The sequence below is a fragment of the Balaenoptera ricei genome, chromosome 5, assembly GCF_028023285.1.
Source record: "Balaenoptera ricei isolate mBalRic1 chromosome 5, mBalRic1.hap2, whole genome shotgun sequence".
In the NCBI taxonomy this organism is placed as follows: Eukaryota; Metazoa; Chordata; class Mammalia; order Artiodactyla; family Balaenopteridae; genus Balaenoptera; species Balaenoptera ricei.
The window spans coordinates 112,148,079-112,627,698 of NC_082643.1; the positions used below are offsets into that span (position 1 = coordinate 112,148,079).

Here is a 479,620-nt window from a genome sequence, read left to right on the forward strand (position 1 = left end):
ACTGATGAGAGGCTGGGCCAGAGAAATAGCTATGGACTGAGTAAGAAGGAGCTTGTAAACCAAAATGAGGAATTTGAAATTTATCCTGAGAGAAATGAAGAGCTTCAGTGTAAAAAGTTTTAAGAAGGGAAAGATCATTCTGGCTATAGCGAAGGGCAAAACCAACTTTGTGAGAGCTGCTACTATAGTGATCCAGTCAAGAGATACAAGTTACCTGGCCTTAGATTGTCGCCATGGAAACGCTATGAGGATGGTAAGTCTAATGTATATTGAGCCAGTAGAATTAGCTGGTCATAGACAGTGATTGAGGATGATGAGGTAGAGGGTTGAGTATCATGGGTAAGTTTTGTTTTTGCCAGCTGCGTGAGTGGTGATACCATTCTCTGAGATATAGGGCACGGGAGGGAGAACACGGTCGGGGGACAGAGGGCAAGTTTAGTTCTGCACACGCTGAGTTGGAGGTGCCTGCTGTACATCCAAAATTATGTAGTTGCAACAAAAACTGAAGCTTGGAGATCTGGAAATATTGGTGGCAACTTAATTCATAGGACTTTAGGCGGTCACTGAGGAGACCATCTAATTTGGTGGAGCGGTAGGGGCAGAGCTTAACAGTGGACTGAGGAATGCATGGGAGGTGAAGAAGTGGGTGTGGTCAGTATATAATTAGTTTCCTGGAAGCTCGTCTTTGAAGGCAAGGCAGGAAAGAGAGAAGGCAGTAGCTGAAGGGGTACCCAGCACTGAGGAAAAGCTTTCATGAAAACGAAAGGTATGCAAATATTTAAAAATCCCTTTAGGGCATAGTCGGAAGAAAAGAAGTTGACATAACAGAACAAGATCCCCAGAAGCCTGGGGTGAAAGTAGGGCATTTGGGCAGAGGTTAGACTTAAGGGGGAAGAGCGACATCATTTTCTATTGTACTAGAAAGGAAGGAAGAAATCAAGGATGTAGATGCGGGTACATTTTCAGTCTTGGTTGGAGGGATTTGAGGGAATCTGTTCTGTGGATTTCTTTTCTTCTCTGAATGCAAGATCAGCTACTGAGAGTGAGAGAGGTGAAGATAAAAGGAGAGTGGGAAAAGTTTGACATCTTAGCTAAGGAAACACAGAAAGACTGTTAGTTGTTGGGAGTCAATAAATGCACAGGTGAATCTGAAGACTCTGAATTTATGGCGGGACCAATCTGTACCATTATGTGAGTTTCTCCTGTGGTGCTGGGTGGAGTAGACCAGGTAAAGATGCAGAGAAGGTGGACAGATGGATTATTATAGTATTTGGCTTTTTCCAAATGGACAAATGGAAGAACAATGGGATAACAGACTTATTGGCATTGGTGTAGATGAGAATTTGAACCGTGTAACCTAAGTTGGAGAGGAGAGGAAGTGGAGTTGTGTGGGACCTGATAGGAAAGATGCTAAGAGAGCAAAGGGAATGGAAATCATTATAAGGTTCAAGAACAAGTATAGTGGGAGTTACTGGGTGTGAAGTTCTGGCAAAATAGGGAGAGGGCTCAGAATGAGATGTTTCAATATATTATTCCAGAGTTGGAGCAGTTCCAGGGGTTGACAAAATCAGTGTGTGAGGGGAGTAGGTGCCAGAATTGGACGGTGTAAAAAGTCATTAGAAACAAGGTCTGAGAAGGTAACGTACTAAGGTGTTGTTTGCATTGCCCATGTTGATGTTTAAGTCACCTGTGATGGCAGCACTTAGGGTGAAGAAAATTAGCATAAGCCAGAGGCCAAAGTCTTCAGTGAATGAGGGAGAATGACTGGGAGGCCAGGAGATGATTGCCGAGGAAGGGAAAAGTGTGGTAATAACCAAATAATATGAGCCTCAAAGAAGTAGGGCTTTGTAGAATACGGGTGGAGAATTAATTGTCTGGAACCAGCAATGGAGGGGCAATGTGCATGCTCAACTTTCTCCCCATCCTTAAGGTATGTGAGGGCTGTTGGAGAATTAGCAGTTTCCACTTGAGAGAGTTGCCCAAGGGTGAGCTCAGAGTTTTAATTAACAGTGATGATGAAAGAAAATTCCCCAGAGAGATTCACAATAAAAGGAAGGTTGCCATCAGTATATGAATGCCACAAACATTCCATTAAGATAGACTAGACCAGCAGTGTTTCTCAAAGAGTGGACCCTGGACCAAATGCATTATCACCAATGAGGAGGCTGTGAGAAACATAAATTCTCAAGTCCTACCTCAGACCTACTGAATCAGAAACTCAGGGGGTGGGGCCCAGCAATGTGCTTTTTTCAGAAACTCCAGTTGATTCTGATGAATGATGGAGTTTGAGAATTCCTGGACTTGATCTAGCTTCCTAATATATAAAGGGGCAATGAAAAGCTAGGAAACACACATTGAGAGAAAGAAGATTTTCAGTAGGTAAATATTTGATGTTTAAATGGATGACAGCACCACGTGCGGTGCACAAAGGTGCAGATAGTCCCAAACAAAATCATGGTTTTCAGTTGTCTTTGGCCTGAACCTCCCATCACGATGTGTTTTCTGCTGTTTGCTCCTATTCTCCATAGGGGTAGCTCAAATTCTCTCTACTTTCTATAAACTTTTAATCCTCTCTGGCCACCTCTTAGATGACATTGCCCCCTATTTCATATAAAACATATTCTTAATTTAGATTTGAAAGAGGTCGTAACACATTTTCCTTTAAGAATTACCTAGAATGCTAGGAACTAGCTGTGTGGGTTGCTTTATCCATTATGTAGATTAACAAAATTGGTAGTCCAAGTGGGTTTTGTTGTTGTTGTAACTTCTGTCACTCATTTATTCATTTAAAAATATTTACTGGGAACCTGTGAATTGAGTTCATCCTTGGTTCATCATCTAGCAGAGGAGGTAGATAAACATACAATTATCAACAACTGGATAAGTGGTATAGCAGTGACACGTAAAAGCAATTACTGGAGCATAGAAGACAGAGAATCTAAGCTTGGCAGGAAATGGTGTTTCGGAAATTGACGCATGGGTTAGGTCTTGAAAGAGCAAGAATGCTTTTTTTTTTGGACAGGAAAGTAGGATTTATGGGTGGGCGTGAGTAAGGAGAGGACAGCGCCAAGGCTCTCGTGAGTGCAGGGCCCGCCATTGGTCCAGGGGCCACGATTAGGGATGTATTTGATCCCACAGCCATCCGGGATGAACCGCTTTTCTGCCACCATGTTTTCAAATTCACCCGCATTAAACTTAGTAAATCCCCACTTCTTGGAGATGCCGATCTTCTGGCGGCCAGGGAACTTGAACTTGGCCCTGCCGAGGGCCTCAATCACATGCTCCTTTATTCAAAGCTTGGTATGGATGAACATTATGACTTGGCCAGTGTGGACCCTGGCCACTGTGCCCTGGGGCTTTCCAAAGGCACCGCGCATACCTGTCTGGAGCCTAGACTGGGGACAGCATGACAGTCATGAAGGTCCACTGGAAAGGGCTCTCCCCAAGGTCCCTTAGGGCAACCCGCACAGGCAACAGGCTGCATGCACTACCGAGGAGGCTGCTGTTCATAACCGTTGCACACCAGGCCCCCATGGGGAAAAGAGCACCTTCGGCTTAACTGGCTGCAAAAAAAGAGAGCAAGAATTCTTTAGGTGAATGGTGGGGATGGGGATGGAGACTGTTTCAGGCCTAGGAAGCAGCCAAAGGGACCCTCAAATAGTTTAACATGGGAAAACCTTTGGGTAAGTGTTGCTGACCAGCAAGCAGTGATGCTATAAAGCTAGACAGAGTGGGATCACAAAGGCCTTTGTACTTTATACCAAAATAAGTATCTGCATGATAATGGGGGACTGCGGAGGATTGTAAGCAGGGGAATGGCATGGTTAATTTCCCTGCAGAACTGCTTTCAGTGAAGTTGGTTTTGGCACACGCACTTGGCTTATAATGAGGAACATTATGAAAACCTGCTGTAATGTTCATTGTAGGAGTGCCCTAAACGACAGTGCCCACTCTAAGAAATCTCACGTAAGACACTTCTTATCCATCAGCTTTGATTCTTTTGAGGAAGTAGTATGTTTTCACTTTACGGATGATGTAAACGTGTAAACTTATTTCTTTTTTTGTTATGGACACCGAGAAGCTGAGAGCCATACAATTTTAAGTCTTACATCTTTTCATTACAGCTTTCTTTGTGGCCTTGAAATTTGTTTAAGTATGGTTTTCTTGGTTATTTTTAAGTGTATTTAATTTCTTTATAAGTGTTTGTTTAATGTGCCTCAAATGCTATATGAAATGAAATGGGATGATAAATTCATAAATAAATAAGACACGGCCATGTTTGCTTTCTCTGAATCATCAGAGTCATATCGAGTATGAGGTGGAGGGGAGGTGGTTATTAGAGGCAGGTAGGCCAGCTCAAAGGCTCTTCTAAAAGTCCGAGAGAGAGCTGGGGGGATCCTAGGCCGAGGCAATGGTAATGGATGAGGAGAAGGGAGGTGGATCTCAGAGATATTTAGGAGGTAGAATTGAAAGGATTTGGTAATTAGATGCTGTACGTATGAAGGAATGGGTGGGTGATGAGAGGCAGGTGGTGTCCAGAATGATTCTGACTTTTCTATCATGTTTGCTTGACTGCAAGGTGGGGGATGGTATGTTCACTGTCATATGGAAGTTTGTAAGAGAACCGGGTGTAAAAATGATGAGCTACCTGTGGACATACAGATAGATGTGCCTGTAACAGCTGGTCTGGAAGGTAGGAGAAAATCTGCAATACAGATAGCAACTTGGTCTTTGTGGGAGTGAATGAGTTTTCCTGGAGAAAAAGTGTGATGGAGAAGAACAAAAGCAAAAGAAGCATGTAGGTCAGCGTCCTGAGGATTATCATTTAATGATCAGGTAGAGGAGAAAGAGCTGGCAAAGGAAAATGAGAAAGAAAAGTAGAAGATACACTGTTGGTGGGGATGTAAATTGGTGCAACCACTATGGAAAACAATATGGAGGTTCTCAAAAAACTAAAAATAGAGTTGCCATATGATCCAGCCATCCCACTCCTGGGCATATATCCAGACAAAACTATAATTCGAAAAGATACATGCATCCCTATATTCATAGCAGCACTATTCACAATAGCCAAGACATGGAAACAACCTAAAAGTCTATCCACAGATGAATGGATAAAGAAGATGTGGTACCTATACACAATAGAATACCACTCAGCCATAAAAAAGAATGAAATGATGCCATTTGCAGCAACATGGATGGACCTAGAGATGATCATACTAAGTGAGGTAAGTCAGAAAAAGACAAATACCATATGATATCACTTATATGTAGAATCTAAAATGTGACACAAATGAACATATCTATGAAACAGAAACAGACTCACAGACATAGAGAACAGACTTGTGGCTGCCAAGGGGGAGGTGGGTGGGGAGGGGAAGGACTGGGAGTTTGGGATGAGCAGATGCAAACTATTATATATAGGATGGATAGACAACAAGGTCTTACTGTATAGCACAGGATATTCAATATCCTGTGATAAACCATAATGGAAAAGACTATGAAAAAGAATATATATGTGTATAACTGAATCACTTTGCTGTACAGCAGAAGTTAACACAACGTTGTAAATCAACTATACTTCAATAAAAGTAAAAAAAAAAAAAAGAAAAGTAGGAGAAAACAAGAGTGAAGGGACATGGGAGCTAAAGGAGAGTGTTTAAGAGGGTCGCCTGCATCTAATGTTATTGGTAAAGGCAAAAACGATGAGGGCTGAAAAGTGTGCTCTTTTAGTTAGGACTTAAAAATAATTGACGACCTCAGTGGGGCATTTTGTCATTCATTATTCAATACATTGTCATGATTACTATGTACTACATTCTAATCACATGATGATGACTGATTTGATGTGGTGCAGATAAGAGTCAACTGAGCATAAGGAATTTTAATTCATCAAGACAGGAAATTCTGGAAGAAAAGTGAATTTGGAGGAGAAGTTCAGTATAGTTCTTACTATCTAATAAACAGAAAGTACTAGTCTTTTTTAGAAAATCACTATAGCTAGGCACTAAGTTGAATGGCAGTGTTGCAATATTGCGGAAAAGTAGAATAAAATTCTTTACGGACTGTGTTTAAATCAGAGAAAATAGACCAAGGTGTTCATGAACATCAATAAAGCTTTATAACAATACAATTCATTACCATTGTTTGGATTAATATTGTAATAATTACACAATTTTTACATTATGAAAATAAGTCATAAATAGTGTAAAAATAATTCTGAAGATCAACTTCTCACAAACTAGGAACCCTGAAAACAAGTTAAAAAAGCAAATAAAAACAAATTAGAAACTGAACACAAGGCAATTATCTCCAGGCTGCAAATCAAAAACCACATGCGTCTTTTGATTCAGTAATCTCAGCTGGAGAAATTACAATGAAATGAAATAAGAAATCAAACAGGGAGAATTCAATCTTTCAATTATTTACACTACTGAGAAAAACAGGTTTGTGCCATATTTACAGTGGTAAGACACAACACATTCTTAGAATAATCAATTACATGAGACTGGCCCACAAAACATTAAGAAAAATATGCAGTGTAATGCTTGCCAAAATATTTGTTTTGCATTTTTCTCTTACTTTGTATTTATGTGATTTTTTTGGCAATATAAAAATAGCTGCACATAGAGATGAACTTTAAAATGTAAAAAATACAAATAAAAATATAATATTTTCTAAAGGAAAATCAGATACATACATCTTTTAAAAATGTTATTAAATTGCATGAAACATTTACAACAGTATAAAGAATATTCACATAAATGTCAATAATATGTAAGACATTCTTTTGTGAATCCAATTTATTAATATTTCTGAGATATGTGAGAATATCCACTGTATTTTGAGAAATGTTGGTACTTTGTTATCAATAAATCAAACGTCAGGTTGAAAAAGTCTTATTCCCAGAAGGACAGTTCTGTCAATAAGCAGCATAGGGAAACTTATGCGTTTAAATACATTTAAAAAATCAGAAATGCCACTAAAATGTTTCAGTATTGAATTAGCAAAAACAAAGTCCACGAAAAATTTAAGCTGGAAGGGTATCTCTGCTATGGTATATAGTAAATCCAGCTGATATGAAGCTATTTCAACAAAAATGGGAAAAAGTAGGGACTGAAGGTCTTTATATTCTAAAATAACTTATCAGAATCATAATTGGTCAAGTATGTTAATTCCACTAGGAATGAATTGTTTTAACAGCCAGAATCACATGTGACTGTTCTTAATCATTATTTTTGAGAATATAAGATTACGTTGTTATGGACTTGACTTTCTAGAGATAGCAAGGTTTTTGTTTTTTTGTTTTGGTAGAAATTAGAAAAGTTCATTTTTGGTAATGTTAATTATTAATATAACTTGATTATCAAGAAATAGAGAAAAACAAGATTTCAAATATCAATATCTGCATGTTCCTAAGATCATTTATTAGAAGATATGAAAACATCACCCACCTTAACAAGCATAGCTTATTTCTGGGCAAGATTATACATAGTGGCCAAAAAAGAAAAAAAAAAAAAAGATGAAAAGTGGTGTTAAATTTTTATGCTATAATAGTAACATTAAAAATAAAACTTTGGAAAATTAAGCACGTTGTCTAAATGATAAAAATATAATACCAGTTAATTTTTCCACAGATACTGACATGCTGATTTGACCACTTCTAAACTAGTAGAGAGGTGTATATATGTATATATATTGTAGACAAAGGACATATAGAATGAACTACTGGATGCATAAGAGTTCTTACTATTCCATCAGAACATCATGCATAGGATTCAAGAACAGACTTTTTTTTTGGTAGATATTCAAGATATTCTCATGTTTCCTATGAAATCAAATAAGAAAGAAAAACCTTTCAAGACTGCTTTTCATAATGAAAATGAAAACTAGAAGAAAAATTTCGGCATATTTATGGGTCAGGTACTCTCTGAATGTGTGCAGACTTGTCTAATGTTGGTTTTGTCACACTTAATCAAACTCTATAAGCTAAAAGATGAGAGTAAAAGTTGATAAAGGCATATGGTATATGAAATGAACATGAAATAAGAGGATCCACAATCCAAGTACACACATATCATCTATAGGTACACTGTTTTGTTTTCTTTTACATTAAGAAAGACTGGTCATTGAACCATAATTATAGTAAATCCATAAACTTGAAAAATAAAATCACGCACTAACAGTTTAGGAATGCTATTAAACAGAGAAATGAAATTATCCATAGTAGAGTTGCATTGTCCATAAAGAAAAAGAAAAGAAATACATTAGCACCAACATAAACGGAAAACAATTTTAAAGCTAAAACACATACCAGTTTGGCATCCTTAAAAGATGCTTATCAGAAATAGAACCTGATCTTATTTCCAATGTCTTTCATGTATTTTTTCTTAATCTTCTATCCAATAATAGAAATTAAAAGAAAGCAAACTTAAAGAAAAATATGTAGCTGCCAACACATATATCGGCAGACACATTCATTAGTTCATTAGGCAATTATTTGAGGATTCTCTATATTGATAAAAAAATGGATGATTTAAAATATTTTAGTAACAAAAGTTGAAGATTATGCATGTTGGTTAAGACCTAGCAGTTCCACGGAACAAAGAGGAGGACCATGGTCCTTTTGTTTTCCCCAAGGAAATGTATTGAAAGTTTACAGCTTCCTTTAATCATGGAATAAAAGGCAATATTGTCAAATCAGTTATAGAGTAAAACCTCAATATACACATAGGACAGAACAGTATTCTTAAAGGGCTGTGTTTAAAAAATACATATATTTTTTGTACGTGAAGTGTTTCTCTTTTGATGTTAAGGTATTCTCTTTTGAAGCTGTGCAACTTTTAAACAGTGATCCATCTCAATTCCTCTTTCTACTAGAGGAGTAGAAAGAAAGAGAGATAGGAAGAAATATAGCCACCAGATTTTTCTCAAGACACTACTGTTTGTTTTCCTGAAGAGACTGTGGTTTTACTCGTTTTAGTTCATTCTTCCAAAGCATTTAAGACAAATTGTTTCAGACACTGAATAAAATACCTTATCCTAACCAGATCATACAAGAGATGGGTAGAAAATGCCCTCTGTTGTTTTAAAAATGCTAAACTGGTTTCGGAGTGTGGAATGTTACTAGAGATGTTATCAATTTGATTGATAGATTAGCTCAAACATCTTTCCATTCTTGAAAACGTAATGGAAACAAAAAGAAGGCATTTTGTATAACTGAGCATTATATATTATGAAAGAGATCATAAGGATCTTAGGATCCTTGTCTTATAATCATATCTTAACTGTTGTCACCATAAGCCAATGATGAGATAACTTCCCCTCTGCTGGTGAAAACCTATACATGAAACCAGAAATTTTCCCACAAAATGGCATGAAATGAGAAATTATATTGTCCAATGGGCTGAAAGAGTGACTACTCCTCATTGATGAAGTTTCTCCTAATGTAACCCTTCCACTTAGAACAAGTCATTTCAAAACATGCTATCAACTCTTTACTGTGCAAAGAGATGCTCAGTCTAATACAGTTAGGTAACTTTTGAGCAAGTAGTTGAAAAATACTCTTTATGGCAACTATATTTCACAGCTTTCTGAGATCTCAGATTTGGTCTGTGCATAAGACAAACATTTAGAAATGTAAAAAAGATCAAGAAATCTAAATATAGACACAACTTAGAACTAAATAGAACTACAAGAAATAGAAATGAGTTAATACGATCAAATGTGACCAAATCTTGACTTTATCTTAACTGATAATCACTATATATGTTATATTCATCATACAAAAAAAAGTCAAAAAGTACTGAAAAATTGTTTAACTTTGATGCTTTACAATGACTGAACTGAAAATGGAGCTTCTTTTATATTCTCTTCAATTATTCAGAACAGGAGAGAAGTTAGCAAATGGTCATCTTGACTGTTGGTACCAACTTATTAGGATTTGAAGACTTTCCTTTAAAAAATTGTTCAAAATAAATGTGACAAAAGCTGGAAAAAAATCTTTCTTGAGTATTCCTGGGACTAAAAGAGAAAAGAAAAAGTATTAAAAAGAATGGAAAATATCTTTCTGTTTCTAGAAGTTTGTAGAAAATGTTTAACATGGGTTGGATCTTGGAAGGAAGGGAAGCTCTCATCAGCTTCAGTAGAGATTGTAGGATGAGCTCTCCTACATCCTCAGGAAAGGTTATTTCAGCCAACCTCTTCTTGGGACGTGTTGTATCTTCAGCAACCTGAGCTTTGGTGAGATGTACACACCCTTTGTCCTCAGGAACAGGGGCTGCCATTCCAAGAATCTCCTACCCAAAAGAAGTGCAGTATGCGTCTGTCATTTTCCAAAAGCACCCATGTTAACACTTGCTGGAATTCAGTTTATTAAAAAAAAAAAAGTCCTCTATTCTGGGTGCCTGCCTTTGTAAACCTCTTTCCTACTTGGTCACATGAGAGACAGTGCAGGAGGCTGAACCAATCCTTTCTCTTCATCTTCACTGCCAAGGGCAGCCCAAGGAAAACTAGTGTCAGCAACCATCTCAGCCCCTGGACATTTCAACCAAAGAGGCCACGTGAGCCCACAATAGTGGAAGCTGAAGATCTGCAGTTGGGACCGCAACTCCTTTCAAAATACAAGACCATTTGTGTGTGTGTGCTCTCCGCCACCTTATCACTTTTTGGCAATGAGCCATGGTGTAACCCCCTTGAGATGACAAAAGAAATAAAAGTTCAGATGTGATCAAAGGACTCATAATGCAGCATGCTAGCATCTGAGTTTGCACGGCAAGCAGGCTTGGCACACGATCATGCTTTTTTAGTCAGTTTCAATGGGTGGTGTGGGCATGAGTAGCAAAGGTGAGTAGGGATGTGACGATAAACTCTAAAATCAGTCAGTAGAGTACGTTTTCATAGCTTCGAGTTCATATTTGGTCACGATTTCATGTAAACTATCTCATGGCACTTTTTGTCCATGCAATTAACAAGACCAAAGTAAGAAAATAGCAAGAACAATCAATCTCTATCACTATGTCCATGTAAATACATATCTTCACGTAAGATAAAGAGATACTGATCTATATTTTTTGCAGGCTTCTCACTGGTTTCACATATTGCCCAATTTCAGATGTAAGGGAAGAAAAAATGGATATGTGTACTACTGCAAACAGGAAGAAGCAGCTATATGTAAACATATCTCAGACTTGCAAAATCTGCAATCCAATTTTCAACTATAAATATAAAAAGTGGACCATTATATACACAACTTCATGCTTGGAAGGTTAGATTCATCACTGCAGAAAAACAAACAACAAAAAAGACAAATGTATAGAATTAGTAGTTTAGGATAAAAATTCCAAATTAACATTTATTTTAAGAAAACTGGTAGAACCCTGACTAGAGGGGTTTTTTTTTTTTTTTAAATCAATGAGCCAATTGATATGTCCTATACATTACTTTTCTAAAATTCATCAAAATTTTTATCCTAGGTTCAACCCACATTTTGTTTTGCCACTGAGAAGTCTGTGGGAAGTGTTTGTCTCAGTAACTATTCTGGGAAAGCAGAAAATTAGGATTTTATCACAGATGTGCCATAATTAAAAACATGTCCTATATATGGCTTATATAATCTTCTCCAAGCATTAAAACACAACTGTGGAAAAGGTTGAGGATTCTGACCTCAGTGGCATTGTTCACTTCACCAGTGCCCAACTCTAACACTCTACTCCCTTTGGGTTCTGGTTTCCCCTTTCCTTTTTCTGGCCCTGCCCTGCTGTGAAGGGCGTGTAGGGCAGACCTCTCTGCTGTCAGGTCTTCAAGCTGTGTTATAGGTTCTATTGTGATATAAGGATCTGGAAATGTCTGGTTCCTTGTTTTGAGCAGCCATAATTACTAAGGTTTTCCTAGAACTGAAGTTAAGTCTGAGAGAACAGAGGAACAATGGTCTTTGAGGTATAACTTATAGAGCAGATGTTGGTGACAATCTTCACTTTTACTCAAAGAAAAATCCGTGAGAAAAGTAGAATGTCCAGAGAAGGAGAATAATAAAGATCTCTTCATCTCCCCACCACAATGGTGACTCATCTTCAGAGTCATCTTTCAGTTCAATAATTAAAAATATTTGCTTTTCTCTCTCCAGTAAAAATAGATGCTATATTAAGTGTGCTTAAGAGGCTGGCTACTTTCTGATCTTTAGAAATGAAGTTCACTCAATGTTACACACATCATGCCAAGGCCAGAGAATGTGTCTACAGGAAATATTCCTTTCTCCAAACTCCCACTTATCTCAAATTTCAAACAGATGCATTTTTTTGAGAAACCAATGTTTTGTAAATAATCTCCAGAATTTTAAAGATTCTTTTTTCCCCCAGACTTTAAAACTTAATTTAAAAAATCTGTCACCTTAACTTTAGGAAGATTCTGTTGCAAACCTGTCAGCCCTATCTGGAAAAATGAAATTTCATGAAACATTAAAAAATATGAAGGCTATAGGTATTTTTCCTATTAAATAGCTTTTAATCTCTGGATAAGGACAGATGATAACTTTAATAGCTTGTAAGTATTTTCCTAACCATAAATTCTGCCATTTACTCACCGTACGAATTACAGTGTGAATTAGTATGTCATTATTCTTCAAAATTTAGAAAACTGAACTATATCTAGAAAGAAAAGTAATTTAAACAAAGATCAAATAGTTTTACATGGAAAAACTATTATTGAGAGTAGTATGACTAACAGGACTTGTTCACAGTGATTTCTACTGTGGCTACAATCTGAATTTTCAGTCAAACATTTACCACTGTGCTCTAGAGACTACTAAACATAATGTTTAAAAAAGTAGTCCACTAAAACAGGACTGAGTAATCTACTGGCTTTCTTTTAAAAATATCATTCAAAAATTAATTTGATTTGACCAACAGTGTATTTGAGATAGCTAAGTTGACCACATAAGAGATTATATTCAATAGAACATTTCATTTTTCTAATTGTTTCTTTCTTCTTTTTTGGGAAGATGGGGTGTTGGGGAAGGATAATCACTATTGTTTGCATTTGATTGTGTTGGGGAGTGTGGTGAGCGATACTGAAGCTTTACCATTGAGTTATGATTTTTTTTTACCATTTAAAAAATTTTATTGAAGTATAGTTGATTTACAACATTGTGCGTTAGTCTTTATATAAAAAGAGGCTGGATTTAAGACAGCCTTAATCTTATGTAGAGCATAGTGTATATTCTGAGGAAAAATAAGTACTTAAGAGGTAAATTTCTGATTTTCTGAGCTACTCATATTAGCTCATATTACTAGGTTTGGCCATTTTATGAACCAAAAAGATGATGAATCCTTTGCTTGCTGCCCTTATTTTTTTGCCTTCACAAAAAAGGAAGTGATTTAGAAGCAGCCAAAAATGATGTGAACCCAAGTGCTGAGTAGTATCAGAGGGTGGATAAAGCAAGCCCTTCACATCTCTCTCCATGTAAAGTGTGCCAATGACTGGATTAAAAAATCATTATAGTATTAGATTACAGGGCAAAGGTTAAAGAGCAAATGGTAATTCCAGCTCAAGAAGGTATTAAAAATTCTGAGAACAGGGGTTATGATGGTAAAAGGATAGTTTTCTCAGGTGAAGAAGAATATAATGATAGCCTCATCGTCCCAAGAACCACTTGACCTCAGCTGTGATGGAGCTAATGATCTGACAGGCTGAAAGTGGAGTATGGGAAGCTACTAAATAAATGGGAGAGAAGGATTTTCTTTCCCTCAACAAGTGGGGTGAAAGTAGTTAAGCAAGAGAGTGAGTTTCACAGGATCTCCTCACAAATGGAGTTGATGAGATGAGAGGAAAATAAGTCTCTCCTCATCTTTTTGCAATCCTACATAGTTTTGCTGTAGGCTTGCCAATGAAGCAAAGCCTATCAAAAATGACCAAAGAAGCCACAGGTGTTAGAGAAAAAAATTTCAAAATGATGAAAGAGCATGTATACTTCCCTCTGGCTCATTTTCACATCAGTAGAATTCCTTTAACCTTAGGTAGCATATGCACAGTCCTTTATAATTAGGTGCGCACCGTTACTGTGTAAAGGTCGGGTATTCTCTGAAAGGCACAGCGCATACAGATCTCTTCCCTCCTTAAAGTTCTGCCATTGCTTTCCATTGTCTACTTCTAGTTCTGTTACATACTAGCTCTGTGTCCTTGGAAGTTACTTAACTTCTCTGAATTTTACTTTCCTCACTGGCATCATTCACGATAATAATACACTATAGGGTTATCAAGAGGATTAATATGAAATCCTATATGAAAGGGCTTATCACACAGCCTTTGTACAAGAAGGTCCTCTATGAAGAATAATTTCCCTTCTCTGCTGAATACATACACAGTGACTATGGGTGGCCACATGTAGAGGCTAGAGCAAAATGATATCGTCAAGGACACCAACGTAAATATAACCAGATTCTCCTAAATAAATCAAGACATCATCGAAGAAAAGAAAATTATGCTTACATTTTCTGCTTTCTCAGCTTTGTGACTAATATTGACAGGGTTCTACCATGTATTTGCATATTTGCCTAAGTAACTGAGTATAAACAGAAAAAGAATCACAATTAAGAATAATTTTAAACAGTAGGAGGAAAAGGAGTTTGAGACAAGCAAACCATTGTCAAGATGCACTGCCCCTTTCCATTCTGAAGAAAAGATTAAATAGGGAAGGTTCCAAATTACAGTGTTTGCCAGGAATTATTTTTACTCATCAGTTTAGGAAGAAATCAGCAGCAAACACCATCAAAAGATATTCTAGAGATGGGATCTTTTGCTTTTTAATACCCAAACACCTTTCAGCAATGTCAAATTCAAAAAATCTGTTCTAAATGGAAAAGGCTAGGCCAGGTAAAGAGAAAGGGACAGTGCTTCTTTTAGAAATAATTCCGTAAAGCCTACCTTTTGCCAACAGCCAGGCATGGGTAATCCATCTGGCCCCTATTTTAAAAAGAAGAATAAGAATTCCTCAGGTTCCACGAAAGTGATCATACTTCATAATTAATATGCACAGAGGCTTAAAAATGAATATCTACCTGTTAGATGGCTTTAGTCATAGGCATCTTTTACTAATAATCAACTCCCAAGATATTACCCAACATTAGTTAAAAGGACGAAAATTCGAATGTTTTCCAAAGTGAGTACACATTTTTCAAATAAATAAAATATAGAAAGATTTATACTTAACTTTGAATAATAATTTGTAAAACCTAGTGGTCTACTTAGTTATATCTCTAGATAATAAATCTGTACTATTTCTCTTAATTTCATTAGAACGCATTTTATAATTATCTTTATTCAATTAATGGAAATAACTTCTCTTCCTGGTCACTATGTTCTATGGTTGAATGCATGATAATGATGAGTAATCAGTGGTGAACCATTTCTATCTGAAGTTTATAGCTCTCCATATGGAGTATCTTTCAACTTTTCTGTATTTAAAGCAGATAGAGTAAAACATTAAATTGATTGAATTAAAAGGCAGGCAGCCAGTCTATATCTTTATAGTAAAATGTTATCCATAGTCTTTCTCAATTTTTAAATTAAAATTCTTCAGAAGCCAATTAACAAATTCTGAATAAACAAGGGATTCTTAAATGTTGCAAAATTTATTTTCACTTAAAGGGTAAGCACTCTTCAGATACAAATGATATAAATAAGGCAGGAAGAGTTGATATATTATGAAGCATGCTTGTGTTTTCCTCCAACAAAATGATTGTAAAATACTATTTATTGTCAATACCAAGCAAACAAAATCAAAGACTGGGCATATCATTTTGACATTTTCTAATTGCAATTATTGACTGAATAAAATTTTCTTCTACAATACAATCTCTTAAAAGACTTGAGAAACAAATTTATCTTTAAAGAATCATGCTTAGTATTTAAGAATAATATAAGAACATGCAGACCAAGTATAACCATCAACACAGTCATAAAAAGTTTTCCTTTACACCTCAGAAAATTTGCATACACTTTCTTTTTAAATGTAAAAAAAAAAAACCAACACCTTGAAATAACTTTATAAGATATTTGGGAAAAAAATCGGTAATGCCAGATTGGTACAAGGAGAAGGATCACCCGGTAGAATTTTAGATTTTAGTATAAGGATTTTGACATGCCAATGGAGGTAGGGGAGATCTGTCTACTTTAGGAAAGTGAGTTTCAAAAGGAGGGACCATTAAATTGAAAAGGTTATGTGACAAAGAAGAGGGTTTGGGCTGCAGACTATTATCTTTAGAAGCTCGGAGAAGTTTGGTTTTCTCCCCTACGGTCTCTTAACGGCATTCCTTTGAATTGGTTAAGTCTTGACCACAGAAGCTTAACTATGTAGGTTTGGTCTTATTTACAGCCTGACAGAAATTTAGTGAAAGAGGCAAAAATGCCTTTATTTCTTTTAAGGAAAAAAAAAAAAAAAAAAAAAAAAGCTAACTTTAGGGGTAAAACCCAAAGTTATAGCCTAGTTGTACCTTTACATAGGAGATCTTTATGCACTTTTAATGTCATCTTGAAATGGTTATTAGATAAATTGACATTCCCCCGAACACAGACGTGGCAGCCGTGTCCGTTGTGAGAACAATGTCAGGAGGTTCATTTGCAGTCACTGATTGAAATGCGTGCATGTTCTTTTCACTCTGCAGAGTCACTGAAGGAGCGATTCATGCACATGCATGTAGCGTGTTTATCGTGTAAAGCTCGCTCCGGAAGTGCCACTTTACACTGAGAGAGATGAATATGTAATAAACAAAGGCACTGCATGCAGGGCGGTAGGAAAGAGAAATACTGTACCAATTGGCAAGGGGCATCCAGCCCATCCAGGCCAGGCTGGCCTGGCTCCCCTTTTTCCCCCTTAACGCCACGGAATCCCTGTTTGTAAAGATTAACTCATAACGTTACTAAACAGAAGAAATCACGTAAGCACAATTTCTGCTAATGAAATAACCACAATAACAAAAGGCTGGGAGAGGAGCAACTCTGAAGGGCAAGGTAACATCCAGTGACGCTGGACAAAATAAAACAGAGCTTGATGTGGTCCTGCAACTAGGGCTTGTCTGGGAACGGGGACCTGCTCTCCGGAGCAGGACGGAGGCGCACTGGTTCCTCCTCCGAGCCTGCATTCACGCCCCGGGTGCACATCAGTACTCAAGTGCTGAGAAACCAGGCACAGCTGGTGGCCAGAGACAAGGGGTGGGACACACTGACCACCTGATATCGATGTTTCTGGGACCTTAAAGTCTACGTTAAAAGGCACCAGTCAGAACCCCCGCTGGTGCGGTCCCTCCAGTTTGCTCCTCTCCCAGCTTCGCCTCCGCATGTGACATCTGGAGACGGTTGCATGAGTCAGACATACCAACGGGCAGGGTGCATCTAATCCAGGAGCACCCTGTTCTCCTTTCTCCCCTTTAGGCCCCTTTTTGCCTTTCTTTCCCTTTTCCCCCTGTGGATACAAGGGTTTCAATAAGACAGGTTTTATTTGGGGTTGGGGGGGGGAGAGTAACGGTGATTCAAAAGATGGTTTAGCCAATAAAAGTCTGGAAGGGCATTTACCACTGTTTTCTGGTTTAGGTAAGGCATGATATTGTGAAAAATAACAGACTTCTAGAGTGGCAGTGGATTCCGGGCAGTGATGTACAGGAGTTTATTAAAAAGATTCAACAAGATGAAAGAAGAACTTGAAGGCTGACGCATCAGAAAGGAGGATCAGTGCTGACTTAGACCCCAGTGCCGTGGTCCTTGTGAATGAGGTGTTCCCGCCACCGCTTTGGTGAAGATGACAGATACCAACCGTATTGAATCCAGTCAGTGGCAGTGAAGTTCAGAGACTTCACCCAATTTTCAGTACCTGCCAACTTGATTTTTTTCTAATCCTATAACAGATGAAAGCTACACTGAGCCAGAGGAAAAGGGAAAAATACTGGCAGCTTCTATCTTTTTGAAATGAATCCAACTTTCTGACATTATTTTTTGTAGTTGGTTCTCATTTAAACATATTCAGTGTGTTTAAAATATACTCTTTCTTTTAACATTCTTTTTAAGGAAACTAAAAGCAAATACTTTCCTTAGTAAGTCAGATAAACAAATTTTAAAAGTGCTAAGATTTCTCAGCAATGCCACTTGGAGAAACAGACTTGTTTATAAACTCAAAGATGTTCTTTAATTCACTGTTATTGGTCTCATGCCAGGTGTTCACAATGGTAAATGGGTTTCCAGCTTGCTCACAAGGTAACAAAAGCCAAAAAAACAAAAAAAAATTCTGTTCAAGAGAGGAAAAGCAGTATGGATTCAGTTGAGCTAATGCTAAAAATGAGGTAGGCAGGATAATTACGGAGTGGGAATGTAGCCATGGAAATTAGTATTTAGGAATCAAGGTAAAGGTTGTGGAAATCTGCATGGATCATAGGGATGGAGGAATTAAGGAAAGGAGGCAAAAGGAGGAGAAGTAAGGAATGCACCTCAGCTGTTTCACATTAACATAAATATCTCTGCATATTTATAGACAAGAAGCTGGTGCAATACAGAATACAAAATACTATGCAATACATATTTAAATTAGTGTATTCATTCTGCAATCAGGATGGCAGATACAATAAGTCTGAATAATTTCAGAGGCGAAACAACATGAATATTCAAAGACATATACATAACAGATATAGATGAGATATGCACTCAAATTAATGCATTCTTTCTGTGTGAGTGAAAGCTCCACATTTATCTCCTGTGTGCCAAAAACATTGCATCAGAAGGCTCAGAATCAAAGCCATTTGGGTTTCTCTAATATCGGGGCAAGAGAGAACTTCTGTGTGGTTTAGTTGATCATGATCAAAAACAAAGACCCGAGATGCCAGGGTGAAATGAAATGAGAGCAGGTGTGATAAGAAGTAAGATGGGAGGAGCTTTCGGGAGTAAATTGCTTACTCGTGCAAGATAAATCAACATTCTTTCTCAGCAAGTAACATCATTGCCGTGACGTAAAATTGATTTAAACTTATTTGGGAGGGAGTGGACTCTTCTTCACATAGGCCTGACTGACACCAGATGTGTCGGGTATTATTAATTTTGGACTCAATTCATTTTTTGATTGGTTAATCAACTCAGATTAATCACTCAACGGAAAGTGTTGTCATATGAATGTTGACTTTAACAGGCTCTGGGAATCGTTTTTCAGTAATATTTTAGTAAACCTCAAGCTTTATGGAAAACAGACACTAGTTTACAGAGGATAATGTGTCAGTGTTATTATTAATCAGCATAGTTTTGTAACTATCTGTCTTTGTGGGTATGAACACATAAGGGCTCTTGCTAATTTTTGTCTCCCATGTCAAAGAATGATATACAAAAAGTATTCACATTTGTATCTAATTTCCCTAAATATAAAACTTCTAATTATGGAATCTGAAATATGGAAATATTTTTGTATGGGTGATTAACATTATTCTGAAGATTAAATTTGTAGCTTTAGGTTTTCATAAGTTATAATACCAGTAATTTCTTCTTTGTTTAAAAGATCATTAGAATGAATATCTTCATAATGGTGACATACTTTTGAGTGAATAAGGTTTTTGACTCATACAACCCATTCGGTAAATATAAAATAAATGCCTATAACCTTGAAAGCACGCAGAGACACCTTGGGCTAAAAGACTGCATGTACAATTTATCTCAAAACGCATATATTTTACAGTTAGAATTTACAATTCAGAATAAAAGAACTTTTTTTATGCCTCAGTTTCCTTGTCTATGAAATGGGGACAATAAAAGCACCAAACTTAGGGTGTTGTTATGAGGATTAAAAGACTTCTTTTATGTAAGGCTCTTGGAAAAACATAATAAGTGTTCAATAAATGTGACGATATTGACAATGATGATGGTGGTGCTTTCATATAACAACTCACATGAGCTTTCCTAGCAATGGGAAGCTAAGTAATGCCCAAGGAATACACAGCAGGCTTAATATCCTTTTTTTTTTTTGGCAACTCTCATTTGGCCTTGCTTTTCAACAGCTATGAACTTCACTGTTAAAGAGAATTTATAGGGTTTTGAAGATAGTGTGGTTAAGTAGAGTAGGACATAAATTAATCTGAGAAATAGAATTGGTTTAAATCTGAATTATGAAGGTACCATTTCAGCCACTTTAAGATTTTCATTATTCTATTGAGGTGCTGAGGTTTTAAAAACTTTTTTCCCTTTTTCAGCTGTGTCCAGTATAAAAAAACTATTCTTTGAAGAAGAAAAAGTGGTTTAAAAAAAATCCATAATCCACATTTTGCTTCCAGACATAAAACCATTTTGCTTGATATTGGGTCCTTATCCCCTGGAGCTGACGGTCTTGAGATAGGACCTAAATATCAATCTCATAACATACACCAATATCTTCACTTAAAAATACCTACAGCGTCCGAAGGCAACAAGTCCTGGTCCCCGCGTAATGGACTCATTGGGTTTATTGGGCATACGGCTTGCCTTCCACTTTCCAATCAAAAAAAAATCAAGATACAGGACATATCTCCTGTCTCTACTGGGAATGTTGTGAAGATAAATGAGATGTTGGCTTTACAGGGTTAGCTGAGCTCTGCCAGAAGACTGTTGCAGATTTGTGCTACTTAATTTTACTTAATGTCATAAATGCCTCCCCCCACCCCCATTTTCAAGAACCCCTGAAAACTTCATCTTTCAATTAATTGGTGTCAGGTAGTCCAAAGATTGTAGCCCAGATATCTGGGGATTATAATTCTTTTCTTCTGTGCTAACAGTGCCCTTATTTCTTGCAGTGTAGCCTTCTTTATTCCTCTGTGAAGATCTGTTTCCTCAGATCAGACATCAGAGTGTTTTTGGAGCACAGGATGGAGAAAGATTAGACGTATGAAAGAATCACACAGGTTGAACAGCAAAGCAGACAGAAGCAGAAAAATCAAACAGGCGCATGCTAGGCTGGAGAGGTCACCTTTTCCCCCTTTTCTCCTAGATCACCCTTCTCGCCTCGTGGACCAGGGAAACCCTATAGGATAAAAAGCAAACCAAAAAGATCTATTGGTATAACTGTGGCAACACCATATTGAAAAAAACCTTAAGAATTCATGTTTCTGAACGCAAATATAAAGAAACATGGCATGCCCTCAAATCTCAAAACTTAGATGGGTAAAGTGGCACTTAGAAATAACAGTTTCCTAACATCTCAAGTATCTGTAAACAAAAGGTTTCTTGCTTTTTCTCCAAAGAAATGTATAGTGGAGAGAATATCAGGATCCTAGTTTGAATCCTGGCAAGTTCTCTGATTTGTGTGACTGCGGGCAAACTTTCTTCACCATTTTAGTCCTTTGACCATAAAACGAGGTTAATATCTATCAATACTACACATCTGCTGGTGTGACATTAAATGTGATGATATATATAAAGTACCAGAATGATGTCTGCACACAACTGGTGCCCAATAAAGAGTAACTACTATTACTTTTTGCTACTGCTATTATTCACATAATACAGGATGAGCAGTAATCATTTGAGGAGGGATTGACTTTTGACATTCTCTATTTTTATAGAATTATGTTACTATAAGATATATAGGGACTTTATGCTAAAAAGAAAAATACTGCATAATAGCTTTGAGAATAAACATACCATTCCCTAAGGGTAGCATGTGAAACATACTTCGATTTTATGCATATTTTAAAATAAGTAATTTAACCACTCATGTTGAGTGTCTCTAATTTGGGAAAGTATTTTGAAGTGCCTCTATCAACTGTCAGTTATTAATTTCATACTAGATAAGTATGCTTTTTGCTTTTATGTCTATCTCATGCCAACCCTAGTGGTGTATTTCATATTGCTGTCTACACGCACAGCAATATATGCTGTACGCATAACTATGTGCACAGAAAAAAATTAGAAGTATTCTTGCTGTTATTGATGATGGAGACCATCAGCATCTATTATAATGGGAAGATGTTTATTGTAGGTATTACTTACATCAAGACCAGGCTCTCCATCTTTCCCCTGCCAAAGAATCATAGTAGTTACATTAGTGTTCCTAAGTTTCACGAATAGGTTATTATTCTATTTAAGGCTGCCCGGACATGCAACACTAGTATAAAAACAACTAATTCAGAAATGTGGAAAAGATTCTCTATTGATTAGTAACACAAATTTCTTTCACTAAATCAAGTGAAGTGACTGCTAATGTTGCAGGTAAGGGTCATGAAAATGTTTCATTATATATCAGGTTAAATAGTCTGATATTTTGCTGAAGTTTAATGCTTGGTATTCAAGTTATCAATCTAAGAGTAAGTCAAACGCAAAAATACTGTTTAGTTGATTTAAAAACACACCAGCACTAACAGAATAAGCAAATCTATGCTACTTTAGTTTGACAACTTAGTAGTTAGCTCATAAGTGTGTAAAGAATGTGAAAACTGTTTATTGTTAAATACAATTTTAATTTGGCTAGACGTACACCTTGTCTATAAATATTGCGGGTGTGAAGATCACAGCTTAAAAACTGTTTGTAAATTAAAAATCCCCTATTATAGAAGGAATAAATACTGCTGTGCAAGGATGATCAATTCAGCCCTGTGGAGCAGATTTTCAGGGCACTGACCAGGGTCACACAACAAATCCACCTAAAAGTTGCTGAGAAGTTGCTTTGATTCCACCAATTGGATTTCGAAATCTATTTCAAAATCAGCGTCTCTTTTAGCACTCAAGTAATCATGGTTTGAGCTTATTATTTCAATTCATAAAAACTAGAAAGTACAAGGTACGTGGAAAATACATAGGGGTTAAAAACCTTGAGACAACAGTATATGCTTCTACTGTAGTCCTACCCTACCCCATCAAATCATTTACAATTATCCCAAAGATAATATTCGGAAGCAAACCCGAGGCCCTCAATTTGAAGTGGGTGTAATTGAGAATTTTCAGAAGATAGCACACTATCAACCTTCTCTGTTCTGAAGATCACTTGTTATCACGGTAATTTAGAAAGGTCAGAAACATCAAAGTCATCGTAAACATCAATTTGAGAAATACCTTTTATTAGCAAGAGCAGTTTTTGTAAGTAATATATGAGAACAGATGAAGTCTGAAGAGAGTTTTTTAAATTAAGCTTCCACACCCACTTCTGGTACAATGACCTCCCAAGGAAGGGCCAATTATGGGTCTGGTCAGATGGCCCAGGGAGGGATTATCTGACAGTCAAAAGCCCCCTTTCAGGTTAGCACTGCCCATCTCATGGACAACCTCTGATCCTCTCAATCTGGTGAAGCGTGTGGGTGTCTGTACGTGAGTGTAAGAATACGACACAAATATGACCTCTCTCTGAAGTACCCAGTTACACTGGCATTGAAGAGAATTAGTGGATTGTTCTTTGCTCCTCTGATGGGATTAGTCTCCCCACGAGGGGAGGGTTAACCACGCCAGGGACAGGTCATCTATACATGCTGAAGGGAAACACCATCACGAGACAAGAGAACTCACGGGAAGACCATACGGCCCTCGGGGTCCCGGCTCTCCCATAGCTCCTTTTTCACCCTATAATGAAAGGTGAAAGTGCAAATCATAAACAAGCACCTATATTCACACACTTTCCCTGATGGCCTGTGGCTAAAGCCTCTATTTGAAGTATCATTCTATCAAAATTCCAAAGAGTCAGGCTCTTTCAGGGCCGCTGCCAGTGATACAGCAAAAGAAATCCATGTTAGCATATTTTACAGAATCACCTTTGAAAGAAGGACTGTCTGCCCAGCGGTGCAAAAGGACTTGCATATCTAGGGTGCGGTGCTTGGGTTTCTTTGGCCTTGCTGTGAAATGTGTATTTGTTACTAATTATTTTAAGTTACTACTTTTTCAAAAATGTAATAAGAAAATTCTTTATCCCCCTACCAAATGCCTCTTCAGCAAGCCCTTCCTCCTTGACTGCACCTGCCCTTACCTGAGCTGTATTTTACTTCACGGTGCTCATACACCAGGAGACATACCCACGTTATAACCTGTCTATTCTCTGCTGAGCCCCTCACTAGAATCTGCACACTAGGGTGCCAGGGCCCTGGCTTTTTTCCCTACTGCATGCCCACAGCTTATAATAGTGTCCGGCACATCAGTAAATATTTGCAGAATTCATGAATCAAGTCAAATCAATACCATCATGTATGTTTTGCTTCCTTTCTGAAAAAGAGGGTTTAAAAACTTTTATGCTTTCTACTCAGTGCCTGATAAGGTAGGAATTTACTACCTCATCACTCTCTCTCCATGTACCTATTTAAGTAGCAGAGCTTGTCTCAGCTTAAACGATAATCTTTTTTTAAAATTTATTTTATTATACAGCATGTTCTTACTAGTTATCTATTTTAAACATATTAGTGTATATATGTTAATCCCAATCTCCCAGTTCATCCCACCACCACCACCACCACCCCCCCGCCACTGTCCCCCCTTGGTGTCCATACGTTTATTCTCTACATCTGTGTCTCTATTTCTGCCCTGCAAACCGGTTCATCTGTACCATTTTTCTAATTTCCACATATATGCGCTAATATACGATATTTGTTTTTCTCTTTCTGACTTACTTCACTCTGTATGACAGCCTCTAGATCCATCCACGTCTCTACAAATGACCCAATTTCGTTCCTTTTTATGGCTGAGTAATATTCCATGGTATTTATGTACCACATCTTTATCCATTCATCTGTCGATGGGCATTTAGGTTGCTTCCATGACCTGGCTATTGTAAATAGTGCTGCAATGAACATTGGGGTGCATGTGTTTTTTGAACTATGGTTTTCTCTGGGTATATGCCCAGTAGTGGGATTGCTGGATCATATGGTAATTCTATTTTTAGTTTTTTAAGTAACCTCCATACTGTTCTCCATAGTGCCTGGCTGTATCAATTTACATTCCCACCAACAGTGCAAGAGGGTTCTCTTTTCTCCACACCCTCTCCAGCATTTGTTGTTTGTAGATTTTCTGATGATGCCCATTCTAACTGGTGTGAGGTGACACCTCATTGTAGTTTTGATTTGCATTTCTCTAATAATTAGTGATGTTGAGCAGCTTTTCCTGTGCTTCTTGGCCATCTGTAAGTCTTCTTTGGAGAAATGTCTATTTAGGTCTTCTGCCCATTTTCAGATTGGGTTGTTTGTTTTTTAATATTGAGCTGCATGAGCTGTTTATATATTTTGGAGATTAATCCTTTGTTGGTTGATTCGTTAAACGATAATCTTGAATGCTTATAAAAAATAAGTGTAATTGGAGGTGGCCCAGGAATATGAAATGGTGATAATAAAAAAAGAGATGTCTGCATTTCAAGTAGTGTTTTCTTCTGCTGCCACCTCCAAAATGAAACTGTCAATATTTATTATGGAAACTTCAGGAGAATGACGATGTTTATGTGAGGGGCCAAAAGAAAATGTTACCTTCTTTTATCACACCCCTGAAGAAGTTTAATGGTAGCAAATCTCTTCCAGGGGTAAAAGGTCAAGTTCAGCTGATAACTGTGCATGCAGATCCAAGTATTACTCTGTGTTTCTCTACACTCCAAATTCCCATGTGAGCAAATTTCAAGTCACTGTCAACATTCTTCTTTAATTTAAACTTAGGGGTTGTTGGTGCTAATTAGCACTGTCACTTAGAGGCACATAGAGTATAGGGAGATTTTGGGGAATAAATATGATAAAAGCTTATTGCACTTTTACTCATTATTACTTTATGTTTATTACTGAAAGAGCAGGAATTGCATGCAGTAAAGTGGCCAGGCTTTGACATGAAACAGATTTAAATTTGAATTCCAGTTCTGGCACTGACTGGATGTGTGGCCTTGGGTAACTTTCTTAACCTTTCTGTGCCTGTGTTTCATTGGCTGTAAAATAAGAAGAGTAATACATATTCTGCAAGAATTTTCCTGAAGATTAAGTGTGATTACAAAATATGAAATTATATGTTGCCAAATAATATGTCCATAAAAAGAAGCTCTCATTATTATCGTACAGTTAGAGGTCTTGTTTTTAATGAAAAGGGCTTGGCAACCCAAAGAGCACTAATTCAAAATAAAGTTCTTTCAGTTTGATCTGGCAGTGTTATTTATGATTTTTTAAGTGGTGGTGGTGTTGGTAATGGTGTGTGTGTGTGCGTGCGTGTGTAAATGGGAGGTGGGGATTTAGAAGGAAGGTTCATGTAACCTGGAGTTGGTCTAATTCGTAAAAACTCAATGGATTAGAGTAGCTCTGGTTTGAAATATCTCCACAGATTATTTTGATATACCTACTCCCTTCTTCCTCCTCTGATTGAGTACTTCAGCTTTATTTTGTTTTTAAAATGAATATACCGTGGCTGATTTGAATTCAGCTGTCACTAAAGCTGTGGAGCTCCTCTTGCAGAATTGCCCACCCCAAATACTTACTTTAAGCTAACAATGACAATTCCATCTCACTCCCAGTGACTGCTTCAGAAGTGGACATATAACCCAATCCTGGTCAATGAAGTGTCAGGGGAAGTGGCTGGGAAGCTTTGGGGACGGTTTCCTCACAGCTAAGGAGGATACAGGAGAAGACAGTCCCTATGTTTGCTCTCTGCCGATGCCTCGCCAGAGGGGAGGTCTGGAACCACTGCAACCAGCTTGCCTGTGGTCAGAAGACAAAGCCAGCTCTTGGAAAGTGCATAGAAGCAAAGCCTAGAGTTCCTCCTTTGACTATTTTGCCACACAAAACTATAAATTTCTTTATTGTTTAAGCCATTTTGAGTTGGGGTTCTGTCACTTGGAGCCAAAAGCAGCTTAATGGTTTCAGCTTGAAAACTTTTAGGAATGAAATATTAACACAGGGCCTTGAACGTGCAACATCTTTTCCTGGATTAATTCATTCCAAAAGAACTTTGAACCTCTCAAATTTAACACACTCTACGGAGTTCCTTAGTGGTTACAAGGCCAAGATGAAGAAATCAGCTGAAGGTAGGACGAGCAGGTGCTCTGAAGAGCTGACTACTAATGCTGCCGGTCATGTATTTGACAATTCTTGAATTAACACTGTCTGTCAAATGCCTCGTTTCTTTTAGGCTGGTCTCATGTCATTCAGGATCTTTAATTTGCATGTCTACACTGAGGAATTATTCTAGAATGAGCCCCTTTCTTGATTCCTGCCTCTTTAAAATTTGAAACTTTTTCAAGAGAGTCCAGATGGCACCTCCATCAATTAACTTTGAGAATCACACTCTAGTTTAGCACTTAGGCAGAGGGGCACTTGGAGAGAGTACTGATATCTGATCCAGTTAAGATAGTTAACATGCTGAGTAAATACAAGTGTAACACTTTACACTGCACACCATTTGACTTAAACTCTGCCTTCACAAATTCTTAGCCATTTCATTTGCTCTCCTGGTGAATTCTACCCCAGCGCTGAGACCTGATACTCTTGTGACACCGCGGAGCTCTCGGAAGTAACAGCTGATTTACCAAACAGTAAACCCTCTTGAGTCCCAGGGCCTTCTGCCACTAGACTACTTGAGATTTGCTGCTCCATTTTTAGTCCATGTACTGGATTTCTTGACACAATGCTTGAATGCACCAGCAGCATGAGGCTCTGAGCTTTTAAATCTTTTTAATTAAGATGATCTTCGTAAGTCTTTGGTTTGACCTTAGAAATAAATTCAGATGGTTTATTTCCTTTAGGACTCACCTCTTCCTAGAAGCATTCTTGGGTAAAGCCAGCCTTCCTCATCGCTGAATGCACAGCATGTACTATTTGTATTCACTTAGGCCTCATTATCTAGTTATTCCTTGCAGACATTTTTTTCCTCTGCAATTAGATTGTAAACTCTTCTAGATCACGGAAAATAGCTGCTTCCTTCACAGTACTGAGTAAATATATACAGTGTATTAATAAAAGGTTATAGGATGATGAATCAATTATTATTATGCAATTCATTAGAACTATTAGCAAAACAGACTTCATAAATGGGAGGGGAGCGTTTTCATTTCACACTAGGAGTACATTGTGTTTTGTACATCTTAATGTGATAAATACTTACTGAATAAGTGAATTCACTTTATAGGACATGGAATTATGGGATGGGGATGTATGCCAAAGAAATCACTATGTGGCCCTCTATTTTAAAGCAAATTATCCCAGACTGATGAAACTCTATCTAGTTTTAAAAGACCACAAAGTTGCACAATGAATCATTCCAACATTTTGAAGTCTTCACCATTAGGATACTTTCTTTACATCCTATCCTGGATGGTGGGGAAATTGAGGACACAATTCTACTCAGATACAAAAAAACCTTCTAAGTTTTTCAAGGTGAGGAAAAGAAAAAGTGGAAGAAAAATAGAGAAAGAGGGAGAGAAGTTCCAGACAGATGACCAGCTGCTGATGCTGTAGTACATTTTTTTGTGTCAGATGTTTATCTTCCACTCTGAGTGTCTTTTTTCCTCCCAAAGATATGGAAACATGGCTTAGCAATAGAGAGGTTAGTGGAAGGTTTTTGTTTTATAATGCACTAAAATTATTTCCTTATGGTTAAAGAAAGGCTATTCTTTTGCTAAAAAAAAGAGCATGTGTAACTGTGCAGAGAATACTTAGGTTTTGTAATTTCCCTTTAGAAAAGTTATAACTTATTCTGAATGAATACAGTAGCTTTATATAAAAGATTATCAACCAGAATATGTAGTCCTGGAATTTTTAGACCTATTGACATTAACTTTCTGGATTAAGGCCAAATGAAGACATCTTCCTTAGGGGTTAAGAAGGAATGGTCTGAGCTATTTACTTTAGCTATGAAAATGTATGCATTGTTTTTTTGTTGTTGTTAAGGCAGGCATATTCTAATACTCTGTCCTTCTCTCAGCATGAGGACTCTGAATAGAACTTAAGATGGCATCTATTTCCATTCACTATTAGATGGCCCTTTATTTCTTCTGGGAAATGAACAGCTCAGATCAACTAAAATGGAAAAGCCACACTCTGTGCTTTCCTTAGGTCACAGCTTAATAACCTCAGGAGCAACTTACTCTTTCTCCTTTGGGACCTGCAGGGCCATGGGGTCCCATAGGGCCATCTGTACCCTAAAAAAAGATAAAAATAATATAATATGAGACATATCCCAAGGGCTGTAAGAAAAGCAGTTATAATTTATCCTGGACTTTTCCTGGGTGAATGATGCCTTAGAATGTCAGTAAGACAACACATCTCCTTTCAAACTGCTTTATGCTTGATTCTTTCAGGCCAGTAGTTTTCAAGAAACTCATGCAAAAGGGATGACTTATATAACTGCATATTTCAATGAAAGGCTCACACAAAATACTGTATATCATATTTAATTATGTATTTCCTCCCTGACTAAATGGAACATCTTCACTTTGCCCCCAAAATCTTAAGAAAAAATTAATTGTTTTTGCTTCACATCACCTCTTCTTCACATCCATTCTCTGCCCCTACAGTTACCCCTACTCCTCTTGGCCACAAATGCTCTGAAGTCTTGTTTTCAGCTGTTTAAGAGGCTCGAATAGTTATACAAGTAAAAAAAAAAAACTTAAATAAATGAGAACAGTGTTTAACTGTTCAAACTTTCTTCAGTTCTGTTGGAAGCAGCAGGGGGCTTAGAAAGAAGGAATTATTCCTATAGGTTCTGTTGCAGTGGCTCAAGTCACTGGGCTTATAAGGCACAAACCAGGCAGCTGGATGATTTAATGGCATAATTGCCCTCTGGCCTCCTGGTTCAGGGTTAGGATTTCTGTGGCAGATGAGATAATACTTGGATGAATATAGGAACACTGAGGTCCAGTGAAAATAATGACTGCCTGAAACAGGTTTTTAGAATTGAAGAGCTTGGAATTCTTTTTGATTCTTAAAAATGTAGCAAGGACTTCAGGTATATTTGCTCATCTTCAGGAAGACTATGCCTAGATTTGCAATGAATTTATTATGATATTTGTAAACATAGAAACTATTCTAGCACAACTTTTTTAGTATTCCTATTTCTGTTTTACTATTCTTGTTTATTCTATGAGTCTTGTGATATGAAATAATTCAGGGTTTTAAACTCATTCTAATGTTGGTGAGTTATCAACATCAGTTTGATCTTTTTCTTACTGCCTGAACTCAAAGTTCATCTTCAGAAGACTTCTAAATATTGAGGACCTGTAGCTGAAATTTAAGAGATGGAGCTGTTAAGAACCATAGAAAAGAGACAAAATGACAGAAGACAGACAAGTCATTTCAATGAACTGAGATTTGAAAGTTAGTTCCAAAGAAGAAGTTACACTTCTAATATGGACATAAACATAAAAGGAAAAGCAAGTTAAAATAAATTCCCATGATTTTGATTCCTTCAGAGGGCCCCTCCCATGGAATTGCAGGAAGTGTTCATTGGTTACGGAAAAATCTGTCTGGGATTCTACGACAATGAAGCCAATTAGATTGGTCATTCTTCCCACGTCACAAGTTATCCAGACTTGAACCCAGGCTTCAGAAAGATGTTCTGCAGTTTAGGCTGTACGACAAACAAGGCTGCAACCCAGGCTTTGTCTACCTTTCCCTTTTCTGCCACTATCTTTGTCCACTTTGTCCTGCTCCAGTCCTATGTACCCCTCATCATTTGATGGGAGTCTGTCCTGAAGCATAAGACTCCTAGCCACAAAACATGTTGGAGCAAGTTGAGGCGCTGACTCACCCGGGATCCTGGCTTTCCGTCTAAGCCAGATGCTCCCTGTGTGATTTGGTTGGTAGCAGGGTTGGTGGGTGTAACACGAATGACAAGAACAGAGATTAGTATGAGGTACTGATGAACAAATGTAACACTTCAACAACATAATACGCAGTCACAGGGTTCTGGGATGAATATCACATTGCTACAAATTGTTAGTTAAAAAAAAAAACCATGTGACAATAAACACCCCACAGATGATGGCATTTTTATGACATTTCCATTTGATAAATTCTTACTTAGAAATCAAGTGAATGAGGTTTATAAAGTGGGCTTTAAAATAGTTACCAGTAACAGTCTGGGTTGCTAATTTCCATATGAAATTAATTTTCTAAAGACTGTGCCATTCACAATATATTTCTTTTGGTTCTGAAAAAAAAATAACGGCCAATCTTCTAGGAAAGGGCTCATTATAATAATCAATCAAGTTAGAATTTCAGAGGAGAAGAAAACAGCTCTAGTTTTACTTGTTAAAATAGCATTTATGAATAACAAATGCAGAATTTTAACATGTCAGGGTGACTGGGTTTTACACAGACGATACTCATTGTTTTCTGGATTGTTCTTACTGTGTTCACATTAGTCACCACTAGAGGGACTTCTAGGAACAGGAAAAAGCCAGAAAAATTTCATGAGTCCAGAAAGAAATAACTGTCCCAAACAACATTGTTCCTCAGCTCACTTCAAATAATCAAGCATCAAAGTCTGAATGGGAAATACTTTAAAAATTGAATGTTGTTCTCAGGCAATGCATGCTTTTCTTTCCCTTCAACTCTAGGCTATGCATAACGTATGACTAAAAGATGACATTTTCAATGCTTGTTTCAATTATAAGCACAATTACTTTTTTGGTATGGCTTTTGTATCTCAAAACTCAAATGTTTATTTATAGTCCTTTAAAAATGTTGATTTGATCAAGGAGTATTTAAGAAAGACAATGCACTAGTTCTATACATCTCTTGGCAAGGTTGCAGAACTATTTCCCCATTTTATGCTTCAGATGTAGTTAATAATACAAAATGGAAGAAAAAAAAATTATTCCAGCTGCAAACTCTACAAATGATGCTATATCATACATTTTGGGGAGTAATTTTCGTTTTTTATTTTACAATTCCTTCTGTACAATCCTATTGTGAGTCAGATTATAACTGCAAAATTCAATTTACTTAGCAATGATTAAAATTAAAAAAAAATATGTGTGCTACCATTTGCTTAATGCTAGCATATGTAAACCTTTTGGCTAAATGTTACATAAAAATGACCACTAGTCCTAGATTTGAAATTAGGGCAAACTTTAAAGAAATCAGATTGAGGGTTTAAATAAAATAGAAATCCAAACTTTCTTTTGCTTTTTGATACTTTCTTCAGAGTCACCATTATTATAAAATTTAAAAATAAATAGGGGGATGATAAAATTTTGGCACTGATAATATAATATTATATTTACCTGGAATGTGAATTAATGACTCACATATGTTATACAGGTTTTAGGTTTTATACCTGTGGCATGATCTAATTGGTGTGATTTAACCTATACTCTAATATGAGGCTTACATCATTCAATAAATGAATACATATTAAGCATCTACTACTTGCCTGATCTATGTAAGGCATCGGCTATCAAGAGGAATACTTTAGTACTTAGAATACAGTACTTGTGGGAAAAATAGTCACCAATTTTTTTATGGAGACGTGTATAAACTATTTTCTATTACCAATTTTATGTCATATTTTAATAATGTAATCTATAATGTTCTTTACTGACTTTTATCTGCATTCACTGAATAGACAGCATATGAAAAGCTTGAAACTAAAACTCATATTTAGGAATTCCCTGGCGGTCCAGTGGTTAGGACTCTGCTCTTCCACTGCAGGGGACACAGGTTCGATCCCTGGTCAGGGAGCTAAGATCCCGCATGCTGCACGGTGCAGCCAAAAAACCCCCAAAAAACACCCTCATATTTAATAATCATTTAAAAATATCTTTTTAGTTGTTGTGGAAAGAAGACTAGCATAAAGTGCATGAAAGGTGGAAATCTCCTTTTCATTAAAAATAAAAATCTCTAAATAACTGCAAAATACTTCTTCCATACTCTCCATTATTGCCACAAGAACCTCGTAAGAGGGCATTTCCAGCACAAACAACATACAACATTTAGACCACAATATGATTGATTAATGTAAGGAGCCACGGCACTGACCTCATGCCTTCAGCAATGGCCAATTGCATACCTGCCACCAACAGGGGGCTATGGTGTTTGGTATTGAAGAAGAAAAAATAAAAATTGAGGGAGGATTTGACACTACACTAAATAATAAAAACATTTGGGAGAAATTATGAAATAATCCACATAATAATTTTTTAAAGGGGAGGGTGATGGGAGAAGAATTGTCAGCCTTAAAAGAGGACGGTTGGAAAAAAAAAAAAAAAAGAGGACGGTTGGCATGTATGTAATTGAACGACAGAACATTTATGGCATTGTTTGTTACGGGGTCTTCCTCTGACACAAGAGCAGACGTCAGAGAAAACAAAACTGGGCCGAGCTCTGCGCGAACACAGTATGTTTTCCAGTTACAGAAATCTCAGCCATAAGATGGTCACTGAGTAAACCGGAGTTCTTACTTAGGGTAGAAAGAAAAGTCTGAGATTTGCACTGAAATGGAAAGTTTTCTTTACTTACTGGAAGACCAAGGGGTCCTCTGTCACCCTTTTGACCTGGTTCACCCTTCAATCCTTTAACACCATTTAACCCTGGTTCACCCTAAATGCAAAAGCAAATGCCGATTTTGGTTGCTATCATGGGTGTTTCAACTTCGAGAGAAGAGAGCCAGTCTCTGAAATGGTTGCAGATCCCAGTTTTAGGTAACAGCAGAGTCAGGCTAGATTTGTCTTGCAACAGTTCAAAAATAATTTAAAAAATTTTAAGAATGAACAAACTGAAATTGACAATTAAATAATATTCTAGGAAGCAGAACTCCTGAGAAAGTGTGCTCCTTACAATCAAAATGTATATGTCTGAGCTTCGAATTTTTCAGTTTTACCTCAAGGAAATTGGTGTTATGCTACATTGTTCTGACCAAGTAAATCAAAGACAATCGGAGTGGAAGATACTGAAGGAGGCTGAGCAGGAAAGACTCACTCTGCTGGAATGGAAAACTGGAATATGCAGGACAGTGTTATATATATGAATATTTTAAGCCTTTAAGCATATTGCCCAGGGGAATGAGCTAAAAATGTAGCAACTGACTTTTAAAGTAATGTCATTTGGTGAATCCTCATTCACTGACATTGCAAGTCAGGTCCCTACATGGATTAATCAATAGAATAGACAACAAAGAGCCAATCCTAGAAGAGAATGTGAAGATCACAGAACTTATATGTGGCTTTACTAACTGTCTGTCTGTCCAATCTTAGAATAAAGTAGGTTAGAATTTAACTTAAGGTGACAATACAAAAGCCATGATAAGTGATAAATTCTCTTGACTCTGTTTTTTAAAAGCCTAAGAATGTAATACACTATTTTCTATCAGCAGCAGCTTTAGAAATAGAATTCTGACCTGTTCCCTTTTCAGCTTTTAAGTACAGATATTAATTTCATCAAGAAAATCTTGAAAGACTTGTGGAAGGAAGATGATTTCAGTTTTAAATGCCCTATAGAGTCTTAAGTGGTGGAGGTGGGAGAGGGGAGACGTTATGCTTACATGGCAGGAGGGATTATTAATCTGGGCAGTATTTCCCAGGTTTTTGCTTGATGGTGCAAATCAGTGCAGTACTTGTTAAAGAGTCCAGGGCACGACCTGGACCATAGCAGCACAGGAATGGTATTTTTAATGTCTCCTAGGTGATTCTTCTCATCAGGAAATTCTAGGAAACAGTGAGCTAGAGTCATCCATGGAACCATGCTATATATTTGAACTTTCAAAGGGGTCACAAAATAATAAACACATTGGCATGACCTAATGGAGTTTGGCAGTTCTGAGGAGAGGAAGTTTGCAATGCTGCCACTGTAGAAAAGCCAAATGTTCTATGGCTGGTAAAGTGTGATCCTGGGAATGTCCCAGAGCTAGAGTCAATGTGAGATTAAAGCCAAGGCTCAGTAGTCAACTGCAGTTAACTGGTCTAAACTTGAGATTCAGGGCTTTGCATGTGTGTGGACTTTCATTCAGCAAGTGATCTTAAGATGATGAATAGGAAGGGCAGCCTTGGTAGGCTATGAAGTTCTTTGGTGAGGAACCATGCATTGATAGGAATGGGTGTTAACTGAGAAGGTAGGTTTAAACAATCAAATTCTGGGGCAAAAATTTCAAATTTCAACTCTGAACCTAAATTCTAGTCCCAGATCTGTCATTTAATTGGCAGTGTAATTTAGAGCAAATAACCTAAATCTCCTGAGCCTATAGTTTATTATCTATAAAATCAAGGAACTAGCACAGGTAATCTATGAGATGTTTTCAACTTTATAATTCTCTGAAATCTATGATTTAAACAACAATTGAAGTTAAGTGTAGGCAAAGTGAATCATTGCCTTGTAGATATCAAAAGGATCTTGGGCATCTATTAATGTAATGGTGATGGGGTAACTGAATCACTCATAGAATTAAAAACTCAATCTTGGTGGTTTTGGCCTGAGTCATTACAATTAATCTGGTCTTCAGTGGTACCTTAAAATCCAAACAGAAGTCAACAGAAGGAAATATTATTTAGTCCAGTGTGAGGAAAGAGGCCCAAGAAGGCTAGATAAGTACCTAGACCACAGAGCTGATAGATAAGCTCTCTTTTGACCCCAACAAAAATGTTCTTACCCTAAACTATAATCCATGCCACTGAGACACTGTCAATCACTGGCCTTATCAGAAGGTAAGGTATTCTAAGAAGAATAAAGAGGCACGAACTCTTTCCTTTCTTGGGTGAGTCACCTGCTTCATCTCGAAAAGGAAACTCAGGTTTCTGGAGTCAGACCAATCCCTCTGCCACCCCTAAAGCTGGGTGGTCAGCGGGAGTGCTCAGAGGAGAGGGTGGGCTGCCTCTAGGCTTTCTGATTCTTAGTGCCAACACTGCATTTATGTGTCCCCTCACCCCCTCTCCATTTCAATGCATCAACTCACTACTGCGGAGCTTTCAAGAGTCATTGAACCTTTTCTCAAGCAGTCTTGAGGACTAGCTGAATTTTTCTGTTCAGAACAAAGCATCAAAACACAAGATTACAATAACAACTGACGTTTATTGGGTGTTTATTAACAGCTGCACCGCATATTCTGCGAAGTGTTCTATAATCATACCTCATTAAATCATCACAACACTCTGAGGTAAGTTACTTAGTTGAGTAAATGAAGGATTAGAGAGGGTAAATAATCTCCCCAAGGTGACACAGCCTGTCAGTGGCAAAGCTGAGGTTAGAACATACGTCCTCATCACATATGCTCACTGAAAGAAGAAGCATGTCTTTCAGGGCTCATTTTAATCCTCCAAGGTGTCTTCTTGGTCTACACAAAGGCAAAGAATGCACCTTCATCCATCTTCACAATACAAACTGCAATAATTCTGACAAGGAAGGGGTATTCTCCATTGTTCTCTTGTTAATTCAGAGTATAGAATACGTGTATGTGATGTAACCTTCTCCTCAGTATAGCATACTTGATATATCTCACCTCATTCTAGACTAGTGGCCTCTGGGGGAGTACAAAATTAAGATGCTGGATAATTAAAGCATTTAGATGCAGTACCGCTATATGACAAGCAAGAAGTATCAACTAACAACATCTGAATATACAACTAAAGATACCATACTAAGAAAGAGCATCTGGACTAGTCTGAGAATCTCATCAGATTCACTTTTTTTTTTTTTTCCTTTTAGAATGTTGATTTTGAGTATATTATGATTAGTAACTTAAGAAACTTACATAGTGACAAGGAAAAAGGCAAAATGAGGACTAATTCATCTCTAGGTGATTTCACTTAAATTTGTTGTAAGTCACTCGTTGTTGTGAAATTTAAACATCTGGATACTTAAAGGCTTAAAGATTATCAACATTACTTGACAAATAAATAAGACAGGAGAAACATGCTTCTGTCATGCTTCCCCACGATTAACAATGAAACAACCATCAAATAATCAAAGGATTTGTTGGATTACCTTTGGTCCAGGAAGTCCATGGGGTCCCTGAAAATGGAAAACACAGCTTTTAATTAAGAATTGATTCACTTTTCCCCAGCAGAGGTGACTATTAACTATTATATAAAGTAACAAAAGAGATGTATAACAAGAATCTTCTTGTTTGAGCTATAGCTAGAGGAAGGCCAGTGGATGTTAATACCTCGTGAAAGTTCCTTCTAGCTCTTGGATTGCTCTGTAATAGGAAATTCATTAATAGCAATTCTTTCTGCTAAATACCTGTGAGAGGGAGGGGGGAATCTGCCAGGGTTATATGGAAGAAAAAAAAAAAACAGAAAAAAGTGTTTGTGAACCCACACTACTTCTATTTTTCAAATCCCTATTTAAAAAAATCTAGGTGGAATATGTGAGATACCTTATGAGTTTAAAATTTGCTTTAAAAGTTTTGAACTTTAAGTACCAGTGAAGAGGAGACCTTTTCAATTACTAACTGCCCTAGACCCGAGGTTTTAAGAAATCTAAAGGAGCAAGAAAATGAGGAGATGACAGTCAAGTTTGGAACCCTGTTGCATCATTTCTTTAAGGCTAAGAAAAGGATTCTAGTACAGGAGTGCTAAACATTATTATTTAGAACGTATTCATTTTTACAAAGATGAATTATTCAAGGCTCTTGTAACAATTATTTACCAGTGGAAGGAAGTCACAACACATTCATGGATCAGGGCTTTTCCCCTGTATTTTGTGGAAAATCTAAGTATAGAGACTAATTAGTCAACCTAAACTAACTAAAGATTACTGTGGATTGCTTTAAACTTTCAAGTCATTTAAATGAACTATTTGGAGACAGAAGTATTTAAATACTCATCAGCAAAATCATACAACAGAAGGAAAAAGTTGTTGTTTTTTTTTTTAAGCAAGCAATACATAGATATTTGTTACATATGTCTACATTGGAATAATATTTTCCCTTTGGATACGTTATGGATAAACATTTTCAGGAAATGGCCATTTTATCAAGTATTCTTATTTCATTTTAGAAATGGTTTTAAATTCCTTTAAACTAATTAATTTTATGATATGAATGGATATAGCATTTTCAAATTTAATTTTCTAACTTAAAGTGGCGAGAGTATTAAAAAAAGCCAAAACTATGCCATTTGCTTGATTCTTAAAGCACTGTTTAGTTTTAAGAAAATCAGGTTAATTATAATTGTTTTGTGGTATGAAATAGAAACGGCACTTAGTAAGACATAGATGATTGGGTCTGGGGCTATGCTCTGTGGTTTAGATCATTCCAATGATGTTCTTTGTTGGAGCACAACAGGAGGAGAGATTGACCGACAGTTTATTTAATCTCTGTGATTGAAGACATATGGTTTATCAGGACACTGACGAGACAAATGTGACCTTAGAGACTGCCTGACTTGTTCCCAACCTATCCCAGTCAAAAGCATTTGAAGCATTCTGCCTTCTAGTTCTAGCCTTAACAGAACTGTCATTAGGTAGACATTTGGAGAATTATGCTGGTTTAATGGCTACCTTCCTCACTGAACATAAGTTCTATGAGGACACAGTCATTGTCTCCACTGGTCACTGAGGGATACTTGCAGTAAACACTGTATTTACAGAAGTATGTAAAAGTGAAAAGAAAAAGATCCAACAATATGTACCATCTGTGGAAGTGAGACAATTTTTATCATATTATTTTATAAATGTTCTTATTGAACATTTCATTAAAGGGTCTCAATCCTCAAAGTTGGTTAGAAACATTCATTAATGGCTACAATTATTAATCTTGTTACGCTATTAATGGCCTAGAACAGTGGTTGGTTAAAATGATTTTCCAATGTTCATACCCTAAGAGTGGAGTAAAGCTTGCCAAATCTGTTTATTCAACTTTCCTATCACAAAACTACCCTATCTCTTTCCAACAGATGTGCTTGGGAGAGTGAAAGACAACACTGTAAAATCAGAAAAGCACCTCCTATTTTTTGTCCATTCCACAGAGAGTAGTACAACATACAAGCTGGCTGTTTTGAGGGGTGCGCTCACGTTTCCTCTGGTAGCATGCTCTTAAACAAATGATTATATTTTGGAGAGAAGGGAAACTTACCATGGGGCCTGGTGGGCCATGGGGACCTGGTGGGCCTGGTGGGCCTATGATCTGCATGTCCGAAAAATAAACATGAATTTGGTTACTTCATTTAGATAAGGCAGTTAGGCTTGAATCTCATGCTGGGCTTCTGCTAAGGCCATTAATGGTTGCAGAGGAAGAAGGATACTGGAACAAGTGATGCATTTGATTCTCTACATTTGGAAATTCCTTTGTGAGAATAAAAAAACTTAAAAAAAATACAGTTGTTCTACAAAAGCCAGAATAAATCAAAAGTACATTAAAAGAAAAGGAAGCAACTGATTACCAAGAAATGCTATAATGCTACAACTACTATTAAACTCTCAAATATTTCACTAAGCAACAACAAGGCTCTGGAGAAAAAAAGAACATAGGTTCTACATTCACAGAGCTCTACCCAAAAGCGTCGTGGGAAAACCATTGATTTTCTCCTCGGGATTAGATAGCCCTCTGAAAAATCGCTTCTAACTCAGACCTCTGAGACACTTTTGTCTCTCGCTGTACAAGGCTGACAGATATTTCTTCTACAGTTTGACAGACCAAGAGGTTCATGGCCTTTCTACTGTTGATAAACCATCTGGCACAGGTTGAAGTCGGTGAATAATTGGCCCATTTCAGAGTTTTTCAGGAACCATGGAAGTTCAGCCCCCATGGACTTACGGAAGGACCCTGAGGACCTGGCAATCCCGAGTCTCCTTTTTCTCCTTTCATTCCATTGGCACCCTACAAAGAACCATTAACAGTTGAGCTGGTCAAGTAAGGAACAGCTGAATTTTCTCCCCAAATCCATCATCCTCTTGAAATTTTTATAATATCATGCACATGATAATGTAAGAGAAGGATTTATCCCCTTGCATTTTAGCCTCAAGCTAAACAGCAAGCTTCCTCAAATCCCTAGGATTGTGCGTGATATGTGAAATAAATTATAAAGTAAATGAAACTAAGTTCTGCTTGATTGGTTAAACTTACACATTGCTAAATATATCCAATTATAACTGTTATATTTTTAATGGTGGTGCTGACTTAAAATAGCAGTCCTTTAACTTCGTTTTCACTGACACTTATTTACACATTTCCTTGTTTTAAAAAATGATCTAGGGCAGTGAGGTTTTCTACATTTTGTTCCCCACATTTTTCTACATTTCCCTCTCCAGATTCTCAGTAAAAATTATGGGGGAAACCATAAAAACACCATCCCATAATATTGTAACACAAGGAGAACACTTCCAGAGTAATTTGTTTTTTAATTATTTTGTATTTTTTAGTTTTTTAAAATTACTGTTTATTTAAAAATGATCAGTTACATCCTACATTAATGACCAACTCTATTTATTTTACTATCTTCTAGTGAAAATAATTCAGGAAAGCATAAAGGTTTATTTTATAATTCATTTGGTTAGATGCTTTAAAATTTCTTCTAGAGCCTTAGTTGTAGTAATTAACCAAAAACACTTCAAATATTTAAAAATAAAAATATTAAATGAACCATTAGATGAGACTGCAGCTAATAGTACAACTATTTTCTGATTATTTACTTTATCTTAATATGAAAACATCTTTAAAAATATAAACATACCGGTAATCCAGGAAGTCCAATTCCTCCTTTTTCACCTGGCATACCTGGGTCCCCCATGTCTCCCTTTGAACCTTTGAGTCCCTACAAATGATATGGTTTGCACTTAAGAATCATACTGACCATGGATGGTTACATAATAGGGAAAACAGAATTCCAGATTACTTTTGCCAGTAGATGGGCCTCAGGCTGAAATGATTCTGATTTTCATTTTTAGGTAGAGTTATCTCTTACAGCAACCTTCTACATTGAATCAATACTATTTCCTCTTGTAATGGAAGAGATTAAATTCTATTACTTAGGCCATTTAAGTATGAAAAGCAGGAATGTAAGTGTTGACATCATTTCTCCTGATTCCACATTTTTACCTGGCAGCTAATTCTATATCACCAGTCCTGAAAACAAATTAATGGGTTTAATGCACAATATACATTTTGAAGCAGGACCTAGTGTTATAGTAACAAAGGTCCAAATAAATTTTTCACATCTCCACTCATTATATCCCTCTATTCCCATTAAATGCAGGCAGAGGTTCCAATCACCAACAGTTTTCAATGGTCCCATCTACAGACAGGTAGATCATTCACTATACACTAACGCTCAATTAATGCTTAGAAATACTTCCACTTTTCCAGTGTTCTTATTTTGTTCTCGTGACATCTCTATGAGGTGATCCAGGATGTGATTTTTATTCTCTTTTTACAGTGAGGAAATAGATATATGTGTATTTTGAATGCAAAAAAATAGGAATTTTGTGATACTAATACTGAAATTAATGTATATCGTTAAGCATTTTCATCCAAGGAGGTTCACTGCAGTATGACCAGATGGCCCATTCTTCAGCAGAGATGATCATAGTTATTTTAGTTATGGTCATAGGGATCCCTGGTTGCACTAACCTGTTCACATTTTCTATACTAAAAACTACTTAAGGACAGGAACTTGTCTTTTCTTGTTACGTATATCTATTTCATAGCACTTACTTCAGAGTCACCCACTAGGTGGGTGGGTAGGTACCTAAATAGATAGATGGATCTTATAGTTAATCAGATCCTGGTTGGTTTTAGGAATCTAATAATAGAGAGCAGGAGGATAGCTAACCCACTGGACCTAGTAGTAGAAGAAGACCTTGTGAAGCCCATAGAAAAAAAATTCAGCTATTGTATATGTAGGGATGACATACCACGTAGTATGTCATTATGTATGTCAAATTATTTATAATGACTAACTGGGGGAGGTAATACGATCAGATTTTTAAATGCTAGTGTGATCTCTGATGGCTATAGCAGATCATCTAAAGTCTCTTTTATAACTACCACGTGTTAATTTAGTGTGATGTTATATGATTTCAATATACAACTCTGATATTAAAATAACCCTTCTCTTAATTTTCTTATCTAATACTATCTCCTGAGAAGGATATTTCACAAACTGTATCAAGAATGTCTTTGATTTCTAATGATCTTCTTGATTTTAGCCATTTCTTAGGTAAATAATAGAAGCCCAGAAAACATCAAATATCTTGAAACTAATCCTTGTGATTAGATTCTGAATTTTGAATACTGTCCACATTCTCCTAGTCAGATTCATTTCTACCAGGGGTTGGGAAACCATGGCTTACAGGCCAAATCCAGCCCAGGAATTGTTTTTGTACAGGCTGAATGTTTAAAACAAAATTTAAGTGGCATTAAAAAAATCTGATAGAGAATGTCTATGGCCTGCAAAGCCTAAAACAGTTACTATCTGTTTCTTTATAGAAAATGTTTGTCAACCTCTGTTTTAGGGGAAACCCTCGGAGATACTGCCATATTCTACAAAGCTGCCAAGTGTCCTGCTTGTTTCTGTCTTTTCTAATGATCTAGAAAATTAGGTACAATCTTTATTTGGGAAAAGAAAACCATGTCAAAATAACACATGTAAGCAATGTCTAATTTTGCGGAAACTACCGTCACAGCTTTAAATCTTGAATTATTTGTATCCACTGACAAGAATTAGGCAATTCTTACTAAATTGGTAATTATCTTACAAGTCTAATAAAAATTCACAGAGATGTCATGGTAGATTGATAGGGATTATTAAGGCAAATCTAAAGCATCATATAACTTGTATGTTTGTACAAAGAAAACTAATGCCTAATTTAAAACCAATTGCTTTTTAGAGTTAATGTAGTCTCTAGAACAGAAGGTAAGAAAAAAAAAAAAGAGAATATCATAAGTCAACACTCATGCCTTTTGGTCTTCAAACCTATAACAGAAGGTCATCAATAATGATGCTTTAAATGACAGTATGTCTTTGAAAATTACCTGCTCTCCATCAACTCCTGGGACTCCTGGAGATCCTGGCTCTCCCTATTAAGATAAAAATTTGATGGCTAGCTTCTTATTTATTATTGGTAGCATACTACACCAAGTAAAAATGAGGCAAAAAATGATGCTAGTTGGTAACAGTACAATTTAACTTTCAGCAAATGCATCATAATTCAAGTACGTTATTACATCATACCACATGACTATACAAAGTGAAATAATGTTTTTTTTTCTTTTGGCCACACTGTGCGGCATGCAGGATCTTAGTTCCCCCACCAGGGATCGAACCCGAGCCCCCCTGCAGTGGAAGCCCAGAGTCTTAACCACTGGACCGCCGGGGAATTCCAAAATAACATTTTTTTGAATATTATGTATAATAATACTTACATATCGCTAAGATTCAGTGTTTTTATTTTTTCCCTCATGTGAGATTCAGGCTATAACAATTGGGTGAAAGAAAACTGAAATCATCTGATGGCTGACCATATCCTATAGGAACAACCTATATGCCTCAGCTAGTTAATTTTTTCCTCCTTAAAATTCTGTATGATTTCTCTTATTTTCCAATTTGAGAAAAAAGCAAAAACATGGTAGTTAACTCGAGAAAGAGTAAAATGAAAGGCCCCATATGTTTATAATATTTAACCTGGCATTGTTTGGGCAGTGAATACAAATTCATAATGATTGTGAATGTGCTATTTCCAGATAAGCCTCACTGAAGGATATAATAAATCAGATAATATCTTAATCCACAGAAAATTACTTTTGGATCAATTCAATTTCCTATACTATGCTAGGAACGAACTAAGTTTACTATTCATATTATGATTTATTAGAACCCTTGACAAACCCAAAATAGATGGATTTATTTTTTCTTAACTGAAGATGTTCCATTAAAGACAAATTAAAACAATGTGCTAGAGATTTATTCAAACAACAAATGTCCAGTTACCTTTCACTTGGAAAGGTACTGAACAAACAAATTCTTTGAAAGGCAAGGTATTATTTTATATCATTGGATCATTTATGTAGACCCCATTATAAATATCTCTGATGCCCACACCTCGGAAACTTTGTAAAAACAATTCTTTGGAGTGTGTGAGTAGCCTGCCTCGCAGACAGATTTCCAAGGGAACTGACCTGAGGCTGTATTTTTCTAGAAAGTCTTGTTTGGTGATGTTATAAACCACAATATTGAAATGGTTAGCGCTCCTTTCCCTGGTTAGAACTTTAAGAGCTATTGGTCATAGTGTGAAATCTGAGCCTTCCAAATGTTAAAGGAAGGCATGACAAACACATGAAAAAAAAAAAAAAAAAGAAAAAAACCTTTTTAAAAAAATTCCAGATTTCCTGCTCTTTGTGGTAGTGGCAACATTTATATTGCCACCAACAAGTCTGTTAAGGTTGGATGCAACTGGCTAAGCCCTAGTTTCACGCAGTCTGAATACCCGTCAGCACTCTGGGTCCGGTAATTGTTGCTATGCTTTTCCCTTCAAAATGTGACCCACAAATGTTTAAAAGAAAAGTATAATTCATGAGTTATTCATTTATCCTGCACCCACCAAAAGTAGTTTGTAAAGAGTTATTTGATGTATAAGAAGTCAAATAGTCCTTGTTTGATAAAGGAAGGAGGAATGCTAATTTGAATAGGTTCCCACTCAGTCTGAGGCTGTGTGTCCTGAGTGAGAATGGGTTTTATATTTGCCTCGTGTTGAATTTGCTGACTCCTGGTCATAGGCACATCTCCCTCCAGTTATCCCAACCTTCTCAAGGGGAGATAATGGAAAGCATAAAGGACTGTATCAACTAAGCCAAGATCTCAATTACGAGACCACTGTGGCGTGTACGACGTGGGCCAGAGGGCTGGCATAGTGGGAAGGGTGGCACGGTAAGAGGTAAGGGAGTATGACTAACAACCCTCCCCCACCCTACTTGTCTAGACATTCACTTGGTCAATTTCTTTTCCTTTCTTTTCCTTCCCTGTGTTTCTTTTCCTTTCAGTTTCAGCTCGAAGTCATCCTTGACCCCAAGGCAGAGAGGAGCCTTCCTGTACGCATCTTAACCAATGCACTTACTCTCTTTATTAATAATTGTGCCTTTATTTGCCTTTCTCCATCCCTGGGCTAAAAGCTCCTTGTTAAAACCCCTTGCTGGGCTTCCCTGGTGGTGCAGTGGTTAAGAATCCGCCTGCCAATGCAGGGGACACGGGTTCGAGCCCTGGTCCGGGAAGATCCCACATGCCGCGGAGCAGCTAAGCCCGTGTGCCACAACTACTGAGCCTGTGCTCTAGATACCACGAGCCACAACTACTGAAGCCCATGCGCCTAGAGCCTGTGCTCTGCAACAAGAGAAGCCACCGCAACGAGAAGCCCGGGCACCGCAACGAAGAGTAGCCCCTGCACGCCACAACTAAAGAAAGCCTGTGTGCAGTAACAATAGACCCAACGTAGCCAAAAATAAATAAATAAAATAAAACCCCTTGCTATATCCTAGTATCTTTACTAGATATCAGTATTTACCATGGAATAGAGGCCCCAAGTTAATTGTTGGTTAACATACTTAATAAATGAATAGCAATTGGATTATAAAACACAGGGGATGTAGGTTTTAATGATATAGCTTTCTTGGCTAGGTAGCTAGGTAGCTTTCTTTGGGTCAAGTACTTTTTGGGCTTCTGTAGGCCTTTGGGCTATAAAGAAGAGTCAAGTCCCAGAAGTTTTTGAGGTTTGTGTGGAATAAGGTACATATTTAGCATTGAGGACAATTTTGCTTCTGGAGACTTAGTCAAGTGGGGGCATAAAGCAAGGAACTTAGATCTTGGTTGACTCTACACAAAGGAAAAAGGAATCTACAGATTTCCCTCTAGGTTTTCTAGTCCAGCTCACCAAGATACTAAAGAATAGGGATCCAGGCCAACTTGCTTACTAGGAATAAAGACTGCATATGATTGGAGCATTTTTTGTGTTATATCTCTTAGAGAGCAGAATGTGGTGGAGAAATAGAAAATTAAAAATCCCCAAACTTACAGTAATGTTATACATGAAATCTGTTTGAAATTAGCGTCTATGTTCTAAATATATCTCACATAGCCAAGGACCTCAGTAATATTTTACTGCATATTCCTTTTAATAATAGAAAAATAATTATTTCTATGTGCTAGCTTTCAGTTTTTAAGTATCTTGAAAGAGAAAAGTACAAAAGCTGATATGTGTGTGTGTGTGTGCATGTGTGTGTATGAGGTAGATTTAGCAAATAAAATGCCTTAAGAGGCATAAACAAAAGATGGATTTTGACACCACTTGAATCTCTTACAAAAAACCCAATGATGAAAGTCGTATTTCAACACGTGTAGCTCAGTTCTGAAAAGCCAGAATCGCTGGCCATGTGTTAATTGATCGAACGTGGTTTAATAAGCTTAAGTTTGGAGGGAAAAAGCTAACGTTACCAATAAATTTTAGATATAATCAAGTAATTTGGTTTCTACTGTTCATAGTTGGTATGTTTTATTAGATGAAATTTAAATGGCAGAATGTTTGAATATATATAGCAGGATGTGTTATAAAAGTGACTGAAAGTGATTCCTAAAATTGTCATTTGTGAATGTGTCATGCTGAAGCTTTTCTTGTTCTTTTTATTATGAAAGGATTGAAAGAAAGGATCTTTTTTGGTGTCAGAGTAAATTTTCCTTCAATCCTCTTCTATTTAAATATTTGCCTTTTTCCATACACCACATTTAGTGTTTCTTTACACTTACAATTTCTGTAAAACTTGTTTTTCCTTTGTTTAATATTCTGTTTTTCTGAATGTCCTCCTTCTAAATTTAATGCCATTTCTATTTCTCTCCCTTCTTTCCTAATTTTTCTTTTTTCTGATCCCTCTTCCTTCAGCCCAGACCCCAATTTCTATTCTCAGCTCTCTTAAGCAATATTGTTGATCTCAGCTCCTCCAGTATTTTGTAAGATTGATTTTCAGAGATACATATATTTAATATGGGATTCTCTGCACCATATGTAGTAAACGGAAACAAGTAAAATAAAGAATAACCTTTGGCCCTTGTAGTCCTTGAGGTCCAGGTGGTCCAGGGGGACCCTAAATCCAGAAAAGACAAAGTTTTAAAGTTTTAAAAGATAGTATCTGTAATAAAATGTATGCTTTAAATACTAAGTACACTCCACACCTCCTTAATTTCTATCATAATCAAATATCCTCCAGTACTGATTTGCAAAGAGGAAACATTTCACTGGTTAAGGAATTATAAAAACTACCTACTTATATGCAGAAAAAAATCAACACATTTAGGTTAAAATAATGCTCTAGAGTTGATTTGTAAGACAATGTAAAATTGCTGCCATGTCCCACATACATTTTTCGGGGTTGAATTAGCTTCCTAATATTTCCTGTGTTTCTAGAAACACTTCTCTCCTCCCCCCCACAAAGGCTTTGATTTCCCAAACACTAAAGAACAAAGCCATATTATTAAGATAAAGCCAAAGACTTTTAAGAAAAATAACAATAAAATTTTTTTTTGACATTTTTTACTAAGCAGACAAAGTGATTCAACTAGGGCAAATGTTGTAAAAGGTTATTAATATAAGAAAACATAACATTAAATATCAGATAAAAACAATGGCTACATTAGTACTATTATGACCGGCATGCATCAACACTGAATACAAAGTCACAAACCACAGAAATCATGCAATAGGAGTTACCGTGACTGTTAAGGTGGTAATCCTCTGTTGGGAAAATGTATTGATAAAGACAGAGTTACCTAATTTGTGTGCCAAAGTACAGTAATACATTTCTGAAATAAGATTTTGAATATATTTTGGCAAGACTGATGTCTTATAAGGAATTGACAAGATCCTGAAAACATATCATCTTTAAACGAATACCATAGATTGTAAAAATTCTTTTAAAATTTCTTTTTAGAATTCTATTTAAAAATCTATGGATAAAGAAAAAAGAAATGTCAAAATTTTAATTCACTGATTTAAATTATGAAGTAAAATAGTGTACACTGGTGGCTTGTCAGCGTAATTGGGAGCTGAGAAACCTTCCTATTCATAAAAGCTCTATTTCTAGAGTACTTTGATTAGAGAAAACGGAAATATCTAATTGTATAAGTAATATTTTTTCTTTTAGTTTGTATCTCATTTGGTGCATTATAATTAGCTTGTGTGTGTTTGTGTGTGTCTGTGTGTGTGTGTGCCATGACTAAGACAGGAATTGACGCGGGATTCGCCTTGTTTCTTAATGTAAAGGGCTTGAATACTGTACCAAAATATATTCTCTCAAAGTATGAATCTCTAAAACAACCAATCCCCAATCCACAAACCATTTCTGTATTAAGATTTTCTCGTCTAAGTGCTGTACAAAAAGTTCTGTAAGGCCTGTACCACTTTATGTGATTTTAGGGGTGAGAACATTTTCCATTAGGAGCTCTGGTCCTAGACAAACACTGTCCAATTACATGTAAACTTGTGACTATCGGTTTAACTCCATCTTTTTGTCTTCCACTGCTCCCTTCCAACTTCTAATGCAAGGTGTTGGTTCTGTTTTTTATTGTCGTTGTTGTAAAAAATAATCTTAACATCATCCACGCATCTCACTTCAAACACTTGAGTTTTTAGTGATATGGTGCATCATTCCTTAGAAAACAATATATTTATGCACGTGTACAGATGGTTCAAGTTTGTATTCCATGATAACATCAGTCACGGTCATTACAGCTTCAGAGAAAACAGGGTAGGAAAAAATAACCAGTGGTTCTAAGATAGAAGGCAAAATGGCCACAAACTGGGGCAAGGTTATAAAAAAGTCAAGGCCCAGATTTTTATACCATCATATCTATGTAACATAAGGCACCACTTATTTTATTCTTAAGGGATTCACCTAAAGCAAGAGTTGAATTTACGGTTATGAGAAAGCTACTTCTTTGCTCCTATATGGGTAGATGAGTCATTTTAAAAAGGCTATTAGAAAATTATAGAGTAGAAATAATTTCTTTATCATTACTTTCCAATTATAAATTACATTTTTAACTAGACAGCAAAAACATAAAACCTTAGAGAGGGAAGGAGTTTAAAATTTAACGTCTCAGAGGTTTTCCAACCTGAGCCATGTATGATTGATTTTCCACCTAAGCACAAAACTAGCTTGTCTTTTTTAAAGTTCAAGGATAACAACATGTTTTAAAATGAGTTGCCTAAAAAAAAAGAACATTATTATTGGAAACTGAACTATAACAGAAGGGGTTTAAATAAGCTTGTTAAATAACTATATTTGTGAGACCTAAAAATTATACAGGGTAGGTTCCACCCAGTTAACAGAAGAACAAATGATAGAAAACTAAGCTAACTACTCAAAAACATAGTTTTAACTGCCATCTTGAAGAACCAGTGTGCAGACACTCAGAGATGTCCTAAAGATGTTGGTTCACTTTGGATTTCTTGAATCTGGTTCCTCTAAGTTAAAACTACATAAACTCAGCAGGGTTCTCTGTTGAACTTCAGTCATGATTTGAAAACTAGAATTTTTGGTAGTGATGGAGAAAGACATGTCATTCTCTACTGAGGCACGATGTGAAATGGGAGGCATGAGTTAAAGAAGCTGTAAATTGGTTGAAGGCTAGCAGGATGCTTTGTGATTTATTCTCTGAGATGCTTATGTGAATCTCTTTAGAATTAAAACTTATTTTCTTTCACGTCTCATAATGATGCAAGCTTAAAATCACCCCTGATTTACACTAGAGAAGAGGTTTAGTTTATATGGTGTTGAGAAATTTTAAAAGCTTGAGGTAGGAAACGAAAGGTTTTACTGCTAATTGTGGAAACATAACCACCTTAAATAAAAATCAAAATAAACGGCTATGACAAATGCTCATGTAAATACGGGCATACCTCAGATATTGCGGGTTAGAGTTTCAGACCACCGAAATAAAGTGAATGTCGTGATAAAGCAAGTCATACAAATTTTGGTTTCCCAGTGCATATAAAAGTTTTGTTTAAACTGTAATGTATTCTATTAAGTGTGCAATAGCATTATGTCTAAAAAAAGTGTACATACCCTAATCAAAAAATACTTTTATTGCTCAAGGATATATTGTACAACACAGGGAATATAGCCAATATTTTATAATAACTATAAATGAAGTATAACCTTTAAAAACTGTAAATCACTATATGTATTGCTCACCTGTAACTTACATAATATTGTACATCAACTATACTTCAATAAAAAAAACTTTATTGCTAAAAAAAATGCTAACCATCATCTGAGCCTTCAGAGAATCATAGTCTTTTTGCAATAGTAACATCAAAGATCGCTGATCACAGGGAATTCCCTGGTGGTCCAGTGGTTAGGACTCAGCCCTTTCACTGCCATGGGCCCAGGTTTGATACCCGGTTGGGGAATTAAGATCCTGCAAGCCATGTGGCGCAGCCAGGGGAAAAAAAAAGATCACAGATCACCATAACAAATATAATCAAAATTAACAAATTTGAAATGTTGTGAGAATTACCAAAATGTGGCAGAGAGACATGAAGTGAGCAAATGCGGCTGGAAAAGTGGAACCAATAGACTTGCTTGGCACAGGATTGCCATAAACTTTCCATTTGTAAAAAAATGCAGTATCTTCGAAATGCAATAAAAGGAGGTATGCCTGTAACAACTGTCAGTAGAGGCAAGAGTAAAATTTTATATCTCTAAGTGATATTTTTATAATTGTGATATACACTTATTTATCTAAGTATCCAGATTTTGGGGCAGGTGTTTTTTAGAGGAGGCAATAGTGAAATGGAATTTGCAAAACTGAATATCCATCACTGGTTAGAGAACTAGAAGAACAAATGTCTATTCCTTCCTCTCAATCTAATGGCTATTTAGTTTAATTTATTTATTAGGGACTCTTAATTCACTAGAGTACTATATTGGAAAAACAAATAGTTTTGAAGTGAAAAAAAAAACCTATAAGCTATTTACAAGCACAACACGTAGTTGCCTAAACAACCCCCTAAGAATAATAAATCTTTAGGTTGAGGTATAAACATGAACTAGTTGGCTGTGATGGATGTTGACTGGTTTACAGTCATATAGAACTCGAGGTGAAAAAAGGAACTGAGCACATCTATTCTTTCATATCAAGATGTAGGTGTTAGATTTTTAAAAAAAGTACAGTGCGTTTTGGCACATCAACAGAGAGTATTCAGGAGCTCCTAAAAAAATAACCCTAAGCATAATATTAGACTTTATGGACTCTTAGAAAAAAATCCATTCCAAATCATTCTCATTTTACAGATCAGATCAATGAAATATAGATACATTATGTGATTTCCCCGAAGTGACTCAGCTAGTTAGTAACAGAGGGGAAATCAAAGCAGATTTCAGTTTTAGACTGAGGGTAGCTTGCTTCATGCCAGGCTCTGTTCATGTAAAGGCTTTAAAACTCTTCCACAGTCTTTCCAGAAAATGGCCATGGCCAATAACATAGGAGCATATCTTGAAAGATAAGAGAGTGGATACCTCTTAAAGGCAGTAGTAAGAATTATGGTGCCATTGGAAGCAGTTTAAGGGAAATTTACAATATTGCTAATAAAGTTGAAAAATGTGACCCTATATTTTAGAAGTAAGAACACTGACAACATAGTAAGTAAAAAAACTTCCTGTTCTTTCTCTTTCTTTATACACGCAGTTATCAACTTGCGGGAAAAAGGGAACAATTTAGAAAACTGATTCTAGAATTTGACAATAGCCCAGAGGCTACTGCTTGAGTCTAGGCCACTTGCACTGAGGAACCCTAATGCAAGCTGTTGACTGAACACACTGCCCAAGTAATGTTTCTCTAAGCAGTAAGCATGTGTCTCTATGTGCTTTATCAGAAGAAAAAGAATAAAAAGAACAGAAAAATACAAAGCTGAAGATAGATTCTGTAAAAACTATTTAATAAATGCTTTACTATTTAAAAATGATAGTTGTGACAAAGGACCCATAGAAATGTAGATCTACCATAATTAGATAATGTTAGTGAAATCATATGGGTGGAAAAAAAAATCAAACAAGTACAAAATGGAAAATATTTAAAACTACTAATTTGGCTTTCAAGCAAAAACATGGATTGTGCATATGAATGAAGTATACTTACTAATTCAACCAATAAGTTTATTTAATATTTACATGCCTAGACCTGGGTCAGACACATTGGGGGAGACAAAATAAGTATAAGATGAGTTTCTTGTCAACAAGTAATTTACAATCTGGTAAGAGGCAAAACTAAAGTAAATTATGGAATTTGAGAATAATTAAATGTTAAACTACTGGGTCCTGACTGCTAATATTTAAAAGGATTCAGAGGAGAAATTCATCTGGGTGGCAGCAGTGAATTGTTGGATAGGATTTAGATGGATGAATGAAAGAAAAAGGATAAACCAGGAAAAAAGATGGTTATTTTTATAGATATGATAAATATGTTGTGGAGAAATAAAAAATTCTGTACAGGAAAGGCAGGGTTATAGGGACTTAAAAGTCAGATGGAGAAGTTTGGGCTTGATAGAGTAGGCAAGAGGGTCACTTAAGTTTCCAAACAGATTAGAGTCATCAAAATAGTGATAGTTTAGGAAAATTACCCTTGGAGTGATATATAGGAATGGATTAGAAGAGCAAGGAGGCACTAGGGGTAGAGGAATTGGTTAAGGGCTCGTTGCAGTGTTAGATCTGATATAAACAACACGTAGACCTAACTGGGAATGGAGAGAGTGGGGCAGCCTCAAGAGATACTTTGAAAAAGGAAACAGTAGCTTCTGGTGAGATATAAAGGACGAAGGACAAAGAATAGTTTTAAAATGACACTAAAGTTTCCATCTCAAGAAATTAGAAAACTTATGGTTTCATTGACAGAAACTGGTTAGTTAGGAAAGGGAATCATGTGGTAGGTGTGAAAGGTAACCAGTATAATTGTATGTATTGGTGGAAGTTGACAAGGCAGTGTTGCATCCGTAGTGGAAATATTCCTGGACAGCTAGAGGTATATGCAGATCAGACCTGGAGGTGAAAGATTTGGAAGGCATAATGTGAAAGAACACAAAGGGAGTGATTGTACCAAGAAAAGATCAGAGACTTGAGAATACCCAAAATTAGGGGGTGGACAGAGAAATTGGAAATACTAAAATGGAGTGGATCCATCGAAGAAGAAAACTGGAAGAAATGAGAGTAGAAGGTTGGAGAAACCAGAAAGAAAGAGTTTCAAAAGGAAGGTGGTTTAGTATAATGTCACATAAGAGTCAAGAGTGATGAGTACAATGGTTTTGACCTAGAGGTTATTGTTGACCTTTACAAGAGAAATTTCAACAAAATAATGGTACAAGCTACAACACAGGAGTCTAAGTATGAAGAGGATAAATAGGAAGCAAAGGTGATGGAGACAAGCCGCATAGTCTATGGCTTTTTATTAACGGAAGAAAAAGAATTGAACAGGAGCAGTAGCAAGAAATACCTATAAAAGACTTATTATGTGCTAGGCACTGTTCTAAGTGTATAAAATGTACTTAGTCATCTACTCACAACAACCCTAGCTCATGCACCACTTAGTAAGCAAGAGATTTGAACCCAGGCAGCTCAAACTCCAGAGCCACAGGGTTCTTAATGGCTTTGCTAGGTTCACGTATCAAGCAAGGAGACAAAGCTTGGCAAAACCAGTACAAGATTTAAGATAAGACTGACTAAAGCACACCTGAATGTAGAAGGGAAAGAGAAGGAAAGATTGAAAAATGCTAGGCAATAAAGAGGATAAACTGGGGCAGGGAGAAGAAGATGGGTTCAGGAGATCAGGGAGAAGGTGTGCTTTGAGCAGTGGAGCCCTCTGAGATCTGAGAGGGAGTGGAAGCTGATATTTACACACATTACAAGGGTCTCATCAGTGTCAGTGTCTGTGTCAGGGCAGGGAGCAGTCACTTGCCTGCAAGGCTTCGTGGAGGTTGCCGTTGTAGTCTATGATCTCGGTGGCTCCTTGATCTCCCTTTTGACCAGGTGGACCCTATGAAAAAATCAGCCAAGAGAACGTCATGGGGGTTGGGCTAGGATGAAGAAGGGACTGTGGCGAAAACAGAAATAGCAGCAAACAGCTCTCTCTGACCATCAATTCCCGACTAAGGCCCAAATGTACTTTAGAATAAATAATCATGTTCAAAGTTTGTCCTTATTTCAAAGGAAGCAAACTACTTCTAACTTCCTGTCTGTGGTAGGTTAAATATTAAATTGGATAAAAAAGAAATACAATTCAATCTCAAAAGCTGCTTCCTAAAAATTATAATGTGTAGGCTAATCTGATTTGACTTGCAAAATTTTGTTGGCTTTATCTACATTTATTAAAGCAACTCCTGATCTCTTTCTCCTCATCTACACCTCATAGATTGCTTCTTCATTTTTTAAGAAGATGGAACACTGTACTGTAGGAAATGCTTGGCTTTCCTAACAGGAATAGAATTCCATTAAAATGGAAGCAAATAGGGAACAAATACATATATATATTTTTGAACAGTACCTATAAGGAGGGAACAAATATTTTTAAGATGTCTATCCTACTCAGTAGCTCTGCCACTGAATTTCCATTAGCCATGTCCTAATTCCCTGCCTGTGCTTTAAAAAGGTTCTGAAAATATGCACTATTGCTTTATTTTTAATTGAGTTAATTGAAAAGTGGAAAGTTCTATTAGGTGGATGGCTATGGGCTTGCTATTGCTCATTTGGCAGAGGGGAAGTAGACAGAAAGAGTTCTTTAGACCTTCTCCTTATGGGCTTATCTTACTTGTTCCAGTCTACATACTCAGTGCTCCTGGTGACTGCAATGAAAAATAAGAAGAAAGGGGGGAGTAGCAGGAATAGTCACAGAAGTCTACCTCCGGTGCTGTTGTTGGGTATTATTAGTCCAAGTGCCTTGTGAAAAGCCACATAGACACACACTTCAAATCTAGGCTCACTGGAGGCCAAAAGAGTAGAGGAGACACACTCACCCTCGGTCCCAGGGCTCCAGAGTCCCCTTTGTCGCCACGGTCGCCCTTTCCCCAGTGAAAAGAGAAGAAAACTGAGTTAGTAGTGAGGCCAACAGTCCAGAAATATCTCAGATCTAAGGATGTATTTAATACCATACAGCAACACTTTTAATATGAACTTCTGAAGTGGAAAATAACAACTAGAAATACAATAACCACTGACATGGCAAATGCTTCTTTAAGATGCCCCCTGAAGTGAATTAAACTTCCCCCTTCAGATGACAGAGTATCTTGAAACAACAATACATATGGTAACTTGCTTCCTCGGGATCTTGAAAAGCAAAGCAAGTGGTTTCTATGACACCCAAAGTAAGATTTTACCTCTCAGATTGAGCCATGTTCTTGCCTGTATATGAAGAGATTGGGGGCAAGGGGGAAAAGAGCCAACCAATTAATTGGGTTGTCTGTTCTCTGAGAAGAAGTGTAGATAATAAGGACAAGGAAGGAAGAGAGATCAATGGATAGCTCATTCTAGGGAGATTAGGAGGGAAAGGTCACCAGATGGGCCTCCCTCTGATGACGAGGATCTAAGGAAAAGTTTTCTAGAGGTACAGGTCTCTTAGTCCTCAGAAAGTGCTGAAGCGGACAGCAGCTAGCTGGGCCAGGTTGGCGGGGCTGAAGGTCAAGATCTGGGCAAACACAGCTTTCTCTTTTTTTCAACGCAATATGAAAAGCCTCTAAACGTCCATTTATGGCGTGATGACTACTTCCCATCCCCACCAAGAGACACCAGGAATCATCTAAACCTCAAACTGCAAATGCATCACTGAGAACACTTGAAATTTTCAGAAGTCTAAACAGAAATTTTGGAGAAGAGATTTGAACGTGTGTAGATTTGAAGGTTCTTTAAAATAGCCTAAAATTTACAGGGCCCTTTTCCTAAATAGAATTCAAAGCATTTTTATATGTCTTTCTACATATTCTTATAAACTGGATAAGGACCAATGAAGATGAGCAGGAAAAGGGATTATAATTTTTCTATCCACATTATGCTAATAACATTGACCATAGTAATAAAATTTCACTATGAATGGGGAATTATTAATTCCTGCTGTTTTCCCCATTTTCCACATTATTAGCATGATTAATAACATGATTAATAACATGATTCTGCTAGTAGTATATAGATTATTGCAGGTACTATATAAAGAGCATGATAAAGGAGAGAATTTCAATTGGTGGTGAAATTTTAATGGAATGAAGGGAGTCAACTGACTTAAAAGCAAAGTATAATCTGAACATTTATCACAAAGATAGCCAGGAAATAAAAAATAAGATTATACTATATATAATTTAAGTAAAGTACTTAATTTTTTCCAAATAAGCTGTACATATGAAACAGGAAATACCATTTCTCATAAAGAAAGGTCTGAAGCACAGGAACACAAAAACAAACAAGATGAAACAAACCAACTGTTCTGAGATATCATCATAGGGATGAAATTACTGCAATCCCAGTGTGTGAAAGAGTTTAATCTAAAACATGATTCTCTGTGGAAGAGGCACATGTTACATGATGGCCTCATGTTACATTAAAATGGTTACCCGGTTACTGACCTTTGACCCCTTTGGGCCTCTAGTTCCTGATTCACCTTGTTTCCCCTATTATAGAAGAATATGAAGATGAAAAAGAGAAAATGACAGAGGGAGATAAGAACAGAAAAAAAAGAAATTAGCAGTGACTCAGAATAATAAAGAAAAATGGAAACACTTTATTTTAACTGCCTCAATATATGACTCTATATAACGTAGGCTGTTACAACACTGAACATAAGTATTATCACCGTATCATTAGTTCACTCCCTGGTCTCTCCACCAACCTTCATGCCATTATAATTCTGAAGACTGCCCACCCATCAGTAGATGGGAAGAGTTCTGTGACTAATTCTCATTAGTCTCAACAGTGTTTGCATAAATTTCCTTTTCATCAAAGAGTAAATCATTTCCTGTGTCTCTAGGTTGGGTTATTAAAATAAAGTGTTACCATACTAGTTTGCAGGAAGTTTAGAGGAATAGATTGAACAGTCAAATAAATCCTTAGCTCTCATATTTTCAAGGTGTTACACACCATCAAATTACCATAGAAACTAACACAGCACAGATCCACATTTTCCTCAGTAGGCTTTAATATACATCGAGTGGTAAGGTGTTAGTGTGACAGTACCTCCCGATTTATATTTGGATGTGTTATTAATTTGTAGACTGAACAGAACAGAGTAAACTGGAAAAGTTGAATTGTAAAACCCTTTCTAGAAAATAACGAATTGGTGTGAACTTCAATGAATCATTTGTGATTTTGGCTGTTTTAATACCCCCTTGAATAATTTTATTTTAGTTGCATGTTCTAGAGTAAGTGGCACACATTTCCAAACCAGAGAATGTTGTTTTCCAGTGTGAGAATAACTGACCTTTGGTCCAGGGGCTCCAGGCTCCCCTCGATCCCCTCTTCCAGGATGCCCTGCCTCCCCACGGTCGCCCTGTCACAAATCGCAAAACAGGTAAATGGCGCCCCCTATCACCCCCAGCTAGTCCCTGTAGGTTAATGAGTGAGTTGAATAAAATCAAAGAAAGCAGAAAGTTACTATTTATTTACCACATACTCAGCATTGTATTAACCTCAACATGGATTATCTCACTTAATAATCAAAATAATTATTCAATGTTTGCATTTTCATTCCCGTTTTATAGACAAGGAAATGGTTTGGTAAATGCCTGTCAGATACCTATGTTGGTAAATGGAAAGACTCTTTCTTTTTTTTTTTTTGGCCACGCCCTATGTGGGATCATAGTTCCCCGACCAGGGATCGAACCGGTGCTCCCTGCATTGGAAGCTCGGAGTCTTAACGACTGGACTGCTACGGAAGTCCCAGAAAGACCTTTAAAGGGAATTGATAAGGGCCATCATTAATACCTCACAACAGGCATGGACATAGTTTTCAGTCTGCAGCAACTTTTTAAGATCTTCCGAAGCATGGCAAAATGGCTAAGTGCCAAGTTTTGTAATTTGATATTCTGGGCTTTACTCCTGGCTCTGGAATACTTACCAGTTCTGTGTTTTGGGGAAAGTTAGTTAAGTTCTGAAAGCCTCAGTTTCCTCTGTAAAATGGAGAAAATTAGAGTACTGGTTTCATAACCTAGAAATGGAAAGTGCTTGGCATGGTACAAGATCCATAGGTGTTACAGCTTTTACTATATTTATAGCTCTGGGAAGGATGAGCATGGTCACTGCCCACAGGGAGCTAGTGCTCTAGTTAGATAAGATCCACATGAACAAAATAGTTAAGAGTTAAGGAGTAATGTAAGGCCATATGTGAGAGAAGAAGAAACTCCACAGGGTTTTCAATGGTCCAGATTGACTTCCTTTTGGTGAGACTTGGGTCATGTCCTGAAGGATGGGGTAGGGTGTATATTATAATTATCACTGTTTATAACTGTGCTATTGATGAGCGCAGGAACTGCACGCAACACTTGACATGCATTATCCTATCTAATCCTCAGGACAAATGAGAAAGGTGTTAGTATCCATAGTCTACAGATGAGGAAACTGAAGCTCAGAGAGGTTAAATAACTTGCCCAAAACCTGTAACGTGGGAGAGCTGTAATTTAGAACTGACTGTAGTCAATCTTCAATTTTTGCATAACTGTTTTTGTATGTAAATCTTTTGCACGTCTCTGGTCATATTCTTAGGATAAATTCCTACTAGGCAAATGGCTGTGTCAAAAAGTATAAACATTTTAAAAGCTAGCTAATCGCCCTTCAGGAAGACGGTGCTGTTTTACACTCCCTGAACACAGACTTGAGAGTGTTCAGCTTTCTGCACGATGGGTAGAATTTCAATAATCAAACAAGTTTTGATTTCTGGTGATGGTATGTTTATGGATGAGGGAGGCACCCTTCTCACTGAAGGACTGATTCGTCTTGGAAAGGAAAAGAAAAATAGGATTTGGATCTGTTATGGGTGATGTAGGGCTTTAAATTCTAAGATCTTTGTCTGTATCATGCCCACTGTGGGAAGCCTTTGTGGTTTTGCAGGGGAGGTGGGACAGATTAGGGCCAGGATAAAGAAGACTCAGTAGGTTTCTCAGCATGAACCAAAAGGGAGTGGGACAATGGAGAGGTTGGGAGAAAGACAAGGGACTTGATTGGATGCAGGAGATGGAAAAGGTGCTCCAGAAGAGATTTTCCAGGGATTAGAGACTGAAGCATTTTGCTGGTATATGGAATTTTTATTTAAATATGTATACACCATGTTTGGTGTTGCTCTTAATATTTTACAGAAGAATTCTAAAATGGTTACTATAATCTTATTTTAGAGAAAAACAAAAATTGTAGAAAATCATTTCTCTGTAGTATTTACCAGAGTAGTGGAGTCTATATATGTTTACCTAGAATCACTTATTATCATCATGCCCCTAATCAGTTGCTTATTACTCTCCCTCTGGAATTACATTATATATTTGTTTACTTTTTTCTTTTCTTCCATCCCTTTCTTACACATATTACAGTGTAAGCTTCAGTAGAGTAGAGACTGTTTTTATTGCATTTATTCCCCATTCTCAAATACTAGAAAAATGTCTGGTAAAAAATGTGTTGAATTAATGAATAAACAATATTATACAAAGTATTCTAAATTATTCATAATAAAGTCCTATTTCTTTAGACTGATACAGGTTTCTCTCAGGCGCTATACAGAGGCTGAGAATACAGCAGTACATGAAACAGATTTTTAGATGCAATTATATGTCTTTCTTCATTATGATCTCTCTTCACTGTGTTGGGGATAAAATATGAGGACTTAGTTTATTTTTAAAATCTGAATTTACTGGTACAAATCCAGACTGCCTACGCAACCGGTAAAAGACTAGTGTTCAGCTGAAAGAGATTTTTAAATAATCATGACTTTTCCATTATGATACCAATTTCATGTTAGATAGGTAATTCAGCTGAAAATTAACTTCAAAATATTGTTAAATAAATTTCTTATTCACATCCCTTCTTGTGGAAATACAAAACAGTTACAGTACAGCCTTTACTTTTATTGGGAGTTCAGAGTAGTATCTGTTATAAAAGTATCTGTTCTGTAAAATCAGGCTGGGTTCTTCATGAACAGTAATTAATGTTGATTTTATGGCTCTATATCTGGATTTTTTTGACTGTGGAATAGTTTAAAATAAGTGAAAAAAAGAAAATATATTTAGGGATGAACTCTACACTCCACAGTCTGTGTTTCTCCTATTTTCCCTTGTTCAGCAAACAAAATGCCACAAACATTTAGAGATCATGTTCATGCCTGGTCCTCTCCAGCACTGACCAGGTTTCCCGTTTCTTTGTGCTTATCCACAAAGCAGTCCTCTTTCTCTACCTGGTTGTGAGGCTGCAAGCCTGAATAAATACAAGAGTTCTGACATGAACACAGAATGCTCATTATTCTTTTGTTCTAGCTCTTTTTATTCCAGAAAGTGCATTTCTTGTATAAATCTGTTCAGGCTAAAACAGGCTTTCCTCATATTTTGTTAATAAGCTTGACAGCTCATTATGTGAAAAAGGAATTGCTGAGAAAACAGCAATTTTGCATAAATTCGACAGAGTTTTAGTCTCCCTTAGGCCACACATAGTTTCCATTTACTAGGATTAGAGTTATTTTCTCTTGACCAGCGGAAATGAGGACTCCTCTGTCAGAACAAACCATGAACATATTTCTTGAGCTCTTGGAAATCATCCTGGCTTATTTCTGGTGAATGCAATACACATTGAGGCAAAACTGCTATGGTTTAAAAATAAAAGAAAGTAGTTTGATCTAATTTTGCTCCTTCTTTGATTCATGAGTCTGTCATGAATAAAGTTCCATCCTCAGAGCTGTACCTTTTTATGTCTTACTGGGTAGATAAAAAGGGAACTATGGCTCTGACTGTATCCACAGCAACATAGTTTTTTATATGGCAGCATATAGATTTTGCTTTTAGGGCCCTCTCTCAGGTTGCCAAGTGGAAGATCACGAGATGGTTTTCATTACAGAATCTTTCTGCAGACGTTATTCAGGATGGATCCTTTTGGGATGAGACACTTAGGAATCTATATGACATCAGTACTTGCCTTTGAAATCTAGGGAGTGATGGGGGAATAGTAATAATGTTTGATTTATGCGTATGTCTTAAAATGCGTAACGAGGAGCAGGAGTTAATGAGTTCTACCTCTCCTCCTCAGAATTCCCTCACTTTTCCATATGGCCAGGAGACTAATAGCATCGTATCAATTTAGGTACAATTTGGGGGACAACTGGAACAATGAATGTATTCCACCATCCTGTTGTTTTGCCTAAGGCTTTCTGGAATTAACTTCCTATTATTATTATTCTATTTAACATGGTATTCCCATTAGAAGTGTTAGGAATAGGTGCTACGCTGCTTTAGTTCTCCATTAGGCAAAAATATCCGGTCACCTAAGTAACATAATGGACTAAAAATATATGACAAAAATTTTCAGAAAGAAAGGAAGGGAAAAACACTACGTTTACCTTTATTCCTGGTAACCCTGGTAAGCCTGGTTCTCCTTGAGGACCAATGAAACCTGGTTCTCCCTTTAAAAAAATGGGCATATGAGATTATTACATATTTGACAGTAAATATGTAAAGTTAAACTGATTTCCTTCTACTGGGATTTTACTCCTTTCATTGTATATAGCTTTCTTGCTGAGATCCAGCTACTAACTATAAAATTAATCAGAACTGGTTCTGATCAGTGACAGTACTTTGAGCAAGGCTTTCGAGGAGCTTGAGAAAGTAAAAGTGACAAAGAAACCAGACAAATGTCTTTACAATTTCCTTTCTCATCTGTTGTCCAATGCTTCTTATCATTTACCAAATCAAGATCCATTATGTTAGGGTGGATGTGGTAGGTAGCCTCTAAGATGGGCCTCAATGATCCCATCTCCTGGTATTCAATGCCTTTGCGTAACCCCTCTGCTTGAGTGTGTACTGGATTTACTGACTCATAGCTAATGAACAGAATATGGCAGAAGTAATGGGATATCACTTCTGAGACTAAGTTATAAAAAGACGGTGGCTTCCATCCTGGGGACTCTTCCTTGTTCTCTCTCACTTGAATCAACTTGCTTTCTGGAAAACCACCTGCCATGAGCAGCCCTATGGAGAGGTCCCCATGGTGAGGACCAACGTCTGCCAACAGCCACATGTGTGAACTTGGGAGCAGATGCTCCACCTCAGTAGAGTCTTCAGATGAGATCACAGCCCTGGCTGACAGCTTGACTGCATCCTCATGGGAGACACTGAGACAGAGGTACCCAGCTGAGCCATGCTCAAATTCTCGTTCCTCCAAAACTGTGAGAGGACTATTGTTTTAAGCCACTCCCATTTGGGGGGCTTGTATGGTAGGCAGCAATTGATAACTGATACAGTGGGTTTGGCTAGGGAAGAGATTCAGTAATGTTCAGATGGAAAGCAAAAAATCTCTTCTTGCCCAGCCTCAAAATCTCTTCTCTACCACCTGGAGGAAACCCAGTTGTGGTATAATAAAAAATATATATTTGGTCTTGTTCCTGGTTCCTAAAGCCTTTGGAATTTCCTGAGTAATAAGAGTAACAGGAGCATGTTTCGTTACTCTTAACGAGCCCCTTTCAAACATATCTGAGTTTATGCTAATGGGGTGACTATGGTGGGCCCCTAGATAGCTTCAGGGTCGGGGCTGTGATAAGAAGGTTGGAACTTTCAACCTTTCCCCTCCTCTCACCATCTCCAGAGAGGGAGATGGAGATTGAGTTTAAGCACCAATGACCAATGCTTTAATCAATCACGCCTACATAATGGAACTTTCATAAAACTTCCAAAGCAATGGGGACTAGAGAGCTTCTGAGCTGATGAACACATCCATGTGCTGGCAGGGTGGTGCCCCCCAACTCCACAGGGACAGAGGCTCCTGCCCTCAGGACACTTTTGACTTCACCCTTTGTACCTCTCCATTTGACTGCTCATTTTAATCTTTCATAACAAACTGTAATGGTAAGTATGGTATTCTCCTGAGTTCTGTGAGTCACTGTAGCAAATTATCAAACTTGAGTGGGAGTGGGAGAGGGTGGCTGTGAGTACCCTGGAATTTGTAGCCAAGCCAGACGTAAGTTCAGGTAAGGGGGAGGGGGTGAGGTGGGTGGTACTTGTAATTGGGGTCTGAAGTGAGGGCAGTCTTGTGGGACTGAACCCTTAAACCTACGGAATCTGATGCTAATCCTGAGTAGTTAGTGTCACAATAGGATTGAATTGTAGGACATGCAGTTGGTGTCACAGAATCAGAGTTGGAGAACTGGTGTTGGAAAAGACACCAGGTATTTGGCATCAGAAAACACCTGAGACCAGTGTTCACATATAAACTCTAAAGTTTTATTTTCTTCTTAACAACGTGAGCTCAAATGTAAAAGTCTAACTTCCTGAAATCTATAACAATGTTTTAAAGCAAAGAAAAACAAAACAAAAACATAATGGCTCTGTTCCCATGTTTTCTGGGATTTGTTTGTTTATTTGTTTCCCCCCATTGGATTATTTCTGGAGCAGTAGCTAATGTTGTTTGATATATTTGATTTTTTTCTAAGGTAGCTATATTTCAACATTTGTTTTTCAGAGCTGAGCAGGAAGATACAGAGGATGTTTGATAAGAAGTGTTAGAGTGTCATCAAATATTTCTGCAATAGTGATTTTTTAAAATATGCTGTATAAAACCTTGGTGTTGGGCAGGGAACAAAAGGATATCAGCACTGCAAAATGTGCTGAACAGCGATAAATAACTGAAATGGATTATCTCTAGCTCTTATGCTCATGGTACTGCTTTAAGAAAAAAAAAAAAGCATAGGGGAATGAATGCTTTAGGTTTATTGTTTGCGAAATTTCTATAACTCTGTTCTACCTGTCTCCATACCTTTACATATAACGGCGAGGAAAATCTGAACAAATAATTTTGGATCAATCTCTTAATCGTCTAAAATGAAAATCAACTATATTCAGAAAAATCAATGATGACCATTCTATTTCTTGTAAAAAAAGTTTAACTTGTTGTTTTAAACAAAATACATAAGAAATATACTTACTTACAAGTAAGACATTTCTCCCAATAAAATGATTTACACAAATATATAAATATTCCCTCTCCACCCTCAAGAAAAAAGCTGTATTAAAGTTCATGTGTATCATTAGTAACAACTTACTGTCATGAAAATATAATGCAAGTTAATAGGTGGAAAGTTTACAGGTAGACAAGACTCTTGCAAATCTTCAAGTAGAAATAAAATGATTTCACTGTTAGCAAAGCAAATAGAAGTACCGTTAAAGCATACTAATAAAAGAGAAGAAAAAAGAGTAAATGTTGCAAAAATGTATTTCTTATTTAGGTCAGTGTTTAGTTTATAAAAAGTTGAAGCATGCAGTTTCAAAAGTCACCAAAAAATAAATAAGGCTTTGTGATCTCAGTGACCAAAGCGTTTTTTCTTCCTTTTTAAGAACATAATATATTTAAGTTCTCCTGAGTTAAATGGATAGCAATTTCCTTTACACAGAATGTTCAGGGTGAAAATTTTTATTTCAAGATATAAAATTAGCAATGCATTGGACACTCAACAATTTTAGCATTATTAATACTGGCTTATTTTAAAGGCTTTGAGTATGATTAGTGGTACTTTATCATGCCACTCTAAGAAAGCATCTACCATCTCGATACATTCGTTTCTTATTTCAATTTATTCAAGGGGAACAACAGCATACTTAACTTTAGGATCACAGCTTCATGTTTATTTAATGCCAGAGCTCTCAATTACTTTAGAGACATTGTCTCCATCCTGTCTATATCTTGGCAGGATTGGGAGGAAATAATCATTGGTCTCTTTTCCGTCTCAGGCTTGAAAGACAATTATTGAAATAAGGCATAAATATGTCTACTCATGGTCTTGAGCTGGTTGGACTGATTTTTACCTTCCTAGACTTATACCAGAGGTTCTCAGAGTGCCTTTTCACTTACCCTTATTAGTGTACAGAGTAGGAAAGATTGATTCATTGATATGGTTTCAGATTTCATGTTGCACCTAACCTTTAAGTTGAAACTACTACTTGTAGAGTTTGGGGTTGTATCAAAAAAAGAGTAACACAATTTCATGGAAAGGCTATTAAAATAATCTTCCCTTGTCCAATTACATATCTGTATGAGGCTGGTTCTTCTTCATATGCTTCAACCAAGACAACAAATTGCAACAGACTGAATGCAGAAGCAGATATGAGAATCCAGCTGCCTTCTATTAAGCCAGACATCGAAGAGATTCGGAAAAAAAGAAAAAGAAGACAACAATGTCATTCTTCCTGCTAATTTTTTGTTTGTTTTGTAAAATTCAGTTGTGTTTCATAAAAATGTTATTTAGTTAACATATAATGGGTTGTTTAAATTTCTATTTTAATATCTAATACAGACATATCAATAGGTATAACCTACATAAATAAAAAATCCTTCAATCCTGATTTTTAAGTGTGTAAAAGGGTTTTGAGGTTAAATCTTTGAGAACTGTTGGTACAAAGGTACAGAATTGAGTTAAAGCCTGGCTTTGCAAGCTGTGATCCTGAGGTGCCAAATAATTAAAGATTCTGGTGTCATTAAGGGATGACTTAGTCAAGACTTATTGGATAATTCAAGCAAAGTGCTTAGCACCACCTCTAGAACAAAGTAAGTAAACTATAAATGTTATTGTTGTTCTTATCTTACAGGCTCAAAAATGCTAGCTATCATTATTATTATTAGTGGTAGTGGTATTATAACACCTCTGCAGCTAATTACAGAGATATACATGTATATCAAAAAAAGAGTAACACAATTTCATGGTGTATATACCATGTATACACATATATATGTATACACATATACATGGTGACTTCTTGATTCTTTGCGACCTGTCTGGGGTTATACTCAATACCTCTTCAACTCCTTTCAAGAAGTAACCCTAAATTTTCTCATGTGAATATATCATCATTTTATGAGACAATATCCATCTGCCAGAGCATTTAGGATTGCAAAACGAAAAGCGTGTAAGGTAGAGAAATGACAGGTTTACTAAGAGTGAGTTTCTTCCTGTAAGAAAGGGAAAGGAGAAAATGGTCATACCTATTAAATTTCCCTAAATAAATGAAATCCTTAAAAAAAAAATCTTGCTTCTTTGGCAAGGATTGATGTAGAGTTTAAAGGTCCTAGAATTTCCTAAAATGTCTAGGAGAAAAGTTATGACAGCCTACGGTTCTACAAACACTTTAATGTGATCAAAAGAATAAGCAAGTGGTTAATCCACTTTAGTCACAGTTCTAGTTAACCAGGATAGAGGAAAGAGACTGAGTCAAAGGAAGGTAGGGGAAAGCAGCTGAAATATGATTCAAACACAAAACACTTTTGCAAGATCATTTTATGAAGTAAATCAAACCACGCAAAAATGAGGTTACCTAATTTTTCAGGACAATACACAGGAGAAGTAACTATTTTTATTGGACTGTATGATGCTTCTCAGAGCCGTTTTTACATATCTAGTCTCATATAATCAATGGGAAATAGGAGATTGCTAAATTGGAAGTTATTCACACGTATTTTCTGAATAGACAAGGTGGGGGAGAGATGCAATAGAGGAAATTGGAACTATAATGGAACTAAGCTCTTATAATACTTTTAATTAAGGAACAATTAAATGTAGAGTTTTTTTCTTTTTCTTATTTACAAGGCAATTACCCGAATTAGAAAACCCAATTATAATTTGAGTGAGCCATTGTTGGAATAACATGGGAACATAAGGCAGGGATCCTTTGAAAAGGGCAGATGCTGGCTGTCATAATTAGGGAAACATGGATTTATACAGGTAAACAGCAAGTAAAATAGCTCTACCAATAAAGTGAAAACACTAAAATATGACCTTTTCTGAAACAATATTAATCTTTTCAGTATGATGTGTTAGTGCTTTTTTAAAAAATGACAATCAAAAAATGGCTAAGAAAAATGAAGGAAAGGCAGAGGCATTAAACATTGGTTTGTCGTGAATACCAAGGCACCAATCAATAGCATAAGAATAAGTTAAGAGCACTAATTACTTCACAGCCACTTTAATCTGTTTTTCTCATATATGTATATATATATATCTCATTTCATATATATATGTATTCTAAATTTTCCTTCACCTCTCTACCTATTCACTCACTATCTCAAGTGAGATAGTATTTTAGGTTTTTACTTTTCTTATCATTGAGAATAAGATTACAAAGTTAACTGGGATTCCATTCATACTGGAGCTGTTGATCCTGTGTGGAAGGAAAGCAAAAGAGTGAAAGCAACCAACTAGCAGGGAGAAAGATGGAGCAAGCCAAGAGAAGAGGAAGAATGGAGAGGGACAAGCATCTTAAAATGTCCTGTTCCTCTACCATGACCAGAGCAATTAAACCCAGCATAATCAGCTATTTTTGTTGTTTTGTCTTCACCGGTCCTGGCAATGTCCAACTAGATGTACCCTTATGACAAACGGGAAAATATAAACAATGCAATATCTAACTCTTAAAATAAACACAGAGCTGTGATTTAACCAAAGCCTGGAAAAAAAAAATACAACACTGTTTATCAGAACCCTTAAAACAATCCAACGTTTTAATCACTAAAACACAAGTAATGGCTGGCACCAAATTCTGCTACCCAAAACACATGCCTACCAGTGATCAGACGGTTGTCAGAGAAACAGAAATCTCAGCTCTGTTCATGCTACTGCAATATGGCATGGATGCAGCTTCAAATTTCAAAATGAAAATAAAAATTTGGTTTAACTTTCTGGTCTTATCTTAAATATTACATCTGATTTCTTCCTGAGTTGTTTCATGAGTTTTGTCCTTTGTTTCTTCTCAACATTAATTAATGAGCTCACCACCAATGAGTTAAAAAACTAGGTCTCAGTACCAAGACAGTAACGTATCTTCCTGTGTTGAGCTGGTAGAAAAGATGAATAATGAAGTATCTGTGGTTCTGGCAACTAAACTGGGATTCACGTTGGGAAGAATAAATGCTATTAATTCAGGATAAAGCACAGTTAGGTAGGTCTAGTAATAAACTGCTGGGAGTAGCAGCAAACAGACCTATCTGAAAATCTGACACAGGTGGCTAATTTGAATGAAAGCTTTAAACATCCAGGGCACATAAAGATGCAGAAACAAATCTACAAAGAATAGCTATAGCTGAAATCAAACGTGTACTTATACATGACCAATTTAGGAAGGCCTAATGGTCTCACACTGATCTTTCCAACTATAGTTAACCCTTTCAGCAGCCACAACTTTGATCTTGTAGTATAAAGCTCAATGAAAATAAGTCATAGTAACTAATATGGGCTATATTTGAAAAATTATCCTGTTTTTTGTACCAAACAAAAAGTTCCCTTGTTGATTAGAGTGTCAGTATTAGAGTTTATCCCTCTCTCTTTCTCTGTTTTCTTTCATAAATTGGCAATATGTACACAGAGAAATGAAGTAAACTACAAGAAGATTTAGCTATGGGAATTTGGGATCTATTCACTCTGAAGGATAAAAGGAAGATGCTGCAAAGGTAAGAATTTTGACTGAAGCCACTTTTGCTCAACTCATTTGCTATTACTTGTAAAAAATTTAAACAGCCTGTTGAGATAGTTTAAATTCTGTGTATTCTGGCCAAAAACCCTGAAAAACAAAACAAAAACCCTCCAAATAACTCAAACAATTACCATCTTCACCAACCAAGAAGGCAACAAAACCTGGCCTTCTATATTATAAAAACACAAGGTAAAACTAGAAAGTTCTTTAAAAAAATGATCTTTCTGAAATCTAACAATGGCCGTTAAGTCATTAAGTCTTGGAATTCCATAATAAAATCTGGACTGATTTTTCTTCAAACTCACATTTAATACACGGCAAGAAAGTATTTTAGATGATGTTACTTTATCTTTTAAATGGCTATTGGGACAGTTCACTTAATACTCTGTTGTCAAATCTACATAAAGGATGTCTTTCATATAGGTGAGAAGAGTCATCAAATATGTAGATGGAATTACTAGTCAAGGTAAGAATGAAGAGACAGCTTCATTCATACAGAAATGGCTCACGAGGTGTTTCCCTATAAACTTCCAGAACCTACCATCTGTTAAATGGAATAGTGAACAGAAAGTCCTAACTGATTATCTCTTGTCCACAGAAAAATCTCTGGTTTTTCATTTAATACCATTTGTTTTATTTTTATAAGTCATTATCAATTAAAGGAGTAGAAGATATTATTTTTTTAACCTGTCTAAAAAACCTCTAATATACTAGTTTAAACCAAGTCATGCTTTCCATGATATTTATTACCCCGAGCAGATCCAATTTTCATTGCCCAAAAAATAGTACAACAGGGCTTGAAAAATATGTGCTGACTTGCCTGGGTGCTAAAAGCTTCACCAATAATTTTGATTAATGTGTCTTGACACTGAATGCATTAACCATACAATATTCTTCTTGCTTAAGGGCTAATTAGAATTCAAGTCAGCATGATACCTACTTTTGAGGATTACAGCAAGAACATTTGTTGTAATAAGAACCTTCAGGCAGCCAGTTTTGGTAATGATTGATTTGTAAAATTATTGAGGGGGAAAAAAAGAATGAGAAAGTAGAGTCTGCCCCCCAAACACTTATTTCCCTGAAGGATCACATTTGAGCATAAATTAAAACATCTTTGTGGCTATGACGAAAATGAACTACAATAGTAAGTTTATTTAAAATCCAGAAAACATAAGTTTCTGATTTTTTTTTTTTAACAGGATTACATCACGAAAGCACAATTGGTGTATTTAGTCGAGGTTTCGTTATGGCTGCTAAAAAATCTCTGATTTCTGGTTGTAGGAGTTTCCTAATTGGACTCTTAAACTATTCAACTGCTCAGACGCACTTTGTGCAAGCAGGAAATAATTATAAGTAACAATAACACAATGCTATCCTTTTAACCAGTATTCTTTTTCTTTTTTCTTTTACAAATTCATTTCACGTCCTATGTTACTTCCAAAATCTTTCTTCTGTTATTTTAAAAATGTGATTTGATGTTTCTAAGGAAGGAACCTCATCTTCAGTGTATTTAGAAGATAAGTTTCTATAGATTACTGAACACTACACTTAATCCTCAGAATGACAAAATAATGTTTCTGCCACCTGTAAAAGTTAGTGCTTATATGATCTAGTGTCAAGGATGATTTTATATAACGAAGTGTAAAGAGTTAGTTACTGTCTCCTGATCTTCAAGTTCTTGATCTGAATGTCAAATTTTCATTAATGTGGAAGCCAGAACAAAAATATCAAGCTTTTAGGGAAAATACCGTAAAAATTTCTTTGCCACCTAAATGATTTGTTTTTCTGATTTGATGTCATTTTTACTGTATTATGTCTCCCTATTGTATTCGTTTTAATATATCAGGTACATTTTTCCCAATTTACTTTCTAAATATGATGAGATACACTGGTAGTCAACGCTGAAAGGAGAAAAACAAGAATTGAAAATTCATATTTGTAAAAAATGTCTTGGGCTGGGCAACACTATGAATGGGGCCTAAAGATTTCCATTATTACATGTCAAGTTTTCCTTTTGCTTTTCCTGTGAACAGTGTTGGGAAGGAGAACTAAGACAGTATCATGTCTTATGCCCAGAACACTGTGTTTCCTCATCCTTTATCCCTGGAATACATTGGGTTATAGGAAAAGGGGAATAGTGTGATGTCATGTTTCAAGAGAAAATAGGTTATCTTACTGCTCTTAAAGGTAACATTCAACCATCACTGCAAAGGAGTTTTCAGAATTTAAATCTATGAACCTGCAGGGTGTAAATGGCTTTATGATCTCTAGGTTGAAATGACTCATAGGAGGAAAGACTCTATAGAACAGGTGCACAAACAATGTTTCCAATATTCTGAGCTGCTCCAAGAGAAAGAAATAACAATAGCTAAAATTTATATAGCATTTACTATATGTTTGGCAATATTTTAGGAGCTGCACGTATATTAATTCATTTAATCCTCACAACAACCCTCTGAGTTATGTATAATAATAATTCCCATTTTATAAGGAAACCCAGCACAGAGAGATTATGTAACTACCCAGCATCATGATATAGCTTCATAAACTGGTAAGGGGTAGAACCCGGATCTACACACTGGTGGTCTGGTTCTAAAGACAAGGTTCTTGATCACTGCTCTTCATGACTTAATTACTAGGGTAATGTAACCATGAAAGGGGTAAGCAATTTTTCAAAATGTATGGAAAGAAAAAAATGTTTAAAACTAGGAACTTTGAATCTTACCCTTTTATGTGATATTGGAAAAGCTAGTCACAATAAAGTTTTACCCATGAAAAATATATTTAAAGGCTTGTTTATCAAAATAATTTTCTGAGCTCAATTCTTATTCCAGAAGCCTATTTAAAGGCTTGTTTATGAAAATAATTTTCTGAGCTCAATTCTTATTCCAGAAGACCAACGTTTGCATGGCACATTGTGCAATGTACAACGTACAATAATTTAATCTTCCCAGCTGAACATCTTAACACTATATGAACCATGAATGCATGAAATAGGAATTCCAAATGTCTTCCACATGGTAAGAGCACTTTCCAATACTTGTTCAGGAAGCTTAAGAGTAGTTTGAAATTAAGTGATGCCTGTTCTTAGTGACTTTTATGTATGCCGAAGGTATTAGTACTTTTCTCTAAGTGGGACCCTGAGGTGATAGATAGATGAGTCCGCTGTCTGTATTTAGGCACTTTGCTCATTTCCTGAGAGCAGTGTGGAAGGCATGTGGATGCTCATTAAGTTTCCAACCGTTCCCCGAGAGTAACAGGTGGCAAATCAAAGCTTCCCTGGTATGTCATGGCTGGTTTCCTCAACATCTTGGAAATAACGGATGGCATTTGCACGCTCTCTGTAGTACCAGCAGATAAGGAGATGAATAGCAAGGAAGTATTTCCAAAGCATAAACAAACACACAGGTCTAGGAAAGTTATGACTAATGCTCTTGCTACCACACATTCTAAATCCATAGATGGTGGTTTCATCTTTTAAATATTATTACTCATTCAAACTATGAAATCAAGGTTAACTGTCCTGTGGTTAACTACCTAACAGAAGCAAAGTATATTAAAGGAATAAAGAATATCCCAAGTTAATGAAGCTATATCATAAATTTATAAACTTTTAACTGTACATTTAAAAATATCCAATAACTACTAATGACTATGATGTGCTTTTAAATTGCCTCCTTTACAAAATTACTCAATTACACTGAGCACCTACTACATTATAGGGCAAGCATATCACTTACATTCTGGACTAGAGAGAGAAGACAGAGCTTATTAATCCAAAAATAGAATCTGTGATTTAAACTGAATACTGGATAGTTACCCAACAGCACTTGATAATTACATAGAAAAGTATCTCTAGTTAATGATAGAAAGATTTTTGTCAGTTGATAGCTTCTTCTCACCATAGTCACTAGTCAGGTTAGAAAAACAAAGGAAAATATCAGCTATAAGATCTTGACAAAATTTGTCTGGCAACATCCCATGACCCTAGAAATAAAAACATTTACTGGAGGTGGCAAATCACCAACATCTTTCCCAATTTGAAAAAGTTCAAAACCTTCAAACTGGTCCACCGATGACTAGGGAAATGAGCTGGGATATTTTTCACAGTGGAGGACATAAATCAAAGGTAATGAGAACAAACAGTAGTAACTGTAATTGTTTTGTTTGTTTGTTTTGGAGGGAAAAACCCCAATACCTTCCCCCTTATATACTCTCTCTCAACAAGAAAGCTCACCCTCAGGAGAAGGGACAACTGGATTTCTACACAGCACTGAGATTCCTGCCTCAGGACCTGGTGCTGGCAGCACAGCCCAGCTAACCTACAAGCAAGCGCTGCAGGAAACCCTGCCCCAGTCCTTCCAAAATGCCCCTCCTTTTAAATGCCTCCCCCCTTACTTATAATGTTACCGGGTTCTTTAAAGTAGTGCTGAATTTAATGTTCTTACATTTGTTTTAAAAAGCTGTGATTTTCCAAATATCAGTAAAAAGCTTTTTTTAAATGTGTGGGATTACTAAGGAACTGCCATAAATTAACTCTGCAGTATGAAATCACATATAATTTATTAAGTTATTTTTGCTAAATATCAAATGATAAGGAAATGACTTTGACTCTTTAGTAAACTGTTCTCATGGAGTGTACTTTTCAGTGAAGAAGCCAAAGACTAAAAATATATTAAAAGGACATATCTGGACATCTGTGAGACTAATCTGGAAACATCAAACAAAAAGCAGAACCAAAATTTCTGAGTGCCAACATGGAATTCATAGCTTTCATGGCTGTTAATTATAACAAATATACTCATAAAATATTATATATGATACCATATGATGTCTGGGAACTCAGTAATTTAATATATTTATTCTAAAATCATATTATTCATGTAACACATTTCAAACACAATCTTCATAAAGCAGCATATACAACCCTCTTACTGAAACTAGGAATATTAATTTTAGAATCATCTAATGTACTCTAGAGATTAATTCAAAATTCTATAAGATGAGAACAATGTAAAGAAAAATCTACTTGCATTATGCTATTTTATCAAACAGTTCTAGAATTAAAAGAAAAAACTTAAAAATAAGAAGCTGATTTTAAGGGAGCACTACAGCTAAGACACTAGAACTTTTAAGCCTTTTCAGTTGCCATGTAAAAAATTTTAAACAACTAAAAAAAATGTTTCTTAATATTTTTAGACAATTAAAAAACATGTAAAACAATGTTTTCAAGCTAAGCTTTAAGCAGTTATTTCAAAAGACATACAAATTTTATGGGAATAGTATGTAGGTCAATAAAGCTTAGTAATATGATTTGTACTTTGCAGTGAGAATTATTAACAGGAAGTAGAAGCACAAAACACTTTGGAAGGACTTCTCTGGTGGTGCAGTGGTTGGAAATCCACCTGCCAATGCAGGGGACACGGGTTCGAGCCCTGGTCTGGGAAGATCCCACATGCCGCAGAGCAACTGCGCCCGTGCACCACAACTGCTGAGCCTGAGCTCTAGAGCCCGCAAGCCACAACTACTGAGCCCATGTGCCACAACTACTGAAGCCTGCGTGCCTAGAGCCTGTGCTCCACAACAAGAGAAGCCACTGCAGTGAGAAGCCTGAGCACCGCAACGAAGAGTAGCCTCCGCTCTCCACAACTAGAGAAAGCCCGCACACAGCAACTAAGATGCAACACAGTCACAAGTAAATAAATAAATAAATAAATAAATAAAACTTTGGAAAGATTATTCTAATGGGTGAATCACAACAACAGCTGCCTGGATATTAGATTTAAGGGGATGTTAAGACTTTAATTCTGGTCAAAATCTGATAGGCTCTTAAGAGTAAAATTTAAATGTGAAGGGAGACATTGTAGACTTTAAAGAATTCCTATGACTTCAAATGAAATGACTTTTACATTTATTTAAGGGGCATAGTAGGTTATATAGTGGAATATACAGTCCAGATAGCCATGGCAAACTTTAGAAATACCCGTGCTTCATTTTTTTTTTTTATGAAGTATAGTTGATTTACAATGTTGTGTTAGTTTCAGGTGTACAGCAAAGTGATTCAGTTTCATATATATATATTTATGTATATATTATACATATACATGTATATATATATTCTTTTCCAGATTCTTTTCCATTATAGCTTATTACAGGATATTGAGTATAGTCCCCTGTGCTATACAGTAGGACCTTGTTGATTATCTATTTTATATGTAGTAGTGTGTATCTGTTAGTCCCAAACTCCTAATCTATCCTTTCCCCCGCTTTCCCCTTTGGTAACCTTAAGTTTGTTTTCTATGCCTGTAAGTCTATTTCTGTTACCTGTGCTTCATTTTTAATTAAAAAATTTAATTGGTTGAAATGGCTGGTGAGTATTTAAGGAACAGCACTATATTTTTAGCTTTCATTTTTTCATTTTTGTGACTCTCACAATTACATTTCTGTGAAGCCAAGACTGTCAGTGCAGTATTTACCTTTATCCCCGGAAGTCCAGGAAGCCCAGGAAGCCCTGGTTCACCCTACATAGGAAAATCACACAGCATTATAGAACAGTATTCACTCAGGCACAGTATCTGAGAAAAACATGGCAAATGCTCCCAGCTGAATTCTTGCTGTATGTATATATATGTCTAATATATATACTGTCTAGTTTCAAGATATTTGGTGAGATTATACAGTTCAGTCAACTCTTGATTCAGGGATTGGTTGACCATTTTGCAGATTTTCCAGGATTTTCCCTGTTGCTGTCAGTTCACTGCTCATTGTCATCACTACCAGAAGGTGAGAAAGAGAAATAAAAGGAGAAGGAATTCCTGTGTTTTATTACTCCCTGGTCAATGATTTGTTGAGGAGGCTGAATCTATTTGCTGAAATGAGGATTACGTGCATTTGAATAATGCATCCTATTCTAGGGCTCTCTTACCTCAGATAATCAAGAGTTGGCTGTATGAACAGATGGTCATATCAAAACAATATACATTAAAAGTCTCATTCACTTAAAAGTACAACAAGATTTCTTTTCCATTCCTGAATGATGAGAAGATAAATGCATAGTTAAGATTATACTTAACTCCAGCCCGTATATCAGACAATTGTTGAGTCTGGGTAACCCTGCTTAGCAATTGAGGGCTAATGGTACCATGCAGCTGTTTCTGAATACAGGTTTGAGATTAAGTGGTACATTTTGGGTGAGCACACCGGAGTCAAGCTAAATCTTCTCATTTCACATAATTGTTTACATTATTTTAAGCACAAAGTATAGTGACAAGAAGTTATATTGCTTAGAAAATCTCCTGAATTCCACTAAAGAAGCATAAAGGAATTGCTAGAGAAAATGAAAGTCCATCCTGTGTTGGACTGAGGTGACTAAATATTGTGGAAAATAACATTTGAAGGTAAAAGTGTCACATCATTTCATGATGGCGAGTCAGTGTTATGACAACTATACCAAAAGAGATAGAAGGATCAAACTAAAGATAAAAGTGGTAGAAGGCACTTCTTTAATCTAAATGCTTGAACAGTCCTTATTCCAAGGAAAATCTACTAAGAACAACCAGACATTTCATCTTTAATATTATTACTTTCAAATTATGGAGGGCTATAATTTGCTTTGGTATTATCACAAAATGACTTCAGATACTGTTTATATTAAGCTGTATGGTTAGACATAGAAAGGACAATGACTTTCCTGATGGTTTAGGTCAAAGGTGCTTCAGGAATGCAAAAGAAAAGCTATTCTTTCTGAAACTACCTGAGTGAAAGTTTGCATTGTGAACAAAAAGACTAAGATGAGATTAAGCCAGAGAAGAAAGAATGATTATTAAGAATTTGATATTTCATTCAAAGAAACTTGTCCAAGTAGATTAAACTTTACAAAGATACAACGTTATACATTTGTTTTCTTTTTTTCCCCCCATTTCCCTTTAATCAATAACTTTAGGAAGCTCTAGTAAAAAGAGCTTATCCATATTTCAGTGAAGATTCTCTTTTACTAAGAAAAAAGTATAAGGCCCTTGAAAACACAGTAAGTTGCAGTAGAATATACAACCAATAAAAGTAAACATATTGGTGACATATTGATAGTTTTGTATTGTTTCAGAAAAGCCCCCAAAACTCAAGACATCCTATTTAAGACATGGATGGAAACATATAGGTTGTAACACTGTTTCCTCAAAGGAGTTTTTACTAGACCCTTCCCTCAAGGGGAAGGGTCAGATTAAAAGGATTTGATGACTACTTTAAAGTAAGATATTTATATACACATGCATACATAGACACATCCATGTTTCTCACAATGAGAAAGATGTATAAAACATTATGGATTATTTTATAATGTAGATTGGATACTTACAGAGAGTTTGAGCATTTAGCTCTTCCCTACATCATATGCATATATATGTAGGTATATAGGTTATAAATGTACTTTTTAATGAACAAATCTTTCAGGAATTCATATTTCATACTCTTGGATTTTGACTTTTCCAAATTTATGTTTACTTAAAAGTTGACAAAATGAAGGATTATAAAACATTTAATGTTACCCTTTGTGAAACATCTCAACATTTTTAGGAAGATATTTCTTCCTATATAAATTCTCTGTCTTTATACCATGAATGTCTATCTTTTAATTAAGAGACAGTTTTCAGTTAATTTCTCCATTCTTGCCTATTTCTTGACTCAGAGCTTCTCTGAGTTGAGTTCTTGGTCATGCACAGCCCAAGTTCGGATCTAGGTCATAATTAAGAATCGGTTTGTTATTCCATTCAAAGACTTCTTGCCCAAGTAGATTACACTTTACACTGATACGCTATGCTTCTGGTTTTCTTTTTTCTTTCCCTTTCACTCTTTATTCTCCATTATCGGAGACCCTTGTCTACTGTTAAAGTCAGTTCTCTGCTTTCACCCCATGTCCCTGTGACAGTGCCCTGTATTTCTAGATACAGTTCAACTGTGCCAGTTCCTTACAATGGGCAAACATGTATTTTTACCCCATTAAAACTAAAAAATATATTTTAAAAAGATGTGGAGAAGTTAGGAAGGCAGCTATGCTCACCACTATACCACCAATGCCATTGAATGTGAAGTTAGGAAGGAAAAAATTATGTGATGAAACACACACTCACTTTACCAACATATATACCCTAACTCACATATCAATCACACACTCTCCTGTTGAGTCTATGAAAGAAAAAAACTATAATTAAATCATCCCCTATTATGAATGTTACTCTAAATAACAAACTTTCATACCGCAAAATACCAGACAGTGGAGAGCTAATCAATGCACTTTAATTCTGGCAGGATATCCTCTACTTTTCTGGGAATGCCCCTAATGCAGGAGCTTAAGTACCCATGAACCCACAACAAAGTTCTGCAATGGTGAGAAAAATGTGGAAGATTCCTTGAATGGATTCTGTACTCAGTTCTGTTTGTCATTTTCCAATCTAAGCAACCAGCAAGAATGGAAACACTCTACTTTTAAATCAGTGTTGGGGTAAGTATTGCCAAATCCATATATTAGACAAGGAAGTCATAAATATTGTGGGAAAGTGAGATTGCGTCAAAGGGTAGAATCTGGCCTAAATATTAATGAAAAAGATACTGTTCTTTTCAGGGCACATTTTCATTCAGATGGGTTGTAATATTCATACACATATTCATTCAGGCACATATTTGTTCAGGTAGAATCCACTTCTCTCAATATAATTTAAAACAGGTTTTTAATGAAATACAAAGAAAAGCCAATGTTTCCATATGTAAACCTATAAACTTCCAGAAACGAATCTAAAATGTATTTTTAAATAATCATGATAAAGCAATATTTTATTAACCAATTGAAAATCAATTTTGATCTTCCACTCTGAAAACAGGGGAACCTATATGAAATTAGTGCAGACTTGTTTTGTTTTTTAAAAAAGACATAACAGTTTTGCAGACAATTCTTTTAGCTTATTACAGTTTTGGAGAGCAGTTTAAATTTAGCTTGTAATTTTTAAAGACTGAGGGACTTAAAATGAGATCATCTGAGAAAATTAGATGCTCTTTCAAACCAAAGCAGGCCATGGATCTCTGTGATATCACTAATTTCAAATTTCTTACATGAAGAATCAGTAGGAAATCTTAGGCACTGAACAGCAAAATTTGCAGAGTTCTGCTGGGCTCTTTGGAAAAAAGTCTCAACTTTACCTGAAACTGGGTCTAATGAATCATTACTCTTAGATTCTTAATTTCAAGAAAATCTATTTTTAAATTAGGGAAATGTTAAAAGAATGTGAAAGACCTTCTCAAAAAGCACTTTAATCTGAAGTGTTTAAACAAAGCAGTGATCCTCTCAATAACTTCAAGAATGTGGGAATATTTTTTTATGTTATGTTCTAAGGTTCCAAACTACTACAATGGGATTTCTTCTCTCTTTCTCTTTATACTAATGAGGTATATTCTATGTCTCTATTCATATTTTTTTTTTCTATAACATTAGTTACTGCTAGACAAAGGCAGAGTCATGATCTCAGAGATTTAACATAATGTGGAATTCACATTTACTTGTTAGCCCCATCTGTTATCTAAAAATCTAAAATCTGCACTGGGCATTGATATCCAGATGCTCAGATGATAAACTACTAACAGTCGTTTCCTGCTTCAGACGCAAATGAGAATAAACATATTCATTGCATGTCCTCTAATTTATCACTGAAGTGAAGCACAAATGATAAAAAAAATTAACGTTAGATTGGTTAAAGTGGTTTGGCTACTGTCTCCAATTAAAATTTAGTTCATGAACAAACCTCTTTGTACAACATAACATTCACTGCTTAGGTAGATATTATTCACATACAAAAATTATCAGCAGGGAAGTATTTGAAATGAGAGGAAAGGAATATAATTTTAAAAGAACTGTCCATCATTCCCTATTGAGACAGTTTAGTAAATATTCATTTCTTCTCATAAAAGATAGAAACATGCAGAGTATCTTTAAACATGCAAGATAGGTTGTTGGCATTCCAACCCAGCAGATCTTTGTTAGTCTCAAACAGCTCAGTATATGCTGCCTTTAGCTCATAAAGCATCCTTTTACACGCCCAGATTATGTTTGTACTTTTACTATGGTCAGCATCAACCCCTTTAAAATGAAAAACAGTCAAAACCACTCTGCATATAAGGCATGAAAATGGCATCATTTTCAGTAATTGTTCTCATATTATACAGTGATAGCAGACATAATCAAATGGTGACTAAAAGACAGTACAAAGAACACACCGGAATAGGGATTTACCTTTTGCCCTGGACGACCAGATTCTCCGGGCTCTCCCTGGCCAAAGAAAACCAAAGATGAAAAGGGCAGTCTTACAAGAATTTTCCAAAAGTCTTAGGCCCTTGGACACTTTCAGCCTCCCCGATGACACATGCATTTCATTCACTTTATTCTGTTGCTCTACATCTTACCAGACATATGAACATTTTTTTTTTTTTTTGCTGTAAATATACCTAAAGCTCACATACAAATCCGCATTTCCATAAAAACCAATCAGAAAGGGAAGAAAAGGCAAGACCTCTTGTTTAAGCCTTTATCAGAGATTTCTAGCAGATACTCCCTGTTGTGTCTAGAAGCTGATTAATGCAGTAGTATAGGAACAGAGTTAGAACCATCAACGTTGGTAAAAAGGAAGGGAAACAAGAGACTTATAAAAGTCAAAGCTGTAACTCCTGGGGTACAAACACTTGCAAGGCTATAGTTACCTTAATTCCTGCAGCGGACGATCCAGGGTCACCCTAAAATGAAACCCATGAGAGATTATTCTACAAGTGATGAGAATAGGAAACACACAAACACATAGAGAGCCGTTATCTACAGGAGCACCCAAGGAAACCCCGTGACCAATGGGCCAAACTATGCTCCCTAAGATTTTGTATCAATATGGCTAAGATGTCAGTAATTTCCAAGATAAACAATATACTTTCTAAAAACATGGGTTTACTTTGCAAAATACATAAGGACTACATTCTTTGAAATAAATATAAATATATAAATATGGATCTCTTCCCTTGATACAGTGCTAAAATTGTATTCTAAAGCAATACATTAGTGGATCTGGAATTTCAGTTTTCTCTATTTCAGGAATTTATTAATGTCACTGGCTATCATTTACTAGGAGTTCCCTGACCCTTTCAGTCTTCAGAAAGTCAGGGTTCAACAGATGAAGTCAAAGGGTTAATGATGTTGAGTTGGAAAAAGCCATGCCGCAGGTCAGTTTGTTTTCCTCATGAAGCACCGTCACCCTTATGACCGGCACGTTTTTTCCTAGCTCTACACTTGTTTCATTGTAACGCAGTCACCGGAAAGTTACAGGATGATGGATGACTTGTGGGTGACAGGGACACATGGAAGATCTGGGAGAAAATCTTGAGATAGAATCTGGTTTTCTGAAAGGCATTGTATTCCACCCGGATTTCACGGAGTGTGCCTACATTCCTAAGGCAAATGTGCTCTAAATACACAGATAGGGGCTAACAGGAGAGAGTTCGGCGGGTGACTTAGAATGCTGCCTATTTCTGATATGAGGCCAGGCAAGGGCCTAGATTTTCCAGCTCCTTCTAGCCCTCTGTCCCATAAACATGCTACAAGGAAAATAAAAGGGAGAAAATGTAGTCATTTGAGACTGTTAAGAAAACAGGAACAGCCACAAGGAGGAAGGCACATACTGGGGTTTCCTCAGCTGTCCTGTCTGCGCGAGGGCTCACAGAGCTCTGGGGGTCTACTTCCTTGTTCTAGGTTTAGAGAGCTGTTCATCAATCTCATTTAGAGACAGAGATAAACCTCAGGCCCCTGTACATGAGGCACTCGCCCCCCTCCCTCAGTTTCTCTCTCTTCTTCCCACGGCTGGCAGTTCTCTTTGTTCAGGTCTTAAGTGGCTTTGCCTCAACCCCTCACCGACCAACCTAGACACATGCCCCTCACATCCACATCTCACTCTGCAGCATGTGTTCAAGTCCTGCAACCTCACTGCATACGGATTATGTGTGTATGTTTTCTGCCTATTCTTTGCTTGTCCCTCCATTAGATGATCAGCCACATGTGGGCAGGTTCAGTGTCTATTTTTATTCAGTGTCTGAATAAAATATGCTGGATACATATATGGTGAATAAATGAACAAATCTCAGAAAGAATATTTTCAGCAGGTCAGCAGTCAAGAATCAAAAAATCAAAAATAAAAAAAACCTTTAGGAAGAAAAAAAAAGCTTAAGAAGGAGAAGGAAATAATAAATTAGCTTATTTGAGGAAACATACGAGTTTCTTTGACATCTGTAATTGCTACTACTCAAGGAAAAATTAAAACATGACAAAACATATAGAAGAGGATCCCAAATACTGTCTTATTGTAAAATGATACTGGTTTCTTTTCCCCATCACTAATAATCAATTGAGTTACGAATGGGCAGTGAAATAAATGTGGCTAATAAAATAATACTTATTTCTGTTTCCACTAAATCAGGTCTGTCTGAAAGCCATCAACACCACTGAATCAGTATTTTGCACAATGAGACCTTTGTATTCATAAAAGCAATTCTGACTTTTCTAAGCCCCCTTTTTCATCTTATTTATACCTCACAAGACTCCCAAGAGATAGGGCAGATATTACTATTTTTACTTAATAGATGAGGAAATAGAAGCAACTTGAGCCTAAGTGAATTTTGGACTTCCTAAATTCTATTGCCATGTTCTTTTTATTGGAATAAGAAAAGAATTATTGGTTTATCTCATTTTGGCAACAGGGCACAATGGTTGTAGTAAACTTGTAAACAAAAGGAAGTTGCTTGTATTAACTGTAGTTTAAAAACCTTTTTTTCCAGTGTTTTAATGGAAAGTGACTGGATAATCCACTAATGAGAATAAGGACTAGATTTAGTTCTCAGAGAAAGTGGATGGGAAGGAAAGGACAGTTTCCTGAAAGCCTGATTTATTTGTGGAAACTGGAGCAGTTTCATTTGATGGACAACTATGAGTGATATATCAACTTTCTTTTCAAAAATTAGAACTGTGGGTCTTCCCTGGTGGTGCAGTGGTTGAGAATCCTCCTGCCAATGCAGGGGACACGGGTTCGAGCCCTGGTCTGGGAAGATCCCACATGCCACGGAGCAACTGGGCCCGTGCGCCACAACTACTGAGCCTGCGCGTCTGGAGCCTGTGCTCTGCAATAAGAGAGGCCGCGATAGTGAGAGGCCCGCGCACCGCGATGAAGAGTGGCCCCCGCTCGCCGCAACTAGAGAAAGCCCTAGCACAGAAACGAAGACCCAACACAACCAAAAATAAATAAATAAATTAAAAAAAAAAAAATTAGAACTGTGAAATCTCATGGAATTTTTATAACTTTTAAGTGGCAAGGCAATTGCTGGAAGACATTCCTAAGTTAAACATTTTAAAGGATAATGCTGCAAGTAGTGAAAATAAAAGTCAGTGTTTATAATCCTTATTCCTCTAAAAGTGAAAATGAATACAGGATTAAAGTAGGAAAAAAACCCCAACTGTGTCTCTCTAAGTATACCCTTAGCTTCATAAATCAGTTGGTTTGAAAATAAAAGTTTCCACAGGGTAAATCATAAAGCCAAAAATACTTTGAGAAGATACTTGAGGTAAATGAATTTGACTTTGCTATTGACCATTCAAGTACAGAGTTTTTGTTTTTGGCTGTGATTATTTTCAAGCACAACAATTGGTATGTAATTATATGTATGTGTTACTGAAGTCTATGTGGATAAATAAAGTGAATGTGGTGATATTTCTATCAGTCATTAATTCATTCAATAAATATTTATTGAGCATCGATTATGTGCCAACCATGTTCTGGATGCAGGGATACTAGGAGCTAGGGCAATAAAGCGAACAATGCTGTTTCAAACCCTGCCCTTGTCCTGTGCTTACGATATAGTCACCCTTCCATATCCCTGGGTTCTGCATCTGAGGATTCATCCAACCCTGGACTAAAAATCTTCTGAGAAAAAAATTCCTGAATATTCCAAAGAGCAAAACTTAAATTTCTGTGTGCCTGGCAACTGCTTACATAGTATTTGGTATCATAAGTAATCTAGAGAAGCTTTATAGTACAGCTGACCCTTAAACAACACAGGCTTGAACTGCAAAGGTCCACTTATATATGGATTTTTTTTCAACAGTAAATATTACAGTACCACACGATCTGCAGTTGGTTGAATTCGGCGGATGGGGAACCACGATATGGAGAAAACAGGGATGTGAAGGAACCATGTATAAGGAGGGCCTTTTGTAAATTATACCCTGATTTCAACTGGCAGAGTCTCAGCACTCCTAAGCCCCCCATTATTTAAGGGTCAATTGTATATGGGCGCATGCGCACAGGTTATATCCAAATACTACCCCATTGTATATAAGGGACATGCTAGGATTTTGGTATTTGCAGGGATCCTGGAACCAATCTCCTGGAGATACCGAAGGACTACTGTAATCATTTGTATATATGTATACAGTATATATGTACACAGATATATGTATTCAAAAATATTATTGATTGAATGCATAAAAGATACCTTCTTTTTCTTTCTTTCCACATACAAAAAGTCTGGGTTAGGAAGAAATTGTCATGTTGGGAAATTTTGTGTCACCCACAGAAGACATGATAAACAAATGCATGGTACAGGAAAAAGTTATACCATTCAACGAAAATAAGAAGCAGGTGAAAGTAAAAAAAAAAAATTTTTAAAAGGTTGTTCATTCAATAAATATTTATTATCTTCCTATTATGTGCCAGGAAATTGGATTGGTGTTGGGAATAGAACAGTTTGGTAACTTATAGTTTTTTGTTTATTTGTTTGTTTTTTCTTTTCCAGTGAGCTGGATGCCTAATTAAACAAGGAATTACAATAAACTGTGATAAGGGTTATGAAAGGGATCATAAAGAGTGCTCTGGGAGCACATAGGGGGTAACAGAGACAATCCAGGGGAGACTGAAAGGCTGCCCCAGGGAAATGACTTAATAAATTCAGGTCTCAGTAGACTGAGGAATAGGATGAGAACGTGAGGAGGTGGAGGTGGGCAGAGAAGAGTATTGTAAGCTAAGGGAAGCATCATATGTGCTAAGTTGGAGAAGGCCCCATGCCCAAAAGAAAAGCCTTCCCATGTGACCTTAACAAAAGGCAATTTGGTGGGTGGCTCCAAATATGGGTGTCGCTTCTGAAAAGGCTCTGAGGATGCAAATCAAAGATGCTCTGCAGGTGTAAAGTAAGAAGGCAGGTTATTTATAGAAATGGAGACTGGGGGAGAAAAGAAAAATGAAGACACAGACAGGCAATACCAAGAAAGTGAAGCTTCCTGCTATATTTAAAAAGTATAACCAACGAGGACCTACTGTAGAGCACAGGGAACTCTGTTCAATGTTATGTGGCAGCCTGGATGGGAGGGGAGTCTGGGGGAGAATGGATACATGTATATGTATGGCCGAGTCACTTTGCTGTGCACCTGAAACTATCACAACACTGTTCATCAGTTATACTCCAATATAAAATAAAAAAGTTTTAAAAAATGCTCAGACAAAAAAAAAGAAAGAATGTGAAATTTCTAAACGAACAGATAAGGTTGTGAATAATAGAGTGGCATGATGGAACCATTCAGTGGTCTGCACCAACACTTACTTTCAAGTGCTGGGATAATAGATAAGAAATGCATTTCTACATTAGTTGGTGGGATTAACACTCCAAAGAGCAGAACATAACCTTCCCGTAGTAACTCCACACATGATTAAAATCAGCCTTTGGCAGGTCATTCTTAATTCTAGAGTTCATCGTAGCTTCTGGCCACAGAGAAAACCCAGCCCAGAGGTTTTTACAGTCCCACAGCATTTCCAGATGACCAGTCTGGAAAGGCTTAGATTGCTTTACCATCCAAAAGCACCGAGTTGGATCACAAGGAAAAAAATCCTATTAAAGTGAATCGCCAATGACGTAATTTACTACATCAATGGCAGAAAAGAAGCATTTTTTGATTTTACATCTCAAACTTGGTAAATGATGAATGAGTTTCACATCCTGAACCCAAAGGCCATGAGAAGAGTGTTTCTAACATGCTGGAAACAAATTATGTGACAGAAGCAGGAAATGTTTAAAAAACACATCAAAAATTATATTCCAATTACAGCATTCTTGTGGATGAATGCTACAGGTCAGATTACATATTATATGTTACAGATTCCTATTTACAATCCCCTGTTTAGACTCACTGAAAATTTATAGAAATGATTTGTGTTTTAACTGAAGCATTTCTCATACTTAATTTCAGTTGACTAATAAAACTTTTCGATAAAAAAGAAAAACAACCAATCTAGTTGATTTCCATTTCCATGTGGTAAGAAAGCTAACATTTATTGAGAGTTTACTATGTGTGAGTCAGCATGGTAAATGATTTGCATTAATATAAAAAATAAGAACCGTATTCCTTTGAGATGAATTTAGCCTTTACAAAGAAAAAAAAAAGTTGCTTTGCTATTGCAATATTAAATTTTAAAAATGTGTGATTAAAGAAACAATTTTTGGCCTACATTCAAAAAATTAAGCTCTAAAAATACATATTCTACAGATTAAAATTCTCTACATAAATCCACATAGGCATAGCTCAGACTTGGCATAAATGGTTTTCACTTGAAGAAACTGCTCTCTGTTTAGAAGATTTCCTTTCTTTAAACAGAGGTTGGCAACTATGGCCCGAGGGCCAAATCCAGCTAGCCACCTGTTTTTGTGTGGCGCAAGAGATAAGAGTGGTTTTCACATTTTTAACGGTTAAAAAAAATATAAAAAGAATAATATTTCACGACATTTGAAAACCACATGAAATTAAAATTTCAGTGTCCAGAAATAAAGTTTGATTGGCATAGAGCCACTCTCATTTGTATACATATTGTCTATGGCTGCCGTCATGCTACGATGACAGAGTTGAGTAGTTGTGACAGACGCCATACGGCCCACAAAACCTAAAATATTTATTTTCTGGCCCTTTACAGGAGAAGTTTGCTGACCCCTGCTTTTAAGCAAACACAACAAAGGTAAATCAAATATCTATGTTTATATACCTAGGGTTTTTAATTTTGACTTCAAGAAGTCATAGAGGTATATCACTGGTCCCATTGGTATTAAACGTACTCATGTCATGGTGGATTGCAGCATGATACTTAAATCTGACAGATACATATAAAATGGGTTTACAGCAGTGGTTCTCAATGAGGGATGATTTTGTTCCCCAGTGGACAATTGGCAACCTCTGGAGAGAGTGTTGGTTGTCACAACTCGGAGATGCTACTGGCATCTGTTGGGCAGAGGCCAGGAACGAGGCTAGACATCTGACAGCTCCCTCAGGAAGGATGATCCAGCCCAAAACGTCAGTAGTGCGGAGGCTGAGAAACCCTGGTCTACAAGAAACTGAGAGTCCACTCTGATTTCTAGACTACCTCTTGAATACAAACACAGTTGCTACTCGGTGACATTAATTTATTCCTACCATTAATTTCTCTCTACCACCCATGCCATATTTATATTAATATTTATAAGAATGAGGAAGACAAATTTCTCTTTACTTTATGGGTATGTTTTTATGACTAACAATTGTCCATCTGTACCGTAATAATTTTCAAAGTAGAGTATTCTTATTCTCAACTACAAGCCTAAATGAATCATTCTTTGTTTCATCAACTAGCCTGATTTAAATTAAATCTGACTATTCCATTTTTAGCTTCTTAAAAGATCTTTTTCTTAATTCTTAACATATAGCACAAATGAAATAAAAATTTCCTTCCTATGTCAGAGATGTGTGTGAAGTAAGAATCCAAGCAAAAACTTCGATAGACTGAAGAAAAAAAGACAGGAGGTAGGAAGATGAACAAAAGACCACCGCAATATAAGTGCTAATAATGGTTTAAAGGCCAAAAAGAAAAAAAAAAAAAAAAAGACAATACAAAGGCTGACAAAATATCTGGATCTAGTAGATTTCAAGTTGAGGCAAATTTTCAAGACTGCATGAGAGGCTCTAATCAACTGACTTTAGCTTATTATCAAACTCTTGCATCCCCTCCCAATCCTCTGCAATCTTCTATCCTAAAATCGGGACAAATGGAATCACTTTAGGAACTCTATTTTTATATTTCTGTGTATAAAGGGAGTGTTCCATTTACACATAAATAGTGGTGGGTTTTTTGTCTTGAAAGTCATATTACTAGAAACCCAATTACGCATTTTCTAGAATTTTTGACATAGCATTTTACTGTTAAAATATTTAAATTTGTAGCTAGGAGCTGGTGGAATAATCACCTTTTATAAATTAAATATTCAAAAGTTTTCTAATTGTGTAGAATTATCTCTGATCTCCCATTTTCATGTACATGAAATAATATTCTTGCTCAAACACATACTTTTTCATATTTCGCAACACTGTACCTTTTCACCTGTATCACCTTTGGGGCCATTCTCTCCAGCATCTCCCTAGGAGGGGAAAAAAGCAATACATGTAAAATATATTGGTGACATTCAGCAAAGAGTACTTTTCATTATTTTAAGTTTCCTTTCATAGGCACTATATATTAAAATCTGTTATAAATGTTCTACAGAGTTAATGTACTTTACTTGACCAGCTGTCTGATATCAACTAGTCCAAATAAGTTTTATTACAATGAACATGGCTAAATAGCTTTAAACTACTCCACGATATTAACAGAAAGTAATTTCTCTGACTTCTAATAGCTTATTCTGGCACTAATAGCTTATTCTGGCCGCCTTAACTCTTTCTCTTTTCTCTGCTCAAAGAGTCACTCTAACAAAGGCTTTCTCCGGACTCCCTCAATATACCGTGTGCCTTACCCTTTCCGTCTCCTTCCTTGTCCCACTCCTGCCACCTGGAGCCCTGCCTTCTCCTTTCCCTTCAATCTGTGAATCCTACCCATCTCAAATCTCCAGGCCCTCTAAGTGCATGACCCAGCCCTCAAAACTGCTACACTGAACACTGAGTTATCTGGACCTAAGTGTTTTGCATTTGAGAAATAAATGTTTTATATCTTATTATAAAATTAAAAAAAATTATAGTAAAATAAATTGGGGAGTTTATGCTTCCTTTGTTATTTTTGAGAGCTCCTACGCCTATTCCCTCACTGATATCTTTCTACCCACAAGCAATGCTTTAGGAAAAAAGTCATTTGTTTATTATCCATGCTTTGCTTTCTTAAATTCTAAATTCTTTAAGTCTTATAGCATGCTCTAGTGGAAACATCATGAATTTTGGAGCCAGGGAGTCTGAGCCCAGGTCCAGGCCCTACTGGGCAAATGAAATTCTCTTTACATCAAATTTCTCATGTGCAACGTAAGGGCAAGAATATTTTATGGGGTTATAAGAAATAAACAATTACTGTGTCTAAAGCAACTGGGACAGTATCTGACACATCATAAGCTGTTAATGATAACCATTAGCAATAACAATGCATTATTGTTCATACATTCCATAAGCTGGAACATCCTTCTGTCCAGCTGCGTAAGAGGTCACTCTTCTATCATTTAAACTTTTCCGTAAAATAAGAGAGAAGCTACTGATAATGGTTTCCCTGGGATAAGGAGGGGTGGCGAAGGAGGGAGAGTTTAACTTTTTCGCTTCACTTTCTTTTCTTGTTTCAAATAAGTATGAGGCTATCCTGCTCGGGCATTCTTTTATGGCGACGGGGACAGCACAGTGGCCTGGGAGCCTGAGCCGCTTTATCTGTTGAGTCCCTGGAATGGTGCTGGCACTGCTCCCTTTCCCTCCTTAATTTCTACACAAAAGAGTCATCTGATGACTAATTAATTTCAGGTTAATTACCATGAACTGGTTGGAAGCCAAATAAATATACTGATCATAAGTTATGGGGGATCTTTGATAGGCAGCTCATTAGCACACTTTTAAAAACTGCTTGGAAATCCCTTTATTAAATAACAAAACAAACTTTCTTATTAGGAAAACTGGTTCAGAGTGGTCATGAAGTGAAGGGGTTGATTGAGCCGCCTCTCTGCTCTGCTCTCCTTCCATTTAAATAAATGTCTTTTTATTTTTGTTTTACAAGAATACAGTTGTAAAATACAGCTCAAAAATACAGTTACGTTCATGAAGCTTGCTGGATCTGTAGATGTACTTCTTTTGAGATTAGCGGTGATGATACTGATTTGTCAGAAAAATCGTATCACTTATGAAGGGCATTATGTGGTATCTTGGTAGTTGCCTGCAGAGACGGCATACTTCTCAAACACTGGTAAAGGACATAGCATGAGAACTCCCCCAAAGCAGTAGGGAAGGATGTTTGTCTAAGAGAAATTTAACATATGCACTCTGCTTCTCCTTTTGCTTCTCTTTTTGGGTTTTATAGGAATTCTTTTTGGGACAACTTTCAGCGTATTTGCTGCAGGTAAACATCTGTATCCCTTTAACCTACTGACCTAAGAAGTAATAGAGAGAGAGATGGATGCTTAGAAAAGTACTGGAGTGGCATTAGCAAACAGGTAGAACAGAAATTTTGCAGGCCTAGGGATTTTTGAAAGTCATTTAAAAGCCTGACATAGAATGTTTAAATTTGCACCCTTCTCCTCCATTTCTTTAAATCTTTTTTACCCAAACTTCTATACATATATAAGAATTACACTATTTTCTCCTTCCACTAATTAGCAGTTTGAAAAAACAGTGGTCATTATATCTATCTACATCTATATAACTAAGCATACCTTGTTTTATTGTGCTTTGCTTTATTGTACTTCAAAGATACTACTGCATTCTTTACAGATTGAAGATTTGTGGCAACCATGTGTCAAGCAAGTCTAAGGGTGCCATATTTCTAACAGCATCGTTTTTCAATTAAGGCAGGCACGTTGTGTTTTAGATATAATGCTATTGAACACTTAACTGACTACAGTATAGCGTAAACGTAACTTTTATATGCACTGGGAAACAGAAAAATTCATGTGATTCATTTTATTGCAATATTCACTTTACTGCAGTGATCTGGAATGGAGCCTGCAACATCTCCAAGGTATGCTTGTATACCTGTATGTGTCTATCCAACCACACATAAATACAGTTCAGTTTGGTACCTCTTTGGGGGAAAAAAAAAATATCAGCAGAATCATTCTCACCTTTTCTCCTCGTTCTCCAGGTTCTCCCTGGGCAAAAGAACAAAGATTGAGTGACATATTAAATTATAAAACACCTAATCAATCAACACTAAACAAAATCAGATATTAAACATACTATTAATAGATAAATTATACGTGACATTTTCTATTTTGGCAATATATAGTTGTTATATAAAAACAAAAGGTTAAGACGAGTTTCCTGGAGCACTGAGTGTGGATATCAATGGCAAATGTAATTTTAATTCTTTGCTTTTGAGGACTAAAGAAAGATATTTAAGATGATCAGCCAAAACCCGGCTTTTAGGGCACTAAGGAGAAAAATGTCGTGGCAATTCAACGTCTCGAGGCTTCTGAGATTACGACGTTTTATTCTGCTCACAGACTCAGTAAGGTGAGTTTATTTACTTACATCCTTCAATGAAATCTTCCATTCAAAGCAGCCCCTGGTGCACGGAATATTTCAGGGGTCAGAGTACCAGTGTAGTTCTCTATCTGTCTTCCCCTGATGTGACTAAGGCCTGAACTTGGACCCCTTCACAATGTCATGAACTCTCTTCAATCTGTTGTTAACCACTATGTTCCAAATTAGGTGTACTTTAGGAGGCGTTAGTTTTTTCAGAAAAGATACTATATTGGCGCAGAATCTAAGTGAGTTTAGGAGAGATGTCTTTACTCAAAATGATGACCATGACAGTACAAGGACTAAAATGCAAAACTGTGTTCTGAAAAGAATCTCATTTTCACTTTACCCAGGAAGGGACAGGGGACAGAGTCAGAGAGTAAATCTAAAGCAAATCACACACATTATGATAATATTCCTCTTAAGCTTGAGAAAGGGTTGCAATAAGATCAGACTACTTTAAAAATTATTTTTAAGGTGGTTATTGTGTTTTTTAAAATTACAATTCACTCAAGAAGTCTGTTTGAAGGCAACACTCTTTTCACTCCCTGAAACTCCGCCTGACCCTTTGGCTTTCTGAATTTCTGGTTACCTTTCACTGCTCAGCAGCCATCCTGATGGTCGCTAGGCAACAGAAGAATAGTACTGAGAACATGCATTAAGCATTAACTCCTATCATTTGGCTTTTTAGCATGCAGCTAGAGAGGGAAGAAGACAGGAAAATGGCTGTAGTCCCAGAAGGAGTATTTTCTTTCCTCTGCTGCAGGACAAAAGACAGGTCTATAAATTTTAGGTCTGTCCTAGGCGCCTGTCAATAGCAATGTGATCTGTAAAATCAGCTGACAAGCATCTGTGGGTACGGATACACACCAGCACAGCTGATGGGATTAGACATTAGTTTTGTACTTCAAGGGATGGTCACTCATCAAAGGACTTGGGATTTGTCTGCCTATTTGGTTTAAACTAAACTGTCAGCAATCTTTTTATATTTAAGATTCATTTGTTCTTCAAAAACAAAGGAAATTTGGAATCCAAAAAAAAAATCTCTATTACATTTTTTCCCTATTTAGTAATTCAGACTATATCCATTTTTAAATTTCAGACATGCCACATTTTTATTGTGCTCTTCATTTGATTAACTGGTTAGGTTGTGCAAGCCTTGGAGGTGGCCAAATCTTGAGGAAAAGTCACAGTGGCACTGTGAACATCTTTAGCACATCTTGTAAAAATTATGCAAATGTTGGCAGGATGGACGTGGCCTATGTTGTAATATGTTCATTAAGTGGTAAAATGACAAAGTCACATTTGAAACACAGGCTTTCTCATGTTATTTAAGTATCCCAGAAATAAAAATTTAGACATATCCTACACTGTTTCTCTGCATTTTTAATGCTAATGAGAATCACAAACATCACTTATTCTTTAGTCACAAAGAATTATACTACAGTATATTATATTATTGACAAAAAATTCCATCCAAGTAAAACCAGTGGGATATAAAAAAAGTGTAACATCTCACAATCTCATGAAAACTCATGCCTCAAATGATTCTGCTTGGTTTTCTTTGTACCAACCTTGGGCCCTGGCATTCCATTCTGTCCTCCTGTTCCAGGCAAACCGGGCTCACCCTCAAAATAAAAGATAGATACTACTAAATAAAACAGACAAAATCAACACATTATATAGCTCATTAGAGGATATAACCACCCAATAATGCTCAAGAAGTACATAGCATGTTAGACTAGTTACACAAGTTAGCTTGTTTGGTCCAAAATTCTATGTGCTAGGGACCTAGGATACAAGAGGGCTAATTTCCTTGTGTTGAGTCTTTTCTCCACTGAGAAAGTGAAAGCAAATTACCAATGGAAATGAGTATCTAGCATGATGCTAGGTACATATAGCTAGGTATATGCTAGGTACAATATTTGTTGAATGAGTAAAAGACGTGAAAATTTAAGACTTTCTTGATGGAGAACTTTTAAGTGATTCATCAACTGAGGAAAATAGAGACTAAATCATTCTATTTATTAGACTTAAGCAAATGAGCATATCCAAACCTAAATCTTGAAGAATATACACAGCTTGGAACATCTACTTAACTCATTTAGACACATTTGACACAAAAGTAAAAATGGCTTTGATTTCTCTTTCCAGTTTCACTGTAAATATAATTAAAATCAACATTCGGAGTTGTGGTTTTCATTGTCATATTGAGTGATAGGCATTTGAGAAAAAGATGATGGCTATTAGCTAGAAAGATTTTCCATTTCAGAAAGATGACGATGTATATCAATCTTTCTAGACTCTGAACCAGCAGTTGTTTTCCAAAGCGGAAGTCTCTTGCGCTCAGAAGCAAAGGAAAGATATTCTGCATGATGACTGTAGTTAACAATACTGTATGGTATATTTGCAAGTTGTTAAGAGAGTAGATCTTAAAAGTTCTTATCACAAGGAAAAAAAACTTGTAACTATGTGAGTTGATGGATGTTAACCAAACCTATTGTGGTGATCATTTCACAGTATATACATGTGTCAAACCATTATGTTGTACACCTGAAACTAATTCAATGTCATGTGTCCAATGTATCTCAATAAAATTGGGAGAAGAAAGAAAGTAGCTTTTAATACTTCCATGTAGCTCAAACTTAGAGCAACTAGAATTTCATTTTCCTTTAAAAACATTCCCAAAGCCATTTATTATGTGCTTCAACTTCTTGGCAAGTTTCTTTTCCCTGAGGGTTAAAAAGTTGCTACTTAGTTGATTAAAAAAAATTGACTTTATTTTTTAGAGCAGTTTTAGGCTAACAGCAAACTTAGTTGATTTTTTAAGAATGTTTTCTAGGTTGTCTGGAGGGCAGAAATTGTGCCATTTTAGTATTTGTGCTCTCACCTTCAAAAACACTTACATTAGTAAAACAGCAACATTTCTTAAGTTCCAGGAGCTTTACATACATTAACTCACTTAATTCTCACAAGTTTCTATAAGGTAAGTACTATCTTTATCTATATTTAATAGATGAAGAAACTAAGGCACAGAGAGGTAAAGTAATTTTTCCAGATTTACACAACTCTGCCTTAAGAGGTTGTGCTTTTAGTACAATGATGCATTGCTGAATGAATGAATGCATCTCGAAACTGGGAGAGTTGATGAAGACTATTTCTATCCTCATTATCATTTGGTTTATACTCCCCGTTTATAAATGACCTTCCAGAATGTATACAAACCTGAATTAAATGTAACTTCTATAGAGATGATTTTTCTTCACCTACCAGATAAACTAAGCAATGTGAAGTTAATAGTGTCTTTCTAGAAGAGCAAAAAATGTTTTTCTCTTATACTGGATTATTGTAATTGCTAAAGTCTTAACTCATGGAAGAAATTCTGCTTCCTATATAAAGTTACACTATAATCATTTGCTCTTTCCTCGATAAAATAGCAAAAATGTTGACTTACAATAACGATGGCTATTATAAGAAAATTTTGATAAGCTATTTGTACATAACCAAGGGTAAGAACTCCAATGGAAACTGAATACACCCTGAAAGAGGACTGTCATTTACTATGCAACCAGAAAAAGAGTTATCGAGTCTGCTTTCTTCAAAAAACTTACACCAGGAGGCACTAATATCGTAACTCATGGTTTAATGCAAACGACGTGCTGCCAGGGAACAATACAAACTTTGTTTAGACTTTCAAAGAATAACTATGGTAGCCAGAATTATTTTTAAAAGAAAATGGTTAAGCCCCTGGAACCAGACAAAATACATGCTGAGATTTTGAAGCAAGGAAGACAAATGTTGCTTAGGTATCTGCACAACATCCTTCTTAAAATATGAACATCGAGGGACTAAAACTTGATCCTTTTTTTCCCTTTGATTTTATATTTTGTTAAAATAATCTTTTAACGTAAAAGAAAACAAAAAATTGCACCCATAATCCCATCACTCTATCATAACTGTTTTCATTTTGTCCGGTTTCCTTCTAGCCTTTTAAATTTATGCTTACATATTTCAAGCAATTGTAAGCTTATTACATAGTTTGACATTCTATTTTTTATTATTTTATACCACACGTTTGTTTTTACACAGTATCTGTGATTGTCTTGTGAATAGTTTATTATCTATCAAAGTCAGGTGTGATCATTTGTTTAAGCTGTCCCAGATTGTTGAATACTTAGGTTGTTTCCAATTTTTGCTATTAAAGGTAAATTAAAATAAACATCTATGTAAATATTTCTAAGTTGCTTTCCAAAAGGGATCTGAGATTTATCTGCTTTTCTAGGCACCCACTCTGTTACTTTTTCACAACTTCATCAGCATTGGATATCACAATTTTAATTACTTTTGTGGCTATTTTATTTTTTAAAATTTATTTATTTAATTTATTTATTTTTGGCTGCATTGGGTCTTCGTTGCTGCGTGCGGGCTTTCTCTAGTTGTGGTGAGCAGGGGCTACTCTTTGTTGCGGTGCGCGGGCTTCTCATTGAGGTGACTTCGCTTGTTGCGGAGCGTGGGCTCTAAGCACGCAGGCTCAGTAGTTGTGGTACATGGGCTTAGCTGTAGTTGCTCCACAGCATGTGGGATCTTCTGGGATCAGGGCTCGAACCCATGTCCCCTGCATTGGCAGGCGGATACTCAACCACTGTGCCCCAGGGAAGTCCCTGTGGTCATTTTAATAAGCACAAACGAGAATTTACTGGGGCCGTTTTACGTTTATCACTTGTAAGGTTAAATAGGTATGTAGCGAGATTTTAAAGCTAAAAAGTGAATAAGGCTGTTTCCTGAATGAATCAAGGGAAGATAAAAAGGAAAAATGGCTCATAGCATTTTACCTTTGTAAAAAGTTATAAGAAAAATATATTCAAACTCAGATTAGGAGGTTATGGAACATTCTGTTATTATTCAAATTTAGTTTCCCAGGTTGTGTTAAAGGAATGTTACAGATGAAATGCTATACAACTTTGATTACCAAGGCCAACCAGTGGGATTCTGGAAGGCATTAATTCATTCAACTAACATTTAGTGAAAATTTACTGTATGTTTTACTCTGAGGGTTTCATGGGATATAAAGATGAAATAGACATGACAGGTACCTGTGCCCAGAGAGCTTGTTTTTGAGTGAGAAAAGAGATATCTACATAAATAACTTAAGAGGACATCTAATTGAGATGGAACTTTTTTCTTTGAGCAAAGTTTTCTTGCACTTCATAAAGAGGCATAATAAATAGAAATCAAAGGGAAGTCTTAATGAGAATGAAGCTTATGTCATCTGGTGTATTGATATTTTCTGGTATATGAGGACAAAATATCATGAGGCCTCTTCAAATAAAGTTACAATGATATTACTTTACTACATAATATAGTAAAAAAGTACATATACAGAGAAATATATCAGAGAAGTATAGACCAAAAAAATGGGAATTGGGTTTTGTGTGTGTGGGAACTAGTCTCATGTTTACTGGATAATCTATTCATCTATTTCTGAATGCATCTCATATTCACAAGTACTAAGGACATTCCAAAGATAGTAATGAAGAAAAATAGCAGCTAACATCTTAACTACAGGTAGATTGATAGAGTTTTCTCTATTACACTTTAAATTCTAGGGCTATTCCTAGTGTATTTAAGCTAAAAATAAGTTGAACTGACTTTTAAGAAGGATAACGCTGCTTTCTTTCTTTCTTTCTTTTTTTTTTTTTTTTAAACCAAACACTCTTTAGAACTCTAATGTAAAACATCACCCAAGGCTTTTACAGTTATTTTAGTTACTGCTATTCAGGGGCAACTTGAAAGAATACTTAACAATAGAAAGGAATGTCATTTTCCTACCAAATTGAGTGCTAAAGAGAAACAGGCCATTTAGCAGTAATACTGCTCCCTTCCACTTCAATCACAAAGGGTTACAGCTTTAAATTTTCAGCATAGTATAATTTTGCATTCACCTTGTCAATATAGATTTGTTTCCTTTAAGTACTGCATTTTCAGGAAGAACTCATCTAAACAGAAGAACTACAACTGTCCCCCCTTATCCTCTGTTTTGCTTTCCTTGGTTTCAGTTACCCGTGGTCAACCAAAGTCTGAAAATATCGAATGGAAAACTACAGAAACAAACAATTCAGAAGTTCTAAACTGTGCGCTGTTTTGAGTAGCGTGATGAAATCTGGTGCATTCTGCTGCATCCCACCCAGGACGTGGATCACCCCTTTGTCCAGCGTATCCTGCCCGTTAGCCATTTAGTAGCCACTAAGTTATTAGATCGACTGTCATGGTATCACAGTGCTTGTGTTTACGTTAATTTTTATTTTACTTAATAATGGCCCCAAATATGGGCAATTCAGATATTCTCTTACTGTACCTAATTTCTAAATTAAACTTCATCATAAGTATGTACATATAGGAAAAAGCATAGTATATATAGGGCTTAGTACCCTCCTCGGTTTCAGGCATCCACTGGGGGTCTTGGAACGTATTCCCTGCGGATGGGGCTGGGGACTACTGTACAAGGAACATGAAACAGCAGCAGATGAAACGAGTGATATTGAACATAACATGGTATCAGTCTTAAGGTTGTTCTCCTACCACTGGAGTTGGTGGGGTTGGTGCCTGCGTGTAATAAAATAAAGACTAAAAACGGGCAGCATTGGTCACTGATACCTCGCTAAAGCATTGGGTGGACTGGGCCTTTCTCCCTGACGGTGACAGCGCATAGGAGGATCTCCGTGGCCTAAGGGGTGAGCAGGACTGGCCGCTAGTCATTCCTCTCCTGCAGGCAGTCATGGTGGGGAGTCGGGTGCCCCTGTATGAGGCTTCAGAGCCTCAGAGGCTTTGGTAGCTATTGGGTAAATAACCCTTGGTAGAGGAAGATTCTGAAGGCAGTGAGGTGCCCACAGGGACTTCCAGTTAGAACTATCTGGGGAAGAGTCAGGAAAATGGAGTTTCTGCTCTCCATTCATATTTATTTTCTCTCTCTCTAGTTCAGTTTAGTTTAGTCTTCCACCCTAGTCCCCTAATGCCAGTGAGGATGAATAGAAACTTGTGCGAAGGTAGGACGTAGAAAATGACCAACATATTTTACCTTGAAATTTCTAGAAATGTAGCATTTTACCACACAAAACTATAAAATAAGAATCCTTGCCCCAAACCTCAAGTGTTATGAATGCTCTAAATAAATCCTTTGTCTTTTTGTACTCCAGCCCACTTCCATGAACTCCCAGGGGTACACACATCCCTAGTTTAAGAAATTGGACTTAAGGGAGATCCAGTTAACTCTAATAATGTTACAGTTTAGCTCCACTTTTTTACATAAGTTTGTGTGGGTTGACCCACTGAACTAATGCATCAGTTTTTTTCTATATATGTTGTCTATATATATATATGTAAAATCTAAAACACAACCCACTTGTATATTGGAGATTGTCAATCATTGCATTCAACAAGAAGCGAATCTTTGATGATGTTATAGTTCAATACATTTAGAACTGTACAACCTGGAATTAAATAGCACAAAGTGGAAGGACAAGTTGGAATCAAACACCAAAAATTAAGCCACACAGCCATAATGAAATCAGAGTAGTCCGTATTCGATTTTTACACTAACTAAACTGAATAACCATAAATTGGTAATTTATTTGTTGTTGTTGTTTACAGATGTCTAGTACCAATGTATTTAGAATTTCAATGGAAAAATGTTCTCAATCCCACATTATTTGATCCCATTTGCTCCCTAGGCAATTGTCCCACTTCTCTTTGACCACCCACCCTCCCGCCCTGTTTCCATGCCATAAAGACTGTGGCATGGGATGAACCTTGAAAATGAGCAGAGTTTAAACCCGTGTTGCCCAATATGGTACCACTAGCCACATGTGGCTCTTGAGCACTGGAAATAAGGCTAGTTTTTGAGATGTGACGTAAGCATAAAATACGATTTTGAAGACTCAGTTGTAAAAAAAAAAATGTAAAATATCTCATTAATAATGTGAATACTATTAATCTTAAAATATTAATTTATATGATGTTGAAATGATAGTTTTAGATATATTCAGTTAAATAAAATATATTATTAAAATTAATATCACCTGCTTTTTAAACACCTAAAAAATGTGGTTACTAGAAAATTCGCATTTACATATGTGGCTTGTATTTGGAGCTTGCTTTATGTTTCTATCAAACAGCATTAGTTTAAACTATAAAATTATATAATTATTAGAAGACATGATGAACCAGAAGCCTTTAAAAGCAGGGAAGGAGCACATCAGTATTCAATCAAGTCAACGTACGGCGAGACTTCAGAATGGAGACGCCATCGTGGAGTTAAAATCCACCACTGGACTCTGCCAAGGAAGGTAGTGTGTGGGGGGTTGAGAGCGAAGGGCTGCTCTGGAGCAGACGCTGCTGAGGGGCCAGAGGAGCCACAGGTGGCAAGGGGGTAGAGGCTGACCCTAGGGACCTCCTAACCCACCTCCGTGCCACCCACCGGCCTCCAACATTCTCCTAAAAACAAGTCAACTTATAACTACTTCGCTCAGTTCTCTCCAAGCCTGTCCCATCGCACTCGGAATGAGGGCCCCTGCAAGGTCTGGCCCTGTTGCTTCTCTAACCTCACCTTCTGCCACTCCAGCCACATTGAACTCTTTGTTTCAAGATGCGAGGCAGGAGTCGGCCCACGGTCTTTGCATTTGGGCTTCTCTCCCGTGGACCACCTTCCCTCTGATATCCAGGGATTTACTCTCTCACCTTCTCAGCCTTGGAGCAACTGTCCTCTTATTACAGGGGTTGCCTGGAATACCCACCACCACACACCACCACTCCCTATGCCCACCCATTATCTTACTTTGCTTTCTCCATTGCACTAATTTCCACCTAAGGGAGAATTTTTTTGTTCCTTTTCTGTCACCCCCATTAGGATTGCCAGACTTGGCAAATAAAAATACAAGACGCCCAGCTAAAATTTAATTTCGGATAAACAACAAATAATTTTTAATTAAGTGTGTCCCAAATATTGAATGGACATATCACATGAAAAATGATGGGTTGTTTATCTGAAATTCAAATTTGATTGAGCCTTCTGTATTTTACTTGGCGACCGGATTTCCCACCCCCTCTCCACCACTAGAATACGAACTTTGCTTAGTTCACTCCTCTTTCCACATTGTCTAGAAACTGTACCTTAACACATAATAATTGTTCAGTACATCCACGTTGGAGGAATGGATGAACACAGGATACGCGAAGACATTAAGCCTATATGAAAATGTGAAGCCCTTACAGGCCTGGTAAGAGGTGAAGACAGCAAGACTTTTCTGCTGGGAAACTGGAAAAGACCTATGAATCTGGTGGCAAGAGATGGCTCTTTGTCTGGACTATGGCGAAAGACAGCAGTGAGAAAAGAGACAGGGACCCAGGAAAAAGATGAGAGAGATGTTAACCCAGCAGTGACATGTCCATGTCCCGCAGGTCAGTCTGAAGCAGAATTGAAAAGTAGAGGACGAGCCTGGGGTCAGTGAAGGGCGGGAGTTAGTGGAGGGGAGGAGTCGCGTAAAGGGCAGGGAGCCGGGAATGAGCAGAACTTTCACTGCTGCCGAGGAAAAGCCCTGAGCCCCTCCGGGACTCTGTCAGGGGAAGAGTGGTTGCCTAGAGGACTAAAGGCTCCAACAGTTGTGCCTGTGGGTACAGAGACCAGGCCATTAGAAATACTTCCATCTATTCGGTTATCTCCCCTCTTCCGTCTGCTCCTTCCCTCGCCCCATGTGTCTCAGTGAAGGGCAAGTAGTAGCTGGGGCAACGCTGGTTGTATGAATTATCATGTCATCTCAACTTTCCCAGAAAACTTACATGTGTCATCATTTACCTCATGAACTCATTCTAACATCTGCTTCTCCCTAAGCAGAAGCACTCACAAAATAGGGCAATATATATATATATTTTTCTTTTTTTTTGGCTGCACCGCGTGGTATGCGGGATCTTAGTTCCCCGACCAGGGATCGAACCCATGCCCTCTGCAGTGGAAGTGCAGAGTCTTAATCACTGGACCGCCAGGGAAATCCCAAGGGCAATATTTTAGTTGAAAGGAACCAAGCCAGCCATTCTTAATAGATGAAGAAACGCATTCAGAAAGGGGAAGTACCTTTTCCAGAAGCAAAGAGCTGCAAAGAGGCAGATGTGAGATTAGAACCCAGGTCTTCCGATTCCCCATCTTGTGTTTCCTCTATCTGAGTAACTTGTGTCTAAAGAACTCATTCATATTTATTATGTTTCTTTTGTCTTCAATTTTTGCAAAAAATGAGAAAGCTGCTTCAGGAAGCCTCCAGTCTAATCCCAGGTTTTCTACTTCTGGTCCTGGGACACAGAGCAAATTGCTTGAGCTTCTGTGGGGCTCAGCTTTTATTCTATGCAGTGTGTGGAGGGAGATTAAATGCTTACCCTCTCCCAGATCTAAAGGATTAAAATTTATTTTATTATTATTATTAGTTGTTATTGTTGGACTAAGCATGTCAATGGTGGCATAAAGGAAGATTCCTCAGACATCTGATTAAACTTGCCTCAAGTCCCAATTTCACCAGCTATGGAAGTCTAGGATTTGCTTTCCCACCCCTCTGCTTGAGCTCTTTCATCTGTATGTGTCATCTCTGTTTTGCCCCAGACCAATTCAGATGGGTCAGTTGGTTCTTCACCAGTTGCCTCAAGAAATTCACTCTCCTCAGGTCTTTTTTTTTTGGTGTGTTACTTTCTGCTTTATAACAAAGTGAATCAGTTATACATATACATATGTCCCCATATCTCTTCCCTCTTGCGTCTCCCTCCCTCCCACCCTCCTATCCCACCCCTCTAGGTGATCACAAAGCATGGAGCTGATCTCCCTGTGCTATGCGGCTGCTTCCCACTAGCTATCTATTTTACGTTTGGTAGTGTATATATGTCCATGACACTCTGTCACTTTGTCCCAGCTTACCCTTCCCCCTCCCCATATCCTCAAGTCCATTCTCTAGTAGGTCTGCATCTCCTCAGGTCTTTTGTGAGCTCAGGATTGAATACCTGGGGTTCCTGAAAGGTGTCCCATTACAGAGCACTCAGAATTTTCTCATCTCTCTGCCTTCTCCTCTCTCCCCCTTCCACCTCACCTTCCTCCTTCCTTCCCTCCTTCCTCAACCATCCTGGGAATTCAGCTTCACCCTCTCTTATGTGGAGCAATTCAGTAGTTTTTAGCTCCTACTTGCGTACTCAATGCCTAATGCTTCTGTTTCTTTCCTGGAGGCAGAGGCTTTGTTACTTGGTGAAAGAGAAACAGAAAATTCTTTGAGCTTTCTGTTGGGTTGGTTGTGCACCAAAGAACTGGCATCCCTGTAGGGGAGTTTTGTCTCGTTTATCCAGTCAGCAAACTCCCTCCCTAAAATTAAAATCTCTTTGTCCACCTTGGTAATATGAATAATAGTAGAAAAGTAGACCATTCTATCAGCCAGAAACTTAATGAAAATATTCTATTTCAGATAATTTACTGAAATGGGTCCTAAACTGATTAAAGTAATACCTAAACTAAACCTAATAACCAAACCTTCATTATGCTTTTAAAAAAAGTACAAATGTCTAAAATAAGAAAACATGATAGTTGTATCAATAGTGCTACAGTATGGACTATTTCAGAAATAAGTTTGTGGTTGACACTTTTATTCGCGTTTTTTGTACGGCTAACGTAGACAGAAATGTACAAAATATAATTTGAACAAAGAAATTCAAATGCAAAGAGATAGCTAAGAATTTAGGGGTCACAGAAAATAGCTAAGTTGAGTTTATCTGGATGAAATTTACAGGAGAGAAGAATGATCTGCCTTGAGCACACCCCTAAAATGTGAAGGTCTAGGGAGAAGTACACATGGATGACCCCCCATCTCAACCCTCCCTGCTAATGTCTTCCCCTCTCTTCCCAACCCCAGTTCTCTTATTCATCAAGAAGGGACTTTGGGGCTGCGTGTGGACACCACGGCCTGCAAGCTCTGCCCACAGCTCCCTACCAATAGCTGCTCCAGGCCACTCACAGGTGTACAGGCGCACACGCCAGCTGTGTGGTTCACCCTTGGGACAATGGACCTGGGGAAGAGGCCACTACAGGCAATGGAAGCAGACTCAGCACAATAGAGGCAGGAATTCTTGGGTCCTGGGTACCTGGGCTGTGATCTAGAAGCAGGGATCTGGGCTTTTAGTGGGCATGTCTCCTTGGCCCTGTGGACTTCTCACCCCATGGGGACGGACCCAACGTAAGAGGGACAAAGGAGGGTGAAGAGAAACACTGCCTGGGTCTAAGGGAAACATTGTACAGTATTCCCTTTTAAATAACTTATAAAAGGTGTAAAAACCAGCCTGGGAGCATGATGTCACAGTGTGGGGTGGGGGTCTCTTTTACGTGTATCAGAGAAATCGTTCTCTGCGTGTACTCTTATGGAAAAAAAAGATTAAGAATAAAGACATGTTTTAGGAAGACAAAATATCAAAATGGATGAAGGGGGTATGTGACGTGGAAGAGGTTGTTAGGACTGGAATAAGTCAGATACAACACACTTTGTTCAGCTCTCATGTGTTACATGAATCTCTTCTAAATTAGATAATTAGTGTTTATTGCAACTTTGTGCATGACTAGGGCTGCTAGAAAAGGAACTGCAGTAGCAATAGCTAATCAGCATCTGATATTCCCCTAATGCAGGAATGAGGAAGAGGCGGGGACTTCTGTGTATCCAATGACAAAGAAACTCAAAAGTGGTGTTGGATGTTTGGGGAAAGACTCTCATTCCCTCTCTGGATGTAGATAGGAAAGAATGAAGCCCCAGGCATGATTGGCAGCCTTCCAACCAAGAGGAGAGTAGGAATTAGAGTGAAGGCAGCAACGTGAAAGACAGAGTGACAAGATGGAAGAACTGGGTTTTTAGTGATGAGGTTTCGGTGCCAGGACAAAGCAACGCTGAAGCCTGCATTAGTGCTGGACCTTCAAGTTACATGACCAGTAAATACCTTTCTTTTAAAAACTAGTTCTGGGGCTTCCCTGGTGGTGCAGGGGTTGAGAGTCTGCCTGCCAATGCAGGGGACACGGGTTCGAGCCCGGGTCTGGGAAGATCCCACATGCCGCGGAGCAACTAGGCCCGTGAGCCACAATTACTGAGCCTGCGCGTCTGGAGCCTGTGTTCCGCGACAAGAGAGGCCGCGATAGTGAGAGGCCCGCCCATTGCGATAAAGAGTGGCCCCCGCTTGCCACAACTAGAGAAAGCCCTCGCACAGAAACGAAGACCCAACACAGCCATAAATAAATAAATAAATTTATTTTTAAAAAAACAAACAAAACTAGTTCTGTTAAGTATTCTATGACTTGCAACATAACGTGCCCGTGATAATATACCCTTTTATAAAGTTTAAAAACCCAGGTAATTTCTTCTTTCCTGAAGTATAGTTCCTAATAATAAATCTATGTATAGTTTGAATGATAAATTATTCTTTTCACTCGGAAGAGATGTGCCTAATTATTCATAGAAATGGTCAATGGTTATGTCTAACGGGAAAAAGTCTAAAGATCAGTGAAAAGTAGTAGAAAGAGATAATAGTTCTTACTAGCATTCACTTATACACCCAGCAGGTTTCTGAGTCATGGAGTTCTTAATGCCCCCAATTCAAAGTGGAAAATAGTCTGCTCTTATTTAATAATGTTTTAAAATAAACAGTTAACATTCTATACGTCCTTTATTTTGTCCGATTAAACTTTGAGGTAAACATGACAATCATCATTTGACAAATGAAGAAACTAAAGCTCAGAGAAGGAAAGTAACTTGTCCAAGATCATACATATACTGAACAGCAAAGCTGGAATTTTCTGAATTTAAAATCCACACTCTTAACAGTTGGAGCCAACAAACTGGCTTTGAAGTTGAACTCCACCACAAACACCTCAGTGACCCTGGGCAAAATATCCTTTCTGCGCCTTGGTTTCCTCATTAATAAAATGGAGATAATAATAGTATCCACTTCATAGGATTGCTGTGAGGAATAAGTGAGGTAAACTTAGGACAGTGCCTGACAGTTAGTAAATGCTAAATACATGCTAGTATTACATACTGCATTCTTCTATTCTCTGCATTGGGCAGAGAAGACAGAGAAGAAGATCCTGAAAGAAATTCAATTTCTCCTAAATTAACCCCACTGATGCTGTTTCATAATTGGGTAATGGTTCCTATCCCCTTGGCAATGTGGCCTAGTATCAAACAGATGGAATTGGGTAAATGTTAAGCTGTTATGATTGTCACAATAAGTTATTTCATTGCAGCCTTATTTTTAATGCAAATTGCAAAATCAAGAATGTCATTCAGAGATCAGATCTAATGATACAAGAACAGGCTTTGTGATTTATACTGACTTACTATTTTAGTGGTAAGAAACTTGGAAAAAAAGTAGTCCAAGATGAATACAAAAACCCTAAAATGGTTAATAATATGGTGTTTTAGGAACAAAATTCTAAGACCAAGGTTGTCTAACTTGAACTGTAGGTACTGCAACGTAGTGATATTTTCTCTTCCCTTTACCAACTGCTGTTCACTGTTTAAGTTACACCTAAAGTCGCCTATTCAGGGAAACATTACTTGACCCTTTTACACCAGGCCAGGCTGTACTGTGTTCCCCCACTGTAGTACTTAACAGCATTGTCATTTAACAGATTTTTAGTATAACTTCATATAATGTCCTTATCCACCATAGGCTGAAATTCCATGAGGGCAGAGACAGCGTTAATGTCAGTGCTCAGATGGTGCCTTGTACTTAGTAGTAAAGGCTGAAGAAAGATTTGTTGAATGGAAGATTGAAGGAATTGGTAAATAAATCAATGAAAACGTTTAAGGTAAGTTTTTTAAAAAATCACCAGATTATATATGCAGTTTAATCAGATCTAGTAAATAATATTTTGGTGATCTCATCTATTAAATATAGTGTCTTTTCAACTAAAATGGAAAATAAGTGGACTTGATGATGTCATAATTCATTCAAACACATTTCCCTTACATTGTTGCTTTGTTTTGCAACAGTCTGTGATCAGCTTTCCTTCCTCTCACACCCCTTCCCCCACCAATACCATTTCCTCAACTATTTAGTCTTCCCTCTCCCAATATTACCCTTTAGCAGAATGATAACTAGTATTAACTTTTATAGTAACATGCCTAAATGAAGTCAGGGGGAAAGTGTTTTTTTAAAAATTAATTACTATAATTGCTTTATTTCAAGCCAGCATTACAGTACTTCTTTCAACCAACTTTTTATCCCCTTATAAAAGAACTTAAAATTAATTATATAAAGAAAAGAAATAGCTTTTGTTTCACTTAACAAGTAAAAGTGAGTGAAAAGTCCCTTTAAGAGTAAGCTTGTATATAAAAATGCCTGAGAATATATGCATAGAACTCAGGGATGATGTGATTTTACTATATGAAAGATCCTGTACATGAATTGCCAACAGGCACATGAAAAGATGCTCAACATCACTAATCATCAGGGAAATGCAAATCAAAACCACAATGAGATATCGCATCACACCTGTCAGAATGGCTATCATCAAAAAAGACACGAGATAACAAAAGCTCATGAGGATGTGGAGAAAAGAGAACACTCGTGCACTGTTGGTGGGACTGTAAATTGGTGCATCCACTATGGAAAACAGTATGGAGGATCCTCAAAAAATTAAAAATAGAACTACCACATGATTCAGCAATTCCACTTCAGGGAATATATACAAAGGAAATGAAAACACTAAATTAAAAAGATATCTGCACCCCATGTTCACAGCAGCATTACTTACAAGAGCCAAAACATGGAAACAACCCTAGTGTCCATCCACAGATGAGTGGATGAAGAAGTTACGGTGTATACACATAGACAATGGAATATTGTTCAGCCATAATAAACGAGGAAATCCTGCCATTTGTGACAACATGGATGGACCTTTCGGGCATTATGTTAAGTGAAATTAGTCAGACAGAGAAAGACAAAAATACTTTATGATCTCACCTTTATGTGGAAGCTAAAAAAACAAACACAAACAAACACAAACAACAAAAAAACAAACTCATAGAAAAAGAGATCAGATTTGTAGTTCCCAGATGTTGGGGCTTGGAGGTTTTGGGTAGAGGAGGAATTGATGGAAGGTGACCACTTCAGGAAGGTGACCTTCCCCAAAGGTACAAACTTCGGATTATAAGATGCTAAAGATGTAATGTACAACATGATAACTATAGTTACCATTGTTGTATGATGTATATGAAAGTTGTTACGAGAGTAATCCTAAGAGTTCTCATTATAAGGAGAAATTTTTTTCTTTTTTTTCTTCCATTTCTTTTTATTGTTATCTATATGAGATGGTGAATGTTAACTAAACTTATTGTGGTAGTCATTTCACTATGTATGTAAGTCAAACCTTTATGCTATATACCTAAAAATCATACAGTGATATATGCCAATTATATTTCAATAAAACTGGAAAAAAGAGAAATATTCTGTAATAGGAAAGTGATGATGTTTCTTCAAGAAGATAGAAAGCATCCTATTATCATAGTTACCAGAGAAAACACAGTCATGTATTCCTAGAATTCTAATGTACATAGCCAATAACTTCAAAAGACAGAAAAATTAATAAAAATAATTTAACACTCAACTTTAACCTGCAAAGTATTAAATTGCTCTAAGACAATTTCCCTAAACTATTAATTAATCTGGAATCAAAAATCAATCACTTCATTTACTCGCTATATCTTTTCTTAAATTCTAAAATTGGAAAGTTATAAATATATTGGGTAAAAGATCACTGGGTAAATTTACGCTAACTAGCCAGGATATAAGCAGAACTACAACATACTTAAATCCTTCAGGAATTTAATTCAGACATTTTAATGATAAAGTCAAGGTAGCAAAAGAAAAGAGTTCATTCAGTGGTTACAGAAAGTGAATAAGGGATAAAAAATATTGAGTTCATTGTATATAGCTCACTGTATAGACTTGAATCAACAGCTTGACCTTTGGAAGTCTGAGAGCTTCCATTTATCTGTTCTCTAAATATACTTACAATAAAAATACCATTAGAAGTATGCTGTGAGGATTAATGTCAGTGGAGAACTGTGAGACTCATGGATAAGAGATGAAAAGGAACTCTTAATACCATAGCTATAAACTAATTAAATTTTAATGTTACTTAAAAATCATATAGCTATCTGGGATAGATTCAAGATGATACACTAATATCAATATTTAATTTATATTGTATTTTGAAGATTTAAATATAATAAACTATAGAAAGTATTTGAAAAATACATGAAACAAGATCATCTGATATTTATCTTTTGCTTTGGAAGCAAAACTATGACTCTGGATCCTCAGAAAAATTCTAGCTTGTTTAGACAAAATAATTTGCTTTTAATCCTGAAACTCTTTAACATTAATTTTATGGTAACAGAGACAAGGATGTGAGAGCTGCACAAAGTAGACCTTTAATGTGCCCTATCATTACCCCCAGATCTCTTCTCCTATGGCATTTGCACAGTGCTGGGCACTGCTTGCTATTCAAATATATTGTCATAATGATGATTTATTCTTATGTATGCCAATTAATGTGAAAATGTGAAAACAGTAGAAAAAAGCAGGGTTCTAATAACATCTATTAAGAGTTGATATATATATATAGATACATATACCTATATATATTTAAATACACATAATATATAAATATATATACGAACACAAATTATATACATAATATATATAGAAACAAAAATTACAGACAGCAATTTATTTTGTCAAAGGATTCTTTAGTCTAAAAAATGCTTCTACCACAAAATAATTTTAAAAGCCCACTTCTCCAGTATCTAAGTAGGGTTTAATTGACAAATATTCAGATATACATCTCTTCATACATGCATGTGTGTGTGTATGTGTGTGTGTGTGTGAGTATGTGTGTATGTGTGTGTGTGTGTGAGAGAGAGAGAGAGAGAGAGAATGAATGAAGGGGCACAAATAAAATGTTTATTATACTTCTGAACCAACAAGACATGTTCATGAGAATTACAGAAATTTTTGTGCCCAGTGCAATTAGCCAGAGGAAAAGAAGGCAACATTTTACTTTTTTAGGTAAGACCTGTCATTACATTTGCCCTAACCGCTTTGGCTATTGGAAAGAAGTCCAAATTATGGAAACAACTGCTTTCAGAACTGGGGACAGAGGATGCTAGAAGCTGGTTGAATTGGAAAAGAGACATGGGTGACTTTTTGTGGATGCACAGTGTCTCTTAGAGACTTAGAAATAAATTAGTACAGCCCTTTCTCTCATTCTACAAATGAAGCCGCCTTGAGCCTAGAGAGGAAGAGGAACTTTCAAAGGCTGCACATGAAGTGGAAGAGCACAGAATATCTCAACTCCAGGTCAGCGCTCCTACACGACCCCACACCGGTGACTGAGATTTCGAAATAATGTGAGATGTGTCTTCCTCTTTCTCTTTCCCTTATCTATAGTGTTTGTATTCCAACTACTGGGAATGGGGTGCATCAGTGGAGAAAGAGTCAGGGGAGAGAGAAATATTTTACCTTCATATGTGACTTTGCATCTTCATTTTCTTCCCATCATAAATTCAACTGGCTTCACTTCCTTCTTGAGGGTAAGCCTAGGGCTCATTTGTTGAAATTCTTAAAGTGTGATACTACTACAGATACTTGATAATATTTATTGAGCCCCTACTACATTATGTTCACTTAGATACATTATCTAGTTAATACTGCAAAGTCTATATTAATATCTTACACTGGAGCCTTAGAAACATTTAAGTAACCTGCACAACTTGAAGCCTTCTCTCTCAGACTGCAAGGACCACATACCACACCACCTCCCACTTTTCAGAGAAGGGTGCTTAGTAGCCCTTGATAGATTGTGATGCCAGAAGGGGCTAGATTGGAGTTGAATGCCACGTTACTGCTTATGTAAGTCTTCTTTCCCCGTACGATCTGAAGAACTGGAGGACCATTACACAAATAAGAAATATTCAGATCAGCAATCAAGTTGACCAAAATTTAAAGAAGAATAATGTAAAAAAAATGTCATCACCAAGTTATTGGCCAAAGCCAATCACCAATTTTGTCAATCTGAATGGATGGGAAATATTTTAGGGGTAGACTAACAAAATATTTGCTTAAACCAGCTTCTTTGTTTTTTACAAGAGAGAAATCTTTTTATTTTCTAGTTGTTATTTGCCATGTTTCTGATGGCTTAGAAATCATACTGATCCTTAACCATTACTTGAAAATGATCTTCTAAGCATCAAAAGTACTTCTTTGGAAAAAGTGAAATTGTGATGTGCAAAGAATTTTTTTTCTTAAGACAGTTTAAGGACATCAAGGTGCTTTAAAAAATTATTAATGTCATTGTAAGCTCTCTTTCTGGAAAATAAATTCTAGAGAACCAAGATACATTTCATAGCTCTAAGTATAGAATTATTACTCCATTTTCAACTTTGTTTTTGCTGTCTAAATGATCTGCTTTTTCAGTGGACTCATGTTTTTGCACCTTATTGTCCTAAAGATGATGTAACAAGTATTACAAATGTTAGATAATGGCTAGTATTAACACAAAGTTTTAGTTAAGTTCTATGGAGTAGGAAAAAAAATCTTGAACTACATTTTGCTGATACCTTCATAAAAGTATGAAATCATTTAGCTTCCCTAAGTTTTACAGAAAACACTTTAAAAATGCTATAAAGATGTATAACAAGACATAAAACTGCAAATATTAACTGTCTATTTCCTTGAAATATAATTTAAACTTGGTGACTAGGACAAGAAAATGTCACATTCCTTTCTCTTGCTAAGGAAATTGCATATTTCCTTTGCAAAAATAAAGAATATGCAGTCTTCATAAGCATATATGTGACAGTTTTAAAGTTGTTTTGTTTCAGGGTAAAGGTTTCTATGAATTTTCACGATTGTCTCAAAGTTGGAAAAAGAAAAGAAACAAAGAAAAAGCAAAACATTAACCTTAGGCATACAAGTTTTGTTTTTCACCAAATGTTAAAAACAGCATTTATGTCATATGCATATTTTGTCCTTTCTAAATATTATCTTGAGTTACATAATTTTCAAATTCTTCATAGAATGAATACACTTTCAAATTTTTGCTTATGTTTCCCTCCATAAGCTGCAATATTCTAAATAGAAAGTTAATCTTCTGTCTTTACCAGGATTTGTGAAGCAAGTGGATATACATTTTACCAAGTGGAAAATACAGCTGTGACATGGGCATTTAACTACTGATGAGTGCCCAATATTGGATTTGTGGACCACAGGCTACCATAAGATTTGGTTGACAACACTAATTTCACTTGGGAATCAAGAAATTCTGGAAAAAGAGAGTCTCTTAAAACATAGGTCAAGGGACTTCCCTGGTGGTGCAGTGGTTAAGAATCCACCTGCCAATGCAGGGCACATGGGTTCGAGCCCTGGTCTAGGAAGATCCCACATGCCGCAGAGCAACAAAGCCTGTGTGCCGCAACTACTGAGCCTGCGCTCTAGAGCCTGCGAGCCACAACTACTGAAGCCCACGTGCCACAACTACTGAAGCCCGCACACCTAGAGCCCATGCTCCACCACAAGAGAAGTCACCACAATGAGAAGCCCGCGCACCGCAACAAAGAGTAGCCCCCACTCTCTGCAACTAGAGAAAGCCTGCAGGCAGCAACGAAGACCCAACGCAGCCAAAAATAAATGAATAAATAAATAAAAATTTTAAAAAACCAAAAACATAGGTCAATCAAATTTCCAGAATTTCACTAAAATGAGATGAAGGAAAAGTTTAATAGTAATATCAAACATGGTCATAAGGGCTTTATGCCTATTTCCTCATTTAAGCCTCACATTAACCTTATTAAGTAGGAATTGCTACTGTCTCCCTTTTACACATGAGGAAACTGAGGCCAGAGAATTCAAGGACTTTGCCAAAATTCACACAGTCTCTAAGTGGCAGACCCATGCTCTTAGCCACTCAGTAGGTTTTAAATTGTTATTGTTTATGTCTCACTGGAGAAGAAAATGTGGACAACATGGGAGAGGTCACAAGGAAGTCTGTAAGGGTTGGGCTCCTTATGATTTCAGAACTCAATTCAGAGTGCATGGATTTAAAGTCCTCTGGGAAGACAAGCTGATGAGTCACAGGATTTCAAAGGGCCAGTCCAAAAGCTCTGAGGCAGACAAGAGAGTCCCCTAGCTCAGCTCTTTGGCTCCTGGTAGACGGGCCCAGATAGCGGCTTTGGTAGCCACCACAATGGCTTTCCTGGTCTCTGTAGAGGTTCCAGATTGAAGAGCAAATCAGCAGTGTTGAGGAGCACACAATATCAGATCCACCTGTGGGATACAGCTAGATGCTTTGTCCAACTGCAAGGATGTTGCAGGAATAAATGTACACAGGCACATAGATATGTCGATGTAGAGCTGTGGGTTCTTTTTTACTTAAATTTTTTCCCTTCATTATTAACAGTACAATAAAAGTGTACTCCCAGGGCCTCCCTGGTGGCGCAGTGGTTGAGAATCTGCCTGCCAATGCAGGGGACACGGGTTCGAGCCCTGGTCTGGGAGGATCCCACATGCTGCGGAGCAACTGGGCCCGTGAGCCACAACTACTGAGCCTGCGCGTCTGGAGCCTGTGCTCCGCAACAAGAGAGGTCGCGACAGTGAGAGGCCCGCGCACCGCGATGAAGAGTGGCTCCCGCTTGCCGCAACTAGAGAAAGCCCTCGCACAGAAACGAAGACCCAACACAGCCATAAATAAATAAATAAATAAATAAAAATTAAAAAAAAAAAAAAGTGTACTCCCAGAGCTTAGCAAGTCTAACTCCTAATTTTGCTTAACAGTAAAAAAAGCTTGCTTCTGAATTCACAAGATTCCAATGGGGTCCCTCTGTAGGAATAACTTTTGTTAATGAAAGAAATAATGCATATTAGCCTGCCATAACAAGAATAAACCAGAGTGCATTTTATCACAATTAATGTTAAACACAGCATTTTTCGTACTCCAAATATATTTATGAGAAACATATAGTTGTGTCTCATACATATCAAAATAAAATGGAAAATTTTCTAAGAGTTTCTGGCTATTTAATGTACTAGTTTAAAAATTAAACTAATTTGATCATTTGCCCCATAATATTCCTATATTTCAAAAGTATATGTAATATTTTTGTGAGCACATAAACTTATTACCAACATTACTGACTAGAAAAACTTTGTGACTTTAATCCTCTCCAAATGATCAAAAGTAGTATATTCTATAGAACTCACCTTTTGCCCATTCATCCCTGGAATTCCAGGTGCTCCAACAGAACCCTAAGGAGACACATGATTGAAATAAATTGATATCATAATCACAAAATATTTCAATTCTAAATTTATATTTTATTAGTTATGTTAGCCATAACTTTACCTTGCTAAAAACATGTCTGGGAGGCTATGTTTTTCAGATCTTATCTACTGTGTTCAAATATACAATAATGTAAACAGATTCATCAAGCTTTCCCAAAAACCATTAAGTTAAATTTAACCACGTTTGCAAATATCTACTTAATGCTAATATGATTTTAAAGAAATTCACATCATAAATTGAGATTTAGAGCTATCAGAAGGCCACATAGCTCTAAATTTGGGTGCTTTTAATAGACATGGCATGGACATATATACACTACCAAATGTAAAATAGATAGCTAGTGGGAAGCAGCCACATGGCACAGGGAGATCAGCTCGGTGCTTTGTGTCCACCTAGAGGGGTGGGATAGGGAGGGTGGGAGGGAGATGCAAGAGGGAGGAGATATGGGGATATATGTTTATGTATAGCTGATTCACTTTGTTATAAAGCAGAAACTAACACACCATTGTAAAGCAATTATACTCCAATAAAGATGTTATAAATAAATAAATAAATAAATATGTAAACACACACACAAAAGAATTAAACTTGCCGGGACTTCCCTGGTGGCGCAGTGGATAAGACTCTGCGCTCCCAATGCAGGGAGCCCGGCTTCGATCCCTGGTCAGGGAACTAGATCCCATATGCATGCTGCAACTACGAGTTTGCATGCTGCAACTAAGGAGCCCGCCTGCCACAACCAAGGAGCCCTGGAGCCACAACTAAGGAGCCCACCTGCCGCAGCTAAGACCCAGCGCAACCAAATAAATAAATAAATATTTTTTAAAAAAGAATTAAATATGCTTAGTTTCATCTGGAAAAAGCCTAGCAGTAGCAGTAACTCCTGAATTTCATGAAATTAAATAACATAAAATGAAAGGTAAGTAAAATAACACCCACTTGCTCCACAGTTAGACAAATAAGGGACCCATGTTGTAAACTCAAATTTGTTGTATTTGAAAGCATTTCCCTGAGACTCTCAGGGAGTGTGTTTAAACCACGTGAGTGTGAATACATCTTCCAAAGTAGACTAGAAAGGATGTTGCAAGTGGTAAACACCAACTAGGAACAACACAACTTCCACACATAAAATATTATCTTAAGTGTGTTTGTGTGTGTGTGTGTACGTGCATGCACACTTGGAAGTGTGCACACATGCACTGGGGTGATTACAATGATTGGACATAGGTGGTGGAACTGAGAATAAGAAAGCTAATTACTACCTGAGAAAATCTGACATTTAACTGGATACAGAAACATTAACAAATGTTTTCAAATAGTGATTTCCCTTCACACACCTTCCTTTGAAGTTCTGGAGAAACCATTTTTAAATAGAAGGTGCTTATTTTTTGTTTAGCACTAGAAAACAGATTTTTCTTAGTAGCTGTATAATATTAAATTTCTTTAAGAATAATGGAAAAAAATTAAAATAGTAATTATAAATCTAAAACTGCTCTAAAAAATAAAGTTTATTAAAAATATAGTCATTACATGCAAAACAAATTGAGATAGCAAGTTCCTTAGTGCTTTCTTGGTGATTATATTGAGTGGGTCATTAAAGGACTTCCCGAAGCCTGAGGCAGTAATTTCATCCTGGTCGCATGTGGATTAGGGTAGCTTTACAATTTCACACCATACTTAATAGAGACATTATTGCTAAGGACAAATTGTTCCTATACACAAGTTGTCTCACAACGCATTGGCTTTTACTTGGTTTGTGGGATTATGTTTCAACAGATGCCACATGCCCAAGCTTGGGGGATAAAACATCTCTAACTTTGATGGATTCCAAAGATAAAGAATAATCACTTTTCCACCTGTTGTAATACAATTATTTTCTTTAGTTTTCTGCAGGTTAAATATCCTTTTTTGTCATCTTTATGGGGTGGGAGGTGTGATGGGGAATGGGGACTTAGTGATATTTTATTGGCAAAGCGCCATCTACCTGCTACGGATGTATTTACTACTGTAGTATTGATGTAATTTTAGAAGTGCTAGACTTTCTCCATCAGAATGTAAAGGGTTAATTCTGATGGCTCTGGATAACGTTGAAATGACAATCAGGAAGCCACTTTTCGGGTTACCTCAGCAAAGGAAGACACTAGTGGACCACTTAAATATAGCCAGCAAGCAACAAGAATATCCTTTGTTCTGGTCTGTTTAACAGTCATTTAACAATCCCATATGTGTGCAAGACCATGCAATTAATTTGCAATGTCTTATGACCCTTCACATTCTAAGTTTTCTCATGATGTTTTACCAGGATTTGAATTAAAACCTCAATAACCTACAAGTTTGGCAGACAGCTTAAAAAGAGTCTGCCCTGGATTTATTGACTTTTCTATAATGGAGTCAATTAGAAATCTAATGGCTAACATTACATGACTGTATTTTTAGAAAGCAGAATGCACAAACCAGACTGCTTTGGCATGACTTACAGTAGCTAATTCCATTCACTTCTCTGACTAGCCATTGGGCGATGGGAGTATAATTACCTTCACAGTATTATTTATACTCTACCTTTTGTCCTGGAGGCCCCAGAGGACCCTAAGAAAAGAAAAACAATTCAATAAACATAATATTGCAACGATTTAAACTTAAATGATTAAAACTGTCCTATTCTGTAAGGTTCTATTGATATTTGTCATGCTGAAATATGCTGATGTTTTGTACATCAAGGAAAATGAAAATTTTCGGTTGGAAGTGCACAATGGGTCTTTTCTTCTCTCTTGTTCTCTTTTGAAGAACATTAAGCATATGCAGTAGGATTCTGATATTTTCCTTTAAAAAAAAGGATCACAACATTGTAAATCAACTATATTTCAACTAAAACAAAACAGAAAGAATCTTTGCCATTTCAGTGCATCTGTTTCTTCAGATACCTGCAAATCTATCACGTCAGTCTCATATAGATGGCTGGAGATGTTGTTACTAGAAGCACTTAAAATGCAACGCAGTTCCCAGCACACTGACACGTTCTATACTTCTGCATCTGCAAAACTTCAGGAAGCAGATTTGCAAAGGAAATCATTGAATGGCATTACAAAGAAACATGTTTTGCTCTATTCTTCCTCTTATGAAATGCAGCCAATTGACCTGCACAAAAACTTGTTTACAAACTAGGCGATGCCAAGGTCAGTTGTGGCATGTAATGTGCACCAGAAAAGGGAACAAAAGATGCTGTCAGCTGTTGCATAAACTATGACACTGGGGCAGGGGAGGAGAGGAGAAGAAATATAATATTTAGGAAGATGAATGGGAATATTTACATTTAAAATGGAAATGTGGCAGTTCTGAGATTTAGCAATTTTTTGACCACAACGTCAGTGTTGGAATTCTGTTGGCTTTATTTAGAGCAAGGCAGGCTTTGGAATGGTAGAAAAGAGCACAAAGAGAGCTGTAATTCTGACTTCTGATGTCTATTTTTAAATAAAAATATTAAGCACTTTTCTTCCAATTCTTTCAAAAATACTTTTAATTTCAGTATATTTTAACAAAGTTATAGGTACTCTATCATTCCATGTAAAAAGCTCTTTATTCCATTACACTTAACTAATGGCTAGCTTATTTTTAATGTGTGACATTTCAGTTAATCAGCATCTTACATTCAGACTGTAACATAAAAAAAGGACTAAAGTGGTAATTAGAAGAAGAATTGGTCATGGCTAATTTTTTAATTAAAAATACACAATGTTTAGGAACATTCAGAGAATCTGTTCCTCATAAATTATTTTGTAATCCTCACAGGAAGACTAACAATTTCCTCAAATAATCAGCTTTAGGTTACTGAGAGTGCACTGTGCAATATCACCTTTATAGATTCCTTTTTTAAAATGTAGGATGTAGTTTTATTGACTCGGTGACACTGAAGGCAAGGACATTGAATGTCAGACATATGAAAAAATTAATACTGGCCTACAAGCCTAGGAACTGCAAGAAAGTGAACTCTTTTCTTTTTTCCTTTTTATTACAAAAAATCTAAAACATAATAAAGGGTAGGGAGAGTAATATAATGTACACCCATGTATCCATCACTTATATGTAACAATTGTTAATATTTTGCCATATATATTCCTTTTCAATTTACTCAACCTTCTTAAAGAGCTTGTTATCTCATCTATCTGTGTGGTCTGACTTTCTCTCTGCTTATCTCACTCCTTCAATTTAAAATTCTCCACGTCTTAGATTTTGCAGAGAAAACAGAGGCTCTCAGGCATAAATTCCCCCAACATCATGTCTCTCATCAACTCAAACCCATGTGGGCCTCCTTACTATATCAGAGGAGGAAGATGTTCTCCTCCCACTGGGCAAATGCATCCAGTAGACTCTGGAATCCATCCTTGCCTTCGCCCTCAGGGCTCTTTCTCAATCAATTATCCCTGCATCTGTATCAGAGCCTCCCGCTCTGCACTGGTTCCTTCCCCTTAGCACATAAACATGTGTAATCATTTCCTTACTTGGGTAAATTGTTTGGGAAGTGAATGTTAATGCTAAGTAAAGGCAGAATTTGGAAGCTGTAGTAATAGGAGATCTGAGAGTGAAGAAAAGACTTGGGTTTTATCACTGCCTGTGATTCCATTTTTCCTAGTGTCTCCAGAGTATTTCACTTTTTAAAGTGTTGATGTTAGAAAGGAAATCATATAACAAAAAGTACATTAATTCAATGTTTAGACTGAGAAAGTATATGTTCAATGCAAACAGGTTTGTTTCCCGCTAAAAACTTAACTGCCGCTTGAAAAAATATTGTTCACTAAAACTGGGCATTTCATTACATGTGATATATAACCCTGGAAGGGAATATTTCAGATTAAAATAAGAGCAAATTTTAAACCAAATGTTTTAACTAGAGACGAACATATCTGGTATTTTCTAATCTGGTCTTTGCTGCATGATCACAGTAGGTCAGAGATTTAGAAAGATTACTCACAACTCTGAAATCTATGAAATTATATTAGTTGTATATTTTAACACAGTAGTTAATAAAAGTCAAAGGATGGCTATAAAAAATATATTATTTTTCTCACTGTTAGAAAACTACTGCCATTTTTGCTAAACTCCAAAAATAAAAGCAGCTTTTAAGACAATATTAATTTTGAATTGTGAATACATATCTTATAAATTTTCATAACTATGTTGCCAAGGATATATCCTCAGCTACCAAAAATGTGCATATACTCCTTTGATCCCGCTGGCAGGAAAAATGGTAACAAGCCAAAGTTAGTGTCATTGTTTTAGAGAGGAACTGGGAAAAAGCAATGTTGAATATAAGGCACAGACATACATTTGAGTAAGTACACACACACACAAATAGCTATTTTGATCAATATTTTGCTCATGTATATATTTTTTGAGCATTCTCTGATTAATAGTCCCATTATATATCTGTGACACTGTGGTCATAAATTTAAGCTTACAAATGAAAGCTTCACTGATCAAAAATTGATTTTGAAGTTAGGGTATGCTACTACCAGTTGGTTAAGATGTCTACATTTGAGTAGTTTTGTAGTTTCTAGTACAAATACAAATTTATAAAGTAATGGGTAAATGCCATAGAACCATTGACTGACTTATCTAATCTTTCTTAAACTTACTTATAGTTTCAGCCTGAATAATGACTTGGATGAAGAATGTCACATATTCATTATTCACTTGTCAAGCTAGTGTATCTGATTATTCCTAAAATTAAAACTAGTTGTTCTAGTATTCTAAGATTTCTAAAATAATTCCATTATTGTTATCCCCATGTCTTAAAAAGTTTGAATCAAATAGTCTTCCAAACCAAAGAGTCAATCTTTTTAGTCCATTTTTATCAATCAATGAATTGTTCCTTTCTTAGGTATTTTCTTGGCGGGCACTTTTATATTTGCATATACTTTGCAGATGACCAATTAAGATGAGAATAATCTGGTCTCTTTTATTTTCTGTAATCATTTCTTTGTATATGTCTCAAGATTGGAAACTGTGTAATATATAGAATCTCAACATGTTAAACTATATTTCTTTAAGTTTAACTCCAGAAGTGTTAAACTATAATTTAAACCTTAAAATGTACTCATTTCAATATAGGCTCTGGGTGATGTAGAATGTATTAACTTTTTTCATTAAAGGATTTTGCACAATGGACATAACCTTATTCAAAAGATAAGAACCAAATGAGCCACTGAAAAATTCTAAGTGTGGAGTAACGACATCACTTATCTGCAGATAAATGTTTACACCTAATTTTCATGGTCTTTCAGAAAAGACTATGGAGAGCTACGAAAACTTAAAAGTTATAAACAGGTAGGAAATTACACAGTGCACTGATTTTCTTTCCTGTTTTCCCCACCCCCGCTAGATTCCATTTTTAAAGACGATGTAGAATATTATGTAGAATATGGCAGTCAAGTAAGTTAAAGAAATACTGTAGTTCCCATTTGGTGATTGCCTTTACTCAAAGCACGCTACTCGGGCCTGAGAGTGATAGTTTACTCTTTGGCTCTGGGTCCACCAGATACTACACTTACTCAGGAACATTCTCCGGTCTGCCCTCTTCTTCAGCTGCATTGCCATGCTCTTGTTCAACCCGCTTCTCTCTCACCTAAGCTACTGTGACATCCATCTAAAAGCCACTGTGTTTTCAGTCTTCTTCAACCCTTTCTACACAGTGCTGCCCGAGGGAGCTTTCTAAAAGGCTTACAGGTTTCTACCTTGCCTCAGCTGAAAAATCCTTCCATGGCTTTCCATGGATTTTGAGAGAAAAGTTCAAGCTTTTGTAACAGTTGTAGTTTGCCACATAAGCCCTGCTTCCTCATCTCTACACCTCTGCACCTCTGGTTGTCTGTTCCTTTAATGGGCTTCTTCTCTCTGGTCCTGTCTCTTCCACTCATTCCATAATTCAGGGGTCAGTGCCTCCACCCTTGGGGCTAGGTCCCCTTCTTTTGTTTTCCAAAGCACCCCTATGACAGCACTTCTTTCCCAGAATTTACCAACTGTGTTGTGATTGTCAGGTTACTTCTTTCTTCACTCTACATGTCTTTTATCATACACAGAAGCTGGCACAGTAATTGCTCAGTGAATCCTTTTGGGTTCATTCATGAATTCATCCACTGAGCAGTTTTTTGAATGCCCATCGAGTGTGAGGCAATGTTCTAGGCACTGGGGATACAGTAGTGAACAAAATTAATAAAAATGCATGCCCTCCTGGACTGCGTAGTCTAGTGAATGGAGAAAGACAGTAAAAAAATAAACAAGTAAAATATAAAGTTGTGTCGGGGGTAAGTGTTAAAGCAAATAGGGGGGTAGGGATTGGGAGAAGTGGATGTGGTGGTATTTTAAATTGGGGGATCAGTGAAGGCCTAGGATAAAGTGACTCTTGGATAGAGCCCTGAAAGAGGTCAGGCAAGACAGTCATGCATGTAGAAGGGGGAAGAATGTTCCAGGCATGGGAATAGCAAGTACAAGGCCAAGAGGTGGGCATATGCTCAGTGTGTTCAAAGAACACTGAGGAGGCAATAGGTAAGTAGTAGAAGATGGGGCTCTGGAGAGGGTAGGGAGATCACATGTGTATGGCCTTGTAGGTGCTTGTAAGCACAATGGTGCTTACTTTGAGTTGATAAAAATTATAGGAATGAATGATGAACACATAGAGTAAACCAAGTTTTCCCTTATACCTTAGACAATAGTATCTCAAGATAAGAATGACAAGATTTTTCACTCACGTTCACCCAAGTCATTCTAATGCTACTGGCCTATTCTTTTTTTTTTTTTTTTAATTTTTAATTTTTAAAAATTTTTGGCTGTGTTGGGTCTTTGTTGCTGTGCGCGGGCTTTCTCTAGTTGAGGCGAGTGGGGGCTCCTCTTCGTTGTGGTGTGCGGGCTTCTCAATACAGTGGCTTCTCTTGTTGCGGAGCACCGGCTCTAGGCGCACGGGCTTCAGTAGTTATGGCACGTGGGCTTCAGTAGTTGTGGCACGCGGGCTTGGTTGCTCCACGGCATGTGGGATCTTCCAGACCAGGGATCGAACCTGTGTCCCCTGCATTGGTAGGTGTATTCTTAACCACTGAGCCACCAGGGAAGTCCCTGGCCTATTCTTATAGCCTCTAGATTACCTCTAAGTGCAAGAGTGAGTGGAGGAATTCAATTCATGGCTTCTATATTAAAACCGCAAAGCAAAAATCATCTTGATTACATGGTCTCATTGACACGGAGAGTGTCATGGATGTGGATGTAGGTCTAAGGTCTCTAATGCATATCAAAAGCCATCATGCAAACAGTAAGTAGAATTATCAACTCATGTTAATCTTCAAAGCAGGCAGTTAAGAAATGGACGTTTCTATAACCATTATGCATTGGCTGCACTTTCCAGCTTGTAAAAATAACATTTTTTAATTAAAAAGTCTTTTGTTTGATAGATCATGGAATGGAAAAAAAAATTAATGAATTTTTCTGACTACTGATGTTAGCACAAATTTGATTGAGGTATTAATTACTTAAACAGAATGCAGAGTTTCTAAATGATGTGCTCTAGGATGCCTCTTGGGAGGTGTTTTAAGGCAAGTTCTGGTTGCCTGCTATTAGGAAATGATGTTCTGTGCGAGCAGGGGGCGGACATAGTTCCTGTTCTGTCCCTGATGGCTAACAGTAAAATTCAAAGCTCTAAAAGCTGCTGGTCATTTCTGGATACAAGAATATACAACCAGCTTCTGTAATAAAAAACACAGGGAACAAAAAAGAGGTGGTCCATCTGTGAAGGGGAGAATAAAAGCCCCAATCTATTAAGCCATTTAAAATTATTTCCTTTTTGAGTTAAGAATTTTTCCAAGATTTAATAAAAGTTAGGTAAAATGAAGAAAATACTTTTTAAAGTCTGTTTCCATGGGGGAAAATGATAACACGTATAATCTAACTTACTGGAGCCATAAAATGTTAGTATCAGACTTTCTCAAGGGTTTGGTGCAACAGACTTTAATCATAACCTTTTGAAAGCTATTAACCTGGTCACAAGATCAGAAAATACAACTTGGTTTATAAAGGGTAAGAGGAAATTTGAAATAAATAATGGAAATTTGTCTTACTTAAGAAGGGTTCATTTAAGATGTACTTATATAAAATTCCATGTTCTCCTTGGATGTTTGATGAGGGAGGGTCAAGAAACATAAACTCTAGCCACTATTATACGTGAGTCTGGAGTATAATTCAAATGATGTTTTACAAGATTCAGATTCCATAGCTTAAGTGTGTGGAAATGCCAAACGAGAAACTTTTGGGAGATGTTTAGAATGTAAGAGAGTGTGCTGATATGTTTTCAGTGTAAAAGCCAATGATTTAGCTGAACTGGGTACGAAGGAACACAGCATAAACAAGAAAAGAGCAGGACAGAGCTGAGATGGGAGAGCCTCATCTCTTGTTTCGAGTCCTCCATGGACTCTGTCTTCAGTCACATTGAATCATCTTTCCCAAGCAGTTTCCCATTAGCCTTCATGTAAAGGTCTTAATCATTCTTCGAGGCTGAGCAGCCATAACTCACTTCCTTTGTGAACCTTCTCCAGTGCACCCAGACAGAGCTTGTTTTTGTCCTCTGTGTTTCTCTAGCACATTTTAAATGGCTGTATTTTAATATATTTACATATTTATCAAATCTACTTGACTAGGCAGCAAATTCTTCGGGCCATATATTTTACATCCTCAGCACCTACATAGCAGTGCCTAGCAAATAAATCATTATTGACTACAGTGAAACAATGAATTAATGAATATGAAAATTATTAAATTCCATTTACCGAATTTCCTCCATTGTTTTGCAACTCTAGCTATCTTACTTCTAACCACTGGTAAGAGTTCTCAGTTTTTTGTTTTTTGTTTTTTTTTAAGATGGCCATCTAAAACTTTTAATCAAATTGAAAAAGATATAAAGCAAAACTTTTCTAGTATACATAAATAATGATATTTTGAAATAAAATGGTTACATCACAGTAGTACCTAATGGAATCAAAATACTAGGGTGAATCATCCAACATCATCTATTTAGAAGATACATAGACAAGCTCTTCTTATGGGAAGTTAGATATCATTCTATTTTTCTCCTTAAAGTTCTCAGATTTGAGGCAGTTGTTTCTGTTTAAGTATCTGGGATTTTTTTCTGCTTCAACAATATAATTCCATAATTTCTATTATTTGAAGAAGTTCCTCTGAAACAGGTCTCCTTCAGAGCCTATCAATACGATGACATGTTATTATATTAATTCATGAATATTTGATGAAAAAAGTTTTAAATGCAGTAATTTATTTTTTAAAAGAATAAATTCTTTTTGACTTCTCTACCTCATGTGCTGACTTTTTGGGGAAAATATTAAACCTGGATGATTCATTTGTTGGTGTTTCCCAAAATCATGAAGCTCTGACCTCTTTATGGGAGGTCTCTTAACGCTCAGGAAATTAAAGAAGCCATACATTTTTCTCACCACTTGACGAAACCAGGACCCAAGACTAAATATTGGACATTAACTACCACCAGCAGATGAAAGACAGATCTAGGTATTAGAGAATCTATGCTCTGATTAGGTCCCCAAACAGAGATTCTATCGCCTCTTACCAAATATCCAAGGCTCAAATTAGCTCATTCCATCCCTTCTAAATATTTAATAAATTGTCTCTCATTGCTGCATCCAAAATGGAAATGACCCGTAAAGAAAGAAAAATTAACAGGCTTCCTCTGCCCTCTGTGATTAAGCATACTTCCCTAGTGTACCATGAAGGAAACAAATTTATGGTTCATGAAGGCCTATCACCCTATACTACGCTCAGTAAAAAATATTTCTATTGAGTAAGTGCAAGTGCTTTTCCTATTTTAAATCAACAATGCTAAGAAACACTAACTGCTAAAATTTAAATATCTTACTACCAGCAGAAGGAAGACTTAAATTTAGAACTCTAATATGTACTCATCTACTGTCCAGATCTGTTTTCTATCTAGACCAGCCTTACCCAACAGAACTTTCTGGAATAGTGGAAATAGTCTCTATTGCTCAATCCAGTAGGTAGCCAGTAACCACATGTGGCTACTGAGCACTTGAAATGTGGCTAGTGCCACTTTTAGAAACTGGATTTTAAATTTTATTTAATTTCAGTTTAAATGGCCACATGTGGCTAGTGGCTACTATATTGGAAAGTGTAGATCTAGCAGATCTACACTGTAAAATGCGTAAGATGACAATCAGGTGAACTGGATTCTACCCTAGTTCTGCCACAGACTACTCTATGAGCTTGGTCAAGTTATTTATTCACTCTGATGCTGTTTCTTTATCTGTGAAGCGATTAACTAGATGATTCCTAAGATTTCTTCTAGATCATTTACACTCTAGTTAAAAAACAGTCACAGAGTGTGACTAAAAATCGCTACAGTTACTTTTCCTCATGAAAATCAGTCCTTTAGTTACACCATGCGTATTCATGAACACACATATACTTCAAATTATCTATAATACGTGAATGAATATATGAAGATGCAGAAGAAAAAGTAGTTTTCTGTTGGATTTATCCTGCTTAATCCTACTCCTGGCATGCGATGATAGTGGATGAGATAAAAATATAAACAGGATTTCCTTGCATTAGTACCTGATTGATCGATTCATTGATTCATGTTATTCAGTCATTCAGTTTATTGAATACACTAAGCACCAGACACAATTATTTTGTGATGTGATAAATGCTGTGGAGGAGGGGAGAAGGCAGCTTCTAACTTAGCTTGGGGGAGTGTGAATGCCTGTGAATGAGGAAGTGTGTGTGAAGTTTTCTCGAAGGAGGTGACCAAAGCAGAAGTCTATTTTTTTGAGTCCATTCAGACACATGGCCCCAGTACTGCCCTTAGCCCTGGGCAAGAGGGCTCCTGCTTTAGGGTCCACACTTTAGAGATCTCTTCCCTGGCTGCACACCTCCTCCTGTGGTAGCCCACCCCCTGACCTTAGACTGTACTCTGGGTTCCTGGGACCTTGGAATTCTCTGCCCCAATGACTGGAGCTCCCTTCAAGGACTGTGAATTGTCTCTTTCCCAGGTCTGTTCTTCTGCAGGTGAACCACACCACTGGTGTGCCCTACAATAAACTGGAGGATGGGGCAAAGAGGTGGGTATTTTGAGGCACGTGGATGGAGTTTGATCCTGTGAGCATCCCAAATGTCTACATATGAGAGCTTCAGTCTCATAGAGATGCGGATGTTAGGTACGCGTGGGAGAGCGGGGGAGCAGGCCTTGGCCCATTTAGAAAACCAAGTATTACAGGCTCTGGTGGGTTGGAAGGACTCTGTCGGTGTGGCATTTACATGTACTTCATGGACAAACAGATTAAGTGAGAATAATAAAGCATTAGAACAGTTGCTAAGGCACCCCGGCAGGTAGTTTGGTGTGCACAACTGAAGTAATGCAGTTTTACCAAAAAAGATGTCATTGTTAATATCTAGTCTAATAACTAAATATCCTAAGATGATTTTGGTCATTTGTGATTTGAAGGTTTGTTTGCCTCACCGGATTAAAATCATGAAGAGAAGCCTGCTGCTGTGTCCGATGTCTGCCATCCTGCTGGTCAATATGGTTGAGACAGCAAAGTACAATTAAGTAAAATGATAAGTTTTATCAAATCTGTGGGATAGCAGTGCATTATAACTAAATATGTTTAAAGTAAATCTTCACATATTGGTTAATACAATTGTATTTTAAATGAAGCAGAAGCAATTATCTATGCTTATGTTATTAGCGACCATAAAATACATTATGTTCACTTGACACAAACGTATTAAATGTGTTTGCAGGCAAAATCAAAATAAACTAAAAAGTATCTATAACTTCTTTGGATACAATCCAAATTTCACTTTAAGGAACAATAACAGAAAAACTTTTCTGAGTTTTGAACTCTCAGACACCACCAGGGCCCAACAAATGACATTTTAAGTACTCTTATAATTCAGAAAGAGATGAATGGATACGCTATGGAGTTTGCATATATTTGGGGGGCAGGAGAGGAAGGAAGAGTTTCAGTGTAGGGAAAGTGATATGGTCTATGAAACCTTGGTTATAGACACTTTGGACAAAAAAATAATTTCCAGGAAACAGGGAGTAGTTGGCACATTGAATATACATCATTTGTCTTTTATGTTTTTGAGAACTACTATATTTGTCAAAGAAAGAAACAGTAAGAATATCAAAAGGAAAGACACCTTCAAAAATACTATTCTAACAACTATTTAAACTCCTGAAGAACTGAAAAATAAAGACCATTTGTGCCGGGGTTCAGAACTTTAGCATTTCCAGCTGTCATCAGTTCTTGGTTTGATTCTTGAGTCTAATTTTATAAGCCAGAGCGATTCTCTCCTTATTTAGATGGAGTCTGGTTTGTTTTAGCTCAAGATTCTGCCTTTTAAAATCTCCTCTAGAACTCCTCGCAAAACCTGAAGGTCTTGTTTATGGAATAGGTGCACAGCAGGGTTAAATAAATGTGGAACTGCTTGAGAGGCAGGACTTCTTTTTTATTCTATTAGAGATGCTAATCTTCATCTAATCATGCTAGTCATCTAATCTTCATGCTAATCATCTGAATAATCTTCAGATGATTATTTTTGCGATATGAAATATATAGCATGGATTATGAAAACTAATTTCCCACCTGACACACTCATAAACAGTTTTGAAAGAGCCAATTTTAGATAATTCCTAGTTTTTTCATTTCATCATTAGAGACATTTTACATTTTAAAAAATTCTCTAATGCCTCTCAAGATCCTCACGTAAGCAAACACTCCTCCATGGCGCAAACCAACAGAGGTAGTGGGTTTTGCATACTGTGGAAAAGATGAGAGCAGTGGTATATATTATCTTCCCTTGTCTGAACTGGTGGATGAGAAGGGGTGTGTTATGAAAAGGTGATGAGGTAAGAAGATGTGATATATAGGAGAAGGCCAAACACAATGATGGCAACAAACAGGACAAAAGGAATAAGTTGCATTATCAATCGCAGTATTTGACACACTCTAATTTAATTGACAGCTGTAATCACACTGTCGTTAGCCCTTATGTCTCATAGAGTGGTCTTTCTGTATGCCACGTTATGTCATCTGACATTTTTGTGTTAACAGCAATACTTCTCATTTATGGAAGTCTGTGTTCCATAAAGCATTTTCATATTTTTATTATTTCACTTGCTTCTCACCATATTCCAGTGATATAGGTGGAATAGGAATTATTGCCTACATTTTATAGATCAGTAAAAAGGATCACAGACGATAGTCATACACTCCTAAGTTGTTCTGAGGCCAGAATTACTGGTAATATGTACTTTTCTTTCTACCAGACTTCGAGTCAAAACACACACACCCACATACGCACACATACATATAACGTTTGAAAGGAAAAAGAAAATTTCTAAGGAAATTTTTCTCCGTGTGAAAGCTGCTATTATATTTCCAGTATCTTCTGTGTTTGAGATGGGTTAAAATACACAGGTGCTATTTAAGTTAGTAAACATAGTGATTTTTTTTAAATGATACTTTTAAAAATAATAGAAATATTTCACTTTAGGCAAATATATAAAAATTCAGGCTGTGCTGCTCAGGTTCCAGATTGCAGTGTCGGGTGCAGTGTCTCTGCCTGCGCACGGCCCACCGCAGCCATTTTGTATTGCTGTGTCATGCACAGCGCTTTTGCACATGGCCCGCTGAGCTGCAGTGTCGGGCACAATGGTTTTGCACTAGGAACTCTGGTTTGAGGGGTCGGGGCAAGGCCTCTGCCCACGGCCCCCTACAAGCAAGTGAAACTAGACGAAACACAAAGGAAAAGGAAAAGAAAGGTGATCCACTATAGAGTCTGGTGGTTATTAACCTGCCTATCAGTATCATAAAGGTTGTGGAGAAGAGAACAAAGCTGTGAGCTCAGAGATCTGCATCTTCATCTCTGTATGATAAAGGTACCCTGGTATGGTGCCAGGGATTTATATAATAGGAATTCAATAAATGTTTTAGCTTGAGTCACTGGAAAAAAAAAAAAAATTCAGTTTGCTGGGAAGAGGAATTAGGGGATTATATTGCTTTATGAAAAGACTCTGAATATTGCTTTAAATAGCAAAATTTCCCAGCACATTTAAGCTATGTTGATTTATGAAAATCTGATTCATATAGAACTTTACAGGAATACATCTGTTATATAAATCCATGCTCACCTGTAATTTACTGTAGAGGGAACAACTGAGTGATAATAATAATAACATACTCATACAATTCTTCATTATATATTTTAAAGTGCTTTCTCCTAATTTATTGCACTTGTCTTTGGCAACCTTATAGGGGAGGCAGAGAGGGTATGATTTTCCTTTCTTTACAGATGAAAACTTGAGAGGTTAAGTGACTTGCCCAAGGTCAGACAGACAGACCATTCATTTACTGTTATTTGAGTGATGTAGTTTTAACAGGGTAGTCAAGGAAGTAAGGTTCTTCCTCTTAATTTTTTTTTTTAACCAGCTGTGAAGGCTATTAAAACAGAGGTGGATGATCTCACGAATATACTGTTGGATGAAAGAAGCCAGACACAAAAGTTACATATTGTATGATTCTATTAATATGAAATTCAAACGCAGGCAAAATTAATCTGTGTTGGCAGAAGAGGGAGATGGTGATGGCGGGGTGGATAAAGGGGGTTTCTAGGATATGATAACCTTCTATTTCTTGATCTGGTTTGTGGTTACACAGCTATGTTCACTGTGAAAATTCACTGAGATATATACTTATTTGTCTACTTGTTAAATATATATTATACAAGTTTTCTTTTAAAAAAGAATTTTACATCTTTAAGAACAGTACAATGCTGTACTTTAGAAGATCACTACATTAGACATATCCTTTGAACATTTGCGATTTCAACTGAGTTTCTCAGCTTCATTTTTTGAAATGAGAATATGAACTATATCTGAAGAGTTTAAAGAGAGAAGAAAGGTTTAGAGAAAAATACCCAGGGAAACTTTTCTTATCTGAAAAGTTGCTATATGAAATGGGAAATCAGAGCAAACTAAGACAATGACGTAATTCATTTAGGACTAGGCGGAACATTTATATTTAATGACATTAAGCTAGGAATGGTAGGGAAATGGGACTAATTTGTTATTTACACAGTGTATTCTAGAGCATCTATATGAATTTAAGGAAGATAAGATTATAATTTTTTAAACATCCATTTTTATTTTAGAACTTTGTATATTACGGTGCTGCACTGGGCATCAGGGCAGAAAGCCAGTGGCAATGATAAAAATCACAGGCTCTGCACACCTGGGGACAAACAAGGGCTCCTAAGAATCCTAAGTAGCCTTGGACGTAAGAGTGTATGGCAGGAATATGTTTTGACCGTTATCCATGATAGAAATTACAGGTGCATTCAACTGCATAAAGCAATTTCAAAATTTATATGGTAGTTTTCCAAAAATTCTTCACCCCCTCTGATCCTATAACCTGGAGAGCTAATGCTGCCCTTGTATGCAAAGTTACCACGGATGACAGATGTTTTATTTAATTTTTACATATGGTCTTTTGTTGCTGTTGTTTTTCTTTCATTTTATTCTTTTTAAAAAGAATCCATTATAGTACTCCCAGACTGACTGTCTGTATCAAATATCTATCTTGATACTGTAGGTCAGAAACAGAGAATTTCCAGGCAGTGGGTCAGGTGTGGTCCCAGGATGCTTCCATTTCACCAGTGATGTTTTGAAGGCAGCTACATGACAGCTAGGACTACAGCTTGCTGAGTGTCTCCCCAGGAGGGCTGTTGAAGGCATCCTGTGCAGGGAGAAGCCTTTGACCTTTAGCCCATGCACACGTTTGTTTTAATTCTTGGCCAACTAGCGTGTTCCTGTGCATTCGTTTCACTAGGACCTAGCTTCTATTTTTTTTAAAATACATTTTATATCCTGAGCACCTGCAGGCTGCGTGCCACACATCGTGTGAAATGGACATGATCAAGCTGACCGTCATCACTGCACCCAGGGCAAGCGTGAGACATAGCTGTCCTCTGGAATTTGAGTTATTAGAGCGTCATCCTGTGTTCCTCAGCATTGTTCATGTCACAAAGCAGGTCAGAAAGGTAGCTCCAGAGACAGGGAGGAAGTGACAGGGAGAGGTAGGTTGAAGGAATTCTACTCTTTGGGGCTCAGCAAGCTGCCCTAACTTCTCTTTCACTGGCAAAGCATAAACAAACTTGAGGAGCTGGGACCTGCGTGTTTACAGGCAAGTCCAAGAGGAATCATTTCATGATCTTTTTTAATGACAGAGATCAGGAAGGCACAACTGTTTCTCTCTGGGTGGAAGGACAAATGATATTCAAACCATAACTGCTGATATTTTAACCATTAACTTACCGTTTTATTATCAGTTTCAGGGGTCAAGAAGGCACAACTGTTCTCTCCCTTCAGCAAAAGAAAAACCTCTTGAATCACTGTCGAAGGTTTGCTCTACTAGTTCACAGGTAGTGACACCTGGTTCCTTTGAAATCTCATTTCTTTTTAAGCTAACAGGCATAGCCCTGAATTTAATCTCTTATGACAGAGTCTCCCTCAGCATCCTCTGTCACTTGCTTCACCTGGAATCTCCCTCTTTTTTCCTCCTGTACCAGTTCTGCAGATGTGTTGTCATGTAATCCTTAGCATGTGATGGACAGGCCCTATCACTTCTTTTTTGCTTGTTTGTTTTAAAGGAATACATTTTTTTTTTTTTTTTAACCATTAAAAAAAATTGAAGTATAGTTCATTTACAACGTTGTGTTAGCTTCAGGGGTACAGCACAGTGATTCAGTTATCGTTATCACTTTTTAACTTTTACTAATTCTCACTCTTTGTTACAGATCACACAACAGGCACATTTGTTACACATAGTCTTGACCACAGTTTTGAGTAACTTGTCTTTTCATTCTTTTCAGTATAGAAAAAGATAAATTCAGATACTTGCCATCAAGCCTTGTTCTCCTGGTTTCCCTGGTTCACCCTTAAAGAAGAATAATGATAATTTTATTAATGCTGTAAACAGTAAAAACCAATTTTAATCTTTTTTTTTTTCTTTTTCACAATATCCACTAGGGATCTTGAATGTCAAATATATACTTCTTAGGCTAAAGAAAGGAATGCAAACACAATGTAATTTAAAGAGCGCTGATGTTCTTTCTTCAAATGCATTTTATAAACTTTTTAGGATTTAATACAACGAATCTATATTACAGCAGAGATTTAAGAATTATGCCAAGAAGGTATTCTAAATAAAACGAGTAGGAGTGATTATACCGTAAAACAGCTACGGGTTCTCTATCTTTTGGGGTTCCATTCCGAGAAGGGTTCTCTATCTTTTGGGGTTTCATCCCGAGAAAAGGTGAGACATTAGAAGACACTTTTAGGATGAAACCACTACCTCTGATGGTCCAGTGAAAGCAGTCCTAACAACCAGCATATTACACTGAAAGTCAATTCCTTATTTCATATGACAAATTTATAGCAGCTTTTGGCGAGGGGCATGAGGCTTATAAGAAGGTTGTCCCAGAAAAGTTTTAAAGTACCCTATAGTCTTAAAAAAAGAGTCACTCAAAAATTACATAAATATATGCATATAAAAATGAAATCTACCAAAACATTAATGACTATGGCCGATTTGTTTTTCCTTTTTTGGTTGCCTTTATTTTCATATTTTTCTACTTTGTGGATAAATATTTTATTATTACTTTTGTACTACAAAAACACTGATGAAAATAATTTTAGGTTAAAGCAATACATTAAATAAATAATTTAATTCAGCAATAAACCTGAATTTCAGGTCCTAAAGTCATAAGTGTACAAATTTTTGACCTTTTCCATGTATTTCTTTAAATTGCTGAGTTGCCTCTACCCAACCAAACCATTTATCTAGTGTCCTGTGCTACTTCTCTATTATTGACACTTGGCCAATCTTAGTAGCTAAGTACTAAGTAAATTAGTACTTAGATCTAAGTGTTGAGATCGCTGTTAAGTCATTTCTATTAATAAGCTTCACATACAAAGGACAAATGATATTCAAACCATAACCACTGATGTTTTAACCATTAATTTTACTATTTTATTAGTGATATGGGGGGTCAAGTTACTTGCAAGGGATAAATATTAGGAAGATTTACCTCTTTTACTTTCCATAAATTGCATAGGACTTTATTGTCTCTATTTTGATCCTTTGTAAAATGTTATCAATCTCCCACCTAGTTTTTCAAGCTAGTCTTCCGTTTAAACCAAAGGCACTGAGGTACTCTATGGCCGTCAGGATACAAGTGAGATCAGGCGTCTCCACTCGCAGACTTCCTGAGGCTTACCTGAAGACCAGGTCAGTTGCTGTCTCTTGCGTGGGTGCCCCATGGGTTGAGTGGTCAGGCAGATTCCGGCTGGCAGTGCCCTCTCTGCTCGGGGACTTTCCTGTCATCCCACTTCCTTCAACCCACTCCGCTCACTTGACCTCTGCCACCCCCGTCCCCAACTCCAACCCAATTCTCAGCGCTTTAAAGGAAACAAAACCTGTGAGAACAACTGATCCAAAAAGCAACTCACAGGCACTCCTGGCATTCCGCGGGGGCCGTCTTTCCCTGTGTCCCCAGGAGGTCCTCGTGGGCCTGGAGGTCCTGGAGGGCCTGGAGGCCCAGCCTGTCCTTGGTCACCCTACAGTGGAGAAGGGGACAGACCAACAGTAACCGTGAAAGATAAAGACCCAAGTCTTCTTTTCAACACTTTAAATTTGTATTATCTAATTCACATTTATACTGTGAAAAGACCCAGAACAACCAGAAATGGTAAAGCCTGTAGGCAATTTGCCTGCCAGTAGGAAGCAAATAAATATTCATGCTGGGTGAGCTGAGTAGACGCTGTTGAAATCAAAGCAGCTCAGAAACCAGCACTCTCAGCTCTTGGAAATAGTGTATATGTTATCATTATACTCAGAGCTGGTAGAAAATGTTTGCATAACTTTATCCATGACAATGTTGCATCAGTTATATTCACCTTGCTAAATAAAATGGCTGCATTTATAGTTGGACAAATCTTTACTTTTTCATAACCTATAAAATTAAACATACAAGGCTCTTGTCATGCTGTGTAATAATTTATAAATTACCAAAGCTAGAGAGCTTAGAAACTGGATCTATCACTGGATGTAATTTTTAAGCTTCCTTTTTTTTTTAATTTAAGAAGAAATTAGATTGGCTTTCTATGCCTTTTGGTTTTGGTATTTTCATATACATTTCAAACAAATGCAGCTCACCAAACATAATTTTGCTCTAGGATATTTTAAAATAAATACCCACCACCCACACTCTGCCTATGAGAGATAAATGGTAAAGCAACAGTATACAGAGTAAAAATCGAATGTAAAGGAGAAATCAGACTTGAGCAAGAATAAGCACTACCTTAATCAGGCGGCGTTTAATGAGCTGCTGATCAGCAGAGAGAAACCCATGATTGATTTTAGGAAACACCATCTGATCAGTCAGGTGAGGTCAAAGGTTGGAGTTCAGAGATGAGAGAGTTGAAGAATAGGCATCAGAAGGCCCCAAGAAAGAAATAAAGATACACACATTAGACTTATAATAACCGTCAAACAAAACAGAACTGGCACTTGTGTCTGACATCGGACCCTCTGGCTCTTCTTGAAAGAAACAGAACCCTGAAACGGGATGGTGAAACCAGATTTTTAGTTAGAAATGAATCTTTTTTTTGCTGTGGGTGTTGGGCCTTTTTAAACGTTGTATATTAAAGAAGCAGGTAACCTGGAGCCACCTGCATCCTGCATTCTGACCAGAAAGTCCAGAGACGAAGTGCCAGTTCCATTTCTGTCAGACTCCTCAACCGGCATAATGCGGCACGAACTCGACTGTCATTTTATGGATGCCCGAAGTCCAGGGTATTCAGGATTGTTTAATCCACCGAAAACCATCACAGAGCATTGCGATGCATGCCAATCCAACCACCGAGGCGTGGCACAGCCTTAGAGAGCTTGCCTGCCTTTCTTCGACTTCAATATGCTCTTCTCTTATAGGCTCAAGATTCTCCTTCTTAATGTACGTTTGACCTCACTGACGGAGGTGAGGTCCCAAGTGCCCGATAACCTGCTGTGCGTGATGAAAGGAGGCGCCTGGACTCGGAAAGCCAGTCGAGCCGTTCTTGCTCACTCTTATGCTGATTGCGGGCTCTGACCGAGCAGGCAGGGGCGCCAACCACGAACCTTGACGGTGAGGATCTGATTACTGTGCAGAGCGGCAACTGTGGAGAAGCCTGGCAGACCCTATGGACGGGGCACAGCACCAAAACAACACGACACAAAACGTCACACAGACATTCCACTGGTGGACAAATACCGCAGCATGTACCTCATGCCACCCCGTCCTGGCTCTAAGTCTTGCCTCGTTTGACACAGTAAACAAAATCAGACACGTGAGGCCCCCAAGCCAACCATTTCTTAAAGGGAATGGTCAGCTTGAGAACTCAGGTACATTGGGATCTGTGTACATACGCTTAAGATTTCTGGACTCTTAACGTACAAAATGTTAGTACAGAATGGAGATAACTACAGACTCTGTTATGAACACAACACTGTAATTTCCCTCTACTGATATTCTGTTTACAACTCAGGACACACAATACATGTATCAAATCTTTTTTGGACAACAGTGAACAGAATTTTGCAGTCAGATCAGATGTAGTCCTCAGAATAAATGCAGTATGCTTCACAAAATACAGTCTTACCACCCACATATCAAAATTTCTGTCTCCAATCATATGGTGATTCTCAGGTCTTTCCTGTTTCAGGAATTCCTGCAGAGGTGGTGGATGGAAATCTGTCTCTTATAACATGTGTATTTCATGTCAGGGGGATTTATGGTCACACTCTGCAGTAATCACTTCTGTCACGTAACTTTTCCAAAAGAACTTGACAGTTCACACACCCCCTTGAAGCAGAAAAGTGGTTTTGAATTCCTTAACCAAGGAAAATGGGGAAAGGATGTTTTAAAAGCCTGTACTTTACTAGCTTGTACTAACTTGTGTTCACAGGCGTTATCAATTGGGTAGGTCTGAGAGAGAAATTTTGCCTGTGTTCTTTTTCCAACAACATGTGATATCAGAGCCTTGTATTCCAATTTTTTTCCCATGCAGAATACTTTTACCATACAAAAAATTAAGCAACAATCATGGTAACATATGGCCTCGAGTGTCTGCAGGATTCCTTCCTATGTTTTCTCCTCCCCACTGCCTTTCCCCTCTTCCCACCCAAAACTACTTCGAGGATATTTCTAGAAAAAGCCAGAAATTTTCTAGTTTTTAAATTTTATTAGTTTTGGTATATTTTCTCCCTTATTTCCTCCGTATTTGGGATATATTTTTCTTAAGAGAGACAATAAAATTATGTTTGTAGTCTGAGACATCTCTTCAGCCCTAATGCCTCTGATTCTTTTTGTTTAGAGCTGGGACTTCTCAGGAAGCAAAGCCAAGGAAATCTTATCACTTTTGCCAAATCCTATCTGATAAGGTTATTAAGTGGCTGGGTAGTTTCGAGGTGACCTGTATCCTCTTTTTCTTCTCCTCAAGTAAAAGTCCTTTAAGCAGAGACTCTCCACCAATTCAGAAATGCTACAAGTTGGAAAACAGATGTGTACAATTTGCTTTTGTTTTACTATGGAATATGAGTTTAAAATGTTATTAGATGGTAATGTGCCAGCATCTTTCCATCTGTGACTCATTAGCCCTATATTACACAGTCAGAATTTTATATATAAACCTCGCATTTATGTAACAAAGAACAAAAACAGATACAAATAAGAAGTCTATGAGGGATCAGAATCTTGATTAGTGGTGATAAATCATAGTGTTACTTTAAACGGGATTATCTAACAAAAATAATTTAAAATTAAAAATCTTTTAACAGCACACATGGTAGACCTTACAAATGTTTTGAAATTTGCATGTATAAATAAGTCACTTCTTGTACTAATATCTGAGCATGACCAGTTTGCTGTTTGATCATATTTTCTAAATGCTTACAAAAAAGCATTAAGTTTTAGAACTTAGGTTGGTTTCCAGTGTTAACGGGATCTAAAGAGAGAAGTGGTTAGGCAATTCCCATCTCAGACAGATCCTTTTTCTCAAACAGAAAATCTCTATTTGAGGAAGCTGATTTTACATTCCTCCATCATCTTAACAGTGGACATGCTACCAATCAGGTGCTTAGAGCAACATTTAAAAGATTTCATCAGTGAGTTAGGCAAAAGGACTTCAGGAGTTTACATGTAGCAAAGTAGAAGGGGGACAGGTGGGCGAATTCTCTTAAGTTCTAACAAAAAACCATGGCCTGGGCTGCAATATCCTAGGACTCTGTGCTTTTCAAACTGGGGTAGTGTTTGAAAAAAGGCACATGCTAGAATCCTGGGGAGAGTTTAAAGGCAATAATAAATATGGTACCTCTTCCTTAAGAGTCCATTTTAATGAATGGTGTGTCTGTGTGTGTATATATATATATATATATATATGTATATTTGGCCGCACCATGTGGCTTGCAGGATCTTAGTTTCCCAACCAGGGATCGAACCCGTGTCCCCTGCAGTGGAAGGGTAGAGTCCTTACCACTGGACTGCCAGGGAATCCCCAATGGTAAATAATTTGAGACATTTTTATATAAAGCAAACGTTGACCTATTTGGGGTAGAATGTAAAACTTGCACACGTTTTTTAAAAATGTTACCATTTGACGGTGGTAGAGAACCTCACCTCACAGGGGATATCTCCAAGTCACACAGACACTCAGCTGATTGTGCTTCCTGCAGAAGGTCTTTGGAGGGTAAGTTTGAAAAGCGCTGGTGCTGAGCGCTTGTCTGCATGGCTAGGCTCTGTGTGCCTGTAACTGCTGGGCTGCCCGAGCTGTTCACACAGAGAGCGCGCTTTTTCATCACCCGCGCCATTCCTCCACAGTATCATTACTCACAATCCTTTCTAAATAACTCGAATGGACATATTTCACTTGGTTTTACATCTTGGAAAACTTGCCTGGTACACAGATGGTTTGAGAGGGTGTGGAAAAAAAAAAAAACTGTCTCCAGAAAAACATGGAGAAAGGGCCCAGGAATAAGCTGAAGTACTGAAATAATTTGTACACATTTTCACCCCCAAATATTTTGAGTTCTTAAGAAATTGGATATACAAGCGTATAAAACTACTTTATAGAACCCATTTTCCTGAGTATAAAGACTCAGATAACTTCATGAATCTTCCCCACCTTCTGTGAAGTAGGTAACCAACCAGGACCAGTGTTTTGACACCATTACAGGAGGAACTCTATCTCCCTTCGTTGCTTTCTAGAAGGAAAGATGCTGGCCTACCCCAAAGGGATGGTGAACAAATAAATAATTCATAAGAAATGCTGCTAACTACTTGGAAGCCATAAATTCAAGATGCTATTGTCATTTTTATTGTGTACTCAGAAATGATGAGTGTTACATGATTACATTATAGTGAGAAAATTTTGTGTTTTGTCAAAAATACTCAATAAGGCAATGATAGAGCCAGAAACTTAATCCAGGAATTCTGATTGCAGACTTTGTCATCATGAAATTTTGTGTTTATAGTTTCTCTCTACTTGTTTCATAGTTTAAGTATTAGAAAGCTTAAAAATTGGCGAATATACAACAATATTTAAGAAGTATTTACTGAGTGCCTTCTGTGCAGTCTTCACTGTGCTAGGCCCTGGGATTGAATGGTAAGGACCCTAAGCTCCCTGGGTTTAATGTGTGGTGGGGAAATAGGAAAAAATAAGCAGCCAGTAATGATAGGAAGTGATAATCATTACAATGGAGAAATGGAGGGGCTGCAAAAGAAATACAACGTGCACCTAATGCAAGGTTTGGGGAGCCATGGAAGACTCCCCAGCCAGGTGAAAGAGGGGATGGGGGTTGGCAAGGCAATAGTAAAATCAAAGACAGAATGACCATTTAGGAAGATGTTACAGTAGTCTAGTTGAGGGACTGTGTCCTAGAACTAGAGGAGGACAAACTGATAGTTTCGTGTGATATTAAGGAAGTAGGATCCATAGGACTTGTAGCCTGGCTGAGGACATAAGGGAGAAAGAGGAGCAGAGAATGGTCCTAGGTTTCTAGCTTGAGCAACTGAAGGATGGTAGAGGGAACACTAGAAGGAAGAGGGTTTTCTGGGGCAGGCAGGTGGTTTCAGATGATGAGCTCAGTTAGCTTGCTGAATTTGAGGTGTATATGGACAGCCAAGGGGCAGCAGTTGTATGTGCATATAAAATAGTCAGAAGAGAGGTGGGAATCACAAGTCATAGGGCTATGTGGGGTCACCTAGGGAGGAACCCTTGGAAAGACTTTGATTTAAGGGATGAGCAGAGGAAGAGGTAACTACAAATAGGATTAATAAAAAGTGGTTGTAGAAACAGGAGGAATGTGAACTCTCCTAACAAAAATTCTGTACAGGCAAAGTGGTAGACACACTTGACTTCACTGTTTACTGCATCATTAATTATGCTGAATAAATGCACATAAATGACCCATAGTAAGAACAGGCTAACAATGGCCAATATCACTGATGATGGATGCTTACTAAGCACAAGAGAGTGTCCGTGAGGTTGTAGAGTCTGGAGGAAAAAATAAACAATTATTTTAATTATAAAGGTGGTCAAGGGGCCCCCATAGCAAATCATATTGGAAGAAAAGATATGTGTTATGCTGAGAAATGAGAATCCCTGAGTTTCTCCATAATGTAAACAGTATTATAATTCTGTTTACCCAAAACATATCATGCATTGTGACACAACCATTACAGTGGGTACGTGTGCAGCAGAAATAAATACAAATATTCCTAGAAGTTGATAAAATGATTTCTAGCTAAGAGAGACCAGATGGGGAAATATTATAATAGATTGCAAAAATATTTAGGTAAAAGAATAACTTTAGTTTAACAGCAGGAACTCTTAGAAGGCTAACTAAGGAAAAAAATTAAAAGAAAGAAATTTGCTGCTAAATCATTCCATATTGCAGTAGATGGCATAATCTGTCTGAATAGAAAAATCAACCATATGAAGCTAAACAGCTAAAAGAATCCTTTGAACAACCAAATAATATGAGCACTGGAGCCTGTGAAAGTCAGTATTTATAGCTGACTGAAAAAGACTGTCTTATGATAATTATGGAAAGAACTAGCTTTCTGTAGTTAAATTAAATATTTGGCTCAAAAAGTTAATTTTTCCTTTTTATAGATACTCCAAGTTCCATGCTATTGTGTTCTATCATAAATGTTAACCCTAGTCACTCCAGGAATTATCTTTTATATGTATATGATAAATGTGAATTTACAAATTATTTAGAAGAGAAAGAGAACAATGCAATCTCTACATTGACAAAGTCATGTCATTAAATACTATAGCCACTGAAATGCTAAGTAAGCAAAGACAAACTGCAAAGGATCTATAAACAAGCAGAAAGATGGCAGAAAAACTTCAACACTGGCAGAGGTAAAGAATAAGAAAAACTACCTGAAGTACACATACTGAGACAGGATCTCCTTGCTATGATCTAAGAAGGGATTCCAGGGGGTGTTGTGTTTCCCAAGGGCATACAGCTAAGAAACACCAACAAAAGACAAGACTTCATGAAAAGAGGTAGGATTCCCAAAGAAGGACTGCCCCAGCCCAAGGGAACCAGAGAATGAAGTGTAGATGTGGGAAACAGGGAAGAAAACAAAATAGCCTCACAGTCTGGGAAATAGTGCAAAATTAAAATTATGTCAATTTTATTTATATAAACTTTGCTATCATTGAATCAGTCCTGTGTTAGGGTTTCTTAATAATAATGAGATAATAAATAATGATGATGATGGTAATGATAGTAGTGGATACTCATATGATACTTACTATGTGCCAGGTATTAGTTCTAAGAGCTTTAGCCCTTTTAGTCCTCACAACAACCATTTGACAGATGAGGAATTGGAGGCACAAAGAGGTTATGGGTTTTGCCCGCCTAACTATAAGAAGCAGAGCCAAGGTTCACACCCCAGCCATCTGCTGCAGAGTCTACCCTCTTAGCCACTATACATCCCATAAATCCTTCACAGTCTCTGAATTTCATTCCCATTTATTCATTCATTTATTCAAGAAGAATTTATACTACTATAAGAATTTATGCTTACTATAAAAAAGGCAATATTTGGACACTGAGATTAGAAAGCCTTACCCCAGGCTTCATGGAGCTTAGAGTACAATGAAGTAATGCAGACATTAAACGGGCAATTATGAATGTGGCTGGGATCTCTTTTCATATAAGTGTCTATGCTCTTTTTCCCTTATAGTCCTCTATTTCCTTTGTCCCTCAATCAAGCTCTTGGTTGGCCATCTGCTATTGCGTCAGGAGAGGTACGAGGAGGCAGGGTGGAAAAGAAAACTTGTTTGCCAACATTGCTAGAAACCAAAAATATCTAGGAAGATATTCCCCCAAACTGGAACAGAGGAAGGAGAACTGTAGTCCTCAAGAGCAGAGGGGGCCTAAGCCCTGCTTCCCCGCAGCACTTCCAGGAAGGCAACAATACCTCAAAGAAGAAATGGCTACATGACTTATCTAGATGCACAGGACCAGAGGCAGCCTTGCAAAAGATTTCCCTGTCTGAAGCATGGCACAGAACCAGCAGAGAGTCCCCCATGCCCCAGTGACGCAGCATTGGCACACTGTTTCTGAAGGGCCTTGCAGGTTAGCTGGGCCACGCTGCCTTCTCAGCAGCAAACTGTGTAGACTGACAGTAGAAGACAAGGTGCCTCTCAGTTCTCACCCCCAGACCTTCTGATGCTATAAGACCGCAGAAAAGTGAGTCAGTCCAAAAGGAGGAAGAAAGTGTGGAAATCCCAAGAAGACTGATGTTTGTTGTTTAGTCAACAAATGGAGGAGATGTAGATTCAGAAATCAAATTGTTATAGAAAATTAAGTCATTCAGATGACTAAGAAATTAATATTTCTTAATCATCTGAGTTTTGGGATAAGAATCATACCCTCGAAGTGAATATGATGACTGTTAGCAAAACAAAAGCTATGAGAATGCAAAGAAAGGGGACCTAACTGAGGTCAGCTGGTCAGGGAGGACTTCCCAGGGAAGTGATGTTTAAGCTGAGACCTGCAGAATGAAGTACCCTGTAGTGCCTGGCCGCTCTCCAAGGGCTCTACTGCCTTCCTTCCTGACAGTATCAGCAAGATGAATATTGGAACCAAAGAGAAAGTATATTTTTCTTTTCCAAAGAAATGCTGAGTCTACACTTAGAATACAAAGATTAGGTCGTGTTCTAGGTATTCCCTTGAGACCTAGACCCTGTTCTCCACTTGAGAAGGTTAGGATAAGGGCAATGGCAAGGACTATGGGTGTGGGATTCCTGTAGGAGGTTAGATTGATGAGATCAAGAGAGATTATACTAAAACATCCATTCCTTCATCTAACAAGTGACTCTTAAATATGCCAAATATAGTGAAAGAAGCTGTAAGTGTTTAAATCTAGTAGGGAAGGGAGGTTATCACATGATTTTCGATTCAAATGGAAAATATACTAAATTAGTGCTAGTTAGAGGAGCAGGCAGTATGCTTTTTAAGCACATTCTGACTGGGGAATGGAGTCGTGCCTCTGTAGAGGTGGGATTTGAGATGGGTGAAGAAGGATGAAAAGGACGATGCTATTTGAGGGGCGGTGTGGACTTGGGGCCTCTGGAAGAAGGTATTCCAGTCTGAAGTAGAGTGAGCAAAAAGGAGGAAGGTATACTTGGAAATTGCTGGTAAGTTGAGTTTAGTTGGGGTGAAGCAGTTTTTAGGTAAGAGCCTAGAAAAGTTGACAGGGTATACATATGGGAGGTCTTCAAAGAAGCTTTAAAGGGGGAAGTTGTGGGAAACCATGAAGGTGTTTATAAAATGAACGTGCCATGCCATACGTGCATTTGAGGAAGACAACCCTGGCCAAATTATGATGAACAGATTAAAAATCAAGATGTAGTCCATGATCCTTCATCTGCAATTCCAAAATCCAAAGTCGCTGAAAACAAAACAATTCTTCATAAGTTTAACTAAAGATTTTTCTAACTTTGCAGCAAACCCATTTGGTGGCAAAAACTTATTTGAACAGATGTGAGGCTATTTCTGCTCACTAATAATCCTGCTTAGTGTGAACATGCATGTATTTGACAGCAGAAATTAATGGTTTAATTACAGAGTGCCTCAGGCATCTTTAAGGGTGTCAGACAATGCCTGGTGTATCAACAATATTAACTTTCTAATACCTAAAAACTCTAAATTCTGAAACACATTTGACTCTGAGGGTTTCAAGGAAGGATTGTAAGCTTGTTCCAAAATTGATGACAAAGATCCATTTAACAGAATTAAAGATTGTAAGAAGAGTAGTAAGTGTTGAAGTTAAGGCAATGAATTTAGTTTTGAAAAATACAACTTGTTAATATAGGCTAGACTGGCAAATAAACCTGTCTAAATATATGGTAATCTGAATTATATATTATAATTTATACCAGTTTACAGTAATTAAAAATAAATTTCCATCTATGATTTCAATTTTATATATTAATCAGAACTAGCCTGATCAATTGTTATCTAGTATCTTTAATTAATTGCTTTAATGAACAAATAAGCACATTATAGTTAGCATATATGTTTTGCAAGTAAATGCAAAAACAGACCCGTGAAAAATTTTGATCTTTTAGGAAATAAAAAAAAAATCCAGAGATCTTGTTTAGAACATCAATTTGACTACCAAACACTGCATAATAATTTATTTAACAAACCCACCCCTTTAAAAAATAAATCATGCAAAAGCTTTAATTCCACCCATCTGATTTTCATGCAATTTGCATGAAAATTCTTAATTATTTAATAAAAGATTAATAATCTTTGGGCTTCCCTGGTGGCACAGCAGTTGAGAATCTGCCTGCCAATGCAGGGCACACGGGTTCGAGCCCTGGTCTGGGAAGATCCCACATGCCGCGGAGCAACTAAGCCCGTGAGCCACAACTACTGAGCCTGCACGTCTGGAGCCCGTGCTCCGCAACAAGAGAGGCCGCGATAGTGAGAGGCCCGCGTACCGCGATGAAGAGTGGCCCCCGCTTGACGCAAGTAGAGAAAGCCCTCGCACAGAAACGAAGACCCAACACAGCCAAAAATAAATAAATAAATAAATAAATAAATAAATAAATAAATAAATAAATAAGCTCATTTGTATCATTTTAAAAAAATTAATAATCTTTTAATTCTCCAGGAATTTTCCCTCAAAGATAGTACAGTATCATGATAATGTACAAAACAATAATATTCTGCACATATACTTCTGTTGAAACCAAAGGGTGCTTTCTAGCTGAGGTTGCCAGGTCAAGGGCTCACCTCAACTTGCATATACCCTATCCACTTTCTGGAACAAAACAGTCTACATTTGAGAGAGGAGGCACAGTAGGATCAGGAAAGAACAGTGCCAAGCAAATAGAAGGTTCATTTGCTGACAGGGCACCTTACACTGAAGGGAAAATCGGCATTTGTCCTGTGAGAAAAACTCAACTTTTTTTGCATTCTTCATTCTGGGAGAAAAGGAAAAGTGTCCTGTTATTCCCTAGAGACTCTATTTAGTGTCTGGCTTAATGGGTATTTGCTAAACTTCCTTTGCATGATATTAAATTGAGTTGACTCTAAAATTCCTTGGGCATGCTTCCTGGATGGCAGCCTCTTTTCTTCTTCCCTCAGAAGAGGTAGATGGCTAGAAACCAGCGTATAAAAGAGCTGGTGAGAGTCCCATGGGGCTCAGCTATAACAAGTGGACAGCTATCCTTGTATTTCCTAATCCACCTCTGAAGTTCACCCTCCCCCACAAATAAATTTGAGCCCACAGCAAACACTTGATAACCCTCTGGGATAATGGAACTATTCAAAAATGACCTTAGCAACAAAAGGATAATGGAGTGGTTGGAAGAGTTCACCAGAGAGTATTGTTACTTGGAGTAGAATCACTCTAGGTACGTTCCTCTACTAGTTAACTAGTCCTATTCTCTAATATCCCCCTTTAGTCCACATCCTAAATTTTAGTGTTTTCCCAGGGTCTGTTCAACTACTCAAAACTAAAATAGTCTGTGTCTTGAAAGCATCCCTGAAATTTGCATGTTTCTATATGGACCTAAAATACTGAATGTGATTTAGGACATTTGAATGCCCTATAATTATATTTATATTTAATGTTACTTGTTGAACACGGAGTAAATGCAAATGGCTCTAACCACCAGGCAGATACCATAAATAAGGGAGCAGGTTTAAGACAAAAGGAAGTGGGGATGCTTGGCTGAATAGGAGTCAAGCTGGGGCTAAAAGGAAATAAGGAGGACTTAATTGATTTTATCACAGGGGAAGGCCTACCTAGTACTGCTACATCTTCACATGCTTCAAGAGAAGCCAGAAATCTGAGGTGTTTTTTGTTTTTTTTTTTAACGAACGCTTCAGATTTTAAACATTTGCTACCAATTCAAATTTACTTTAAAACATTTTCTAGTCCAAACAAAAATACATTTGGGGGGATGATCTGGGCCACAGAGTACTAGTTAAAGATCTCTGATCTAGTGTTTCTGAATGTTGAATTAGAAACGAGACAAGTGTGGAAGGGTTTTGCTTCAGAAAGGAAGTAATTCAGTTAGTCCCTTGCAGGAACTTTATTTTGTTGTATTAACATTTGAAGAAAGGGCTATAGGTTCTCATTGTGTCAATCACATGTTGTAATTCAGACCACTGGTTCTTAAATCAAAAAACTTTCAAAATATACAGGACCTCTAGGAGGAAGAAGAGAACAAGGTGTAATTCCTTTTTGAAAAGGAAGCGATGGATACACTGTTATAGTGATATAACACCCCACAGTGATGGATCCGTTTGGGAGGAGTCCCAGGATTTGAGCTCCTCATGAAAGAGGCTGTTGTAATCTATGCGAGAGTTATGGTTTCTCTGGGAATCTCAGAATTTCCCGACTTCTGTGAAATTAAGTCTAAACTTTCTAATGATATGGATATTAGAAATCATAATACGAACTTTCTCCTTTTTAGTTTTCATTTCCTAGCTGTGGTTGGTGATGATGTTATTTAATGAAATGTTACATATTTTTAACATTAAGTTGTAATATACTATGATGTTTATCGTATCTACTCTTTACCAAATTTCCTTTTATACCTCCCAATTTCAAATATTTAGATGATAATAAGCCAGCCAAAAATGTTAAGAGTAAAGATTAACTTGTCTTGGAAAGTTACTGAAAATGCGTGCTCAAAATAAGCTGTAGCTGCAATTTCTGATGGAGTCAATTGTCTCTTTATTTAAAAGTACTTAATATGTCATGTATCAAAGGAATTTGCCACATATAGCGGAAGCAAGATCTTTTTCCCTATGATTACAAGAATTATTTCAAAGTGTAACATCACCTTTTAACTTAGTAAACATTAAATGAAATGTTTGCCTTATTTACCAGTAAATAAAAATAAAAAAAGAATGAACAGTGAATAACTGTATTCTGTGTTTGAACACGTGAAATGATGGTATTAAACATAAGTAAAACCAAGGAAAATATTTCTCTGGTGTCTTAAAAGATAAAAGTAATAGCCCAGTTTCCAAAATAAAAACATATTTCATAGGTCTTATTTTAATTCAATGAGTCTACAGTTTCAGTACCCATAAGGAACAGAGCTTACATTTTAAAAACCAGGTGGCATCTGGTATACTCAGATAAGTTAACAGTTCTGCCACCTCATCAGCTACAACTTTTATGATTCCCATATGTGGCTAAAGAATTACAAGATGTATGCCTATCATATCATTATTGAAATTGAATTACTTATTTACACATAAAGCACTGTCAACTAATCTTCTTGGGTGATGTGGAATATTAGCAATTATGGAACACAAAGTAAGGAAGAATAATTTACCATTTTCCAGCTCATTACATTGTCTACAGTTGAGATGAAGCTTCATAAACATTTGTCCATTTGTACAATTCTCCATGTTTCTTGACTTGTGAAATGTTTGGGAAAATTATTAAATGTTGGGAAAATGGCGTGAAACAAATATGATTGAGAAAAAAATTATTTTCAAAGGAATTGCTAGAGTCAACTTTTGTACAAGGAATCATTAACCAATTTGTGAATTATTAGGCCTTTAATTTCCCTTCCACTCTCTTATTCTTTGTTGGATTTCCTTTGTTATGACTATCATAATTAGATGTAAGGAAGGAAAGGAAAAAGCAAGTGAAAGTCAAACTAAGGATTAATATAGAAGAGTGGCATGGAACAGTAAAGTCTGGGTCAGGAGCACTAAGGCCCACTGGATCTGGGGGAAAATACTGAGAGCGAGACGAGCATTTGCGGTTAGAATTGGAAAGAGAAGGAGAATCAAAGAATAGGCCTTTTTTTCCCCCTTTGGCCAACTGGGAGTAAACTGTTAATAACTGACAGAAGAAATCAACAGCATCCAGTTCCTATTTAGTTTCTAGTTCTCTGCTAAACAAGACAAATAAAGATATTCGGATTAAAAAATGGCACAAATATTGGTAGTATAAAATGCCAAGAAAAGTAAAGAGACTATAAATGAAAACCTTGGAAGTCTGAAGAAATGACTTTTAAAATACAAAGCATTTGCCAAAAAAATTACCAAACCATTCAAATTATTTTTCAGGAACTGTAGAAAGTAAGAGAAGTAATAGAAGAAAAAACAAGGAAGACGGTAAATCCTGCAAAATATAGACAGATTGGTAGACATTTATTGACTTAAGATTAGAATAGATTATTAAAAGCATTGTTAGTGAAAATCTGAAAAAGAAGCGCAGTTTAAAAATATGATCTTTTTTGTCTTTTTAAAAAAGGTTATTAGTAGATGGATATGTATATATAACTGGATTACAGCAAGAGGTATGTCATATTATCCTTATATACTACATTGAGAAATATGAACTGAAAGCAAATAAAAAAGTGGATTTATAACTGGTTGAACAATTTACCTTGGTAATACTGCTTAAATTGTCCCACACTTGCTGTTCTCAGTCTTAACTCCATTCAACATTTGTGTCATGGATTAGATTAGTCTTCTTAAAATTTGGGTCTGGGGATGGTTTCTCTCTCAGTTTGTATATCTGTTTCTGTATCTATATCTCAGACCTCCAGAAAATGGGGCAGAAGAGAGATGTAATATTTGCTGGATGGCAGAATCAGACTCCAAGAGAGGATCTCAACAGGACAGAGTATACTAATAGTGTGGGAATAAAAGTAAAGACAGTGTTTGGATCCAATAAACAAGCCATAATGATACACAGTTGAGGAGCTAAGGGCTAGTAGCAGTGAAAAAAAGACTTTAGAATTTACATTGATAATAAATGTATACATCAATATATGATATGATTGTCAATGTGGCTTAAAGCTAATCTAATTCCCTGCAATATTAAGCAGGTAGGTTCTATCCCACTTAGGCCAGACTCCACCTGAATTAATGTGTTTAATTTTTGGGTGTTACCCTTTAAGGGTAGACAGAAACACATATAGAGAACAACCAGGAGAGAAAGAAGATACAGAGGTGTCACACGAGGAATGGATGAAGGAGCTGGGCTTGGAGCAGAAGAAAGTGAGCTGGGATATGAGAGCTATTTTGAATAAGCTTAGAACTGCCTTGGGAGAATCACCGTCACCATCACAGGGAGTAGTCAGTTTTATGCTATGCCATTGCTTGTTGAGGAAAGCTGGGTTTGGACAAGCAGGGCTTTAGGGTTCATTGCAACCCTGAACTTCATTCAGTGTTTCTATAAAATCCCTGAAGGGTTGTCATGTGGAAGAGGAATTAGTTCAGAAGGCAGGACTAAAACTAAATGATAGGAAGTAGAGAACAACAGATGTTAATTCAAAAGAAGGAACCATAAATATCTGTCGAATGAATGAATGATTAAATTACTCTGTAATATTTAGAACTGTCTATAATTAGAACAGTTTGCTTTTCAACAGAGTGAGCTCCTTGCCACCAAAGCTGTTTGAATAAAACTCAGGAACCATAAGGTTAGGATACCCTATATGAATTTTTAGTCAATTGGCTGGCTGAGAAATGGGTTTATTTTGCAGTTATAAGAGAAACTCTGACATAGCAGAAAGTGAATTTCTCTTACCCACATTATCTCCTACCCTCAGCACCCTTTTAGAATAAGACAATCAAGATTTATCTAGAAACGCTTTCTGACATTGCCAAAAGATTTTATAATCCTAATAAAAAGTAAATTTTTAGTTCCTATATTATCCTACAGTTAAAAACACTATAAGAAAAAAATGTTTCAAATGCATACAACTCTTTTCCCTGTCCCCATAAAGGGAAATATGATCTACTTTATAGGATTCTTTTTATGCTATCTTTTTTATATCATTTGAACCACACCCTCAAATTCTGTATTTGTTGTACTCAGAGAAATCAGGTTTCAATATATTTTTACATCAAGGAGAATACAGAGAAAAAAGGATCAAATAATGCTGACTCAAATTAGTTCTTTTTCTTAAGGTTTGTCAGCATAGCTATAAAGGGCAATTCTAAACAATTTATTAACTTAATTTTTATTGGTGCCCTGTAAGGGCAATTTCATTAGAAATGTTTACAAGGGGGAATGTTTCCATTAATCTAACTATACAGCCAGAACAACAAAAACCCAAAAGAAATATATAGTGCCTTAAAGTATGAATGCTTCTAGAAGTACACTGATTAGTATTATAAAGGAAATTATTTGGGTCCAGTAAAAATCATACGGAACTAAATTTATATTATGATTTTAAATATCTATGAACTTTGGCTACAACCTACATAGATGTCTAAGCTAGATCATTTTAAGTAATAAACAAACATCCTGTATACTGCTAAGAAAAACCTACAGGAAATTCTGTAATTAGGGGCTACACTTTCCCTCAAAGGAGTGACTCAGAAGAGCAAGCCTTCAACATCTATAGTTTCTAATTTTAAAAGTATATAATTAAAGGACTAAAATATATCTTTTAAATATTTGCATGTTTTTTATTTGCATGTTATTTGCATGTTATTTAATTACTATTCTATATACAACAAGGGTAACTTAATAAAAATTCTGTTATTTACAATTCATATTTCAACAAAATTTTGAAAGATGGCATAAATTATATTGACATCTTGGTATAAAACTACCAAGTTTGAACTAGTCCTAATTTTGACCTTTGAACAGACTTGGTATACTAATAAAAAAATTCTACACTACCATAGATGGACAACCACCAAGGTAAGAAGAATTCTATGTAATTTAAAAACAAATTATATGTAAATTAAATTAAAGGCAATAATGTAGCCTTCTTCCTAGAAGATAAACGATTTGTCATTCGTTGTTTTGTTACCTGTGTCTGTATATTTTGATGGACTTTGTCATCATAATATCAAACGCAAAATTATCTTAATCTCTAATTCAGGTGTTACAAACTCCAGTGCCAACAGGGACTGTGCACATATGTAAATTACTGAAGTGGGCTGAGTGTAATACAGAATGCCTCTAAAGCAGAGAGATTCCATCCAGCTTCAGCCAATTGAAATTATAAAAGAATATGTACCCAATGGTGTCAGATCTTCTAATTTTCCAAGAGGAAGTTTAAAACAAGATTTTGTATGAAATTGCCCAATATTAAAATACTAGCAAGTAATTTGGGTAAGCCAAATAAAATGCATCTACTATTGGAGTCTGTCCACAGGCCACCAGCTTGTAGCCTCTAATCTGCCTCATGAGAATTACTGATTCAAAATAAAACATAGAGGGAAGATTGTACAAAATAGTATATCACGTTTCAAAAGTAAGGAAAAATAAAGACATTGCATTCCTTTCCCCCACTGCAACCAAGGATGTTACTCTCCACCCTAAAAGGAAATCCCATATAAATTGTGACAGTTTCTCAATCGGCACATGCCATTTCATTTGACACATTCTGAAAATCTTGAATGATTAGAACAGTTACTATATAAAATTCCGGGTAGATACTGTGACTCAAACCTTGCATTCTTCTCTGACACATTTTATTAGAACTACAGGGCTCCAAAGTGGAAGTAATACCAAAGACCGGTATAGAGTTACAGCATTAACATTCACCGTCGTACTGGTGACACAGCAAGCTTTTTCTATTTCTATTTTGTTTGACTTTTCTGCCTAAAAGTGTAAAATGAAAGATGAAGTTGTAAATCTCTACATTAATTTTCTGAACAAATCCAAAATGTCTAATAGATCTCCAAATATTCCCTTCTTCCTGTTACTCCTCAAAATTCATTTCCTTTTACAATATTATTGAATAATTGTGAATGACTACTAAACAAAAGGTTGTAAGGCTCAAATGTAATTTTGTACTGAGCAAAAAAGGCAACAAAAAAGGCTTTATAAAGAATGGCTTTATAATGTTATACTATAGAATTTTCTAACACTGATGATTCTTTAGAAACTTTGCTTTGTCAAAGTAGAAGTAATTTATGTTTATCTATGCCAAAAAATAAAAGTGGTGTGTGTAAGGGGTGAAGTTCTTAATTTAAACATAGCAGTTATCTACCTGGCAGAGGACAAAATAACATAATAGAAAAGGTAAAATATTCCTTACTATTAAGTCAGAAAGAGAAAAACAAATATTGTATATTAATGCATATTTGTGGAATCTAGAAAAATGGTACAGATGAACCGGTTTGCAAGGCAGAAATAGAGACACCGATGTAGAGAACAAACGTATGGACAACAAGGGGGGAGGAGGGGGGTGGGATGAATTGGGAGATTGGGACAAACATATATACACTAATATGTATAAAATAGATCAATAATGAGAGCCTGCTGTATAGCACAGGGAACTCTGCTTCACTTATCTGTACAGTAGAAACTAACACAGCATTGTAAAACAACTCTACCCCAATTTAAAAAAAAATTGAGAAAAAAAAAAAACAAGGACTCATTGTATAGCACAGGGAACTATATTCAATACTCTGTAATGGCCTATATGGGAAAATAATCTGAAAGAGAGTGGAGATATGTATATGTATAACTGAGTCACTTTGCTGTACACTTGAAACCAACACAACATTGTAAATCAACTATACTTCAATATAAAATAAAAATTAAATTTAAAAAATTCCTTACTATTGTTTTCATTATCAAAATTATTGTCATATAGATAGTAAATTCTTTAAACAACAAGGCATAATATTAAAGAAATGTTAAAAAATTAATAAAAATGGTTAAATTGTAGCTAGGGGCTTTTTCCCATATGATGTATCATATGCCATGTTAATCGTCAGCCATGCTAATGAAGACAAAATAGTTTCCGATTTTCAAAACATCTGATAAAACTATATTAACGATTTACAATCTTTCAAATGTTTAACTTCTCAAAGAACAGTTCAGTAGGATAAAAATAAGTTAAAAGTAAGGAGGAATCAAGGCTGGAAAATTACAAGGTGCTGCTATAACTTATACTAAATTCAAGGAACATGTTAAGAGTCCCTTCCATATGAAAAAGTTTATAATCTAAAAGAAAATTCTGGTGCTGGCATTCTAGAAACTTCTGACTTCCTCAACCATTAAGAAATATAAAGAAATAGGGTAGCTAAGAAACAGCAACTGAGTTCTGAATTAGTTCTCAAACTTTTCTCTAATATTAAAGTCAAGGCAAGTATTTGTTCCTCAAAGGTGATCATGAAAAACCTCAGTCAGTAGACTCTACTGTGAAGTCAGAGCCAAACTGATGTCATAGGCAAGGACTATCATGGAGATCTTTCCATCTACCTTTGCAAAGGAACATTGAGAATGGTGTTCCTTGCAGGCTAGGACGTGCACAAAGAAAAATTAAGCTTGAAATTATTAAAAGTTAATTTATATTAACTTTAGACAATTCTTTAGACAATTCTGCATTGCCATATTGAACACAGGAATACTTTTTTAAAAGACAGTTAAGGAAGATGTATCCATTTTATTCAAAAAAAGTTAACAAACTGCTTTGAACATTTACCTTACTTTTCTTAATTGGAATCAGAGTATAAACAAGAGTAGGTTGGTTCACATTTGTACGTGTTTAGATCTTGTATACATGAATAATAATCTATGTTTATGGAGAACTCTGTTTCATTAAGACAGTATAGGCAGTGCAATTGTAAGTAAATATCCACACACACATATGTGTATATATCTATCTCTATAGATAGAATAATTCCTGTTAATGAGAATGATACATGTACTAACACCTACATACAGAATGATATGCACTATAATATTTTAAACCATTGTTGGTGCAAAAAGCAAGTGTTTGATATGAGAAAAGTTGTACACCTTGAAAAAGACAAAATAACACAGTATATGTAACTTAGAACTAGGTGTGTTTTAGAAGAGTCTCTGCTGTGTTCTGTGTTTGGGCACAGCCTTCTCAGTCACATCCTTCATTCCGTACTTCCTACTTCACCAGTGGAAGAATCTCTCTTCAGCAATCCCGGAAACCTCACATGGTGACGGCCTCCTCTAAGTCATGATGGGGTCAAGAGTTGGGCGTGATATTTCAGAGTTGGGCCACAATTTTAATAATCTAGATAACTAGATTAACTCAGCTTCTAAAAATAAGCTGACGAAAGGCCCAAGGAATAAAGCTATTTTTAAAAACAATCGAATTATTCTTAATTAAAAATCTGGTGGTGTCTCCTATAGCTTTTTTCCTCACCTGCCAATAAACTTGGAATGTTCAGGCTGACATGTCCTTTTGAAGACATGGTGAATGAGGCAGGAATTACCACCTGTTGTCCCCTTGTACTTCCTAGGGTTATAGTTAGTTCCTTCTGTTTCACATCACATCACACAGGCTTCAAGCCAGAAAAGCAGTGACACTCTGCCATGCCAATTTCTCTTGTTTACTCACCACCATTTCCCTATCTTAATTCTTAATTCTATTGAATTCCTTTAGGCCTGGAGCTAACTATAGTTCCTATCCTGGAAAGAGAGTCAGATGTTCCTAGTTCTTTGGTATTCTAATGCTACATTGGAGGATTTGGATGCCACCTTATCTGTCACTTAGGCTTCTTTATGAACGGATTCATGCTAAACTTACAAGGTAATAAAGTATGATAAGAAGGCCCAGAAGTTTCTTTGGTATGTGGAATATAAAAACAATAGTGTTGCATTGTTGTCATTATTATTATTATTATTTGTGTGTAAAACATTCAAAAGTTCACTTGTGCTAATAAAAATAATAGTGGTCAGTAAAGTTTCCTCTGAATACCAACATTTTTCAAACAAAATTTAACTGACTTCCAAGCAAAGAAAATCAAAGCTTCCTGACTCCCTCCAAAGCCGCTTTAGAATTGTATGTGAGGTAGGACCTTGCAACTGACATCTTCTTCCTACAAAGCCAGTCCTGTTGGCCACTTGTGATTTACAGGCTGTGTCTGCTACAAGGAGCTGCTGGACACATTAGTGCATGTATGCTTATGAAAGGATGCTGCCGTCTGGCACTAAATGACTTTCCAGAGACCCATCTCATTCAGACCTACAGGAACTGTTCTCCCTGAACATGATCTGTCAGTGCATAAGCCATTATTCCTCCCATTCTGAAGGGATGAATCAAAAATACAGTCTTGCATTCTAGTTCCTTCTGCGAATCTTGATGCACCATTAAAAATCTGCTGTTTCATACTTTCTTGATTTCTATTTAGTTCATCCACCTCTAACATTTTGTTGCAATTATAATTCTGCATTTGGGAGTGACAGAAAAGGAATGGTGGTAATTGTGTTGGATTTTGTTGGTGTAAATTGCTTATAAATTGCTGTATTTCCTATTTGTAATATGCTCTTTATTTATAGATATTACCAACTATAGTATGTTGGGGTTTTTTTGTCCATTTCAAATACAGATTTTAATATATTTACCTAAAGGCTTACTTTCTCTTTCTTATATAATATTGAAAGTCACCAACCACAAATCTGTCTTTACCTCCACATTTTATTATATGCTTCAGTTGCAGGCATTAATGCAAATCATAACTCCATAGTATATGGATTAATAAACCTAATACTCTTATGTTTGAATTCATGTGAAAACTATCTTGCTTAAATATAAGACAAAGAGAATAAAATCATCTGTATAGTTTTGAGTTTCAGAAAAGATCATCTTTTTATCAAGGAATTCCTTGAATTATTTAGAAAACATTTCACAGAAAGCAGCACTTGCAAAATTCAAACAAAAGAAATATAAATGTAATAATATTAAATAAACATACATATATTTTTCATCTGAAATCTTTCATTCCACTCATTTTCAAGAAAAATGTGAAATGGTGCACATTAGCCTGAAAAGACTGTAAGGTATATGTCCAGATATATAAACCATGAAAAAAAAGTAAAATAAGTAAAAAGAAGAATATTGCATTTGATATGAGCAATGAGTACAAGTGTGGACAAATGAAATCTTTACTTCATAAAATATAATGAGTAGCTATTTTAATATGAAGGTCATTGCGCTAAAAGCAACTAAAAGGAAATCCAACAGCTATTTAAACTGGCTGGCATCATTCTCCAGAATTCCTTGTCAGAGGATATACTTAGGAATGGATTTTGGTTTTATTGTAATACATCTATGGCCATTAATAGAATTTTCAGTTAAGGGCTCAAACCTCAGGCTTTCGACGTGTGTGTGTGTGTGTGTGTGTGTAGTTATAAGGGTTTTGTGAAATACTCGCTTGAACTTCCAAACTTCTGTATAAAAACTTATCCCACTGGATTACTATATATATAGATTCCTTTGTATAATACTTTACATTACACAAAAATTTTAAGATTTAAAGTGATGTAAAATAGGTAAAGTCACTTCCTCAACTTCTCATAATATCTATTTTTTTTTTTCCTTAATGGGCTCAGCTATACAATCAATAACTGAGATATAATTTGCAACACTGAATTCCAAGGGAAGTATTGTCTACATATCAACAGTTGTTTGCAAAAATAATTTATCCCTTAAATTAACCCACATTAGGACAAATTTACAAATGCTCCTGGGCTCTTAGTGGTTTGAAGTATGACAGAACACTTAAAAGAGAACTCTGATTATAAAATATAACAAGAACGTTTGCAAATTTTAACGAGCTTGCTGTTTCCATGCCAACTTCTCCCAAATGTGGAAATCATTAAAATAATTTTCTCACAATTTATTTCTTTCCATTGTTTTATATCCATTCCTTTTTCACAGGCAATACATTCAGTATCAAATGAGTAGTATATTCATTAGGGCTAAAGAGAAAGGCAAGGGTTAAGTAAATAAGAACATCAAATTAATATCCAGGCCTAAACGCTTTAGCAGAGCCAAAGAATCTGTTTAATCATTCAAGTCAACAAAGGTTAAGATAATAAAATAAACTTCTAAATGCTTTCCTTTTCTGGAACTTAATCTGTCTTGCTGAAGATGTTTTTAAGATGCTATCAGTTTTGCATAGTCCCAGCTGTTAGGAAAATTTACTTGAATACACTGGGAAGAGAAAAGAATTTTATGAAAATAGTTAAGCAGAGCTCCTGGGTGGCTTATTGAAACTGTGAGAGCTCAGGATCATTTAAAACCAGCTGTTGGCTGATGATATTGAGACCAATAACCACTAAATCTTTTATTTATTGGCCTCTGTGTTATTTGGCAAGGTGATGGTAGCCAACTGATTAGAAGATTATAGTCAAAAGATAACATCATGATGCTTGTTCATTTTATTGCCTAAGTTTGACTAACAAATTTACCACAATTTCAGAACAACATAATACCTTAATTTAAAAAGACAGTATTAAACATTAAAATAGCTTTGCTTATTTTTAAGGCTATGTTTTTAAGTCACTAAGATAGAGAAAAGAAATCTGAGTCATTAACATCAAAGCCCAGGGCTGTGGTTCATGATGAGGGCAGAGGCCCTAATGAACTGGGCAACAAGCCCTGTTTAATAATGAAGGAGAGAGGGGTAGTAGTAGGGTGTGCAGATGACAATGGGAAAATCTTGGAGAGTCCTGAGTCTTTTACACTTGACATTCAGGTTCGGCTACTGATCAAGAAATATAACTCAATCTCTTTTGCAAAGAGAAGCTCAGAATAAAAGCAGAATCAACAAAATACCTTGTAGAACATGTAAGCACAGCATTATGAATTGAGGAAAACAGACTTCATTCATTTGGTTATCCTGAAGAAAAAAGGCACTAAGAGCAAATACACCAGGATCTTGCTATTATACAATTTTCAAATTGGTGCCCTTGAGCTGAGAAGTGAAATTGTATCACAGCAAGCTTACTGGGTATCCTGATGTGCCTTGGACAAAGGTCAGCGTTGCCCTGCCTCCCTATGCTCTATGAGGAGAGATTCTAGGCTGTTGCTAAGTGGAATTCGTCCATTCCTTTGGTTTTTGGAAGGTTGGCACTGCATGAATTGTAAAGACTGTGACTGCCATGCTTGCAAAGGAAAAAGATGCACCTGTTTTCATTTGTGCTCCCCAACATTTTCAAGCTGATTCACGAAGGCATGAACTCTTAAAGTTGAAAAGAGTCCTAGCAACCATTTGGAGGCAGCTTGGCATTGTGGAAAGAGGGCAGAACTTGACATTTGTGTTTGAGTCCCAGCACTGTCTTTTGGTAGATGTGTGTGAAAGAACTAGATCAAGTCACTTAATCTGTGTGAGCTCAATCCTCATCAGAAAAAAAAAAAAAGGTCATATTAAAATTTGTGCTACTAAATCACTTTTGAGTTACTTTTGAGGATACGTGGAAAATGTAATTTGTGAGTACTGAGGCTTAAATCCTGGCTCTGCCACTGGCTGGCTCTGTTTTCTTAGATGAAATATTTAAACTTTCTGAATCTTGGTTTCCTCATCTATTAAATGGAAATAATAAAAGTAACTATTTTATAGAGTTGTTGAAATAATACATATCTTCACAGAGTGGTTGGCATATTTTAAGAACTCAATAAAAATTATTTATCATTATTATTGATGTTATAAATTGAGCCATGGATATTTTGGTAAACTCTATTGGTTCACATTGAGGTTGATGACTATACCAACGACTTTATTGATAGGGAAGCAGTGTGACCCAGTGGGAGGAGCCCAAACCAGACGCTGAGAGAGCTGGGTTTGAATCCCATTTCTACCACTTAACAAATCATGTGAACTGGGCAATTTACTTTACCCCAGATTCTTCATGTGAAACTTGAGGAGAATAATCAACTATGATCTGTTGAGGGCTTATTATAGATTTTTCATACATTATTTTATTTAATCCTTCTCATAACCATGGAGACAGTGGCAGTTAGAATTGATCCTTATCCAGCCTGACTCCAGCCCATGTGGATATAATCATCTCACTCTATTGTGTTCACTTTTCCTATATCTTCTTTCCTGATAATCTACTTTGCTGAACTGTAGTAAGGCTTACAGATGATGTGTGTATCTTGCCTAGAAAGGTGTTCTGCAAGCTGTACGACTCTAAGTAATGAGCAATTGTAATTATTTCATGAGGTATCATTTCTCAGTCCAACTTTCGTTCAGTCTAGGAATCCCCCTACAGCTCCCTTACGGCGGGTCTTCAATCTCTGCTTGAATACAGAATAAAGGCTTAGCCTCAAAACTCTGTAATACAAACCTATGAGGATGAAATGAAGAAAACTGAGCATGGGCATGGTAGCTGACAGCACAGAAAAAGCACCCTCCTAACCATATAGCCGAAAGGCCTAACTGCTGAGGTGCAATGTTTGACTGCAAAAATGAATTGAAGATTAAGAGCAAATCTGTAATGACGTCTCCCCAAGAATCAAGGAGGCAAGTGCAATTCTAATGTCAGGGTGCATCCACCTGTGGAAATCTAACCCTCAGTGTCTTGTAGAAGAAAACCAAATGATATTGATGGTTATTGTATTATACCTAAATTGTAGGCTTGAAATTGGTTCAACGTATCCTGACAGAAAGCTCATGCCAAAAAAGTTAGCCTTTTCTTCTGCATTAAATCATATGCCATCAACAGCATTCAAAGATAGTCAACTTTCCTACCATTTACTTTTAACTTCTTGCAATCTGACTTTCCCTCTCACTACTGAACAAAATGCACGCCCTTACAATCCCAAGATTCCAGAACACCAAATCCAAAAGTTTTTTTTATAGATCTCATCCCTGTGTCTTTCTTTTAATTAAGAATGTTTTGTGGGCCACCCTCACTTTTTTTTTTTTTTTTAAAGTAGTTCTAGGGGACTTCCCTGGTGGTGCAGTGGTTGGGAATCCGCCTGCTGATGCAGGGGACACAGGTTCAAGCCCTGGTCCAGGAGGATCCCACATGCTGCAGAGCAGCTAAGCCCGTGCGCCACAACTACTGAGCCTGCGTGCCACAACTACTGAAGCCCACACGCCTAGAGCCCGTGCTCTGCAACAAGAGAAGCCACCGCAGTCAGAAGCCCGATCACAGCAACGAAGAGTAGTCCCTGCTCACTGCAACTAGAGAAAGCCCGCAGGCAGCAATGAAGACCCAATGCAGCCAAAAATAAATGAATAAATAAATAAAGTAGTTCTGCCTACTGTTCAAACATAGCATGTCCTGGTTTTTCTTTTGAATGCTCACTCTCTTTTTCCGATGCTCCTTTTCAGCCCACTCCCTCTGGGTGGATATTTCCTTTTTTTTTTTTTAAGATTTTTTTTTAAACTAATTTATTTAATTTATTTATTTTTGGCTGCGCTGGGTCTTCGTTGCTGCGCAAAGGCTTTCTCTGGTTGCCGCAAGCGGGGGCTACTCTTTGTTGCGGTGGGCGTGCTTCTCATTGCGTTGGCTTCTCTTGTTGTGGAGCACAGGCTCTCGGCACGTGGGCTTCAGTAGTTGTGCATCGCGGGCTCAGTAGTTGTGGCTCGCGGGCTTAGTTGCTCTATGGCACGTGGGATCTTCCCGGACCAGGGCTCGAACCCGTGTCCCCTGCATCAGCAGCCGGATTCTCAACCACTGCACCACCAGGGAAGCCCCAGTGTGGATATTTCTAAAGTGGCTCTATGTTCACTCTTTCAACCTCCACTTTGCTCCCTGGGGTCTCAATTCTTGCTCTGGGGGTGTTCAGCTACGTAGCTGTTACCTCCAGCTGCAACACCACCTCAGAATTCTAGTCTTATATTTCCAACTGCTTGCTACATTATTCCAATGGAATAATTGGTCAAGATCGCAAATTCAGCATAACTAGGATTCAACTTATCATTTATCCTACTGACTCTCTTCTGGCCAACGTTATCAAGGAGTCAAGCCAGAAACCTCACCTCTAGCTTTACCTTCTTTTTCAACTTCAGCCCTTACATCCAATTAGCTATAAGACTTGTATTAAATTTTCACCTCAGTACCTTTTAATTTGACTCCCTGACTGCTTCTCTTCTTCTGTTTTTAAAAATTTAACAAGATCACAACTTTAGCCATGGTCACAGATTTTGGATGTAAACCCAATGTAGATCAAATTCATCTCTCACCTCCTGCTTCAAGACTTCACTTTTGTCCATTTCTCCTCTACTAGTATCAACCCTGGTTTTCCCTCTTTGTCTGCTCAGGTTTTTGCTTGGTGCTTGTGGCAAACCCTATTGATGACATAATGCAACTTTCCTTTTGAATCCCATTGCAAACATACAGCTTTCTCCAATATTCTGGTGACCCCTTTGGAATTTCTGCTTTGGCTCACCAACTTAGCCCCTCTCCACTGCTGAGCTTCTCATTCTGATACTGAACTTTCTGCTCAGTGTGGCCCTGTACCTCCAATGATACCTGATATTCCAGACTGAGCCCGCCCATCCCCTCTGCTCATCTCCCCACTGAGGACTGGACATTATTCTCATAGCCCAGACTTTTATGACCTTGTCCAGATGACTGACATAGTTTCCTGGTCTACTTGGTCTCCATGCTTTCAGTCTCTTCCAATTTCTTTCCATACTGGACACTGTTACCTTACAGATCTTCATAAAGAACGTCTGGTGGACTCCCTTGGTAGTCCAGTGGTTAAGACTCTGCACTCCCAATGCAGGGGACACAGGTTCGATCCATGGTCAGGGAACTAAGATCCCACATGCCGCACGGGCGCAGCCAAAAAAAAACCAAAAAAAAAAAAAACCCAACAGAATCCCAGGCTCCTTCCTTCTCTGGGATTCAGGAAGAGAAAAAAAAAAAAAAAAAAAATTGGTAATTACACTAAATAGTCTAGTGGTAATATACAGCAAATGATATACTCAAAACTCTTCAGTGGTCCCTTATTGCCCACCACACTAGACATTCAAAATGCTCCATGATGTAATTTCTATAAAAAAATTTTAGCCTTATATGATACAATCTTTCTATATTTAACCTATTCCCTTGGCAAATGGAATATTACTGTTCCTTAAATGAATCCTGTCATTTCCTGCTTGTATAATATTGTATGAACTATTTCTTCTTCCTGGAACGTTTAATGTCTTGCTCTTCATCTAAGCTTTTAAAGATTACCCATGTATCAAGTCCTAGCTCAAGTGTCACCTTTTCTGCAGTTATTTTTTAAAATGGAAGAATGTTCAATTACCTAGCATCTCTTAGCATGGCTATTTAAGGCATACACCATAATACCACATAGTTTTCTTATCAGGCACCCATGAGATTATCAGCTGCTTGAGGGCAGTAATGATGAGATAATATTTTCAACAAATATTCATTAAGTCCTTACTGTTCTGGTGATGGAGGTATGAACAAGACAGACGGAAGTCCTTGCTCTCATGGAGTTTTTGTTTTAAGGAGAGGCATGTTATACAGATAAGAAGCAACTAAATAAACAAACAAAATAGGATAATCTCAGATTTAGATTGGGTAGTTAGGGAAGTTACTAATACCTCCCCAAAGAGGTATTTGAGAGAAAAATCTCAATGATAAGAAGAACCCAATCATAAGACCAGAAAAGAGCAAATAGAAAGTCATCAAGTCGGGAGTGTGTTGTGTTTAAAGAACACGTGGATGACAGAGGGGCTGGAGCATAGTGGGTGGAGGGGAAGACTAGTTCGAGATGAGGTTATAGAGGTAAGCAGGGGCCAGATCTTGGAGGCCAAGCAAGGTGATTTGGATTTCATTCTAAGGTTTAAAACAGGGAGTAACATAATCTAATTTACAGCATAAAATGGTCTCTGGTTGCTGTTTAGGCAATGGATTGTACACAGTAAGAGTGGAAGCAAGATTAATTGGAAGACTACTGCAGTGATCAAGAACATGAGATGAGAATAGGTTGAATTTGCTGATAGTAGAAGAGAGAGACAAGTGGACCCATTTATAGTCTCTGTAGTATTAAGTAGGGTACCTTGAACATGGTAGACACTAAATATATATTGATAAATATATGTCCAAGTGTTTCAAGATAGTTTCACCTGCTTAATTTGCATTTTATCTTCAAATTTTTCCTGCTTTGATTCACATAATATGGCTTAATATATTCCTGTCTGGCACTTGGCGAGCCAAAAACAAAACAAAAAAGAAACGAAAAAAGAAGGACCTCATGTTCAAGAAAACAGCATAGATCCCAGTGGAAAGTCAGTTAACAAAGAACTAAAATGATGTAAGATCATATTGTTAATTGTGGAAGGAAATAAATTACTTGGAACAAATGGTAAAAAGTGGATTTCAAAAATCTACGATAGGGCTTCCCTGGTGGCGCAGTGGTTGAGAATCTGCCTGCCAATGCAGGGGACACGGGTTCGAGCCCTGGTCTGGGAAGAGCCCACATGCCGCGGAGCAACTGGGCCCGTGAGCCACAATTACTGAGCCTGCACGTCTGGAGCCTGTGCTCCGCAACAAGAGAAGCCGCGATAGTGAGAGGCCCGCGCACCGCGATGAAGAGTGGCCCCCGCTTGCCGCAACTAGAGAAAGCCCTCGCACAGAAACGAAGACCCAACACAGCCATGAATAAATAAATTAAAAAAAAAAAAGAGTGGGGTAAAAGATATAACAATTGAATGCAATGGCCAAATCTTGATTGGGTTAAAAAAAAAAAATCTATGATAGGATGAAAATGGAAATGGTATTCAAATACAAAGATCTACATTTTAAAAAAGAGAGCCTCTGTCAGCATCAGCTGGAACAGTGTGCCCAAAGAGGATGTGGGTAAAGTTAATGTTCATTAAAATTGAAGACTTTTCCAGTTCTAACTAACTTTTGATTTTTCTGGAAATGTAAAATCTTCATTTTGCCATCTTGATATGTGAATTTCCTAATAGGTAGCTGACACTACTTATATTAAAATTCTAAGATCACTGAATGTGACCTGCCTTGTTTGTAAATTAGGAATCTGAGAAAAGACAGGCAATTTGGTAAGTTCTCATGCTCACATTCATGTATACTTCCCAGGACATTTAAATTTTTATCCATAAAGATTCATCCTACATTATGAATTCAATCCAAATTCCTTCAATACAAAGCTAAATCCAAATGAAAATGGGATCAATTTTTGCCACTTTCCAGCTAAAATGCTAAGTGGCCCCTGAATCGTGTGAAACTTGGCCCCAGTCAGTGTGAAAACTGGCTGAAATCTGTATGAAAGGCAGTCTGGGTTCGTCAAAGTAGTTCATGAACTTTGGCCACACTTGCAAGGAACCTGGTCCAAGTCTTAGTTTGTAATGCAACATGAAACCAGGTGAATTGCACATGGTTTCAGGTTTCCTCCTGGAAATTTGGCCTAGCTTTATAATCAATCATCACTTCTTGGAACGATGAAAGCCAACACACCTTTTTGAAACTGAGGACTGTGTGCACACTGATGACAGCTAAGCTGTGAACCACCCTTTCACTTCCTTTGCCAAAAGAAGATTTCTCAGAATAGAAACAGTTTCCCTCTTACCTGGAAAGGGCAAGTTGAGTGATTTTGATATTGCATGTAGAAAGAAATAATACTCAATACATGGAGACATGCCATGTGAAATAATCACCACATACGGAGCAAGTGGCTACATTCTAATCATTTAGGGTTATGAGAATTTTATTCCATTCACATCCATGACAGATATCATGATGTTTAATCTCCTTGACCATTAAGATAAACTTGGAACTGGGCATCAGATAGAATAACTGCCACGGTGACTATGCTGAGACATGGTCATTATCTCCATATGAAGAAATGGCCGAAGAATAGAAAGGAAAGGAAATCATAGCATAATTTTCATCTAGTTTAATAAACAGGAGGGATAAGGCTACAAACTTTTCAAGTTTGCATGGACTACATCTTTTGCAATAAGACCTCTACTGCGGTGTAAATGAATCCAATAATTAACTTCACAGACTGCGTTTTACAAAAAACCTACACAGTGTCTGTTTTCAACCTGAAAGTTTTCAATGTGCTTTTCCACTGTAAGAAAGGACTCTCTTCAACCAGATACTCGCTTTTGTGCATAGTGACACGAGAAAATTGAGAGGTATGTCTGCACAGAGCCACTACATCATTGGAACAGTATGTCTGAACGTTTGGGTAATAAGGCACAGATGTGAAGCAGAGGACTTGGCACTACCAAGGTAACAATCGTGTTATAATGGTTAAAAGAGCCACATTTGAGAAGAATAAAAGTATCAAAGAATGCCCCTCCTCCCTGGAATGTTAAATTATATTCCACCTTTTATCTGCTTAAAAATCTATAAAGAATAAGAAATTCAAATAAGTATTATTCAAACTTATGATGAATAAAAATATAAAATGCATTAATATTTTCATCTATAATACAACATATTTATGCCATAGCACATAAAGTTTAACTGCAGAAAAAGGCCAAAGTCAATAGGAATCCACGTGGCCTCTATATCACAAAACAACGCATACAAATCTGAAGGACCCAATAGTCAATGGAAGGGTGGTGGTTGCTGACTTTTAGTAGTGATTCTGGCCCTTAATCAGTAGGAATCATTATTGTAGAGTGTCCTATTTACAGGTATCAAGTTAGGATAATGCAACAAGATACAAACATTAGTTACAATTAAGGCTATTTCAGTTATAAGTGGTATGGTATTTTTGTCAGCCATTACTAAACCACATGACACAAAGGCAGTTATGAAGCCAGGGCTACTTTAATTCAATGAGTTTGGAGCTGAAAACTATTAATAATTTTCTGCCCAGGATTGGAAGAGTATAACTTACCCGAGGTCCCTGATCGCCCTGTTCTCCCTGTAGAGTAGGAAAATGAGAAGATAGTTTTAGAACAAAGTCTGTAGATGCTCATTAAAAAGATCTAAATGTAACATAGTATAAGTCACACCAGTATGGATTTCCACTAATTTAATTTGTTCCTGCTACACATTTTCTTACCTTATCACCTTTTGGACCAGGAGGGCCCTGAAATAAAGAGAAAAAAAACGTATTTTAAATAAATTTCAAAATATATTGTAGCTTAGATAGATAGGCTAGGGTTAGTCACAAGATTCATGCAAAGGGCACAGAGTTGTACCTGTCAGTGAGGTTTCTCAAGGAATTTTAGGTTCTAAACTATACTTGTAATATGGTTAGAATGTGAAAATGGTATTATATACATAAACAGGAAAGTATACATAAGTATATAATATGCTGAGTAAATTTTCACAAACTAAACACACCTAATGAAAGTAGAGCCCAGCTAAAGGAACCCAGAAGCCCCTGTTGTGATGTTCCTTGTTACTGCTTGCCACCAATAGTAATCACTATTCTGACCTCTGGCAGAATAGATTAGTTTACCTGCTTTTGTACTTTATATAAATGTACTTATATAAATGGAATCATTCATTATGTGTTTAGCCTCTTTTGCTTAGTATGTGTGAAATTCATGCAAAATCTTGTGTGTAGTTGTAGATTGTTTGTTTTTACTGATTTATAATATTCCACTGTGTGAATAAACAATTATTTATTTATTTATCCTACTGTTAATGTCCATTTGTTTCCAGGAGTTTTTGGGTCTTGGTTATTACAAATAGTGCTGCAATAAACATCCTAGTATATGTGTGTCGGTGAAAAATTGAATACATTTCTGTTGGGTGTATATCTAGGAGTGGAATTGTTACATTATAGAGAATACATACGTTTGGATTATTAGTTAGTAGATATTGCCAAATAGTTTTTCAATGTGGTTAACAATTATACTTCCATCAGCAATGTATGAGAATTTTCAGTTCCTCTATATCATCACCAATACTTGGTATTTTCCATCTTTCTCATTTTCGACATTCTGGTGGGAGGTGTAGTAGTTTCACACAGTGTTTGAATTTGTACTTCTCCAGTAATTAAGTTGAACTCCTTTTAATAAATGTATTGGCCATTTTGCATCCTATCCCGTAAAGTATCTGTTCACATCATTTTCTACTGAGTTGTCCTATTATTTGCTAGAGTTCTTTACATATTATACATTGTATTGACAGATAGATAGACAGATAGGAGTTCTTTACACACTCTGAATATGAATCTTTTGTCAGAAAAGGATATATTTATTGCAAACATATTCTCCCACGCTGCATATTGTGTTTACATTCTCTTAAAGATGTTTTTGATGAATAGAAGTTCTTAAACTCAATTTAACACTTTTTCTCTTTATGATTATCTCTTTTATTGTTCCACTTAAGAAATCTTTGCCTCCTTCAAGGTCATAAAGAGGTTCTTCTATCTTTGTTCTAAAAGCTAAAAGCTTTATTATTTTATCTTTCATATCTAGATCTGAATTCATGGAGAACTGATTTTGTGAATGACGTGAGGTTAAAGTCAAGATGCTTTTTTTCCCCGTGTGGATATCAAATTAACCCAATACCATTTATTGAAAATGCCTCTTTTCCCCATCACAGTACAATGTTACCTTTGTCATAAATCAGATAACCATATATATGTGGGTCTTTTAGGAAATTTCTATTTTGTTGGACAGCTGTCTATTCTTAAGCCACACTGAGATTTTCTTTACTTTTGAACAAAAATACTAGCAGGAAACATGAATTCTAGAGGCATCAGTATTTTGTTTTCCTAGCTCTTAAAGATGAAGTCATGTCTCAGGGCTCAGCCCACCTGCAGAAGTGGAGCATTTCAGAGTTACCTTCAATCTCTCACCTTCTTTTTTAGCAGGGTTGGGAGACAAGGACAAGTCTAGACAGGAGTAAAGCCAAGGTCCTAACGAAGTACCCCTTCTGAGGTCCCAGTGGGGACCGCTATCTCACTTCAGGTGGGAATGTAAGAATGCTCCACCTACCAAAATATCTGCTGCTAAACACCAGTTACAGAGGAACTGTACCAAATTCCCATTCTCAGTTGCAGCAATTCTAACAGCTGTGAGGTTATCATGACATTAACAATAACAGGAACATCATGTCTCATATTTTGTATATTTTACCATCAACAAAGAACTTTCACCTGTTACTGCATTTAATCTTCTCCCAACCTAATGAGCAAAGTTTTATGATATTTCTTTTACAGACGCCAGAAATAAAACTCAAAGATTATCAAGGTTACGCCTCTTGTAAGTGAGTTAGCCAGGACTTTAAGCTAGTCTGTGTGACTTTAAATGCAGCGGATCGCAATGCTAAGTGTTAGGGCACAGCTCTAGAACTAGATTCTCAGGAAGACTGACGGCCCTGTATCTGGTGCCTGCTTTCAACAGGTGCCCTCTTGAATGCCTCCCAATTGCCTTTTTCTTTTTTTTTTTTCTTTCTTTCTTTTCTTTTTTTTTTTTTTTGGCAGAGCCACACAGCTTACAGGATCTTATTTCCCCAACCAGGGATTGAACATGCCCCTTGCTGTGGAAGCACGGAGTTCTAACCACTGGACCGCCAGGGAATTTCCCCAGTTGCCTTTTTCATAGTGTCATGGACAGTGGCCTCAACATCTCAAGTTCAAAATGCAGGAAAGAGGAATTGTAGAGCATCTGGGAGAGGGAGAGGGGGCCAAGATAATGGAATCAACTAAACAAATCCTTTTCTTTCTTAACCCCCCAAATAATTTTGCCATTAAAAAGGGGAGCTAAGAGAATTATTTTTCTTAATGTTTTCAGCGAATCAAGTAGTGAGTCATGAGTACAGTCTGTCTGTGTACCTCCGTAAAATTAAGTTTAAGAAATTTATTGGTCATTCTCGACACGCACAGAATGCTCACTAATGCTCTACAAGTAGGATTTTATTTTTGGTGGGGCAGAGTCAACCCAAAGAAAAGAATGAGAGGACACCTACCATCAAGTTAAGAAATGCAGTGGAGATTCTGGTCTTGATTTAATTAAGTAGCATGTTGTTTAACTCTAATTAGATCTTTATATACATTTGGTGAATGCCTATAAAGAGTTTGGCAATGTTCTAAGCACTGGTAGAGGATATGGTGTGACATGCTGAGTTAGAAAAGCTAAACAGGCTGTTCTAGAAAAGCTAAATAGCCTGTCGCCAAAGTCAAACACTTCTCCTATACTGGACCCCTAGAAAATCCAGCTACTGTAAGGTCACTTACAATTACTGTGGACTTGTCCCCAGCCCCTCTCCCCTACGCCCATCAAAAGCTTCTCCTCTTTAAAGTTTAGTTTGCTTTTGCTTGTGAGATTTCAGAGGCCGAGGCTCTCGTTGTACCAGTCCCCCAAAGGGACTTTGTTAGGTGATATGGCATGTTTGAGGTCAAAGCTTTTATGAAATTATTTTACAGTGGGGAACAGAGATGAGTCTTTTCCCCAAAGTCCAATTACTAATGCTAAAGCCACATGTGTCCTCTAGAGCTCTTTAGACAGCTTGCCATAAGCAAGGATGCTTAATTCATGAACACATGAAAATTTGCATTTACAACTGAGTAATAAATACTGCTGCTTCAAAAGGGGGTATTTTTGAGTAGACAGAATGGCGTCTTGGCACCTGCCAGCTCAAGGCAGAACCGAAGCAGAGGTCAACCTCCATCCACAGCTGTGGCGGCTGCTTCGGACAATCCAGGCCCCACTTGTGCTCTCGGGTTTAATGGCAGGTGTTTTCTTCTGCTCTGAGTAAAATCTACTCTTATTTCTAAGCTGGACCCTTTCACTGCAAACATGGGTTAAACATGTCGAAAAACGTGAGCTACCTTACTAAGCACAGATAGTATTTCAAAATTTGGGAGCCATGATTCTTTTTAAAGTCAAAACATTACAATCGAAAGAAAGGTTTCTTTGATTATTAACTTTTAAAATTAAAGCTGGGGCATGATTTAAGTTATTTTTTTTTTTTTTTTTGTCTTTAGAGTAAAGCAAAACAAAACTCTCTGGTATTAACTACAGGATAGGCAGCAATACAAATTAATGAATTATTTGAATGAGAGTATTTTACCCTGGCATTTTGCTGCTTCCAACTACACCAAGTTAACAATCTAATATTCAGTGGACATATATGTTGTCCAGGTATCAGTATCAGTGGCTGGTTGTTAACTATTTGAAGGTAAAAGCCTGTTGCTAAAACAAGGTTGAGGTCAATGGGAAGGAAATATGGTAAAATTACTGGTCACAATTAAGTGAATAGTGAGTCACAGCCTTATATGAGGTTTCTTTTAGGAGTTCTGTCCTTCTGGTCTGGTCTAGTATGTTGGAGTCAGATCTTTTATAATGTCCACTTTAATAAATAAATAAGAATATTTGAAATGATCTTTCTAATTATTTTTACATAATTAGCTCTAATTACATAAATTTCAAAGGTGCTAACAACGTCTTTATTATTAGTGTTGCTAGTAGTTGGAGAGTTTCTTTTAGAGTGCTGTTAAAGTGTTATTAATTTACTACCAAAGTATTTATAAATTTCAGTGGCAAACTTCAAATTAGCTCCTATTCAAATGACTTCAAATACAGAACTTAGTAGCAACCTATTTGTATCAAGCCTTTAATGTGGGCCTATAATAATTTTAGTCTCCTGAATTCTATTTCTATCCAAACAACTAAGGTTTTAGCTCTTTTTCCATGCACTATTATCTATTTCAATTAAATGATAAAAACCAAATTAAAAGCACAGGAATAAGAGGAACAATAAATGAGATTCAGGAAAATATTGGATTTCAATCTACATAAAAGTAATTGAAATATAGCTGGAAAAGACAGATATACTCATAGGGGTTGGATGGCCCAATAAAGGACTTTTACTCACCAGAACTGTAAATTTTGTCTACCTTGAACTGGCAACAGCTAAAAAGGGAATGATTTTTACAAGACGGCAATCATGAAAACAAAATTAAATTCCGCTAAAGGTAGAAAAATGGAAAGGGAGCAAACCCTGGAAATTCCTGACAGCCAGAGCGGCTGAAATATGAATGAAGTTATGATTTCTATCCCAGAAAAGTGTAGATCATTTGTATTTTTGAAATATAACAATTCTTGTTCTGACGAATCTTTGCATTCCTGTAGAATTATGAGGAAATGCAAGTTTCATATTCTAAGCATTTATGGCCAACTATCAGCCAGGCAATGTGCTCTGAGTCTGGAGGATGGACATGTAAATATAATTATAACTAGTGGAATAAATGCTGTGTTGTAGGAGTACAGAGAGGAATGAAGGTAGGAGAGCAGGAATTAAAAAGATGACATTGGAACTGGCTCTTGAAAGTTGGCTGAGATAAGGGGGACTGGGGAGGAGTGAGGCTGTTCAGGCAGAAGGTATGAATGTGCAGACGTGTGAGAGGACATCCTGCCATCAGATGAGGAGTTCAGAGTGGAAAGAACATATGTGGTGTGGAGAGTGGAGATGGGGAATAGCAGGAAAGAGATTTGGGAAGACCGGCTAACAATACCCAGGTCCCTGGGCTGGATTCTGTCATCGATTTAACAAGGGGGTGCTGAGATCAAGTGTGCCTTATGGAACTCAGAGAGCATGGAATGCTATTCTTCTTAGGAAGTTGTTGCCTTGGTCCAAGGGAGAGATGGCAAAGATCTGAATTAAGATCACGACAATCAGGACACAGGAAAAGTTCTAGATTTACGAGACATTTCTGAGGCAGAACCAACAGCAAAGTTAACTGATTGGACACGGGGCCCATTGACATGGTTGAAGAAGTTCTGTTCACTTGAAGTTCACAGTTTAGTGCATTTGAAGAAAAGTGTTGGCCTAAGCTGATTCAATCCTGATAAACACAGCAGCTCCAGAGCCAAGTGAACCATATCAAGTGTGAAATCTAGTTTTAGGGATGTTTTTCAAATCCAAGCAGAGTATTAGCAGATTTGGCTGACCTGATCAGAAATAGCTGAGAGAGAGAGAGAGAGAATTCTCTATCATCACTGTTGGGTAAAAGGAGCATGGGTGATAATACAATGTGGCGGCCATACTGTGCTGCCACCATGCAGAAGCCATCCTTCTTCTAATGTTAACTTATGAATAAAGTACATTCCCTTCCTCTACTTTTTAAACTGTAAACTTAACATGGAATTACTATATTTTAAAAGCCATAATTTCCTTAATTTTTTAGGGATAAAGAAGACAGAGTCTGCTGCACGGCCATTCTCTAGAAGCACAGCACAACCTCAGTAGCCACTGCATGTTTGATGTCTGTGTGCTCAGGCACCCTTGCAAACATTATTTTATCAATATTCAAAGTGTCCCAGGGAGGAAGGGAACACAAAGTATCCAATGTTCCCTTGAACAGTAGGATAGAAGCCTCAGTTCTACTGATGGCAAGATACGTCCCTGACTGTATCATTAACTTGGCCCATTGTGCCAATGAGATAGATACTCAAATCATATAAGTACAAAGAAACTGAATTTGGTACCTTGGTTCTTAGCATGTATCTGAAACTGCACAAAATCATACTGCAAATAGTATTAGCAATGGAAAAATCTACTATTTAGTGGAAAAATAGGGCCCCTAGCTATTTACATGTGGATAAATCTACCTTGCTTCTGAATAAAGTGCAGTTAGCATAGGTTCACCTCTAACCAAAATGTGAACATGTGTTCTTCCAAGTGTATATCTCAACCTTGAACTCATATATATCGTTTTCTGCTTTACTGGCATAATATATTTCTAGGGACATTTCTTTCTCAAATCACCAATTTTTTTGTTTGTTTGTTTCACAGACTTCCAACTTTGCAAGTAACTTCAGCTAGTAATGTGTAAATTTAAAGCTTTTTATGGAAAACCTAACATGAAAATGTAGGAGTTCCTATACATAAGTATAGATCAGTGTGTGTGTGTTTGTGTGCGTGTGTGTGTGTGTGTGTGCTTCCGTATAATTTCTTTTCAAATGCTACAGAAAAGAGTAAAAAATAAAAAGGAAAGTATAATTTGGGGGAATTATTTTAAAATAAAATACATAAATTATCTTGGTGATTAAGAGCTCAAGGTTTAGAATCAAACAGATCCAGACTGAAATCCTGGTTGTGATCACCTGTGTGATCTTTAGCCGATTAATTAATCTCTTTGAGCCTCAGTTTCTTCATCTGAAAAATGGGGAAAACAATGCTTACTCTTTGCTTAAATGAAACACTGTCCACAAAGCAACTTGTAGAATGCCTGATCTACTAATGGTAATGATTTTGAAGCACACGCTCATTATTTTAAATATTTTAACCATGCTAAACATAAAATTAAATTTCTTTTTCAGATACTTGACCTGAGGATGAAGAAAGTAAGCATATTGATTTCCTAAAATCACAAGGCAATGCGGTGAGAAATGTATTATGTGGAAGGTTGAAAACATTTCAAGAATATGTGGGTTTAATATAGTTTACTTCAATGTACAGGAAATATCACCAAACTAAACAAAGCAAAACAAAAACACTTAATTGTTGTTTTAAGCATACTACTTTAATGACTAAACAAGACTAAACTTTAGGCCCTGGAACTACCTAGTCGCCCCTAGCATACAGTAGATAATCAATTCTCGCTGAATCAAAACACCCAGAAAGACAAGAATGCAATAAAACTCTCCGTGTTCAAAGCAGCAACATATAAAAGAAATATACAAGAACCAGATTCAATGTTGCTGCAGAAGAACCGTGTTTATTATAGTGTCAAACTCTGCTAAGCCAGGGAAGGGAATTACAGCTATAAACAGATTTATAGCTTCAGACTTTACACCTTTCGTTTTGCATTGAAGATTAAAAGAAACCAAGCAGAAAAGGGGGTTGGTACAAACAGAAATTTAAAATATCAAAACCAGCCCCACTTATTGAGAAGCTAATTTTTACAGCTCTTATTTTCTGGTCATTTTCTGTAGTAAGATGGTAACTATAAGTTCTTTTGTGATGTCAGCTTGAGCCTTGAACGAGGGACTATACGTACCCATGATCAGTCTTAAATCATAAGCAGCTGCCATAAGGAAACAATTAGTGAGGTCTAGCTCTAAAAGAAAATTTAGAAAAACCAAACATTAAAAAAGGACTCTTGAAAGTTAGGCTGATGTAGCTCAATGGAGTTAAGGGCTTATAAAACAGCAGGAATCAGGGAAGCTCACTCTGGCTTTCTTTTCTAACGCAATACAAATCAAAGACAGCCAAATTACTTCTCCTGCCAATCATAACCAAGAGGTCCCTTCTTTCTAGAATCATTCCTTACATCTAAATATTTTAAAAGATTGCTAAAACTTTTTATTTGTTTAACTTTGCTTTTTTTTTTAAACTTATTTTTAAGAGGTCAAATAAAATGAACTCCATGGTGAAAGACTTGGAATCCTAAACATTCCTTTTGTCGAAAGAAAGTATCAACTTGCTCTCTAAATGCCCATAGTAGGCCCCGTGATTTTACAGCTAATGGTGTAAACTATCCTATAATACTCTTAGTGTCCTCAATATAATTCAAATGTATTCAGAGGTAACATCCATCTTTAAACCTGGAGTTTAATTTACAATAATCTATTTCTTCATGTCGCCTACTATACTGCCCCCAAATAATTTTTCCCAGACTATTTAAGAAAGCCTGGTTTGAAGGTCACTTTGATTCTTGACTTCACTTGTAGTATCTCATAGCGCAATATTGATTTTGTGCAGGGCAACTGAATACAATCCAGGGATGAGGGTAGGATGTCCCCTTTGAGTCTAACGAGATACCCAGAAAGGATGGAAAAAACAACTGTCAGATGAGTCTGGGAGATCCTGAATCTCAGGGTTCCTCTGTGGTTCCTGAGCTTCCTATGTAAATTAGAAGCTCAATCTCCCTCATTCTCAGCTGATGATTAAACAGAGCAAAAGCTTTAATGTAAGCTTCTGCAACTACCACACTCTCCATCTCCAGATTTTCTCGTATCTTCACCTCCTCTCTCCTGGGAGTGAAGGGACTATCATACCTATTCTCCCCACCCTCGCCCTGCTCTTCATTGTTGCTCTCACTTGTCTCTTCAACAAGTTCTCTTGGCTTAATTTCCAAAATATACAAATAGCTCATACAACTCAACAGCAAAAAATCAAACAACCCAATCAAAAACTGGGCAGAAGACCTAAACAAACATTTCTCCAAAGAAGAAATACGAATGGTCAAGAGGCACATGAAAAGCTGCTCAACATCACTAATTATTAGAGAAATGCAAATCAAAACTACAATGAGGTACCACCTCACACTGGTCAGAATGGCCATTATTAAAAATTCTGCAAATAACAAATGCTGGAGAGTATGTAGAGAAAAGGGAACCCTCCTACACTGTTGGTGGGAAAGTAAGTTGGTACAGTCATTATGGAAAACAGTACAGAGGTTCCTCAGAAAACTAAAAATAGAATTACCATAATGATCCAGCAATCCCACTCCTAGGCAAAAATCCAGACAAAACTTTAATCCCAAAAGATACAAGCACCCCTATGGTCATAGCAGCACTACTCACAATAGCCAAGACATGGAAACAACTTAAATGTCCATTGACAGATGAATGGACAAAGAAGATGTGGTGTATATATACAGTGGAATACTATTCAGCCATAAAAAAGAACAAAATAATGCCATTTGCAGCAACATGGTTGCAACTGGAGATTATCATACAAAGTGAAGTAAGTCAGAAAGAGAAAGACAAATATCATATGATATCACTTATATGTGGAATCTAAAATATGATACAAATGAACCTGTCTATGAAACAGAAACAGCCTTACAGAGATAGAGAACAGACTTGTGGTTGCCAGTGGGGAGGGGGTTGGGGGAGGGATGGAGTGGGAGGCTGGGGTGAGCAGATGTGAGCTATTATATATGGAATGCATAAACAACGAGGTCCTACTGTATAGCCCAGAGAACTATATTCAGTATCCTATGATAAACCATAATGGAAAAGAATATATATATATAAAAAAGAATTGTATATATATGTATAACTGAATCGCTTTGCTGTACAGCAGAAATTAATACAACATTGTAAATAAACTATACTTCAATAAAGAATAATAAAATAAAACAAAATAAACCCCATTACGGTTCCCTTGGATTCTTCTCCTTGGTCTCCAAACACGTTCATTCCCCCTCTCCTAAAGCCAAAGGAAAGAAAAGTTGCCTTTGCCCTCCATTCCCCCATTCTAAGGTCGTGACTTCTTACCATCTCCATTGAACTTCCCTAAGTAGTAGACTGGTCACAGAAAGAAAGGAAATTGAATTTGAAGGAAGAGAAAGTAAGTAGCAGAGTAGAAGGCATATTTTTACATTCTAGCTTTGGGGAAAATAAAGTAACATGAGTTGAAATACATATTCGTCTTGAGGGCATTTCTTTCCATTAGGAAGAAGAAAGCTGAGCTATGGGAAGGGAAACTGCTGAGCCAGTCACTGGGGCCCTGGAAAGGAGTCACCCTGGGCTAAACTAAAACTAAATAAACCACAGCTTTGAGGAGGGAGGGTTGACAAAGCCCATAAGTGTCAAGATTGCCCAGATTTGTTTCTAAACCTTTTGTCTTTTCACTTTACTCCCTTCATCAGCTATCAAATATACTATTTGGCTTTACCTATTACCTGAATTATGTCCTAAATTCTTTTCCAAGCTGCAATCCTGCATTCTCAACTGCTCACCAGATGTCTAAGCCAAGAGAGGCCATCATCAGCTCAAACTCAACATTTTCCAACCAAACTTCTCAGTTTCTACTGCAAGCCAATCATGACTTCTGACTTCCCTATTTTTGTTTAACACCCTGCTACTCTTGCAAGCCTAAAAGCTCAGTGTTACGTTTGATTCAGTAAATAGGATCTGTTGACAAGTCCTATATTCATTCTCCCCAAAATCCTTTGAATATAGCTTTCCATGTTTGTTGCTAGTACCCTTGTGCCTGGAAAACAAGAATAGTCTATGAGCATCTTTGGTCTTCCTTTACTCTACTTCCTCTTACATTCTTTTGGCAGGCTATGTTTTCTAAAGTGCATTTCTAAACATATCATTTCTCAGCTCAAAAAACATCAAGGGCTCATTTGTAATCCACTCTGAGAAAGTTGTTATAGGCAATGAGCCTCCATGGATGCAAAAGCTATTAGGTGACAGGTTTGGGGAAAGCAGGCCAATACCACTGACCTGCCAATCAACCAAATATTTTATGCTTCTTGGTATGATGAAATAAGAAGCATATTACACCTTTATAAGAGACTCTTTCTGAAAATTGAACCAGAACCTAATCAAACCTCTAAATAGAACTTGCAAAAGATATTTACAAGAAATACAGAAGATAAGAGAATAAGTTCAAAAGCATCATAAGGAAGTCAGACCAATCCAGAATGTGGGGCATTCTATAAATAGGATGAATGCCCTGAAATACTGATGACATGAAAACATAAAAAGAGGAGGAAGATGACTATAGAATAAAAGAGACTGAAGAGTTATAGCAATTAAATTCCAAGTGTGGGCTTTACATCTTGATTCAAACCATCTATAAAGAGACATTTTTGAGATAATTGGGGAAATTTGAATATGGACTGGGTATGATGATATTTAAAGGTTATTATTAATTTTATTAGGGTCAGCAATGAAGTGATGGATATGTTACAGAAAGGTCTTATCAGTTAGAGATTCATATTTCAGTATTTGCAGATGCAATGACATGATATCTAGGTTTTGCTTTTAAATACACCATCAAAAAACAAAGCAAAACAATAAACGAGAGGAAGGGATTCATGAAACAAGATTAGTCTTTGATAATTCTTGAAGCTGATTGAGGGGTCTAGGGCAGTTTATGACACTATTTTCTCTTCCTTTTAAAAAAGCTTGAGATTTCCCCAAAGAAGTAGTTATATAATTAAAAATTTAGTTTAGATGACCCTTCTGATCCCTACCAAATAAAGTGTTAACTTCTGCTTGTGTCCAAAGTCCTCTATTGTCTCATTTTATTTTATTTATTTTTAAATTTTTTTTAAACATCTTTATTGGAGTATATTTGCTTTACAATGGTGTGTTAGTTTCTGCTTTATAACAAAGTGAATCAGCTATACATATACATACATCCCCATATCTCCTCCCTCTTGTGTCTCCCTCCCACCCTCCCTATCCCACCCCTCTAGGTGGTCACAAAGCACCAAGCTGATCTACCTGTGCTATGCGGCTGCTTCCCACTAGCTATCTACTTTACATTTGGTAGTGTATATATGTCCATGCCACTCTCTCACTTCGTCCCAGCTTACCCTTCCCCCTCCCCGTGTCCTCAAGTCCATTCTCTACATCTGCGTCTTTATTCCAAAGTCCTCTATTATCTGCTTCTAACTTTCCTTTTCTGCTTTATCCCCCATGCCACCTCTGCCTCTGTTCGCTTAAGGATCCTCTCCGCCAGTCAGCCTTGAATACCAGCTGTTGTCAGAATGCACCTCACTCTCCTCACTTTCTGTACCTTTGCTTATGCCATTCTTTCTGCTGAATAAACATCATCAGTTATCATTTTGCTTAGAATAACGATAGCACAACTTTCTTGAAACTTCTTACCTGGCAACCTGACCTGTGGAGCTACTTGGAAAAAAAACACAGTAGGAATCTGAGTTTCTGAAAGAAACATTAGTCCTTGCAGTAAAAGTCCCATCTTTGCCTCCTCTACAATCCCACTATCATTATTGCCAGTCATTGATGGCTCATCTCAGTGACCTCTCTTCCCTGAGATTAACCTGACCCTCTTTTGGATATGTTCTTTCCCTAGTTTTGAACTCCTAAAGCACTTGTAACTCTTTTATAAAACTTAGCTCGTGCTCACTAGGTATAAGACGTATGTTTCACCCTAAACTAGCAGGGCAGGGCCCTTGAGGGCAGGAAGAGATCAATATGTAAGAGAGGGAAATGTAACAAATGCTAACTTTGGAGGCTTTAATATATACAAGCATGGGACCTTTGGCAGGTCACTTAACCTCTCTGAGCCTCAGTTTCTACATCTGTAAGATGGAACAAACAATAGTTAGCTCATATGGGAGTAGTAGGAAGTAATTAAAAGAACGTATGGTCTTCTGTAAATAGTATTTCCCTTCCCCTCCTCTCTTACTAATTCAAATGTGTAGTTTTGTACCTTATACATGGTAAGTATCCAATAAATATATTAGCAGATTTCCTGCAACAGAGGTTTCTAACAGGACATCAGGGCCAAAAGTAATATTCTCTGAATAGCCTGTTGACAATCAAAAAGTCACAGATAACTGTATGTCCAACACGCTTCCAATTAATGCTTATGAGGATATGTTTGACTTCAGCTAGAAATTATCCCTTTCAAGGTCACTACCATTTCTCATTTGTGGACTCATGACTCTAGTTCCAGAAGAGTTAATAGCAAAAGGAAGAAACAACTTTGCACAGTCTCTTGAAGACGAAATGAACTCTGTTCAATGAAAGATTTTTTTTTTTTCTCACATCTCAAACATGGGCAGATATTTTTGGCTCTCTTCTCCCTCCTGCCTGTGACTCCAAGCTTTTAGAAAGAGTATATTCTATTTTCTCTCTCCCCACATTTTCAATACTGAGTCACTTCAGCCATTGTTTAAACTAGGTTTAAATGAGGTCTATCCAAAAGAAAGAAGATAGAATAAAATGTTTCTGGAGCTATCTTTCTACCTATTATCTAATAGCATTCTTCTATTGTAATCTCTACACAATCCGAAGAATATATTTTGTATGAAAAATATCATATCAATTGAAATACAACTGGAGATATTTAGAGAGAAAATAAATTTAGCCTATTAAGAATTCTCATAGGATATCAAAATTATCAAACAAAGAAATCCATAAAAACATATGTGAGAAATTACATGTGCATATATAATAAACTAGAGAAAATTTATAAATAAAAATTTTAAAGTTTGAAACACTTCAAACTGAATTAGTTTTAATTCACTGAAGAACAATATTTCTTTTTTTAAAAAACTTTTTATTGAAGTATAGTTAATTTACAATATTATATTAGTTTCAGGTGTACAACATATCAATTCGATATGTTTATAGATTATACTCCATTTAAAGTTTTTACAAAATAATGGCTATAGAGAAATAAAGGTTTGTTGTTTAAGCCACCCAGTCTATGGCATCTTGTTGTAGCAGCCTGAGCTAAGACACACATGTACTACTGATGAGTACTGAGCTGAGCTATCAAGGGGGACTCTCTGCGGACCTTCTGAGCTCTCTCCATGTGGCTCTTTGCTCTCTCACCTGCCCCACAAATTCCAGCTGCCTTGACCTCCTCAAGGGTCAGAGACCACTCTGTTTAGGTGCTCCTTGTTGTGCTGCAGCTGAGAAATTCTCTCCAGGCAGTAGGTTTGGGCAATCTTAGGGTTCACCTTGTTTGTTTACCCTTTCTGTGCTGCCTGTTGTCCAATGCCTTAAAACTGTTGTTTTACACATTTTTTTCTAGGAGCAGAAGTCTTACAGTATGTTAGTAAACTAAGTTTATACTGTAGATTCAATGCTCCAATATCTAGTAGGGAAAGTCTTCCCTCATTTTTCTTTTTATTTCAAAACATTCTTGGCCACTTGGCTCCCTTCCTCTTTCATATGAATTGTATAGCCAGCTTACTAAATTCCTTTAAAAAGTCCTCTTCAGTTTTGGATTGGGATTGAATTAAATTTAAACAGTATTATGAGATACAACTGATATTCTTACATTTGCATATGCCTTGCCCTTGGATGGGGAAAGTTAATATCATAAAATACTATGGAGAACAATATTTCTAACTAAAACTTTTCGATACCTTTAGAAAGAATTGGACACATAAATGTTTGTTTTAGATACAGAATATATACAATAAGTATATCTAACAATGATAATCATTTTTCATGAATTTCTTAATTTTAAGATTAAACTACTTATCCTAAACCTTTATCTTTTGAGGCCATTATTCTATTGGATGTTTATCCAGCAGAAGTATCACTATAAGGGTAATATATCTTCATGGCTCTGTCTCAGTGTGAATGCTTATGTGAGAAGGTATGTATGTAGGTGTTTAGATTCAATAATAACACTTATATGTGCCATACCCTGTTCCAAGTGCTTCATTAAATCATGTATTAAGTCAAACCAACCATCCTTATTTTACATTGAAAAACTGAAGGAAAAAAATAACTTGCCCAAAGTCAGGCAGCTTGTAAGCTGTAGACCAGGCTGTAAACCCAGGTGTCTGCCCATGGAGCCCATCTCCTTAACCTTATCCAATGTATTCCATATGCTCCTTTTAAAGTGGATTGTTGGGACTTCCCTGGTGTTCCAGTGGTTAAGAATCCGCCTTCCAATGCAGGGGACGTGGGTTAGATCCCTGGTTGGGGAACTAAGATCCCACATGCCGCAGGGCAACTAAGCCTGAGCATCACAACTAGAGAAGCCCACATGCTGCAACGAAGACCCAGCCAGCCAAAATTAAAAAAATAAAATAAAATGTAAAAAGTGGACTGTTAAAGCTGATATTTTCAGTTCTTTCAGTCATTTCATCATCAAATGAATATAAAATTAGCTTTAAATCTAAATTATTAAATATATACATTTATCCAACAAAACATTATTGTGCCTTTTCTACATATCAACACTGTATTAAAAAATTGAGATATAGAAATGAGTAAGTTTGGGGAATGATAACAGCTTCTACGTATGCAAATCAATGTCAGATTAATTATTCATGAAAGGCTTTGTGTTACTCACCTTTATTCAGATAGAATTAAAAGGAATATATTTGGTAGAAAATAAAGCATAAAGTTGGCAATAGAAGTTCTTCAATTAATTTCAGTAGGAAAGAATTCTAAGGTAAAATTAAACTTTGGGATAACGTTACACCAATTCAATACACAAATGACCATGTGAAAATAAAGAGATATGGTTATAGTAAAATAAATAAGCTGTTGTATTGTATGTACTCTTAATGGTATAAGCTATTTGGAGTACAATAGAGCCTTTCATATCATGTTAACCATTTAGTTAATAAAATACCACAAAAACTAAAACATTAAGACTTTTATAATCATTCTCTTTATCATATAACCACCACATAAAATACAGACAATGGGGCATGATAATACTTTATCAGGTCTAACATGATTTATCCAGAATAGACTACATTACTAATTTAATATGACAGTTCTATTATGTAGTGAGTAAAATAAAGACTTTCTGTACACACACAGACACACACACGAGCACACGCACATGCACACGCACACACGCATGCATGCATGCAGTCACAGACACATGAATTTCAAATTTCTTGGAGAATGTATATGTCCTCCCCCTGCTCCCAAGTCAGGTAATATGGACCTGACAAAGGCTGGAACACAAACATGAAATATGGGAATTGCTAAAGTGTTAGGTTAGAAGGAGCTTAATATATAATTAAAAACATATGAATGGAAAGCTAAATACTGTCTCCAAATATAGTATTTTTTTCAGGAATAATTCCTTACAAGGCACACACGGCTTTATTTTGTAAATTTTAGTAAAACGTTGTGAAATGGCAACGACAATATCAGAACAACAACAACAACAAAAAGTAAAAAGGGATTTGGGGAAAAAAAGGCAAAGTGACATCTTCCATTTCTTTTCAAGTGCATCTGAACAAGTACAAATGGAAGGCACACGCCTCCATGTGCAGTTGTCTGGTGGTATTTGCTTGTGGTTTTCTCTTGCATTTTTTTCTCACTGAGTAATACAGAATTACACCATGCACGCAACTTTAGTCCTCCAAATTCCTAAGAGAACTATATCTCCTTTATGTTCACATGCAACTCCAAAGGGGAGTTATGAGGAGGGCTTTAAAATTCTAAAAATTTTATGCAAAAGAAGTGCCCTTGGTATAGAAGGGGTATCAATCATTAATATAAGGGTACCAATCATTAATATAATGGTTTCACTATGGAATATACTGATGGAGTTATTTGGGGTGAAGAGAAGGCCAATATATTTTATAAAGTGTGCAAGATAGAATCCTGAGGAGGTTTTTTTAAAAAAACGACTAGTTCCTACAATTTGTATTAAATTATTAGTGGGAGAATATTATTGCTTAAGCAATGTGGTGTTACAACCACCATGAACTACTTTCTATAGCTGTCTTGATTGTTAAAAGTCAAATCCAAGCTTTGACCCCTACAGATAGATTTTACAAAATAAAGTAATACATCATAAGTATAGTCCTGGGCTAATGCTATTAGTTTATTTTCGCCAAAGATTAAATGTCAACATGAATAAACTACTATTATGAAAGGAAACGAAGGCATCCAAACCCTCCAAACCATGTGGGTGTGAGATATTAACATTAATACCTGTTCAGAAAAATCTCAGAACTTAGAAACCTCAGGCCAGTTTTACATGGTATTATTGACTGGGCATTTAGAATTATGAAAAGCTGATAGCTTTCTCGCCTCCTCAGCTTCCTTTTCCTTAAGCTCTTGTATATACCATTTGCAACTCAATAAGATTTCTTGAACTTCTACTATATACAAGGAACTAAGTTAGGTGTTGTGGAGGATAGTGAAGATTGAAGAAAGCATAGATACCACTCTTGAAGATCATAAAAGCTAGAAATAAAGAGAGAAAAGGTGTTTATAAATAACTATGATACAACAGAAAGAGGAAAAGGGAGGGAGGGAATTAATGTTTACTGAGTGCCTGTCATGTACTAAACTGTGTTAGAAGTCATACATGTGTTATTTCAATCCTCACACCCTTTGTTGGGAGAAGACATGATCATCTCTGCTTTATAGATGGGGGAAATGAGACTCAGAGTGACTGAGTAACTTGCCCAAGATCACAGAGCTTCTAAGTGGAAGAGCTAGGGTTTGATTTATGAGCTGTCTGGCTTCGCTGTCTATGTCCCCTCTGTTTTAAGTGTAAAGTAATATAAAAAGGTGTACAGATAAAATGCTGTGGGGATTCAGCAAAAGGAAGAAAGTACATTCAGCTAAGGGAGAGTAACGACATCTTGATGGAAGAAGTAACATGTAAGTATGAAGGGTTATCATATTTGGATGTGTGGAAACTAAGTGTATCTAGGGGCTAGGAGAGAAGCAATTCTGGAGAAAAGACTGGTTTAAGAAAAGACAAATGAAGGAAAACATATTTGAAGTGAAAAAAGTAAATGTTTTGATTCAGTTTGGATGAAGCATTGTCCAAACTGACGTCCAGAAAGAAATTTAATGAAAAGTCAGTGGGAGATAGTGCTGGAAAAACAGGCCAGATCAAAGGATTTGAATGTCAGGTAAGGAACTAAATGGTAGTCATATTGAGATTCAAAGTTTGGGAGTCAGAAGAATGACATAATCAGAACCGTGATAGAAAAAGACATATATAGGTTGATATTGGTTGATGCTACACTCAATCCCAACCCTTGATGTCTCCACTATACAGACAGGAAAAAGCTAAATGTTCACTTTCTTGACTCAGCTCCCTTACAGCAGAGACTGGCCAGGCAACAGGCATGTGTTCACAGTGGGCAGAATGGCAATGGCGAAGTCATGGTCAAGAGAAATAGAAATGGAGAGTCCCTCTCAGGTAGGCAGGGAGCTAGAGGCAGCTAACTGTTCGGTCAGCCATTAACAAGGCTGCACAGAGCATGCGCACCATGACTGTAATACCCGGCAGTAGAGAGGAAAGGGAAAGGAGGACCTGCGATGAAGACGGTAACGGAGAAAGGGAGTGTAGGCAAGGGGAACCAGGAACGGACTCAGTCATCAGAACAGGGGTGCCTAGATCTGGGCAGAAACCCAATTATTAGAACAAAGGCATGGCACCAGGACTACACTTAGAGCAATGGCATTGATGCTGGGTCACCTGCATGTTGGAAAAAGGCCTCCTTAAATGCCTCATGTCCAAGGTCCCAAGGAAACCTGGGGATTAACCAGATGTACAGACACAGAGCAGGACTTGCATGTGTGGTTAAAGTCATCCTTGGAATGGTGGGTCTGCAGAATTGATAGAGCTTTGACACTCTACTTGACTGTTAATATTAAAAGAACAGAGACTGAGTCTGTCTCGTTCACAATTTCACAGCCTTACCATTTGTGCCTTGTACCTAATAGAGGCAAAATAGATACTTGAGTTATTGAAATGAATTATGTTAATATGAATTTATGGAAAAAATATCAGGGTGACTTTCATGTCAATAGATTAACTTTGCCCCACCCCCTGAATAATTCCCATTACCTCTAGGTTGAAATACAAATGTTCATCTGTCTTTTTTTCTAATTTCTTTCCCTTCTTTCTTCCCTTCCTTACTCTCTGTTGCCATTTGTTCTTTTTTCTCTTTCTACCCAATCATTTTTTCAAGTCTCTGTGACATTATTTACTCTAACCCATCCCTTTTCCTCTCCAAGAATTTGATTTCCTCTGATTCAGTGGATTCACAGCAATATTCTCTCCATTCATTCCCCTGCCTCTTTTCCCATCTTAACCACAGCTGCTAGAACTGCCTTTTTTTCTTTCTAATATCCTTTCACCATCTCATTTCCCCTGTCAAGAACCATTTCTCACCCATTTAGGTAAACGCATAGATTCACCTCTCTTCCTTAGGGCCTATTTTCGTATTCAATTTCATACTGCCACTGTAACAGTGTAACTGCTATTTAGCTTTCTAGTCTTTGCAATTTTTTAGCAATTTAAGCTAAGTCCAGCCAAGCTGTCTTCAATTTTAGGAAGATGATCAGAACTCCTTGATTATAAGACATTTTCCCTTTTTCCCACTGGTCTGCAAAATAAAACCCTATTAATCTGGAAGTCCTTACTAAATAATGTGTGATATCGAAGCAGCAGAATTGAGTTTCACTGGCCAAGGAAGAGTTTTGCATCATGTAACAACGTGAATAAGACGAGGTGGTGATGTTCAATCTATGCAAGAAAACACTCATTGACATAAACATTTGCATACGAATAACAAGCAGAACAAAGTTAACAATCATCTAGTACTAAATGAAAACTTCATTAAGAATTCTCTAATTTAAAATCTAAAATTGGAAGTTTCTTCTGAAAAATACTATAATGATGTAGGGATAAGAGGTAGGTCAGACTTTTCCTTGGGGACATAGCAACAAAACTCTTTGCCTATTTTTCATGGCATAGAAAGACAGTGTGAGGGTATCTCTTGTCTTCTCATTTCCCCTCATACCTATCCTTCCTGAATCCATTGCTTTCCTTTTGCTGGGACACGAGGAAGGCATTTTGGAAGAAATGATCATGTGACCTGAGTGTCCACTAAAAGCAAAATTGTAGCCAAAATGAAGGAAAACCAGAGCAGATCACCTTTTGAAAATGCCAGTCTTATCCTCCTTCAAAATTTCTAAAATTTTCAAGTATAGGCAGTTAGGTAGACTATTTTTCTGAAGAGCCATAGTAAATATAAGACTTGCTGTGAAGGTATTCTGAAGTGCCATGATATACCTTCAAATCTTAGCTACAGTGAACCATCCATAGGTGTTCCTGGTTCTGACCATCCTTGGCTTCCTGTGCTGGTTTATCATCTTTCTTCTGCTCGTTCATTGTGGCTGTGTAGTCAAGATTTATTATGACCATGTTCTTCCTTTTACAGTTATCCTCTTTAAAGTCTCATTAATTAATATGCTTTTAATGCTGTGTTTTGTCCAGGTTTGCAAGTCTTTATATCCATATCTGAGTTTTCCACTGTGTTTTGTCTATAGGACATTTGCACTTGGATGTTGTAGCAGATGTAGGTGCCAACAGACACCACTGCCTCCCTCCAAGACGGTGCTAGAATAAAGGTCCCGTATATTCCTACTGCTTCCTGCATTCCTCGAGTAGCTGCAGTGTGCTGTACCTTCTGGGGCAGGCCAGAAGTGCCAGGGAGTTACCACCCAGGCACGACTCTTACCAATGAAGGGCGGGAAATCAGTGCATCAATTTCCCTACCCTCAGTGGGGAGATTCTGAGGCAAGCTCTACACTGTCTCTCCTAGGTTCCTCATATGTTTTATATATGAGTATATATTATACATATATATATTCTTACAGGTTCACACACACAGATATATATAGATATGTATATATACAGAATAAGAAGGGATTAAAAATACATATCTCTTAGATCTAGATCTAGGATAATAATACTTTCAGGGCTATTGTAGCATTAAATAAAATAAAGCATGCAAAGCACCTTTTACTTTGTCTTCATCTCATAATGTAGCAGTTTCAAATTTAGGGAATAAACTACAACTTTCTTTTGTGGATTTTTTTCCCTCCAATAATTAGCTTGAGATAACTTAGAATATAAGAGTGAAAATTATAAATAGAGTATTCTCTGATGTGAATATAAATTAATTACTTTTCAAGATATTTCTCATGAGTAGTGTGAAAAGGACTGTTCTCCTGAAGGCATTTTTGTTTATTTCGTTGGACATCCTTAAATTCAGAGCTCATAAAAACTATAAATAATACTATCATGGTCTAGTATGAGAATTAGCGCACGATAGACAATTTATGATACTGATTAACCAAGATATCATGAAAATCATTTATTTACAAAACAATCTAGGACAGAAATAACATTCAGTATATCGAGGGGAAAGAGACGTAAAGGGAACTCAATAAATAACTATGTTATTTACAGGTATTATAGTGTTAAAGGTAAAACATTAATCATGGCATTTCCTTCTCTCTAGATTCCTACTGACTACAATAAGTGAGTTTGTTGTTTTTTACTGACTCTTCATTTCTGACAACTCCTTTCTTTTGTACTTTCATCTTTTTACACAATCCTCCCCTCCCTAATATTTCCTCATTTTCTTCATTATGATTTAGGGCCAAAAGACTGTCTGTTGACTGCATTCACATTTGATTATAAACCATATCTTCAGCAGTTAGTTTATATTGAAATGTAGAACGAATTCAATATCTGTCTATAATGAATCAAAAGCAGCTGGTAGGATCACAATCTAAATAATCAGTCTGTGTGTATTTACAACAACATTAATGGTAATGATTAATCAGTACTTCACACGAACAAGTTCATACCCGACATCTACTACTAAATCATTTTATCTTACATGAAAGTCCTGTGGCACTGTCTCAGATCAGTTAAGAGTTTTGCTTTATATGATAGTACATTGTTAAACTTGCCATCTGGTCCAACAGCTGATGTGGCTCATACAACCCTTAAGAGGCCCTGAAGCTTTACTCCTGGGAAATATTTGGTCTACTGTGTGGTGTCATGATTACTGGTTCATAACTTTTTTATATCCTTTGAAAAGAATTGCAGAAAAACCTCCATGCTGGGAAAATCCTAATTGAAATTGATTTGTTAGAAGAAAAAGAGTTCACTCACCTCAGGACCAGGCTGACCCTGAAATTGAAAAGAAGAAAAAAAGAAAAAGAATTACAAAATTGTTTCTTAAGTGAATAGTTTCAGTACCAAAATTTAAACTAGTTCTGAATATCTTTTCAAAATATTTCTGAAGATAATAATACCTAACTACTGACAAATCTCACTTGTGTTTTTAAAAAAGTTATGTTATATCTTAATATTTTCACTCTATGCTATTTATCTAAAATCTTGATATTATGGTCATTTTATGTAATTCCAAAATGACTCAAGAGTTTTAGTATGCTCTAGAATTAAAATGGAGAAAAAGAAGGCAAAAGGTGAAATACATCTCACATTATAATAATGAGTGGGTTACATAAAGGGAAGGTCTTCTAGCACATACTATTTTTATGAGCTGCATATTCAGAGATGGCACAAAGTGAAGAAAAAAGAGGCAGATATTTTAGTTTTAGAATTCACTGACACTTTAAATTTCTCATTGTTTCAATAATATTTTACGTCAATTTTAAAAAATAAACATCTATCTTTTACTCTGCATAATCTAGCCTAAGGGCATTTTTAAACAGATATGAGAGGTCTTTGGCTCAATTAAAGTGCATCATAACTCCTCATACAATCAATAGATTATGTAACATCTGGTCAATCGGATTTACTTTGAATGTTACTTTTTTGTTGCTTAAGCTGATAAAAATTTCCAAGCAGCATAACTGCAAATTCTTCTCACTAAAGGAAAATCACCTGTGAATAAAAGTATTGATTACATATCACCTTCTTAAAATCTCCAATTGGGTTTTGTGTAAGATGAGATGAAAGAAAAAGTTCACACCGAGTTAGGGAATCTTAAAAAATAAATAATGTATAATCTCATTCTATCAGCTGTATGCCACTGGGTATTACACAAAAAAGCATGGACCTAATCCAACTCCCAGAGAAGACTCTCTTTCTCTCTCAGTCCCTCTCCAGGCTTGGAATTTCTCTAGGTACTTGCCTTCTAACTGACTGGGGATAAAACATGATTTCCAAGAGCTTTGTCTGAAAATGTGGTTGGCTAGATTTTATCTAATCAAACCAGGAAGGGGAGCTACACCAAGTTACTGTGGATGTTACTCACCCCACTCCTGACTCTTTTAGTGATGGAGAGGGAGAAAGAAAATACCATTCATTCATTCCTTACTGAGTCCCAGGCAACTCTGGATATGTTACTCCATTTATTCCTTAAAACTGCCTTGCATTTTATAAAGGAAGAAACTGAAGCTCATAGAAATAAGTTAAAAATCACACAGCCTATAGTTGGAAAAGCCAGAATTTAAACCCAAAACTGATTCCAAAGTTCATACATTTTGCACCAGGCCATTTTGCCTTTCACTCTGGAAGTTTAAACTCACAGCTATATGCAGACTTGTTCAGATCAACAGTGGTCCCAGGGCACTCTTCGCATGAGTGGACACTAAACTTCCCAGCCACTCCCGGGCTGCAACAGTGTGAACCTCCGCTTGCAGATGCAGACCTAGGACCAGCAGGCACCCAGCCTCTCAACTGACACCTGTACAGAAACCAGGTCAGCAAAGCTTCTTGAGGGCAACAGACAGCCCTAACCTCAGCTCTAAACATGGAGAACCTACAAGTGCAGGGCTGTTCACCTCCATGTAAATATGGGTCTTCCCAGATCCATGTAATGGATGAAATTACAGTATGTGCTCACTCGCACTTGCATTCTCACTCTCTCTCTGGATACTTTAAGCTTCTGATCTTTCCGAACTTTTAAACTAATGCAAACTCAGAAATGTGAACATGCATCTTTTTAAGAACCTCAGAATACATTACCTGTCTTATATGGGTTTTTTTTGTTTTTTGGGTTTTTTTGTAAAAACTAAAACATAGGATTCTCTAAAATCAGAAAGAATTTCTTCAAAGGAATATATTTTAGCATCATTGCTGAGATTTTTTTATTCCTATGGTTGTTTTACAAATTATAGGCTTTTCCTGTCTGCCTCTAAAAAGTGGCATTTCTGCCATTACGTTGAACAAATGATTTTAGCACAATGTGTGTGTATAAATTTCTATGTTATTATATACAAATATACATTGTATTATGAATTTTATGTTAATGATAGTGAGAACAAATAGTAAATGACAGTGAGATTAAAAAGTTGACTTTTACATAGGCATTGGAAAGTATGTAGCACCAGGGAACTCAGATTACCTTAACATGTGATATGAATTTCAGGTGTGTTTGGTGTGTGTACAGGTATGTGTGTATGTGTAGGGTGGGGAACGTGAAAAAGAGAGATGGAAGTGGGTTGGTAGAGAGGCTTTCCAGAAAAACGACGCATACAACATGGCAAATCTGGCAACGCTCCCTAAAACGTGGATTACACAAGGTAAGACTTACAAATCGTACACAAGATTCCAGGGCTGCCTACACCAAGTCTTCTCACTGCATGTGATATAACAAACTATTCACTAGGAGACACCCAGAATACCTGTAAGAAAACAGTCTAGCAGCTGGAGTCTTGTAGTCATGGTAGTAGAGCCATCTGGCCAAATGAATGAAGTGATGGAGGAGTGGTGCCAGTGGGTGTAGAAGTGTTAGTTTCCCCCGCAGGAGAGCAGAGCATAGAGGGAGAGTAGACAAGAGCCCAAGAAGAGCATCTCAGAAACTCCCTGGTGACTGAGGGCACTGTGCGAGGAAAACTTCTTCACACACAGATCGCCCAAAGAAGTATCTCAGAATTTCTTTAAGTTGCCTCTGAGTAGTTCATTGAGCAATACACGTATTTTCATTCACTAGTGGATCTTTTTCAAGTCTATTCTAATTTATAGGTAGTGAACATTATTAATAATCAAAACTGAAAGTTAATTTCTTTCGGTTTTCTAAAATGCACTCTAAATGAGTAGTTGAAAATTATGATTAAAGTTCGCAAAATACAACTTAATTTGTAAAAATGGAATTCCTGAAAAGGACCTTTTTCCCCAAGCAAATCACCAAAATGTTTCTAAAAATAAAAACCTGAATCTAGTATAACCAAGAGCCATGCCAAGGGAAATAGTTAAATCACAGAAATACTGAAGTTTGGAACATACATGTAAAGAAGGAGAAAGCTGAGTGTTCCGAGTGGCTGGTTTACAGTAAGCCCAGTGCAATGCCCCCAAGGCAGCTAAGGCACCAGTGTGAAGAAAAAGAAGCAGAAGGAGGAACTGACTTTAAAATGTGGTAATCAGAAAAGTATGGTGGAAAACAATCAGCCAGTAGCTGATGCTTGACAGAAAAGTGTTCAAAGCAAGTTGAAAGTTTCGCGAGGCAAGTAAACCATAATGGAACGTGATAAATGACATGACGTATCACTGGAGTAGGTACTGTTACTTTAGGCAATTAAAGAGCAATATTAACCATTCTTTGTTAGGCTGTTATCACAACTACGGTTGCCAGAAAGTACTAACACTCTTCTCTAAATCGACAAAGTCATTTAGATTTCTGACTGAGGCAATTAGTTTCAGTACATGATACTTTTTCATGGCTGGTAATTCTGTGTCATCCATTTTCAAAGGGGAGGAATGCTGTTTTTCCATTAGCACATGCACAGATAGGCACACAAAATTTGTACTTTTAAAATACCATCTTACTTTGAAATACTGAGTCGGATAACAGACCCACATACATTTTAAATAAAATTGCCTTCACTTACAAAAACTTGATTAGTATTGTTCACGCAACTCTAAAAGGTGCTACCTCTGCTTCAAGGTAATTAGAAAGAAATCACTTCAATAACTTAGAAACTCCCCATTAAGAAACTCAACCTTTACTACCACTTTTAGTACCCTCAGATTCAGATTTATTTCATTGTCTTGAATTGAAAGAAAAAATACTTCAAAATAATAATTTCTATGATTTTGCATTTTTGAACCCTTCCTGTCTAAAAAGATCATTTGACAATGATTACCATAACTTTATTATCTCTTGAAAATTCTCAAATTCACATATTCAGATGTCAAGCTTATTTTTCTTTTCAGAAGAAAATAGCACCTGAAGTAAGCACCCAGGTAAAGCTTTAGAATGACATCACAGGAACTTTGAGTGGCAACAGGATTATTCTGATGGCAGAGCTTCTGAGGACCAACAGGAATCCTATCATGGAACCATCTCAATGGGATCACTTAACCTTTCAAGAGTCACAGTTTGACCTAAAGTCTGTGCCAGTAAATAGAACAGATGTACTCTACACTTGCAGCCAGGAAGCAGGAATCTTGCTCATCTTTCCTTCACATTTAATTCCCAATACCCCAGTGCCCAAGTTATAAGGTGCTTCAGAAACAATCACTGAATTGCTGAAAGATGAGAATATTTTGACTGATCCAAAAATGATTTACAATATTTTTAGAGAACCATTAGGAAGTTGACTATCGTTACATTACAGGGTTGTATTTTCAAAATGTAGCTTCTAAATCTCTTGGCTTCTGCTCACTGCAGAATAAACACATGTATGTCAAAGAGGAAGTCTCCTCCCTCAGTGGAATCTTCTTCAGATAATAGAGATGGAGCTAAGGCAGAAGCTTGCAGAGGCATCAGAGGAGGATTTAGATACCTACATATGTGCCTCAGAACAAAAAGCATGAGAGTGCTATCCTGAAGAAAAATCACTCCCTAGTTTGATTAAACCTCCACATCTAACTAACGTGAGAATATTATATCAAATTACTTTGTAAATTATAAAATGCTCCACAATTATAGCATGGCAATTTAAAGTAGGCTATAAAACCAACACCAACAATTCATTCAACTAATTCAAATTTAGATAAAAAGTGTATTAATTTTAAAAACAAATTAATATGCAAATGCTAAACTACAGAGGAAAGCAATTGAAGAAATAAAGCATTACACATTATGTGTGTTAATTAAAAAATGGCTTTGCAAAGACTGCATAATCTCTCAACGTCTATAAGCTGCTCATGCTTCCAAAGACTCCTACGCGCCTGACTGAGACAAACATTATTCATAATTTATATTGCCTGTTGTGTTACCCTACAGGATAGATATTAATAATTCTTACCTTAGCCACAGTCACATAATATGACTTAGACTATTTCAATTTAAGGTTTTCTTTTAAGAAATACTTAACCCTTGGTGGTTTTAATTCTGGGAAAGAAAAGTCATATTCTACTCAAGAGGAAAATAAATAGCTATACTCTCAAGCCTGGTGGATGTCATTTTATTTTAATTTGAAAGAGAAAGAGAGTGAGAGCAAACATGGAGATGGTTTTGTTCGGTTCAATGTAAAGAAAACAAAAATTCATTCAAAACTTGGAAGATTTCTTCCATGACATTTGCCTTTTGAAAATAAATAACATGACTTATTTAAAGATTTACTCATATTTAAGCAGATTAAGTCCTTCCCACAATAATTTTAAAACATTATTATATTTTCTAATACCATACTATTTTTAGCTTTCTTATGATTAAATGTTCATAACAGGAACATAAGAAAAGTAAAGAATTTTATCATGTGCATTTTTTGTCATTAAAAATTTCACATACAGAGCATAAGAAAGATAAAGACTCCATTTATGCATTAATTTACAATATTAAATTGTACTGGATGCCTAATATTCCACTGAGGGTGATTTTTGGTATTATAAACAGTGTTTACATATTTCTATATAAATATCTGACTATTATGATTATTTCCTTATGATACAACACGGATAATGCAGTGTTATTCCAATTATAAACTTCATATATTTTATTTATTTATATTGTAGTATATCAAATACAGATTATATATATTTTCTAGGACATAATTCTACATGTGTATGCATATGTATTTATTCAGACATATATTTGTAAATCTATCTATATGAAGAGAGAAAGAGAAAGAAAGAAAGAGAGAGAAGGAAGGAAGGAAGGGAGAAAGGAGACAGAAAGGGAGAGAGGGAGGAAGAGAGAAAAAATATATGAAAATAGTGGTTATCTCTGGGTGGTGGAATTATGAGTAATTATTTCTATCTTTAGAGTTTTCTAGAATTCACAAGATTTTACTAGCCCCATGTCTTGATTATAAAAATATTTGTTAGCACGATACCTAATTCACTGCAGAAAACTTTTAAACAGAACCTTAAGTCAAATTTTTTCCATACTAGATTCATTCACTCAAAGATCTAGGTCAGTGATTTTGAATTCCATTTTCCAACTTTCTCCCAATTCAGGGTGTTTTTAGTTACTTGGAAGAATCTGAAAAATTCTTAAAACTATTCGTTAAAATTCAATAAGTAAGGTTTTTAAATTCACCTTCTGTGTATGCCCCACATCATTTCTAGGAGTAGGGTTGGGGTAGAGACAGGGGCAGGAGAGTTTTAGAGTCAAGCACCACCTACAGGAGGTCATGGTTCCACATACACTGGGGATCCCTGCTCAGCTGAGTTTGCTGGGAATCTTTGCAATTTTGCAGGCCAAAATATTTGGGTTTTGGCATTTAGCTGTATTATTTTATAAAGCCATTTAAAGCAGTGGTCCCCAACCTTTTTGGCACCAGGGACTGGTTTCGTGGAAGACAATTTTTCCACAGACCGGGGTCGGGGGATGGTTTTGGGATGACTCAAGTGCATTACATTTACTGTGCACTTTATTTCTATTATTATTACATTGTAATATATAATGAAGTAATTATACAACTCACCATAATGCAGAATCAGTGGGAGCCCTGAGCTTGTTTTCACTTGCCACTCACTGATAGGGTTTTGATATGAATCTGCAAGCAATTGATTTATTATGGTCGCTGTGCAGTCAAACCTCTCTGCTAATGATAATCTGTATTTGCAGCCGCTCCCCAGCGCTAGCGTCACCACCTCAGCTCCACCTCAGATCATCAGGCATTAGATTCTCATAAGGAGCGTGCAACCTAGATCCCTCGCATGCACAGTTAATTAGTAGGGTTCGCACTCCTAAGAGAATCTAATACCACCGCTGATCTGACAGGAGGCGGAGCTCAGGCAGTAATGCGAGCGATGGGGAGCCGCTGTAAATACAGATGAAGCTTGGCTCGCTCGCTCACCCGCCGCTCACCTCCTGCTGTGTGGCCTGGTTCCTAACAGACCATGGACCGGTACCGATCCGGGGGACCCTGATTTAAAGGACTTATGCTTTTGGATATAAATGTGTATCAAACTTCTAAAACATACTACATCTCCAAGCCTTTTCACCAAGTGGCATGGAATCAGGAAGGTGTAAATAAATAAGTTTACAAACACATGTTTAATAGGAAACAATAAATACATGGAATACACATGAGTAGAGACACCTGCTCAGCTTCCACTGTTTTGAAAACACACATCTTTTAAAGAACGCAAAAACCATTTTTACTGCCCAACCAATTTTTCTTAAATTGTATATAATGAATAATTTGGTTTCTGCCATGTTTGTTAACATCTTTGAAAGTGTGTTATTTTGATTGCACCAGATAAATACTGGAAGCCAATTTATAAACATCTCTCAGTCTGATTTAAATTTATATAAGTGCCCAATCCAATTTTCTAAATTTTGTGCGAAAAAAAATGGATTTAGTGCTCTCTGCAGCTGTCTTAGACGTTTGTGTTAATAAATGCGTTAATAAAAGCAGAGTCAATTGATAACGTGTGAGTCACATAATGCTTATTGCTCCAGTGAAACAGAACCCTAAAAATGGAAACCTACCACAAAATTTGGGCAGAGAGGCTCTGCAAGCTGAGAAGCTTGTGTGCTTTAGAGACCAAGATGTTTAGGACTGCCTCATAACAGCTATCACTTACTGACTACCACAAGACACCAGGGGTTTTACAAATGACATCTCGGTTACAATAACTACAAATCAGGGCTCATTTCCATCATTTTATAGTTGAACAAACCAAGTTTCAGAGAGGTTGGGTAATATTCCCAGTCACACAGCTTCAAAAAGGGGAAACTGGAATATGGACATGGGTTTGTCTGACTTGAACCCTTTTGTGCTCTCACTTGTATCATGCTGGTGGCTGAAGCCATGAGCTTGGGCAAGATTACCCAGAGGAACAGGTAGCAGTCATCCTTAATCCTCTTTTAAATTGGATAAGAGCTATAGCTGCTCTAGCTAGAAATATCCATACAAGAAAAACTTAATTTTGCATACACACAACAAACCCCTTAAGTCCATCCATGGATTCTCTAGCAAATCATTCATCCCAGGTCAAGAACCCCTGGGTAGACAAAGACAAACATTTTAGGGGAAAGAGATGAAGAGCATCTCCAAAGGACACTGAGGAGGAAAAGAATTAAAAACAATAACAACAAACACGAGTTTATAAAGCCAATACTGAAGAGAATTTCAAAAAGAGAAATTAAAATGAGGATTGGAAAGAGTCCATTGCATTTAACCATTAGGAAGTCAGAATATTTATTATAAGTGTTTGAGCAGTGAGGTGAGAAAATTAAGACAAGAATAAGCTCCAGAGGTGGCAAGCAGGTGTCATACCAAGTGGCAACTCTGGTTGCGAATGGCCACCTGGAATAATGTGTTAAAAGAAGATTCTGAGGTTGGGTTATAGAATTTGGGAAATGGCACTGGGATTAATCAGCAATGTCTACAGAAGGTAAAAGGTGGAAACCATGTGTACCAACTCTTTGCCAATCTCAGCAGACAGTTCTTTTGAGTATCTGTGTATAAAGGGAAAACAGAAACAGGATAGTAGCTAAAAGGGATATAGAGTTGGAGAGAAGTTTTTTGTTTATTTGTTTTCACAGTAGGTGGGGAGGATTTGACAATGTTTGCAAACTGACAGAAAACTATTAGCTGAGAGGAAAGAAATGGCTTGTAGAGCAAAATCAATATACAAGAGAACACAAAAAGAAGTGGTGTCAGAGAATCGGGGTGAGGAGAAAGGGTGTCCTTTTGTCTAAGTAGAGGAGAAAGAAAGTGAAGACAGATGCAAATACATTTGGATGTACAGGGGCAGAAAATGGAAGTACTCCTAGCCCTAAATCTCAAGACACTCTCAAGACACTTCTGAGTGTGGGATGGAGGTGGGAAAAGTAAGGTTGATTATTTATTTATTCATTCAGTCAATATTTGTTAAGCCACTCCAGTGTGCCAGCCATTCTTCAAGTACTAGGAATATGGTAAATGTAATAAACAAAAGAGAGTCCCTGCCAACAAAGTCCCACCTGCTTGTGGGGGGAGAGAATGTAAGAGAATGTTTATAAATAATGCTGCAGGTGGCCATAATGGCTAAGAAGAAAAACATATGAGGATAAGGAGAGTAGAGTAGGAGGGTACCATTTTATAGGGTGGTCATGAAAGGAACAGAGGAAAAGAGGGAAAAGGAATAGCAAGAGGAATGCCCTATAAGGAGAGAGAGTCTTCCAGTCACTGACAGTGGGTCTGGAGTGGAGCGAGCGATGGGAACGCGGCAAGGTGTGCAGTCATAGAGGTGGAAGATCCAGGTCATGTGGAACTTTGTAAGTCATGATAAGAACTTGGCTTTTAATTGGGGTGAGATAGAAAGCCTTCAAGAGGAGCTTTTGTACAGAGAAGTGACATAATCTGAATTATATTTGAAAAGGATAGTGTTCACTGTGGGGAAAAGAGTGTAAGAAGGCAAGAGTGTAAGTATGGAGGGAAGTTAAGAGGCTTTGTAATAATCCAAGTAAAATGTAAATGATGGGATGGGCCAGGATAGTAGTGGCAGAGGACAAAATGGTTAGATCCTGCATATATTGTGAAGAAAGTGGTGCCAGATTTGCAGATAGATTGAACGCCGGGTGTGAGAAAAAAGGAGTCAGGAGTGACTCCAAGATTTGACTGGAGCAACTAAAGGAAGGAGATGTCACTTACTGCTGTGCTGAAGACTAAGAGGAGCAGCTTTGGAGAATTTGGTTTTGGACATGTTCAGGAGATCTGTGAAAGAGCCATGTGTGGATGTTGAGTAGATACTTGGATATACAAGTCTAGAGTTCATAGGAGAAGTCCAGGTTGGAGATATAAATCTGGGAGCCTTTGACATATAGATAATATTTAAAACCATGCGATTATATGTGATCACCTAGCAACAAGTGAATGTAAATAAGGAGGAAAAAAGGCTCAAGGACCGAACCTTCCAGCACAACATTTAGAGACCGTGAAGAAGTAAAAGAACTCGCAAGGCTGAGAAGGAGCGAGGTAGGAGGAGCACCTTGAAAGAGTGATACCCAGCAAGGAGATAGGCAAGAAAAGGGCTTCAACAAGCAGGGGGCACTTGGCTGTGTTGAATATGGTCCAGTAAAATTTAAAAGGAACCCTGATCCCTGAATTTGTCATGGTGAAGGTAATCAGTGACCCTAACAAGAACGTTTCAGCAGAGTGGTAGAGATTAATGGTCAGGGACAGTTCGTCCCTTGTGGCAGGAGGAAAGGCGGGTACAGATCTAAATTATCAGATTTGGTGGTGGGAGTGTATAGAATTATATTCTGATGGTTTCTATTTTCTCAGAGAAATAACAAACAATACTTTCAACAAAGTTAAATGCGGAGGAGATGCTGGAGGAGTCAGGAGCAAGAAAAATGTTTGAAATAACTAAGAAAGTTAGAGAGGGACTGGATTACAGACACAGACAGCACCACGCATCTTGAGATTAGTGGTTGTGAGCTGAAAATGAGACCAGTTAGCAGAGCTGTTTTTCTTCATCTGTATTCAGCTCTGTGGATGCAGGTGCAGAGCGGAGGGTGAGTTGGATTTAAGTAGGTTTGAGGTCTCCCCAGGCCAGGACAGAGGGAGAGGAGTTACAAGTGTATACATACAAGAGCATGAGTATAATGATGGAATGAGACACCTAATCTGTTACGGAGGGAAGTGGGGATATAGGAGGTCTGTGGAAGAGTGTTTTCCATTTTTTTTGTCAGATGAATTTTTTATTCTTTCCATATTATGTTTGTGATATACCCAGTAGGTTATCTTTAATAAGTTCAATTAGTAGAATGTCTGGTGTAATCTTTTATTATAGTTTTTAACCAGTGATGTTTTAACAATTTTTTAAGCCACACTTTTAATTTATTTTAGCTATGTTCCTATCTCTTTAGGCTTAGTTGCAGGAATACAATTTCAATAACATATACTCTAACAATAATAAAGATAATATTATCTATATTTATTCAATAAGGACTCAAAAATCTTTGGAAGTATAGAGAAATTATGCAAAATATGTTGCTTAAAAGACTGAATTTCCCTATAATTCTTGTTTCGAGACATTGTTCATGATGAGCTACCATAGAATTTCCATGAATCACCCATTCCTACATTTTCTGTAACAAGGCCAAAGAAACTTTACCAAGCAAGTCACAAAACTTTAAGGGTTACAGTGGCTATGTAAACAAAGTGCTGCTGAAATGTCAGAGGAAGAAATATGGCACTTGGAGGACTCAGGCAGTCCCAGCAGGAACTGACCCAGTTTCAAAACTTCACTTCTGCTCCATCAAAGGTAATGACATCTCATTCTGACCAAATCAAGGCTTAGTTAGACCTGGCAGTCAAAGCTCTCAGCTCAGCCTCTGAGAGACCCATGGCCCCCAATTGCTCCAGGCTCCTGACCCCTCAAACACCTTGCTCCTGCTATCCACCCAGCCTGCGTGCCCTCTCGCCCATTCCACTTGTCAAAATCCCATCCAGGCTTTAGGGTTTTCATCTCTTTCAAAGATCTGCCTGCTTTCCCACAGCAGATAGGAACTTCATTTCTTCTGAATAGCCACAGATCATTTTCTTAATTCTTTTATGACATTATATTCTGCCTTAAATTATGGCTATTGGTATCTTACCTCTCCTATTAAATGGTATGCTCCTTGAACAGCTAACACTTATGGTGCTGATACAATAAGCCAGGCACTGTGCCTTTTGTTTTGCAGACATTAGTAGGTACCATTATTAGCCCCATTATACAGTTGTGGAAACTGAGACAGAGAGGGTGAGTGACTTGCCCAAGATCACACAGCTAGTAAGTGGAAATACTGAGATATGAATTCAGGTCTGTCAGATTCCAGAGCCTATACTTTTTTAACTATTATGCTATACTGCATCTTGGACAGTGGCAGGCATATAATAAATATTTGATTTTTTAAAATTTAGCTTTACATGAATTTTTATTCAATCAACCTACTAAATGCCAGGCACTGTGGTGGTGATAGAGGAACAAGGAAAAATAAGGCATGGACCCTTCAATGGGGGAACTCGCAGTCACAGGTAACACAGAGAAATTCATACATTTTCAGATTCCCATATTTTATTGGGCTTTGTCTTCCCAAGCAACTGGAAGACCTTTTGACAAAGGCTTAAATTGTGAAAACTAGTTAAAATTCTCTCTTTTCACTGTGATAAAAATGATTGTATTGAAAAATAAACTACCTTAATTTAACAGATAACGTTATACAGTTAGTGATGCTGGGACTAAATTAGAGACTGTAATGTTACCAAGAGTATACTGAATACATTCAGCCCTTCTATAATACGAATGTTCTCAGTTGAGACAGGGAATGTAACAGCATTTTTAGAGCCACTGGCTGAATTACCTCTATTGATGAGGATCAGCAGGTTCTTTCTGAATGAGTCTAAATAACTGCTGACGGGCAGAAGATGGTGTTCCATGGGCTGTAACCACAGCATGCTAGGAGCCCACTGGGGAGAGAATAAAACACGAGTTCCCATGCATGAATGGTTCTATGTCCTGCCTGGATCATGCTGACTGGCCATCCTTGAAATTGTATAAATGAAAGGAAGTAGGCCCAGGTAGACGCTTGCATTAATAATTGGTGTGAATGAAGTAAATTAGGCTAACCCACCAGGTCCTTCCTAAAGGGGTGGAGAGGCGGTACAAACCTCCAGAAATAAAGTCTGCTAAAACCATCTCTTCAAAGCTTTTGACATTTATTTTTTTCTCACTGAAAGGAGAGTTCAGGGAGAAGTTTTAGTTCACACAAACGCACACGCACAGTAGAGGTATAGGAAGCATGAACTAAGACATGGGAGTTATGTAGCACTGTCCTTATTCACAAAGGAAGTCAAGGGACCTGGTTCTGCCATTAAGGCAAGGGAGGACTTTTCTCTGATGTTAGAGGGCAGGTATAGTGCAGTTTGGGGCTCCTTTAGCTCCTGGGTCTATTCCCACATTCGCTATCTGTACTGCAACGGAATCTGCCCCCCTTATTGGTACAGTCATGTCGTGACTGCAGGCAGGCAGAGCTAAAGGCAGTCCCAATCAGAAGAGAGAGCTCAAGCAGTTCAACCAAACCATGATTCATTTTCAAATTTTTGAAGGAAACAATACTTTTGAAACCTCTTGCTTTGTGATCCTAGAGAATACAGTTTTCACCTGCCTATTTCCTGGTGTAGACATTTCCCAGGGTTCTAAATGCTTTTCAACATCTCCCTTTCATGAAGAGCCCATAGTAGTAAAGAATAATGAGAAATATCAAACCCATTTAACAATGGGGTAGAATCATGTTTTCTTCTAACTTTTGTAGGGGAAAAAACGAATTTGTTTTTGCAGCAATATCCTTTACAACAAACATACATGTCATTCAGTCTCATGTCATTCCATAATAAGTTTTTATCTTTCACTTGCATAAACATTAATCTTGTCTAAATAAGATCTGAATCCAAAAAAGCAAAAAAAAAAAAGTTTATAAATAATGCCAATAATTCAAATACTTCAACTTGATACTAACTAGATTCTCAAACTTTCTCTTAACCCTATTTTAATTTAAATTAAAGTAAAAACACAAGCAATTAAAGATTGACAAAGTTTTGAGGTTTAATTCAAGTCATTGGAAGACAATATTATTTAAAAGTAGGAAATAGATTTCCTTCATGGTGTTATTCTATTTCTTAACCACACAAATATTTAAAAAACAAAAATGTAAAAGTTTATGGCGGATTGAAACCTGAAAGACACCTTTACTTAAAAGTTCTTATTTCTCTTAAGAAACCGAAACCTCCATGTGCAGAAACAGAATGCGCAAGGCTACTTCATCTTAAGCATCACTCAAGAAACACATTTGATGTTGGTTTGTGCCATGATGATAAGAACACAGTAAACTATGAGAAGTGTCATTTCTGGAAAATTAGTTAGCTGTAGATCAGCAAAAGACAAATCTTTGTAATAGAAGTGACATGATGACTTTGATGAGTTGAACTTTTTAAAACACGGAGCATTTTAAAAGACATCCCCTTGGAAATGAACGAATTTAGATAGAACATACTGTATGCCATTATTCGTAAGCCCATTTTCATCACTGCAGAACAGCTATGTCAGTGTGACAACGTCTTCCTTAAAATTCATGTTTGGGATCCACTTTTAGTTAATTAATTTAAAAAGTAAAGAGAAAACTTGGACTCTTATCTCTGAGGCTCCCACTAACTAAAATTCTATAACTTTCATATTTTATGCACTCTGAAACTTTCCATAATTTGAAGATAAAAATCTCAGGAAAAGATCCTTCTTCTAAAAATATATATTTTTTTACTTAGAAAAATTTGAGCTACAAAACATTCTGAATGAAGAGTCAATACCCTGGTTAATTGTTACAGATGAACTATTTCTAAATTTGTTAGAAAAAAAATTAAAAGCCTATAAATGCCAAATATAAGAACTTTAATAATTCACTATTATTTTAGTATCCCATTACATATATATTTGGATGTTAGACAAGGAGCTAGTTTTACATAAGTACACACATTCATTCACTGGGCTTCATATGATGCCCTTGGTGGATAAAGCCAAACATTCAACTAGCTTTGGTTATAGTTTTAAAAGTAAGAAGTTTGAAGATCTGTAATTTAGGATGCTTTTTAAATACCATTCTTGGTATGCAAAGGTATTTAAAAGGCTAGCCAGCACAGAGTGAGACAAGGTGGGAACAAATATGTAACAAAAGAGATGTCATTTTCTAAGAGGTTTATCATACTGATTTTAATAGTAAGCCACCTGCTGTAGCTACTGTCAAAGAGCAAAGATATAGCACGGAAACATTTCACACCTGAAATGATGCTGACTTCAAGTCCCCAAATAAGAAACATTCTAATATAAACCATCCCCTTTGACTGTTATCTAAACTCTTCCCAAAAGAAATTCTTACATTGTCCATGGAGTCTAATTTACTGACAATATAAAAGGATATTATAAATCACTGAAAGTACTAAAGTAGGTCACATCTTGGTAATCACTGTACTTTAGGGCAATAGATAGTAGAGCAGAGTTCCTACTGCAACAGAGAGATGATTCGGGTCAATTTCCAGTAATAATTTACAAAAATGAAAGCTTCCTATTTAATTTACTTTTAACAGAACACAAGCCTAGAAAATGATCTAGGTGCTCTAGTTATTAGAGTATTTAGAAAGTACTGGAAGTTACAGAAATGAATAGGAATGAAAGAAATTGTCTACCCTTTAATGATACTTTTTAATGACAAAATAAAAGCTTCTTCTCCTCACAATGATGAATAGCAGGAGGTTTCCCAATCCAAATTCATTTGCCTTGTGGTTTTGATTAAATATATGCACATAGGAAACCTCATATTATAGGAAATATATAATTTCTGTATGAGTTTCTTGTGAATTATAATATTTGGTGCAAGGTCAAGCAATTTTTCATTTTGTTCAAAATGTTCTAACGATCTGAAATCGCCTTCAGTTTGTTTACACCCTTCAAAGTCTCTCCTTCTAAACTCTATTAACATTACCAAACTGAAGCTAAATAAGGATTTTCTTCCCTCTATCTAAACAGGGGAGTTAATGCCTATGGGAAAATAACATTCTTAACAAATAAAGCCCAGGGGATCCAGTCAGGCAAAGGAATAAATCCTCATCTTTCACACAAGTTTCAAACTGGTAAACAATACAAGAATTCAAAATAGTTTCTTTTCAAGTCACGCCGTATAAGGTACAAAGTAAGTTTGTATGTAACGGCGATGCCAGATCAACTTTCCAGACATGAAGATTCAATGATTAGAGGCTTAACTTTAACATGCAAAGTAGAGGGTTGGATGGAGATGGAGGGGGGCAACAGGATAAATAATCTGCACAACTGGAAGTGGAAGTTTAGGTCATTTCCTATGTGAGGATATAGAGGGCATATTGGATAATGGTGAGACTATCTGAAGGGAAACCACAAGCTGATTAGTTCCACTCCAAGGGATGGTTTTTAAAAACCAGTTCTTATTCTTTACCACTGATTAGAAGTCTAAATGAAAGGCTACATATGGCGAAAGATATATCCATCCAGCCATTACAGCAAAAGGGCGATAAATTATCCAGGGTGCCTGCAGAGAACCCTTTAATTCACTCTTTCAATTTTCATTCTCACCTGCAAAAAAGTCTGAAACTGTATGCCAGTTGGTTGTTAATAATGTGCCCTGGGAGGGAGCGAGTTGAAATTGTTCCCCAAACTGCAAATCAAGAGACAAAGTATGTGCGTCTACTCCTGTTGAGTGAAATGATGTATCAGAACAGAAGATGGTGTCTGCAGTACAGGACGAAAGTATGCTTTCATGTGTCCCCTAAAATCCATGGCTCTGGGCAGCAAAGCTCTGGAGCCCTTATATTTCTACTCCCAGAAGAATATCCTAACATAGATGTAGCTAACAGAAGCCTCCAAAAGGAAGTTTGTGATATAAAATTTAAAATAATTGTTTTTAAATTTGTAGTTTCCAGATTGGATTTCTACTGTGCCTGCCAAACATTCTCCCTCCTTTTCTGCGGGTTAGCTACACAAATATGGATTTCATTTGTTTATTAATAGAAGGAAGTGGTGACTCAGACGCTTTGTACAGATGCCTCAGTTTTCCTATTTCTACTCTCCTTCCGCAGAGCACTGTAAAATGTAACCGGTTCAAAGCTAGGAGGAGGGGAGAGCGCAGTGGGGCTGGGATTAGGAAGAGCAAGCCCCTTGCCTCTCTGGCTTGGTTTGCAGCCCAGGCTACCTCCCCCTGGACCTCCTGACTCCTGCTCACCTCAGCCCCTGGACAGTCCATTTTGTCCTTGTCCTCAGTCTGGATGTGGGTTCAGCATCATCTCCTCCCCAAATCTGCTCTTCCTTCTTTAGTCTCTATCCCATGGTCTGCACTATTATTCCCCAGAGCAAGGCCTGAGAATCACCCCCACTTCTCCCTCCTCCTCCTCCTTACACCTAGTCACACATTCTGCCATTTCTACCTCATTAATACACCCTGAATCTATCCCATTCTCTATATCTCTCCAGGTCATTTTATTTCTCACCCAAATAACTGCAACAATATATTAACCATCTCTCTCTTCCCCTTTGTCTTCCTCCTGTCCTTTAGCAAGAGTGATCTTCCTAAAATGTTTGCCTGCCCATGCTACCCCACTTCTTAAATCCTTCAGATTGTATACTTTTAGGATAATTACTTAGCATGGCATGCAAGGTCCTTCACCTCATCCTACCCCAATCCCTGCTTTCTATTTACTTCCTCATCCCCTCCTTGAACTTTACATTTCAACCTTAATAAGCAGTTTTCCTGAATGCCATTCTTTCGTGTATCTCAAAGGTTTTGAACATGCTAGCCTCCATGAAAACACTGCACAACTTAGACTTTTCACATTGACAACACTGTGACTTAGATCCAGAGGCAACCTGATCCCCTCCCCACCAAAATTTGGGTGATTTACCCCGCTATGGTTCTTCCGTTGTACCTCGACATACCCTGAGCATATTTCTCACATAATATTGCTATGTTCTTGTTTTGTTTTGCTCCTAGTAGACTCTAAGGTCTTTGAAGACAGGGGCTATGTTTATCTGCTATTGTATCCCCATCATGTATAGCAGAGGGCATGGTACATATTAGGCATTCCATATGAGTTTGATGAATGAATCACTGAATGAGTGGGCACTATATTTTAGATAACTGTATGAACTAATTATTAATAACTCTTTAAGTCCCTCCTGCCTCTATATCCCATGATTCCATCCTTTATTCATTTCTTTGAGCATATAGAAATACTTGTTAATAAGACATTCTGCAGAAATACAAGCTAGAGATGTATATGTGTATTTTTGAGACTGAAAATATTAGCAAGTAAGGAAACAAGAAAAAGTTTTATTTTATTTAACCCTAAGTAAATCTTAAGAAAGCATGGGGACTGTGAAGATAAAAAGTGCATTAAAAATATCATTCATAATGACTTAAAAAAAACCCCATAAGAACATTTAGGTAACCCGGGACACTTTATATTCCAAGGCTTGATGTCTTTTTAATTCCACCAAAGCAAGAACTAAAGTTCATTTAATAACTAAAGGAGGGAATTCTTTCTATATTATGGTTCAGGACTCAATTCAGAGCAAACAAGTCATACTTAGTTAATTTAGGCCAAATGTAGGCCAACATCACGGTGTCCAAATGATCAGAAATTAAGCAGAAGCCACTCTTTGCGTAAGAGGAAACCATAGCATTTTATATAACTAGTTTGGAAGAATGGGGACATTGAGGTCTTCTCTGCAATCACATGCTGCCGAAGATTACTAAATGCTTGGCCATTCATGAGGAAACAATAATGTACCCTTAAGTCACTCATTTGACTTTGCTCAAAATATTTACATTCAAAAATGTGTCCAAACTGCTTTTTTCATAGCACTTTATTTTAGTGTGGCTTTCTTGACCATGGCTAGTTATTGCCTCACAAATCCACAGAAGTCATATAATTATGACTTCCCTAATTTGTCCCATAAGGCATCACAGGCCTGCATAAGCAGACCGCCCTAGGAATTCAGCCACACAACTAAGTATTTGGTCACAAGAAAGTCAAACAGGAAGAAGGGCCATGACACTCCATTTGTTCACAGACTGGACGTTGGAAAAATATGCAGGTGTCCAATCAGCAATCAAAAGCAAAGACTTTAAAACTGAGAGATTCATTTTTAATAATTCTGACTGCCTTGTGCTACCTGTTTTGCTTTTCTATTTTTGAGTGTAAAATGAAACACTCTTTTAGCTCTTTGGAAGAGAGAGGATTCATCCCTAAACTCTCACTTTTTTGTTTTAATCATGTTTCCCACTATAAGAATGTCAGTTGCTCCCTCTTCAAACCTTATGAAAGTGACCCTAAAAATATGTCATTTTTTTCACAGAAGCATTATTAAAAATTAAACTTTCACATGAGACGATTGGTAATATGAAACAAGATAACCAGAACTGTTCCATTTGAGACGATCACCCTGGATCCAATACAAGGTATTGAAATCACTCAGTGGCATGAGAAATAGTAAGAAGAAAGAGAAAGCCATAGCAGTGTCTGTTGGTGCTCGAAGATTTTGTAAGTGCTTCAAGACAAAAAGCCTTCATTATCAATGAAGTTATGAAGTAACCTGGGAGGCCTGAGGCTCCTAGCCTGGTATTCATACTTTATTCTTCTTACAAACCACTCCCTAACTTTTATGTTGCTCTTTTTCAAAAAAATTCTTTTCCCTTTTCTTTTTCTGTTCAAAGTTTCTAGTGATAACAGGTTTGATGACATTTTTCTTTTCTAAAATTTTACAAAGACAAAGGTCACATTACTCCCCAAGTGGCATACCTATACACATCTCATTGGAGATTTCTGGTTCTCTCAATTCTTTAAGGAATTATATCCAAACAGGGTAGCCGAGATTGGCTGTTCACCAATTTTGTTTACTTTTTCTTCTAAGCCCACAGCTACATTTCACTCTCTCCCTTGCAGTTATGTGTGAAAATGTGACTTGACACTTGCCAAAGAAATGTGTCAGCAGTGATATAAACCATAAACTCTTGTACTTCTAGTGCTGGCCAAAAAAATCCTCCCACCTGACTGTCCATTCTCTTTCTTTCTTTATCTTATCCAGTGGCTGTATGCCTATGCCCAGGGTAACCTCAGAACACACATATGGAAGATGGCAGAGTCCCCAGAGTCTTGCCCTTCATCATGTATAAGAAATCAATGTCTACTGTGGTAAGCCAGTAACATCTCAGAGTTTGTCTGTTAAAACAGCTATAGTCATTCTAAAACAGATGGTATCTAGAAATAGACCACAGGAAAGAATAATCTTGCAAAAAATACATTGTCAATATTTTGGTATGTCTCTTTCCTCCTCCTTCTCCTCCTCCTTTTTTTACTTTAACACCTTTACTTATCTCAGTTTTGGGGGTATTTTTCCATTATCTCTGCTCCTTCAAGAATTCCAAAATTCTGTTTAATCTGGCACTAAATCTACGTAAACAATATCAAAAGAAGCACTGAAACAAATTGCCACTGAACACGGCAATGTTCAAACATGGCAGCCTGAACCACTCAAAACAGAAGATATGAAAAGACACTGGGGAATCTATTCTATGTAAGAATTATAGTTATGTCTCTTTTTCTACCTTTTGTTCCAGGACACAAAGCTGTATGAAGGGTTCCAAAATGAACTACTCATCTGTGACAACCTATGGTCATTCTATTATAACGCTGTTCCCAAACAGCCATTAAACACAAATTAATTCTCCAGGTTTGTTTTGTTTGTTTATCTGGTTTGTTATGGTGACTACATCTGAATTTATCAAGCCATCTTGGTATTTTATAGTGATACCGTTTCCTGCAAGATGAGTGGTTTTCTCCCTCCATTAAAAATGATATCTTATTATTACAGAAAAAATAACAGTAACCACACATTCAAAAGCACCCTCTTTGAGCCCAAACAGAAATCAAAATATTTTGATAATTAAGCAAGAATATAGCAAAAGCAATTAAAGGAACATTTGCTGAAAAACTCCATTACAATTTTATGTTCAGTTTTCTCAACTCAAGAGCCAAAGCTCGTATCTCCACACAATTTACTTCTGTTAGATGAAAATTAGATGATTTATAAGTGTGTTTTGAGTAAAGAGCAATATGAAAGATCACATACAAGATGTAAGATCCACAGATAGCTAAGAAAAGCCTAAAATGAACCTTAGATAATAGGTAGGATAAGATACAACAAAGAAGATACTTGCAAAGAAGTTGGTAACACTTAAAGCTTACCTGCCCAAAAAACAACTTGTAGAAATATGGGGGGGAAATGGGTTTTGAAGTGAGATAGACCTGGGTTCAAGTTCCAATTCTGCCTCCTACTAAATGTGAATCCTTGGGTGGGCTAATTTACTTGATCTGCCTAACCCTCGGTTTCTTCCTCTGTAAATGGGTATAATATATCTCTAGTTCACAAGGCTAGAATGACAGTTGGTATGTAAAGTGACACATATTAGGTAGTTATTATAAATTGTAGTTATGAAAGTATCTGGAAAAGATTTACTATTGGCTTAAAAGTCATACTGTTTTTTTTCCATATAAAGTAAAGATATCAGAGTTTCTCATCTAAAAGTTCTACAGAGATTTCTTTTCCTAATTCATCTACCACATTGGCAGAAATAGCATTGTAAGCTTAACTTGCCTAAGTCTGCTTCATTCATCTGTCAACAAGATTCTGGGCTTCAAATCGAGCTGACAATTGTTGAAGGTGGACAGAACAGAACAGGCTGCACCACGGTGTTGTATTTCACACCTCAGAGGGTTCTGTGCTACCAACAATAACATCATATCTCTGTCAGTCAAGCACAATTATAGGGTTCGATAGACTGATACAAATAAAAAAGCCAGTTAAAACAGATCTCCTGAGTCTGTTCTGGATATGGTTATGGGACTTGTTTGATTCTGTTACCTGTGAATAGTAGAACGGTACCTCCTTTGGGGACAAAAGGACAAAGAGAGGGCATTCCCCCAATGAGTCTAAAAAAAGGTCAAAACTAGTGCACGATTTGCTACAACTAAAAACGCTGAAGTTATTTTGTAAATGTTGATCATACTATTTCCTTCGTATTGAAACACGAATGTGTTTTTGAGATATCCAAAATAGAAGGTACAATTTCATGCCAGCTGGAATCAGGTAACACAATGGTCAGGCAAATCATTCAAGCAAATACATTTGTAAAATACAAGCTAGGCGCTCAGAGCACTTGCACAGAGTTCTTTATAGCAGTGTTTTAATACATATCACTTTTATGAGAAAGAAAATAGAAAAAAGCACCTGATATTCACATCAAAATAAATTACATACATTATCATAAAATTGCTACATTGTGGCTGTTTATAGCAAAGAATCCTGTGATAGCAATACCTTTTTGTCAAAATGGATAAGGCTGAGTAATAAGCTGAACAGCTTCCTAAAGAGTAAATCGATATGTGGGATCTAATTCAAGTTGTATTTCAAGTTTTAAATTATACATGATCTCAATATGCAAGATACAGAAACTGACAAAAGTAACACTCTAGCCACAAATAATTCTAGTGTGATACTGACAAGTTTTCCAAAATATATCAAATGAAAATATAAATGTAAGGTGTCTAAATTAAATTTTATTATGAAGTGTTTCTCCCCCCCACCCCTTTAAGGTTACTTGAGAGTATTACTGCAGAAGGGCAATGAAAAAACATGACTCTCAGTGACAAAAGAGATCTGCCAATGTCCCTTCAGGAAAACCAATCTTTCATTTGTTTGTTTGTTGTGATGAGTGCCCTAATCCTGTCTATTGCACCAATGAGCACATTTCACAACAAAGTCAAAGTGAATGGCAAGAAAACACACATCAACCCTTGAGCAAGTGCTCATGGAACATTCTCCAGGATAGATCATATCTTGGGTCACAAATCAAGCGTTGGTAAATTTAAGAAAATTGAAATTGAATCAAGTATCTTTTCCGACCACAATGCTATGAGACTAAGTATCAATTACGGGAAAAAATCCGTAAAAAATACAAACACATAGAGGGTAAACAATACACTACTTAATAACCAAGAGATCACTGAAGAAATCAAAGAGGAAGTTAAAAAATACCTAGAAACAAACGACAATGAAAACACGATGACCCAAAGCTTATGGGAAGCAGCAAAAGCAGTTCAAAGATGGAAGTTTATAGCAATACAAGCCTACCTCAAGAAACAAGAAACATCTCAAATAAACAACCTAACCTTACACGTGAAGCAATTAGAGAAAGAAGAACAAAAAAACCCCAAAGTTACCAGAAGGAAAGAAATCATAAACAACAGATCAGAAATAAATGCAAAAGAAATGAAGGAAATGATAGCAAAGATCAATAAAGCTAAAAGCTGGTTCTTCTAGAATATAAACAAAATTGATAAGCCATTAGCCAGACTCATCAAGAAAAAAAGGGAGAGGACTCAAATCAATAGAATTAGAAATGAAAAAGGAGAAGTAACAACTGATGCTGCAGAAATACAAAGGATCATGAGAGATTACTACAAGCAACTATATACCAATAAAATGGACAACTTGGAAGAAATGGACAAACTCTTAGAAAAGCACAACCTTCTGAAACTGAACCAGGAATAAATAGAAAATATAAACAGACCAATCACAATCACTGAAATTGAGACTGTAATTAAAAATCTACCAACAAACAAAAGCCCAGGACCAGATGGCTTCACAGGAGAATTCTATCAAACATTTAGAGAAGAGCTAACACTTATACTTCTCAAACTCTTCCAAACTATAGCAGAGGGAGGAACACTCCCAAACTCATTCTAGGAGGCCACCATCACCCTGATACCAAAACCAAACAAAGATGTCACAAAGAAAAAAACTACAAGCCAATATCATTGATGAACACAGATGAAAAACTCCTCAACAAAATACTAGCAAACAGAATCCAACAGCACATTAAAAGGATTATACACCATGATCAACTGCGGTTTATCCCAAGAATGCAAGGATTCTTTAATATATGCAAATCAATCAATGTGATACACCATATTAACAAACTGAAGAATAAAAATTATATGATCTTCACAATAGATGTAGAAAAAGCTTTCGACAAAATTCAACACCGATTTATGATAAAAACCCTCCAGAAAACACACACACACACACAAAAACCCTCCAGAGAGTAGGCATAGAGGGAACTTATCTCAACATAATAAAGGCCATATATAACAAACCCACAGCCAACATCGCCCTCAATGGTGAAAAACTGAAGCCATTTCCACTAAGATCAGGAACAAGACAAGGTTGCCCACTCTCACCACTATTACTCAACGTTGTTTTGGAAGTTTTAGCCACAGTAATCAGAGAAGAAAAAGTAATAAAGGAATCCAAATTGGAAAAGAACAAGTAAAGCTGTCACTGTTTGCAGATGACATGATACTATACATAGAGAATCCTAAAGATGCTACCAGAAAACTACTAAAGCTAATCAATGAATTTGGTAAAGTAGCAGGATACAAAATTAATGCACAGAAATCTCTTGCATTCCTATACACTAAGGATGAAAAATCTGAAAGAGAAATTAAGAAAACACTCCCATTTACCATTGCAACAAAAACAATAAAATACTTAGGAATAAACCTACCTAAGGAGACAAAAGACCTGTATGCAGAAAACTATAAGACACTGATGAAAGAAATTAAAGATGATACAAAGGGATGGAGAGATATACCATGTTCTTGGATTGGAAGAATCAACATTGTGAAAATGACTCTACTACCCAAAGCAATCTACAGATTCATTGCAATCCCTATCAAACTACCAATGGCATTTTTCACAGAACTAGAACAAAAAATTTCACAATTTGTATGGAAACACAAAAGACCCCGAATAGCCAAAGCAATCTGGAGAAAGAAATATGGAGCTGGAGGAATCAGGTTCCCAGACTTCAGACTCTAACTCAAAGCTACACTAATCAAGACAGTATGGTACTGGCACAAAAACAGAAATATAGATCAATGGAACAAGATAGAAAGCCCACACATAAACCCAGGCACATATGGTCATCTTATTTTTGATAAAGGAGGCAAGAATATACAATGGAGAAAAGACAGCCTCTTCAATAAGTGGTGCTGGGAAAACTGGACAGCTACACGTAAAAGAATGAAATTAGAACACTCCCTAACAACATACACAAAAATAAACTCAAAATGGATTAAAGACCTAAATGTAAGGCCAGACACTATAAAACCCTTAGAGGAAAGCACAGGCAGAACACTCTATGACATAAATCACAGCAAGATCCGTTTTTACCCACCTCCTAGAGAAATGGAAATAAAAACAAAAATAAACAAATGGGACCTAACGGAACTTAAAAGCTTTTGCACAGAAAAGGAAAACATAAACAAGGCAAGAAGTCAACCTGCAGAATGGGAGAAAATATTTTCAAATGAAGCAACTGACAAATGATTAATCTCCATTATTTACAAGCAACTCATGCAGCTCAGTATCAAAAAAACAAACAAACCAATCCCAAAATGGGCAGAAGACCTAAATAAACATTTCTCCAAAGAAGGTATTCAGATTGCCAACAAACACGTGAAAGGATGCTCAACATCACTAATCATTAGAGAAATGCAAATCAAAACTACAGTGAGGTGTCACCTCACACCAGTCAGAATGGCCATCATCAAAAAATCTACAGTAAATGCTGGAGAGGTTGTGGAGAAAAGGGAACCCTCTTGCACTGTTGGTGGGAATGTAAATAGATACAGCCACTATGGAGAACAACAGTATGGAGGTTCCTTAAAAAACTAAAAATAGAGCTACCATATGACCCAGCAATCCCACTACTGGGCATATACCCTGAGAAAACCATAATTCAAAAAGAGTCATGTACCACAATGCTCATTGCAACACTATTTACAATAGCCAGGACATGGAAGCAACCTAAGTGTCCATCGACAGATGAATGGATAAAGATGTGGCACGTATACACAATGGAATATTATTCAGCCATAAAAAGGAATGAAAGTGAGTTATTTGTAGTGAGGTGGATGGAGCTAGAGTCTGTCATACACAGTGAAGTAAGTCAGAAAGAGAAAAACAGATACCATATAGTAAAACATATATATATATAATCTAAAAAAAAAAAAAAAAGGTTCTGAAGAACCTAGGGGCAGGACAGGAATGAAGATGCAGATGTAGAGAATGGACTTGAGGGAGGGGGAAGGGTAAGCTGGGATGAAGTGAGAGAGTGGCATGGACATATATACACTACCAAATGTAAAATAGATAGCTAGTGGGAAGCAGCCACATAGCACAAGGAGATCAGCTCGGTGCTTTGTGACCACCTAGAGGGGTGGGATAGGGAAGGTGGGGAGGAGACACAAGAGGGAGGAGATATGGGGATATATGTATATGTATAGCTGATTCACTTTGTTATACAGCAGAAACTAACACACCATTGTAAAGCAATTATACTCTAATAAAGATGTTAAAAACAAAAAAGAAAATACACATCAGGACACAAGGTTACACATCACAATCTTCCTGTACTTATGAAACCACAGGACCACAGAGGCTCATGGCTATAAGGAAGTTGGAGGGATTTGCTTCATACAGATTCTATGCCATGGATTGCTCATCAAAAGCAAGGCTATTTAACTTCTCAGACTACCTTTGTGATTTACATTAAATTTACGGCATGGAGGCATGGGCAATTACCATTAAACTTGCCACATAAGTCTTGATATTTTATCCAATTTCTTATTTGTTGAGATAAATATTTTTTTGTTGAGCACAGAATTTGGGAAATAAATTGTTCTAAAAATAAATTTATAGAAACATTCTGATTTCAGTTTATGGAAAAGAAGTGGAAGGAAAAATATGAAAAAAAATAAATGATGCTAAAAATAGGAGGAGTATGGTAACTGAAAGTTACAATTGTCAATAATTGGATACTATATCTAAGTAAATATAATACTGATCAATCCATTTAATCATAATAAAGCCACTGTTCATCCATTTTGTTCAGACGCAAGAAAGATAGAGGTAGCCTCATCCACCAGAGGACAGAGAGCAGAAGCAAGAACAACTACAATGCTGCAGCCTGTGGAACAAAAACCACATTCACAGAAAGATAGACAAGAGGAAAAGGCAGAGGGCTATGTACCAGGTGGAGGAACAGGATAAAAACCCCAGAAAAACAACTAAATGAAGTGGAGATAGGAAACCTTCCAGAAAAAGAACTCAGAATAATGATAGTGAGGGTGATCCAGGACCTCAGAAAAAGAATGTAGGAAAAGATAGAGAAGTTGCAAGAAATGTTTAACAAAGACCTAGAAGAATTAAAGAACAAACACCTAGAAGAATTAAAGAACAAAAGAAGAGAGATGAACAATACAATAACTGAAATGAAAAATACAATGGAAGGAATCAATAGCAGAATAACTGAGGCAGAAGAATGGATAAGTGATCTGGAAGACAGAATGGTGGAATTCACTGCCACGGAACAGAATAAAGAAAAAAGAATGAAGACAAATGAAGACAGCCTAAGAGACCTCTGGGACAACATTAAATGCAACAACATTTGCCTTATAGGGGTCCCAGAAGGAGAAGACAGAGAAAAAGGACCCAAGAAAATATCTGAAGAGATTATAGTCGAAAACTTCACTAACATGGGAAAGAAAATAGCCACCCAAGTCCAGGAAGCACAGAGAGTCCCAGGCAGGATAAACCAAAGGAGAAATATGCTGAGACACACAGTAATCAAACTGACAAAAATTAAAGACAAAGAAAAATTATTGAAGACAACAAGGGAAAAACAACAAATAACATACAAGGGAACTCCCATAAGGTTAACAGCTGATTTCTCAGTAGAAACTCTACAAGCCAGAAGGGAGTGGCATCAGATATTTAAAGTGATGAAAGGGAAGAACCTACAACCAAGATTACTCTACCCGGCAAGGATCTCATTCAGATTCGACAGAGAAATCAAAAGCTTTACAGACAAGCAAAAGCTAAGACAATTCAGCACCACCAAACCACCTTTACAACAAATGCTAAAGGAACCTCTCTAAGTGGGAAACACAAGAGAAGAAAAGGACCTACAAAAACAAACCCATAACAATTAAGAAAATGGTAATAGGAACAAAAATATCGATAATTACCTTAAACGTGAATGGATTAAATGCTCCAACCAAAAGACACAGGCTCGCTGAATGGATACAAAAACAAGACCCATCTATATGCTGTCTACAAGAGACACACTTCAGACCCAGGGACACATACAGACTGAAAGTGAGGGGATGGAAAAAGATATTCCATGCAAATGGAAATCAAAAGAAAGCTAGAGTAGCTATACTCATATCAGATAAAATAGACTTTAAAATAAAGAAGGTTACAAGAGACAAGGAAGGACACTACATAATGATCAAGGGATCAATCCAAAAAGAAGATATAACAATTATAAATATATATGCACCCAACATAGGAGCACCTCAATACATAAGGCAACTGCTAACAGCTATAACAGAGGAAATTGACAGTAACACAATAATAGTGGGGGACTTTAACACCTCACTTACACAAATGGACAGATCATCCAAACAGAAAATTAATAAGGAAACACAAGCTTTAAGTGACACAATAGACCAGATAGATTTAATTTATATTTATAGGACATTCCATCCAAAAACAGCAGATTACACTTTCTTCTCAAGTGTACATGGAACATTCTCCAGGATGTATCACATCTTGAGTCACAAATCAAGCCTCAGTAAATTTAAGAAAATTGAAATCATATCAAGCATCTTTTCTGACCACAACGCTATGAGATTAGAAATCAATTACAGGGATAAAAACGTAAATACTACAAACACATGGAGGCTAAACAATACGTTACTAAATAACCAAGAGGTCACTGAAGAAATCAAAGAGGAAATCAAAAAATACCTAGAGACAAATTACCACGAAAACATGACAATCCAAAACCTATGGGATTTAGCAAAAGCAGTTTTAAGAGAGAAGTTTATAGCAATAAAACCCTACCTCAAGAAACATGAAAAATCTCAAATAAACAATCTAACCTTACATCTAAAGGAACTAGAGAAAGAAGAACAAACAAAACCCAAAGTTAGTAGAAGGGAAGAAATCATAAAGATCAGAGCAGAAATAAATGAAATAGAAACAAAGAAAACAATAGCAAAGATCAATAAAACTAAAAGCTGGTTCTTTGAGAAGATAAACAAAATTGATAAACCATTGGCCAGACTCATCAAGAAAGAGGGAGAGGACTCAAATCAATAAAATTAGAAATGAAAAAGGAGATGTTACAACAGACAATGCAGAAGTACAAAGCATCCTAAGAGACTACTACAAGCAACTCTATGCCAATAAAATGGACAACCTGGAAGAAATGGACAAATTCTTAAAAGGTATAACCTTCCAAGACAGAACCAGGATGAAACAGAAAATATGAACAGACCAATCATAAGTAATGAAATTGAAAATGTGATTAAAAATCTTCCAACAAAGAAAAAGTCCAGGACCAGATGGCTTCACAGGTGAATTCTATCAAACAGTTAGGAAGAGCTAACACCTATCTTTCTCAAGCTATCCCAAAAAATTGGAGAGGAAGGAACACTCCCAAACTCATTCTACAAGGCCACAATCACCTTGATACCAAAACCAGACAAAGATACTACAAAAAAAGACAATTACAGACCAATATCACTAATGAATATAGAAGCAAATATCCTCAACAAAACACTAGCAAACAGAATCCAACAACACATTAAAAGGATCATACACCATGATCAAGTGGGATTTATCCCAGGGATGCAAGGATTCTTCAATATAAGCAAATCAATCAATATGATACACCATATTATCAAATTGAAGAAGAAAAACCATATGATCATCTCAATAGATGCAGAAAAAGCTTTTGACAAAATTCAGCACCCATTTATGATAAAACTCTCCAGAAAGTGGGCATAGAGGGAACCTACGTGAACATAATAAAGGCCATATACGACAAACCCATAGCAAACATCATTCTCAATGGTGAAAAACTGAAAGCATTTCCTCTAAGGTCAGGAACAAGACAAGGATGTCCACTCTCGCCACTATTATTCAACATAGCTTTGGAAGTCCTAGCCACAGCAATGAGAGAAGAAAAAGAAATAAAGGAATTCAAATCGGAAAAGAAAAAGTAAAACTGTCACTGTTTGCAGATGACATGATACTATACATAGAGAATCCTAAAGATGCCACCAGAAAACTACTAGAGCTAATCAATGAATTTGCTAATGTAGCAGGATACAAAATTAATGCACAGAAATCTCTTGCATTCCTATACACTAATGATGAAAAAGCCGAAAGAGAAATTAAGGAAACACTCCCATTTATCACTGCAGCAAAAAGAATAAAATACCTAGGAATAAACCTACCTAGGGAGACAAAAGACCTGTATGCAGAAAACTATAAGACACTGGTGAAAGAAATTAAAGATGATACAAACAGATGGAGAGATATACCATGTTCTTGCATTGGAAGAATCAATATTGTGAAAATGACTATATTGCTAAAAGCCATCTACAGATCCAATGCAATCCCTATCAAATTACCAATCACATTTTTTACAGAACTAGAGCAAAAAATCTTAAAATTTGTATGGAGACACAAAAGACCCCGAATAGCCAAAGCAGTCTCGAGGGAAAAAAACGGAGCTGGAGGAATCAGACTCCCTGACTTCAGACTATACTACAAATCTACAGTAATCAAGACAATATGGTACTGGCACAAAAACAGAAATATAGATCAATGGAACAGGATAGAAATCCCAGAGATTAAACCCATGCACCTATTGTCAACTAATCTATGACAAAAGAGGCAAGGATATACAATGGAGATAAGACAGTCTATGCAATAAGTGGTGCTGGGAAAACTGGACAGCTACATGTAAAAGAATGAAGTTAGAACAGTCCCTAACACCATACACAAAAATAAACTCAAAATGGATTAGAGACCTAAATGTAAGACCGGGCACTATAAAACTCTCAGAGGAAAACATAGGAGGAACACTCTTTGACATAAATCACAACAAGATCTTTTTTGATCCACCTCCTAGAGTAATGGAAATAAAAACAAAAATAAACAAATGGGACCTAATGAAACTTAAAAGCTTCTGCACAGCAAAGGAAACCATAAACAAGATGAAAAGACAACCCTCAGAATGGGAGAAAATATTTGCAAACAAATCAACAGACAAAGGATTAATCTCCAAAATATATAAACAGCTCATGTAGCTCAATATTAAAAAACAAACAACCCAATCCAAAAATAGGCAGAAGACCTAAATAGACATTTCTCCAAAGAAGACATACAGATGGCCAAGAAGCACATGAAAAGCTGCTCAGCATCACTAATTATTAGAGAAATGCAAATCAAACTACAATGAGGTATCACCTCACACCAGTTAGAATGGGCATCATCAGAAAATCTACAAACAACAAATGCTGGAGAGGGTGTGGAGAAAAGGGAACCCTCTTGAGCTGTTGGTGGGAATGTAAATTGATACAGCCACTATGGAGAACAGTATGGAGGTTCCGTTAAAAACTAAAAATAGAATTACCATATGACCCAGCAATCCCACTACTGGGCATATACCCAGAGAAAACCATAATTCAAAAAGACACAGGCACCCCAATGTTCACTGCAGCACTATTTACAATAGCCAGGTCATGAAGCAACCTAAATGCCCATCGACAGACGAATGGATAAAGAAGATGTGGTACATATATACAAGGGAGTATTACTCAGCCATAAAAAGGAACGAAATTGGGTCATTTGTAGAGACGTGGATGGATCTAGAAACTGTTATACAGAGTGAAGTAAGTCAGAAAGAGAAAAACATATATCGTATATGAACGCATACATGTGGAACCTAGAAAAATGGTACAGATGAACCAGTTTGCAGGGCAGAAATAGAGACACAGATGTACCAAGGGGGGACAATGGAGGGGTAGGGGTGGTGGTGTGATGAATTGGGAGATTGGGATTGACATATATACAGTAATATGTATAAAATGGATAACTAATAAGAACCTGCTGTATAATAATAAAAAAAAGAAATAAAATGGAAATATTTTATCAAGCCACCTACTCTAAAGGAAAATTTGATGAAAAACAAATACAATACCTTGAAAATCATATATGGGGGTTTAGAAATTGGAGGCTTAAGAGGATTTCATTACAAGGTATTTCACCCCTAAGGGCTCCCATGATACGGGGTCCCAAGTACTTACGGTGAGACTCCATTGTATTAGAAAAGGTAGCACAATGAATATATTTTTTTTTCTCTTTTTCACAATCAATGGTTTTTTGTCTTATCAAATGTGAGCAACTTAACTCGAGTTATCTTTTAGTCAGTATAAAAAAAGTGTGGATATATGTATATGTATAACTGATTCACTTCGCTGTACAGCAGAAACTAACATAACTATACTATACTATTTACTATAGTTGTAAATCAACTATACTCCAATAAAAATTTAAAAACAAAACAAAGATAACACACAAAAGAACACGAAAGAAAACCTCATAATTACATATACCTTATTTCTTGGATCTGATGCAATTTGCTAAACACATTATAACTTCTTTAAAATGCATCTGAGATGCCGTAGTATTAATGCTTATTGTATAGATTAGCCATTTTACATTTTTTGGTCATGTTTTTATTATATGTAATTATTTATATCAAGAAATATAATTTGATATTGAATCACTATGTTGTACCCCTGAAACTAATATAATATTGTAAATCAACTATATTTCAATAAAAAAAAGAAATACAATTTGACCCATGGCTAGCCAAACCTGTGTAACAATGAGCCATATTATAATATACTTACAATTTCAAGGAAGAAGGATAACGTGGTAAGCAGAAACCATTTACAATCAGACATATCTAACTGAATTCCAACTTTGCAAACCCTCTTTAGCTGTACAGCCATTGATAATTAACCTCTATGAGCCTCAGTTTCCTTGTTGACAATGGTAATGTTTAGAGACATTAATGGGAATGGGGATGGTAACATCAGAGACAAAATAAATGTATGTAAAGTGCCTAGAATATTGCCTGCCATACACAGGGGCTTAAAACATATTAGTCCTCTTTTTTTTTTTTTTAATTAATTAATTTATTTATTTTTGGCTGTGTTGGGTCTTCGTTTCTGCGCGAGGGCTTTCTCTAGTTGCGGCAAGTGGGGGCCACTCTTCATCGCGGTGCGCAGGCCTCTCGGTATCTCGGCCTCTCTTGTTGCGGAGCACAAGCTCCAGACGCGCAGGCTCAGTAATTGTGGCTCACAGGCCTAGTTGCTCCGCGGCATGTGGGATCTTCCCAGACCAGGGCTCGAACCCGTGTCCCCTGCATTGGCAGGCAGACTCTCAACCACTGCGCCACCAGGGAAGCCCCTCTTTTTTAATATATAATAAGAAAAGGAAAAAACAATTGAAATGTTGTAGGTGGAGAACCTGCACTAATAGATGGCCCCCTGAAAGCAAGAGCCATATGGGTGTCTAAACTTGTGAAGGACCAAACAGGAAATACTAGAATCCTCAATCTCATCACAAGGCAGAAATGAGATTTAACTGCCTCTTGGCCTGCCTAATACTTACCTCCACAAAAAGAAGCCTTGAACGCTCTATTTTGGATGTAATCTCCAGAGTTTCCTTTGGGTAGTAGTGGTTTGTTTCTAGTTTTAAAGACAGAGTCTTAAATATGAAGCCAAAGAATAAGGCTCCTAGACCTGGGGCATGCCATCTGCCTAGCATTAAGCAAAAGCTGAAAGTCAGTTACAGAAGCAAAGTCATTTCTAACATGATTTATGTTCCGTCCTTGAACGTGGCAGGAAGACTGCAAAAGATATTTGGAAGCCAATGCTTCCTGTGAATAAAGTAAACGAGTATATGCTAAGCCCCTCTCCCTGGACCATGCTGGTCTGTTAGAGAAGTTGCCAATGCAGAGTCTGTGAACCCTGGAGCAAACCGGCTATTCGGAATGAGAAAATATCTCCAGGCCAATGATCATTGCTACCGTAAACGTACAGAGCACAGTACGGCACCAGGGTCAGATGACAGATATCCAGGATATTACTCAAAAACACATCTAGCTCAAAGCTGACAAGATAATCTGTTCCTGTGAGTACAAAGCAGGCTGGAATGCTGCAGCCATGACCTACACAAGGAAAGAAAAAAGAAAGTGCAACTCTCCAAGGGCTCCAACTCAAGCTCTTTATGCAGGCAAAACTCCAAGGGACTTCAAAGGGAGTGTTGCTTATGGAGAGAGCGCTGAACCAAGCCCACCGAGGGTATCACTTCCATGATCATGTTGCCATCTACATTTCGTGAACTGGCAAATGCAAATATTTCAGATACAAGCTTAAACGAATGAAAAAAGAAGTGTGAAAGAGCTTGAGGGTTTGCTCGCAAAGAAACCTCAGAATTTCAGGAAAAGCATTTAATATCAGGAGCTTCATAAGTATTCCAACATTCCCAAGACAGTAATTGGTTTGTGATCGTATTAGAAATAAAAGTTATTTTTTAATTGACACATATTGCACTCCTACATATCACATGATCACAAAACAGTATACTCAAAAAATAATGTCCCACAGTTAAATACTCTTAAAAAGGTCAGCAATATTTTTCTAATTGAAATATAGAGTATATTTTGATGTTTTAACAGTTTTAACATACGTGATTTGATTAACGTAGAGGAGCCAGAATGCAGCAAATATACTTACAGGAGGACCTATGGTTGGGGGAGAGTAGAGAGAATAAGAAAAAGGAGAGACAAATTAGTGAATATACAAATAGTAAGATTTAATAAAAGATTAGAACATCATCATAATCATCAGCACAATACAAGAGACATAGAAATCACTTAAGAATTTAGTGCCTCTCAGTCATTTTTTAGATCATGAACCTATTATGAGACCATATCAGAAAAATGCATTTACATCTATGTGCACACAAAATTTTTTGTAAAATTTCAAAGAATATAGTCCCTGAGGACTGTTTATGAATTACTGAGAAGTTCATATATTTTAAGAAAAGACTGTCTAATTTATACACCTAAAAATTTAGATAAAATATGAATTAGGAAGAGCGTTAGTCATTTATGATAGACCAGTTGTAGACAATTGATATATAAATTTCTTGAGTTTGGTAAAATGGCTAAATCAGAAAGGTACCTGCTATTTGTTCTAAGAATGTTTATCATTCAGTAGTATTGTCAATATATAAAAGACTAAGTCCTGATGTTTATATAAGTTTCTTTAAAACTATGTATTCTCATCAAAACACAGGCAAAGTCTAAGAAAATTTCAATATTTCGCACACCATATGTTCAATTAAAGCGCCAGTTCTCAGTAGCCAAGAAGTTGGGAATTGATTTTTATATTTTCTGTAAAACTGCATAAGTACAAAATTTTCACTTTTTTTTCTTAATCCTCTTTCTTTCTTTTGACACAAAGATCAATTCAGTGATTATTTGGGTCCACCAATGTTTTATCATTTCTTTTTCCTCAAAAACAAATTTATAAAGCATCCTCTATTATAAAACTTTGCACTCAATGAAAGGGATACCTATACAATTTTCCAGTTACTTAGAGTGAATGAGGTTTAAAAATAACTTTTGATAATTCCCTTCAAGGAATTAAAACTTAGCAGCTATGTTTTCATAAAAACCTTTTTACTTTGACATCATATTTCCAAAAGCGAGAGGAAATGAGACAAAAAAAATCAATCTGCTGTCTGCTCTTTTTGATAGTTAGTATTTCTATTTTTTAACCCTTAGTAGATTGTTTTTAATATTAATAAATACTTGTAGAAAATGCTGGAAAATAGCATTTCTTAGTACACTAAAATCAAACCTTAAATTACCTTCCTCTTATCTTGCAAGGAAGAATTGATGTCCTGTTAAGACTTCACATTTACATTTACATTTTTGGAGTCTGAGACTTTATAAAACTAGTAAAACCGTAAGTGAACACACTCATTTGAATACCTTGGTTTCAGAAAAAAATAGTTTTTATTTGACTTTGCATATAGGGATTTGGCCTGAAAGCAAAAAACAAAACAAAACAAAACAAAAATCACTAAAATGCGTGTCAGGACAATTGGTTGTGCTTCTAGTTCTGCTCATAAAAAATTGCATGGTCGGGCTTCCCTGGTGGCGCAGTGGTTGAGAGTCTACCTGCCAATTCAGGGAACACGGGTTCGAGCCCTGGTCTGGGAAGAGCCCACATGCCGCGGAGCGGCTGGGCCCGTGAGCCACAATTGCTGAGCCTGCGCGTCTGGAGCCTGTGCTCCGCAACAAGAGAGGCCGCGATGGTGAGAGGCCCGCGCACCGCGATGAAGAGTGGGCCCCGCTTGCCGCAATTAGAGAAAGCCCTCGCACAGAAACGAAGACCCAACACAGCCATAAATAAATAAATAAATAAATAAAATAAATAAATAAAAAGGAATTCCTTTAAAAAAAAAAATTGCATGGCCTTGGCTGAATCACCTGACTGCTCTGCATCTCCATTTCCTCAACTATAAAATGAAAACTCTGTATTGATTACTAAGGTTCCTGTCATCACTAAAATTCTATGGTTATACAAGAGGAATAAAAAATCTCAAATTTTGAAATGAGAGTCAAAAGAATGACAAAATTTTACCAGTTGGATAAAATAATAATCAGCTTTCCAGGACATGTGCCCCAGTGTCCCAAGGCAGATGTTTCTGCAAAGAGTGTGCATTGACTGACCACCTATGTAGATGGAAAGATGGGTGATGTTGTCATACTGCATGTGGCTAAGAAACCCTCTGCTGTACACTGAAAGGGCAGATTTAACTTGACACAGTAAATAAGCCAAAATTGGGTGCCATGGGTTAGTAAACCGTAATGAATAATATTTTGCAAACTTCTCCTTCCTACTGTTTGATGGAAATAAGAAGATAAAAAAAAAATTCTATGTGTAGCAGAGAAGATATAAACATCTCACACACACACACACGCATGCGCACATGCACACAACATCCAACAGAACAATATAATCACTAGTTAGGAGGAACAGATGTGGGAACCTAGCCAGAACATGAATGACACAGAACAGCTGAAAGAGAGACTTACCAGATTCTCCTCTTCGGCCCCTTTTACCTCGTTTCCCCGGAGGGCCTGAAATAAAAAGAACAATTTTTGGAATTTTTGGTTCCAAAATGGCTAGTAAATGATTTCTATATATCTTGTCACTGTTTTTAACTAACATGAAAAGGACCAGAGATTTGTAAAGGCCAACTCTGTCTCTGGCATTTCAGCATAACTGTTAAGTTTCATTTAATTATAAAAGCTGTCCTAGATCTCTAACCAACTAGTGTTACTTAGAAACACTAAGGATTCAGAATTTTTGTTCATCCTGCCTGGGTATCATCAATAAGAAAGTGTTCACTAAGCAAACTGGTGGTGTTGAGATTTCATGTTTCTTAGGAAAATTTCTTTTCTGAAGGTTTCAGCATATTAATAATTAAAAGTACTAAGTACAAATGATTACAGTTTCTCTTCAGTCAGGTTCCTCATGCATCTCTTGAAAATATTTAGTTGGCAGTTAATTAAACATATATATCAATAATGTAAATAATCTTTACAAATATTTCTATTTTATTAAATGTGAATTTTCATCTATTGGAATTTCTCTAAGAACCAGCTGAGTTAAAATCACAACACTTTTAACTGGAAAGTGTTTAGGTAGTAAGTATTGGTCTCATTTTTCTAAGGGGCTAGCTCATTACTGTCATTCAATAAATGTTTAGTCTTTACGGTGATCTCATTTTAAAAGTGAAGAAATAACCTTTTTTTTCAGTGAGTTCCCTATGAAGACCACCACGCCAGTATGTGTCAGACTTGCACAAGTCTCTAGACGTTCATGGTTTTCAAGTCATTATTCTCAACTATATAATTTCTGCCCTCATTTCCTTGGTTAGGAATAGCTCCTGCTGAATTATGATCCCAGCAAATAGAAGAGAATAATTAGCCCACAGTGAGAATTGAGGTCTTAAAATATTTGCTGGGAGAAAGAGGCCAAGGAAAATACAGAACTGCCTGGTTTTGAAGAATGAGTGGCAAAGTTGGACTGATGACTTCTAAACTCTAGAAAGTTCAAGGCACAGGCCTTGGCACCCAGTTGACTCTTAATGTGATCCTGAGCTACCAACTTCCACATGGAAACACTATCACGAGAAATAAAAACATCAGTGGGCCAGGTTAGTTTCCCTGCAAGCCCTTACACAGAGTAAGTCTGGCCATGTGTGTTTTGTAAGAGGTTAAAAACAATCAAGCAATAAAATCAATTGAAAATATTAGGAGAAGCGGCTCTGTAGCAGAGTCCAAAATTGTCATTCGAAATTTCAGGTTTCTTTCTGTGTTCTGAAATAAAGAGAGATTTTCATCACACTCAAGTTATCCTTGGGTAGACTGAGAGCAGAAGGAAAATCATATAAATAGGTAAATAAACCCAGTGGAATCCTAATAGGTATGAAAAATATACATTTATACACATGCTCAAACACACACATACACAGATATATATTGACAAATTCTGATGTATAATATACAATGCCCTTTGGATTAGGAATCAGATTTTTTTATATTACAAAATTACTTTAAGAAGTGTTTAGCAACTACTAGATACTTATGATGTCTGTGGTCTTCACAGTAGGGACTACAGGTCATGTATAAGATGTATATCTGCTCTGAAGAAGCAAAGAAGTTGAAAAGACTAAAATAACACACATGAAAAATTCGTTAGTAGTATGTTGTGAAGGTGGCACAATGAGTTTGCGCTCTGATTTGTTCCTTCTACTCTCAACACATGGTCAATTATAAAAAGAGAAAAACATTTAAAAGTATTTGCATTCAAAAAAGACATGGGCATGTCCACAGGCCAGAAATGAACCAGAACTGGAAAATGGAGAGCAGGGATAAACCATGAGCTTGCCTGGCTCTGGTTCTAGAAGTAGAAATGGTGGCTATGGGTTCTATCCCTGAAGAATAAATACTCAAAAGTTCTTTCATCAGATTCAGACTCACTTCTTAAAGCTGGGGGCTTATAAATGCTAAAGAGAAGCTTTAAAAAAAATCTAGATCTCTGGCTTAAAGGCTGGGGAATATAGATATAACCTCTCAATCAGAAAACGAAGTAAGCATCTGCTGGTTTGATGCCTGATTCTGTGATATTCCAAACATAAATCTGCAACAGGAGTCCTGAAATGTCATTTTAAGACAACTCTGGTCTAGAAAGCTGGGATGTCAGGTAAAGAAGGACATAAAATGAATAGGTAAGAAAAGGTGAGTATAGAGGAAAGAAAGGCAGACACACACAGAGAGGAAACTACACACACACACACACACACACACACACACACTAAAAACCTCCTACTCACAATGAGTATAGAAGTCAAAGTTCCAAAACATATAAAGAAATCTAATGCTAAGAAAGGTAGCGCTAAATAATAAGATCATGAATTCTTCCTAGGTAAAATTAATTAATTTTAAGAAACCATCAGACGAAGATTAGTATGTTAATTATGCTTTAAGAGATCAATGAAGAAGTAATACTCATTAAAGAGCAAGGGATTTTGAATGTAAACAAGGAAAAAAAAGAACAAGTGGATATGAAAGAGAACCCTTTAGAAATCTTGAAAATGTCATTGAAATTAAAAAAAAAAAAAGATAAATCAATTAAATGCTAACCTGGATATTGTTGAAGAAGGAACAGACATGGAAGATGTAGAATGCAGCCCAGAGAGACAGATCCAATATCTATCTATGTATCTGACTATCCACTGTAATCTGAACGTACATGTCCCATAAATTCACAGGTTGAAATTCTAACTCCCAAAGATGATAATTTTGGGAGTGGGGTCTTTGGGAGTTGCTTAAATCATGAAGCTGGAGCCCTCAAGAATGAGGCTTATAACAAAGACCCCACAGAGACCCCTAGTCCCTTCCACTATGTTAGGACACAGTGAAAAGACACCAGCTATGAACCAGGAAGAGGGCCCTTACCTGAAGGTGACCATGCCGAAACCTTGATCTTAGATGTCCCAGCCTCCTGAACTGTGAAATAAATTTTTGTTGTTTATAAGTCACCCAGCCTGTGGTATTTCGTTACAGCAGCCCAAACAGAATAAGACTCTATCTACTATCTATCTATCTATCTATCTATCTATCTATCTATCTATCTATCTATCATCTGTCTGTCTATGTATCTATGTATCTATCTATCCATCTATGTTAAGAAGAAAATTTTTACTTATAAAAGAACTCAAAATAAATGATAGGGAAGACTTTGTTTAAGAGATAATAGTTGAGAATATTCCAGAATTGAACTTAGGATACCTAAGATTGAACTTATACTCCAAGTGGCAAGTAAAAATAAATCACACTTAAACACAAAGAAGGAGAAGCTTAGAAATATTCAAGGATAAAGAGAAAATGTTAAGAACTACCAGAAGGAAGATTACAATGGAAGATACCTAACTGACTGCTGTCTCATCCACAACAAAGGTGCCAGAGGGCCCAGACCTGATTTTTATGAAAAGTCTTAGAAGCCTATAATTATGTTTGTTTATTGGAATTAGTTTGTCACTTTCCTCCTGAAGAATATTCCTTTTAAATAGTAGAATTTATCAAGTAAAAACAACAGATTACATAAATGTTTAAAAATAATTTAAAATAAACTTTTAAAAATAGTTAAAAGATATCAGATTATAAAAAATGATCAGAGAAGCAATGATATTTTTGAAGAAACCAAGAAACAAAGTTAAGGGGATTCCCTGGTGGTCCAGTGGTTAGGACTCAGCCCTTCCACTGCCGCTGGCCCGGGTTTGATCCTGGTTGGGGAACTAAGATCCCATAAGCCACGCCAAAAAAAAAAAAAAAAAAAAAAGGAACATGTCTGCCTTAAATATTCAATTTAAAGAAATGAACCAAATGCTGTGGGAAATTTCCTCATTATATTGAGAGTTGAGAAAAAATAAAATCTAAGGAAACTGAAAAGATACTTGGTAAGACAGATATCTATTGAATATGACAAGGTTTTCCAAAGAATTTCATAATATTTGAGAGAAAAAATTAAGCTAAACTAAGTTATGAGAAGATGGGAATCCAAACCCTATTGGATTTACAAAGAAAATACTTGATTTGAGAAAAGCATGTTGTAATTGCTATAAGAAACAGAAGACTGGAGTGAGCATTATACTGAGTTTGTGAATTAATAAATTACACAAAACTCACAGTAACACATAGATTAAAGATCTTGCTTACAAAGATAATAAATAGAAGTTTTGAAAAAGTCTACTGTGCAGATGAGATAATTTGATATTGCTCCTGAATTTAAAGGCAAAAGTAATTTAAAAATGATATACATGGGATGAATTTGACAATGGGCAGCTGGCAGATCACCAGAGTGAAAAAGAAAACAAATGACAGATATTTCCCAGACAAAACCGATGTCAACAATAGCTAACAGTAGTTGAAAAAGATAGTCCCATATATACAATGGAATATTACTCAGCCATAAAAAGAAAGGAAATTGAGTTACCTGAAGTGAGGTGGATGGACCTAGAGTCTGTCATACAGAGTGAAGTAAGTCAGAAAGATAAAAACAAATACCGTATACTAACGCATATATATGGAATCTAAAAAAAAAAAAAAAATGGTACTGATGAACCTAGTTGCAGGGTAGGAATAAAGATGTAGACATAGAGAATGGACTTGAGGACACAGGGTGGGAGGGGGAAGCTGGGGGGAAGTGAGAGTAGCATCGACATATATACACTACCGAATGTAAAATAGTTAGCTAGTGGGAAGCAGCAGCATAGCACAGGGAGAGCAACTCAGTGCTTTGTGATGACCTAGAGGGGTGGGACAGGGAGGATGGGAGGGAGGGGATATGGGGACATATGTATGCATACGGCTGATTCACTTTGCTGTACAACAGAAACTAACACAGTATTGTGAAGCAATTATACTCCAATAAAGGTCTATTTAAAAAAAAGAAAAAGAAAAAGATAGTGTTCATTTCTATTCCAAACTGAGTGATGAAGTGTCAGTCAGGCATGAGCTGTAAGAACAAATATAGAAGGTGGAACGTGACTCTTATTCACTGAACTTGGCCAGATCCTTGCAGTAGAAATTCTAAGTGAATTTTCTCAGCAGAAAGACATGACTCTGCAAAAGAAACTCATTCAAGAATATGAATTTGAAGAGAAAAAGCAGAAGATATCAGCAACAGAGGAAGTGAAAACTTACAGAGAATTTATGAAATAAAGAATAAATTATAGAGGAGCTTCAAGATGGCGGAGGAGTAAGACGTGGAGATCATCTTTCTCTCCACAAATACATCAGAAATACATCTACATGTGGAACAACCCCTACAGAACACCTACTGAATGCTGGCATAAGACCTCAGACCTCCCAAAAGGCAAGAAACTCCCCCATGTACCTGAATAGGGTAAAAGAAAAAAGAAAAAGAGAGACAAAAGAATAGGGACAGGACCTGCGCCAGTGGGAAGGAGCTGTGAAGGAGGAAAGATTTCCACACACTAGGAAGCCCCTTCGCGGGCGGAGACTGCGGGTGGCAGAGGGGGCAGCTTCGGGGCCGCGAAGGAGAGCACAGCAACAGGGGTGTGGAGGGCAACGCGGAGAGATTCCCACACAGAGGCTCAGTGCCGACCAGAACTCACCAGCCCGAGAGGCTTGTCTGCTCACCTGCCGCGATGGGCGGGGGCCGGGAGCGGAGGCTTGGGCTTCGGTCGGATCCCAGGGAGAGGCCCGGGGTTGGCGGCGTGAACACAGTCTGAAGGGGCTAGTGCGCCACAGCTAGCCGGGAGGGAGTCCGGGGAAAAGTCTGCAGCTGCCGAAAAGGCAAGAGACTTTTTCTTCCCTCTTTGTTTCCTGGTGCGTGAGGAGAGGGGATCAAGAATGCCGCCTAAACGAGCTCCAGAGACAGGCGCGAGCCGCCACTATCAGCGCGGACCCCAGAGGCGGGCGCGAGCCGCGGCTATCAGCGCGGACCCCAGAGACGGGCATGAGACCCTAAGGCTGCTGCTGCCGCCACCAAGAATCCTGTGTGCAAGCACAGGTCAATATCCACACCGACCCTCCTGGGAGCCTGTGCAGCCCGCCACGGCCAGGCTCCCGTGATCCGGCGACAACTTCCCCGGGAGAACGCACGGCGCGCCTCAGGCTGGTGCAACGTCACGCCGGCCTCTGCCGCCCCAGGTTCACCCCGCATCCGTACCCCTCCCTCCTCGCGTCCTGAGTGAGCCAGAGCCCCCGAATCAGCTGCTCCTTTAACCCCGTCCTGTCTGAGTGAAGAACAGACGCCCTCAGGCCACCTACACGCAGAGGCAGGTCCAAATCCAAAGCTGAACCCCGGGAGTTGTGCGAACAAAGAAGACAAAGGGAAATCTCTCCCAGCAGCCTCAGGAACAGCAGATTAAATCTCCACTATCAACTTGATGTACCTGCATCTGTGGAATACCTGAAGAGACAACTAATCATCCCAAATTGAGGAGGTGGACTTTGGGAGCAAAGATATATATATATTTTCCCTTTCCCTCTTTTTGTGAGTGTGTATGTTTATGCTTCTGTGTGTGATTTTGCCTGTATAGCTTTGCTTTTGCCATTTGTCCTAGGGTTCTGTCCGTCTGGTTTTTTTTTTTTTTTTTACTTTTTAAAATTTTTTCTTAATTATTTTTTATTTTAATAACTTTATTTTATTTTATTTCATTTTATCTTCTTTCTCTTTCTTTCTTTCTTTCTTTCCTTCTTTCTTTCTTCCTTTCTTTCTTTCTATTTTTTCTCCCTTTTATTCTGAGCCATGTGGATGAAAGGCTCCTGGTGCTCCAGCCAGGTGTCAGGGCTGTGCCACTGAGGTGGGAGAGCCAACTTCAGGACACTGGTTCACAAAAGACCTCCCAGCTCCACGTAATATCAAACAGTGAAAATCTCCCAGAGATCTCCATCTCAATGACAAGACCCAGCTTCACTCAACGACCAGCAAGCTACAGTGCTGGACACCTTATGCCAAACAACTAGCAACACAGGAACACAACCCCATCCATTAGCAGAGAGGCTGCCTAAAATCATAATAAGGCCACAGACACCCCAAAACACACCACCAGATGTGGACCTGCCCACCAGAAAAACAAGGTTCAGTCTCATCCACAAGAACACAGGCACTAGTCCCCTCCACCAGGAAGCCTACACAACCCACTGAACCAACATTAGCCACTGGGGACAGACACCAAAAACAACGGGAACTATGAACCTGCAGCCTGCGAAAAGGAGACCCCAAACACAGTAAGTTAAGCAAAATGAGAAGACAGAAAAACACAGAGCAGATGAAGGAGCAAGTAAAAACCCACCAGACCTAACAAATGAAGAGGAAATAGGCAGTCTACCTGAAAAAGAATTCAGAATAATGATAGTAAAGATGATCCAAAATCTTGGAAATAGAATAGAGAAAGTACAAGACATGCTTAACAAGGACCTAGAAGAACTAAAGAGCAAACAAACAATGATGAACAACACAATAAATGAAATTAAAAATGCTCTAGAAGGGATCAATAGCAGAATAACTGAGGCAGAAGAACGGATAAGTGACCTGGAAGATAAAATACTGGAAATAACTACTGCAGAGCAGAATGAAGAAAAAAGAATAAAAAGAACTGAGGACAGTCTCAGAGACCTCTGGGAAAACATTAAACACACCAACATTCGAATTATAGGGGTCCCAGAAGAGGAAGAGAAAAAGAAAGGGACTGAGAAAATATTTGAAGGGATTATAGTTGAAAACTTCCCTAATATGGGAAAGGAAATAGTTAATCAAGTCCAGGAAGCACAGAGAGCCCATACAGGATAAATCCAAGGAGAAACATGCCAAGACACATATTAATCAAACTATCAAAAATTAAATACAAAGAAAAAATATTAAAAGCTACAAGGGAAAAACAACAAATAACACACAATGGAATCCCCATAAGGTTAACAGCTGATCTTTCAGCAGAAACTCTGCAAACCAGAAGGGAGTGGCAGGACATATTTAAAGTGATGAAGGAGAAAAACCTACAACCAAGATTACTCTACCCAGCAAGGATCTCATTCAGATTTGATGGAGAAATTAAAACCTTTACAGACAAACAAAAGCTAAGAGAATTCAGCACCACCAAACCAGCTTTACAACAAATGCTAAAGGAACTTCTCTAGGCAGGAAACACAAGAGACGGAAATGACCTACAATAACAAACCCAAAACAATTGAGAAAATGGGAATAGGAACATACATATCGATAATTACCTGAAATGTAAATGGATTAAATTCTCCAACCAAAAGACACAGACTGGCTGAATGGATACAAAAACAAGACCCATATATATGCTGTCTACAAGAGACCCATTTCAGACCTAGGGACGCATACAGACTGAAAGTGAGGGGATGGAAAAAGATATTCCATGCAAATGGAAATCAAAAGGAAGCTGGAGTAGCAATTCTCATATCAGACAAAACAGACTTTAAAATAAACACTATTACAAGAGACAAAGAAGGACACTACATAATGATCAAGGGATCAATCCAAGAAGAAGATATAACGATTGTAAATATTTATGCACCCAACATAGGAGCACCTCAATACATAAGGCAAATACTAACAGCCATAAAAGGGGAAATCGACAGTAACACAATCATAGTAGGGGACTTTAACACCCCACTTTCACCAAGGGACAGATCATCCAAAATGAAAATAAATAAGGAAACACAAGCTTTAAATGATACATTAAACAAGATGGACTTAATTGATATTTATAGGACATTCCATCCAAAAACAACAGGATACACATTCTTCTCAAGTGCTCATGGAACATTCTTCAAGATCATATCTTGGGTCACAAATCAAGCCTTGGTAAATTTAAGAAAATTGAAATCGTATCAAGTATCTTTTCCGACCACAATGCTATGAGACTAGAAATCAATTACAGGAAAAAAATCTGTAAATAATACAAGCACATGGAGGCTAAATAATACACTACTAAATAACCAAGAGATCACTGAAGAAATCAAAGAGGAAATCAAAAAATACCTAGAAACAAATGACAATGAAAACACGATGACCAAAAACCTATGGGATGCAACAAAAGCAGTTCTAAGAGGGAAGTTTATAGCAATACAATCCTACCTTAAGAAACAAGAAACATCTCAAATAAACAACCTAACCTTACACCTAAAGCAATTAGAGAAAGAAGAAAAAAAAAACCCCTAAGTTAGCAGAAAGAGAGAAATCATAAAGATCGGATCAGAAATAAATGAAAAAGAAATGAAGGAAATGATAGCAAAGATCAATAAAACTAAAAGCTGGTTCTTTAGAAGATAAACAAAATTGATAAACCAGTATCCAGATTCATCAAGAAAAAAAGGGAGAAGACTCAAATCAATAGAATTAGAAATGAAAATGGAGAAGTAACAACTGACACTGCAGAAATACAAAGATTATGAGAGATTACTACAAGTAACTCTATGCCAATAAAATGGACAACCTGGAAGAAATGGACAAATTCTTAGAAATGCACAACCTTCTGAGACTGAACTAGGAAGAAATAGAAAATATGAACAGACCAATCACAAGCACTGAAATTGAAACTGTGATTTAAAATCTTCCAAAAAACAAAAGCCCAGGACCAGATGGTTTCACAGGCGAATTCTACCAAACATTTAGAGAAGAGCTAACACCTATCCTTCTCAAACTCTTCCAAAATATAGCAGAGGGAGGAACACTCCCAAACTCATTCTGCAAGGCCACCATCACCCTGATACTAAAACCAGACAAAGATGTCACAAAGAAAGAAAACTACAGGCCAATATCACTGATGAACATAGATGCAAAATCCTCAACAAAATACTAGCAAACAGAATCCAGCAGCACATTAAAAGGATCATACACCATGATCAAGTGGGGTTTATCCCAGGAATGCAAGAATTCTTCAATATACGCAAATCAATCAATGTGATAAAAAAAAAAATCAATGTGATACACCATATTAACAAATTGAACAGAAAAACCATATGATCATCTCAATCGATGCAGAGAAAGCTTTTGACAAAATTCAACACCCAGTTATGATAAAAACCCTGCAGAAAGTAGGCATAGAGGGAACTTTCCTCAACATAATAAAGGCCATATATGACAAACCCACAGTCAACATCGTCCTCAATGGTGAAAAACTGAAACCATTTCCACTAAGATCAGGAACAAGACAAGGTTGCCCACTCTCATCCCTATTATTCAACATAGTTTTGGAAGTTTTAGCCACAGCAATCAGAGAAGAAAAGGAAATAAAAGGAATCCAAATCAGAAAAGAAGGAGTAAAGCTGTCACTGTTTGCAAATGACATGATACTATACATAGAGAATCCTAAAGATGCTACCAGAAAACTACTAGAGCTAATCAATGAATTTGGTAAAGCAGCAGGATACAAACTTAATGTACAGAAATCTCTAGCATTCCTATACACTAATGATGAAAAATCTGAAAGTGAAATTAAGAAAACACTCCCATTTACCATTGCAACAGAAAGAATAAAATATCTAGGAATAAACCTACCTAAGGAGACAAAAGACCTGTATGTAGAAAATTATAAGACACTGATGAAAGAAATTAAAGATGATACAAATAGATGGAGAGATATACCATGTTCTTGGATTGGAAGAATCAACATTGTGAAAATGACTCTACTACCCAAAGCAATCTACAGATTCAATGCAATCCCTATCAAACTACCACTGGCATTTTTCACAGAACTAGAACAAAAAATTTCACAATTTGTATGGAAATGCAAAAGACCCCGAATAGCCAAAGCAATCTTGAGAAAGAAAAACGGAGCTGGAGGAATCAGGCTCCCTGACTTCAGTCTGTACTACAAAGCTATAGTAATCAAGACAGTATGGTACTGGCACAAAAACAGAAATATAGATCAATGAAACAGGATAGAAAGCCCAGAGATAAACCCATGCACATATGGTCACCTTATCTTTGATAAAGGAGGCAAGAATATACAGTGGAGAAAAGACAGCCTCTTCAATAAGTGGTGCTGGGAAAACTGGACAGGTACATGTAAGAGTATGTAATTAGAACACTCCCTAACACCATACACAAAAATAAACTCAAAATGGATTAAAGACCTAAATGCAAGGCCAGACACTATCAAACTCTTAGAGGAAAACATTGGCAGAACACTCTATGACATACATCACAGCAAGATCCTTTTTGACCCACCTGCTAGAGAAATGGAAATAAAAACAAAAATAAACAAATGGGACCTAATGAAACTTAAAAGCTTTTGCACCACAAAGGAAACCATAAGCAAGACAAAAAGACAACCTTCAGAATGGGAGAAAATATTTGCAAATGAAGCAACTTACAAAGGATTAATATCCAAAATTTACAAGCAGCTCATGCAGCTCAATATCAAAAAAACAAACAACCCAATCGAAAAATGGGCAGAAGACCTAAATAGACATTTCTCCAAAGAAGTTATACAGATTGCCAACAAACACATGAAAGAATGCTCAACATCATTAATCATTAGAGAAATGCAAATCAAAACTACAATGAGGTATCACCTCACACCGGTCAGAATGGCCATCATCAAAAAAATCTACAAACAATAAATGCTGGAGAGGGTGTGGAGAAAAGGGAACCCTCTTGCACTGTTGGTGGGAATGTAAATTGATACAGCCACTATGGAGAATAGTATGGAGGTTCCTTAAAAAACTACAAATAGAACTACCAAACGACCCAGCAATCCCACTACTGGGCATATACCCTGAGAAAACCATAATTCAAAAAGAGTCATGTACCACAATGTTCATTGCAGCTCTATTTACAATAGCCAGGACATGGAAGCAACCTAAGTGTCCATCAACAGATGAATGGATAAAGAAGATGTGGCACATATATACAATGGAATATTACTCAGCCATAAAAAGAAACTAAATTGAGTTATTTGTAGTGAGGTGGATGGACCTAGAGTCTGTCATACAGAGTGAAGTAAGTCAGAAAGGGAAAAACAAATACCGTATACTAACACATATATATGGAACCTAAGAGAAAAAAAAAAAAGGTTCTGAAGAACCTAGGGGCAAGACGGGAATAAAGACACAAACCTACTAGAGAATGGACTTGGGGATATGGGGAGGGGGAAGGGTAAGCTGTGACAAAGTGAGAGAGTGGCATGGACATATATACACTACCAAACGTAAAATAGATAGTTAGTGGGAAGCAGCTGCATAGCACAGGGAGATCAGCTCGGTGCTTTGTGACCACCTAGAGAGGTGGGATAGGGAGGGAGGGAGGGAGGGAGGGAGATGCAAGAGGGAGGAGATATGGGGATATATGTATATGTATAACTGATTCACTTTGTTATAAAGCAGAAACTAACACACCACTGTAAAGCAATTATACTCCAATAAAGATGTTAAAAAAAAAAGAATAAATTATTGAAAACAGAGGGAGGCTATAAAACCAGATTGATCTTCATGATAAGAAAATTCATGACAACTGATACTGTGCAGCTTCAGAAAGATTTTTTGCTTGCAGGATGGTGCAAACTGTCATCCTGAGATAGAAATTAGTAAAAATGAGCCATAATGGCAATGCTTTAAAGACCAGGGTCAACAACCTCAACTGCAGACAGATCAAGGTCATCAAATCACATCATAGCAAGGTGTCTTAAGCCAAGCCAGTTCTTTTGGCCCACAACTAATTCTGGTGGAACACTCTACTTTTCACTAATGGTATACCTACCTGTGATAAGGCTATTCTCCAAGGTTAGAAATGTGCCTAGAAATAAACATGTGCCTACATATGGGTCTTCCCATGGTCTTAGGGGTGAGTAGTTATTGCAGGTACCTAGAATACCCTTTTCTGGTTTATCAGATTAATTACCAAATTCTGTCAATTCCCCTATGACTTGGGTCTGTTTATTCTTCTCCACTCCTAGTAGTATTTTAAGCTGAACTTAAATATAAATTTTCTGGGTACTCTAAGAAGAGATTTTTTAACTGGAATTCTATTTGTATTTAAAAATATTTTTACCTTTTAAAAACATTTGCAATTAAACACACAGGAGGCATTCAAGAAAAGTTTCAGGATTCATAATTGGCGGGGTATTTTGTCTTGTTTTTACCTTATGCTTTCTATTTCAATGCACATTTCTGCTATGTCTGCTTTTTTTGGAGAGAAGAAATAAGATGGATAGAAACAAAGGGAAGAAATCAACTAAAAATGGATTAAAAACTTAAACATAAAAGCTGAAACCATAAAGCTCCTAGAAGAAAACATAGGGGAAAATTTCCTTGACATTGGCCTTGCAATGATTTTTTGGATATGACACCAAAAGCAAAAATAAACAAGTGGGATTACATCAAACTAAAAAATCTCAACCTACATTCTGAAATATATAAGGAACTCCTACAATTCAATAGCAGAAAAACAATCCAGTTTAAAAAATGGGCAAAAGACCTGAATAGACATTTTTCCAAAAAAGACGTACACACGGTCAACAGATATTTGAAAGGGTGCTCAATATCACTAATCATCAGAAAAATGCAAATCAAAACGACAGTGAAGTATCATTTCACACCTGTTAGGATGGCTATTAGTTAAAAAAAAAAAAAGGATAAGTGTTGGTGAAGGTTAGAGAAAAGAGAACCCTCTTACACTGTTGGTGAGAACGTAAATTGGTGCAGCCAGCCACTATGGAAAACAGTATGGAGGTTCCTCAAAAAATTAAAACTAGAACTACCATATGATCCAGAAATCCCACTTTTGGGTATTTATCCAAAGGAATTGAAATCAGGATCTAAAAGAGATACCTGCAGTCCCATGTTCACTGCAGCATTTTCCACAATAACTGAGACATGGAAACAACTTAAATGTCCATCAACAGATGAATGATGGATAAAGATGAATGATGGATAAAGATGAATGATGGATAAATGATGGTATATATACACATGCAACGGAAAATTATTTATCCTTAAAAAAGAAGGAAATCCTGCCATTTGCAACAACATGGATGGACCTGAAGGGTATTATGCTAAGTGAAATAAGCCAGAAACAGAAAGACAAATACTGTATAGTTGCATTTATGTGTGGAATCTAAAACAGTCGAACTCATAGAAGCAGAGAGTAGAATGGTTGTTGCCAGGGGCTGCGGGGAAATGGAGAGGTTATGGTCAAGGAGTACAAAGTTTTAATTATGCAAGATAAATAAATTCTGGAGATCCACCATACAGCATAGTGCCTATAGCTAATAATATATTGCTAAAATTTGTTAAAGGGTACATCTTATGTTGTATTCTTACCACAAAATAATAATAATAATGGAGGGGGTGGGAGGAAACTTTGGGAGATGATGGATTGTCTATGCCTTGATGATGGTGATGGTTTCATGGATGTATACTTATCCCAAGCTCATGAAGTTGTATACATTATATATATATACATATACAACTTTTTACATGTCAATCATACTTCAGTACAACAGTTTTAAAAAAAGAGACAAAGGAAAGGCTCATGCCTTGGGTGATTGTGCTTAGGTCTATTGTCATAAAAACCTGAGAACAGAGAGTAATGTAGCCATCTTGTTACACAAATGACCTAAAGGTCACTAATGACACAAGTCATTGGGGAATTAATTCCTGACTGAATTTCCATGAAGAAGGTAATGAACACATGTAAATGCACAAACTAAGGGCAAAATAAATATTAGCTCCCGCTTTTGTTTTATTTATATTCTCTTTTTATATTTAGTCATTAAGTGATCATAATATATTTGAGTATCTGATAAGAAACGCTGAATATGTATGTGAAAAAACTGTGGGAGATTAACATTACCTTCCAATTGTCATATTCAAAGAGGCAATTTAGTATAATAAAAAGAATATGGAACAAAGAGTTAAAAGATATAGGTTCTCACTAATGTGTAAATTGAGCTAACTTCCAATTAACCTCTTTGATTTTGGTGTGCCAAAAAATCTGATAAATAGTACTAACTCTACCACGTTTATATGATTATCTTGAGGGTGAAAACAGTAAAGTGCTTTATACATTATGTTAACTGACTGTTTCCTTTATTTTTCATTATTGCAGCAAGGCTTATAAAACTATTTCTATGCTATATTACTGTCATACTGTCAATAAAAATAGTAAGACTTCTAAACAATTTTACATGTCTTAATAAAAGGCTAAAACTTCTTATCAGAAGTTTCATCTCCAGAAGCAGAGAGATTCTTTAAGGACATCAGAGAAAATACCATAAAATACCTCAAACAACAGTAAATATTACAAAAAGCAAATACAGTCATGCCTTGGTATCCAACGGGGGGAATTGGTTCCAGGACCCCGCTTGGATACCAAAATCTTTGAATTCTCCATTTCCCTACATGAAATGGTATAGTATTTGCATATAACCCACGCACATCCTCCTGCATACTTTAAATCAGCTCTAGATCACTTTCACTACGTAAGGCAATGTAAATGCTGTGTAAATAGTCGCCAGTGTGCGGCAACTTCAAGCTTTGCTTTCTGGAAGTTCCTGGAATTTTTTTCCTAATCTTTTCCATCTGTGATTGGTTGAATCCACAGACCCTGTGGATACAAAGAGCCAACTATACTCTTATCCACAATTCTGGAGTCAGAAAAATGGAAATGTTAAGGCAAAGGAAAGAGCAAGCGGCTGAGCTCGTGGTCAGGCAGGGAAAGAGCGAGTAAGAAGCGATGAGCAGATAGAGAAGCCCCAGGGGCAAATAAATGCTGGGCTAGGGAGGCCTAAAGGAGAAATGTGTACACAGCTAGGATGGCCCTCCACCCCAACCAACCTCAGGAATAGGCCTCCAACAGCTGCAGATGGCCCTGGGGAGGGAGGAACCTGTCTGGACACAGAGGAGACCGCGGATCATCCTTTCTGAACCATCCATCGACCCCCATCATCCAGTTACTTCAGAAGACTAAGCCAGGTTTACCTTCAGATCTTCTGGATTAACCTTACAAGGAGGCACAGTTGAATTTCAGAGCCTTCCCCAAAGTCCTCCCACCTGCTTACTTGCTTAATGCCTGAAATTCTTTCAGCATAGACCAAAGCTTTGCATTCCGCAACTAGAAGTAAAAGGTTTAAACAGCAGATGCCTGGTAGAAGTAGAATATTAGCTAAAATTTATATTCTCCGTACTCATAAAATGTCTGTACCAAAACATCCCCAGGAGGTGATACAGCCCAAAGGTTTTCACCCTGTACTTCATGCTGACTACCAGAGCAGCTCCAATTTGCCATATTGAATTGCAACCATTTGCAGTGAAAGTTCGTTGGCTAAAACGAGTTTATAAATCATACTCTTGCAAACGTAAAATGAAAGCCAAGAGAGGTGAAAACAACCTGCGGAAGGTCCCACACAGCAGACACCAGCTTCCTGATTCCAAGCTTAGTGCTCTTTGACTCACCACATTGCCCCTCCTTTTTGAACTCACACTGCATGTGAGTTCCTGAGAGACTGGACACAGCCAGTGCAAACTTCCCAAACTGCTTCATTTTACCAATGGCCTGCCTCATATTCTTATAACACGGCTACTTAGGCAGATATGTTATTACTTGTTACAGTCTCCCACTAGACTGTAAGCTCTGGAAGGTAGGGACTCCCTTGTTCATCCTTATGTCTCTAGCAACTGGCACAGGGCTTATCACTTGAACCTTTAAAGAAATTCGGCCTATGGGCTATTTGATGCATGCCAACGTTATTTCATATCACATTAATTTTTCAGAGAAATAATTTTTCTTATTCAGGAGTTTCATTTCCCAAGATACTTTAAATCAGCAGGTATTCCACTATACATAACACGGGCTTGTTTGTTTTAAATATCTTTTATGTGTATGTTTTTGTTTCAAATTTCCTCAAGTTTCTAATCTCTGTGGAATGCCAGTTTATAAAAGAAAGTTAATCATAATAAATAATAGGTAATAATTTAAGTTTACAATAGACAAGCTCCATAACTCTCACTACAGAGTATTTTCCAGATATACAGTACTTATTTTAAAGCCAATGAGTTCAACTGAGAAGCTGTAAAAGTATTTCCCTTTTTTTTTAAACAACATAAGAGACATACTAACAAATGTTTCAGGGATTCTATTCTTACAAGTTATCAGAGTAATAAAAAATATAACAATGAATAGTTTGTTAGCAAAAATAGTTCACTAGTATTTTAGTTATAAACAACAAATATGAAGTGGCAATATTTTTATTTTCATACCCTAACCAGGCCATATCATAATTTTAATAGGCTGTGAATATCTATAATGTACTGGCACCCTACGATTAGTAATTAAAATTGTTTTGTCAAATTCTATAGGGGATTTTAAAAAAGCAAATAAAGATACCAAATCTTTAACGTAACTCTATGAATATTCTTTTCATAAACATGTTTATTTTCTAGCTTTCATACCAGGAACTTTTTGACAATTCCAAGTAAAACTTGTAAAACATAAAGTATATGCAGAAAATGTGTTCAACTAATGAGGATAAAACAATGTGACTCATGGAAGGCACAAAAAGAGAAAAAGTGGCTACAAAGTTTGAGTACAATAACAGTGTACACGTTAGGCCGCCTAAAGCCAACTGGGTGGATATGTATGTGTGCACTGCTTTAAACGTAAAATACAAAATGTGCATACCTTGTTTTATTGTGCTTCATTTTATTGTTCTTCACAAATACTACATTTTTTACAAATTAAAGTTTTGTGGCAACCCTGTGTCAAGCAAGTCTATCAGCGCTATTTTTTTCAAAAGCATTTGCTCACTTCATCTCTGTGTCACATTTTGGTAATTCTTGCAACATTTCAAACTTTTTCATTATTATTATAATGAATAATATTTGTTGTGGTGATCTGTGGTCACTGATTTTTAACATTACTACTATGACTTATTCTTTGAAGGCTCAGATAATGGTTAGCATTTTTTAGCAATAAGATGTTTTTAAATTAAGGTATATGCTTTTTTTTAGACATAATGTTGCTGCACACTTAATAGACTATAGTATGGTATAACATAACTTTAACATGCACTAGGAAACCAACAAATTCGTGTGACTAGCTTTATGTGATATTTGCTTTATTGTGGTGATCTGGAACTGAACCCACAGTATCTCTGAGGTATGCCTGTAATTCTTTGGCGTAGTAGCCAAAAGGTTAATAGCCACTAGTTTAGAAGAAAATGGACTAGTTATTCTAGAATATACTGCTCATTAGGAAAGTCCTTAAGCAGCAAGGCATACTCTTCTGGCAGAGTATGTTTTTACTTTCTCATGAAATATATTGAGAGCAGGACTCTTGTTTTACCTATTTCTATATTTTTCCAATTTTAAATAAAGAGAAATTTTAACAATTGTGATTAAAATGTTTTAAATAAATCAAAGTAACTTACATCAGAATTGTGGTGACTCTGACTCTTGACGTTGCTTGATCATTAGGGTTATTTTTAAGATGGTTGAGTTTCTACTCTGTGGAGATAGGTCAATGGGCCAAAATTGCCTTCTAAACCTTCTCCTTCCCAGTCATCTCACTGTAAGTTCAATTCTTGCTTGGGCTAGGCTTAAATGAAGCATTTCAAGTTTACCCAAGAATTAACTGATATTTGTAAATTTTATAAGTAGGGGGAAATGACCATATTTATGAGATAACCGGAGACACTTACAAGAACATACTGGAAAACGACTGCACTTAAACAATAAAAGGAAGGGATTTCCAAACTGAGTGCAGTGAAACATTTTCTGAGCTTTGTGTAGATGCTTTGTTTCTGGAAATGGAATTCCAGCAAATGAGGAATTGTCTCTATTGTTGTTTTCAATATTTAGGTAATAAATATAGTAGAATATTCAATAGAAACTGTTCAAGACTACAAATAACCAGTGTTGCAGTTCGTTGACTTTAATGAGCTCTGATGTGGCACAGTTGTTATTTCTATCATTCTTCTCCCACACATAAAGTGTTTCATTATTACGGTACTAGAATGTTTTACCCCATGATCCTACAGGGGATTTGTCATGACAGCTTTTAAAAAAATTTTCTACTTGCAGGGGAGGGGGCTGCCAGAGAGTAGGGGTTGGGAAATAGGAAAGATGTGTTGTTTCTTCGTGAGATTATATGAGTGATTATTACATATACAATGTCATATATTAACATGAAAAAAATGTTCAGTTCCCAAGCTAGCAAAAAAATTTAAATGAGCTCTCTAGATTCCATGTTTCTAATGGAATGTAGAGTGGTAAACAGATCTTTTAAAGATAAAGAGCATTTTTAACAGAAAAAAATAACAAAATCAATGGATGAATGTTGTTTGTCACATGCTCAATAAATTAAATAATGTTAATTTTTAACTTATCAGAGATTGAAACAATCTTCCTTACAGGAAATGGAAAAGAAAGTGGGTTAATGGAAACTGGGATCTGTTTTCACTAATGGCTTTGCAATGTCTCAAGCTTTTGCCAAATAGCTGATGGATGACTTAAACACAGCAGCAGCACACACACCAATACACACATGTAAATGGCCCACATGTCTTCAAGCTGGTGCTAAATAAATTATTGATGTCTATTGCCAAAATTAGTCACCAATAGGAAAAATAATCATAACAGATCTGGCTTAACACTGAAAATTAGTGATAGAGAGTGAGTAAACAAAAAGTCAAGATGAAACCACCGAAGTAGGAGTAGGAGTACTCCAGAGGGAAAGGTCAACATGGATGTCTGGACCTGATGAAACAAGCATGAAGGCACAGTGTACTAAAGCAATGAGAACAAGAGAGAGAGAATAAGAGGCTGTCCATGGAAGTCAGCAAACCTGATGACCACATGGGGGGAAAAAAAACCCACAGAATACTTGGACATAATAAAAAGGAAAAGTGTTCATCACTCATCTGGCACTGTCCATGCATTGTTCCATTTATTTATACTAACTGTGTGATCGCAATATAATTTTGGAAGGTGATGATATAAAGAGGTTAAGTGACTTGCTCAACATCACACATCTAGTAAGTGGTGGATTAGCCATTTATACCCAGAAAGTCTGACTCTTAAATTGTGAATTCGAAAACTAAAGACAGGCTCGTTTACCAAGCACACTATGGATCACTCTATTTTCTGATACAAACACAGAGAGCTGCCGTTAAGGAAACTAGGAGCTTTAAATAAACTCAGAAAGAACAGGGTCATGAGTATTTCTGAAAGCCTCTGTTTACAATTCCAATTTATAAGCTTATTTTTGGCTTCTCATTTTAAATGTAAAGTAACCATGAGAAATCACTGGCCAAAAGCTGATAAACTTTTATTTTATAAAACTAAAAAGGAACTGTTCTCTCTCCATACACTGAAAACATTCATAGTTAACCTAGTGGGATGTGATAGCACATATTTATGTATATGCTCAGTTAATATACTCTTACACAATGCATGACAGTTTTTTTTTTGACAGTAAGAACACTTAACATGAGATCTATCCTCTTAACAAAATTTTAAATGTACAATACAGTATTGTTAACTATAGCATGTGCATCAGTTTTAACAAGTCTTTTACATATAAGTATGTAGAATGAGACAAATAAGAAAAATATTGATCTTTTAGAAATAAGGGATAGTGTCTGTCTTGTTCACTATTTTGTTCCCAGCACCTGGCACATAATTAAATGTTAGTTAAACAGATGACTATGTTTTTTAAAAGATGAAATAACAATAACAGTTTTGTAATATTTCTTCTGGTTAAAAAACAAAAAACAGCACAGTACAATTTTTAAAATCAGCCTTGTTATAAACAAGACAACAGGCCCAAAATGGAGTTGCTTATGCTAAACCCCCATCACCGAATCGAGACTTAAGTACAATTTCGGTCTCTCCCAGAAATGGAATCTTTAACCAGTCAATCAGGAATAGTCTAATTAGCACTAGTTAGGTAATCTGCCTGATAGACCCCTGCCATCCCCTAAAGGAAAGTAAACTTGCAATAACCAACCCACTTTCTTGCCTAGTATAACTTCCTTGTTCCCACTCCCTTCTGCCTATAAAAGTTTTCATTTTGTACAGTTCCTCAGAGCTCCTTTCTATCTACTAGATGAGATGCTGCCTGATTCATGAATTGTTGAATAAAGTCAATAAACATCTTGAAAATGTACTAGGTTGGATTTTGTTTTTTAATAAGCCATAGGGACATATGTTTGAACCGGACTCTGCAACACACTAGTTTTGTGACTTTAGACAGATTAACCTTATACAACCTGTTTCTTCATCTACAAAATGTAGAGAATATCTACCTCAGATAGCTTGGCTCTTTGCTCTTCAGCTCTGAATTCTTATTGGTCTCTATCAAATCCATCTGCACCCAAGTACTGGGGTAATTATTTTAATATATTTTCATTGTGCAATTCTTCTGATCAATAAGCTTCCATATAAATATGGAAGGAAGTATACTGGCCCAAAAGACCAGGTTTTCCCACCAGTGAAACCGAGCAGGACCCTGCAGGGCCCTCCTGGGTACAAAAGCCCCTCCATGACCCCCATTTCTTGTTTGTAGAAAAAAGGCTTTAGCCTCCTAGGCCTTCTCGGAGCTCCAAAGAGCAGACTCAAGCAGTTAGTAATTAGGGAAGTAAGGGAATGCAGAAAAAAGGAAAAGAAAATAGTTCAGTGATAAAACAGTCTTGAGTTTCTCCTCAAGGGATATACATAACAATCTGACATATCTTTGAGTTGTTCTGCAGATAATAAGACACCCCCCATCCCCCACCCAGGTAGAGGATGGTGACAGCATGCTGACCACAAGCACTAGACCCCAGACTGGTTGGAACCATGTTGATGATTAAGATTCCTGAAAACTTCACCCTGATACCTCACCACCAACCAATCAGAAGAAAGCCCACAAGCTGCAACTCTCACCCCAAATGTTGCCTTTAAAAACCTTCACCGAAAGCCACCTGGAAGTTCAGGTCTTTTGAGCATGAGCTGCCTGTTCTCCTTGCTTGGCAGCCTGCAATAAATGTTATACTTTCCTTCGCCACAACCCAGTGTCAATAAAGCAGCTTTACTATGTGGTGGGTGAGCAGATCCAAGCTCTGTTCAGTAACACTGGAAAACCTAGTCCCACTATTACTCAACCCCAAGTCTCTATCCATGCATAAGAGTCTCCTTTGCCTAATCCCTGGTCTTTCATCATTTTTGTTATCTCCTTACTTAAATTTAATTTCAAGAAGACATAACATAGGACTATCCTTTTTCCCTATCATATATTTGGCCCATTGTTCTCCTCCAATCTTTTTTTCCAACATAGCCATGAATTGATTCAGTTGTGATATAAATTCTGCCTTCTTGCAATATCACTACCAGCTTAATAATGATTTTAACAGAGTTGTTAAGTAACAGCACACAATTCTTTTATCATTATTCTTGGTTTCCTAAATAGCAATAGGAATGGCATTTCATACCTCGGACCATAGTTGAAGGAGGAGCTGCTATTTGCCTATATAAGGAATTAATTCGTTCAATGTTATGATGTATTTGAGATGTCATGCATATGAAAAGTGCTCTACAAAATGTCAAATTATCTTGTTAAACTAACTGGGAACAAAACTCAGTGCAGGTTAGGATAATGGTTGGCCTCTCATAGAAGTACTAATATAGGCGATCTTCACCAGAAAATCAAGTCCCATTTGGCCATTAAAAAAGATACTTGAAACCTCTCAACCACCCCACAGAGTTTCATTGCCTCCTTCAAAATAAACACAGTTGTTTCATTACAGTTAAATCTCAGATTCATCCTGACAGGCAAATTCCCTAGAATACAAAAGCATTATGAGCAGATTTCTATGAATAAAATGTTTCCCCATATGATTTCATAATAATTCTGGCACTTTACTGCTGCTATTTCCATCACACAGCAAGCAAACATTTTCCAATGAAACTGCAGAAGGGCCAGTCCAAGACATACAATTTTAACTTTGGAAGTTGAGTTTCTTTTCTACGCTGTATATGAACTAATATAAAGTTTAAAAAAAATAGAAAGGCTTTTATTTTGGTAGACTCACACTCTTAGGGCCTTAAATAACAAAGAAAACATACCAAAATCTTATTGGCTTTCTTTCTAGCATCTTTTGTTCTAATCAAGATGGGAACCTCAAAGCATACCAAGGTTTGGATGTGTGTCAGAGGCCAATAAATAATATGTCTAAGACTAGCTACAAATGCCAATTATCCTTAAAGGACTTATGAAAGACCCTTGATGAAGTAGACCAGGAACTCTGGAACTAACTATCAAGGGTGAAAGTTCAAGAGTTACAACTTTAGGTTATGAGGAAGAGGGTAATTTCAAAGAAGAATTTGAGTTCTTTTCTTTTGCAACTTGCTCTCACAAGAGCTTTTCATAAAATAGAACAGTTTTAAAATACGGCATTTTATTATGATACCTTCAAGGAAAATACTGACTGTAGTAAATATAGAAGGAACCACGATGCTCAGAAAGGGAATTGGTACCATGAAATCTATTTTATTCTCCTTAGTAAAATGACTCATATTTTTAATGTGCCAATAAGTGGGCTCATTAGATGTCTTTCAAAACACAAAAGAAGGTGTCCTGAATAAGACAGTTGTACAATATGATTAAAATAAATTTCTTACACAAAGAGCTTTGTGCAAAATCTTCAATCGAATAAATTTTCATTTATAGTGATTCTCCATATCTGTATTTGAATGTGAACAAAAATGAGGAAATTAGGATCTTAATCAGTTTTGACACTCCCTATATTCCATCCACGTGCATAGTTGTGAATATGTATGACTTGATCAGTTCATACATCATTAATCATTCTCCATATTCAGCCTCCTCATTACACAATCATCATTAAAAATTCTTAAGTTCTACCGGAAAGCTTCGAAGTTAGTTGTTACTATTCAAGGTGTAAAAGGAGTCCTATAAATAAAATAAATCCCCTAGATACTTGATTGAGTTTGATTGTCCTCTGAATATTTCATTCTGAGATAAAGGTGCACATATCTAAAACAGTTGTTGACTTTTAAAATATTTTAAGTCAAAGGATAGGCAAGAATGCCTTATGCTATCAGCACTGTGTATGTATGGTTTCTTCCTGAAAAGAGCTCATGATCTTGTTAGACATACAAGGCCTAAAACAAAAACCAAACAACAACAATTAAAGAATAACATTAGCCAGCATATAATACGGTGCCGTACTGCATATGGCATTTATAACACAGAAGCTCAGAGAAGGGAATCGAGAGAAGCTTCTCAAAGAGATGAAACTTTAGCTTGATTTAAAAGAGTAGTTAAAAAAAGGACAAGGCAGGATATTAGAGTAAGACATGAATAAATACAGTTAGCCCCGTGCACTGCAACTAACCATGAAACCACCTTCACGGGAATATTAATTTTTGTTTGAGACAAAGTTGGGTAAGTAAGGTGAATCTAGATTATAGAAGGCCTCAAATGACAGGAGAAGAAGTTAAGAAATTCTCCAATAGATAATAGGAAGCCATTACAGATGGACTAGTAAGATACTGACATGAAGAAAGTGGTACATACTTTGGGAAGACGAGCCTGGCAGGAGTTAGCAAAGTCAATTTTGAATCTCTCATGAAAGCCGTGGCATAAAGTTATAGAGTGGCAATGGGGACAAAAATTAGACACTAAAATTAATTTGATAAGACGAATAAAACTTGGAGGCTTAACGAGATATAAGGGATAAATAGGAAAGACTGAAAGTCAAAAATGGCTACTAGGATTTAAGCCTTTACAGAATAAAAACCTGATGGTATATTACTTACATATGTTGGGTAGATAAAACAAAATGTCCCTCTATAATTAACACAATAATCAGATGCAATCTTGGGCCTTGGAAACAGTATCAGAATATTAGCATGTTAATATGAATTAGATTCTCTGCAGAGTCACTATATCTTCTTTCAAGATGTGACGCACAGACCTTTACAATTGAAGGTGCAAGCCCCCAAACTTGGAAAACATTGCTCTTGTATTTGGACATGGATATCATTCAAGGTCAGTTTCACAGACATAATTACGAAATTCCACCAAAGCAAAATAGATAATTATTTGATGATGATATTATATCATCTGTAACAACAAATCACAAAACTGAGGCCAAACCTATTAAGGTTATTTGTATCCTTCTACTGATTCCATTTAGAATCTGTGAAATTCTTTCCAATATAACTACTCACAAGCTGTGAGTTAACTCAAGATATCCATCAGTGACTATTGACTTGAATCATCCCTGAAATAAGGATACAGCAGGATAAGTGGATTGAGAGCCAGAGACCTCCTGTGCTCTACTGTCATGAAGTTTTGCAGAATCTTAGACTTCTTATCTGTAACACAGTAAGATTGTACTAGGGCACCTTCCAGCAATATGCTTCTATGGGAAACAAAAGAAAACAATTCATTTCCTAACTAATGTCCACACCTGCTCTCTGGTACCTACAAAAATGGTAACGCTAGGTCCACCAAAATAAAGACAAGAATGCCAGTCAAGTCAATTGACTTCATGTCAAACAGGCAAGCATATCATTAAGCGGTATCATAACAGCAGCCACTGCCATCGTTTTCTGCCTTGAGGAGGTAGAAGTAGAAACAGAGTGAGGCTGTATCAAATGAAATGGAAGGGAGGTCAGCCAGAGCCCACAATTCTTTGGCTTTTCAGAACTGTGGCAAGAACAAGGCAGTGGTAATGAATGAGAGCAACGTGGTCCGTTTCTTTCAGGCTCATCTATCCCCTAGGACTGATGGCTGCAGCTGAGAAATTCCACAGGGATTGAGGACGGGAAGTGCCCAGGGCATGATGCAGGCACACAAATCCCTCTGGAGTCCTAACCATTCTGCCTGAGTACACACAATCGTGAAGCACAGTTGTTTGATCTTGCTACACACTCTGGCTCCCTCGTGAAGAAATATTCGGAAGTAAGACCACGTCCATTCAATCGCATCACAAGTTGTAATAAATCAATGGCCAGTCTTTTTTCGGCTTTGTCAACTATAATCTAACCCCAAAAGTTCTATATTCCATAAGAATTGTAGAAAATCGTCTTCTGTAGTTACCTGACAGAAACATTTTGTTGTGATGTAAAATATTGATGCAGTAACCCAAATAATGCCAAAAGGCTTGTAATACCTTGTTTGTGCTTTATAGATGTGTGTATGTGTGTTTAAAGAATGTTTCTTCTCAGTTTTATTCCTCACTTTTATTCTATTGGATGAAATAACTAAAAAATCTAATATTAATTTAGAAGAAACCATACAAAAAGGACTACTAAATAACCTCTATTTTTATTTAAAGACTATCTCCAGTTTGGTCATTAAGCCTAGATTTTTTGAGCTAAGATTGACAAGGCCTTCTTTATGATGATAGATTAAAGTATTCACTGTATGGCAAGGTTTTTCATTTCACTGCAGCAACCAATGATGAAATGCAATATGGTCAGATTAAAGGTAGTACATAGCTACCCTTTTGTAATAGTAATATCTTTGGTGAACCCACACATGCTATCAGTCATTTAAATCCAGAACCTCAAGCTGAGCAGAATCCCATCAAAGTCTTTACATGTCCCACCTGCCCTAGGGTGATACATACATCATTTGAAGCAAAGCTTAGTGACAGCTGCAGAAATGTACTCAACGAATTTAAAATAGACAGCAATCTAGAATAATAGTGCTGCAACTATCTGGACATTCATTTTTAAATGAATTGTAACATTCCAAATCCAGAGCTGGTTTGCAGCTGATATACATCAGCATTACCACATGGGTTGTTAGTTAGCCAGTTTTGAAGCCTACCCCTACCCCCTGCCAAGTACCTCTCCTCTTAATGCCCTGGCCATCCTGGCCCCTTCTTTGAAGCCTCCTGAATCTCCATGCAAAATGGAGGAAAGACCTGGCCCAGAAGGAGATCTCTCAAACTCTGCTCCAGCATTGAGGTTGGTATCTGTTCTGATTCATGGTGCCTGTACCATACTGCTGGATCGAAATTTTGAAAAGCACCTTGCCCACCTCCATCACCCTTATAGCACTTATTATGTTGTACTGTGATTACTCCTGTATAAGTTAGCTTCCACCTACTATTCTCAAGTACTTGAAGACAGGGAATCAGTCTAATTCATCTTTGAGCCCTAGTGCCTAGGAGAATGATTCAGTATTAGTAAGTGTCTGGTGAATCTATGAATGAACAAGCTACCAAATCAAATTTCATCATGGCACTAACATTTACAGATAAATTATTCTCATTCTTACACAGTATTTGTGATTTCTTACAAGGATTTTCCTTTAGACACTGTGGCCTTTAAATTTTCTTTGACTTTCACATAGAGAGGTAGCAGTGATGAATTAAAAAATCCCGAGAGAACTCTTTTGAGTTAGTTGTGCTTTTTATCTTATTTCTGCAACTTTCCAGGAAATATAGTAAGGTTTATAAGAGATATCCTATAAGTACAAAAATATTAAAAAGTTTTAAAAACCTTTTTTATCTAACTCAATATAGAAATCATCTTTAGAACTGGCATTCTTCAAATATCCATACTTTTTGAGTGACTCCACCATGCCCCCCCGCAAGCCCCCCTTCCCCTGCTTTAATGGGTAGCCTCATCATTTAAACACAGTGTAACTCTTTAACTTTCAGAGGAAAAAGTTGGAAAAGTTTTTTTGTCTTCACAACACTTTAAAATAAGAGTCACAGAATGTTTTTTTAATTCTTTGGTGCCAGAGAGGAACACACATTTTGTTTCATCCCATTGGGGAGCATTTAGAATATTAGGATGCACAGTGGAAAAAAACCTCTCTTTAGAGAAGAATATATTCTGCATCTCCTGCTGAACAATTTTTGTTTTCTTTTCCAGGGAGTAGTTTATGTGCTATGTTTAGGCCACACATGAAAGTAATATCTCCCTCATGAGACTGCCTTTGGCTTATGCTGATTTTTTGAGGCCAAGATTATGGTAATGATTTACGAGAGAAAGAAGCAAAACAGAATAGAACGAGAAGATGGAAGGCAAGGGATTAGAGAGGTGAAAAATTTTCCCCATCTAATTCAACGTAATTAAAGAATGTCTTAGGAAAATGAGAGGCGAGTCAGATCTCAAATAAAACCAAGACACTGGGATAGTGTCTTCATCAGGTAAACACTACTGTGTATTCTTTAACCTGATGCACCAAAGGAATGTCAAGGAGTCCAACAGTAACCTAAAACTGAAAGCTTGTCTTTTAAGTTTCGGTCCTATTCTATGAAATACCCAGAAGTCTACCGGGGCACGTGCCGTTTCTTTCGGTGGCTCCGCCAAGGCCAGCTGTGCATATCTTCGGTAGCTTGGAAGCTGGCCAGTGCAGTAAGCCCCATGCTGGACTTGGGAAACTAATCCCCTCTATTACTGCTTTTTCACAGGTGGGACACCTGCCCTTTTCTTTTATCAAGGTCTTCCTAATGACATATTAGTGGCTCTCCAAACTCAACACAGCATTTAGATCATTATATTTGAATGAAAAGATAAATGCAATGAAGAAACACTAGTAATGGGTAAATAGGATATTTAGTCTAAGGGCCTGGTGCACATGCAACAGATTTATCACTTTTGACAGCCAGACGAAAAGGGAGGGACGGAGGGAGGGAAGAAGGAAGGAAAGAAGGAAGGAAGGAAAGAAGGAAGGTCGGAAGGTAGGGAGGAACAGAGAACTCAGTGCAAACCAAAACAAGCACACTTTAAGGGTTCTATGAAAAATGAAGTACTTATATCTATCTCTGGCTCTGTTTTCTTTCCTGGGGGAAAAACAAGAGAACTGGGGTTGTCTAGGAGATGTGGAAGCTTCTGGCTTCTAAGCATTTGGAAACTCATTTTATTTAGTCTTATAAAATAGGCATAATGCTGCTTACCTTAAATAGCTAAATTTTTAAAAGATGTAATTTTTTAAAAAATAAAAGCAAGATAACTACAGATAACAGGCAATTTAGAAAATTTTCAAAAGCAATTTTAAAAAACTCTCACTTCCCTAACACAACTACTGTTTGACTTCAGTGTATTTTCATGACCATGTATGTTTTACATACATAGCATTTTTAATCTTTTTTAACTGAACGTCACATAATAAGCATTTTCCATATTGCATCAGTCTTCATAATTATTACCTTTAATCATATTTGGTTAAGTAAATGTCTCATTTTAGAGTAAATTACATAATCTTTTATCCTCTTGAACATTTTGGTTGCCCATACATTTTGACTACTATTAACAACATATCATGATGATATCTTTGTGCATATGGTTTGTGATGGTTTGAAAGTTTGTATCCCCCTATAATTCATATGTTGAAATCCTAACCTGCAAGGTGATGGTATTTTGGGAGGTAGAGCCTTCATGAATAGGATTAGCGCCTTTATAAAAGAGGCTCCAGAGAGATCCGTTGCCCCTTCCACCATGTGGGGACAGTGAGAAGTCGGCAGTCTGAAATCAGGAAGAGGGCCTTCACCAGAATGCACCCATGCTGATGCCATCATCTTGGACTTTCAGTCTCCATAATTGTGAAAAATAAATTTTTTTTGTTTATAAACTACTCAATCTATGGTATTTTGTTATGGCAGCCTGAATAGACCAAGACGGGCTATTGTTTTTGTTTTTGTTTTTTCTCAATAGGGATTATTTCCTTGGGATGTAGTCTCAGAAATATGACTCCTAAAATAAAGAAGAAGAAAAAAAAAAAAGAAATATGACTCCTGAGCTAAGTAGTCAAAGATTCTTTTTGCGGAAATTGACTAGAAATATATGATAGTTCAGGTCTTCATATCTGTGCCAGCACCATATAATGCCATTAATTTTGTAATTTCTAAGTTAATAGATGAAAGATGCTACTTCACATTTCTTTCTTTACTAATTGGGGTGAACATTTCTTACTTATTAGTTATATCTCCTCTTTTATAAACTCAGTTTACATCTTTTGTATGTGTGAATTTTGAGAGAGCGAAACAATGAGAGTTCCTTGTGTTATTTTCAAAATGGGTATTGGAGGTTGTTATTATTATCACTGAAGTTTTATTTCCAGTCTAAAGCATAACCAGTCATATTACAAGGATCCCAGGTTTTGGAACTTTGTTCTTTCTGTAATTGTAAGATCAATACGAGTCTCTCAAATCTAGTGATTGATAGTGATTTCACCATTTCTCTCCTTCCTGAAGTCTGTAATACAGATTCACCCACATTCTCAGCTTGCAAAACCCTCTGCAAGTTTTCTGTCTTCTTTCTGAAAGCTTCTGATTACTCTGAAATGACAGGCACCATGACCACTACAGACCTCCCCAACCTCACCAACATGTCTTATTTCTCAATAATAAATGTTGCAATCAGCACTATAGCTGCCAAGTTATTCCTTGCCCAGATTGCTAAATAACACATAACTGTTACATAACTGTTACATAACTCTATAGGGGGCCCACATAAAACTTTACACTCCTCAGCACCACCCCATTCCAACCCCCAACATAAGCGGCCCTGACTCTGCAACACAGTGTAGGGTTTAATGGTTTATTCCACTCCTCCACTGTGTTCTGGGCTCAGCCTAATACCTGCAATCCAGTTTTATCAGGTTGCGGCTTTTCTCTGAGGACATATTTACCATCATTCACTATATTTCCAGATGGGATTACTGCATTGTTATACACACAATCTGAGCTATCTCAGAGAACCTCTGATAAAGTGTGTGTGTGTGTGTGTGTGTGTGTGTGTGTGTGTGTGTGTGTCGGGTAGATGGCAGAAGTGGGGAGTGGTTTAGGAAAAAGAGAAACCAAGATCTGGGCCTCTTACCTCAGAATAAACAAACTCCTTACACACCTTTTAACTCCTGAACATAATTTCTGCTGCCAATCTTCTATTTTTCTAACTTTTTATTTTATATTGGAGTATAGTTGATTAACAATGCTGTGTTAGTTTCAGGTGTACAGCAAAGTGATTCAGTTATACATATACATGTACCTATTCTTTTTCAAGTTCTTTTCCCATTTAGGTTGTTACATAATATTGAGCAGAGTTCCAGGGACTTCCCCAGTGGTCCAGTGGCTAAGACTCCACACTTCCACTGCAGGGGGCATGGGTTCGATCCCTGGTCAGGGAACTAAGATCCCACGTGGCACAGCCAAAAAAAATATTTTTTTAAAATATATTGAGCAGTGTTCCCTGTGCTATACAGTAGGTCCTTGTTGGTTAGCCATTTTAAATATAGCAGTGTGTACATGTCAGTTCTGAACTCCCTAACTATCCCTCCTCCCACCATTCCCCCCTTTGGTCTGTGAGTCTGTTTCTGTTTTGGAAATGAGTTCATTTGTATTTTTTTTTTTTTTTTTTAGATTCCACATATAAGCAATATCATATGATATTCGTCTTTCTTTGTCTGACTTATTTCACTCAGTATGACAATCTCTAGGTCCATCCACATTGCTGCAAATAATCTTCTGTTAAAATCCCTCTAGGGTTTAGAAATGACCCTAGAGATAACCTCCGTGATGTGCATCATGAGAATATTGAGACTTATTAGACCAAAGATTTCAGAAGGATGAAACCCATTTTCATCTTTTGGGCTGGCTCCTCCACCTGGTGTGTATTTATTCAAGAAGAATAACACAATTGCAGCAGATTTTCTGTAGTAAGTGCCCCCTGGAATTTCAGCTTCATAATATAGCATTTCATTGTCGATTGCTAGATATTTAAGGTTTAGCTCTGCATCACAACAAAATATATGCTTTGAATATTGCAGCTTTACCTGTTTTTGTGGTCTACTGATAATCAACGTTCTTCTGTTTATTCTAGCATTACCTTATATACTTTAAGATGCTATCATATCTTTCTTGGTTGCTTTCCATCAAGGCTGGAAACACTCAATTCTTTAATATCTTCTCATAGATCATATCTTCAAGCCTCTATTACTTTGCTGTTCACCTTTGGATTCTACTAATTTTTTAGTGTTGTTTGCATGACACAATAGCCACAACTAAAAACACTAGTTTAATATATAGAAAGAAAAACCAAAACAATATCCTTTTGCTGAGACACTAATCATTTGACCCACAAAAAAAGTAAGATGTAGAGTATCCAGGCACGGTCAACAGTCAGTATTTATATAGCTCTTTGGACTAGTTGAAAAATGAATCAAAATGGCTCCAGAGAATAGGACGAATTCTAGACACCTGACCTCTTACCACCCCGCCCCCCCATACACACAGTACTACTGGCTTTTTTTTTTTTTTTTTGCTTTGCTTTGAAGAGGAATTAAACAACTACTCTCAAAATGTTCTACTGCTGTCATAGAACAAAACATACAACATAGAAGTGCCAAATGATACAAATGTTAAACAGGGTTAGCTAATGTATAAAATCCAAGGTGTTCTCCAAGCCACTTAAACTGCATCCAAATGTAATTTATAGGCAGATGGATTCCTGATGATGTGACTTAGTTCAAGTAATGAAATTAACATAAGATCCAAAGGGAGTTCTGTGTATTATTCTCATTAATTATGAGAGTATGATTAAGTGATTTACACTACAATACTGCCATCATTTAGGCATTCAGTGGAAACTTAGAGTTCAAGAAAATCACAGATATTTCATTTAAGAAAACCGTGTTTGTTTTATTTTTATAAATTCTTTATCAAGTTACTAGAATGCCACTGATGCTACTCAGGCCCTAGTAAAACACAAAATTCTTTCTTAATAAGACTGAAAGCAGTATGTACATGACTAAAAAATTGGTGACCCCAACTCATACATTTCTACCCAAAATAGTTCCCCTCAGACAAAACAGTAAAGTAAGGTGAGCCTTTTCTTATATGTATCCCTAACCAAAAAAGCAAAAAGACAAGGAAAATGTAATTTCCCACCAAAATAGGTGATTGAATGTCTCAGGAACAGACAGATCCTCTAAAGGCTGGTAGCATTCTCCACATGGCAACATCATCTCACAGTTTTATGATGGGAACGTGATAGTCAAATATCAATTCAAAATCCAGAAAACACCAACACTTACTGAGTGCTAGTATCTATGATGGCGGTCCTAATAACCAGAATATCATTATTATTTTATTATTTTGTTCTTTAAAATTTAATTTTCAAGTGATTTATAGATACTTTCTATACTATTGTTATAAAGTACTGAATAACTAGATTGGTTGTCCATATATATGTTAATGGGAAACATTTTAGATGTACATACTAGATGTACATACAGTTAGTTTACATACTAACAAATAAAGAAGAAATTTTTAGTCCGTAAATTTCGGAGTCAAGTCAAGACATGACCAGAATCATGTTTGAAGGGGCAAATAGTCATAAGAACTAGTGTTATGTGATCTGAAAAAGATAGAATGAAAAAAATAGACAAAAGATAAAAGTAGTAAAACCTCATTTTTAACGTATTAGAGCCTCTCCATAAAATTGTGGGAGAGTATACACATTTTTATTTACATTTTCCTCAAAAATTTTTACTAACATTGAAAATATATAGCCCCAAAGGGAAAACAGTTAACACAATATGTAATAAAAATATATTAAGAATTTTAATGTGTATTGCACTTTCTGTGTATATTTTACCTTCCACATAATCTATTCAGATTCAGTCAAATCAACAACCTGTATGATCTTACGTGTTCACTTGAAAGCCCATATAAACGCCAAAACATCACGTGCTTCCTGGGGGTTCTGACTGACAATGTAAAATCTGAAGGTTTAAACATTCACAATAAATATGTCTACATTCTTAGCATTTAGCAGAGTTCCCTAGATGGAAGGGTCACATAGATATGATTTTTCAGGTGTTTAAACCATGTAAACAATACTCCCTTTATACTTCACAGTAAAATTATAACTTTCTCTTTAAGTAGAACTTGCTCTCTTGTCCCACTGTCAACTTTCATTGACCCTAGTAACTTGTTCATTTATTAATCGACAAGCATTTATTGAGTGCTTATTATGTGCCTAACCCTGGTGTTCTATAGACTCCTAATTGAGAAAAGGACCAAAAAAATTTGCATACCATTCCTAATGAGAATATCTATTACACTAATAAGGAGAGCCAGAGGATCCTGCAGTGATGCTAATGCTGTTTAAAGTAAATCATGAGATAAGCTAATTGGTACAGTACCACATACTAAGTGAACAGTTTGATAAGTGAACAAGGGCTAAATGAAAATAGAAAACCAAATCAGGAAGCATTAAAGTCGTGTAAAGGAAAAAACTTATAACAACAAATTTTTAGAACAGAAATGTAGTAGAGAGAAAAGATGGTGGAATAGACATATACAGCAACACTTCAGCACAAGGCCAAGCCACTGCTCTAGAGTACATGGGATAGACTATCAGCTTGTGGAATTTCTTTCCAGATTTATATTTCCGTAATTCCATTAAAAAAACAAAACTAGCCTCCCACTTCTTGCCTCTTCCCCACTGGCCACCAAGGAGAAGAAGCAGCAGCATTATCTTTAAACAGCTCAGCTAACGCTGACAGCCACTTCTGTGTCTCGCAGTCACTGGGCCTAACGGGCAGCCATCAGCCCGTATTAGCACTGGACCCCACTGAACACCAGTCGCAAGCACTTCAGCCCCAGAACAATGAGCAGCCATTGATACATGGTGTCAACGGTCTGAAGGGTAAGAATAAAGCCATTTTAAAACGGAAACAGACAAAAAGGCAAACTCCCTCAAGCATTTTTAAACTATATCATAATCAATGGTGCTGAAAGCTGTACTGAGATCAAGTGCCAAAGGATAAGATGGGAGGAGAAAGCAAAATCTGCCATGTAAGGAAGTCATTTATTACTCTGACAAGGGTAGTCTCCCCACTCATTGTGTGTTAGGTGACTGAAATTTTCACATTTAGAGTAGTTTGGTAGATATATATTCAACTCTTTGGCTATCACCCATAGAGGGCAATTCTGGGAGGGAGAGAGGATGGACATGGTCTGAGTGTAGCTCATGGGGGTGGGGTGATTTCTTGTCTTTTCTTCTTGGCTGATCCTGGAATATCACCGTTTCCAGGGTCTGTCCAGAGAGCCTCTTGACTTGTCTCCTAAGAAGCGCTTTGCAATGTTTGAGTTTCTTTATTAAACTAATTTTTCTGCGAATTTTTCTATATCCTCCAGAACTCAAAGAAACATTAGAATAATATCACCCACGATCCATTTCCTAGAACATGCTTGTTTTGTTTTACTTTTAAAACAAGAATCAAGGATCACAGTACTCTTGAAAAGTAGCTTGATATTTATGATTCCCCTTTCGGAGTGTTTATCGCAGTGTAATTAAACCAATCGTGCTGGTTTGAGGAATTTTAGCATACTTTATGTATTTTTTAACATTATCTACTTATCACATATTGCCAGACACTCTCAAATCTGCATTTTTCTTTACCTGAATAAAAGACATGAAGCATTTGCATCATCAGAACTGTCAAGCAGGCTTTTCTCAAAAACCAAAAAACTAATAAAGAATGCTTTTTTTAAGTATTTATCATAAAGCTGCTTTTCACAGCTTTCTAGCATCAGGTTAAAAATACACATTTCTTGAAACAGAGTAGATCAAGATTCAAGTGGATTCTGGCAAAAAAGACACCCTTTAGCCCTAACCTCATTCAAATGTGTAAGTAGGGCTTATAACATGTAGAAGAGTTATTCCTAGGTGAAATGCTAAAATCCATAGAGGAAGAAACTTAACTAGCAGAATCACAGGGCCGGAGTGCAGCGGGCACTATGTTGTGATGGGAGCGGCGACACTGGAGAGTGCCTGCAACTCAGCATCACAGGCCACCTCGTGTGGAACCCTGTGCTGAAATCCTGGGGGTGTTCTTCCTATGGGCCCTGTCATTAAGTCTGGAACACCTCTCTGGTGTGCCCAGCGGCTTCAGCGTGCTGGCTTCCAGGGACAGTTCTGAAGGTGAGTGTTGGCGGAATAACAGCCCACAGAGCTTTTGAAACCTGATTTTTGTTTCTGCTACTGCATGGTGCACCAAATGCAGAAGGCAAGAAGAAAAACATGCATGTTTTCACTGGCAAGCTTACAAGAGCCTCGTGGTCAGAGGGATCTTACAATTTCTGCTGATGCCCTTGGAAACAGATTGATGATCTAGGTTATTGTGCTTTTTTTTTTTTTTTTTTTTTAGGAGGTGAACGAAAGAATGGTGTTAAATAAGACAGGTCATTCTGAAATGTAGTTTCATAATAATCTCCAGACTCAGATTGAACTAAAGCAAAGCCTCACAATCTTTTAGGTGGATTTTCTTCTACGTAAGATTTTCATTTGTTCTTCGTGTCCAAAGAGATTCCCCTGCTAGTCAGTTGAATGCCCTAATTGTTCTATTGGGGAATATTCCCCATTATTCCCCATTAATCCATTTTAACTGTATACAATAGTGTTTAGTATACACAAACTGAAAATTTTATAATCATTTGGGCAATCCTTTTGGATTGACTAATACGTTCATTCAACAACAGCAAAACATGTTGGCACTTTCTGGGCTAGGTACTGTGCTAAGCATGGGTGGTGAAAAGCTGAAAAATAACACATTCTCTTATCCACAGGAGGATTCCAGTATATAAAGGGAGACGCACAAACAACTAAGATGATAAGATGATGATAAAAGCCATAAAAATTCAAGTTCAGAGAGCTAAATAGTTCACACAATAAAAGGAGTTAATTCTGCCTTATTGTGGCAGCGGCTGGGAAAAGTCCATATCGTTCCACTGCAAAACATAAGACAAAAGATATTTATTTATTTTGAGCAGTTTTCTGCATTTTGGAGCTGACACACCAGTTTTTGTGTCACATGCTTCCAATCTTCCTGAAAAAGTTTTATTTTACATTTCCAAGAGTTGACGTGAGTTAAAGCTGGTAGTTGTGAGATCATATCACATCTACTGAAATAACTAGAGATAATAGGGGCAATGTGGAATAGGAATCAGCGATATGGAATTCAAACTCAGATCACGAAAGGGATAGAAATGGGAAGTGAGTCAAATGACTTTCTTTCCAGTCAGTATAAAACTGTCTATACTCACAGCAGGTGCCTGCTTGCTTTACTCAAGAAAACTGGACCGTGCCAGCTTCTACTTGCACATCATCATCACAAAATTGTGTTGTCATCACCACCACATTAACAACTAACACATATATAGCACAAGCCAATCTGCTACGCACTGTTCTATTACAAACATTAACCCACTTAATCCTCACCTCAACTTTGTGTGATAGGTACTATTGTTACCCCCATTTTACAGATCAGAAAACTGAGTCATAGGGAAGTTAAATAACTTCTTAACTACTTAGTAAGTAGTAGAGCTGGGAAATGAACCCAGGTCTGGCTCCAGAGTCTTAGCTCTTAACCACTAAACTAAACTGTTTCTTTAGAGATTTTTAAAGTACAATAAAAATAAATACAGTCATATAGTATTTTACCTAAGAGAGTTAATCCTAATAGGAAAAAAAAATGTATGTTTACACACAAGAAGCAAGGGATAAATCACCTCTGGGACACTGTAAATCTGTGGTACTCTTACACAAACGTATCCCACTGCAAAAAATGATCAATTCTTTTCCAAAAGCTCCTCCATTTTTCTCACCTAATTAAACACAATTTGGGGAATTAATTTTAAATATGTTATTCAGTAAACTTACCTTAAGGACAGTGATGAACAGTCATATTTTTAATGTAACTATCAAAAGATGTTAAACCCAGAGTTCCAATGAGTATCACATGAGATTCCTACATGTTTTATGTGCTTTAGACATCTCAGGCTCAAATTCCCTCCTATATATTACTATTCTTTCACAGCTGTACTATTAGATTTTATCTCTTAAATTATATGACTATTTCCTAAATATATCCCTTCCTTCTCATCCTCAATGAAAGTGTTCTCTTTTTAGGTTTCATCTCTCACTTGAATTATTGAAATAAACTCCCTTAAATTACTGAACTCTTAACTATATGCTATTCATTGTGCTAGAAGCATTATATATTTAACTCATTTGATCCTCATAAAAGTTCTGAGCAGAGTAGTAGTATCCACATTGAACAGGTGAGGAAAAGTTTCATAGAGATTAAGTAGCTTGCCCAAGGTCACACGACTGGTGAGTAGTACAGCTGGGAGAATTCAAAACCATTTCATGTATGTTCCACATTTTTCCCAAGACACCATATTATTTTACTGGGCAGCTCCTCTGCCTCATATGTATGAATTGATTAATACATAAGTTTGATGCATAATAGGAAAAATGTACAAAGTCCCTCCAATCTACTATTCCATTATGACTTAGCTCTCAATACTCTATCACCCTCTGGAATTTTTTGCCTCATATCAAATAAATATGTTCTGGATCATCTCTTCAGAAAAAAAGGAAAAATTTGAGCAAATGTCTTTAGATTTGAAAGGTAGAGAGAAATTAATTCCAATTGTTTTAATAATTTCCATTATTACTGTTATAACATTTAGTAAGCGTTAGTAATGAACCCAAACAGATCTAACTCTACCACATTTTCAGGACTGATATTTTAAACAAAACAATGTTGTTTCCTGAAGAAAAGAATCTCTCCCAGAATATTATTGGATAAGAAATACAATACGACGAGAGAAGGAAATTTATGAAAACAGTAGTATATAAAACAAGTCTTATACGATCATTTCTAAAATAAAACTTTCTAAAGGAAACAAGAGGTTTAAAAAATCTGATATTGTAATGAAAATTTAATAGGGCTTCCAAACAAAGAAGCATTCATCTGTTTCAGGACCTTTTGAGAAACAAATCCAAGTATTTGCCTAAGAAAACTAGTCTAAGAATTTCTGATACTGTTAACTGTAAAATAGACATCTATTTGACTTACTGATATAGGTTAATTTGTTTAGTTACCGCTTCTGAAAGGTAAAAAATGTGATTGTGACAAAAGCTAGAAAATGAAAAACAACTTCCAAAGGGCAGTATAACAATTTGCAATACTCCATATACTCCAGACTGCTCCAATTCTTCTTTAACTACATATTCAGTAAGACCAAAACATAGCAATGCCAATAATTTTCAGATTAAAGTAAAATAGTTTTATGCAGTACTTTTACAAAAGGGTAGACAGATTTCTGTAATGATCTCCCAGAAAGATATAAAATAAGGGGACAAAAAAACTAGCTTTCATCTCCCCAGTTTTTCAAGTCAGTTTCCTTTCCATCTTTTCTCTTTTCCCTCTCATCCATTCTTTTAAATTCAGCAATAGAAAAACAATTTAAATTGAAGGGGGAAAGACTACAAGTATGTTTTTCTAAGAGACAAGAACAATCCACCTACCCATATTTCAAGACTCATTTTAAGTGTCACAAAATTTCCAAAGCTTTTTCCCAATGACCCTGCCCCCAAGTAGAACAGAGTTCCCTTGCATTGTGTCCTCTTGAAATCATGTACATTGTCTTAGAGGCTGCAACATTCATTTGTTTCATCTGTCTCCACGATAGGACTAGAAGTCCCTTGAGGGCAAAGGACACATCTTATTCACCTTTGATTCCTCGGTGCCTGGTACAGAGTTTGGAAGGGACTTAATTAACATTTGTTGAAAGAAAAAAAATATGTGAAAGAAAAAAGGAAATACATTATAGGTATGCCTTTCCCAAATATAGGCCACAGTATTAATATTTTCCTTGCAAAGTTGAAATTTAAAAACTAAAACTGTAATGAAGGAAACTGCTTAAAATTACCTCTTAAAAAGAAAAAAAATCAGCAATATAAAGTAGAAAAAAACCTATTTTCCACTGAAAATTCTCAAGATATGATCATTCCTGGTGACTCAGATGGTTGAAACATGTTTATTCTCACATCACATACTTAATTTCTCTAACACTACAGGGGAGCCTAAACTACTTTTTATATTAAATTGAATTCCTTGAGAATTTGTTCTGGTATGATACTATACAAGCAACACCATACCAAGAACCACATACTGGGTTTTTATGCCCACTGTCCAAACCCATATTCCATTATGTCCTGTAGGCCCAGCATGACTCATGTATAATGCTATACCAATCTCTCACTTTGTATAAATCAGCAGTTTTCACATCTGTGAGCTACTTGGTTGGTTTTCAGATTGTTTTGTTTCATTTTGTTTTGTTTTGTTTTCTGGGACATATTGCTTAGTGCTGCTCTGTTTTCTCAAATATTAATCCTAAGTACCATTTTTATATATGCCTTATTCTTTCTTGGATTTTGATTTTTACCCCTACAGTTCTAAAAGAGCTCTCTCAATATTCACCAATAACTTTTCAAACTCAGTGACCTTTTTCTTTTTTCAGTCCCCAACCTTAGACTTCACAACAGCATTTGATACTTCTCCTTCTGGCTTCTATGACACCAGTTATCCTGGTTCTCATTCCATTCCTTTCTGACCTTTGCATTTCAGTCATCTTTTTTATCTGTTTGCCTGTTGTCTACATTTGGTCTATCCTCTCAACCTCTGCATCCTTCTATTGCATTTAAAATGCCAGCCCTAGGCCCCATACAAGATACAAGCCTGCATTTCTAATTGTCTTATATGTCTACATAGATAACTTTCAAACTCCTCAAATACAGAATTTTTGAAACAGAACTTATCTTCCCCTCAGATGTACCCCTTGGATTTCATGTTAATAGCCATACTACATCCCTTTCTCTCAGGATCCAATCTTATAAACTTTGACTACTCTCTTTCTTGTCCATTCTGCAATATATCTTGCACTAATTCTTTCTTCTGATTCCACTTACTTCACCTCAATTTAGATCTTCAATTCCATCTACTTGTACAATTGTAAAATTCCAAGTAAACTAGCTTCTTTTGCCCTTAAATTAATCCTCCTTAAGGACATCTCTGACTATAAATTTCCATTGCACAAAATGCCATCAAGGGATAGAATGCAAAAACTTTAGTCTAACATTCGGGGTACTGTGCAACATCTACCACTTTTCCAACCTTATCTGCCTCTGTTCCTTTCTGGTATTCAGCGTTTCAGCAGAACTGACTTACTAAATCTTTGTGCGTGCCAAGTGAATATGTTCATCCTTGCACTGATAGCACCAAGGACATTGCTTAGCACGTAAAAGTGCTCAATAAAAAATTGTTAAGAGAATAAATGAGAACACATAAGAGTCTTTTACCCTGAAAACATATCCAGGATATTTTAAAAGGGTGAGGTAGAAGCTACCATAAACTTTACTAAATGGAGGAGAGTAGAGTAAGCCAAAGGGGTAATGGATGTGGAAGCTAAAAGGAAGCCCCAGGAGGACCCTCCCCTAAAAATATTATTAGCTTTGTTGGAAAGCGCATGAGTCTTCCAGACTTAAAGTAAAAGGGCAGATGGTAACTTGCCAAAGAAGCTCCCAGTACTACACATTTTTTAGAAGAAATTCAGTTCTTGCTGTTCTTTATTTACTTAAAAATGGGTGTGACCTATAAGAGTTATTTGTCAAGGACTGAACAGTTGCAGCATAACGAATCTGAACCTTTCACTATGAATAATGCATAATTAACATATTAGCCAAAGGCTGCTGAATGTTCAGCTCAGAAACATTCTGGTACCAAAAGGGGAAAAAGAATCTTACTTGGTAAATTAAAACATATGTTGCATGTTTGACTCTCAACATCCATAAAACTAAAGGAATAGATGCCAATTTGTCTAATAATGATGATAAAGTTGGAAAAATGGGGGGGATTAGCCTTTAAATGACTATATTCCAGATAACCTCTCTCCTATCTATGCCTTGAGATACGTTTAGGGATGGGATCTTTGTAATAGGATTTGAATCATATAACACTGAAAATATTCAAAAATACATAGAGGGTTTCCCTGGTGGCGCAGTGGTTGAGAATCTGCCTGCCAATGCAGGGGACACGGGTTCGAGCCCTGGTCTGGGAAGATCCCACATGCCACGGAGCAACTAGGCCCGTGAGCCACAACTACTGAGCCTGCGCGTCTGGAGCCTGTGCTCCTCAACAAGAGAGGCCGCGATAGTGAGAGGCCCGCGCACCGCGATGAAGAGTGGCCCCCGCTTGCCGCAACTAGAGAAAGCCCTCGCACAGAAACGAAGACCCAACACAGCCATAAATAAATAAATAAAATTAAAAAAAAAAATACATAGAGAAGCTGTGTGGGCTCCTCTCTAATTAGCAATCTTGATTCTGTCTTTATAATTAATAGAGCTCTTAAAGTTTCTAAATAAGAAAGCAATGTTATATCCTGCCCTATGCTTGACCATTGGAATTATTTCTGGACTATTAATAATTATTCATCACCCACACCTGACTATCCTTGTTAACTCTTCTTGGAAGAGTCCCCTCTTACTCACAGGAGCCTAGGGCAGTTGCTTTTTCAAAACATCAGGATCACTTTACACACCTTATTTAAAGGAGTTAGTTGAATGTCTCTTGAAAGTGCCCAAAGAATTATCAAAATACCACAGATATGGAGAATCCGAACAACCAGTGCTTTAGCCAGGTGATTAAGGTCAACAGCAGTCATAAATCATGTAGATAGTAACTACCCTTGATAAGATGTGATGAAAACAGTACTTTATCTCTGTGGTCTTCCTCCCCAAAATATATAACCCATCTAATTATTAAAAACATCTGAAAAATCCCAACTGAAGGACATTCTACAAAGTAACTGATGAGTAAGTAATCCTCAAAACAGTCAAGCTTATCAAAAACAAGGAAAGTCTGAGAAACTGTCACAGCCAAAGGGAGTCTAAAGAGATATGATGACTAAATGTGACATGGTATCATGGATGAGATCTTGGAATAGGAAAATGACATTAGGTAAAAACTAAGGAAATGTAAGAAACGTATGGACTTTAGTTAATATTACTGTATCAATATTGTTCATTAATTGTAACCAACGTACCATGCTAAGATGTTAACAATAGAGGAAACTGCGAAGCAAGGGTGGGGTATATGTAAACTCTCTGTACTATATGCTTAACTGTTCTGTAATCTAAAATCATTAAAAAAAAATAAAGCCAATTAATTAAACAAAAATACCAGAAATAAGTTCACTGATAGGACCTCTGACACAGGGGGGCTATATGATATGGTTCAGCAGGGCAAAGAGGTGGGGAGGCAGGGCAAGAAAAGGGTCTGACAGACAGTGAATAATGGGACATCGGCTGTCACCTAGCTGGTGTGGAATCCCTCCTATCCAGAATGTGAGTGCGAGTACAATGAGGGACGAATATGGATCTGCCTAACAACCATCCGTGGGTGAGCAAAATGTTCCAAGAAGCCAGTGGAGACACAACATTCAAGTAACCCAAGAGTCATGGCTTAATCCCAGCCTTTAATAATGCTCCTGTTAGTATTCGTGCTATGGCAATTTTTTTTTATTTTAGTAAAAACAAAAAACAAAAACTCTCTTTGAGGGAAACAGCATATACAGGATGATTAAGGTTAACATCAACACTCATAAATCATGTAGATGGTAAGTATCTTAGGATCCTTAGGTTTCATAAAGCCTTTCGACTGGATAGAGCAAATAAAGGGTTCTGCACCCATAACATAAATTTAACCACACTCCCTATCCCCAACCTCTTCCTCTTAACACCGAAATGGCAACAAAACTGCCTAACCTATGCCTTGAAGTCTAACACCTTCTCTGAGGTGATTCATGTATCACCCTTGCCTGAAAGATAGACGTGGACTCCAATGCATACGCACACCAGGAAATAGATGCAAAGTTCAAGGTCCTTGTTTCACATTTGGTGGATCTCTGCTTTTTTTGACCACTTCAGGTTTAAGATCATTTAATCCATTACTGACTGAGCTGGGTGCTGCACCTCTAGGAATGTATGTTACTTTTATTCTGCCTTTATTTTTAAAACTCTGTTATTAAATACAGGTACTCAAGCATGTACATTAGGATTTATATTCCTCAAAAATTTATTGCTCTCTGCATAGTACGTCTTACCTGTATTTTTTCTTGAATAACTAGACTTCCCATAATAGTTAAACACTGGGTCAAATAGCTACAGTGTACTCAGATATAAACTGTTCTCTGATTATTATTTAAACCTTATTCTATATACTATTCATATCATTATATTTTAAAAACAACACACAACTTGACTGGCATCCAAAAAAGTTAGTACAGGAGTTATTTAATACTCTGAAGCCTCTGGAGGTAATGAATAGACTCTAAGTTTCCTTTTTTTTTTTAATTGAAAATACATTTTTACAAAAAACTTATTTAAAATTTGAAATAATATTTTAAAAAATCAACACACATGGAAAGGCATAGTTTACGCTGCTCATCTTAGTATTAGATAAGTGCTTTGTAAGTTTTAATCTTAGCAATTTTGTCTGATGATTGAGGATGTTAGTTAACACAGTTGAGGGCCTGTCTCAGTTGAGTTTAATTTCTGAAAGGTATCTTACACAGTGCTCTGCACAGGTGTTCACCAAAACACTATTCTGCAGATACAAAGAGAAGATGATTTATAAACTAGAGAAGATACCATTAAAAGAAAAACTTTTAATCTTAGATACTAATTCATAAAAACACCTATTAAAAGGCACTTGGGGCAATGAGATATATCATGCAATTTAGCTAAAGTATCAGAGGTGTTTTATGTAATCCATAATTATCAAAGTTAGTGCTGATATCTATGATTTTGTTTTCTAGATTTTGTAACCTCATCGTTCTCTAGGTTTCAAAAATAAGCAACAGGATGCAGTGTTAAAAAAAATTTTTTTTCCTTATCTGCCTAGGTATAAAGTTAAGTTGAAGGTCCCAAATGAGAGTTAAATGTAAAGAAAAGTAAACTAAAGACATCTTTTGTTTTCTCAGCTTCATGAGTCTACATTTCTAATATTATTAGATGACAAAAATAATTCTGAATTTGTTAAGAATTGGAATAATTATGGCTCCACAGTGAGGGTAAGGCATGAAGGCACAATTTAAGGTTCCAATGCCAACTGTGGCCAAAGGCAACTGAGGTTCAAGTCAGTGATTCTGAGATCTTAACCACATGCACATTGGAAAAACCAGTTCAAATTTTAAAAGTCCACATGAAACCATAAATTCTTAAAACTTTCTAATAGTAAGAGAACTGGGTTGTTTTCAATCCATAAATATAAGAAAATTCCTAGCCTGCTAATAAATATTTCACCATGAATATCACTCATAATGGAGAAATTATTAAACAAGACCAAAGTTTGCTTTTCCAATTTTATTGATTCAAAAATAAAACATTCAAACTGCATAAATGAGAAAACTTTGCATTGTCAGATTCTATTGGGAGGATCAAAATAAAAGGCATCAATGGTAAATAATTTTGCCATTTCATGAAAACACTACTATTTTTAGTAAATTTTGTAATAGCTCATACTTATTGTTCATAATATTCCAAGTACTGTGCTAAGTTTCATATTCACTATCTACAGAGGTCACAAAATGTATGCCAACTCAGTCTTCCCTATCCACTAGAAACAGAAATAAAAATGAATCCAATGATAAGAAAGCATTAAGGTACATTTTAAGAGAACTACTCAATTTTTAAAGTACCTTATTTTAACTTTGCCATAATCCCACAAATTAGAACAGACCAAGTATCTTTTCCCCATGCTAAGGATGAGTAAATACTTCTGGATAAATTCCTCACTAGAATTTGGGGTCAGATCCAGGACTAGAATCTAGTTCTCTTTTATCTAAATTGAATTGAAGACGTGAAAATTAAATCTACTATAAAAACAGCAGTGGCTATCAACAGGTTAAAAAAAAAATTCTCAGGATATTCAAGGAATAGATTTGAGATGTTTGTTCTTACAGTGAACCCAGTAGGTACCACTATTATCACAAGTGTCGTAATGTACTAAACTGGTTGGTTTAATCTGTCTGTCTCCCCCATAAATCTGTAAACTTCTGGAGAGCAGGGACCTTGTTCCATTCAACTTGGTCTCATGAAACTTAACAACTCTTTATTAATAAAAGGTTTCAGAGAGGACTGAAAAGGGAGCTGCGCCTGGCACCTGAAGAAGACGGCTGGACAAGCACAGTGGGAAACTCGGAAGCAGTAGTTCAAAGAAATCGTAAACAAACGAAGGCCTGAATTACCTCCCAGGAAAATTTGACACAGGGCAATCAAATTGGAGACATAACCTTCAAAAGTTACAAATAAAGAGTCATTTAATCATCCTGACAGAAAGATCAGGTCATTACTAAGAGAGGGAAAAAAAAAAAAAAATCAGACTGACTTCACCCTTCCCCATGGCAAAATTCAATAACAAAAGATAACAGAGTCATGTGTATAAAAAACCCAGGAAATAAATGTTCTTCCAATGAAACAACTGCAATCCATTTTGAGCACGTCAGTTTTATTTCTGATCTTCAGTTTATTCATTAGAATGCCTACCTCACAGGATGTAGGGAAGGTACATGGCAGCATGTCTTTTTAATAAATATTAGCTTCTCTTCCTTTCTACAAAGTAGAGAATTTGGAAGTGCTTAGAAGTAATTTCTCATATATAATGGTACTGATTTTATTTACTCTATTAAAAAATGCAAAGGTAAACTTCACCTCAATTCTTATATGAATGATCATAAACAATGAGGTCAGATCTACTTGAGGCATTTACTGCAGTTACATCTACAATGTGACTTATCTGAATATATTTTAGAACTTTAATTGATGAATAGGCAATTTTTTTCCAAAGATTCAATTGAACTGACAAAAATACGAAGCGCTATATTCTGCACAAAGTTTCAGTTTACAAAATTCATTATATATAAATAGAAAACATTTCTATTTCAGAATAAAGTAGATACATAAATATAAAACGTTTCTATTTCAGAATAAAGTGAAGTTATTCTTTAAGCAGATTTCTTTTTCTCTAAATAGAGTTTAAGTTCAAATTAGTACATCTGAACTACAAAAAGTATAAGGAGCTGATCATTTTACATAATTCCTTCTGTAACAAGGCTTTGATATTTTTCATCCATGAAAGTTTAATATGAGTCTTTATCTACTACTATTTCCTCGTTAACAGGTTTTCTTTATTTTTCTTCTACATTCTATCTTCACATAATAATTTTCTTCCTTTGGTAAACGACTTTGCATCTTAATTAAACACAGAGGAAGATATCTATCACCAGTCGTTTCATTACATTTATCAAAAATTCAAGAAGCTGTTAGGAAACCCTGAAAGTGTTTTCAGAAAGTAAACTAAAAATATACAGTTCTAGAATTTATAGCAACCAGAACTAAACAAATTTCTTGCAAGTGCTGAAATGTAGTTATGCTATGTCTAAATGTATTATTAAAGATAATATACTTATAAGTAAGTGTTATTTTTTAAAAAACAAAACTTTCTTTACTCCTTAGTTTCCATATATTTAACTCCTGGTCAGAATGCCAAGTAGAACATATCAGTTTTAAATTCCACTTGAAAGTTTATTTTCTGAATTAACATCATTGAGAACTGTAGTGAGTAACAACGACGTAAACTGTCTCTTGGACTCAGCCTTAGAGACTGACCTCTTTAAAGGATGAATGCACATCACCAAGTTAAATCAAGGTTGCTAATATTTACAGCCGGGATTGAACAAAGAGATAATTTTTTTTTATGAAATGATCTGAGGAAAGTCCTCTCTTCAGCAAACCCTATATTTTTTATGTACAGGAATAGAATCTAAATTTGCTGAGTTCTTTCCTTTTTTCCCCACTTTTTTTTTTTTTTTTTTTTTTTTAATGGCTGTGTTGGGTCTTCGTTTCTGTGCGAGGGCTTTCTCTAGTTGCGGCAAGCGGGGGCCACTCTTCATCGCGGTGCGCGGGCCTCTCACTAACGCGGCCTCTCTTGTTGCGGAGCACGGGCTCCAGACGCGCAGGCTCAGCAATTGTGGCCCATGGGCCCAGCCGCTCCGCGGCATGTGGGATCTTCCCAGACCAGGGCTCGAACCCGTGTCCCCTGCATTGGCAGGCAGATTCTCAACCACTGCGCCACCAGGGAAGCCCCTTTCCCCACTTTTATAAAGGGCAAAATACAAATTTGGCAACACCCCATGGAAGACAAAGTATTATATAAATAGTTGAATAGGAAGTAGGTGAAAGCATTTTTTGAAATGTGTCAGGATAAGGTCGGATCCATCTTAAGGGCTTCGATAATCTGGCCCACAGTCTTAATTTCTACTTTGTTTGCTTTGATTCTCCTTCCTGTAAACCCTTCACTACACTTAGACTCATTTCCTTACTCCCCGAAAAGGCTTTCACTTTTTCTGTTATTTTGTTCATGAATACTCTCTCTCTTCTTTTTGGTCCTCCAAATCCCATCACTCTTTAATATGCAACTCAAACTTATTTCACTAAGGAAGTCTTCCTCAGTACAAAGTACTTCCTTCGCCCTCAAAACCCTAGAGCCATTGTCTATACAATTCTCCTGCATTTCTTTCTGAGGTGTCCTAGATGGTCGCTTAGAACTTATTTTAATCCAAAATGTCTTTGCGTGTGTATGAGTGTCCGTCCGGTACTTTAATACACATCCACAACACTTAACAGAGCTCACAACAGAGTGCTCAAGAGCATACATCACTTCCTGAGAGCTCTTTTAGAAGTCAGCCAAAGCATTTCCAGGACAATTCTTCCCTTTCCTGCAAAATGGCTCATATGTCTGACTAATAGCTCTTTGGGTGAAAAAAGCCTGGTGCAATACTGTTGTCCTTAACACTAGACTCACGGGGAATCCATTTTAATCTGAAATAGGCCAGGACACATCACCATTTATTTTGAAGAGTCTGGCTGCTCTGCATGAACACACAAGTGCAGGAGCAAGTTTTCCAAGATTCATTGAGCTGTGAGCCCGAGCTGTATGCCTCAGATTAGAACCAAGCTGAAAGGGCTGCAGACTCTTAAAACATTTATGACATGTTGGTCAGGGGCAATGGATGACAGCCCAAGGAAACAGTAATATGATACTGAGCTCTTCACCTTGAGGTGACTGGTTAAAACTCAGCTTGGGATCACGAAAAATTTATAGCCCTCTAATGCAATAAAGAAAGCTATTTGTGACCCAGGGAAAGTGACCGTATGACAAGGGCCACTACCACTGGTCCACAGTGAGATCTGAGACAAAGGCACGCAGCCTTAAGGGAAGTTAAAACATACATATGCACGTATGCTTGCAAACACATGCCAACACACACACACACACACACACACACACACACACACACAGAGTGGAATAAATATTGCTTTCAGCAAAGAATAGACTTCCTGTGGGGCAAGCACAAGATTTATTCCCTACCCTCTTACTCTTTTAGAAGCTGTCTTGAATTTTAAGGTATTAAATGATGGGTAAAACGAAACTGCTAAAGCTTGTTCCCCTTACAGTCAATCAAAAACAAAGGTGTGAATTTGATAACTGCATGGGTAAGTAATGATGTTTCTAGTTCCTTCTATAGGCATAGTATTTTTTACTAATCCCCAAGATTTCTTGGAGGTATCTCAGTTGTAATGAAAAAGAGCATACAACTTGGCATGAGAAGATTTAGTTTGAGTCTCTGCCAAAATGAAGTTGGAGGACCTTGAGCAACTCACTCAATCTGTATGAGCCCCAGACTGCTCCTCTACAGAATGGAGATGACAAGCAACTATGATCACAGAGGTTCGGAAAGTTGAAGGTTAAGTGAAAAAATTTTACTAAAAAAAAAAATTTTAACTCTGACTACCACTAATGTAAAAACACAGTCACTTTTTTGTCCTTACTGGGGAAAGTTATACTGAACACTGGTCAAATTTCCTACTCTGGGCCTGAACAAAACAAGAAACTTTAGACTTAGGTGATCTTCCAAGCACATACAGAGCTTGGATGATAAATTAAAAGGGAACTATCAGACACAACTTTAATAATGCTTTGAAAAAGACAACTGAAACTAAAAATCACATCCCCATGTCCCCCATTAGTGTAAGATGGAGTTTCCAACCCTTCTGTGGATTACAACTAAAAATTTTCTGACATAACTAATTTACTCCTTCTTCTTAAAAGATACACACAGCCAAACATGCACATACACAGACAAATACATAGCTGTCTTCTAAGAGCTATGTTCTAAGAAAAATTTCCAGAACTAACAACAATTCTGCTAAATAATATCTGAGGCAAAGCATATTGGAACCAAAATTTTTAATAGGATGTTTTTGCATTAATTACTCATGTAATCTAGATGATAATATTTTGCTTACTTCAAAATTATCATCAAAAGATTTCAGTTTTTTCCAAATCCATAGCAACTTTTAACTGATTTTTTTTAGTATTTCTCACTGCAAAAATGTTTTTAACTTTTTAAGGAACTTGAGTTGGAAAACTTCCATAACAAATCAAAGAAGCCATAATTTTAGAAGTCCTATTCGTTAATATTATGTGTCTAGTCAAATTCAGCACACTGCTTTGAAGTGCTTCAATAAATGTTTGTTGAATAAATGAAACAATAAATGAATGAGTAAATGAATGATAACTAAAATTTGTCTTCCAGGGTTTTGTAAATCTTTCTACATATGTAGATTTCTAGTGGGGGAAAGTGAGCTCTTCCTTTCTCCATTGACAGCTGCATAAAAATACGAAAGAAATCCATCCAAACCACAGGCACATGTTGGATAAGAGATAATATCTAGGGTTGACTAGTCAAACAAGTCCTCATTCAGATCCTGCCAGGAGAACTGAGGTTTCATAAGGCAAACACTTGAATTTAATTTTCCTCATTTCCATTACATTTGCTTGGCACAGACACTGAACTCCATCAGAAGAGAACCATTAAATACATCACCGTAATCCTCTTGAACATTCAAGTTCACTCTGTGCCATGATTTTCTTTTCAACTTTCCTTCCCTTTTTAAAAAAAAAAAAGTTTTAAAAATGATTCCTCAAAAATAATGTGTGGCTTTAGTAAGTTAAGAATCTTCAGTTCTTTTACTTGTCACTGCAACTTTCTTTTGGACTTAGCTTGATTCATATTCATAACTAGTACTTGACATGTTTGGTAGTTGACTGTCAACTTAATCAAATCATTTACATCACACAGCATTAAGATACCACATTTTGGCAATACACTTCATGCCACATGTCTGAAAACTTTAGGATTTCAGATGTTCATCAGTGGAAATGTGGATTGTTGATGATTAGTTTGCAGATCCTCCCCTGAAAGTCAACATAAGCCTTCCTGTAAGTCATCTGATGAGTTACAAAGACTACATTTGAAAACAGGTTTTTCAACAACTACAGAAGGTAGAGACTTCTAATGACCAGACAAGAACAAGTCAGCTTAAATAGATGCTAATCATGCATTTGAATCACCAGCCCATCTTTCTTGTCTGATATTTTTAGGTTTTTAAAAGAATACCATTCACTTTATTCTCAGCCCATATAATCAGCCACCATTCGTTGTTGATACGGCCAAACATTATCCCAAATAAAACCATTTTTAGCTTGAATATTTTTGAAAGACCTGGAAATTTCAAGCACATGTAACAAAAGGTTACTCAAATACTCGAAGTGATGAATTAAAATTTCTGATATTCCGCAAATCCTAATTCTTTAAATGACAGTGAATAGATATACTATCACTATACAGATACTAACTCATAAATGATTCTAGCATGCACTGAGAATCCATTCCATTTTACATCCATCAGAACATCAAATACATACTTTCTAAAGACTCAGCTTCCATTAGAACAAAATAGATGAATAATGTATTTCTCTCCTAAAAATATGCTGGTGGGTTTTTTTAAACCTAGGAAGAGTGAAAATTTGGTGTTGAGACATGCTTTCTAGAACAAAAGAAACTCATCCCATTATTCTTCATTGGAAGGGGGCATAACAATGCAAAACCAAAATGCCGGGAAACAGATAGAGACTGTGGATTCTCTTTGACTTATCTTCTCAAGTACACAATACTGGACTGCAGCACATGTGCAGCCAATATGCCCAAACCCAAAGGCTTCATACCAAGAGATCATACAGAGACAATGCATGAGCTTCTCTTGGGAAAGCTTGGAGGATCCTAAACCAAAGCTCTCCAGACTGTGAAAATCAGCTGCCCTTCTGAAAAGCCTTTGAAGTATGTTTCTGGATAAGACAACAGTAAAATGAACCATGATGGGGTGGGAGGCCAGGATATTTGTAAAACAAGGCCTAGCTGGACTTAATAAGGTGACCCTCATACTTACCTGAGGCTTTTATCTAGAAAATGAGAAAGGAGATCAAGCTATCATATTATTCTTGGCAACCCCTGAATGGGCATGTCTACATGCACAGAATTAATTATGTAAAGATAGCAATAGGAAAAAGTAGACATTAGCTCTTTGCATACCCAAAGATTTATATTTGTCCAGAAGTTGAAGATAAATTCATTAATTGAGCAGAGGTTTAGGAAATTAAAATGGAGTAAAAGTGTTTGGAATTGGAATGAAGAATTAGACAGCTATAGAAAACAATTGATTGGTGACATGATCGCAAATGGACATTGTCATTATCACTAGACATTTAATGCCTGTTTTTTTCATGCATAGCAAAATAGAGTATTGGCTGTAAACAAGCTTTGTCCTATTATCATTTTCTCAGCAAAAAATAAAAACTTGTTCTTCTAGTTCACTACTAAGAGACCTGCTTTATTATTATTGTTATTTTTATTACTAACAGTCCTATAGATTTAAAATTCCATTTGCCAACTAGTTAACTAAGTTCAGCTTCTACTGTTTTTAATTTTATGTAAACACACCAACCAAAGAACAGGCCTGTCACAGAATGACACTCAACTGCACAGCTCCCAGTAAAGAGCTCTTTCCCCTGCCTGATTGTGGAAGCAGTGGCTGACAGGAGAACCATGTTCACTGAAAGTAGATTATCTTAGATAAACAACAAATTTCTCTTTTTAAGCTATAAATAACAATTATCTGAATGATGAAGCAATAACATTCAGCAGGCACAGATGGCGTATCAATTTTGTGACAGTCTCTGCTTCAGTAAACTGTTTCCATCGCTATCTGAATGCAGATACATGGAGGTCTTTTCGTTGCTCTAGACAGCACTTTTGTGACCCTTCATCAATATCATATACTTCCTGAAATCTTCCTAGATTTATGGTGCGCTACTTTTCTTTAAGCAGACAAGGAAGTGTTAAATTGCTTAAGCTGATACCTAGTTTCTAAGACCCAAGCTGTCCTGCAGATAAGCAGCTATGAGCCAGAGGAAGGCCCCCAGTAACCTGATGCAGAACCTGATGGCTAAGCAGAGGTGCTGTAAAATACGGGGAGACCAGGGACCAAGAATCCGTATCTCTGGACAAGTGGGTGTTTCTGTTTGTGATACCAGCACTTGCTTCAAGTGAGAAGCCCCATAATCCATGCAGGTATAACATTTTGGATAAGATGATAAAGGAACCTGTCCTATTTATTTGAGTAAATATTTTCCTGTGTGGTAGATGCAATTTATTTTAAGTATAATTCAAACATCTTTGATATTATGAATCATTTTCACTTTCTGAGTAATAATTAAACCCTCTTATTCTCAGAGAAAAATAAAACAAAACTTTGATCTTTGATCATTAAAGTCTTCATCACTCTTCTCTATTTATATTCATTTTCTATACTAATTTAAATAACTGTACTGTCTAGGTCAGGTGATTTCAACTGATAGCAAGAAGTATAATTCACCAAGAAAATATATAAAAAAAAAAAAAGGACCTCTACTTCCCAACCTACTTCAAGCACAGGACATTTATATAATCACTGTTAATCACAAAACTTGAGAGATTAGAAATGCAAATGAAATAATGTAGATGCCATATTAGCTAGTGATTAAAAGTATGGATTTTGGAATCATACTGTCTTGATTCATTTATGGCTCGAGTACTTATCAGTTTTGTGATATTGGATAGGCTACTCAACCCATGAAAACTCGGTCTCCTTATCTGTAAAATGGGTGTGATAACATAAACTACTTCAAAGGAGGTGGTCCCTATAAAGCATTCAGGGTATACAGGGTTCACAACAAATGCAGGATGAATGTTAACTCTATTATTATTTCACACTATTTTCTAATGATCTAAATATCTTTAATAAGATGCTTTCCTTTAAGAGGTTTTACATACAGTAGGAAAACTATAGTCAAGTCAAAACTTCTAACCTGAATCTTTTGTAGAATGTTATAGAGAGATAGTCAGAAGAATAATTGCTTTGCTTGGGAAAGGAAGATTTAACAATAAATATGGAACTAGAAATCTATGTTAACATAAAGGTTATGTTTAACTTGGGAAAGCCGTATTAAACAGATTTCCATCTGAAGTATTTCAATTTCTAGACAAGAGGCAAACATATAATTAATGTTACATGCAGCTATTTTTTAATATAAAAGAGAAGGCAAAAATACAGTAGTCTATTTTTACCAAAAGTCCTGTTTGACTTCCATGAACGTGATGCTTTGGCTATATTACAAATGGCATATTTATACATAAGGTCACAAATAAATGGTGAGAAAAAAATTCAAGAAATTATGAGAACAAAAGAAACATGCATGATAATAAAGGAATCTTTGGGAGGGGGCAGAAATGCAGCCTATATAATCACATCTATGAGGGCAAAGGCTATTTACAACAAAATTTAAGTTTAAATTAGATTTAAATTATATGCAGCACCTTAAAGTTGATTAAGGAAACTTTAAAACAATATTGCAAGATGAGGGTGGCTGCTTATTTTCCCTCTAGCATTTTTAGACCTAAAGAATGAAAATGTCTATAAAAATCTCTTTGACACCTTGAACAACAAGCTTATCTTCTCTAGAGAAAAATGTTAACTTCTAACCATTACTGCTAATCATGAACTTCCATACAAATGACTCTGGGAAGCTTTATTTCATAGGGTGCAGAGTTTCAGATGTAACGCTGAAGAATGACAATGCATACTATACACTGTATAGCTATTTCTGGTCTCAGAATTCTAGAGTCAGCACTGCAGGGAAATTAGAGTGACTACTTCAGAGGGGCTTTAATGAAGATCTAACTGGACTATAAGAGGAATGGGAGACAACTCATAATTTCCTCTTAAAGTGTGATGAGACTATGTTGTTTACATCATGAAATTGCCCTGCACAATTTGGAAATACTTCAAAATGGAATCCAAAGGGAGTCAGGAAGAACCATACATATTCAACATATTTTGTCAAACACTATGTGACTTAGCCGTAATAACGATTGGAAAGGTAGAGGCTGAGGAGGAATGCACAGGTAAAGCCAACCCCTCAGTAATTCCAGGTGAGTGAATAAAAGTGCAGTAAGCAGCAAAGTTTGCTAAAACAGTTAAAGTAAATAGTTTTTGATGCTCCAAACCTAAGCTAATCTGACCTCTTGGAAGATAAAGTTGAAAAGAAATTGTTTGTAAAAAAACAGTGTGACTTGGGGGTAGGGGGGGATATTCTTTAAAATAGAGATTGAAGGTACATAAAAATGTAAAAATTGTGCAAAAGGAAAAAAACACATCTTTCTCAATGTAACCACTTTGTTTGCAGAAACCAATACAACCCTCCTGCTTTCCCAGACTCATCAATTCCCTTTCTCTAGAAACAAGTCTAGGTGTTTCTTGAATTCATCTATGCTCTCCTCCAGTTGCCTTTCCCAGTAATTTGTTCCATATGTTTATCATCTCGTTCACGACATACTCTCCCCATCATGGAAAGCAGACAGAGGCTACTCTTCAGGCTGACATCTGGCTGTCTCTTTCACAAAGCTGAGACCCTTTCAATACTTTTCTTAGGTTTCCCCTTTACACACCCTGAACTGAATGAGCTATTGCTGAAATGTTCTTCCGCATCCCCTGAGAAAACCCACAACCAAGAGTTCAGTGAACTTCATTCTATGAATAACAACTCATTACACATATCCAGGCTATCATTTTTATACAAAGCTTAAAGAGTAACATGAAATGCTCTGCATTTCTATTTTTGTGATATTTTGTTCCATTTGGGAATTAATTTCTTTAGGAGGAGCATTTTCCATCATACAGAGTCACAGCATGATTATTGTGTTTGCCCTATAGAAATCCATCAGTCACGTTTAATTATTCTAACTCCATTTATTTCAAATAAGCTCAACCACATATGAAACTTTCAACTTTAAAGGCATGCATGCACATGTGTATTTATATGTAAAATGTGAGATATAAAACTATAAATGCATAAAAGTCATTTACACAGGTGGATAAACATGTATTTAATTATCTTGTGATTTTTATCTTAAACTCTGTACAATTTAGAAATGTGTTGTCTAATTTTCAGACATCTCTCTTTAATTAATTTCTGACTTCATTCCATTATGGTCAAAGAATATATTCTGTATGGTTTCAATCCTCTTATATTTATTGAACCTTGTTAAATGGTTCAGAATATAGTCTAGCTGGTGAGTGTTCTTCTGTTGGGTGGAATGTTCTACAAAGATGAATAAAATCAAGTTGGTTGAGAGTGTTTTTCAGGTCTTCTATTTTCTTACTGATTTTCTGCCTAACTGTTCTATCAATTTCTGAGAAAGGAGTGTTAAAATCTTTAACTAAAATTGTAAAATTTTTCTATTGTCTCTTTGCAGTTCTATCAATTTTTGCCTCAAATATTTAGAAGTTATGTTACTAGTTGCATATACTTTAGAATTTTTATGTCCTTTTGATGAATTGACACTTTTATCATTATTAAATATGTCTGTAACCCTGATAATCTTCCTTGTTTCAAAATCTATTTTGTCTATATGGATCAATGGAACAGAATAGAGAGCCCAGAAATAAACCTACACACTTACAGTCAATTAATCTTCGACAAAGGAGGCAAGAATATACAATGGAGAAAAGACAAGTCTCTTCAGCAAATGGTGTTGGGAAAGCTGGACAGCCACATGTAAATCAGTGAAGTTAGAGCACTCCCTCACACCATACACAAAAATAAACTCAAAATGGCTTAAAAACTTAAATATAAGACATGACACCATAAAACTCCTAGAAGAGAACATAGGCAAAATATTCTCTGAAATAAATTGTATCAATGCTTTCTTAGGTCAGTCTCCCAAGGCAATAGAAATAAAGGTAAAAATAAACAAATGGGACCTAATTAAACTTATATGCTTTTGCACAGCAAAGGAAACCATCAACAAAACAAAAAGATAACCTATGGAATGGGAGAAAATATTTGCAAACAATGCATCCAGCAAGGATTTAATTTCCAAACTATACCAACAGCTCATATAACTCAGTAACAAAAAATCAAACAACCCAATCAAAAAATAGGCAGAAGACCTAAACAGACATTTCTCCAAAGAAGACATACAGATGGCCAATAGGCACATGAAAAGATGCTCAACATCACTAATTATTAGATAAATGCAAATCAAAACTACAATGAGGTATCACCTCACACCAGTCAGAATGGTCATCATTAAAAAGTCTACAAATGATAAGAACCTGCTGTATAGCACAGGGAACTCTACTCAATACTCTGTAATGACCTATATGGGAAAAGAATCTAAAAAAAAAAAAGTGAGTATATGTATATGTATAACGGATTCAATTTGCTGTACTGTGCTGAAACTAACACAACATTGTAAATCTATTAAATGAAAAAGTAAAAAAATAAAATAAACAGTAACAAGTCAGGTTAAAAAAAAAGTCTACAAATAACAAATGATGGCGAGTGTGTGGAGAAAAGGGAGCCCTCCTACACTGGTGGTGGGAATGTAAATTGGTACAGCCACTATGGAGAACAGTATGGAGGGTCCTTTAAAAACTAAAAACAGAGCTGCCATAGGATCCAGCAATCCCACTCCTGGGCATATATCCAGAGAAAACTCTAATTTGAAAAGATATATACATGCACCCCTATGTTCATAGTAGCACTATTTACAATAGCCAAGACATGGAAGCAACCTAAATGTCCATTGACAGATGAATGGGTAAAGAAGATGTGGTATATATATATACACAATGGATTAACTTAGCCATTAACTCAGCCATAAAAAAGAATGAAATAATGCCATTTGCAGCAACACGGATGGACCTAGAGATTATCATACTAAGTGAAGAAAGCCAGAAAGAGAAACAAATACCATATGATATTACTAATATGTGGAATCTAAAATATGATACAAATGAACTTATTTACAAAACAGAAACAGACTCACAGACACAGAAAACAAACGTATGGTTGCCAAAGGGGAAAGGGGGGGGGAGGGATAAATTAGGAGTTTGGGATTAGCAGATACAAACTACTACATATAAAATAGATAAACAACTAGGTCCTACTGCATAGCTCAAGGAACTGTATTCAATATCCTGTAATAAACCATAATGGAAAAGAATATGAAAAAGAATATATATATGGATTACTGAATCACTTTGCTGTACACCAGAAACTAATACAACATTGTAAATCAACTATATTTCAATTTTTTAAAAAATCTATTTTGTCTAATATTAAAATAGCCACTCCAGCTTTCTTTATATTTCTACTGAATTTCTGAAAATACATATGGTTGAGTCTTGCTATTTATCCAGTATGATAATATCTGCCTTTTAATTAGGGGTGTTTAGACTATTCAACATTTAATATAATTATCATTATGTTTAGGTTTAAATCTATCATTTTGCTCTGTATTTAAGTAAATACTTGTAAGTCATGTAAATACTGAACTCTCACACTGGCTTGGTAACAGCACTACCATTTAAGAAACAAAAGATTCCTTAACAAAAGAATTTTAATTAAGAACCATAGAGGGACTACACTGGTGGTCCAGCGGGCAAGACTCCGTGTTCCCAATGCAGGGTGCCCAGGTTAGATCCCTGGTCTGGGAACTAGACCCCGCATGTGTGCCGCAACTAAGAACCCACATGCCACAACTAAAGATCCCGCATGCCACAACGAGTATCCTGTGCGCTGCAGCTAAGACCCAGCGCAGCCTAAATAAATAAATAAATGAATGAATATTTTAAAAAAGAAAAAAGAACCATAGAAATAAACTGATGTTCTAAAACTCTCATTCTTGCCCCCAGAGGGTACTACAAAGAGATCTAATTCCATTAACTTCAATCAACTATGTAAAACAAATAAGAGACCGTGATCAAAATATTTGGTTTCATAAAAGGCTCATTCTTTTTCTTAGCACACAATTATATTTTTTAAATGATGGTTTCACAATCAAACCTGCATGACAAAATGTTAACTCTCTAGACAACTTCAGCAGGACTTTGCAACCTACGTTCCTTTTGGCCAGGGGTCCCCAACCCCCAGGCCGCAGACCGGTACTGGTCCACGGCCTGTTAGTAACAGGGCCGCACAGCAGGAGGTGAGCGGCGGGCAAGCGAGCAAAGCTTCATCTGTCGCTCCCCATCGCTCCCCGTCACTCGCATTACCGCCTGTACCATCCCCCCACCACCCTGCCCCGTCCATGGAAAAACTGTCTTCCACGAAACTGGTCCCTGGTGCCAAAAAGGTTGGGGACCGCTGCTTTGGGCAGCATTACCAAATACTTTTATTTTCTGCCTCACCTTACATTATGCACTCACAGTCTGTGCTAAAAATTTATTTATCACCTACCTTTTAGGATCACACCTAAAGTCATGCAATCAGGCCTATAAAGCACCAATATTTTATTTGCATACATAACCACCTATCTACTTTTTTTAAAATTAGCAAACAAATTTCAAAGTAACTGTTCTCCCCAAAACACCAAAACCCCCAGAATGCTGGTATTGAAACACCACTTGCCACTGAAAGGAACTAGAATGCCTTGGATAAATGTCTAAGTTTAGGTCTGGGATAGGAAATCATCAAGAGGAACCTGTAGAATTTTGTCATACTGTGTAGCAAGGAAGTTATCAGAGTTCTGTGAAAGAGCTCAGAAGCCAATTTGGATAAAAGATGAGGCGAATTAAGCACTAATAAAGATAATAACACAAAGTATTGACACATTAAATTTATGAGTTTTTAATGATATTAAAACACACACACACAGACATTGATCACTTTGGGCAGATGCTAGGAAAACAATTCATTATTTTGAACACTGATAAATAAAGGGAAAGAATTAGGCATGAATCCTTCCTTTTCTATAGAAATTGTAGCTCAGCGTAACTTGAATAGATGATGATAGGAAGTTCTTCTTACTAGAAATATTCCAACTAATAAGTGAAAAAAGAACACTAAAATTAGAAAATCACTTTTACTTTGCAATCCCTAATGAATTGACAGTTCCAATGAATGTTCCTCTAAGTCAGATTAGAGGGAGCAAAAATCAGACATTATTTATCTCCCAGCAGAAGCATGAAACTCCCATTATGATATAGTCTTACCAAAACATGAACTTAATTCTGATCAAGCCTCTAGCTCTAACTACCAAGTTGAAGGAAATACTGGGAACAGAGGGACACATTAACACCTTTGGGAATGCAGTAACAAAATCCAGACTGTGGGAAACTACAGGGATATTACCTAATTTCTTCACCAACAGGAACAAAGAAAACAAGAGATAGAGAGGCAAACTACAGATGAAAAAAAATTTAAGAGACATAGCGACCAATTGTAAAAAGTTTGGATCCTGCTTCAAACAAAAGAAATGCTAAAAATTTATATAAAATCAAGGAAATGAAAATACTTCTGAGTATTCGGTGATATTAAGAAATTATTGCTAATTATTGGGTGTCATGACAGTATTGTGATTACAGCAGAGAAAGAGTCCTAAACTCTTAGAGATAAATAATGAAATATCTGTATATGAAATAATATTTTATCTTGAATTTTTTCAAAATAATCCTGGCATTGGGAGGAAGTAGGTAGGAATACAGGCCATATATGGATCATTGTTCAGGCTGGTTGAGGAGAAATTAATTTCATTAAGCTATTCTCTATATTTTTGCATTTGTTTATTAACTGTCTATGACAAAAAATTCTATTAAAAAAAGGAAAATTTCTGCTCATTTTATTCAAACTAAATGACAAAGAAATTGGAGGAAACAAATAATTTTGTGATAATCTCACAATACATAACAAAAAGAAAAATGGAGAGGTATGAAAAGGTGAAATGAAGACCTATGAAAATAAGTCTCCACTACTTGGAAATATGCCATTTTCCTTGTTTTAAAGAGTGTAAAATGACCCTAGGAAGAGCTCTGATACTTGTCCTTAAGGCTGGTTTTCTCAAGAAAACAGAAGGTAAAGATATTAAGTAAAACCCCAAAACCTCTTTAGCAAACTTTAATGTACCAAGCAGCAGCTTTTCCTTTTAAATACACTTCAGCTTCCTCCATAAAACCTATCAATTTTATTTCCATTTATTGAATATGGTTAATTCTAGAAGAAATTTCTAGAAGAAATTTTCTGTCAAAACTATCTTACTCTATAACAAGTCTAATTACCAATTTTATTCAAGAATATTTTATTTCCCAGGATGTCAGACATGATCCCCTATTGCATTTAATGAATGAACTGCTTGGGTCTTCTACATTTTTAGTGTGAGTGATATCTCTCATGCAATTGCAATGAGAATGCAGGAGAAGGGACATTCTTAATCTCTATATAAAAAACATAAATTTTTAACACAGCAATGAATTATACAATATTTTCTTTCTTCTATGTCCCCCCAGTCCCATCCCAGAATATCATATTACAGATTATTGTTACAGTGACATATGACATATTACAGATTATTGTTACAGTGACATATGACATATTTTTTAAATTTTGAGAAAGATGGGCAGTGAAATTCTACTTCAATTCTTCATGCCTCATCTTTTGCACAAACTACACGTACTTAAAATTTTTTAAATTGACATTTATATTTACTCTGAGAGTGCAAGGGTGTTTTCTTTACCTTAAAATTCGTCCCCCAAAAAGGGAAATCTATGAAATTCTGAAACTATATTTTATGAGAGACTGGCCTTAAAGACTGATGTGCTTTTTCATCACAGCTACTTTATAGTATTATTCATGACACATGAATATCTTGAAGAGGTATTCAGCTATTTCAGAAGCCATAGAAAATCAATAAATAGGACTCGCTGGTGGCGCAGTGGTTAGGAATCCGCCTGCCAATGCAGGGGACAGGGGTTCGAGCCCTGGTCCAGGAAGATCCCACATGCTGCAGAGCAGCTAAGCCCATGCACCACAACTACTGAGCCTGTGCTCTAGAGCCCACGAGCCACAACTACTGAGCCCACGTGTCACAACTACTGAAGCCCACGTGCCTAGAGCCCGTGCTCCACAACAAGAGAAGCCACTGCAATGAGAAACCTGAGCACCGCAACGAAGAGTAGCCCCCGCTCGCTGCAACTAGAGAAAGGCTGCATACAGCAACGAAGACCCAACGCAGCCAAAAATAAAATAAATTTAAAAAATAAAATAAAATCAATCAATAAAAAATGTTACACAGGAAGGATACAACTAAAAGCATTTGGCCCCTTTGTCTTATCAACAGTGGACGGAATATATTAAAGAGTAGGAATTAAAAGTCCTCATCTAAATGGAGCAAAATTTCCTTTTGGGACTACATGCATGTATAATTCTCAATTTCCTTTTAGAGTTTAATAAGTGCTCCAACAAAAGTTTTTTTTTAAATTTAGTTTAGTGTAAAATCTAATGATAGATTCAGTACTTACCATAAGTCCCAATGAAACAATTTAGACAGAAAGTGATATTAAAGAAAATGAGGCTGTTACTAAAACCACTTTTCCCCCTGCCTCTGTGAAATTCCCAAGGAAAGATTTTTTTCTAGGTTTCTTGTCTTAATGAGATCTCCAAGAGTTATTTTCCACAAAGTCTGTTATTTACAGATTTCACCCCCATTTCACCCTCAAAGATGACCAGATATTTTAACGTTTATACCTCAACATAACAATTCAGAAGTGAGTAATATGTATTATAGTTCCCTTGAGCTAATATAAAATTTTTCATCTATTTCTACTGAGGGAAGAAAACAAACCATTTGTCATATAGCAAGATAATTTTTTTTTCACTGTTGCCAAGTGAAACATGGAAATGTCAGGTGTGGGGAGAGGAAAACGGAAGAGATGAAGGTCAGGTATCCCTCCCCTTTCATCATGCGACTTCACCTAAAATAAACGGAGCAGAGAGTGATACCAGCCCCTATTCAGAGAATAATGCTGACATCTCTAAAGTCATAGTAACAAATATCAGAAACTGATGGCCTTTACATGAAACCGGGCCATCAATATGACTACTAATGACTTATTAAAACAAAGACATACTTTAAAATAAATCCAAGCTCTTTGTTCTTTTTCTCACTGTGGGTCTCTCATGGGTATATAGCTTACCACTGATCAGAGAAAGGGATCGATGTATAAGAACATTTTTTCTTAAATTCCTTTCACTCTTCCTGATCAACTCTTCCATCCTTTTGTTTTTAAAATATAAATCTGAAAAGTATCAACATAAATGTTCAACATACCATAAAAACCTATTTATGTACATGACCAATTTTCATAAAATCTCTATCTTATGTGAGAATATAGATAATTATTTATAGCATTTGGTAGGAAACATTTTTTTTTTAAATTTTACACTTTAGGTTAAAAACTGCCAACTTTTGTCCTTGGACAGAGAATGAAATACTGTGCTTAGGGTTATATTTATTTCTATGCAGACTCTAAACCACAAGATATATACATATGCATAAATGATTGAAACATTTAAATATATGCATAGAGTATTTTAAAAATCCAAATATTATTTCTGATATAGATACACCTTGAATAATATGAGAAGATTCAGAGAGACTGAGCATCTGCTGTAGATTCAAAGAACAAATAATTGCTGAGAAGGGCTTTTCTTTTAAAGTTTTGCATGAAGTCATCATCATTCAGGGGGGAAGAAAGTAGTAGCTATTGATGGCCAAAAGTGTCAAAGATCAACATGTATCCATGTCTTTTGTATTTCTTGCCCTTCCAGCCACACCACATTGCTTCCTTTAAGGTACAAATTCGAGGAAACTCCTGGTTCCACCGTTCAGTGGTGAGCATGTGCTACTGAGAATGCTCAGGACGCCCGCCACAAAGGACAGGGGCACTGCAAGCCTTGTTCCAGGAGCACTTGGGGATTCAAGCAAGCACCCACTGCATTTTTCCCCTTCTCTATTCTTGCCAACCTATAGCTATTTGTTACTTACTTTCTGTTGACCAAAAACTATTAGCACCATCCCACTTTGGACCTTTCTATTACATTATAAATAATTCCCCTTCAGTCCTCTATCCTTCATTAAGATAATTTTAAATAAAGCATTAAATAGTACTCATTACTGTTTCTTTTGATATTAACTAGTGGCCATGTTTCCTAACACTCTTGAATCACAAGGCTGGAGGAAACCAGGTTCTCCTAAAAAGTACCAAATCAGTGATTTGTGATCTGTCCCCTAGGCTTAATATTCAGCTGGTACTCATCCAGGAAACCTTACTTACTCTCTGTCGTGCTTATGTTTTTGTGATCACCTTGAAACTTCTTAACTCTTGGTTTCCATAATCTCATTTGTGATATATAGACTCACTCCACTTTTTCTCACTGTCCCTGGAATGTTAATGTTTCTCAAAGTTCATATCCTTTACACTCTTCTCTGCTGTTTTTCTTGCTGGAGTTTACCTACCTCTATGGCTCAACCTAAATATTTATGTCTCCCAAATTTGTAGCTTTAAGTCACGTATCATTCCTGATCTCCAGGTAAATATCACCAATTTCACAGGGCCAAATTCTCCAAATGCCTCAAATACAATTTGCACAAAACTGAACTTTTCAGATTATTCCTTCACTCCTCCCCATTCCTTGCCTCAAACTCACACTCACACTCCCCCAACTTATCCTGCTCCTATCCTATCCAACCTCTAATTTCAATCAAGAGTAACGGCACCACTGTCTATCAAGAAATCGGAGATATATCCTTGACTCTTAGTGTCACCTCATCTACTAGGTTTTCCAAACCTGTAAAGACTGGATAACATATGTTCTTCTTCCCCCTTTCCATATCTACTATCACTGTCTCAGCTTGGTCCTTCATCTGCTCTTGTCTGCACTATTGCAACAGCGTCCTACCTGGTCTCCATGACTACAATCCCATCTCCCTGAAATTTACCTCCAAATCAGCTCCAGAGTGATCTTGCCAAAATTTAAAGCTGAGAACATTTATCCTTCAAGGATTCCTCATGTATAGGATCAGTTCAGAACTTCCGCATGTCACAGTAGGCCCTTCAAAATCTTTCCATGGCCGCTGTTCCTTATTTTCATCCAACCTCTCCTTGTACATCTACATGTGGCATCTTTATTCAACCATAATTGTGTTTCCTTAATGTACTGTGCTATATTTTTGCACCTACTGTTCATTCTGTGTGGCATGTCTTCCCTTCTACGTCTCTGCATCCAGCAGGAATTGACTACTTTATGTTTCTGTTTTCTGGCTCAGTAACAAGCCAGTAATGTGCCCTTTCTGTCTTGGCTTTGGAACCCTTCCTCTGGAACTTCTCTGATGGATACACTTTGGTGAATATGGCCCAGTGCTTCCAGTCTAGATTTGGCCTCAGCCAGTTGGGTAACGGCTAGATCTCCTGGCCAAATTCTTATTATTCTTTAAGCCTCAGCTCAAACATTATACTCCTTTGTGAAGCCATCCCTGATCTTCCCAGTGTCATTAACTCTTAGGCTTTAAATAAATTCTGTTATACAGCTTTCATAATGTTGTAACTAAGTGTTTACTTTTCCCCTTCATTAGGTTATAAGCTCTTTAAAGGAAGAATGTAGTACTGGTATTTATTTTACACGAACGATACCAAATAATGTCAGGAATATAGTAGATGCTTAATGCTTAACACATAATGATTGAAAAAATATATTTTTCAGTGTCATTTTTCTACAGTGAATATTCCCTTAAGACTAAAGAAATTCATGTTTCAATACACTGGAAGAATCTCATATTTAATCTTTGAGATTAAGATTACGGTTTCCCCAGGTTTCTGTTTATTCTCTCCAGTTTCTGTTTGCCTGTTGTCGTCTTACTCCCTTTTACCTAATCTTCTTGTTTTTATTTGCACTAAATAAATATTTATTGAGTGAATTAAAGAAATAGTAAATAAATGACTGAATTGATTTAGTAGTAAAAATTAAATCATCTCACTATATTTCCATTTTCTTATGAATAAACATGGGCAATAATCTCTGTTGGATCTTACGGAAGATCTTCAGGATATTTAAATGAAGCCTGAGACTCCTCCCTATTCTCCAACCCCATCCTGTAGCGATTTAGTTCTTCTCATGGGAATCAAGATGGTGACCACAGTCTACTTTTCTTAAGGTACATTAAGGCACATATGTCCTTTTCAAGCTAAAGCTCGTCTGACCATAACAAATATGGTGAATTATGGAGTGAAAATTTCCTTTACCCCAAATTCCTCTGTTTGAAAATTATGCTCGTTTGCTTTTTAGAATATGTGATTTTTATGGAAGATTAGAGAAAACTGCTTTAGAACCTAACATCAAACTTTTCATAGCAAGGGGGCTAAGAGCACAGGCTAAGAAGCAGCAGCCTGCCTGGATTTGGATTTCAAGCCACAGATTGTTAGCTGTACGTGGCAGACATTGTTGGCCATCTCTCCAGCGGCCAAAGCCCCCTGCCCATTAACCTTCCTTGTTAACAAAGTCCCATTTTGTTCACTTTCCTCTGAGGGTCTATTTCTATTTCTATTTCACCCCAGGGAGTGAATCTTTACTGGAGTAGGCCAATCCTGTGGGATTTTTCTCTTTTCCTGGTGATTGGTTTAGGCCTGAGCATATAATGTGATTCCAGCCAATGAGACATCAGCACAAGACTGCCTGTAGAGTTTCCAGCAAGGGATTCCTCTTTCTTAAAAAGAGAGCTGAGAAAAGGGCTTTTCCCTTTTTCTTTCTGTCTGGTGACAAAGTTTTCTGCCTGTGGTAAATAGGCAACCATATATAGGAAAATATAGCAACCAGCTTAAAGGGCAGCTGGTCTAGGAGGGCAAGACAATTTGCTAAGGACAGCAAAGTAGACAGATGGAAAGAAAATGGGTCTTTGATGATGTCATTGACTTAATCAACCCTAGAGTAGCTCTACCTCTGGACATATAGTTAGGTAAGATAGTAAATATTCCTATTGTTTTGTTTTCTTTTCTTGTCATCAGAAGCATACTAACTGAAATACTGTGTGGCCTTAGGAAAGTTTCTTAACTTCTCTGTGCTTCATTTGCCTCTTTTAGAAAAAGTAAATAAGTTAATTAATCCTCATAGGATTCTTGTGACAATTAAATAAAATGATATACGTAAAACACTGAAAAAAGTTTCTATTTATAAAAATTAAATAAGTGCTCAATAAATGGCAATTATTTTTCTCATTGTTACTATTAACGAATTTAAATATGAAACGCTATAGAATTTTTCTTCCCTGATGCCTTCAAAGGTTATCCAAATAGGTGAATAAATTATGAAAGCCAACATTTCTATTTTGCTATGTTATCTATTAAAAAAACAAATTTAATTTTTATCCCTTTAATATCCCTCCTCAGTCTATATTAAATTCTTAAGTAAAACTAATACACAAATATTTCCTTATTAAAAAACTTATCCTCAAAAAAAGAAAAATGATAGTAGTTCCAAAGAAGGTAAATTTTATGTTTAATATAACCTGAAAAATTCATATAATTACAGAGCAGGGAAAAATAAGTATATGATATAAACTACTACGTCTCATTTCCACCAACGTTTTTCTATTCTCTATGTAGTGTTATTTCTGTTCTTATCCCAGATCTCTTAGAGGTGGAATCTTGCCAAGAATGCAAAAGTCTGTTCAACTCTGTAGTAGTTTTACAAAATTGGCAAATGTCCACAAAGACTTGAGGAAGGACCACCAAATTCAGCTGAGCTTTGAACTAAAGGCCCCCATACAGGCAAGTTAAAATCTGATTAATATGAGGGAAACCAGAGAACTGAGTCAGCAGTGGTGGCATAGGAGCACTTCTTCAATTTCTTTGATAAGTAAAGAATAGGAAAGGCTTCTACACTGGAGAGAGAAAAAACAAACAACTGTTTTAGTAGCACTGGAGCAAATGTGAGTAATCTTCTCTTCTGATGCATTTCCCTGATCTCTTAGGAAAAAAAAAAAGTCTCCCAACAGCACAGGAAGAACACTGCTTCTTTAACCCTCTGATGACAGAAACAAATTGTTTTGCAGCTCTGGGAAGAGATTTGTCACAAATGTGCAAACCAGATCCTGTATCCTGGACACTGCGCAGAGATGTAATATCACATTTTCAGAGAATTCCAAAGTGATCCCTTAATAACACAAGAGGTTTTTTTTAAAGCAAAGCTCTATCTTGATGGTTTAACATGTATGGATTTTGTGTGTGTGTAATACCAAATGTAACTTTTAGTTTAAGCGTTGTTATTAATTTGCTGTAATTCTCAAAGTACCCAGGAGACTTTATTTTTATAGCAGTATAGTTTTTGAAAATGCTCATTCTGTTGTTGTTTAATGGACATGTTTAAAGCCAAATATATTTAAAACTAAATAGCTACTTAGGTAAACTGGGCAGTACAGAAGGCTTGGTGACTGAGCTAACCATCCTATGAATCACTCTTTCAATGCTATTTCCATACATGAAGATGTTCTTAAAGTAACCTTTCATGAGCACTTCACATGCATCTATATAAATACAACATGCATAGTGAAAAAAGTAGGCGCTCTAAATAATTGATAGACCTAGAATCCAAATCCTGGCTCTGCCACTTAGCAGATATGAAATTGAAAAAATTACTTAATATCTTTTAGTGTCTAGGTCCTTGATTATAAAATGAAGACAATAAAAACCAATCTTAAAGGGTCATCATAAGCGTTAAATGAGAAAATACACTGAGCACCTAGCAGAATATCTAGCAAACAATAGATGACCAATAATTGTCAATGTCCATCCCTCACACACATATAATAATAACAACAATGATAATAGTTCCAGAATAAGATGCAAATATTTTAAGAAATAAAAAAGTCATTTCTATAGAATTTGTGGGTAACTTAGCATAACAGTAAGCTCTGCATACGTCATCCAGGTACGACAGAAAAACCAGAATGAATACTCAGATAAGTATCCACAAGCAATATTCCCATCAGTTCATTAACTTTTAACTGGTCATCTGCTATGTGCTGGCGATATAGACATAAACGGCATTAATTCCTAAGATCATCAGGCTCACAAATTAGGAGAGAGATTTACAAAACTGTAAACATGCAAAGGCAGGTAATTATGTGTAAGTATGATTGCAGGATGGACATTCAATCCAGACTTGAAGGAGAGGGTAGAATTGAAAAACTTCCCAAATGATATAACATCTGAGCTGAGTTTTGAAGGACAAGGAGTTATGCAGGTGCAGAAGGAGGTGATGGAGAGTGGGGTTGAGTGACATCTAGGCTAAGGGAGCAATGTGTGAAAGTCATGGAGACATAAGAAAGCAATCTGTATCCTGGGAATGCAAAGCGCTTCAGTAAGGCTGGAGCATAGGACTCAAACACACTTACAAGGAATATCAGTGTGACGCAGAGCAATTTCATTTTTGGCAGGTACTAGAGTGAGAGGTTGCCAATGCTAGGTAACAGCGTCTTTTCTTTATGCAAGGTATGTGCAGTACTGGTAGCAAATAAAAGTGGCAATCTGAATGCTAAAATTGGCAGTACTACATCATCAGGACCACCCAAATTTTGGTCTTTTGAAGGAAGGAGTGGCTATATATTTAAGGCATAAGAAAATTACCAGCATAGTAAAGAACAACTTCAGTAAAGTATTTGTTCAGGTAAAATCAAATTGCAGTCAAATTAGACAGCTAGACCACTCATTGTTAGAACACTAAGAAGTTATTAAAAATTTATGAATATAGCATCCAATGAAATGCTTGTAAAATAGAAACAAAATGCATTGAAATGGCTTTGGTCCAAAATCAAATTCACATGTTTAAATAAGATTCAAAATAAGGTATAACATTTCTGTAACACTTAGAAACATAAAATTATACATCAGAAGCTTTCTTATAAATTATCTTATCCAGTAGATTTTAAACAGCGACTGAAAGAACATCTACATCCTGACTTCTGGGGGATTTGCTTGAACAGAAACAAAACAGATCTCTTTATTTTTCTCCTTTCCATTTCCAGAGATTATTGTAGGTGACAGATTAAACTCAGAATTTGAGATGGAATAAGCTACAGGAAAGTGTAACTTCAAGACCACGCCAAGACAGCCAGGCAGTCGCCATCAAGTGGCAGGTAATCCATAAGACTGTTACTTTGAAAAAAGTGTGGTAATGGACCCAATCCTTGTGCAATATTGACCTCTGAGTATGAAATGGTAGTAGGAGGGTTACAGGCATGGGAATCAGAAGGTTAGGTTATATTTAGGGAAATATATTTAGTTAGTATGAATCTCTACTGTTCTTTAACACTTTCATATTTGGGAAAGGTGTCTGTGTGTGGATGTGTATGGGCACATGAGTGTGTTTGATCCAATATTTGGCCACTTGACAATCATAAAGAATGAAGGAGCAGAGCAATACTTTGTATTATCAGGGAGCCTTAAAAAGGATATAGAATTAAGGTAGAAAAGCCCACCTAGACCCTTCTGCTGGAGCTTTACCACTTCACATAGTATTTCCTCTCCCATACTAAATTGAGTATTTCAGGCTGTGGGAACTGCCGTAGGATTCATGATATCAAAGACTGCCTTGTGTAGAAAGAAAGACAAATCCTAAGGAGACCAAACTCTATGGGATGGGATTGGGTGAGGGCAGGCAGGGAGTCAAAATGTAGGTTTTTGTAGAGTTCTGTCAAAAGTCAAAAAGTAGGCTTCAAGTCACAGAGCAAAACTAGAAAATGAAGTGGGTGGGGCTTAACATTTTTAGTTCTTTTCATTTGAAGTAGGGGGATAGTCATAATATCAATTTAATATCTATCTTTTCTATGTTCTGACTTCCATTAATCATTCCTGTTCCTTGGGTAATGTTGATGAAAACCGTAGAAAGGCTGTGGAGATGTGAGGGGGGTCCAGCAGGGAGAAGGGTAAGATTCTAGGCAATAAAAAGAATTGTAGCTTTTCTTACAAAACCCCTCTGCTGAGGCCAGCATCAGATAGGTGCATCAAGGAGTCAGTAGTTCCGGAATTCCAGCTCCTAATGTATCAATGTGAGAAGAAGCCTCAGCAGCACTTAGATCTGCTGCTTAGAGAAGCTGCTGCCAAGATGATGTCTCAACAGTACCCCTGAAACCCCCTCTGCTTAACATGTATCTTAGGGAAGGTGACCTTTGGGTTACATATAAAAAGGGATAGTTGCCCTGACTGAAGTTGGGACAAGTTCCAGTTACATATTTCAATTGTTGTAGATTGTCCAGACTTGCAACAATGGAGATGCCACACTTTAAGACAGAGGAAGAAGAAAACAAAACAACACAGAATTTCAACAGTAGAAAGAGATCACAGAAAAATTTATGAAAGTGTAGATACATATCTAGTCATTCATTTGAAAGTATTTATTGAGAACCAACTACATGGGAGGCACTATGATAATTACATAAGGGGATATATAAAAGATGACTTAGACATAATCTGTGCTTTCAAGGCACACAAGTAACTTTAAGTTTTCAGTCCGGCATATAAAGGAGCTTAAAAGTTGTCACTCTGTCTTCACAACAAGTAAGAAAGCTTTAAACAAACCAAAAAATCAACAACTCTTTAAAAATCTTTCAGTGATGTCAGGTCACAGGGCAAACAGCTACCCCAAATTAGAGACATAGACAGGCAGATAAAGAGAATCACAACTTTCACAATTTACTGAAGCAGAAAAACCACGAGCAGAAACCATCCCCAGAACTAGTGCCAGGGGAGGGAAATCTAAAGTATCATTGAAGAATTGCTGGAGATTCAGTATGGACAAGTCTGAGAGTGAAAAACTCCACGGGGACTCAGTTATATGGACACCCACATATTTCTGTTTTATCTCCAGGAGCTCTACCAGTTCCTCACAGTGAATATTGAAGAAAAATCCTCTCATGCTTCTGGCAGTGGGAGAGGAAAAGGAACCATTTTGAAATATAGCAGAGCGTTCTGTTCTTCTTAATAAGGCCTGCCCGCAGGAGAAATAATTTTACCAAAGCAAGGCCTGTTGGGGTTACATCAGAGCCTAACTAGAGAAAGGAAAATACCCAACTCCGGACCCCTTTAGCCATCCTGTTCCATCTAAGAGGGGAAAGAAAACTGAGACACACTGGTGAAATTGACAGTCCAGGGGCAGAGGCTCGCTAAAGACTGAGATCTAATCACAGGGCTATAGAATACTTCGTCTCCCCCAACACCCTGCTACCACATTACTAAGAGCCTAAATACCGCACTGCCCTTTTCCCAATACATCATGTCCACCTTCCAACAAAAAATTACAAGGCATACTAAAAGGCAAAAAATGCAGTTTGAAGAGAATAAGCAAGCGTCAGAGCCAGAGTCAGAAATGGCAGGGATGCTGGCATTATCAGACCAGCAATCTTTTTTTAAACTATGACTAACATGCTAAGGACTTTAATAGAAAAAGTATACAACAAGCAAGAACAGATGGATAATATAAGCAGAGAGATGGAAATTCTAAGAAAGAATTAAAAAGAAATGCTAGAAATCAAAACCACTGTAACAGAAGTGAAGAATGCCTTTGATGGGCTCATTAGTAGACTGGAAATGGCTGAGGGGAAAAAATCTCTGAGCTTGAGAATATGATAATGGAAATTTCCAAAACTAAAAAGCAAATCAAGAAAAGACTTTTTAAAAAGATCAAAATATCCAAGAACTTTGTGACAATTACAAAAAGTGTAACATATGCTTAATGAGAATACTAAAAGGAGAAGAAAGAGAGAAAGGAAAAGAGGCAATATTTAAAGTAATAAGGACTGAGAATTTACTCAAATTAATGTCAGACATCAAAGCACAGGTCCAGGAAGCTCAGAGAACACCAAACAATAAATGGCGAAAAAAACTAAACTTAGACACACCATATTCAAACTTCAGAAAATCAAAGATTTTTTAAAATCTTGAAAAAGCCAAGGGGTGGGAGTGAGGAAAACACCATACCTATAGAGGAGCAATGATAAGAATTAATCCAACTTCCCAGAAAACTTGCAAATAAGAAGAAAGTGGAGTGAAACACTTAAAGTATTGAAAATTCTGTACCCTTTGAAATTATGTTTCAGAATTGAATTCACCAACTTAGAATTCTGTACTTTGTGAAATTATCCTTCAAAAGTGATAGAGAAATAAAGACTATCTCAGAAAAAGAAATTAAGGGAATTTGTGGCAGTAGACCTGTCTTGCAAGAAATGGTAAAATAAGTTCTACAGAGAGAAAGTAAATTAAATAGTTTGGAAACTGGGATCTACATAAAAAAGGAAGAGCAACAGAGAAGGAATAAGTGCAGATAAAATAAAAACTTATTTTTCTTATGCTTAACTGATCTAGCAGATAACAGCTTAGTTAAAATAATAATGACAATAATATATTCAATGATGTACGATTATGTACAAATGTACAGTATGTATGCTTATGTACACTTATGCATAACTGAATTGAATGACAGCAAAGATACAAGGGATGGGAGAAAGGAATTAAGATTATTTTGTTAACATAAGATACTCACACTACCCATGAAGTGGTATAGTGTTCTTTGAAAAAAGACTTGGATTAGTTGTAAATGTATATTGTGAACTCTAGAGCAAACACTAAAAAAAAAAAAAAAAAAAAAAAAAAAGTGAAAAAAAATAAGTATAAATGATATGTTAAGAAAGGAGAGAAAATGGAATCATATAAAATGCTCAATTCAAACCTAAAGAGCAGAAAAATTACAGAAGACAAAAAAAAAAGGGAAACAAAATCAAAAACAGTAACAAATATGACAGATATGAATCCAACTATATCAATACCCACTTTAAATTTCAATGATATAATCACACCAATGATCATATAATAAAACAAGGCTCAAATGTATGTTAATGTGTGTTATCTATAAGAAACCCACTCTTAATAAAAAGACACATAGATTAAAAGTAAGTGGATGGAAAAAGATATAGATATACCTTGTTATTAACACTAATCAAAAGAAAGCTGGAATACCTATATTAATTTCAGACTTCAGAGCAAGGAAAGTTATCAGGGACAAGGAGGGGCATTATACAATGATAAAGGGGCAAATACTCCAAGAAGACATAACAACCCTTAGGTGTACGCATCTAACAAAAGAGCATCAAATCATGTGAGGCAAAAACTGATAGCATTGCAAGGAGAAATAGATGAATCCACTATTATAACTGGAGACTTCAACACCCCTCTATCTGAAATGGACAGATCCAGCAGGAAGGAAATGGCTGAATTTAACAGCACCATCAATCAGCTTAATATAATTGACATCCATGGATGTCTACTTTATCCAACAATAGCACATTGTGCTGTTCATCACTACTTATATTCATTACACTCAGGTGATGAAGTTAGTTATCTGCAGTGAGCATTGCAGACCCCCTAAGGCTTTGCAAGAGCAATCAAATATTCTTATACTTAAGCCCACTATTTAGAGACTGTAAAACTTCTTCTCAAAGACCCCAACGATATTTATTTGACACCTTTCACGTGTAGAGCAGAGTATAATGCCTGATGTGTGGAGTGTTTAACTTTTCTCTGTTAACAAGAACTTTAATAAGGATGTCTTCCCTCCTCAAAAAATAATCAGGAGCTAGAAAAATAAGGAACCAACGTTAGTGATACCAGATTTACTGACCCAAACCACAAACTTTTTGCTTTAAATTTAAATCTAGAGATCTTTGCTTAACATAGCAAAACCATATCATTCTATTAATTGTGTCCTTCTAAATGAAAACTCATTTTTCATTATTTTCACAATCTGATCTATATAAAACCAACAAATAAGTTCCTAGCTTATATTAATAACGTTTGTTGAATGGATGAATAAATGATTAAGATGCTATGGTTAAATTATGGCAAAATAGGGCTTAGGTAAATTAATAAGTAATGGAAATACAAACAACTAAATATATTGAACTTCTCCCTAACAAAATATGTATGTAGTACTATCTTTATTTGGGGGCCAAAGATTAAGAAATAAGGCATCTCACAATTACAAAGAAAAAATATTCTATTGATGATATTGAAATTGAAAACTGAAATTATTTCCACATTTGCGTAAAGAACCATGATATATTTATAATTATTCTAAAGCATTTGATGGGGCCAGCTGTTGTTCTTGGACCTGGGCCTGGGCCCTAAAGCCACCGTGGATTACTTCTGTCTCCCTAGGATTTCAGCTTCATCTTGAAACCCCTGCATCTCCTGGTCGTTGTTCATGGCCTCTGACACACAAATACAAACAAACAGGAAGGTAAGTTTATACAAGTTGAGGGAAGGATATATAAAATCTACATGCTCCTTCAACCCACTCTCCCCAGCCCCAGAGTTTACAATGATGACCTTATATTAAATGTTCAGATTATGTTTGATTCAAGAAGAAAAAGAAATTCACAAAATGCAAAACTAGACATACAAGAGGTAACACACTATGTTCTATGGTCATTTTTATCATGCTGTTTCAGGCATCGACATGAACTTTAAAACATATCAAATTAGTATTTTACTTTGTGCAAGATGGTATTTTTTTAAAAATCTCTGCTCCCTATTTAATCAGTGTTTAATTTCATACAGGAAAATAGTTATTCAGCTTCTACTCCAGCTCCCAACCCCCATATATTTCTCAGCATTTTATCCTGACTTAAATTGAAGGTTTTAATTAACATCCTAAAATGTAATGTTAAATTACACCATGCAATTATGTGGGCAACGTACTCAGTGGAGTCTAGACATTATTAGCTATAATCATTTCACTAAAATAAAAGTCTAAAATATATGATTTTGTGAAATTTTCCATTCTGGCTACAACCTTTCCTTAATGATACACAAACTTTTTATTTTTCTGTTCTAAAAACAATTTTTTTAAAGGAATATCACATAAATTCACAAAGAAAGACTTGAAAATTGAAATTGAAAAATTGAAATGTTTTCTTTATTTTCCTTCCAGAGTCTAATCTTTTATTGCAAGTGGAGAATTAATAGTTACTATACTTTAAAAAAAAAAAAAAAAGGTGTGTTAACAGTTGAAAAGTAATAAAGTTTTCCTTCTACCGTAGACATAACAATAACTGCATAGTCCATCTCAACTTGAATTGCTCTAATTTCCAAAAAGAAAGAATTCTACCCAAAATAGAACAAGCAAAACACAGACTTACATAACCAGATAATTCAGATCTACTAATTCATTATCTTCTTTGGATAGAAAAACATAGCAAAAGATTAAAAATACTGTTTTTCATTCCCCCTTTTACTGTAACTGGGAATTTCTCAATAAGTACACTTAACTGTGTTTGATACTTGGTTGAGTGACCTGAAAGCTTGAAGTAGCCTATTTGTTCATCATGTTTGCTTAATACTTACAGAATTTCTAAAAACAAAGAAAACCCCCATTTTCCCCCTAGAATAACAACAACAACAAATCAAGCAAAAGGATTCTGACATGTAATTCCATCAAACAGGACTCTGCTCTCCAATAGAACCAATGTCAACAGATAAGAGACTGCTTCCTTAACAGTTATCAAAGGGATGTTTAAACTTAAACTTTATTCCTACATGAATGTGTGGAGGGAAGGCAGGTAGCAGATTGCTATCCCTTAGGGAAAAAATCTTGATGATACGACATCACTAATGGTTACAAGGATTTTTTTCAAGGCAGTTGCTATAATCTAGGTAGTCCACTCAATATACATATTTATCCCCAGTGAAAGGGAAAACAGCTTCCTCAGGAAGTAACACTTCTAAATTACAAGAACTTTGTTCTAAGTACAGCTGACAGGGTGCTGAACACCCAATTTCTTTCAATGGGTATATTTTCATGCTCAGTCTGAAGCTGCCCTGAATGAATCTTCAAAAAATTGAGACTAAATAGGCAATTTCAATACATCTTAAACAAAGTATTTCTGGAGTATAAAACTCAATGTTTCACTTCATTTCTCTATGAAATTATTAATCTTATGGGTTTTGTGCCCATGATCATCAGCTGAGAAGGCTAGTAGTTGTTAGAACAGGTATTTCAACATCATTATTATTGCTGTCATGATTATCAATTTTCAGCTCTTGGAATCAGTAATCTATGTCCATTAAAGAGTTAACTGGAGGGCTTCCCTGGTGGCGCAGTGGTTGAGAACCTGCCTGCTAATTCAGGGGACATGGGTTCGAGCTCTGGTCTGGGAAGATCCCACATGCCGCGGAGCAACTGGGCCTGTGAGCCACAACTACTGAGCCTGCACGTCTGGAGCCTGTGCTCCGCAACAAGAGAGGCCGCGATAGTGAGAGGCCCGCGCACCGCGATGAAGAGTGGCCCCCACTTGCTGCAAGTAGAGAAAGCCCTTGTACAGAAACGAAGACCCAACAGAGCCAAAAATAAATAAATAAATTAATTAATTGATTAAAAAAAAAAAAAAAGAGTTAACTGGAGATGGAACAGCTCCGGTAGGAACAAGGTGACAGCTGCCCCACTTTGGAAGCCCCAGAGGGCTGATAAGATGAAAATTGCAATTGATAGTAGATATAAACATAGAAAGAATGACTAACTGAACATGATTTCAATATCATATAAAAACAACTTTTGCCATTTTTCTGGTAAGATTATTAAGTAAGCAATATTTTGTGACTTTAAAAATACTACTGTGGGGACTTCCCTGGTGGTGCAGTGGTTAAGAATCCACCTGCCAGTGCAGCGGACATGGGTTCCAGCCCTGGTCGGGAAAGATCCCACATGCCGCGGAGCAACTAAGCCCATGTGCCGCAACTACTGAGCCTGCGCTCTAGAGCCCACAAGCCACAAATACTGAAGCCTGCACACCTAGAGCCCATGCTCCGCAACAAGAGAAGCCACGTCAATGAGAAGCCCGTGCACCGCAAGGAAGAGTAGACCTCACTCGCCGCAACTAGAGAAAGCCCACACGCAGCAACGAAGACCCAACGCAGCTATAAATTAATTAATTAATTAATTAATTAATAAAAAAAATACTACTGTGGACAACAAAATGTTGCTCACTATCAAGCCATCAGCCACTGTAGCCAGACAGTTTGCCCTGAGGGGAATTCAGGATGGAGAAAACCAGGATACTGGCCCTAAACAGTTATGATGAACATCAAAGGAATAATTTCAATACTCCAGACTCTTGCATCTTCCCGTACATAGAAAGGCACTAAAATCATTAACTTGAGTTGTCCGTTTTTTGTGATTAGCAGTAATCTTTTGATGTTCAACTACATGTTTGTTTTTTCCCAGCAAAAATTCCTATATCCTGGCTCTTCCCTTATCTCTCTGGAAAAGTCCCTCAGAGTTATCTGAGAGGCTTTATCCCAGCCTATAGTCCTCAGTAAGGTCCCCGAATAAAACATAACTCTCAACTTTTAGTGTGCATTTTTTTTCCTTCAGTCGACACTACCTATTAACGGTTCCGCTTTTGAAGGAAACAAAAAAGGTGGGAAGAGATGCACATAATAACTCCAATTCATATTCCAACACAAAGTCTTGTTCTCATTCACCAAGCTCTATAATTAATTCCTATGTGCTTTGTTGTGCTGTAGTATTCTTTTTTAGGAAGAAAACGTATATATGGGAAAGTTTCATTATTTTGCTAATTGAAATGAAAAGAAGTTTTAAAAATCCAGATTTTTTCCATAAGTCTTGTGATAAACAAGAAAGTAAAGCACACAAATGAAAAACATACCTTCTTGATAAATGTTGACATTCTTTCTAAATCAAGATAACTTGACTCATGAGAGGCCAATTTACTTCATTTTGTGTACACCTTCTTTTAAATTGAGGCTTTCAAGGAATCAGAACATATTTGCAAACAGTGAAATTCACATTTTAAATTTATCTCTGGAAACAAGAACGTAGAACAAAATTTCCTAACCTGGTCTGCTCTGATTTGAGAAAAGAATTCAAGAATATATCATTACTATATCACCATGTCCAGTACTGACAGCAAAAACAAAACACAATAATGACATTAGATTGTAATATAAACTCAAGTTAGTGCATATTTTAATAATATTCCAAAGTACAGCAGCTCTTCTTGTTTTAAGGACAAAAGAAACTAAATTATACCAGATATCTGCTATAGTCTAACACAAAGTCTATTGCATTTATTCCAAATATTAGATAAGATGACTTGATAATTTTCATCTTAAAAGCTATGGGATTCTACCTCACAGGATACTTCTCTCTTCACTTCTCTTTACATTCTCACTTTCTGAAGTCATTTTTTCATTCATTAAAGAATTAGATGAACATGATAAGAGAAATGGAGAAAGAGAGAAAAGCTTCAAAATACTGAATAAGAATCACTCATGATCAGTCAGAACATTTCACTGGTACAGCATATAATTTCCTAGCCATAAAATATTTTACAGTGCTGTGATACATTTGCGTATTAGGACCAGTTCTTCATTCCTGAGTATGTGCTGCTCAAATTAAACATTTATAAGGCACAATGAAACCTCAACATTGCTTAGTCATATTTGGTCCACTATCCTTTCCAATACTCAAAGAGAAGGTTAGTTATTGATGCATAAATAAGTTATAGTTGAAACAGTGTGCTAAAGTAGAAAAGTCATTGATTTTGGATCCAGAAGTATGTGGCACAGAAACACAGCTCCATCATTTATTAGTTGGGTGACCGCAGGTAAGTTACTCTCTCAGCCTTAGATTCCTCATTGATTAAAAGAAAAAAAAAAGGACAGTAAAACCAACCTCAGAGGGCTGGTATGAGGACTAAATGAATTAAACGTCACTTAGTACTTAGTAAACAGTAAATGTTAGTTCTTTTTATTTGAGATATTGTGTATTTATATTATGTACCTATATATTGATACAACATGGATCTAATTAGTAAATAAATATTATTGAATGTAATGATGGTGTGGTGGCCATGATCAGCATTTGAGTGGGAAACAGTGTAGATTGATCCTGTACACACCCCGAACTTAAACACAATTCCCAGGCACCTGTGTAACAAAAGGTAGGTATGGCAACATTCATACTGTATGTTATTCAGTTTAAGTGATTTTAAATCTTGTGTAAAAGAAACTTAAATAGAATTGACATTGTCAAAAATAATGAGAAATGACACAAGTACTCCCTTATACGCCTCCTCTGGTATCTAAAGATTTGCTGTATTCTATTCTAGCAACTGAATACCACCCACCTCTCCAAGGAATATCTCTGCCAGTAAATCATGGTAGGGACTTAGCTTTGCAGTCATCTGTATGCCAAATGGTGTTTGGCTTCTCTGTGCCTGAAACATGCTTGAACATCTATGGTTAAGAGCTTGGCCTTGTGGGACTTCCCTGGCGGCCCAGTGGTTAAGACTTCGCCTTCCAATGCAGGGGGTGTGGGTTTGATCCCTGGTTGGGGAGCTAAGATCCCACATGCCTCTTGGCCAAAAAACCAAAACATAAAACAGAAGCAATACTGTAACAAATTCAATAAAGACTTTAAAAATAGTAAAAAAAAAAAAAAAAAAAAAAAAAGAGCTTAGCCTTGGCCAGAGAACATCCACTCTAGATTGAGAGTTAACCTAGTCCTGGGGACTGAGCATGATGAAGCTCTTATCTTGCTGTGCATCCCAGAGTAGGTCAGGGACTTTATATTAGTGTAGGACTAGAACAAGGGCCCACGGTACACTGGAGGAAACCTCACAGTGGTGAGTTCAGGGGACTGTCTGCTATCTAATCACCAAAACCTCCTTTGGAGAAGAGAGGATCAGAGAAACTGGTACCCAAGTTCCCTTCCAGCTTATCTGCCCAGGACCAGTACTACTTTTAGAACATTAAAACCATAGTAAGAAGCACGTTGTGCTATAACTACATGTGAAACTGGGAGCAGGGAGAGTAGGGGATTCCCAAACTGGGGAGAGTATAATACACAGATTCCAAGGCTAAGGGGGCTTGGAGATGTGCATTTTATGAAAACTCTTCAGGTGATTTTGATGTACAATCAAGTTTTGGAATAAGTGAAATAAAGCATGTTTTTATTTAGTTGTATCTCCCCCGCCCCCGTTTTGTTTTATTTTGAATTGTGATGAAATACATATAACATCTTAACCATTTTTAAGTATATCGTTCAGTGGCATTAAGTACATTCACATTTTTGTGCAATCATCACCACCATCCATGTCCAGATCTCTTTTCATCTTGTAAAACTGAAACTCTGTACCCATTAAATAATAATTTCCCTTTCCTTTATTTAGTTGTATGTATCTTATTTTGTCAAATAATCTCTATAATTTTTGAGTAATTTTCACTCAAATCCCAATTTCTGTGCTCAAATCTAACATATATTATAAAACTTCTCATTTTCTTCAAAACTAAAAAATAAAATGTTCTAGAGAGATAACACAAAAATGTTCAGAGAGGACAATTTACGATTAACACAGGTGAAATATGACTTAGATGGTGATTATATGATTTGATGACACTGAAATCTGGGCCAAGCTGGGTTTTGATTTGTGAAATTTGTCCCATTCCCTTGAAAGATGTCAAATGTTATCTTCTCACCTACATCATGTGACAGCATTTCTGCTAATAAACCACACCATATTTCCATTCCTGCTGGACTGTCATACTAAAATGACAAGTTATGGGAGATTATATAGAGCTGGCCAAGTTTACTAAGCCCTTCAGGGAAAGTCTCTAAATTATCCTTATCTCTTATAAAGACAAAGTTGTTTAAGGATAAAAAATTGTGGAGTTCTGAGATGAGATAACAGAAAATTCCTTGGCTTCACAAAGCAATTATTTATTAAACCCATATTTCCATAGAACATACACATTTATCAATAAAATCCCTTTAGATCATAGAGACTAAGATAGGCCATAATGATGAGGATGATTAAAGTTAAAAACAGGAGCATTTAAATCTTAATTCTGTTTCAGCCTAGTGTTTATTTATATAATATTATGTCATGCTGTACACTGTAATAGGCCCAAAAATGTCACACAAAAGACATGCAACGTCCCTGCTTTAAAATACTTAAAATTTAGTTGAGAAAACAGAGCATACACTAAAAAAGGTAAATAATAATAAAAGATAGTCTATAGCTAGATGTCAAAATAAATGGTAAAAAAATATAAGAATTCAGACCAGAAAGACAGTAATATAGGATGGAGTGATCATTTAAGTATGATTTCCAGGAAGTCGAAATTGTGCCGAATCCTGAAAGACGAATTTTTATAGCTGAAAAGATGAAAGAGAGAAGCAAACAAGAAAATAAGCTTGAGCAAAATCACAGATACAAGAAATAAGATGTTGGGTTCAAGCATACAGGTTAAGAAGGAAAATCTGGCTTTCATTGGTAGCCTTAATTTAGAGGAACCATAGGGGAAAGCATAGGGATAGTTTCAATGGTATTAATATGTGGGCAAAGAAGAAGGACCTTAAAAACTAATTGAAATATTTGAACTTTATCCTGTATACCAGTAATCACCAAATATTTTTGAACATGTACCCCTTTCAATTTTGAACCTGCATTCATAATGTATTTATATTTATTTATAAATTATATATTAGTGAACCACTAATTTATAATTCATATACAAAGAGTTGAGATTTTAAAAGAATATAAAAAACATAAAAATAATTTTAAATACCTTGCTAATCATGACAGTTTCATACTATCACTACTTAATATCTCAAGGCACAGTAGCTACTGGGGGTGCATTGCAGCATAACGGTAGTAAATAAAAGTCCTTATTTCACTTGACCTTAGCCAGAAGGCTGAGAAGTGATGAAAGTTCATATTTCTAACAATCTTTTGACTTACTTCAGATTATTTGGCAGTAAGATCTGATTAGACAATCACATTTAACCTTATATGACAAAGCGCTCTTAAGAGGGGATAAAGAAATAGCTGTGCCATTTTTCAAGACTTAGAAAAAAAGAACAAAAAACATCTCAGTAATGTTTTTGTTGATTGTTTGTTGGAAAGAATATTTTGGATACACTAGGTTAAATAAAATATACTATGACAATTAATTTCACCTGTTTCTTCTTACTTCTTAAAGTGTAGCTATTAGAAAATTGTTAATTGCACAGATGGATAGCATTGTATTTTCATTGTACTGCTCTAGATACTGAAATGGCTGAAATGTGAATGATGATTGAAAGCAAGATTATTCTGAATAAAGTTTTAAATATACTGTTGTATTCACTGCCTGATTTAATCAGATTATCTTTCACTGGGCATATATTTTGTTTTTTAATATCACAAATTCTATGGATATTCAATGCGAATATACAAGGAAAAAAGACAAGGGGAGTCTATGAGGATGGTACAGGGAGTTGCCAACCAGGACAGCAAAATCCTTCCTCTTACACATCATGATCCAGATATAATCTGTATTTGGGAGATGAAGAGTGGGGTGCACAGAAAAAGGCAAGACAGTACCTACCAAGGCAAAATCATCACCGAAGCCAGCCCTCCTCACCCCCACCTTCACCAGGAGCTCAGCCAGCGCACGTGAATAGTGCCAGTATAAGACCAGACACGCTGCAGTGACAGATGGGGAGCATGTGTCACTGCTGGACAATGTCAGCACACTCACCAATGACATCATTCAGCGGAAGACAGAGGGGCAGAGTGATGCCTCCAGCTTCCCCTATTATCACGCTGTCATGGAGTCAGACAGGGAGGAGCACTGTCCTTTGAAAGAGATCAAGGTCGCTAAGTAAGTTGATCAGAACTAGATTTGGAGACTCATGTTGCTGAAAAGTGTCAGTGAGGTTTTAAGGTTAAAAATATTAGATTTGAAAAGAAAAATGAACGGGGACAGAGGGATGGCTAGTTCACAAATGCATCAATAAACAGTGGTAGTGAGATTAACAGTGGTTAGTGCTTATTTGAGCAGCAGTACATCAGGGAGGGAAAGCCATTAGACTTTAAATAGTCTAGAGTCTCTCTGTATATATAGTTTTAGTTTCTTTTTGCAATTTTGCTCCCGGATTCTCAAGAAAAGTTTTCAAAAAGGCTACTTGCAACACCCTTTGAAGAACTAACTACTTGGAACCTAATACTGCCAGATCGGCCATGATGGGTAGGTATGAAATAAGGGTCTTATCTCAGATTTGCTATTACCCACTTTCATTCTTCTCCCCGCCCCCTCCGACCAGGGATTGAACCTGGGCCCTGGCAGTGAAAGAGCCAAGTCATAACCACTGGACCGCCAGGGAACTCCCAGCCCACTTTCATTCTTGACAATATGTGAAAGAGTTTTAATTTAAATAAAATCTCAAAAAGTTTAGTAATTTGATTCAATAACCACATTTTAAGTAAATTATATCACAACATTAATTTAACCCTAGAAACGATTTTTTAAAGTAAAAGAAGAAATTTTGCTCAGCTATTAGGAAAACCTATTGAACCAAAATAAAGGTTTTAATATATTGGAGTGTGTTTTTTGGGGTTATGCATTATCCTCTGAAAATAAGGAATCAATGGTACAGTTGTGTTTTTTTTTTTTTTTTCATTTTTAGGAGACATAAGATTGGAAACAACATTTAAATCCTCTTCTAATAACATAATTCTTTAAACCTTCCAGGGTCTGCCATTACTTTGTGGAAATACTTTCTGTTTTCACTTTTTCAGCTGAAAATACTGCACAGTAGTATTTAGATCTGTGAGGATTAATTCATGGTGATATACCATGCCACAAAAATATGAGCATTCGTGTTACATGTTCATTTACATTTTTCCTAATTAAATACTTCATTGTAAACCTGACTTTTTCCTCCTGAGAATGACTATATTCACTGTGGTTTAGAATGACAACTTTTAGTAAAGAGCCCATTTATAATATTAATTAGTAAAGCATCTACTACCATTAGACTAGAGCCATGGACCTATCAACAGGTCTATTCTACACTCCCAGTTTCAAAGATAAGATATAATTCCTCTCTTTATTGACATGATATTTAGTATGAAATATCTGTAAGGAAACTAACTTTACAATTTTAATTTGTGCAGGTGTTGGAGAAATAACACATTCTGTAATTATATGACATTAAAGAAAGGTTTGCTCCTGTGACCCAAGTAACAGAAGTTAAAATTTAACTGAAACACTAGATCCTATTTTAATATTACTTTTTACTACTGTCCAATACTTTTTAGTATTTACTATTATGACTTACAGGGGTTTTTTTTTTTCACAACTCTGCCTAATAAATATTTGCCCATGAGGAAATGTTGGAGGAAGAAATACCCTAAGAACAAATTAAGAAAATACTTAGCAGAGATTCAATTATTCACCGAGAAAGAGTCTAACTTGTTTAATGTTTATCAAAAAAGTATCTTCTTATCAAAATGTTCATGTAACTATCAATGGTTATTATATCAACCCGTATTCACAAAATAATATAAGACCTATGGGAACAGGAATGTTTTACCTTTTTAAAAAATTATTACTATAGCAATCTGTGTACAAAGTGATAATTGGCACACAGTAGGTATGCAATAAAAAGTTTTAAGTGAAAGAATGGATAAACTGCTTAAATCTATTAATTCACCTTTTCCTTCAACAAACATTTATGAACATACAGAAATATTTACCATATAGACACTAGAGATAAAGATGAATAAGACATGGTCCTCAACCTCGAAAAAACTCTCAGTCAATGGAAAAAAAATAAAAACAGATAATAATAGCAAACACATGCATGTGCAATGATTTCAATTTTCATGAAATTCTATGTGCACACTTTGAACACACAGAACACATTGATCTTGTGAGGACCGTGGGGAGAGGGATGTGGGTCAGGAAATGTTTCTTGAAAGAAATGAGTATTAAATGATGAACAACTGTCAACCAAATAAAAAAGAAAGAGAAGAATACCTCAGACAGAGGGAAGCAGGAAGATGAGAAAAAGAAGGAGATGTTCAGAAAGAACAAGTTCCATGGGGCTGTGGATTAGATGAAAGGCAGAGAGCTGGAAAGGAAGACAGAGGCCGGATTGTAGAACTTGTTTTTGAACTTTATCTTACCGGTAATGGCGAGCCTTTAAAAGTCTTAAGTGAAGATAATAGGTTTTTATATTAGATAATTACTCTGGCAACTAGGTAAAAGATAGATTAGACTGAAGGTGAAATGATATTCCAGTCATCAAGTAGAGCTGATAAGGGCTTCAACTAAAACAGTAGCATCTTCTAGCAAGACAGCATCTCATTCCCACAATGCTTAGCACAGCAATTCTCAATCTCTGGAGTCTATTAGAACCATGTAGAGGCTTGTTTCAAACTACCCATGGCCCCTCCACCCCCTCTAAGGATTTTCCCTAAGGAGTGCTCCCCTTTTTCCAATGAGAATCACTGACATCGTGACCTATTATTAATGACATCTATAAGTGTGTCATAGCTCTCAGGTGTTTGGAGGAGAAAAAGGTTGAAAACCATAAACCATTTAGAAGGTAAAATCACCGGGACTTAGTAATTAAATAAGTTCATGGAAGAGTGGACTATAAAGTCTAGAGTCATTGTGTGAACTGGATGCATATGATAGAGCCATCAACTGAGATAAGCAAGAGGGTGCAAAGAAGAAGCAAGTTTAGAGTCTTAAGTGCTTGCAGAACATTTGAGTAGAAAGGTCAACAGAGGTTGGAAGTAACAGTCTGAGAACTGGGGAAGAAATCTCAGCTGGAGACTTGAAGTCATCAGGATATAAATGACAGCTAAAATACAAGTAAAGGAATTTCTTGTAGACCAAGAAGAAATGGAGGGTCAAAATAGACCCAAGAGAACCTGTAGAGTCCTCCTTAGGGAGTGGGCAATGAGGAGCTCCAGAAGACAGCTAACAAGAAATTGCAAGGAAAAAAAAAAAAGTGAAGAAGAAAAAGGAAAAAAAGAAGGAGGAAGAGGACCACCACTGCCACCTGGAGGGGCTCTTCTGAAACCACCAAGTAAGAAGAGTTTCAAAAAAAGGTGGTGATCAAGAGTGCAATGCAGTAGAATAGTTCAACTAGATAAGCATTTGGAGTCCCCTGCTTTGGGCAGTAAGCTGGTATCCTGAGCTTTGCCAGAAGAAATTCCTTGGAGACTTAGAGGTAGGAGACAGGTTATATGGGACTGAGGAGTGAGTAGGAATTGAGGAAATGACTAAGGCACAAAGAGCCTACTCTTTGAAGAAGTTAAAATACATTAATTCTTTCTTGCTGCACTGCTTCATTACTGTGTTTACTCACTAAAAAGAATTTGTTCTCATTTTTTTTCTTTGTTTTTATTTTTTTAACCTCTTTATTGGAGTATAATTGCTTTACAATGTTGTGTTAGTTTCTGCTGTATAACAAAGTGAATCAGCTATACATATACATATATCCCCATATCCTCTCCCTCTTGCGTCTCCCTCCCACCCTCCCTATCCCACCCCTCTAGATGGTCACAAAGCACGAAGCTGATCTCCCTGTGCTATGCGGCTGCTTCCCACGAGCTACCTATTTTAAATTTCGTAGTGTATATATGTCAATGTCACTCTCTCACTTCGTCCCAGGTTAAACTTCCCCCACCCCGTGTTCTCAAGTCCATTGTCTACGTCTGCGTCTTTACTCCTGTCCTGGCCCTAGGTTCTTCAGAACACTTTTTTTTTTTTTTAAGATTCCATATATATGTGTTAGCATACAGTACTTGTTTTTCTCTTTCTGACTTACTTCACTCTGTATGACAAACTCTAGGTCCATCCACCTCACTACAAATAACTCAATTTCGTTTCTCTTTATGGCTGAGTAATATTCCATTGTATATATGTGCCACATCTTCTGTCGATGGACACTTAGGTTGCTTCCATGTCCTGGCTATTGTAAATAGAGCTGCAGTGAGCATTGTGGTACATGACTCTTTTTGAATTATGGTTTTCTCAGGGTATGTGCCCAGTAGTGGGATTGCTGGGTCGTATGGTAGTTCTACTTTCAGTTTTTTAAGGAACCTCCATACTATTCTCCATAGTGGCTGTATCAATTTACATTCCCACCACCAGTGCAAGAGGGTTCCCTTTTCTCCACACCCTCTACAGCATTCATTGTTTGTAGATTTTTTAATGATGGCCATTCTGACCGGTGTGAGGTGATACTTCATTGTAGTTTTCAGTTACATTTCTCTAATGATTAGTGATGTTGAGCATGCTTTCATGCATTTGTTGGCAGTCTGTATATCTTCTTTGGAGAAATGTCTATTTAGGTCTTCTGCCCATTTTTGGATTGATATTGAGCTGCATGAGCTGCATGTATATTCTGGAGATTAATCCTTTCTCAGTTGCTTTGTTTGCAAATATTTTCTCCCATTCTGAGGGTTGTCTTTTAGTCTTGTTTATGGTCTCCTTTGCTGTGCAAAAGCTTTTAAATTTCATTAGGTCCCATTTGTTTATTTTTGCTTCTATTTCTATTTCTCTAGGAGGTGGGTCAAAAAAGGATCTTGCTGTGATTTATGTCATAGAGTGTTCTGCCTGTCTTTTCCTCTAAGAGTTTTATAGTGTCTGGCCTTACATTTAGGTCTTTAATCCATTTTGAGTTTATTTTTGTGTATGGTGTTAGGGAGTGTTCTAATTTCATTCTTTTACATGTAGCTGTCCAGTTTTCCCAGCACCACTTATTGAAGATGCTGTCTTTTCTCCATTGTATATTCTTCCTTCCATTATCAAAGATAAGGTGACCATATGTGTGTGGGTTTATCTCTGGGCTTTCTATCCTGTTCCATTGATCTATATTTCTGTTTTTGTGCCAGCACCATGCTGTCTTGATTACTGTAGCTTTGTAGTATAGGCTTAAGTCAGGGAGCCTGATTCCTCCAGCTCTGTTTTTCTTTCTCAACATTGCTTTGGCTATTTGGGGTCCTTTGTGTGTCCATACAAATTGTAAAATTTTTTGTTCTAGTTCTGTGAAAAATGCCATTCGTAGTTTGATAGGGATTGCATTGAATCTGTAGATTGCTTTGGGTAGTATAGTCATTTTCACAATGGTGATTCTTCCAATCCAAGAGCATGGCATATCTCTCCATCTGTTTGTATCATCTTTAATTTCTTTCATCAGTGTCTTATAGTTTTCTGCATACAGGTCTTTTGTCTCCTTAGGTAGGTTTATTCCTAGGTATTTTATTCTTTTTGTTGCAATGGTAAATGGGAGTGTTTCCTTAATTTCTCTTTCAGATTTTTCATCATTAGTGTATAGGAATGCAAGAGATTTCTGTGCATTAATTTTGTATCCTGCTACTTTACCAAATCATTGATTAGCTCTAGTAGTTTTCTGGTAGCATCTTTAGGATTCTCTATGCATAGTATCATGTCATCTGCAAACAGTGACAGTTTTACTTTTTCTTTTCCAGTTTAGATTCCTCTTATTTCTTTTTCTTCTCTGATTGCTGTGGCTAAAACTTCCAAAACTATGTTGAATAATAGTAGTGAGAGTGGGCAACCTTGTCTTGTTCCTGATTTTAGTGGAAATGGTTTCAGTCTTTCACCATTGAAAACGATGTTGGCTGTGGGTTTGTCATGTATGGCCTTTATTACGTTGAGGTAAGTTCTCTCCATACCTACTTTCTGGAGGGTTTTTATCATAAATGGGTGTTGAATTTTGTCAAAAGCTTTTTCTGCATCTATTGAGATTATCATACGGTTTTTATCCTTCAATTTGTTAATATGGTGTATCACATTGATTGACTTGCATATATTGAAGAATCCTTGCATTTCTGGGATAAACCCCACTTGATCATGGTGTATGATCCTTTTAATGTGCTGTTGGATTCTGTTTGCTAGTATTTTGTTGAGGAATTTTGCATCTATGTTCATCAACAATATTGGCCTGTAGTTTTCTTTTTTTGTGGCATCTTTGTTTGGTTTTGGTATCAGGGTAATGGTGGCCTCATAGAATGACTTTGGGAGTGTTCCTCCCTCTGCTATAGTTTGGAAGAGTTTGAGAAGGATAGGCGTTAGCTCTTCTCTAAATGTTTGATAGAATTCTCCTGTGAAGCCATCTGGTCCTGGCTTTTGTTTGTTGGAATATTTTTAATCACAGTTTCAAGTTCAGTGTTTGTGATTGGTCTGTTTATATTTTCTATTTCTTCCTGGTTCAGTCTCAGAAGGTTGTGCTTTTCTAAGAATTTGCCCATTTCTTCCAGGTTGTCCATTTTATTGGCATATAGTTGCTTGCAGTAATCTCTCATGATTCTTTGTAATTCTGCAGTGTCAGTTGTTACTTCTCCCTTTTCATTTCTAATTCTGTTGATTTGAGTCTTCTCCCTTTTTTTCTTGATGAATCTGGATAATGGTTTATCAATTTTGTTTAACTTCTCAAAGAACCAGCTTTAGTTTGATTGATCTTTGCTATTCTTTCCTTCATTTCTTTTTCTTTTATTTCTGATCTGATTTTTATGATTTCTTTCCTTCTGCTAACTTTGGGGTTTTTTTGTCATTCTTTCTCTAATTGCTTTAGGTGTAAGGTTAGATTGTTAATTTGAGATGCTTCTTGTTTCTTGAGGTAGGATTGTATTGCTATAAACTACCCCCTTAGAACTGCTTCTACTACATCCCATAGGTTTTGGGTCGTCGTGTTTTCATTGTCATTTGTTTCTAGGTATTTTTTTATTGCCTCTTTGATTTCTTCAGTGATCTCTTGGGTATTTAGTAGTGTATTGTTTAGCCTCCATGTGTTTGTATTTTTTTTCCTGTAACTGATATCTAGTCTCATAGTGTTGTGGTTGGAAAAGATACTTGATATGATTTCAATTTTCTCAAATTTACTGAGGCTTGATTTGTGACCCAAGATATGATCTATCCTGGAGAATGTTCCATGAGCACTTGAGAAGAAACTGTATTCTGTTGTATTTGGATGGAATGTCCTATAAATATCAATTAAGTCCATCTTGTTTAATGTGTCATTTAAAGCTTGTGTTTCCTTATTTATTTTCATTTTGGATGATCTGTCCATTGGTGAAAGTGGGGTGTTAAAGTCCCCTACTATGATTGTGTTTCTGTCAATTTCTCTGTTTATGGCTGTTAGCATTTGCCTTGTGTATTGAGGTGCTCTTATGTTGGGTCCATAAATATTTACAATTGTTATATCTTCTTCTTGGATTGATCCCTTGATCATTATGTAGTGTCCTTCTTTGTCTCTTGTAATAGTGTTTATTTTAAAGTCTATTTTGTCTGATATGAGAATTGCTACTCCAGCTTTCTTTTGATTTCCATTTGCATGGAATATCTTTTTCCATCCCCTCATTTTCAGTCTGTATGTGCCCCTAGGTCTGAAGTGACAGCATATATATGGGTCTTGTTTTTGTATCCATTCAGCCAGTCTATGTCTTTTGGTTGGAGCATTTAATTCATTTACATTTAAGGTAACTATGGATATGTTCCTATTCCATTTTCTTAATTGTTTTGGGTTTGTTTTTGCAGGTCTTTTCCTTCTCTTGTGTTTCCTGCCTGGAGAAGTTCCTTTAGCGTTTGTTGCAAAGCTGGTTTGGTGGTGCTGAATTCTCTTAGCTTTTGCTTGTCTGTAAAGGTTTTAATTTCTCCGTCAAATCTGAATGAGATCATTGCTGGGTAGAGTAATCTTGGTTGTAGGTTTTTCCCTTTCATCACTTTAAATATTTCTTGCCACTCCCTTCTGGCCTGCAGAGTTTCTGCTGAAAGATCAGCTGTTAATCTTATGGGGATTCCCTTGTATATTATTGTTGCTTTTCCCTTGCTGCTTTTAATATTTTTTCTTCGTATTTAATTTTCCATAGTTTGATTAATATGTGTCTTGGCATGTTTCTCCTTTCATTTATCCTGTATGGGACTCTCTGTGCTTCCTGGACTTGATTGACTACTTCCTTTCCCATATTAGGGAAGTTTTCAACTATAATCTCTTCAAATATTTTCTCATTCCCTTTCTTTGTCCCTTTTTTTCTGGGACCCCTAGAATTCAAATGTTAGTGCATTTAATGTTGTCCCAGAGGTCTCTGAGACTGTCCTCAATTCTTTTCATTCTTTTTTCTTTATTTTGCTCTGTAGTAGTTATTTCCACTATTTTATCTTCCAGGTCACTTATCCGTTCTTCTGCCTCAGTTATTCTGCTATTGATTCCTTCTAGAGAATTTTTAATTTCACTTATTGTGTCATTCATCATTGTTTGTTTGCTGTTTTGTTCTTCTAGGTCCTTGTTAAACATTTCTTGTATTTCCTCCATTCTATTTCCAAGATTTTGGATCATCTTTACTATCATTACTCTGAATTCTTTTTCAGGTAGACTGCCTAGTTCCTCTTCATTTGTTTGGTCTGGTGGGTTTTTACTTTGCTCCTTCATCTGCTGTGTATTTCTCTGTCTTCTCGTTTTGCTTAACTTACTGTGTTTGGGGTCTCCTTTTCGCAGGCTGCAGGTTCATAGTTCCCGCAGTGAATTGTGCATGTGTGGGCCGCAAATCTCTCTCCTTCCAGAACCAATGCCCCGAAGCTCCCAGGGCGGCTACACCAACCACTGAGGCAGAGCTGTGGAGCCCCAATCCCTAGTCGGCCACCATTCAAGGGCTGGAAACCTTATTCCTTTCTGACTTGCCCATCATCCAGGCAATGTCATTTTTTAAAGAAGAATTAAGCATTGAAGTTCTGAGGCTGTCAAAATCATCAGAGCCGTGTGGCTGACAGGGTCTTGGTGCTGCAGCCAGGTGTCAGACCTGAGCCTCTGAGGTGGGAGAGCTGAGTTCAGGATATGGGACCACCAGAGACCTCCCGGCCCCATGTAATGTCAGTCAGCAAGAGCTCTCCCAGAGATCTCCATCTCAACACTACAACCCAGCTCCACTCAATGACCAGCAAGCTCCAGTGCTGGACATCCCATGCCAAACAACTAGCAAGACAGGAACACAACCCCACCCATTAGCAGAGAGGCTACCTACAATCATACTAAGTTCACAGACACCTCATTTTTTTAATTAGAAAAGAAATGCCTAATCACATAAAGTTTTCCCAATTGTGAAGCCAGGAAATACAAACTATTATGTCCACTTTTTCAATGCAAAAATTCTAAAACCACTTAAGAAGACTCCACCTAGATTGAAAGCAAGTATACTCCAACTAAATTCTTCTTGATTCTTGGCATAACCTGGCTATCAACTTTGAAACCAAGTGAGGACAGTTTAAATCAAAGCAAGGACTGGTTTCTGCCAAACAATTGAAGTTTTGCTTAAATGAAGCTTTTTTTCCCTTAATCTTATCCTCTAAACTCCAAATTCAATCTGCAGCATAGGTCTACATACTAGGTTATAAAAATGAGAGGAGAAAATAGAATAAAGTTATATAAAATAGAAATTGGCTTTTTTTTTAAGCAGCAAAACTTGAGACGTTCCACAATAAAGTATATTCAGAGGAAGTTACACATAGCGGCTCTCTGAGAGATCCATATATATGGCACCATAAGCTTGTTGATTACATTGACCATATATTATGCATCTTGGTATTCATTCAGCTATTCACTCAACAAATATTAATAAGTATCTAGTAGTGTGCCAGACGGAAGTCCTAGTGTTAGGGATATAGCTTACAGTTGGCATAAAAGGCAATAAAATTTATAAAGCAATACTCTTAAAGTCTGACACATGCTAAAATTGAAGAAGGAGCAAGAATTTTTAGTTTAATTTGGGGGACTGAGAATAAATAATCAGGAAATGTCTCCTGAGGAAGTGTACTTGAGCTGGAATCTACAGGACACATGTGAGTTAGCCAAGTGAAGAGGAGAAAGTCTGCAGGCAAGAGAGAGCATGGAGCATTTCAGGAGCTGAAGGAAGTTTGATTTGGCTGGAGTCTTGTGTGAATGGAAACCTGGCAAGGCATGAAACTGGAGAGCTGGGTAGTTAGGGTCCAGATGATGTAAGCCACGTGTTGTAGGCTGCCTCTGAGAAAGCCAGAAAGATCCCCGGCTTGTGTAACCTTTAGTTCTGGAGTGTGGGCTGGATTATTGCCTCACTCCTGATGAAGAGTATACAGGCATAGCTCAAAGATACTGCATGTTCGGTTCCAGACCACCTCAATAAAGCAAATACACAATAAAGCAAATCACACAAAATATTGGTTTCTCAGCATATGTAAAAGTTATGTTTACACTATACTGTAGTGTATTAAGTGTGCAATAGCATTACATCAAAAAAACAATGTATATAACTTAATTTAAAAATACTTTATTTCTAAAAAAACACTAACCATCATCTGGGCCTTCAGGGAGTTGTAATCTTTTTGCTGGTGGAGGGTTTGAAATATTGCAAGAATTACCAAAATGTGACACAGAGACACAAAGTAAGCAAATGCTGTTGGAAAAATGGTGCCGATAGACTTGCTTGAGGCAGGGTTGCCACAAACCTTCAGTTTGTGAAAAACAAAATATCTTGAAGCACAATACAATGAGATGTGCCTGAACAGCAAAAGTGATGGGCTGTCACTTCCAAGACTAGGTTATAAAAAGACTGTGGCTTCTGTTTTAGGTGTTGCCTCTCCTTCTGGATCACTCATCCATCTCTCACTCTGGGGGAAACCAAGTGCCATGTCATGACGCAGTCCTTTGGAGAGGCCCCCATGTCCTTTGAGGTTCACATGAGTGAGTCTGGAACCAAATTCTCCCCAAGTTGCGCCTTGAGATGACTGCAGCCCTAGCTGACACCTTGACTGCAGCTTTGTGAGAGATCATGAAGTCAGTACTACCCACTCCTTGACACCTGACGCAGAGAAACTGTGAGATAATAAATGTGTGTTCCTTCTAGCCACTAAGTTTTGGAGTAACTTGCTAACACAGCAGTAGATAGCTAATATACCGTGAAAAAAATTGGGTTGAGCATTAACCTAATGGAATGAGAATATGTTAAAGGGTTTTAAGCAGGAAAGAACAATAAACATGTCCCTATTTGCAATTTTAGACATTCTGTAAGCTGTCAAAATAAGGCTGAAAGGATAACCTAGAACCATCCACGAAAATAAACATTTAAACAAGTAACAATTTCTGCTACAAAATTCTAGTTCTGAAGTTCAGTATTCTATATAAAACTTCCACCTCACTACTCAAATTAATGTCAACATTCAACCTGATTAATTTCTTAAAAACTATAGCACTTCCCCCTTCCTCTTCAGGTCCACTGGCTCACTGCCTTAATTTAGGCCTCTATCATCTCCAACCTAGCTCACTGGCAATACCCTCCTAATCATTTCCCCACCTAAAGTCTGATGCCCTTCCAATCCATTCCCAACTACCAAAAAAGCGGGTAGTCTAAAGGGACTATAAAAGAGAAGGCTAATCACATTCTACTCCATCAGATTATAGGAAACAATTTGATCTGCTCTGCAAGTCATACGTACACTTCAGTGACCTGACACCTTCTTCTTCTGCATCAGCCCCCGAATTGTAAGTTGTTACACTACTCCAAATTTAATAGGCTCTCAAAACAATCTGTAGAGTGCTTAGTATAATTTTTCATCAAATTAAAAGAGCTGAACCCATTAATCAATAGGTAAGTTTGTCCTACATGAATCTCAAAGAAGGAGCCACATGTGGAAGCATTTTCAATTGTTCTCACAGCTTTCAAATATAAGCTCCAATTTAGAGAAATTAAAATACTGGAAAGAAAAAAAATTTTTCATTCTTTTTGATCAGTGAAGCCAAACACATTTGGGAAAAAAATTTCAGACTCACATCTCATCAGAAAACTATTCCATTTACCAGCTTGACACCTCTGCATAGCACTTCACAACACAGGATAAGTCCATGGCCCACTCGGGGAGACACAATTTTGTAAGTATTCAGAAACAAAGCAAGATTAGTACCTCAGGAACCATTAGCATTTCCAAAAGCATTATATGAATTGTTCCTGTGTGAGACATTTAATTGTAAAAAGGAAACTGATAATCAATTCGTGGTCATTTCAACTGTATGGTTGTTTCAAGCAATACTGAAGTCATAACATCCTTTAGCCAAGTAACAAACTGTGAAGTGAATATGGAAAATTCCAACAATGAAGAAAGGAAAGGTCTCTTTCTTTTCTAAAATCCAACAACCTTATCTATGCAATAAAAGTAAACAGAAGTGTTCAACTAAACCCTTAGCTTTTATTTATATAAATGATGTAGCCATATTCTGTGAAGTTTATTGAAAAATTACACATAATCATCTATTCTTAAAATTGCTTTCATTGAGCAAAACTCTAATCATCATTAGTCATTTCTTTTATAACTTTTGACAAGGTCAAATATTGAAGTTCAGAGGTACCATCAAGGTAGAAAGTGAAAAATATTCTTTTAAACCACTATGATATACTTCCAAATATGAAATAGCCCTCCATTCTACAGTAATACTAATTAGTCTGTAAGCTAATTCTGCAAATTGAAACCCATTTTTTAAAAAATTTAATTGCGTAAGTCAAAATTAATGTCAAAAAATCTTCTGTAACTTATTAAGTAAACAATCAAAATAAATTATTCACTAATATTCAGAAATTTTTATGTTCACCTTGCTGTAAAGTCAGTTTAAAATGACTTAAAAAAAATCTTTTGAGTTTTTTTTTCTAATCAGGATTAGAATAACCATGATGAAGAAGTTAAGACAACTGTTAAGTAAACATCTATTTTCTAACATTTTGAGATAAGTAATAACACCTCTATAAATACCACATAACAAGAAGAATCCATTTATGTCTTATTTGCAATTTACACTTCACATAGATGGTTCAGAATCATAAAAGCATCCATGGAGAGAGATTTAAAAATCATTATATGACAATATTTGTTTAATAGAAAGTGATGGCTTAAATGCTACAATATGTTTCTGAGTATCTTCACATTAAATAGTAATTGAACAAAAAGCCCCCTGGTTCTGCTCAAGGGCAAGTCCCACAAAGCTCCTCATTATTGGAATTTCCAACTTGGAAGCCAAACTAAATAACAAGGAGTAATTTGCCAATTAGAACTTCCTGCTCTTTTCTCTTTATTCCTTAAACACCATTCAGGGGCTGAACTGGTCAAACACTTTTAGCTTCAAAACAGCAACTGAAAGGATTTAATTTGTGTCTCTCCAAGGTGAAGCTGTCAAGAGGCAGCCCTGATGCAGTCCATGTCCCCCTGCAGCAATTTCCCCTCAACACAGAGAAGTGGGTTTCCACTCTTGCAGAATATGGAGTTTCCTTTTCTCATTTCCCATTATTTCATTTCAATTAATGACCTCCAAATTTTATACTTGTGTAACTACTGGGCTTAAGAAGCTTGAGCCAAAGTGTCCCTGGAATCTGTTAATGTCTTCAGACCAAACCTGTGTACATACCGGAAACAAAGAACTTCACAGGGGCCTGACACAGATTAGAATGAGGACCATGAAAACGGTGTGAAACCCTAAACTGTGTGGCCCTAGACAGGATCACAGTATTCTCTTATTAGTGTAGGCCATGGCAAGAGAAGCGGTAAAATAACTTAGAGATCCTTGGCAACATTTGCATTTCTCGCCTGCATTTTCCTAATAGTAATCCGAGTCAACATCTCTTCTTGTTATTCAATTTTAAATGCCCAATGATTAACAGAATTTAGATGCAGACTTTTAAATTGCAAACATACTCACAGATTAACACTAAATCAGTGAAATCCAGTCCTCTTTTTCAACCTAAGGAGACCTGACTTGAGGCTCAGGGCTTCCCCATCAAAGACCCACTAGCACTAGAAAAAGAGGCTTCACTTTGCTTACTCTGAGCCTGTAAATGACCCCAAGGGAACTGCTCACTCCTCTGAACCCTGGGCCAGTAAAGCTGGTTAAGGAGAAACTGCTTGTCAAATGTTTTCTTGCAGAAAGTATTTGTAATCAGGGATTTCCCCCCCTCCCCCCAATTCAACCTATTTTGGATCTGTACTGATAATCCATTGAAAATACAGTAGTATTTCCATTTGTATACTTAAAAGTCAGTCTTAAAAATGAGAATGTGTTGCCTCTATTAATGGACCACTTGAAAGATTACCCAGGTTGAGAGAAGTTATTTTTATCGTAGTAGATAGCAGACCTACTGAGCTAAGAGGTGACAGATCTCTGAGCTAAGAGTTGACAAAGATTCTCTTCATGACCAAACTTAAGTCAAGCTCTTCTGACCTCTTTTTCAACTAGCCCTCGACTTTTGGGCTCCCATGTTCTTCTCTGCATTGTCCAATTTTAGTGAGAATCTTGCTAAGTTGCTTTAGCCAGAAACCCCCATCCTCTGTATCTGATCACCTTCAATATCTGATCCACCAGGTGATATGTGATCACTCAAGCCTGCCTTCAGCAAGAATCCTGTTAGTTCAGTTTAGCCAGAACTCCTCTTAAGCCTGAGGTTTCCTCTTAGTAATTTCCATCTGCTGACCCCCAGCCTACTCCTTGGCTACAAGTCCCCACTTTTCCTTGTTGTATTTGGAGTTGACTCCAATCTCTCTCCCCCACTGCAAAACTCCATTGTGTGGTCCTTATACCTATCTCAAGAGTCCCCTGAACAAAGTCTGCCTTACTGTTCTTTAACAGTATCATGAATAATTTTTTCTTTAACAGAGGTCAGGAGAGATTAATCCTTTTTTAAACTGGTTGTTAGGACAAGCTTCCTTACTTCCTAGGCTGTTTTAAAAGGGTCTGGGGAGTGTAAAGTGAAAATAAATATTATAGAGATAAGGTATCAGGAAATATAAAGAACTTGAATTTCATACCAGTGTCTTACTATTATTGCACTACTCTGGGAATGTTTCAGTTCAAATAAACTAGATCAACAGAAATTTATAGTCACAGAATTTAGAACTTTAGCAAATCTTAATGATTAATTGATTAATGATCATTTAATTCTTAACCCAAGCCATATGATTTTCCAGATAAAGAATTAAACTTACAGAAATAAGATTTAATAACAATATTTTAAAATTCTAGCAGAGGTTGATTTTACTTATACGTATTTTGCAATTAATTTCAAGTATTACTTAACATGTGAAAAGAATAGATTATTCTTACCTTCATAAAAGAACTTCAAAAATAATTTATTCAAAGCAAATATCCATTCTACCATCTTGCCAGGTGCCCAAATCAGAAAAAATGAAAGTCTCATGGATGCCTATTCATCTGTCACCACTAATAAAATGTGTCCTGAGTCTGTCACTTGGTCTCCATTCACACTGGTCCCTGCTCTTCCCAGGAGCTCATCATCTATCTCCCTGCATCAGTCTTACTCAGTTCCAATGCATCCTCCATACTGTTGCAATAATTATTTCTCCTCCACAGTTTTGATCTGTCATTCCCTTGCTTTCCAAGCTCTGGTGGCTCCCCATCACCCCCCTGTAGCATGGTATTCAATGACTTTTCATACTCTGACCAGTTTCCTTTGCTGCCCCTCCTCCACCCACATTTTAGGGTGGACCTGCACCCATCTTGACCATTTCACAAGAGTCACCCCTCCATGTCTTAGTTTATGCTTCTCAGTCTCTTGGCCCACCCACTTTTATTCTCCCCCTTCTCTATCTTGCACATTTTCATACATCTTCACTTCACCTCCTCTTTGAAATCTTTCTCCAAAAACACACAAAACAAATCAATTGATTACTCCTCCACAACAGTTTCTTATCACAGCACATTATATCATCGTATCTGCCTCTCTGAAATACCTTTAATCTCAACTTCCACATACACTCCAAAATTGTGAGCTGCCTATTTATTTTTGCAGCCATACTTTCCAGCAGAGTGCTTGTGTATAGAAAGCATCCTATAAACATGGAATCTAATCACTTTGGCAATGAATCCATTAACTGTCAATGGTCAAGAGTCATTGCAGAAATGATTTCCTACTGGATCATTTGCCATCATTAAAGAAAAGTTGAGGAACTTTCCTGGTGGGGCAGTGGTTAAGAATATGCCTGCCAGTGCAGGGGACACGGGTTCGAGCCCCGGTCCGGGAAGATCCCACATGTCACGGAGCAACTAAGCCCGTGCGCCACAACTACTGAGCCCGCGTGCCACAACTACTGAAGTCCATGTGCCTAGAGCCCGTGCTCTGCAACAAGAGAAGCTACCGCAGTGAGAAGCCCACACACTGCAACGAAGAGTAGCCCCCGCTCACCATAACGAGAGAAAGTCTGCACGCAGCAACAAAGGCCCAATACAGTCAAAAATAAATTAATTCATTCATTAATTTAAAAAAAAAAGAAAGAAAAGTTGAAAATTATAGAATAATTTAATATATATTAAATTTCAGCAATTAAGTAAATATATGGAAAACTACACTATTCTTAGATGATCATCAATTAATATTAATTGAGCCTACTGAAGTGCATGGCAGTGCTATGCACTGAGTGATTTTAAATAACATTAATAAAATTTAATCTCTGCCCATGGGAACTTACAATCTAAAAATTATGACATTGGCAACATACACAGTTCTGACTGTAAGCCGTAAGGATAATATATGTTATGTCACCGAGGTTGGGAGTTGCTAAATATAAATGAGTCTACAAAACACAGAAAAGCAGACATCAATATGGACATTGAATTGAGATCATTGTGAAATACCTGGCTCAGCGCTACATATATTTTATTTTACTTGCAGCTTCCTTCTTAAATAATTAGGATGTTTAAAAATGGTTATAATATATATATTTATGAAAAATGACGTGAAGCATATAATAGCTGGCTGCTCTACGGGATTAGATGCATGATAATGTAGAAACATATAAGTGATCAAGAGGCCATTTCTGGTTTTCACACTTAATGAAAGTTTCTGGATTGATTGTTTCCTGGAAATAATTTTATATGAATGTCTAATGAACATGTAACGTAAACACACACACACATACACACACACACACACACACACGGTCTCTAATTTATCTAAGCTACTTCCAAAAAATTGGTTACTATTACTTTGAGATAAAGAAAGTAAAGCCATACAGAGGCCATTGCAATACTATGATGATCACATTCTGATTTATTTTTCTGTGATTTTTCTAAAAGTTGTCTAGCCCCATTGCAATTCTTTAAGGTCTTTGGCAGTTCTCTCCTGTCTAGTTAATCAAGTAATTCCTCCTAAGGGTACTTATGAGATGAGTAAAAACTGTGGTCATAATTTCTAAACTGTCAAGAAAATGGGAATTTACACTTTGGATAAACCCCAGGGATGTTACATAGCAAGCAGTTCTATTTCAGTCTAGGGGGTAAAAAAATGGAGAAATCTAGAGATGTGGTGAAAAGTTTCTTGCAGCTATCTAATTTATTTTAACAGCATATTTCAAAAATAATTATCATTAATAGAATCAACAGTTATGTAAGATAGGAAAACTGCATCTAGAGTGAAAGTGGGAAAAACAACTGTTCTATGGGAATTAAAATTGACACTGGACCACCAGTGTCAATTTATGTCTAGTGACAAATTTCAATACTGGAATATATTATATATACATTCATATTCTTCATCATTCTGCTGTCTGAATAGTTTTAGATGTCAAAATGATCTACATATCAAAATGTCACTGAAATTCTTGTGAAACTGTTTACCTTTTTTTAAAAATTAAAGTATAATTGACTTACAATATTATATTAGTTTCAGGTATACAACATAGTGATTCAATATTTTTATACATTATAAGTGTCTAGTTTGTAATCACTAGATTATATCACTATATAATCTAGTATATAGTGATATAATCTATATCACTATATACTATATATAAAAAAATTTTATATCCTTTAGAGTTTTAGCATTACTGTTTTACAAAAATTTGTTGGTGGAGAAGTAATTTATGTAAGATAGATATAGAATTTTTTCTCCAGTAACCTAATTTTTAAAAATTTCGTAATTTTCCTGAAAAACAAAATCGAGCAACACCAAAAATTATTTAATCAGTATCAGCTGGTTCCAAGAAGCCCTCCAGGTTATCCTTAGGAATCCTAGAAATATTGGAAATAAAATCTCACACTCTTGGTATACACAAACCACCATTATCTGACCTTTCAATTACTCCAAAGCTGGTTAATCTCTCACTGATTCTTAGAAATAGAATCTTTTATGTTTCTAAAGATGCTCTGGATATATGACTAAGCTTTTATCTGATCTGATTACATCAGGCAATATAAACTAAGACTAAAGAAATGGTTACTATCCAGTAAATAATGTTAACTTGACCTGCATAAAAAGGTATTCATTATAATGAATTGTCTGTGCTGAAAATTCTAAAAATTCTACGCTAGGTGCTAGACTTCCACTTAATTGGATGCTTGACTAGATCTAGCCCAGTATTCCCTAATGCTGTTCCTAGATGAAACATAAGTGTTTAGAAGGACTGCAACTTCAAGTTTACCAATTCTCTATGTGAACAGGTAATTTCAAGAGAAAGCTTGTCTTTTTAATTAAAAGGAAGTGATAAATTAAAATCCCAAAGTGTGTCAACTGAAGCAAAGCGTACAGAAAGTTTCTCGTTTAATTTAACTTCCCTACTCTCAAGATTTCAATCAGGTGACGTCCTTTCTAACATTTAGAGACTGTCTTTCTTTAGTAGACAGGAAGAAGAAGGGCCTGGCAAATACGTCATTAACTAGCAAGGGGAAAAAAGATGATCCTATTATACCTTCTCCATATACTTAGAGCTTGCTGACCACAAAGGAAGCTCTGATATCACTCAGAGTATTTAAAGCAAGGCAGGAAAGGTGCTTATGATATTAAGTATATTCATAACATTAATGTTTCCCTTTTTAAGCAACTCTGGTCAAGGGAGCATAAAGCTAATCAAACTTTACAGTACTTAAAGAGTCACTTGGCACTCTTTTATTCTTTTTTTCACTTGGCACTCTTATTTCCACTTTTCAGAAATAATTCCTCTCCTTCTTCTACAAGAACACTACAGAACCCAAGAAAGAGAAACAGACTTAAGTTGTCTGACCTCCCCTGTTATCCCTCAGGCTATTGGGGAAAAGCAACACGTACCCCGGTCTTCAATATATCACTTCTATTTTCACAGGCATAAATTACTTCTCAGGCTTTAAAACAACAGGATTCTAAAAGGACACCGTAAGGTACTTAAATTCCGGTAACTAAACTCAGATGTATAAGGCAATTTAAAATCTTTATAAAAACTTCCTGTTTCAAAATTACCCAAAATGGAATCTTAGAAAATCTGTGTACCAAAATGCTACAGAAATAAGGCTAAAATTAATGCGCTAAACATATCTCTAAAAAAGTCTTGGTACCTGGTAGATAATCAGTGAATCTTTTGAAGGTGTCTTTGCTAATCAATTAATTTTGGTTGTGATAATGCTGAATATAAATTATTACCACCTAATCTATCATGCATTATCTTCATGAACAGACCAACAGAACAATTTAGGTGTTCAAAGTTCTGTTTTGTTCACCCAAGCAGAATGATTTTTCCTGAGGTTAATACATCCAGGAGGTTGGTTAAGCCAGGCACCATTACGTAAGTGTGCTAGATAATGATACAAAAACAAGAAAATTTGCAAATGCTTTTGAACAAACTGAACCATGGCAAACAAAAAGCAAAAGCAAAGAGAACAAAGCAGAAATAAGATGCTTAAGGAAAAACCATGGTTTTGGCACTGCTCCAGAAGAAAAACAAAAAATGTCTATTAGGTACACAGTCAGAGTAGGGCCATTTGTCAAAGGTTTGTAGGAACAAACTCTAAGTGGCTGTCTTACATGTCTCAAGAGGTAGAATTGAGCTGATGCTGTCAGCTGCTGGTGCTGCAGCTCCAATCTCAGGAGCTCTAATTTGACCCTCCTGAGAAAGAATCCCAATTAGAAACACATAAAGGAAGCCATTTTAGACATGGTGCTTTGGGACAAGTCTGACCCCGTGTGTCAATGTCAACTGAAACAAAAAAACTAAAGGAACTTTCCCAAGCATGTTGTCTGTTCTAGATAAAAGCTAAGGATCTTTGAGACCCAGTTTTTGAAGTGGGCCTCCCTGGACTAGAATGAGGACAACTAAAATACTGAAAGCTGGCTTGATTTTTTTATTTTCATGCCTACTGGTGTGCTTTGTAAAATAAATGAGGAGTACCACAGCAAGCTGTATGTCATATTCTAGCAAAATTAGCTAGTTAAAAATGTTTAATTCTAAATGGTCAAGCAGCAAGGTATGAAGAGTATTCATCTATAAGTGATTTTAAATTTGGCTTCCCATCTAAATTTGCCATCAATGACAATTCCTTTTGGAATTGCCTCAAATCTATACTATGTTGGTGTTACATCACCTACAGTAAACTGATCTGTAGAGATGCAAAAACCAGGGCCTGTTTGGGGACTTAAGAGGATAAGGGGTTAGGGAAAAAAAAAAAAAAGGATAATTTAGGATTTCAACTGTAAATCACACAGAAACAAGAAAATAGCATGAAACAAAACAAAAATTCTCTCTATTTCATCCAGTTCTTGTTGCCAGTGAACCACAGATCAAGGCTTCTTACTTCGACTCCATCAAGTCTTCGATCCTCCTAAGATTACAAGCAAAAAATTTTGCATATGTACTTTTTTCTGTGTACAGGCACTGTAGCTTTCATTAGATTCTCAAAGCAGTCTGCAACCCAGTAAAAGTCAGGAGTCACTGTTCTAAATTTATATGATTTTGCATGTGGATTCTAGCTACCTGGGATAACATCTGGAGCACCTCTTTCATTTTCAACCTAAGCCTGACGAATGCAAAAGCATCTAGCAGGCAAGTGCACAGGACCTAGTGCAAGATCCTATACCAACATTCAAGTTTTTAACTGATAGTCAGTTGCCTTACACGTAGCTCCTGAATTTGAAGAAATTGAGATGAAAGTGCACAAAACGAATCTTGACTCAACCAAAATTACTGGGACTTTTAAAAGCTCATATCTTCAAGATCAAGTCTCAATTGAAAAACAGGAATTAAGACAACTAAAATCCAAAGAGCATATTCCACTAAGATCATAACCATTTTCAATTAACTCAGCTTAGGAAACTATCCTTGACAGATGACCTCCAGAGTCCAGTGCAGAGAGTCAAGTTGTTCCATAATTTAGTCAACAAAATAAGTTCTGGTGCTTCCTGTGGGGTTTCCCCAATATATTCACCTGTACTATTTCATAACTCCTCAAGGGAACCTTGAAGACAGTACGTACAATATGTTTTAGCTTCCCTAAAGAAAGATGACAATAAATTCAAAAGCATTTTAATACCGTTGCTGCTCCTGATATATATTATTAGTTATAATCAACTGAAGCAAACTAAAACCACTGCTGCAATTTTATTTCATATTTATTTTAAAACCACCAATCCTGTCTCGTAAGAATTTTGAAGGCTATTGGTAACAAGACAACCATGTAGTATATAAAAAATACACCTTTTGCAAGTACAGCTGCCTGTTCCTGCCCAGAAGGAGTGGTTGTTGACACAAGAAACCAGCCTGTTGGCACTGAGTACACAGTCCCACGGCCACTGCTGCCGAGTGGTGTGGAGTGCCGTGCCATGCCCGACACCAAAGCACACACAGGACCAAAGGCATGCACATAACTGGCATGCCATCATCTACAGCGCTAAAGCCTCTGAATACTCCTATATAAAATTACATGGATGTTGACAAACCACCTGTTGGACTAAAGAAAAAAATAAATTGTGCATCACTTTTCCCTATGTGCTCCTATAAAATTTGTTCTTTGATTTTTTTTCAATGCATCTATTGTATTTTAAATGTTTTGCAGTATCTAGCCTATGGAAAGTCATGACCGTTTGAAACAAGAAAAAAAAGAAAGGGAGAAAACTAGTTTTAAAAGTTTCAGCTTATCAAAATGTTTTAAAGCTGGCAGGGTGAGGTGGAGGAGGGGCATGGGGAACGATCCTTGTTATTTACCAATCTGTGTGCTCTCCTATGATTGGCAGTGTTTTAAAGCTAATGATAAAAACAGATACAGCATTTTTTCAGTGACACCTCTAACTTTCCCCACTCTCACTAAAAGTTTCTAGGAAATACTATCAAAAAGCTGCATTACACTATACTGTATAGTCTTCTATTCAAAACATGCTGAATATACAGCACAATGGTAATAAGGCAATGTAGAATAAACATAAAAGACCATCAAACAAGATGTTTATTCAGTCATTAAACAAATACCTATTTAAGTAAGTACAATATTCTAGGAGCAAATCTGGGCTCCAGATAAAAAGAAGAATGAGTCATGGCCCTACCCTCAAAGCTATCTATAAAGGAGACAGAGAGATGGATAATTACTGGAATTAAATGTAATCAGTGAATTCATAGAGGTATGTACATGGTGTTGTGCTTCCGTGATTTATGGAAGGCTTTACAGGGAACAAGCTTCAGAATTTTAAAGAGAATACCTTAAGTTCTAAAGTGGTAATATGATTTTTTAATAGGTAATATCATCACCTGGTTCAAAATTCAAAAGGAACAAATGGTTATATGGTGAAAACTTTCCTTGTCACACCTAGTTGCTCTCCCTATAAACATCCAATATTAACATGGGAGTTTCTTATAACACCCAAATACTGCTTCTCTGCTTGATAAAGACTTCGGCTACCAACAACACTCTCATAAGTCTATTGCATTTTATTATGTATTGATGTAATATACATTTTATTGTATGATTAAAAGCAGCACTGTAGTTGTTTTCACTAACTAGATAGGAGGAAACCTGTTCATAATGATATATATGGATAACAAATCATCACGATGTACACTTTAAATATCTTACAATTTTATCTGTTGACTATACCTCAATAAAACTGAAAGAAAAAGAAAGCAACTCTAATAAGTAGAACAATCCATTAAAAACAGACTTCCAATGTCATAAAATATCAAGTAAAAAGCTTTATTACATGCTAAAATTTCTTATAGTACTCCAAAATAGAGAAGGAGATAATGAACAGAAACAAAATAAAAGAAAATATAAGATTCATTCTACGTGAAAAAAGAAAATGGCAAGAATGTCATACAAAGTATTCTCTAGTACATGAGGCTTTAATTAAATCTAAAGATACTGTCACAAGTTCAGTTGAATATACTACTCAGGTGGCTCTTAATACAATCTAACCAAATGCCTCCAATGCTAGTAGTGGTGATTCTGGTGAGAGTTTTTTCAGGAAATAAAAATATAATTTACACAATGAGTCAGTTCTCACTTTTCTTCATAATGGAGACATCATGAGGCCACTAAAGTATGATGGAGAACCCTCTTCTACTTCTCTCACCATCAGCACCATCATCCTTTGCTGGGTTCTTCCCTCCACTGCACTAGCTTCCCTTGGCCTTTCTTCCAAAGAACTACAATGGTTAACAGTTAAGTAACTGGATAGTATGAAGCAGGGTGTGCAGTACAGAATAGATGACTAAAAGAGAAAGAGCTATGGGGAGCATTAATTGTGAAGAAAAGGATCAGGAAAAGGCCCTAATCTTAGGTACTCCAAACCCACAAGACAGGGTTCTGAATTTGGGGTTGGAATCATTACAGTTTGGTGCATTATCGACATTGGGAACCAGTGTAGCATTTTGAAAGTGAGGAGTGGAATCCTCAGGAACAGAAGAAATATTTGTAAACTAACTGAGAGGGTCAAAAGTATGAAAGGAAGGCATTAGAAACAAACAGAATAATCTACATAAAACAACAAGGCAATCAGAACAAAGAGATTGGTAGCAAGGTAGGAAATAAAACTGATTACCAAAGTATAAACAGAAAAAAATAAGTATTTAAAACCATGCACTTTCCAAGAGGTCAAAGTGTAAAATAACAAAAAATTGTAACTGACCGAACCAATTTCTCTTAGAATATGTAAATAAAAGAACCAAAAAGGCATCATGCTTGGGTAGGAACAGTGTAATAAAATCATGACCGCAGTTTAAACACAAGCACCAAAATCCATGTTGCTTTTTCTAACTTATGTTCTATTACAGAAATTTACTTTTTTTTCTTAAATTAGGGTCAAGATGTGTCCATAAATAAGTAAAGGTCTAAGTAAAAATATAATTCCATTGCTCATATAAGAGCTTCCTGAAAATTGAGCATATGTGAAAAGTTAAAGAGAAGAAAAGAACAGCTCTTTGGTTCATTTTTAGAAATGTTTGAATTAGTAAAATGAAGTCAAGCAAAAATTTTAAGTTATGCTTATATAGAGCATACTGTTAGAAGAAAATAAAACTGCCTTGGAAATTCCCCATAATTAACCCCAATTAATAAATATTATCATGAGTTTATGTTATTCAATTTTAAGGATGTAGAATCCAAATTGTATTTAAATTGAAGGTAAAGAAAAGCAGAGGAGACTTTGGCTTATTTTATATTTTTATGACTAAGCTTGCCTTGCTTCAATTGATTGTGGATGAGGAACTACCACCCAAAAGTTCTCTTGTGACCAGGCTCTGTCCATCTGCACAACTTAACACATTTTCTCTAGTTACTGCAAGAGTGGCTTATTGTTGCTCCAACAGACTGCCAGTGAGCCAGAGGTCAGCAGGAAGAGCTGTATGACCCAACCACTGACCCCAAGGGACAGCCAGTGACCTGTTGGCCTGACCTGTAAGTGAGGAAAGAACTAAAAATTCTCATTAGGATTCACTGTTTTTCAAATTCAAAAAATAAAGTTTTAAAATAAGCATACCCCCAAATCCTTTTACCATTCTACATACTATATAATTGGCTTATTTCCTTTCATTACAATATTTTATAAATTTGAATATTGTTAGACTCTGGACATTTTATGCAATCAATACAAGAAATATTTTAATACTTTACATATTTCAACCCCTTTATATGGATTTCAACATGTTCTAGTTCTGTGTTTCTCAACCAGGGCAATTCTGCCCTCAGGGGACATTTGACATACTCTGGAAACACTGATTATCATGAATGGAGGGTATTACTGGCTTCTAGTGGGTAAAAACCAAGGACTCCTGATAAACATTTTACCATGCACGGGACAGCCTTCCAAAACAGAGAATTACCGGGTCCAAAATGGCTATAAAGTCAACATTGTTCTTGTTGATTGAAAATCACATTAGTTCTTGTCACTGATTTGCCTTATAACCTAGTAAATCAACTCCTTTTTCTTTACCTTGAGGTACCTACATCAAGTAATAATACTTATAATAGAATTACCTGGATTGATTGTTTAAATATAAGCTTCATGAATCCTTGACATTGAATCTCAGTTGTTAGGGAAGGGATAAGGGAATTTACATTTATACCCAGACCCTACTGCTTCTCCTGAATTTTAAAGTCAAATATTTTCTTCATTTTCTATAATAAAGTGTTTCTTTTCCACACTTACATTCCAGAATTTATGGTCTGTTTCCTTACACAATTCAGGAAAAAACGTATTACTCCAGTTACTACATTAATATTTTAAAGTTATACTGAAGCTAGAAAAGATATTGCAGTTCCTTTATAAAACTCGTTTTTAGATGTGAAAATTAAGATGAGAAGTGCTTGAGATCACAGAACCAGCTGGTGACATAACCAGGGGTCTTATGTGAACCAGTTTAAAGCATGAAGAAGTGGTTCACGCCAAACCTCAGGCAACAGGTACCATGTAGTGAATCTTCTCTCCACAGAGCCCTGAAGTTTCCTGAGTAATATCTGCCAGTCATTCCAACCCTTTCATCCAAGGCTCTGCACATGGGGTCAGGAAAGCAATGTTGAATAAAGAACTTTGAAAGGGACTTGAGAACATGTTTAAGATACTATAGAATTCGGTTCAAATTAGCCAATATGGTGCACTTGATCTAAATACAGGCAACTGAAGATATAAGCAGGGAAAAGCAGATCCGGAAAGGCTTCCTGTAGAAGGTGAGTTTTTAATCAGATTTTGAAGGATGAACAGGAGAAAAATTAACTAGGAAGAGGTGGAGGGCATTTTTATTCAAGTACTGGTACAAGCAAACCCCCAAAAATAGAAATTAGCAAGTCAAATGCGGAGGACTGCAAATAGTTTTAAGTTTCTGTATCACGAAGACCATGTTGGAGAGGAATCAGAGAGGAAGTTGTTGCGATTAGCAAGGCAATGGAGAGAAGGAAAAAAAAATTGGCAAAAGCCTCTAAGCGCCAAGCTGCATGGATTCTCAGGGTACCTGCAATTACTGTATAACACCCTGTTTTGTTTCCTACGTGGCACTTATTACTCTATGAAATTATCATATTTATTTGTTTACCTGACTCTTCTTGGTCTCCCTAACTACAATGTAAGTTCAATGCACTGAGAGTTTGGATTGCAATGAGGGATGTCTAGAGTCAAGGAGACCATTTTAACATGAATTGGACTAGTATGAAAGCTATGGAAATCAGAATAGGCATGGCTAAAAAGAATTAGATGAAAGGATCACAGTTTACTGCACTCGGTTTATGTGCCCTCATCCCCTCTTCCCACCCACCCGATCTGAACATTGCTATCTGGCCAAGGCAGCCTCGGCAGCCACAATTGCCGAGGTCTTGGAGCCAGACTGCTGCCACAGCAGATGCACCGGCTCAGGTGCAGTGGCCCTGGGAAGCCCTGTCTGACAGAGACTGGTTGGGCCAGAATCATAGGGAACTGGTACCATGGCAACTGGTACCATGGTACCAGTGACACAACCTGAAAGGGAAGAGCAGTTAGTACCCCCCTCTCCAGGAGAGTGAATTTTAACTCATAAGAATTTTAACTAATTTTAACAGGAGGGAGCCAGTGGATAAATTCTTCTCTCTTCCTCTCCCTAAGAGACTATTCTGACATGCAGTAGCTCATATGTCCTCTCTGATAATGTCCTATGAGACCGAGCAATCTTCGGGAAGCTTGTCAGAAGCTGTGGCCAGGTTGGAAACTCACCCTCTTGTACTTTCCACCCTCCCTGTCTCGCTCTACTTTTCCCCTCACTTCTGCTTCCCTGGGTCTGCACTCCCAATAAAGTGCTAACGTTATTGCTTCTTAGGCTCTGTTTCCTGGGCATCCCAGGCTAAGACAAAAGCTATCCTCTCTAGTAAACGAAATACAACCCAAGCACTTAGCTGTACTGATTTCCAATCTATTTGAGCAAATCCAGCAAGGTTTAGAGATGTATAAAATGTTAAATTGGTGGCATCGACTTTAGATTGCCAGTGCATCAGCCCAAAACTGTTTCCACTAGATACTGGTGCCTTTGTTGCAGCCATGTAGCAATCAATACTCCAGAGTGTATTGTTTATATGACTAAAAAGATACACAAGATGGGATATGAAAGAACTGAGGGTGAGAGAGAGGTGGGCTAACAATATACAGAAGGGAAGCAGTGGGGAAATTGAAGTAGACTGATTGCAGAAGATCTGCCATTTCCCCTTTGCAGGAAATTCTGCTACAAGTGTTGCATGGCAGCCTTTGGAAACCTGAACAGCATAAATGGCTAAAGGTGTTTTCTGATGAATAGACTTTACTTCCTTGGCAGGTAACCCAAGTCTGACTTTGGGAACAGGAACACCTGGAAGCCAGCCCATCTCTTGAAATGCTCCAAATTCCTCATATCAGGTTCATTATGAGAAGCCACCTGTGTCTCTGCTCATCAAATCCTACCAGTTTCTGGTTCTGATCTGTTGCAATACACCAAAGAGTCATTTCTAATTATAAAAGTAAAATAAATAATTCATGGGATTCCCTGACTCTTCAGCTTAGAACCAATGTAAAATTGGTCTATGTTGATGATCACAGAATTGCAAATTGCTTCAACACTTCTGCTAAGTAATTACCTAGTCCAAGTAGTAAAACCTAAGTAATATGGATTTATGAGTGGTGTGACTCAGTTTTAATTAGTGAAAATTATGAATTGCAAGATGTTTTCTAAGGAAATGCTTGTGGAGAATGCTGTGTATTCACCAAACCCTGTTTCCTTTTTTGCTTGGGCACCTAACGGAATGTGAACAGAAATAATACGGACCACTTTTAGCCCTGGCTTGGGCAAAAAGCCCTCTATGCAAATCCTCTAAGATTTTCCTCTTTGCCTAGCCACTGAGTATAAGAAAGGAAGACCAGGTCCTGAAGGGTTGTTAGCCCAGAGACACAGTGAAAGGGTCCTGGATCCTTCAATGAACGCAAGAGCAGAGACAAACCTCCCACACCTCCACCCCGCATGCTGGAGCAGACCTGAGCAAGAAATGTAAATATGTTTGTACGTTAAGAGACTGGATTTGGGGGGAATTGTTAAAACAGTGAGTCTACTCTGATTAGTTCAATTTTAGATTTGTGATTCAGACTAGGTTAACAACATTCATTTAATCATCTACTTAACAAGGATTATTCACCTTATTCGTTCATCTATTCAACAGGTCAATAGGAATCATGTGTTAATGAATAATTATGCAAATCAATTTCTCTAAATAGTTCTGTCGTATGTGGATGCTTTTTGTTCTCTTAAATATTCGAAGCATTTTCACAACTTGGTTTATGATACTATCAATATGAAACTTTCAGCCCAGTCTCTATCTGAATAATCACAATTAGGTCTAGTTTGACATACTAGTATCTTCTTGCTTTTTAATTATTCATTTCTTACTAAGCCTGGTTGGATGACTTGGAGAAATGTGATCCCTGAACCCTTTAGCTCCACTTAATTTAGACTCCATACCTGAACTCAGAGAGGCATCTTTCAAATGTTTGCAACAAAAGCTATTACCCTCAAGTAGAAAAACAACGTATGACAGTCATGTAACACCATCTGCACCTAGAACTAGATTGTATATTCTCTGACTTAACAAAAATAAGAATTCTACTATATACATTAGCTTAAGTTTAGGCCTTAACTTCAATAGTTAAATATTGAATAAATAAATAAGAAATGGCAATTTTAAAATTTTTAAATAAAGTTTCATAACTTTCAAGCAGAGTATGTACAGTTGTCACAAAGTCCCTATGCATTAGGCTGAGTCAGAAAAAATTTGTCAACTCTATCTAACAACAGTAAAGACCCCAAATCAGATATCAGTGTCATCTCTAATAATTTTCAACCATCAACATGAAAAAAGAAAACATGGAGAAAAATTAAAATTAATGCATGCATATTAATTTTAAAGATTTTTAGATGGAATTTCAGACACTTTGCTAAAAAATAAAGATTAGTAGTCATGATGGTGTAAATTAGTGAGAAAAATTACAATTCATGGTAAGCGTGTGCTATTTCCATAACATTAGAAACTTTAAAATAAATTAAATGTAATGTAAATATTGTGTAATATAGGGTTTATTTCCAGAAGAGGGCTTGTACATAAACAGGTGGTCCAATATAAATGCTTCTTGAGCTGAAGCATCTTCAGCATCTGAAAGCACCTGGAATTTCAACACTAAAAAACTCTGATTTCTTGAGCCCTTACCTTAAAAAGATGACATTTTAAGTTTAGATTTCCATTTTTACTTTTTTAAAAACTTGGTAAATGAATGAAATTAGCTCGAATTTTCTATTTAATAAGAGTGCTACACATAGTACTTGAATTTCAAATCAGTGCAGTTCAAATCAATGTGAGTTATCTATGAGTGTGTGAAAGTGTGTGTATTTTTAGTTACAACTTATGAGCTAAAGGTATTCAGTGGCATGTTTCAGATTCTCCACCGAACAACAAATTTACTTCATTTGCCATGTCTGTTACATCAGTTATCCCGATCTCCTTCCTTCCATGACTATTTATGCTTTAAAAACCTTAAAGCTTTTCTTTTAAATACAGCTGGGACTCATTAGCTCCTTTCTGCCAATCTACCTATCATTCTGTCACTTTTCCTTCTTTCTCTTTATGTCCTCAACCAAATAAGTGTCATTTTCCTGCTTTCATTTTGGCTGGGAATTCAACTGAATCAGCTTTCCAACAAATCTGGTGTGTAGAATTCCAATCTTCCCTATTACTTCTGGCTCACAAATAAAAACAATTAAGCCATCTTCTAGTGATGCGCTGACTCTTGTTTATTTGGGTTCTGCATTCAGAGTTGGAACAGGTGCCATTTCTTCCTGGGGCCTAAACAACAAGATATTTGTGAAATGCGCTTTGCACTCTGCTGATCTTTATCAAGTCAGTTACAGTGAAGCATATTTCCAACGAAAAGATTTCCTGGCACTGTGAGAACACGAGTCATATTAAGCTTCTCGTTGCACTGTGTCATTGTTTTTGTCTCTGGAAATTACTGCCAAATAATGCACTCATTAATATAAATCAAATATGTAAATTATAGTTTGTGTCTAATGGCTTTTTCAAGAATTCTGAATTCCTTTCTTTTTTTATTGCTGAGTGATATTAGACATTTCTACTGAGTTTGATATATCTGACAGTTTTCTTTCATTCTAGTTAGTGTTTGGGAAATCTGCAAGAAGAAAGTTATTTATAGGTAGTGGAAAAGAATCATGTAAATAATGTGCCTCTGAAATTGGAAAATGAATTTTTTTTAATACTTATTTTATTTTTTTATTTTATTTAGTTTTTTTGGCTGTATCGGGTCTTAGTTGCGGCACGCGGGATCTTTGTTGAGGCATGTGGGATCTTTCATTGCGGCGTGCAGTCTCTTTGTTGCAGTGCTCGGGCTTCTCTCTAGTTGTGGTACGTGGGCTCCAGAGCACGGGGGCTCTGTAATTTGCGGCACACGGGCTCTCTCACTGAGGTGTGCGAGCTCAATAGTTGTGGCATGCCGGCTTAGTTGCACCACGGCATGTGGGATCTTAGTTCCCTGACCAGGGATCGAACCTGCGTCCTCTGCATTGGAAGGCAGATTCTTTACCACTGCACCACCAGGGAAGTCCCTGGAAAATGAATTTTAATCAAGTTTCTAGAAAATGGATATGCTCAATGAATTTGTCAGTAATTTTTTAACAAATTTGTCAGTAATTTTTTAACAAGTATGCTCCTCTTCAGTTTCATAAACTTGAAGGAAAATGAAAACTTTGTCCTTTAGACAAAAGTTTGTAAGGGGGAACAAAAAACCCTATAGGAATTTGTATAACATCTTTCGTAGGTTTAAATAATCCTTGAAATTGAACCAGAAGTACATTTTATAAAACTCATCTTTCTCTCTCAAGAGTCCCATTCAAGATAACATGTGTGCAAATCCGAGGCAATATATGGCTTCAAAGTGAGGCAAGGGACACAGCAAGAGTTGAGCCAAGTTTTTTCTGAGTTACGCCCCATAACTCCTATATATTTTCGAGCACTAATTCCACCTATGGAGCACAAAATAAAGTCTTTTTGCCTACAGCTTATTGAACGGATGAAGGACAAGCTTGAGAACATTCAAGAAAAACAAATATTTATTGTGCCAGGCACTGTTCTTGAAGTGTATCATCATAATGTTTTTAGCATTTTAAGAAAAGTGTCAGTATAATTAATTACACTTGTAACAGTAATTAAAGTGATGAGACTTTACCTTGTCCTCTACTTTCTGAAACTAGCTTGCCTTCTTTTCTCTCTCCCTCCAAACCTCCGTCTCCCTTTCTTTTGAGACATATTTAATGTGCATTAGTTTGGGGCTGGGCACCCCGAGATAACATGGATACAGGCTCTTACAGTCTAGTAGAAAAGACCATCACTGAAAGAGTAAAAGTGAAAGAAGTCAAAGATATTCTGTAGCAAATAACAGAAGGAGCTATTTATACTGACACAACTTATCAATAATTTTAGATAGATGGAGGTGGCAGGTTGATGGATTCATGATTTCTAGAACTAGAGTAACAATTTAGTCAAAACTGTTCATCTTGCCCTCCATTCATATATATCCTTAAATCCTTAATCCAGTAAATTTGGGCAGAGAGAGCATGGATAACAGCAACTAGTTGAGACTTCAGATTGTCATTTCTGAAGGTCCTAAGAAAGAAAGATGAATGAAGAATTGAGACTTCAACTCTGCCATAATGGCTTATCAGTTCTTCTGAAGGTGGCTCTGCATCTTGATGAAAAATTAAATGAAACATGACAGTCCCTTGACCAAGATTGTGTTCAAGGTTATGTGAAATTTCAGTGATATCTCTCTCTCAACTCTTCCTCCACATTCTTGCTTTCTCTTCTGGCTTTAAAATGCTGATGATTTTAAGTGAATTTACTACAGCACTCTCACCATCAAGGACTGAAGAAATACTACCAAATAAATATTAAAGATCAAAAGCAAGTACCAGCAAGAGACTGGAAGTTTTTGCTAGTTCACTTTGCAAATGCAACATTGTTCTCTAGCTTTGCAATTTCTCTATAAGTTATGGTTCTTTCTTTTACTTACAAATAGGAAGAGATAATTACTATATCATGTCAACGCATTTTACTGCATGCATCTTACACACAAACGTACACATAAACAATGCTCAGTCATAAAAGATTCACAAACTTATATTATTATTTATAGTACGTCCTTTGCTAAACTCAAAATATACCGATGAAGTTACAGTTCCTATTGACATAGATGACTCTCAGGAGCTGTTATACATCATATTAAAGTTTCCTTGCGGGGGATGCTGTTTCAGGGCTGTGCCAAGGGTTTAATCTGGAACCAGATGAAACTAAACCAAGCTGTGATTCAAACTGTACTCCAAAATTTGACTCAGAAATATTACAAGCTTCTAAAACTGATGAAATATCAACCATAGTAGAGAGAATCAAATAGGTTTAAACTAAATTTCTTTAAATCTCTTTGTAGTCTCTTAATGAGAATTCATTGGAAGGTCCAAGTTTGCCCTTCTCCATCCCCATGCCCAGGGGCTTAGCACCTCTCTCGGCACCTCTCACCTGTGCTACTGCATGTGTCTTAGGCTACTCTCCCCAAATTCTCCCTGCTCACACCACTCTAAAAATCATCTTGCTAAAAATCTGGTAATGTCATCCTCCTTTTTAAAATCCTCTACATGCTCCCCACTCTCTACAGGATACATCTTAATTCTTTAATGTGGCATGAATGTCCTTATTCACATTTATTCCCACGCTACCTTTCCGGCCTCAGGTACTATTCCACTTCATTCACTCAGCATGTCCAGCTAGATGCAACACCTCACTTCTGTCCATGTGTGCTCCTCAGTAAATCCTGTCCTGTACATACTGTTTACTTTGCTTAAAATTTTCTTTCCCTCCATTCTCGGCCTTCTCTAATTTAGCCAGGAATGATTAGCAACATTGTCACAGGAATCTGTTCACCTCTGTTATGACACTTACTCATACTTGTCTATATTCACTTGCTGTAGCCTTTATACTCTCTGAGGGCAAAAGATCACATCTTGATTATCTTAGTGTGTGTACATATACATCTATAGCTAACTATCTATCACCTACCTGATGCTTAATATAAGCACTCAATGACAGGTGAATAAATGAATTTTCCAAATGCATATTTAGACTGAGTTGTATCATTTTGGTTAAGTTGATCAGATTCTACCCCAGCTCTTAGGATTTTAATTAAGACTAAATAGTCCAGGGCTTCCCTGATGGCGCAGTGGTTGAGAATCTGCCTGCCAATGCAGGGGACGTGGGTTCGAGCCCTGGTCTGGGAAGATCCCACATGCCGCGGAGCAACTGGGCCTGTGAGCCACAATTACTGAGCCTGCGCGTCTGGAGCCTGTGCTCCGCAACAAGAGAGGCCGCGATAGTGAGAGGCCTGTGCACCGCGATGAAGAGTGGCCCCCGCTTGCCACAACTGGAGAAAGCCCTTGCACAGAAACGAAGACCCAACACAGCCATAAATAAATAAAAATTAAAAAAAAAAAAAGACTAAATAGTCCAAATTAATCTACGTTAACAACTTATTTCCATCCTAATAGAATGAAGCATAGCTTTTCTTCAACTTATTTGTTTGAATTTATATTTAAAAATTTACCTAAAGTCATATGAATATTTTTTCCTTCCAAAAGGGCAAGGAACAAAAGAGACAAATCAAAACATTTTATATTTTCTTATTACAGAGCATGTCTCTTGGCAATATATTGTTATATTGATATTGTCAAATTAGCCACAAGAGCTACAGAATTCAATATTTTAAATTCCATGACTTATTTGAAAATGTAATTTCATATATTAATTTTTATAAATGTGTATTATATAATATATGAATTAACCTGCATATTAATTGTACAAATCAATAAAATAAATTTTAAAATAAAGGGTTTGGTGTTTCCAGCTATGAACATTAGCTCAAAGGAAAATAAATGTCATAGAACTAATCTGAACAGAGGGTGTACTCCATAACATTTTCTAAATCAATACTTTATTTTCCATAGGAAAAAATGCAAGTAAGGAGGAAATTAAACAGTGTCTTATATATTTTTTCTGACATTTTATTCATTAGGGAGAAGAAACAATTCCATAATAGAAAAGAAAAAATTTTACTTACATGCTAAAAAGTGTAGTTCTTGAAATAAGAAATCCATACTAGGTCCCTCTAAAAACATTCTGTAATAAGCAGTTTTTATGAGCTCTTTTGTTTAGTTCAAGTAGAAAGCTGAATTTACTACAGTTTAATGCAGGCTATGCAATTCACATATCTTTTTTAGGTGTTTCAATCCCCATATTGAACTTTTGCTGGTGAGAACTTTTGCTGTTGCCAGGGACTCGGGGGAAGGGGAAATGGGGTGATGTTGGTCAAAGGGTACAAAGTTTCGGTTATACAAAATGAATAATTTCTGGAGATCTGATGTACAGCATGATGACAATAGTAAACAATACTGTATTGTATACTTGTAATTTGCTAAGAGGATAGATCTTAAAATTAAATCCTCTCAACACAGCCACACACATAACTATGTAGAGGTAATGAAAATAAAAATAGTTTCCCCTCAAGGGATTAGAACCTGACAAAATAGCTCCGGGCATTTGCAGGCCTAATATGTCCTGCAGGGTCACCTGAACCACCAGTGCTGAAGCCTACGACTATGTAGGACTAAGCCATTTGCTTATTGAGTTCACTGAGAACATTCTCTGGTACTTAAACCTCCCTTTGTTTCTCCCTCCATTCACTGTTCAGCAAATATTTATTCTGTGAGGCATGTGCAAAGGGAAAGGGATAAAAACAGTAAACAATATAGTTACAGTCTTTGCCATCATAAAGTTCACAGTCTAGCAGGGGAAACAGATATTTAAGGAAGCAAATGCAATAAAATGTGATAAAATAGAATAGAGGAAGAATAAGGCACTTGGCAAGGACACAGCCCCAAGGGGTGGGAGGAAAGGGTGGGAAAGACAACCCTGAGGCAGTAATGTCTAAGTTGGGACCTGAAGATGAATTTGATTGATTTGCCTTTCTACAAATCCATGTCCTGACCACAATCTGATCCTTCTTGCCTCCTGTGAGTCTGTGTCCTGCCTGCAAGACCGTAATCCATCTTGATTATAGTCCATCTTGATTATACCACTTTGCCACAAACTGTTTCAATTCTCCAACTAATGACTGGACTCCTTTTGGTCCTATTAGAACACTAAAATCCAGAATCCCTCTCTGAGACCAACATTTAAAAGTTTTTTTTTAATGCAATTCAGTTGAGTAAACAGCATCTTAGGATCTCTTAAGGCTGAGAGTAGCACTACAATGTTTTATGGGCCTTTAAACCAGTTACCCCTCCTTCTGTCAAGCACTCACTGTACCTACATTGAATAGGAAAATAAATCAAATCTACATCATGGAAAGATCATTATGGGGTAAACACTAAACATGATTGGTCAACAATCTATAGATACAAGGTATTATGAAAATACTTAAAATAAAAAGTCATACCTAAACATTTAAGATGTGTTAGAGTAAATGAACACTCTATCTAGTAGCTTTCAATGTAGAAAAGCTTATTCCATAAGAAGGCACTGCTAGGGGCTTCCCTGGTGGTGCAGTGGTTAAGAATCCACCCGCCAATGCAGGGGACACGGGTTCGAGCCCTGGTCCAGGAAGATCCCACATGCCCCGGAGCAACTAAGTCCGTGAGCCACAACTACTGAGCCTGTTTTCTAGAGCCCGCAAGCCACAACTACTGACCCTGCATGCCACAACTACTGAAGACCGTGTGCCTAGAGCCCGTGCTCCACAACAAGAGAAGCCACCGTAATGAGAAGCCCAAGAGTAGCCCCTGTTCACCGCAACTAGAGAAAGCCCGCACGCAGCAAAAAAGACCCAATGCAGCCAAAAATAAAATAAATAAATAAAGTTTAAAAATAAATAAATAAAATAAAGTCTTCTACTATTGAAAAGAAAAAAAAAGAAGGCACTGCTAGAAGTTGCTGGGGTTCTTAAAATTGAACATGGTAAAAACCATGCAGTGAGATGTGAGATAGTTTTTGATAGAATAAGTATCCTTCAGTTAAAGTCCTATCTAACTGATATATTACAGGAAATATTGAGTGTATTAATAAACTTCATTAGAGAAATATATAATTTTACTGTATTTAAGGACATGCAAAGTTATACTCTTCTTTAGTAAGAAAGCTGAAGTGATTGTTTCTCTGTGAACCTGATCTATAAGCCAAATGGCAAGCCTGAACTGGCAAAAATACTAGTGTAAAAAAATTCAATTACAGACCTTCCTCAACTTATGATGATGGGGTTACGTCCTGTTAAAATCATGTTAGATGGAAAATATCATTAAGTTGAAAACTCATTTAATACACCTAACAGACCAAACATCATAACTTAGCCTCACCTACCTTAAACATGCTCAGAACATTTACAGTTGGGTAAGATCATCTAACACAAAGCCTATTTTATAATAAAGTGTTGAATATCTCAAGTAACTTATTGAATTCTGTACTGAAAGTGAAAAATAGAATGGTTATGTGGGTATAGAATGGTTCTAAGTTTATCAAAAGTTTACCCTCTTGATATCATACTGCATATCACTAGCCTAGCTCAGAAAAAAATCAAAATTCAAAATTCAAAGTCTAGTTTCTACTCAATGTGTATTGCTTTTGCACCATCATAAAGTCGAAAAATCGTAAGTTGAACCATCATTAAGTCAGGGACCACCTGTATAGAAATTCTCATAGAGTAAGAATTCAGTTGGTTACAAAAATGACAATAATTACAGTATACCTAAAATAATCATTCATAAACTCAAAATATAATTATTGTCAGATACAATTCTTGCATATACTGAATATGCTATATTTTCTAATTTTATAAGGATTAAAAGCTAAATGCTGAGAGAGGTGCTAGAACTTGTAAAACATAACCCTTAGGCCACTTCATAAATTCTGTCCATAGACTACAAGTAAAAACTTATCACCCCCCAAGTCCCTGCTGCTTATGAGAAATGAATACAATTCTGTACCTAAAAATATTAAAACCCTGTGAATCACAAGTAACAGGTGAGGCATAAGGACAAAAATTAAGGCCCAATATTATGTGCTGCCTTGACATTTGGTGAAACTGGGAGGGCCTCAGATGGCCTAATTTCAAGTTCCCTTCCCTACCCTGCTCCCACAGGTCCTCTAGCCAAACAACCCTTTTTATCAAGGGGAAAAGGCACAGTTCCTGCTTATCCCTGAGCAGTGAGTTTCAGTTCCCTGTCAATCTATAGAATTTTTCAAGCAAGCCAATCACATCCTCCCATGGGAACCAGGGGCACCTCACCCTCTTGATACTATGAAGCCTGCCTCTCACAGCCTTCTGTTATGCAAACGCTGTGTGACCCTGCAAGGCATGTGGTGTCCTCCTCCTCCAGATATGAGAATACATGATCAGTAAACTGTTGTCCATCTCATCTGTCCAATGTCAGGTGTTGTGAGTTCAGCCATCCCTATAACTCTTGGGCAGGAATCCTTCCTCCACCAATAGGGTGAAAAGAAGGCAATTAAAATAGTAACTTTAGGGACTTCCCTGGTGGTGCAGTGGTTAAGAATCCGCCTGCCAATCCTCAGGTGTTGTGAGTTCAGTCATCCCTACAACTCTTGGGCAGGAATCCTTCCTCCACCAATAGGGTGAAAAGAAGGCAATTAAAATAGCAACTTTAGGGGGCTTCCCTGGTGGCGCAGTGGTTGAGAATCTGCCTGCTAATGCAGGGGACACGGGTTCGAGCCCTGGTCTGGGAAGATCCCACATGCCGCTAGAGCAACTGGGCCCGTGAGCCACAGCTACTGAGCCTGCGCGTCTGGAGCCTGTGCTCCGCAACAAGAGAGGCCGCGATAGCGAAGAGGCCCGCGCACCGCGATGAAGAGTGGCCCCCACTTGCCGCAACTAGAGAAAGCCCTCGCACAAAAACGAAGACCCAACACAGCCAAAAATAAATATAAAAATAAATAAATAAATAAGACTTGGTGCAACCAAATAAATATTTAAAAAAAAAAAAAAAAAAAGCAACTTTAGGGACTTCCCTGGTGGTGCAGTTGTTAAGAATCCGCCTGCCAATGCAGGGGACAAGGGTTCGATCCCTGGTCCAGGAAGATCCCACATGCCACAGAGCAACTAAGCCCACGCGCCACAACTACTGAGCCTGTGCTCTAGAGTCCACGAGCCACAACTACTGAAGCCTGCACACCTAGGGCCCGTGCTCCACAACAAGAGAAGCCACTGCAGTGAGGAGTCCACACACTGCAACGAAGAGTAGCCCCAGCTCGCCGCAACTAGAGAAAAGCCCACACGCAGCAATGAAGACCCAACATGGCCAAAAATTAGTTAAAAATAAATAAATATAAATAAATAAATAAATAAATAAATAAATAAAATATATTAGCTGCATAAAAACCCAGGTTTGGAAATGGTACAAACTCTTTGCCTTGTAATGCTAGAAACCTGATGTCATTTTGCATGACCTTGACCATGAGTAGAAGCCCCTGGAAGTTTCCATATCCTTTTCTGGTAATAAAGTTTAGCACTCAATTAAAAGGATGGTCTGTATAAAAAAAAGACAAGTCTGTTGTTTTGCATTAGAACAAACAATAAAGTTGCTATTTTATTTTATTTTTTTTTTATTTTTGTAAAATTATTGTTAGCTGTTTATTTTTTTAATTAATTAATTAATTTATTTTTGGCTGTGTTGCGTCTTCATTGCTGCATACGCGCTTTCTATAGTTGTAGCGAATGGAGGCTAATCTGCCTTGCGGTGCGCAGGCTTCTCCCTGCAGTGGCTTCTCTTGTTGCAGAGCATGGGGTCTAGGTGCACGGGCTTCAGAGTTGTGGCACACGGGCTCAGTAGTTGTGGCTCATGGGTTTAGTTTCTCCTCTGCATGTGGGGTCTTCCCGGACCAGGGCTTGAACCCGTGTCCCCTGCATTGGCAGGCGGATTCTTAACCACTGCGCCACCACGGAAGTTCCGCAGCTAATACATTTTAATTTGAAAATTGACACCCTGAGAATGAATCTTTACCACTCAATGAATATTCCATGAAATAATCATTATTAACCAACTTTGACTAGTTTATATTAGTGTAGGTTAGGGAAATCTTTTCTAACTGAACCACAAGATTGGTGAATATACATTATTCCAATAAGAGTTCTTCATACAAAATACACAATTGTGATTATATGTTAAAAACATGTGACTTTTTTTCTCCTCCTACTTTTTAAGATTAAACATTTCCCTGCTGGTACATAAAGTCAATCCACCCAAGTATACACAAATTTTACTTATTTATTTATCCTAAGATACTTAATTTTTACAAATAATTTGTCTCAATTTTTCTAAAATTGAAAAGACTAAAATGCTTCAACATCTATTGAACTTGTAGTCATTCAATAGGCAGATCTAAATTCACACAAAATGCCATGGTATAGAGCTAAAAATTCAGGTCAAATACTGTCTAATGAAGACATACAGATGTACAGTTGCATCTAGTAAGTTTTTCCTACATCCTTGTAGACAGCCCTTGGTATCAGTATTTTCTAACTCACTTAAAATTATTTTTAGCTTATATTTCATGACCTACCAAGTGTCTTTCCTAGTAAGAGTCAATCCCTATATTGAAAATGTTGTTTGATAGAATTGCATTAGAGAATAACAGATCACGAACGTTTGAAAAGTTCTATTAATTGTCATACAGCCATTCATCTATTCAACACTTATTAGACACCTACCAAGGCCATCCATTGAAGCTACAAAGATAAAATATATAGCCCCTGTCCTCAAGGAATTCACAGAGAATCTAGAGAGGGGACTTGACTCATCAGAGTAGAGGATCCAGGGAAAGTACTTCTCCCAGGGACTAAAAAAAGTCAATAAATACAGGTTGAAGTGGGAAAAAAAAAAAAAAAATGAGAAAGTTCCTGTAAAGAGAATAGAGTGTTGAGTGAATTAGGATAGCCTGAGAATGGCATAGCGGGTTGAACTGTGGCCCCCCAAAAGATATGTCCTAGTCCTAACCCCAGTACCCATGAATGAGACGTTGTTTGGAAAAAGGGTTTTTGCAGCTATAATTAATGAAGGGTCTTGAGATCATCCTGCATTAACCAGGTGGGCCCTAAATTCAACGACAAATGTCCTTATAGTAAGAGGATAAGACACAGGCAGAGGAGGAGAAACACAGAGAAGGCCACGTGAAGACAGAGGCAGAGACTGGAGTTATGCTGCCATAAGCCAAGAAATGCCTAGAAGCTGGGAGAGTCAAGGTAGGATTTTCCCCCAGAATTCAGAGGAAGCATGGCCCTGCTGACACCTTGATTTTGGACTGCTGGCCTCCAGAACCATGAGAGAATAAATTTCTGTTTTCAGCTACCAAGCTTGTGGTAATTTGTTGCAACAGCCTTAGGAAATTAATACAAGTTGGGTATCTGTATATGGACTTCCTGGTCTGGGGACAAATAGCAGAAACAAATATACAAACAAAATCAAGTTTCTCAGTTGGACAGTAACTTTCTCCTGTGTAACGACAAGAGATGGAAGGGAGAGGAATCTGTATTGCCCTACATCAGAGGCCCCATCTGTCACTGCCTTGCTCTGTCACTTGGACACATTCCTCTCAGAGTTTCAATTTCATTGTCTGTAGAGTGTGTGAGATGGAGGAAGGAAATTTTAAAGGCAGAAAAATACAGTGTAAACAAAACTTGAACAACAGCCTAGAGAACCACCCACCCATCCCAGCACTTGGAGATTGCTGGTAAAAATGTAAACCCAAAACATAAAATGGAGGATCCAGGGACCAAAGTTGGTTATAAAACTTTATTTCCACAGGTTCCCTCCTAGAACTTTCCCCCACCTCCAGACCCTATTCCTTCATCTTGATGCTGAACCTTTAGGGCAAATGGAGCGGGAACCATCTGCTATCAATACAGCTGACACTCTTCTCAGCCAGGATGAGTCCCAGGCCAAGTTGATCTTCTGAGCTAACAGGACGTGACAAGCCTGGCAGGACACGAATTCTCCCTGCATGACTGATTCAGCCTGGCTGACCAGCTCCATGCTAATGAGGATGTACCAGAGCTTACAACAAAAACATTTTTGAATAATTTAAAACTTTAGAGCATGATTTGCCCGATAATGTGATTCATTGTGTCATTCTGGCCTCAGTTAAATCTGCTTCTGTGGGTGCCTCTACAGCAAACATCAGTGACCACAAATTCCCCTTTATCAAAATTAACTATATAAATAATGCAAAAGAGCAGAGACATGTTAATCTTGTGAGGAAGACAGTGTAGGTAAAGCTGACCTAAGCTATCACAAACTGCTGCTTCATAAAGAACTGAGTAGTATTTCAAATGTAGTACTCTAAAATGGATAAGTGACTTAAACACAAGCAAAATATCTATTTTCATCCCATATAGTAGGCTTCATATAGACTAATCTTACAATTTCTGGGGATTGATTTTAATTTCTTGCCCTAATTCAGTTATCTATCTAAATAAGTTTCTTTTTACCATTCTGGCAGTTCATGTTCCCTCCTTTATACAACCCTGTGCCAGTGAATCCAATGCAATATAACAAATTCAAATATGTGAAACGTTCCTTAAAAGAGGGAATTGTCAAGCACCTTTCCGCTAAGGAAAGGAAACTCCAAAACATTATTAACTATGTTAAGTAAGAGTTTATTAACTATGGGCCCACAGGTTGTTTTTTAAAACATGGTCCTTTAGCCTAAATATTGTGGAATTAAGGGAAAAATAACAATAACTAGAACTTTCCATTTAGTCAGAGTATTGTATTGCAGAAAGAGCACTGAACTAAATGTGAAGCCAATTAATTCAGAGTGACATTTGACCTTGCATTTGTTAGCTATGTTGCCGCTGTGACAAACTAATCTCTCTAAGCCTCAGTTTCTTCATCTGAAAAATAGATTTCATAATACCTAGCCAACCTTTGAGCTTCAAATCTAATGGAATATTTTACAGTTTTTCTGTAACAGGAGGCTTTAATAGGACAGTAGGATATCACTCAAGTGGGTAACATAAAGGAATATACTCATTGGAGCAATATTAGACTTCCATTTTTAAAAAGGGAAAAAAAAAAGTTGTCAGAAAATGTTTTTCCAAGTTCCGCCTGCCACCAAGGACAAGAATTCAGGAAATCATATCCTCACTTCCTAATCTGAAGGCACAGCAAATCATCTGCCACTAATGACAGGAGGACCTTCAAGGTGACAGTCACCACCTGTGTCCCACTCTATTAAATCAACATCTCTGAGATGCCTCTAAACTGGCAAAAGCCACACATCCTCTACTGAGTCACAGACAGCCTTCCAAGCAACCTGCCTGAACGGTCCTCACCTCCCCCCCACCCCACTGCACCTGACACAGCAACTGTTTGGGAAGCTCCCGCAAGAGCTGCTGATTCCAAAGCCTGTCCCGCCCAACTATGCATGTCCGTCCCATCCTATGACACCACAGTCATCTGAGACTCCAGATACGTGCTCATGATCCTAAACATTTGCTCCTCACTTCAATTTCTCTGAATTTCAGAAACCAGACTCCCTGTTAGAAACCTTGCAGGCTAGGGAAGAGAAAGGTAGCGTCCATGTTGAGTATGCAATCACTTATCTCAGTTTGTTTCACAAATCTCATTATTTGAGATAACCAGTCACAAAAGCACTTAAGCAACATTTGTCTTATTGATTACTTGCTGAGTTATAAACCTATATATATATATTTTTTTTTGGATCTTCCGCAAAAACAAATTTTAAGTTTTTAAAGTTGTAGTTTTGTTAATGCTGTCTCTTCTAGAGTTTGGAAACTTGGAGACTTACTAGAAAAGTTTATCAGAATGTTGCTTCGTTTTTAAACAGAGGTTTAGAAAGTTCTGTGTATGTTTCTTGTTTTTTAATCAACAATTAAAATAAACCAAAATGCTTAGCATCTGAAATCATTTGGGATTTTCTATGAGCAATGACTGTAAAATCAGCCCATTATGAAGAGATTTGCATACTTTAATTATTGTGTTCTAAGGCTTTTGTCAAACAGATGCTGTAATGCGGTATAAGCACCATGCGATTTTGGTAAAATGTGAACTTTCTGCTCTTAATATACATTGTTAGAAGGATAAATATGTTAAGCTAGGAATATGCCTGGTTAGAGTGAGGTCTTCACTTTAGTGCAAATGTTTAATATCTTGCCCTCAAAATTTAGTTAGAGAATGAGAAATTTAGGATGACTAAAATGTTGATAAATTGCTTGTAGATCTCAAGTTAATTAGTAAATACACACAAATGACCATAATATAAGATCTTTGGCAACATTGTCAAAGCGGCCTCAAAATACAAAGCTAAATTCTAAAATAAATTTGACTTTGATGCCCAGATAAGGAGTCAAATGCATAAGCGTTCAGGCTTTTAACACTCCGGCTCTGATAACCAGATATAAAGAAAAACCAGGATAGTGAAATATAACCACATTTTTTCACACATTTAAATTACATGGAGAAAGCATATTGGGCAAGTTCCTTAACCTCTCTTTCCTTCAGTTTTCTTATCTGTATAATGGGGTAGTACTTACTGCATAGGATTATTAATGGGTAGGCCAAATTCGGTTTTTTCCGTTAGACGCCTCTAGTAGCACTTGTCTTTAACTTCATTCAAAACAATTTTGTTAGATTGTATTGTGACAGCTGTCACATCAGCATGCAGTTTTTAAAAAACTCATCAAAATTGGTGAATTTTTGTGTAGCCATTTTAATATCGAAGATGGAAGGAAAAAAGCAACATTTTCGTCATATTATGCTTTATTATTTCAAGAAAGGTAAAAACACTACTGCAATGCAAAAAAAGATTTGTGCAGTGTATGGAGAAGGTGCTGTGACTGATCGAACATGTCAAAAGTGGTTTGTGAAATTTTGTGCTGGAGATTTCTCGCTGGACGACGCTCCACGGTCAGGTAGACCAGTTGAAGTTGATAGCGACCAAATCGAGACAGTAATTGAGAACAATCAACATTATACCACGCGGGAGAGAGCCGACATACTCATAGTATCCAAATCAAGTGTTCAAAATCATCTGCACCAGCCTGGTTATGTCAATCACTTTGATGTTTAGGTTCCACATAAGTTAAGTGAAAAATAACTTCTTGACTATATTTCCGCATGCGATTCTCTACTTAAACGTAATGAAAACATTTCGTTTTTAAAACAAATTATGACAGGCAATGAAAAGTGGATACTGTACAATAATGTGGAATGGAAGAGATCATGGGGCAAGCGAAATGAACCACCACCAATCACCCCAAAGGCCGGTCTTCATCCAAAGAAGGTGATGTTGTGTATGTGGTGGGATTGGAAGGGAGTCCTCTATTATGAGCTCCTTCCAGAAAACCAAACGATTCATTCCAACAAGTACTGTTCCCAGTTGGACCAACTGAAAGCGGCACTTGATAAAAAGCGTCTGGAATTAGTCAACAGAAAACGCATGATCTTCCATCAGGATAACACAAAACTGCGTGTTTCTTTGATGACCAGGCAAAAACTGTTACAGCTTGGCTGGGAAGTTCTGATTCATCTGCCATATTCACCAGACATTGCACCTTCGGATTTCCATTTATTTCGGTCTTTACAAAATTCTCTTAATGGAAAAAATTTCAATTCCCTGGAAGCCTATAAAAGGCACCTGGAACCTGGAACCTGGAACAGTTCTTTGCTCAATAAGATAAAAAGTTCTGGGAAGATGGAATTATGAAGTTGCCTGAAAAATGGCAAAAGGTAATGGAACAAAAGGGTAAATACGTTGTTCAATAAAGCTCTTGGTGAAAATAAAGCTCTTGGTGAACACTCTTGGTGAAAATGAAAAATGTGCCTTTAATTTCACTTTAAAACCGAAGGAACTTTTTGGTCAACCCAAAATTATTAACTGTATATATATAACAACATAATAAATGAATTAATACATGAAAAGTACTTAGAAGAGTGCCTGGAACAGATGGCGATGGTGATGGTGATGATTATACATAAAACTTTCAGAATTCGGAGATTCTTTTTCAAACCTCTTATATTAAAAAGGTTTCCACTTAGAAGTTTGTAAAACAAACTTCAAATCTGTATTTTTGAAGTTTAAAGATCCCTTTGAAATAATGTCATAAAGGGCAGCAATTTTAGAAAATAAAAGCAGTTTTTGCAAATTACTTAAATTTTCAGTAAACAAATTGGTTATTTAATGTTTCAGTATTTGTAAAATATGCTACTAAAATAATACTTTGATACACATCTGTAACACTTCTAGAGGTTTTTTTTTTTCAGAAGGAAAGAGAACTGAACGTATAATATCTTAACTCCTAACACTATCATCTATACAATGCAGTTTCTGTGAAGGTCTTCGGAAGGTCTGTATTGAAGGTAAGCAAGCTCTGTACACCAGGAAGCACTTCCTCACTGAGCTCCAGGACATTAAATCACAGAAATCTTGGAAATAAATCCTTAAATCTTTTCACCAGCCCACCAAGTTTTTGCTAGCCCCTTCTACTTTACATTAATCCTCTGATTCTTGAATTTTGTATGTGTTTGATGGTGGGGGTGAGGGACAGAACCTCCATGAGAATCTGACAAAAATTATGGACCTTCTCCCCAAAAAGTTCACATACACATATCATTTTACATTCAATTTCAGGGGCTTCACAGACCAGAGTTCCATCTGTAAAACTCCCCACTCCTAGTGGTGACTATTTGATTTACCCTGAAATTAAATAAATTTAATAATTCATAAAAATATCACTTACCCAAATGAAATATGGATGAAATTAATTAATATAAATTTAATTTCTATGGAAAGAGATTATATTATTATCTATATTAAAGATGTTGCTATCTTTTGAAAGTAGAGACTAATTGCTAGTTGTCCCAACAGGATATACTGTACTACTTCAAGGTGGTTTGTTATTATTTTAAATTGTTTGTATAAAGTACAGAGCAGAAGGTATGGGCAAGAGGGTAGGTTTTTTTCAATATTAAGTAAAAGGAACCCAAAATGGTGAACTATGGCATAATTATGTTGATCCCAACAGCTATATATAATAGTGTTTGAATAAGATAGTCTTCATTAAAAAAAAAAACAATATAACTGTTTGAAAGTAAAACATTTGATAAACAAGGTAAAAGTTTGGGCAATTTTTCTGGTGCATAAGTGCTGCTGGCATTTCTCAACAGTTCTAACAGAGTACTAAAGCACTAAGAATGCCCAGGTAATAGCTGAAAACAAAATTCATTTAGATAACCCTACATAAAATTTATAAAAAACTTTCCTATTAAACCAAACTTGGATTATAGAGATTTAAAGTTCCCTCACTTTATGGGCAAGGGACTAAAGTCACACACACACCATAAGGCCGTTGGAATCAGGGGCAGATTCAGAGCCCTGGGGCCTACCACAGCAGGTGTTAGGATAAATTGCAAACTTGCAGCCTGAGAACTTTTTGTACTATAGTATAGCAAAGATTTCCTATTAGCCCTTCTAGCTTCAAGCTGCTTTTTTGAGAACAATAGAGGTCACAGCATTAAAAAGAAAAAAAAAAAAGGCAGAACCAGCCTAGCTTTATCAAAATCATTTTTGTCCCCACTTCACTGTTCTTTATACTGCAACCTTTTTATCTGGTGTCAGGAATATTTAGAACAAGCGTTGGCCTAGTTACTTTCATTACATGCAACTATTAAAAATACCATGTATTAGTCTTGTAGGACCATTATCCTAAGTAATATGGTGACAGAGAGAAAAGCTCCTGACCCCTCCCATGCCTATTATCATATTACAGGAGACTTTAAAATAAATTAAAATAAAACAACCAGATTGTTCTCCATTCCAGAGCATCTTGATTGTACGGTATCAAGACCTTTGCTCCCATACCCACCTGCCACAAATCTAGAAAGGAGAAAAAGAGAAGAGAATGTAAAGCAAGAGTGAGGGAGAAAAACTGATGATGAAGTTTGTACCCATAGCAAATGGTGAACAAAAATCAAGTTCATAGGTTTCCATTCATCAGCCACATCTCAAGTCCCAGAAGCAAAGAACAAGCATTTGTTTGGTAATTAGTGGGAGAAAGGCAAAAACTTTTATTTCATTTTACAAGCCTCGCTTTTCTATGCTTTTCTCTTTTTCTCCTACCCCAAGTGATTTCAAATATAAAAGGTCATTTTAAGGACAACTCAGAGATACAGCAAGCACAGGTTTTCATCTTTACATTGATCAAACTATATGAGGCATTTCAGATTCTCTAGGGCATCTCAAAAACATCTGAAACTCTAACGTGAAAAAAATGCTATGCACTTTAAAGCATTCTTTAGAAATAAATGTGGTACTTAAAAGCAAAAAATTTCAAGGAGGTCCCAACACATATGCCCGTATGTACATTTTCCTTCCTGGATTTTAATAAGACAGCTAGAACATTCAAAATAACGTTGCGATTTACAGTGTCCAAGCTGAAATGGTAAAGACTAAATTGATTTTTAAACTTAAAGTATTCATGAAGCCTCTATTACTAATACCTTTAAAACACACAGCAGCTTTAAAAAATGACTGAGCTCCGGAAACTCTTTCACAAGTTTCCTTTGAAGCTCATTTCATGAAAATGCTGCTGTTTAAATTCTTCAGCTTGGAGAATACAATGTTGTTATTGTCTTGCACTTCAGAGCTAGGAAAAGCAGATATTATTTTTTTTGGCTCTAGGTTTCCACGACTGAGCAAGCATATGGCTTTGTTCCAGATAGAAGTTTTCAAGGAATTTTGCTTACAAGGAAGTGCTAAACTGGGTATTTTAATTAATATTCATATTTACCTTGCTGCTAAATGAAGCTAAGGATTCTATTGGCGTGAATTAACTCTCACTCTCATAAACCCAAAACCCTCTAGAGAATTCTACTCTGGGAAGAGAGTGAGATGCATTAACACTCCATTAATATCATCCTTGGAAACATTCTTTTTAACATTTATCTCTTCATCATTTCCTGAATCTGTAATGAAATGCTTGTGCTGGCATCTAACAAAAGGATCGTGTCCAGAGTCTGATGAAGTGTTAGACACCAAGGTAAGAAGCAAGTCTTGCTGCACTGGCTCATAGTGGCAGATACAATGGTACTTTCTAGGCTATATTTAGCTCCATAGTCAGGGTCAGTAGCCTTAAGACATAAGGCACAATCTGAAAGAACTTCAAGTTCCAGCACTGCCTGAACAGGCCAATCAGAGTTCTAATTTCTAAGTTATAAGCCAGATACTGAGGTAATTTCCATTTGTACATCCTTTTCTAAAGTGAGAGACTTCTTGAAAGTGACATTCTGTAATCAGAATGTAATCACAGAATTTCAAAGTGGAAGAGATCTCTGAGGTCACATATAGCAGCTTTCTGTCCTCTTCTTGAAACCCTAGAATATTCCTGCCAAGTGGTCCTTCTTCAGAGATGAGGAACTCACCACCACATGAGAAAACTCATTCCTTATTCAAACAACTCAAACTGTTCTGCAGTTCTTTCTTTAGCGGAGATTAAATCTTTCTCCTGGAACCTACCTCAACATAATAAAGGCAATATATGACAAAGCCACAGCCAACATCGTTCTCAATGGTAAAATGCTGAAACCATTTCCTCTAAGATCAGGAACAAGACAAGGTTGCCCACTCTCACCGCTATTATTCAACATAGTTTTGGAAGTTTTAGACACAGCAGTCAGAGAAGAAAAAGAAATAAAAGGAATCCAAATCGGAAAAGAAGTAAACCTGTCACTGTTTGCAGATGACATGATACTATACATAGAGAATCCTAAAGATGCTACCAGAAAACTATTAGAGCTAATCAATGAATTTGGTAAAGTAGCAGGATACAAAATTAATGCACAGAAATCTCTTGCATCCCTATACACTAACGATGAAAAATCTGAAAGAGAAATTAAGGAAACACTCCCATTTACCACTGCAACAAAAAGAATAAAATACCTAGGAATAAACCTACCTAAGGAGACAAAAGACCTGTATGCAGAAAACTGTAAGACACTGGTGAAAGAAATTAAAGATGATACAAACAGATGGAGAGATATACCATGCTCTTGGATTAGAAGAATCAACATTGTGAAAATGACTATACTACCCAAAGCAATCTACAGATTCAATGCAATCCCTATCAAGCTACCAATGGCATTTTTCACAGAACTAGAACAAAAAATTTTACAATTTGTATGGAAACACAAAAGACCCAGAAGAGCCAAAGCAATCTTGAGAAAGAAAAAAGGAGCTGGAGGAATCAGGCTCCCTGACTTCGGACTATGCTACAAAGCTACAGTAATAAAGACAATATGGTACTGGCACAAAACCAGAAATATACATCAATGGAACAGGATAGAAAGCCCAGAGATAAACCCATGCACCTATGGTCACCTTATCTTTGACAAAGGAGTCAAGAATATACAATGGAGCAAAGACAGCCTCTTCAATAATGGTGCTGGGAAAACTGGACAGCTACATGCAAAAAAATGAAATTAGAACACTACCTAAAACCATACACAAAAATAAACTCAAAATGGATTAAAGACCTAAATGTAAGGCCAGACACTATCAAACTCTTAAAGGAAAACATACACAGAACACTCTATGACATGAATCACAGCAAGATCCCTTTGACTCATCTCCTAGAGAAATGGAAATAAAAACAAAAATAAACAAATGGGACCTAATGAAACTTAAAAGCTCCTGCACAGCAAAGGAAACCATAAACAAGATGAAAAGACAACCCTCAGAATGGGAGAAAATATTTGCAGATGAAGCAACTGACAAAGGATTAATCTCCAAACTTTACAAGCAGCTTATGCAGCTCAATATCAAAAAAACAAACAACCCAATCCAAAAATAGGCAGAAGACCTAAATAGATATTTCTCCACAGAAGATATACAGATTGCCAACAAACACATGAAAGGATGCTCAACATCACTAATCTCTAGAAAAATGCAAATCAAAACCACAATGAGGTATCACCTCACACCAGTCAGAATGGCCATCATCAAAATATCTACAAACAATAAATGCTGGAGAGGGTGTGGAGAAAAGGGAACCCTCTTGCACTGTTGGTGGGAATGTAAATTGATACAGCCACTATGGAGAACAATATGGAGGTTCCTTAAAAAACTGAAAATAGAACTACTATATGACCCAGCAATCCCACTACTGGGCATATGCCCTGAGAAAACCATAATTCAAAAAGAGAGGGCTTCCCTGGTGGTGCAGTGGTTGGGAGTCTGCCTGCTAATGCAGGGGACGCGGGTTCGAGCCCTGGTCTGGGAGGATACCACATGCCGCGGAGCGGCTGGGCCCGTGAGCCACAACTGCTGAGCCTGCGCGTCTGGAGCCTGTGCCCCGCAACGGGAGGGGCCGCGATAGTGAAAGGCCCGCGCACCGCGATGAAGAGCGGTCCCCGCACCGCGATGGAGAGTGGCCCCCGCTTGCCACAACTGGAGAAAGCCCTCGCACGAACCGGAGACCCAACACAGCCAAAAATAAATAAATAAATAAAAATAAAAGTAGCTACAAAAAGAGACATGTACCACAATGTTCATTGCAGCACTATTTACAATAGCCAGGACATGGAAGCAACCTAAGTGTCCACTGACAGATGAATGGATAAAGAAGATGTGGTACATATATACAATGGAATACTACTTGGTGGACCTAAAAAGAAATGAAGTTATTTGTAGTGAGGTGGATGGACCTAGAGTCTGTCATACAGAGTGAAGTAAGTCAGAAAGAGAAAAACAAATACCTTATGCTAACACATATATATGGAATCTAAAAAAAAAAAAAAAAAAAAAAAACCGGTTCTGATGAACCTAGGGACATGACAGGAATAAAGATGCAGACATAGAGAATGGACTTGAGGACACGGGGAAGGGGAAGGGTAAGCTGGGACAAAGTGAAAGAATAGCACTGACATATATACACTACCCAATGTAAAATAGATAGCTAGTGGGAAGCAGCCACATAGCACAGGGAGATCAGCTCAGTGCTTTGTGACCACCTAGAGGGGTAGGATAGGGAGGGTGGGAGGGAAGCACAAGAGGGAGGGGATATGGGGTTATATGTATACATATAACTGATTCACTTTGTTATACAGCAGAAACTAACATAACATTGTAAAGCAATTATACTCCAATAAACATGTTTAAAAAAAAAATCTTTCTCCTGCAAAATGCCATCTCTTGGTCTTGATTCTGCCCTCTGGGGCCCCCAGAAGAAGATGAGTCAATGGAAAATCTTCACTGATATAAACTGATTTGAAATTCAAAGATTTGTAGAGAAAAAGAAAGTGTTATAAACAATCAAGGATCTTAAGGCCAAAGAAAATAATTTTTAAAGCCGTCTTTTGAAAGCTATACATAGCTTTGCTTCTTCCCTGATTATACACTTCATAATAACAGCTTTACTTCTCATAAGACTATTCATATCATAAGATAGTCTAAAGACTAGGAAATACTTACTTATGATAGTTTTCCTTGGACAAGGCAAATTGAGTCCTTGAGCTATATTAAATCTGTGAGCTAATAATAATAATCATTTTCATTTATTGAGCACTTAACCATATGAACAACACTGTGATAAGTGCATTATGCAGTAGTCCTGAAGCATATATCATTCCCATTTTACAAATGAGAAAACTAAGGCTCAGAAAGATTAAATAATTCATCCACTGTCACATAGGTACTAAATAAAGGAGCTACAGGTTCAAACTCAGATCTGTCTCATACCAGATCAAAGTTTCTTCACTCTTGTCTATGGTTTAGATAAAGATATATAGTGTTCCCCACTATGATTAGGAAATATTAAACGTCTGTTATGGATTGAATGTTTGTGTCCCCCCAGAGTTCATATGAAGCTCTAACCCCCCAGTGTGGCTTTATTTGGGGATGGGACCTCTAAGGAAGTAATTAAGGTTAAATGAGGTTATAAGGGTGGGGCCCTAATCTAATAGTATTAGTGTCCTTATAAGAAGAGACACCAGAGAGTTTATTCTCTCTCTGTCATCATGTGAGGACACAGCAAGAAGGGGACCATCTGCAAGCCAGGAAGAGAGCTCTCGGCAGAAACCAACCCTGCCAGACCTTGATCTGAGACTTGTAGCCTCCAGAACAGTGAGAAAATTAATTTCTGTTGTTTAAGCCAATTAGTCTATAGAATTTAGTTATGGCAGCCCAAGCAGACTAATGCAGGGTCTTTCTGCCATTTGCCATAATTTACCAAACATATGAGAGAAGAACAGCAATGAGGCATCTTTCTCACCAGAACTTTGGTTTTTCTCCCAACCTTCAAGTGACTGTGATCTGGTAGAATTAAAGAGAACTACACTGAAGTCTCCTTCCCACGGCCCACTTGCTGTCTATGTCACTTTAGAGAAATCAGTTCTTTGTGATTCAGTCTTCTCAGTAAACTCAAAGATCTCAGTTCTAACACTCCATTATCTTATATGTATGAAAGCAAAAATTTTTAAATTCCATTCATTTCCAGATCATTTTTGCATACTTATTCCATTTCCTCTTTTCTCAAATATGTCTTATGTCTTTGGATTTTTAAGGTAAAAAATTTTGAAGAAATACTTGATATAAATGGTAGAAATATTCAGGGGGAAATAAAGGACCTCTGGCTTTAAAGTTAATTTTGTTTGTGAATGCATGCCATACCTCATCTTTTATATTACTACATGATGTCTATAAAAACCCAAAACAATTTTTTGAAAAGCATCCAAAGAATGTTCTAGTAGATTCATGAATTCTTGAAAATGCAAAACAAACAAAGAAAAAAGCTCACCAAAGACAACTGAGGCCCTTCTGTGGTAGCCCTTTCAAGTGGTCCTCTCTAGAAGGGTAGCTCATTCCATTGTCTGACAAATGACACGTGATTACTACACCCAGGAGACAATAAAATGTAGACTTCTCCACCTGGGGATAATTCTGAGTCCCTCTAAACAAATGTGGGAAGAAGAAGCATTTACATAATGCTTGCCTTCCAGATGTAAATAATCTGCTCTCAGGAGCTGTTTTGATTAGAGAACGTTTCTGAAAAGATCCAAAGTCATGAATTCAACATCACTGTATGATTTGCTCTCTTCTGTGGCCAAAACCTAGACTCAAAACTGTGTTCAACCATCTCACAAATTCAAACTATTGATGGAAAGTGTTATGAGAAAATAAAGAATGAGCCAATGCAATTTTATCATTGTTACTGGGAAAAACTCAAGCATATCACCCTGGGAAATCACTGGTGTTATTTCTATATACCAAAAAAAGCAAATTTATAAAAATTACTTTCAAAATACTTGAAAGAAAAGAGAAACTATAGAAAGAAATTATTGTACTGGAATACTACCCTTTTATAATACTAACATACAAAGTTGTGTGTTTCTGTGTGTGTGTGTGTGTGTGTGTATTCTCTCTTCCAGATATAGATATATATTAGATATAGATTATAGATATTCAACGAACTTTTCCATCCAGTTAAAGACTTCTCAGTGAAAGACTTCTCCAGGTTTTTTTCCTTGTATTTAGATTACTAATAAAATTCAAAAAACCTGAATTTGGGATTTTAGGATTAAAAAGTTCAGAATGCTACCACTGACACTTACCAGCTATAAAACTTAGGGCAAGTTACTTGACTTCTCTGTGCCTCAGTTTCCTTATCTGTAAGATTCTGAAAAGAATACTTACCTCAGAGTTGTGGGAGAATTAAATGAGTTAATATATACAAAATGTTTAAAACAGTACCTAGCACACTATAAGAGCTACAGTAGCTAGCATTATGAATTCATACATTTACATCATGGCATAGGTTCAAAATGAAGCCACTGTATAATTCCATACAATTATGTTTCTTTCTACCCTCTGTGATTGGCAGTTTCATTTGATTATAGTGATATAATGTGGCAAAGCCAAGTGCAATGGAGAAATGTGGTCGTTTTGTTAAAATAAGCTGTACCACTTGCCCCAGCTACAGAGGTATGATGTCTTCTTTTTCATACTATAGCAAGTAAAGTATATCAACTGAAGAAAAATAATGTAAGGATTGAAAACATCTTTTTTTCCTTCTTCCTACTTAAAATTATATTTTGTTAAGGAGTCCCTGAAGCAATCTTTTCCAACTTCATGATAAAGTTTCTAACTTCATAAGTATGAAGACAGCCTCCCAAAAGGAGAAAAGTCACATAATAAAAAATGGGAGTAACAGGCGACCTATGACATGAATCTGGAATAATTTGCCACTAATTACAAAGCCAATGAAACAAATCAGGAATCAAAATCAACAGGTCATAACTGCAGTTTCAACTCTCATATGGGCCTATAGAGTCCATGTTCCTCCCCTACTATCTCTTCTTTGGTTCACAAACACAAGGGCTACCACAAACAAAACTGGCCAGCTCCTCTTTCTCCTGCTTGCTTCTCAAGACAGCTAGCATACCACCCTATCCTGTTCTCTCTTCACTAACTCTTCTTCCACAGAGACTGAGCTAGAAATAATTGGGCATCAAGATTGGGAAAAAGTGGTGGTGCACTGTCTCTAAAAGCAATGCCCTCCATATTGTAGTTTTTCATGATTCCACTTGCTCACAGTGTCAGAGAGGTGTGGAGTGAGAAGAAAACACAAGAGAAGTCACCATTTCAGCCCAGCTGAGCTATACTGGATGCAAGTCAATCAGACATGGAAAATTGAACAAGAAGATATATGTATCAAACTTCCAGGGGGTTGTGGATTTGAGAATGGGACTACATACAAGTGGTCTAAGAAAGGGGCCAAAGGCAACTCACTGGCAATCATCAATCATAGGATGATCTCTCATCTCAAGACTGCATAAAGAAAAATTCAGTGTGTAACCTAAGAAGAAAGGTACTGCAAAACAACGTAAGGACATCTAAACATATTTACCATAGGAAATTCTCCATTGGATGCAAGATGGCATGCCCTCCATGAAAGAAGACAAATCCAGAAGAGAATAGGGTGTGATTAAAAAATCGAAGGATAAGGATATACAATGGAGAAAAGACAGTCTCTTCAATAAGTGGTGCTGGGAAAACAGGCCAACTATATGTAAAAAATGAAATTAGAACACTCCCAAACACCATACACAAAAATAAACTAAAAATGGATTAGAGACCTAAATGTAAGACTGGACACTATAAAACTCTTAGAGGAAATCATAGGCAGAACACTCTACGACATAAATCACAGCAAGATCCTTTTTGACCCATCTCCCAGAGAAATGGAAATAAAAACAGAAATAAACCAATGGGGCCTAATGAAACTTAAAAGCTTTTGCACAGCAAAGGAAACCATAAACAAGATGAAAAGACAACCCTCAGAATGGGAGAAAATATTTGCAAATGAAGCAACTGACAAAGAATTAATCTCCAAAATTTACAAGCAGCTCATGCAGCTCAATATCAAAAAAACAAACAACCCAATCCAAAAATGGGCAGAAGACCTAACATTTCCCAAAAGAAGATATACAGAGTGCCAACAAACACATGAAAGGATGCTCAACATCACTAATCATTAGAGAAATGCAAATCAAAACTACAATGAGGTATCACCTCACACCAGTCAGAATGGCCATCATCAAAGAATCTACAAACCATAAATGCTGGAGAGGGTGTGGAGAAAAGGGAACCCTCTTGCACTGTTGGTGGAAGTGTAAATTGATACAGCCTCTATGAAGAACAGTACAGAAGTTCCTTAAAAAACTACAAATAGAAGTACCACACGACCTAGCAATCCCACTACTGGGCATATACCCTGAGAAAACCATAATTCAAAAAGAGTCATGTACCACAATGTTCACTGCAGTACTATTTACAATAGCTAGCACATGGAAGCAACCTAAGTGTCCATCGACAGATGAATGGATAAAGAAGATATGGCACATATATACAATGGAATATTACTCAGCCATAAAAAGAAACAAAACTGAGTTATTTGTAGTGAGGTGGATGGACCTAGAGTCTGTCATACAGAGTGAAGTAAGTCAGAAAGAGAAAAACAAATACCGTATGCTAACACATATATATGGAATCTAAAACAAACAAACGAAAAGGTTCTGAAAAACCTAGGGGCAGGAAAGGAATAAAGAGGCAGATGTAGAGAATGGACTTGAGGATATGGGGAGGGAGAAGGGTAAGCTCGGACGAAGTGAGAGAGTGGCATGGACATATATACACTACCAAATGTAAAATAGATAGCTAGTGGGAAGCAGCCACAGAGCACAGGGAGATCAGCTCGGTGCTTTGTGACCACCTAGAGGGGTGGGATGGGGAGTGTGGGAGGGAGGAAGACGCAAGAGGGAGGAGATATGGGGATATATGTTTATGTATAGCTGATTGACTGTGTTATAAAGCAGAAATTAACACACCACTGTAAAGCAATTATACTCCAATAAAGATGTTAAAAAAAATTTTTTTTAATGGGCAAGCAGAGATAAACCCACACACATACGGGCACCTAATTTATGACAAAGGAGGCAAGAACATACAATGGAGAAAAGACAGCCTCTTCAATAAGCAGTGTTGGTAAAACTGGACAGCTACATGTAAAACAATGAAAGTAGAATACTACCTAACACCATACACAAAAATAAACTCCAAATGGATTAAAGACCTAAATGTAACACCAGACACTATAAAACTCTTAGAGGAAAATATACGAAAAACACACTTTGACGTAATCCACAGCAAAATCTTTTTTGACCCACCTCCTAGAGTAATGGAAATAAAAACAAAAATAAACAAATGGGACTTAATTAAACTTAAAAGCTTTTGCACAGCAAAGGAAACCATAAACAAGACAAAAACACAACCATCAGAATGGGAAAAAATATTTGCAAATGAAACAACAGACAAAGGATTAATCTCCAAAATATATAAACAACTCATGGAGCTCAATACCAAAAAAACAAAATCCAGTTAAAAAATGGGCGGAAGACCTAAATAGACATTTCACCAAGGAAAACATACAGATGGCCAAGAGGCACATGAAAAGCTGCTCAACATCACTAATTATTAGAGAAATGCAAATCAAAACTACAATGAGGTATCACCTCACATCGGTTAGAATGGGCATCATCAGAAAATCTACAAACAACAAATGCTGCAGAGGGTGTGGTGAAAAGGGAACCCTCTTGCACTGTTGATGGGAATGTAAATTGATACAGCCACTATGGAGAACAGTATGGAGTTTCCTTAAAAAGCTCTAAATAGAATTACCATATGACCCAGCAATCCCACTACTGGGCACATACCCTGAGAAAACCATAATTCAAAAAGACACATGCACCCCAATGTTCGTTGCAGCACTATTTACAATAGCCAGGTCACGGAAGCAACCTAAACGCCCATCAACAGACGAATGGATAAAGAAGATATGGTACATATATACAATGGAATATTACTTAGCCATAAAAAGGAATGAAATTGGGTCATTTGTAGAGACGTGGATGGACCTAGAGACTGTCATACAGAGTGAAGTAAGTCAGAAAGAGAAAAACAAATATTGTATATTAACGCATATGTGTGGACTCTAGAAAAATGGTACTGACGAACCAGTTTGCAAGGCAGAAATGGAGACACAGATGTAGAGAACAAACGTGTGGACACCAAGGGGAGAAAGCAGGCCGGGGCGTGGGGGCTGTTGGTAGTGGTGGTGGGATGAACTGGGAGATTAGGATTGACATGTATACACTAATATGTATAAAATAGATAACTAATAAGAACCTGCTGTATAAAAATAAATAAATAAAATAAAATTCAAATCAAAAAAAAAATCAAAGGATGAATTAAATAGCAATGATGATAAATAAATGAAGATTGAATGTGTGTGTGTGTGTGTGTGTGTGTAGAAAGAAAAAGAGGAGGTTATTTAATGAATATCATACACAATTTTTATTCTTTTTTCAGTTAACATTAAAATGAATGTTTTTGCCACATCAATAAATTCTCTTTTAAAACAGGTTTTTAAAAAGATGCATAATATTACACCATGTATGTGCTCTAACAGGTATGATTCTCTTACTGTTGGATGTTTAGTTTTTTCTTATTTTCCAATTTTAAAGCATAATGAGCATCCCTGTACTTATAATTTTCATAAGATCTTTGATTATTTCTTTAAGATAAATTTCCACAAGTAAGGTTGCTGGATCAATGGATTTTTTTCCTTTTTAAGTTTCTTGACACAAATCAACAAATTGGCTTCAAGAAGTTTATTGAAGTTTGCTCTCCTATCAGCAAGGTTTGTGATTATCCGTTTACCAAATCTACTTCAGCACTGTGTCTACTTTTTAATCTTAAAATTTTATATTTAAAAAGTATTATGTTGGTTAAAAATTTTTACTAATTAGGTTTAGTACTTGTTCTGAATTTGTCTATTTGTCATCTTCCATCAGTTGCTTGCAATTGCCTTTGCTAGTTTTTCTCTTAGAGTGCTGTGAAAATATAGAAAAAATATATATTGGTCTCTGCCCCCAGTTCATGGCACAGACCCCTGAAGTCTTTGTGATATCCTAAGTGATAAGGGTATCAGAAGCAACTTTTGTTCTCATATTTGGCCTTTGACCCTAGTTCCTGACACAGGACTCCTGAAATACTTGCAATTTCCTGGTTGATAGGAATGTCTTTTGTTCTAAAGAGACGACTCTGGGTGGGCTCCTGGCTGGGAGCTGGTCACCGGAAAGAACAAGACATGATTAGGAGCTTGAAATTTTCAGCCTCGCCCCCTGTTCTCTTGAGAAGGGAGGACTGAAAATGGAGTTAATGATTGATCATGCCTCTGTGAGGAATCCTCCATAAAAATCCCAATAGCATGGGGTTCAGAGAGATTCCAGGTTGGTAAATCCATATACCAGAAGGATAATGCACCCTGACACCAGGACAGAGCTGTGCTCAGGCCCCTCCTAGACCTCACCCTATGTATCTCTTCATCTGGCTATTCATCTGTATCCTTCAATAAACTGGTAAACATAAGTAAGTGTTTCCCTGAGTCTGTGAGCTGCTCTAGCAAATTAGTCAAACCTAAGGAGGGGGTCATGGGAACCACAGACTTACAGTTGATCATCAGAAGCACAGGCGACAACCTGGACTTGTGATTGGCATCTGAAGTGGGGGACAGTCTCAGGGGACTGAGCCCTTAGCCTCAGGTAGATAGTGTCAGAATTGAATTAACCTGCAGGACAATCAGCTGGTGTTGCAGAGAAGTACTTGGTGGTGTGAGGAAAACCTCCACACATTTGGTGACCAGAAGTGTCAGAAGTGAAATGTTCTGTGTGATAGTAAAGGAGACACACAGGAGAAAAACAGAGGGAAGAACTGCAGGTTTTTTAAAACAGGTGTTGATATTCTTTTCAGTTAAAAGAGCTTTTTTGCATTAAGTTTATAAACCTTAATATTGGTGGGATTTCTTCTTCCAGCAAATATTTGTCCTTTGCCTTTCATTTTATTTGTGATGTTCTAAAAATAAATGGTGTTTCAAATTTTCATGTTTAGAAAAACTAACAAGGCAAGGGTAAAATAAATTGAGCATAAAGGCTATAAAGAGCAAAATTTATGCTTCATAAAATACAATCAGTGATATGAAAGGAAAACTTCAGATGTTCTCTATTAATGCAGAAGGAAAGCAAATAAAAAAATGAGAGAGAAAATGACATGTTTGTAGACAAAAGAATGGAGAGACAGCCAATTATTGTGGTATTTCAACAAATCAATTGGAATGGAAACAATAATAAAAGACAAATCAAAGAAAAACTTTCTTAGACTGAAAGAAATCACAGATATTCAAATGAATGGGCTCATGATGCTTCCAGCAAAATCTATGGAAAGAGACAATACCAAGAAACATATTGACAAATATTTTAATCACAAGAATAAGGAAAATATTCACTAAGCATTCAAATAGAGAAGGAAGGAAGGGAGGGAGGGAGGGAGGAAGGAAAGGAGGGAGGAAGGAAGATGCATATACACAGCACAAATATTTATCCACACCCTTATAATCTAGGCAATTCCAATGTGGAGATCACCTGATTCTCTCTGGAACATAAACAGTGCAACTTTGGCAGATGCCAGTGAGAGACTGAAGTTTTAAGTAGGACAGTAGGTTGGCCAGTGTCTAAGAGAAAGTCATGTGTGATAGTAACACAATGATATTAGTGGGTACAATGGAAATTTTTTAAGTAATAGAGTTTTTATAGGCCTGAAATTATCTGATCAGTTGATTCAGTGTCTTCTTGAAGAAAATATGAAATAGATGGATTTAATAGGAGTTGATTAGTTATTTAGAAGAACCTAAATATTCTAAACCTCTCCCTTTCATTACTGTTTCATAATCCATATTTCTTGTTCTTTTTATTAGCCCATAGATATTAATACTAACTAATAAAATCAGGCACACACATCAAAACTGACATTTAATGCTGCAGAGAGGCATCTTTCATCTGCTGTTCCACATAAGGAAGCAAAATGGTGATACAAAATAAGACTTGGAGAAGGCCTTAATTTATGAGTTCTGAAATTATATTTGTTGCATAAAGCATATCATCCTTCTGGGCTATAGTAGTGTTATTTTTAAGAGAGGACGGCAAATTGCTTCAGCATTTTCCCGCAAGGTTGCTAATACACACCAGATCACTATCCTGAAGCAGACAGTTTGCTGGAATAATATACAGAAAGCAGTGTTTTAAATAAGCCACAAACCATGCTTCTTGGTTTTGTTTACATTGGTTCCACACACTAGGAAAACAATAGGTTTCATAGCAAATTCAGTGATGAAGTAAATTATGCATTTGCCCATCAGGTTGGGGAAAATACATTCTTGTGGGAAACCAAGAAGGACAATGCAAAAGGGAGAAGAGAATTTGTGCTATTTGACCAGGTTGACAAATTCAAACAGCTGAGGCCATGAACCCCAAACTCTCATTTTCATCCCCTGCGTGCCTTAGAGATTTGGTACTTGTCACCCACAAGAAAGGGACACACGAAACACAGAAAGCTCAGCAGCTGCTCAAAAAGATCGAGGGGTTAGTAGGCCGCTTGCATTTAGCCACGTTCCTGAAAGCCACTCCCTGGGACCAACCACCTTTGGCTTTGAGGGCTCCCCTGCTCTCCACAAGGAATGCATTCTGCCTTAAGGGTCTCCACACATTTTGGGTTAATAGATCCAATATTTATCATCCAGAAAACTGAATATTATAGTTTAAATCATTTATTGAGTGTTGATAACAATAAGAACTATGAAAAGCACTTACACATGCAGTAACACTCTGACTTTTAAAACATTATATCCTTCTATTGATGGACATTTAGGTTGTTTCCATGTCTTGGCTATTGTAGATAGTGCTGCAATGAACACTGGGGTGCATGTATCTTTTTGAATTATGGCTTTCTCCAGATATATGCCCAGGAGTGGGACTGCTGGATCATATGGTAGCTCTATTTTCAGTTCTTTAAGGAAACTCCATACTGTTCTCCATAGTGGCTGTACCAGTTTACATTTCCACCAACAGTGTAGGAGGGTTCCCTTTTTTCCACACCCTCTCCAGCATTTACTGTTTGTAGATTTTTTTTATGACAGTCATTCTGACCGGTGTGAGGTGATACTTCATTGCAGTTTTGATTTGCATTTTTCAAATAATTAGTGATGTTGAGCATCTTTTCATGTGCTTTTTAGCCACCTGTATGTCTTCTTTGGAGAAATGTGGACCTAGAAATTGTCATACTGAGTGAACTATGTCAGAGAGAGAAAGACAAACCTTATATGTAGAATACCAGGGGATGGGTGGGGGGGGGGGAGAGATAAATTGGAAGATTGGGATTGACATATACACACTACTCTATATAAAATAGATAACTAATAAGGACCTACTGTATAGCACAGGAAACTCTACTCAATACTCTGTAATGGCCTATATGGGAAAAGACTCTAAAAAAGAGTGGATATATGTACATGTATAACTGATTCACTTTGCTGTATACCTGAAACTAACACAACATTGTAAATCAACTATACTCCAATAAAAAAAATTTTTTTAATTTAAAAAATAAAAGATTATATCCCAAATTGTTGAATCTCTAAGTAAGATATCACACTAAGCATCTGAGTACCCCCTAAGTGCGAGTTTCTGTTCTACCAACTATATGAAAGCACTGGGGGAAACACAAGATTCAGTCTCTATGCTAAAGGAATTTACACACTGGTAACAAAGAGAAGAGTCATGTAAATTACTATAATCAAAGGTGAATGTGGCAACTTTTCTAAGAAAAATAAAATTAAGTGCAACAGGAATACTGCTCAGAGAGAAGTTAGTTACAAAAAGAGTGACAGGGAGAGCTACCTGAGTTAAGTAACGATTTAAGCTGATTCTTAAAGGGCGTGTAGGATGAGAACTAGAGAGGGACAGCCAAGGGAAATGCAGAATCTGCTTGGGACGCAGCAGTAATTTAGCTTGACTAGAACAGAGGGTATGTTGAGGAACAGTAGCACCCAATCCTGGAAAGGCAGACGTGGCCATGTAGTGGATGACCATATATGTCAGGCTAAGAGTGATCACGGTGTCACTGATGATAAAAATCTTTGCTTTAGAGAGAGATTAACCCAGAGATCAAGTGTAGCAAAGTGGTAAAAGAATAAAGGCAGGAAATGTTGGGGGTGAAGAGGTGTAGTAAAATAAACTTTGCAAAAGCCTAGGCAAGAAGAAATAAGTTGACTAAAGGTTATTAGTGGGAATGGGCAGTGTTACAGGTTGAGTAACATGGTTCTCCCAAATCATATGTTGATGTCATAACCCCCAATACCTAAGAATGTCACTGTATTTGGAGATAGAGTCTTTAAAGAGGGAATTCAGTTAAAATGAGGTCACTAGTATGGGCCCTAATCCATTGTGACTGGTATCCTTACAAAAGGAGGAAGTTTGGAAACAGACATACAGAGGGAAGACCATGTGGAGACACAGGAAGAAGATGGCCATCTACAAGCAAAGGAAAGAGGCCTCAGGAGGAAGCAATCCTAACGACCTCTTGATCTCAGACTGCTAGACTTCAGAATTGTGAAAAAATAAGTTCTGTTGCTTAAGCCAAGAAATCTGAGGTACTTTATTATGACAGACTTAGCAAACTAATACAGGCAGAAATAGACAGATAAGAGAGATTTAGGGAAGGACTAATTCAGAGCAGTGGGGAAAACCAGAAGGAGGAAAAGGAGAGGACTAAAAGTTGACAAGATGTGAGTTCAGGCAGCCAGGAAATACAAGAAATAGTAGAAATTCAGGAAACTGGAAGAAGCTGTTTTGAGGAAAAATGATAATTCAGTTTGAAAAGTGTAAAGTGTGAATTCTGACAAGACATCCATGTTAATGTGTAAATTAAGTAATTGCCAATGTAACAAAAGAGCTCAGGAAAGCACTAAAGTTTGGAGCCAGCCTGATGGAAGTGGAAGTTGAGGCCATAGAAATAGACGAGATTGTTCAATAAGATTATGAAGAATGAGAATAGAAAATTGAAGACAACTTGGAGGAGGACCTCAGTCTTGCAGGCAAAATGAAGAGACAAGAATGAGAGAAAGAAGTGGTCAAAGATCACAGAAGTCATCTGGTTTTACAGCCGCAAAATATAGGAGTGACTCAATCACCATTTCTACCTCATACTTTGTTCTCTTGATATGTAAACTTCCATCAGAGACCTGTAATACTGCAGTGCCTTTGCTCACATGTTGCTGAGTAACAGGATGCTGAGTGGGGGTTCCAGGTGCTCCTGATGAGACCTGCTGTTGAGCCCCAGAAGCTCTCAGCATGCCACACTGCACTGTCGCCACAATTGGAGCTAAATGTCTTCCCCGGGGGGGTTACTCAGAATTTGCAGAACCAGCCCTGCTACACCCAACAGACACCCCCCAACACACGCCTCCTATTTATAAAAATTGAAAACTGAGAATGAGGGGGAGAGAGGGGGTTTGAAAGAGCTGAGTCACCCACCTTGTTAGGGAGTGCAGTGTTTGTGGTGAGAGGAAAGAGGGTACTTCCCTGCCCACCCCGTTCAGTACACCATAGGATAAAGTTGGGAATGCCATAAGGAAAAGGACACTGGTGTTCTGTTCGCCACATGGATAGCCACTTAGGCAGTGAACTTTACCATTTTCCTCACCTGTGCGTGTCCAAGCAGGATTGAAGAGATCTAGAGTAAGATTATAGGGCAGAGAGTGGCAGCCAGTAAGGCAGCTGAACTACCCACCATCTAGGGTGGAAAGGAAGTGTGTTTTCTAAGGTTTAATGGACATTGAAGAAGGTGGCTGGGCTTGAGCTACCTTGCTGGTTCCCACCCCAGAGAGCTACCTACTGGATGAGGGGTCCCACCCCCTGGACCTTTTTTCATTTTGAATAGAAATTTTTTCTCCATTTATCATGTCCTCAACACTATGCAAACTTCCTGGAATAAAGAGATATGTAGAACACAGTGTTTGGCATACAAGGATTTGCATGAACAACTAGTTTATTGGGAGTCATGACATTGTGGGAGTACCAACAAAAAACATGGGGACTTAACATCAAGGAGCTGTGATAGTGAAAACTATCAGCTTATCAGCTTAATGTTTGGGTCCAATAGAGTGAAAATGAAACCAAAGCACTATCTCCAAAAGATATCTGCACCCCCATATTCATTGCAGCATTATTTACAATAACCAAGACATGGAAACAACCTAAGTATCCATGAATTGATGAATGAATAAAGAAAATGTGGCACGCATATGCAATGGAGTATTATTCAGCCATAAAAAGAAGGATATTCTGCCATTTGAGACCACATGGATGGACCTTCAAAGCATCTTATGCTAAGTGAAATAAGTCAGATAGGGAAAGACAAATACTCTATGATCTCATTTATATGTGGAATCTTAAAAAAGAAAAACAAATCATAGCTACAGAGAACAGATTGGTAGTTCCCAGAAGCAGAGTATGGATGAAATTGGTGAAGTTCATCAAAAAGTACAAACTTCCAGTTGTAAATAATTCCTGGGGATGTAATGTACAGCATGGTGGATATAGTTAACAATACCGTATTGTATATTGGAAAGTTGCTAAGAGAGTAGATCTTACGAGTTTTAATCACAGGAAAAAAAATTTGGAACAATGTGTAGTAATGGGTGTTAACTAAATTTGTTATCTATCTATATAATTATGTTGTACGCCTAAAACTAATACAATGTTATATGTCAATTATATTTCAATTAAAAGATCAATTAATCTACTATCCCAATTGATTTTGGGAGAAGCCTAACTTTAGGTAAAGTTCACTAATTCATTGCAATAATATATTCTGAGCTTTCATTCCAAGGACTATTCTAGACCCTGGGCATAAAATGATGAATAAAGAAGATGTCATCATTATTCCATGAAGCATATAGAGGCAGTAAGAGGAGGAGAAAGGTATATAATCAGGCAATTACATACCTAATCAAGCAATAGACTGGGATGAATTACTTTGTAAACTTCTTCCTTTGATTCCTTCAATCCATTCTATCTTTATGCTCTGTTCTCCTTAAGAGTATGAAAATAAGCAATAACCCTTGCAGTAGGCTGTGTTAATGGTCTCAATACTTTACCACTCCTTATATCCATGTACTTTTTAATTCCTTCAGTAGACAGAATGAAAATATTTCTCTGCTCCTTGACTTTGGATTTGTCCATATGACATGCTCTGACTAATAGAACACTAGTGGGTATAATGTGACCTCCCCCCTTTAAAACACTGATGTGCACACGCATGCTTGAACTTGCCCTCTTATACTTCTACCACTGCTATAAGAAGAACATGTCAGGGGCACCCTTCTGTCTCAGGAGGAGAAAGAGGGACATGTGAAACACAGTAGCCCCTGCCAGTTGCCCTAGATGAGCCCAGTCTAGATCTGCTGGCCTCCACAGACATACAAACTTTAATAAATGCTTTTTGTTTTATGTCATTGAGATAGTGTGGCTCCTTGTTATGTAGCATTATTGAAACAATAACTGAGTGATACAAATTTATATATACTTATCTCGGTAGATCCTAACACTCTGTTCATCTGATAGGATAGAATAAGTACCATACACAGAGTAAAAACATCTAGTAAGATGTGCCTGGACATATAATTAAGTGTTCCAATCTCAACAGTGAGAAATTAAGATCCAATAATATGAATTGCATAAATGGAAGAACCAAGTACAGTATCAGGCCACTTCTCATTACCAGACTTCTTATCCTAACCAAAGTGAAGTTCACGACTCAGCCCTAAGACATTGCTAAAATTTACTGTTTCCTAGACTGTCATACTGAACAGATCATGACATGCAGAAGCCAAGGAAAACAAATGAAATTCGCGTTTCACTGGGTCCCACATGCTGTGATGTTTGCAAACCCACATGCATCCACCAAGAAGCACTCAAAATGTTTGATTCTGAAAACGAATCCATAACAAGTATAGAGTAGAGAACAAAATCAACTCAACAAGTCACCCCGTCTGTTTTTCATTTTCTGGTATTCTGAAAAGGAAGTGAATGTGGTATAGTGTACTTGGCTCCCAGCATAGAGACTTCCAGCTATTTTTTTAAATTTCATATTTACAGAGAGCCCTGTGTTGCTCTCTGTCCTGCCTCTGAAATAGCAACAGCAGTGAAGGAAGTAATCCACCGAGGAGTAAATGTGGTATCTTTCCTAGTGTAATGGATTTGGACTCAGGCTCCACGTCCAATACAAAGATGTCCTCTGTGTACTGTACACAGGTTGCTGGGATCCACTCGAGAGAAGATAAGGTACCTTCATTACAGGGAGATGAGACCTCTGGCAAATCACTATCACGGTGCTGAAAGGAAACTCAGTCAGACTGCCTTCTTTCCTCTTTAAGTCCAAAGTAACATTTAATGATAGGTACACAGTCTGGATGCCTATTTAAATTTAGCTATCTAAACAAAGAAAAAAAAAAGAGAGAGAGATTTCTCTCATAGTTAGGAATGTGTAAATATATAAAGTAGTCTATGTACCATAATATATGTATATATGTGTATGTGTAAGTGTGTGTATACATATATATACATATTATTGTACAAACATTTCGTATTTGTTAAATGTGTTTACCCTAATACAGCTGTAATCACAGAACATACCATGTATCCTTACTTGCATCTCTACCAGGATTGTATACAATGAGTACGACAGCACTTTCCACTTCAAATCTTTCAGAAGAAGGTGTTTTTTTTTTAATTTGTCCTCAGAAATACGGAGTCTATTAAAAATTTAGTGTGGCTCCTGGGTAAAGTGAAGCTATTTCAAAGCATCCTTCTGTGCATGAGGAACTAAGAACAGACAAATGTACTTCATCTTACAAATCTCATACATCAAAACTACTGGACTGGGCTTCCCTGGTGACACAGTGGTTGAGAGTCTGCCTGCTGATGCAGGGAACACGGGTTCGAGCCCTGGTCTGGGAAGATCCCACATGCCGCGGAGCAACTGGGCCCGTGAGCCACAACTACTGAGCCTGGGCGTCTGGAGCCTGTGCTCCGCAACAAGAGAGGCCGCGACAGTGAGAGGCCCGCGCACCGTGATGAAGAGTGGCCCCCGCTCGCCGCAACTAGAGAAAGCCCTCGCACAGAAACGAAGACCCAACACAGCCATAAATAAATAAATTAATTAATTAATTAAATTAAAAAAAAAAAAAAAACTACTAGACTACCTCTGTAGTGAATTTAACAAGAAAACTACGGTGCTCCTGAGCAGCACAGAAAATCAACCAATTGCTGAGACATTTTATCAGCGTGCAAATACTGATAGGTGCCAGAGTTATTTTAGAGAGGCTAGTCTTTAACCTAATTATCATGTAATGTTAAAATGCAAAGACTTTTAGATGAATAGTACTGCTATTTCTTATTACTCACGGTCCATTTAAAATCTATTAACCAGATATATGTAAATCATACAAACACATATATTTAGTCAAAGTGTATGATCAAATATTAAATATTTAAAGTCACATGACAATATTTTTAAATTTCACATTAAAATTTGTAAGTACTCACAGGAAACACCTAAGTTCAAAAACCTACGTCTTATTTTCATAAAACTGATATTATTCAGGAAGTTTCTAAATCTTGATTCCATTTAAAATTCCAGGCCAACATCTTAATTCAGAATGTTTGAAATCAACTAATAAGTTCTGACTTAATACCTGACAATATGCTGAATACTATTACAGATTCAAGGTGACTGATCAACAGATGAATAAGTTACTCATCCTGTCAAAATATATTATATTTCATTAAATTTAATAATTAACATGTATCAGTGGACGCCCACTCTAGTATTAACTAAAATTCTTCATAATGCACATGAAACTTTAACATGTTCCCAGTGTTATATCCATGCAATACATTTTCTCATTAACAAAAAACTGTTTTAAACAAGCTCTGATCCTTAATAATAAGATTTATAACTTTTTCTTAGCTTGTATATGTCTCAAAATTAATTTTTCCTTGTACTTTTACATTAACCATTTTGCCTTTACTTTGAATTTTTTCCATTTTTTTCTTACTCCAGTTGTCTCAAAAATGAGTATGGGGCCCTAGCCAATGCTTACTTCTTTTGTAGACTCTTTAACCCAATACAACACTGGCAAAAAGTCCCTTTTCAGAAATAACTCATCTCTTCTCAACTCCCTGAACAGTAAAGTCTACTTTTTTTTTAACCACATCAGATTCTACCTATTCACACACACACACAAAACTGATGCGTAGCTATTAACACTATGCACTTAATCAGGAGAAAAGCAATGTTTAAAACACATTGCATTTTATCTCCCTGGCAGGCTTCTTGACATCTGATTTCACTCTTTTTAAATGTTCCAAAGAAACTTCATTAGTACTGTAGAGAGAGCCTCCTTTTACTCTCTTAAATTCACTGATAGCCAGGTAAAACTCATTGAACAATCAAGTCCTGCGGGACTCTTGCAAAACTGTACAGGACCTCAAGGAAGTGGATGTCACCCAACAGTAAAAACACCCTGATTGCATTCTATGCTGGCACTGGAGCCTCACTTTTTAACAGACACTGCTAAGTGTTGCAGATAAATCTGTTTCAGCTGTGATGAGAAAAATGTTTCAAAATCCATAAAATTACTATACCTGCCATGCCCATACTTAAAATGGTTTACAATGTAAATTCTTATTAATGTTACAAGTGTCTACGATGCTTCCCTGAAGACTTCTAGTAAGTACATTTGTGAAGAATATGTCAAATTCATGAGATTATTCAGGTACTCGAAACTAGGTAATAAAGTATAGTTCTTGTTTGAACATTAAATACTTCCCTGTACGGCATTTATAAGTTGCAATTGGGAACTGAATCTATGCTAATCCAAATGTGCATGATCACTTGCACAAAGAAAATGTTTCCTGTTGGGATAGTTAGAGGGAGCTGAAGTATTAGCCTGAGAATTTGGTCAGATCTTTGTTTCATCTTCTATTTTCTTCATTTATAGGACCTGACATTATATGAAAGAATTATCTAGAATTTTTAAAGAATGAAAAGGGTCTTTAGTCAACAAGTTCTAAGAAAAATTTTGTCAATTTTATTTAACAAAGTTCATTATTTCAAATTTTAAAGTTATAATTGGTAAAATCCAAAGTATTCCTTTTATGTTTCTATCACTATATGGTGAACTTCTGGGACATAGCTGGAATGTCATTTCTGAAAATGACATTGTAACCGTAAATGAGGTATAATTCAATCGTATTTTTCCATTAGGAGCAAAGTTGTAATATAGGATTATTTTCCTGAAGAAAAGTCTACTGCCCAACTTTTTATAGAAATGATCATAAATGTTAGATTTTTGATAACTATAACTCATATAGTACTGCAGATAAGTATACTCCTTATGGTAGTCATTAGGGCTGTTTGCAAACACTCTGGTTAGCTCTCCTTCCTGGCATATATTAAGATTTTACTTCCCCATTCCTGGGAAGACAGCATGGCCATATGATTTGATTTGGCCAATGAACTGTGATGGAAAGTGACCAAAAGTTACTTACAGTTGGAAGCTTAAAAAGCCAGTGTTGAATTTACCATGTCTCTTTTTTCCTGTGCCAGAGTGACTAGCAATGCTTAGGAAGAGAGGTGCTCTATTAGCCTGGATCCTAGAGTAAGAATGAACTGCAGCAAAATCCCCAGCTGATCTGTTACATGATACACATGGAGTGTCAGCAAGAAATACACCTTAGTTGTTTTAAGCTGCTGAGATTTGGGGGTTGTGGATTATTGAAGAACAACCTCACCTAAACTAACTGATATACGCCTTTATATATTAAGCATAAAGCTTTCTAAAAGACATCTAAATCATTCAGTAACCAATCACATAAATGTTGGCTTATTTTGAGGCAGCAATATATTAAATGGTAACCTCATTCTATCTAATATTCCCTTTCCATCTTGAAACTTCAATCTCTCTCCCCAGTGGCTCCTTTGACACAGCAATCAGACATGCTAAAACCTTACTGCTGATGACATACCTTCTTCAATCTTGCTATGCCTTTGAGTTAACTTCTCTTCTCTCTTCTTTTCACTGTCAACAGCATTCTAACTTCCTTATACTTTAAGGGGAAAAATTCTATCAATGAACTTATAATTATCAAATACATGGCTCTTCACTTGGTCCCCATCTTTTCAACTTTTCTTTCATATTCAATGGTGATTACAACCCTTGTCCTTGCAATTCCTCCTTTTACTTCTGTGATATTATATAATTTTGGTTCTCCCCTGATATGCATCTTCTCAGTCTCTTTTGTTGGTTCTTTTACTCTTCTATTTATCTATGTATAAGTATTCCCTAGTGTCCATTTCAAATATATCATCTCTTTTCCATCTCCCCCTTAACAATATCATCCACTTATATACAGCTTCAACTGTCACTAATATATAGATAATTCCCAAAATTCTCTATCTTTAACTTGTTTTCTGCTTATTCAGTTACTTAGATATATACCTCGTTCTGGCCATACCACTAGAACATAAATAAATAATCTTTAATATCTTTCAAAGTATTATATTTTTGAATATATTTCTCCTCTTGTCTTTTCTGTCTCCACTAATATTCTTGACAAACCTCAACAGTCTAGAGTAGTCTTCAATCATTTCCTCTTCCTCACCAACCATAATCAGTTTCTAAATCCTATCTGTATTTAGTACAATTTAACACAAGGCTACTGTGAAAAAAAGACTACATTTTCTGTTGGTATTACTTGGTTCAGTAATTTATCATAAAGAACAGAGTAAACATTATAAAGAAATTGAATCCTATTATGTATAAAAAATAACTATATGCCACAACCAAGTAGGATTTATTCCAGTTGGGCAAGACTGGTTCAATAGTTAAAAATCAATTAATGTAATCCACCACACCAACAGGGTAAGGAAGAAAATTCCTATGATCATATCAATAGATGCAGAAGAAGCATCTGGCAAAATCCAAAACGTATTCATCATAAAAGTTCCCAGAAAACTAGGAGGAAAGGAGAACTTCCTCAACTCGACAAAGAACATCTACTAAGAACAAACTAACATACTTAATGGTGAGAAACTAGAAGCTTTCTCTCCAATACTAGGACAACATAAGGATGTCCCCTCTTACCACTCCCATTCAACATCATACTGAAAGTTCTAGTAATGCAACAAGACAAGAAAAGGATATTAAAAATATATAGATTGAGAAAAAATAAATAAAACTATCTTTTCCACAGATGGCAAGTTGTTAAGGTAGAAAATCCCAAAGAATTGGGGGAAAAAAAGAAACCCTCCTGGAACTAATAAGCAATTATAGCAAGATTGCAGGATACCAGGTTAATAAACAAACACAATTGCTTTCCTATGTACCAGCAATGAGCAATTGGAATTTGAAATTTAAAACAAACACCATTTACATTTACCAAAACAAAAAATAAAATAGGTATAAATCTAATAAAATATGTACAAGATCCATGTGAGGAAAACTACAAAACTCTAATGAAAGAAATCAAAGAACAAAATTAATGAAGAGATATTCCACAATCATGGATAGGAAGACTCAATATTGTTAGGATGTCACTTCTTCCTAACTTGATCTATAGCTTCAACACAATACTGATCAAGATCCCAGCAAGCTCTTTTGTGGATATTGACAAACTGATATTAAAGTGTAAACGGAAAGACAAAAGACTCAGAATAGCCAACACAATGTTGAAGAACAAAGTTGGAGGACTGACACTACCTAACTTCAAGACTTACTGCAAAGCTACAGTAATCAAGACAGTACGATATTGGTGAAAACATACAGATAAATGAAACAGAATAGAGATGCCAGAAATAGACCCACACAAATATAGTCAACTGATCTTTGACAGAGGAGCAAAGGCAATACAATGGAGAAAAGACAGTTTTTTCAACAAATGGTGCCAGTACAACTGGACATCCACATGCAAAAAAGAATCTAAACACAGACCTTGTACCTTTCACAAAAATTAACTCAAAATCAATTGCAGACCTAAATGTAAAAAGCAAAACTATAAAACTCCTAGATGATAACAGAGGAGAAAATCTATGTGACTTTAGATTTGGCAGTGACTTTTCAGATACAGCACCAAAAGCACAATCCATGAAAGAAAAAAAATTGATAAAATAGACTTCATTAAAATTAAAAATTTTTGATCTTCAAAAGACATTGTTAAGAGAATCACACAGACTGGGAGAAAACATTTGCAAAACCCATTATCTATCTGTCTATCTATCTATCCATCCATCCATACCTGTATCTTTATACATGTGTGTGCAGACAGATAGATATACATATATAAGTATATATCTACACATAATCATATATATCTATATTTTTATAGATTATAAATATATATACACACATACATATATGGAGTGAGAGACAGAGATAGAGGAGGATGATAGAGAAAGAAAGAATGAGAATGAATAGTGGCAACAGAGGGACAAAAATAATCAAAGAAATAATACTCCCTCCTCCTAAAATCCCAGAACTAAAGGATATTATAGATTGAAAATGCTCCCCATGAGTATCCATCTTAATGACTGAAAATACTCACACAAAAGCATATCATACTAAAATCACAGATAAATAAAAGTTTCATAAAATACAGATAGAAAAACAGGACACATATGAAGGATAGCGAATCAGGAAGGCACTAGAATTCTCTAATATAATAACGGTAACTGGAAGACAAATGGAGCCACGCCTTCAAATTTTTGAGCTAAAATGATTTCCAACTTAGAATTCTTTACTAACTAAATATCAAATAAGACATCTTCAGACATAAAAGCCTTCAAAAATTTACTTCCCATATACCCTTTCTCAGGAATTAATGCCTGCTATATATAGTCTATATAGTCTACTCAACCCAGAGACTCACCCAAGGAAGAGGATATGGGCTCAAGAGAGGAGGAAGAGGAAGCAAAAGAAATTCATAGGATGATGTTGAACAACAGCTTCTCAGGCCTAGAAAACACCAGTCCAGAAGGGAGGAAGACTGGGAGCTCTAAGAAGAATGTCACCAAGAAGACAAACAAAAAGAACCCTATAGGCTGTCTGAGTTGTTTTTGCTTTTGTTTTTTTTACCACAGTGAGATGAATTTGATAGCTTTGGCAGTGTTTTAAGGTGAAGTGAATAGTGAGACGAACATAGAAAAATAAGGAAGTAAACAAAAACAAAACAGTGTTTAATTCCAAAAGAAAATGTAATCATAGCACACTCCATGGCTCAGTTGTGACCAATTTCTATATAATCATAATATAATAACCACGGAATCATGACTGAACTACAAATAATAAAACAGCTCTATTGAAAAGGTGGCGGGAAGATCCGTGCAAATTGCGGGCATATGCAGTTGCAGGCAAAATAGAATAAAATCTTCATCTTAAAAAGCTATATATCAATAGGAAATGTGTGCTTTTTACTTTTAAAAGACTTTTAAAAAAATAGTCCTGCAAGCATTTTATTTAGAAATAGGGAGATAAATAACAGAAACAACAGCTAAATAGTTTCAAGTTGTTGCTTTTGTGGAATAGAAATTAAGGGTAGAAAGAGAGTGGGGCAGAAAAAAACTATTTTATCATAAACATTAAGATTTCTTAAACTATATGCCTGTATTAGTGTCATTTAAAAATTTAAAGAAAAACATTTGATCCCAAAGGATCCCAAAGCAAATCCCAAAGTGGTTGGATCTTTCCCAGTTGGAATTTGACAAAGGTTAATATTTGCATTATAATTTGACATAATAATTCTGAAAGATTCTGTACCAAGGAATGAGAGAAATACCACAACCAGAAAGTTCTTTTCCTTCACACCTTAGGAATAATTTGGAAAAATGGCCTAACATACTTTTATTAGGGCCAGAAAAGCAAAACACAGTAAAAGAAATTAACAAAACAAAAACAACTATCACAAGCAACAGAGTATTAGAAAATAATATAAATATTGCATTAGGGTTATACAACCAGTTATGAAATTTAAAGAAACTGAAACCAAAGAGAACTTTTGCTTTATAGAAAGATAGGCTGCTTATAGACACAATACGGCTACTTCTTTGACAACACCAAACAGAAATAGACTTGATATTTTCATAAGTTCTATCCAGTGAATGAAAACATTTTCTAAGGTATGTTGAAAGAAAAATTTTTTAAATGTGTTGCAATACTCATAAGAGACCAAAGGAGGAAAATACATACCTACACCCTAAAAAATTAATCCTAGTACTCTGGCCCAGTGGGATTTTGCTCATAATCTTCTCTTGTAGCTAAATGGTATTTCTGATTCTACCACGACTGATAAATTTGATTTTGTAATATAGAGTGGTGGATAAGTAAGTAAATTGTTAGTACTTCTTCCAAACTTTACTATCTTAGTGTGTGTGTTGGAGGTGGAGGGGCGTGTTAAGGAATTTCTTTACCAAACTACGATCACTCCAATGCAAAGTACTAAGGAGCATGGCAAAAATAACAACTTTACATTTGTCCTTTTAACATAAGAAATACATAATTCATTATCCTAATGATTTAGCTACATCATGAGTCTCAGTTGAGTTAAGGACCATCTATTGGAGTACATGTATTCATCAGTAATATTGTCTAGAAAGCACATTAGATAGCATTTAACTCTAAAATAATTGTAGAGTTGATATATCTTAAAACAGATGAAAAATTTGCCACAATATGTTTCTGTGCTGGAGACTGCTGGGTTTTCCTCAATATGCATTCTCTGGTTCTTGATTTATTATCAGCCCCTCACATTTTAGCTAAGCATATGGCTGCCTAGCTAAGGACTGCTGTCCCAGGCTCTCCTGAAGCTAGATGTGTCCAGAGGACTAAGTTTTGACCAATGGATTGTGCAAAGACTCTGATACGTAGGACTTCTGGTTTGTACACTCAAAACTGTACAATGGATAGTGGATAAACACTGACATGTAGGACTCTGGTTTGTACACTGCCCCTTTCCCCCTCCCTACTGATTGAAATACTGACATGGTAAGGAAAATAAGAGTCATCTTAGACCATAAAATGAAAGGCTCCCCATTGAATATAAAAGACAGAGGGATTCTGGGTTCCTGATACTGTCAAGCTGCCAGACCACCCCGACCACTTAACCCAGACTTACAAAAGATAAAAACTTCTATCTGATTTTCACTATATTTTTAGATTCTCTGTTGCCTTAGAAAATCTTGTATCCTATCTAATAAAGTTCCACCTAACACTTTCCTCAAATATACTTCAGGGGCTCTTGACAACATACTTAATTTACCAAGCACCGTTTTTTTTTCTAAAGAGTCCAATTCACTTTCCATAATTTTACATCATTTTTCTTCACGGCGTCTCTGATGGAATACAAAACAATGCTTAAATCCGGTTCAACCTCCAGACTCCATGACCAAGGTGTTCATGTCAGGCTGCTTTCTACCCTGGAAAACAACATCTGGTTCTGTTTCATTACTGCTGGGCAAGTTAAATTTCCAGTTTCCAAGGACCAAGAACAAGATTATTTTAACCTATTTTCCAGACAAATTCGTTTTCATTCATAGTCCTTTCAATTCACCAAAAATAGACTTAATATATAAAGTGATTTAATAGATAGCAACTTATGGCTTTTCCCTAAACTTATCATATGGCACAAAATGGTTAACATCCTTCTACTGTACACAACCCACCCATAATAAATAGCTTCCTCATGTAATAAGGAGTATTTTAGAGTATTTTCATCTATTTGGAAAGGAAAACACTACAAAACATAAACATTCTGTGACTCCGGTTTCCCTGGCCACCCTATTTCTCTCTACAGAAGAGTGGATAATTATACTGCCACAAACTATTTCATGCTGATGTTATGAAGATAAATGAGATAACCTATATATGAAAACATTTTTTTGTGCTCTTAGGAAAAATAAATGCACCTAAATCCAAGATGGTATAATTCTTCATAATGTTTTCCAGGGATTTTCTGAACAACTCCAGAGAGGTCATTACCCACAACAAACTTTTGGAACCAAAGGACTACCTTTCTAAAAAAAATATTCATCTCTGCACCTGACAACACTTTTCCATTAATTGGGGGTAAGTCCAGATGTTGTTCTGTTTGGTCATCTCCATTGCACTAAAAAGATCCAGATTTCTCCAATTTCTTGCACCAATGAAATGAACAAAAAGCCTTCTAAATCACAGGGGTTTCAGTTGACAGGTTAACAGTGAGACCCATTTCAATCAACTTCAAATGCAAAGCAGATTTGGCAAGAACCAGCGAGGGGATAAGTGGGAAAAGGAAAGCCCCAGTGGCAGTCTGACAACTCCCTCATGTCTACTGTCTGGTATAATACATCAGTGACCCCCAAGGACCCATCCAATCAGCTGAACTTGGCCTCCAACTCAACCAAATGGGGTTCTTTTAGTTGAAATTCCTTAGTTGTGTACAAAAATCTGCTTTAGGTACCTAATTTCTGCAGAGAATTTAGAAATAAAATGTATGATTGCAAACAAAAAAGCCAGAATTTTATCAATACAACCCATAAATTACAGCCCTTAACCTGAAATCCAACACATTAGTGACCCTAGTTAATATCCCATTTATCCTCACACTGGGGTTCACTAACAGGCCTCTTTGCTTTTCAGTGAAGTGCCAAGTGTTTCTGCGTGCCCTATGCTGCTTTAGGAAGTTGTCAAACAAAGAAATCGTCAATGAGTATGCCAGCTGCCTCTGGACCTCACTGTGTATATGTGATACGCCTGAGTCAAGGCATCCCATATCAGATCATCAATTAGCTCTGGGGGTTGGAGAGGGAAGCTTGGACATCTTGGCAGTCATCCTGGAGCATGGTTACAGTGATGTAAGGTAATATCAGAGTCCAAGTGAATTTTGAGAGGATCATTCAAGGTCCTCAGTACAGTTCTGTTCTCACTCCTAATGGCTTGTCCCTGAGGCTTCCATCACTGACAAAACACTTAGGATATAGCTTAGGTGCTGAATGTCACTTTTCATTGAAATTTCTCAGAATGCTACTTTTCTAGTGCATGGTTTTTCCTTAAGCAAATGTTAGTGAGCAAACAGCAGCTTACCTGTTTAGATAATGCAGAAGAAAATAGAAAAAACAGGCTAACTATTGTTTTGAAATAAGCACTAAACATTGCCCCGTAACTCAAGAAATGTTCCTAATTTTATTTACATTGAGTTAGTGATTACTAACCATATTTGTTATTGTTCATTGAAGAGAATATTCAGGATGTTGAAGAAGTTTAGAAACAAAAGAAAGTGAATATTTAATTGACAGTTCATCCAAATAGACCTGGATAGTTATGTTTTGCAGAGCAATCTCACCTACACAGAGCTACCAGGAACAGTATCAGGCATGCTCTATTAAAGAACAGCTTTCCAACGTGACATCATGACACCAGTTGCTAAGACATCCTTAAATTTCCTAACATCACTGAATGGTCTTGCTTAGTCTTTCTAAAGCAGGCCCGTTGTAATCACCACTTTTCCCAGGAATCATAAACAAGGTGTCTTGTGGTTTAAAAGAGCATTATAGAGACAGACATGTGTACCCTTTCTGTGTGCCCTCAGCTAATTAGAGTTTAACATGCAATAATATGAAAATCATATGACTGGAAGAGCTAAAATATAAGTAACAACTCTGAAGCGAACCTTCCATTTACCATGCATCAGTCTGGGAAAAACTGCTTTGACTGGAGCTCTTAGGCTGACTCTTATGCTTCTGAACACAGGCAACCCACTACACCAAAAATAATAAAGTCACTTAGTATACTGTGTTCTTGTGGACTACTTGCATTCATTCGACAAACATCTACCAAGGCCTTTCTTTGTAGTAGACACTGCGCCACACCCTGAAGCTGCAGCTTTTACTTCACTCTGCCCAGCAGAGCTTGCGGACCCCTGAAGGAAAAATTTTTTTTCCTAGAAAAAAAATATCAGTCAATAAGAAAAACTGACATTTTTAGATCTCATTCAGGTAGTTTAAAAACAGGAATTTTTCTCAAATGTAATCAGCATAGTGATTTTAATATGTTTGGTTTTTTAATCCAATATACTGTTTTGTAAAAAGACTATTAATTTTATTGAAGACACTACAAAGAATCATATTATGGAGGAAAATGTTAACTCAAATATTTTTGCTTCCATTTTGGAGAGAAGGAGGCACACATATATCACGAGTCTCTATGGCTTTCCTTCATCGTTCCACGTTGGATTTCCTGAATACGAAGCTATGGGCATGACAAACCATCTCACCCAGAACACAAGGTGCCCTGAGCACGATCGTTTCCTTCTCCACCTTCTGTCTCCTCATTTAAGCACGCAAACACAACCAGATTATTTCTTATACTTTTCTACTTCCTGCTCTTAGCACTGTCCTGAGAAACTAGGTAGTGTACAATAAACAGTAGTTAACTGAATGATATACTTTATTATTGTACTAGTGATCATATTCAGTGAATAGGTCTTCCATTTTTATGATCAAGAATATTAAATAGAGGCATCTTTTTTGCAGATCCTCTTCCTCTAGATACCTGTGGTTAAAGCAAGATGACATAAATATTTTCAAGTAAATTTTACAACCTAAGTGAGAGTTCTATGTAAGAAAGGATGGCCAGAAAACAATGAGTGTAAGTTGCTCCACGCATATTCAGAATAAGCTAGTATCTATTTCTGTTTCCAAAAGCAGGTGAAGCTAATCACATAATAATACTGAATGGTAAAGACTTTATTTTGATTATACCAAACAGCTGATAGGAGATTATGCCAGAAAAATATGAGAGGTCCTGATATGTTCACATCTGACTGGATGACCCAGTGAACTCCTTCACAGATAAAATCTCATCCAAATCAATAAGAGTATTTTACAATAAAAATAAAGGCAGCATTAAAATGTAAAATAAAACAGAAAAGATTAACTGATAAGCTCTTTCCAGATACGTGGCAGTAAATTTTAATGTCTTTGGGGGAAATACTTCATTTATAAATCCATAAAATAGAACAGAAAATGTTATCAGTAATAACATTAATAAATTTCCTTTGCTTTCTTTCAACAACCTTTGGTAAGTAAAACACAATTATCTTTACAACACAAACTACGAGCATTTCTATATAATGTATCTATCTCACTGAAAAGATATGATGTTCTCACTCTTTACTAATACTAATCCTTCAACACAAACACTTACTTTCAAGAATAACTATAAAAATGTAATATTTGTGCTTTGTTATATATTAATTTTGTTATAGTTTGGTGATGAACCAATTTCAGGAAGGGAAAAGAGAGGGAGCCAAGATAAAGGAGAGAAGCCTCAAAAAAATCACTGGAAGAGCTGAAAGCCCTCTAGTAGAATTATCATCAAAACAAATTGCAAGTCACATAATATGGTTTTTAGAAAACTCCATTTTGTATTAAATAACTATGATACTTTGTACTGAAATTTTCACAATTTTAATAAAAAGCTGTAGAATCTCTGAGTGTCTCTGTTCTTTCCACAAAGGGATATTTCTTTGCTTAAATTTTTAAAATTCACTCCCATTCCAAAAGAGCTCATAATCTAACCGCATTCAGAATAGGAACTATCTATTTTGGGTTTCTGCTCACCCTATGAAACACTACACAGTGCAGTCTAGGTGCAAGATAACTTAGGTGACAGGAGAGTTGAACAGCATAGTTCAACAGATAAAGTCGCAACATGACCTAATTTTGTCTCCCACTGTCTCTTTAGAATTTACACAGTATGTCAATTTCTTCCCTTACTGTGGATGAAAAGTCAATCATGACATTTCTGATAACTCTTAGGTAATAAAAATGCTTATATTTTCTTTAAGTTGAAAAATATCTCAATCGGATACCTACAAAGCCAGTCACATGTCATTATTAAGGCTGCCATCATCACTCCACAGTCCAGCGATTTCACCTACCCCTAGACCAAGCCTACCACCTGGGAGGCAGATGAGTGGACTTCTCTCGTTCTAGCTCACCTCCTATCCTGCTTGTCAGCTCCTTATTCTGACCCTTCCAGAACTGCGTGGAAGATGGATGATCATAATTGCAGGGAGAGAAGAGGTAAGGGGAACAAGAACATTCTTATTTAACTGGCATTGCCATAAGCTGGCATCCTACTCTATTAATCTGGAAGATGTTTAGAAGCTTTTTCGTTTGTAGGGTGCCTATGGGGCTTTTTGGAGACACCCTTATTGCTGGAGGTCCCTGATGCTGCCAGCTATATTTCTAATCTGGTTGTTTGCTTTACCTCTTTCCAAGCCCTGAGGAATCCATGGATCCAACAAGAACTTCTACCTGCTATGGTCTGTTCAGCAAACCAGATAACCATGTTGAATGATATTTAATATTATTTCACAGTCACATGCAGCCTGACATGAAGAATGCTGTAGTAGAAAGAATATGGGCTCTCATATCCAAAAGACCTGCATTTTAAATTCCAGACCCTTTTAACTCCTGACAATTTTCCCTTAAAGAGATTAACCTCTCTGAGCCTCAGTTTCCTTGTCTATAAAATAATACCCAAATGTTAATGTTCTTAATGAGAATTCTCTAGTCATGACTCATAGAAGGGCACTGATAATTGGAAAACCAATCAAGAGAATAAGGAAGAATGGTGTTCTGGTTATCTCCTGCTGCACAACTAGCCACCTGTAAACTTAATGACTTAAAAGAACAATTTATTATTTTCTTTCATGGTTCTGGAGGCTTGGCCGGGTGGTTTTCTAACATGGTTATAGATGATGGCTGGGACTATAGTCATCTGAAGGCTTGACTGAGTTGGACATCCAAGATGGTGCACTCACCTGGCTTTCAGCTGGAATGGCAACAGGAGCACTTACACACAGACTCTCTATATGGCTTGGCATTCTCGCAACAAGGAGGCTGAGCTCCAAAAGGGAACATCCCAAAAGTCAACATTCTAAAAGGTCCAGGGGATGTTGCACACCTTCACAGAACCTCAGACATTCCACAGCATAACTTCTGCCACATTCTATTGGTCAAGAGATCACCAAGGCCAGACCAAATTAAAGGGGAGGGGAATTAGATTCCATTTCTTGAGATGAAGAACAGAATACTCACATCAGGACAGAAGGAATTTTTTTCAGACTATCTGCCAAAAATGGATAGAGGATAAAGTGGGAAGCCAAAGAAAGAGAAAAAAACAGTATTCTAAGAGAGTTCCCTAAAATGAGGTGCACAAACCCAGGCACATGGGGATAATATAACTGCTTAATTTTTTTACTTTTTTACTTTCTATTTTTTTATAAAGGAAATAAAAAATTAGTAGTCTGGTGCATAAATGGTGCATACTCAAAATTTTTCATTAACAGAGATGGAGGCAAGGAAGCACGTGTCCTCTGCTGCAGGAATGATAAAGTATAAGGATTAGTGACACAGTCTCTATTTAACATTCTTCACCATATAGAGAAGAAAATAAAAGACATATTTTTTACAAGTAATTATAGAGGTGCATAATAGAAAATATTTTGAGACCACTGACAAAGGGTGGGCTGTTTTTGCCTAGAAATGACGAGGACTTCAAGTTTACTACAGGGGATTCATGTGTTCGTACGTACCTAGAAACAGAACAATACTCAAAAAGCTAGAGTGGATTTCTAGAATGCTGACTGTCAGGTCATGCTATCTGTTGACCTGATTCCATTGTTTTGGGGTGTGACTGAAAGATTCCAATCTAAGATTACAGAAGTGCCTGAGTGCCTATATTTTTACTGAGACAGTGATAGTCTTCCCTACTCACTATAAGAAATGCCGTGATAGATTATAGACAACTGCAAATCATTTGATACTCCTCCCACCAAGGGGTGAGGCCTATGTCCCCTCACCTTAAATCTGAGTGGGCTCTCTGACTAATTGACCAATAGAATATAGCATGAGAGATATTGAGCCAGTTTCTAGACCCATGTCTTGATTTGCTGGCAGCTTCTATTTCCTGTCTTTTGGAATGCTTACTCTGGGAATCCAGTGGCCATGCTGTTGAGGAAGCCCAAACAGTCCAATAGGGAGGCCCATGTGGAAAGGAACTGAGAACCCTGGTCAACAGCCCCAGTTAAACTCCCAGCCAACAATCAGTACCAACTTGTGAGCCATGTGATGAGTCATCTTTGAAATGGATTTTGAAGCCCCATTTGAGCTACCCCAGTTGACTCCGCATAGAACAAAGACAAGCTCAGTCCAAACTGCATGTCTGTGAGCAAATTAAATGATTGTTGCTATTTTGGGGATGGCTTATTCCACAAAAATAGATAACCAGAACAATGTCCTAACCTTAGCTGTCCAACGTGTAAGCTTACTTTAATACTGCCTTTGTTCCTCAATAAATTCAAGGTAATGAGTTTCATCTAACATGAGAAACCACCATCTTATTTTATGACAAGTAATGCAACAGAACTCTGCTATAACATGACATTCTATCACATAGATAGGACTGTGTACTCTACACAATAACCTTCGTCCCTGAAAGTAACCCTACTGTCACACACGAGAAGCTGGTGTTCATAGTCATGATGGATTAGCCTCAAGCCATCTCACCCTTTTGCCTGGATTCTCCATGTAATCAATGACACAAATTGGTGAGATTGCTGATCTGTGATTAAAGGGACAGTGTGTGGTCGTGAAAGAGAATAAAACTTCAGATTCAGAAGGACTAAATTTGTTTCTTTGGGATTTTAACCAACCTAATCACAAGCCAAAAAAAAACAGCAAAATATATTGTAAATTTCATAATATTGCTTACACTGTTTCATACAATAGCATTAAAATGAGATTCCGTTGTAGTAAACCAAGAAATTCTAGAGGGAATATAGATAGTATTATTCCCTGACTTTATAATTAATAATGCATATACTTAGTCTATAGGAAACTGGGAGTAGCCAGGAAATCAATCTACATTGTTTGTGTATAAAACCACTAAGACCAAGAAAAGTCCTAGATTATCAACTTTGTTAGAAAAAACAAAAAGCAGTAGTTTTATAATTATTAAAATGTATATATTTTATTTCCTAACAACAGGACTTTGACAGTCTCAGCTTGGATATAAAAAAACCTGTCAAACAAGTTACATGTTGGAGGAGGGCCAAGTGGAGAAAAAAAAAAAGTATCAACTTGAGATAAAACACACCATAAAAGGGAGGCAAGGACACATCTACCCTCAGGTTCATTAAAGCTGGAGAGCATCAGAACTGGCGATGTTAGTTTATCAAAGATGCCAGATAGGACCCTTACTAAGTGCTCGGTGAATGCCATGGCTGCCCTTGGATCCTAGCGTGGCTGGCATAACACCGGTGAGAAAGAGCTTGTCAGGTTCCATTCTGGTTTAACCCAGTTTTCAGACTACTAACAGATGTATTCCATAATTTTTAACATGATATACAAGAAAATCTACATGTACAATCTGCCTGTGTGTCTGGAGATTTTTCCTTTAGCTTGATGCATTACCTTTTGATGAACATTTAGCTCAGCAAATTTTATTTCTGTACACTAAGGAATTTTATAGTTCTAAAAGAGCTTTTAAATCCTCTGGCAGAGATTCACTCATCTTAGTAAAACAATAGCTGGCAGATATACACAGTCTACAGGAAATCAGGGTAACAACTTGGGTCATTTTTCTAGGTTAGCTACTCAGCAAACTCTGATTTGTCCTCTATGAAATGAAGATTTGTTTTCTTAAATGAAAGTACATGATTTCTTTTAATTTTATATTCTATAAGTCAATAAATGTCAAATAAAATCCGGTCTCTACCAGCTTTCATATTTCACAGCTGAGCTATGCAGCTCACAACAATATTTTCCACTATAATATTTCTGCAAAACTAACCCTAAAACATATTAAACCAAGGAAAACAATATAGTTTATCTGGGGTCCGCGATCAGCACTCATACTAAAAATTTTCTTACTCCAGAAAATGTTGATACATGGCCTTTAGTCAATAAGCTATGAATATTTAGGAGATGTCTTTTAAACAACTAATGAAATTACATTCCATTCTTTTGCTTAGAGATCAGCAGGAAATACACAAGTAAAATCAGATTCAAATTGACTCCTCTTCATATATACCAATCAGCAGCTGGTTCTTTATTATCCAAGAATTTCCACATTATATCAGGATTTTGAGGGGCAGCCCTGTAATATATAGTTCCATAAGGGCAGAAGCTGCCTTTTTCTTTCTCACCATTTTGCTTCTCCTGCACATGGCACAGTTTTTGCCACATGGAATACACATATTAGTTGAATGAATACAGCAAGAGACACTCCTCAAAGCCATTATTCCTACCTTATAGAATCAAATCTATATTTGATCACTCCTCTAACTTAAGGAATTATTCCTAGGAAGATGTTTTTAATATATTACATGAGTAAGTCAACAAATTGGTTTACTGATAACAGCAACAGGTTCAGATATATTTGTTTAGCAGAGAAGATAGCTGGCACTGACCATCCTGTCTGAGACGGAGCTGCCACACACATGCCATGCCTATCACTCCCATATTTGTTGATCCTCTTTCTATGCTTTGTTTATCTTTGTAAGTTATTATGAAAAATGTTTTATATTTTTAATGGCTTGATTGTCAACTCCTAACAGAATGTAAGTGCGTGAGGGTACGGACTTTATTTCATTCTACCCTGTATTCCCAATGTCCACAACAATGGCTGGCACACAGCACATTTCATTTCATTTGTTGGATGGATGGATGGATGGAGCAAACAAGATTCAAAGATAACAGAAAATAAGAAACTGAGTGGGCTTCCATAGAAGAGCTTAGGAAATTAAAGATAATACATGGATGTTATGGGTTGAATTGTGTCCTCCCAAAAGAGATGTTCAAGTCCTAATCACTTGTACCTGTGAAGGTAATCTTATTTGGGGATGGGGTATTTGCAAATATAATCAAGTGAAGATGAGGTCATACTGGATTAGAGTGAGCCCTAATCCAATATGGCTATTGTCCTTATAAAAAGGAAAGAAGAGACACTGATACACACAGAGGGAAGACATCCATGTAAAGACAGAGGCACTGACTGGGTTATGCTGCCACATGCCAAGGAACACCTGTGGCCAAAAGCTGAAAAAGGCAAGGAAGTATCCTTCCCTAGAGACTTCAGAGGAAGCATGATCCTGCCAGTATCTTGATTTCTGATTTCTAGCCTAAAGAACTGTGAGAGAATAAATTTCTGTTTTTTTAAGGCCACAGTTTATGGTGCGTTGTTACAACCACCCTGAGAAACTAATACAACTGGGTATATTAAAGAGAAGTAGAAGATACTGAAGACAAACTTTGCCTACCTAAGACATTTGCCTTTATATTGAAGCAAAACTAATAAAATACGTACTAGGAGTTTTAAAAAGTCAATTCTGAGACCAAAGGTTAGGTTATCCTTTTTAGAAAATTAGTTATTTTTCTTGGTTTACCAACTTAATCTCTTAGTTAAAAAAATCTAATTTTTACTGTAAATGTTTGCCTCACAAATGCTTTATGTGGGGTTCCTAAGCTCTTAAGAAATAGGAAGTCTGAAACTTGAATTTATCAATGAGTCAATATTTTATTTCAGATGACAAAATGTAACTTTTCAGACTGCAGATATATAATTATTGCTACTTTTATTATTTTGTTAATTTCACTACATTGCTATTATAAATGTTTCAAAGAAGATACCCCTAATTTGGAGATACTTTATACTTCATTAAAATTCTTTTTAATTAAATCATTAAAAAGCTTTTCCCAGCCTAATATAGGGCTAGCCAAAATGTTCATTCGGGTTTTTCCATAACATCTTACAGAAAAACCTGAACGAATTTTTGGCCAACCCAATAAATTCAAATATCATTTTGCAAACTACTTAGCTGGTAAAAATATTTGGTCTCTACTTTCAAATTTTTAAAAAGCTAAAATATAAACAGGTAAATCAGGAGGTGGTTAGCTTTATAAAAGATGATTCATTATACAATGGTAATCTCTGAGTGGTAAAATCCTCTGATATATTTTAAATTATTCTACTTATAAAAATTTAATTTGCAATTTTCAGGAATATCACTACTGTATGTGGTAAGGTACAAACATGAAATGGACACATGTTCAAGCCAGTCACTTAGCCATTACCAGACCCATTACGCAGATGGAAGAGATAACACGAGCTCATGAAGAGAAAATCAAGACTGAATAAGAGACTAGAGAACCAGGTTTCTGGGCCCATTTAGCCCTAGCTGATGAGGTCCTTGAGCTTACTTTTATCATCAGCTTCTTCAAATCCATTGAGGGTGTTTGGAGAAACGAACTTAGTCAGTTAATAAAATCCCATATAATCTAAAAGTTCCAAGATATTGCTAACAAAGGGGACACCGGAGTGTGCAAATTTTGTTTTACTTATATTTTTCACTGATGTTTCTAATAGGAAAAAGTTAACTTCCCTTTGCATTCCATTTTCACGTTTTCCAAGTCCACACAAAATCTGAATGCCTGATGGAATTTTGCCAGTAGCATTAGCATGTCATGACATGAAAGTATCAGAGGTTAAGTTAGAGTTTGTAATTGACACTATGATCTTAGTAAGCCTAAAAGACAGAGGGGGAAAAGGTGGGAGACTGCAAAGGTGATACATAAATTTTGGCAACTGAGTTAATCAAATAGATGTGGCTTAATTCGTAGATTGTGCAGGATCCAGACAGACAATGTTTCATAAAAAGGATATTCTGGGAAATAATAGTAAATTTGTATTTTGAGTGTACTGGGGTTTATAGAAAGGGCAATGGGGGATTTCTTTATGCAAGTTTTACTTTTCTTTTGGAAATTATACTAGATTTTTAAATAAATTTTCTTCTGAGAGCTATGAAAGCTCCCTTTCTCTCTCAAATTTTGTTAATATTAGAATTATTCCACATGTCTCTTTAGTTATGCATGTGGAATATCTGTTAGTTTTTGGCTACTAAAGATATCTCTTAGTTTTTATCTTAATGTTAGTATATATACCAGGTGTTTATTGTTGCTGGTTGTTAGAGCGGGAATGTTTATTTGTTCTTTTTTGTTTCTTACAAAATTTAACATCTTAATTGTCTAATCCTCTACAAGCAAATATTTCACCCTTCTATGTTAATTATTCAATTTTAAAAGCTTGGGACTTGTAGAGTGAGGTTATGGTGTAACCCATGTAACCAAAATATTAATCAGAAAAGAAAAATACGTTATATGAAAAGATGTCAAGTAAAGAAAAAATTCAGGAATTTAAACTAACAAAAACTATACTACTTCAAATGAATATGATAATTGTGGAAATTTTAAGTTGGTTTACCAACAATTGATTTAAAGAACTAGAAATATAATGGATGTGTGATTCAAATTCTTTCTTTTGCTAGACACAAACAACTTCCATTCAGATTAATATTTTTCCTCTGATATAATTAACACCTAAATAGAAGGTTAATTTAGTAAAGTATTGCAAGGAAGACAAGGTTATTTGCCTTACCGAAATAAAAGAAAATTAGCTTTGTATCACTGATTCCTTTGCTGTACAGCAGAAACTAACACAAAATTGTAAATCAACTATACTCCAATAAAAATTAATTTTAAAAAAAGAAAATTAGTTTCAGCTGACTCATAAAAATTTTGGTATAGTAATAACAAAGAAACTGCCAATAGAAATGATTTATCAACTGAATGAAAGGAAAGGAGACTTCATTATGAAATATTTTTAAGAAAAATCACACTCAGTTTTCCATTTAACTGGAACAAATTAGATAAAGTTTAGATTTTTAAAAGGCTATGGAGGGGCTTCCCTGGTGGCGCAGTGGTTGAGAATCTGCCTGCCAATGCAGGGGACATGGGTTCGAGCCCTGGTCTGGGAAGATACCACATGCCGCGGAGCAACTGGGCCCGTGAGCCACAACTACTGAGCCTGCGCGTCTGGAGCCTGTGCTCCGCAACAAGAGAGGCCGCGACAGTGAGAGGCCCGCGCACCGCGATGAAGTGTGGCCCCCGCTCGCCGCAACTAGAGAAAGCCCTCGCACAGAAACGAAGACCCAACACAGACATAAATAAATAAATAAATAAATAAAAATTAAAAAAAAAAAAAGGATATGGAAGCAGAAATAGAGACACAGATGTAGAGAACAAATGTATGGATACCAGGGGGGAAGGGAAGGGAAGTGGGGGGAGGAATTGGGAGACTGGGACTGACACATATACACTATTGATACTATGTATAAAATAGATAACTAATGAGAACATACTGTACAGCACAGGGAACTCTATTTAATGCACTGTGGTGACCTGAATGGGAAGGCACTCCAAAAAGGAGGGGATATATGTATATGTATGGCTGATTCATTTTGCTGTACAGTGGAAACTAACACAACATTGTAAAGCAACTATACTCCAATAAAAGTTAATTTTTAAAATTATAATTAAAAAAAGGATATGGGACTTACATTTATAGTCAACTGATTTTTGACATGGGTGCCAAGACCATTTAATAGAGAAAAGACAGTCTTTTCAATAAATGGTGCTGGGACAACTGTATATCCACAAACAAAATAATGAAATTGAACTTCTACCTCATACTATATACAAAAATTAACTCAAAATGGCTCATAGACTTAAATGTAAGAGCTAATAACTATAAAAGTCTTAGAAGAAAAAAAAAAAGAAGTGACTTCACGACCTAAGATTAGACAATTTTTTAAAAAATATGATACCAAAAGCAAAAAAGACAAAAGAAAAAACAGATTAATTAGACATCATCAAAATGAAAAACCTGTGATTCAAAGAACATCATAAGAAAATGAAAAGACAACCCACAGAATGGGAGAAAATATTTGCAAATCATGCAGCTGATAGGAGACTTGTATCTAGAATAAAGAACTTTTAGAAGTCAACAATAAAAAGACAATAAAGTTTTACCAAAAAAGACAATCCAATTTAAAAAATGGGCAAAGAATTTAAATAGACATTTCTCCAAAGACATTATACAAATAACCAGTAAGTACATGAAAAGATGCTCACTACCAAAAGAATTCTGCTTACTTTCAAGGAACATAATCACAGTTGATATGGAGTTCTCTCTTGTGCTTGGAAGCAGCCTTCCTTGCTATACTTTCCACCATGATTTTTTAAAAAGTAACATTTGGTATGGCTTGTACATAAAATAATTGTAACAATCAGTCCTCTTTACATTTCTTTGAAATGAGACTTAAGATTTTCTTTGGCCACATTTTAAGGCTAATTCTGTTTGTTTCTTTGGCTATCTAACGGCTAATGTAATAGTTCTTTAAAACGTACAACTATAATAATATAATAACTAATATTTTTAAGCATTTAGACACACTTGAAAACCTTTTTTTGTGGACTAGACTATTAAATCTCAAAAACAACCTTGAGAGAAAGATACAATTAATATCCTAATTTAGCAGATAGAAATACTGAAGTTTTGAAATGCATAATGCAGTGGGTCTCAAGGATGTCAGCTTGGTTATCGGTAGGATCTGACAAGCCAGAAATTTAATCATGTGAAAGTCACATGCAATCTGTCTACCTCCCCACAGCCAGCAAGTGGTGGAGCCAGCTTTGTACTTAGGTGACCTGGCTGCAGAGCCTATGCCTTTATGCACTAGTCTATGCTCAGGTATTCTTTTTGGAGATATGTGTTTTTCCCAAAGTTGGCTTACCCATATAGATAATTGACAGTTGTACAATAGATCAAGTAAAAGTTGTACAGTAGAATCATTTCTCAGTTGCCAATAATGATGAAAATGACACTCACCTTTAGGATAAATCCTGTAACATGGGCTATTCTGCTTGACAAGATGTGATTTGGAGGCTCCACAATACTTTGTAGATTAGGAGACATGATTTATTATTGTACTACAGTGGAAAGTGTTACTAAGTACTAAAGTTCTGCAGAATCGATCGCTACTTTTTTTGGCTTTTGAACTAAACTTACACTTTATGGCAGCTAAATAAGAGAAGCCCCATGAAGTTTCTAAACTTTATCCAGACTCAGGACAATCCAGCCTCTGTCTAGATTTTGCTTCCACCCATTTCAGATTTTGATATAATTTGTCATTCTGCCATGTCCTTGTTCAAATTATGCAGTCTGTATTCTCTCAGCTCTTAGGCCAGAAACCACATAAGTCTCCTAACTTTGGGAAAATGCTGGGTACATATTCTTACCCATTGGAAGTTTTTGAACTTTTATTGGTTTGAACCTAATATATATATCATTAATTTTCATCTTCTTCACTTCAAAAAAATTACCCTTTAAATACATATTCTGAATATGTAAGCCCTGGATTCATCTGGCAAAAACGACCAAATTTTTTAAAAAAATGACCAAATTAGTAGCATTTTCATGGGAGTTTTTGATCTACTGAGATTATACTGATCTCTACAATTTAAATCTAAAATAGATTTAAGACCAAAGTGATCATCAAATAAAAAAAAAAAAAGTAAGATAGAAAAATTAAAAAAAAAATAAGACCAAAGTGATCATTCTTCCTCCTTTATAACATCCTTCACCAAATAGGTTCCCACCAAATACACTGTTTCCCACTTCTCAGAAGCCTGTATTTTGAGGTAGTTACTATCAATGGTCACAAAAAGAATGAGGTTTTGTTTTCTGGGGTTTTAAAGTACAAGAAAGACTGAGAACAAATAATGTAAGTCTTCTAATTACCAGGTTTTAACCTCGATCACCATTCCATATTACCTGCCTCTTCCTCCTATTCTCCTTCCCTCCAGCCTTAACCTCCCGCAACATCACTCTCTGTGCCATCCCCCCCAAAAGGAAACATAAACCTGGGTGTGAAGTTTTAGTTACTCTTTTTACCTCTCCTATGCCATGCCTTTATTTTCACCAATTCCTGTCTATCATTCTCAATGAGCTTGAGAGAATCCTTGTACATCTTAGTATAAGCAGCCTCCCATGACTTTGAAGAGTTTACTTTAGTTTAGCTTAGCCTGAAGGAAAAGGCTAATACTTCCTTGACGTCTAAGCTATAGCTATAAATTTAGTTTCTTCTTGAGATCACCTTCCATATAACATTATAAAATTACAAAATATCAATTTATCTTCCAATAAATCAACTTCTTTTGATACCCTGGTTTGAAAAAGTCATATTAGAATAAAAATGGTGAATGTTAATTGTTTCTAAACTGTTATAATCTCCTGAAAAATAAGTCATGCTGATTTGTATCTGTGCTCATTAATGCAATGGAAAATCTCTATCTATTAGTTTTCTAATTAGAAAGCAGGATAGAAAGTGCCATATATCACTTGTAGACTTACTTCTAATCTAATAAAGGCAATAGACCCATATCATAGCCATCAATTGTTCTGAGTTCTCAATCAATTGAGTCTTTGTATACTCTATAAGGGAAAAATTCAATAAAATCATACTGTGAGAAAATCTCTGTTTTCTGGAAGACATTTAGTATGATGTCAGCGACTTGAACTGTAGTTCTTTTATTGGTTCATTATATTTTATTATAAAGATTAACTGATTTTGCTCTTCAGTGAACCCATATTTCTGAACCTGAAGATATCTTGAGATTAAGCAGGCATCTAGTTCACTTTAGGTACTTGTGGTTTTTCTCAACTCATGAGATACTCAAAAGTAACTCTACATCACAGATTTTTATGAACAAAAGCAACTCAAACTGGGCACAAAGACTACAGAAAAGGTTTTTCACCAAGCACCCTGTGGTTACTCCAATGACATGCAGAGAATTTTAATGTTATTTTTTAATGAAGAGTTGAATATTGAATACATTGTACCACGTTTCAAGAATGGTAATAATATTTTTAATATCATATACACAGCACTGTCTATAATGAGTAGAATTTTTTTCATAAGTACATAGAAATGTGTTTTGCTATTAAGATCAAATCAAACCTAACAGGAATAACATCACTAAGATTATAATAATAGAAAAAAGTTCAAAAGTACACTATTAAAATCTGAATTTTGGAAACTAAATTCAAATTTCTTTAAGCACATGGAAACAATTTTCTTTCTTTTTAGTAACCAAACATAATATGATTTATTTCCAGTAATACCATTATTTCACTGTTTTCAGTGTCACATTAATTTAGGAGGTTTCTACATTTATGATTCCTCTGAAGAAATATAAAATAGACAAATATCTTACGAGAATGTGTGAATATTTTTCCAGGAAATTTTATGGCTGAAATATAGAACCAAGACTTAGCAATGTGCAAATTGAATGTGACAGTAGGTCTTTAGAGCCAAAATTCCTAGGAAACAAGAGTTTCCCAACCTAGCATACTGTCTTATCCATATCAAGGACTAAATAATTTGGGGTGAATGACTGATAAAACCCTATAGGGGAAAAAAACCATATTACCCTTTGTGTGAATAAATTTTTATTGAAAACTGAGGCAGTTTTAAAATTTTTCGAGTTTGCCTAATCTCCATTAAATCAGAGTAGAATGAAAATTGAAGCGGATTTCTCTGATGAGTTCTGAAAGCATCAACCCAACTTTTAAAATCAATACCTTTAAAAAAAAAAAAAAAACACTTAAGTATTAAATCTCCCTTAAGGAGACGTTCAGGATGGCAGAGGAGTAAGACGTGGCGATCACCTTCCTCCCCACAAATACATCAGTAATACATCTACATGTGGAACAACCCCTACAGAACACCTACTGAATGCTGGCAGAAGACCTCAGACTTCCCAAAAGGCAAGAAACGCCCCACGTACCTAGGTAGGGCAAAAGAAAAAAGAAAAAACAGAGACAAAAGAATAGGGATGGGACCTGCACCTCTGGGAGGGAGCTGTGAAGGAGGAAAGGTTTCCACACACTAGGAAGCCCCTTCACTGGCGAAGACAGGTGGGTGGAGAGGGGGAAGCTTTGGAGCCACGGAAGAGAGCACAGCAACGGGGGTGCAGAGGGCAAAGAGGACAGATTCCCACACAGAGGATCGGTGCCGACCAGCACTCACCAGCCCGAGAGGCTTGTCTGCTCACCTGCCAGGGCGGGCGGGGGCTGGGAGCTGAGGCTCAGGCTTCGGAGGTCAGATCCCAGGGAGAGGACTGGGGTTGGCGGCGTGAACACAACCTGAAGGGACTAGTGCGCCACGGCTAGCTGGGAGGGAGTCCGGGAAAAAGTCTGGACTTGCCTAAGAGGCAAGAGACCATTGTTTCAGGGTGTGCGAGGAGAGGGGATTCAGAGCACCGTCTAAATGAGCTCCAGAGATGGGCGCAAGCCGCGGCTATCAGCGCGGACACTAGAGATGGGCATGAAATGCTAAGTCTGTTGCTGCAGCCACCAAGAAGCCTGTGTGGGGCTTCCCTGGTGGCGCAGTGGTTGAGAATCCGCCTGCCAATGCAGGGGACACGGGTTCGAGCCCTGGTCGGGGAAAATCCCACATGCCGCGGAGCAACTGGGTCCGTGAGCCACAACTACTGAGCCTGCGTGTCTGGAGCCTGTGCTCCGCAGCAAGAGAGGCCGTGACAGTGAGAGGCCTGCGCACCACAATGAAGAGTGGCCCCCGCTTGCCGCAACTAGAGAAAGCCCTCGCATAGAAAACGAAGACCCAACACAGCCAAAAATAAATAAATAAATAAATAAATTTAAAAAAAAAAAAAAGAAAAAGATGACTACTATCTTTAAAAAAAAAAAAAAGAAGCCTGTGTGCAAGCACAGGTCACTATCCACACCTCCCCTCCCAAGAGCCTGTGCAGCCCGCCACTGCCAGGGTCCCGTGATCCAGGGACAACTTCCCTGGGAGAACGCACGGCGAGCATCAGGCTGCTGCAACATCACGCCAGCCTCTGCCGCTGCAGGCTCACCCCACATTCCATACCCCTTCCTGCCCCCGCCTGAGTGAGCCAGTGTCCCCTAATCAGCTGCTACTTTAACCCCGTCCTGTCAGCGAAGAACAGACGCCCTCAGGCGACCAACATGCAGAGGCGGGTCCAAATCCAAAGCTGAACCCCAGGAGCTGTGCGAACAAAGAAGAGAAAGGGAAATCTCTCCCAGCAGCCTCAGGAGCAGTGGATTAAATCCCCACAATCAACTTGATGTACCCTGCATCTGTGGAATACCTGAATAGACGACGAATCATCCCAAAATTGAGGTGATGGACATTGGGAGCAACTGTAGACTTGGGGTTTCCTTTCTGCATCTAATTTGTTTCTGGTTTTATGTTTATCTTAGTTTAGTATCTAGAGTTTATTATCATTGGTAGATTTGTTTACTGATTTGGTTGCTCTCTTCCTTTTTTTTTTATATATACATATATATTTTTTTCCTTTTTCTCTTTTTGTGAGTGTGTATGTGAATGCTTCTTTGTGTGATTTTGACTGTATAGCTTTGCAATTACCATTTGTCCTAGGGTTCTGTCAGTCCGTTTTTTGTTTTGTTTTTTTTTAGTATAGTTTTTAGTGCTTGTTATCATTGGGGGATTTGTCTTTTGGTTGGGTTGCTCTATTTTTTCTTTCCTTCATTTATTTTTTTATTACATTTTAATTTTTAATAATTTTTTTACTTTAATAACAAGTTTATTTTATTTTATTTCTCTCTTTCTTTCATTTTTTCTCCCTTTTCTTCTGAGCTTTGTGGCTCACAGGGTCTTGGTGCTCCGGCCAGGTGTCAGGCCTGTGCCTCTGAGGTGGGAGAGCCAAGTTCAGGACATTGGTCCACCAGAGACCTCCTGGCTCCATGTAATATCAAAAGGCAAAAGCTCTCTCAGAGATCTCCATCTCAACGCCAAGACCCAGCTCCACTCAAAGACCAGCAAGCTACAGTGCTGCACACCCTATGCCAAACAACTAGCAAGACAGGAACACAACCCCACCCATTAGCAAAGAGGCTACCTAAAATCATGATAAGGTCACAGACACCCCAAAACACACCACCGGATGCGGTCCTGCCCACCAGAAAGACAAGATCCAGCCTCATCCACCAGAACACAGGCACCAGTCCCCTCCACAAGGAAGCCTATACAACCCACTGAACCAACCTAAGCCACTGGGGGCAGACACCAAAAACAACGGGAACTACGAACCTGCAGCCCACGAAAAGGAGACCCCAAACACAGTAAGTTAAGCAAAATGAGAAGACAGAGAAACACACAGCAGATGAAGCAGCAAGGTAAAAACCCCAGACCAAACAAAAGAAGAGGATATACACAGTCTACCTGAAAAAGAATTCAGAGTAATGATAGTAAAGATGATCCAAAATCTTGGATATAGAATGGAGAAAATATAAGAAACATTTAAAAAGGACCTAGAAGAACTAAAGAGCAAAAAACAATGATGAACGACACAATAAATGAAATTTAAAATTCTTTAGAGGGAATCAATAGCAGAATAACTGAGGCAAAAGAACGGATAAGTGACCTGGAACGTAAAATAGTGGACATAACTACCACAGAACAGAATAAAGAAAAAACAATGAAAAGAATTGAGGACAGTCTTAGAGATCTCTGGGACAACATTAAACACACCAATATTCGAATTACAGGAGTCCCAGAAGAAGAAGAGGAAAACAAAGGGACTGAGAAAATATTTGAAGAGATTATAGTTGAAAACTTCCCTAATATGGGAAAGGAAATAATCAAGTCCAGGAAGCACAGAGAGTCCGATACAGGATAAATCCAAGGAGAAACACGCCAAGACACATGCTAATCAAACTATCAAAATTAAATACAAAGAAAAAATATTAAAAACTGCAAGGGAAAAACAACAAATAACACACAAGGGAGCCCCATAAGGTTAACAGCTGATCTTTCAGCAGAAACTCTGCAAGCCAGAAGGGAGTGGCAGGACTTACTTAAAGTGATGAAAGGGAAAAACCTACAACCAAGATTACCCTACCCAGCAAGGATCTCATTCAGATTTGATGGAGAAATTAAATCCTTTACAGACAAGCAAAAGCTAAGAGAATTCAGCACCACCAAACCAGCTTTACAACAAATGCTAAAGGAACTTCTCTAGGTAGGAAACACAAGAGAAGGAAAACACCTACAATAACAAATCCAAAACAATTAAGAAAATGGTAATAGGAACTTACATATAGATAACTACCTTAAATGTAAATGGATTAACTGCTCCAACCAAAAGACATAGACTGGTCGAATGGACACAAAAACAAGACCCATATATATGCTGTCTACAAGAGACCCACGTCAGACCTAGGGACACATACAGACTGAAAGTGAGGGGATGGAAAAAGATAGTCAATGCAAATGGAAATCAAAAGAAAGCTGGAGTAGCAATTCTCATATCAGACAAAATAGACTTTAAAATAAAGACTATTACAAGAGACAAAGAAGGACACTACATAATGATCAAGGGATCGATCCAAGAAGAAGATATAACAATTGTAAATATTTATGCACTCAACATAGGCGCACCTCAATACATAAGGCAAAAGCTAACACCCAAAAAAAGGGGAATTCGACAGTAACACAATCATAGTAGGGGACTTTAACACCCCACTTTCACCAATGGACAGATCATCCAAAATGAAAATAAATAAGGAAACACAAGTTTTAAATGACACATTAAACAAGATGGACTAATTGATATTTATAGGACATTCCATGCAAAAACAACAGAATACACTTTCTTCTCAAGTGCTCATGGAACATTCTCTAGGATAGATCATATCTTGGGTCACAAATCAAGCCTTGATAAATTTAAGAAAATTGAAATCATATCAAGTATCTTTTCTGACCACAACGCTATGAGACTAGATATCAATTACAGGAAAAAATCTGTAAACAATACAAACACATGGAGGCTAAACAATACACTACTAAATAACCAAGAGATCACTGAAGAAATCAAAGAGGCAATAAAAAAATACCTAGAAACAAATGACAATGAAAACACGATGACCAAAAACCTATGGGATGCAGCAAAAGCAGTTCTAAGAAGGAAGTTTATAGCAATACAAGCCTACCTCAAGAAACAAGAAGCATCTCAAATAAACAACCTAACCTTACACCTAAAGCAATTAGAGAAAGAAGAAGAAATATGCCCTAAAGTTAGCAGAAGGAAACAAAACATAAAGATCAGATCAGAAATAAATGAAAAAGAAATGAAGGAAACAATAGCAAAGATCAATGAAACTAAAAGCTGGTTCTTTGAGAAGAAAAACAAAATTGATAAACCATTAGCCAGACTCATCAAGAAAAAATGGGAGAAGACTCAAATTAATAGAATTAGAAATGAAAAAAGAGAAGTAGCAACTGACACTGCATAAATACAAAGGATCATGAGAGATTACTACAAGCAACTATATACCAATAAACTGGACAACTTGGAAGAAATGGACAAACTCTTAGAAAAGCACAACCTTCTGAGACTGAACCAGGAATAAATAGAAAATATAAACAGACCAATCACAAGCACTGAAATTGAGACTGTGATTAAAAATCTTCCAACAAACAAAAGTCCAGGACCAGATGGCTTCACAGGCGAATTCTATCAAACATTTAGAGAAGAGCTAACACCTATCCTTCTCAAACTCTTCCAAACTATAGCAGAGGGAGGAACACTTCCAAACTCATTCTACGAGGCCACCATCACCCTGATACCAAAACCAGACAAAGATGTCACAAAGAAAGAAAATTACAGGCCAATATCACTGATGAACACAGATGCAAAAATCCTCAACAAAATACTAGCAAACAGAATCCAACAACACATTAAAAGGATCATACACCATGATCAAGTGGGGTTTATCCCAGAAATGCAAGGATTCTTCAATATACGCAAATCAATCAATGTGATAAACCATATTAACAAATTGAAGGAGAAAAACCATATGGTCATCTCAATAGATGCAGAAAAAGCTTTCGACAAAATTCAACACCTATTTATGATAAAAACCCTCCAGAAAATAGGCATAGAGGGAACGTACCTCAACATAATAAAGGCCATATATGACAAACCCACTGCCAACATCATTCTCAACGGTGTAAAACCGAAACCATTTCCCCTAAGATCAGAAACAAGACGAGGTTGTGCACTCTCACCACTATTATTCAACATAGTTTTGGAAGATTTAGACACAGCAATCAGAGAAGAAAAAGAAATAAGAGGAATCCAAATCAGAGAAGAAGAAGTAACGCTGTCACTGTTTGCAGATGACATGATACTATACATAGAGAATCCTAAAGATGCTACCAGAAAACTACTAGAGCTAATCAATGAATCTGGTAAAGTAGCAGGGTACAGAATTAATGCACAGAAATCTCTCGCATTCCTATACACTAATGATGAAAAAGCTGAAAGAGAAATTAAGGAAACACTCCCATCTACCACTGCAACAAAAAGAATAAAATACCTAGGAATAAACCTACCTAAGGAGACAAAAGACCTGTAGGCAGAAAACTGTAAGACACTGATGAAAGAAATTAAAGATGACACAAACAGATGGAGAGATATACCATGCTCTTGGATTGGAAGAATCAACATTGTGAAAATGACTATACTACCCAAAGCAATCTACAGATTCATTGCAATCCCTATCAAACTACCAATGGCATTTTTCTCAGAACTAGAATAAAAAATTTCACAATTTGTATGGAAACACAAAAGACCCCGATAGCCAAAGCAATCTTGAGAAAGAAAAACGGAGTTGGAGGAATCAGGCTCCCTGACTTCAGACTATACTACAAAGCTACAGTAATCAAGACAGTGTGGTACTGGCACAGAAACAGAAATATAGATCAACGGAACAGGATAGAAAGCCCAGAGATAAACCCACACACATATGGTCACCTTATTTTTGATAAAGGAGGCAAGAATATACAATGGAGAAGAGACAGCCTCTTCAATAAGTGCTGCTAGGAAAACTGGACAGGTACATGTAAAAGAATGAAATTAGAACACTCCCTAACACCATATGCAAAAATAAACTCAAAATGGATTAAAGACCTAAATGTAAGGCCAGACACTATAAAACTCTTAGAGGAAAACATAGGCAGAACACTCTATGACATAAATCACACCAAGATCCTTTTGACCCACCTCCTAGAGAAATGGCAATAAAAACAAAAATAAACAAATGGGACCTAATGAAACTTAAAAGCTTCTGTACAGCAAAGGAAACCATAAACAAGATGAAAAGACAACCCTCAGAATGGGAGAAAATATTTGCAAATGAAGCAACAAAAGATTAATCTCCAAAATTTACAAGCAGCTCATGCAGCTCAATATCAAAAAAACAAGCAACCCAATCCAAAAATGGGCAGAAGACCTAAATAGACATTTCTCCAAAGAAGATATACAGATTGCCAACAAACACATGAAAGGATGCTCAACATCACTAATCATTAGAGAAATGCAAATCAAAACTACAATGTGGTATCAACTCACACCAGTCAGCGTGGGCATCATCAAAAAATCTACAAACAATAAATGCTGAAGAGGGTGTGGAGAAAAGGGAACCCTCTTGCACTGGTGGTGGGAATGTAAATTGATACAGCCACTATGGAGAACAGTATGGAGGTTCCTTAAAAAACTAAAAATAGAACTACCATATGACCCAGCAATCCCACTACTGGGCATATACCCTGAGAAAAGCATAATTCAAAAAGAGTCATGTACCACAATGTTCATTGTAGCTCTATTTACAATAGCCAGGACATGGAAGCAACCTAAGTGTCCATCGACAGATGAATGGATAAAGAAGATGTGGCTCATATATACAATGGAATATTACTCAGCCATAAAAAGAAACAAAACTGAGTTATTTGTAGTGAGGTGGATGGATTTAGAGTCTGTCATACAGAGTGAAGTAAGTCAGAAAGAGAAAAACAAATACCGTAGGCTAACACATATATATGGAATATTAAAAAAAAAAAAAAGGTTCTGAAGAACCTAAGGGCAGGACAGGAATAAAGACGCAGACATAGAGGATGGACTTGAGGACACGGGGAGGGGGAAGGGTAAGCTGGGACGAAGTGAGAGAGTGGCATGGACATAGATACACTACCAAATGTAAAATAGATAGCTAGTGGAAAGCAGCCACATAGCACAGGGAGATCATCTCAGTGCTTTGTAACCACCTAGAAGGATCGGATAGGGAGGGTGGGAAGGAGATGCAAGAGGGAGGAGATATGGGGATATATGTAAATGTATAGCTGATTCACTTTGGTATAAAGCAGAAACTAACACACCATTGTAAAGCAATTATACTCCAATAAAGATGTTAAAAAAAAAATCTCCCTTAAAATAATTTTATACAATCTTTTAGAATTACACACACACACACAAGAAAGGTCTGGTATTCAACTAAAAGGAAAACCTACACTTGAAAACATGACAAAAATTGATAGCACATTTTCTTCTCTTTCAATGAACTAGAAAGTGGACTCCTTACAACCAAACCAAAATTAAAACCTACTTGTGTCTTTAGAAGCTACAATCACATTCCTCTAGGGATCACAGCAACTTACTAAACTTGTTTGAAATAGTAATGGATGAAATCTCAGGTAATGTTTTCCAGAATTTGCAGAAATATATCTGAACCCAGCAGGCTTCTGCTGTCCTTAAAACACACTATATAAGTGCTTCATTTTTAATACCCCAAAACGTATATTCATACCTGTTAAAACAAGAAAGTGGGGTTAAAAGGCAATTGAGACATAAATTCAAAATAACTCTTTTTAAAACTTCTATTATTTTAAGCAATATTGCTTTTGAATATCAGATTGAGGGTACTGCAATGCTGTTAACAGTTAGCAGACCCAACCCATACCTTCTGTATAAAGGGCTCCGCACCAGTGTTACTACACACCTGGCTGTCTTGGCCTTCCTTTCACTGATCACCTACTACATGTATAGGCTCATGATCATATCTGAAATGTAAAGACTTTATTATTCAATAACTATATCTTAATACCCCTTTTATGTCAGTCTTCTTCAGTGGTATAAATTTTAAGGATTTTGTATGTCAAAAAAAAAAAAAAACCTCATAAGGGCACAGTCACGGCCCAATGTTGCTGCTGTTATAACCCCTAAAAGAGGTGGTAGGGGGATAAAATGGGTGCAAATGTCAGCATACAGACATAAAAGCTTCAAGAGAAACTAAAAAAATCTAAAAATAAAACCACCTAGAAATTATATTTTCAAAATTATACTTATTACTATGGTTTATAATTCAAGCATAGTGTTCCAAACAAGTTTTTATTCTTTAACCTCAATTCTAATACTTCTCAACATTTGAAACAATTATATATATATATTTTTTATTAATTAATTTATTTATTTATGGCTGTGTTGGGTCTTCATTTCTGTGCGAGGGCTTTTTCTAGTTGCGGCAAGCGGGGGCCACTCTTCATCGTCGTGCGCAGGCCTCTCATTATCGCGGCCTCTCTTGTTGCGGGACACAGGCTCCAGACGCGCAGGCTCAGTAATTGTGGCTCATGGGCCCAGTTGCTCCGCAGCATGTGGGATCTTCCCAGACCAGGGCTCGAACCCGTGTCCCCTGCATTGGCAGGCAGACTCTCAACCACTGCGCCACCAGGGAAGCCCCCCAATTATATTTTTTAAAAGCTGATTTTCAGAGAAACTTGATAAACTCAACTTTATAAGCTTTGGGCCTCTACTAAGTACTTATAAGAATTTATTTCTTGGGACTTCCCTGGTGGCACAGTGGTTAAGAATCTGCCTGCCAATGCAGGGGACACGGGTTCAAGCCTTGGTCCGGGAAGATCCCACATGCAGAGGAGCAACTAAGTCCGTGTGCGACACGTTCTGAGCCTCTGCACCCTAGAGCCCACGAGCCACAACTACTGAAGCCCGCGCCAGAGCCCGTGCTCTGCAACAAGAGAAATCACCTCAATGAGAAGCCCACGCACCGCAACAAAGAGTAGCCGCCGCTCTCTGCAACTAGAGAAAGCCCACATGCAGCAGTGAAGACCCAACACAGCCAATAAATAAATAAATAAAATTTATTTTTAAAAGAATTTATGTCCCAATAATTAATATTAAGCTATCTAATAATTTAATAATTACTATACAGATAAACATCTTAATATGTTAACTTATAAATTCCATCTCCCTTTAGATTAATGCTAAATGTAGAATTTAGAAGGCTTACTTCACACACCTAGTCAGCTATTGCCTCAGTAACCCAAGAGAGTTTTAAAAGGTCATACTGTCTTCACAGCTATAAACCAGACATGTTCCCAAAGGAGGCTGTCAGTCCTGGGCTCAGGATGAAGTAAATCCACATTGCTGAATGGAAAAGCTGCACTCACTGTTGCTTTCCGCTTTTTGTTTTGCAGTGTTCTAAATAACTCCCTAAACAGATTCTCTATAAATCCACTTTATTGTTCAATAACTCTGTCTTGTATACAACTGGAAAGAAATGTGATTAGTTTAATTAATTAAATAAAAATCATTAGCACTAATAAACTAATTAAAAAATGAATGGTTGCATGTATATGAGCATGTAGGTACAAACATGTAGTATTCAGAGAACTAAGTGGTACCACAGAAGCTGGTCCTATTGCCTTCAGTTGATATTACGCATAAACCAACTCAAACAGACCAAGGATTGATTCTTGGAGTGATATTTCTGTATCTTAAAGATGCTTTAAGTCCATACATGATCAGGAAATGCTTCTTTATTTCCAGCCTCAATCTCCTCATGCTGTAATTTTTAATTTTATGATATCTATAGAAATAAAAATGTAAATGTTATATTGTTATAGATATTTGCATCTTTCTAATCTGTATCAGCCTATTAATCAGGTCACCATAGCAGACCTTACCCCAAAATAAACATTACTATTCTAATATATCAATCGCAACCAAGCAGGCCTCAATCTTATTCTTAAATTTTCCCTTAGAAATTTGGGGTGCATTTTTATATGAAAACATTGGCATTATTATTACAAGTTCACCAACAAAACTGCACTAATGATGATTCTGTGTCCTAAATACTGACTTTAAAACCCTAAATCCCCGAAGTTTAGGAGTAGGGGGAATTGGCTGGTGAGAGCTAGCAGCACCCAAAACCAAGTCAGAAAAGAGTTCTGAGAGAAAAGGAGTGGGGCTCGTCTCTCCCATCCCCACCGTGATCTTAATTAATAGGGAAATTAAATTGTATCTCTATTTGGGTAAAGATGATGATTCTCTTCCTATAACACTGTAAGCTCCTAGTAGACTCAAAACTCCATGGAACTCAGGAAACTGTGTCTTATCTATCGTGTTTACTAGTTAAGTCTTATTCATCAGTCTATTGCTTAACAAAATGTCTTATATCTAGTAGGGTCTCAGTAAAGGTATTAAATGATGATGCCCTCCACATTTATTACTAATGTCTGTTACAGCCAGGCATAGCATACAAACTAGTCTGTGACTAGTGCTGAATATAAGATGTTTATATCAATAAGGATATATGAGTATATAACTAGGAAGTATACCTATATCTACTAATTTTGAAATATACATCTCAGAATTTATATCATTCTCTTCCTTAAGGCATTATATTGACTTTTATTTCATTGTTCTAAACATATTCTGAACTCCTGTTTTGGAATTTTTAATATCCTCAGTGTTTTCTTATCCTTTAAGAAAGGTCACAGTTATTCTGAGCCAGGTCTTGTGATAACAGTGAACCTGATGGATAATATCATTTGTATTTAAAAAGAAAGCAGGAGGAGGAGGAGGAGGAAAAAGTGATCAGACTGTTTTGGGGGCAGTTATCAATCAGGTTCTAAAACTCTGAAATATCCAAAAAAACAGAAAAGTCATTGGAATTACCCAGTAAAATATGTGGGGAAAACATGTGTGGAAGGACATGTGGGAGACCCATATATGGAGGTCCCTTGAGTGACTGCACTGAAAGTAACAAGACTTTATACTTCTAAGTTTGACATATAGATTTAAATAATAGTCACCTTAATTTAACATATCACCTTAGAGTTTATCGGTATTTTCACATATTAGGTTTTCTTAATTTTGGCTATATCTGTACTCCTTAGAGATTTAAAAAAAAGCCAAATCTATTTTAGGCAAAGAATTTAAATTACTTGACTAAATAAAATATAATAGAAACTCTGGCTTTCTACCAAGTCAGTAGAAGAGTGATTCTCTCAAACTGTAGTGTACCCAGCATGTTTGTTAAAAAATACAGATACATGGGCAATACTCCCAGAAAATCTGATTTAATCAATCTGGAGTGGGTCCCTAAGGAATCTGCAAATGTCATAATCCCCCAGCTGACCATGGTGCAGGTGACCCTGGAACCACACTTTGAGGAACACAGCAATCAGATCTCAGGAAGGTTAGATGCTCCAATAATATGACCGTATCAGTAGGTGTCTGACAACTGTTTCTAAAATAATCCACAAAGAACTGTTAAAAGATAAACTAAGGCATATTAAAATTTTTAAGAGTTTATTTGAGCAAAACTCGATTCCAATTGAACAAAACTGGAAGTGGTTAGGAATGTTCCACCCACAGGAGCTCGGGAGAGACTTACAGAGAAAAGGAAGAAATAAAGAAAGGAAGTTATTGACTGACTACAGTTTAAAGTCTAGTTAGCTGTTTGTGATGGGCTGTCCTTACATTTCGATTCCGTAACCTTGAGACATTTATGGGCTTAGATTTTGGTTTGTTTTCATAGGCTGCTCACGGCATCAGAGACACCTTGTTTTAATTAATTTAACAGAACTATTTGCAGTAAAATAATTGTTTAATATTAACTTGTCCACAGAAAAACAGAGATTTATGAAAAGCACCATTCAATCTCTACATAACATACTAAATTAATATGTTCAATATTAATCAAGCTTCATCTCGTATCAATCCAAAGGGACGATCTCAAGATTTCTCTCCTTTCTTAGGCCCTCAGAGTGAATTCTACCAAGGCTTTTCCTATAATGTGAAAAGTTGCTATAGCATTCTAAAGATCCCTTTCTTAACCAGAGACCAAATATGGTAGGACCATCATCCCTTTATGTGCAGGGTCCACTAAAGTTTGCTGCATTGGAATTCCTAATAGTTCAGTAGTTGAGTAAGTTGTAAGGAAGACGTTTTCTATCTCTCTGTTTAAGAATAGCCTATCTTGTGGTTACTTGCATCACTCTTTAAACAAAATCTCTTTTAAAAGCCCAACTGCATAACTAACTAAAATGTCATTTTTGTACAATTATACAATAATTTACAGCATAGATCTAAAGAAGTAGTAAAATTTGAAAGTGAGAATGAACAAAATTGTACAAGAGTAATATTAATATCTTCAGAGAAATTCCAGGAGAAGATTCTGGCAAATACATAAAATAGCTTTAAGTTGTGGGGTTGCCCCCCTCCCCTAAGAAAAACTGATTTCAAAATAGCTACCTTTGAAAATTTTTCCTAATAATTTTGGAGGCATTTTGTTGTGACTCTAACTATAATCTATTCTTGTTATTTATACTAGTTAAGTTTTATTCAGTCACCACAAATGTTAAATTAGCAAATTCTGAACCATTGCTCTTAATGGAAATATAGGGTTAGGTTCCTGCGAGCCTTTGATTCACATCACGTTAGTCAACTGCTCAATATATAACCTTGTTTTATGAGTGTTTCTATTTAAAGATACCTTATTTAATAGATATTTTTGATTCATTAATGTTGAACACGTGGGCAACAGCACTAGCACTCAAGACTAAATAAAGCTTGTCTAACACATAATTTGCCCATAAGGTACCTCATAGCCTCTTGTGCTTGGGAACACTAGATAGCACTTCAGCACTATACCTGAAAGCCATATTAAACAGTGAAACAACCAACAAAAACACACACACAAAAATGTGGCACTAAATAGACTTCAAAAGAAAACTTGTTTTCTGTTTAAGAGCTGAACCAAGAAAGCCAACCATCGCCTTGTTGGACTTCAGTTGGAAAAGTGAGCTTTGGGTGACTCAAATTTTTCATCACTCTGTGCATGTCCATGAATAACTGCAAAAGTGCCACAGGTATTGATTTGGGGGTTACAAACAAATTTTTGCAAGTAGGTGAATTGTAAATATGGAACCTATGAATAATAAGGATCTATTGTACTTTTACTATCAAGGTGAAAGTCCTTATCTTAAGTTTGATATGTACACACACAGCGATATTTCTAAAGTCCTTTGTCAGAGATCTAATATAGTAACAAAATATATTATTGCACCATAAGTGGTGTTATTTGTAACATTTTCAATGATTTTTCTTTCCTGCCTCAGGACAATCAACAGTTGTGGCATTTAATTAAAAGTTTCTAAAACAGTCTTAATTACAAGTGTGTTTAACATTGTTAAAGGACCCAGAAGATGCCATAAAGTTTACCAAGGATACGTTAATAACCACAGACAGGCTGTTTAAACTGACAAAAAGGGGAGCATCTTTGCCAATCAAAAGGTTCTATTTCAAAAGCACTTAAAAAAAATTTAAAAGATGGAAAGTACATTCAAACAGATTACTTAAATCAGTGGCACAGAGAAGAAATGGAGGTTAGGTGACATAGAAACAGAAATACATTTCTACTACCAAAAATATAAACTCAAAACTTTTGTTAAAAATTAGAAGTTAGTACAATTATTCATGGTCAGTGAGAGTTACTCGATATAACAACTGCTATTATTGGGTTGGCCAAAATGTTTGTTCGTTCAGGTTTCCCATAACATCTTAACGGAAAACCTGAACAGACTTTTTGGCCAACCCAATACACATGGATTACATTTCAGTCTTCAAAAACTACTGAATACTCATAGTCAAGTCCCATGTTACGTGACAAACTAATCTACACATCTTGGAATTCTACAATTTAGAAGTTTCAAGATATAGCTATTATTTCATTCAACTTCCTCATTTTACACATAAGACTTTAGTAACTACAAGTTCAGCTTAAGCCAATCTCAAGCTGCACCACATTCTTGTTTGTGGTGTGTGATATTATATATCAAAGAGGGCAAAATTTCACAGGGAAATCCAGGAAAGACAACTGCAGGGAGACAGTGGCTTTTTTTACATGACATGAGGTGTGTGGTCAGGGATGTGATACAAGAAGTCTATTTGGATGGGTACTGTGGCTCTGCTTACTTTATTTTTTTATACTATGAATTGTATCCTGAAGAATGAAACAAAACGGCATTTTCTAAGCCGCTTTATTAGTGTTTATTGAAATAGATGTTTCTCTGGCTGAGAGGCAACATGACAGAATGAAAAAACGTGGCCTTGCAATTCAGACAGATCTGGTTCAAACCTCAGCTCTCCCAGTTACTAAGTGTGCAATTAGGCAAGTGAGAAACTTGCTGAGATTGTTTCCTTGAGCGCAAAATAAGGAAATTAGATCCTTACACCAAATGGTTGTGCTGTGAAAACTACACAGGCTAAAGTATAAACAGCATCTAACATAGAACTTCGTTATATACAATTCCTCAACACATGATAGTTCTTTGGCACAGGATAATTAATGTCAAAGAATTCTGAGGTCATCACCTCAATGTCTTAGGTTAACCGGATGTTATGAAAAATCCAAATATGATTACTATTGATTTCAGAAGTCACCCACTTGTATAGACAATCAATTTATAGAGTAAGTGGATAAAAGAAGAGAAATGTACCTTCAACTCATAAGGACAAGCATCAATACTTTGCCAATAAGCCACACCACGAGCCAGAGAACATATCATAATCCATGCTGACAATTCTTCCCTTTGGGTCTCTGGCACAATATACTCAGAATTCATCACACCGATTGATTTTCTAACATGGCACACATGAAAAGAAGCGAGACGGTTAAATATTACTGTTTCAGTCAATAAAAATTACAAGATGACTTTAGATATTGGATCAGAAGATGTTGGTGCTAAGCAACACTCCTGTAATTTTGGCTGAAATTTTGATTCACTTTTTACACACACAGAGTGAATAAAACTCTGTCTTCAACAGAAAGACTTTCGCACTGAATTATGCTAATAGTTGTGTCATCATTTCAATGCCCTTGTGAAGCTATCAAGAAAGACATAAAGAACCTTAGCCCATAACAATTCCCTACAGTAAGACTGCATTCTCCTTTAGCACGAAAAAAGTCCATTCAATTGTTCTGCAGTTTCATCCATAGCATTTTTTTTCCTGAGTGATATACATAGGTAACCTCTGTGACAAATCATGGAATTTAGTCTAGACCAGAGAACGATACATTATAAATCAGTGTCTCATTTTGTTATAATTGCCTCCTTAAAATAGCTGCAGCAGGATCAATGTCTCAGATTCTGTTTTATTATACACGCATTCTTAAAAGCATCAATGACAAAATGCTAACTGACTAAGGCAGAAGTGCAGCTGGTTCCGTGGCTCCATGAAAAGAATGTTCTGAAAACAGTTCAAGAATGTTTGATGCACTCCACAAGGATTCAGTTCTAACATTTCAAAGCCACATTAAAAAGTGATAATTGCTATCTTCAGTGGAAAAGAGGAAGTCCAAAATGTTGGCCTCAGACCAAACATTAGCAACAACTATCTTTGGGTACTTAATGAATTTTGCCTTCCTCCTTCCTACCAAATATGGAATTAACCTACATATTATGAATTGAAGGACTTGGGGCTGTTTTTATTTCTTTAAGGAAGTCACAGCTTTTTAATGCTAATCAGCTGTATAGCATTCCAATTCATTTAGCAAGACAGAGGAATGTGCTGCCTAATGAAAATATAATCACTCTCATAATTAAGTACTTAATAAATGTATTACTTATAATTTTATTTTGAGGCTGCTAAACCGTATTCTCTTTCTCTTGTTCTTTCTTTGTCCCTCCATATTAATTACACTCGGTTTCTTTCTGTAGCACCCTGACTGCCATATTCATTCTGGTTCAACTAATACAAAACTATCTCACCTCATGAACATCAGGAATCAGAGAATATTAACAGACAGTACGCAGATATTTTTCTTTTCCTGACTATTGGAAGAAATAATATTTAAGGCGATTTATCAAAGGAAGTTCATTTAATGAGCACTGAACAAACACTGGAAGAAATAATTGAAACACTTATAAGCTACGTGCATGATCTTTAGTAAATATGTGATTCATATTTTTGAGATTCAATGTATTCATCATGTAGGAGACAAGTAATGATTATAATAACACTGATCCACTTCACAAAGATATTGTGAAGAATGACTAATAAATGAGCCATCTGATATTACTATATAGAACATGAAGCTCCATTACTCATGCTGCAGTGTTCTGCAGTGGGTAATTATAAGCTTCTAGGGGCCAAAGAACGTAATGTACCATACTTAATACCACTTGATAGGTACAACTATGTCACCCTTCTCCAGCTACTGAATAATTCCATGCTCTGAAGATCATAGCTACTGCTTCCAAAGATAACAATGGTCCCTGGTTTGAGTAACAGAAATTCAATAGAATACTTCTCAGCTTCAAATATTTTCTGATTTCCTACTTCTTTACTCCTTAAAAACGTTTTCTCAATGTTCCATCCATTGCCCCACACTATTTCTTGAAGCAACCTCATTCAAATCTTACTCCATTACAGAAAATTAAAAAGTGAGTAGAAGCCTATACAGACAGATTTTTAAATTAACCTGAGTGTGACTAAAGTAAATATTCTTCCCACAACAAAATGCATCTTTGCATAAATAAAGATGAAGGCAAGAGCAAAAGACAAGGCTTGCACAAGAATTCTCAATCATTGTTTGCAGTCTTCCCCTTTTTGAGCTGTTTTTATCTTTTAAGACTGTGCCTTCCTCTTACTGAAGGTTATTCTCCAGAAGTAACTGCTAGCAGTGAGGTTGGCTCTCCAACATCCATTCCACCTCCGAATGTTTAAATTGAGCCAACTATGATCATTTCCTCCCCTTTGTCAGCAATTAACATTAGTTTCAGGGAAGAGTTAGTTTATGTCAATTTGGTTTGCTCAGAGAAGCTAGTTCTCTCTCCCTACCCTCCCACCCCAGGGAATGTGCTGTCCCAGGTGCTGCCAGCAGCCGTCTTAGATCATGAGAGAAATTTGTCCCAAAATAGAGACTTATTGGTTCGAAGCATTTAAGGAAATCTCTGCTCAGTCATTGTCTGACAATTAGGCCAACTGAGCAGAGACTTCAGTGGCAGCATCTGACAAAGAGTACAGACCTCACAGAATTCATTCAGTAAAATCATGAAACAAACAACGAGATGTAGGTGAAACTCAATGTACGCCTCAGACTGTGCAGTTAGGTCTCATGTCACCCTCTAGTGTAGCACAGGTTTTGCAGTTGAGTACAGGTGTAACATCCTCTATGGCAAGGGTATTTATTATTTATTTATGGAAAAGTTATGTCTAAGTATAACCTGCTACTTGGCACAAATTTCTCTTTGTGCTTAAATATGTAACACTGATTTCTTGTATACTGCTTACACTTAGTGGTTACTTCATTTGTATTCTTCATAAAATTGCTTGAAGATAAAACATTATTGCTTGTTGTAAAATAATAACAGCTCAAAAAGTTCGCCAGGGTACAAAAATTTGTAATATAAAACTTTGGAGAAATTCTGCCAGACATTTCTTCACTTTTGTAATATCCGTTAAATGAGAAGTTACAGTATGTATTTAAAACATCTAATTTCTAAAACTTTGTTACACAAAATTTTTCAAGAATACATCTGTTGAATAAAGCAAGATACACTTAAGAAACGAAGGTAGATTTTGTGTACACAAGAGCTGTTTTGAATGTTCTCGTTTGCCAGGCATCAGAAGCAATAGAACCTAGCAGAGAATATTAGTCCTGAATTGGAAGAAACTCAAAGCCATTCTCCAAACACCTGTAACTTCTCCAGTTCATTCTTAAAAGCTCTCATAAAACTTACGGGTACAACCATAAATGGCCACTCCCTCCATTCAATACTTCAGGAAATGAATAAATCATGTTCAGTCCATAAGCCTGGCACCAAATTAGTTGATTGCTAAATATTGTTTATATTAAAAAAGGTATCCTAATCCAAGAAAGGCATTTTTAACTCTGAGTCTCCTCTGAATAACTATTTTCTAGAAATGCCTCGTTATTTATTGTTTTACAACACTTTAAAATAATCTTGTTTGTTTTGAGAACATTCTTTGGTTTAATATTTCTCTCTAATGATTTAAATTTTCTAAATATCAATTTATAGACCATGTTAAAAGCTATACAGGGACTTCCCTGGTGGCGCAGTGGTTAAGAATTGCCTGCCAATGCAGGGGACACGGGTTCAAGCCCTGGTCCGGGAAGATCCCACGTGCCACGGAGCAACTAAGCCCCTGTGCCACAAATACTGAGCCTGCGCTCTAGAGCCCGCGAGCCACAGCTACAGAGCCCGTGTGCCACAACTACTGAAGCCCGTGCACCTAGAGCCCATGCTCCGCAACAAGAGAAGCCACTGCAATGAGAAGCCCGCGCACCACAACAAAGAGTAGCCCCTGCTCGCTGTAACTATAGAAAGTCCGCAGGCAGCAACGAAGACTCAATGCAGCCAAAAATAAATAAATAAATTTATTTTTTTTTAAAAAGCTATACATATTAGATACTAATCCTTTTTACTATATTTGTTTCTCAACAGGAATTGATATGGAAGATAATCAGACTGCAGTGGGCTCTTTTGTGCTCCTCAAAAAAAATTTTCTGAAGTATAGAAGGAAAATTTTCTAGGAACATTGTTATATAGTTTTAAATTATGTAGAATGATCACTGAAAATGAAGGAATGGCTTCAAAGTGTTAGAAACATGTAATATTAAAGTAGATAAAGAAATTTTTTTGACTAGTAGCTATACTACGTTGGTCACTTGAACATGCTAAGAAGCTAAGTGACTGTGATCTGAATCAATTATGTACAAGAGATGTAATTTACAATATGCCCAATTTTATTAAAATGCTAAATATTATCCCAGCATCCCAGTAGCAGATCTTCGCTCTCCTTCATGGATAACTAGAAAGGAAATATAAAGACATTTCTAATGTGATCTACACATTACAAAAACTAAGTGCTGAAACATGACTGCTCAAACAAATGGTACAACCAGGAAAATGGAAAGCAAGGGCAATTCATCTGTCAATGGAGATGAATAAAACATCTAATGTCTGAGGCATTTTGAAAAATTCTCTTTCAGAATCCAACATATTTGGGGGGAAATTAAGTTTCACCCAGATGGAACTTTTCAAATGCAAGTTTACAAGGGTATAAACCTTCAACCAAGGCAATAAAAAGAGAAATAAAAATTATACAAGTAAACAAGGGAGTTACCCTACGGATTATTTAAAGCGAAGATTGGTGAATTTCCACTCATATTAATGCACAGAATGTACAGTGGTAAAGGAATGGTTTAATGGCAATCTTTGAACCAACTATTCTGGAATCCATCCCATCATTGCTAAAAGAAAATATGGCATTCTTAAACTTCCAGGAACATACTTCTCATTAATATCCATCTAAAATCTACCATCTTTCAAAGGCCATTACAAGGGCCACAATCTCCTGTAAACCTACCTCCAACCCTGCCCTCCACCTTGGTCCAGGTGATTTTCTCCAATCTTTCAGTTCCACATGTAAGTCCATATACATCTTTCTTGCAGTGCCTTGTATAGTCAAAGGCACAGTAGGGTCAGTTACGAACAGACTCTGCAGAAAGACGGACTTGAGTTCAAATCCTGAGACTGTCACTTGAGCTAGTGGCTTAACCTCTCTATGGTTCAGTTTATTAAGCTGTAAAATAGGAAGGATAACAATATTAGTATTGACCTTATAAGGTCAATGCAAGAATTAAATGAGATAATACATTTGTCTGCCTAGGAGTTTGGCAGTTCATTGAGTTCAACCACTGCTACTGAATTGTGATCACTTGCACATCTTATCTCATATAAAATTATAAATCTTTTCTGAAACAATACAGAGTATAAATAATTCCTTGAGAGTACTTAATTGCTTTTCCTAAAATTAATTTATTATGTGTTAATTTGAATGAAGATTAATTCTTCCGGAACACCACACAAAGCCTCCCACATTTATTTGTTGAATAACTGAACTACCTTAGTATTCATCCCACAAGACTTTCGGCTGAATACAGAGACAAAAGAAAGGAAGAACTTTCTGCAACTCAGGGTGTTTGTTTGTTTGTTTTCAATTTATAAATTTAAAGGATTGAGCTATACAATCTCTAAGGTATCTTCCAATCCTCACATTCTAGAAACCTGTAATATCCATTAGAGCCAAATCATTCTTGTTCTACGTTGAAGTTACTCCTTTTTAGCTTTGCCAGCATTCTTTGTCTTCCCACTTAAATGCCCTCTTTCTTTCCAAAACGTCATCTATATGGTTTATATTTCTGTAGTGCCATGTTTCTTCATTTTCACCTTCTTTGTCCAATCCCTAAAATAAGACACTTTGTTTTAATCATCAAGATCTATTGCTAAATATTGTATTTAGTCATATATACACCAGGGAGGGTGGTCTTGTTTTCTAGATGGTTTCTGAACACACCAACATTAAATCACCTGTTAGCTACTTAATGCGAGATCTTTAGAGGAAACAGGTCATGTGCTAACTCAAATCTATGAAATATTTACCCAGCAGAAAATATTTGGCCCGAGGAATAAACACCACCAGTTTTCACCTTGGCACTCCTTTAGTCCTCAAGTCCTTTTGAGCTTACAGATGGTCTTAATTAAAAACAAGTAGTTTCTAATTTACAGCACAGGAAACGTTCAGAATTTGTTGTTGAAGTAGAGTTAGTGGAACCTAGTAACCCCAATCTTACCCCAGACAACTACCACCACGACCTTAATTCATTTGTACAGATTCCTGATGTGTTCATAAGTCTTTTTTATTACAAGTATAATACACTTCTGTTACACTTAAACTCAAAAAACAAAGTTGACATAAAGACACCATATCAAGTCTTGACTTTTTTCCATCTTGTGTCCCTAAGTTGTGTCAAGCTTGTAATGGGAGCTGAATACAAAGGCCGAGAGCCCTGGGTCTGGAATATTAATGGCTGATGGGCTTCACCTTTCATAGAGGCCACATTCTCTAAATGTGACACCAGTGTCCTGAGCCTTTCTAAAGCGGAATACTGCTTGCTTCACACACGCTTGTATGCTTGTCATCCAGCTTTTCCTACAAAAACTCCAATAGCTGCTGTTTCACAGCCACATTTCCTCAGCTTTATATCATTTGTGTAACAAGTCATTTTCCACCGAGAATTTTTCTAGTAGTCTATTCTGCTTGAAAGTCTTTAGCCTCATTTTTTAAAGGCAAACCCTAACCTTGGAATAATGAATGTTCTTAACCCATATGCACTCCACTTCACTCCCTGCAATAAACACACACACCAACACACAATTTTTCAAAGTTTGTCAAGAGGTGAGGGGGTAGGGTTGAAGGTCAAATTAAGAATGGTAGCTTTATGGTCTGGGAGACTAGCCAATATTAGTGTTCATAAGATGGAGCTCGAACTGGACAAGGTTTATAGTATAAACCCAGTAGACCAGAAGTCACATACTATATTTGAATTATTCTCCTTTGTTACTTAAAACTCACATTCTATGCAAAAGTTACCTTGATATTGACATTATTTGCATTTAGACACTCACAATTTTATAAAAACAAACAAAAGTAATTGGATTTTTTTATTTCATGAAAATTTTCTTCACTCTTACTTCCACAGTTTGAGAAATTCTTTACACAATTATTCATTGTTAACTTAGCAAATATATTTGTATTTCTTTCATGAAACTAAAAAAAGTTTTCTCTAAGTAGTTTTTGATATCTTTAAAAACTTTAATTTTTCAATATTAACGCTTACTTAAACTATCCCTTCAACTAATAGTTATATTCATAAACTAAATAAAATTTTGCAGTGTAGGAGGGGGAAGAAAATAGGAGTAGAAGGAGTGTCACCTTAATATTAAGGCTTCATCTCTTTTTGACCCCATGAGTCTTCATGCCATCAACACACATGGAAGAAATTGTTCTGTGAACTTGGAAGGAAAAGGTCTAGAAACCAACTCTGCCTCTGGGATGAAAGGGGCCTCTGGGTACAGCTGTAACGCTGCCAAAAGCCTCGTAAGACCAGATAGTTGCTGTTTATTCTAAAAGGAACAGTTTTTTAAAACCTGTACCCAATTTGTAGGGTTCAAATTTAACTCTACTAAAGTGCAGAACAGCCACAAAGATGATTAAAGGGTTGGAAAGTAATATCTATGGGGAAAGATTAAAGGAACAGAGATTATTGCGCCTGGTGAAGGGAAGACTGATGGATGATTTAATAACATTCTTAAGGTATGTGATCGGTTATTCCAGTGACCAGCTGTTCTCTATCTACAATGAGGACAGAACCAAAGGAAATAACCTTAAATTCCAATATGAAGGACTTAGGTTAGATCTAAGAAAGATCTCTCAGAGAGTGGGGTTGTTTAATATTGGAATGGACTATCACCTCTAAAAGTCTTCAGGTCTGACATAGATGACCCTCTCTGGGGTTAGGAGTTGTGGTGTTAATGGAAAGTTAGAAGGATAAATTCTCTCGTGTCCCTTCTATACCTACAAACCTGTGATTTTGAGTCAGATTCTCTTATGTCTATGAAGTTAGAAATCAAAGTCAAAAGAAGTCTGGGATCAGACATAAAAAGAAAGGAAATTGAGTTATTTGTACTGAGGTGGATGGACCTAGAGTCTGTCATACAGAGTGAAGTAAGGCAGAAAGAGAAAAACAAATACCGTATGCTAACACATATATATGGAATCTAAAAAAAATGGTTCTGATGAACCTAGGGGCAGGACAGGAATAAAGACACAGACTTAGAGAATGGACTTGAGGACACGGGGAGGGGGAAGGGTAAGCTGGGACGAAGTGAGAGAGTGGCATGGACATATATACACTACCAAATGTAAAATAGATAGCTAGTGGGAAGCAGCCGCAGAGCACAGGGAGATCAGCACAGTGCTTTGTGACCACCTAGAGGGGTGGGATAGGGAAGGGATATGGGGATATATATATACATATAGCTGATTCACTTTGTTATACAGCAGAAATTAACACAACATTGTAAAGCAATTATACTCCAATAAAGATGTAAAAAAAAAAAAAAAGGGGGGGGTCTGGGAGACAAAACCTCTTTCCTATATAAAGAGTTCTCAGAACTTACCCAAGGTAGCCCCAGACTACAGTAAACTCCCTTTTTTGACTTTACAGTCATACTAAAACTCTATCCTCTTTACCTATCCTGGAATAGGCAGAAGGATATAAGAAGACAAGAAACAGAAGCAGATTTGTTTCCTCATCATAAAAATGGCCCAGACATAGCCATTGAACTCCCTAAGTCAAGGTAAATTAGGCATGTGCAATGGAAAAGCATAGTGCCCATACTGTGGATTACCTTTTTCTTTTTCTCCAATATCTTAGTATCCATTGAAATATTAGGAAAAGCAGGATAATAATATCTGTAAAGTTCACAGAATTTATCAGAGAAAGTGCTGTGTCACCTTGTAGGCCTTCCGATGATTATGTTTCATTAAAATGTACTCATAAGATCCCACTGTTCCCTTTCTGTTGCAGTAATTTGCAATAATTTTAGGCGACTTTACAAAGTGAATAAAAAGGAATTGAAACGTCTGCAATTCAAGGCATTTAAGCCTTAATTCACAGACGGCAGCCCTGAAAATAATTACCAGAGCCTAGTCATTTTCTGCTACACTGCACGTGAAAAGCATGCTATCACTTTTTTAAAAAAAAAAATCTCGAGATGCTGTATTTTTAGAATTGTTATCATTCCTCACTTGAGTGGTTCAATAACTGCAGTACTTGCTATATGGTCCCCAAAAGAGCTTACATAACTAAACATATACAACTATAGGCACTCAAAATTAAGTGTCTTGGACAGTGTGTTGCTTCCCAGAATATTTGATAAGGGGAATGAAACAAATCTTTTAAAATTGGCTTCCCAGGAATTCTTAAGCCTATGATAATACAATACACAATAAACGTGTGGGCCTTGAGGAAAAAATGTGTCTTGATTTGTCCATTTTATGTCTTTGTATTTTATAATCTCTTTTCAAATAGCTATAAACTCAAAATCACTTCATAAACTAGATAGCTTACATTATCTGATTTAAAAAACTAAACCTCAAAGTTTCTCAATATGGGACTAAAGTTGAAACAGATAAGACAAAATTTTACAGTTCAGCTACTGTCATATCTTAGGAAGAGGTTAGGTGACCATATTACATAATTTACTTTTTAGAGTAAAGGGGGTTCTATTAATAATTAAACCAGAAGAGCAGGCAAAAACCAGAACTGGCCTAGGCAAACCAGGAAATAGTCACACCCGTCTTCTAGACCAACATGATCTTGTTTGTTATAACCAAAGACAGAAGGCTGCAAGGTCCCCAAGGATTTGGCCCTCTGGGTTGAGGCTGGTATGCAGGAGATAATTAAGTGGTATGAAGGAGTGGAAAGAAAGTTTATTTCAAAGGTCAAAGCATCTATTGAAAGGTCACTCCAGAGAAGTGAAATAACATCTCTGAAATAACAGAGATGTTCTACCATACGTGTAGAGCATAGTGATGGGCAAAGAAAAGGCAGAAAAAACACAAGACAAGCAGGGAATGCAATCAGCAAGCAGCAGCTTTGATTGGAATTCAAGAGCTGGATCCATTCATCCAATCAATCACTGTGCAGATATTAAATGAACATGCACTAGATTAATTCTGACTGAGGGACTAGAGCACAGTGGTGGTTACCAAGACAGGGTATAGGGCAAAAACACAGCGGATGATAATTACCAAAACCGCAGCACGAAGTAAGGATTACATCTTACAGAAAAACATAAAGAAGCCTTATGTAAAGAACTATGCCCAAGGGGGGAGGGGTTAGATTAGCAGAGGCTGGGCCCGAGCTACTGGGGCCTTTTTTTTCATAGGTGATCCTCTAGTTGTGTTTTATTAAGTAACAAAAAATAGTTGGCTGAAAAAGCATTAGTAATACACAAAATGAAAATACTAAGAGCAATAAAGACATCTAAAGTAGCAGGAAATCAGTTTTTAAGTAGGAAGATACACATTATCACAGGCAGATATTTTGAATTCCCTAAGTCTGCTCAGAAGTAACATTTTACATGAATGAAATTTTGATCGCTGGATATTCAAACAATGTAAGGAAAGTAGACAGTGTTCTAACTGGCAATGAGTGAGTATCCCATCATATCTCGAGGCACTCATCTTCTCAGAAGTGATTTGAGATCGTACTGTGTGAACTTTCTTAACATATTTATTATAATTAGTATATCTTCATATCTGTATCTTTAGAGCTAAGTCAAAATATGTCTGAATAAATACTCAACAAATCTTAAAATTTTATAAATATTTAGGATTAAATTGTATTCCAATTTCATTCTTCTATAGAGTTGACTCTACTGTGCTCATTTTTCTCCATGTATGAATCTATCCTCTTTCTCCTATTCATTCTTTCTCTCTCTCTCTCTCTCTCTCTCATTAAACTTCTTCATTAATGTATTTATTCATTTTACAAACTTGTTAAGTCATCTAGGAAGAGGCCTCTGCTCTGGAGTTTGTGAGGGACACAGAAATGAAACCACATATGAGTCTTACCTTTAAGAAGCTTATACGAAAAAATCCACATAAGCACTGGAGTGCAAGGCATATTATAATCGCTGCCATTAAAAAGAAACAGAAACAAAAAGAAAACCTAAATAAATGAACAAACCAAACCAAACAAAAACAAACACATAGATACAGAGAACAGAGTAGTGATTACCGGAGGGGAAGAGAGAGGGAGGGCAAAATGGGTAAAGGGGGTCAACTGTATGGTGATGGATGCAAGCTAAACTTTTGGTAGTTAACACGCTGTAGTGTATACAGAAGTTAAAATACAATGTTGTACACATGAAAGTTATATAATGTTATAAACCAATGTTACCTCAATTTAAAAAAAATTAATTTAAAAAAAGAAGCAGAGCAGAACATGCTCTGAAGATTCAGATGATGAAGAAATTATTTCTACATTAGGAGACCTGCATTTGAAATGGGCTCTAAAAGATGGAAATAAAGGAGAACATAATCAAAGCCCTAAAATGAGAAGGTTTGATGTTTGTGTGTTTGAGAAATGTTAACTGTCCAGAACAGCTGGAGCATAGGGTACAGAGGAAAGGAAGTAAAGAGAGATAAGCCCAGAAAGGTGGAAAGGAGCCGGATCACGGGAGGCTCCGAATGTCAGGGAAGGAATGATGCAGGGAAGGAAGTTAATGTTTTTGTATGGCAAAGCAGACAATGATCAGAACCAGCTAAGAGACTTATTTTGGGGGGAGGCTGCATTGGGTCTTCGTTGCTGCGCGTGGGCTTTCTCTAGTCACGGCGATCGGGGGCTACTCTTCATAGCAATGAGCAGGCTTCTCATTGCGGTGGCTTCTCTTGTTGCGGAGCACAGGCCCTAGGCTCGCAGGCTTCAGCAGTTGCAGCACGCAGGCTCAGTAGTTGTGGCTCGTGGGCTCTAGAGTACAGGCTCAGTAGTTGTGGTACACGGGCTTAGTTGCTCCGTGGCATGTGGAATCTTCCCGGACCAGGGCTCGAACCCATGTCCCCTGCATTGGCAGGCAGATTCTCAACCACTGCACCACCAGTGGGACTTAGGGGAAGTCCTGCTAAGAGACTATTGAAAGAAGCTGAATTAGGGCAGATGTAATACTGTTTAGATACAACTGCAGAGATTTTAAAACTAATAAATAGGAGAATCACAAGAAAGGAAGACCTAGATGTTGTCAGTAATAAAAAACTAGTAGGTAATAACAGCAGGAACAGATTTAGCAGATTAAGTTAATCTTAGACATGCTAAGTGTGAGGTAAAGCTAAGGCGTTCTGTGTGGATAACCACCAGGTAGGTAAAAACATGGGGCTTCAGCCCAAAAGATCAGAGTTGAAAGTAAAGGTATGGGATTCACCTGAACAGATGATGCCATGAGAAAGAATGTAAAGACGTAAGAGAGAAGATCCAAGTAAAAAATCATGAGGTACTTTTAGCCAGCAGAAGAAATAAGTGAATCTAGAACAGAAAGATCAGAGAAAGAAAAGAATCGAAAGAGTTGTCTGTCACAGAAGCCAAGGGAAAGAAAGTTTACAGAAGGAGATATAATGAAATGCTAAAAGAGTTGAAAAGAATGAGAACTGAGAACAGGCCATCTTGTTTCACAGTCAAGATAATATGTGAGAATGTTTTACCTTCTACACAGCCCTATATAAATTTATTCTTATGATTATAACTACTATTATTCTCTAGTCCTTATCCAGGGTAATTTGAAACTTTTTATTCTTCGTCTAGCTTGTTCAGAGTAATGATTAGTCTAGGGTGATTAATACTTCCTTTTTTAGACTCTCATCATTTTTATCAATAAACATGTATATATTCAGCTATAGCAAGGGTTTATTTTGCTGACATGTGTGTCCAGAACAGACCGTGATCCTACATGGAGGTTGAAATCTGCATCTGTTACCCAGGCAGTTGTGCTGAACAAGGCCTCTGCCCAGCTACCCATTTGATTAGCAGCAGTGAAGACACACGAATCTAGAATTGCATCGTACTAGGTTCTACACTCTGCTTGCGTCCACGAACACAGCATTTCAGAGCTGTCCCAAGCAAAAATTATCAGCATCTCCCTGTCTTCATAACTGGCTTGAAAATAAGCACCCACCAATCTCCACCCATGAGATGCAATAAAGCCAAACCAGAGCACCAGTCACCTACCAGCTGCTGGGCTACTCCTCCTCTCCTTCCTTGCAGACGATCATCTGTTTGTCAGACATCAGTCCAGCTCTCTGGTGAACAGCTGATTAGTGAGGGGTGGATGAAATAGCCGCCAAGCAGCTGCATCATTTTTCAGGGACAAAGCATGATGGTTAATGAAGATGAATGTAGGGCAACTAAGCAGTTAAGGCCCTTGGTAAGCACAGAGGTCCTGCTCAAGTCAGCACCTGGGCAAAAATTTTCCAATTACTTTTCTGACAGCATTCATATAAGGACGACAGCTAGTGGCATAGCTGGTTCTGGTTCATGCACTTATTCAGCATCAATTACTGAATGCCTACTGGGTGCCGAACATTGTAGTAAGAACTAGATATTTTAACCACCTTAAGTAATTCATATACATGGTGGAAACTTGCAGAAATATCTTCCTTTTGTTCAAATCCAGCCTCGTCTTTAAGAGCCCAACTCAAATGCCAGCTCCTATAGGAAGGTTTCCTTGAGGTTCCCAGGCAAAAGTAACAACTCTTTTCTTTAAATTCTCAGAGCGCTCTGTCTGGACTTCTTTTATGGGACATGATATCCCCCATTGTAATTATTTCTCCATGTCACCTCCTAATAGACTATAAGTAACTCGAAGCCAAGAGTCATGTCATCCTAACATCGTCACCATCTTCTTATTCCTCAGGGCATAATGCAGTTCCTTGCACAACAAATATATTAATAAGCCACCTGCTGTCCACCTTGGCCCACACAAATTATTAGATATTTGGGGAGAAAACATTGCCTTATTCTCCACAGCCAGAAACTATCTTAAAATCTAGACAGAGAGACAACAGAAACAAAAAAAAAGTTTTCATATATATATATGTAATACATTAATAATCATAATTTTAATGCCAATGATACTGAATCTATCACACTTTGGTCAAGATAAGATTTAACTTCACCTTTGCATCTATTAAAGAAAGTATTTATTAAAAAGAAAAAAATTACCAAAGTAAATATGCATGACCTACTTAAAACTTCCAAGTGAACTGTTTTTAAGTACTTTAGAACGTTACTTACACTTGAGTCTTATATGTTCATTAAAGCAGGCCCAATAAGATTTCTACCGTCCTCTATCTACAAAACATTTGTTAGCAAGAAAATTGGCTTTAGAACAGAGCATATTAAGTTCCCACACTGTCTGTTCATCAATGTTAATCTCACGTCCCCTCACAGGAACCTGAAGCCTTTTGGAAAAGAGCCACACAGAGAAACTACACACAGATATGGACATGTAAATCATTATCGTGTGTGTGTGTGCCTGCGTGTGCGCATGCTGACACGGATTTAACCTAGGCAGGAAAGCAAATGAGTTTACCACATTGTTTTAAAGTGGTCTTCTGGTACTATATTTCCAATAATTTTCAAAATAAACTAAAATTTGATCAACAGCTAAACTGTAAGATTTTTTCATTCAGAAAATGTGTACACAGTTTAAATTAATTTTTGCAGATCAAATTCACCTTGGGTGAGTGTGTACAATTGTAACTAGCTTGACCAAAAGCAACTTTTGAGGCATCTTCTCCAACTGGAGTTCATGTCCCCCAGTGGGATATCAGTGCACAGGGTAACAACATGACGGATACACCTGAAGCATCCATTTCATGTGAATATTTGAGGGATAGCTGAATTTTTGTGATCTTAGGTTTTTTAATTTATTTTTAAAGAAACACGGAATAGAAAAAGCAATCAAGTATAACAATTGAAGTTTTAGTTCCAAGTCTCTAAATGCGCCAAAAAAATTTTTTTCTTTCTCAGAAGCCTCATTTCTAGACCAGCGTTTGGTTGAAATGTTAATGCTCATGGGGTTTTTGTGGCAGGGTGGCAAGAAAACTGGGAATTGAGAGACCTAAGTTTGACCTCTGACTTGCCATTATTATGAGGAGTCGGGCAAGTCCCTTTCAATCTCTAGCCTCCATTTCTTTCTCTAGCCTCCATTTCTTTCTCTCTAAAACAAAGGGTGTGTACTAGATCATATCAAAAACTTCTTCCCACTCTATGTTCTGAGATTATTTTTAATATTTTACCCTTGAGACACTGAAGTCCACAAAAGTTAACTGAACCAGGGAAAAGTCTTCTGTGGGTCATTTCCAAATCCCTAATAAGACCTTAGCTAACTTGACCTCATTGACTAGTTTCCCCACAGCAAATATTATTCAGGCTCACCTATCTACAAAGATAGTGCTTCCTATTAATCTGTGTCAGCATCTTGCTGAGACACATTGTCTTCACAATAGCATTTTCAGTCAAATGAAATTCCTATTCTAATTGCTACATAAAAGATCAATCATTGTATCATTCATAACATCTGTACAAATAAAATTTCTAAATATGTAAGGGGTTTGTAAAATTTTATATTTCATATATCATGTTCCCACAGCTTGTCTCAGACTGCACTTAAGAATCCAATTTGAAGATAAATTTTCACCCCCAGTCTGAAATGCAATTTCACATAAAACCAGTTTATTATCACACCTCTTTGTAGTTCATATCTTATATTTTTAGAGTATTAACTCACTCCGTGTTTTAAAACAGAAAGACAACCACTGTGCTATTTATCCATGAAAGATGATGATGTACAGCTTAACATCTGGCAAGCAAAAGGAAATCATGACTATTCCTCCTAATGTAGGAAGAGCCCCCATCAGGAAAACAACTTGAACTGAAGGGAAATATTTGAATAGGAGTAAGGAGAACAAAAGGAGCAAATAAAACTTGGGAAGGGACTACTGTGTTTTGGGCCTTTTCCCTAGACTCATTTAGTGCTCATAATAATCCCATAAGGTAGGTGTCATTCCCACTTATAAATGAGCAAATTAAGATCAAAGGCATTGTTATTCCACAGCTAATAATGTGGAATTATTCAGGCCCAGCTCTGTCTGCCTCCATGAGGTTATGCTGCCTCCGGATTAAAGGTAATTGGACAGCGTACACACGCTATCATGAAGTGGGCATGTATAATAAAAGAAAAAGAAATGAGTTCCAGATTGAGACTTTGAAGACTGTGCACTACAGGAAAGAACTCTGAAGGAGGAATTAGGTAAGAGGAGAACCACAATTTAACAATAGTCACCAGCATAAAGAAGGAAAGAGAATTTCAAAAGAAGGTTGGTTGAAATGTTAAGCATTCGGAAGTTGGTTATACATGAGGACAGACTACCTCCTAATGATATCACCATCAACCTAAGTAAAACAGCTGTAAATCATCACTGACGCTTTCCTCTCCCTCACCAAGCAGTAACAGAGCCCAACTGAATCCTTTCTGGCACTTTCTTTCCATTCTTCCTGTCCCCACCCAACTCAGGCCCTTATCATTTCAGCTGAGAACTGCAGCAGCTTGGTCTCATGCCTTGCAGTCTGTGTTCTTTATACTTTCTAGCTTAATCTCCCTAAAACACTGTCTGACCATATTACTCTTCTGTGCAGAAATCAAAATGGTTTTCCACTAACCATACAACATTCATCCTCATCGTCTTTTCCATTAACCATACGCATGTTCTATTTAACTGCTCCCAATTATACTGTACATCTTAAACTCATATGTCAATTACATCTCAATAAAACTGGAAAAAATAAAAATTTTTAAGAGTCGAAAAAATAAATAAATACATAAATATATAAACTGCTCCCCAATATAGCCCTAGTCAACCTTATGAGTTCTGTGACCATTATACTAGCTGTTGGACTTTGGGCAAGTTAGTCTATCCGTGCCTCAGTTTATCATATGTAAAATGGGGATAAATTATAGTACTTGTCTCATACAATTATTTTGAGAATAAAATGAATTAATATATGTAAAACATGAAACAGTGGCTGTACTGCTCAATAAGAGCTCAATAAACATTAACAATCTTATTGTCATTTTAAATTATTGTTTTTATTACCTTTTCAGCCAAATATTGTACAACACCACAACATAAATATTATTAACAGTAATGAAAATAATAATAGCAATGGAGACACCAAAATTTGAACACATATAATTTTGCTCTAGAGTTATGCTTTAACCACTATGCTACAATGCCATGAAGAAACGATCAGATAAAACATACCTCCAAGCATGTGTTCTTGCTATTTCCTTTATCGGAAGGATCCTCCCATTCTCAAATTATCAAATGCTTAAATATAATCATCAAAAATCCAGTCCAGGGCTTCCCTGGTGGCGCAGTGGTTGAGAGTCTGCCTGCCGATGCGGGGGACGCGGGTTCGAGCCCTGGTCTGGGAAGATCCCACATGCCGCGGAGCAACTAGGCCCGTGAGCCACAGCTACTGAGCCTGCGCGTCTGGAGCCTGTGCTCCGCAACAAGAGAGGCCGCGACGGTGGGAGGCCCGTGCACCGCGATGAAGAGTGGCCCCTGCTCGCCGCGGCTGGGGGGAAGCCCTCGCATAGAAAGCGGGGACCCAGCACAGCCAAAAATAAATAAATAAATAAATAAATAAAAGTTAAAAAAAAAAAAATCCAGTCCAATCAAAACAGTTTTTCAAGACATCTTCTCTGAGCTTTCCGGCCAAAAGTAATGGTCTACCAATTTTGAATTCCATTTGCACTTTTATCTTTATTTTTTGTAACACATTGATTCATTGTTACTAAAATTTCAAGTTATAATTATAACACACTATATTTTCATATTACTAGAAAGTATATAAATCACTTTTAAACACATCAACTCCTTCTGTTATATTTCCCTGGCTAAGGTCCTCGAGGGCAGGGATGGGGACTTACACTTCTGAGTCACTTCAGCATTCCCTAGTACAGGGCCTTACAAAGAGGACATCCCTGCAGACATCAGTGTGGAGGTCAGTGGTTACCCATGTGCAAGCAGTTTCAACAGAGTGATCAAAAAAAAGAAAAACAAAAACGAATTTTCACAATGAGAAAAATCAATCAAGGTGTTCAGAGACTAAATCCTGTCTTTCTTTACAAAATAACTTTCTAATTTCAAAATAATTAATTTTCATTTAAAATGTCTATTGCTGCAAACTGTCATCTGTTCCTTCCACATATACTGTTGCTGCTTCTTAATTAACAGAAAAATGAGGCTTCATTGCCATAGTGACTAAAAGAAAAGTCTGTAGACAGGAACTACAATTATGTCTCAGAGACTAATGGCATTTTAATTTCCTTCATCTTTATTTTGACCTAATATATAAAGTCCAAAGGTTATGCTGATTAATTTCAACTACATAAGGCATTGCCCTAGTTCTGATGCAGTAAGAATGCCACATTAAATTACAAAAGAAGGGTCTTTCAAATGATTTTGAACAATCCCCCAAGGACTGCAGTTAGGATTACCAAAAGCATCAATTCAAATATAAGACATATTTATATTTATACTGCCAAGTTATTTACATTCATATAAACAATCTTTGACGTGTGCACAGGCAGAGAGCTACTACCTATTTCCATTTTTTTGTAACTATCTCTAGCATCTTTCTCCATTTAACCCCATTAAAGTCATGCTAGTTGCAAAGCAACAACAAAAGAAAAACAGGAAGGAAAAGACAAAAGTGATACAGCCAGAGGCTGCCTTATCATTCATGCATTGCTTGCACTGTAAGGAAAGTCTTGAAAATAAAAAAAGATTTGGTGTGTGACTAACAAGAGATGAATGAACTCTTTCTGAAATTTTTACTTGGAGAGGTAGAATTTAAATTTATGACTCAAAGTGCAGCTGCATCAGGTACAAAGCAACAACAGGTGAGAAAACTCTCCTTCATTTAACCCAGTTCCTTTTACAAAGATTCCTGCATTGTCAACATCAACATTTTGAAGATGTTTTCTTTGAACTGCTGGATATCATACTGTAAACTCTCTGAAATATCCTTTTATTCAATGAGTATGGGGCAACAGAGGACAAGAGAAGGGAAATTTTCATAACAAGTTGATTCCTTAATTTGGAGAACGATACATAGCAAAGTGAACAGGGAAAACAGTCAATCCAATTTAAAGAATTAGGTAAAATAGAGAAGGAAAAATGTTTTTGGAACTTAAACAGGAAGTCAATATTTCTACTTATATAGATAACCAGTGTTGCTTTGAACGTATCTTACCCCCTTCAAAAAGTCTTACCTTGACACTATACTATTTTTTAATGTCTGATTATAAGAAAAAATGTATATGAAATAAGTAGAAATATTATAGAAGTCATGGAATATCTTTGCCATGTAAATATTGAGAATGATGTTTATAAAGATTTTTAAGAACATGGAAAATGTTTAGTGAATAATATTAAGTGAAAAATAGAATAAAATATCTACAGCATATGATCTCAACTATGTAAAAACATATTTAACATTTTTTTAAAAAAGAAATGTTAAAACATTAACAGTCATTGCCTTCAGTTGGTAGAACTATCTTTTCTATGAGTTCTTATATTCTACATTTTCCCCAACAAGCTTAGAGAATTACCTTTATAATTGGGGTGGAGGGGAAATCAACACTAAAAGTAAAAGATTTTCAAAACTTAATTCAAGCAGAACGTGCTAACCCAGCTCATTTCTATATCTAAATGGAATCTGTAAATTTATAAAGGATGATACAAACTATTGTTATAACTATTATTATTTTAAAAATAAAGCAACCAAGGGAGATTTACTATGAAAACTGGGAGGTAATAAAAACCATAAAAATGTTTAAGCAGGCTTATTCCAAATTATAGTATTTCAAAGTATCTTTAACTTCTTAAAGACAAAAATAGCATTCCTCAGTGCCAATATCATTTAATGTTTACTATACCATTGTTTAAGACATGGGGTTCCTCCCAAGAGGGTTCAATTTAGTTCAGAACTGAGATACAAAGACATAAAATAAACAATGCAAGAAGATAAACTATTCAGGGCTACATCAGAGGTCAATATACCACAGCAGAGTTGGAGAAATCAGTACGGCTATAGGATCTGTCAGGAATGCTTCTTTTGGGAGGTGGGAAAGGGGAAAACAAGCAGTGTTTGTTAAAGTAGGAACTGAGGGTCAACTGTGATTGAACCATTGGGCAAACTAGTTTAAAAATGCTAACTGGATGGTGACTAGAGTTAACAATACTATACTGTATATTTGAAAGTTGTTAAGAGAATAGATCTTAAAAGTTCTCATCACAAGAAAAAAAATTTTTTAAATAGCTCTTCTCACAGTATACAGTTTAATGCTAGACACGTTATAAGTGCTAAGCAAATATTTCTTGAGTGGAAATCAGCTTTTAAGTATAAAGAAATTAACTGTGTTCCCCTCTGACAGGTGGCACTGCCCACTTGAGCATCTCTGAAGCATCTACCAAGGTGCTCTCATAGCAAATCATCACTGATGTAATAGTAATATAGTCATCTAATATATTGATATACAGTCATTTTAAATGTCTTTGGCCCATGTTATTTCCTTTTTGTTCTCCTATAACAAGGCACTGTTGATCAGTGTAAGGCCTTTATGGTCAGCCTGATCTGGATTTCTGGCCTGTGCATTTTCATTTTCAGAGGATTTCCCCCATTTTCCCATACATTTACCTTCTCTATTCTTAAATGCATGATATAATTCAAGCTCTAAAATTCTCCCATCCTAGCCATAACCAAGTTTACCTATTGAAAAAAAAGATTATACTATATAATGCAGCATCATTCTATATACCTATAACCACTGTGGGCCAGAAAGAGCCACTCCTCTCAGTTCATTAGCAAAAGTTATTTTTTTAAAAAAGTGTCATCCCACTTAGAAAGTGCATATTCCTTTCTTTAGCGTTTCTTTGACAAAAAGGTCATACTTAAGCCCAATCTGGACAAAATGCTGAGAAAGGTATATATTTTTAAGCTCTTTATGCACAATAGCATTTTATTAGAAGGAATGATTTTCTGGCAATTTGTCCATCAAAATCTTTCAGACTAAGGGCAATAATTTCTTTTAATCACAAATTATGAAATCCTTTACAATATATCATGCAGAGATATGCTGGAGATATATTTCAAAAGAACACAATAATGAGCCTTAAGAGTAGTAATCCTTTCACTGTATTAAGTACTAATCAGGTTTTGATTATCCTGGTTTATGACATAAAGGATGGCACACGCAGAAAGGTTCAAATACTAGCAATAAAAATAATTAAAAGATTAGAAAATAAGATACAATATGAAAGGAAGAGGAAAAAAGAAACCCTGGTTACTGGAGGAAAACAGAAGAACTTTGTAATAACATAAGCAGGTGTATAAAGCCCTTAATTTCACCCAGGAAAGATCAGAAATTAGTTTATATTACAGCAAAAAGAAGTTTAGGTTAGATATTAAAAGACTTGTCTAATTTGAGATTTGGTGGTTCCTACAATCCATTACTGTGGAAAACTACAAACTCTGTTCCAGTGAAAATTGTTTTGAGGTTGATGGATAGATTGATACTCTGAACACTGTTTAAAACAAAGCTCTCTCTGCCTCTGGAATTTTATATTATACTCCTGCCTCATTTTCTGTCACTGAGCCCTGTGTGTTCTACCACTTACATTTTCTAAATTTTCTTCTTTCATGCTACCTTGAGAATGTACTTTGCAGAGTAACATAAGAGCTACTGTGCTCTATCAAAAAAAAAAAAAAAAAAAAAAGCACACCTGAATCATTCATTCATTAAATAAAATATTTGCTAAGTGTCCTCTATGGACACTTAGACACTATGGACATGAGAAACTCTTGGCATACAATGCTGGGCAAGAGAGAGTCCCTTCCTACATGTACCTTAGAGTCAAAGGGAACAGACAAACCATCTAACAAGCAATAACAAAAGAGGATTATAAGTGCAAAAAAATGTTTTAAGTACGTTAAGAGTTCTACGGAATCCAGACAAAAGCCCATAAGCAGGAGAACTTAAGCTCCAGGAAGAAAGGGAAGTTTAAACTGGACCTGAAGGCTGAGGAGGGTGAAGAGTCTCCCATGACATCATGGGTGAAGGTCCAGAGGTTGAAAAGGAGCACACAATAGGAGAGAACAGAAGATAGTGCAACATGGCGCAAGGACAACCAGAAGGGTGACAGATGCGGCTGGAAGGCTGACAGAGGCCCCAGCAAAGGTCCTGTTGAACATGCTCACATGTTTGGAGTTGTTTCAGGATTTGCCAGATTTCATTTTAGAAGGAGCACTCTGGCTTCAGTGTGGAAAATAGACTGGAGCAGGGGAAACCAGGCAATAGGCTATTACTGTCACCCGAGGAAAGATATTGGTAGGTAGGACGATAGCAGTAGCAGAAAGATCAAAGAAGAACAGACAGACCTGAGACATTTAGGAGGATAGACAGGACTGAGTGCATGAAAAATTACAAAGAGTGTAGGGGGACTCAAGAATAGTTCTCAAGTGTCTGGTTTGGACGATGAGCACCATTCATAGAGAGAGGTGCAAAGGGAGGAGCAAAGTAGGTTTTTATTTACTTATTATTTATTAGGGAATAATAAATTCAGTCCGAGCTACTTTGAGTTTGAGATGCCCAATCAGAGGTCAGGCTGATCAAGTCCCTTTAAGGAGATTTCAAATGAAATCCAGCAACACATGGTTTTTGCCTCTGATGTTGAGTAATTAATTAATTGTATTATATTTTATAGAGACCAACATCACCTTTGTTGAAGGAAGTAAATGTTTTCCAACTTAGAAACACGATCTTGGTAAAAGACAGGTATATGCCATAATTTCGAGTTAATCTATTTATAATGTCTTTTTTTAATAAAGAAAATTGAAAGCAAGTTCGGGTTCAAGTCCATGAATCACATTCTTGTTCAGGCATTTTTGACATTTCCAATTTTAACCATGTCACTAAGATGGAAAAATTCATGATTTAGTAAGCTGAGCAGCACTGACTGATCATCCAGTATTTAATTAGAAAATCCTCAGGTTTTCAGAGCAAACCAATACCGGTTCAACCCTCCTGCTCAAATCTATTAACCTATCTGTTAAAGTTAGAGAACTGAGACAGTGCAAAGTATTCAGCATGGGCTAAAACTTTGGACTAATGATCATATCTGCAGAAAACAGAGCTGAAGGTCCAAAGGACACCACTTTCTTTAAATAAACCAACTATGCTTTCTCTTTAGTATCTCTTTTCAATTAATAGTGAAATAAATTTTTAATAAGTTTTTCATTAAAATTACTTATAATTAGGGCAATAGATACCTATTCCAACATGTATTTTCTTGATGTAATCAAGAGGAGCAGGAAGTGTTTGTTTTTAAATCATTTGAACCATACAAGGAATTAAAGATACAACAACAGAATATGAATGAATGTCAGGATTCTTCTCTAGAATAGCCATTTTGTGGCCTTTGCTACATATCACCAGACCTTCTTAAATTTTACTTTCAGAATAACTGATTTGCTTTTTCTGATTATCTACCCACTAAATGGCTATTAAAAACAGCCAGCAGAACATATACATGTATACTGTACAGCAGAAACTGACACAGCAGTGTAAAGCAACTATACTCCAATAAAAAAAAAATTAATTAAAAAAATAATTTTTTTAAGGTATTCTCTGGGGAACAACATAGACAAATAAGTAAATAAATAAATGGGTATTCACTGTAGAAGAGAAGATAAAGATTATTCTTAACCATAGGAAAAATGACATAAAAATGTGGGCTCAAAACTTTTTCTGTATAGTTGAATTACATGTTACTTTCAAGCAAAAACCAAGTAGCAATTATAGTTATAAACTGAACCCATGACTTTCATTGTGTCAGCCTTTTGGGAGTCCTCCGAGAGCCTTCACTATTGTACTTCAAGCTTACTCTGCATTATGTCTTAATTAGATTAAACTGCATCACTTGAATCTGAGATCATCCTAAATCACATGGTGGAGAAGCTAATGAACCCATATGCTGAGCTACAGCTCTTAAAATCATATGGGAAAAATCTACAGAGTTTTTGATGGGTTTGTAAAAATTGTCCTTTTAGTCACCTTTCCAAATACACTATCAGAAACCCCCATTAATCTAGCCCTACTGGTGGCAAATACAAGTACAGATTCTCATTCCTATAACTGATAAAATAAGAAGGCTTAATACATCAGGTTAAATCCCATATTTACCCATTATTTGAATGAAAGTTTTCCAAACTCATAATAAACAAAAAATATTTTCACATTCAAAACATTAAATGTTCTTTCCTATTCAACTGTGTTTATAAGGATTCAGGGACCTAAAAAAGAAAAAAAAAAAAATCAAAGAAAGTAGGAAATAAGCAAATTTTTTAAAAAATGTTCAATGTCCCCGTTCAATGGAACAAAATTCCATCGCCAGTTTTCAGCATAATAACCAAACAAGAAATTTTAACTCTTTGTTTTTTTGTTTTTTGTTTTAATTTAGTCAGTACAGCTTTGTATATGTTCCTTATGGATAACACAGTATAAAACAGCCTAAAAGAGCTTTAATCAAATCTGACTGCATCTGAGGTTAGGATTTAGCCCATATTGTCTTATCTTACTTATGACATCCACTCATGAAGATCATTTTGTTAGTATGGAAAAATCGTGCATTGTGGGAGAGATTATTTGGGGGGAAAATCTAAAACTTTAAAATGCTGAACTTAATTTACCATAAAATCTGGACTGCAAATAAATCATCACACTGATTGAAACTCACCTTTGAATATTTTTTTTAAAAGGTGTGAATATCTACAATATGTTACAAAGAGAACACTGTTTTAACAAAGCTCAATTAGGGAATTCCCTGGCACTCCAGTGGTTGGGACTCCGAGCTTCCACTGCAGGGAGCACGGGTTCAATCCCTGGTCAGGGAACTAAGACCCCACCTGCCTTGCATCGGCCAAAAAAAAAAAAAAAAAGCTCAATTATTGTCGCCACAGGTAATAGCATATACATTAAGAGATTTAAGTGACCAAAGGATGTCTGTCTGCAGTTATTTGAGCTTTTTTTGCCCTTTGTTTTGTCTTCTTTTCAAGTGACTGTTGCAATTAGGGGACATACTTATGCACATTTAACCCCGATGCTTGTATATATTTTACATTGCTAATTACTGCTGTTGTGGTGACCATTGTCCAAGTTAATAAAGCATATGGAACATATATACTTGCATGCATAAACCATCTCTGGAAAGATACACAAAAAATAGGTTACTGTGATTTCTTCTGGATAGAGGAGCAGTTTTTTAGGGAAAAAGACTTCTTTTATCTTTATATTCTTGAACAATGAATCTGTGTAACGCCTTCGAAATTAACAAAATATTCTAAAATGAAACAAATGGAGCCAAAGACATGCACAAATTTAACACTGTTGTTTATGAAACAGAAAGAGATTACAAGCCAATCATGATAACCTAGTATGTATGAACCATAAAAGGTATTTGCTAAATGGGACTACTTCCACCGTTCAGGGGGGACAAATCTGGATGTTCGGGTCTCAGCACAAAGCTGGCCTCACAGGTGTGAGTTGGCTCAACAGAAGGACAGGATAGCCAGTCTCAGATCCGAAGGCACCCCTTGCTAAGGAGAGCACCTCCTCTTGGTTCCCTCCTTCATGGTGACTCACCGTTGCTGCCCCTTCACCCATCCACATAAACCTGTACAGCCTTAAGGGGCAGGACCCTCTCCTGGAACCTTCCCCTGGAGGATGCAGTCCAGCCCTGCTTCATGACAGCTCAGGCATTTAGAGCTCCTTCTCCACTCTTGAGCTTTTTCTCAGTTATCCTTATTTAATATTTATACGATATAACACTAATGGTATATGTGAGCAGGCCCTTTTTGCACAAAATTACACTAGTTCATTTACTCAGTAAATATTTACCAAGACTCTGCCATGTGTCAGGCCATGTGTTAGACACTGAAAAATGTATGGCATGTAATTCTTTCAATAAAAACTAGAATTTAAAGACCATGGGCTTCCCTGGTGGTGCAGTGTTAAGAATCCGCCTGCCAATGCAGGGAACATGGGTTCGAGCCCTGGTCCGGGAAGATCCCCCGTGCCATGGAGCAACCAAGCCCGTGCACCACAACTACTGAGCCTGTGCTCTAGAGCCAGTGAGCCACAACTACTGAGCCCACGCGCCACAACTACTGAAGCCCGTGCACCTAGAGCCCATGCTCCTCAACAAGAGAAGCCACCGCTATGAGAAGCCCGCGCACTGCAACAAAGACCTAACACAGCCAAAAATAAATAAATAACCATAGGCAGGGGACTTCCCTGGCAGTCCAGTGGTTACGACTTTGCTTTCCAATGCAGGGGGTGTGGGTTTGACCCCTGGTCTGGGAACTAAGATCCCACATGCCTCGTGGCCAAAAAAACAGAACATAAAACAGAAGCAATATTGTAACAAGTTCAATAAAGCCTTTAAAAATGGTCCACATCACAAAAATCTTTTTTAAATTAATTAATTAATTAATTAATTAAAGACCAGAGGTATCTAAGACTTACCCAGCACAATTATTATATTCCATTTATTTGACACCTTCCTACATGCCAGCATTATGCTAGATGCCTACAATACATTGTTCCTAATTTTTTATGGATATTAATATTTCTATTTTCTGGATGAGGAAACAGGCTGGATGGATTTCAGTCATTTGCCCAAGGTCAAACAGTTGGTAAGTAGCTAGGTCAAAATTAGAGCCAGCTCTCTCTGGTTCCAAAGCCTAAGCTCTGCTACACCTAAGATGGCTACACCACTGCTGCCTCAGTGGAAAATAAGACAATTTCCTTTTTGCATTAATTTAGAATATAGTGTTATTTTTCTTTTTTATTATTATTTTTACTCAAAAACACTTAAATGCAAAATTCCTAATAACATAGAAAAGCAAAGCTAAAATGTAAATTTAATGAAGGCAGATAAAATAATGTTGGCTGATAAAGGAAGCTGGGAGAGAAAATGACAGATTTTATAGTGTACTACATTCTATTTTACCTAACTGAAAATGACACTATTTCCTCTGGCCTTCTTTACTCTATGGCCTTAAATAAGTGGCTATTAAAGAGAATAGTCTTTCTTTAGCTAAAATAAATTAGGTGAATATAGCTCTTTCACTTGTGTGATGAAACACCCCCAGGAGACCAACTAAGTCAACTTCTACCTTGTCTTCACAGTAATGTGAAAATCCCATCTACCATCTTGGATTTGGTCTTCAGAGGCCTAAATTTTCAAAGCCTCTGTAATTCATTATATTAAATATTATTGAGTACCAGTTACATGCTATGAACTATGCAGAAGAGAAATCTGACCAGCACCTTTCCAGGGAGTACTCTACATAAAAAACTTCAACCCTGGACATCACAGTTATTTTTCATACTGATGGGTTCCTTTTTACTTCAAATTTTTTAAGATGGGGCTGAGAACTGAGGGAGAAAGTATATAATTTTTACAGCATTCATGCTAAACTTTTTCAAAGAACTGGCAGGGGTAAAAAGCCCATATCCTCTCAAAATTCTATCAGTGTTTTCATTTTAAACACTTTTTTCTGGAAGTCCTCACTCAGCATGCAGCACATATTTGCAAATTTTTGAAAAGTTGAGTTAAGAATCAAGAAGTTTCTTTCCAGTTGTATCACAATAAAATCATGGAGGGGGCTGAAGTTTGTCTGTTAATGTGTGCAACAGTGTGCAAATGAACCACCATTTTCTACATCCCATTATTAAAATACACCAAATTGTTACTCTCCTTACATAGTCAAACTTTAAGATAAGAATACACTTTGGAAATCATTTAATCCAACTCCATTATTTAAAGGATATAGAAACAAAGGTAATTATGAGAACATTACCTAAGATTAGCCAAATAATCTCTTGTAACACGAGTTCATTGATATTTGTGTTTCCCAACTCTTCATAAAGCTCTTTGAAAGCAGAGGTTTTCCATCAAATGCACACTGAGTATGCACTAAGTATGAAGGAGGCACTGTGTAGGCTAAACAGGCCCAAAAATAAATAATCGAGAGTGATTATGTCGAGTCCTCAGTAGAGCTTTTAACTATGCCTGGAAGATTTGCAGGGAGGCATATCATGTGGACTGACATTTGAGCGGGTCTTGAAGGATGAGCAAGCAGAGAAGGAGAATAGAGAACATTCCAGGCAAAGATAAGGAAGTAAAGTAGGAACCCAGCATGCCTGAGGGAATGAAGGCTTCCTATGTCGGAGTACTAAGCACTGTATCAAGTGGGTTTCATCCTAAAAGCAATGGTGAACGAATGGAGATATTTAAGCATGACATAAGATTTGCACTTCGGGAATGTCCCTATGGCCTTGCGAAGAATCACCTGTGGGAGAGAGGATGGTAGAGGAGAGGGTGATATCTGAGCTAAGTCCGTGACAGAGAGGAGGAAGAGAAACCAGATGCCACACTGGATTACTTCCTTTGTAATCCCTCACACCCATCAGCCCACTAAAACACTCCAAGCTTGCCAGTCTCAATTTATAAAAGAACAAAGATTATTGTGACTGTCTGAATTACGAAGCAGAAGTCTTCCAACAAAAGGTAATGAGAGTTTTTTAAACTAAAAGTGAATTGATTGTATAAGAAATAAATTCCCCAGATTTTTATTAAACTAAATGCTAATAATTGAAATTTTAAATTTACCTCAAATTAGCCAAGTGTCACACAGAATCTTATATAGTCCTGTGGAAGAACCAAACTGGCACTGAACTACATCAGCAAATTGGGCTGCTGAATAATCATTTATATCCAGAAAATTAATGTAACTTTTGCATTTCTTGCTTGCCAGAAGATAATAAAATGCCAAGTTTTCAAAATAATGTTTTCATATGATTATTACTTCTGAATAGATATATTTAGTTGATTGAAAGCAATTATGTTTGACCCAATGGTTTCCAATATTATCAAAAGTACTAATGGCCACCTTTCTCAGTGTGTCAGCAATCCTATTTTAAGGAAATTATCACTCTGTGCATCAGAAAGAGATCCATCCTAGTAATTAGAAGAAGAAAAGCCTGACACCTCAATCTTGGGCAAGTGGCATTACCTCTGGGTCTCAGTTTTCTTCTATGCATATTGTGGTAGTAATGCCTGTCATATTTGCAGTCCAGGTTGCTATAGAGATCAAATGACTATAAAAATAAAGAATTTTTAAAGGACATTTCTTCTTTACATGGCAAAAAGCAGGACTGCCTGACACACAGACCTGAATCCTCTTTCCTCTAAACAGAATATACGATCAGTACCAATCACCTTAAAAATCAGTCATGTATTATGTGATGTTTCTTTGCATATTCATTACACAATCCCAAATTTTTCAAAGCATCTTTTATTTTCCTGTCAATCAAATGTTCTATTTATTTTTTCAACTTTAAAAAAGTTGATAATCAAAACTCAATCCAAAAATCTGTTTTTCTGATTCTCTAATTAAAAATACCCTAATTTTCTGTGTACAGATTACTTTCATCTCAAATTTCCAATTCTGGATATAGCAAAAAGAGATGAAAAGAAAAATACATAATTTAATAAGATTCTAATAAATTAAACAGCTATTCTTTTTAGCTTTAGACTGATTTACAGAGGGAGAAATCTTTTCCATAGATTAGTTGACAGCTGTGGAAAGTAAAGTATTATCTTCCATATAGTGAATACATATAAAGATTATTTCATCTAATATTTGTCAATATTGTTGAATATATGGGAAATACGGAAAGCCCTAAGGGAAAGAGGCAATCACATAAAAATGCTAAAAATTATCTTGCCAATTAATTCTGTTGAAACAAATAGTTTAAGAATTCAGAGAAACTACCTCTTTCTTTGTAAAGTTAAGTACTTAAGACTCTTGAAAATATAAACGGAAAAATCATATTCTATACATAACTGGAAAATAATTACTAAACTCAGCAAGTAAAACTGCTATAATGGATATTTAAGTAGCTTGGTGCAGTACCTATGGTTATGATACTTATAAATTGTCTAGAAACATTATACTGTGTATCTTATATAATACACAGATGATTAACTTTATGAAAATTTTCAGCATGTGTTAGCACAGTAAAAACCATTGATTATATTTTATCACAAATAATTGAGACCCAGAGTTATTGATTGTTGAACTTTCCTTTGATTGTGTTTAAAATACAAAATTAGTTTTTACACAGAAGGTACATGTATATACAATGGCCCTCTTTATGCAGCCAGTGTTTTACTAAGTCCCTTTTTGTCACTCTACAAAAGGGCAGGCTTAGCCTACCAACAAAACAGCTGAAAAGAACAGTAGCAAAGAGTAAACGTCCCCCTGCTGGGTCTATAAAAAGTGTCCGTTCCCATCATGAAGAAGGCGGGCATGTAACATGGTTGGGAGGCAAGTACTGGAGTTATTGTGCATTGTGTATGATCTCAAGTGGAGAAAACCATCTGTCCTTTTGCCCTGAAAAAGGACCCCCTGTGAGCCTCTTCTCATGGACCATTAGTTTCCGTCAACCCTAACACTGTATAGGCTTTGAACTGATGTCTGTCTGCCACAAAAGTTCATCGCAAGCCACTTTTCCCCAGAGGTTTCATAGGGTTTAGTATGAGGTGACCAACCATGGCCTAACAAAAAGATTAGTGTGCCTGGGCACAAAGCAAGATAGAGATATGAGTGACGCTCTTTGTAACATCTTGCCACACAGAATAGAGAACAGTGGATGTAGTCAACTATAGAATATGCAGAGGCGCCTGAGGGAGAAGAAAAGAGGATTGGAGAGGGAATCTGTCTTCACTTAGAAACAAGTGCTCTTTAAGGCCAACAGGCATCTTCTCAAAGAGTTTTAATAATTCTGTCTCTTTGTATAAGAAATAATAATAGAAATGACAATTTTATCCAACCTCAGGCAAAATTAAGAATACAGTGCAAAGTTAGGTTTCTCTCTGTAAAGTTTTTTTTAGAAGGCAATCACTTGGTAGAGCTGTAGAATTATAACAGGCCCTAGGGGTTCTCTACCCACCACCCTGAGGACAAAGTTGTAGAAGCCTTTCTTCAAAATCTTTGACAGGAAGTCATGTGAGTGTTTTCTTCCTCTCATTTTCCCTCCACTGGGCAAACATTACAGATCGTTCAATGTTAAACTCAGAGACAATCTCTTCTATAGTCTTCCCTGGCTCACTCCACATATACTGCTCTCATAGAACTGATAACATTTAATAATGCTTATTACATGTCTCTTCTTACTAGATGATAAGCTCTCAAGGATAAAGATTGTGTCATATTACTGTGTACACCTTAAGACAGTGCTTGACACATAGAAGGCAATTAATAACTATTTGTACTGTAATTCTTGAAATCTCCCCATGATGGACAGCCCACCACATCAGAAGGAAGCCATTTTTTTTTAGATTTTTTTTTAATTGTAGTTGATTTACAATGTTGTGTTACAAAGGAAGCCATTTTTAAACAACCTTGTTGTTGGGGGGGTGGGGGGGGTGCGTAGCAAGATTTATTAACTTCCACCCGGATCCAAGTTCTGCCCTGCAGTTCTAAGCAGACATAGTCCACCACACATCTGATGACAGCCACCCTGCTTTCCTTAACATCACTACCACCATCTCTAGCTCTTGTCTCTTTAAAGCTAAACATTCCCATTTTCTGCTACTGTTATTCCTACAAGATAAATTTTAGATGTTTTTTAAAAAAAATTTTTTAGCTGTTTTTCATCCTCATTGCTTTCCTCTAGAACTGCTCTAATGTGACAGTATTTCCCTTAAAACTAAACAAAACGCTACGTGCATGGTTCAAACTGCGTATCACCCAGTAGAACTACTACCTACTTGTTCCAGGCACAGTACTGTTATTGATGCACCATTATGTTGCACTACCTTTGCCTGCTCCTTGGTGTCCTTCCATCCGTGCTTCTGAAAGGGATGACTGAAAACTTCAGTGGAATTAGGACCTGTTTTCTCAATGACAATATATTTAACCAAACAGACAGGAAACCCCTGTGTAAAGTCCATCATCATCCATACATTCGTACTAATTTAGAACTTTTCTAAAAAGCCCAAGATTATAAGCAGTTGCTTCAAGTAATTAGCCTGATTGAAATACAAGAGGCAGGAGTGGCGCAAGAGAGGAAGGAGGGACAATCTTACTAATTTCTGCAGTTTTGAAACAGAAATTTTTAAAAATTTCTCTTCTCAAAGTATCTAGCAACTAATTTGGATTTTTTCCTATAAGTAAATATCAGAACAATGTCCCAAGAAAATCTGTTTTCCTACACTTCAAACAACAAATAAGAGTCTATTGAAAATATTAACACATAGTTCACAGAGAAATTTCACTCAATAGTAAATACCTTGGGAATCTTTCATAGACCTTAGATTATTTCCATGTATCTGACACTACTTCTACAGACCAATATTAGAGTTTTCTGGCCAATTAACATATCTTATTATCATTATGTTACAACATGACTTGCATGTGAATATTTTCTCAACTCAATATGTGCTATTATTTTAATGAATTTGAGATGAATCAGCACATCAGTTCAGGCCACCTCTCTGCAGCACAGTAATAGAACTTGATCTATATAATTTCAAACCCAGTATAATCTACTAGTCAGACAGCATGCAACTATGGAGCTTTATAAATGTACAATGATTATATCCTCTGTCTAGCATTCATATTTCGTATATGCTGAAATGGTATACTGAAATAAGAAATTATTTGGCAGCTTCATCAAACAAAAAGGCTGGATGGCTTAAACTATTAATTTTTTTTTTAATTTAGTCCTGTAATTCCTTGGGAAATGTTTTTTATGTTTTTCCTATGAAAGTTATTTTGTAGAGCTGAACGGCCACTTACTAATTCTTACAGTATTCTGAAGAATTAAATATACAACCATATATATAAGAAATTAATTTCTTTTTTTTTTTTTTTTTTTTAATTTTATTTATTTATTTATTTATTTATGGGTGTGTTGGGTCTTCGTTTCTGTGCGAGGGCTTTCTCTAGTTGCGGCAAGTGGGGGCCACTCTTCATCGCGGTGCACGGGCCTCTCACCATCGCGGCCTCTCTTGTTGCAGGGCACAGGCTCCAGACGCGCAGGCTCAGCAACTGTGGCTCACGGGCCCAGTCGCTCCGCGGTATGTGGGATCCTCCCAGACCAGGGCTCGAACCCGTGTCCCCCGCATTGGCAGGCAGACTCTCAACCACTGTGCCACCAGGGAAGCCCAAGAAATTAATTTCTTATGAAAATTTACAATATGCTACTCTGAGTACTTAGGTCTGGCTAATTGTGAGAAATTGCCTTCTGCTAATGATGTAGTTAAAGTAAGAATATTTTCCCCATGGAATACCTTTCAGTTTCAATTCTGTTTACGAAGAATTTGGTGACTTGGACAAGGAGTTCACCTCCCTTGAAGAACTCTCTTGACAAATGATTTTTTTAAGAAAGTAAACTAATCCTCCAATTTGTTACAACTGGTTCAATATTCAAGTTCAAATTCTGCTTTAATTGTAGTTATAAGATTTTCATAGTCAAGGACCAAGGAATGCAACTGATCTAGTGTTTAGCCATTAAGAAGGTAACGTTATGATTTTTTTTAAAAATATACCTCTCTCATAATTAGAGGCAAACTACCAGTTCTTGAAAAGTAAAACAGTGTATAAAAGCAAATAATCTAATATAAAAGATATTTTATAAAACATGTTTTCTGCAGAACAGACCACTTCTGAAAATCCTACAATTAAGGGTACAAACATGAATAATCAGCTCTAATAAAGAAATCCCAATCTATGATTCTAAGAGTACTGAAAGATGGGGCAGGGTCTAGCAGCTAGCGAAGGATCTACATCATCTTATGAGGAAGCTAGGGTGCCTAGAGTGCTTCCAAAAAACTGATCTGCACCCCCAGTTTCAGAGCAAGCATATTCTCACAGAAGCCTTCAGAGCAGAGTCAATGCAAAAACACTTCACTATTTGGTGATGATCCTTTTAACAGCTTGAATAATCACACCGAGATTCAAGTATTTGCCTCGGTCTTAAACTGGTGTCTTTCACACAAGTGAGAGCTAACTCTCTGGGTCCGCTTTAGGACCAAAGAAAACATAAAAATATTAAGCACTTCAACAGGCCTGAACAAAAAAGATGAAAATATGAGCAAATTTTAAGCATTCCCTTCTCTTCACCAAAGTGCATTACTATCTGTTTAAAAGATGTTTTAAGATGAGAAACAACCCAAATGTTTATCCATTGACAGTATTGTTTCAATTACACATCCATTCAATTGAATCCTATTTAGCTGTTAAAGCAACAAAGGATGAGACAGTATCACCTATAAAATATTCTTGCCAAAAATGCTTAACCTGAATTTTATCAATTTTATAGGAAACACACCCTTTTGGCTCTCAAAGCAGCACCATGGTGGTTGGCAAGAACAAGAGCCTTATGGAAAGCAGCAAAAAGGGAGCCAAGAAGAAAGTGCTTGATCTATTTTCTAAAAAAGATTGGTAGGATGTAAAACCACTAGCTATGAGAACTATATGAAAAACACTAGTCACAAGAACTCAAGGAACCAATATTGACCTGATGGCCTCAAGGGTCATGTTTTTGAAATGAGCCTTGCTGATCTGCAGAATGATAAAGTTGCATTTAGAAAATTCGAGATAATTACTGAGGATGTTCAGGTAAAAAAACTGCATGACTAACTTCTGTGGCATGGATCTTACTTATGAAAAATGTACTCTATGGTCAAAAAAAATGGTAGACCATGATTGAAGCTCATGTTGATGTCAAGGCTAGTGATGGTTATTTACCTCATCTGTTCTGTGCCAGCTTTACTAAAAGTCTCAACAGAGTCAGAAGACCTCTTTGCTAAGCACCAGCAGGCTTACTGAAAAAACCTAAAATTTTTCAAGACGTTGCTTAATTTTTCTTTTGTGATTAAGAATGCACTCAAGCAACTATAGAGTATGAGGTTGCTATGAATTGACTTTACGTCATGATCTGAAAATTGCTGTCTTGAACAAATCCCTGACATCAGCTTACTGTATTTTTTAAATTCTTCTCTTTTCCAAAAACATTAGAAAACATAGATTCCAAATAAATAAGGTTATTTTTAAAAGTTAGAGGGATAGGAAGAGCAGTTATTTTGACATTTTAGCTTCCTTTTTAATCAAACAGAAGAGATTCTAACTTTGCAAGGAAGGACTAACACTCCACACCTTAAGCTGCCTTTAGAATGCTTAATTGGCCAGATGGTCCGTTCTAGAAGGTACATGGATATGAGCTGGCTGTGACCTAAAGGGACAACTTAATGGTGGTTAACAACTAATAATCTACTCAAAGCATATTTTTACATGCAGGAAGGTCAATAGCATTCAAGAACAGGAAAAGCCACTTCCAAGTTCTTCATGGTTATGTAACAGTTATTAATCTGTTTTTTCCCCAAAATACTGGTTTAAAAGATTATGTCCAGCTAGTTAATAAGGAGCAACACTAAAGTAAAGAAAACAACAGTGGGTGTTTTCTTTTTTAAGACTATATAAGCCCATTTGCTAGTCACTCTACTAAACTTTCTTCCTTGAAAACACTTCCCTTCCTTGAAAACCCCTAGAACAGGGACTGTTCTTTCTAAGTTACAGTCAAATGCACTGTCAATATAATCATGAATTCTTGCTGAGTTTACAGAATATGTCAATATGCCATCCTGCAGGCAGCAGAAAACCAACTTAATGGGGAAACTGATGAGTCACACCGTTACATTCTGTTTTTGCTTCAAGTACGTTTTTGAAACTAGTTCACCTCTCCATGAAATCGTGTTTTTATATGAAGAATAAAGTTCATACTAAGCAATTCTTCAGCTACTCCAAAAATACAGTAGAATGTTGATAGATTACTGACTACATTTTAAATCCACCTTTCCATTGAATAAGAGCAAAAGAAACCAAAGTTTCTGCAAAGCCTTCAGGACAAAACTTCAAGAACAGTCAAGTGCTTCAGAAATGATTATTATAATCAGAATACTCTTTTGTACTTAGAACACTAGAATATTTTTCCCTCTATAGCACGAAAACTAAACCAGAGCTAAATGGTGAAAAAATGAACAGACTTTGGAAGGAATTGTGAGAAGACTTCACTTAACTATAGAATCAAGAACAGTTCAAAATATTTTTAAATACCATTTGCTAATTCTTTATACTATGGTTGTATTACCCCCTGCCTTCAAAAGTTCCCTACCATGCCAGTGAGGATGCCAAGAGATCAGCACTTCTATTCACTTCCTAATGTGCAATTTGTATGCATTATGGGCTGTAGAAATGTTTATAATATTTGAATCACCAATTCCACTTATAGGTAATTATCAGCGATCCACACAAAGACTTATATATCAGATTATTCACTGTGAAGTTATTTTAAAAAGCATGAAAATAATTAAAAGGCACAAAAAGAGAGAAATTGTTAATGGGGAAAGGGAAGGAGCAAGGGGCAACATAGGGGTAGGGGAGTAAGAGGTACAAATTCTTAGGTATAAAATAAGCTACAAGGATATATTATACAACACGGGGAATATAGCCAATATTTTATAACAACTATAAATGGACTATAACCTTTAAAAATCACTATTAGAGAGCTTCCCTGGTGGCGCAGTGGTTGAGAATCTGCCTGCCAATGCAGGGGACACGGGTTCGGGCCCTGGTCTGGGAAGATCCCACATGCCGCAGAGCAACTAGGCCCGTGAGCCACAACTACTGAGCCTGCGCGTCTGGAGCCTGTGCTCCGCAACAAGAGAGGCCGCGATAGTGAGAGGCCCGCGCATCGCGATGAAGAGTGGCCCCCGCTTGCCGCAACTAGAGAAAGCCCTGGCACAGAAACGAAGACCCAACACAACCAAAAATAAATAAATAATAAATAAATTTAAAAAAAAAAAGCTAAGCTCATTAGTGTGTAATTAAAGATGCTGATTTTAAAAAAAATCACTATTAGAAATAACTATTTTGTACACCTGTAACCTATGTAATATTGTACAGCAACTATACTTAAATAAAAAAAATTTTTAAGCTATGTGAATGCTTTTAGGTAGGTCTTACACTCCAATTTGATGATACGATACCCTAGTTTAATGAAAACATTTATCAACCCACAAAACAATTTGCTCTTAGACATATTTTTTATCTAAACAGAAAAAAAATGTTCCATGACCATAAACAGTTAAAACATGATATATTATATTTCCCATTTTGGAGATTCACAATACACAAATCCTACAGTAAATAAATCTGCTTATATTTGTTTAACCCAGTGCATCTCTAATTTGTCCTGAAACTTCCTTCCTCAGAACGTTTGTTAACAAGAAAAGGAAATGGTGTTCTGAGGAACACAGCTGGACACATTGCAATAAACAAAAGACAAGACAACTGAGTGCATGGATCACTGGTAGAAAGACAATTCCAAAGGTACTCATAAATAGATTAATGGCAACCAAAGGGAGAGACTACTAGAAAGCCACTTGGTTCTGTCCTGAGCTCTCTTAAGCTCAGGCATTTCATCACAGAATCAGAAGAAAACAATGTTGGTCGGTTCATCAAATTTCCAAATCATATGAAGCCAAGACGAGTTGGAAATGTATTGAAAGAATCATGATCCTAACAAATTCTGACAAGGCTGAAGTTGGGTTCTATAAAAATAGATGAAAATTTAGTGAATATATATAATATAAAGGCTTGATTTGCCTCCCCCTCCCCCCCAAAAAAAACAAAACTATAAAATTAAGAGTGAGAAAGACAGGACTTAACAGCAGCATATATGAAAAATAATTAGGGATTTTCACCAGTGCTAAACTCAGTGACAGTTAATAGAATGATGGAACCAGCAAGAAAATTACTATAATATTAGGCTGCATTAGTCAGCAGTAATAGTATCTAGAACTAGGGAAGTTTTCTTCTCTCTCCCTCTGGTATATGCCCGCCAGGCCATCTGGAGCTTTATTCAAATCAATGTGCAACACTTTAAGAAAGTAGACAACCTGAAATGCCTGAAGGAGTCAAGGGCATTTATTCCAAAAATAAAAACCTCAATAAGAAATACAATAGGTGATTTCAAATATTTGAAGAGTTGCCATAGGACAGAGGTATTTGATTTATTTTTTATGATGCAGGGTGGGGATGGTGTACAGAATCAAATGAATGCCCACAAGAAGATGAATTTTAACCTAACAAACAGAAGAAACTTTTTAATAAACCAATCTAAAGATTGAATGGTCTATTCAAGAGACAATCATAAGTTAATGACCATTTAACCAGAATGTCACTGAGGGAATTCAAGTACCAGGTGCAATGTAAGTCTGGATAACCCTTAAAGACCCTCCCAACATTGAGATTCTAAAATACTATGAGAGACAGCATTACCACTTGGAGATATTACCAAGAACCACGGCAGTACACTCTATATGGAATCAGGGACACCAGTGCCAACGGGTACCAGAAGCTGACTCAGGAGATCCAGTTGTCATTTTTCAGGATTTTGCAAGCCCATCGTTAAACGGTCATTGTTAAAATTTAAATTATATAAACTTACAATGAAGTAAATTATATTAAAAACAAAGCTAATAAACACCCAAACTTATCACTTCCTAATGCCACTTTGTTAACTTGCAATTGACTCTGCTAGGATAGTCACACCTTGGAAATCTACAAATGCTACAAATTGGGGCTTTTTTTTTTGAGAGCAGTGGTTAAATATTTATCATCAGCACATCACATCAGTAGTACCTTTCATCAACAACTATTTATTAAGCTCCTACATATACAGCTTTAGGCTGTGTGAAACAGAAGTACAAATCAAAGCAATCTTCCTCAGGAAACAGGAAAACCAGAACTAGGAAGCAATATCTGAACTTTCAAAAGTGATCTGCCTTTTTATTGAATACATTGTGGTACATTTATACAACAGATTACAGCCTTTAAAAAGAATGATGTAAATCAATTTGTGTTGGGAAGATACACAACAAATAAACGTAGACTCCTCTAGGGAGAGACACTGTGTACCATTTTTAATACAAATGTTTGCTTTTTTGTCATATGCATGTATTATTTTAATAATAATAACAACAATGCTGTAATCAAACACAAAGAAGGAGGTCGACCTTGGGCAATACTTTGACCACCAGGTAAAAAAAGAGAAGCAGCCACAGGGAGAAAAGAGAAGTGGCCTTGACAAAAGCAGTAGAAGCAGAGAGAAAATTCTTAAGCTCAGAGGGCACTGCACTGGACGCCTCCTGCTGAGGGGATGGTAATACGTCCTGACTGTTCTGACCACCTCCCATCTCCTATTCTTCTAGGGCAGCGGTCCCCAACCTTTTTGGCACCAGGGACCAGTTTCATGGAACAAAATTTTTCCATGGATTGGGGTGGGGGGGGGGGGTGTGGGCGGGATAGTTTTGGGATGATTCAAGCACATTACATTTATTGTGTGCTTTATTTCTATTATTATTACATTATAAGTTATAATGAAATAATTATACAACTCACCATAATGCAGAATCAGTGGGAGCCCTGAGCTTGTTTTCACTTGCCACTCACTGATAGGGTTTTGATATGAGTCTGCAAGCATTTGATTTATTATGGTCCCTGTGCAGTCAAACCTCTCTGCTAATGATGATCTGTATTTGCAGCCACTCCCCAGCGCTAGCGTCACCGCCTCAGCTCCACCTCAGATCATCAGGCATTAGATTCTCACAAGGATCATGCAACCTAGATCCCTCGCATGCGCAGTTCACAGTAGGGTTCGTGCTCCTATGAGAATCTAATGCCGCTACTAATCTGACAGGAGGTGGAGCTCAGACGGTAATGAGAGCCATGGGGAGCAGCTGTAAATACAGGTGAAGCTTCGCTCGCTCACCCGCTGCTCACCTCCTGCTGTACGGCCCAGTTCCTAACAGGCCATGGCCCGGTACCAGTCCATGGCCCAGGGGTTGGGGACCCCTGTTCTAGAGGAGCCAGCTGCAGAGATGATGTTCCTGCCTTCTTTACTCACTGGGTATCCTGAAATCGCTAGCAGTGATTTCGACCCCTGGGGGACATCTGGTAATGTTGAGACATTGTTTCATTATGGAAATTGAGTGCAACTGGTATCGAGTCAGGAGAGGCCAGAGATACTGCTAAACATTCCACAATGCACAGGACCGCCCCCCACAACAAAGAATTATCCAGTCCAAGATGTCAGCGGTAACAAAGCTGAGAATCCCTGCACCACTGGTACTTAAGGCCACCGGAAAGGACCTGTTTTTTAAAAGCCAAGAGAGGCTAGCCAAGACCCAGAGATGCTCCTCACTAGAAAACATGGACATAGAATCTGAACTGATGTTTAAGAAAGGCTGCAAGTCTCCTTAAAAATAACTGCCATGGAAAGTAGACTGGAGAGGGGTTAAAAATGTTACACTTGACCTAACAACTCACAGAGATAATTTATATTCAGAAAAACCATCTAATTGGTATGTCACCATCATTTCTGCAAAGTATCACAGTACTCATTAGAGAACTTTTCCATTTTTTAGAAAAAATTCTTTTAGAAATTCAAATATAAACTCCTCTAATAACATGTTGCTATTTTTGAAGTTATGAAAAGTAAATGAAGTGGAATTATGAGTTCAAATCCCAATTATCATTATAGTTTTAAATCCATTAAAATTGGATACAGTTGGCTACAGGCTATACTTTTGTAGCTTTTACTTCTCTTGTAGTCCAGTCTACATATCTGACACCATTGTTCCTTCATAAGAGCTTAGCAGCCTACTTATTTCTTTAAATAGTAAGGCATATGGCACTGGGTCTCATTCATAATCACAATAAATATTTTATTAATTGAATAAAAAATTTTTTAAAGACTACTGTACACATGACCCCTTCACCTTTGCCAGAGTTGATTGGAGTTAGGTAATACCAGAGGTCAGTTACTACCCACAATATAGAAATTTTACATACTAATATCCAAAATATTTAATATTTATAATCAACTCTCTCTTCCATCTAGTAATATGGGACTACCAGAACATAAGCTGCTTCTGACGAAGCTAAATATTTCCCTACCAATAAAACCACCACTCACCATGTACTTTCAATGTATCGGCCCTCACCCAGCCCCTATTCTAACATACTTTCTTCCTAGAATGTATACGCAGTGCCGTTATCTAGCTTCAGCCATTCTTCTGCCAAAATTCCACTGGGTTCAGCCAAAAGGTGGCAGCAACTGAAACAGGTAGGAACCAAGAAGAGCATCCATACACCTGGGCAGCTGAGGGCTAAGCTGTTTGGGATGCTGGTAAGTGAACAGTGTGGGTAGGTAGTGGCAGAAGGGGAGGGAGATCAAACAAGGCAGGGACAACAGGAGAGGTGACTGGCCAAGCACAGGAAATAAATCTTAGAGTATGGACTAAAGACAAGCTGTCTGAAGTAGCAACACATGAATGAATACAAAGGGAATTGGATGGAGTGTCCAAGGAAAAGCCAAACTAGTAGGTAACTGAAGTCAAAGCCAGGATGCCCAAAATAGCAGCACAGAATCCCAGAGGCAACCACATGCTCACACCAGGCAAATATGGCCTGTAAAAATGTAATTGCCTGGGCATAGTATACCAAAACACAAGAACAAGGTCAGCAATCCCTTCTTTTACATTAGTGAAACTACTCACTGATACCCAAATACAGGAAGCTGAGTCTTCCAAAGTGGTCTCTAAACAAATTTTCAGTGTTACCATTTTAAAGGCTACTTACGTACATCATGCCAGTAATATAGGCATAGCAATCAGCACTACCCCGCCATGGGTCTAGTACATAAAGTACATAAAGCCTAACTAAAAGGAACTGTCCTTTAAATAATTTTAGCAACAATAAGAAACTTGAGTACCACAAGATAAGAACATGGATAAAGACAAAAAATAAATAACCATTACTACACTAAAGAGAAAAAAAAAAAATTCTTACCTAAAGAATTTTTTCCTGTAAAGTTGCTTTAGTGTAATGTAGGGGGAAAATATGCACTCCAGCAGAAAACTATGCATTGTCTAGAGCACACCCTTCCTACTTATGCCATTCTGATTCTTTGGGAGCTATTTTAAAACTCTGTAAGTTGTAGATAACTAATAACAAAGCCAAATAAATCTTGTCTATAGACATGCAAATTCTTTCTGGCTGAGTGCAATTGACTTGCCTCCCTCACTGTGGCAAAGTCCAGTTTTGCCTCCATTTACACATCAATTTCAATATTCTACAACTATAAATGTGTCTGTCTTTAAATTCTCCTTTGAACTGGTTATCACATCTCACCACCTACTTCTTTAATGATTTAAGTGAAGTCGTTAACACGTTCATTTTCTATCTGTAGGAATGTCATGATTTTACCTTTTTTGAAAATTATCTTTTAACAGTAGTTTTGGAGAAACAATTAGTTACTTTTTGAAATTTGGGAGCAATATTGATATTTACCATTGATGTTTTCTCAGTTATACTGCTGGATTTAATCACAAGTATAGCTATTGCCCAGGAAAAGCCTAGAGGTTTGGGGACCTAAGGGTCACAAAGTCCCTGAATGGTCAAATTAGAGGTGGACCGTAAGCCAGGCAGAGTGTCATCCATTGAATGGAGACAAAAATAGAGTTTATATTCATGCTCGAAAAGGGGAGGAAGAGAGGATGGAAAGGAGAGAGGCCTGACTAGAATGGGAGTTCTCATTCAAGAGTATAGAAGACCCTCTATTTTTGTAGTCTCATAGGTAGTACAGGGCTACATCCCAAAGACAACCTTGTCCACTCTGTTTGCCAACAACAGCTCACTTTAGGACAATGCTTGTTCATCTCTGTCTCTGGGTGTGTTTGCTGTGTTCATTCTTGGTTTTCAGAAGTTCAATGAACATTATTAATCTCATCACATCCTATAACTATAAAGCCGTGTGAATGTTCAAAATGCTAGTGGCATATGACTACAGTTAAACAAAAATGGAGACTAAAAAATTGAAAATGAGGAGAAAAATGATGTGTGATATACATATCTAGGGGATAAATGTGACCGATTACAAAATTCCTCTATCTGGGATTTCTTCTTGAGGATTGGGGCTGGAAGCAAGGGTTTTCTACTCAAACAGATGAAGGCTTAAAAAAGAATAAAATACATTCTGAATCTAATGTGTCATGGGGTCACACATAGAAAACAGAAAGTATACCTCAGACCTCTCAATTCAAGGATACTTTTGGCCATAAAAATAAGTTAACTTTCTTTTTAACATTCCAAAAATGGTAACATAAAGTTTACCACCAACACATAGCATTCCTCATACAGAACTTGATTGCAGAACCAAAGCACTATTCAGGAGAGTATCAGAAGTAGCTGAAATCTAAAGCATTAAATAACTATGCACGGAAGGAAACTATATAGAAGAACATAAAGGCCCTGGTTTCTTTACGGATGTAGTTTCTCAATGCTAGAGCTTTTCTTTTATTAAAAACTTCCAGATGCATAACATGTAGAGTAAGTACTAAGCCACGCTGTCAAGCTTGCTGCTTAAACTCCTGGGAAGTTGTCAGTATATCCGTAGGGTTTTGACAGTAAATTTAGGGAATACAGTTTGTTTGGTTAGACCTCTTTTTTGCAGCTCACAATAGCTTTGGCTGGTATACTTGGTCTTTCCAGCCGTTAGTACTTGGTCAGTCTATGTTTGCTGCTTTACTAATAATTGTCTTCTCTCAAAAGGCAAAGTAACTTAAAAAAGAAAAGTCATTTTTCTCTTCCAGAATTCCTGGAAGTCCATAGTTTAAGGCTGTGGGACTTCCCTGGTGGCACAGTGGTCAAGAATCCGCCTGCCAATGCAGGGGACACAGGTTCGAGCCCTGGTCCAGGAAGATCCCACGTAACGCGAAGCAACTAAACCCGTGCGCCACAACTACTGAGCCTGCGCTCTAGATCCCGCGAGCCACAACTACTGAAGCCCACGCCTAGAGCCCGTGCTCCGCAACAAGAGAAGCCACCGCAATAAGAAGCCCACGAACCGCAACGAAGAGTAGCCCCTGCTCACCACAACTAGAGAACGCCTGCGAGCAATAACGAAGACACAACACAGCCAAAAATTAATTAATTAATTAAATTTTTTTAAAAAAAGACTGTGTATTAAGGAGAAAATAAACTGCTCACCAAAACTCAATAACTTGTACAGTTGTCATTCTACTATCTGCCCAATAAGACAATCAAGGTGTTGCACTTGACCAAACTACTGTCCACAGCTAGCTACTCATACAGTAAACAGCATTGCTGATGACACTGGACGTTCACCTCAATGGGAGGAAGAGTTTTGTCTTTCAAACTTCTTTTTGCAGTACTTGTTACAGAATGGTTGTACCCAGATTTACACTTTCTTTCTGAAATATGCTACATATATCCCTTCAGTATTGGCTAAAATGTTGTTAATTCCTGAAGATTTTTCCTATTATTACTTAAACACAGATGCACAATTCGTATATTCACATTGTACTGTCAATTTAAATTTTAATACATAAACATCATCAGTTTAACACAAATAAGAATCAAATCAATAAGAAAGTCTCAAAGATCTTAGAAGTATCTTTAATAACTTTCTCACAATATAAATTTTCTATAAATAATATAATTTGGGGATAGTTACTTTATGTACACTACTTTGCAAACCAAGTATTCACTATTAGTTGAAAAAAATCAATTGCTTTAAATAAATATATAGAAGAGGCAATGGACTGCTGTAACTTGGTGAGAAAGCCCCATATTAATATCCAAAATTAAAGAATAAGCAAAAATACAAAGGAAGAAATGTGAAAAAAACACACACACAAAAAACCTGTCATAAAAAACAAGAACAATGTTATGACTTGAAAGCTTAAAAAAATAAGTGACTTTAAGACAAGGCATGAGGTGAGATGCTGATTTCCTGATGCACAGTCCCACGCTCAATTACACAATGCACTTTTCCAGCTTTCCAGCGCTACCTCTATTATTACATCTCCTTTGCTATACTACTAAAACCCATTAAAGAACGGTATTATATTAACAGTCATTTCTGGATTCTATTCATTTTAATAAGTAATTTTGCTTCCATCATTCCTTGTAATGTTTCTAGTTACAGAATTTTGGAGATGAGTTATGTGTTGACAAACATATGGTATCGCTAAACAGAGGAGCTGGGATCACAGTGGAGATTGGACTTCCAGTAATTTTCTAACAGTATCCAATGGATTCCTAATGTTCTTTGGAGATCCTCAGGGGCCATCAGGCGGGGTGTGGGGTGGGCAACGGAAAGAAAAATCATGTAGGGTTTTGGCCTCTGTCCCCTCTGACCTCCAAGGTCAATCATTGTGTGTATAGCTGACATTGTATCCAATTTCATACACTGGATTTCCTCATAAGATCTTTTCTAAAGGTTCAGCCTCCTTGAGAAATGTTGGAAAACACTTGAACCACTTGATCTCTAAGGTTTGTATTAGTTTTAATATGTTTTGGCTCACAAAGACCTCAGGGAAAATGTTTAAAAGGCATGGGGATAAGGATATTAGTGTATGTAAAGAGATAAACCACAATAAAAGTTCTCAACCAAATCAAGTTGACAGATCTTCATTATGATCATTATGAATTTTTATAGCTAACTTTCTGTAGAGAACTCTACAATAAGCCCTAGAGATACACAGATACAAACCAGAACCCCAGCTATGGAGCTCATAAATGAGATTGGTAGAAATGGAATCACAACCCACTCCCTCAGGAAGTGGAAGGCAATTACTCTGTGAGCCCACTTAGCAGTTAGCATAAGGGTCTGCCCACGGGGACACCTGGTCCTTGACACACTTAACTCACTTGACCCCCAACCAGGTTAATAACCATCCTCAGAAAGGCAGCTATTTAAGGTGTCTGTGTTCATTCGAACTTCGTCTGCTCTGACCTTGAGCCCTAATTTTTTTAGTAGAAAAACGATTTTTAGTATTCCAAAGTTCACTGGCAAAGCCCTAGAATTTGACAGCAATTCTAGCATGACTTTAAAGTCAAATGGTTGATTTTTATGCATGGTTCATGGAAATATTTTATCTTATGATCATATCATGTACATTTTTAAAATGCCAGCTGGAATTTGGATCCCCTGGGATACAAACTGGAGTTTCACAATTCCTAGAAGGGTAATACAAACAACTTACCTTTAGTAACTGTCAGAATTGACCTAAGATACAGGAATATTGGGAAAGAACTGTGCCAATTTTCCAGGCATATTTAATTCTAGCATCTCAAGGATCAAAAGTAATACTACCATTCTGGCCCTGTAATAGACTGGATTCCTATGAGATTTCTCCCTCCAATTAGCTGCTACGAGAGCAAAAGAGGGTGCTGGGGACAGAGCTATAATGGAGAATTGCTCCAACTCTCTAACCATTGTCCAGATTACATTATAACAGGAACTCTAAAGTACCAAGCTTGATAAATATGATGGTAAAGAGATATGATTCCAAGAGATTACAGGATAAGGGTGGCTTTTTCCTCCCCCTTTTCACTCTCTGTTACATGTGAACTCTTTGATTAAAAAAAAAGGAAAGTAGGTTTTACCTTTGACACAACCAGGCCTACTTCTAGTTAGACATATTCTGACTCTTAATATTACCATAATGCACAAGCTAGCGCTGCCTGCAATTCATCCAATTTACTCAGCCACTTAGCCTAAACATGAAAACTGTATTGAAATATGTGCTGACTACATGTAAAATATAAGAATAAAAACTTTTGTACATAATTCAGAAGCCTAGAGCTCCTAAAATCTAAATTACGAATATACAAATAAACAGACAGTTTTTGGCATTCCTGGCAAATCAGACTAAGTGATCAGACTAAGGAACACAGTAGGAGAAAAATAAAGAACGCATCCCAACTATCATATTATGTGGTGACTGAAGCTGAAATGGAGACTCCAGATGAAATGACGTCAAAAGCATGATAGTGATTCCAAATGATTCTTGATTCTGAGAAATTACAACATATAAGCACAAAATCTCCAACTGGTAAATTCAATCACATTTAGTTCATTTATTCTAGCTATTGGAATACAAGCCTCAAGTTCATATATGTGAATTTATCTACTAAACAACTGAACTTGTTGACTAATACAAATGTGAAATTTACTAGGTTATTTTAAATATCTTAAAGCTGATAGGACAGTCCAGTCTTCAAATATAGATGGAAGAAATTACTTGCTCCTTCATTAAACTTTTCCATAGCAAACAGAAGTCTGCTAGGAATTTAAGTGAGAAGGAGCTGACAGAACAGAGGAAGTCCCACTATTCAGCTCAGTTCTTCCTCCTTGTGGTCACGAAAGGAAGGTGCCTGCCATCTGGTGGCATTTCTTCAAGGAATCCTATCATTTAAAGGGCACAGAATACTCCTGTGAAGGAATATATGATACCAATGAAAAGTGCTCAATTTTAATTTGTAAGTGGTTTCCACTTACTTCTGCTTCCCACTCTTCTGCATCTCCTCCCTTTTAAAAGTTGACCATAAAACATTTTTTAATTGCAAGGTTGCTAAACACATCCCAAATGAAACAGTAACTATGCATGTCTAAGAATTCAGTATGCAGGTGTGCCACAGTCATTTTTAACACAAATTCTAAAAAAAAAAAAGTGTTAAATATCATGGTGCATTAAACCACTGCGTGGAACTTCACCCATATTGGCCAACAGGGAGGGTGGGGATGCTTCTGTGTTTAGCGGTCACATACTGGGCTATTGCCTGCAGCCCAGACTGACACATACATTGTTTTCCCATTCTCAGCTTCCAACAAACCACCAAGTAGCATTTATAATGTGGAAGGATGGAATAAAAACACTTTTTCATAATAGGTTTTGGATGGTTTCCACTCAGGATAACATAGATAGATGTCATTTTGATGAGTGTCTAGTGAGGTTCCCCCCGCAGCAGACAATGCCTCCCTGAACTGTAAAACGGTCCTGATTCTGACACATTTCCCCACCAGCTCTCCATTCACCTAATCTTGTCGATGAGAGGATGCCCTCCTCCTTCATTCCTAGACCTAATCTTGACATTCAAATACTGTTTTTTAAAAAGCCATGGAGTTGACTTTACATAGTTACAAACCAATCAGAAGCACTACAGGTTATTAAGATCCTGAGAGGTTATTTGTACCTACACATTCTTCAACTGAGCTAGAAAGAACTAACACTTATGCAGAATGCATATCCTTCTCTTAAATAATTCCCAGCTCATGGAAAAACAGAATTACTAAAGTAAGAAAGAGAAAAGAATATTTGAAGGATTTGCTTCTTAATGACTTTTAGACAAGAGAAACAGAGGAGAAGCTAAGAAACAAGAACACTGCTTCAAGAGGCAATTTGTCCTCGGTCCTTTAGGTGACCGAGGCATTTTGCCAGCTGTCACTACTGACCAATTAAAAATGTTACACCCAAACTGCTGTACTCATTAGGACTGAAACCATTTAACATGAAGACTTTAAGGCGCTCAGATGTCACATTTTATTGTTTGGCCTTAGGAGAGGAGGGGAATGCCTGCTATTTATGGCATTTTAACATTTATGGCATTTTAATTTGCTTTCTTTCTACAAACCGTTTCTGACTATTCTTTACCTTACATAATTGAAAACCTATACATTATTATGACCTTACTCGATGCACTGTTTCCATTCATTTTGTAGCCGGTTAAGAAAAATGTACAGCATAAGTGAAAAACCATGTTAGTAGGAAATTCAGTTTTATATGATAAAGTAGATTTATGTTAGCAAGGTAATTTAAAGGTCTTCTCATATGATGGGAAAGGGTGCACAACCTTAAAGCTACAGTTAACCTTTATTTCCTCCCCAAATTGAGAAGATGCCACAAAAGCAGTCACCAGAGGCTGTATCACTCATATTTGTGAATCGGAGGTACTTCTACTTGCCTACATTTAATCTTACTTTGTATCCAACCATTTTCATAGACTTGGAGGATGTGGAAGAACCTCGGAAATTATGGAATATATCTTTTTTATTTCTAGCTAAACTCTCTGAGTAGATGACTAGACGTGTTACATTATTTCATCATTATCTGTGAATATAGAGGAGCCAGGTCAAGTGGAACTGTTCAGTACCACCAGGCAGGAAGTTTCAACTCTTATTCAGCCCAAATCTCACTGCTTTCAGGAGAAATGTAGAAAAACAGATCACCATGCTATCTACCACAACCTTTTATATATTAAAGCCACTTTCTGTTTCAGTTGGATATCAGTGTAAACCAGCTATCAGTGCACCTTCATCTGGCCATAAATTCTTGGAAAGCCAAAAGCCAGGTGAGGTTAGGCAAACCAGCTTTTTATCCATTGCTAGAGCTCTTATGTGTAATCAGAAGCCAGATTTTCTCATATTATGATTTTCTCCTACTGTGAATTTCTCTTTCCCACCCCACCCCCAAAGAAAAGAAAAAAAAAATTCATAGTATTAACAGTATGGAAGAAATTTTGGTCATGTGCTCCAAAGCACACTGTACTTTTTCTTGGTTGTACTTGTCATGCCTGTAAATTCATGTCATTTTAAAATGCCTGTCATCCTCATTGAAATGTAAGCGCCATGAGGGCAGATACCAAGTCTGCTTTGTTCATCAGCATTTTTCCTGTGTCTATATATTTAGCACACACAGTCTCTTCATACCTAGAGAACTGACAAATGCCCTTCAAAATCACTCTAGTCCAACACTCCTATTTGGAAGATGTGAAAACAGAGTCTGTAAAAGTCATTCTTGGAAGTGATTTCCCCAAGATTGTACAACATGTTAACGGCAAAGCCAGGGTTAGAACTCTGGATTCTTTTTTTTTGCTATATTTTTATCAAAATTTTATTTGGTATGAGAGAAAATCAATATACCTCATTCAAAAATAAGATTTAAGAATAGCCTAAATATACTCTTTGGGACTCCCCCAAATTTCTCTCATTTGTCAGATATAATATCTTCAGAATTTTTGTTGAACTAATTTACAGATCTATATCCCATGACCCCAATGACACTAAAGCAACCCCTTGATCAGGAAACGTTCTTTATCTGAATATAGCAGGGTCTATCATTAAAGCAGTCCTACTGGCAGATCCTGATTGCTCCTCCAGAAATGTTGTCATGGAAGAAAGCCCATTATTGGTCATCAAAACTAGAACACTGGATTCTTTATTGCCCACTCACGTTCTCTGTCCATTATGCCACAGAGGTTCTTTCATCTAATACCCTGGGCAGGCAACACAACTAATGAGTAAGGTACAGAAACCTTTGTGATCTAAACAACTTTTTGTTGGCTGCCTGGTTCCCAGTGTTCTTTATCAGTTGGAACTTAAAACCTTCCCATAAATATGCCTGATTTGCACATACTTTATGTAGGACTCTAAGAACAGAACCCCAAATGGAATTGTACAGCCATAGGAAAGAGCCGATTTATTCTCTCCTATGAAGGTCAAGTTTTCCAGAGGCCAAGCCACAGATAACAGCTGAATTTCCATGGTTCAGCTACTGTTAAATCAAATATTCTGCTAAACAGAACTCTAATTTGTATGGTTTTAAAATTTTTATTTCAAGGTTTCTTTAAAGCAAATATTCAAGAAATAGAGCTTCTCCTGAGCACATGAAAAAAGTCAATGTGAATTTTGGAGAATGATGAAGTGATCTAAAATTGGACTGTGGTGATGGTTGCCCAGCTCCATAATTTTTTTTTAATCTTTAAGTCATATACTTAAATATTATAACATATATTTCAATAAAGCTGTTAAAAAATAAGTGTGAAAATGAGTCAGATAAAGTACTTCTTTTTGTAAACATGTGGTACGAAAACTGTAACTACATTCTTTATCCCCATACTCTTTTAAGCCCAGGTTCTATCTACTTCAATCATGGCTTACCTCAAGGTCAAAAGTTTTTCCTATAATTTTGGTAAAAATAATTTAGTAGACTAATACAATTATCTACACTGATATAGCACCAAGAGATACTGACTCATTTGATTATCTGCATGAATGATCTACAGATACATTTGTTTAATTAAGCATATAGTGTTCTAGTCCGAAAGCTGCCATTAACTAGCCATGAGGTTTTGAGCAAGCTATACATCTTCAGGTCTCAGTTTTCCCACCTATAGCATGTGTCCCCATGGACACATTAGAGTCAAGTAACACACAATATATTAAAAAGAATAGTAACTGCTATCATCTAATGAATGGCCAGTAATACACCAGACTTCAGGTAAATTATCAACCTATGAGGAAGGTAGTATTAGTCACTTTTTTGCAGATGGAAACTGGTACATAGAAAGGTTCATTAGTTTGACCACGATCACACAGTTACTTAGTAGCAGACCCAGTATTCCAATCCAGAACTGTCCAGCTCCAAAACCTATACTCATTCTCAATTCCTCATTAGACTTTGGGTTTTGATTCTGTCAGATGTGGGCATGAATCCTGACCTTGCCTTTACTATGTTAAGTTAGTCACCTTCTCTGAGTCCAGCTTCTCCATCTGCAAAATGAGATTACTAATACTTAACTCTCGGGGTTGTTGTGAAGACTAAATGAGAGAATGCTTCCCCTACAATGAAAAACCATTCGGTAACAGTCTTTCTCATGCCTCTCCCACAAAAGTTCCTTCTTGTGCTAAAAAAAAAAAAGCTTCCAATTCTATGATTTCTTGTAGCCTACCTGGATAAACCTCACTGGGACTGAATTCTCTGAAAAGTGAACATAAACAACACAGTATTAGTCCTCTGCTATCAGTCCTTGGCTCTGTGACGGCGACTGTCAACAAGAGTGTCAACTTCAAGGGGTGGGCATCTGTCCACAGGAACTGAGCTGAGGTCACAGACTTGTCTCACTCTGCCCTACCAACAGATGTCTGGGTGACAACTCTTAGTCACTGTAAACGAAGGTAAAAGCCAAACCAGGTGGGAAGTACTGTATCTGCTTTCTAATCCTCTTGGCCAGCCCATTCGTTCCCTAAAACAATACCTCACTGACCATAATTCAAAATAGCTGGTTTTCCCCGGGATACTATTTTCAACATAATGCCTTTATTTTGATGATGTCTAATTATTCCACAAGCAGAAGAGAGTGTTTCTGTAACAGTGATTTGTCAGCAAGAAACCTGTTTAATTCTGTGAATTGGAATATGCACCTTCCAAAGTTTACCTCTCAAGTAACCTGGTGAAAACTGGTGTAATGTGGAGCTCTAGTGGTGGCAAGAAAGTAAAGCAGCCATTAGGGAGAGCCAACAAAAACGCCAAGGAAATCACCATTTATTATTTATTTGCTTGTTATCATGGTGAAATCACCATTTATTGTTAAATTAATGTTAAGAAGAAAAATGGTTCAAAAATGATCTTCCAAGATAATATAAAGTGAACTCTAAATGTAATGACTTTCTTCCAGATTACAAATTAGACCTCAACAACCAGCTTACATCAAACATCAAAAAAAACCTCAGTGCTCTGGTTGTCACTTTTCTACTTTTTACCAAGTTCACTAAGAATCTTATTAATTAAATACTAGTTCTTTTTCACACAGCTAGCAAGAGTACTGTATACAGAAAACACTGGATTCTGAGTGGTATGATCAGTGAAGTCCTGTACCAACTGTCTTGGGAATTTAAATAATCCCTACAGGCCAATGAGGTTGTTATGAGTTAATTCCTGCACTAGAAAAGTGCCTTCTTTGAATTTCTGACTTCTGAGGTCTTTCCCAACTTAAAACATCTAAGAATGAAACCTACAATGTAAAACATTAACTCTTTGTTTTCCTGTTACCTAATGTATATGTCTTCTCAATTGAAAGGGCTTCAGTTTTAAAAAATACAGCTCCATTATGGTCAACAATATAGCAGAACATAAATAGCAAAAATTTTATGATGTTCAATCATGAGTTGACATTTGAAATTTCTAAACATTGTGCCTGGTTTAGCTGTGTCAAAACAAATTATCATGAGGCAAAAAAACCTCAGGATGTGAAAAAAATTCAGGAACTAGCCTTTCCATACAGTGTAAGTATCTAAGTATCATGTTCCTAAACATGAAAAACAATGTAAGAGACTCACTTTTCTATACATGATGATAAAAGAAACTAAAATGTTCATAAATACATTAACAACATTTATCTGAAACAAAAATCTCAAGACTCATGGAAGTTTTTCATGACTTCTATCAGTTGAATCCACTAGATATTTTCCAGTGGATATATTCCAAGGGCTTCTAAATTTTAGGTCTACAGATGACTGACTACCAAGTCTCAGAGGTCTGTGAAGGAAGATTTAATGATTACCCAGGGGTTTTTATTCATCGATGTCTCTCTTCTTCATCCTTCTACTAATATGCTGTCATTAAATTAATATAGTTCCCTAAAGCCACACAGAAAAATGGTAAAAATATAAGATCCTTTTCTGAGAAGTCATTGAGAATGCAATAGTTTGTAATGAAAAGCTCAAGATAAAGAACTAATTTCCTTTCAGTCCTCATTCCTATAGAATAGGTGAGAGAACCTTTCTGATAGAAAATAAAAGCAGGCAAGGTCTACTAACATAATCGTATGTCAAAGGGAACAAACAGAAACCTGCACTAATGCAACATTAGCCACTAAGGAATTCAAATCTAACGTGTTCTGCAGTCCTTTTCACCATAGATATCAAAATTGAGTAAAACTGAAGAATAATTTTCCATCTTTGAATCTAAGAACTTGGGCTTTGGACATCATCTGGCCTGTATTTTCTTTGGTGATTATCTCTATCTTCTTTGCTTTCCCTTAACAGACCTCGGTATGCTGCTTAAAATAATATTTGGGGCTTTATTTGCCATCCTTTTACCCAGACATGTTGATTTTATTAAAGTAAGTTGGGTCTGTATTCTTTCTTTACTATTATTACAGGTAGACTTGACAGACACAGGACCTTTGTTTTCAAATGCTCTGCTATGGAGGAAACCTTGTGAAATAAGTTCCATTTTACCTGCTGGGCAGTTGCACTCTGAAGGTGCTTCTCTTGCGATTCTTATTTTAGCCATATGTTCATAGGACTTCTGTAGGAAAAGAAGAGGTATTAACAATCATCAGTAGTATTGTAGAAAAATGGATTCTTTAGGAACTCTGGCCATATGCCTGATTTACCAGCCTGCATAACTAACGTTTACATATGTACTTGGACTTTAGTCAAAAGGTAACAGTACCCAAGTCCTAAAAAAAGAAAATGACCATTCACACAGTATCAAGACTGTTGGACTTGTGTAACGTCTTTCTCCATTCTTCAACTACCATCACCCTCTCTCTCAGCTCAGGCATATTCAGTCAATGCAAAAAACCAGCATTAACATGTTGCAGTTCTAGGTAAGCTAGGGGTTTTAAAACAACCAGTATTTTATACATAAAGGTCAACTGCTTATCATGTTGTCCTGCCACTACTGCCAAACAGCCTCTCCGTTGGAAGAGCAAGTTCCAGAAAACCCCCTAACTGTAGTAAAAGCACCGCTGGTTTTGATAAACATAACACAGATTCCTTTCAACTCTCAACTCCAATGGCTCTGCATTCACAAACACCCGTGGCACTGCATCCTTTACAAAAAAATCAAGCTACTATTTTTTTTTCTTTTTAAACATTTAAAATGAAAACATTCAATGTGTGAAATAATTGATCTAAAATCATATGTAGAATTATTTCACTTTTAAGAGTGATTCCCTTTTGTATATTAATAACACCTATGGCCCTAACCTTCTTATACCGTAAAAAGGATATAACAGATGTTATCTCTGCAAGGAATACTCTCCACAACATTGGAAAAGATCCACATGCAACTCCAGAAACTAAAAAGAGCTGAAATGCCACCCTGTCATTCTGGCCACCCTTCCCCCTTTTAGACCTCCATATATGTTTAGCATGCAAACATTAAGAAGAGTAAGGGAAGATGATAGAGACAGAGGGTGATATCAAAGTGTGTGCATATACAAATATATGCTACAGTGAGCAGAGATGGTGGCCTAGCATATATGTGCACACACAGCCATATCACGTCTGCATACAGTAAGGCAGAGGCTGGGCATGTACACAGAATCACGCCTGTGCAAGATGTTATCCACGTGCAAAACACCCCAGCCTTTCACACCTGAGCCAGAAGTCGCTCCACTTTCTCTTGCACCATTGCTTTGAGCTGATCCAGACAATCAGGCAGCAGACGGATGGAAGGGTCTCCTTTGGCTGATTCGAGGGCGGCGATCCTCGCCTGGAGGTCGTTGGTTTTCACCCCCAGGTACAGACAAGACATCACGGCCACTACTGACAGGAGGGCGGCCAGGGCGGCGCACGGGGACACGGTCCGGGCACAACGCTGCCCGGCTGGGCTCCGGTCCTCGGAGCCCGGCTCCCGCCCCCCTCCTTTCCCTGCTTGCTTCTTCACCAGCATCGTGGCGGGGTCGGCTGTCTCGGCTTCGCCTCCCACCTTCTACCACCTCCAATAATCGTAAAAGAAAGAAAAAGGACGTTTCCTCCAAAGTTCAGTCCCGGTGGCTGCACAACTAGTTGGCGGAGTCGGAGCCGGGGCGCGGCGATGGATCAGCGCCGAGACCCGCAGACGTGGACCATCCTCCGCTTTCTTCTCCCCTCCCAGCTGCGAGTGACAAGCACCCTCAGTCCGGGGACTGGTGGCAATAAGCTAAAATCCGGAATGAAACCCACCCGGGTGTCCCTCCTGGCCCCTCGAAGGACGGGGACCTCCTCTGAGGAGAGCGGCCGCGCGGGGTCCAAGGGACAGCGGCCAAGGCGCTGCGAGGGGCCGCCGCTCGCCCTCGCCGCAGAGCACCGGACCTGTTGCGCCTCTGTTAGTTTGCCTTATTTCTACCTATTCGGTGTCTTTCCTCACGCCGACCTGTTTCCCACCTGGATTCAGTTCCAGGTGAAAGGGCTGAGAGAGACCACGAGAGTGCAGTGCAAAATGGGTGGCCCAGGGGGAGAGGAGAGAGGAAAACGAAATCCCCAAGGAGAAAATGGGAGTCGCGAGGCCGAAGTCGCGGCTGCCCGAAGTATCTCCTCAGCCTCGCGTTTGCGAGCCTTAAATACCCTTCGGGATGCTCGTGTGTGAGCGTGTGTGTGAGCGTGTAAGTGCGCGCGCGCTCCGACAGCGGCGTCCCTCCCCCGACCCCCTCCCGGCGCCGGGCCTCCAGCCTGCGGCTCCTGCTGCAGTGCGCCCCCCTTCCCAAGCCCGGGCAGAAGCCCGCCTCATTAGCATAATGTATTCACCTTCGCCCAGCCCGCGGGCGGGGCCGGGGAGAACCCCCGAGGGGCGGGCGGGGAGCTTGGTTGGGAGCTGAGCCCCCATAATATATGCAAATAGCTGGAGCGGCCACGGCGATTGGAGAGGAGCTTGGCGACCCCTCCCCCCCTACGGAGTTACTTCAGCGTCCCCTAAGGCCACTTCTCCCGCCTGGGCCGGTGGCCGGAGCGAGGTCTGCTGGGGGTGGGGGGAGGCGGCAACTCTGGCTTTTTTGACTCGGCTCCGCGCCCCTTCTTTATCCCGGTTAAATATGGAGAAATGGCCTCCAGGAGGGAAGAGGGGAAGCAGAAAGCTCGAGCGCTCTAGGTCTTCCCTCTAAATCAGCGGCGGGAGCTGTAGCGCTCCCGTTCTGGTGCAGCCTTCTTCCCTCCTCCCTCACCTTCCCACATGCCCAGAGGCCAAGTGTCTGGCTGACGCCTGAAGTATTAATACATTTCCCCACTTCACTTGTCTTCCCACGGCCGCGCTGCAGGCTCCGACTAGGGGAAGTTCTCTCTCCCCTCCCCCAGCACCCTTCTGTCTTGACGGGGCCGAGTCTCCTTCCCGCCCTGTGCTCCTAGTCTGTACGAGGGTGCTAATGCATTTTCCTGATTCCCTGTTTTGTGGGATTGAAGAAGGGAGTGTTGAGGTACACACGTTTCTCAGGATTTCGGAAAGGACTGAAGAATGAGGTCAGTTTTTCCTGTTACCTGACTCTCCTCAAGCTGCTCCCTCTGGATCAAATTACAAGTTCTCTAAGGGGATTTTTGAAAGTTGGTAACAAGTAGCGTTCTACATCTAATTGACTTTGAAGAAAAAAAAAAAAAAAATCCCGCTTCTTACTCCAAAGAGTTCCTCCTTATCTCCTTCTCCTCATGAGAAATATCGTATATTTTTCATATTCTTCTTAATCAAGTTAACCTCAGGTTGCTGCTCATTAATGTAAACCAACAAAATACTACACTAAACTGATCTTTCATAAATGCAAACGGGTATTGCTAGGTATGAAGCAGGGTAAAGATGTTTGAACAACATTGTTGATGGAGGATACAAGTTTGAAAAAATTAGGGGATGAAACAGACACAAATCAGAGGAAAACAGTGAATTTTGCTATAAAATCAGAAGCCTAATTCCTTACACTTGTATTACACAGTAGTTCTCAAAGAGGGGCCCCAGACCTGCAAGACCCATATCTTCTGAGAATTTATGCAAAATTCAGATTCTAGCACCCCACCCAACCTCTACTGACTCAGAAACTACTCCTATTACTAACGAATCAGAAACACAGCAATCTGTATTTTAACACATCCACCTAATGATTTTGAGGCACACTAAAGTTTGAGACCACTGGAGTAACACTTTACAAAATATTTTCAAATACACTTTTTCATTTGAACCTCATAATCCTGTGATACAAGTAAGGAATTACTGGCCCCATTTTATATATAAAGAAACAATTTTCAAGTCACATTTAATTGTGATTAAATGTGTTTCCAATAATAGCACCCAAGGTATGGGTACAAATTTTTTAACATGTCAACTCTTTCAGATGTTCCAATTACCTCTCTAACCATTTCTTAGTCTTCTTTGCAGGCTTTTCCTCTGCCTATCCTCTAGATATTGGTGTTCCTCGGGACTCTATCTTAATGTCATTTTCTCTTCCAGGGGCCTCCAACCCCCCGGGATCTAATGCCTGATGATCTGAGGTGGAGCTGATGTAATAATAATAGAAATAAAGTGCACAATAAATGTAATGAGCTTGAATCATCCCAAAACCATCCCTCCCCCCGCCCCACCCCCTGGTCTGTGGAAAAATTGTCTTCCAGGAAACCGGTCCCTGGTGCCAAAAAGGTTGGGGACCACTGCTGTACACTATCTCCAGTAGTGCTGTCAGTTACTCTCCTTATACTGGTGAGTCATAAACCCATATTGCAAGCCCAAACCTCTCTCCTGAGCCATATAGCCATTTCCACTTGGATGTCCTGTAAGCCATTCCAACTTGACCCGCATCTTACCTCCAAATTCTGTTCTTCCTCATTTATTTTCCATTTCAGTAAATGGAGCCACTGTTAATCCAGCATCCCCAAGCCAAAATACCCAGTAAACAACCTTTGACTTCTCCTGTATCCTCCTCTCCCCATCTACCTAAATTCCTTAAGTACTTTATATTGTCCTGAGGGTGGAAATGATGTCTTACAAGTCACCACCTGGTGTCTGTCATCTCACCTTCCTCTTTGCTCATCTTTCCCCGTACATTCTCCACGCCAGTTTCTCTAATGAAAGTATACAGACAAAGAGTATGAAGAACTTTTCTTTGGGGCAAGGCATCATTCTCTTAAAATTTCAATAGAAAGGCCACTTTCTGTGCTGATTGATGCTGACAGTAGGTCACACGTTTAATTTGGATGATGCAATGTTCTTATATCATACTTTGTGGAAATTGGTCATGAGAAGGTACATTAAGAACTCTTGCAGGCTCTCAGAACTGCCAGATCTTAGTGGAAAGATAGAGTTAGAATTTTATGGATTTGGGATCTTTATCCAGAGGATTAGTTTTACTTTCTTAGGTGGGCACAATACCCCAGAAATGTACCAGTCATTAGCACTAGGATTTCAAACCTGGTAGATTCTCTGCATCAAGCACAGAGAATGTGTGGATCAAGAAAGCTCTGGGCATTTGAACCCATGTTGTTCTGTAGATTCATCAGAGCACAGTTGTTGTTTTGGTTCCCATGTGGAGAAGGATTCAAAAAAGTAAAAATAGCACTAAAAATGGTAGAGTCTAGCTGACTCCAGTTTATCAATTGGATGATATCAATGATATCAATAGGAGTAAAAGACAGGCAGCTGGTTGTAGAACACGTATGTGATTGGAAGAATAATGGACTCCCAAAGATGTCCACATCCTAATCCCCAAAACCTGTAATGGGGAATGTTACCTTACTTGACAAAATGGATTTGCAGATGTCATTAAGTTACATATCTTGAGATGGGGAGATTTTCTTTGATTATGTAAGTGGGCCCAATGTAAGAGGGAGGCAGGATTTCAGAGCAGGACCCTATGGTCCTTGCCCCCCCCACCATGTCCTCTGCCTGCCTTTTGTCTGTGGAGAAACTTTAGCCAAAGAATAATTTTAATGAGAGAAGTGAGAAAATGCAGAAACAGAGGAAAACAGTCAAAAGAGATCAAAAAATAATAGTTTAGTCATGAAGCATAGTCAAGGACCTTTAGTTCCTCCTTAAGGGCTGTAGATAATATTCTGAGCCATATCCTGTGAGCTGTCTAATAGATACTGAAATCCCCACCAGGTGGAAGAAGTTAACTACCTGATGACCAGACTGTAGCCATGACATAAGCTGCCACGATTCCGAGAATTGGCCTCAGAGAAACAGAAACCAACCCTGGAACTGAAGATCAACTGTACCTACCACAATCAAGATGACTCTCGTCAGACCACTGATGACCAAATTCAAGATGACTGTCAGAGCTGACTGTACTGTTTCTATGTGTCGCCCCCTCCCTCAGCCTATAAAAGCTCTTGCCCACTGGTTGTAGGAAGGGGAGAGTCGGCATTTGGACAGGCGTCTGCCCTCCCCGCCCTCCGGATGCCGGCATCCAAAATAAAGCAAACTTTCCTTCCCACCAACCTGGCCTCTTTATTGACTGTTGAGCGGTGAGCAGCCGGACCCCACTTTCGTTGACACTTGTAAGAGGAAGGCAGGGTTTCAGAGTAGGCGGAGGTATGACACCAGAAGCAGAGGTCAGAGTGATGTGAATACTAGCTTTGAACTTGGAAGCCAAAGACTATGGGCAGTCTCTAGAAGCTGAAGAAGTCAAGGAACAAATTCTCCCGTAGAGCATCCAGAAGGAATGCAGCTTTGCCAGTTCTTTTATTTGAGGACTTTTTATCATCAGAACTATAATTAATAAGTTTGTGTTGTTTAATTCACTCAGTTTGTGGTAATCTGTTACAACAGCAGTAGAAAACTAGCAGAATCAGAGTCACAAGAAATCAGTCTTCATCTGCTACAGCATCATAAGTGGTATTGAAAAACACCATAATGTCAGGCAGGCCCTGCAATAACAATCTCTGTCTTTCCAATGTTTATGCATTCCTATTTTACTGACATGCCCACTGGGAAAGAATTGGAAAGATACGCCTTCTCCCATCTCATGTGAAATTAGGATGCCCTCTATTGAGACAGATTAAACTGAATAAAATATGTTCTATTTCTTTGATGCCTCCCATTGGTGCACGTCAAAAACAATGAACTAGTCAAGCGATATGTCCACTCTCATCTCTCCTCCTACTAATGCTAGCCTAGCCAGGATCCTGACCCAGGACTCAGCACTTCCTCTAGAATTCCTGTTACCAATCTCCAGGCCCCAGAAAAAAAGAACTAGACAAAGACTTCTGACAGAGAAACATGGCAGGAAGTTAAAGTGAGAAAGAAGGTGAGTGGGAGAAAAAGAAGATAGAAGAAAGAGCTTTTTTTTTTTAAAATAAATTTATTTTATTTTATTTATTTATTTTTGGCTGCGTTGGGTCTTCGTTGCTGCGCACGGGCTTTCTCTAGTTGCGGTGAGCGGGGGCTACTCTTCATTGTGGTGGCTTCTCTTGTTGCGGAGCAGGGCTCTAAGTGCGCGGGCTTCAGTAGTTGTGGCTCTTGGGCTCTAGAGCGCAGGCTCAGTAGTTGTGGCGCACGGGCTTAGTTGCTCCACGACATGTGGGATCTTCCCGAACCAGGGCTCAAACCCGTATCCCCTGCATTGGCAGGCGGATTCTTAACCACTGTACCACCAGGGAAGCCCCAAGAGCTTTTAACATAGGTAAAAGCATTAATTTTTTTTTTAAAGGGAGGGCATAATCCACTCCCATAAGCCTCTAAGAGTCTCATCAATAGAAGATATTTAGCATAGAGGTGAACTAACACACACTCCAAATTTTTATGTCTTATGTGTATTTAAAAAGATTCTCTGACCAAAATAAGTCACTGGGATAATCACATTATGCTATTTTTAGATATTAATTACTTGACAGAAAAATATTTCAGTTTGGTTAGAAAATATCTTTTAGCATCATTAATTTTTGAGGTTAGTTTTCTAAAACCACAATTTTAACCAGAGTTCACCATCAAAGTTATCAAACAGCAGTGAATGTGTGAGGGGATTTGTGGCCATTTTTGTACACCCATAACCACACACTATGTCCTCTAGGTACCTTAATGAAGCAAATGGTAGAATAAATTGTGTGCTGTATTGAGCATGCTATTTCATAGACTTCAGATGAGAATGTGCTCTCAGGGAAACATCTTTTAAGAAGACAAAGTTTCCCAAATAGAATGGAGTAGGCAATAAAGTGTACTTAAAAGATGCAGCTCTCCCAGAGGCAGGCAAATTTCAATAAATCACAAACAAATTAAAATATCTTTAGGAGCAGAAGAGCAGAAAAGAAGAATTTGCTTCTTAGTGATGGGCTGAAAAATTCCCTTTCTGACAGATCAAGGAACTGATCCCATTTACACAAGCCTGGTTAAGCAAAGGGCTTATAACTGTATGAATCTAATAATCTGGATAATACAAGTCCTCCAAAATCCCATTCCTCTCTGCAGTCAGTTTTATGTGGTTTGTTGTTTCGTTTTTGTTTTGTTTTGTTTTGTTTGGCGGGAGGGAGGAGGTGAATTTTTTTCTTAAACCTTAAATTATGTGGGGTTATAACTTCACTTAAAGGATTTTTCCCCCAAATTTGCCAGTTATATTGCTAATTCTAACAAGAAACAACATTTCATTGAACTTATCAAATCAACTTTTTGTTATAATGCTAAGCAGACAAAACATGTTTGTAGCATTGATTCAGATCATGGTTACAAGTACAAACTCCAAGGCCAGACTGCCTACGTTCATAATCCAGCTCTGCCATTTGATAGCTGTGTGATTTTGGGTAAATTACTTGACTTTTCTGTACCTCAGTCTTCTCATGAGTAAAACAAAGATAATAACACTTACCCATAAAATCTTTTGCAGTGAATAAATGGGATGGGATATGTAAAGCATTACAATGCCTGGTAGATATTAAGTGCAATATAAATTTTAGATTTTATAGGTGCTATTATGATTACTTTAAAAGTGTCAAAATCTGCTGATCCACAGATGCTGAAGGGCCAGAAAATGTACCTTCTTATACCATGGGGCACCTGTACATCCCAATCATGATTTTAGTCCTATCTGGTTTGTCAGAATAGAATAGCATCAGGGCAACCTTTCAGCTATTGAATGATTTGAAGAATTCCTTACCCCAGGCCACCATTGATGTGTTTTATGTCATTTTAGATTAGTTTTGCATGTTCTAGAACTTCATACAAATAGAAGCATAAGGTATGTATTCTTATGTGCCTAGCTTCCTTTGCCCAACATAATGTTTTTGAGATTTATCCATAGTGTTTATATAATGCTATTTGTTCATTTTTATTGCAGAGTAATATTGCATTGTATACAACAACTTGTTCATTTATTCACATGTTGGTGGACCTTTGAATCGTTTCCAGTTTTTGCTATATACATGAAACTTCTATGAATATGCATATGCAAGTTTTTTATTTTTTATATTTCAAAAACCATAAGTAATACTCTTTTTACTTAGAGATGGCTACA

At 36.9% G+C, this 479,620-nt stretch overlaps 1 protein-coding gene, 1 non-coding gene and 1 pseudogene across 2 annotated transcripts; 1 reads left to right on the forward strand and 2 right to left on the reverse strand.

The window, feature by feature from the left end:
- Positions 1-3,434: 3,434 nt before the first annotated feature.
- LOC132366785 (small nucleolar RNA SNORA70) lies at positions 3,435-3,569 on the reverse strand. The gene has a single exon (XR_009503513.1). It is a non-coding gene; the product is annotated as a small nucleolar RNA SNORA70 (small nucleolar RNA).
- Positions 3,570-20,941: 17,372 nt separating this feature from the next.
- COL25A1 (collagen type XXV alpha 1 chain) lies at positions 20,942-472,122 on the reverse strand. The gene is made up of 33 exons (XM_059924214.1): positions 471,826-472,122; positions 470,679-470,748; positions 224,025-224,069; positions 221,650-221,657; positions 187,115-187,132; positions 164,844-164,870; positions 164,676-164,702; positions 134,713-134,772; positions 133,047-133,154; positions 131,437-131,472; positions 116,009-116,035; positions 113,368-113,412; positions 92,625-92,678; positions 90,651-90,677; positions 87,945-87,989; positions 80,235-80,267; positions 79,771-79,806; positions 74,972-75,016; positions 61,388-61,450; positions 57,281-57,349; positions 54,834-54,878; positions 53,780-53,857; positions 46,873-46,917; positions 42,826-42,870; positions 40,526-40,606; positions 39,610-39,672; positions 38,929-38,979; positions 36,837-36,863; positions 33,384-33,464; positions 30,670-30,705; positions 29,009-29,062; positions 23,488-23,541; positions 20,942-21,013 (listed from the first exon to the last, which is right to left on the reverse strand). The coding sequence occupies exons 1-33, from the start codon at positions 472,120-472,122 to the stop codon at positions 20,942-20,944; spliced, it is 1,872 nt and encodes a 623-aa protein (XP_059780197.1).
- LOC132366735 (small ribosomal subunit protein eS1-like) lies at positions 451,083-451,369 on the forward strand (annotated as a pseudogene).
- Positions 472,123-479,620: the final 7,498 nt, after the last annotated feature.

Excerpts from the sequence above, each read along its gene's own strand:
- COL25A1 (XM_059924214.1), bottom strand. The coding sequence starts at position 472,122 with ATGCTGGTGAAGAAGCAAGCAGGGAAAGGAGGGGGGCGGGAGCCGGGC. Across the intron at positions 164,703-164,843 it reads CTGGTCCAAAAGGTGATAAG|GGAGAACAGGGCGATCAGGG; the intron begins GTAAGAAAATGT and ends CCTACTCTACAG. Across the intron at positions 134,773-164,675 it reads AGGGCGATCAGGGACCTCGG|GGTCTGCCAGGCTTCTCCAC; the intron begins GTAAGTTATACT and ends CCCCGTCCATAG.